The sequence below is a fragment of the Camponotus floridanus genome, unplaced genomic scaffold, assembly GCF_003227725.1.
Source record: "Camponotus floridanus strain SB8 unplaced genomic scaffold, Cflo_v7.5 scaffold40, whole genome shotgun sequence".
NCBI lineage: Eukaryota > Metazoa > Arthropoda > Insecta > Hymenoptera > Formicidae > Camponotus > Camponotus floridanus.
In genome coordinates this window covers 560,165-1,103,412 of record NW_020229548.1, presented here as the reverse complement: position 1 = coordinate 1,103,412, position 543,248 = coordinate 560,165, and the positions used below count along the sequence as shown (strand labels likewise).

The 543,248-nt window shown below is 32.4% G+C and overlaps 11 protein-coding genes and 1 pseudogene across 16 annotated transcripts; 8 read left to right on the top strand and 4 right to left on the bottom strand.

Annotated features, from left to right (window-relative positions):
* Positions 1–10,161: 10,161 nt before the first annotated feature.
* On the bottom strand, positions 10,162–29,352 carry LOC105258625 (elongation of very long chain fatty acids protein AAEL008004). Of its 2 annotated transcripts, XM_025411573.1 has the most exons (5): positions 28,849–29,352; positions 16,244–16,330; positions 12,606–12,678; positions 12,252–12,523; positions 10,355–10,933 (listed from the first exon to the last, which is right to left on the bottom strand). In XM_025411573.1, exons 3-5 carry the CDS (start codon positions 12,652–12,654, stop codon positions 10,355–10,357), a joined length of 900 nt encoding a protein of 299 aa, XP_025267358.1. In that variant the 5' UTR covers positions 12,655–12,678; positions 16,244–16,330; positions 28,849–29,352. The 2 variants fall into 2 exon arrangements, with proteins under 2 accessions (XP_025267357.1, XP_025267358.1); XM_025411572.1 differs by lacking the exon at positions 16,244–16,330 and having other exon boundaries at positions 10,162–10,933; positions 28,849–29,351.
* LOC112638938 (histone-lysine N-methyltransferase SETMAR-like) lies at positions 20,679–21,710 on the bottom strand. The gene has a single exon (XM_025411580.1). It carries the CDS (start codon positions 21,708–21,710, stop codon positions 20,679–20,681), a length of 1,032 nt encoding a protein of 343 aa, XP_025267365.1.
* Positions 29,353–34,867: 5,515 nt separating the features above from the next.
* LOC105254104 (DNA fragmentation factor subunit beta) lies at positions 34,868–42,179 on the top strand. Its single transcript, XM_011262599.3, has 6 exons — positions 34,868–35,381; positions 37,058–37,159; positions 39,626–39,755; positions 40,406–40,617; positions 40,880–41,490; positions 41,674–42,179. The coding sequence occupies exons 1-6, from the start codon at positions 35,322–35,324 to the stop codon at positions 41,828–41,830; spliced, it is 1,272 nt and encodes a 423-aa protein (XP_011260901.1). The 5' UTR covers positions 34,868–35,321; the 3' UTR covers positions 41,831–42,179.
* Positions 42,180–78,905: 36,726 nt separating this feature from the next.
* On the top strand, positions 78,906–358,318 carry LOC105254105. 2 transcript variants are annotated; one of them, XM_020028387.2, is made up of 13 exons: positions 78,906–79,832; positions 140,185–140,259; positions 227,820–227,980; positions 285,782–285,920; positions 288,695–288,759; positions 293,154–293,405; positions 301,066–301,383; positions 309,287–309,581; positions 309,947–310,092; positions 348,664–349,611; positions 350,774–351,025; positions 352,937–353,024; positions 355,527–358,318. In XM_020028387.2, exons 3-13 carry the CDS (start codon positions 227,893–227,895, stop codon positions 355,594–355,596), a joined length of 2,661 nt encoding a protein of 886 aa, XP_019883946.2. In that variant the 5' UTR covers positions 78,906–79,832; positions 140,185–140,259; positions 227,820–227,892; the 3' UTR covers positions 355,597–358,318. The 2 variants fall into 2 exon arrangements, with proteins under 2 accessions (XP_019883946.2, XP_019883947.2); XM_020028388.2 differs by lacking the exons at positions 78,906–79,832; positions 140,185–140,259 and adding an exon at positions 220,095–220,163.
* Positions 358,319–375,858: 17,540 nt separating this feature from the next.
* LOC105254106 (cystinosin homolog) lies at positions 375,859–394,009 on the top strand. Of its 2 annotated transcripts, none has more exons than XM_011262603.3 (11): positions 375,859–376,017; positions 376,609–376,932; positions 377,354–377,452; positions 388,213–388,264; positions 388,365–388,455; positions 389,071–389,256; positions 390,084–390,324; positions 390,528–390,647; positions 390,765–391,053; positions 391,162–391,264; positions 393,831–394,009. In XM_011262603.3, exons 4-11 carry the CDS (start codon positions 388,225–388,227, stop codon positions 393,898–393,900), a joined length of 1,140 nt encoding a protein of 379 aa, XP_011260905.1. In that variant the 5' UTR covers positions 375,859–376,017; positions 376,609–376,932; positions 377,354–377,452; positions 388,213–388,224; the 3' UTR covers positions 393,901–394,009. The 2 variants fall into 2 exon arrangements, with proteins under 2 accessions (XP_011260905.1, XP_011260906.1); XM_011262604.3 differs by lacking the exon at positions 393,831–394,009 and adding an exon at positions 391,778–392,096.
* Positions 393,902–395,565, top strand: LOC112638931 (39S ribosomal protein L55, mitochondrial). Its single transcript, XM_025411568.1, has 2 exons — positions 393,902–394,434; positions 395,015–395,565. The coding sequence occupies exons 1-2, from the start codon at positions 394,238–394,240 to the stop codon at positions 395,337–395,339; spliced, it is 522 nt and encodes a 173-aa protein (XP_025267353.1). The 5' UTR covers positions 393,902–394,237; the 3' UTR covers positions 395,340–395,565.
* A 3,253-nt stretch (positions 395,566–398,818) lies between these two features.
* Positions 398,819–420,305, top strand: LOC105254107. The gene is made up of 8 exons (XM_011262606.3): positions 398,819–399,994; positions 413,856–414,084; positions 414,436–414,635; positions 415,069–415,272; positions 416,783–417,010; positions 417,256–417,581; positions 417,749–417,883; positions 418,215–420,305. Exons 1-8 carry the CDS (start codon positions 399,940–399,942, stop codon positions 420,123–420,125), a joined length of 3,288 nt encoding a protein of 1,095 aa, XP_011260908.2. The 5' UTR covers positions 398,819–399,939; the 3' UTR covers positions 420,126–420,305.
* Positions 420,306–421,351: 1,046 nt separating this feature from the next.
* Positions 421,352–453,596, bottom strand: LOC105254113 (probable serine/threonine-protein kinase roco5). Of its 3 annotated transcripts, none has more exons than XR_889426.3 (7): positions 452,708–453,596; positions 448,804–450,827; positions 432,001–432,122; positions 425,568–426,114; positions 424,726–425,265; positions 423,325–424,573; positions 421,352–422,771 (listed from the first exon to the last, which is right to left on the bottom strand). XR_889426.3 is itself a non-coding variant. In XM_011262611.3 (6 exons), exons 2-6 carry the CDS (start codon positions 450,058–450,060, stop codon positions 424,055–424,057), a joined length of 2,985 nt encoding a protein of 994 aa, XP_011260913.1. In that variant the 5' UTR covers positions 450,061–450,827; positions 452,708–453,596; the 3' UTR covers positions 421,352–424,054. The 3 variants fall into 3 exon arrangements, 1 of the variants encoding a protein (XP_011260913.1); XR_889427.3 differs by having other exon boundaries at positions 421,352–422,520; XM_011262611.3 differs by having other exon boundaries at positions 421,352–424,573.
* Positions 453,597–454,822: 1,226 nt separating this feature from the next.
* LOC105254111 (guanine nucleotide-binding protein-like 3 homolog) lies at positions 454,823–457,802 on the top strand. Its single transcript, XM_011262609.3, has 8 exons — positions 454,823–454,954; positions 455,252–455,353; positions 455,434–455,801; positions 455,890–456,271; positions 456,509–456,860; positions 456,932–457,151; positions 457,267–457,438; positions 457,538–457,802. The coding sequence occupies exons 1-8, from the start codon at positions 454,942–454,944 to the stop codon at positions 457,654–457,656; spliced, it is 1,728 nt and encodes a 575-aa protein (XP_011260911.1). The 5' UTR covers positions 454,823–454,941; the 3' UTR covers positions 457,657–457,802.
* A 2,287-nt stretch (positions 457,803–460,089) lies between these two features.
* On the top strand, positions 460,090–469,647 carry LOC105254110. The gene is made up of 9 exons (XM_025411579.1): positions 460,090–460,433; positions 460,677–460,858; positions 461,184–461,344; positions 462,043–462,241; positions 464,391–464,738; positions 466,992–467,289; positions 467,541–467,722; positions 468,066–468,226; positions 469,324–469,647. Exons 1-9 carry the CDS (start codon positions 460,244–460,246, stop codon positions 469,523–469,525), a joined length of 1,923 nt encoding a protein of 640 aa, XP_025267364.1. The 5' UTR covers positions 460,090–460,243; the 3' UTR covers positions 469,526–469,647.
* Positions 469,648–471,355: 1,708 nt separating this feature from the next.
* Positions 471,356–541,209, top strand: LOC105254109 (cardioacceleratory peptide receptor). The gene is made up of 9 exons (XM_025411594.1): positions 471,356–471,821; positions 480,583–480,707; positions 481,644–482,130; positions 527,931–528,066; positions 532,893–533,090; positions 534,753–534,847; positions 535,107–535,362; positions 540,292–540,472; positions 540,880–541,209. Exons 3-9 carry the CDS (start codon positions 481,939–481,941, stop codon positions 541,073–541,075), a joined length of 1,254 nt encoding a protein of 417 aa, XP_025267379.1. The 5' UTR covers positions 471,356–471,821; positions 480,583–480,707; positions 481,644–481,938; the 3' UTR covers positions 541,076–541,209.
* LOC105254108 lies at positions 476,880–478,137 on the bottom strand (annotated as a pseudogene).
* Positions 541,210–543,248: the final 2,039 nt, after the last annotated feature.

Here is a 543,248-nt window from a genome sequence, read left to right as displayed (position 1 = left end):
AAAAGATATTGAATATTTATAAGTAATTGTGAATCGAAAAGAAATTGCTCCAGCAGTATCTAGAAGTTTGTTTACATTTTATCTTTTTTCGATCTCTTATTATTTGTCTAATATTTGATTAATTTTATCAATTTGGAATCGAGTATATTTTTTACGTCATATTATGCAGTAATTATGATCGATATATATTGTAAAGGACATATAATCTAAGTGAGAAAAATATTTACACACTTTGAAGAATAACATTTTTATAACTAGAAAAATAGAAATACAATAATATTATGAAAATTTCGCGAATCTCTTTTTAACTGTTAATTTAATAAAAAAAGAATATTTCACATTAATCACATTGGTTTTTTTAATTATAATAATAATTATATGTAATAATTGTATATTTAAGATATATTTTTTGAAAATTTAACATTTATAGAAAATAATATTTATTGTTATTTTTTGTAATATAATATTGTCGGTTTATTGTTAGCATATAATTTCATATATATTGCACATATTTAAGAAAAATAAATCATAATTTCTCTGATAAAAAATATTGGCATATTTCTTCTAAAAGTTTGGCTAATAGCTAATAGTTTTGTAATCGGCATGAGTTTTCGAAATTTGTTACGTTTCTAATTTTGTTGGAGACACACTTCTTCAGTTTCATCTTCTTCGCAGATGATCCCGGCTAGTATTCAGTCTCAATTACAATATAATTGCATTTACAATGCTCAGACACATTGTTAAGAATATGAATATGAAACATTGCAGCAATCATGAGTAACATTCGAGAAAGAGGAAATATGCACATTTTTTAACTTTTATAACATTGTCGTTTCTGCGTAATAATAGCAAGAATTACAAAATTCCTTACTCTATGCGTTATCGATATTAGTATATATATATATATATATATATATATATATATATATATATATATTTATGTATAGATAAATATCTATTGATACACGATCGTCTTGCATAATAATCAAGAGCATATAAATTGTTAATGAAAAACATTATATTATACGAATTTATTAATAGAAAAAAATAAAAATTCCACAAATTTTATTATCTTTTTCATATTCGAGATCATTATAATATAATATTAATATATATATAAAAAAAAAATATATATATATATATATATATTTATATTTACTGTAATATATTAATAATATTAATTTATCTATTTTTTATTGATTTTTTTCAAATAAACACAAATTGATTTTTAATCACATAAAAGAAAAGATTTTTTTATGTAAAATTATTTAATTTGAGTTTCTTACCAATCAATAGGCCAATTAACATACAATATACAATCATCGACCGCATCTAAAGAATATTAACATTTTTATTTACATAAAAATATCTACATCTCGGAAATATCACGAACAGTAAGTGACATTTTTATGCATTATCACTGTTATATGATAATATTTTAATTCTAATAAAACGCGCGCACGCACTTAATAATCATAATTTAAGTTATTTTACGTTATATTATTTATGTTTATTATGTAAAAAATCAAGTAAAAAGTTAATAACAAAAATCAAGTTAAAAGTTAATAATAGGTTTTAATTAAACAGTTATAATTCTAAAAAAGCAATACTACAATAAAAAAGTAATTTACAAATATTTTCTTATGAGAGCTACGACTATTTAAAATTTCTAAACAATCATTATTTTTATATAATATTTGTGTTCAAATTTTATAATAATAAACAATAAAAAATCTTTCGCATATAAGATGTAACGTAAATATGTACATATATATTTTAAAATATATTTATTTGTAAAATTTAAATTTTTTTTGTTCATAATTGTGTCAATGTTGTTTGCACATAAATTTCAAAAAAATTACGAATAATGTATAAATGCGTACGTGCGTGTGTAATGTCATTTGTCGATTAATAACTTTTTCTTAATATTCGATATTTCTTACAACTTCTTACATTATATTTTAATATATTATATTTTTTCCTCTGTTTTATTTTATTATTTTCATCAATTTTTAAAAATAAAATTAGAAAAGAAACTAGTAATCATTAGTGTTTATCGTGTTCATTAACCATGTGCCGCTACTTACATTATGCACATAATATACTTAATAATATACTTAATATTCCACGCATGACGTTAATGTTAATAAAATTTCAATTATATTAATAATTAAAATTTTTAGAGAATATAAGAACAGAGGGAGGAAATATAAGTTATTTTAATCATAAATTGTGCAATCTTGAGACATTTAATCGTTAAGACGAAAAAGATACGTAAATTTTCAATAATAAGGAAAATTGACAAGAAGAAAAAGAAAGATATATAGAAAGAAAAAAGAGACACATTTGGAAAAAAATAATACAGATTATCAGAGAAATACTTCTCTTAAACGATAAAAATATAAGCAATTTTGCGCTTCAGTCTAGATATATTTTGCGATTTCAGTTAAAATGAATACATTTATGTTTGAAATATCATAAAGATATGAAACATATAAAAATGCATTCTTTTAAAACTACTTATAAAAAGAATCTTTATAAAGTCTAACATAAAAGAATCTTTACTTGAAAATATTTCGTATTAAAAATTGTTTTTATGTGATCGCCAAAATACGGAGATTGGAATTTAATTTTCTGTATTTTAGATCTATAAAAAATTTACTGCAATTATAATATATTAGTAATATTAATGTGTTAAAATAATTTTATTTTATTATTATATAATTTATATTAATAATTGGAATTTTTATCGGAATATACGTTAGTAATATTGCGTCATAGTACATGTTTTATTTTAAAATTAATAGCATTCCTACAATTAATTTGATGTTAATGTATTCGTAAACTTCCCTGTTATGTATATGTAGGTTAGGTAACGAATTGTAGGAATATCAATCTTAGGAATTGTAAGAATATCAAATAAATAATTAAATATATATTAATTCATATGAATACGTATACAGAACTACTCGATATATAATAAAAAGAAAGAAAATTATCGGAAAGATCAATCGATGACACGACATTTATAGTTTGTAATAATTTAAATTTTTATTGTTTTATAAGGCGTATGTAATTAAAAAAAATGATAATATCATATTATAAAAAAACATTCTTTTTTATAAAAGCTGCAATATTAAATATAAACTCTTTGTTAATTTCAGAATATTTTTTATGTGATTTTTTTCAAGTCATCTTTTTTTCTTTTAGATAATAGATAAATATTTTATTCTAATTTTCATGTGAAAAAAATTGCATTTAGTTATATTTTCTTTGTGTGATTATTTGTCAGTTTTTATAAGATAGATTGCTTAAAAATGACAATACAGTTGGAAAAATTCGTTTTTCCTGAAAGATAAATTTGTATATTTATTTGATATCTTTTATTAAGATAGTAAAAAAATATATATATGTGCTTTCTGTATATCTGTCTATTGTATAGATTCAAAGTCTTCGCATAGAGCAAAAGCAGGGATCTTTATTCAATTCTAGATCACGACCTCAAATTCTTGCATTTATTAGATTATACAATGATAGTATAATTCCGTTGACTTCCTCAATTGCAGTGTAATAAATACATAAGAAATCTTTGCGCAGTACATATTTTGATAAAAGAATACAAAAGATTTTATCATCAAATTCTTATTTTGATTTAGGTTAAAATGATATATAATTATTAATAAATGTTAAGAATAAATTTTATCAGCATTATTTATAACTGAAATTAAAAATCAGCGTTAAAATTAAAAATCTGCATAATAAATGAAAAAAGTAAATGTAAAAATTAATTGATATGAATAAGGATTTAAGATATTTGGCGAAATGACAGTGCAAATATGGAAATGAAGACTGTTCGGCTAGAAAAAGATTTAATTTTGTTATAGAATAAGAGTTAAATTGATTTAATAAGGTTTGTAAAATCAGCGTATCATTGCTTTTCATTGCGTCTGATGCGCATGCGATAAAAATACTAATTTTGAAAGAATAATTGTTTTATCAAAAAATATTGTATAATAATTTATAGAATATGTGTAAATATATTATTAAATATTAATATAAATATTAATTATTTTTTATAATTTTCTATTATTATAATTGTGCCTAATTTATAATTAATTGATATTTAATCCACTCTCTCCTAATGGATATATATATATACAGGGTGTTCTAAAAAGATATGTCAAAAATTTAAGGAGATATTCCTTACATCTGAAGGATGAAAAAATGTTATATGGACATAGGTGCGGAAATGTTTATTTCAGGAGTTATGTTGAAAATACTGTTAGCTGTATTACTTACACAAGGAAAAAACACCCTGTATACAGGGTGATTCAAAATAACCCCTGTGTCCGTAAAATGACACATTGTTGAGTCAATTCTAAGACGATTTTTCATTTTGCAAAATTTCGTCCGAAGCTTAGTTTTCGAATTATTAAAGAAAGAAGTTAACGCATGACGGGTCGGATACAAGAGGCAGGCAAGGGTGACGCGAGACCCGTCAGACGCGGGCGCTTACGCGGGGCGCCTGCTGCGATCAGCTGATCGCTATACACACAGACACACATGCGACACATACATTCTCTGTCTGCTGTCTGTCTGTCTGTCTCTCTCTCTCTCTCTTCTCTCTCTCTCTCTCTCTCTCTCTTTCATTCGCTCACTCTCTCACGTGTATTTTTTTTTTTTTTTTTTTTTACGAGAGGGGAAAATGCATTTTATGCATACCCACCGGTCGATCCAGTGAGTTATGTGGGACTCGAGTACCAAGTCGAATTACCAACTCGGTACTCCCTACCCACTAAAAACCCCTCTCTTTTCGCGAATTTTCTTTGACACACTGTCCCTCTGTCCTTCCCGAGATCCGTTTTCACATAACGTTAAAAAATAGTTATTATTACCTTGTTCGATGACTTCTGATGTATTGCTGTAATTGCTTGAAGGAGAAATGAATTTTCCGATAGATCGTACGTTCTCAAATTTAACGTAGATATCACGTTGCACAAGACAGAAATCCACACTAAATTATTAACTGAAAGTTTTTCTTCTTTTATGAACTGCATTCTTTTATAAACTTTAACGTAATCACATTTATTTATTCACTCGATGAGACGAGAAATTTACTGATGACTCTATCACTAATCACTGTCGAATAATAACTGTTGGCGATTAAAAATCACTCGATGAAAGAAACACGCGCGGACACGTTACTACACGACGCGACAATGCGACGATAATTACTCGGCGACTGCAAGTACCGCTGCTTCCTTGTCATGGTAGGTTGCGGTAGGTTAAGGTACTACTGGCGCTATCGAACGCGATCATGTGTTCGATTGAAGAATGCGTGGTAGACGTAAAGAATAAACATTTAACATATTAATATTATTATCATGAATGTGTGTGATGTCCATACATCGTATGATATCTATTTAAAAATTAATTAGATTAAATAAGTGTTTTTAAAATATTTATTACTTTTATACACCCATATTAAATATTAATATTAAATATTTATTTAATTATTTTATCTATATTATTTACTATTTTATTTAACTATTTTATTTAACTATTTTATCTTTAACTATTCTATTTATTTATTTATCTATTTCATCTATTTATTTTTAACTATTTATTATCAATGATCGAAAATCGGTCATTGATAATAAATAGTTAAAAATAAATAGATGAAATAGATAAATAAATAAATAGAATAGTTAAAGATAAAATAGTTAAATAAAATAGTTAAATAAAATAGTAAATAATATAGATAAAATAATTAAATAAATATTTAATATTAATATTTAATATGGGTGTATAAAAGTAATAAATATTTTAAAAATACTTATTTAATCTAATTAATTTTTAAATAGATATCATACGATGTATGGACATCACACACATTCATGATAATAATATTAATATGTTAAATGTTTATTCTTTACGTCTACCACGCATTCTTCAATCGAACACATGATCGCGTTCGATAGCGCCAGTAGTACCTTAACCTACCGCAACCTACCATGACAAGGAAGCAGCGGTACTTGCAGTCGCCGAGTAATTATCGTCGCATTGTCGCGTCGTGTAGTAACGTGTCCGCGCGTGTTTCTTTCATCGAGTGATTTTTAATCGCCAACAGTTATTATTCGACAGTGATTAGTGATAGAGTCATCAGTAAATTTCTCGTCTCATCGAGTGAATAAATAAATGTGATTACGTTAAAGTTTATAAAAGAATGCAGTTCATAAAAGAAGAAAAACTTTCAGTTAATAATTTAGTGTGGATTTCTGTCTTGTGCAACGTGATATCTACGTTAAATTTGAGAACGTACGATCTATCGGAAAATTCATTTCTCCTTCAAGCAATTACAGCAATACATCAGAAGTCATCGAACAAGGTAATAATAACTATTTTTTAACGTTATGTGAAAACGGATCTCGGGAAGGACAGAGGGACAGTGTGTCAAAGAAAATTCGCGAAAAGAGAGGGGTTTTTAGTGGGTAGGGAGTACCGAGTTGGTAATTCGACTTGGTACTCGAGTCCCACATAACTCACTGGATCGACCGGTGGGTATGCATAAAATGCATTTTCCCCTCTCGTAAAAAAAAAAAAAAAAAAAATACACGTGAGAGAGTGAGCGAATGAAAGAGAGAGAGAGAGAGAGAGAGAGAGAGAAAGAGAGAGAGAGAGAGACAGACAGACAGACAGCAGACAGAGAATGTATGTGTCGCATGTGTGTCTGTGGGTATAGCGATCAGCTGATCGCAGCAGGCGCCCCGCGTAAGCGCCCGCGTCTGACGGGTCTCGCGTCACCCTTGCCTGCCTCTTGTATCCGACCCGTCATGCGTTAACTTCTTTCTTTAATAATTCGAAAACTAAGCTTCGGACGAAATTTTGCAAAATGAAAAATCGTCTTAGAATTGACTCAACAATGTGTCATTTTACGGACACAGGGGTTATTTTGAATCACCCTGTATATACATATATATATATATATATATATATATATATATATATATATATATATAGATTTTTATGATAAAGTAAATAAATGTAATACATTTATTCCACAAAAACAAATTTTTATTACAAAATTTTTTATGAAAATATGGTATACAAATCAAAAGTATAAATATGTAACTACAAAAAAAGTGTGTTCTAATAATTAAATCATAAAATTTTGCATATTTTGCAATTAGTACATTATTTTACAATTACGTAATCATACTATATAATTTGCACGCAAGTTTCGAAAATGTTCCTTGATTATGAAAACGAATAAATATTAAAAAGCTCATCTTTTGTGTGCTTTTAATGTTATTTAATTTTCGCACGTTACGATAAATATTTTACGCAACAAATTCCACACTTTTTGCATTTACTAACAATATTATATCGCGCTAGCAATGCAATAAAAAAATCTTAATATTAAATCGTTCTAAAATTAGATAATAAAACACTATATAATATATATTTTTCATTATTTATATAAATGAATCGGCACTTTGTTGCGAGTCAAAAATTTTTAAATGTTTATTTGAATATTTATAATATTTATTTGAATATTTTATAGATTTATTATATTAGTATATTTAATAATAGATTCGGCTAACTTGATAAATATTTTTACAATAAAAATAAGTTGATCTATCTATAATTTTAAAGATGTGATGTAAATATTAATTTCTCTATTTAATAATATTTTGCAATTATATAATTTTTTTCTTCTTTTTAATAACTTATAAAAAAGCAACATACTCCTGAATAACGAAGCATGATTAATCACATAGATTAACCATGTTGTTGTCATGTTATCAATAAATAGATGCAACATGACAGTAATTTAGCAATTGTTTATCCGGGTTTATTTTAAAAATGAGCAAATAAACATTTAATTTTTATAAATATGTAGCCATTATTCAGAAATAACATTTATAAAAATTAAGTTTTGATTAATACGGGAAAATATTGTATATTTAAGAATGATGAGATTATACGAATTATATTGTCTTTTTATAATATATTTTTTATAATAAATTTTTTTATAAAAATAAAAATCTATTAAATATAGACTTTTGAAGAAAATGGATCTCTCAGTTGGACTTGGTTATAAAAGAAACTTTACCGTATTAGAGTAAAAAATTTAAATGCATAATATTGCTAAGATATTTGAACAAGTTTGCTTTTCTAAAATAAATATTGTCATGACTCTTAATTAATGTATACAATTATTGAATAGATAATTAAATAATTTTGTATTACCGACATCGTTACAGAATAAAAAATACTTCTATTGAAGCGGCGCTGGATTCTCATCGCTGAGGAATCGTTTAGTTTGTATGAGCAATTATTGATAAGACGTTAATTCTATCTTATCGATATTCGGCAAAAAACTTTTTACAAGAGTATTCTTATATAATAATTTAAATATCTTCAACTTGAGATATTTCTCCATCGTATGTTATGATTTGAGCAAGATAATATTTTCTAAAGTTTAAATTAACGATTTAAAAACTTTAAACAATTTTTGTTTTATTTATATTGCAAATAATTCCATTTATCATACATATCTTTTGTATAAAATTTCTAACAAAAATAAATTCTTATTATTCATCATTTTATGATGATATTTATTATATATATTAATATATTAATATTATTATATATATTAATATATTAATATTATTATATATATTAATATATTAATATTATTATATATATTAATATGATATTAACAGAACAAGGTACATCAAAATATATATGTGTAAAATGTGTAAATAATTACATATTTAATGTAAATAATATGTCATTGATATTATTATAATCTACAATATTTAAAAATAAATTATAGTATAACTACATATAATAACACATAAGTATATATATACAGGGTGGGGCATTTATCTTGAGACAAGATAATATCTCGATTGGAGTCGATTATTTTGAAAAAAGTTTTAGACAAAAGTTGTATGGTTTCAAGGGGGACATAAGATGGTATCATTAGTTTGATCTTGAAGAGCCACCTGAAGGACACGCGAAGGTCAGCTCCAACTTTTAAATGGGACACCCTATATGCTTTTGCATATTCTTGTAGCTCATCTCAAGAGCTTTCCAAAACACTATAATTAAGTTAGTTTTCATTAAGTACTTTTCAAGAAAAGACATAGTTATTTTTAAGAAAAAATATGTAATTGTTAATTGCAAATTACATTTTTTTTTTCGAAACAACTATGAGTTTTCTTTACACCAATTGATTCTTCTCATTATTTTGTACATAAAAGTATTAAGGTAAAATAATCGAAAAATGAATATTTTACAAGATATTTTACGGTTTATGTAAAATTAAAAAATGATTTCAAGCTTCATAACTCGAAAAGTACTTAATGAAAACTAACTTAATTATAGTGTTTTGGAAAGCTCTTGAGATGAGCTACAAGAATATGCAAAAGCATATAGGGTGTCCCATTTAAAAAGTTGGAGCTGACCTTCGCGTGTCCTTCAGGTGGCTCTTCAAGATCAAACTAATGACACCATCTTATGTCCCCCTTGAAACCATACAACTTTTGTCTAAAACTTTTTTCAAAATAATCGACTCCAATCGAGATATTATCTTGTCTCAAGATAAATGCCCCATCCTGTATATATATATATATATATATATATATATATATATATATATATATTCTTACTAACATTTTTAATAATCTTAAATAAAATATATAAATGTAAATCTAATTTTGTATGACAATAATATATACATTATATATATAAAATACAAAATTAATATTTACATTCATATTTCTTAATGTTATTAAAAATGATTTAATATAGCAAATTTGTAGATATACATATGCAGATATGTATGATAAAAATGTATTATAAGTTAGGTATAAAATCTCTCCTTGAAAGTATTTTGGTAGAAAACTTGTGTTGCAAAATATGATAATTCAATTTTAATTAATGTACCTAGTCACATATTACATATTAAAATTCATTTCACAAATTTTTCAAAATTTCGTATAATTGAAGAAATGCATCTGTACTTTTAAAGAAATAATAATTAAATTGTCTAGATCGTGCCTAATTCGATAAAACTGTTAAAAATCACTCTCGTAAGTCAATCGGCACTCAGCGTAAGTATGTCAAATCTTTCCTCCTTTTCCTACTGGCATGCGTTAACCTACTTTCGTAACTAGCATTGCAGAAATATCGGCGGATTCTTTTTCTTATGTGTTAATTACGGTATTTATTACAATTATGTTACAGGATTTAATATGTATTTCTCTTGATAAATCATCCTTGGAGAAATATTCTATTCGCGCAATTACAGTCTTGCGAATAGAAAAACCACGCGTTAAGTTTTTCAATCCGACTTATTGTTAGCTATCTCGTCAAAAATCGAATTACCATTGACGGAAATGAAGCCATTGGCAGTGATACGTACAATATTATTAGTTTTCGATTTCTTCGTCATTTTTGATTGTTTATCTTTCGATTTCACATAATTATTTATATAGAACGATCCGAACATGTATATAAATAGACCGGAGTTGAACACAAGTAGGAATGAAAGCGGTTTTGGGAAATTGCAACTGGTAAATAACATCTGGAAATTGTGGAAGAATATTATAATAAATTGGACGATCTGAATAGTGGTCAAATACCGTTTCCACCAGAGATATTTCTGCATATGCGGTCCAAATGCTGCTAGCATGTAATATATGTACATGAAGATATGGATGAAAGAGTTGATGACACCAAGGAGAGTTGGATGACCGCCGGCGAAAAACTTGACACCGATCCAAGCGCAAACCGGCATCATCGAGTGATGATAGAGATGTAGAAAAGAAATTTGACGATCCTTTTTGCGCATCACGAAGAATACGGTGTCCAGAAGCTCGATCAGCTTGCATATGAAATATATGTAAACACCACGGGCCATCTATGGAACGACATAATTACGTAAAGATTGAGCGGAACATAATGGTACATGTAATTATAATATTAAGTGACATTTCCTTCACGGAGAACGAAAAGTTCTTTCATTTGACGCGCGCTTGGATATTTTACACAAGTACAATTTAAAACTGTCGCAATCATTGCAAAAACAAATAATTCGTCATCTTTTTACGATTACGAAATCTATTGTAATCCATGGTAATATTTAAATTAAGATAGAACTTCTTCTCAGACTTTTTAGTCATTTTCTTTATATAAATATTTAAATATTAGTATCTTTCCTTAGTAAACTCTAATAAACTCAATATTTAATATCTACGAAACTTAAGTCTTGTTTTGCGATATCAAAATATTCAAAATACTGATACTATTTAAGTAAACTGAATCTTTTCCAGAGTCTTATTATCCCTGTTTTAACCGCTAATATATAAAAAATTACTTAGAAATATTGCAAAGATGCTATATGATTGCAATAAAATGCGTTTCAAAATTAATTATAATATATTATTATATGTACAATATTATGTTATGCGAGAAAATCAAGAGTACATTTATGCAAGAGTCTTGCATAAATGTAATCATATAATACACATTAATTTATTATAATAAACTTTCTCGCACTGAAAAATAAAACTTTAATCAATTAGGAAAACTTGTCGAGATAATTCAACAAATAAGAAATTATAGAGACATTTAAATTTTTGCCTACTTTTGCCGTGATAATTATTAATAATTAATAATTATTAATTCATCAGTCGTATAATATACGTTAGATTTTATATGCAAATACCTGAGCTACATGCGCGAGCATAGTGGACGAATTATTGTAAAAATGTTACAATTATTGATTTAAAAAATTAATGTACAGAGTTTTTAACGAAGCCATGACTAGTGGGAAGTTAATAAATTATTTACTTATTTTATTGTTGCTTATATCATCTTTTTTGTTTTGTTCCAAATATATTTTTCAATTTCACTTAGATTAAAATCAATAATTTGATCTAAATCTTTTAAAATTTTTCACGTGACTTCTATACACTTCGTCATCTTTTTTGCTTTCTTCTGAAATGGGAAGTTCAAGCTTAATACATAAAAAAGAGGATGATATTATATAATCCCATTTCATTTTTAATACATTACAAGCTTTCAATATTATAGGAAATTTGTTGAAATGTTTCATTTTCATGTCTCTACAGTATCTCTGCAACTTTATACTATAATTATGCAGTAAAATATTCTATGTCATATGATTTATTATCAGAGATTCATTTCGTTAGCAATGACTTAAATCTCAAACTTACCCTTACAGAGCTCGGTTTGTACGAATAATCGACCGGTTGACAAATATAATTATATTCATATAACCAACCAGCCATTAACCCCTCGTGAACCAGATAAACACTTAATAGGATCTGAATAAAGTTGTAAATTATCATAGTATTCTTTAATTCATACGGCTTCTTGTTTTTCATGTATCTTGGTCCGGCGGAAACACAGAAGTATATGTACGTCGCTACAATTGTCAGAGTTGGACCAGGACTAGAAACCAGAAACCATCCTTCTGTTCTCGGATCTAGAGAAATGTAAGTAAAATTAAACATATGTATAATATTATTTTTTTTAAATATAAGAATCTTTTCTTGTTGTAAAATTACCTTGTCCATTGTTTAGTACATTTCTATACCACTCCACAATGCCCGACATCTTGCAATCTTAAAACTTGAAAATCTGCAAAAATATGTTTTATAAGTTACTTCAAAATTTCAAAAAATTTAATTGATTTCTAATAATTGTATATTTTTTTCTTTCAGAACTTTAAAAGTAGAAAGAATGTATTTTTTTCATATTTTAATAACAATTGAAAGACATGATTTACAAAAAAGTTATTTTATAATATTTTTAAACAAAATAATAGTAACAATAAAATATTTATATAGAGAATTTAAAAAAAATATTTTATTATTACACATATCATTATATATATATATATATATATATATATATATATATAATGATAATCATTACATTTGATATATATGTGTGTGTGTGTGTGTGTGTGTGTGCATTTAAAAAAGATATTTTATTATTACACATATCATTACATATATATATATATATATATATATATATATATATATGTAATGATATGTGTAATAAAATTAAATTAGCCTTTATGTTTTTAAAATTTATAGAAAAGTGAAATATTTGATATATATATATATATATATGTGTGTGTGTGTGCATTTAAAAAAGATATTTTATTATTACACATATCATTACATATATATATATATATATATATATATATATATCAAATATTTCACTTTTCTATAAATTTTAAAAACATAAAGGCTAATTTAATTTTATTACACATATCATTACATATATATATATATATATATATATATATATATATATATGTAATGATGTGTAATAATAAAATATCTTTTTTAAATGCACACACACACACACACACACACACACACACACACACACACACACACACACACACATATATATATATATCAAATATTTCACTTTTCTATAAATTTTAAAAACATAAAGGCTAATTTAATTTATGGTTAGATACAACATTGATGCTGTAAAGAGTGTAAAGTATTACAGTTGTATGACATGCACATTAATCATATGTTGAAAAGTATATGATGTGTTGCCCTCTGTTTGTCTCTTTGCTCATTCTTGATTATCCTAATGTGAGCTATCATTACACGGAAAACGATAACATGAGAGATGTGAAGTTATTTGAGTCTTTCCTAAATTACAGCAAGCAATTACGACGGCCGTGAGATGCATCTACATGTAATTTCAAGTAATATCATTCAGTGAGATGTCTGCGAATGTTCGCGAAACTTATCATTATATTCGAACCTTCGAGTTTCTTTGCAAAAATAAATCAAGGATAGATTTTTATATCAATTAAATTTTATTATAACTCATTTACTACAACTTTTTAGTTTCTTTTCTTATGTTTCTTTAAAATACCAATTTGAAAATTTGCTGACATTGAAAAAAGCGCGCGACTCTAAATCTATAATTTGCAATTTTTAATTTAATGTTAATATTTAATATATAATAATATGTATAATGTTTAAAATAAACTTTCCAACAAAATTGTTAGGTAAGCTAGAGATTGTATGTAATGATTCTGATGGTCTCATGCTCCGTTGTCATATTACAAAAGTTTCTACGTCACAATGAAATTAATGAACGAGGATTTAGGTTAGCACGAATAGAGGAATTAATTTTCTATGTAATTCTATGTAATTTTCTATGTAGTTCAATGTTTACGAATGTTTCTTTCTTAGTGTAATCTTCTTAATGTTACCAACATTAGCTAATCATGGACTCCCTTTACCTTTGCAAAAGGTTGTCATGATTGAGTACATCAAATAATATGAATCATTCTCATTCATAGGATTCTTCACACTGCGAAACCGAAAACGAAATACAAAACCAATCAGACAAAAAATGAAGAATAAAAAAACCGGGAAAGTCTTTTCAATCGAAAATCTTTTTAATCATTTTTTTAGTTAACTACAATTTTTTCTTGTTATCAAAGATCAAAATTTTTTCCTGTATCATCGAATTAAATGAAATGATGAATATCTTTTAGGCTTACTCTCTATAAAATCTATGAACATTAAATATACGAAAATTTCTTTTGTTTTATGGAATGTCTCATTTACAAGATAAGAGATCTAATGAGTGTTACATAAAAATAAAATCAAAGCTAATGTCAGCAAAAATTCGTTGCAATTATGTTCATTTAAAATTTTGACTTTGATTATCCGTTATCGGGTCAAAGATCTTTCTAAAATGACAGGTTTCGGGCCTTGTTCGGTCCAAGGTGAACGAGATTTCTGAATAGCTTCAACGAAGTTAATGTCCTCCTTTGTTAATTCTTCCACGTAAGGTATATTAGCGGACTTCCCCAATGATCAATCTTATTTTCCGTTGCATCGTGATCTTTATTAAAGCTTTGCAAGAATATTGAATGAATCATTATTTTATGATATACATATACACTTATACATACATATATAGATGCATATTTATAGTATATACATGTACACAGAGAGAAATATTTCTTTGGATTTAACAAATTTTGTTGAAGTCAAATAAATTTATTTATTGAAATAGTCCAACCAAATTAATATTCGATTTAACAAATACGATTGTTTGACTTTCAAATAACGTATATGTTTATTTTAAATAAAATTTTATCTTAAAGGATTTTACTTTCTCTTTGACTTTAACCTCTAACAATTATATTAACCCACACAGCATCATGCCATCTAAAAGATTTTTTCTATCTGATTTCAAATAATCTGTTTAATATTCTAAATCCCAACAAGGAATCCAGATTATTAAATAAATTATTTTAAATGCAGTTTATTATTTTAAATTCAGTTTGAAATTAAACAGTGATACGTCAGAAAGAGGATGCTCAACGTGCACATAATCAGAAAACCTGCATGTGAGTAGCATTCTCTTTCTCGTAGAGGGAAAAAATATACTTTAGATTTTATTGTTTAATACTAGTCCTTTATATACATTTCATGATAAATATTGAATACGAGAAAAGTTAAGACTGATGCGCCGAGTAACGGCAAGCAAAGAAACATATGCCACATACTATTGGCTATTCCAAATAAATTAATTGAAACAAACAACTCTTACTTGCATCAGTATTAATTCAAATAATTGTCATTTTTCTGTTAAACAATATAAATTAATGCAACAAAACAATCAAATTTTTATTCAAACAAATAATATTTGTATAAAATAATTTTTTCTTTAACGAGACAAATATAAGTCAAACAAATAGATATACTAAATGTAAAGAAATACTTTTCTCTGTGTACTTTTTTCTACGTGTGCTACGTGTTCTACGTGTTCTCTGTGTACATGTATATATATGTAAATATGAATTAATGTTTAAAATGCTTTTTATTCATGCTATTTATTTTGCTATATTAATTGTTCCGTTTCCTTTAATTCAATATGGTAATGGTAAATATGATTTCCATAGGATTATTGGAAGTAGAATAAAAAATTCGAGAACATACAACACACATAAAAAATATAGATGCATATGGAAAAATACAGAGCCGGATTTAAAGATGTGGAAACCCTGAGGCAACGAAGAGGTGGAGACCCCTAACCATTTTTGAACAAATTTTTACGTTGTTTAAATAATTTATTGCGAAATAACAAGCAAGCAAGGTACATTGACCTTGTAAGTGTTGTACCATTCGATAGGAAATTTTACCCAAAAATGTGTTGTCGAGGCCCTCCTCTTGTGGAGGCCTCTGGGCTTCGGCCTCTGTTGCTCCCCCCTCCCCCCCTAAATCCGACCCTGGAAAAATATATAACAGTTTAACAAATACATGTCACAGTTTATTTATATATGCTAATGTTAAAGTGAGTATATATATTTGAAAAATATATAATATAAAGTCTATAAAACATAACACATATGTATGTATAATGAGTCACAGTTTATGAATGAGATAATCAATATAGCAAAAAAAAGACAATAATGCAAGTAATGCTTTTTTTTAGAGAGGGATATTTTCATATTGTTTTTAAATAATAATATATTACATGTTTGTTTCTACGAATGATAAGTTTTATATTATATATTATTATTATTATTATTATTATTATTATTATATATATATGCGCTTCCGAATCTTAATTTACATTTGCATTTGTATTATATATAGAAAATTATATAAAACAATATATAAGTAAAACACTTTTATGAATATTAATTTCTGAGTATATATTTGTTTGATTTTATTTATTTAGTTAAAATATATAATATTTTGAAAAAAGAAAAAATATTTTGTCATTTTTATTTATGTTTGATTATCGGTGTAGATAAGTAATACAAATACTAATATTTTTAAAATGAATATCTGATTGTTAATAATCGCGTCTATCTTCTAAACACACGAGACATTCATAATTCAATCCATAATATGAAAATAATACGATAATGAAGTAAGCATGTCGCAAACGACCAGCTAGTTATTACGTTATCTTATGAAATTATTATTACTAGTAAATTGTCATTCAACAACGGGTTTTGAAAGAAACAATCAAAATCTTTGAAGGACATTAATATAATTAACCAAATTAATATAATTGACCAAATTTTTGTGGCTAACCATAGTTTCCCTTTCTAAAAAATGCATGTAAAGTCGATTACTCGAATATATCGAAGTTTATTGTTGTCGCTTTTCCGTAATGCCGATTGGTATTTCTTTTATTGCGCTCAATTCATGTTGAGCAGCTGTCATTTGCGATTATTACAAATTTTGACAGCTTGTGTGACAGTGAGAAATGTATAATGAAAGGAAATAAATGGCGCACGCGAAGCGCGCGCTTTGCGTTGTCTATATATATATATATATATATATATATATATATATATATATATATATATATATATAGTATAGTATATATAGTATAGTATAGTATAGTATATATATATATATATATATATATATATATATATATATATATAGTACGACAAAAAAGACAAATTCTCCTTCTTGTAGAATATATTATCTCACATTGCTATTCATATACGTTGATGCTACTTGCAAAAAATGCATTTTTGACTCGATTCTCTCTATTCAAAGTTTATTTTATTATTCAACACATCTGTTATTTAATTTAATAGAATTGAAAAAAATAAAGCAATATTTCGCTAAACGAAATTAAATTTCAAAAGTTCATTGTTCGATTAACAGAGGATGCATCTGCGATACACTTTATTCTTGATTTGTGACTGCGAATTGCCTCAGATTCTTGGAAGACAGACCTTGAAGAAAAAAACTTAACCAAGTGTAAACCGGTTACAATTATTCGCGAGTTTCCTGCGTATAAAGATTGAATAAAGCGAGATACGTTGAAAACAAAAAATTCCATAACTAATTATAATATTTACGATGCACATAAAAAGTCATAAAGATATTATAATACACCAATTAATTAGTCCAATCACTTTTCTCATCCTTATAAATTCTTTAAATCTTTTAATTATTAAGTAAATCTTATAATTATTTTTTTTTCATATATGTCGATTGCTTTTTTGTACTGCATTTTGTTTATGTATAGATATTGCAATAAATATTTTAAAATGGAGAATTTTAATAGAGAATTTCTAAACAAAATAGAGAAATATTTTAGAAGAGAGAATTTTAATAAAAAATTTCTAAACGAACGCCGAATAAATTTTTTGCGTAATAATAATATTATGATATTAATATTTGATTTCTATTGGATGAATAAAAAAATTGCGAGAAGAAAATAAAGAGGAGAAAAAATATATAAAATATTTACTTCTCTTATTCCTTATGTAACATGATTCAGCGAAACTATATTCATGAATTTTTCATAAAGAAAAGTAAACATACTCACATGTGGATTGTCTTTTCTATACAGCACAAGTTCACTATGTAAAAACGTAAAAAATCTTCGTCTCATGCTGATGTGATATGGGATACTCATCCTAATTAAATATTATTGCTTTTTTAAATACGATTATAATATAATATGTAATACATAATGCAGGAATGACCATTGGTAATACATACTATTGTATGTTAAAATTGCGCACTGCGGTTACATTGGAAATGATTAACTATCTATCATTAATGTCTGACATAGCACAGCCACATTTATTTAATGTATGTATTATAGTATTGTATGCAATATAAATTTGCAATGTATAGATTCATTATATATACGTTTAAATATTATTGTTTTCATTGCAATTTATTTAATTTAATATTTTACTAATTTTCTATTTTCATTTTAGTACATATACATAAATGGTTTAATTAATAATGTATGTTTATGTAATACGTATGTATGAAATAGAATTATATATAAAATAATTATAGAATGAAGAATAGATATGTTATTTTATACGAAAATTTATGTGAAAATATTTAATAAAAATAGTAAAAAACATATTTGTTTAAATTTAGATTTATTTAGAATTTTTTCATTCAACAACCGCTCAAATGAGAACAACATATTTATGCGGACATTTAAAAAATGTAATATGTTGACATATTTGCTCAATTATCTATGACTTTTAAACTTTTTGTAAATAAATTATAGTTTTAAGTTCCATGCATATATAATTTTTTATAAAAAATAAAGTGTAGATAATTATAAGTGTAGATAATTATTAATTTTTTTTAGTTTTTGCAACATTTAGAATATAATAATCGAAAAATAAATGCATAACTTTCCGAGAAAATGTGTGTGTGTGTGTGTGCATGAGAGAGAGCGGGAGGGGGAGAGAGAGAGAAAGAGAGAGAAATCTTGACACATATTAGACACAAATGCATTTCTTAAAATCACTCTAATACGTTAAACAATAATCTACATAAAGTTTATAAAGATTATTATGAAGGTTATTTCTTTGCATTCTTTCGACAACTTGTTAAAGTTTTTTAGTCTATCATTAGAACTTTTTAGAACTCTTAAACTTTTTAATCATGATATTGTGTATATATAAGTATATATGTATGTACATATATATGTATGTATGTGTATGCATATATATATATATATATATATATATATATTGTATATATATATATATATATGCATACACACACACACACACACACACACACACAAATATATACATATATATACATGCATTGCGCGCAACTAAAGTAGAGAAGGATTGAAAATTATTAATTAAATTAATTAATAATGTGCAATATTTATTTATATTAGATTTTCATTTACATTGGATTTATACGAGATTTATTTATATTAGATATTTAATTTTTTATATTGAACAGGAAATGTACAATTCATCGAAAGCATCGTATTTTAGCAAATGCTATTTCTTGTAAATTTTTAAGTAAATAAGATATATTTTGGCATAACTTTTTATATTTTTTTAACACTTGAACTTTCACATTATTTAACATTACATAAATACATTGGCGATTATTTATAGATAATGATAATTACAATTTTCAATTGGGGTCACAAAGTTTAATCATTGTTTTGAAATATGTATGGTTTGTCTAAGCTTTGAATTACATAATTATGAAACAATATTAGATCATCAATTATCTCTGAATGCGCAACTACATCAGCATGATGCCATGCATTTATTTTATATCTTTCAATTTGATATTACTTGACCTTGTTTACACTAGTTCTTTTCAGCATTAATCATTATTAAATATTATTAAATGTTATTAAATATTATTTTATATGCTACGTAGTCCGTCCGTAATAATCCGTAATATGTTAAATTTTCTTGAAAAATACAACTTCACTATTTTGTACTTCAGACTTTCCGTGTTTTTACATCGTGTTTGTGCTACTAATGTGAATAATTAAGTATAAATTGATAGAAACAAAAACATATAGAAGTGCAACAAGGTATGAAATTATCTGAAAATTAATTGCAAATCTATGATTTATTCTTTCACAAGATTTTTATTATAATTTTTCTTTTTATGAGATCATTATAATATTCATGTAAATTTTTTTCTTTCGTATTATATATTATAAAAAAGTATTGCAAAAAAGCTAATGTTTAGCAACGTGTTTATTTATAATTTATTACTTTTTAAGTATTGGATGATTGCATAAGTTCGTGCCCGATTTAAAGATAAACTTCAATAGGTTATATTTTAAAGAATACACTTTTATTAATCAATTATATAGTCTCCATTCTCCTCTACAATGGTTTTCCAACGATCTACAAGCTTGTCGATTCCATTTTTGAAGAAAAAACTTGGTTTTTTTTGAAAAAAGTTTGTAAGGTGCTTTTCGACAGCTTCCTCGGAATTGAGATTCTTGCCATTCAAACTATTCTGCAAAGACCGGAACAGATGAAAATCTGAAGGCGCAATGTCTGGAGAGTATGGCGGGTGCTGCAGAATTTCCCATTGCAACTCCTGCAGTTTTCGCAGCGTCTGTTGGGCGACGTGTGGCCTAGCATTGTCGTGATGGAAGATGATGCCTTTTCGATTGGCTAAAACCGGACGTTTTTCTCGAATAGCTGCATCGAGTCTAGTGAGTTGCTCACAGTATTTGTCCGCCGTGATTGTTTCGCCGCGTCGGAGCAGCTCGAAGTGAATAATTCCCCTGCAATCCCACCAAACACACAGCAACACCTTCATCGGATGCAGGCCAGCTTTTGCGACGGGTTCTGCTCCTTCAGCTGCTTTTTTCCATGTCCTCTTCCGCTGTACGTTGTTGTAGAGAATCCACTTCTCATCGCCTGTTACCATTCGATCCAAAAAAGGCTCTTTTTTGTTACGCTCGAGAAGGGAAAGGGCTACAGTCATGCGGTTCAGCTTATTCCTTTCAGTCAGGAGATGCGGCACCCACGTATTATCGAGCTTGGAAACGTATCCAAGCTTTTTTAAATGGCGAAAAGCGGTTGAATTATCAATGTTCAGCCTCTCAGCAATATCCTCAGTTGTAATCCTTGGGTTTTTTTCCACTAAGGCACACACAATGTCGTCATCAATGCCAGAAGGCCGTCCAGAGCGGGGTTGATCTTCCATGTTAAAATCACCATTTCGAAATCTGCCAAACCACTTTTTGACTGTCCGGAGAGCAGGAGCACGGTCCAAATAAACGCTCTGAATGTTTTTTTGTGCAGTCCCAACACTCACGCCTTTTCGAAATTCATATAGCATTACATGTCGCAAATGCACCTTTTCGTTCTCCATTTTTAATAATTTCTCTTATGCACAAATGGACTTATCTGAACAATGCCTGATGCTAAAGTGACATAAGACACTGTCACCTATCCGGTGCAAGCAATATTACCAAACGAAAACAATAGAACTCCGTCATGCAATAACTTAATGCCATCTATGAAAATCGGGCACGAACTTATGCAATTATCCAATATTATCATGATAAGAATAACAATTCTGGCAACTTGAGGATAAAAAAAAAAGAACAAATTATATAAATTAGATCTTACATGAAACTAAAATCTATAATTAATTTCTGAGCAAGGTAATGTTTAATATCATGTGATAACATAATGAGAATATTCATATCTGCTCAATTCATGTATAAAACTAACAAGTAATACTATTATTTTCTTGTGTAATTTTATGGCAAGTTTTATTTTGAACAAATTATGAACATACATAAATATCATATTTATATGGATTTATCATATTGAAATAATATTAATTTTTACAAAAATATATAATATTATATAGAAATAAACTGTATAAAATAATATTAAGTTTATCTAAAGTTTTAATATACTAAATATTTATTAATAATAATATAATAATGTACGATAACTTAATGTACTTTTGTAATATTAATAATATCAATATATTAAAACGAGAAATATGTTGTTAATATTTCGGAATATTAATATTCACATATTGAATTAAAAGAGCGCGCGAATTTTACAAACATAGTTATTTTGAAAGAGATATTAACTTTAAGAAAGAATATTTTTTCTCCTTATATTAAGAAGTTATAAGTTTTATCTTATAGAGTTATTATTAACATTGATATAGCATATCGTTTATTTAAAAAAAAAAAATGCTTGAAAAGTATATATACATGCGGATTATAAGAAATGAATTTTTATTTATGAATTTTTATTTTTATTTTATTTATTTTTTATTTGAAATGAATATGAAGTGCTAAATCATTTTGCAAAATAAAAAATGCAAAATAAAATTTTATTAGAAATCATTATTCATTGTATGCACATATTAAAATGTTTATTACATTAGTAAATAACATTAGCATAATTAATTCATTTTTAATTGATAATTTTTTATCTTTGTCATAGAGCAACTGTAAATAAATAAAAAAATCATTGATATCTCTCTTTCTTAAGTATATTTTATTTGAAAATAAGTAATTATTTTTTTCTTATAAATGTTATTACATTAATTATTGTCAATACTTGAATAAACAAATTTATGAAAAATAGATACGTGAAGTCAGATTGAAGAAAAATAAAAAAATTATTTACAAAATTATTGTAACATCAATTTTAAAATATCAAAAGTGAGTAGCTCAAACATTTCTCACTTTTGAATCATTTCTATCAAAAAACTTTAAAAAGAATGAAGATTTCAATTAAATTGAAGGTTTATGTATTCGAGAATGCAAGATTTTGTAACCGTTGAGTACATTTGGTGATATATTATACGAATTGAGTATATATTTCTCTTTCTCTCTCTCTCTTTTCTCTTTCTAAAACATATTAAGATCTTAATATTATCTGTAATATAATTTTCATGCGATGTACATTAATTGATTAGTTTTATCAATCACTTTCAAATTCTTTTAATAATATATCTTCATGTTCTCGGAAAAAAATTTACATAATAAATTCATTTTTAAGAAAACGTATTTTCTGCATCTGTTTTGATAACAAATAAATACATATAAAATAATATATATAAAATAATAATTTTAATAAAGAAAATATACATTTATATATATATATATATATATATATATATATATATACATATATATATATATATATATATATATATATATATATTTTTTTTTTTTTTAGAAGAGAGAGAGAGAGAGAAGAGCAGTTTCAGATGAATGATTCAGCTAATCAAAAAATTTAATTTAAAGTACATGTATACAAAATTTCGCACGTTTCAAGATAGACAAACACTGCAGCTTTGATGGCGAGGGTGAATACACTTTTATAAGGTCCTATAAGAAGTCCCTAACCTCGCCCTTTTGAAACTAAGAAAGGTCGACATGAAAAATCTTTATTCGCGACTGTTCCACCTTGAGACCAGTCCCGAGACGGTGACCGCCAAAATTAGGTTAGTGCACTCATCCGAGAAATGCATTAAGTCAATATGTGTGTACATTGAATCTCATATTTCAAAAAGTAATTATTTTAATATATTATTTAGTATTACTTATATTTAGTATCATTTTCTCTTTTTTTTTATAATTATAATAAATTATATTAAATTTCTTTATTATAGATACATTGTATATAAAGAAATAACAAATAGTTAAAAACGGGCGTATAGAGCTGGATAGAAGTGTATTAATAGAATTTAATTATATCTAGAAAAATAAATACATTCGAATAAGTCTATGTCGACGGTGACATTACAATAATAACAGACAAGCTAAACATATGTACATTATTAAAGGCGAACGTTTCGATCGATTTTTCGATCCTCTTCAGCGCAAACAAATATGTAGGTAAATAAATTCGAAAGAAATTAACGGAATATAAGTTAAACATTACGAAATTCAAAAAATAAAAGTGGATGTTAAATGTCGATACATTCGCGCAATGATATGAAATAAATACGGATAAAGCTAATAGAAGTATAAGTCAGGATTATAATCCGCAAAACGCATTAAATATGGTCGTCAAAAACAATGCAATGTCACAGAATAAAAAGATGCAAAAGGGGGAGGATCGAAAAATCGATCGAAACGTTCGCCTTTAATAATGTACATATGTTTAGCTTGTCTGTTATTATTGTAATGTCACCGTCGACATAGACTTATTCGAATGTATTTATTTTTCTAGATATAATTAAATTCTGTTAATACACTTCTATCCAGCTCTATATCCAGCCCATTTTTAACTATTTGTTATTTATTTAATTAGAGCCTTGATCACTTTATTGTATATAAAGAAACTTTTAGTATAAATTATAAAAATTATAATAACATCACGAAAAATAATTTGAAACTTAATGTATCATATTTAATGAAATATATACACATATTTGAAAGAGAAATACAAAGATGAATCTTTTCTACAATAAAAAAAATGTTTAAATAAAATGTTGGCGCACTAATTCCACGGATACCTTTCTAGATATATTAATGCACTATTAATTAGTATCAAAACAGCAATATTATTGAATTGGAAATACTAGTTTAAAATTATCGTCTGATAATCATCGATTTTTAGTAATAATGATGTCTAATAATAGTGATCGATGATGAAAGATCGAAAATTACTTCACACTTCACTAGAAATACTTTTATTTAAGGACATCTTCATTACAAAATATTGTGCTCTAAAATAATGAGTTATTAAATGCGTAATACATAATAAACGAAAAAAGCTCTAAGCACTTAACCTTTCCAGTAATTGGATTTATAATTGTCAATCCATCAATAATTTAAATATGATTTACATCAATAAAATATTTTGTTCTCCTCATATATCATTCATATTCATATAGTCATATTATTGATGTAAACGATGTTAGAATTAGGAAGTATATCTTATGCACATTTGCATAAATTTCGTGCAATATTCTATTAATACAATTATTAACAAACAAGCTCAAATTATTATAAGACGTTTTATTATGATCTCCAAGTTATTGCGTTTCGCAAGCTTCATAGACATTATTTCGTCGAAATAATGTCTATAAAATTGTTTTAAATAAACTTCTTGAACATCCGTTTGTATATGAAATTATAATGGTGATTTATTTGAAATTAAATTACGGATTTCTTTACTAAAATATTATATTGAATAAAAAAATTATATATATTTACTCAAAAGAAAACAAATGTTACTTAAGTAATTGCCAGGATCACGTAATGCATTTAAGATTAGCAGAAGGTGTAACGTGTGTAACTTTTTCGTAAGCTGTTTCATTTATTTTACTTTTTGAATAATTTATTTAAAATATTTTATATTGTACTCAATTCGATATATATACAAAAATTATATATACAAAATTTATGTATATGTATATGTAAATTTATGTTTATGTATATGTAAATTTATGTATTATATTTAATCTTGCAATTTTTTCCAATAGAAAGATTCTGTAGATTCTGATAGATTGAACAAAAAATCGATGAAACTAATCAAGATAAATGAATAGTAGATAAATGAATATGTAAATGTAAATGTTCATTAATCAGTTTTAAAATATTTTTCTAATAGAATATAATTTCTAATTTCTTGAAAATTATTAAAAATTGAACAAGTATTTAACATACTGTTTTGTCTAATGCAATTCTGTACACTCTAATTCTCGATTGAATGCAAGTTCCACGACATTGTAGACTGATAATAATAGTTGCCTTTACGAATATACTTGAACAGTAATATATTTTAATTGTTGAAGATGCATTTGGCATGAAAATATTTCATTATATTTTAACTGTTTGAAATTTCCTTATACTTTGTTATATTTTAATTGTTTGAAGTACATTCGCGGCATTGAAAATGTTTCGTTGTTTCCACGATTCATTTGTCCTTCGTGGTCACACGTCGCGATATACGTAGCAAAATATTTATACTTAGCTCTTGCGAAACAAAATTATGTGGCATGTCCATAAAGAATATGAAAAAAAGAAAATGAAAAATGCAGAAAACAAAAAAGAAATGAAGAAAATAAAAACAAAATATGATGAATATGTATAAAAATGCATAATTCTTGATTACACATTAGTAATCTAATTACACATTAGTAGAATAATGTTATTTTGATATAAATCGAAAAAATAGTGAATAAAATTGATTTTAATTATTTTCCTATTATCTGTTGCAAGTTCAAGGATTAAATATTAATGTAGTAGTTTTCATCTCGACATTCATAATCTATTATTAATATTCATAACTATTGCTTTTATAATTAAGTAGAATAAGTAACAAATAAGTGTACATAGATAGATAAATATAATAAGATAAATGTAATAAAATTTGTCAAATAATCTATGAAATGCTCGACAAATATAAAAAAAAATAATGTCTACAATGTCTGAGCAATTTTCTAAAGAAAATGAGCAATTATAACATTTCACAATGTTAATAGAAAGATCTTCTCAAACTGTTGTTTATATTTAAAATTTTCTTATATTTTACTGTTCATTTTCAAAGATCTCTTTCGTAAATAATCATAAATAATTATCAAAATTTTCTAATTTTTCACTTTGATATTTTTTTGCATGATCACATTTCGTTATTTGCCCCTTTAACTCACAGGACATAAATAATTTTGGAATTTATAAATATCTAATTATACATCGTATTTTAAAGGAAAAATAATGGTACATGATTATTAGTCGCTATCGAAGTCACTGACTTTCTCGGCCGCGTCCTTAAAAAGTTCCGGCCGCTCATTCACGCGTCCTTCGGCACTCCAGGGCTTGCGAGGAAATTGTCTGCGACTTTTTATCATCGACATTTTATATATTTATAATGTTTTGTAAAAAATATATTAATGCATGTTGCTTCTTTAAAATACAATGTATAGCCTGGAATTGCTAATTCTTAAATATATAACGAAGACATAAGACGGGTCACTGAATACATACGAATCGCACATTTCATTGTGCCTAACAATTGCGAAATGCTCAAAGAAACCGGTATACATACCATTGCTATATTTGATTCGGTAGAAATTTATGCAGGAATTGTCTACACGATATAATAGAAAAATAGTTTATATAATCTTGAAATACATTAAAAATTTATTAGGAATATGAAAAAACCAAGATTAAAAAATATTTAATTAATTAAAAAATATGTTAATTAAATGGGTAAATCTGTTTAGGATATAACAAGAAAAACCATAAATAAAAATGGACTTTGAATTTAATTCTTGTGCATTAATGAAACATTCATTGCAAACGCAGGTTAGAAACCACTAATTGACAATATTATTGAACCTGAGATTGGCATGCGAGTGAATGTGCAAAGAGATATTTCAATATATAAACTTGTACGTTGCTATATGCCATTGATAAAAGGATTTTTAATTTTAAACATTGCAATGTTTTTCTTTTTTCTCGGATTATTGAATTTGTTTTACGTATAATCAATATTGGTAAGTTAACATCAATTCAGAATAAATTAAGGATGAAGAAGCAAATTATACTTATGTAGTTTGTTAAGCAGAAATAATTAGCGTGACAAATATACAGATAGACAAATAAATCCGATTATTTATTGCAATTTCAATGCTTTATAAAGACAGATTATTTTATAATAATATCTGCATCTTAAATTAATATAGAAGTAGATGTGTAGTGAATAAAAGTCTTAAAAAAATTGAATTATAGTTATATAAAATTACTTAATATTTGATGATCTTCTTAACATTACAATTATATAATAATATTATGCTTCATTAATTATCATATTATCATATCATAATTATCATATTATATATTTGATATATATATGTATATATGTATATGTATATATATTCATCATAAATTATACATAATATAATTTCAAACAATACTTTAAACATTTTACGTTATTTTTGTTAATATATGCTAACTAAAATGAAAAATTAAAATACATAAAAATTCATTTCAAGAATCTTATTTACAAACGAAAATTCCATGTGGCATGTTGTATTATTCAATGGCATATTCAAAGCACATTAACTTAACTTTACATAGTTAGTCCAGACTTCAAGTTCGCATGTTATCTCATCTATACAGAAGTTGTAAGATTTTTTCAAAGTTTTATTATTCTTTTCAAGTTATAAGGTAAAAATGCATCAGCCGTTTTAATTAATCTTTTGTAAAGATATACAATGAAATTAAAATGAACATTTTTATGTTACGCAAAAGTAGGTTGGTCTACCAAATAATAAAATTTAAAAAAAACTCAAATGCTTTTTACAGTTTTCATAATATCAATGCAATCCGCTTTTTACAACTTTACGAGAGTCAATTACTTAATTTATTTTTTTATTTAATATATTGTTCCATTAGACTTAAAGCGATAATGCAGCTAAAAAATTTACATTAATTATTCAATTGTTGAATGTTTTTAATTGGATGAAATCACAACTTATTTATGATGAATTATAGAAATTTTTAGATTTAAATACTTACATCAAAGCCCGTTAAAATCGATGCGGTGAATTTCGGCCGGGATCTTCGTTGCTGTCCAAAATTGAGTTGGTCGACGATCGTGATGTGCAATTACCTCACTGATTTCGTGATCTTGCGACTTTTAAAAGTTCCCCAATTTTCTTATGTGATTCTAACTATTCGTCAATTCTTCGCAATCACTAATAGAATTTCTGATATTCTCCTTGATCGTTTTCGCTATCCTTTTCTCGTTTGTTCGTCGTTAGTCGTATAAAACACTTTTGCGAATCTCGGGATCATCCACGTGACTGTTTAACGGGATCAGAGTAACAAGTGCGTGCAATTGAATCGAAGTATGAAAAAGATCGGGAAAAACTAAGAAGGATAGGCAAAGGGAAGGTGGAAATAGAGAACAACGGATTAGCTGCTGCCGCAAGTTAGCGAAGCACCGTCCAGACACCGTGTGTGGAGTGGCGGGTAAATCTGTGTCTGGCGATGTCGATGCATAGTGCACTACTATTCTTTCCCCCTTTCACGGCTTACCCGAACGACGTGGACGTCCTCCGGAATGGTAGTGGCGCAATGCATAAATGACGCGATGCATGAGTTTTTACGGCATCAGACCGGTCTGCTTTGTGGTAGACATTGGCAGAGATGTATCAAAAAAATATATTTTTTTTTATTTATAGATCCATGTCAAAATATTTCTATTATTTTATATCTATTATTATTTTATTATTATTATTTGATATCTAAATATTTATTTCAAAGATTTTGAAATCATCAAATTTTAAATATTTTATTTAATTAGACAGATACTTCTAAATTAAGCATAATATTAAATAAATAGATTATAAATATTTATATATAATAAATATTTATGTATAATAATATAATTTATATATATAAATATTTATATATAATAATATAATTATATATAATTATATAGTTATATATAGTTATATAATTATACAGGGTGACCCATTTTAACTTAGGCAGCCAAATAACTCGAAAAATAAGCACACTACGAAAAAATGGTTAGAATCAAAATTTCGTCATTTCGAGGGGGACGTACAATGACGTTAAAATCAGCCCCCCCACCCCGCCCCCTGGGCGGTGAGGGGGGGCAAGTTTGAAATCTTAAATGGAACCCCCTATTTTTCATTGCATATTCTTGTAGCTTATCTCGAGAAAGCTTATCTTTCCAAAACACTATAATTAAGTACCTTTTTATTAAGTACTTTTTGAGTTATAAGGCTTGAAATAATTTCTTAATTTTACATAAACCATAAAATATCTAGTAAACCATTCATTTTTCGATTATCTTACCTTCATACTTTTATGTACAAAATAATGAGAGGAATCAATTGGTGTAAAGAAAACACATAGTTGTTTCTAAGAAAAAATATGTAATTTGCAATTAACAATTCCATATTTTTTCTTAAAAACAACTGTATGTTTTCTTTACACCAATTGATTCCTCTCATTATTTTGTACATAAAACTATGAAGGTAAGATAATCGAAAAATGAATGGTTTACTAGATATTTTATGGTTTGTGTAAAATTAAGAAATTATTTTAAGCCTTATAACTCAAAAAGTACTTAATAAAAAGGTACTTAATTATAGTGTTTTGGAAAGCTCTCGAGATAAGCTACAAGAATATGCAATGAAAAATAGGGGGTTCCATTTAAGATTTCAAACTTGCCCCCCCTCACCGCCCAGGGGGAGGGGTGGGGGGGCTGATTTTAACGTCATTGTACGTCCCCCTCGAAATGACGAAATTTTGATTCTAACCATTTTTTCGTAGTGTGCTTATTTTTCGAGTTATTTGGCTGCCTAAGTTAAAATGGGTCACCCTGTATATAGTTATATAGTTACATATAGTTATATATAGTTATATATAGTTATATATATAGTTATATATATAGTTATATAGTTATATATAGTTATATATAGTTATATATAGTTATATATAGTTATATAATTACATATAGTTTTATATAGTTATGATAGAATAACCATAAATGATTTTTTTTTATATTGATTTACGACAATGGAAAGAAAAAAAAATTAGGAATAGAATTTATAAAAACATTTGGAATAAATCATTGTAATTAAATTGTTTGAGACATGTCTGATTTAATTGCTTTTTATAAAAAAATATGTAAATAGTAACAATCATACAAATTTATCATATATCTCCGTATCATTTGCAAATATAATATTTATAAACTGAATGGAAAATTGATTTTAATATTTACAACTCTTTTAATCTCTAATTTATGATAAAATTTAAAATAATATTACAATAGTATATTACATTTATAATTAATTTATAATTATAATTCCTAATTTATAATTTCTAAAGTAAATCTCTCTTTATTTTAAGAGAATTACGATAAGAATTAAATTTAAAGTCAGTTTAAAAATTTTATAATATCAGAATTTTTCAAATATACATTTATTAGTGCATGTTCCTCTCAAACATATTCGTCATCTTATTACTTAAAATCTATAATCTGGTCTAATGCTTTCTTGGAAAACATAAGTGTTGCAAAAAAAGTGTTTTTTCTGTCGAATTTTACGTATTATCTATATCAAGATTACTAAAAAGTGTTATGAAGAAGGTTTGTAGTAATGATGAGGGTAACATTTATAGTTTTATTGTTCTTTAAAACTTTGTTTTGAATTGTTTTTAATCTTTTATCGTTATTTTTAATATCGTAAATTTTTCCCTTTTGTAATGCATATTCTTTAGTCATAATGAGTCAAAATGTTTTTCCTATTTCTTTAATCATTTCAAGCAAATTATTACACTAAGCAAATAATTTTATTTTTAATTATAGACAATTTGATATCAATCTGCTTTCAAAGAATGAGAAAAAGATTATAAGATGTTTTTAATTTTTTACTACGTGTAATTTACTACTATGAATATACATTTTATATAATAAGCATCGTGGAAATTACATGTCTTAACATTGTCACATGTCTTAATATGTTTAACATTGAATTAATATATTAATTTTAAAAATGAATTTATGATTGATTTAATATATAATAATGCACATTATTTATCTCATTTTGCATAAATATTTCGCTTTGATGACACAAATATATAAACAAATATATAAAAAATAAAAATATATAAAAATAAATATATAAACAAATATATAAAATATGCAAATATATAAAAATAAATCTTTTAATCTTTAAAATCTTAAACTTTAAATAAGTTGCAATGTATTTGTATAAAGACAAATAAAACTTCAAATATTAAATATTAAATATTATGTTACTTTAAATATAAACTTTATGTATAAACTTTAAATATTATATACTGATAGTTTATGATAATTATTTTGTAAAACCTACACATTTATACGTAATAAGTTAAAGAAGACAATTTTCTATAAAAAATATGACAAGTTTTCTATAAAAAATATAAATTTGATTTATTAAAGTTAAATTAGAATAATTGTGTGTGTGATATATATGTGTTTACGTATATATCCTATAGATGTTATTTAATTCATATTTCATAAGATCAAATTTTATTTTCTTAAACTATAATATTTTTATGTTAGTCTTTAACTTTAATTAATAAAAATTATATAGATAAAATTATTTACTAGAAACAAAGAATGCGGACAACTGTTGCTCAAATTTTCACAGCTCGAGATTGAACTTCATTTTTGGCTTAAAATAAAGTTTATAAAGATTACAATAAAGATCACAAATATGTAAGTTTCTAGATGGATCGAATTACTGTTTCGAAGAAAATAGTCGATGAAATAAGTATCTTTTAAAAGGGTAACAATTAAAATTTTTATAAAGATGAAAATTAAAACTTTAGAAAAACATATATAATATAATATTTTTGTATTAATAACATTGATACAAAATTTATCATTTATAAATCACAGAAATGAGATGCGTACATTATTATAATCTAACCATTTCTAAATGGTAAGTGAATTTTAGTGAGAAGCAGCTTCAGTGCAATAAACACTCAACAAGCACGATATTTAGATAGTCTGATTTATGGAATGCCTATTTTGTAATAATGTTGTCACACAAATGTAAGCCATGTAAAAGGATTAAAAAATAATAATGTTTCTCGTGATTTTTTGGAATTTATAATTTTTCTCACTTATATTAATGCTTACGTATATTTATGATGAAGTGACATATATTTATCAAACGTTTATTACTGAGCATCGATATAAGAGGATTATATTCTCTCATAATAATTTATTATGTTAATCTTGTTGAAATGATTTTTCTTGAGTGGAAAAGTCTGTTTTCTCTATGCTTATTGATTTCTTTTAATTAAATTCTTAAGTAAATATTTTACATATTCAGAAATAAAAACAGATCCTTACATAATGCTATAATTTTTTCTTTATTTCTGAGTTTTTATATTTTAAAGCAATGTAATAAACAAATTTTCATTTTTTATAGTGAAACAAGCTTCAACTTGAGTATAATTCTTCAATTATGTTGACATTTTAAATATTGATGCTGTATCGTACGTCATTTGCTTCTTGAATGTCATGACTAAAAGATAAGACTATTTGCTATTAAATACATTCCTTAGTATATCAAATAAAACGTCCAATCATCATTACGAAACCTAGCTATTTATCTTTCAATTACGTATACATGAAAATCCATCTGTTTATGACTTACGCGACGTATGACCTTCAAAGTCTTTATAAAGTTCACACAAATGCTTTGTTTATTATTTTATTTTGTTTATTATCTTACCTTCTCTTTTCTTTCGTTATCTTTCGTTATCTTTCGTTTTAACGAGTTCTCACGTTTTCGATTCTTTGTTATTCAAAATCAGATGATATTTGCAAGTAAAACATGTGATTTACAATGAGACTTACATGTGTAGCTAAATGCCATATAATTTATTCAACCCACATTACTTAACAATAAATAATACAATAATTTATCATTTAAAACAATAAAAATGTGTGAATCTAACAAAAGCCGATTTATAAAAATAATAAGTAATTTTAATATAAGTATTATAATTTTAAAATTACTTATTATTATATATAATATATAATATGTATTTTTAAAATCATATATATATATATATATATATATATATTTATCCATTTATACATTTAAAATAATATGTTATTTCGTTGAATTCTGATTTATTTTTAAAAAATCTAATAAAATTAAAATTAAAAATTATATTAACTATTATATAACTCATTCGAAAAATTCTACTTTTGTTAAATACTTCGTGATTTTTTTAGAGAAAGATATTAGATAATTTAGATAAACTAAAACTTTTTCTTAATTAAAATAATTTCTTTCATTATTTTAATTATATGTATAATTAAATATATTTTGTTTCAAATTACTTATATTAAATATAATTGAAATTACTTAAATTACTTATATTTTTATCTATATCAGATTCTTGTGAATATTAATATAAAAATATAAAAATAAACATATTTTTATATTAGTACTCATTGTTAGATGGTTATATACTTGTATTTTGTTGTATGCAGATTTTTTATAAGCTACTGTTAAGCAGCAAAACGGGTGACTAGTTTGCAGACGCGTTTTATACGTGTATATCAGGCTTGCTCAATCTATCGATTGTAATCGACCGGTCAGTCGCGATCGATCGATTGATCGCGGCGTGATTCTTATAGCTCAGGAACGTGCTATGAAATTTCATTCCTGTTCTACATTTTTAAAACGGTTTTTTCTCATTTAAACATGATTAAAATTTCCCAATGCTACAGTCTAATAAAGATGTGAAAGATTCACTGAGAACTCTTACACATTGTTCATCCAATTTTCAATTTTTAATGAATGAAATTCAGGCATTAATTGAGGAAGAGCATGAAAGTATTTTTTTAAAAAATAAATTGTATGGTGCAACATCAATTATTATTACACCGGTTCATCGTCTTCTATATGCCAACCGGAGGAACGCATTCTTTTCTCGTGTTTCACCGATGTCAGAACCACTAGTTATTCTCCTCTCTGTTTCCCTCTCCGTTACCGTTCATACCACTCTCTCTCTTCGCATCCTCCTCTCCACCGACCATCGTCCTTGCGCACCAGTGCCACAGTACTTGCGTCGTAGCGGCCTTGCGTGCTAACAGAGCGACCCCACTACTAACCAGTTCCCGTTACTAGTGTAGTCCGCCTTGATGCCTGATGCGGCAACAGTTGCTTCTCGCTTATTGTATTGCTCCGTCTTACTCTCCTACCATCCATTCATTTTTCTTACGTCTCCCCTCTACGTCAATTCTGCGTGCGACAGTTTTTCTCGTTGTTCGCTCGCACGAGTCTTATCCGCGCGCTTGATAAAGGCGGCAGTGTCAAGGTCAGAGTGCGAGGAACGAATGTTAAAAACGTTTAGTGTGGTGCAGCACGAGTGAAAGGATTGTTCTGCTCCTTTTTCTCTTTCTTTCTCTCCTGTCTGACCATCATTTCCGTCGACGAAACATGTCTCTCATCGTCGAATGCTTTCGTCGCCTGACGGATGCATCGTCTTGCAAGAGCGAGGTATGCGATACACGTGCTGCTTATTTTGCATGGCAAATATTGTTATGAGTGAGTGTTCTGTAATATGGAAATATGTTCATGTATCAGGGCATAAAATAAAATATATTTTGATTAATTGTGTTTTTGAGAAATAATTTATTAAATAATTTTTCTATAAATTCGTATTTTTATTTAATTATATTAAATATTTGTTTTTTTTATGTTAAATTGTATCTCTGAAATTGAAATTTAAAATAAGATTCAAGTTGTCAGTTTTTCTTTCTAATTAAATAAAAGGAAATGTAAAAATGTGGAAGTAAAGTTAGATCAATCTAATATCATATTAAACTCTCTCTCTCTTTCTCTCTCTCTCTCTCTCTCTCTCTCTCTCTTTAGTATTATTTAATGTTCCTTCGTACAATCACAATGTAAAAAAATCTTTATTTATCATGAATTTGTAATAATAATTCCTAAGTATTTAAAAGAATTTGTAATAAAATATCTTTATTTATATCTTTATCTATATATTTATTTTTTATGTGTAAGTTATAAACTTTATACTATTAATATTTTTTTAAAGCTAACAATTGATATGATATATACATATAAGAAAAGGGGAAGAATATTATCGAGTTTGAGTATCAGCGACTTTATTATTTATGATATTTGCATTTTGATATGACGTGTCAACTGACCTCGATTGAACGCCATTGAATATAAAATATAGGTCATTCAAAGAAAATTGTGCACACGCGTAAAATTTTAGCTATTTTCATCTCTAAAATCTGGAAACCTTGAATATATGATACTAATGTGAGAGCAATTACTTGCAATAAATTATTTGTTTTAGAAGTGATTACTTGCTGAATCGTAATAATCTAATATTATGTGCTGTTTAATAATATATATTTGTTAACAAAGTCTCTTTCTTCTTTTTTAGTTGTTATATCTCTTAAAGTCGTTTTGATTAAGAAAATTTATTAATAATTATTTCTTTCATTATTTCTTTCATTTAAATATTAATATATTTATCAAGTTTATTAGTGTTTTATTTAAGAAGTTTTGATTAAGTATATATATATATATATATATATATATATATATATATAATAGTAAGTATATATATTAGCCGTATGAAATATATAATATTCAAAAAACTTTATTTACAACAAAGAAAAGTTATCAATAAAATTCTATTCTAGCGTCTTTTATATCAAAAATAATTATTAAAACAATTTTATTTTACCTTAAATAGTTTTTCACATTAAAATATTAAATTAATTTTTTTTTCAAAAATCAATATAAATTTGAAGTTAATTTATGGCTTATATATTTAATTAAATACTTTTTAGTTTATTAATAACAGAAATTACTATAACAGCAATTTGATTTCATATTGCATAACTAAACGTAATATTCTATAAAAACAATGATAATATAGAAAAATAAAATTAAAAACTATTGCTATGTATGGTTGAATTCAAATTAAACATAGAAAATTGTTTTGAACATCTCAGTTATAAAAAATTATTACATTAACTAATATTATATATTATATTATATATTGTGGTATAAATATATTCTGAACAAATTCTATAATAAATGCATCGTTATAAAAACTGATGAGAGCATGTTTCATCGTATTTACATTAATTTTATGGAATCAGATTATATCTTTTTTGATTTATTTATTTCAGCTCAGAGGATATAAAGTGACAGATGTAAATCGTATGCGGAAAATTGGTATTGCCTGTAGAAATTTTCAAGACCTTAAACGAAAAGCATGTTCGAAGTTAAATGTAAGTATATATATGCTAACAATAGATTATATAAATTAATTAATTTTATATTATTTAAAACGTTAAACTGCTTTTGGATATTATATGTGATAAAATTGCGATACTGGAATAGATATCGTATCGTATGAATAATGTAATATATTTTCATGTAATATAACTGCGTATGATAATGTAACGAAATTTATCATGTAAATGCTGCGCATCCAGGTTCGTCTAGTATTCGGATGATGAATGCTTCATTTTAAGCAGGATTTATGCAATATTCGAATTGTGACATTATTCAACAAATAATGTGAGATTTCATTTCAAGTCATAGGGCAATTAGCTGCTTATGCACGAGATACATTTAAAATAAATTTTAATAGAAGTACTATTGTAACTTTGAATAAATAGCAAATATTGAATATTAGAATTTATAAATGTTTTCTTTCTTTAATTTCTGATATTCTCGCATTATTTATAGAATGAAGACTCAACACAATAAAAAAGCACCGATATGTGTATGTTGTGCCAATCATTGCTGCTCGATTTATGCTTACATTCAATGCTTTGCTAGAATGTGAAATTTGTCCTTGCAATGAAAGCAAGAATAGCGCTCGGTGCACATGCACTAAACAATTCATCATTGTGTTTATTCGACTCGCACTTGCAGGTTCAGTGCATCTATTCTTTCCTGTATTGCTTATGCAGTAATTGTTTAAATTGTGCTGAGTAAATTGCGCTTTTGTTCCAATTTTCTTCCAAGTTATTTCGCACTTCTTACTTATATCTATGATTTTTAATTAGTCAGTCATACAATTATGCGCGATGGAATGCATAGTAATCTACGGGACAATATATCCATTGAAATGCAATCGCGTTATAATGATAATGTCTGATCTTTAATAAAGAGATAAATCATTTATTAAACAAAGATTTGCATCAATTAACTCTCCTGCATAAATTATGCAGTCTTATGATCTTATTTACGTATCTCTCTTTTCTTCGATCTCTTCATCAAGCACCAAACTGATAAGTGGTACGTTTAGAAATGTATGTAGTAGCACTCAAGAAATTATATTTATATTATATAAGAAATTATATGTGTTGAAAATATGAAATTATATGTCTTGTACTATTATATCCGATTATAATATTGTCATAACTTTTACATGACAATTGACATCTTCTAATAACAAATTTTTATTTCCAAATTTTAATTAAAGTGCATATGATTCACATTCCTTTTATTTTTTATAATACTGTAGAAATACATTGGAGTTATTATTATAAAATTGAAATATTATTTGCTATTTAACATGTTGAATTTTACTGTTAGTTTTACAATTTATTTCACATAAGAATTTAATAAAATGGTAATAGGACGAAAATATCGCGCGCGATAAAGAAACATATATATAAATATATTTATTCCGAATCATAGTATCAATACTCCGAATTCGTTCAGCTATTTTTGATATGGAAGAAATCGGAAGTGTACAACATTGTTGACAGTATTTCGAGAGTTAATAGATAGGTAGGTTAATCCGGTTGCAGCACGTCCTTGAAATCCGTATCCACCCGCCCGCAACCGCTGGCTTTATCGAACCAGCCGGGCCAGGGACAGGAAATAATCTCAATGTCAAGGGCGTGTGAATCCATTTTCCGTGTTGACTTAAAAGTCGACCCAAATATTTCCGACATATAGCAACTTTAATTCGAAATGACGCAGATTTACGAGCTCGCAGGGCATCTTCGAACAAATTGTTACGAAAAGAAATTAGAGTACAAATTCTGAGTCAGCTTTAAACGTTATGATATGATTATTATTATGAAATTATCGCGTAATCTATGCATGATATGAAGGTGTTTTAAATATATATATCAAACCAATGTTTCGATTGTATTCAGCATTGATTAACAGTTGTGTTATAACCACTTATTATTAAACATAATGTTATAATTAATAAAATTCTTGAATGAAAACGAATTACTTTCTATTTACTTATTTTGGAACTTGTCGAACTTTAAAGGTTTTGAACTTTCAACAACTTGGATTATCGAAGAAAGATTTGAAGATGGAATATACTCGTGGCAAATTATAGATCCGACCTATTTTTTCAAACTCGTTGAGAAAAATGTGAAAATGACGCTGTCACGAGGAAAGCGATATAAAAGTAATCCTTGAGTTCGACCTTCGGAGAATTATATTTATGAGAGACGGCGCATTACATTATAGGATTGACGTCTGTTTGAGATATCGAGTATTCTCTTGCAATGCTGCATTATCTATCATTTATTCAAAATAGTTTGTTCATGGACGTTAATTAATCTGTGGCTACGTCCGATTAAAGCTCTTTCGTGTAACTGTTTCTTTCAATCTCATAATATCTTTCATATAGTGTCAAAAGAACTAATTATACCTAATTATTGACAATAATTTGATCAATAGTAATTTGCAAATGATAATTTGATACGTTTTTACAGATAACTAATGATTTGGCAGAAGTGAATGTTTTTCTCTTGGATGGATCATTAATCGATGAGGAATATTTTCACACATTAGAACCACAGACTACTCTCATTTTACAGAAGCCAGGAGAGAAAGTATTATCTGGTCAGTATATAATAATATAATTTATAAATATATGTATTGTTTATATATATTTTATGCATCTCATAGTTTGTTATTTCGTTTTTATATAAAGAAGAAGCTGTAGAAAAGGTCACGCTGCTAATAGTATTTTTATATCAATTTTTCATTTTTCTACATATAAACTATCATGTTATTAATTAGTTTATTAGTGTTTATTTATTTTTTAAACATAAATTTATAGATTTTACTAATATTTTCTTTATTGTAACTGGCGCTTTTAGCACAGTTAGTTGTTTAATTTTTCAATCAAAATAATCGCACGTTTTTATCAACTTCGAAAACTGTCACTGCTTTTAAAATATCTCCTGTACTTTCTTAAAATACTTTTACATTGTATATTTATCATTGTTAGCTCTATAACTTAAGAGTATATTTTCGAGATTTATTGCTTTACAAATTCAACCGAAGTTTAACACCATAACAATAACTAATGTGTACTGCGAGTTTGGCCGCATGCCAAAATTAAATATTCCGGTCCAGTATCGCTCTCTTAAAAGTTTACTAACTTCTTGGCAAAGGCCGAGTTGCACTCTGGGGAAAAGTAGATCGTATTTTACACGGCAGCAAAGACGCCATGCAATTCCTTTTCAAGGACGAACGATTTCCCGCAGACGCGGACATTCTCTACGATGCGCTGAGACGCGTGAACATTGATTTCCTCACTGCCGGCGACAAGGTGACGCAATTTCTCACGGAAAATCTTAAAGCAAAGGTCGCCTTGTTGAACAAAGTGTTGAATAAAGATGACTCCAAGACGGCACTTAGTACGAGGGACGAGCATCCGGAATGGTTTAAAGATTTGGAAACTAATTGTATCACCAAAGTGAGTTCAAGGCGAAAAATCTGTCTTATCGTTACATATCATTTATACCGTTTTTTCGTTTTAGTTAAATTAATTTTAATAGATTATAAATATTTTGAAAATGTACACTGAAAAAATTGTATTCGTTAGATAATATAATGCACATACATTATTTAATGTAATTAATAATTTTTGAAATTACAAACGAGATACTTTAGCTTTTTTTATTTTTGAAATTTAAACTCCGTAGAATTTTCTAATTAATTCTTTGCATTATCCATAGGAAGCATATATGCATCGCAGGTGTCAAGATAGGATACGCACTTATCTGTATAAGACGATCGAGCAGATCAGATGTTCGGACGTGTATATGAATGATCGCAAGGCGAGGCAACAGCTTCTGCGTGCGATAGCGTTCTTCAAAATTCAGCTTAAGGAAGATCACTATTTCGGGTATTATTTCGACAGAAGCAGAGCGGAGACTGGAAACTTTAAGGATGATAGTGACGAGACCGATTCTAAACAATGTTACGAGCATTGTCCTTGCAACTTTGGCCATATCAATGACGAAACGTATCTGTATCAACCATATCTTCGTCTTCCTCAATCGTCTGATACAAGCACGACTATAGTCGATTCAACCAAGACCGACGAAACAGATGCGAGAAGGCTCGTCAAATCTGAGAAAAATGCAAATGACGAGATATTAGAAAGTTGCCCGTATGGTGTGAAGCCACAAGGAAAACAAATCGCCATTTGTGATAGGAAAGGCGAATTTAAATGCGAAGGCCGATGGAACGCGAACGGCTGCGCCTACAGCGATCGACACAGAATCAATCCATATAGATCCAAAGAGGAGCTCGCTCTGTTCTCCACATGGAATTTGGATCACAAGTAAGATAATAATGATTATAATATTTTTTTTGCTTATCGATTTTTAAAATGCTCGACAACTGACTTCGGGAAATTATTAATCTGCATGCATGCGTTTGAAATTCTCTCGATAACTTAAATTTAAAACAATTTATTTTCGATGTATCCGATAAGTACAATGACTCGATTCATTATTATTTGCAGAATTGAAAGGTCCAGAACGCTCATTCCGAAATTACTACAGCTGTCGCAGCAGGACATCAATGAACAGGATATCTATGACTGTTACGACAATCTGTTTACCGTGAAGAATTTAAGACTAGTTCATATCGTATGCCATGATAAAGGATCGCACAAATAAGCTTCGACTTTAAAGTTTTTATGTTAACATATATTACGTATATATGTTATGTATACATATATTACATTATTAAAAATATGATCGTGAGACGCGTGAAGGCCAAGATATAATTATACAAGAGTGCGAGATGATGTATACAGATGGATAATATAGATAGAACAGATCTCCTCATGCACAGATCTCTATAAATAAGTATATTTAAGTGCTGTTGACAAAAGATAGACTTAGAGATTATTAATGTTAATATAATATCTTGGTTATACTTCCATTGCGGCATGAAATACTAAGCAATAATATTAATAAAAAATCATAAAGTGTCCTCTAAAGCTTAAAATACTGTAATTTATATTGTGATTTTTTTGTTTTTGAAGTAGAAAATTTTTCGAGCAATTACTGTTGACATAATAATTATAAATTTTAAATATTCTGATTATTTTATGCGATATGAAAGAAAACAGGTTCAGAATTAAATATAACAGAATCGTAACATGTTTAATAAGAAAAATGCTCACTTTAAAATATCATTTGACGATGACTGTCAATTATAATAGAAAATTTAAAAATATAAATGTAAAAAAATAATAATTTATTGTATAAGAAAAGAATTGAAAATCGATGGAAAATCAATGTCTCCTAATTATGACATGTTCTAATATTTTGATTCCGATTGAATGAGAGATTTTCAATTCTTATAATAAATTATTTTTTTTACATTTATATTTTTAAATCTTTTGATTGTCTTAATCATATTCTAATACGTTTTCTTATACATAAAAATTATAATGACGTAATGATATTAACGTCTTTTCATATAAAGACATTATTTATAAAAATCAATTACGAATACAGGGTTGCATAAGTCACACGCAATGGAAGAACCGTAATTTATTCCAGCGCCTATAAAGTTGACAAAATGAAAAAAATCAGTTGTTTCAGATATATCGTTAAGCATTGAGTATATTCAGTGCTTGTAGATAAAAAAAGGGACTAAAAAAAATCCTACTAGGAACAAAAAGAACCTCTTTCATGCAAAAAATCACAAAAATATAAGTCTAATTCTCTATTAATATCAGATCTGGTTAAAAACTAAGACTAAATTGATTTGTCTCAATTCGGTGAGCTATTGCTCTTCTTATGATCCGAGAAAAATATACGATAGAAAATCTTTCAGACATATTTTTATTCAGACTGCTCGATAAAGAGATATAAAACAAAGTTCTGATATATACACGTATACATGTATACAAAAACATACACACACATATATATAAATTAAATCATATATATATATATATATATATATATATATATATGTATATTGTATATATACATATATATGTTTTAATTTAGAGAAAAAAAATGATTATATATGTACAATATTATTCTTTTATAGATAGAGTGTATCAAAATTTGGCGAGTTTATTTATTTTTTTATTAGTTATTATTTTATTAATTATTTATTAATATTTAAAACTTTTTTGTTAACAAAAAATTAAAAAGAACATTTTTTAATGTTCAATTATAAATATTTTTATAATTCAAATTAAAATCTTAAGAAAAGAAGTTTGCTCTGCATAAAATTGAATGAAGAATATATATATAATCTTGTTACTTATTTGTGTGTTATTTCTTCAAATCTATCGCTTCAAATAAATTGGTGAATGTTCCTTGTTTTTTTAGATTGCTTAATATATTATAATTAAAAAAACTATTGATAATTAACTATTGACATTTTTCAAAAAGGCAAGTTAAGTTGGAAAAAATCCATATTGAAAGAAAATGCAAAAATTCTTGCAAGCATCTTTATATATGTATTATATATTAGGCGATGTTTTAGAAATTTTAACTGTACGAAAAATGATATTTTTATTAATTTTTCCATTATATTTGTATTATACATCTTGCAATTATATGAACTTAGCATACGGTATTGTACTAAAAAAATATTGTTCCTAATTAAATCGAACAATTTGATTATTTCATATAAATGTTTATGTGTTGTGTGTATTGTTGTTTATGGAGTGCAAAGTTATAAAAACAATTGTTATGGTTTTGACCAATGTACATCTTACTCTTCTGAGTAAACATTTGTTATTCATATCGTTTCTAATGTTTGAAAAATATTATATATAGATATGCGCATCAACAAATGATTGATTAAAATTTTTTTTAAATAAAAGTTTTATATATAATAAAAAATACGTTATATATATTTTCGTGTAAAATTACACAAAAGTATTCAAAAATTTCATTGAAAAATATGAACATTAATTCTAATAAATAATTATTTTGTTATAATGAATTAAAATCTAATAATATCATGTTTTATAAAAAATATAAATTCAATAAATTTTATTAAAAATTGAAAAAATATAATTTTATTAATTTATTTTAATCTCTATTTATTTAATCATTTAATTTAGCATAAAATATAATCATATTATCAGATATATAAATATTACATATAAATAAGTATATAAATATTGATCATTTATTGGTGCTCCCACCTATTGTAAAATTGCAACTATATGCAAAATTAAATTGAAAATAAAGCAAAATTAATTTTATTCAAGATATGGAATAAATTCCTTTCGTATAAAATCTAATGAACATTTAAGTCTTCAAAATCTGGAACGTTATATTTAATATAATATAATAACTTGATATTTTTTATAATTTTATAATTTTAAATAATATAAATTGTTATATTTTATTTATTCTTAATACATCTTAATACATCTTTGTATAGTAAATAAGTCATTGTCAAGAATGAAATGGGTTAAAAAAAATATTTTTTTATTATATATTTATTTTTTAAACATTTTTATAAACAATATATTCCATATCTTTGATAATAACATCAATTTTGTGATTATTCGTTTTAAGTATTGCATTTTACAAACATAAATATTATTTTGATGGTTTTATTATTCATAGATTAAGGATTACATTTTATTTATTTAGAGACATTGGTAGACAGATATTGATATGACTGCGTATTGCAATTAATTATACACAATATATATATTTGTTAATTTTATCTCATTGTTAATTAACGATGTTGATGGTAAAGCGTGCCAATCTAAATCTTAAACATACCATCACATTTTACGTTAATTTTGCATTCTAAATTATTAGTTAATAATAAAATATGCCAGTCTAAAATGTATGTATATATATATATATATATATACATATTGTACTGATGTTTCATATAAATAATATTTTAGCAAAAGAATTCACATTATTTTGATACATTCGTTAGAATTTTACAAGTTGTTTCAAAACAATATAGAATAAAGATACCAAATATGGAATATATTTCTATTATGTAATATTTTCTGAATATGTAACAAACAATGATTATACAGTAATACAATTAGACTATTTATTAAAGCGATGTTAAAATTAACAATTAGAAGATAAATTTTATGATTAACTTCTTCTAATATTTTTCTTAGAATACTTAATATTTGATCATTCTTTTACATTACATACAGACAATGGCAATTGTTGTACTAGTATCTAATTTTTAGATTACAAAGATATAATATAATGAGATAATCAAATGGTATATAGATAATTGATTATAAGTTTTTTGTATAATTAAATAAGTTTTGTATAATTATTTCATATATTCAAGCCTTTTTTTTCTTTTTAAATGTAAATTCGAATTTTTTCAATATTTTCTTGCATAATTTATATTATTATTATATTTCTTGCCATAATTTTATATTATTCCAATATGTTTTTTAAATCTAATAAATATTTTTTATATATGTGAACGACACAACAATTTCAAACGAACATTCAATCGATAAATTGGAAAGCAAATTTTTTATAAAGCAAAATGTAAATGGTATTTTTTCCATATTTGGTATCCTTCCTCTATAAATTTTTCATCGCTTTTATTGATAAAGTACGTGGCCAATTTGAATGGCCTGTTATTTTCAATAAATTTTTAATCAATAGTCAATGCAGTTCAAAGTTCTGTTCGACATATATCGATAAAAATTGGTATTATTAAAAGAGTCAATACTATGTGTACCAAGAATTGTATTTTTTAAAGAAGAGGTTTTATAACTGAGTTTGGAGGCAAAAATATTTTACTGAAAATAGATCATGTTAAAACTTTCTATAAAATTTATATGTACAATGACTGATATAACTATAATGAGTTTTTTTCATTATAATCTATTAAACGTTAATTGTAAACGCATAAATATTAACTAAAAAACTTGTTAAATGTTAACAAAAAAAACCGTTTTACCAAATGTACTCAAGACTTGTTTAAGACTTATTAGCAGTAACGCTTTTGAAATAGCATTAAGCATTGATTTTGGGCCATTTTTCACTATCCATGAGATTTGTGTGTCTTCGAAATATAGACAAAAGAAATATATATTTGAAAGAATGTTATATAAATATTTTGATTATATTATATGCATTTAATTATATGCTGATAGATAGAGAAAAAGTGAAAAGAAGAAAGAGAGAGAGACAGAGAGAAATTACATTGTTACATATGCATTATTTCAATAGTTCATGTATTTATGTATAATTTTCTGTTGAAAAATGATACGAGTCTTATCACTATATGTAAAGAAAATTTATTTTTGAATAAGATAATTTTCAATCGTGCTAAATCAGAATAAAGAAAAACTACATAAAAATACGATATCTCTTTGTAGGTTACATGTAAGTACAGTAAATATTTTTCAATGTATAAGAGAACTGAGTAGAAAAATATATTTTAGGTACAAGAAAAAAGAAGAATTTCATTATCCTTTTATCCTGCTCTTTAAATATGGATATTAATTTATTTAATTTAAATTAACCTCTTTCTAATTTTGATGAAATATAAATATCTAGAAAAGCTAAAGTTAATTTTTTATTTTTATTAACATATATGTATATTTGAATACTTGTTTCAGAATATTTAAATGTTACACATATATAAAGATGAAAATACGTAGATTTCACCTGTCATCTTACGGAGCATTATGCATGATACTGATACATCGTGCTGTGATTTCTGAACTATTTTGCATCAGGAAAGTATATCATAATAAGTTATAATAAGTTTATAGATATCATTGAACGCTATCTCTAGGCGATATCAGATTACAGGAATTTAATGTCATTTTTTAGTTGAGAATCGTATTATCAAAATCACTATGATATGGATCAATGCATATAAATAGCGCACAACATAAGATAAATAGCGCATAACATAGATAAAAATTTATAGCTGTTGACATTATTGAAAATTTAAAAAATTAATTCTCGCTTTGATGATGGCAATTATGTTCTTCGTTTAAATTTTCGTGCATTTTTTCAATTAGTCAATAATCTGGATCATTGCAAATGAGTCAAATTTTGCATATTAAACAAATCCAATAATTAGATTCTCTGACAAATTTTAATTATAAGAAAATAACGTATAAAAATAATTACATCGTGCACATAGCATGTTCTGATCGTTAGATTTTGCAGGACTTTCAAATTTTCTTTATTATTCTATAACTTCCGCGATTTTTTATATTACGAAATGCTATATATCTGATCTGAATAATAACTAACTGAAAGTATAAATCAAAAATTGAAAGTCGATGAGAGAAGAGTGGATTTATATATATATATATATATATATATATATATATATATATATACATACATATATACGCTATCCTATTCAAATATAATTTTATGTATTTGTTATGCGATTTTTAATTTCGTGATTTTCATTACATGCTTTTATAATAATATGCGAATCATATGATAATAGTTCTATTATAAATTCAGATTATTTCATCGTTTGGTATTTTATATTAAATCGTGAAAATCGTTTCTGCAAAAATATCAGAATAAAAACAAAATAATAGAAAAAAATACAAGAGACACAGAGAAAGAGAAATACCTTATTTAAGATTAATTATTTTTTTATGAATCGTATTCTTTATTCAGCTGACAGAACACTGATTCGTTCTTATGCGAATTTCATAATATAAAGTGAGCAACGAGCAGCGAAAGTTTATTTTAAAGATAACTTAAATTAAAATTTTTAATTGAATTTTGTTCGTATATCAATTTGTTCGATATACATGCATATATATGTATCTCGCTCTATTATCGCATATCTGCACATAATACATATTTCTCGAATAAACAAAACTCATATTATTTCATTAAAAATTTGATGAATTATTTATATTAATTATATGTATCAATCTGAAAAAGTTGATATGAAAATTATTTGACACAAAGAACTAATTCCGATTATTCAGAAAAGCAATAGGCGAAAACGCGAGAATAATAATAAATGATGCAGATAATGAATGAATTTTCGATTAATCGAACGAATTGAATGAATACTAAACATGTGGATATACATATAGAGATTTCCTCTCTCGGTCAAACGGATGTGAAGGACAGCCGCGTGTATCTAATGTATGTCGCTTACCGGAAAAGTCTCGTAACAAATTGAAAGAAGGCACTGTCAAAGTGGCAGCTGGCGGATTTATTTGTAATCAAGACCACCCAGAGACCCAGCCTGATGCGGATAACGAGAATAAATTTTCATTTCACGTATCGGTGAGTTTTTGCGGCTGAGTGATCCTCTATGGGTAACCCCCCGGGGTGCAAATTACCCCGCAATATGTTGCCGATTGTACGGGTGAAGTCGGAAATCGATACGCATCAGGGCAAGGAGGATCATTGAAAATGCTGTGCATATCGTCCTTTGAAAGTACGGATTTTGGCGTTGGTTGAACGAAAGCGGAAAAGTGTCGCAAAAGAGCAAAAATGAAAAAGAGAGCGAATCCTTTGTGTTACATGCTCTTACGAACGGAATTCAAATTGGTTCTCTAAAATCATCCCTCCTCGATCGTCCTTTCGAACTCTCGAGTGACTTTACTACCGGCACTAATCACTTCACTGTGAAACGATTTACTGATTTATCGTTTAATTTCGCGAAGATGGCTTCCCGATGCATCTCCCAACACACACTGGCAGTGAATTGCATACGTGTGTACGTAAAATCCCCGAGCAAATCCAGATCATAGGACGGTAATGGAGGTTCTTTACCGTAACGGCGACTGGCAACAATGAAATTCCACGAAGTAGTATCAAGAACTAGTTTTTATATGCGTTGCATTATTAACACGTTTTCAAAGCATATTATATAAGTGTATCGTCTCGAACACATGAGGAGTATTTTAAAAATATATGCCCGAAGATTATGTGACGGAGCTTTTGAGCACAACAAAAAGTTTTGCGTCTTTTCATAGTCATTTAGAGGACCTATGAATTTTTTACGATGTAAGTGCATACCGAGTTTAAAGTTTGCCAAACATAGGCGAACTATAACCTCGGATATGCCGAGTTATGCATGTGAATGAGCACAATATTGAGAGAAAGTCTTCGAATTTCGGCTATATATATATATTGTAATGCATATTATTTTATTTTATATTTTCCATACAATATAAAGTTAATTAGAATAAATGAGATATTTATTTTTAAAGATATTAATTTTTCTGTTATAAACTGGCCAATATTTTCATAGCATTAAATATATTTATAACATCAAAAATATTAACTATTTGTTTTAACTTTTTGTGTACAAATATTTACACGTATCTTTATGTATTTAATAATAATTAAATACTCTTTTGTTGAGTTTAACTTTAAAATAAATTTTACATAATTTTTTTTACTTTAATGTGAGGAAAATTTGGTTTACAAGTAATCTATAGTATAAAAAATATTCTGATATATAAAAAAAATAAAAAGAAATATTATTTGAAAATATTCAAAATATTCAAAATTGCATTTTTAACTAATTTCTACATTTTTTTACTTTACAATTACACTGGCAACCTCATCGAGGAATTTATAAGTTTATTTGTTTAAAGAGTACCACAAAAAAGTAGTATTATATTTCCTAGCTACTAGCAAAAAGCAGTATTTCGTATTTTCAATTTTTCCTCCCTTCACAAATATCAACCCGTCAATCTAGGTGTATTTATGATCCGAGAAACGGTATCATTTAAATTGCATACGCTCCCGTTTTCTCACGATCGATAGCACGCGACCGCAAATAAATATTCCACCGAAAAACGGCACGTTTAGAATTATTGATGGAACTACCAGCAGGAAGTTTCGTCGCTGGTACGCGTTTCAGGGCGCGTCTGATTTCTGGCATATAATTCTTTTACGTGCGTTTCCCCTTTTTATGGAGACATGATATTGCAACGCGCGCGTTGCATCTCGGTCTTTTCGTTCGATTATAATTCCATTTACCACACGAGCGCAACTTGACTGCTATTATTATTAAATTTCTGCATGAGATTAGATTATGCTTCGTTCGTGCGCGCTTCCGGTTAGATTGGTCCGGTGGCGGTGGCATCCTCTCAAATACGCTCAGTGATACGCGGCATGGCTGTTTGCTGTTTTTTTTATGAATCTACTGCGCTTCGCACATACACAGACCGGCTATCAAACATGCCAATCGTGCATACGTCATCTTTTGCGTTCAGAAACTCTATGCTTCGTGCGATCTACGGTACGATAAGAAACAATGCTCTTCGTCTTGAGCACGTTACCGTTACCGGCGAATCACCACTCGCGATTCTTATCGTCTCATAAGCTGTTTCAGCACCACTGAAACGGAACACTCGCCAAAAGGCTTGCATTTCATAATTGGAATATTCAACGAATCAGAATGAATTTGAGAATTTAAAGTTCGAACTTTTAAGATTTCTTCAAACATGAGGGCGACGACACAACAATTCCATGATATAATATTTTGCAACTCGTTCAACGCCTCATATTTGAAACCGGAATTTTTGAAAATTAGAATTTTAAGTTAAATTTGAATTTTCTATTGTGTATATAGAACAATGTGTACTTTTATTTTATAGTTTTTACAATTACTATTTTATAGTTTCTGTTTATATAATAGAAGCGTGTAATTTTTTTCAATTTTATTTTATAACTTTTGCTCCATTTTTGACTCATTTTTTTTTTTATTTCGTTTTCATATCATTCTTCCAATATTCCAGTTTTATCATATATTCCAAAGAAAGATATTTTCTATCATTAGCCATCTTTATTATAAATGTAAAATATGCAAAGAAAAGGCTAATAAGAGAAAAGTACAAAACGATGGGCGTAACAAATACATGGATTTTTTATTAATCAATAAATAATTTTATTTATACTTATTTGTGTCGCGTTTGGCTGTTATTAACCTTTCTTTATATATTTCTTTATATATTTGATATTTTGATATACTCTCGGAGTCTTATTGTTTATTTATAATAATAATAATAATAATAATAATAATAATAATAATAATAATAATAATAATAATAATAATAATGATGATGATAATAATGATAATAATAATAATAATGATAATAATAATAATAGATATTAAATCCATTTTATCCTTTTTTTCATTGCATATTAGTTGTCTACTCTTCGTTAATTCTTAAACACATATAAACGATATACACAAGATAATAGAGAGCTTCAAGTAGTAAAGGCCAACGAGATGCTCTTCTGGTTCACGATTATGTTTTAAATGCGGTAGTACGTTGCTTTAACCGCGACGCATAATTCAAAAGCAATTTCGACGCGATGATCTTGCGTTTCGCTCTCTCTAAGCGTCTACATCGTTAAAGCCGCTCTTGTCATCTGGTTACGCTCAATGCGGACTGCATAGGAGATCGAGAGGACATGTCGTGGACAGTTTAATGTTTTGGTCAAAATTTGTTGAATTATTTAGCGTAATGCGAGCAGAGTCGTGAACGAAGAATAAAATCGGAAAATGCAGACATTTCTCGGTCAGATTTAAACTTTTATTAATGCGAATGTGCGATTAATTTAAAAATGTCAACTTTATCACAAAGTAAACCTTTTCATGTTAATTCAAAATAAATACACATATAATATAATAACAAATCACGATATAAATATATAAATATTCGTAAGAAAAGTTGAAGATATACTTCTTATTTATTAAAACTTGATAACTTACAAGGAATTATTATAATGCATCAGTTGCATGAAAGTGTATCAAGAATGCAGATGATGTAGTAACATAAAAATCAACAATAAATTTTGCAATAATAGTATTAAAATGTTCCGGTTAGAACAAAGATATAGAGTAAAGTTATAGAGCACAGAAAAGATAATATAAAAGAGGTCAGAAGATGAAACAATAGAACAGATTAAATTTTCCATGATCCTACAGAAACAAGCGTATCTTTTTTACAATTTTTCTTTGCTCGAAGGAAAAGAGAAACATTTTTCTGGTGAGTTTAGTATTAAAGCAGAATAAAAGAATAATTATTTGGGGCAGAACGAAATATCTCTGCTTGTATTTTGTATAAATTGTAAAATCTATTATTTCAGATTGTAGTATTATTATTAATTATGTACTTATTCAAAGTAAAAGTCATTGTTGCAAATATTTAACAAGATTATAATATTATATTGCTTGCAATACACATAATTAATAGATCATATTTTGGATACTTTTGCAAAATAAATTAAATGCTAATAATTTAGAATAACTAAAATATTGTAATTTAAGGAAACATGATTATAGAAAAGAGGATCAATATTGAATGTATTAATACAAATTTTCAAAGGATTATGTCGGCAAGAAGTAATACCTCGATTACCTCGCTTCCTAATTAAATAGCGTATTTATTGTATTGTTGGTGCAAACTAATGCATGTGTATAAAATATAACTTTTTGGATATTGTGATTACTAGAAAAATATAATAATCTAAAATTGTACGATCATTGTTTGCGTTATTTAAAATTAATGATTTATGCTTTTATCGAGAAAAATTTTTCGAAAGGAGATAGGGCATGTTTGCGTCAGGGCGAGATATGCGTCGCAGCTGTACTTAAATGCGTCTCGTAAATTATAGAGGAGAGAAGCGCGATATTATACCGTAGTCCGACACATATATATACGCACACGTTTACGTACACGTAACGCAAGGCGACGAAAATTGTTTTTTACGCTCTCGGACGCCTGAACCAACTCTCTTTTGGTGGCTGCCGTTGAGCTCACACCGGGGATCACCGGGTGGGCTTAAACGGTGTTTTACGGTGCGCTGTTGAAGATCCTACAAGAATTATCCCAGAAACCCTGCAGGTGTCACGTAAGTTCGCCCGAAGGGTTTCCCGCGAAACTTGCCTCGCGAAAATATTCTCGTATAATTTTTGCGAAACACGGCGCGATTGTGATAAGAGCGAAGTTTTCTACAAAAATTTTTTGTGTTCTTTGCTACCTTGTAATTTTCTAAAAATTAATAAAATTGATAGATGGTAAAATTGATTCAGTTGCTTTCGCGAGTCGAATAGTTATCTTTAAAATATACGCATTTCAAATACTTTTTAATGGTTTAATATTTGGAAAGCAGAATATGCTATGATATGTGTAATAATAATGATATGTGTAATAATTTGTTTATATTTTTAAAAGAATATCGCGCGATGTATCGTTTAATTTTTAATAGTCAATAGTAAAATCTCGCGAGTCAGTTGATGGCCTTTATAATAAGAAAAATAAGCGCATCAAAAATCCGCGCATCGAATAATCTTTGCAGAACGACAAAAGCAATGTAGGTCCTTCACTGATGGTATTTCGTGGACTCGATAACGGCTATGTGAGAATATTTTCTAAAGAATCCCGTTTCTCCACATACGAGTCCTTATGAACCATCGTGCGACGTTTCCTGAAGTCTACCAACTCGCCTCGAAAATGCGTCTTTACCGCGGTTCGAGTGTGCGAGTCAGGCCAATTTACATAATCTCGTACGCCCAGAATCCCTCCTCGACCTTTTCTCTCCCCTTTCTCCGTCCTTTCCCACCCCTTCTCATTCCTTTATCATCCCTTTTCCTCGCTTTCTACCGAGCACTAACTCGGGGTAGAGAAACTCGTCTCTTGTACACCGCGATCGAGGTCAAGGCTCCTCCTTCGAAAGTCCCTACCTTTGATCCTCGCACGATTCCCGTTCTAACTCCGGACCCCGGGTTCGGCGCGCGCCGCTAGGAAAAATCTTAAATTCCGATCGCGATGAAAGATTCATGAAACGAGAAGTCGCGTGGCGCTCGCGAGCGCATGACCGCTTTGTGTTTTCATGATAGGCCGCTGAGTCAATTTTGGTTTATGTAACAACGGAGCCACTGACGCGGTGCGTTACGTTTGACGATCACATCGATTTTCGTTCGCGCAAACCGCATTCTGCACTCGGAAATGTCCGATACTGTCACTTAAGAATGCATTGGTTAAAGTGCAATATGCAAAATTTATACCTTCGCGAAATATTAAATCAAGAGTCAATAGTAGAATTATTTATGCGGTTTCAAATGATCGTTTCTAAATCATTTATTAAAATTTATTTTAATAAATTATTAAAATTTAATTTAATTTTGAATTCAGTTTTAAGGCAACAACAACGTTCTCTTCCCTTTTCTTCTATTTTAAGTAGGCTTTAATTTGATAAAATATTGCTATGGCGAGTAATTTATAAAGAGAATATTCTTTGCTCGTATGTGCAATATATATTAATTGTAAATTTATCTTAATTAAATTATATCGTTTTATATCCAGAATATAAAAAATCTATTATTATTTTCATCAATTCTTCATAAAAAAGAGATAATAATATTGCACAAAGCTATAGGAATACACGTTCGCCAACACGTATGTGTTTGTTCAACGGAATAAAAACAGTTTTATTTAGTTGGAATTAAATATTTAATCGGATGATCATACTTTCTAGATTGGGCTACGCTACATTTGCTAATGCGTAATTTAAAGTTTTATGAGATCGCACGCTGGGCGAATCGGCCAGGAAAAGCTGGGGAGAACTGATTTCCGGGCGACAAAATTGAGTCGGCAGAGACCCGCGTGTTACTCCCCGTTTTTGCCGAAATTAGCCGATCGCTGGAGAGCTCGGTGCGGACAGCCGATAATGATTGGAAACAGCGGCAATGCATCGCCGCATCGTTGATCGTTACAGTGGCTGATTGTTTCATGACCGTTTTATTATTTCGACGTATATATACGGGAATGCGCGGGATCGCTCCGTCAGCCGTACGTTAATTCAATTTTCGAACAATCAGAACCGATCGTACATTTTCTCTACATATAATCGATAAATAGGTCGCAACGCGATGAATTATGTTATGAGCCAATCTGCATTTACACAGCGCGTAAAACCACGTTCAAATAATTTTTAGAGAGATAGAGAAGAGAGAGAGAGAGAGGAAGAGTATATCTCGATAAAATATATAAGATACTATGAATTTTTGAAATATTAATTTACAGAATATTTAACTGGGAATCAATGAATTTAATAAATTGTGTGCCTTTTATTGTATTTGCAAATATAAAAATGTTTATTTGCATAAAATTTGGATAAAGTATAAATATTGTTTGGTCGCAATGTTTGCAATCAAAGTTCATGCAACGCCAATAGCTGACGTTGATTTGATATTGCCGAGTGGCCGATAAATTTTATTGAAATTTATCGTTAGTATTTACACCCGGACAATCCACATTAAATAAATTTAGTTAGAGCACTTTAATTTATTATTTGACTCACTCCCGATATGAAACGATAAATATCGCTTTTAATCTGTCAGTGAGTCCTATATGCTCGGTCTCTCTTTCAATATTTAATTATACAATAATTCTATTAAATCTATTAATATTAAAATTATGTGTTAAACTATGAATAATAGATTAATAAATTACAGATTAAAAGATATTATTTAATTCAATCTATCAATTTTAGACAATAAATTCCGAGCAGCTAAAATAATCTCTGGATTTCTAATTGATTTATCGTGTTATTGTTGGAATAACAATGTGTCAGGGGGAACACGTGTAAAACGCGTCATTCTGTTGCAAACAAGACTCTGCAAAAACCGCTCTCGTAAACTCGTTGAACTCTGATGCGCGACGAATTATGAAAGAGTTAACCGGGTTAAGTACGCTTGTCGTACATTCGCGGCTGATTATCTCTCCTGTTCGACTAATAATTACACCGAAGCGCCATTACACTATACTTCGTGTCGCGGTCTCGTTGCCACGTTAACCCGATTTTCCCCGGCAATTACAGTTGCCGCGTGCACAGAGAAACAATCATGTTCGCTGCGCCGGGGTGAAATGAATCTGGTAGACACTATAATTAGAAACGGACACCGGAGCAAAATTAATACTGAGCGAAAATCATTCGGAGCCTAGACATCTTGAACCGTCTTTTGATCGATAATGTTGCTTTGGTTAAATGCAGGGTCGGATTTAAAGGTGAGGTCCCGGGGCAACGAAGAGGTGGAAACCCCTAACCATTTTTAAACCAAAATCAAATAGAAATTTTTACGTTGTTTAAATAATTTATTGTGAAATAACAAGATCAAGCAATATACATAGACTTTGTAAGTGTTGTGTACCATTCGATAGGAAATTTTACCCAAAAATTTGTGTTGTGGAGGCCCTCCTCTTGTGGAGGCCCTGTTACTCCCCTCCCCTCCTCTAAATCTGGCCCTGGTCAAATATAAATTATTTGTGACTCTTTATCTATTTTTCGATTATTTAAATGTAGATTGAGATCGTGCAGTAAAACGATTGAATCATAAATATAAATATATATTTAACATAATAAAAGTGATCCTTCCATAAATAATCATATAATTAATTTATGTCATTTAAAATCTAAATTTCAATACTTTAAAATATTTCGCGTATACATTTGTCAAAATACGTAAAATATTTCGAGCAGACAATAATACAATGTTTGGCCTTGAGGGCGTATACAATAGCGCGTTAATGTATACATTCCACGGTCTTGGTATCATTCACACGGCGACACTCGAGCAAGATAGTGGTGCGAAACGATACTCTTCGTATATTATCGAATTTATTATTAATTGAACGATTATCATGATTTTCAATTCGATTAATCTTACGATTTTATAATTTCGCGTATATATTTGTCAAAGTACGTAAAATATTTCGAACAGACAATAACACAGTGCCTTGAGGGCGTATACAATAGCGCGCTAATGTTTACATTCCGCGGTCTTGGTATCATTCACACGGTAATATTGGAGCAAGATAGTGGTGCGAAACGATTCTCTTCGTATATTATCGAATTTATTATTACTTGGATGATTATCATGATTTTCAATTAGATTAATCTTTCGATTTTATAATTCGTGTTAATATTAATAAAACGGAGCATTTGTAATGAGTAGTGTATGAATTTGAAACTTTATATAAACTTCATATCGAACGAAAATAGTACTTCTCTCGTGTCTTCTATTTCTTACGATATGTTAAAAAGTGCGTTTCTCATGTAATTATTCCGCGATCGGGAGTATCGTGCAAAGTGTCTCGCGATCGTTCCATATATAATTAATTATTATTATTCATATTTTCGGAAGTGAATGTGAGTGCTACAAAGAAATAGCAAAGGCCGAAAAAGAGAGAAAAGAGAGAAAATCGAACAACACATACGGAGCAACGAAATATAAAATGTAAGTCATTTATAAATTATTTATCATTCATGTTACTTTTAAACATATTACCTGTTCCTTTTCCACCTTTTCGAATTTATTCTTAATTATCATCTAACATATAACACATATATAAAAAATATTTCAGTTTTTATTTTAAAATATACCAAATAATATAATAAAATATTTTTCGTGTTAATTGATATTTCAAGATAGTTCAATATTTTATAAAATATTTCACAGTAATGTAACTATTATATACTTCATATATAAGAATAGATATTTTTAAATAGATTGAATTTTTATTAAAAGTTTATATTCAAGATAATGCAAGATAATTATAATTATATATAATTTATAATATTAAATATCTGTTTAAAAGGCAAAAAAATTGATTGCGCGTAATAATTTTACAATCAATTACTTTAGATATTTAATTTTATTAGAAAATAGATATATAAAAATATTAAAATTGAATGTATTTGCATTTAATTTGTGTTTGGCCTTTGCGAAACGATTAATATTCGCGTCAGATGTTCCATATATCGGTAGCATCTCGAATTTTTCCTGACCTAAATAATCCGCGAGGACTCCTGAGTTAAATACTCCACGCGTACTCAATCGATAGTCAATAATCATAGATTCTCGATCCTTAAATCCAATAAAAAACTCGGATTTTCACTCGCGAAGTATCTCGCGTCTTATTCGCGTTTCTTCTCGCATCCTTGTCGCACCCTCGTTGCATCCTTTTCTCTAATTGCTTTTAAAGGACAAGCTCGAGCGAGTCTCGACTCGGCTTTATCTATTGTAACTCGATATGTAGATAAAAACTAAACCAAAATAATACCGATTTTCATGTCCGCCTGTCATCACTTTCTTATCGCGTACAAAATTTATGTTTCAATTTAGTTACTCGCACAAATTTATTTCATATATTTCAGTTACTTATACACTCGTTTGAAATGGTGTAGTTTCGAGAATTTTCTCTTTAAACTCTATTTATTAAAGGTGCACTTTATATATTATTCATATATTACAATTAAAGCAATCAATGTCATCTGTATAAATGTTTAGATATATATATATTCTTTTGTTTTTCAGCTACAAAATATTGTTGTAATTAACGTACATTAATTCATTGATAATTTCGATTTGCATTTAGAAAAAATATATTTAAAACATTTTAACTATATCTTCTAAAAAATTATTTGCAGATTTTAAAAACACATTTATTGTTTTATATAAATAATTCGCAAAAAAAGACACAATGCTTACTTAAATGAGAGATAGTGAGAGAGACGTTACATTTCAAACAATTCAAACAATCATATCAAACAATCGTGTTACATTTTTAATAAATAAAAATTTTCATTGATTAAGATAATATGTTTTATATATACAATTAGACAACTTTCTTATCCAGACTTTTTATCTTTCGGTCGACATTTTGCATATAGGAACGGAAATAAATAATAAGAAAAAGAGTTAAGCAGTTATGTATTAATATGAACGCTGTTGCAAATCTAAGAAGCAGCAATTGTGATAATAATTATTATATATAATATATACAACATATGTAATATTATATACAATATAATTATTATATAATTTTCTCATTGTTATTTATTATTATAACATCTCTGTGAATTAGATTTCAGTTTTCCTTTACTAAAGAAAATGATCGTTGTGTACCTAATCTTTTATTCAATAATATTCATATAAGTAGACATTACAATGAGAAAAAAATTTTTATTTTAACTAAATGCTTACATACTTACTTTCGTACATGACGTAAAAATCGGAAGCGCTATAATGAGTCAGATTACATTATTGAATGATATAATCAATCCCTCACACAAATTGTATAAAATTATATATAATATAAATTTCTCTCTTTCTCTTTCATATATATAAACTATATTATATTATAAATTATATTATAATATTATATTATAATATAATTAAATTATATTATATTATAAATTTATATAATACAACCCCCCACGGGTACACCTTGACGCGGTGGGGTGGCTCAGTACTTGGATGGTGCCTTGAGGTTTATTTTAAATTTTTTTATTTAGGATAAATCTCAAGGAGCCTGAAGGGGAAGCTAAGTACCCATCACAGCATTGCCACGAGTCGCACAATGGCTCATATGTGGCATGCGTTGGACGCATTACGTCGTCGACTTTTCGTTGTCGGTGCCGTCAACGTGTCGCGGACGGCGGCGTCTCGTTATCGCGTTTTCGCGTTTAGCTTTCTCGCGTCATCGCGTTTTCGCGTTTCCGCGTTGGACTTTTCGTATAAAAATTCCAATTTCATTATTGTCACGAGTCTCTACTTCCGATGCCAATTAACTAGGATTTCGAGTTTGCACGTTGCGCTATGCAACCTACACTCGTGCTTCGTGCTCCGTCAAGTGATTCGGTCTGAATTGATTAGAACTCGATCGATTGTTCGGAATGGTCGTCAATGGGTCCCTTCTCTTTGCTCGTCTACAGCCACACGCACTGCGTGTGTTAATTCTGTCGAGGAGTCGAGTGGATTCCCCTAGACACGATTTTCACTCGATAAAAGAGGTTGCCTCCCCATTTTCTAAATTGCTGATTGCTAGCATTTAAAAAATGTGGGTATCCTCTTCTTTTACCGTCCACCAGCCTGGTGTAGCATATAGCAACCGCGAGAGGCATAATATGTCCAGGCAGAGCACCTGAAATCGTGCTTAGCGGGTATCCAGGTTCGATACAAGATAGGATAATTATGCGCGAAAGAGTTGGTGAACTTCATTTTCCTCTATTTCCGTCAATCGTTTCGTCTTCTTTCCGGTTTGGACTTAATCCTTGCTCGTTGTGTCGTTGCATTCCTGACCTGTTGACTCGAAGCTGATTCTCATAAATGAAATGGGATTTTCGTTCGTACCGAAATCGGGAGTGTCGTTTAAAGTATATACCTATTAAGTATATACATCGCGCGACTAAATAGAAAATTTTTTATCGTATCGAAATAGTGCGGGAAGCGCTTAGTATCGCGCGTAAAAGTGCGAAAATAGCGATAAAAATATCGCTCGTAAGTGCGGGAGTGCCGTAAAGTATCGCGTCCAAGACTGAGAGGAGGAGGAGGCCTAGAAGAGGTATCGGGCTTCGGCAGAGCAACTTTCTGGTAAGTAATTTATTTATTTGTAATTGTATATTAAATATTAAATATATTTATTATAATTTAAATTAAACAATTAATCGCGTAATTTGATTTTTTATTTATATAATTTAAATAAGAGAGAATTTTGAAGAAAAAGACTTTTATATAAAATCTATAATCTTATAAAATTAGCTATTGTATAAGCTTTTATAAAGTATTAGAAAATTATTAGTAATGTTTTTTTCTAAAATTTATAAAATTATTTTATTAATCTGCTATTATTATACGCATCGAATGTAAAATTCAATACATGTAATAACTTTTGAAATATTAATCATTTGGATGTTATTACAATTTAAATCTTCTATTTGTTATAGATCAATCTAACAATCCTGATGATCTGAGAGGAAGCGCAGGCCTAGGAAAGGCATCCTGCATCGGCGGAACAACCTGATGGTGAGTACTATTTATATTATTTATTTATATTAATTATTATATCGCGTACATGTATTAATTTCAGTCATTTATTTGAATGATGAAACAAGAAAGATTCAAAGAAAAAAGGTTGTATGTACCTAATCCTATAAAACTTTCTATTTAAAAAAAATAGGTTTTTCAGAATTTAAAAAATTATTGCATATTTATTTATTTGTTTATTATTGTACATATTGGATATAAAATTTGGTGCGTACAATAATATATAATAATAATATATAATAATAATTAAATATAATAAAAGATTAATTATTTTAAGAGCTGCTAATTATATGAATTTTATATTTGTATGTTACAGACAACGTAGCTTCAATATTGACAACTCCGCTGTTGCGCATCAGTGTCGGTGAGTGAAAAACTTTTATTTAACTTTAAGGTAACGCATTTGTGTAGAGCTTGTAGATGTAGATTGTAGATTGTAGGTCCGTTACCTTAAAATAGATGGACTAGAACAAATTAAGTCATACAATTTTTTAGTTTTTTTTTCAATATACATTAAAGCTTATTAAAAATCCAAAATTAAAATATTAATTAAAGGAAAATTTCATTTTTTTTATTAATTTTACATTATAATCAATTATTTATTTTATTTAAAATAAATAATATACATAAATACAAAACATAAATAAAGAACATACTAGTAATTTTATTTTTTAATACTATTATACTAATTTTTATACTAATTATTTTATAATAATTTACTTTTATAATGCATACTGACATTATTTTAATTTTTTATAGTCCATCATTTTTATGTAGTGTAACATATTTAAAAACTTTGCTTTAATTGATATAAATCTAAGTAAGTTGTCAATCTATTGAACCATATAATGTGTAATGTTTAAAAAGAGCTTAAAAAGATGTAATGTTAAAAAGATGAATGATACTATAGAGTGAAAATATAGTAGAAAATATATAAATAATGTGAAATTAATTTATTTTATCGTAAATCCTTATTATAAATTTTTTATTATAAATAATATTATATATTTTAAAAATTGCAATCAATTAATTTTGATTAACTTGACACTATATAGCGTTATATTAATTAAAGCAAAGTTATATTAAGACGATAACAAACGGTCATAATATTACGACCATAAATGAGCGTAAAATTATGCTCATGTACCGGTGAAACTAAGTAGCCGGCAACGGAAGGAGTTTTTCTCCTTCATTGACCTATTATACAGGTCAAAGTTACTTTATCCTTGGCTAAAAATAGTCAAATGCCTGGATATTCGACAAGTTAATCTAAAAACGTGCAATGGCACGTAATAAACGCGTAAATTAAACGGATAAAACGGGTATGTATAAAATAAATAATAACATAAAAATAAACTCGGAAACTTGCGAAAAATAAACACTACGTTTATGTAATTCTAATTAGGACATATTCCCCAAATCTCAAAAAATCGCATATTTCTGCTGGTTTAATTTGCAGAGCAATTAGGGTTGTCAGGCTTATTGAAACTATTAGGATCATTAAGGTTGTTAGGATCCTTTAGTAGGATTGTTAGGTAGGATCATTAAAATTGTTAGAATCGTTAGGATTGTTAAGAGCACTAAGGTTGTTAGGATCACCAAAATTGTTTAGGATGATTAGGATTGTTAGGATCGCTAGATATAATATTTTATATAGTAGGATTATCTATTTATTATGACTTTATTATATTATAATTTATTATACTTAATTTTAATATACTATAAGGCTTTTCTTATAGAATATTAAAATTAAAAGTTATAATGTAAGATCAAAAAATTATATATCATTTTTACAAAGCAGTACAATCAAGATTGATGTATGTTGTTCGATATCATTCTTGATTTTTAAAAATATTTACATTGCATATATAATGCGAATTATATGTAATGTGATTGTTTAATAATTATTATATTATATAAGTTACGTTCTTTTTTACATTGTATAAATTATATTGTTAATTATGCCATATTGTAAATTGTTTTTATAAAAATTTTACATAATGTTAAATTCAGATATAAATGTTGTTAATATCTAATAATTTCAGTAATATTAAATAAAACTAAATTATATTAGAATACGAATAATTTCTTTAGATTTTTAAAATTTTTAGTTTATTTAAATTGATAAAATATTCATATCATTATATAATTAACTTAAATAATGTCGAAATGCATTTTTATTATTATTTTGAAACATCTTTACAAATTACTCGCAACGTTAAATATATCGAATTATTTGATATTGATAGCATCAATTTATATTGTGAATCTAAATTTATCTATAATTTATTATAATTTATATATTGCACATTACAATAAATAAATAAATAAATAAATAAATAAATAAATAAATAAATAAATATATATATATATATATATATATATATATATATATTGTAATGTGTAATAATATTGTAATCTTACAATATGTAATAATATATTGTTGAAAGGATGATCGAGAAAATAGAGAAAATAGAGAAAAGGCTTCAGTGATTTAACCATCTTTTACCAGGGTCGGATTTAAAGGTGTAGAAGCCCTGGGGCAACAAAGAGATAGAGACCCCTAATCATTTTTGAACCAAAATCAAATAGAAATTTGTACGTTGTTTATATATAATAGTTTATATGTAATAATTTATTGCGAAACAAGGTCAAGCGATATACATAGACCTTGTAAGTGTTATATACCATTCGATAGGAAATTTTACCCAAAAATTTGTGTTGTGGAGGCCCCCCCCCTCCTGGGCTTCAGCCCCTGTTGCCCTCCCCCTAAATCCGGCTCTGGTTAAATGCTGTCGAAGCAAAACGATTCAAATAATTTTTTTCACAACACTTGAGATCGTACATGCATACATGTGTATATTGAAGACAGAAATTATTTCTAATCAGCATTTAAATATTTAACACTCGTCGTATAATGAAAAATTAACGACTTTCACGATTTTCACAGTCGTATAACGAAATATTATCGACACATTTTCACAGAATATGGTATTGTATATAGTATGTTACCGTATTAATTTACATCTAAGCTTTTCCGTTAATAAGACTAAATTCTGCGAAGTTTAGATTAATTTCTGGTTACGACAAAGGAAATGACGACGAAGTAAATTACTGTAGCTAAAGGTAGCAATTAATATACATACTTGAGAACACACATACTTTCGGCAAACAAATTGTTTCGGTGAAGTTCGGATCGAAATTTGCCGGGGATTGTTTCACAAAGCGTCGACGACAATGACATTCTTATGGGATACACAAACCTATCGATGTGCATACAAAGTATCCGCGCGCTCGTATGCTCGTTGTAGATGAGCGAAAATGTGGTAGCACTCTCGCACACGCGCGTGCCAGTCATATTCCGCCCTTTTTCGCCCTTTCAAAACCGCCGAGCCGGCGCGCAATGCAATATTAATTGTTCAGCTTCGTCACAACGGCGGCATTGTCGTCGATGTGCCATCGCTCCGTAATTTCGTAGTAATTATTTCTCTATTCAGGTACATTCCCGGAATTGTTTCCCCCATTCGACGAATATTGGATTTCTACCGACCATCATTTTTAAATGAGTAAAGTTATTATCGATTTCGCAAAATGCTTTTTCGATGTTAATATTGTTTCTGCAAATGTCCCCGCATTTTATAATAAATTTCCACGAGTACAACATAATTATCGATATTTAAAGTTTATTTTGCGGAGACAAAGAGACTGGTACGTATGCATCTTATTATCTTAAGATTTTTATGAGATTTTGCTGCATGATTTACGCATGCGAATTCAAATAGAAACGTGACAAAAATACGAGTAATCTTTCTTACTCAGCGATTTCTTCTTCTCAAAATCATGGTACTGCATCCCCCGATTCGTATAGACATTTTTGCGTAGTCGCGAATTATCTGGATTGTGCGTGACAGGCACAATAGCGAGGGACCGCGTGTACTTGGCAAAGGGAGCTGAAGAGGAGCGGGAAGGAAACATAAGGAATGAAAGTTATCGCGAATATAGCGCACCCTCGCACAAAAGACCCTTAACGCCGTACGCTCTGCGCAGTACTTTAGTTTACTAATGAACCCAGCTAGGGCTATGCTACTCGAAAAGCACTTTTACTTCTGTCATTCTGTCTGCCGACAGTCTGCAGACAGTTCACAATGGCTACTTTCGTAGTACGCTCTTCCTTACCTCCGTCATACGGATTTACAACTGGTTCTATCTTTCACTGGACTTTCTTCTTCCGGATTTAAATAGAGGATACCGCGTACGAGACGAAATTTCGTCTCTTTCCTATCAGTTTTATGCGTTAAAACGGCATCGCTTTGAATGGTCGCGCACAGCGCGCATAAAGCGCAAAATTAAATTATTTCATGTTTCTCTCAGAGAAAGTTATGCAGAGAGAATGGCGTGATTCGAACAATACGACTGTTTACGAGGAAACGTAATTAGACATAATTAAATATAAATATATATTTACTTCGTTTAATTAAAATCTTTGTTAAATTACATATTAGTTTGGCTTGCGAAGAGAAACGTCGTAAAATTCAAAATAGAATCTATTTCAATTCTTCGAAATTTCAAATAAATAATTTTATAAATCTATATAACCTAATTAGAGATTTCTTTTAAATAATTAATTAAATCTATTTTGATTATAAAATCGTTAAAATTTACCTTATGTGTCGATTATCTCAAGATGCACCAAAAAAGTTAGAAAAGTTTGTGGCTGGCTTCTATATATATATCCGAGAGATTCTGTCCATCACAGTCGACTGTTCCAAGATCTAAGTAAAATAAAAATGTACTGAAATTATTTTCTTAAAAATTTTTTATATTGAAAAAATATTTTATAAGAAAAAGGAAAATTTATCAATAAATTTACAATGTTAAATACACATGGAGAAACGATAGATTAGAATATATGTTATATTCATGCTGCCGATTGATTTGATTATAATTTTGATTTGGATAGCCTCTCGAAATTGAATTTCGATTTATATTTGGAATTGAAAAATATATTCAAGAGAGCGAAGCGCGCGAAACTCGAACATTTGTCTTGCGATGAATTTTAATTACGATTACACGTAAACAATGTTCGAATAATCAAAGTATGTGTCGATCGATGTCGCGGTTATGTGAGCTAATTAGTATTAATTAATATTATTAATATTAATTATAAATACATTGAGACGGTTATCTATTGATGCATTCGACGCTCTCGATTTTTGTTCGCATGCGAAATTTGCGCGAGAAATCGAAGTGATCGAGATCAAAGTATATATCGACGAACTGATCAATGCAACACTGGCGCTTTTAAAGTTAGATACATGTTAGATACATACATGCGTAATATTTTTATTTTAAGTGTTGGCAATAACCCGGTTTTGCTTCATTTGAGAAATCTATATAAAATATTTGGAAATAGATATATAAATAAACTTGAAGAGCGCACATGCAGTTGCGTATATGAAAATTTATAATGTAAAATTATATTATATCGTGAAACAAAGACAGTTATATAATTGAGCAGAATTTATAACAGATATTATAGAATTTGATGATATGTCCCAAATATTCACATTTAATAAGATGTGATTATAAAAACAATTAATTATCACATTCAATCTATACTTAAATATCCTATTTAATTGTAAATGGTTGTCTCTATGCATCTAAGCGACGCAGAAAAACTCATTCGCGGGAAAATATATAAAACAAAGCCTAAACTGAAAATAGAAACTTCAGCAATGTCGTATTTATTATTCTCATTCATTCAAGAGACATAATTTCGCGTTATAATCGCAAGAACGGATCGCTTTGTGACGCTAAGTGCTCTCTAAATGGAGGGAAAATGCTTCAGCGATTCCTTTGAATCACTTGTTTTATCGAATAACGATGTTCTGAAATTTATCGAAAAACGATATGAATGTATTCAATAGCCTAGATTTTACAAGTCGATGGGTAAAGTTATGGTAGTTGCTGTCGTTGTTAATGATCGGTTTTTTTTTTTACGAGAAAATGGAAGACGAAACGCGAAACCATGTGTGACGTCTAGATAGATACGGGATCAATTTTTCGCAAAACATCGTGCAATTTTTAAACCATGTGATGGAATTTTAAACATTGAAGCGATGAAATACTTAAAGAACTCCAATCCATTGTGCTACTTATTTTTTTGTTGAAACAAACGTTTTCGCGTAGAAAAGTATACATTTTCTGCTTTCTCAAGTTGACCAATAAATCTAATTTAATTATGATAACACAAAGCTTTTTTTTTCAAAACACTATTGTATCTAATAAATTCATAAAATTATAATATTTTAACAATTATTTGGAATTATTCAATTAAATTATTACTTCTTTAATAATAATTAATAAAGTAAATGCAAACTTCTAGAATATGTTCGATTGTGCAATATATATGAAAAAATTGTAGATAATCGAATAAAAAATCAATTTTCGCGTAAATCAACTAGGTTGTAAAAAAAGTGATGGAAATGTTATACATCTTTTATTTAGTGTGTAATTTCAAGCTTATTGTTCATGTAACTTGCAACTAGGGTACTTTTTTTGTTTAGGGTACTTATTGTTAGCGCGATAAAATGCTAGAGTTACATACATTTTTTTCACCTAATCTTTGAGTTTATTTTTCTTATTTTCTTATCGTCTAAAAACAACAATTATTTTAAATTTTATCTATATCCATGTTCGTCTTTACGCTTCTTTTTTATTTAATCAGGTAATTTATAACACTATCATATCAATGCCGGCAAATTAGATAATTATGAGATTGATTAACAATGACTGTGCTAACTATTTCATCATTATTTATACTCGTTGTCGGTACTGACTAGAAATATTTTAGTTAGTTAGTTACGAATTCGTTTAACGAGGAAGATAATGCGATAGTGTATTACTAATGAGCAATCGTGGATGCAAAGCAAATCTGTGGCTTGGTTCTAAAAGAGCCAATGTTAAATTTTGCACATTGGATTATTCAATATTTACGCATTTAATTTCATTGCAAAACAGTGTAAATTATAATGAATAAATTGTAACGAAAATTAAATGTAAAATATTTCAATAAGATTCATATAGATTTTTTTTTTAAAAACATAGTGCGACCGAAATATACATAAACAACAATAAGCTAATAAAAATAATAAAAGTAATAAAGTAATAAATAAAGTATTTCCACATTGTTTCTAATTAGGATTTAAAGGCGAACGATGTGTTGAGAGATATAGTAATATCTTTTGAGCCAATTAATAATAGCTTCATACGATTCGCCATCGTATATATCTTAATGTATGCAGTCAAGCTTTATACATCAGATCGTATTAATGTTCATGAGACGCTGTTCTCTCTGTTCTCGCGAATTTCGCTATAAGTGCTACGAACATCTTTAACATCCTAACAGAAGTGAATCCAGGTATGAACGATCGTCTCGGTCTCCCATTGGATTATGCGGCCACGTTTACCGCGGTTATTTTTAATCGGCATCCATCGCTTCGCGCGTGTCAGTGTTTTTCACCAAATGTCATTCTTCAAAAACGTATTTCGTGCGATGCTCGAATGTACGGGCAATCAAGTGTGTTTCGTAATATCCGCAAGTGTAACTGAACAGTGCAACACATCAAGTATCATCGAGGGATAGCTCTAATGGATTATTTGAAACGAGGGATTGCTACCTAGAATATGGGTGTATTTTCACATATCTTTCATTATTTCTTGATTTTATTCACACGCAATGTAAAATTTAATACATGAGAGTATTATATTATATCTTTTACATCTCTATAAAATTTCTCTTATAATATTACACAATATTATTTTATCATAAAATTTTATAATCTGTAATTGGTGTTATGGAGATTTTTGAAATTTGTACTTTTAACAGCAAAATTTTTATATACAAATAAAATACAAAAATTAATGAACATTATAATAAAAAAATATTTTTTTCCAAAGAGATGTAATAAATTAATCAATGTATGAAATTTTCTCTAAAACGATTAAATCACTCTTGAGATATGCATATCCATTTCTTGAAATGAGTGGGTCGCGATAATGCGTTCCATTGGATTTCTAGCGTATGAGCGCTGGAATTTTTCATCATTATTGAGAAACGATGGAAAAGTAGAAGAGCATGATTCTCTTTTCGAAATTCTATCGTCAACAAAAGATCGTGACGCAAATGCGAGATGTTTTGGCTATCCACACATCGTCGACATCGTCATCGGTTTTGCCTGCTCTCTGTAAGAGCGCGGATAATTTCGACGGGATGGAGCAGGTGTTAACGACGGTTCGTATTTAGGTCTCCCCACCTATATTTTCGACGCTTATCCGACGTCGTGCGTCCATAAAAGCTCGGTATAAGGCTAAGGGAATGGGGCGAATGAGAGAGAGAGAGAAAGAGAAAGAGAACAAGAAAGAGAGAGAGAGAGAAGGACTTTTGCGCGACTCTAGGAACCCTTCGGCCCTATTTCGGTGAAGAGTTTTCGTAATAATGCGTATCCTGCGTGCGCAGCGCCATAAATATATCCGTGGTGGAAGCTCGGGGTGGCGGGCTTTACCCTCTAAGTGCGAACGTAAACTTCGTTAACGAGAAACTAATTCTCCGCGCGCAGTGGCATAAGAAAGTTTTGCAATTTGGTGGACGAGGCGGAAGGAGCATGATGCACAGGCGGTGAATTACGGTGTAAATTAACACGCTACTCAAGGTCGCTGATGCAGTTTACCCCAGGCTGACGACACTTTTGTCTTTCATACGACGCGAGATTCTCGATTCCTAAAGGCATTAAGACGGTCGTGCGCCAGCTTGAATATGCCCGAAATGCAATTTGTGCGTAGCATCTAAGATTATTACACGCATGTAGAGAGTAACATTATTTATCGCCTATTAATTTCGATTATTATCCTCTGAATCGCGGATAATCAATTGTCACATGTTGAAGTTTGTCCATGCTATTATTGGCTCTGATATTATTCTCTTAATAAAATGTCGAGTCTTTCTTAGCAGAATGAAACAAAGCGTATAAAGTATTTCATGAATATCTACATTAATATCATTAATAAAGAGTAACGTTTATCTTGAAGAGAATCAAGTGTCTTGAAAATACATTTTTTTATTCATCTACTAAATAGATCTTCAATATCTGAGAAATTCTTTCATGATATATCCGCATCTCGTTCTTTATGAAAGTATGATATCGTACACTCGACCTACCTTCTACATTTCCAACGAACCATTCCTCCTCCTTAAGAAGTTTACCCCGACTTGCGTACTTGCCGAAGATCGCGATAGAGCCGGTTCCTCTAAGGAGCACGAGAGCTTCGTGTACCTCTTTACAATGGAATACGTTACCTCCCGAACGATCTCGTTATGCGTGAGTATACATATGCGCGTGTTTATCCAAGTCGCGGAGTAGCAGCGAAAGCTGGAGAGAGAGGAAGAGAAAAAGAGAGAGACTCCTTCCTCTCTCTCCTTTTCGTTTCTATTCTTTCGTTCGGTTTTCCTCTCTCTTACTTCTCGCATAAAGTCCATAATCGATAGCTGGTATCTTTTTTTTCATGAAAGATGCAAAACGCTCAATCTCCATCTTCTATATTCGATCGCTTATTTTCGATTTCACTCGCGATGCCTAAACAATATCGTGTTATGTCATGTGCACACAATGATAACGAATAATCCCTTGTTCTTGTTGATCAACGAATTGAAAGTATGGCATACAAAAAACATGAACAATAAAACGTAAATAGCAAATAAAAACTTAAAAAAAACAGAAACTTTAGAAATATAAATATTATTAAATTTTACATCAATTTATAGTTTAATAAGAAAAATGTAACAGAAGATTAAAAATTAATATAGATCGAGGAGGCCCGATTTGAGTTGTAGTTAAAGAGAGAAAAAGAGAGATTAATATAGATCTAAGTCATATATCATAATATAGATCTAAGCATGTTTGCCATTTAACAAAACACTGATTTTATTTATTTATTTCGTTATTTTTTACGTCAATTCCTAATCTATTATGGATTTTATTTTGGATAAAGCTTAAATTAGAGAACTCTTAATTGACAAATATAAATAAAAAGATTTTCTATTTAGTTTAAATAATATTTTTAATAAAATATATCAGTTTTTGGCAGTTTTTTCCGAAAAAAGCCGTCATGAATTTTATCGAAAAATGGAATTGAAATCTGGAATTCTGCCAATTCTGGCAATAATGTGTTAAAAATAGATGCAATCATATATCTGTAATGTCATGAATGGATTATTCTTCAGTAGATTACACAAAAACTTTTGAAATAAGTGAATTAAATATTTATTTTTTTAGCACATTACGTATACCAATACTTACAAAAATGTTTCGCTGTAATATTCTATTATTATCGATTACAGAATTTAAAAAATTTGGATATTTCTATTCACACGAATAATTAAATCCGTTTGATTGACATATGATTAATTAGTTTTATACCGATTAATGTCATTTACATGCATTTTGTAAAGAATATATATTATTATAGATATTGAATAAGCGTGTTGAGATATATTCGTAGTGTTAATAGGCCATCGATTTTTTCAACGTTTTCTATTTAGTTTATATTTAAACGTAGCTTATTTAGTTTATATTTAGAAAAAATTGAGTTAAATTAGCAATATACAAGTTTAACTAGCCTACTCGAATGCACATAATGGTATATTTATATTTAGAAATCAATAATATGTGTAACAAGTGTGGTATCCAAAAAAAACAACGAGCTGTGACACGAGATAGAAACTAGTCGATACGCCTTGGTTGCAGCATTATATAGGATGGCAAAAAATATAATAGAGATAGAAACACACATGTATGTATACACACACACACACACACACACACACACACACACACACACACACACACACACACACACATATATATATATGAGATTTGAAACAGGGAATCAAATTGCGTTTTCTGGATTTGCACGAAAAGATCCACGAAAATGGTTAGGTGATACAGTTCAAATTACAGGATAGGAAGGGCAAAGGGAATGATGTTATTTACCAATAATTTACTGCAGTAGCGTTACCCTCTTTTCTGTTCTATATAGCTGGATATGTAGGGACAGATTGATATATCTATAATGCATCCGTTGGGAATGTTGTCCATTTCATCTTACGCGTCTGTATCGATACATCTCGGTGTACATATATATATATATATATATATGTATATATATATATATATATATAAAGAGAGATTCGTGTAGAGAGCTACGTGTATATGTACATATTGCAAATGATATATGTACGCGTGCCGCAGATATGCACATTGTGCACATACGCGCATTGTCAACATACTTTGCACCAACGATTCAAGCCGGTATAATTTTGGCGAGATCAGATTTCGATGCCATTAACACGAAAATAATTTCTGTATTAATGATAAAATATATCATAATATAAAATAATGTAATAAATATATCTTTTCGTGACTTTTTTACTTGTATAGCGTACAAAAGAACATTTTATTTACTATGTTGAGTTAGATTTTATTTTATATATTTTAATTTTAATATTAAAAGATTATTTTTTAATTTTTATTTACTTAATATGAAAGTTTTATATGTTTAATCTCACATGTGTGTGAAGCTGATGCATCATTTCGTAAAAACTCATAATTAAGAGACAATTCTGATTTTATTTTCAATAGTTTTGTAATTCGATAGTTTGAGCATGTAGCTATTAAATTAAAAAAAGTTATAAAATAACAATTAAATTAAAGAATAGCTAATTATTAAATTAAAGAAAATGTCTTTAAAAAATTGGACAATGTTTCATTTTATGTTTTATTCTACAAAATTATTTTTATAATTTTTTCTCAGATTTTCGAATATTTATAACTTTACATGAATTTTATAAAGAATTCTTTTGAAAGCAAAAAATATCACACAAAATAAAGTAGCCAGAAAAAAAGTATATACTTAACATGAGAGGCTAGTTAATTTGGAGCGTTCTATTTATTTTAAAATAATTTTAAATTATTATATTAGCACATTCATGTTTTTTTCTAAGGAGTTCTTATCGTGAGCGTTATTAACAAATGTTTTAATTATTTTCTTTTTGTTCGAAAAAATATGTGCTTTAGAATCAGACAATATATATTGATGAAAAAAATATAGATATAGATATTTGCTTGGCAAGAAACAGTTTAATAAATTACATATTTTCACATATAACGAAAGAAACTATTAGCAGAAAAGACACTACAGATAGTGGAAAATAACTTGCTAAATTGGAATGGACTTGTATATTGATTTAATTTTTGGTAACGCCATTTTTATGAGAATTTTCTCGATTCGATCATTTTTTTTTTGCTTGGAAGAAGAAAGCGTCACAATATACGTGTACTTGTGCGCGTTAAGACACACAGCTGCGATTCGTATCGATAGTAGCAAAATCAGTATGCAGGCAGTGACTAAAACCATATCGCATGCAACGCGACACATGCGACAAATAGCTAAAAAGGCCGCGTTGTTCGGATGTACCTTTACATATTCACGCTATGTGGCGTGTTAAGGTGCATTTACAGGGCGCGAGACGCGGATCGCAACGATGTATATACGATGCTGCAAGATGACGCATTCTCGTTCGCAGCAGATTGGCGCGAACGCCACTTTTCGACGCGATATGCACAGTCCAACTTTTCTTATTTTTACATTTATGACACGATGCAGATCGATTTAATTTCAGTGTAAACATATGTGCAAAAATTATAAAACATTGGTAAAAAAATTGGTAAACTTTCGTCTATCTAATTAATGCCTTATTTTGTTAATAAGTTATTCCTATATCTTTTTGATGTGTGTCGGAAAGTTATCTGAATAAAGTTAGAAAAGTTATAAATTAAATAATTGATTCCTTTTCTAGATTATAAAAGTGGCCAGACAGCGAAATAAAATTATACGAAGTTTTTGCGGACTTAATGTATATTTTAATTTACTTTTTTATTTACTTATATAAAATGTTTAAAGAGTTAAATAATATTATTAAAAAATTTGATTAGAAAAAGTTAATGGAATATAAAGGTCTTTTGAGTTAAATATAATATCAAAATTTTAATTATACAGAACGCAAAAGTCTTTTGATGCGAGAATAGTAGAAAAAATATTTATTTAAATGAAAATAATTCATCGCAGTTACTTGAATTTTCTATTCTTCTAGATTTAATGTAAAATGTCACTAACACCTTAGTCATAATGTTCTTTTAGTGCCACTTTAAACAATTTATAATTTACAATCGATTTCAAGATAAAATTTTATTTATAATTTTAAATGTCGCATATATATATGTTTATCTCGATTTATATTTTATTTATATTTTATTTATATTTATATTATATTGTATTTATTTGATTGTATATGTGTGTATTTTTCTTCTTGGATATTTATACTTCTTAGATAGTTTTTAATTATACGATACAAAAGTTATAGATAGAATTCTATCGCAAATTTGGTGATAAATAATAAATCCTCTATAGTAGTCTTTTTACTCGTATAAAGTATCATTGTATCATATATCGAGTTTGTAAATAAAAATTCATAACGGTTGCACTGCGAGTTGTCTGCGTGGATATAGAGATTCATCATGTTGTTCTCCAGGGTGATGCGACCCGATGCAATCCTCGTATTTTGCGTCGGTTGCATGCGTAGTACGCTGGCCTTTACATTTTGCGTTCGCCATTGCCGTCATCCGCGTATTGAACACTTACAGACAGTTCTCGATTTGCCGCGGTTAATGCGTTCTCTAGGGTGTAAATCAAATACGCACAAAGCGAGAACCGATTTTGCGCGCACGCAATACAAGCGGTTCTTGTTCGGCGCGCTTTTGATTTACGCGGCTTTGGATTTACATGATAGTTTTCGGGCATTGCATTAATGCGTGCGAGTCGAATCGAGTCGGATCGAGTTGAGAGAACTTGCACATCGGTAACATCGCGTGCAGTTTTCATCCCTTCGAGTACATACATACGTCAAGTACGTGTGCGCAGGTGCGTGCGCGCACTCACCCCTGTACGTACAGAGATCCGCATGCGCTTACACGTACACCCGTACGTGCGGCGTATGCCGATGGGTGGTTGCGGTTTGACTCCGGTGGCTACCGGATAGGCCGCCGTTATTATCCGTAACTCGCGTTGCGGTTGGAACGGAGCGAACGCGCTCGAAAATCCTCTGCTCGAGGAGCCTGCGTCAGCAACAATCTCCATTCCGTAAGATCCCTCGTGTTCTTGAGAACGAAAAACAAAACGAGCACCTTTAAATGAACGTCTGTTGTTGTAAACAAAAAGCTTGAAAATCGTGGAGCATCTTCACCTGGTGACATTCTATCTAAATTTTATTTTTTTCAAAGTATTTAAGAATACTTTAAAAACATTGTTTTATTGTCGTGCATCAATTTATAAAATGACAAAAATATTACGTAATTATTCTTTCTTTAAAAAATAACGCATTTAGCGATTACTGATGTACGGCTTCAATTTTAAAATATATAAATAATATTTATAAGGCTCTACGGAATTTATTAATTTTTTTATATTTATATTTATTATATTTTATATTTATTTTTTTTTTATAATCGGATAATATTGTTATTATTTTAATGTAGCTTTTGCAACATTTTATCATGAGATCATGAATAGTAACTTGAAATAAATTGAATTTATAGAGAGATAGATAGAAGAAGTATTGCATGGGGAGATAATCTTTTCTGGGAGGGATAAACGATCACGGAACTAAGAATGCTGCCAAAATACATAATGCGTGTCCGAGGTTTTCGTATCGACATTCGGAAGTGAGCGATTGAATTAAATTCCTCGTTGAGTGCTTCCGCGATATAAGATATGCGCTCGGATTTTTGGGGAAGGAAGGGCCCCGGGTCTAACGTGAAATATTTTACTATTCGGCGGAGAGGGCTCTCGTCCCTTTTCATCGTATTCTTGGGGAAAACTGATAAAAGGATCTGGGAGAATATGTGGAGGATGGGGTCGGTTTGTAGAGAAAAGGAGGGAGACTCCTGGTTTAGGGTTTAGGGTGGGTTTTCGCGTATCCCGCGGTAAAGCTTCGTCGGTGCGCCGTAGAAACGATCGGATTACCATTTTTTAGCGCCCACCATCCACCCAGCGAGAAAGCATGGTCTCTTGTTCTCTCGCCATCCACCAACAAGTAATTCCGTGTTTTCAATCTTGGCGAATGACGCGGAAAGAACCCCGGCTTCCGCGCCGGGCGAGCAGTCGTTCGGCTTCTGAAACAAATGTCGCTGGACCATAAACTAAATTAGCACTTAGCGCTGAAACGAAACTGCCCGGCTTGTCGTTGAAGTCTTAGCTGTTTACGGATCGACTTCTGTTTACGACAAATAACTATCAGGTTCGATTTAAGTCTACTGCACATTAGTCATGTGAAATGATACGCATTAAAATTGGAATGTAAATGGAAACGCAGAATTTCATTAAAATGTAAATAGAATCTATCCTAAAATATTATATTAAAGAAGAAAACCAATGTTTAATAAAATAAAATAAAAGTGTAACATATATCTGTATAAATAATGTTGGTGTATTTTTCTAATATTTATTATTAAAGAAATTTTTTGAATAAGAATTCTAAACGCACATAAAAAAGAGAGAAATTAAAGCAACTAAAAATATATAAAGATATTTCAAATGTCTGCTGAAATATGCATTACTATGAGATTATCTGACATTATCAATTTTCATCATTTTATGTTAATATGAATAAAATAATTTTATTCATATTAATATAAAATGATGAAAATTAATAATGTCATGTCTTTTTATGTATGATGCAGAGCAAAAAATAGTTCATCATGTTGAATAAAGATGTGGTGAATATATCATAAATCATATTTTTTATAAGAGAAAAGAAAAAAGAAACAAAGAAATCATTTTAACGTACATTTGTGCCGCACGAATTGTATTGCAAAATGCAACTTGTGAAATATTCTTTACACACATTCCGCAACATTCTTTCGTTGCTTGTTGAACAGTGCAATTTGATTCTAAGTTCCGTGAATTTTCTTACGAAATACCAAGGATAGATGTTAGCTATAGACGGATGATTTTTAGTCTCTCTTGTTGCCCTTCGAGGATGCGGTCGACAGCATTCGAGACATGCTCTTCGAGAACCTTTATGAAATCGTGGCAAAGCATACCTGGCCCGAAAAAGCAGAGGTTGCCCGGCGCGATCAGGTATGCCGAGAATGGACTGCAGTTCTGCCAATGGGAGGGGTATCGTTTCCGAAGGGTGAGGAAAAGGGATGCTTGTGAGCCACTTCGATATCTCTTTCATATCGGATGCTGATGGTTTTCTTTCCCATGAGAGGAACATCGGGACCGGAAGCCAAAAGCGTACACAATAACGTGTGATACATTTGTGTCTGAAAATCCGATCGTGACAAAAATCGACAGAAAATTTTAAGCTTTTTAAATTACAATATTATTTTGTAATATACATACACACATATATATACAACATTTGTAACACATGTATACTTTTATTTCGTAATTTTTGAGTCGTAATTTTGAGCCAAATTTAGTTTTATAAAATACAGTGCTGTTGAGTTTGAAAAAATTTATACCTCAATAAAAAAAGATAAGAAAAAATAATTTATTAAATAAATCTATTAATTTTCCAAAATACTTTTTCTTTATTAAAGATAAAAATTGAAAAATTTGATTGAACCTACTAAATAAATTTTACGTAATATTTTTTTAAAACTTAAACGCTTTCAAGAATACATGTTCAATTTAGTGTCTTACATGAAAGAATGAAAAATTGGATTAAAATATGAGAAATAGAGTTTATTAACAATTTCATTCTATGGAAACTCTATATTACAAGAGGTATTAATTTAATACATAAATGAAGATAATAACGTAGAGCGCAAACATATATATACAAGAACTCTTGTGCTTAAGCGATAAGTAGCTTTTAACATGCGGCAGATATTATCGATTAACAAACTAGCTATTATTTAGCGCAATTTTCTCCGATTTCATAAACACAACAAATGAATAATAGAAATTTCTATTTGTGAAAACAGCGGAAATTTATTTCTCATATTGTTGGTATAATATCAAGATAAATCAATATTAAAAATTTAAAAATTTATTTTAATTTATTTTAAATTTATAGACATCTTTCATAAAATCGGGAAAAAATAAAAAATACACTATCCTAATAAAACTTATTTATGCGTAATAATTTTTAATTTTTATAAGGGTTGCTCTTATTATGTAAATTATATATTTGGTAATTCTCTTGTATATGTATTCTTTCTCTCTTCCTATAAATAAATTATGTAAATTTTTAATATTTATAAATTTCGGCTTAATAAATGTTAAATTACTCTAATTTTCATTTTACTAAATCCTCAACTGTACTAAAAGTGATACATAAAACTTTGATATAAACTCACACACAAGATCTATTTACGAATGTTCGAATCAAATCGAATCGAATCAAAAATTAGAATTTTACCAAATATAATCAAATCATTACATCGAACTCAATATCTTATGAAATTAATTCCTGCGGAAAGAGATTTTTAGAAACATTTTTTCAAACGCGCAGGCTCAAAAAATTCCCCCTTTTTTGCCGATTTTTTCCGATTTTATTTATGAACTATGATTAGTAATAAATTAGAATAGATAAGAGACATCAATTCCCGTAGTTCGCGAGACTCGAAGGTCCAACTTGGAATACGGCACTGATGCGGTAGGGTGGAAGAACATAAGGGAGGGGAGGTCGCGCGACAAGGGTTGGGAAAGCCGAAGCGTGGCTCCTCCGGGTGGGGGGAGATGGTACCTCGAACGACTACGCGGGCCTGTCGGATGCCCCTCTGTTCAGTCCGACCCGGACGTTCGAGGGAGACGCATCCGTCTTCTGTTACGTTACGTACACGCACCAGTCATACGCACGTTGCGTCTCTCGCTCTCGTACGCGCTCGTAGGATTCGTATCCCGAGGCAGTTTCCGATCTGTGGGTGCTTGTTTTACGCACAGAGAGGGAAAAAGAAAGAAAGAAGGAGAGTCTCGTACTCCAGGAAACGACCTCGTGCGCGCGGTACACGAGGCCTCCTCGGACGAAAACGAAGCACACGTTTGCCTACGCGCAACGTAGACGGATATTTAAACGTGTCGTCCGCGGCGGGGAGAGAGAGAAGGATACACGGGGGAGGGAGGGAGAGAAAGCGAAGAAAAAGCTCTCTCTGGGCCGTCTCGCCGCCGGCTTTCCACGGCCACGAATCGATACCACGCGACCGTCGTCGTCGTCGTCGTCGTCGTCGCTGCCGCCGCCGCCGCCGCCGTCGTCGCCGCGTCGCTTGTTCCTCTCTCTCTCCCTCTCTCGCGAACGCGTGGCTCTTTCTCCGCTCTTTTTGGCTTTCTTCCCCATCGTTCGTTTCGGAAGAAGCGGAATCACGCCGCGACGAGGACCGACGCGACCGGGTGCATCGCCTGCTCGCGACGCCTCGAGGTGCGCGACGTAGCCCCCGAGCCCATCCCCGGAAAGGAACGGTAACGGTGATGGTCCGTTTGCCCTGTTGAAGCCTGTTCCGTAAGCGATCGAGGGTTTTCACCCTTGCCTCACGAGGAACGGTGATTGCGCGCGACCAGGATCGCCGGGACGACCGGTTGATGTGAACTTTTACAAGTGGCGGTTCAGTGACACGTGACGCTGTCAGTTCGTCGCATTTATCTCTCTTGGTGTATTCTGTGACGAACGGGGGTAACGCGACAGGTGAGACACTTGGCCACCTCCTGATCATCGTAAAAGTAAGGAAAATTGCCTATTTTAGCGTTTCGATGGTCCTCCCTTTTATCCCGCTCCGATTCGTCCCAGGGCGAATTCCGGAGCTAGCGAAATTACATTCACGAAAAGGCGATTATCTCCGTCGCCGACTTTCGGCATTTATGTGTTTGAATTATTACGCTTGTAAATTATACGCTTGGCGACCGACCAAATTGCTCCGACACCGTTAATTTAAAAGTCTACGGTTTCGTCGCGACGCTCGCGTATCCGTCTTCGTTAAATTCACTAATCGCGCGACTTATATTCGCGTGAACGTCGCGTGCTCGACTTAACCATCCACAATCACATTGGTACTTAACAGCGCGAGTCAATCGCGGTAATTAATCTCTCGCCATAATTTGCACTCGAGTAACTTTGTTGTTAACATCCTTTAAGATTGACAACTGTGTGTTTTCATGTTTAAAGGATTATAAAATTATTCATGTCATATGAGGAAATTAATATTTATTTTAAAATCCTGCTGTCTCTTTCTCTCGATTAACGTAACGAAGCACTTTTTGCATTAATGATTTTAATATTAATTTTGTTGAAAAATTGTTTTTGTTATTTTATTATAATTAAATAATAATTACAATCTGATATTGGCTTATTTGCAAAATGCGTCTTTATATTGTTGTTTTGTTTTCACAAAACAATATATATTATACAGCGTATTGTGTCTATTTAAATTCGAGGTGTTTATTTTAGTAATTTATTTTATTTTAACTCTCTGTTCTCTCCTCTCCTTTTCATCTTTAGCAAATTATAAAATTTACAGTGACATTAATATATGAATAATTATGAACCATTGACATTTTTTTGCCATTGATTTGCGAACATATTTTTGTTATACTTTCATTTACGCTTTTAATCTGCAATATATTCTATAATATTATTTATTACCTACAATTTCTCACGCAAAGCATGTTTTTCCAGTTTAATAATTTTACAATGACAGATGTGACTGCTCGTAACTTTCAACGTTGAATGGATTTCTCATGAATTCTTTAGTGTTCATTATTTTTCGCATTCTTCGTTATACATAAGTAACAAATATGTGTCGCAAGATCTACTAGACGTCTTATTGAAAATATTTTTATTTGATTCAATATCTCGATATTGAAAAATCTCATAAAGTACTAACGGAAACTGTGAAAATCTCGCATGCTTGAAACATTTGTTCCCATTGTCGAAAAATTAATCGCCTTTAACAGGTCTTAGAAATACGACCGACGAAACGGACAAAGCGAGCAGTCCTCAAACGAGAGAACTTATGCGGGCATATTCTCCATTCTGATATAATTTATGCCGCCGACATGCCATACAACGACCGACGACCGCGGACTGCCTCTAATATTTTGGAGAGTCTCTTTATATTCTCAAAGATGATCCGCTGACCACATTAACCCTTTAACAGACAGTACAGAGTTCACTTTGTTCAATATTTATAGAGCATTAAAAAACAAAGATAAATTAAATTCATTATTATTGCACAGTTTTTAATATTTTGTAGATATATTTTTTGTGTATAATTTCCTAAGTTTTATTGTTATTTATATTGTTGACCATTAAATTTTTTATTTCAGTTTTTAATGAGAAAATCAACTCTGAGTACAATAAAAGTATAGTAAAAGTATATTAAAAGTACAGTTTTATTAAAAAAATGAGTTGATTATATAATAAATAGTTTTTATAGTTATTTTTTACACGGAGATAAAAATTTATTTAATTACGAAAACTTTTTATTCATTTGTAACTCATAGTTATAAAGAAATGCGCATTTAAAAATACTTATTTTCTTATTATTTCAATAACAACAGATACTTTTCATTTATTTTTCTAAATATAAAATCAATAAATTTTGATTTGAATTCTTCAAAATTTTATCTAATATATGAATATGAATATAAAAATTAATTATAAATGTTTATGGCAGTATGGAATGTTAGTCTAATTAGAATTGCTCGCTTTAAAAATGCTATGATACTGAGATAATAAGAGAGAGAGTTGCTTCTTGGGGAAAAATTCGATCGATTTGTAGAATCGAGTACCGCTCTGCGTAAATAAATGATCGAGCGTGAAAAGCCAGGGGAGAAAGTACACAATAACAGACCTATAATTTTCCACCCTCGCCTATATAGACTTATAGACTTGGCACGTCGCAGGACGGCGTGACAGATATTACCATCGCTCTGAATTCTCTCTCTTCTTTGGCAAAAGAGAGCGGGGAATATAAGTGTATATTTCACTCGTTATTGTTGGCTGAATTAATTACGAATTTATGAAAGGAAGTTACGAGAAAAGAAACGGAAAGTTCTCGGCTCGATGCTCACCGGAAGTGGAAATTCGTCGTGCAGATATGAATGCTTATATTCTTGTCTCCCTTCCTCTCCGACTTCTCTTAGAATAGTACGCTGAGCTATATGAAGCTTGCAAAGCGGAGATGATATCCCTATACTTTAGCGCGCTTAATACAGCGGCACGTTATTGTGTGTCTCCGGAGTTCTTGTCGGGAAACCCGACAACTTTGTTTCAAGGGCTCGCGTTGTCCGAGATACCTGTGGATTAAGACACGATGAATATCGTTTAAAACAGTATCATAAGACTAAGGGGAATGAGTTGACGACGAATACGGTTGCTCTCTCTGTTTAACAGTATTATAAAGTACAAAATTACTATCTAATTTGAATGTTTTAGAATTTTACTAATATAATTATACTTATAATTATATAATTATATAGTAAATTATATAATTATATTATATAATATATAATTATTATATAATATATAATATATAGTTATATTATATAATTATATAATATAATATAATAAAATTATATAATTTACTAGTATAATTGAGAGAAATAAGTAACGAAGACGAAATGTGAAAAATAATTAATAGCGTTATATAAATATTCCAGCGATTATCGAGTGTGAAAATCATTATTTAATATTCGGACATCATCGAAAATTAATATAGAAATTTTCGGTTAACGCTTGTATTACTCGATCGAGGACGATTTTTCAAGGCAGCTATACTCGAGAACTTGTGGGCGGTATCTGCGCGTAAAGATGTTCTCGCCTTATTCCAATATACCTTCGTCCAAAATGCCTTCGGAAAGGGTTCCCCCGTTGCCGTAAAACAGAAAATCTCACCGGCAGCCTCGCGCGGCCCCGATCGATCGTAACCTTCGCAGCGTCATGTACATGCAACCTTCTGCGAACACCCCTTCGCCGATCTTGCTAAAAAAAAGACATTGGTTCAACTTATAGACCCATATGGTTCCTACGGAACGATGACACGTACGCTTATTTAAATACCAAATAAATCGTTTTCTCCGCGTCGCGAATCTCGTGGTCTGTGATTTTCGTGCCGTCGTCGTTGTCGTTGTCGGAGGGTCGTGATCGTCGTCGTGTCGTCGAGGGTGTCTTCGGGGAAGGGCTGGTGGGACGTGCCTCAAACGAGGCATAAAATCGGAGATGAGTCTGTCGTCGCGGAGCGAGTCGGCCTGAATCGAGCGAAAGAGAAAGGGTCGCGAAACCGTTTCGAGCTCCACGGGGCGTATTAATCAATGCAGAAGAATAGCCCCTCGCTCTCGCTGCTGCCCACCCTTTTTGTCGACCGTTCTGTTGTTGGTGCATATAATCGCGAACGTATATATTTTGTCTGCGAATCCCGGGCGCTACCGGCAACCGAGGATGATTGAAAATGAAAGAATTATCACGCGACATACAATGATGGGATGCGCAAGATTTTTTTTTTCCGAATTTTCATCGGCAACTTGATTTTTTCCTCCCGATGAAAATTTGATTAGGGATATTAGCTACTTTCCCAACTTTTTAATTTGCGATACTAAGTCTTCCGCCAACTGACTCTCGAGAAGTAAGATTCTTAATCAAGGTAAAGTGCATTTGTAACTAATGGAAGAATAAGATTTTCTACTTGCACCTCCGAAAGTTCATCCGTTATAACTCGCGCTATTAACAATCTAATATCTTCTTTAAAAGATAGGATGGATTTAAGATGTTCAAAGGATATCCGCGTAGAAAAAACCGTGTATAAAAAAAATTACTCCATATTTTTATACACAATTGAAAATGGTGCTAATACGCTTGAAAATTACTTATGATAACAGCGATTAAATTAAAAACTGTTGCTTCGATGATAATTTTTAGTTTTGGAAAAAGAATGTACGATGTATAAAAAACACTATAGAATAATTTTATTAATTTTATTTTATTTCCCTACTACAGGTATTAATTTTATACACATAAATGAATAATCCAATATAACACACATTTATATGACTTATGGCATATCATACGAGTATGTAATTATGTGTGTTGAATCAAATATATGAAATATTATTTAAATATTATAAAAATATCCTCTCTTTAAACACTATTATGGCATTCCCAACATTTTTCATTTTTACTCTCTAAATTTCAGAAACAATTTGCGCCACGCCAAATAATTAAGAGAAAACATTATCGATTCAATGTATCTATAAAGAATCAGAGTCGATATCATTCTACCTTCGACAGACAATCGCAGAGAGAATCACAATATCGCGTTCAATGGAAATGATGTGGCTTCGTTTCCGGCTGTGCAGAATTTTGCCTCGTTTTCTCGCTCTCGCTCCCTTAACCGGAGTGCTAGGAAACGAATCGCGCGATGATGACGATAACAACGGAGTTATTTTTTACGAGCCCTTCTCTCAGCGACGCCTCTCGATGTCCGAACTCTTTCGCCCTTTCACCTTTTTCTCTCCTTTCTGTCGACCTACGAATTAATAACCGTTCCGTAGCTGCGGGATTAAAGTATCCTCTCCCGGAGGGGTGGATTCGAGGACGAATCCGCAGAGGGCGACGGGGCGAGACAGCGGGATTGGCCGCGAGAATTAATCACTCGTTCAATCTGCGCGAAATCACGCCGTGTAATCGTTCGCCGGGTTCGTTATTAGCGCTTGGAGCGCTGTAAAGCAACCGCGTGTTGTATTGTAGTTTCGTCGTTGCCGGTTTGGTAGAAATGGCGGCAAATCGAATGTTTCGATTAATTGGCACCGAGCGACCTTCCAGCTTTTTGCTCATCTCCGGTGCTCATCCCGATGTTCTTTGGCGTGGAACATCGAACGCGCTTGCAGCCATCGGTTTCATCGTCTTGCTTTCGATCGCTCGTCTTAACGAGTTCGCTGAGCAAGAACAAAGTCAAATTCGTAATTTTGTTCTTGTACAGAATGTTATCAAACTGGAATGTTATTTTTGCACATTCTGTTGAAGCTTAGATTATTATTTTTAACACAACTTTAGAGATACACTGAAAAAAGAATTTAGTAATAAACACTAGAATTTAATAACAATTACTAAATGATTTGGGCAAATAGTTCTAATTAAATGTGTGGTAACAATTACAAAAAAAATTAATTGAGTAAATAAAATATTCAGTTTAGACTACTTAAATTTAATTCATTCAATTATAAATTTTTCGTTTAACAAAACTTTAATAACTGTAATCAAATTTTGGTAGCAGAAAATAATATATTTAATAAGTATTATCAGATATTTGGTAATTTTAACTAAATCATGATAACGAGAAATTAAAAAATTAAAATTAAAATTAATTAAAATCAAATTTTTTTATTATTATTTTTTTATTTATAATTTATACTTGCATATTGCACTTTACATTTTAAATAGGTAATGAACGGATTATTTTTGTTTATTTGCCGAACTATTTTTGTTTATTTGCCGGACATTTACTTATCCAACTTATAAAATCAATTTAATATCTGAAATTCTTGTACTGAGAAATCAGAAATTAAATTGAACAATATATTTTAAATTCTTATTTGTTACTCCTTGCAAACTTTATATAATTCTCATAACTAAGCTTAAATGCGAGAAAGATAGCGTATTTCATCGTCGCGATGAACGAACAAACTAACATATCCTTGCGTGCTTGCGCGAAACTTTACACGACTATCTTACCAAAATTTGTTAACAATTACCAATTATTTTATCAAACATGTTGACCTAACTAAATCATTTAATAATAGTTATCAAATATCTAATAATCTTAAATTGAATGATTTAGTAATATTTACAACAATTTAATACACATTTAATAACAATCATCAAAGATTTTATGAGAAGTATTAAATATTTAATAATTATTACTAAATTGTTTAATTGATTCAATTGCAAAGAAAATTTATTTGCAACTAGACTAATTGAAGATTTAGTAATTATTATCAAATATAGTAATATTTATCAAATATTCAATTAAAATTCACAACTAAATATATTTGATAATTATTACCAATCAGTTTTTTCAGTGTATAAAAGAATTTAAATTTTTATAAAAGAAAATACATGTTAACTTTTAAATTTAGATTCTTTGCATTATTGCTGTTTATTAATAAACTGTTGCACAACCAAGCCTAATCTAAGACAGACGTGAGAATATCCTTCAATTTCTATACAGAAAAATTAGAGAGGTAACTTTTTATATTTGCGATTTTTTAATTCAGAGCAAAGCGTGTTTCGTGGCGTTTCGAACCGCTCGCGGCGAATAAATGCTAGACAAGAGTCCGGGCGGAGGAGCAACGTCCTTAAGCGGAGCTCCATTTCGGGCCAAGAATTTTAGAGAGACAAAGAGGATAACATTAGAGTCCTTTAGGATGAAGAAACGCACGAGAAGGAAGAAACGAACGGATGCGAGCCGCGAGAAAAAGAAGGGAAGTCGGACTAAGACTGATAAGACCTCGTTATGGATTCCGGCGGCGCGCTGGGGTAGGACGTCCTCATTGCCCGAAGTGTCCTGCAAGATACGAAATAATGTCGGCGCGCGCGCACGAACACGCGGAAACGCGAGGATAACTTATCCCGTCCACGCCCCATGGAATTCCTCCTATCTGCCTCTCGAAACTCGTATCTCCGTTTCCGTGACTCATCTCTCTCGCTTCCAATCTCCTACTCTCGGGACAAATCTCGCTCCGGGATCGTGACTACCCTTCCGAAAATAACGTATATCTGGGCGCGATTAGATCCCACGGACTTTTCGAGAGAACTCTCGAAAAAAGATTGCAAGACGTTTCGTTCGCGAGATTTCGGTCCGTACGTTATATGCGATCGTAGTCGCATAATACCATACCGGGAATCTTTCGACGGGATAACATTATGCGTCACCTGAAAAACTCTAAGGCGAGATCTCAAGTTTTTAAATTGTATAAAAAAAATAGCGCATGTTTCTATTAAAGTATGCGCAGTATTTATTTCATAAAATTCAAATATGAAGATATGACGATTATATCTTTGATATTTTAATAAACCAATTTATTTATATCTTTAACGAGATAAGTCAAGCGTAAAAGAGATGTCGAAAAACATTTTCGAACTTATTTTTATATCTTTTATTAATATCAATTTCATGAGCATTATTTTTGTAACATGTGTATAATGATTTATAAGTAGTTTATATCTAAAATATATAAATATTATAAAAATAGTTTATATCTAAAATATATAAATATTATAAAAATTGCATTTTTAGCCGGGAAACAATCATAGGAATTTTAATAACCAGAAACAAGTATAAAATAATTTTGATATGTACAAATTCGAATCAAAATTGCATAGTGCTCTACAGTGATAAATATTTGATTTACTTCCGCTAGAAGCTATGTAAATGTGATACGATGCTGTATCGCAACCGCGATCGCAATAAAGAAAGAAGATTTAAGATGCACCCCTGAGCTCGTGATTATTTCTCGATGGAGATACTCGGAGACGAGGGGTCGGGTCGAAGACATTTTCTAGGGAAAACACTCGGCTGTACCGCCGGAACTTTATTAGGCGCCGTCTTATTTCTCTCCGCAACGCCGACCACCACCGTCTGCATAGTTCTGCGAAGAATTTCGCTACCTCTCGGTGCAGCAACACTTTGGAAACTGGGTTCTATTGCAGAGAAACATCCTACACTAAGGGAAACGAGCGTGCGGTCAAAATGTAAAGATAATAGATATAGCAGTTTTATGTTATTGCGACAAAAAACAATGTTTGAAACAAACAATGGTCCGAATTTTATAATATTTTATAATATTTTTAGGTAGTGGCCACAAAAATCTCACGCGACATGAAATATATTCGCATTTTACTGTATAAAAATCATTTAATTGCTGCGTATGAAAAGTTATTTCGAATATATTCGAAATAATGTTTCTGAGTATATGAATTTTTCCACACAAAATCAACATTTCAAAATCTCTCTTGTCAATATTAATTAATTATTATACACGAAAAAGTTTTGGGCTATATTTTCCAAATTTTATTTTTAAATTAATATTTTCTAATTTTTGATATGTCGCGAAACGCATGAATACAAAGTCGGAAAATAATACCTCTTTAATTTTTTCAGAAACAATATAGATATATACATGTATTTAAAGTTTTATATTTTACAATTTATAATGAAATAAGTCTTAATCCTCTTCTCCCTTTTTTTATAATCTAAAAAACTTGTGAAGGGATTAACAAATAGTGAAAAAACATGTTTCTTTATTTTCGTATAATGCCGTTGCTGCAGTGCACTTGCATCATGCATGCGACTTTTACCGGAAACCACGAAGTTGGCGTCGTTCACTGTGGACGGTTCCGCCAGCGGTCAGACCGGAACTTCTTACGCGTGATGCTTGTTACATCCGTTTGCGGGTAGGAGGGAGAGGAAAGGACCGAACAGTAGGAAAAGGGATGGGGAGGGGGAGGAGACGAGGGACGAGAATCTCGCGAGTAACTCTCGCGACCGGGACTCAACTCGCACCGATGAAAAATTCACGTCGACGATAACTCGGCCGTTGCATTTTTCATAGCGCCGCGAAACTTTCTTATCCGTCGCTTATATCCGGTGTCGTTCTCGACCTGTACCGACAACCACGTGCCTCTGGAGGCTGATAAAGGCTCGTCCGCGCGCGCGTTCGTTGCACTTCCGTCCTGATACCGCTTTCCGTTTCTCCTCTCTTTCTTTCGGTTTCTGTATCTCTCGGATTTTTCGGCGAACCGAAATTTCTCAGAGTATTTCTCCTCCCGACGGGAGAAAGTTTATTTCCTCTTTCGCGTACGTGTATTGTGTTGTTGCAATATCGTGATTGAATATCGAAGAATTCTCGCGGTCGGGAGAAGATCGATCCTCGATTTTCTGCATTTGCATGATTTGTTACATTTCACTTTGTTATTGGAACGCGTGACATCTAAAATGTATAGTCCATAAAAGTACCATACAAAATATTTCTTAGGTTTCTAAAAAAGTGTCAATACATTAAAAAAATATAATTATCGTAATTAATTCTCTCAACTTTCTAAAAATATTATTGTTTGAACTCTTATAATTTCACACATACATTTTGCATACTCGCATCGCATTACTCAATTATTTTCAACGTTATTAGCACAGTAATGACTCTTTTCCCGATCGCAATATCACATTAATATCTGACAGATGTACGAAAATATGAAATAAAATCGGTCCGCCCTTTGAGAAAGCAAATCCTATTGTTTGCATTCGATCTATTCGAAATCGTAAGCGTCACTAAATATGGCAACCAGATTTTTTTTTCTAATTGTCTCCCGGCGCGTGCCCGGAGCGGTCCTTTTGCACAACTTCCGTCGTTCTCATTCGATAGATGATATGTGCCAGCAGCGACGCAAATAGACACGTCGCCCGGTTTTAGTTGGAACGATTCACTCGCGCGAGACGTCCTCGTGATGACAGTTCGACGTGTTACATCCGGGCGTCCCCTTTTTCACTGTAATTCCGTATCTCGGCGCCGCTCCGAGCCGAGCCGCGCTGCGCCGCGCGGAAAAGCGATGAAAAATGTGAAAAACGAAAAGCCCTTTCACGTGATGTCGTGTAACTTTCGTAACGTTATGTAACTGCGATCGGGCGACGCATCGTGCTCGTCAAAAACTGAGTTTTATATATATATATATTGGTAATATATGAATGAAACAAATCCCTCTTCTTCCTTGGAAACTTCGCTTGGATTGATTGATCTCATAATGTTTTCATGGCGTTCTATATACTTATCCTTCAGAATTTCAGATACATCACTTGAGAAAAATTAAAGGTAATGAACGTATTCAACTGAATTTTTGATCTATATAAATATTTACGTAGCCATTTGAAGTTTTATTTTGTAAAATAGACTCTTACGTGTGTGCGAAAAACATGTATCATCAAATAAGATAATTGTGTTTGGAAATTTGAAAATGGTTACAAACTGTAATATAAAAATTATACACATCCACGCACAGTTTTACTAACGAATAGATGATTTTTTAAAATGATAAAAATTCACTAATTGATTTAAAAATTTTTTTTGCTGCGCACTTAACAAATTATACATTTAATACATATTACATGACAGTAACGATAAGATTAAATATTCAATATATAAAAATTCATTTCTATACATCTTTATATTCTTATTACAATATTAAAATATCTAAATGATCTTAAAACGAAACAAAGAAATTATTCTTTCCAACTTTTTACACATCCAATAAATATACATTATCTTCTTAGAAGAAATAATAAAAAGAATTCGATAAAAAAAAAATAAAATCAATCTTCGAATTCAAAAATTAGGAAATCAATTTTGCGAAAGAGACGGCATTTCTTTTAATTTACTTATTTCGAATAGGAAATGTTTCATATCGGAAAACTGTCTCCACTTTTAGCCGATAGCGCATGCAGCGAGCTAGCTGCCTCTCTCAAGCTCGGAGATTCATTGCGCGTCAGATGGAATTCTCCTGAAAACTCATCTCGAAGAGAGATAGGGCGCCGCCGATCTTTCTATTTCGAATTCAGGCAGTTCGTATTTACCACGCGTTCCGGCACGATTAACTCGTAGGGAAAGTAGATCGTAGCTGGTTTTGCGATTAAATATGCACGATTTGAGGCGAATATAAAGTAGCGGCGAGGGACGTGCGAGGGTCGAATCCGGGGGTCCGTTACATTGACGATAGACACACCCTCGGCATCTGGCTCGGTAGGGTTCAAGGGCGAAGCGAACCGCGGCAGAGAACGACGTTGATTCAAAGGAGCGACAACGAGCTTGCTTATCTTCTCTCTCGAGGGCTCCTAGACGCTCCGCTTACGCTTATGAAGTCTGATCGCGTGAGATGCTTCTTCTCTCTTTATCGTCGACACACCTTTCTGGGGTGCAAAGAGGATTCCACTTAGAGCGTGCTTCTTAGGCAATTGTTATGAAACGACACCGGTGTCAGATATTCGACGCTTGGTGAACGGGATATAGTCGCTTAATTGAATCTTAAACAGGCGCAATAGTGTATCAAAATAGATTATTATTCAAGTTTCATGTTTTTGTTTCTTTCGCTTGTTATTTTTGACATCTTAACGTTCCGTTTCTTAAAATTAGATTGTAACATATTATATCTTCATTATTTTCATTACTTTTTACTTTTATTTAGAAATTTGAATATATTTTACGTGTATTATCTCTTTATGTGAGAATTTTCGGAAAAACTTATTACAGACTTTTTAATTTGACCGACAATGCGCTCCATTCGAAGAAGTTTGTCGCTGCACCGCTCTTTAAGCATTTAAAATGGTACGGGAAGAAAGGCGCTTCTTTCTCTCATTACGTTTGAGCTTTGTGAGGATTTACCGGTTTCTTTTATATGAAAACGAGTTTCTCTCTCGAATGTAATCGAGCACTGATACGTACATGCGCAAACTGTATTTCACGACGAGCTTCATTATGCGCCGTGTACGCGACAGCCGGAATTATATTGATATAACAACGTAACTGGTCTAATTATTGGGGAATAATTCAACGATCTGTAATAATAATTATTGTAACGCCGTTGTAGCAATATTCACGTGGAGAGAAGGCAGCCAGTGCAGTATTAATCAGCCAGGATGCTGTTGGGAGGTCTGCATTATTGCGTACACACAGGGATAGGAATTATATATCTGTGTGTTAATTCAATAACCGCCGCTCTAGTTGACCAACAAAAATACACAATCCGCCATTATTGATGTATAAATTGTGACGAACAATATATTTGCCATATTAGTAAATCATTTTTCAGCGTATTTAAAGCATTGACATAAAATAAAATATAAATGCAGAAAATGAGTTTTTTTGAACAATATTTTCTTTATCACGAAAAAAAAGACGACATATATTATATTTTATTATTATAGAAAAATCTGTATACATCCTTTTTATGAATTTTATCAAGAAATCGATTTCGTACAATTTTAGCAGCATATAAATATAAAGTCCTGAAGTATATGATACAATTTTTCATGACTAAAATTTCAAATTAGCTCCTTCCTCCGATAATATATAATAGGATTTTTAAAATAATTATTCTAGTCTACGAGGTTTTAAAATAATTGATCGACGACAAAGAGCTGGTCCATACGATTTAGAATAAATACCGGTTTCGCACCTGCTCAAAGGGACAAGGCGGAATGCGGAGAACGCGCGCACGGTTCTCGTTGAGGGGATCGCTGAAAAATCTCGATCCCTCATCCAACTCATTAAGGATACGGCATGACGTAGGGCGTTTACCTAATTTAAATATTCCCCCTCGGTCCCGCAAGGGATCCCCAGAGTTTTCTAATTTAACCGCGGTGGCTCGCGCGTCTGTCGCCCTTCCCCCTTTCCGCGTTCATACCTCAGGACTCGTTAAAGTCCATTAAGCGGTGAAGAAAAGACGGACGAACGAGGAGAAAGAGGGATGGGTATCGCAGGTGCTAGCTTCCCTTATAGAGACGCAGGTGTTGCCAGGCTTCTTTCTCGTAAGATTGCATCGTACATCGTGTATGCCTCTCGCGTTACTCTGTTACATTTTTCGAATATCGCAATTCTACGTTTCATCTGTCTATTATGAATCGTTCTGTGATCAATCTAAAGTTTACCGAATTTAAGATGGACGTATCTCGCGCGCGCGGTCGGACTCATAAGAAGGACGAAAATTAGGAACAAAATTTGGCAACACACAGTATTTTCTTCAATACTCTATTTAAGAATAAAAGCACATATAGACATAAATAACACATATATACATAGATTGATGCTAATAGACAGCCGCTTAGTCTATGCATCATTTTTATATGTAAAATACATATAATATTGTTTCCGAAATAATATATTACGAATATTATTATTTATTAAATCACGTACAGTATTTAATATTCGAAACATGAGTTTTTAATTTATTATTTAATGTATATTAATAGCGTGATGTGAAATAATTAGATTTTGTTGTTTAATTGATTTGCTATTTTCAAGGCAAGACATATCTACGTTGGATGTATTATTATATTAGGAAAATAGAAAGAAAAAAAATAAAAAGAGTCTATTTAACTATATAAATGACATGTTTTATAATGATTTTCGGCTAAAAATGTTCGGAATTTGTTGAAAGTATTGAGTGTGTAGTCAATTTATTTCGAGTATGCTTTCCGATCGGAGCGAAAATATTGGCAGACATATTTTCTGATTCTCTCTTTTATAACAATATCGATACAATAATTCATATATATATATTCATATTCGAAATATAATATATTTCGAAATCTCCTTTTTTAATTTTTTTACATCTTAGATAATAACTTAAATCGCGGTTTTAAGTAAACCAAAAATTAATAAATCACTATTACAAGGAACTAATTGTATTTATAATCATCTAAATATTAAAAAATAGAAAAAAGCAGTTAATATCAAATAAGCATAAATAGATAAGCTCTACAACTACTTATTCTTCCTTAATTTCATCTAGAAAATTGTACATGACAGTTAAAATATTGATTGATTTACGTGATAGATTATCAAAGAACTCGAATTTTGGTCATCATCGTTCATCAGATCCCTTTGTACAACTGTCGGGAGCGAGATCTGAGGGTGACTGAGTCACCCCACGCTTGTGTTCCCAAGTTAATCCTCCCTGCGCAATTGGCCATTCTGAAGATTAATATTACAAGTCGAAGAGAGTGTCGTCGAGCATCGAACATCCAATTGTCGCGGGATTTTCGAAATTTCGCCTTCGTCTCTCTCGCTCCAGCGATGGAACATTCGTCGCGTCATCCTCGCGCAAATGAGCGAGCTCATGCGCGCGGCTTCTCCGCACAATGGCCGCGCGCGGTCGTGCAAAATACTGTGTACAAGGCGCGGAAATGCGGCGGGAGGAAGGAAGCAGATTCCATTTGCGGCTAAATGACTGATGCGTTCGCGTGTTGCGCGTCACGTTATGACTCTGGACGTGCGATGATATATCGCCGTAACCATCGCATATACGTTCGTAGATGAGCGAGTACGCGCGCGTATATCTGTGTGTTTGTGTGTATGTGCATTAAACGTGCGCGCGGGAGGATGTGTGCGTTAACGCGTACATTTACGGGTAAACCACGAGCCCCAGGGCCGTAACAAGAAGCTCGCATTTCAGAACGTTTAATCATGCTGAAGTATTTCGAAGAGTTTAATGAAGACAAATAGGTATGATATTGTTTACTCAGAAATACGTGCGACGATTAATGCGGGGATTTAGGCGTGGTAATTAAAAGGAATTTGGATGGTTGGTACCGGATGGACAGTTTTCCATTCAATTTTCCTAAATGATAAAATATATTATTTGTGTAGAATGTTATTTTTCACATTATACGTTAAAATAAGCGTCTCTTTAATTTAATAATAATCAATTAAAAATGTTATTCGAGAAAACCGTATACATATGTATTTATTCATAACTGGACTTCGCGTTTTAGTAATTATTTTAAATGAAAAAAATAGATCTCTCTTGAAAACTTTTTCGTATATTTTTGCAATTTGTTTATCCCGGTTTTGCCAAAATAAAAATACAAACGTAAACATTTTATTTCACTGGATAGTTTACCAGTTAAAGGGATTAATAAACGTGTAAAATCTTGGTCGTCGCAGTAGATTGGATTGTTTTCGTGTCGAGTATCACAAGTATCGCGACTGTAGTATAACAATGCTCGATCAGCATTATGAAATTCACGAAAGTACATAGTTGTGCTGCGTTGTCGGGAGGACGAGTTTGGTCATCGTCTACGATATCGACGACGGTGTTGGCTCTCGTTGTTGACCGGAAGACCCGATATACGATGTTTGGCCAATGTGTAGTATTCACACACGCACACACAACACATATGTGCGCGCAGACACATACGAGTAAAAGGTGCGCAATTTGAATGTCGGCCTCGGTGGTGGCGCATCACCGCGAGATTACTCCATTATACCTCATAGACAATGGAAACCGCTTACCTGCCCGTAAATGGCTTCGTCTACCGCGAGAAGACGACCGGTTTTCTCCTTCTCGCTCTTTAACCCTGCGCCGCGTTTTATTCCACTCGCCGTTTCGCCGTTTCGTTGTGTATTTCGCGCACCTCGGCCTCTTTATAATCCCGATTTACTTATTGCTTGAAGATATACTTCGTGGTAAAACGCGATAAAAAGTTATTCATTTCATTTTTTAATAATATGTATTATTATTAAATGAATGAGCCCCTCGCGACTTTATAATTATCCCTTTATCAGTTTTGGATATATATTCACTTTTGTACATACAGTTAATTTTTTATACTTGTTCTACGATAACAATAAATATGTATGTATAATCTTTGATTTAAGAGGATTAATATTAAATTAGATATAAATTTTGATGAGTTTCTTTATTTGTTTATACCGATACACAAATCGAAGACTGTTAAAGATTGTCCAACCGTAAATAAATAATTTTTTTTCAGAGAGAACATATTTAGCTTGTTATTGGCAGCAAATATAATTTTTTAAGTATATCTGCTATTTTATATGTATATACACATATGTTAATATGACATATATTTATTAAATTAAATTATAAACCATATAATTATAGATACCACCCACATAATTCTATAATATAAAATAAGTAATAATAATAATAATTACATATATATGTTACTACTTATTTTATATATATTATATGATTATGTGTGGTGTTTATAATCATATGATTTATTATATATATATATATATATATATATATATATATTTAGACTCACACATATACTTTATATAGATGATACATATATACCTACATTCTTTTGTAGTTCCCACGAGTTTCGTTTTACCATATCGAATAAATCGTGTTTCGTCCCTTTCTTGAACAGCCGCCACTCTTTTATCCAACGACGTTCTCTCGCCGAGCCTGACGCGCTTCGCGGTCTCCCGCTTTAACCACCCTCTCCCACACCCTCCCTTCTTGTCGTATATTCTCTTTCTCATCGATCGTCTCTCGTCAAAGCTTCCCTTTCCATCCGCCCTAACATCGTTACGATATCGTCGCGTGCTCCCGAGACACGTTCGACACGGGTTCGGAGTTGTTTGAAGGTGTCTGGAGCGGGGATAGCAGGAACAGGGGAACAACCGTAATCGGGGGGTGGGAAGCGGTTGTAATCGCGCGGGGATGCGACCGCACCCCTCGTCGGTATAACCTCATTGCGCGATTGATGTGACACATGCGCCGGCTTTATGATGACGGCTTAAATACGCCTCCTACTTTAATTGAATTGTCATTAATCAAATTTCGATTGGATAAACGTTCGAGCAGATCGAAATGTATAAAGAAGGGACGCAAGATACTTGATTCAAATAGTTTCCGTGTTTGATTGAGAATTATAAAGTGCGCATAAAAAGAAAAAAAAACAGAAGTTTATTGTTTGATAAATGATTTATCATTTTTCAAAATATATTATTGGCTGTATTTTCTAACTGGAAATTGCTACATTTGTAATTTCGTAAACTCGGAAATCTCAAAAATATAAATTAAGCTTGATTTACAAATTAAATTCAAATTGCAGTATTGCCAGTGTTTTAAAAAATTCGAGTTATTTCATTTTAATCTCGCGTGATAAAAATTTATCGATAGGTTACTAATATTTTTTCGCAGTTTTCATTGGGCTGTAGCTATTTGCTCTCGAGAGACTATGCTTCGGAAAAAGGGGCAGCCGTGTATGCATCTTTGACAGAATTGCTCGTGAATCGTTGAACGGGGTTCGCGATGTTTCGACGTTCCCGATGTGGAAGATCGAGCGAGCATGTCGCAAACAGCGAATGCACAAAACACGTGCCGCTACTCTCAATCTGCCTCGCAGCGCGAACGGGGAGACTGTGCCACCGTTGAATTTTGTACGTAATTTGCGGCTATCCTTCCACACACGCGTTCCCGGTCGATGCACGGTATAGATCTTCGGCTGCAGTGACCTCGTGCTTCAGTGAATGCTGTCTCATGACATAATTCCGGCTCTTTCTTCTCTAAAGCTATTTTTCTGGAAATAATTCGAGTCACAATCGCCCCCTTTTTTTTAAAGAAGATAGCTTAATTAAAGACTAGTGTCGCTACTGAATTTTTCACAGGTGCTCTTTTACTGCTATTTAATTACAACTTTTATTTTTGCACAAATAAATTTGTAACTTTTGTAAATTTTCAAAAATAAATAAACGTAAATAAAATAAATGCAATAACAAAATAAAATATGTATAAAAAAGACTTTAAAATGTTTGACAGAAATTACATTTCGACAATATTGTTAATGAAATATGATATTTTTCATGATAGATTTCATATATAGGTACACTAAAGTCCATTAACTGGTTGATATTCAAATTCCGAAATTTTGATCGAATCCAATTAAGTTGATCGAATATTTTCGAAATACTTTAGTTTTTTTTTTCGCATTATTTTGTAATTCTTGATTTGTAATTCTTCATTTTTGTTCGTAGAATAATACAATTTCGTATTAATAATCAAGATGTCCATCTTTTGTGTCAAACTTATGAACTCCGTCTTCCATCTTTTTTGACTTATTCAAAGCGTAACTTTTCCATTCTCTCGTAGCATGATACACATTGAGGTTTTCTTCTGTAATTCTTGATATGCTGTTGTAATGGCAGCTTCCTATCAATCGAAACTTGTTTTAGCCCTCCCTTATAAATCCGCTATCGTTCTTTATTTATTCAATGGTTCTCGCTCGCTTCTCGGTTTTCCCTCGTAGCAGAGACGCTGCTGAGGCGTCGCCATCGCGCGAACGTGGCGGCTGCACGGTTCGTCCTTGGTTGTCCTGCCGAGTGCACGGCCCAGCGTCCCTCTGGAATATTAATATGACGCGAAATATTATAAGCCACGACAGTCGACGCCGTGGGAATACTAAATATTATTCCGCGGAAGCTCCGGCTGGCCAGTCTACTACTCCCGTCGCGCCGTTGGCTGTATTTTGCTCTTGGCAGCAGCCCGCAGGACATGCGGCGGTCACGAAATCGCGATGATAAACTGGCTTTCGCGCGTCACGACGCGGCTGCAAAAAGTGCGCGAGCGATCGTTCGCGCGCGAGCGTCTCACGAGCTCGCGATCCCGCAGCTTCCGCTCGACGATCGAACGATCCCAACTTCTGCTTCGCCGCGAAACAGTACGGCGCTTTTTGCATCTGTCATTTGCGCGGGGTGTGATTTATCGCTCGTATTTTCCGAGTCGAGCTTCGGCAAAGGGTATTAGACGCTATCCTCCGTCTCTTTTTGCGGCCGGTTCTCCGTTCGCGTATATCGCTCACTTTGTATTATATTCGCTATTGTGGTTTTGTCGAAATTAGACACTTTACATTCCCATCGCCTGGCGTCATAGTTCACCGTGAGTTGAACTATAGTTACTCGTGCATCTAACAGCAGAGAAATCCGATTTTCTTGTGTATCGGAAGAAACTTGTGTTAGATCGCGCGATCATGTCTCCTGATCTGGTCCGAAATAGAACGAGATTCCATTTCGGATTTTACATCACGGTTATAATTTATTGCTGAAATATTTAATAAATTAATAGCGAGAATTAGCACACAATTATAATTATACCTTATAAAGCCATCGTGTAATGTATTAGTTGGCATATCTCATCCCCCGAAAGCTCAAATAAAACTTTGCTCTTTTTATTTATAGTAAATCCGAAATCGAAGGAGATTTCAGATTTTACATCACGATTATAATTTATCGTTGAAATATTTGATCAATTAACGGCGAGAATTATCACACACACAATCATAATTATACGTTATAAAGCCATCGTGTAATGTATTAGTTGGCATATCTCATCCCCCGAAAGCCCAAATAGAACTTTACTCTTTTTATTTATAGTATCATACATAAAGAGTTTATTAAAAATCACTTACAGTGAAAGAGTTACAACGCGTGTTGTTCAGCATAGTGACACGAATACGATCATCGATCCGTACGATGAGATAATCGGCGATAACGTTACCCGCGCAAGATGACAGAATGAGCGCGTAAGTTAGACTGACGCGCTAACGCGACATTTATTGGACGGCGGTCGCTATCGCTGCGCATACCTCGGTTAACAGGTCGTTTTCTTTAATGGCCAGATAAACCGACGAACAAGTGATTATTGCCTTGCTTCCTCGTAACCACCTAGGAAGATCGCGGGAAGCGCGGGGGAGGTTTTATTGATCGTGACCGTGATTTCTTCAAATAATCTTAATATATTATTGCAATAAATATTCTCTTCATTTTATGTCACGTATATGTTATTTTGATTCGTTTATGTGAATGATTATGTGTTATTCTGAGAAATGATATTTAAAATAGATAGTTCAGTTATTTTCTATTATTTGATATTAGAGTAGATTTTCAATACAATTTATTAGAATGATATATATTATAATTTTATTTATTAAAACATATTATAAATTTATTTACACTTTAAAAATATCTTTAAATTATTCCAAAATTATTAAAGTAATATCGAAAAACTTATCTTTTGTCAGAATATATTTTAGCCCCGAAGAGATGCTCCCATATCTTTTATGTATTTGTTCCAGAATCTATGACACTCATAAATTCGCAATGTACCATAAGCGAAATTGTGATATGAAATTTTCCTTCGATTTTTGGCGCGAAAAAGTGGGCGGCTGTACGACGTATCATAATTTATGCTTTGCCCTTCCTTCGATTATTCGCGTTAAATTTAACGAAAGCACAAAAAGTAAGAATGAGTTTAACCGCATGAATCGAGAATTATTGAAATTTAATCACAACATGTAAAGATTTAATCATCAAAATCGTTCAATTTTTCTCAGTTTAATCGATTTTCTTTTATGCTGAATGCTTTTTTTATACAAACTATATCAAAGCAGAATGCTTTCTTTACACAAACTATATCAAAGTAGAATATAAAAATCACATTAGCATGATATACAGATAAAATATTTATAGTGTCGTAAAGATATACATTTCGTGATGAAATCTGAACCTGTGTGTATATTTTTATTATTCTGGAACTAGTTATGTCTCTTTTATCTGTTTTCAATTATTTATAATAAAATTATAAAAAATAATCAATTCGCTTTTATTAAATGATGGACGTTTATGCTTTATTAATAGATGTATATAGCCATTGAAATACATATATTATGAGAATTATTGAATTGCACTTGTGCATCTATATTTCTATTTCGAGAGACATTATTTATAGATAGCTTTAGAAATAAAAAAAAGAAATAATATATAGGATAAAGTAAATTTAAAGGAAATTACATGATTAAATCAATTTTTTCCTAAATAAAAATCTTTTATTTCGTAGTTTTCATTATCTTTGTTTTCTGAAAATGTGCGATTTTAATATTTCCTTACGTTAAATATACTTGTAATATTTTGATAAGAAAAACATTCTTTCTTAAGATGATAGTGTGTCTAGATTGTGTATGATCAAGATGATTAATATTAAAAATACGGCTAAAGGAAAACAATTGTCGAACGTGACGTGAGGAGAAAACTTGAGACAATCGTTAATATCGCTGATCGCGCAATATCTGCTAACGATATTTTCTCTAGAAAATTTCAAGAAAAGTGACAGGAAAGACTTAATTTTTGATATTCTTTCCTCGAGGTTTTTTAGCAAAAAATCAATTATTGAAATCATATATCTCCATTATAAATTCTTTGACAAAGTCTGATGTTTCTTTATCAGAAATGTGAAATCAAATAACGGAAGTCATGAAGCAAATGAATATATAAATTCTATATTTTATATTTAAAAATTGAATATTTTTTGCTCCGAAAATACGTCGTAAAACATAATATATATATATATATATATATATATATATATATATATATTGTATGTACCTTATAAAGATCGCTTTGATTCTCAAAATTATTGAACGAATGCAAATATTGTCGGCGAACAGAATAATTTTCATCGTTCGCGCAAATTCTGACATTATCGTCAAGTGTACGAAACTTTGGAACATAGGAGCATGTTATGCAGAGGAGACGGGGGGGAAAGAGGGAGGGAAAGGCCGTGGTCGAAGTGGTGGAAAGAAGCTAACAACGGCAGCGGGTGCTTGCCGGTCGTTAGGCAGCGTCGTAGTAAAATTAATTACGCCTCGAAACTGTCTTAATTAAAAATGTGTCCGTCGGCCTTGCTCCAACTCTGCAGCCCTTTTCCCCATTCCCCTCTCCCTGTGCCTTAACTTCTGTCACCTCTCGTTCTTCTTCTACCCCTTCTCGACTGACGTAATATTCAGCCACCACCTCGGTTCCCATCAAGAGTGGAGATCGCTCCCTCCTTTCCTCCCTTCTTTCCTCCCTTCTCCCCATCACGCGTCCTATACGTCGTATTCCCGTCGTTGCACCCTTATTACCTACTCGGTCGCGAGCATAAGCGTACCGTCATGAATATTATGTCATTATGCAATCTCGCGGTGCATGCAACGCGTCGTGTGCCTCACGCGGCTGCACCTTGCGCCGACGTTGCACCAACGTTCGCTATTACATTCGACGTAGTTGCCACATACTTAGGGCCTGGTTCTCCGTGTGTTTTGCTATAATGTTCTCGAGACGCTTTCACGAACCACCCTCAGAGTCCGCGAACACCTTTAATCTATGCGCGCTGACGCTATGAGCGCGTTACGCGAGCTTAGAGTGGGTTGCTTTCCTCGCGCGCAGCGATTATGCGAAATACGGCCTCACACTTGGTGTATTTAGAGGTACGTTTCAGCATCCTTGTGTACAACAACTTTGTATTTTACAGTTTATTATAAAATAATATCTTAAGGATGTTTTGTATGTACAATCCCAGCAAAAAGTAGCTGAAAATCAATATTGACGAATATATCCACTTTTGGTGTATTTTGAGTATGAGAAACTGTGTGGAATATTACAATTTGATCTTGGATACAGTGCTGAGATGTATTTTTTAATATTTATTGCGTTTTTTACTGAAATATTCCGAATTTTGTTAATTCAAATGATTAACTTTTGGCAAAGAATTTCAATTCAGTGCAAATTAAAATCCTTATAACTTGTGAACGCTTTAGTGAATAAAAATTGTACTGAAGATTCTAAACATATGTAAAGACATTCTGTACAATTTTCATTAAATTCTCAATATTTTGAAAATAGATACAAAACATCCTTAATCGAAATGATTAACTTTTGGCAGAGAATTTCGCCTTGTGACAGATACATGCATAACTTCATTGAATTATATTTAATATTTTTTTAACCAGTTAGTACTTGTATAATATTATTTGACCAAATATTTCCTCTGTATTTAAACTTTTGCAAATTTTAAACAAATTTTGAATATTTCCATGTGTTTTTGTCATTTAAATCGACATGATTATACGTTTCCTATAAGAACACATGTTAATTCGATGCAAATTAAAATTCTTATAACTTGTGAATGCTTTAGTGAATAAAAATTGTACTGAAGATTCTAAACATATGTAAAAACATTCTGTACAATTTTCATTAAATTCTCAATATTTTGAAAATACATACAAAACATCCTTAATCGAAATGATTAGTGAATCGATTTAAAAATTGTACTGAAGATTCTAAAAATGTACTGAAGATTCTAAACATATGTAAAGACATTCTGTACAATTTTCATTAAATTCTCAATATTTTGAAAATAGGTACAAAACATCCTTAACATCTTCACATTCTTGTATTCGTTGTTTCGAGTTTCCTTTTCCTTTTTATTTTAGTAACATTTTATGAAAATATTTTATGAAAAAAAAAACATTCTGATGGTTTAGAGAAAAAAGTATATCGAACGAACGACGATTTATTCTTTTTGACACGGCAGACTTTGATTGGGCTTACGAGAGGAAACTACCTCTCTAGCAGAAATTACCGTAATCACTGGCGCGGTAGGTTGTTTTTAAAAAAAAAAAGACTGTGCGGAGATTTTTTTTCATGGGGCAAGCAAAGTCACGCGTCCATGAGAACGTGACTACGAGATTCGTGATAACGTTGCAACCACGCGAATCGCTGCACCGTGGCGTTCGAAACTCTCGCGTTTAACGCCTCAATTGAAGCGCTTTCGAAATGCGATCGCGGAAACTCGAGGTGGCACGATTTTTGTTTATAACAAAAGCTTTTTCCGTTCAGCTTGGAAACGGACGCAGGTGGAACGCGTAGCAATTAATGCAGTGCCGTTAATTATGCAATTTAGCGTATGACAGTTGCTTATTTGCGGCATTATGATCTTTTGGCGAGCACCCCCGACGATACATAGAAGCTAACAGACGGATTTGCGCGAGAAAACGCTCGCGTCGCCAAATTCTGCGAACAAATAGTATTATTCATCAGCGAGCGAATTATATCATAATTTGCACTTCGGGCATTTAAATCGTAATTTTCACAGCTAATTCCTCCGACGTAATGATAATGTATGTATTTGATGTGGCTGTAAATATAGAACGACCTGCGTTTAAACGAGAACGCGGATGTAATTTATTCATTTAAATTAGACTCTCGCAAACACATGAGCATGCCAGAATTAATTGGAAAGTACGGATACTCGGCGATAGTTACGTTCCCCGAAATTGCGCTCTCTGGATCAACTTATAGTTGCGAGCGTTGTACCTTTTGCGTTTTCGGAACTAAAATAATTTCCTATGGGCCATTGTTGAAAATACGTAGTGGAATGTTGACGTAGAATTAAAATAATGGAATGTTCATAGAAAGTGTTTGATGTTTCCACCATAGTTTCCTACGTTCAATTAAAAAAGTTTGTACATGTCAAACGAATATTATAAACGTGAAAAGAATTTAAAAAATTTGTCGGATTATTCTAAACGTTTTTATCTCACTAATAAAAAATATAAAAACAAGTAATTTAAAAAAATTTGATAGATTTGTTTTTAATATTTTTTTACATTTTTTTTAAAAATCTTAATTAATCTCTTTTAGTTAAAAATGCGCGCAGTAAATAATTTAACACACACGTATATATTATTCCAGGAAAAAATATGAGTTTTCTAGAATAAATTATTTAAAAAAGTGCATTAAATTTGGTTTAATTTAAATATAAAAAAGATTAATGATTTTTAAAATTATATCTCATTATTATATTGTTAGTTTGGAACAATTTTATGTAAACTGAACAAGGAATATATGTCGCTACTGAACATTTAAATAGTAGAATCTGAAAACGTGTACTCCTTTTGTTTATTGTTCTTGCGTTCCTAGATTTTCCAACTACATATCTCTGTAATGCATGCACGTAACTATTATGTTGTCAGTGATAAAGAGAGAATTCATATTCAACTTTTGCTTCGGCTGTAGATGTAAAAGCGCTGATAAATTAAAATTTGTTAAAATGAAATTTTTATATAATCATTTTTAATATCGCGAAGAACAAAGCGAATATAATTCTCTATTCTATTTCCCAATTTTTTCTCCTTTTTATACAATTATAATAGTACATTTTATAATAGATATATTTTATATAAATCTATGAAATAATATAATTTATGTTCAACCAATTATAATACATTATCCAATTACTTTTACAATATTTTTAAAATTTTTCTCGAATTTTTCATGAGTTTTATAATATAATTGTGCAGATATTTTCATTAAAATATGTATTCTTTTCAAAACTAAAAATTTTTTTTTAATTTAATGGGCATTTAATATGCGGGAACCTTTAAAAGAAAGAGAGAGAGAGAGAAGAGAGATTAGCTGATAATATTTACGTACTTAGTACTTAATACGGCTTAGTACACTAAATGAAAATTTTCACAATCAATTTCTCATTAAAATCTTGATTACAACATGAGATTAAGAAGTTGTATAGCATATAATTGTAAGGAATAAATTTTTTCTGCTATATCGAATATTATCTTCTAAAGTAGCATCGCGAATTGTTTAATTTAATCATCTTCCATGCTAATCGAAGTTTCGCAATACAAACGGTGGTTTCAAAAGGAAAGTCCATAATCCAATATTCCTGACAGACCTCACATGCACGCGGCGATTATCGGTTCGAGCTAAGCTTAGGTTTTCGCCTAAGGGGCAACGATCGTTACGTAACATAGCTTGTTTAAACGTGAGCATCATTATCGCTATCCCGAATACCGGCCAGGGCATCGTACGTACGCATCAGAGGAAGGGAGATGGGCGAGGGCGAGGGGCACTCTATTATAGCGCTATGGAGATTTGTGCGCGAGTGACGTTCGCCCCGAGTTTCCAGATCGTTTCGAGCCACTTATGGCATCTCGTCCTATAGCTCTCGCACACGAACGCGGTGCTCTTTCGTCTCCGATCAAAGAGAGAAGGAGAGAGAGGGGGAGAATCCAACGTGGAGCTCTATATACATGTACATAACAGGCAGAGTCGTATCGTGTCATTCTGAATTATTGCCTCGGGCGCGCCTTTGTCGCAGATGCAGAGAGTGCGAAAAGATCGTGAAATATTTCACGGGAGAAGGGGTGATGTATCGAGAGCCTGCTCCTCCCGATAATGTGCGCTCTAGCGTAGAGAAATTCGTTCTCTCGCGCGAGAAATCTCATTTCTGCCGGATTTGCGTAGCGCGCGACGTATGTCGCGCGATTTCACCTGAATTATGACGACGTCGTCTGAACGGTGCTTGAGAATATCGTCGTTTAATCTTTTAACCTTCGACGCGACAATTTGTAGAAATACGACCGTGCATAGAGCGGCTATTCTTCGTAAAACAACCACCGAATCGTGTAAAAGTTACATTTAATTTTTAATCCGGTTGAATTTTTTATTCGAAGAAGAGCTAAAGCGAAAATGTTCGTAATTTTGTTAATCAACAAAGCTATAATTCTATCGAGTTTTTATATTTTATATAGTATATGCTTTTGTCTCTGATATAGAATTATATCGGCGTTACTTTGACTTTTACTTATGGTTACACATCGGTCTTCGTCTCTTGTGAGATTCGTTACACTAGTGCTCATCATCTTCCGCAGTCCAATTGCCACTCGAGAATGCAAGTTGCAGGCATTCGTGCGATCAATGATAGGTACTCGCAAGGGGACCGCCGCGAGCAATCGTATTGCCCGTTCGGAGCGGCCATTATCATCGTTATACTTCGATGTAAAGGAACCCGAGGTATTGTGATATATATAATATATATATATATATATATATATATATGATTATATATATATATATATATATATATACATACCTAGGATAGGATATCAGGACAATTTCTTTCCAAAAAAAACTCTTGTAGTTTACCTCGAGAGGTAGTTTACTTTTCAAAACATTATAATAAAGTAATTTTTCATCGAGTACTTTTCGAGTTATGAGGCTTGAAATAATTTCTTAATTTTTTTACATAAATTTTAAAATATCTAGTAAAATATTCATTCAAAAAAAATATGTAATTGTTAAGTGCAAATTACATATTTTTTCTTCGAAACAATTATGTGTTTTCTTTACATTAATTCATTCCTCTCATTATTTTGTATATAAAAGTATAGGTAAGATAATCGAAAAATGAATATTTTACTAGATATTTTATGGTCTATGTAAAATTAAGAGATTATTTCAAAATACTTTATTATAGTGTTTTGAAAAGCTCTCGAGGTAAGCTATAAGAGTTTTTTTTTTGGGAAAGAGGTTGTTCTGACATCCTATATATATATGTAGATATTACATAAATATATTCGAGTGATTGCGTAACATCTCTAAGAACAGATACCATATGATGTTTATTTCGATTTCTTATTTTTTAACGATATTTTTCATATAATAAATCGTAACCTTCTTACTTAATAAATCGTAAACTTTATCGCAATATTGTTATTAAAGTCTCCTGCTATACACGTATGTTTTTATTCGCGGTACAAATATTGTTATACTATTGTTATTGGTTTGCATGTTTTTTTATTTATTTTAAATTGTATAGTTTCGAATATGCGGTTGCTCAATGCGTTGTTAACCCTCTATTAAATCGTATTGCCTTTAGACAAGCGATTCAAATGTATATAGTAAATTGTGATTTTTATTATCAAAAACTGATCAATTGTAGAACTTTTCATAGTATTTATAAACAAATAAATGCAGTTATGGTGAACACATATAACAATACCTTTTATTTAGAATGAAACGCAAATATGTATCTATTATGATCGAATTTTTTTACATTACATTCAAATAAAACGATATAAAATGGGAGAATAGGAAATTTTGAAGTGGATTATCGTTAATCCCAAGTTCTCTAAAATTGTGCCAAATTTAATCGCATAAATAACTAGACTAATTGAATTATAGCTATTAATAATGTTATTAATAAATATTTTATAATATTTATTTATATTTCTATTAATTTTTATTATAGCGTATATACATTTTGTGCGAAATACTTAAAGAAGAAAACTAGGCAAGAAGGGAAATTTTATCTTGCAAGTAAATATTTTTAGGAGCATTCGCGTCATCTGTTTATTACTTTTATATCTCATTACGCATTAACCATTATCCATTTAATTATGATCCACATAAATGTGATTTTCTATTCGACAAGAAATTACGAATCGGAAATACACCTACAGTTCTTTTATAACAGTGCGCACGATCAGCGCATCCGCCAGTATACGTGTACGGTATATACGCGAATATATAAGAATAAAAATATCGCGCGTGCATTGTAGTGCACATCGCATAAACTGCAGTCTGGTGAATCCCGATACGGTGCCTACGTATCTCCGGGGCGGGCGACGCGCTTGAAATATGCACGAAACGTAAGTATGAAACGCGCGGTATATCGTATTGCGGCGCCTTTTGTTTTATGCAGAGAATGGTTTCGTCCCCGCGAGTCGCCGACGTCCGGCGTGGGTGGGCGGCGGTGCATCTCGTAACATCGGGTGACGTCGCGTTTCCCCGCGATAACGCCAGCGAATTATCTTTCCCGGCCACCCCGTCGCGGTTCTCCGCGACTTTTTTTTTACGCCTGCGACTGCGATGTGACGGCATTAATAAGTAACATTAATAAGAACGGTCACAATGGCGAAAGAAATTACAACATGTTTTCCTACTGGATAAAAGTTGAGAGATAGAAGAGACGACGTTGTTCCGCACGGAGAAAAGAGTGCCATTGTTTCTCTGCTATATAAATTAGCCGAAGTATCTCTAGAGCAAAGTTTATATCGACGACTCCTTCATAGTGAAAATTGAATGAATACTCCCATTCATCTGTCACAGCTTTTACGTTTGCTCTTTGTCTCTCTCTCTCTCTCTCTCTCTCTCTCTCTCTCTCTCTCTCTCTCTCTTAATTATTTTTGGAATTAAATATTTATAATTGAAGCTGATATAAAATTAGCAGGAAATTTAAGTTTTATTGCTGGCTTATACAGGATGTCCTAGACCACCCGTACATCCCGTTTCTTTCAAAAACTAAGCATTTTAGAGAAAAACGTTTTCGACAAAAATTGTATGATTTTGAAGGAAACATAAGATGGTGTTATTGGTTGGATGGCATCGTTAAGGTCAGGACACCTTTAATTTCTTAAATAGAACCACCTATTTTTATTGCATATTCTTATAGCTTATATCGAGAGCTTTCCAAAACACTATAATAAAGTATTTTTTCATTGAGTACTTTTCGAGTTATGAGGCTTGAAATCATTTCTTAATTTTACATAAATAAAATATCTAGTAAAATATTCATTTTTTTATTATCTTATCTTAATACTTTTATGTACAAAATAATGAGAGGAATCAATTGATGTAAAGAAAACACAGTTGTTTTTAAGAAAAAATATGTAATTGTTAATTGCAAATTACATATTTTTTCTTTGGAACAATTATGTGTTTTTTTACATCAATTGATTCCTCTCATTATTTTGTACATAAAAATATTAAGGTAAGATAATCGAAAAATAAATATTTTACTAGATATTTTATGGTTTATGTAAAATTAAGATATTATTTTAAGCCTCATAAATCGAAAAGTACTCAATGAAAAGATACTTTATTATAGTGTTTTGAAAAGCTCTCGACATAAGCTAGATATAAGAATATGTAATAAAAAATAGGTGGTTCCATTTAAGAAATTAAAGGTGTTCTTGACCTGATCTTAACGATGCCATCCAAGATCAAGCTAATGACACCATTTTATGTTCCCCTCAAAACCATGCAATTTTTGTCGAAAACGTTTTTCTCTAAAATGCTTAGTTTTTGAAAGAAAAGGGGTGTACGGGTGGACACTCTGTATATTTTTTTTTCATAAAAGTATCGGAAGTTTTTAATTTTTTTTATTAATTTTATTAAATATAATTTTTATGAATTCTAAATAAATGTACACAAAGTATGTGCATTTAGAGAAATTTGAAGCTTTCCATTTACCGGCACATCGGCTATCAATTCCTAAACATTGCGGCACGAAAACGGCGGTAGGGAATGCTTCCTCGCGCGAGCTCCCCGCGAGCTCTCGACTCCGTTCCACGGCCAATTCCCGGATTAGTCGCGGCCGAATTAATCCCCCGTTCGCGAAGTATGCACGAACGATTCGATCAGCGATGCGAGATCCCGAAATCTCTCCGTGGCAGAGTTCGTGCTTTCGACGTCCACGCTGGCAAGGGTCGGCTCGGTGGCCCGGGATCGGGGCGCGCAGGAGGCGGAGGTGGAGGAGGTGGAGGTCGACGAACGCGCGCGAGCGCGGTGGGTGCAGGGTTAGCAATGCGTACCTGTCAAGAGCAGAGACTCTGTCCCCTTCCTCCCCCTCTTCCACCATTTCCTCCCGCGCTCTCACTCGCTTACCTGCTTGTTCGCATTTCACCTGATTCGCTCATTCGCGTGTCGTTCGAGCGTCCCCCGTGTGTTGATACTCGGGTTACGTGTAACCGGTCATTCTTCCTTATCTGGTCCCTCGAAGAGCAAAACGGATCGAGCTGCGATTTATTCGACTGGAAAATCCGTCACTGCCTCTCTCGTTCGCTTCCTGCATCGTCGGGAAACGACTGCTTCGCAAGCATTTTCGCTTGTTATGGCGCGAGTACGAAGGTGAACTGAAAGCGCGCGACTTTATTCGCTTAGAGAAATGAATAACGATCCGAGTTTAATGGCGATCGATATTCCATTGTAATAATGTGCGTGCAAGTTAGTTTTACAAAGAGGCGGGGGTGAAATTGGGCGGAAGTGCAACCGAGAATTTTGCATGGTAGATATACACTTATTTTTGCAGGCACAGCGCATAAACAATACGCTGTCATCACCCATAAATCTGATAAATAGTTGAGCGTGATATACGCATAAAAGTCTCTATTCGCATGCAAATTCACGAATGCGAAATATCTCGTACGATATGTAATTTACGCGTGCTCACGCAATCGATTACGCTGTATATGTGTATACGACGTTGATCGTCGATTAATTTTTGAAGTGTAATAAAGGAACTCTTTAAAATTTATGTAGATTAAAATTGTGAAATATATATATAGGAAACATGGTATAAAAGTTTATTAATTAATTTATCCATTTAAAATTAATTTGGCGAGATGATAGATTTGGTATAAATTTTGCTAATAAAGCTTCTTCGATATTTATTTAAAATACAATCATCTAAATCAAATCTTTCTAATGGTGTTTCAATAACAATATCGAATATTATTCGGAAATAATTTCTAATAATACATTTTTTTTTGTCTCCAAAAGAAGATCAAATACTTCATCGTTAAAATTAAACGAAGGTTTTGCCGGCAATAAAGTAACACGTCATATGAAACAACTGGCGCCAGCAATAAACTCCGCCGCATACGAGATCACGACGATTTCGCTATTCCCTCGAGGATTTCACGGGCTTTCCCATGACATCTCACGCTAGAGAAAGAATTAAGTCGCTCACACGAACGTTCGAGGTGAAGGTTGTCCGATAATCCGGTGACGTCTGGTATACGAAACGAGTCGGTTATTGTCTTTACTTCCTAACCGTTCCATTCGGATAAGGTATACCGTAGGCTCAACCGATTTCTTTTCTCGAGAAACATGTCCATGGAGTTTTACGCGAAAATCTCACACTCGCATTCTGCGAGAAAGCCGTCGACGAGACGAAGAGAAGAGGGACGGACGGAATTGGATGGGAGGTGATGGAACGTCGATGGAGTGAGAGAGAGAGAGAGGGGCGGTATCGAGAAATTTCTGAAATACCATGGTTCATGAAATGCACTCGCTCTGCATTCGTACTCGGTTTCTTTTCTCCCCCCGTGCATTGCATCGATGCTTTTCGTTATATGCGAACGAAAAAAAATTAAACAATTACTTAACCAAAATTTCCCAATTAGAAAAGAACATTTAACTAATTAAATAATTTCTTACTATTTATTATTTCCTTTTGCATTAATAATTCTTGCGATTTATGCAAAAAATCGAATTTCTTACGTTTAATTAAAGATATTTACATAATACATGAAGATAGACTTGAGAGTTGTATTATTAAAAGAAAATTCACTGAAAACGTAAAAGTTAAAAATACTGCGTTCAAATATTTCTTTTAGAGACCTGTTAATGAGACCTATTAATTATTGAACCATAAGAAGCTTTTGACACCGGCTTGTGGCTGTCAACGCGTTGTTTGGGGCGCGGCGTCGACATCATCCCATGAGTCTTCTGCGAATTGATACAGACCTAAAGCTGGAGGGGTATATTAATCTGGGTATTACAAGACTATCGTTCTGTATTCGAGAGAGTTATCAAAGAGGGTATTAAGGGACCGGAGCTAGTCCCTTCCTTTCGCTCTGATAAGTACATTCGCCCTTCATATTTCTTAAGGCTATGATCTGTGAGTTTTCTCAAACGCTCTAATGCTCAAGAAAGTTATGTAAATAACAAAACTGAAAGAATATTTCTCTGCGTTTATTTATTTATTATCAAGACTAGTTAATTATAACATTCGTGTGATAAAGAAATTTCTTTTTTATAACAACAAATATATATAGTATGATTGCATTGCCTTCAAGATCATTTTAGTCAATAAGTCAACTTTAAATACATGTTTTGTGTGACGTTCCTTCAGGAATAATATAATATTCAAAAATACGCAAAGCTTTTAGTACAACTTGTTGAGAAAGTATTTTTGAATATATTTCTTGTGTTGAAATTTTTCTTAGTAAAAACTGAATTTTTTATTTTATTTCAATTTTTACCAATATTTATACCAATATTAATATGAAATATTCTTTTGCTTGATTACCAATAATATTAAAAAATTAAAATAAATAAGATTATTATTTAAAACTGCAAACACACGATATTTATAAATGTTAGTCACTGTTATTGTTTTTCACAAAACGATTTACTCGTATTCGTTATTACGTTAAAATTGCTCCCTGTGGTTGAGATATACCGAAAATTCGTGTGGTATCGCGGTCTAGTGCGCAGAGAAGAAAAGGGAAAGATTGGAGAAGATCTGGGTGATAGCCTCGAAAGTTTTTCGCACGCACGTTATTGGTAGCTGGAAACGATCCGTCGACACATAGTTGTTGGCGTTCGGTGGTGGACGATAACGGTAATCCAATTTTTCGGAATAATATTTGTCTTGAAGATCAACGACTAACGTCGTGCGAAACTGCTGGTGTGTACATATATGCGTGTGTGTATATGTCGTATGCGTTGTACGCGGTGCTTCATTTCTATCGTGACATCTTTCATTTTCTTTTTTAATCCATTTTCTGATAAAATACTTAACTCGGAAGATGAAAGTCAATTTAAGAACAAGAATAACAGAATCGTATAAATAAATGCCATAGAAATGTCAGGAAATAAATAATTAAATAATGGTTAAATAATTATAGAGATGAAGATCCAACATTAAAGATTGAATACATTTTTCAGATAAAAGCAAGAATATATATGAATCGAGAATAATTAAATATATTTCTAAACTAATTTAAAAGAAGCATTTTCATTGACGAAAATAATGTAATATTAAATTGCCAAAATAATTAATATGTTGGCATATTTACTATCGCGATGCAAATATAATGAAATTAGAGAGAGTGACATAATGTACGTAAATATAAATTAATTTTAATAACATTCTCTTTTATTGTTACAAGAATGAGGACAATTTTTTAATAGAAGCACATGTATTTTGAAAAAATAGAAAGAACAAGAAAATTCCGTTTTTATAGATCTATTATAGAATAACGACAAATTCTCATGATAAAATAAGTTAAATAATATACGTGTAGTTCATAGAAATGCTCTTGGGTATTTTTCTATGGAATATTATTTTATGTAATAGTTCAAAATGTTGAAAAGTTTGATCGATAAAAATTTACCACAAAAACGGAGAAAGATTTGTTTTTCGTGACGTAAAAAAAGACATGAAAGGAAATAAATTTACAGATTTTTGTCCAATTAAATAAAAAATAGTTGATCTGCTGTTTTCTTAGTTTGATGCTTTTACAATCTGATATATGGGCATTTTCGGATGCATTTCGTTACCCTATCTCAACAATTTGACAAAGCATTGAGAGGAATAATACACTCTGCAAATTTTTCATGAGATATTGAGGATGACGAAAACAAAGCTCACTTTTTAGCGGCTGTAAAAATGTACGTGCATTTGAAACAAAAATTTAAAATCTTATTTTTAATCCACGAAGCATTTTATATATGTAAATGTAAAATTTATATGTTTTATTTTTAATAGAAATTCTTTCAGTTATTAATTACAATAAATAGAATTTTTTATTGTACATTATCGAGTCTTTTTTAATAGATTTTTAGATTATGTGATTTTTGTTGCACATCGCTATACATTGTTCATTATTTATATAGTTTGGCATTTAAAAAGAAAATAGTATTCGATATATATTTTTTCAGCAAACGATCGTGGCGACAAAAATGTATGGTAGTTTGTCAACGTTCGCTTTCAATACCGATTTCTCGTTTCTCGGTACGCGAACTTGCCGAATAAAATTATCGTTAGGGAATTCGTCAACCGATAGAACCGACGACAAACGGGCAAAGTCGAGCGTCAAGTCAGTTTCTCGTCTTCAGTGAGTTTCCGTGAGTGCGCTACGCGATTTGCATACAAAGACGAGAACTCGACATCCCTTCGCGCCCCGCGATCTTCTACATTAGGCAGAGTGAATGTCGTTTTAGCCATTGTTCGTATATCGATTTTAAAGAGACGTTTTTATTGTGAGCGTCATGGAGTCGGCTGCGCCTTTGCGGCATTATTTTATCAATTTGAAATTTCGCCAGGCAAGTTATCCGATAAAATAAAACGAATATTGCGTATATCGATTAGGAAGAATTTTCCACATCACACGTAGCGTTGATATTTTGTCAATTCAAATAATGAAGGAAAACATTAAGAATTTTAAATTAAATAATTATTCATTGATATAAATGATTGTAAAAATGTAATAATTATATATATTTAACATTTATGTAAATTTATACTTATGAAGATTTATTTCGTCATATTCGTTTAATTCTAGTGAAACTTTATTCATGTTTGGTCTCAGGAATTATTTTCGAAATATGGTTTTAGGAAAAGGAAAAGTTTTAACAACTAATAAATGTAAGATGTCGATAAATTTTTTTACTTGTAAACGTGAATAAATATCAAGATTACTGAAATAGCGACGCTAAAATATCATTATCTTATTAATTTATTCGTCGTATCATGCGCGTTAATTTCCTGCCCATTGAATAATTATGTAAGTAGCGTGAATATGCCATGTCCGAATGAATAAGCAATTTCAGGTAAAGCATTTAATACATTAAATTTTCATATTCGCGTATTTCTAGATAGCAATAAAATAAAGAATGTCCGTTTTTTTTCGCAATTTGAAATTGTTTCAAACAATTTATCCAGTAATTCAGTAAAATTTTATTAATTTAAATGGCATTTGACATCTCTTCACAATATGTTACATATTTATAAAAATTAATTATTTTCAATTATCAGCTAATAATTTCCTCTCTGTTATACAAATATGTGAATTCTTCCTAATATGAAAAAAAAAATTATGGAATTATTCGGGATTATTTCGGGAAAAATGCACAATTAAAGTACGAATATTCGGGAAATCTTTCGGAATCCTTCAGTTCCATTGATATTCACTTTAACGTTTCTCCAATCTATGGAATCCCTCCGACGCATTCGCGCACCATGTTAGAAACAACCGACTCCTGTACAGTCAGACGAAAAATCGGATCTGAGATACGTGCCTGATCAAGTTCGCGCGCGCATTTTTACAGGTGTACGTGTATCTGTGTATGCGGGAAAAGTCCAGGAAAAGAGAGACCTTCAACGTGGGGAACACCGTCGTGCAGTTCGTAGATTCTCGTGGAACGAAAAGACACGCTCGACTAATTTTCTCGATGCGCTCGACTGGTCGATCGACGTCGATTTCGAGTGGGCGGGAACTCGTAACTTTGCGAGAGAACGCGGTCCGGGAGGGTGAAGGAGGCGTTTGAATTCATGACTGTCGTAAATATGTTAATACTTCGTAGCCACCTCCGTTGTTGAGAGGGTGATTTTCGAAGACGTGAGAGGGGCATCTTTCTATAGATATTCCTTATACTGAGAGGCACATTGTGAACAGGCGAATTGCATCGTCAATTTAACGCCGTAGAGCATCGAAAACTTCTTATGAAGTTTGGTATTTATTACCTATTCAAAGCTTGCGCTCTTCTATTGTCATTTTATGTGACTTTTCGGCAGCACGATACTTTGTGAACATACTTACGATGGGCTATCAATTGTAACCGAAATGCTGTTATCACATTTTTAAATTATTACGATAAACTGATGAGTAAAAAATAATAAATATCAATACAAATAATCGTAATTAAATAGAAATAGATAACGAAAGAGTGGTAATAATATAAAACAATTTGTATATTAATTCATCTTAATCGATTGTTTGCATTAATGACGAATTTAGCTTCTAATTGATTTGATATAAATATTCTTTGATTGCTAATAATGCGTTTAATTATTCATCTTTATTGAGTTAATAGCAGCTGATAATGCAAATTACACTGTTATAAATTCGATCATAGGTTCTTAATGAATATCGATTAGCGTGATCAATCCATCAGATTTATTTTTCCATTTCGTGAGTTCGAATTCAACATCTATCAAGTCGATTACGTAACGTTACACATTATACTCTATATAATGGTTTTGACGTGGACAATCTAAACTCTCTGGATATGCTTGGAGCTATTCCTAACGATTGATAGAGCTGTAATTGTATTGGCTGTGCCTACAAATAACATGCCTGTACCGCTAATACACTTTAGGACTATGGATTTAATGGCCCGTATTCTGAACGGATCGCTTACAAGAGCAGTAGCAGTTATTAGCGGTAGGTCATTAGACGGTTTGCGAGGCTAACGGCCGACAGGTTCGCTGAACATGGTCGTTTATAATCGTTAGGCTGAGCATTGGTGCTAATCGAATGTCGAGATAATACCTAGCATATCATAGCGAATGAAAAATCTTCGAAATTCGGCCAACTGCGCGATTAATTCGATTGTTAGAGATTTCTGATTAATATTGTTATAATAATTACCACAGAAACACGCATATATACATTTATTTATTTCAAGAAGGAATATATTCTATTATTAGTATATGTAATTATGATTCTAATCAACAAAAACAGCACATTTTCTCTGCAATAGAGGAGCAAACACTCAAAATATTATTCTATTTCCAGTATTGTTGTATTTGATTGCGAGAGCAATCATATTAATTATTGGAATGTATACTCTGTATATTAAGATCACAAATGCTTTCAAATTATCACTCCATCTTCATTAAATTGAAGACACGATTATTCAAACAATATCGTTGTACGCTTTACGTAGATTATCTTTCGCACAATTTCCAAGAGACGATCATAAACAAGATGGCGTTAATATAATGAACAACAGTATTATATCTTTAGCATTTAATCAAAGTGCAGTTTGGTCGCCATCTTCGGTCACTGTGTGATGGGTATATCTGTAAAATACCGCCATATCGCCGTAATAATATCGATTTTCCGTAATACGAGATCCCGGCGTCTTTGATATACCTTCTTTTTTTCTTTCATCCTCCACGATGACGGATCACCCTTTGTAACAACACACCGAGTAAACAACGTTCTTGTTTTTATGCGCATATATGTCCGCGGATGTCGCTCCTATGTATAAAAATAGTGTATGCTTTTATCTTGGCTTTTATCTTGACTACAGTTTGTATCTGAAGTCTTTAAATGCGATTATCGGATAAATATAGACGTTTTTCTTGGATGGAATTAAATAGACCGCAACATATTAAATGTTACATATATTGAAATAAGTCATGTATAACTTCGTTCGTTTTCCTCTTAAAAAAAATTGAAATAATTATGTCAAAGACGATGCAAAGTTAGACATGATTGTTCGTTTTAAATGAAGCGAATTATTATCGGAATATAAAAAGAGGTCGTGAATATGTTAGTGGGCTCCGAACGTAAACATTACTTGTTTACAATGTCTTATTATTACGAGGTCACTGAACATCGAGGAAGGATATTGTAAGCTATACGCAAAAAAACCTGGAATTTTACTCAGTTAGTTGTTAGCTTTCGTTGGAGAAAGTTGTGCCGGGGAAGATCGAATAAGTAGCTGCGGAGAGCAATGTAAGTAGAGCAAAGTTGTATTATTACAGACATTTATTATTATTCATACCTAATAGCTCGTATATGTCGGTCGTGAAACTTAATATGTTTTTAATCTTAAAATTAGCTTTTAACAGCTTTTGGCGAGATACATTACAATCTCTATTATTCCTCTATGAAATTTATTCGCGTTACAGAACGGAATATGCTACGATGCAATTAGATAAATTAATCTAAACGTACATCTAAATTACCGTAAACCTAATTAACCTAGCCTAATTCTCATCTACATTACGTGACAGTTAATTACACTCTATCTCTCGAGAATATTAGATTATCAAATTAAATTCCTTTCGAATATAGAATATCCTTTTTTTTTCATTTATTATTGTACAAATATATCTACTTGTTCATATCTCGTCTGTTTGAAAGCTTTTTCGTTTTAAATTTCATAAGTTGAGGTAAAAATTTTTGTATTTATATAGGATCGCGATTACCATTTAAATACGTGTATATATAAACTGAGGCAAAAGTTGTATGCGAAAGATATATTTAGAAACATACGCAGATACATACGTACATAGAGCAGATTTTCGACGTGGTAGTAGTTCGCGAAAAAGAGGGAATGGCGGAATGTACTCCTACTTCATCTCCATAGCAAATATTGGATCGTCGGATATATACTGAAGATTTTGGATATTGCTAGCACAACATCCTCCGGCGTCGCTTTCGGTGCTCCTTGCGATAGAATCAACAACCTTATAAGGTTGACCTCTTATTTTATTACGTCCAAGTAAGAGCATATCTGAATCGCGCACAATCGCGAATCGACCGCGCGTGAAATGTCTTTAAACTTTCAGCTTCGTACTGTGTAATCCAAAAATTTTCGATTCTACAATTTTCTACATCGATTCTTCTGCTGAAAAAAAATTATCTCGATATTATTCATACAATTTTTCAAATGAAAGATGTATTTTGGAGAAATGCGTATTGTTATAGTATTATTATATCAAATTATGAACTGACTGTTTATAAAATATTATTATGCTGATATGAAATCTATTACGAATATATATATATATATATATATATATATATATATATATATATATATATATAAAAGCATATCGAATATTCTAGTTATTTTTAGTTTAGTGATTAATTTAATAATTATTTGCGATATAGAGTGTCGCTTGATTTGCAACATACTATTGTCGGCTAATTAAGCACTCTCGTTAAAATAATATCTATTTCACGTGATGCGGTCGCGGCTTAAGTCGAACAATTAATATTTGGCAGACAATTGTATTAGTGTTGGTGCGTTAATTAGCCCAATTTAATAGGAAATGATGCTTGTTAGCGGCTGGGTCGTTGGTAATCGGTTATTTTTTCACGCTTGCACAAATATGGTTCGGTATCGAAACAATGATGATCGCGTGCATCGGTCTAGATATAATTATTACCGCCCACAATACCGTTCGCTCGTTATGCATTCATTTACAGCAAGCTGATGTAACGCAATAATGTATATCGTCGATATTGTTTGATCCATACAATTAATATAAAATTACACTTGCCCCCGTAGTTCGCTCAGCTATTTGCGTGGGATTTATGCCCACGGTAACTCGAAGGACTGCTTATGAAACGTAATCGAAGCTTTCCCTCAATAGAAATTGTGATCATTTTAATCATCCGTAAGTTGATTCATAATTTATTATTTATTTATTTGTTTTCTATTTATAGTCTATATAGTTAGCAAACGATAATTAGATAGATCGTTTTAGGAATTAAAAGCTCGAGAATAATTTGGAAACTTTACGCAAATAAAATTATTAGCGTCTCTTTATTTAGACTTTCTTAAATAGCATCCGTGAATTTTTCTCTAGTTTCGTAATTTTCTCCGGCAACTTTGCGACTTTGTTACCCGCGAGATGTGACACATGTGTTATAGCTGAATAAAATCGTTGTCATTATTGGAAGATTTACGGGAAATATGAATCAGAAGGGAATAGATAAATTATGCTCCAGCATTATTCTTCGTTCGCTTCGACATTCAAGATGTGCGAGAAGCGCTGCAGTTTTCTAATTCTTTTTTTTTTTTCCGGTACGTGACTCGGGAGACCCCCAATTTTTTCCTTCGACAGTCGCCTCCGCATCCGGAGACCAACACAACCCAAGTAACACCCTTCGTCTCGTGAGTGTCCGATCGCGGCACGTGACACGATGCAGAATGCACTTTCTGTTGGAGCGTGTCTCCCTCCAACAAATTGGAAATTGATTTCTCTCGTAGCCATTGTCCGGTCTTCGCGCCGATTCCGCATGAGTAAATCCCCGGTGCGCAAAACAGTGTCGTCGTTCAAGCTCGATAATTTATCGGCTTTACGGTCGGAATGAAAGCTTCACGTACGCGCGCGTGAGAAGTTGGTGAAACGGCGCAATGTTAGAACTGTCGGGAACTGCATTTATTCTCCAAGAAACGTTCTGTCAGATATTATTCGCCCGTATGTTTGCGTGAAAACGCTTTCATTGAAATATTGCGCGACTGTTTATTTTAACGTTTCCATTGCGGTTATACTCACAGGAAAACGCATGGTGGAGTGGCATTGACATTTTTGTACGCGAGTAGTAAATATTTGCGGCTGAATATGTGTACGCACAATTACCATTAATTCGAGATTTATCCATCTGTGCATTTCCCGTTGTGAGCTTTAATTTTTTCGATAAATGATTTTTTTAGATTTACGATTTTATTAGATAAATGATTTTTTAGATTTAGCGAGTCGCTCTTTGTAATGACATTTTACGTAATTTGATGTGAAAATAAGTTGCCTTGTAATTTTGAATCTATAATGATTACTTAAATGACAAAAAGGGAGAGAAAGAGAGGGAGGGAGGGAGAAGATATGGATAATGAATCTTTAAATAAAGTTAGTGAGTAAATAATCTCTAATGTTAAAGTGTAATAAAGTGATTCGTCAAAGTGTGCCATAAGACATTTATTGCAATGGAAATGATATGATAAATTCGTCAAGATGAATAAACAGCTTCTTAACATACTGCGAACGAAATAGAAAAGAGGGAAAAGGGACGCGAAGAAAGGGAAAAGGTGAGAGAAATTGTAAAATCCGAGAGAAATATTTTCTCATCTTGTAAAAGCATCGCAAGACATGAACGATTACCGGATTTTTGGTGTAAATGCGGAATACGAACATCGATCATCTCGCGAGAACGTAATAATTTAAACGGTCGAATGAGCCTCGAGTGACAATCGCATTTTTTATCTTCTTGTCAGAAAATATAACTCCATGCCCGATCTTTTTCTCCATTTTCGGGACACCTGTCTGTTTCGTGTTTTTAACAGAGACAGCATTTCTTATGTCACTACAAAATTGGCAAATTCAAGCAAAACATTTGAGTGATGAATTGCATACATTGGCGTATATTTTTAATGAGATTATGAGTTTGAAATTCCGGATGCTGTTATAATTTCTCTCGAGCCTGATTATACGAAGAGCATATCAAATGCTCAATTGATTATAAATATCTCTGACTAGGTTACAAATTATACAAATTATACAAGCAAATTATTTATATCATTTTACATTAAAATCAATTAATAGCATAAAAGACTTGTATCATTTGAATCATTTTTATATATTAAATTTTTTTACCGGGGGGCCCCAGTAGATGGCGTGACAAGGAATGTCTGTTGTGGTCTGTGAGTGAGTGCAATAATTTTAAGGAATTATTAGGAGAACCACGTTAGACACAAAGGTAAGACAGTGTTACAATAAGAAAATGAAGGGAAAGGAAGCTGAGAAAGTGTAGGGAGATAGAGGGATACGATAATAAGGAATTAGAAGAGAGTACAAAGCAAGACAATGAAGTGAGGTTAAGTAGGCCTGAGCTGGATAGAATAAATGAGAATTAAGTAAGTGAGGTACAGATATGAAAAAAAAGTAAGACGCACAATCAGAGATAGAGAGAAGTAGAAAGAGAAAGGAGAAACGGATAATGTTTTTATTCCTTATTTCATTAAAAAAATTATAAATATTTTTAGTTTTATAAAAAATAATATACGTAACATTAACGACCTAGATTTCTTATATAAAAAAATATACGCTTAAAAGAGAGTTAAGATTTTGTTGGGAGTTAAAATTTTTCGTTTCTCTTTCTTTTTCTCTTTTATTTTCTCGATCTTTTTTATTATTTTCTTTTTAATATTATATATGGAAAAGAGTTCCAAAATATCGACCAAGAAAAAGCGCTTATTTTATTTCCTATTTATTTTATTTCTGTTCTATTTGATTTTGATTCGTAAGCAGACTACATGAAAATTTCGCGAAGATGCGTTTCATAAATATAAATATAAATATTTTCACAGTTTTATAAGAAATACTATACGGAACATTAATGACCTATATTTCTTATATAAAAAAATATACGTTTAAAAGAGAGTTAAGATTTTGTCGGGAGTTAAAATTTTTCGTTTCTCTTTCTTTTTCTCTCTCACTTTCTCGATCTTTCTTATTATTTTCTTTTTAATATTATATATAGTAAAAGAGTTCCAAAATATTGATCGAAAGAAAGCGCTTATTTTATTTCAGTTTTATTTGATTTTGATTCGCAAGCAGACTACATGAAAATTTCGCGAAGGTGCGTTTCATAAATATAAATATTTTTACAGTTTAATAAAAAATACTATACGTAACATTAATGACCTAGATTTCTTATATAAAAAAAATATACGCTTTTTTTTTTTTTAAAGAAAGTTAAGATTTTGTTGGGAGTTAAAATTTTTTGTTTTTTTTTCTCTTTCTCTTCCACTTAATCTTTTTTATTATTTTCTTTTTAATATCATATATGGCAAAAGAGTTCCAAAATATTGATCGAGAGAAAGCGTTTATTTTATTTCTGTTTTATTTGATTTTGATTCGCAAGCAGATTACATGAAAATTTCGCGAAGGTGCGTTTCATAAATATAAATATTTTTACAGTTTTATAAAAAATATTATACGTAACATTAATGACCAAGATTTTTTATATAAAAAAATATACGCTTATAAAAGAGAATTAAGATTTTGTCGAGAGTTAAAATTTTTCGTTTCTCTTTCTTTTTCTCTTTCACTTAATCTTTTTTATTATTTTCTTTTTAATATCATATATGGCAAAAGAGTTCCAAAATATTGATCGAGAGAAAGTGCTTATTTTATTTCTGTTTTATTTGATTTTGATTCGCAAATAGACTACATGAAAATTTCGCGAAGGTACATTTTATAAATATAAATATAAATATTTTTACAGTTTAATAAAAAATACTATACGTAACATTAATGACCTAGATTTTTTATATAAAAAAATATACGCTTATATATATATAAAAGTGAATTAAGATTTTGTCGAGAGTTAAAATTTTTCTCTTTCTTTTTCTCTTTCATTTAATATTTTTTATTATTTTCTTTTAATATCATATATGGCGAAAGAGTTCCAAAATATTGATCGAGAGAAAGCGTTTATTTTATTTTTGTTTTATTTGATTTTGATTCGCAAGCAGACTACATGAAAATTTCGCGAAGGTGCGTTTCATAAATATAAATATAAATATTTTTACAGTTTAATAAAAAATACTATACGTAACATTAATGACCTAGATTTTTTATCTAAAAAAATATACGCTTTAAAATGAATTAAGATTTTGTCGGGAGTTAAAATTTTTCTCTTTCTTTTTTTCTTTCATTTAATCTTTTTTTTATTTTCTTTTAATATCATATATGGTAAAAGAGTTTCAATATATCGACCAAAAGATAAAGACGAAGAGAAAGCGCTTATTGTATTTCTTATTTATTTTATTTTTGTTTTATTTCGATATGGATTCGCAGGCAGACTACATGAAAATTTCGCGAAGGTGCGTTTCATAAATTTATGAAGTCCGGCAGGAGGCGTATGAATGGTTCGCGACAGCTTACGGCGTATACGACCGGTCGACGAAAAATGGGGAAAGCAAAAGAGGAAAAGCGGACAGGAAAGAAAGCGGAATTGAGGGTGCAGTATGAAAATATAAGAACCGTGAGATGTAAAGACTGCAAATTCGGGAGGCTTTTGTTCTTTCGCCTCGTTTTCCCCTGTTCTCGCACGAGGAAAATTCACGGGCTTAATGGTCTCGTTTATTATTTCTTATATCTTAGCCGTCTTCTCTGTAAGAGTCCAAAAAGTCAGTCACTTTCTATCATCCCGTCTCGTTTTTTCAATTTTTTTTTTTAGTTTCTTTTATGCGAATTCTCTTCTTCCGTCTCTTCTCTCTCCCCGTCTTTCCTTTTCTTATATATACGAGATTGAGAAACATACCTCGCATATTTATGTGCTCCAGTATTCGTTGGTATATTTGCATTTCTTTTTCGGACGATTAATAAACTCACGTGTGAGCGATAAAATATACGATTGTTTAAAGATTTCTTTCGATTAAACTACAAACGGGAGAGAATAGGAAGGAAGGGAGAATGGGAAAAAAAACGAGATAGCGCGGGAAAGTAACAGGAGAGTGCGCAATAATTTTCCAGACTACTTGACACCCCTTGCGAATAATGCGAGCGAATAAATTTTTCTGCGCAATTACAGATTTCTGCCTCATTAACGTCTAGTTTTTTGTTTAATTGCACGCGTGACACGATTATGATCCTTGAATTATAGAAATGTGAGCATTTGGAATTTTTTTTGGAGAAGCGTACAAGCACTTGCTCGCATAAATTAAATAAAAACGCATCGGAATAATATAAAGTGAGAGCGAAAGGAGAAGAGTCCGAAGAAATATCACGTACGATTCCGAAAGAAACACAAAAGGAACCGAGCGAACTGGAGCAGGCACATCCCGGATGTAAAATATGATGCTTTTACACATCGTGAAAAGAACAGGCCGCAACAAACGCGCGCACCGTGTTGCCTTTAAATTTCACTCGCGGATCGAAAAGTTCCTATAAAATCAAGCGAACGATTCGACGGTATGCAAATACACTGCGGAGAACATACATGCGAGCTAAATTTAGGAGAACAAAAGAGAGAGAAACGTATATCAAGGCGAAGAAAGAGATGACCGGTAAAACAAAGAGCAAGCGAGAGACGGAATAGGGGGTGAGTCGAAGGAGAACGACGGGACAAAAGGTGATCTTCTGAAAAATGGGGTCGTAAAGCATTCCACTCATATCGTATCCTACCTTTCCACCCTCCTTTCTCGCGTTTCCTCCAGTGGCGCGCTCGCGCACATATTCCCTGCTTTTCAACCCTTTCCTCTTCCGTCTTCATAGTGGCGGGAAGCAACAGGGAGAGAGGGGAAGAGGGAAGGGGAAGACGTCGATTTTTAATTTTCGCGAGATTTTCATACCGGTAGAAAGGTACCCCTTTGTGGCCTCTAAGAAGGATCGCGCGTCGTCGGATTCTTGCGAATGGAATAATGCGCCCAGGCTTGGGCTGGATTTTCTTGGAAGAGACAGGGTATAATAGTCTGGCCTCCCCGTTGCGGGGGATGCTTTTGCCGTATATTGTTTGCAAAGCGTGTCGTAAGATGCTCGGTGCACGATGAGAAACTGTCGTGGCCGCGAACGCGATCGATATACGGTCTGACGCGCGAGTCTAGTCTGATAACGCTATTATGAAGCATACAGCTACGTTCCGAAGACTGTCGAGTATGATACCGTTCGCTTTATGCGAGGCCGGAATTAATAAACTATATTTCACCCACATGATTTTTTTAATTAATTTACAGTCGATATTTTCAATTTAAGAAAAAGATTTACCCCCTTTCTTTTGCTTTCTCATTAAGCGACCTCAACGTGTCACAATTTAAATAATAATAATATATAAATAATTTAAATAATAATAATATATAAATAACGCAAGAGAGCTCAATTTTAAATAGATATAAATGGATAAAATAAAAAATGTTTTATTGACAAACTTGTACAATTTGGCGATTTAATTATAAAAATGTTTGAAATTAAACAGTGAAAACTTACAGTAAGCTTATTTTAATACTTATTAAAATGAAACAATTGACTTAAAAAAAATTGTTGGTTTTAAAAGTGGAGCATCTTGTATAACTTGAATCACAGAGTTTTGCTCGATACATTTTAATGCGCGGCTTGCTTGCCGGCTGCAACGTTTTGAAGGATCAGGGTTTTGTTTCCTTTCATGCTTGATTCAGTACCTATCTATGCGCTTGTATTGCGATTCGAGCAGAATCTTGAAATTTTTTCCATTTCCAGTTCTGTTATTTTAATGCGATAGAAAATGTAACTATGCAGAAAGCGTAGTATGCAAAAGAATAAGCGCGGTATAATAGAATATATATTGTAATAGAATATTACTACGGTTTCTTTCGAGACGTGGAACAAATGGAGAATGCGCATTAATATATATTATTGTTGTGCATAAAACTGTAGATTTTTGCATTAAGAAGTTACTAAATCTTTGACAGAAAAATATTAAATTTATATCTGTATTCTTTCCTATGAGATCAAAAAGTTGAAAAAATGATATAGAGTATAAACATGTTTCGTGTAGTCTGTATAATATAATATAAATGCTGACATTCAAATTTTAGTCCGTTCCGTTAAATTTACATTCTCGCGACGCTGTTGGCTTGGTTTGACACGATAAGACTCTTCGAGACTGCATTTCAAAGTCACTCGATGGAAACATTGGGAATCGCATCTGCCATCGTAGTGTCTTGGCGTTGAAATCCCATTTAGGAAACGTCTAATCAACATTAATCATTTAAGCGATTATCGGCAAATAGACTTTGTTAGCGACACTATTTCCTGAAATTTTCTTCGTACTCATCTTATGCATCGCGAATAGATAATGTTTCTAAATTTAATGAAATTTAGCGTATCTTTTCTGACGATTCTTACATATTTTTCATGTACATTATTGTCACATTAATTTGCTGCAAGATTCGATAAGGTAATTGCAATTACACGTATTGCGAAATATTTTTCAAAATAGTCTACCAAGATTTGTGTGTATGTATTATAGAATATTTTGCAAAATTATAGAAACGGATTATTTTTAATCTATAACGCGAGAATAAAATTTTATTTCAAAACTTATATTTCAAAGGGAATTTTATATTATATAATTATGTTCATTGTACGTTAAGGTTTTTTTCTTTATGTAAATTTAATGCGCAGCATATTAAAAGCGTCATACTGTTCGCTCAACGAGGAAAATAGTTATTCTAAGAGCCTGTGCCCGTATATCTCGCTAGTCAGGGAAGAGCTAAGGAGGCTGCGCAGCGATCCATTCAGAAAATACGCGACACCGTAGTGCTTACGGTAGCAGCGCTTATAAACCAGCAACGCCAACCGCATTACCGCGTTGCCATCCCGAGACATGCGCATTTCCCAACGGCGGCATCTTGTCTTAAAGAAAATGAAGGACGTGATTTATTAACGCTCTCCAAAGTTATCGCTTAGGCGCTATAATGGCATCGTTGCAATTATTCTAAATCAGACTCGCTCGACGAAGCGTTTTACACACTCAAAAATGCGCACACTGAGAAAAAATCTGGTTGCATTAATTAGAATTCTGGTAGATTCAACCAGTATATCTGTTGGAAAATGAACGAATCAGAATTCTTGTATTACCAGATGAATTTGATTAATTTCTTCCTGTCAAATTTACCAAATTTTCTGGTTAATAATACTAAACTCGCCAGCACCAAGTCGTCTAAAATTTTTTTTATCTAATTTCAAAAATCTGTTTAATATTCTGAATACCAACAAGATTATTGGATAAATTCAATCCAGATTATTGAATAAATTATTTTAAATTCAGTTTGTTAGAAATTCAACTGATAAACAGTGATGCAAGAAGACGATGCAGCTCAAACACACAATGAGAGAGCTAGCGTCCTCTTTCTGGCACTACTGCTCGTAAGAAAAAAAAAATACTTTGGATTTAATGTTAATACTAGTTCTTTATATATATTTCATGACACATTGAGAAAAAAATCTGGTTGCATTAATTAGAATTCTGGTAGATTCAAGCAGTATATCTGTTGGAAAATGAACGAATCAGAATTTTTGTATTACCAGATGAATCTGATTAATTTCTTCCTGTCAAATTTATCAAATTTTCTGGTTAATAATACTAAACTCGCCAGCACCAAGTCGTCTAAAATTTTTTTTATCTAATCTCAAAAATCTGTTTAATATTCTGAATACCAACAAGATTATTGGATAAATTCAATCCAGATTATTGAATAAATTATTTTAAATTCAGTTTGTTAGAAATTCAACTGATAAACAGTGATGCAAGAAGAGGATGCAGCTCAAACACACACAATCAGAGAGCTAGCGTCCTCTTTTCTGGCACTACTGCACGTAAGAGAAAAAAAATATACTTTGGATTTAATGTTATTACTAGTTTTTTATATACATTTGATGGCAAATATTGAATACGAGTTAAGTTAAGAAGCAAGCAAAGAAATTAATGTAACAAGAAATTTTATAGATCCAACCAGAAAATACTAACCAAATTTTTATAGTAAAATCTATTAAACGTTCTAGTTATAAAATTCGAGTCTTATCATGATAACTAGAAATTTTTGTTTGATTTAACCAAAATACCTTCAATCATATACGTCTTGTTGGTACAATCAAACGATTTTTCTCAGTGCATCGATAAAGAATTTATATGAAATTTAAAATTAGCACAGAATATTACGCATAGAAATCACGATCTATATATTATTGATTTGCGCAGCACAAATATTTGGCCGTTTTTTCATGTTAGAATTTTTAAAACTTATTTCTCATTTTTCCCATTACACAGATATTTTTTAGAAAACGTGTGTGCATCGCTATAAGCGATATCAAATTATACTACTAATATCTTGATATCAAATTATACAACTAATTTTCTGTAAAAAAAAAAAAAATAATAAAAATGTTGAAATTATGATAAATGCTGCGAGTCGCAATATCGAAACTTGGTAACGAGTGTGTTAAGCGCTCGGATTATATGCACTCGGAAAGTTTTAGCGCGTAAGAACGCGTTGAATGCGCAGCAATTCGCGTTTAGTACGGGGCACGTGTCTCGTTATCGCGGATGGTGCTGGTCGTCGGTGTCCGTGTTCGCCGATAACTTGGAGAAGCGCGGACGTGACTTAAATCGCGAATCGCGATGATTTTGCAGTTTCGCGGATATAAAAGGGCGGCTTTCGCCCTTAAAGAAGGTTTGCGCATCTCTCTATTTAACGCGGTTGGCGCGACTGCGAAAGAGCGTGCGACGGTTCACGGGACTCACACCTGTCGACCTCTCCGCCCTCCTCTTTCCCCTCGTTTAATAACTTAAGCCTATTAGCAGCGAGTGCCTTCGGTCTTGTCCCCGGGGACCGTCCCTCCCGGTTCTCCTCTTTTCCTTTTTCTTTTTTTTTGGGGGGACAAAAGGGGGCGGGAACCACGCGAACACTACTTTTTTTCGGTCGGGTTGCGGGAGAAATACTCGATTGTTCTCTCTTTCTCTCTCTTTTTCGCTCTCGACTCCGTTTTTCCCAGCGCGCACGACGCTTATTAGCATCCGGAGTGCAAATTATTCGTCGGCTATTATTACCACTTCTTCCGCCTGGCCTCGATGTCGCCGGAAATGTTTCCCGCGATTATATCCGGGTTATTACTATTATTATTATTATTATCATTATTATTTAGAGAGTGTTCGGCCTTTTCTTTCCCGGCAAACATTATTCCGTATCTTGTCTTTTCGCGTCTCAGGTAGATTTTGTCAGTATATTAGCTTCTCAAGTAAAATCATATTTCTTTCTTCTACTTAATAAGAATAAAATAAAAATAAAATAAATAAGTTTCATGATGAAACTTTATATCAAAATTTTGTATATCGTTCTTTTTTTCTTTTTTTAATTAGAAAACATTTATTAATAAATTATCACGTAAGATAATAGTAAATTCCTGAGATAAATTATTATTTGAATATTATGTATATTATATATAGATATTTTAATTCGGATATATATTATATATAACATGAATTGTTAATTATGATGTAAATTAGCAGTTGGTTAGGAAAGATTTGCCAAAAAACCATTCTACATTTTCCGGGATTGCCGCCATTTCTTTTTGCGCGCGAACATTATTCTTTCGTAGTAACGTGGTCCACGGGAAAAATAATCATTGTACCCTTTTTTCTCTTCTTTTCTACGAGTGTACTGCGTTGATTAGCATTTGCGTAGTAATTTACTTTTGTGCTTCCATTACATACGTTACTCGTGCTACACACATCCATTTGCCTTCCTTTTTCTCATGTCTTCTTTATGAATATTCGTCTTCGTTAGTTAAATCATTATCGTTTTATAACTCTGCATTTTTGTCATATTTCCGATGCGCCATGCAATATGCGAGATGCAATTTTTTTAAATCGTAATATGCGAAAAATCTATTTAAAAAAAGAAAAAAATACGATATTTTTTGTGCCTTAATTTATTCTTATATTTAAATATATCGCATGGCAAGGGGGGAAATAAATGACGGGAGAATAAAAAATGTTAGAGGTAATAAAAATATAGAGATTTCTTTTATTAATTTCATAAGATCGATTTCATGAGATCGTTGAACGAAAATGTCTTTATGAGAAACATATAATTTCGACTAAATCTCGAAATCGTTCGCGGTAGATTAACAGATATGGTTTACGCATTCGAAGATCCGCAATGGCTACGAAATTCCTCCCCCGCTTTTAAGCTCGCCGGGATTGGAGAGATGTCGCGAAACTCCAGCGTATGTGTGTGCGTGTGTGTGTGTGTGTGCATGTGTGATAAGGCGATTACTCTTTCTATTTTTTCTGCTAAATTTATGCCATCAGCTCCGCGTCTCGCCGCCAGCAGCAACAATATTTTCGTTGTGCCACGGGCAGAAAAGCAATTATCGTGCTGCGCGCGCTTTCTTGGCACCCGGGCTACAAAGCGGATAAGGATCGGAGCTGATTTCCGGCGTGGGAAGGGTTTTACGGTCTGTCCCCCTAATTGAGGCAGGCGCTTTCCCTCGGATGTTAAACACGACGAGTAATGGCTTCTTACGCGAAGGCTACGCAATCTTGGTAACGCGTTCTATTGACATTTCGTGCTGTTTAAACGTGACGTGCTTCTTTTCCGACAATACCTCTTCCGCATTTTTTTCCAGCGATTTATCTGTGTAAAGTAAAATGTTTGTTTCCATATCAAACAGAAATATTATTTATTTATTTATTTATTTTACTTTTACTCCTCTCCTTCTCTTTTCGCTAAAGTGTGTATCTGTTTTATTTTAAGTACACAATGCGTAGAGGTGCAAGCGCACACCGACTTATTATTTAACTTAAACGGTGAACTCTCTACGCGATGCATATTAAATTTTCTTTGAGGCTCAATCTCTCTCCATTCTTTTTACAAGCACCTCTTTTTCTTTAGACGTTGCTGCTGAATTTTATGAAGTTTCGAATGAAGTTTTAAATAAAGTAACCAATTTCTATCATTTTGGCTGTTTGAAGTGACAGATTTTTTTTTGTGTGTTCTCTCTCTCTTCATTTAATGATATCACCGAGAAATTCGGGACAGTCCGCAGACGGTTTCTGCAGCAATAGCAGGTGAAACGACTTGTTAAAAATGGACACGAGTACGAAGCGCAAGTCGGCGTTCCTAGTTAAAAATAAAGCATTGTCTTCTTTTCGCGAGCTAGCGCGAGAGAAATGTAATTCGTACATACATATATACATAACCGCCAGCCCGGCAGCATTGACAATGGAACGAGCCTGGATTATGTATATCTTGTAACAGAGGTGCATCCACGACGGCATGAAATTTACGACGGGCATGCCGACGCCGACGGTACGCCACGAGTGGATTTTATTTTTGCTCGCGCGCTTGTAACTAGGAATTTATTCCGGATTTCATTCGTTCTGGTCGGCTGCGTTTCGGAACAACGTCCGTGTGTTCACACATGTATATATATATATATATATAAATGTGTACACGTGTGTGTACGCATGTACCTGTCCTTTGTACGCGTGTATGTACAGGAGTACAATCGAATTATCAGCAACCATGGGGGAATCCTTTAATACCGGCACACGAATTTACCCTTCCCGATCGATTAATTCCCTATGAAATCACCGGCCATCCTCGTCGCGGATTAGGTCTCGGTACACACGCGTATCACACACGTACACACCGTGGCACACATTATCGTATTTCGGGTCCGCTGTACTCATATACGACGCACGCGGAACCTCGATGTAAAATTAACGAAGAAGTCCGAAACCGAAGGGACGATGCATCCTGCATAATCTCATTTCGCTCGCGCCGTCGTATATCCACTCCCTCGCTCGTTTTAATGAAGTTATAACATTCAATGAGAAGTTATGTGCGCGATCGCGGGAAATTTGTTTCGCGCGGTAACCGGTTCCGGCCGGTTCTCGCGGATATTTGATTATCCGCTTCCGCTTCGGCTGTAACGGGGGAATTCGCGAAAGAATATATATATATATATATATATATATACAGGATGTCCCAATTATCTTTCAATTATCATCTTTCAAAGACAGATTCCTGGGATCATCTGAAGACGATTTTTCCTCAACGAAAATGTCGAGGCACTAATAATTTTCGAATTATAAGTGATTGGAAATAAGGGGTTTTTCGTAAACTAAGCTTTGTAGAAATAAAATATTAACAAAACCACATTCTTCGATTAATTTTAAATAGAGTTTACTTTAGTTGAGTTTTAATTTAAAACTTAATTGCAAAGATATATGATGACAAAAATCGGGAACATGCAAAAAATGATGGCCTTTATTGACATTTTCGCTGAGGAAAAATCGTCCTCAAATGATCCCAGGAATCTGTCTTTGAAAGATGACGGAAGATAACTGGGACACTCTGTATATATATATATATATATATATATATATATATATATATATATATACAGGGCAATCTCTTCTCGAAAAAAGCTCTTGTAGCTTGCCTCGAGAGCTTTTCAAAACACTGTAATAAAGTATTTTTTTTATCAAGTACTTTTCGAGGTATGAGGCTTGAAATAATCTCTTAATTTTACATAAACCATAAAATATCTAGTAAAATATTCATTTTTCGATTATTTTACCTATACTTTTGTGTACAAAATAATGAGAGGAATCAATTGGTGTGAAGAAAACACATAATTGTTTCGAAGAAAAAATATGTAATTTGCAATTAACAATTACATATTTTTTTGAATGAATATTTTACTAGATATTTTAAAATTTATGTAAAAAAATTAAGAAATTATTTCAAGCCTCATAACTCGAAAAGTACTCGATGAAAAATTACTTTATTATAATGTTTTGAAAAGTAAACTACCTCTCGAAGTAAACTACAAGAGCTTTTTTTGGGAAGAAATTGCCCTAACACCCTCTCTCTTTCTCTCTCTCTCTCTCTCTCTCTCTCTCTCTCTCTCTCTATATATATATATATATATATATATATATATATATATATATATATGCATGCAACGGCTTGTCTGAGACGTCGAACGCTCTGAACCGCAACCGCTCGAAGTCAAGTTATCTAACAAGAATAGCGGTTATTTTAGAATAGGGGAATCGATAGTGTTCCAATTACATGATTGAAAATTGATGGAACTTGGCAAGTTGAGTCCCAACGGGCTAAAACATATTCAATGAAATTGTTTCAATTAAACTAAATCTAACAGTCGGAATATATATAATTTATGCAATCAAATATAAAAAAGAATAATTATGGGCGTATATTTATTTTTGTAGATGTAAGTTAATAACGTCACGATGTGCAATTATTAATCGATTAGAATAATTTCGGACTCGATTTAGATTGTTTTAAAATTAGTATCCCATAGTAATCATTAAATCCGAGCGGGATTAACTTGTTTCTTTTCGACAAGTTTCCGTGATTTTACGAATCGTATATAGACGACGACTCAGTGAATGAAATTGGCAATTTCAGCTGTTACTATTATACAATCTCCGACGAGAAAAGTTCGGAAATAAACCCGAGAAAATTGCAACGCTCTGGGTATAACGCGAATAATTAAAGGCATCTATTGGCTTCTCGTGCGGTCATAAAAGAGGAATATTATCGCGTCTATTCGGCAAAAATCAGTTGGCGAAAATCGGAAAGACGATCGCGAGACGTGGAATCGTTATGCAGCGCAGTATACGAATTTTATGCACCGTAATTGCACACCACGCATATAAACGCGTGTATTTGAGCAGGTACGCTTATTACGTGTGGCTCTGCATGAAAAAAGCTGAATGAGAACGAGAGCGAGCGGTTGCTGTTGTAGGAGACCTTCTAACCAAGATAAATTCGCGCGATTAAGGATAAAAAGAGGCGATAGTGGGCGATAGGACGATGAAGGATAAAAAGACCAGGGTAATCGAGGAGGAAAAGAATCGACGGTAGAACTACCGAGGGCAAGAGGAGCATCGATGTTCGGATAGAGTCGAGAGACAGGGAAAAGGGAAAGGAAACGTGCGGGATGAAGGGACAGAGAGAAAGGCGGTGCAACGAAGCTGGAGGAGGCGAAGAGGAAGAAGCGGGGCGACGAGTAAATAAAATATTCAGGAAGCTCGAAGCCCCGGGCGTTTGGTCGTGGATACCGGGGGGGTGTCTGCTCCAAGTGGTGGTCGGGAATTGCCGGATGCGGAGGGGAGGGGACGCCAGGAGTTGGGAGCTGGTTGGACGTACTGTAGACTCGGTGAGGCTGAAAGTTCGGCGGGATAAACGGTTCGGTCCAGACGGAGCGGAGGAACCGCGACCGCGTATATGGGAGGATGGAACCGGAGCGGGTTTGGTTTTATCCCGTGGGAGATTCTCGGTGTTGCCCGAGACAGCGACGAGAGAGAGAGAGAGAGAGAGAGGGGGGGGAGAGGAAGGGGAGGCATGTGTTCATGTGCGTTCTGTGCTCGGCGTCGGATGGTTGCACCTGCGGTTCGAGACCGTCTTGCTTCCCCCCCTTGTTGCCTGGACCATTCGATGTCTCGCGGGGCGCAGCTTCTCGCTTTGCTATTCTCGCGATTTCTATAATGGAAATTAAACATATACATGCTTAGCTGCTCGCGAAGAGTAGTAAAGCAAGTTTCTTCCTTGCGATAACTTATAAATTTTATGTGCAATATATTGTATACATATATGTACAGGGTGTCCCAAAACTCATAATCAATCTTTCAAAGACAGATTCCTGGGATCATCTGAAGACAATTTTTCCTCAACGAAAATGTCGAGGCACTAATAATTTTCGAATTATAAGTGATTGGAAATAAGGGGTTTTTCGTAAACTAAGCTTTGTAGAAATAAAATATTAACAAAACCACATTCTTCGATTAATTTTAAATAGAGTTTACTTTAGTTGAGTTTTAATTTAAGGCTTAATTGCAAAGATATATGATGACAAAAATCGGGAACATGCAAAAAATGATGGCCTTCATCGACATTTTCGCTGAGGAAAAATCGTCTTCAAATGACCCCAGAAATATGTCTTTGAAAGATTAATTATGAGTTTTGGGACCCTGTATAATGAAGGTTTCTTTAATTTCTTAAAAGATTTCTTTCTTTCACTTGATATATAATTTTTCGTATAGGAATCATTTTTTCACTAATTAAACCAAAATTTTATAATATATACAAAAAAAATCTTTTTTTCATAAATATTTGAAATATTTGAAATAGTGTTATATTTTTATAACACTTTTATGTCGTATATAAAGGATTAGTGAAATTAATAAACCAACGCGGGAATGTGTATTCCTTAAAGATTGATTGGATTTAAGAAAATTATTATTGCAATCTTGAATTTATTATCTCTACTTATCTTAATATATTAGGAAGAGAGAGAGAGAGACAGGAATAAAAAGATAAAGATAAATTAATAAATATTAGTTTGAACAAGAGCACGAGATATTTTTATTTTTAATAGAGTAATGATTAATTTTGTCAAAGTGATAAAAAGGTATTAAATGCATTAAGTTCGGCACCAGCAACATATCGGTTAATTCCATGAACTCGAGTTCGCATCTCAGGCAGGATTTCTTGACTTTGAATTTCACGCGAAGCTGCCGGCTTAAAGCACCTCGGCATACCACCCAGCCGTCTTCGATCCTGCATCTCCCTTCGACTTCGCCCTCCTACATAAACACTCGGAGAGAATCGCGGGGTAGAACGTTGGAATGACGATCTTTCAAGGGAAACAAGGTACTTCGACGTTGTGGATCGGAAGCTGCCGACGTAAGATCAACAGAACTTAATGAAACATTAATCGAAAACGCAAAGATTAGACGCCTGGAAATCTTCCTGCAAGTGTCAGAATCATTCTAGCAGCGAGATGTTGAAATCTCGAGATTTAACGTGTCAATATAAATATGGTAAAAATTAGTCGGGATTTATTGAATTTAATGAGTCGAATTGAACGTCATCAATTACGTATGTTACTGGATACAGCTTCGCTTTATCTGTTTTCGATTTCAATTAACATATCAGTAAAATAGGGAATAATTAATAAAAGGATTCGTCATGTACGAAAAGGTTCAATCTTTTATAACTCAATTGAAACAATAAATTTCGATTCGCGCAATGGTATAAATTTCTATCGTAAGATATAAATCTGAATCACGCGCTGTATCTCTGTTTTCGCCCGTAAAATATGCAACTATTTCGTGAAGTCACCTTTGGACCAGATCCGAGTAAATATTGTATCGGATTGGCATTGTGGCAAGAGTATTGCGGTCTCTCGCGGGCAACTTTGTTCGACGTTCGAGTTTCCGGCTTGAGCCATGACTCTTGGTGCAACCGCACGATCTCGTCTGTGGTCGCGAGTGGGAACTAAATTAATGGATTGGAGCGCGATACATTTTCTTGTAAAGGACAGGAAAGGGTGGACTATTGATCTTAAGAAAATACGTCCGATTCGGGAATTGCGATCCTACGAAATTGCATATTTGTCACCAGCATTTCTTTACATCTGTAGATTTATTTGACCGACTTAATCAAGTAACTCTTTCTTTTTCTGTCTCTTTTTATAAATCACACGATTAACTCTCTATTGAATTCATTGAAAATTCCTTCAAAAATTTATATTATAATCATCATAAATTCTAAGACACGATACATAAATCTATAACAATCATTATATTATTGTATTATGTACATACTGTATACGTTGAAATTTTTAAGTATTGTATATCTCGAAAAATGTGTGCGTAATTATTTTCAATGCGCTAATCGGAATTTTTCTCGTTTTTCGCGAGGAGTAGTTTTGCAACATCGCGTTAAATAGATAGGGTGACGTTTTCACGTGCGTGAGAAGTGAGCATTCTCGTCGGACTTAAAAAGGGCGTTGTCAACCGTGGAATAATTCGACGATCTCGACACGGCGCACGATAATCCGCCGTGTCATGCGGCACAGGGCGCATAGAAAGGTGAAAGTACCGGGGTGGGACGACGCGAATCGGTGCAAAGGGTTGAGGCGGAGCAAGCACAATATATACAGCGAGGATTATAATAAGCCGAGCCGCGCGCGCCGAAATTTATTTCGTTCTCCATTAATAACGGCACTCCGGACACCCAAAAGGGCCAACGTACCCGGCACCCTTTCGCCACGCGACGCTCATTATTACTATCAAAGGGTGGCTCCCTATTCTCCCAGTCCACCCGTTCACTATTAAGATTTCAAATATCGTTTTAAATATTATTTTGTCTCGATATTACACAAATAGACATGACTTTTGTTGTTTTAATCCTAGAAAAACAATGCAAAGTATAGGGACAGAAGTTTGAAGATTCTTATTTATTATTAATAATTTGTTCAATGATTGGTTTCGTTTTGAAATATAATTCGAGAAATAAATGAATGAATAAATAAATAAATAAAAATAAATATATAAAACTTTTTTATTAATTTCTCGAAATATTTAAATTTTTTTATAAAATATATATAATTATATAATTAATATTATGACTAATGTATACAATATTATATTATTTTGGGATCACTCTTATATTTTATATATAAAAGATCTTTTGTAAAGTTCTATATCTTATTAAAAAAAATTTTATTCTTTTTTAAGGGAAATCAAATTTAATACATTTTGATGATGTATAATACAATTTTTTAAATCGGTACGAATTCGGAGGCTTCTGCGGCTGTCATACATAGTCAATCTCTCAACAGTGTCGTTACTTCGCTCGTTAATAATCCGGTTCAACGATTAATTTTGAGTGTGTGTTCTCCGAAAGCGATCTTGTTAGCCGATCGTTTCCACAATCGGCGTATCGCGGTCACCACCGCTCGTTAGAAGCGCTTTTGCTTCTCGAGTAACGTCCTATCGTCTAATTAGTGTACCTATTCGATCGCGAGGGACCTGTACTCGTATTTTGCGATCGATACCCGTGATATTCCGTTCCGAGATAATTCACTTTCCGACGATGATTGCGCCGAGTATTCGTTGTTCGTGCAAGTGATTTCGCGTCTCGCATCCCTTATCTATGCAACGCGACTACTACGTATTATGTTTTCGAGAGGGGGAGGAGGGAACGCATTAGACGGCAGGACAATAGAGAAACGTCGAGAGTCGAGTTGTTGAACTGTAATGTCGATCTTGTGCGAGAGGCGTTGATTGCGATTACTCTCGCGGGTAATTACGGAGCATAAGCACGTTCTCGCGAGATACGAATGTTCCTTTATCGTTGCTCTGTTACGGTTAATCTGTACGTCGCGTGTCTCCGACGAGTGATAATAACTCCATTGCCAGCGACTAACTTAAGTCTTAACCAATACGTCTTGCTTTATTTGGAAGTACATAGGTTTATTAGTGGACTCACTCTCTTATCAGCTGATTAGATAGGTATCTCAATTATTGTGCTGACCTTTACATCAGGTGTTGACTTTTCGAGGAACAGGCGACAATATTTCAAAATCGTTTCTATTTTAGTAATAAAATACATAAATATGTTAATTTTATTATTGATTAAAAAATCGTAGAGAGAAAGATGAACTCAAAGCATCGAATAATTGCGACACTGAGAAAAAAATCTGGTTGCATTAATTAGAATTCTGGTAGATTTAACCAGTATGTCTGTTGGAAAATGGACGAACCAGAATTCTTGTAGGAATTACTTGACGAATCTGATTAATTTCTTCCTGTTAAATTTACCAAATTTTCTGGTTAATAATAAACTCGCCAGCACCAAGTCGTCTAAAATTTTTTCCATCTAATCTCAAAAGACTGTTTAATATTCTGAATTCCAACAAGATAAATTCAATTCAGATTATTGAATAAATTATTTTAAATTCAGTTTGTTAGAAATTCAACTGATAAACAGTGATGCAAGAAGAGGATGCAGCTCAAACACACACACAATCAGAGAACTAGCGTCCTCTTTCTGGCACTACTGCTCGTAAGAAAAAAAAATACTTTGGATTTAACGTTAATACTAGTTCTTTATATATATTTCATGGCAAATATTGAATACGAGTTAAGTTAAGAAGCAAGCAAAGAAGTTAATGCAACAAGAAATTTTATAGATTCAAGCAGAAAATACTAACCAAGTCCTTATAGTAAAATCTATTAAATGTTCTAGTTATAAAAAATCAAGTCTTATCATGATAACTAGAAATTCTTGTTTGATTTAACCAAAATGCCTTCAATCATATACGTCTTGTTGGTACAATCAAACGATTTTTCTCAGTGTATTTTAGTAATAAAATACGTATGTAAATTGTACGCATTGTCATTGACATGATTAAAAGATCATAGAGGGAAAGATGAACTCAAAGCATCGGACAATTGCGATAAATTAATAACATATAACATCGTCCGATTTTCCGATTTTTAATGAAAAATTTAAAGCAAAGATTTTTTTTATTTTGAGACTTATGTTAGAGCGACTTATTCAGCAAGCGAGTAACTTAGTCAATTATGATTGTATTATAATTTTTCAAGTAACTCTCAATGAAACTAGTTCATTCGGTTGCTTACGCCTTGTTAGCATCGAATAGGGAGTAGCATTATGAAGAAGAACGCCTCAGTGGAATAAAGTGTTCGCAGTCATTCAAAATGCATTCATTCGATTTTAATCCTTAAGTAGTCGAATGGACAAAACTATGTTGTATCGACATATAAAAGAGAGTTGAATGTGAATGAGAATTAAAAGAGTATAAATTAAAGGGAAAAATAAGCAAGCTTTACTACTTGAAGTTAAATTAATTTCTTTACATACATACATACATATATATATACATATATTTACATATATACAGTCTTGTATAAATATTTACAAAATATTAATTGGGATGTCATTTTCTTTGTTTCAGTGTAAAGCCGGTCGCGAAAGGAAGTTACGTCCAATCGATCGAATTCACGGTGCAAATTGGTGCGTTGGGAAACAGGTATTTATAATAATAGAGTGTAATAGTAAACGTGCAATTTGCATGCTACACGTTATGAGCAGCGAGAGAATGCGGGGCATAATGTATAAACTTTAATTACGTCGCTTCAACTCGAAATTAGAATTGTACTTAAGTTTTAATTGGATCGATTGTCATTGTTACAGTAAGGCAAACTTGTGCATCATGATTGGCTTTTCAATTTTAGAGTACTCCAATTGCGTTTATGTTTCACTGAAACTATTATGCAGTTAGTGAAGAGAGTTCATAATAAACGTAATAAAGTTATGCAAAATGCACCCTGGCTCGCCTTAAAACACATCTGGCGATATTATCACGCCGATGAAACCGACATATAAAAATCATAGTCTACCTCGCAAAATGCGAATAGCATCATCTCGTTTTTGAAGGTATTATTTGTTACATTTTTCACGCGCGCTGACATCGCAAACTCTATTTTGCGGTTTCCGTCCGAGAAGAAAGACGCAAGACGTTCTCAGAGACCTGTTTTCAGTTTCCGATCTGAAAATGGAGATCTATTTTAAAGTCACCCTGCTTTCCATTTGTGCGAGAATAAAAAAAACGCGAAGTAGAACGCGTTTTCACTTGTATCTAGCAATAAACGGAGTACGCATAAAACTAAAAATATCTATATTCACATATCTTTGAACAAATTCTTTTTTACATTTTCCACACATGTATTCACGCACACACATGAAGGATGTGGATTCCATTCCCGAATGTGTATCGATTTTCCGTTTACGCGCGAGAAAGGAATGCACGGGAACGCATTTTGACTCTTTTAGATGCACTACAATAAAACTACACAAGTAGCACCGTTGCCTCTTCATTTTCAATCAACCGAGAGGAGGATCAATTTATATTATTCGTTCGCATTCTCATCAGCGATTAAAATTTCGTCTTTAAAAAAAAAATATAATAAAAAATGCGAAATGCGAGATAAATTGCCATCGACGCGCCAGACGTTATCCTTTGTCGAAATTAGGACCGCACTTTTGATCGACGCGATCGGGGAGGGAAAAGTTGCCGGCTGTAAGATACACCGGGTCGTCTTATTCTTATTGCGCACGATGGTGGTTCCTCGCTCGCCGACTGTCACGAACCGACAGATGCATACTTGCCGTGGATATTGTCTCGTGCCTGAGGCAGCTGGCCGAGAATATTGAAATATTAATAGAATATCGATGAGAGGCGCGGAAGCTGCATGTCGGAACGAGAACCGGCGAAATTCGGTTACGGCGGCTCGCCGCGGGCCGGTCCGAAAAATTTTTCGGCCGCGACGATTATACCGGCCGTTTCCGTATTACGGCCCGTAATCGGATTTTTTTACACAGACGCACACTTGTTGCGAGAACATTGTTCGCGGCATTAGACTACGCGGAACATCGACGCGAATGAAAGGGGCGAAATGCAAATCGGGTCGTCGCTCGCGGCGGCACGATTAGCGGCGCACGAATATCGATCGAATGCGAGCAGGTTTCAATTATTAAACATGCGTTTAGCACGTCCGCCTGAGTGGCCGAGTATGTTTTATCGCGAGGAAACTTTTCGAGTGGTTTGTTTCGGGGGATATTTTCGAGAGGAGACAGGGAATACAGAATGAGTTCTGTGTTCACGTGATATGAAGCGTGTCCAGGGTTAGAAAGGAGGATAATTTGTAAGGTTTATTTCAAAAAATGAAATAATAAAAGAATCTTTTAAAAAATGATTTATATTTTATACATAGTGGCTCACGTTACAAATTTATATTGCGGAAACGAAGCAGTTTAGGGAAAAATGTTTCAAGCAAAAGTTGTGTGGTTTCAAGGGGGACATAAGGTGGTGCTATTAGTTTGACCTTAAAGAGTCACCTGAAAGTCACGTGAAGGCCTCCTCCAACTTTTTAAATGGGACACCCTATGTGCTTTTACATATTCTTGTAGCTCATCTCGAGAGCTTTCCAAAACACTATAATAAATTTTTCATTGAGTACTTCTCGAATTATGAGGCTTAAAATATCTTAATTTTACATAAACCGTAAAATATTCATTTTTCGATTATCTTACCTTAACACTTTTGTGTACAAAATAATGAGAGGAATCAATTGGTGTAAAGAAAATATAATTGTTTCGAAAAAAAATGTAATTTGCAATTAACAATTACATTTTTTCTTTTGAAACAATTGTGTGTTTTCTTTACACCAATTGATTTCTCTCATTATTTTGTACATAAAAGTATTAAGATAAGATAATCGAAAAATGAATATTTTACAAGATATTTTATTTATGTAAAATTAAGAAATGATTTCAAGCCTCATAACTCGGAAAGTACTTAATGTAAACTAATTTAATTATAGTGTTTTGGGAAACTCTCGAGATGAGCTACAAGAATATGCAAAAACATGTAGGGTATCCCATTTAAAAAGTTGAAGGAAACCTTCACATGATCTTCAGGTAACTCTTCAAAGTCAAACTAGTGGCACCATCTTATGTCCCCCTTGAAATCATATAACTTTTGTCTGAAACATTTTTCTCTAAATTACTTCGTTTCCGAGATATAAATTTGTAACACTTTACGTGGGCCACCCTGTGTAGTATAATAATTAATAATAAAATAGTTAGGACAATTAATAATAACTAAAATATTGAAAAAAATAGATGATCACGACGCGAGTAGGATTCCTTGCATCTCATTTTAATATTAAATATTATCACGAATATCTTGATAGGCTACTGTTTCGGACATCATGTACGCTTGCTGATCGTAAATCTGAACAATGCGCAGATGGTCTGATTTCGTCGATGGATAATCTTGTTGATTTCACAAGATACAGCGTAATCGCACCGTGCACATTGCGGACGAGAGGCTTCTATTAGATTCGGCTTTATCCTTTGTTGCTCTCGACTTGCGCGCGTATCCTCGGGACAAAGAACCAACTGTTACCGCTTTTTAAGGGTTCCTTAAAAAATTCTAGACTCATTTCGTTAACGATGACAATTTTATTTGCTTTTACTTCTTAGATACTATTAAAGCGTGAATTAAAATTCATATGGACAAAGAAAAACGAGAGTCCAATGTCAACGTCTAATGTTTCGACATAAATTACAATAATATCTGCAGAACCCATAAAGAAGAAAAGAATATTAATATTCCATATTCCCGCGCGCGTAGAAGCGAATGTTAACGAGCTTGATGAAATGTGAAAACACGAATGTGTATGGTTAATCATAGAGTGTAAGCGTAGGGTGTTTTTCATGATAATACGACTGTTAAAGTAATCGACCGTACTCCGCAATTTCTGGGAACAATCGCGACGCAGCGGTCGCCCAAGTCTCTTGCACGACGGCGTCTTCCGCAAACGCGTAAACGTCCCGCTTCTCCCTCGCCTCCCCCGATGCATCCCCTCTTGAGGGATCTCGATGGAGAATCCTCCCTCCTCGCCGTTGACTCGTGGCGAAACTCGCTCGGCATTCGGCGTCAGCGTCTTGAATGGTGACAAACGGCATGCACCGCGAAACACACAATCGCGCCGTGGTGGCTGCGACTGCAGGTACGATTGGGGAGGATGGATGGCGAAGGAGAGGGGGAGGGGGAGGAAAGAGGGTGCGGAGGCTGACTGCAGCGCGCGAGCAATGCGGCTGTGCACCCCCCCGATAGCGACGTACAGTTGACAGAAGCGCTTGCGGAGGCGAGAGAGATCGTTCGCCTCTCTATCTTCATCCCTTCCTCCTCTTACCTTCGCATCCGCTCCGTTTCCACGCTCGTGCGTGCGTGCTTGCGCGCATTCAAGCATACGCTCTACGGGATGGGTGGCGTACACGCGGGTCGATTGCGTGCGAACGCCCGTATGCGTAAATTGAGGGAGTAAACATGTGTGCGCGAGGCGCGTCAAATTCATATAAGAAAATTACATTGAGATAATTAAATGAAATACACGCGAAATGAAAAGAGCAGGGACTTATCTCGATCTCGTCTCTTTTATTCCTTGTCTCGCACTGAGAAAAAAATCTGGTTGCATTAATTAGAATTCTGGTAGATTCGACCAGTATGTCTGTTGGAAAATGGAACCAGAATTCTTGTAGGAATTATCAGACGAATCTGATTAATTTCTTCTCGTTAAATTTACCAAATTTTCTAGTTAATAATAAACTCGCCAGCACCAAGTCGTATAACATTTTTTCCATCTAATCTCGAAAGTCTGTTTAATATTCTGAATTCCAACAAGATTATTGGATAAATTCAATCCAGATTATTGAATAAATTATTTTAAATTCAGTTTGTTAGAAATTAAACTGATAAACAGTGATGCAAGAAGAGGATGCAGCTCAAACACACACAATCAGAGAGCTAGCGTCCTCTTTCTGGCACTACTGCTCGTAAGAAAAAAAAAATACTTTGGATTTAATGTTAATACTAGTTCTTTATATATATTTCATGAAACACTGAGAAAAAATCTGGTTGCATTAATTAGAATTCTGGTAGATTCATTCAGTATGTCTGTTGGAAAATGGACGAACCAGAATTCTTGTAGGAATTATCAGATGAATCTGATTAATTTCTTCCCGTTAAATTTACCAAATTTTCTGGTTAATAATAAACTGGCCAGCACCAAGTCGTCTAACATTTTTTCCATCTAATCTCAAAAGTCTGTTTAATATTCTGAATTCCAACAAGATTATTGGATAAATTCAATCCAGATTATTGAATGAATTATTTGAAATTCAGTTTGTTAGAAATTAAACTGATAAACAGTGATGCAAGAAGAGGATGCAGCTCAAACACATAATCAGAGAGCTAGCATCCTCTTTCTGGCACTACTGCTCGTAAGAAAGAAATATACTTTGGATTTAACGTTAATACTAGTTCTTTATATACATTTCATGGCAAATATTGAATACGAGTTAAGTTAAGAAGCAAGCAAAGAAGTTAATGCAACAAGAAATTTTATAGATTCAACCAGAAAATACTAACCAAATTCTCATAGTAAAATCTATTAAACGTTCTAGTTATAAAAAATCGAGTCATGATAACTAGAAATTCTTGTTTGATCAAAATCCTTCAATCATATACGTCTTGTTGGTACAATTAAACGATGTTTCTCAGTGCGTGATTCGATAAATATATACATTTATATTTATCTCTTTTATATTTTTCTCTCCGTCTTTTCATAAACACATGGACCGATCCATTTCGCGTTACAACTGTGCGAATAAGAAATAGAAATATATGAAAAATGAAACGCTTGAAAAAGAGAGAGCATGATACGATGAGAAAGTAAGAAATAATGCACGAGATGGGGATTTCAAGAGAGGGATCACACAAGTGTAACGCGAAAGACGATCGTATTTCTTCTGTGACAACGTTTTATACGCATATGCATATAAGAAGGTAGATTTACGATGGTTGCACGCTGACGCAAAGTCAGGAATTACAATTTAATCGGAAATGCACTCTCGCGCCGATTGGCGAAATTTGTTTGTCTAGCATATAGGCATTGCAATCTCGCGTTGTAATGTTTTATTAATTAAAACTTTTGGCGGGGTAAATTGCGAAATACTTAAGCACAAGCAGTAATAAAACGTTGCGGTTGATGCTAATGAAACACACAGTGGAGCGAACATTCGTAATAAGCAGTGGCCGCCGAAAACGGAGCACAGCGGGCATTGCACTCGTTATTTTGCGACGTTATATCGCGGGATGTATTTTACAGTAGGAAGATATTAAACATTCTGGTCTTTTGCCGTTGTAGGACGTAGCCTGTAATTTTTCTAACGAGCTACACTAGGAATACGAATTTGCAGACTTTATTTTCAAGAATGCTGGCAGAACCGCATTTCACGCGTAATTAAATCTTTCAGAATTCTATGACACTTAAGAATGATGCATTTAAAACTTGTATTATTGAAATATTTTTACTCCATTGGAAAATATCAGTTTAAATATATTTATTATGCTACATAATCGCGCAATAATTTTATTGATAAATATAATCAATGATATTTTAAATATGAATAACTTATTTAAATTTAAGAAAATGCAAATACGTGATAAATGTAATTTTATTTTCATTTAAATGCAAAATAAAATGATTAAAAATGATATAAAATCAAAATTTCACGTGTTTCAAAATAAAATGTTTCGTTATAAATTTTGCTGTATCGAATATTCGAGATTTCGCAAGATATTCGCAAGTGTATTTATTAAAGAAACTTAACTCTCGAATCGAATCTAAAGATTATGATTTTTAAATGCATCATTGATTTCCCCCCCGAATCTGAAACGATGTAGCTCTTTTCTCATCATCGGCATACTCAACCGCGAATAGCGATACAAGATCCAAAGCCGCACCGACTAAAACTAAATCGGAATCCGATGAAAGTCAACACAGAAGTTTCCCACCCCGCCTCTCCCTCGATTCGCGTCTCCGTTTCCCCTTTGCCCTCTTTGCTTGCGTTCGCAAGTTGAAATGGTGATCAGTCCGCGGGTGTCTTTGCACGCATACGCGTCCTTGGGGAAGATTGTGCGTGTCTGTGTGGGCATATGGTTTACGTGCGCGTATGTGGAGAGGCCGCAGAGCGGAGCGGAGCACGCGGAGCCCCGAAGCGTAGTCTCGACTCGACTCGAGCGGCTGAATCGATCCACCAGCCTTCTCCTGTACACTCTCTGCGCCCTTCCCCCCCAGAACCAGAGCGCCGAACGAACGAACACCTACCCTCCCCCGCGCGACCCCTTCGAGCGCCCACCCTCTTTCGCTCTGTCTCGTTCTCTTTCTCGTCTGGCTTTCGCTCCCCCCCCGTGTTTCCGTCTACCTTTCTCGCTCTCTATCTCTCTCGCGACGCCGAACCATCGACCAACCTAGTCACGCGAACGCTCGTTTCAAAAATGCCCGGCTCTCGGCAATGTACGCGCGAACTTCTTCGGTATTTCTCTTCCCTCAGCACCGTTTCCCTTTCGCACTTGTCCCTTCGCCCCCTCCCTTTCTCCGAAACTCGTTCGAAGAATTTTCGCGATTGGCTAGTCCTCATACTTAAGTGTTTTCTCGAATTCACTTTTATTAGCTTTATCTGACAAGACGCGAATGACGCTGAATACCAGGGAGATTCTCTCTTCGCACGTCAAACACATGTGAATACGAATTTGATTTGTTTCAGGCTTATGAATTGAAATTTAAGATTAGATAATGAGGGTTGATATGCATGATGTGCTTATATTTTGTGTGATATTTCTTGAGAATGCGTTTTCCTGTCAAAGAAAATTAATGTGTTGTGTTTCAGCCCAAGGCGATCGAGAATCATTATTTTTTGTTTATTTTTCAGAATCAATATATTTATAGATTTTGAAGATAATATTCATTTCACAGTGGTTTTTACAGCAAACGTATTTGAAAATGTCTCAGGGAAATTTTTACTACTTCTGAAAAGAAATAGAATAGTCTACTTCTATTCGCTCTCTGAGAGAAATAAAATAGTCCCATTCTTGATCTGCCTGAGAAAATACATACCGATGCTGAAAGCATATTTGGTTTTTATATGCGAAATGAAAATATTTGCGGAGAAAAATCTTTCATTGAACGTTACTTTTATAAAATACTTGCTGGCGGAAAACTATTATTTAGTGCATTTTAAACATGCGAGTTTTTTACATACTCAAGTAGTGTTATTAATACAATCAGTTAATTGACATCATGTTGACATTATAATACAAAGCGCTTGTATAATGTTGAACGAGATATACCTTTCCATAAATGCACTTGTGATTTCATTTATGTGGTTTGTTGTTTGAGATGCATTAGCCTCATGAATGTAATCAGTTGTGTCGCTTATTGCAATTACGCAAACAAGGACGATCATGCTAATTACTATATAATCGTAACATAGGACATATTATCATGAAAATACCCCTTTCTCTCTCTTGATAATAACTTTTCATTATTTAGAAAATATAGTTAATCATAAAATATCGCGTATGTACAGTTTACTATAAATATTGCGTATATATATTTTAATATATGAGAGAGATATAAAAAGGATGATATATTTATCTAAAAGACGAAATAAAATAATAATATAAAAATAGCATTGAATTTATTTTTCTTAATCATACACAATATCTTCTTTTAAAAAAAAACGATGTAATATTATTAAGAAAAATACATAATTTTATAACAAATCATATATTTAATACTGTAGGAAAGATACTCGCAAAATAATTCAACATAAAAATGATGGTTCATATGTATTATATTTTTGATTTGGCAAAAATTTCTATATTTGTTTTCTAAATCATGTATATTTATTGAAAACACGATGAAACAATGGAACCCGTATTTAAAATATGATCGATTTAATTAGATGAAACCACTTCCCCGTCAATGTTGGTGGTGATTTGCGTCGCAATCTGTCTATGCGCGTGTATCGAATTGCGTGTGCATTTGCAAATTGTATACATACCCTGTGTGTGTACGCACAGACGGTAACTATGTGGAATAGGTAGCTCACAAGCAGAATATTAGTTAACATATTAGTGAAACACACATTACGTACATTATTATATACATTACGTACATTATTATATATATTACGTACATTATTATATACAATATGTGTATTACATATTACATGTGATGCATATATTGTATGCATTACGCAGGATATCAATTGAACATATAGATTTGGTCCAGATTCATAGTAACTTTTTTTTTTTATCGAAGGATTTTGAATTTCGGATAATTTCACATAATTCCTTCTTGAAAAAGTACACATTTAGCTATTGGTTACATACGTTCTTCAGCATTCTGTATTTTTATATTTTGAGAAATAGTAATAAAATCATAAATGTACAATAGTAGTATAATCATAAATATACAATGTTATTTTGGTCAAGATTATTTATAGTCATGTTAGTTACATTTTTTCACGATATATAAATTTCCATGCATTCTAGCAAATAATTATATTCTTTAACGTAAGTTTATGAACAAAACCGGATATTTTGAAATAGAGAAAAGTAATCAATATATTAAAAATCCCCTCCCTTTATTATTAATATATTATAAAAGAAAAACACTGGACACACATACACATTATCTAATAAAGGGAAGAAGTATCGGTACAGAAATTATTTTTAACGATTTTTATTGGATTCGGGTGTAAGGTTATAACATCGCACGATAACGCTATACATCGCATTCATCGATTCAATTACTCGCGTATGTCATGGAGGCACCTCCCCTCGATGTTGTCCCTCTCTACACCAGTGATTTGTGTTCCCCGCCCGTCTACGTGCGTGTCTCGGGCCGCGTATGCATTTGCAAATTGTATACACACCTCCGTGTGTATACGTACACATGATAACCCGATATTTGTATTTGAGCATACGTAGACACATGTAAACGCGTACGCGTGCGCTTTACGTTTCCCTCTAGCTAGACTCGCATAGACGTGTGTGGTTAATATATATATGTAGCTAATATATATATAACTAATGGAGAAATTCAGCCAGCGACAAAGACCGTGATATATCCTCATGTTTCTCTTGTCTCGCTACTCGTAATCGTGGTCGGTCGCCTTCTCTATTTAGAGACTATTTGATGTGGATCGCGCGCCAACACGAACGGTAATCGCCCGGGGTTCGCCTCCTGTAGCCGACCGGGACCAATTTGAAACTTTGTCGGCTACACGTCGGTCAGAGAGGAAAGCGAATCTTGGCGACATCCGGATCATAGGAGTTTGTCTTACGGATCGCGCTCGAGTTTCGTATCGTTTCATGTAGTCGATCGTTGTAGTAGATCGTGTCGGACATCGAGATTCGAGATGAAAGGCAATCATTTAGGATTCACACTTGACGACGAGGGATTTTCATTTTTTTTATGATATCGCAGATTTGAAAGTGTATCATGAATATATATAAATATTTTCGAGCGATGAGAAATGTTATTAAAGCGATATTTATTTAAAAAATTTATTATTAAGATTCACATTTAATGACTAAATTTATTATTAGGATTCACACTTAATGACGGGGGATTTTCATTTTTTTTATGATATCGCAGATTTGAAAGTGTATCATGAATATGTACAAATATTTTCGAGCGATGGGAAATGTTATTAAAGCGATATTTATTTAAAAAATTTATTATTAAGATTCACATTTAATGACTAAATTTATTATTAGGAGTCACACTTAATGACGGGGGATTTTCATTTTTTTTTATGATATCGCAGATTTGAAAATGCATCGTGACAAATATTTTCGAGCGATGGGAAATGTTATTAAAGCAATATTTATTTAAAAAATGTATATTTTGAAACCTATCAAACCCATCAGTTTTCTTATTAATTTACGATATGATAATGTAAGAATTTTTATATTATTATGTTATTCATATTTTCATATTATTTTGATGATTTTCAAATCGACTTTATTGAAAGTGAGCAAGAATATAAACAAACGTGTAAAAAACATGTACAGATATGTCAAAATATGTTAGAGATTCAATATATTTGAAACCTTTAAAATACGGGCTCGGCGAAAACGTTTTCATATTCGCATAAAGAGTGATGAAAAACGAAAACGAGGGTATGCACCGACAGGTCGATTCTCGTATCTTCGCTCCCCCAGAATGTCCATTTTAATCTGTTCAATTCCATGATTTGTGACTTCTCTAATCCTCTCTTACTCACAAGTAACGTTATCCCTCTGATATAAATAAACTACGGATTTTCCTGTCGATTTCATACAACGTCGCGCGCGTGAGTATCACGGATATTGTTGCTTTAATATTAACTTGAATTTATAATAACTTTAGTTTAACTTTAACGTTAATTGAATTCATAATTTTTAGGTCATCCCATATATTTTCATTAGAATAACAATGAAATATGATTAATATTTATATCGACGTGAACTCACAAATATCGTGATTAATCCAACGAAGCTTTTGAGAAAAAAAAAACTACGTTCTTTTACATTTTAATCGCATAAAGAGAATAGATATTTTCTCGTTTTTTTTCACGTTACTACACTAACTAATAATTTATCATGCATATATTTTTCTTGTTTTTAATTATGTATTACGCTTGTGTAAGGAAAAGTTTGAAGGAAAATCTCTTAAACTTAAAAAGAAATTTTTAAATGCATGAAGGGAAAAAAATTAATTCTTGAACTTTGAGGCAAACTTTATTCTGTATATAAGTCTAGTGAATATATTTGCAATATAAAAGTAAAGGTAGAAGGAATTGCTATCAAATGTTACTAATTTAATCAGACATAAAAAAATTAATATGTTGTGTAATGAAACGCTCTCAAAAACATCCCAAGATTTAACGAAGAGAATTGTAGCTATAAAACTTTATATAACAGCTGTACTTACTAAACTCTTATGAACTCTTCAGAGATGTTACTCAAGATTTGATCACGTACTGTTGTAAAAAAAAAAGTATTTTATAACCCGTTGTTTACAGACCTTTTGCAAAGACTGGTGGATGTGGATATACACACTTATGACATTTCTACTTCTTTTATTGGAACGTTTTGCTTTATGGATCGCATCGTGCAAACTTTTGCGACGGAGAACTAGAAACAAAGAATTCTATTATAAAGCTCTGTCATAAAAATCTCTCAGCGAACTGTCATTAGGATTGTTTGAATATCTTCAAATCCGATTATTTCCTCGACGCAAACGTCAAGAGATTGTTATACACAATTCTTGAATATTTAATATTAATTATCTGTGTCGCTCTAAATAAATTTCATTGGAGATAATAATACGACGTATTATCGACATCATTATTATCCGACGAATAATGTAATTTTACTTAACATTGATGAAGCTTTTGAAATATCTTCTCTATTTGTATGAGGAATATAATATGGCTCGTATTATATTTGTGCGAAAATATTCACTATTGTCTATTAATGTCACCTATTTTTGCTAATGTCAGCTATTTTTGCTAATGTCAGCTATTTTTGCTAATGTCAGCTATTTTTGCTAATGTCAGCTGTTTTTTGCTAATGTCAGCTGTTTTTTTTCTGTGTCAGTAAAACGTATCGTATCGCGCGGCTACTCGAATATATTGGTTGGTACGCACATGCCTCTTCATCTACATTGTGCATAGGGTGTATCCATTTCGTAGATAGGTACATGCGACGTGCGAGGGTCGAAGTAACTGCAGATGGGCACCTACCACGGAACGGTATCTAACAGACGGGTTTGTGTCGGTGCATAATGACTGGAACGATTGGAGCGGACTGAATATCAGTACTTTAGCTACTGCTAGCGCCAGCGTGCACGTTTGTAGGACAATCGATGATGTATTAATGTCAGAGGCGCGTCTCTACGATGATCGACAGATCGACAGATCGCGTTCGTCCGCTTGATACAGATTGTCGCTCGTGTACGCGCCAATTTGTCACGATGCCGTCGTTAAGAAACGCGTGACGGATTATTGTTCTACGACGATGCGAGCGAGATTGATTGAATATATGATATTAACGCTATATCCGTGCAGTTTCGTGTGGAAGGATGAAATTAAGTCTTCTATTTCAAAAATAGAAGTCGAAATTTTTCAGAATTTTTATTTATTCATACGATTTATTCGTGCTGACAGACAGCGAACTGATACATTGACATTTCTCCAATCTGATCATTAGAAGATTAATTTAGCTCAAGAAATGATTATATATGGATTTGTGAAAATCTGGATTACTCGTCAGACAATACGATGGTGGCATGATTTATATTTAGCGATAAGGTGGTAGACACGAATAGAAGCTTCATGTAGAATATTAGATTCAAGACTAAGATGTTTATGAAGTGCCACGTCTCACGATAAGCTCGCGACATATACACAGTTATATACCAGCCAGAAACAGGACCAGAGACATCGGAATCGATAACAATTCGAGGAGAACAGAGACGATCGGGCGATTCAGCATCGGATACCGGCATCTGGGAAGAGGGTGAAGGGAGAAGGGAAGTCGACAGGTCTCTTGGCCTAAATTCCATAGAGGGCCAAAGGAGCCGGTTTCTCGTGTATTTCCGCGTTTTTTTTTGCTCTTACTACGTTCCCCAACATATTCTCGCGCTCTCGATTTTCACGGTAATCGTTAACGTGCATTTCGCTCGATACTCGCGCGATACTCGGACATGGAAGAGCATTTATCATGCGCGTATGTAGGTTAGACATGGGCGGTAGAGCGGATTGCCAAACCCGGATACATGCCGAATCGATGTGCACGTTCGAGGCGGATAAGAGCATCCGGATATTGACGACGCGCGCGGTGAATTAAGTGGCAGACCTATCGAACCGATAACCGTTCACGGAGCTCTAGGGCCATCTTTATATTTAAGGAGATTGTAGAGAGAATTTCATATGCGACTAGGTTTTATGATAAAGTAGCAAGAACGTTCGAATTAGCATAATAGAAGCGGAAGAGCGTGTCATGGAGTTATTTTCTCACGAGGAAGAAGAGGTTGCAAAATTGTTTATCATAGAATATCCCTTTTTACAAAAATTTCGATAGATATATCGCCTCAAGAATATTTCCTCAGCACTACAAATACCTTGTTCTGCGCTATTGTTCAGTATATTTTTGCGTGAATTGACAGTGCAATTTTAATAGAGAGTTGCGCGACTAAATTTCGAGAGATAATGTAAAATATTTTTTCTCTCTTTTTAAGGATGTTTTGTATGTACAATCCTAGCTGAAAAGTAAGCTAAAAAGTAGCTGAAAATCAATATTAACGAATATCCACTTTTGATGTATTTTGAGAATTTGAGTGGAATTACAATTTGATCTTAACTACAGTGCAGAGATGTATTTTTTAATATTTATTAGGTTTTTACTAAAATATTCCGAATTTTGTTAATCGAAATGATTAACTTTTGACAGAGAATTTCGTCTTGTGACAGATACATGGCTAACTTCATTGAATTATATTTAACATCTTTTTAACTAGTTAGTACTTGTATAATATTATTTGACCAAATATTTCCTCTGTATCCTTTGCAAATTTTAAACAAATTCTGAATATTATTTCCATGTGTTTTTGTCATTTGAATGGACGTGGTTATACGTTTCTCATAAAAACACATGTTAATTCGATGCAAATTAAAATCCTTATAACTTGTGAACGCCTTAGTGAATCGATTTAAAAATTGTACTGAAGATTCTAAACATATGTAAGGACATTCTGTACAATTTTCATTAAATTCTCAATATTTTGAAAATAACTACAAAACATCCTTAATCGAAATGATTAACTTTTGACAGAGAATTTCGCCTTGTGATAGATAAATGGCTAACTTCATTGAATTATATTTAACATCTTTTTAATCAGTTAGTACTTGTATAATATTATTTGACCAAATATTTCCTCTGTATCCTTTGCAAATTTTAAACAAATTCTGAATATTATTTCCATGTGTTTTTGTCATTTGAATCGACGTGGTTATACGTTTCCTATAAAAACACATGTTAATTCGGTGCAAATTAAAATCCTTATAACTTGCGAGAACACTGAATCGATTTAAAAATTGTACTGAAGATTCTAAACATATGTAAGGGCATTCTGTACAATTTTCATTAAATTCTCAATATTTTGAAAATAACTACAAAACATCCTTAATCGAAATGATTAACTTTTGGCAGAGAATTTCGTCTTGTAACAGATACATGACTAACTTCATTGAATTATATTTAACATCTTTTTAACCAGTTAGCACTTGTATAATATTATTTGACCATATTTCCTCTGTATCTTTTGCAAATTTTAAACAAATTCTGAATATTATTTCCATGTGTTTTTGTCATTTGAATCGACGTGGTTATACGTTTCCCATAAAAACACATGTTAATTCGGTGCAAATTAAAATCCTTATAACTTGTGAACGCCTTAGTGAATCGATTAAAAAATTGTACTGAAGATTCTAAACATATGTAAGGACAATTTTCATTAAATTCCCAATAATTTGAAAATAGGTAGCAAAACATCCTTAAATAACGATTTAATTATTCCTCGCGAGCGGAAATTGATCGTAGACTCTCCTGACGCCCACGCTTCCTCGAGCTCGTGCGTTGATTCCATTCTCACGACGATCGTGCGAGGAGGCCAATTAGGGACTCGCAAGCGACTCTTTACGAAGGATAAACGCTCGGACGATTTAACTCGCAATAATAAGGGCCGCGCTCTCACCGGCCTTAATGGCCGCTGATTCAGCGCTATTTTGACGCGCCGCACGCCCAGTATAATCGCGCGGATCGCGATTTTCGAATCTGCACCGAACGTGCGGAGCCGACAAATTAACCCTCTCGCGGTATTCGCGTATAACCAGAGACCCGTCACTCGCACGCTCCCTTCGCCCTCCACCCACCACCCTGCCTGCCGGTTTTCCGCCAGTGAGTCGAGGTAAATGCTGAGTATTTAGGATTCGCGAGCTTCGCCGTGTAAACCGAGGCGAAGCTCGAGTCGTGCAAATATTTGATTCCTAAAGCCCAATGAAACACACCAACTTTGCCGCCAACGTTCGCCCATTCGCGCTCTTTTTCTCGCGTTCTTCCCGCCCATCCTATTGTTCGCTCGACTAGATTATTAACAGATTATTACGCGAATAAACATCCGAGTGTCACGTTACATTGCGTTCAACAACGAGAAGTGGGATGAAATGACTCGCGTGAGAATATAATTGAGAGATACCATGGGAATTGAATGGGAAGTCATAATACGATTATGATTCGCATAAACCAAAGTTCAGAATGAACAATCTCTCTATCAACCTATTTTGACGAGGGAAATTTTGACGCAGATGTCGATATAATTTTGCCAAACGTATCGCTCGGATAACTTGCGCCTCGAATTTTTCGTCGCGACATTCGGAAGCGAGAGTAGACTCGTTGAAATCCCGCTTTTCGGTTGCCTCGAGCGAATCCATCATCACCGAACTTACACGATTAAGCTCGTAAACTCTCGCGTCCCCGTATCTATTTTACACTATCGTCGAATCTGTTTGTGGGGGAGACTGGATGCGGGGACCTAAGCTCCCTCCGTATCTCGAGAAGCACGCTCGGTTCCGCACGGAAGCGCGTTGAACGAAAACGGGACGAAAGGAAGGTGCGGTGTGGAGCCACGACCGGTTTCGGTCGATGCGACCCTCGCCCCGAATGCGTTAAACCGAATTAAACAAACACGGCCGCCACCGCCGCTGTGGCGTCCTACGGCGTATAACATATTTCAGAGTCGGCCGGGCCTGCGTAGTTCATTCTCCTCCCAAATACCTCCCTCCACCCCCATTCCTCCCCCGCGCATACACTCCGCTTGATTATTTTCTACCCCTTGCCTGGACACCCTGCGCGATGCACGGACGATGGCAATCTCGTTCCCTTTGTTATCTAAATGAAAGCGTTGCATCGTTACGCGAGTGCATACCATTTGATATCTGTATTCTTTCATGTCTAAACAACGCTCTCGTAACTTCGTGAAAAGGATTTAATGAGAGATTTATGATAACGGTCGTGTCCGCGATACAAGCGGGGTGAATACGGATGTAAACCGAAGTATGTTAGAAATGTTAGCCGATAAATAACCGATGACTTGTTGTAATAATTTTTTTCAGATACGAATAATAATTCTTCATTTTATAGAAAATGTAATATTTTTAAAATAATATTTTTTAAACTTTGAATATATACCTTAAGGCAACGACACTGATGAACAGTGCAAATTATTTGTCAAGCGTGCAAATAGCTTTGCAAATAGCTTTGCAAATATTAATAACGGAAATAAATAACAATTATTAAATTATACGTATAATTAAAATTATATATAAATATGTATAAAATATTATATATTTTAACAAATTGAAAAAATATTTAATTATTTAACTTAATTTGATATTTTGTAATATGCGTTTTATTTTAATCAGAATAATTTAAGTTTATTTCTATTTAATTTATTTTAATTTATTTTTATTATTTAATTATCATTTAAAATGTGAAGAATAAATATTCAATACAGTAAACGATTATCTTCCATCAAATTTTTACTGGGGAAAAAGTGATTTTAATACTAGAGTAACTTTTTTGTAATATTCTATTTTTGAACAGTAGTAACAAATAGATTTAGAAAGAAATTTGATCATTATTTATACCAATTGTTATTAATCATTATTCATTATTTATATATTTTTACATTTAAGAATTAATACAGTTTAAGAATTAAAGTAACATGGATGACACATGTTGGCGAGAGCATTTTTCCTCGAAATAGTCGAGTTTCAATATATCATACATTTTAAATACGGTTCGATAAATCTATAATTCGTAGAAAATATTTAATACTTGGAGTAGAATCCCTCTCGAATATACAGAGTGTTTCATAAGTGGTGGGCAAAATTTCAGGAATGGATTCCTTATGCTTAGAGAAGAAAAAGAAGTTAATTAACATAGGAATAATTAGTTTTTGAGTTATTAAGACCCGGAAATAATTAGTTTTTGAGTTATTAAGATTTTTGTAATACAAAATTTTGTCTAATTTCTCGTCTTAGAAGTTCTTTTACAGACATCAACATGTTGCCGAACTTGAAAAACGGTGCCTGTAAAAGGACTTTTAAGACGAGAAATGAGACAAAATTTTGTATTACAAAAATCTTAATAACTGAAAAACTAATCAATCTTTCCGGACCCATGTTGATAAACTTCTTTTTCTTCTCTAAGCAGGAATCCATTCCTGAAATTTTTATTTCTATTTAATTTATTTTAATTTATTTTTATTATTTAATTATCATTTAAAATGTGAAGAATAAATATTCAATACAGTAAACGATTATCTTCCATCAAATTTTTACTGGGGAAAAAGCTCACCGCTTATGAAACATCCTGTAGATATCTGCCGTTTCCGAAAGCCGCAAGGAATAACTTTTGCATCACGGCGATGGCCATCGGCGATAAACTATATTAAACAAATATTACCGTCGCGATACATTTTATAGCCGATTCCGCGAAACGGACGTATCCTCCCGCCTCCTGTGTACCGCGTGCGGATGCGTTAATACCGTACCCCCGGCTAACCCTCGCGGTTGAATGCGCCCAGCTAAAAGCCACCACCACCAGCAACACCGCCGCCATTCATCCAGACGCTTTCTATCCCCTGTCCTCCTACCCTCCTCACATGCCGTCGAATAGCCCCTCTCGCTTCCCCCTTTTGCGCCCCCGTCCGATCCTCGCGCGACCTCTCGAGAGTACAATAGATTCCTGTAACTACCCCTATCTACGGTACGAATCGAATGCCTGTTTGTGTATTCGAGTGCACGGTTATTTGACGGACACCGAAATGATGTGCACACAAATACACGTCGCACCGGTAATCCTCGCACGTGTGGTCGCTCATCGACAAAGTATCAACGACGCGAAATCGAGATACATAGAGACGATTGGTAGCTCTTAAATCATCATTTTCGCTAGAGAACTTGTGAGGGAGGGAAAGAGAGAGAGCAAAAAAAGAGAAATAACAGATATCTATAGGCTCTCGACAGTTGCCCGCATTTTATCAGTTATACGTTATTTCACGGACAAAGAAAATTGCCGATTTGCGAGCACCCGCCAATCTCCGTAGATTGCATGGCACGAGTGCCGATCGCTCGTTTGTAGCCCATACGTTGGAGTAATACACGAGCCAATTTTCGAGGAGCGTAAAATTAGAAGGGGGAAAGTGAGCCGCGCGAAACAAAAGAAACTTTTCACTTTGATCTCCGTCGTGAATGTACGTAATGACAACGAGGACGACGACGACGACGATGACGACGATTTGTAAGGATCGCACGATACTCGCGATTACGAATAAAACGCGCGTCACGTAATAGATTTTCACGAAACTAATTTCACGCGATCGTTGCTATAACATCTCATCTCGCTGGTCAACACCGCTATTACCGTGCCACGGAAACTTTGCCACCGCGCTGTGTAACGTCGGGCTAGGGCAATTACAGTGTAAAGTTACGAGACGGGACGTACAATGTGCCAGTTGCAGGACGCACAACTGAGCAATCTGACCCGATTTCACTTTGATATATCCATATATGCGATGGCTCTTTCATAAATCCCGACTTATACCATAACCATTAACCTGTGCGCGCAAGATACTTTGTTCCAATTTATGGCAAATATCCGCTAACTCTATTTTAGAAAGAAATAAAGAGAGAGAGAAAGAGAATTCAATGAGAATTCAAGAGAGACATTCAGCGAATTTCAAAGAGTTAATCGATTTAATTCATTATTTCATAGGTATAATCGGTTGAATAATTCTTGATTGCATAGTCGAGATCCTTACGAGTAAATATCGGGAGTCATTAAAAGGAGGAGAGAAACTCTTAAGTTTACTTGCAATGTACTTATCTTTTTAGGCTAGAAACGAGATAATTGTTATTCCTTAGGTAGTTTAACGAATTTAATCGTCGTACAATGATCAAATTTAATCATGAAGAGAAAAAATAATTTAGTTTTCTATTTTTTTATATTATTTTTATTATTTTATTATATTATTTTATATTATTTTTACATTGTTCATTATTATTATACAGTTAGTGTATATTTATATATAAACGTATATATAAATTAATAATATTTTATTACATGCGTAATAAAAATGATATAAAAATATATAATTTAAGAAATTATAAAAATAAATAAATAGTCTAACTTAATAGAGCAAATTGAAAGAAAACAGTTAATTATACCAAAGATAATTAAGTTCTTCGATGTGTATAAAAATCAATCTAAATTCGACTTAAGAGTTAGAGCTACTTGACGTCTACTTGACAACTTGTGCTGCAAGTTCTCGATTTACCGCGATTAATCATTGCAATTTTTGCATGATCCTAGCGAGTTCTTCAACTGCAAAACTACATTTATCGCATTACAGTTACCATCGTACTTTTACAAGCACCTCCGGCTGCCGACGAATTCGAAAGTTTTTAGTGCGCATAGCAACCATACCATCTCGCCGTTTCGCTTTTCCGCGCAACAGCTTCCCTTTTATACTCGTTTCCTTCCCTTTCATCCCTTTTACGCACAGCTGTGCATTTCATCTTCCCTACCTCTTATACTCTGACACATCGAATGCTACTTACGAGCCTTATTAAAACATTCTGTTTGATGGAAACTTTATAAAACTCTAAATCTATTTCTCTATCTCCTCCGGTAGAATTATTTTATTTGAGATTTTCTTGATATCGCATTGCTCGTAAATTCTATGATCTTTGCTGGTTTATTGACGCAGAAATATATATCACACTTATACGTATATATATTGTATTTTTCGTGTTTTACTTTTATTTTACTTATATGTTTATTTTAATTATCTCAAATTAATATAAAAATGTACATTTTTAGATATATTCTGATAAAGATTGCTCTTCTATACATCGATTTGCTTAAATTGCCTTTTTTTTATTTGAAACAGCTTTACGCCAATAAATTTTATAGAACGATATTTCTCTTTTTATTCGATGTATAAAATTAAACATTTCCGATCCAACTATGTCTCTTGTGCGCAACGAAAATAAATTTATGGAGAATTAAAAATATGGATTGCCAAATGTTTTTTATTAATGTTTGCCATTGTAAAAGGATAAATTTCAGAAATAGTTAGTTTTTCCAATGCATCATTCCATTCTCGCTTGAAAAATAAAAAATAAAATTTTATTCGATCATTTATTTATGGAATTGTGCTTCTTGAAATAGTCCACGAAAACGGTTTTCATCATAATTCTTGTAGTATGTACGTTTCTTGTGTTAAAAAGCATCATATAATATCCTTTTTGATATTCATATTAAGTCCATAAAGAATAGCAGAGCAACTTTCTTTTTATACTTTCATCGACCACAACTAGTCGCAACTCAACTAACTCGTTGACTTACGGGAGCCATCGATAACGAAACGTCAAACTTTTAATATCCTATCCATCGAAATGTCGGCACACAGCCGCGCGATGGCCCCGGTATTGATTATTCTGCATTATAGCAAGACTATGGGGATATCATATCCGTTCGTTAAAAATGACGTGAAAAGAACAAGTGGTATATCGGCTTGCTGCTGCTGCTTCGAGAGCGAGCCACTCGGGCGTGGGAATGAAAATAAAAGTGTGTATTATCGAGCAACCCCTGCTTCTATCGGCGGCACAGTAAAAGCTCGAATAATGGAGGGAATAAAAGTAAATAAAGATCGGTGGAGGACACGGATGAAGGTATATGCGGCAAATGAAAATTGAGGCTGACGAATGGCTATAAAGGTTCTTGAGAATTATCCACGGTAATCTACTGATGAAAAAAAGGGTGGATTCCCTATGAGTCATGATACACTTTTGCGCATCAATTGTTATTTATATCCTGTGCATTTGTTATATATGTATGCATCTTTGTGAAACGTATCTCTTCTCGATGATAGACTCGAATGAGAATATTAATGAAAGAGAGAGGAAATTTCTGAAATAATAGATCTCTGAATAATTCTTAAAGTTGATTTTAAATTTACGTACAATTTAAATCTATGTACAATTTTCTCAGGTTAAATGATCTATTTTGAATTAATCTATTTTAATTTTTGTAATAATAATACCTGTACTTATAATATATATTTTTATTTTATTTTATTGAAAAATGTATATTTGTATTCTAAAGTAAAAGAATTTAAAAATATCTTTGTAAGTATATTTTTTCAACACAATACTTCATTTTATATTTAAACTAATTTATTATAATTTAATATAATTTATTATAATTGATTACAAATTTAAGACAAGAAAAAATTATTTTAATGTTTTTTAGTCATATTTTATTTAAGATAAAATGAGTTTCTTTTCTTTCACAATGTAACTAGTTTTTATAGTCGAACTACTTAAAGAATGAAGAAGAGAGAAAGGAACGAGAGAGCTTTTATGCATCGTATATATTTATTTTTCTTATTTCTATATTAATATTTTTTAAAACTATTAAAATCAAAACAGTCAGTTGAAGCAACATAACAGGATATTTCTCGGAAATTATGCAACAAACAATTAGAACGCGATCGAAGATATTTTGCCAGTATTTTTCACTTCATTCTTCTCTGTATCTTCTGTTCGTTTTGTTTTCGCGCTCTTCAGTCAGTCAAGCGCAAATCGCTTGCAAAAAATGGCCTTAATGCTTCGCACCGTGTTTTAAAATTAAACTAAGGTTAACGAACCGATCGGAGGCGCGGTTGATTTAATCTTCCCGATTTGCTTCCGCTCGAAGAAACTCTTGTCCTGCAAAACGATGTAAAAGAAAAAAATTAATAAAATATTCAGTGAAAACAGGACAAACGAGCTCTTATGACATTTGCAACAGGCATTTTCTTATTTATATATATATATATATATATATACATGTAATATACAAAAAATTTTAAAATCACAGTGTATATTATGAATAGTATTATGATTATTTAAAAAGAGAAACACAAATTGCAATTGTTCACGAGAACCATTTTATAGTTTTAATTTAATTTAGATGATTTTTTTATATTTGAGCCATAAATTATATGTAGTGATGTAAATTAATCAAGATATAAATTTCATATTTATTCAAAATTTTATAAAAAATAATTTTAGGATGACATAAAAATATTTTAATTTAATCAACTATCTCTGTTTAAACAATTCATTATATACATTTACACAAAAGTATTACATTAGATAAACTTTAGAGAAATTTATTTGTATATATTGTATATTAAGAGAGAACGAAAGAGAGGGAGAGAGAGAGAAAGAAAAAGAGAGAGAGAAATTTCTATCGTATGGCTGGAAATTACTTCGACTACGAATGAAATATTTTTTATACGTCGTGATTTTTCTAAAATGAAGCAAACGTAAAAAAAAAAACGTGAAGCCACACGAGGGATTGTCACTTAACCTCCGATGCTTTTTTTTACTGCGAAATTGAATTGGTACGGGACAAACGGAAACGAAATAAACTGGCCTCACTTTCACGCTCAGCCGCGGATGTTGCGGCGTTGTTTACAAAATAAATAATACTATGTACATGTGTATGGCTGCAACGTGACAGGACGCTTTTGCAACCCTGTGTTACTGATTTTTGCAGTTTTCCGAGGTCGGGTCTCTGGCCAACGATCGATTTCACGCGACCAAGTGCGATCGTTCTTTTATTTACAGCATCAATTTTTACATTTCTTTGATTCGATAAATAAACCTTGTAATAAGAGTTTAAAAACGCGTAAGATTACTGACGGATTAGAATTTGTGGCGAATATCAATCGAAAATTAATTAAAATTCGTAAAATATGTAATCGCTTTACGTTATAGATGTAACTATAAAACAGAAAGTTACGATATGCGTTTCAATAATTTTTATTAGTAGCTTTTATATTTTATTTATTTTACAATGTATAATCTCGACTGAATGGTAAAGACAGAAATATGTCGCTTTATATGGGAGATAGAGATTTAACGCTTTAAAAAAGATAAAAAAATAGTAGAAATGGTAAAGAATATATACACATGTTATATCATATTCTATTCTATTGATGATTAAATAAATACAAGTATTAGCTTTTATAAAATTTTTATGTTTTAAAAAATTTCTTTATTAAGAGAGTAAAAGAGTGATACAATTATTTTCAATCTATTTTAACATGTAATTTAATAATTAAAATAATTTCTTGCATATAAAGAGATATCTTATATATTTATTATTATTTATCTTTTTATATTTTATATGATCTATTTTATTGAAATTATAAATTTATTTACATTAATAAATACTTTTATTGACTGATGTTTTGCATTGGAAAATATAAATATTGAAATTTTTGCTTAAATTTGAAAATTAAATAATTTATGTTTTACATATATATATGTATATAAGTATATACATAATTTATAATATATACATAAATGGAGCTTGGATTCGAAAATCCCTTTCCTAGTAGAGTATTAAATTTTGGAATAATTCATATGTACATAAAATTAATTAAAATTGTAAAATTTAATTAAAAAATGTATTATTTTTTAAAGTATGCACAATCCAATGTGTCTAAAATGTTTTATTGGCTTTTACAAAATTAGAAAAAAGAAAGAAAACTGTGCAATATATGTGTGTATGCTATTTTTACGTGAAATAAAAGTTGATTTGATAAAGAGCACAGATAAAAGATTAACAATTTCTAAGGAATCAATGAAATCGATGAAGGAATTTTGGCGAATATAAATAATGTTGGCATGATTCGAGTCTCGCTTTGATTTCTATATAACTACATGCGGTACCACGAAAGGAAGGGGAATATATCTTCGATAGGATAAGCAGCGACTACGAGTGTACAATGGTGACTAGGAGCCCAGTAGGGTGTCGAATCGAAGAAGGAGGGAATCGCCCAAAGCAATCCGAACCCCTGCCGAACTCGTGTAACAGATTCACTTACCTATTCGTCCCTGCGTTTCTAACTTCGCTTTCGCCCCCTCGCAATCCTCCGCGAGTTACGAAACGCGTCAGTGACGCTCAAATTGGTACACTATTGCGTCGCAAAAGTCATATCTCGTCTATTACGAAAAAGTCTTCTCAACTTTTTTCAACATAAGTCTCCTCACAAGTATAATAAAAGTTTTACAAATAATAAAATAAAAAATAAATAAGGATATAATTATTATATTATTTGTCATTTGATGTCAATTATATCTATCATATGCATTGATTAAATATATACCATATTTTATGAAAAAATTATATATTTTAAAATCTTCTTTCTCTTGATATTATTTGACAATATAATCTCGTTAAAATCTTTAGAGTATTTTATGGCCATTGTTAAATAATAAAACTCTTCTTTGTAGCAATTTTATTAAAAAATGATTACATTACATACAATTTGATTGTCATAAATGCGCGTCAAAAGAGACAAGCAGGTACGAGAGAAAACACGTGATGAGGATAAATAAAGGCGGTGCAGATAGTGTAAAGATGGTGAATAGCCAAGATTCACAGTGAATCGGATGCAGCTTCGAGATGATAATGTTCGTAACACGATGCGTGTAACGAGAATACGAACGTGTATTTGCATGGATATGAGAAGAACGGAACGAGTCAGATATAGAAAAGAAATGGAAAGATAAGAGAAGAGTAAAACAAAGGGTGAACAAAGCGAGAAATCGAGGAGAGAAAGGAGACCGGAAGCAGGGGGGGAAAGGGAAGGCGATAGAAGGTAAACGAGGAAGGTAAACAATCCACGTACGAAGTGAGAATGTCACAGAAATAGGCAAGAATGGAACACGAGGAAATGAGAGCGACTGTCTACGCTTTTCCGCGTGCGTTTCCGTTTTGCGAGATAAAGAAAGAGAGAGAAAAGATTCGAGAAAAAAGAGACCACGAGAGGGAGAAAAAATTGCGGGGCAATATGAGAGGGTAAAAAAAGATGCGATAAGAGGACGAACACCGAGATAGAAATGTGCGATAGATGAAAAGAGACACGGAGAAAAAGAGAAAGAGAGAGAGAGAGAGAAGATGAACCGATGTAAGGAGTGAAAGGGAGAAAGCTCGAAGAGAGCGAGCGGGGGAAGGAGAGTGGAAGGAGAAAGAGCGAGAAACGTGGCAAGAAACCGGGCGGGGGGAGAGAAAGGTATTCGACCCTCTATAGGGAAATATCCATAATGCGCATTTGCAATTTCAATGCCTCGCCGAACCCCGCCAAGTTGCCGAAGCGCAGCCAGCAGCAGCCTCAACCCTCTTCGTGCCAATCCGGAGCATCGCGGTTCTTCCCGCGTTTCACCCTCCTCTCCCCTCCTTCTTCCGCGCATCTTCTCCGTCTCGTTCCGAGGTTTCGGCGCGTTCTCTTTCCCACGTTCTCCTCCCATCGTCGCATCCCTTTCCCCTCCTCTCTATCGCAGAATCCCATAACGCCTCGAGCAACCTCTTATGTGCAACAACCCAATCCACATACTCGAACGCGTCGCGTTCGCAACCCTCCCACGCGATCAAATAGATTCCGTGTGTGTTGCCTTTGGATTTTTGTTTCCCGATTTTTTTTTTTTTTTGCGATTGTCCTTCGAATGTCGTCTCGCCTGCTTATCGTCCCGCTCGTGGCGATCGAACGGATATCAGGCGGATAAACAGCGGATCTCGGCGTCGAAATATCGACAGCGCGATAGATAGTAATTCCATTATCGGATTGTTTAAATATGTACGGTTAAATTTGCATGTGACACTATCGTCGCTCATAAATGATCGCGAGTGAAAATAGCGGAGAATGTTTGGTGCGAAGCTTCTCTATTTAGTATGCCGAGAAATTGCGAAATGTTTCGGAACTAGATATGTGTGCGCGGGATTATCTTAACGTGCTGCGGTGATAATAGTAACTGTAACAATAATCTTATATACCGGTACTCGCAATACTATTTGCAATTGTTACGTGAGAGTAACGTTATAAGATAAATTTTATCCCAGCTTTACGCCGAGCCGAACTATAAACTCTAAAGACGAAACTGCAGCGTGCAATAGTGCAACTTCCGTATTGTTTAATTGTTGCAATTAATAGCGAGAGATTTTAGCATCGAATAAGTTTCAAACGAACCAAATAATCACATAATCTGGAAGAAGCTGTTTTTATGAGCACATTAAAAAATAAAATCTACATTTCCTTCAACAAATAATTTTTTAATTAAGGATGTTTTGTATGTACAATCCCAGCAAAAAGTAGCTGAAAATCAATATGGACGAATATATCCACTTTGGTTATTTTGAGTATGAGAAATTGCGTGGAATATTGCAATTTGATCTTAGCTACAGTGCAGAGATGTATTTTTTAATATTTATTGCGTTTTTAATGAAATATTCCGAATTTTTATTGAAATGATTAACTTTTGGCAGAGAATTTCGCCTTGTGACAGATACATGGCTAACTTTATTGAATTATATTCAATATCTTTTTAACCAGTTGTATAATATTATTTGAGCAAATATTTCCTCTGTATCTTTTGCAAATTTTAAACAAATTCTGAATATTATTTCCATGTGTTTTTGTCATTTGAATCGACGTGATTACGTTTTTCATAAGAACACATGTTAATTCAATGCAAATTAAAATCCTTATAACTTGTAAACACTTTAGTGAATCGATTTAAAAATTGTACTGAATTCTAAACATATGTAAGGACATTCTGTACAATTTTCATTAAATTCTCAATATTTTGAAAACAACTACAAAACATCCTTAATCGAAATGATTAACTTTTGACAGAGAATTTCGTCTTGTGACAGATAAATGGCTAACTTCATTGAATTATATTTAACATCTTTTTAACTAGTTAGTACTTGTATAATATTATTAGACCAAATATTTCCTTTGTATTCTTTGCAAATTTTAAACAAATTCTGAATATTATTTCCATGTGTTTTTGTCATTTGAATCGACGTGGTTATACGTTTCCCATAAAAACACATGTTAATTCGATGCAAATTAAAATCCTTATAACTTGTAAACACTTTAGTGAATCGATTGAAAAATTGTACTGAATCTAAACATATGTAAGGACATTCTGTACAATTTTCATTAAATTCTCAATATTTTAAAAATAGGTACAAAACATCCTTAATCTTTTTTTAAAGAAAAAATAGTTCTTTGTATGTATGTTTCGAAGCATTTATTTAAAACGCAGCAACATTCGTATTGCATTTTATTTATATGATTTTCATTCTTACAACGTGCAAAAATGTTAGACTTGCAAAGTAATAAATAACTACCATCTGCTAGCTACTTCTTTCCGTACGAGACGTGTCAAATTTAGCTTTTACGAGACAAGGCAAAATCGAGAGAGTCGCACTCTATGCATTCAAACTTTACAATATTTCTCTCGTTATTGCATTTGAGATTCAGCGAAATATTAAATCTTAATATATTTATATTCGGAGCATGGGAAATGGGAGATTTTTTTAAACGGCTCCTCCACACTCGCGTAATCAAATATGATTAATATCCGCAGAATCCTGCAGTAATTAAGGTGAGTAAATCGAATCGAAATTGGCTGCCGAGGATCTGTCGTTGAAATGAAAAGATGAGCAGCGGGAAGATGAGATTCGCACGTGACGACACACGACAGAGAGCAGACAGAACGAAGTCGTTGACCAGACAGACAGGCCAGGTGGCCGCGAGAGGCATGAGATCACTTCACGAAGTGGCACGTAACGCGCGCGCCGGCCATTTCGTATGGTCGGGCGGCCGAGAGGTCGATAAATCTGACGTCGATTGAAATATTGCCTTCTTCGAAATCCCTCACGGCACCGATTCCGACCCACGGTCCCGCATTTCCACCACCTTCCTTTCACCCGCTCAACTCTTTCATTCTCTTCGCGCATTTCTCCATCCCTGTCCCCTTCTTTCTCACCATTTCTTCCTTTTCCTTTTTTTTTCCCGGCCTCGCCACCTTTTTGCTTTCACTTCCTCCCCCTCGGCCTCTCTCTTCACCTTTCCTTCTTTGATCCTACGCACTTTTTTTCCTTTCCTTTCTAGTTTCTTGTCTCGTGTATTCTCTCGTTTTCTCTATCTATCATGCTTCCTCGCATTCTGTTTCTTTTTCTCTCTTTTCTCTTCCCCCCAACCTTTCGTGTAACCCGCGAAAAAATGCATACGACAGAACGAACGAGAAAGGGGAAAATAAATTTTACAGGGGTGAAAAGTAACGACCGCGATATGAAGCTCGGTGAATTTCATTCTCTCGTCTCTTACAATAATTCTCTCCCTCTAACATTTCTCTCCCTCCTTGGCTCCTTGTCTCTTTTTCTCCCTCTCTTTTTCTGCTTCTACCTCTTCTTCCATTTAGCGGAAAGCTATCGATTCATCTATACATTCATCGTCGAATATTTATTAGCTACTGTTAACTCATCGTGGTATGTGCATGATACTAAAAACGCGCGCACACCCTTGGGACCGCGCCAGGATATTGTCTAACCGCAAATCCAATTATTCGGCTAACGAAGTAGATAATATGATAAAACGTTTCGAGACACTAATGCCTGCGTATAACATGCAAATGTAACTTCCGCTCTAACGCAAATCATGTTCTTACCTTAAGGTTTTTCCAAAAGGATTCTCTTAGAGAAGAGTGTATTCCGATTAAAAAATTATTAAAGAGAGAATCGCGAAATATTTGTAATTTTTTCTTATAATTTTTTCAAAATTAATATATTAAATTTGATTAATTATAGTTTTAATTATCTAATAATATTAGACCAACAAAAGAAGGACTGTTGATAAACGAAATTCTTCTCTATAGTAAATGAAAACAAGTCTCTTATATATGCTATATATTAAAATACTTTTCATTTTTAACATTCCACGCTTAATCGGATTAAACGGATCAACGAGAAACGTAGATATTAAGCGACGATTTCGTATCAGTTTTACTCACGAGGACGTGTGATAGCCTTTATTATTTAATAAATTAATAATTGCCGTCAATCTCGTAGCCGAATAATTTGTTTTCCTAAATATTTATCTATATTTATCTATATTTTTTTTGCTGTCGCTCGATGAATTCCTCTCAGTTGCCATGATTCGTTACTAATTGTAGGTATCCTGCGCATCTCGTTGCCGCAAATACGTGCCACTAATTAGCTTTTATGCCATACAGCAGTTATATTTTATAGTCTTGGTAATTTCGACGTGAATTTTCAGCACTAATTACTGTGCGAGGCGGCACAAATCCATGATTGTGTTTGATTACGTACGGTAAGGTGCTTCCTTTTGCTTCTCTCGTTTGCGCTCGCGCTCACGTCCGTGTGTATGTGTGCATGTGCACGTGTGCCATCGTTGCACTATTGTTCGTAATTGGAATGCCCTCTAATCGCTTGCATTTCCTCGATTAAATTAAATTTACTCGCGCATGTCTACTGTCATGCGAGCAAACGAAAGTTTTTATCGTAACACAATGTCTTTCATTTCTTCGTAAAGTTAGCAGTCTACGTTTTATTTTAACAGCAAGTACGCATCGCTGTCGCGTGACCGGCTATTGATTATTTAAACCTAACCGGGATTTCTCGAATGAGGACAAAAGTATTTTCCAAATAATTAACTTGGACTATTTATACATTACACGCGATAGTTGTATTATGCATATAGATTGATAGATTGATATTGCAATTGTCGGCATGTGACAATAATATTATTCACGTACCTTTATGTTTCATAAAATAAATAACATTCTGAAAGTACATGATAATAATATTCAATCAAGGATTTATAAAGTGCTTATAAAGTCTTTTTATAAAGTGCTGAATTTTTTCATAGGCCAGCGTTTTATAAAAATTTTAGACTTTGTAAAAGATTTTATGTATAAAATTTTATTGATTGTGATTTTGTATATAAGAGTGATTTTGAGTGATTTTGAGTGATTTTATATATAAAAAGATTTTATATATAAAATCACAGCAAACGCAATAATAAATAATTTTGGAAATACGCTGTATGATACGCAGTATTATTGTATGCGCATATTATTGACATCGTTGAAATTCAGGTCAGCGATCCCGAAGACACTTTGCATATATCAGTTGTAAATCCTACAGTTGCACGACTGATTCTTCGATTTACGCGATCTACAATACAAACGCGAAACAAATTAGGTATGTAAATCGCCGAAGACTCGCTGTACAGTTAAGAGGACTTAGGCGTTGGACGGGGTAGATTGTCTCAGCATCTCTAGAACTGTCTATAGACAGCGTGGAAGTTTGGTTTCGGTGGACGATCGATAAGAAAGAGTTATTAACGGCGTTTCTCCGGCGACTACTAAACTCATCTTTCTCTCTCTCTCTCTCCAGGTTCGACGAGAAAGTTAAAACATTGCGGTTACTACGCACGATTGATAATGGAAACGTTATTAATTGCTCCGCCGTCGTCGACCCGTCGACATTCGGGCTTACCATATGGCACTGATTAATTACTCTGACCGATATCGGTGGAGAGCCATGTTCGCCGTGTACTTTGCCGAGCGGGATTAAGTTCGCAATGCCAATAGTACCCGTACAAATTGCTCGTCCTTCCGCGTACTCTCGCTGTTTCACCTTTAATTGCGCCGGTATCGCTCCCGCTGTTTATTCGGGGATAGGAACTTGGAAACGAAAGTCCAGCGCGACATCGAGCCATTACCAACGTTATTGGTACGCTTAAGGATAAGTATTATAGTTGGCGGCGATATCGACTGCAATAACGAACGATCTGATCTGCGTCCTTCTATATGCATTGACTCGCGACCGTTATTATGGACATTTTGCTGATTATTACAAAAGTTGGCGAAATTCTCATTTGCAAACTTTGAACGGTAGACAGTTTCGTTAACGAGACATATCGCGAATATGGATATCGTGTGCAGATATATACACTCTAATTATTATAAATAAAGCAGTTATACACGTATACACTTCGTCGTGAAGTTAAGGGGTTATACCTAGTCAGCAAGTCAAAAAAAAACATATTTTTGGGGAATTTAGAAAAAACTGTTAGGTATTTTTATTTCATCGATTCTTTATCATAATATATATTTATCAAAAAAGTTTTCATAATTTTGTCAGTTAAAAATATCGAGAAATGTAGGCACAGTAGCTATTTTGCAGAGACATCTTTTTTCGGAGGCGCTTAGCGGTGAGCAAGATTACTCGGAGCTGGATCATCTGAAATAAAAAATTCGAAAGGATTTAGCTTACGTATGAATTGATCTAGTTCGCGAACGAAGGGATTTTAATTTTGATGAAACCTTTTTTTTATTAACAAAAGAACGAAAAGTTTTAACACAAAAAATTCGTATTTTTGCGTCAAACGTCTGTCACATTATCAAAATTCAATTTTTTGTAAAATCCTTCGTTCACGAACTAGATCAATTCATACGAAAGTTCAATTCTTTTGAATTTTTTATTTCAGATGATCCAGCTCCGAGTAATCTTGCTCACCGCCAAGCGCCTCCGAAAAAACATGTCTCTGGAAAATAGCTACTGTGTCTATTTCTCGATATTTTTAATTGAAAAAATTATGAAAGCTTCTTTGATAGACATATATTATGATAAAGAATCGATTAAATAAAAATACCTAACAGTTTTTTTTTTAATTTCTCAAAAATACGTTTTTTTCGACTTGCTGACTAGGTATAACCCCTTAAGTACACGTGTAAAAAATATTCGAAAATGAAGCGTAATATTTTTAGTACAACCGATCACGCACGGGAGATGTGTCAGACCTTGCGATTCCATCTTTAGTAAAGGTTTATGCACAGCACTTTAAAGAATCGTAAAAAAGGTTTGAAAGGCTAAGACACATAAAAGCGAAATATTTGCGAGATTCGATGATCGTCTCATTATTGTCGTTAATTTAATATCGCCGACTCACGCGCGTAGAAACGAGAGCAGCGATGCGAACAAACGGCCGAGAGAACAGGAAGGGAAACATCTGACTTGTTAATTTTTCCCGCATAAATTTCAGTCTGTTCGCGAGCTTTTAATTGATTCGACCAAGCCCTCAGAGGCGAGGGTGGTTGCCGTCTACCGACGTCCGTACAACACTGTCGACGATCTCGTTTTCCATCATCGATCGCAAACCGGAATTTCTCAAAGTCACGACGACCAATCCACATTCTTGTTCTTGTTACGATACGATAAGCGTGTTGCGAATTAATCGAATCCAGCGATGCCATTCCAATCTCGCGAAAGTTTTCGAGTATACATAAAAAAGCCGCATTTTTTTACACAAACACATACATATATTTGCATTCGAAAAAAAAACATCGAATGTTCGATTAAGTGATTTATAGCAATAGTCAATAATTGGATGCTGCTGCTCATTTTAATGGAAAAACCATTTTCAACAATTTGCAAATATTATTATAGATTTATTTATATTTTATTTGCACATTTTCTATACTAATAAAATCATACAATCGTTTCTTTACACACGCAAAATTTTTATGTACGTACAGTGAAATACTTGAAATTGCAGTATTTATATATTCTGTAAAAAAATATAATGAATAAATTGTGATTTTTCTATATTTTATTTATTGCAAAAAATGATATAAATTTGATAAAAGAAAGACAATTGAATATAAACGTATACATAATAAACTTTGAATTAATATTGATTAATGGTATATTTTAATATATTAACAACATTAAAAGCATTGACAGAATTATTACGGTTATTAACGAGCTAATTTATTGCAACCGTGTTTTAAATTCCCCCTTCTCCTTCTCTCCCCCCCCTCTCTCGCTCCCTCTCCCTCTCCCTCTCTCTCTTTTTTTTCTGTGATGGGATTATTATTTTTCCGCCAACATGAGTGGCGCACGGTACCGGAAGAACTCTCCAGACACCGCGAAGGATATGTGAGGAGGGTTCAGTAAGTCTAATTAGAGCGTAGCATCCCGAGAGTACCGGGAGGGTGGCAAAACAAGCAAACTAGTCGAAGGGTTGTCGCAGAAAGGATTAAACACAGAGATCCGAAAAATATGCAGTACACACATTCGACTTCCTCGAGCGCATTCTTCGCACGTGTCTTTTTTCGAGCGTATTACGCTCGATCGAGCGTGGAATTTCGAATTCCCTACGGTTCTTGAGAAATGTGAGGCCCGACGAGGGATTTCAAAAAATAATTTCTCTCTCCCCCTGACTCGTGTAACGACGTCTGCCGATAACATTTTCACAAATACCTATGCTGAAAATAATCTTTCCTGCCCTCGTTACAGGCGACTGACTAAAAAAAAAAAAGCAAAGCACACGTCGTTTCTATAAAAATTCGACGATACAATTTCTAGTGCACTTTTCCAGTATTCTATGAAATTTCTTGAAGAATAGGTACAAACATAAAATAGTTTATATTTTTATATGTTTTAATAATGAAATATTTGTACTATGAAAAGAATGAGAGAGAAATTGAAAAAATCAAAAAGTGTACGGATAAGAGATTAGTTTAGCATTCAAAGTACTATATTAAATTTTAAACGCAATTTATAAACATATTATGATTTTATTTTTATTTCTATTTTTTTTTTCAAAAACCGCTTGCATTCGATGTACGGACGCACATGTAGGAGCAAGTCTTGTTTTCGCGTGTCACGCTGTACGCGGTGGAAATTGAAAAATCACCGTGAGTGTTACACCGACGTTATTACTCGTTATCGAGTTCATTAAAATTAAAATTAAGCACCGCCCGGCTATGTTATTTCGAAAAACGTCTCGCTGGCGGGTCGCGAGCCGCGGGACGAGGTTGGAAAAATATCGGTTCGAAATATCTTTCGGGCGAAAAAAGTTACGAGTTTTCAATTAAGCGTGTCTACGTTGTTCGCCAGTTCATTATGTATCGATCGGCCAGCGCCGTTTGCTCGTCGTTACCGCCCATTATAAACTTTTCAATTTGCGAATGAAGGGCGAAATATTACTCGGTACACGGACGCGAAGGGAGGGAGAGAAAAAAAGGAAGGAGCTCCTCTCCTTTTCTTTTAACTCGTAAAAGAAAGTCTCCCGAGAGTACGTCGAATGAATATCTCTAGTCTCCTCTCCTCCCTCCGCTCATCGTGCAACCTGTCCGGGCGTCAAAAAAGTTGAGACGGAGAGACGGAGGATCAAGAAATAGTAGGGAAAAGGGCAATTCGTTTTCATTACCCATCCTCCTCGTAGCGGCAACTTCGATGCTGCCTGTAACGTGCAAATTTACATCATCCTCTCGCCGTAGTACTTCGCTGTCTTGTCTTGCGAAGCGCGCAAAAACAGTGGGAGGAGGAGGGTGGTGAAAACGAGGCCCGGACTGCTGATTTCTTTTTATCAGTCTCCATCGATAACTTTGATATCGTTTCTTTGCGCGAGCTTCATTTATTAACGAGCTTGGAAATATTCGTTCGTCCAGGCCGAGGCTGCCGACATAATCAAGGGATGATTTCATTAGTCGGAATTATGAATTTCTATTAATGCGCGTCTGGCAGAGCCTATCCGGACGGGCAATCTCTCTTCGGACTCTTCAGTCGCTCCCGCTCGATTCATTATCGAAATTTGTGAGGTGCAAAAGAATGTACGTCCCATCGAATAAACATGCAAATGTTTGTTCGCGCGTACACTGAGAAAAAATCTGGTTGCATTAATTAGAATTCTGGTAGATTCAACCAGTATGTCTGTTGGAAAATGAACGAACTAGAATTCTTGTAGGAATTACCAGATGAATCTGATTAATTTCTTCCTGTATTATTAACCAAAAAATTTACCAAATTTTTTGGTTAATAATACTAAACTCGCAAGTCGTCTAAAATTTTTTCCATCTAATCTCAAAAGTCTGTTTAATATTCTGAATTCCAACAAGATTATTGGATAAATTCAATCCAGATTATTGAATAAATTATTTTAAATTCAGTTTGTTAGAAATTAAACTGATAAACAGTGATGCAAGAAGATGATGCAGCTCAAACACACACAATCAGAGAGCTAGCATCCTCTTTCTGGCACTACTGCTCGTAAGAAAAAAAATACTTTGGATTTAATGTTAATACTAGTTCTTTATATGTATTTCATGACACACTGAGAAAAAAATCTGGTTGCATTAATTAGAATTCTAGTAGATTCAGCCAGTATGTCTGTTGGAAAATGGACAAACTAGAAATCTTGTAGGAATTACTAGATGAATCTGATTAATTTCTTCCTGTTAAATTTACTAAATTTTTTGGTTAAAAATACTAAACTTGCCAGCACCAAGTCGCCTAAAATTTTTTCCATCTAATCTCAAAAGTCTGTTTAATATTCTGAATTCCAACAAAATTATTAGATAAATTCAATCCAGATTATTGAATAAATTATTTTAAATTCAGTTTGTTAGAAATTAAACCGATAAATAGTGATGCGAGAAGAGGATGCAGCTCAAACACACACAATCAGAGAGCTAGCGTCCTCTTTCTGGCACTACTGCTCGTAAGAAAAAAAAATATACTTTGGATTTAACGTTAATACTAGTTCTTTATATACATTTCATGGCAAATATTGAATACGAGTTAAGTTAAGAAGGAAGCAAAGAAATTAATGTAGCAAGAAATTTGATAGATCCAACCAGAAAATACTAACCAAATCCTTATAGTAAAATTTATTAAACTAGCTATAAAAATCGAGTCTTATCATAATAACTAGAAATTCTTATTTGATTTAATCAAAATGCCTTCAATCATATACGTCTTGTTGATATAATCAAACGATTTTTCTTAGTGTACATACGTTTAAAAAAAAAAATTCGAAGAGTATCAATAGACATGTTACACGCAGCATCTCGCACATCAACGTCAGCCGCATCGTAATCGGAAAAATGATCGCATTAGGCCCAATTACGTTTTCCATTAGCGGCGGCGGGCTTAGCGGGACGGCTAGGGGAGAGAAAACGGAAAACACACCGAAGCTTTTCGACAAACGAGACTCTCGGTGTCTACCTGAGTACGCGAACCCCTCGTGTTTCGTGCGAGCGTGTCTGAACGGACGAGGGAGGTTGAAAAAGGGCGGGCCGTGGAGGAAGAGCGATTCGTTTTCATTATCCAGGGCCGTAGCGGGTTCCAACTCGGGTCGGCAGGTTGCTCCGCCGAGTATGGGGCGGCCGGGGTTGCTGGATGGCTGGGCGACTAGATGGCTGCCTACCTCGCCGGCTGGCTGGCTGGCTGGTTGGCTGGCTGGCTGAAACGGTCCACGGGAGAATTCCACTTGGCGAGTAAGTACGGGAAGAACGCGAGTTGTAGAGTAGCGGAGGTATCAACGGAGTTTCGCAGGGATATGTGTGTTTCGCGCGCTACAGACACGTAGCTACGGAACGTGGCCCAATGTGATGGTAGATCGGGGGTGGGCTACACCTAAACGAACGCCGACGCGGACGAGTAGTGCGGCTGAGGCAGTGGTTTCCAAATCATCCGACCAAGTCATCCCGACCCTCTTTCTCTCTCGGGAGATCTTTAATCAAATTTAAATACTTTCGAGCCGGCCGAACTGCGCGGAGATGGCAGGTGGTGAATATCGGACTTCGAAACCGTCGACGGTTACTTGATTAAAAGTTGAAGCGCGAGAAATATATATTATTTCTAGCTCTAACCGCGACTTTCCCGGTTTTCCTCGGTAATTATAAGTATCTGCGCCGTTGCGAATTATCACCGTTGGACTCGGCAATGATGCAATAAAGGCGAGAGAGTCAACGTCGCGTTACGTACGAGTGCAGCAAGAGTGACTTTATGAGATTTGTTATTTCAAATGACACACTCGCTCTGCACTCGTTAATATTGTATACAAATTGTTATAGCGAGATGATAATAATAACGCGTACGCAAATGTAATGCGTATGCGTCAGTATTAATATTATATAAATTTACATTGACATTCTCACAAAGCTCTCTACGTGTGCAATATTAAAATTATTATTGTGCTGCGCAAAGCATTCGTATAATCCTGAAATACCGAGACCGAGATAAAATCAACGCGTGCCGCATTGAATTACGCGAATAATGTAAATCGATATTTCAGCGAGAAAAAAAAAAAAAAAAAAAATATCGCGTTATGCGTAAAATTTTTTCGCCGATAGAATTCGAACGATGCGAATTTCATAAGATTCCCGATGGGCAGAGATCGCGCGCCGAGTTAATCACACCGATGCCGAATGTCGCATCCTGCCGGATCCTGAAAACCACTGCTCTACAGAATGGTATCCACACTTCAAGCGTACGTCTGACGATCCTACATTCCGACCGTCAGCGAGAGATGGGCCAGCGGGCCGGAGAGGGTCGGGGAGTTCGCAGTCGCGGGGGTGTAAGTGCTGTTTCGTGTACGACCAGCCCCGTCGCCCATCCGCCTTGGCAAACCTCTCCCTGTACCTCCTCTCCGCAAAAGCCATGGAGAAGCAGTCGAGCGAAACAGCTACGTACGCGTGCACGCACGCACACACATACACAGCTTCTCTCTCTCTCTCTCTCTCTCTCTCTCTCTCTCTCTCTCTCTCTCTCTCTCTCTCTCTCTCTCTCTCTCTCTCTCTCTCTCCCTCCTCTCTCTCTTTCATTCTCGTTCTCTCTCTTTTGTTCCTTCTCTCACTTTCTCTTTCCCTTCGCTTCCCGACGATCTCGAACATTGAGTAGCTAGGACGAGGATAGTTTGCGAATGGAGACGAAAGGGACTTTTCCCTTCTCGCGTTCTTTCTCTTCAAGCCGCGCGGCTCCGGATCCACCCTTCCCTCGTGATTGTTCCTTCATCTTTCTGCTTTTGCTGCGACTTCAAGGACGCGTCCGTTTCTCTTACATCCCTCCCCTGTCCCGCGTTCTCATTTTATGTTTTCGACCGGAAGTGATTACTCGCGTACAATGCCGAGGAGTTTTCGTTCTTCGAGAGCGATACCGAAATCGCTACTTCTTTGAGCTTTTATTTCTCCGTTGCAGTTTATCGATATCTCGCTTTTCCGTTTCACTTTGTTCCGCTCTCTATGTTTCCCTCTCTTCGTTTTGTGTCTCTTGATTCAAGTCGGATATTTAAAAAAAGTCGGTTACTTAAATTACTTTTTCTCGAAAAGTTACACTACATTGCCGTAATTATATCAAGATTCATTTCTTTTGTGTATCTTTGAAATGAATTTTTAAATGAAACGATATTGTGTATTTTAAATGTCGCAATGAGAAAAATCGTTTGATTGTATCAACGATTTTATTTTTTTTTTTATTGTATCAACAAGACGTAAATGATTGAAGGTATTTTGATTAAATCAAAACAAGAATTTCTATCATGACTCGATTTTTTATAACTAGAACGTTTAATAGATTTTATTATTTTACTATTAAGGATTTGGTTAGTATTTTCTGGTTGGATCTATCAAATTTCTTGTTACATTAATTTCTTTGCTTGCTTCTTAACTTAACTCGTATTCAATATTTGCCATGAAATGTATATAAAGAACTAGTATTAACATTAAATCCAAAGTATATATTTTTTTCTTACGAGCAGTAGTACGAGAAAGAGAACGCTAGCTCTCTGATTGTGTGTGTTTGAGCTGCATCCTCTTCTTGCATCACTGTTTATCAGTTTAATTTCTAACAAACTGAATTTAAAATAATTTATTCAATAATCTGGATTGAATTTATCCAATAATCTTGTTGGAATTCAGAATATTAAACAGACTTTTGAGATTAGATGGAAAAAATTTTAGGCGACTTGGTGCTGGCGAGTTTAGTATTATTAACCAGAAAATTTGGTAAATTTAACAGATAGAAATGAATCAGATTCATCTGGTAATTCCTATAAGAATTCTGGTTCGTCCATTTTCCGACAGACATGCTGGTTGAATCTACCAGAACTCTAATTAATGCAACCAGATTTTTTTCTCAGTGCGGAATTATTTATCTCGGTTTCTTTTTTTTTCCGCTCTTCTGAAATTTTAATATCATATTTTCCTACATATCTCTTCTTATTTATCGATATTCTTTTATTTTGTGCCCAAGTTTACTCCCGTTTTCACTTTTGGCAGAGAATCAGGAACGATAACTCATTCGGGACGTAAGCCAGCACTCGACCGCCAGAGATATGTTTGAACTTTGCAATAGAATGAAGGCGGTGATCGATATGTTTGTCGAGTTTTGCGAGTTTGTTGGCATCTCCCTATGAGAGAAGAGAGTGTTTCTATTCCCAGAGAGACGATTGTTTTCGCGTCCCTTCATATATATTTGAGAAAATCGTAAATAAGCCTAGCGCTAAAATTACTTGTCGTATAATCGTCGCTCCTAAGAAGGGAGCAATTTTTAACGCATCGCTCTCTTCTAACGAGAACGCTCATCTTACGTAAATCCGCGTTTTACCGCAAAGGCTTCTCGCCTCTTACGTTGTTTTTATCCGACCGAGCGGAGCGATAACGGACGTGAACGTAAAAGTCATCTTCGCCAAGCGGTTCTGATCCTCTCCAGCGATACGTCGACGGCGGATGAGGAGATACCTCGATAGATCGATTTGTTCGTCGAGTTTTCTCCTCGGGGACTTTTCGAATAAAACACCTGCGACAACTTGGCGCTCCGTTTCGCGGGACGAATGCGACGAGTTACTTGTCTAGACGAGCGTCCTCGTCGATCGAACGAGAAAATTGTTACTCGTGGTCAACGGTGGACGTGTGAGTAGCATTCGTAAGGTTTTCCACTTTTTTATCGCTTCCTTTTATCGTACGAGAGAGATCTCTTATTCTCTTATTTAAGCAATAACAGCAGCATTAATTTAAACATCGTAATTTTCGATAATATATTTCGCTTGTCAATTTTAATAATTATCGATTCATGAAAGATTTTTATTTCTTAAGATTTTATATAATTCGGGAAAAAAATTCTAGATAAAACTAATATATTAATTTTATGTATCGAATTTTTGTATACATTTTGATGTATCCCGTATTTTATATGTTTGTTTTATTTTTTCAAATATATTTTCTATGTAAAATTTGAATATTGTACGATATAAAATTTTATTTTTATTTAAATTTTGATGCAAATACGCAGCGTCTAGACTTTATCAAAATGTCGCGTTCTATATATGTAATTTTAACTTATATTTAGCTGCGAATATTGTTCTTTCTACAGATGTACTGAACCTTTCGATGTATCAAATTTGCAAACCGAGATTGATTCCAATGGTTGCACATCTGTTATGTATAAGACAGATTTGTATTAGGACGATCCAATCTCGTATGGGTCCTTCAAATAGCAGTAAATCAGAGAATCAATTCGCAGTTGAGTTAATAGCCGGTTACGATGGTCAGACTAATTCTAGGTAAGAGTGAGCGTGGTTAATCTAATGGTGAACAGCCGGCAGTCCTTCAAAATGTGAGATTTAGGACGGGAGGAGGGTAATCGGATCATGCGACGAATGTTCGCTTTGAGAAAGTCTTTAATGATCACATTCGAATCGCCCGAGCCATTAGTGGCATATGAGAAGAAGGCAAAGCAATAGTGATAACATGAGGAATATCATAATGTTATGACAATGATAAAGATTTTTTAGAACTGAAAATTCTCTAATAAATCAATATAATATTTGAAATCGTTTTTAGGAAAACAGAGCTACTGCCAATCCTCTTTTTAAATGAAAAATTTCTTATACTCTAAAAATTTCGAATATTTCATATTTGAATGGTAGTATAAAAAATAAATTTTTATATTCTGCGATCTATATTCCGCTCGTGACAAAAAATTATTTCGCTACAAATTTTCATTTCCTTTCATCGTGATATCTCTAATTTTTTTCTTGCGTAATTTGATTAAATGCAATTTATTTGACAAGTCTGTTCGATTACACTGAATACATGATTTTATTTTCCTTTCAAACGATGCTTTTCACTATTTATATTAGAGCCGTATTTCAATTTATTATTGGACAACTGTGCAATATAAAGGTAACTTTGAAAGCTTTGTGACTTTGAAGAAATATATTGTAAATAAACTCACATTTTCGTTGATATACTTTTTATCAAAAATAAAATTAAATTGCAATTTATATTAAAAAAATAAATATATATTATATATTAATTATTAAATAAAAATGATTAATCATTATACATTATATATTAAATTAAAATATTTATCAAAGTTAAATATTTAACAAAATATGATATCCTTCATTAAAGAAATATAAATTTTGCAGTTTAAAAATTTCAAAAATATTATTGATATAGCGTTTAAAAAAACGTTTTAAAGAATGTTCACACTGATAAAAAAAATTATCGTAATTACTATAAATATAGTTATTTTAGAGGCACCACACAATAAAATTAAAGTTATTATTACTGTGTACAAAGTTATTATTATCAACATCAAAGTAGAAATAATTATAAGAATAGAAATCTCCACTAATTTTTTTACTATGCAATTATTGTTGATCCCTTTTTTTCATTGAAGCATATGAATTGAAATTGCAAAAATTTAGTTTTTAATTAATTATTCTTCAATAAACTTAATTGTTGTGTAAACTACTATATTCTTAGATGTGTGTCACGGACAAGAATTTATCGTCAGCAAAGTTAGATAAACGCGTACGAGAGTGTTACAAGTACGTGCGTAGCGAAGAAAACACGCAGGACCATTCCATCTTACTTTCGTTTCTTTCGCTCTTTCTTTTTTAACGTTAGCAATTGACATTAGGGTATTTTTATTTACGTCTCGGCTCTACGTTTCTGGGGCGTAAAGCCTCGGCTATATATACGTTATCGCTTCTCCAGGTCCGCATTTAAAACCGCACCGTGTTTCTGTGCGTGCCTCGACTGCGGATTTGATGTCAAAGTTATATCCAGACGTTAACGAGACATATGTACGAGCCAAACGATCGTCTACATGCAGCGTTCACCTAGTAATTTAGCTAACTTCCGTGTTATTTATCGGCTTCTCCATACATACGCGTTTTGATTTCCCCCTCGCCGATCGCGTATCCGCTGATTTTACCGCCCTCCATTAATCAACGATACGATCAACGGTACTTTGCCGGAGCACGTTTTCTTCTTCATTACGGGAGATGAATACATTCGTAGGAACGTCAAATAAATTATTAGCCACGGCTCACGTTATTTCGTAGAAGGCTTTCGTACGACAGCCTTAACGTTCTTGGCTACCGTATAATCATGTGTGTTCTAGCGCAACTTGAATATAAACTGATCACGATATAAAGCCATTTTCTCGCTGAGTCTACATAGCTTTTTAGTGCCTAGTCTTAAGTACTTTACTATCATTTCACATAAAAGGTGTACTATTTCGAATACTATTTCATCCATAGAAAACGAGGAAGAGGCAATTTGCAGAAATTTAGAATTAATATTAGACATCATGCACTAAGAAAAAAATTTGGTTGCATTAATTAGAATTCTGGTAGATTCGACCAGTATGTCTGTTGGAAAATGGACGAATCAGAATTCTTGTAGGAATTACCAGATGAATCTGATTAATTTCTTCCTGTTAAATTTATCAAATTTTCTGGTTAATAATACTAAACTCGCCAGCACCAAGTCGTCTAAATTTTTTCCATTTAATCTCAAAAGTTTGTTTCATATTCTGAATTCCAACAAGATTATTGGATAAATTCAATCGAGATTATTGAATAAATTATTTTAAATTCAGTTTATTAGAAATTAAACTGATAAACAGTGATGCAAAAAAAGGATACAGCTCAAACACACACAATCAGAGAGTTAACGTCCTCTTTCTGGCACTACTGCTCGTAAGAAAAAAAAAATACTTTGGATTTAATGTTAATACTAGTTCTTTATATATATTTTATGACACACTGAGAAAAAATCTGGTTGCATTAATTAGAATTCTAGTAGATTCGACCAGTATGTCTGTTGGAAAATGGACGAATCAGAATTCTTGTAGGAATTACCAGATGAATCTGATTAATTTCTTTCTGTTAAATTTATTAAATTTTCTGGTTAATAATACTAAACTCGCCAGCACCAAGTCGTCTAAATTTTTTCCATCTAATCTCAAAAGTCTGTTTAATATTCTGAATTCCAACAAGATTATTGGATAAATTCAATCCAGATTATTGAATAAATTATTATAAATTCAGTTTGTTAGAAATTAAACTGATAAACAGTGATGCAAAAAAAGAATGCAGCTCAAATACACACAGAGAGTTAGCGTCCTCTTTCTGGCACTACTGCTCGTAAGAGAAAAAAAAATATACTTTGGATTTAATGTTAATATTAGTTCTTTATATACATTTCGTGGCAAATATTGAATACGAGTTAAGTTAAGAAGCAAGCAAAGAAATTAATGTAACAAGAAATTTTATAGATCCAGAAAATACTAATCAAATCCTTATAGTAAAATCTATTAGGCCGGTATTCATAGTCCGATCTTATATTTGAGATCGTCTTAAGTTCGAGCTTGAAATGCTACGCAGCTATTTGATTGGTTGAATGAGGTCTTAAGTCAACCTCAGACCAGACTTAGGACGATCTTAAATATAAGATCGGTGAATACCGGTCTATGAAACGTTCTAGTTATAAAAAATCGAGTCTTATCATGATAACTAGAAATTTTTGTTTGATTTAATCAAAATGCCTTCGATCATATATGTCTTGTTGGTACAATCAAATCAATTTTTCTCAGTGTGCAGCAGAGGAAAATCTTTAAGATTTGCAGAAAGAATCACGCAACCCTCGACTAACTTGCTAAACTTGGAAAACTTGAGTCTCGATTCATTAGATCTCGCCGCAAATTCGCGGCAGTTGTCAGGCGGACGTTCATCGAAGGGTTTAAATCGCGCCGGGGATTTAAAACCCCCGCCGCGGCTGCGGTTTTGCATCGCGCGAGCGTCCCTTGGGGGAAAACGGCGCGCAGGAGGGCAGCGGATTAAGTCGGGTTCGGTGATAAGTGGTCGCGGTACCCGGTCGGAAACTCTAATTAATACCTCGACGCTTCGTTTGAGCCCGTGACTTACGGGCCTGTCGACCGGGCGCGGAATTACGGCCGAACTAGTGCGGCGCAAGCGGCAGCTCTACCGTTGTCCTTCATGGGCGGCGCGGTCATTTGTTATCGAGAGAGAGTGAGAGAGAGAGAGAGAGAGAGAGAGAGAAACGGAGGGAGAGAGGATAGTGGGGGTGGGTAGGTATAGACCCGGAAGGGAACGTCAGGAATCGGGGAACACGAGCATCGGAGTTCGCCGCTTTCGGCACGTTGGGATTCAATCAGCATACGCTGAACGCCCCCGCCATCACCTGACGTCGAGTTTAACGAGTCGACGAGTAATATCGATCAGCTGGTTACGTTAATTGTACGTTTCTCAGCGAGCGAGTGTGCCGCTACCCTTCCGGCGGGAGGATCGTGGGAACGTGAGTTTGCAATTCTGGAGAACCGTGAACTCTCGGCGCCTGCTCCGATCCATTAAGATCGAATATCGATGTATCAAATCATTCGAGTTAACGATTTCGCATAGTTAGATTGCAAAAAATTAATAAAAAGATACGCAGATATTATTTGTATATAATTATTCATTATTATAATTTCTATTATAATTTATATAATTTTATGCGAATGAAAATATTAATATATGAAGGGAAATGTGGAAAAATTTACATTGCTTTAGATTTACATATGAATAGAAAAAATTAAAAATATATCGCAAATATCAGAATAGAGTATCGTACGATGTAATTTTCTTTAATACGGCTCTTTTTTCCCAAATTTCTTTAAGAACGGCGTAGATTTAGATTAATAGACTAGGAGAAAGAGAGATAGAGAAGATAGCACATTGAAAGCTGCGCCAAGATGAATGAGTTTTCGTAGGATCTCTCGCTACATTAGTTCGCCTATTTCGTTCTTAAACAAGCCTAGATAGAAGGACGAGAAATATAGCTTCAAGTTCGAGCATTTTCGTGAACGCAAAATGAAAAAGGAGTCGAGCCTGGACGCGTCGCACGCACTCGCGTTTTATTATGTCCGCCTGAAAATATTCGCGCGCAACGAATAAAAAATGATCCCCTACTCTCCCCCTCGCTTTCCACTCCGGCCCCCGCTTTTATCGTCGTTTCTTCCTTTTCTCCTCTTTTTATGCTCCACCTGCCGCGAAATTCCGACCAGGCCGAGTGTCCGTTCGCCATAATAGACGTCGCGCCTTGCATAGCTGCGTCGCAGCGCCGACGTTTCGCAAATGGCTCATTGTAATGGAAGAAAAGACGACAAACGCCGTTGAATAAAGAGCACGGTTACAGAAGTGGATGGACGAAGTCACGCGAACCCTCGACACCTCGCGCTGAAAGTGCGTGAGTCGGGGAGGGAGACGGACGCGAGGAGGGTAGTTCTGCAAAAATTTCCATCGCGCTCTCCGGTCGTTGTCTCCCGCGGCCGTCCGCTATTTTCTTCACCCGAGCTTCGCTCGCCGGACCTCTCTCTCGCCGCCGTTCGTTCATTTTTCCTCGCTCTTTCCAGCGCCATCGTCCCGTCGCTGCTTCGAAGTTTTCGTAATCAGATGCGCGCTGTAATTTAATTCTACGCAGGAAGAGAATAAAAACGTGCCGTCCGCGTGCAAGAGGGCGCACGTAATAAGTTGATGGCGGGCGGCGTTAAACAAACGGACAATTTGATCTTTTGCATTTTCCCTCGTGCGTATTCTTCTTTATTATCGTCGTTTTTTCCCACGCTTAGCTTTGGCTTTCTAACGAACTTGAGCGTAGTACGGTAGTGCCGCTATCGGAGGGATAATTTATCGCGATGATTTTATTTTTTGAAGCGACGAGGAGTTCTAGACGGATAAAACTAAAGCGGGTGGTTGAAGCGAGCGCATGGAAATATAAGCACGAACGATAAATATGCCGGAGTCGCACGATACTTTTTCTCTTCGCTGTCATTTCTTTTTCTTTTTTTCTTCTTTTTCTTTACTTCGCCCTGGCCTTTCTTGTCGTTACTGGCAAAATACCGTCAGCCAATTCAGTGTCCAACTTTCACGTCGCTGAAGAATCGTATTCCAGCAAAGTTCCATAAATAATGTCCTAAAGGAAAAAATGGAGGAAGTAAAAAAAAAAACCGATAGCGGAGAGAGGCGAAAGAGAAGATGGCGGCGACAGCTAGTGAAGATCGTTTATGCGAACCGGCAAAGGATCGTAAAAAATATTTTCTTTTCTTCTGTTGTTATAAGTCCCCTACTTACTTCTCTTTACTCCTTGTCGTATCGATCTATTTTCACTTTTTTGTTACTTTTTATTTCCCGGCTCTATTTTCGTGTGAGGAGAGAAAGAGAGAGAAAGAGAGAGAGAGCTGCAGCAAATTTTATATTTAATTAACTTGATTTTCATCGACGATTCTCTTTTTTCGATGATGGCCACTTTACTTCATCATTTCTTTTTCGTAAGATAAACTTTTATTTGTAAGAGTGTTCTAAAACATCCAAACTCGTTGAGAAACAGATTTTTATCGAGAAAGTTGTGCGAGAAAAATTTCCGTCAAAAGAGATAACTTTCAAAGCCAAGTGAGAAACACGACTCGAAGGAATGAAGTTACGAAAAGTAATAGATACTGAACTACATGAGATACTAGGAAATGTGAGAATAATTATCAGGATTTTGTTTTTCCAGTTTACCATCCTTTTGTTCAATAAAAATTGAATTATTTGCCATTTTCTCTCTATCTCGGTTTATAAATATTAAAAATTTCGATATTATTCAAAGATAATTATATATAAAACATATCTTTTTAAATACAATTTTTTTTATTGTAAGAAGATTTGCTTAATTGTTTTAATGATAATTATATAAGAAATCGAATGGATTATATTTATAGAAATGAAAAAGGATATAAATTCCTAAATAATTTATAAATTCATTAATGTGAAATAGCATTATATTTAATTTTATATTTAATTCTTTTTATTACTTTTCAACTTGCAGATAAAATTTCTTTTATCATAAGTCGTTATGCGATTCAATTACAACATACAATTGATTACATATTACAAACAATAGCTTCGCATCTAGAAGTAACGATAGTAAAAAGATCGCTCGCGGATAAACACGACATGGAAAAAAAAATGGAAGCGGATACAATTCTCTTATCCTTATCCGAAGCTTCGGCGAATGTTGGAAATCATTCTAACGTCTTGGGCTTAGCGTCCGTTTTCTCGGAAGCCGCCGTCTGGCTTTTCGACCTGACCGGGCGCCCAAGATCCAGGGGGTTTCGAGATGGCGGTTAGATGCGGCTGGCCGATTAAGACGTCGATAAATAATATTAATTGCCGGGCAACCCCGGGCCGAAACCACCTCCCATGGTCGAAAGGGACGGTTGAAGCGGGGAGGGGACGACGTGTTGCGTTTAATCAATACCCACGTAATGCTGCGGATGGATGATGGCGATGGTGGTGGTGGCGACGGCGGCGGCAGCGGCAGCGGTGGTAGCGGTGGAGGTTGCCGATAGTGGTAGTGACGGAGAGTGGTGAATGGCTACGGGGGAATCGGGGGGGACGGGTAGTGGTAGTGATGTTGGTGCCGGTAGTGGTTGCTAGCGATGGTGTTGCTGTAAGTTTATTACGTAAGGCAGGTCTACTCGACACGGCAAACGGGCCGTTCTCCGCGCGCGAGAGTTGTATAATTAAAATTAATAATTCCACGACCTCGATGCACAGCCTCGTCGGAGCCTCGACGACTCTATTTGCCACCCCCCGCCCGCTCGCCCACCGCGACTTTGTGCCTTCCCGCCACCATTCTCGCACCTTTCTTCTCTCTTTCTCTCTTCTTCTGTTTGCTCTCTTTCTTTCTTTCTTTCTCTCTCTTCTTCGCTTTCCATCCCTTTTACCGCACCCTTCTTCTTAATGCTTCCGAATTCGTGTCGAAACCTTCCAAACGAGACACGGCGTGTCGAATAATGATGCGGATGCACTTAACGCGATGATAACTATCAGGGTGATAATGAATTTTATCGTCCTCTCCGAGGGAGATTGTTTCATTGTGATCATTCATTATCAGGTTTTTAAAAGTGGCAATTATCCCATTCACAGTGGACGTAGATCGAGTAGTCTTTTCCATTTTTGAATTAAAAAGAAGTTCTCTGCTGTCTTATAAATTTATTAATATTCATACATCTGAAAATATAAAGATGTTGAATTAGTTGTAAATTATAAATAAAAATGTTATAAATTATAATTCTTTTTAATGCTTCCGAATTCGTGTCGAAACCTTCCAAACGAGGCACGGCGTGTCGAATAATGATGCGGATGCATTTAACGCGATGATAACTATCAGGGTGATAATGAATTTTGTCGTTTTCTCCTCGGGGGAGATTGTTTGTGATCATTCATTATCAGGTTTTTAAAAGTGACAATTATCCCATTCGCAGTGGACGTGGATCGAGTAGTCTTTTCCATTTTTGAATTAAAAAGAAATTCTCTGCGGTCTTATAAATTTATTAATATTCATACATCTGAAAATATAAAGATGTTGAATTAGTTGTAAATTATAAATAAAAATGTTATAAATTATAATGCACACACAAATATACACACATTTACTCAATATTTAGGGCTCTAAATTATTTCAAGCATACATAGATTTATTAGCCAAGTTAAATTCAATCAGATCGTATGTCAGCGTTGACATGAGATATCATATCGTACGCTACATATTTTATCTTATAAATATACTTCCATCGATTTGAAAATGACAGAGGGTAATCGATCATATATATGCGAACGATCTGCAAATTATATATTTATCGATTAGAAGAAGTTATTTTCCAACGTGAGATTTCTCGGATTACGAAAATAATTATAAATTTAAATCTCTAATATTTTATATCTCTAATATTTTATTATCTCTAATATTTTATAAATATAATAATTATATTTTATATAATAATTATAAAATTAAAAATCTCTAGTATTTTTGGCCGATTTCTTTTACGGTCGTCGCTCATTATTTCGCCTAATGTCATAAATTCGTACGTGCGTTACGCGTATTCGCAAGCCGCGACAACGACTTCACGCACGTGAATGTACTCGAGACGAGTACTCAACCGAGGAGGAGGACTCGCTTCCCCGACGACGACACGACGACGCGAACTCGAAAGCACTTCAGCGAATGCTTTCTTTTTCCGTCAGCAGCTACAACGACAACCGACGCCGTAATGGAGTGACAATTGCACTCCGGGATGGATTTTAGTCAATGGATGTCGAGCACGATGTGCCGCGACGAATAAACTGTCTAGTGGTCGGGGATATCGCGAGATGCAACTTTACTTTACGACGGCTGCGATTTGCAAACATTCACGATTATTTGCTTACAGCAAATACACTTTGAAACTCGGGATAACTTGTACAACTTAAGGAGATAAAGCAATATAATAAGCAAAATACCCTTCTGAAAAAAAACAAGAAAGCATTCGATTTTAAGATTTAAATAAGAAATTGTCTTTTTATAGTTTTACATCAATTGCCATCTGTCAATTGTCTCGCAAAATTTAAATATTTAAATTATAACAATGATAGAATAATAACACGTTAAATATAAAGTTATATCTTAATGTGTCAAATTTAATAATTCATTAATAAATTTAATTTTTAATTTCTTAATGTGTCATTTTATATTGTTAAATATTTTCGACCTGAGAGAACTGCTTTAACAATTATCCGGAAAATATTGTGAAAATGTTTCTTATTTTATCCTTCAGACGATCGCTAGGAAGCAAAGAATCATACGTGAGTCATAAAAAATATAGGGGCGCAAACAGACCGACTGGCATTTATTGGCGCCTGTACACACTGTGTTATCGCCAATAAATGATTTTACGAGCATTTATCGTGATACTTTGTCCAGGCTAGTGTTGTGTTAGCCGACAGCTCGTCGAAACAAGCTAAATTTGCTATTAGTGTTTCGCGTAAAATAACCATATGGCAAGTTTGTTTAATCAATACGATATTTTATACATACATACTTATATTCTTGAATCGAATTAAATTGTATTTTCTTCTTTTAAAATCTGCACCATATGACAGAAAATTTTATTTATTTATGGTAGACAGGAGATATGATTTCGTAATGAAAATCTCGATAAGAATATTTCAAAAATATGTGACCAAATAGTTAAATGTTGAAAATGATCGTTACTAAAAAGGAGACAAAATTATTTTACAAAATTAATCATTTGCGAAGCTCTGCTATCTCGACTTTTCTCTTTGCAAAAGTGACTGTGAAATGCATTAGTTAACGAGAAATGTCTGATGAGACGAAAAATGAACGAAATAGCGAAGAATTATTCTTAAATTTAGCACACTGGTTATTAATTTGTCATGGATATAAAAAAAGAAAAAAATTGATTTGTTCAAAAAAAAAAAAGATTTACATATTAAAGATTTTTTTTTATTACTTTTGATTGTACTTTATTGATAAATTGAAATGTGATAATTCGATCTCACATGCTATTTGCATATTGTATTTTCTTAATTTAATCTTAATTAAAAATAGTAGAACATTATTAAAAAAGGTAAGGTTAATTCATGCAAATAATTGCAATAGAAATTGTTTAGTTTTACAAAAAATTATATGTGCATATATTTACACTCTTTATAAATAATTTCTTTTCAAAGGAATCTTAAAGGATGTTTTTGCATAGAGACGATATGATCTGCAAATAAAACCGTTCGAATATCGATATTCGAAAAAATATATGTATGCGGCAGTAACAGCAACTGAAATTTTGTTCAAGCGGTGGTGAGTTTTATTTGCAACATACATTCGAATCATATCGAGGCCGGTAAACTATTTAATATCAGAAAAATAAGAAAACGTCGCGATAAATTTTCCTTATAATAACTCTCTTGTGAGAGGAAAAAAATATCGAATTCGAACTTTGCGGGAATAAATATCTATTGCGTGTATCTTTTATAGAACGCTCTGTATGTATACGCGTTCGTGTGCTCGTTTCTACTTGCATCGTCGTTCTCGCCTCGTCGGCGCGACTTGCACGCGAAAGTTCGGGCTGAAATATTAATTGGTCGTGCCGCTCTGTATAAATCTACGTATACACCTGCCGAGAAAACCGGGAAGAAGGAAAGAGAAACGTGTGAGACAGAGCAAGAGAGAGGGGGGGGGGAGAGAAAGAGATAGAGAGAGTAAACCGTCGAGTGAAATAATTCATTATGTTCCGGGATACAATGTGGCCCATCTGAAACAATGGCAGATGAGAGAAAGTGGCAGAATAATTCGCAAAAATGGAATTCTGCTGATGGTCGGTGCGCGTATCGCATGAACGTCCGAGTGGCGAATATCATGGACATAAGGCCGGGAATAATTGTGATTTGCTGTACGGCCTTGCTTGACGAATGAAATTCCATGGCCGGAATAAAATTTCAAATTTGCGGACTCCGCACTGTAGCCCCGGGGACACATTGCGGTTCACCTATTAAGTTATTCATAATTGCGCCCTAATTGCAAACACATTCAGCATACGTTGAATTTCATGCTGCGCATTCAACTCGCGAGATCCCCGTGAATTAGCGCGCTAATTTAAGCGAAAATTCAACGCGATTAGCAATTTCTATCGCTATTATACAATGCGATTTAGAATTTTCATTTTATTCTGAAGAATTTCTTTTCCGGAAAGAAATACACGTCTCTTTATCAATGTATTTAGTATTATTTTTTATTTAGATATATTTCTCGTCTCTTTGTAACATTTAATAATATATATTTGGATATTACTTTAAATTTTTATGGATGATACATATTGAAATGCTTCCAAATCATGGACAGGTTATTTGATAATTCTCAAAGTGTGAGGAAGAAAAATAAGTGTTTGTGAATTATAAATAAATGCTTTAGAAATAATAGATGAACGAAAGAGAAGAATGAGGAACGAAAAAGAGAAGGTGTGCAGCATGTGCCCGTGAGAGAATGAAACGATAACTGAAATGGGGGAATAGCACGGGCCGAAGATGGGGGGGGGAGAGGGAGGAAGAAAAGGGGAAACATGAAATGGCACTAAATCAGCCCGCGGGGGGTTGTAAAATCATTAGCGCTAATAACCGAAGGCTCGAAAGAGAATGACGGTTCCCGATATTCAATTATGTTTCTGCGGTTTGCACGCGAGGAAGGTGAGACGGTCTATCTCTGCTATTGACATTTTAGCTTCGATCGGCTGTACTCACACGTCTCGTTATATCTCGCGCGAGCATTCGACACTCATAAAAATTATCGAGGCGCGGTTGAGCTTGTGCCCGGGTGATTTATCGCTTTCCGATGGCTAGCCGATGATAATGACTGGTTTATTATACAGACAGCAGCTGGCAAATGCGAGCAATTTTCGCACGTACTTTATGTTCCATCGCAAGTGTGACGCGCGAACCATGCGATTTTTCGTTAATAATTGTGTCGAATTTTTTACAAGTTTCTCTCAATTTTCTAATTTCTTTTATTTCTACTACGTAATACTTTATAAGATAATACTTTACAAAGGGGGTATTTTCAGAGTAATCTAGAGATTACGTCTTTCTTGAATTTCGTATTCTTGCAGATTATTCTATAAATAAAAAGGATTTCTAAAACTTTTTGCAAGAAAGGATCTATTATTTAAAAGGGTATTTATTTTTAAAAAAAGAGCACGTCTCTGTCCTTAGATTGTATTATTTAATCGAAGCGATGCATGTAAATTAACTTCAATCACGTAATGGACAGCCTAATTTCTGCTTTTGACATTATGCTGTTATATAGAAAATCAATGATTCGAAATTTGGGCCAACGCCGGTGCAATGTTCACTGTCATAACAATAGCACGCTGAGATTAACGTCGCGTCGATAATGTGATGCGATTTGTGCGAGTAAAGTTTTCAAAACGTGCCATACCCATATTCGGTATCTATTATGCGGTATACCGTAATCAATCTCTTGCAAATTTGTCTAAATATCGGTCAATCATTGCCCGCGCTCGATTATTAATCTCTGCGACTCTCCCTTTATTTCTACCTCTAGTCTGTCGCGAGTCGGTTGCAATTAGCATACTCAACTTCGACAGTTTAATTAAGCGGTCTTTGACTCGTATTCTCGCGATTCGGGCTTAAGCCGATCTTAGACTAGTTTAATTGTGAACTTTCGCCATTACTCTCTAACGTTATGCTCTGGCGTTGATCGACGCGAATGGAAGGTGCAAACGATAATAGAAGTGTCAAATACCTCGCGGAAGAGTATTTCTATCAAAACCAAATATTTTGTACGTTTTGAAAAAGAATTTAATATTATTTTAGTTTTACACATACGTTTATCGTTATTATATTTTTTCTCGATATTTAATAATTATACGTGCATCTATTTATCATGTAACATAAAATTACAAACATTCACCGCTACAATTATCTGTCAAGTTTAAAAGTAGCATCTGCGCTTTAAGATAAAATCGGCAAAAGCTGGTTGGAAATATCCACAGTTTATGTTACTATAAAAACTGCAATTTAGAGACACACATTTTATAGATATTAAGCTATTAAAGTCCGCTAGCACAACTTCCATTATCACTTTTTGGTATGGCATTTGTGGTCACAAATATCCCGCGGCAAAATATATATCGATTCGAAACGTTTTATGTTATCGGAAAAGACAAAGTCTTATAAAAAATTTTCAAAAAGTTACGAGAAGTAACGGATTAATATTTATTATATTCATAAGTAAACAAGGAATATAAAAAAATATTGGAAAACTGTTAGAGAGCTTGATAGAAATATTACTTAATTGTCGAAACGTATTTTTCTTTGATACATATCGAAGTATCATTCTTTCTTATAAGATTATTGAGTCGTTATATCCATAAGATACATGCACAGAGAAAAATAACATTCTGCCAAGAAAAGCAATTAGCTTATTTTTCCTTTTTTAAGTAATAGTTTTCTTCAATAAAGAGAATATATTCTTAAAATATTCCCATCATAAATGTTAGAAAATCTCATTATTATATGCTCAAAAGAAGAATTTATTTTCTCTTGAAGAATATTGTATCAAAGAAAAATCAAACTTAATTTACGCCAACTCTATAGTAAACAAACCAAATTTTTGTCTTAATTTAATATTCTTGACTAAAATACTGCACTTACTAAAATTCAGAATATATTCAATTAAATTTAATGCTTGTGGTGAACTTGTGATATATTTGCGGATATACAAATTTATGATATACTTAAAATAAATAATAAATAAAATAAATAGTATAATAATATAATATATAATATAAAATAAATAATATAATAATATAAAATAAAAATATAAAATAATAATATAAAATAAATAATATAATAATAATATAATAATATTTACTTGATATTAATAATAATATAATAATAATAATATTTACTTGAATACAGTATACATTTTTCTCTGCGTGTCTGCGTTTAAACCCCGCATAAAGTAGACTTCTGCATTACGTGCATATTTATCAAACCCTAGGAAAAGAATAATAACTCTCGCGAGGGGTTGTTAGCAGTATTCCAGACTCGATCGGCAAAGTGCCTAAGTTTACGTATTTGCGGTAGATCCGCGCGACGCTGGGAATAGTTATCAAACGCCGAGGTTATTGCACGCCGTCGCACCTGCAGCCTGTCTGCAACTTGGCGGCGTGCAATGACGCGAGAAGGGCGTGAGTCTTTGTTTCCGGAATAATTAATCTCGACGAGTGTCAACGGAGAGCACTTCCGAGTCTCTCCCGAGCAACTTCCCCCGACGTCTCGATGTCATGGAGCACAGTTAGTTGTTTCTTCTGGAACGACTCACTGCATTAGTATCCGCAAAATTCGGAATTCGGATATCCTCGGATTATCCTTACCATTATACTCTACGATATCCGTCTGATCAGACGAAAATATATCCGTTACAATTTAATTAAATTTCGTCATCAATTAAACTCTCCTGAAGCTTTCGCGAAAGATATCCGTAAAAAGTAATTTTTGCGATTTAAAACGAGATGAATAAATTATTATTATTATCGAATACAATGATAAAATTACTCCTTTCTTCGTAAAATTGGAGCTTGTATATTTATCTTATACAATAATCATAACAAAATACGTCTCATTCCACTTGTCTTACAATTTTGAAAATGCCTTCTTCTCCATCGTTTCGTCTCCGAGAAGCGCGAGTTATCGTTGAAAAAAAGCAAGCTCGCCTCGCTAATCATCTACATAATGAAATTTGGCCGTTGTCAAAATTAATAACCAGCCGAATTTATCCCGCCCCTCGCGCGCGTACAACACGCCCGCGTGCGTTTGTTCCGCAAAACAAACATTCCACGCGTCTGCCAGCGGACGCGCGCATTAATTCCAGTAATTCCAGCAATTAATCGTGCATCGAGGACGCGAGGCGTAATTAATAACGCTTGTCGCGACGAAAGGTCGTTGCGAGCCTAAACGTAGCATGGCGACGAACGACGGGGGGGGCCCGCCGAAAACTTATGGCTCTGTAGGACGTGTAATTTCCTGTCTACCGACTTTACGCCTCCACCTCCTCCATTCCTTTCCGCATCTTCTCTCTCTCTCTCGCCTCTCTACTCTCCCCCGCGTTTTCTTGCCGTGAAAACGACGATCATTCCTCGGGCCTACAATCGCGACATGCACGCGCGCCGATGGTTACGGACGAGCTCGCGTTTTTTCTCCTCTTATTTTTTTCCTTTCCTTCGCTCCTTTTTTCTCCTCTTATTTTTTTCCTTTCCCTTTCTCCTTTTTAACCGCGATAATTCTTGAGGGAACCTTGAGGGACGAGCTTATTAAGCGCTCGAGTGTGCACATCCTCGTGTAGTACCTCTTTCTTTTAACTCGACGAGCCTCGTGTCCCTTATTAATGGCCCTCGTGAATCAGACGCGCGATACTCGAGCGCGAGCGTTGAACAAGTTTGCGGATGCACGGCAACAATTTAGAACAAGATCGACGAGGTTATTGAATATAATTTTACAAAATTTTAAAAGCGTATTTTATATTGGACGAGGCTGTTAAGAGGCGGAAATTAGTTTATGCAATTATGTATATGTTTTCTTAAAGTTTTTACGATAACTGAAAAATATGTTGATCGTTGAAGCAAACCGAGCATTGTGGGACCGATATTTATTAAATATTGTACATCGCTGGGCTCATAAAGCAAACCACAAAGTTTCCAACCTGATTTTAGGAAGAATTAAAAAGTCAATGAGGCATGCACATAAATTATGCATGAACCATAGAGTTTCATACTTAATAGCATAACAGTAAAGTTAGTAATAGGATAATAGCGAAGTTACTTTAGAGATGCGAAAATTATATTTTACGTCGTCGCACAATATTTATCGTTCTTACTAACAGCTTACGGTAAGGCTATATGTGTAGCGCGTAAAATTATAAAATTTTTTAAAATGTTAATAATTTCATTATTATTTCGTTGTATTAATTTCCTTATTATTTTTCGCGGTTAAGTCTTCACAAGATAATATTGCCATTGCCTATGTCGGGTTGTACTCGTTGCTAAGGGTCATTTAAATTAATGAAGTCCGTAAATCAGACATGATACGCACAAGTCCTGTAATTCGACCGGATTGGATCATTTAGGAACACATGGATCGTTGGAATGCAATTACTCGATCAAAGTGGAGGAGGAAACGTTTGACGAAACAGGAAAAATGCGAGTAGAAAATGAGATCAAGCCATATATGAGCACATAACATTTATTATTGCACGCTACGTTATGCATACATAATTTATCGTTTAAAGTTAGTTTGCATTTAAATTTTGTCGCGAGTTTCCAAATTCGATGAAGTTTTCATCTCGTAACATATGTAAAATAGTAATATCGCGAAATGTTCATATGTGTATACGCGATGCACTTTTCGATCGATGCTAGTTATATTATATTTCATTCACCTGCGAGAAAGCATCGTATCAATCTGCATCATAGCTGTCAAGAGATGCAGAGTCTGCGCGACATAATTATGTACTGAAGAGGCGCAAGAGAAAGGAAGAAACAATCTCTAAGATCGACGACGTCACTTGTTCCTTTTTCTGTTTCCATTTTTTCAGGCACGTTATCTTGTACTCTCCGCGCGAGGCATGGAAAGAGAAACGGCAGTGCTTGTATTGTACGACGAATGTCTCCCATGTTTCAGACAAACTCTCTTTCCTCCTCCTTCCCTCTCCTCATTATATATATGCGAGAAAGTCGCATTCGTTAGCACACTCGCATTTTTCAGTTTGCGAGAAATTAAGATAATCTCTTGTATGCCGCATCGAGAAAAAAAACATTTAATCGCTACACTGAGGAAAAATCTGATTGCATCAATTAGAATTCTGGTAGATTCAACCAGTATGTCTATTGGAAAATGGACGAATCAGAATTTTTGTAGGAATTACCAGATGAATCTGATTAATTTCTTCCTGTTAAATTTACCAAATTTCAGGTTAATAATACAAAACTTGCAGCAGCAAGTCGTCTAAAATGTTTTCCATCTGATCTCAAAAGTCTGTTTAATATTCTGAATTGCAACAAGATTATTGGATGAATTCAATCCAGATTATTGAATAAATTATTTTAAATTCAGTTTGTTAGAAATTAAACTGATAAACAGTGATGCAAGAAGAGGATGCAGCTCAAACACACACAATCAGAGAGCTAGCGTCCTCTTTCTGGCACTATTGCTCGTAAGAAAAAAAATATACTTTGGATTTAATGTTAATACTAGTTCTTTATATATATTTCATGACACACTGAGAAAAAAATCTGATCAATTCATCAATCATTGCATCAATTAGAATTCTGGTAGATTCAACCAGTGTGTCTGTTGGAAAATGGACGAATCAGAATTCTTGTAAGAATTACCAGATGAATCTGATTAATTTCTTCCTGTTAAATTTATCAAATTTCAGGTTAATATTACAAAACTTGCAGCACCAAGTCGTCTAAAATTTTTTCCATCTAATCTCAAAAGTCTGTTTAATATTCTGAATTCCAACAAGATTATTGAATGAATTCAATCCAGATTATTGAATAAATTATTTTAAATTCAGTTTGTTAGAAATTAAACTGATAAACAGTGATGCAAGAGGAGGATGCAGCTCAAACACACGCAATCAGAGAGCTAGCGTCCTCTTTCTGGCACTACTGCTCGTAAGAAAAAAAATATACTTTGGATTTAATGTTAATACTAGTTCTTTATATATATTTCATGACACACTGAGAAAAAATCTGGTTGCATTAATTAGAATTCTGGTAGATTCAACCAGTATGTCTGTTGGAAAATGGACGAATCAGAATTCTTGTAGGAATTACCAGATGAAATTGATTAATTTCTTCCTGTTAAATTTACCAAATTTCAGGTTAATAATACAAAACTTGCAGCACCAAGTCGTCTGAAATTTTTTCCATCTAATCTCAAAAATCTGTTTAATATTCTGAATTCCAACAAGATTATTGGATGAATTCAATCCAGATTATTGAATAAATTGTTTTAAATTCAGTTTGTTAGAAATTAAACTGATAAACAGTGATGCAAGAAGAGGATGCAGCTCAAACACACACAATCAGAGAGCTAGCGTCCTCTTTCTGGCACTACTGCTCGTAAGAAAAAAAATATACTTTGGATTTAACGTTAATACTAGTTCTTTATATACATTTCATGGCAAATATTGAATACGAGTTAAGTTAAGAAGCAAGCAAAAAAATTAATGCAACAAGAAATTTAGATTCAACCAGAAAATACTAACCAAATCCTTATAGTAAAATCTATAAAACGTTCTAGTTATAAAAAATCGAGTCTTATCATGATAACTAGAAATTCTTGTTTGATTTAACCAAAATGCCTTCAATCATATAGTCTTGTTGATACAATCAAATGATTTTTCTCAGTGTTTACATTATGAGAGAGAGAGATTATTCAACATTAATTTTACTCCACATGTACGGTAAAATTTCTACGTGCAATTAGAGAGATGTTCGCGTAATCGTTTGGAAACATAGCTCTCAAGACATTTGTACAAATATGTCGTCAAGAAAATGTCAAAACACAGAACGCGCGGATGATAATTCATTTGTTGCAGTTTCTCACGGGCACTATTAACCCTCGCCGTTCGAACATGCAGAATGTCAACAAACAGGAGCACGATTCAACGTTTACGTTGTCGCATGCGACGAGCGGAGATTTGGTCGGTACAGGTAGTTCGAGCTTCGACTTGTTGCTAATCAGCTTAATTTGTAACTTGTAAAACACACAAGCTGGGTCCGCGGTCCTTAATGAAGTTATCCCTTGTTAGGCATCCACCTTTCTCTTTCTCTCTCTCTCTCTCTCTCTCTCCCTCCTTTCTCTTCCTCTCTCCTCACCGCTGTCGAAATCTCAATCGTGTGGCCCGCACACGGTCGTCCGATTCGTAAAAATAAAATTAAAAAAAAAAAACAGATCAGAAAAAACTGCAGACAATTTTGTTGCTCGGAGAGCAAAATTGCTCTCCGGCGTTGTGTCGGGAATGTCGTTGGCGCGACGGTTTTTAAAATTTTATTGTCATTATTTTTCCATTGCTCTGATCGAAATGTCGCGGTGCTGCCGTCGATGCCGCCGCCGTCGCTTCTGCTGCTGTTGCTGCCGTTAGGAAAAATTTCCCTCCAAAATTGATTTTCGTTACGTGTCTATCTTCGCCGTTGTCCCCGCATTGAAAGTTACACGCTACACAAAGAACAAACTAATTCATTTTTCAACGCGCCGCTTGCAGGGTCCCAAAAATGGGCTTCGGTCATCGCGGCGATGAAACGCGAGAGATTCGATGGCATGAAAGCTCGTTGGTGGAAAATGTTTTTCGTGTTTTTAAAACATAGGCTTACAGAGGAGAGATTACTTTTATTTCAATCTACGTAGCGACATTGGCTGATTCACCTACATAGCTTGCGAATAATCTGTTACTATCTATTTTTGCGACAGCTCGTGTATTTCAAACGCTCGTGAAATAGAATAAAAATAAGATTGTAGATTATTATTTGATTGTGAAATAGAATTAAAATAAGTAAATTAATCATACGATAATATTCTGGGAGTGCAATAATAACATTCTTAAGTCTCTATACGATTAATATAGATTGACGTAAATCAAATCTCGTAATATTTAATATTTATTGTGAGATTGTGTTTTTTTTATCTATTGAATATCAATAGAACTAATGCATTATCTTTATTCTGTCAGATATACACACGTCTTAATCATTATATATTTTCACATTTACTGTCAGAAAATCAAAAAAATTTAATATTCCACTAGTCGCATGATACGATTGTCATATACAGCAAAACGCGTACATGCATTGCGTAGTCATGACGAAAAGATCATTCGTGTCACGTTCGGCCGAAAATTCGACTTCTCGGTGGGTTTGTTCGAGATAATGGACGGCTGGTAAAAAGTTTCCGTCCGAAAACGACTCCATCCTTGCGGAGTCGTTAACAAAAAACGGATGAGTCCTCTTCCAGGGAACTTCGTTAACGAACACGGTGGGACAGGTACGTAAACTCCGTGTAAGTCGCCGCAGAAAATAATGGCGCGCGAATAGTAGGGAAGTGATTTCCGCGGGAACCACGAGAGACGAATTTAATTCGCTGCAATTATGCACCAAGTGCGGTCGCGGAAAGATGATTCTGTATCTCGTGCCAAAATCTAGAAGTTAAAGATCTATGGACATTTCAGGATGAAACGACGTATATGTATGAAATTAAAAATACTTTCAGAATAAAATGGACCTCACAGTTATCAAAAAATTGCTTAAATACTATAGTCGAATTTGATTCAGTACGATGAAAAAAAATCATAAGAAAAGTACCCAAAAATATCGACTTATCTCTTAAATTCTCGTGAATGATTAAGCGTGAATATTTTTAGTTGTGCTTAAATTTTTACAAATATAGAGTATTACACCTCTGCGCATAGACGAAATTATACCTTTAAAATCAAAAAAAGAACTTCGCGAGAATATATTTTCTGTATGCTTTATAATAATTTGACGTATCGTGAAATATCTCAGAAATTGTATTATATATATATATATATATATATATATATAAGTCTGGAAAGATTGTAGTTTTGAAATGGAATAATGGAGATACTGTTCTAGATATCTCGAAATAAAGAAAGAAATATAAAAATGTTCGTTTTCATTTTGTCCGCCAGACTTGTTTTCGATGAGCTATTTTTCATATATTATCATATATATAATAGAATATAATATAGTCGTGCTTAATTTGAAGATATTAAAGCAAAATATATTTTCGCACGTGTGCGCGCGTACAATGATAATTTTAACGAATTATAATAATATTTTAGAATAATACATTTCTATTATATGTGTTTACTTTCCTAATTTAAAAAAAATTATGAAAATTATATATCCTCTAATTTTATCGTGATTCTTTTATATTTAGAATTGTGTCTAAAATAATATTAAATTTATGAATGTATACATTATAAATTATAAAATACTAATTATATGTATTAAATTAATGTAAATTATTTTATACAGTAAATATTCAATATTGTTTCTGCCAAATATCTTATAATCATATTGACAAATATAAATCCAACTATACAAACTGTAAACTTTATAGCATTAATAATTTTAATATATTTATTAGGTTTGATATTCATTGGTTTCATAAAACCTCGCAGCTGGTTTTTTTATTTTGAGTCTTTATTTCTTATTATATTTATTTTTAAATCCATAACAACGTGATGTACTAAACCGTAAGAAGCTTTAACGACATAAGTATAAAAAATTGAATCTGTTCAAGTCGATAGCGATTTTCTCGAGAGACTGTAAACTTTATAGCATTAATAATTTTAATATATTTATTAGATTTGATAGCCATTGATTTCATAAAACCTCGTAGCTAGTTTTTGATTTTGAGTCTTTATTTCTTATTATATTTATTTTTAAATCCATAACAACGTGATATACTGAACCGTAAGAAGCTTTAACGACATAAGTATAAAAAATTGAATCTGTTCAATTCGATAGCGATTTTCTCGAGAGATGCGTTGGTGTGATAACTAAAGCCACGAAAACTTTTGCTTTCGCGAGGTGTTGTACATCGATTCGTTACTTTCTTCCTTTCCAAATCTACGTCGATCGTCGAGGAAGAAGCCGTCTCTTCCACCGTAAACCCAGCCCGAAACTCGCCGAGACTCGTACTTACGTAGTTATGAAACGGTGATTTCGGCGAACTGCGGTAATTTCGTTCTGTATAACGGTCACTTTGATTTACGAAGATCGTTCCGGCGCGGCGGCCCGATCGGTCGAAAGTCGACGGGGCTTCGATCTTATTCCAAAACTCATTTCGCTTAGCGAACGCCAGGTACGATTTACGACTTCGTCTCGTGGATCCGGAGTAATCGTCGGATCCATTTCTCCGGAGTCGACGAGTACTCCGTCACGGGTTTCTCAAAGTCTCACGGCTTTCTGACCTTCTCTCTCTCTCTCTCTCTCCCCTTTCCCTCTTTCTCTCTTTTTTTTCTTCTCTCTCCTTCCTTTCCCGCCACGTCCAGTTGAACCGTCCGTATCCTCCCGTGATTCACGTACGAAGACTTTTTTACGTGACTGCCCAACCATCCGTCCGTTAAATTTCCTCATCCAATTAAATTCGATCGTCATTAAATTTCGTTAGGTACGTGCCGTTACCTCTGCGGCCCGGTCTCGGCTGAAATTCAATTACTTCCATTATCGAAGTTTTTGGGATGTTCCCTTACGCTCGCGGTATCAAACTTTGCCGATTGCGCGAAGCGAAACGTTACTAACGCAATGTTCGCCCTGTGATGCCTCGATCTTCTTTAAGTACCTACCACCGCGTCCTATTCCCGCAACATTGTCCAACAGAATGATCATGAGATTCCTTGGAATTTATCTATAATTAGTAATTTTATATATTATTAATATTACACGTCAAATTGTATTATTTATCGAATTATATGAAATTGCATGCGTGTATGTGTATTGTTCTAATGTTATATATCTACATATGCTTTTTTGTTACATACGCAGTATTGTTGTGTCGTCAAATTTTATGGCAACGCATAACTCTCTCCATATCTTGGAAAAATATCTCGACCCAGTTTTTCTGAATAAATCGGATTTAATTAAATTTTAATTAAACTTTTTCTCTTCTGCCTGGTCGCATCGCAATCATTTTAAATTTAAATGTTAAACACAATGCACCTTTCAGTATTGTAATATAAAATATTAAAATTATGTTTTTCAAAGCAACACATTTTTCTCAATGTTTCGCTAAATTGAGTTTTTAAAATTTTTAATTCGCCAAATTAATTAATTCGCTAAATTAATAATTAATTAATAATTAAATTAATTAATAATTACATTTTTAATTCGCTAAATTAATATTTAATTAATTCGCTAAATTGAGTTTTTAAAATTTTTAATAATATTTGATATCTGTCATTTTTTAAAAATTTATTTGCTTTAATTTTTGCAAAATGCTCAATTCTGAATGTATATATTCGCGTTTGTAGACTTCCTTCATGAGCGAAACGAGCAATATTCGCATTATTTGCAGTCGCATCCGCCCACGCAATTGCATCTCGTGTCAAGATTCGCATTGATCAGATTGGAGGCTTTTGAAACGCGTGTGTGAACATGTATGTCGAACCAGCTAGTAATCCGCGAGTTGGATTTTTCGTCTTCGACTACGTCGGACGCGGTACCATCTGTGTAAATCCATGCTCGCAGGTGCTTGCGATCATATATATACACGTATTTGTGTCCCTGCCACACAAAGTTTGCTTTCTTGCAACCGAACGGAGTTATAGGTCGGATTACTATGCTCGACTAGCACGAGTTTCGACGACAATTTGCCCGCCAACTTGTATCGTTCCATTTGACCCTACTCACACTTGCACTATGCATGATACGATATCTTTGTTTTTTTTTATAATATACTTGTGAACAAAATTAACGCATAATTTTTTTTCACTTTTTCTGTAAAATTTTTCGTTAAAATTTAAACATCAGCTTTTAAATATTTCGCAAATGCCTATTTTTATCTCGATTTTAATTAATCTTATCATTGATCTTAGATTTGTGAAGAGTTTTCGGACTGTATATTTAAAAAATCTGATGATGACGCGCGATACATTTTTTACAATGAATGTACGCGACTAGAACATAAAATTTTGATAACACTGGGTCTGCAATTTGGATCATCGTGCTTTCGTCGTCGCATCGATTGGACGGAAACGCGATTTTTCGAGCTGGAATATTGCTTTAATTGAGATCGCGATCGCGTGAAATTACTCAAACCATGAAATTCAGTGAATCTTTACGTTCTCGATATATAGGCTTCTGCGATATCTATGACCCGGTTGCTTCCAATGAATTCGATTCGAAATCCGATTTTTTGTAATGAATTCATTCAGCCGAGCGATTTAGTGAATAAAATTCCTAGAGCGCTATGCGATCAGCATGCCTCTTTGAATTGGATGTTATTCGATGGTTTCAGTGACGACTTATTTTTAAAACCATGCGCGCCGAAATTATTTTTAAAGTGCTCAAATCAATTATCTGTAACATTGTCTAGTGATCGACAATCATCTCGAGTCCATAGTTTGTACGAAATAATCGTTTCGCTTGCGATACATGCAATTCTGCAAGAACAGAAATGAAACAATAATGAGGGGAGGAAATTGAAAATAATTTTATATTTTACGCTTGCTTTTAAATAAGCAAAATGTACGCAGACGGGAGGTGGTTAATTGTAATGAATTAAAAGAAAACATACTGCGCTTATCAACCAACTCCACGTTATATATAACTTCATAAAATCTTCTTTAAGTAAAATAGGTTCGAAACTTTCCTTTACGCGAGCATTACTCACCTTAGAAACTTAAAACTAGTTCATGCAGAAGGAGCGTTGAGTTGTGACTATCGGACCGGATAAATTTTCTCTCGTTAATCTCGATATTTCTCGTCGCTCGAAAAACAATATTGCGCTTATACGTATTTCATATTTCGAAATTTTAATATATTTCAAGGTAACTCAATATTATATATCCTGTCAACAATTGAAAATTATTAGATTTTAATACTATATTTATGAATAAATAAGATAATTATATTACACGCGAGAAAGATGATTAATTTTTGTATTTTTAAATGACGATTTAGTTGATGCACTGAGAAAAAAATCTGGTTAATTAGAATTAATTAGAATTCTTGTAGGAATTATCAGATGAATCTGATTAACTTCTTCCTGTTAAATTGACCAAATTTTCTGGTTAATAATATTAAACTCGCCAGCACCAAGTCGTCTAAAATGTTTTCCATCCAATCTCAAAAGTCTGTTTAATATTCTGAATTCTAACAAGATTATTGGATAAATTCAATCCAGATTATTGAATAAATTATTTTTAATTCAGTTTGTTAGAAATTCAACTGATAAACAGTGATGCAAGAAGAGGATGCAGCTCAAACACACACAATCAGAGAGCGTCTTCTTTCTGGCACTACTGCTCGTAAGAAAAAAATATATACTTTGGATTTAACGTTAATACTAGTTCTTTATATACATTTTATGGCAAATATTGAATACGTGTTAAGTTAAGAGTGGCTTGTCTAGCAAGCAAAGAAATTAATCTAACAAGAAATTTTATAGATTCAACCGGAAAATATTAACCAAATTCTTATAGTAAAATCTATGAAACGTTCTAATTATAAAAAATCGAGTTTTATCATGATAACTAGAAATTCTTGTTTGATTTAATCAAAATGCCTTCAATCATATACATCTTGTTGGTACAATCAAACGATTTTTCTCAGTGTGTGATAATTAGAGCGATATATCTTAAATAAAATTGCACTATAATTTTATAAAAAATGATACAATATTGAAAGCTCTTGTGAATTTTCGATATTGTAGTTTCTTCTATTTAGTTAAATTGTCATCGCGATAGTGCAAAGTCGGCGGTAGTAAAAACGAAAGAACCGGCCTTACATAAAAATAACATTCTTTTCGTATATATAAATCTGGCGGGGAGGAAAATTTTGAGGTTTGCGGCGTAAGTTTGCACGTCTTCGGCTACCATTGGACGGGAGATAGTCACTTTTCCACATAGTCAGCAGATCGTTCGATGCGGTCCGAAAACGAAGTGAGTATTGCCCGCGAGAAAACCTAAAATCGGCTTATTCCGATACAACACTTGCCTCTGGCCCTCTTTTCCATCTCTGACTTCGGCGCCGAGGGTCTTTGTGTACGAGAGGTTTAAATCAAAGTCTAGATGTCTGTTTTATAAAACAGCACCGCGATCGACGAAAGAAATTTAACCGAGATGTTATTTATGTCGTAGCGTATAAAGTCCGATTTAATAATTTCAGAGACTTTAAGAAGAATCTGATACACATATGGTATTTCCAGCCACGAGATATCGCTATGACATCTCTAATATTTCGTTTGAAAGATAAACATTAGGAAGGAAGTTGATAGAAACGGCGTTTCTGCTACATATCTTTGACAACTTATATTGGCCATAGTTTTAGAGTCGTATTCCGGCGAATCGTAGATAATTTTTCGCAGCGTGCATCCTCGGTAAATAAATCATCAGATAAAGTGAAAGATGCAACGAGATCTCGGTATTTGTCCGCGTTCGCTTTATTTCACTATAGCAACCGAGTATCGAGCGCCAGCTGGAAATCGGCTTACATGTTCTTCCTTCGATTCTCTTTCCTTGTGTCGAGCGAGCGAAAGGTAAAGCTCTCTTCGTGATTTCCTGGATACCTAAAGCGCGGTTGGTAACCGCAATTTCGACCGCGAGTAAGAGCGCAGGACGAGGCGAAAAGGATCCACGGAGCGTGGTCTGGTTTGCGGGATAGGATGAACCTGCGAAAGGAGAGAAAGAGAGTACGTACGTGTCCGTGTATGTGTCCGATTCCTGCGGTAGGATAGAATCGGCGAGATAGCGAAGAGGGAAGTTCGTCACGGAAAAAGCTGGAAAAGCGAGAGAAAAAGGGAGGAGAAAGGAGGAAAAAGACAAAGACGGCGGAGAGAGAAGCGGTGGACTCCCATTGTTGACTCCTAATTCCACTTCGACGCCTAATTAAGTCAGCGTGCTGATTCTCTTTCGAGCCTCGAGGCGGCAGCGAAAAGCCCCGCGGGAAAAGATCGAGAGAGACGGAAAAGGAATGGTGGGAAAGTGGATAGGGGAGAGAAGTATAAAACTCATTACATTCACTGCCGAGTTAGTGACCGAGTTTCGGCGAATGTGACATTTTCAGGACACATTCTTTTTTTACATGTCCCACAAATGCGATTTTTACAATTATTATGGGATAATTTGGAATATTAGGTATCATCGGATAATTTGGGATGTTAGATAATGCGAGGCTTTTTTTAAATATTAACGCGAATATAATACGAGATGAAACATGTTTGATGCGTATTATTTTAGAACTGAAATTGTCAACCCTCCCTCAAGATATTTCGGTGATATTCCGAAAGGCATGTGACATATTTAACAATGATAAAAAAATTATTATTTCAAGTCAAAATAGCTATCTAACATACTTGACACATTTCCAATTCAATTATAACTATATAAAAATACCTAGAGAATAACGTAAATCAAATCAGCTTTTCTAAATCTAAAATATAAATCTGAGATATATATATATAAATATATATATCACATCTCGATTTAATTGAATCAACTAAAACGATGTAAATTATATTTTTACGGAGATAGACAATATTGAATGTGTTTGAGAAAAGCAAAATATCTTTTATTCATCATTCACTTAACGGTTTTATTTACCGTGATCCGATTGATGTCCTCTATTTTTATTTTAACATCTAATTAAGTCGGTGCGCCATGTCTCTTGACTTTCTTTCGAGTCAATGGCGATAGGAAGGAGACGCAAAGAAAGAGATAGAGACGGAAAATTGAACGGAGAGAAACTGCAGAACTCGTTACATTTACTGACACGAAGTGCCGGGCCAGTAACACGAATGTTGTTGGAAACTTTGGAAGTTCCTGGAATGTTTTGCGCTATTTCTACATAGATAGTTACATAATTCTCGCAGTTTGATGCACATTTGTGCGTCCTGTGTAGAGCTACTACGTTTCCCCTAAAGTTTTTATCCTTCCTTCACTATACATTAAGCCATAAATCCGATAGCAGGCAAGCGTATGTTGGTCGTGCTCTTATCTCGCCACTAATCGCTCTTTGTAGCCTGCGCATATGTTTTAAGCCGCGCTTCGCAACATTATTATTTTGCAACTTTGTTGGTTGTATTAGAAAGTTATAATTAGAACTCGCGTTTTTTTAAATATCAATCTTGAAATCTTCATAACTTTGAATCATCCACGTGCCGCTTTCTCTTCTTGACATAGCGTAGAATGCGCATTTTAATCGACATAAGTATACAGGGTGTTTCTTAATAAGTGCGAACAATTTCGGGAGATGATTCTTTGTCGAAAATTAAAGGGAGTTTTTCATATAAACATATACTCCTACATTCCTTCCTGTGGAGTTACTCCACAAATGTTACTCCAAGAATGGGGGTAAAAATTAGGTTTTTATTTTTTTCTCAAATTTGGAACACGTTAAAGAAATGAAATTAAGTGGATATTTTCTATCAGTAAAAAAGTCATTTATTAATATTTTTTTAGCCTCCCATATTGTTATAAGAGGATGAAACTAGCAACCCCTATTCAATTTTTTATTAGAACCTTTTAATTACATGAACCTTTTATTTACATGAAAATGTAATTTTTAATAAAGAATCATCTCCTAAAATTTTTTGCATTTAAGAAATACCTTGTATAATAGTAGAAGTACTATACACATCGTATAATTAATTATAATAATTATAAGCGATAATTAAAATGTGCAAAGTTTTACATTTGCTTTAAAATGCTGTGAAACGGCACTTCGAACCTCGATTCTTTCAATATAATAGAAAAAAAAACAATCGATGTAAAGCGTATAAAAAATTCTCTTATTAGATTTATAAATAAAGATCTAGCGATAAATGTCTAGCGTGGACGGTGTTTCTCTGATATTAATAGCTCTCGCTATCGATATTCCGGAGGTTTTTTCCTCCAAAGCGAGCGTTACCCTTCTCCGGAACTAGCGATCCACCGAATATGCGGTGCGGCGGATGCAAGGCTGCGGGAATCGATCGTGAGATATGATTTTACGGCGAGGGCGAGAATATCGGAGCTCGGTTGGTTCGCTCTGGTTGCTCCGGAGAGCAACGGCATTTGCACGGTCGCGGATCGTAATTCGAATCGGACGTCGTATCAGCCCGAAGCGTATTCCAATCCGCAAAACGAGCTACGGGAGCAAGAACGGTGAGCTGTTCGTCGAGCCAGACGCCGAAATCAGCTTACGCCTACGCTAGCAAATCGGGCTTTGGCTTGGCGAAAGAGTACACGATGTACCAATTTATAGCGGGCTCCTGGAGGATATTTGCGACCTTTTCCCTCGTATTTTCGCGGTGTCGGGAGCTTTAATTCTGTCATCGACAGGATGGTACAGCCGAGGGTCGTCTACGCAGGATTTGGGAAGCTACGATTTCGAAAAGAGAGATCTCGGGACATTACGAAGTACGTATTTCGAGCGGTGGTTTAAAATAGCTGCCATCTGTTATCTGATTCTCGTTGCTTCTCTTACCTTTTTTTTCGGGCTACACTTGAATATAGCTAGCTTAAGACGATTTATGGATCTCGTTTTATTTCCAGTTTCGCGTCTATTGGCTCGCAACGCTCTCGTAACGTGAAATCTGAGCTCTCGCAATTCCTGCGTCGCAGTTTCTAAAAATCCAGTTCAAATGCTTTGCGGAGTTTTGATAGTTATCGCCGCGATGGAAAGCAATTCTGGCATAACAGGCGTTCACGTGGAAACCAGCAGGAAGCTACAAGACGAAAAGCTAGAGTTCGAGTTTCCGAGAACGATCCCCGCATTGGCATCGATTGCACCAATTGCTGTTTCTCAAATCGGATAGATTCTAAACTAAGTCAATATCAAAGCGAAAATTAGTTAGCGATTATTTATTTTTAATTTATCTAAATTTTATAAATAACAATGTCCAGCAGAAAAAAAAATATATATAAGGAAAAAAAATACAGAAAAGAAAAATAAAGAAGGCAAAAATTAGAGGACGAAAAGACAAGGGAGGGAAAAGACATATATTTAAAAAAGGATTATTTTGGGGGAAACGAGAAAGAGAGAAAACGGATATATATGGTATTACACTGAGAAAAAATCTGGTTCATTAATTAGAATTCTGGTAGATTCAACCAGTAAGTTTTTTGGAAAATGGACCAGAATTCTTGTAGGAATTACCAGATAAATCTGATTAATTTCTTCCTGTTAAATTTACCAAATTTTCTGATTAATAATACTAAACTCCCCAGCACCAAGTCGTCTAAAATTTTTTTCATTTAATTTCAAAAATCTGTTTAATATTCTGAATTCCAACAAGATTATTGGATAAATTCAATTCAGATTATTGAATAAATTATTTTAAATTCAGTTTGTTAGAAATTAAACTGATAAACAGTGATGCAAAAAGAGGATGCTCAAACACACACAATCAGAGAGCTAGCGTCCTCTTTCTGGCACTACTGCTCGTAAGAAATAAAAATATACTTTGAATTTAACGTTAATATTAGTTCTTTATATACATTTCATGGCAAATATTGAATACGAGTTAAGTTAAGAAACAAGCAAAGAAATTAATGTAACAAGAAATTTTATACATCCAACCAGAAAATACTAACCAAATCCTTACAGTATAATCTATAAAATATTCTAGTTATAAAAAATCGAGTCTTATCATGATAACTAGAAATTCTTGTTTGATTTAACCAAAATGCCTTCAATCATATACGTCTTGTTGGTACAATTAAACGATTTTTCTCAGTGTGTGATAATTAGAGCGATATATCTTAAATAAAATTGCACTATAATTTTATAAAAAATGATACAATATTGAAAGCACCTGTGAATTTTCGATACTATAGTTTCTTCTATTTAGTTAAATTGTCATCGCGATAGTGCAAAGTCGGCGGCAATAAAAACCGGCCTTTAATCAAAATGCCTTCAATCATATACGTCATGTTGGTACAAACGACTTTTCTCAGTAACATTAAAATTTATTGAGAAGTCGAAAAGCTACCATCGACAAATAACAGTGCCAATGTCATTGTCGTTGCTGTTGTTGTAGCCGACATAATGTCAACTCGTTGGAAATGTTATATAAGATCTGGACTCAAAGGAGATTTCACTGCGCGCGAAAGGGATCCGCCGAGATTAACCCTCCGGACAGATAAGGATTTCGAGCCGGCCGATAAAGCTACCCTCCACGCCAACGTCTATCCGTCTTGGACAACCGGTATCAGTTTCCGAGACGGTGTCCGTATCCATGAAGTCGTGAAATCGTGGTGGTTGATGACCGCGCGACGGCGCAAGAAATCGGGGGTCGTTAATGATGGAAGTCAGACTGCAAGATAATTGGCGGTCGGAGACGCCGATACGCCGTCGGAGGCAACGAGAATTAATGGGACTTGCAAACGAACCTGAGTCAAGTCGTATTTGTACGATCGATCTTTGGTTATCACGTCGGATCGTCGCGGGAAGAAGTTTCAACATCCGGAAACACAGATGCGCGGCCGAATAATATTCTGACGCTAGCGTGACAGGGGGAGAAAGTACGTCGATCGCGTAAATTCTTTATTTCGCAGGTGCAAGCGTATAAATAATACACATTTGTGCCTATTTAAATTTTATCAATATCTTTCTCTGAAATATTAATAGCGAATTTTTCTTGCCTCGATTAAGATATTCTTGCGCTTTCTTAATCAAAAGTCGACGCAATAGAATGGATTACAATGTTATGAATTATTAATAAATTCTCTTATTTTTCTCGACGCAAAAAGCTTGAAGCCTCATTTCTGAGTCTTTTTATGAAGGAAAAATGAAGCAACGACGATAAAATCGTCCAGTCGGTCTTCAATATCCGGAATACATCGAACGCTACTTCCTCGAAAATGTCCAGATTAAACCTCCTTAATTATCGACGACGTCGATCGATCGCGGAGTCATTAATAACATTAGATGCGGTGCGCGATAAGTCGAGGGATCGACTTTTCTTTTTTACCTCCTCCTCGATTGGACGGTAACGACCGTTAAGACGTTGCCGCAATTAATCTTGCCGTTCTCGTACAACATTCTAATTTCACGGAGAAGAGGGCGGTCCACGCCACATGAACGTCCATGTAAAATTCACGTAATTGTAAATTCGTATTAGGTCCTGGAGTTATAAGTCGCTTTCGAGAATAGGAGAAGAAGTTTGTTTCACGCGGAGAAATCTTGGCGCGGGTTGTCGATCGGTTACTGAAACTTAGGTTTCCCAATTAATGTAAGGATGGGAGTTTGACGACAAAGCCAACGATCCGATGGCACCTCCGCTTCTCTGTCGGCTTTAGGGTTCCCCGGGACAATATCAACATTGTAGACGACGAACAGCAGAGCGACGACAGCGACTGTAACGCGGCGCAATATGGACCAAAGCGGCTCGTGATTTGTTAACGGGGAGAGAGAGAGAGATATGAGGACCGTGTTCCGGACAGGAATTCAACGAGTAGCTTTCGCTATCGATCGCGCGCGAAAACTAGCACAGCATTTGATCAATATGAACCGTTTCTCTACGCGAGTTCTTCTCGCTTCCACCGACAAATTCGAGGTCGTGTTTTTTATTATTAATTCCTCAAACAATGCGAAAGCGAATAAAGACGCTTGTCTAAAGCGATCGAATTTTGGCCAGTTTATTTGTCTCACTGTTGGACGCAGTTGGGAGGATAAGCGAGCTTTCTATTTAATTTTACAAAATTTGAAAGAAAAAAGAATTAAAACCTTAAGTAAAATAAAAGTTGAAACGACATCTATATACAATGTAATTAAAAAATAAAGAAATGGTAAAAATGATACTCTCTAAACTTAAAATACACAATATAATAATAAATTTTTTTATCTATCAGAAATAAAACTTATTATATCCACAAAGGAAGACGAAATAAAAAATTTATATCTAACAATTCAATTTTTTATAATATCCCAAGAAGATAATAATTTCAGATATTAAAATATATTTCTTCTAGAGAAACAGTATATTAAAAAATGTATATATTTCTGTTTTATATTATCATTCAAATCTGAGGGGAAAGATATCTGAGGGAAAAAGATATTAAAAAATACTTGAAATCTTAATGTTATGTTTCTCGAAAATCATGTTTTAAACGAAGCGAGTAAAGGCGCTTGTCTGAAGCGATCGAATTTTGGCCAGTTTATTTGTCTCACTGTTGGACGCAGTTGGGAGGATAAGCGAGCTTTCTATTTAATTTTACAAAATTTGAAAGAAAAAATAATTAAATTTCTAAGTAAAATAAGAGTTGAAACGACATCTATATACAATGTAATTAAAAAATAAAGAAATGGTAAAAATGATACTCTCTAAACTTAAAATACACAATATAATAATAAATTTTTTTATCTATCAGAAATAAAACTTATTATATCCACAAAGGAAGACGAAATAAAAAATTTATATCTAACAATTCAATTTTTTATAATATCCCAAGAGGATAATAATTTCAGATAATAAAATATATTTCCTCTAGAGAAATTATTATATTTAGTATATTAAAAATATATATATTTCTGTTTTATATTATCATTCAAATCTGAGGGAGGGAAAAAGGTATTTAAAAATACTTGAAATCTTAATGTTATGTTTCTCGAAAATCATGTTTTAAACGAAGCGAGTAAAGGCGCTTGTCTGAAGCGATCGAATTTTGGCCAGTTTATTTGTCTCACTGTTGGACGCAGTTGGGAGGATAAGCGAGCTTTCTATTTAATTTTACAAAATTTGGAAGAAAAAATAATTAAATTTCTAAGTAAAATAAGAGTTGAAACGACATCTATATACAATGTAATTAAAAAATAAAGAAATGGTAAAAATGATACTCTCTAAACTTAAAATACACAATATAATAATAAATTTTTTTATCTATCAAAAATAAAACTTATTATATCCACAAAGGAAGACGAAATAAAAAATTTATATCTAACAATTCAATTTTTTATAATATCCCAAGAGGATAATAATTTCAGATAATAAAATATATTTCCTCTAGAGAAATTATTATATTTAGTATATTAAAAATGTATATATTTCTGTTTTATATTATCATTCAAATCTGAGGGAGGGAAAAAGGTATTTAAAAATACTTGAAATCTTAATGTTATGTTTCGCGAAATACAAGTTTCAAACGAAGAAATTTCTATTTCTAATTTTCGAGAGAATTACACATATATACCTCGTGAATTTTGCAATCGTGAGTGCGCTTTTCGCGGTTAAACGAACCGATCGCTACGAGCGCGGTCAAATCTCTCGCGAGCGAACGGCGCAATATGGGATCTCGAAGAGACGTTTGTTAAATGACTCGGCGCTCCGCGTAGACGGATGATGGATGAGGACGCGCCTGCCGGATTTCTTCGCCCGGTAAACTCGGAAAAACGCACGGCGCCGCCCTTACGCGGAATCCAATAAAACGAATTGGTGCCGCCGTACCCATACAACTTTGCGATCGGGACGGAAATAAAGGATCCGGATAAAAGCACCTTTGACGGGCGCGGTGAATTGAACGCGCGCGAATCGGCCAGTCTTGTGCCACTCGAGATGACTGACTATCATTTTTACCACCGGTCATATCCGTCGACGACTTGCCAGCTTAAGCTCTTTTCCGTGCTTTCAATATACTCGCACCAAAAATCATTTAATTTCGATTTTATTCAAGTATGTAGATTTATTGAACGACGTGATTTTTTTTGTTGAATAGGTAATATGGATTACATATTACAATACAAAAATTAAGTCCACAAGAAACAAGTAAACTTGTAAAAAGATATATTTTATATAGTCTAGAAATATCTAGATTATAAATTAGAAATATTTTTATTATAGTAGTCTATGTATACTAATCGATAATAGTTTTAATTACTACATTTTGATTCCATATTAACTTCAATAATCATTTTCTTATTGTAAACACAATAATGTATTATAGTAGTTTCTTGTATTCTAGTAGTTTATGATATAATTATATTACATAGATAGAAGAAATCAACTGCATGAAATTCAATTTGTTCCCAGTTTGTGACTTTTATACTTTGCAGTTTATTTATATCAAGGTGCGTTCTCGCCTCATATTGATAATGAATAATTCTCGTACACGAATACATGTTGTATTCTTTCCAATTTTATGATAGCACACTGAGAAAAATCGTTTGATTGTACCAACAAGACGTATATGATTGAAGGCATTTTGTTTAAATCAAACAAGAATTTCTAATTATCATGATATAAGACTCGATTTTTTATAACTAGAACGTTTCATAGATTTTACTATAAGGATTTGATTAGTATTTTCTGGTTGAATCTATAAAATTTCTTGTTGCATTAACTTCTTTACTTGCTTCTTAACTTAACTCGTATTCAATATTTGTCATGAAATGTATATAAAGAACTAGTATTTACATTAAATCCAAAGTATTTTTTTTTCTTACGAGCAGTAGTGCCAGAAAGAGGACGCTAACTATCTGATTATGTGCGTTTGAGCTGCATCCTCTTCTTGCATCACTGTTTATTTCTGAACAAACTGAATTTAAAATAATTTATTCAATAATCTGGATGGAATTTATCCAATAATCTTGTTGGAATTCAGAATATTAAACAGACTTTTGAGATCAGATGGAAAAAATTTTAGACGACTTGGTGCTGGCGAGTTTAGTATTATTAATCAGAAAATTTGGTAAATTTAACAGGAAGAAATGAATCAGATTCATCTGGTAATTCCTACAAGAATTCTGGTTCGTCCATTTTCCAATAGACATACTGGTTGAATCTACCAGAATTCTAATTGATGCAACCAGATTTTTTTCTCAGTGCGGGCATCTAAAAATTTCGCGAGATCTTTATCCCACGCGATCGTGAGATATGCGCTAGCGAGTCTTGCAAGCCGCAAGGAATACAATCAACGACGTACATTCTCACGAATTAGATTTCCGTCTACGTCGACGGCCCCTTTTGTTTCGTTGCGCATGAAAGAACACGTCGATGAAAGATAGAAGAGGAAACGGCGAGTATCCCTGATGCATGGTGAGACTTCGAAGGAGAAACCGAGAGAAGGAGAAAGACAGTGCAATTCTCTTGACAATTTGGCCTGGCGGTTCGCCAGCCGCGAGACCAGTCGATTCAACTAATCTAAGTTGCTTAACACGACTTCGTTCGACTCGCCTCACCACACCAATGCCGTTAACACCACCCTCGTGGCCGCCCTCGAGAAACTCTCCTTAGCCAAGTCGAAACTATTCCCTTGGTCGCGTTCCCTTCTCTCTCGACGTCGACGGGAAACGCGTACGAGAGTAGTACGAATTTTTACGCACTTCCGCTTAACTGGCCGGGTATCCGGTTAACCGTTTCGTTCTCCGGGAGTTCGACACTGGATCGAACTTTGCGTGGCTCGACATCCGCTTTTCATCCGAGAGACAGAATGCGCAGTCATGCATCGCTTTTTATTGCACGGCGTTTGCTGTTCGACATCGGAAAAAAAGTGGATGACTCGCGTGGCAAGAATAACGATCCAAGAAATCTCGTTTGTTTATCGGCAACTTTCACGCGATGGATTTTGCATGAATTGGTCGGAAATATTTCTCCTTATTTTTAGTTAAAAATTATAAAATACGTTGAACGCTATAATCGTTCTTGAATTTTCTTCTTTATCATTCTACTTTGAAAAATGTTAGTTTTGTTCTATCTCGACTTACTTTACCGTTCCTTTGACATAGTAAAGAACTGCTCCGACTAACAACGCCTTTTATAACTAAAATAAGTTTGCGATTGAACCTTCGGGAATCCTATACATCTCGCGAGAGAGACACGACCATAACTCGTCCGAGAACGTTGTTTCTTATGACATAATTGGTTGCCGCGTGAAATTGGTTTCATACCAGGGAGGAACTTTACAGGTCTTCCCTATCCACGACGGACATGACCTGATTTTCGATATACGCTTGTGTTAATTCCCTGTTTGAAGCAGTTTCGAAGCCGAAGGACGGGAGGGATGTATATAGCGTGAAACTTTCATGCTGATTACATATGGGGCGTTCCACGCCAAATCGGACACCATTTAGCTTTTGCATCGCCGATTTTTTTGAAAATTTTTTATGTTTTAGTATTGGTTGAAAGAGGCCTCCATGATTTTTTTCAATTTTTTTTGTCGAATGGTTTTCATGATATCGATTTTTCAAAAATTATGTTACTTTTTTTTTAGACGTCCATAAGTTTGCGAAAAATTGGTCAAATGGGACGTTTTTTTTTTTGAAATTTTTCTTTTTAAACGCATTTTTGATAAAAAATATCGAAAAAATTTTTCAAACCGTATTTCTATAAGATTTTCAAGTTTTAAATATAAATTGTTGATTTACAAAAAACACGTACTGATCGATTTTCTTAAAAATTTTTTGTAAAAAACTGTCATTCATTCCACAACTTTTAAGCCTAAGTAGATAATGGGATAACGATGGGATCTATTTTTTTTCGATTTTTCTATTTCCATATTTAAGTTATCCTTGTTGAAAAATATCTGAAAAAAAATACTATACACAGGAGCTACTATTAATAATTATCTGACACATAGTGATTATTAATTAGTTCACAGATTGATTTCAGGAAAAAGATACAGGCGAAATAAAGTACTTATTATGCTTGATAAAGTTTTTTTTATTCAGTAGCATTTATTTTCTCACACGTTTAAATATTTTATAAATTCGAGATTCAACAGATAACGAAAATTCTTTCAATCTCGAAGTGTCTTCTCCGTCTGGAATTACACAATGATATTTTTGCGTCCCTGTTATTGTCTTTGCTCTCATATATCGTTTCTCTAATGATTCTTTGGCTCGAATGTAATCTTCGTTAGAGAAGAATTGAGCATAAATATTTGGCAAAGAATTTGGTTTTATTGCCCAGTCATATAATTGTTGAGGAGTTGAAATTTGTATATATTGTGGTTTATTCAAATAAAAATTATCGGTCATCGTTCATTAAATGATTAAGATATATCTATTTTATTTAATAAATAACAATGACCGTTGCCGGTGAGCCTGAAAAAAAGATTAATATTTATTTTCAACACGGATAATTAAAATATGGAAATAAAAAAATCGAAAAAAAATAGATCCCATCGTTATCCCATTATCTACTTAGGCTTAAAAGTTGTGGAATGAATGACAGTTTTTTACAAAAAATTTTTAAGAAAATCGATCAGTACGTGTTTTTGGTAAATCAACAATTTATATTTAAAACTTGAAAATTTTATAGAAATACGGTTTGAAAAATTTTTTCGATATTTTTTATCAAAAGTGCGTTTAAAAAGAAAAATTTCAAAAAAAAAAACGTCCCATTTGGCCCATTTTTCGCAAACTTATGGACGTCTAAAAAAAAAGTAACGTAATTTTTGAAAAATCGATATCTTGAAAACGATTCGACAAAAAAAATTGAAAAAAATCATGGAGGCCTCTTTCAACCAATACTAAAACATAAAAAATTTTCAAAAAAATCGGCGATGCAAAAGCTAAATGGTGTCCGATTTGGCGTGGAACGCCCCATATATAAGTATAATCCGGTTGTGTCTTCAATGTGTTGTAAATGTCCGTTAAGTACCAATGAAATGGATCAAACGATTATTTCCAAGGAAATGATGACAATTAGCAACGTCTTTTTAGGAAAATAATTATATAAATGTAACTTTCACAAAAATATGTTAATTGTTATAAATAATTTTCTTAGAAAATATTATTTTACATATAATATCGTTAAACAATAGATAGTAGCTATCGGATTTTATATTAATCAGCATAAAAAATGAGATCAAAAATATTAAATATAAATTAAATATAAATATTAAGTATAATAACATCAATAATCAAAATCTAATTTAATATAGAAAGATTCTAAACCACATTATGTATTATTCTGTTATTGAGAATGTTTGTTAAATAAAGCAAATTTATTTTTGAAACACAAGACTAGAGGATCTCGTAAATACGATGAGAGCCAAACGTAAACATTTGTTTGGCAACAAGACGCGCCCGCCTCAGTAAGATCGCTAAACACTACGTGAAAAGGCATAAAGTTTTAGTCAGTTAATTGTCAATCTTTGACTGAGGCAAACGAAGTACGGGCCCGCGTCATAAGATCGCTACACTACGTGAAACAAAATTAGTCATTAATTCAATCTTTGACTGAGAAGAGTACGGAATTAGTGCGGAAAATTAGATACGGAAAGCAATCCGTTACGGAGAGCGACATAATTGCTACGAGATTTGGAGTAAGTGCTTCGTAATACGAACATTTGTACTTGACAGCTCGCATTGATCTCGATAATGTTACTCGACATTTATTCTCTTTTATCGATATAATCGTTGGTTTTCTTCCATCACGATTTTCATGTAATATATTTTAGAATTTTTATTAATAAATTTAAATTTAAATAAATTTATTAATAAATTTATTAATTTATTAATTAATGAAAAAAGGTAAAAGCATATTCGCGTGAAATTATTGTTATTACACGTCCATTTTGTCGCTTAAGATCTCCGACATGAAATTTACTACCGCGGGGGGGCGGGTTAGAGATTAGGTGAAGGAGAGTTAGCGTCTCATCGGACTCTCGCAATTTGCGAGCCTGGAATTTCTGGCCTCGCGCGCATCTCTGTGGAGCCGTACCTTTATGTACGTATGCTTTTAGTATTGGTGGATAGAACGGATATAGAGCGCGAGCAAAGCGGATGCTCCCAACTATATAACTTGATATCTCTTCGTCCCGCGGCGCCGTTATCGCCAGGGATGTACACGTAGTATCGAGGGAGGCAGGCACTACCTCTCTCGCGCTAACTGCTCGACAAACTAAGTTAACGTTTCTTACGATGTAATTGGCTCCACGCGGCACACGGAGAATCGCATACCTCGCGTTGTCGACGAATACGAAGGGGTTGAGGGGATAGGTCGACGAGATGCGGTGGATTCGTCCTCGTCGACGTCGACGTCGGCGTCGGCGTCGATGCCGAGGAATTCGCGTGGTACGAAACGACGAGGGGGAAAGGGTTGCGGAAACGCGTGCGGTAAATTGTACGTTCATTTGCGTGGGATTCGAGCGATACATGCGAGAACGAGAACGGGGGAGGGAAAGGGGGATGGGTAATTACGAAGAACGAGAATGCGCCTGTTAACGATTCGAAGGCGAGAAGTCGCGATTCGAGACGATTGTGAACCACGACAATTTTAACTCGCCCCCATTCCCTCTCCTCCAACTTTTGCGCGCGTCACGCATTGCTTTAAATATCTATGAAACCTACCAAGAGGTCGCAATCTTTTGCGATTCAAATGTCGAAATATTTAAGTATAAATATTATCAACTTTTATTGTAGAATATTGAATATAATTACATTTTTTATTTTAAATATAATTATATATTTTTTTTTCTTTTTTGTTTTTATTCTTTGTCGTGTAAAACTTTTGAGAGAAAGAGGGAGAGTAAAAAACGCGCGTTTATAAATATTTATGCTGTAGAAAAAAAAATGTCAAAATAAGTATAATAAATATAAATGTTAACATTTTTTATTAATTAAGAGAAGCACATTTTTTTATTTTTATATTACATTTAATATGATTAAAATATGCAGCTTTGAGATTTTGATTTTTCGCGTTTACCCTTCCAGAAAGGGGAGATGCAATTTTCACACAAAGCACGATAGAAAATATTATCGAGTCGTTACCGAACGGAAACTAAATAATGTCACTTGAGCACATACTCTTCGAATATAAGTTAACGCGACTCAGTCAGTTCTAAAGGACTTCTCGCGAAGCTTCGCGATCGTATCTTCTTCCAGTTCATGAAAGTACGGCGGTCCAGCTTCATCGTCGTCGTCCATCAAAGTTCCGACCAAGTTTGCGTCCCGCGTCACAATATTGTCGTTCTTTCTCTCGATTCCGCCTTCTCGGCTTCTCTTCCTTTTTTCGATGAGGAAAAGAATCGTCCAGAATCCACTACGATAAACCAGTGCGATTCTATTCTCCTTCTCTCCGTCTCTTTCTTCTTTGCCTTTCCATATCTCCGCTAAACTTCTTTTCTCTCTCACCCCAATTTCTTCGCTACCGTCCGTTTTTATTCTTCCGCTCTCGCACCGTGATCCTTTTTTCCTTCCATCTATACGCTTCGACGATAATAACCGGCGAACCAACGGTGCAAATCTTCAATCTCGTTTGGCAAATGGCCGATCTCGAAGCTGCGTTCGCCAGACGGGACAAAAGAAGAAGAAGAAAAAGAAGAAGTCCTACCTCCCATATATGTCTGTAGCTGCGAGCACGCGGAAATTTTCCGTTAGATAAGACCACATTGTTTGCCGGGGCGCAACTTTTTCCGTGCTTTCCGTGTTTTTCCTCTCTTTCTTTCTTCCCCCGCACATCTCACCGTTCTCCTCCAAATGCGTTCGACATCGTTTCCATCAGTTACCGCTTCGCGTTTTGGCGAACATCGACGCGAAGAAGAGAGATTTATAAGCGATGACACGTGAAAGTGGTCCATTTGCATCTCGCAAGCCGCTGAGCGTGGCAAGCGTATCGATTGCCCGTGAAGCATAATATTTTCTTCGATTTTTAAGACGCTATTTCATACCGCGACTTCCTTGTGAAAGATTCGCAGAGGATAAATTGAAGTTCTTTGAACGAAGCGAATCTTTGTCATATTAAGAAGCGGTCTTTGAGAGAAGAAATTTCCAAGTTTTGGAAAGCGATAAATCCGACGATCTACGAAATAGATATTTATAGATCTCTTCTACTCACACTTTCTTTAACTTGAATAACGCACTTGCACAGAGAATATATCATTATAATATTTCAAACAATATACTTCATTTTCCGCAGAGAAATCAACATCGATCGAGTAAAAGAATTACGCACTGAGAAAAAAATCTGGTGGCATTAATTAAAATTCTGGTACATTCAATCAGTATGTTTGTTGGAAAATGGCCGAATCAAAATTCTTGTAGGAATTACCAGATGAATCTGATATATCATTATAATATTGCAAACAATATATTTCATTTTCCGCAGAGAAATCAACATCAATCAGTAAAAGAGTTACGCACTGAGAAAAAAATCTGGTTGCATCAATTAGAATTCTGGTAGATTCAACCAGTATGTCTGTTGGAAAATGGACGAACCAGAATTCTTGTAGGAATTACGAGATGAATCTGATTAATTTCTTCCTGCTAAATTTACCAAATTTTCTGATTAATAATATTAAACTCGCCAGCGCCAAGTCGTCTAAAATTTTTTCCATCTAATCTCAAAAGTTTAGTCTGTTTAATATTCTGAATTCCAACACGATTATTGCATAAATTTAATCCAGATTATTGAATAAATTATTTTAAGTTCAGTTTGTTAGAAATTAAACTGATAAACAGTGATGCAAGAAGAGGATGCAGCTCAAACATACACAATCAGAGAGCTAGTTCTCTTTCTGGCACTACTGCTCGTAAGAAATAAAAATATACTTTGAATTTAACGTTAATATTAGTTCTTTATATACATTTCATGGCAAATATTGAATACGAGTTAAGTTAAGAAGCAAGCAAAGAAGTTAATGTAACAAGAAATTTTATAGATTCAATCAAAAAATATTAACCAAGTTCTTATAGTAAAATCTATTAAATGTTCTAGTTATAAAAAATCGAGTCTTATCATAGATAACTAGAAATTCTTGTTTGATTGAACCAAAATGCCTTCAATCATATACGTCTTGTTGGTACAATGAAACGATTTTTCTCAGTGCGTACATCATTATTTGACAAAGCGCGTGTTTCATGAACTTGTTTATATCTCGACTTTGGGAGATTCTATCAGTTCTTGGTTTTCAATTTGTCGCATCGCTTTCGATAATATCATTCCAATCGCGTCGCGCCAATATTGCAATCCCTTAGGTTCGTTCAAGGAATACAATTTGCGCGATCAATAAGAAAACCGTCAAAGCGGAAGCTTCCCTGCGGAAGCTGCGCTTCCGCGCGAAGCTGGCTTTAAAACGACAAGGATGTTCCAAGGGAAGAAACAATGTTGTTGGACGGTCTTATCTCTTGCTTTCCGTCTTTCTCGTCTTCTCTTTCTTCCTTCTCAGCCTGTTATTCTTTGTCTTCTAAACATACGACGTAGCAGGTAAACGTTGAACCAACATTTTAATTTTAATTCTATTTATTCTGATATTTTTTTTTAATTTTTTTTTTTTTTTTTTTTTTTTTTTTTTTTTTTTATTTTTTTTTTTTTTTTTGAGATGGAAAACTCATCTTAATTTTTATGTTCATTTACGATGCGTAATGCCGAGGAAGAAGTAGAAATGTAATAGTAATGATTTACCGCAAGAGTTGCGATTTGAACTCGTTGTGCTATGAAAGCCATAAAAATTTTTCCGCGCAAATATTGCGACAGCGAAATCAACTCTCTCTGAAATGAAATTAGCTTTTCATTCCCAAGTTCTATCTTTGGTCCTCGCTTGTAGTCCTGGTAGAGATATAATCTCTTTTTTTCTCTCTCTCTCTTTCAGATTTTAATTTAACTTTATTATCGTCTTAATTATTCGCTGCATTAGTTAGTAGGAAAATTATTTTTGTTCCGCATTGGATGTCGCAATTAGTTATTCGAAAAAATAATTTCCATCTTTCAATGTTATTCGAATTTTTCTTGTCTGTTCTGGTTATACATTTTGCCAATTATATTTTTAATTTTCGTGCACGCAAAGGAAATGTAATGTACAATAAATAAGTTACATTGAAATTTTTTACACGTATTAATATATATTTTTCTCACTCTAATTTGTTATATATATTTTTCTCTCTTGTAAAACATTTACAACAACTTAATTATCGAAAGATTCTTGCTTGATATTACTAATATTAAATATTTATTTAAATATTTATTTAAATATTCACGATTTACTTAAATATTTATTTAAATATTCGACATTTCCAAGAGGGAAATGGATATATTACGTATGTTGATTTCGCTCAGTATCAAAGCTGCGAATCTAACGTCTACTCAAAATCGATCAAACGCTTATAAGCTGTATGCGCGAGGGGAACTAAAAAAGTATTGAAAATGTGCGGTAAAAGCATTGCGCATGTCTTGTAAAAGTACGATATAACAAGTTTTCGTTGCTAGCCATGACAAAGAAAAAAAGAATTTGATATGAAAAAGAGTTTGCGGTACCCAAATAAAATAGTTCGCCTGTAATCGAGTCCTTGAGAGGAAAAGCTGCATCGTGGAAAATCTCAAACACCGATATTCGTCGGTTGTGCATACGTCGCGTTTCCTTTATGAAACTGCCTGCATAGCAAATCTTCGAAATAACGCACGAAAAAAAATTTTGATATGATTTATAATATTGCAAATAAAAATGAAAAATCTCTTTATTTAAATTTAATTTCTAATTAATAACAGTTGGGGATATTACGTTGAAATAGTTTAATCTTCGATGTACCAAATAGCTTTGTGTATTATCGCTCGAATAAGAAAGATTCGATGCCACATTTGTCGGAGAATAAAAAAATAAAAGTGAAAAATCTCTTTATTTAAATTTAATTTCTAATTAATAACAGTTGGAGATATTACGTTGAAACAGTTTAATCTTCAATGTACCAAATAGCTTTGTGTATTATCGCTCGAATAAGAAAGATTCGATGCCACATTTGTCGAAGAATAAAAAGAACTGTTGAATCGTAAAAATTTTCTTTTACGTAAAGTCTGAATATACGTCGATCTATTAATATCCTCGGGTGCGATTCGACGTGAGAGCCATTTTTCATGGGAAAACCATAGAAATCATCGTCGCAAATGCGTTTTCGCGTAAAAAGCTCGAGTGTCGCGCCGGCTGATGCTTTTCGTCGCGAGGCGACGCTGACGAATTCGAGGTGACGCGGGGGAGAGAATACACGAAGCGTCGTCGTCGTCGTCGTCGACGTCGTCGTCGTCGACGGAGTTGTCCGCGAGCGAAAAGACGTATCGCGTGCACCAGCGGAAGAGAATATGGGCGAATTTAATTTCTACGTAACATTACACCTTAGGAGCCTTGCCACGGGCGCCATTGTGTGCGCCTTCGGGGGTCGGCCGCGAAGAGACACTCGATCGCAGGACTCCATTTGCGGTTTAGCATAATGGAAACCCAACGCGCCCCGGGGGCCATCCAAAGGGGGGATTCCCTGCCTTTTCCCTCCCCGTCCCTCCGGGCGTCCTGTCTCGCCTTCTGAATCTACTTTGTTCTCGTATTCTCTCTTCCGCTGTGTGCTTGCGTGACGTAAGAATAGGCGAGAATAAGTAAACTGAGAGAAAACATGGCGAGAAAGATAACCCGATATTCTGTCGTCGTACTATTCAACGTCAGACACAGGTCGCTGGTCATCTCGAATGAGAAAACGAGTAATCGTTCCGCTCTTCAATTGTGCGAGCGTGACATCGGTTGACTTCTACCCGAAATGTGACCGTAATGTCCGTAACGAAAAAAGATGGATTGTCTGATATTTCAGAGGGATATATCACTTATTAATCATTCTGTACCGATATAAAAATCATACAATTTATTTATTTATTTTATTATTAATGTTAAATTGCTACTGCACTGAGAAAAAATCTGGTTGCATTAATTAGAATTCTGGTAAATTCAACCAGTATGTCTGTTGGAAAATGGACGAACCAGAATTTTTGTAGGAATTACCAAATGAATCTGATTAATTTTTTCCTGTCAAATTTATCAAATTTTCTGGATAATAATATTAAACTCATCAGCACTAAATCGTCTAAAATTTTTTCCATCTAATCTCAAAAGTTTGTTTAATATTCTGAATTCCAACAATATTATTGAATAAATTCAATCCAGATTATTGAGTAAATTAATTTAAATTTAGTTTGTTAGAAATTAAACTGATAAACAGTGATGTAAGAAGAGAATGCAGCTCAAACACACACAATCAGAGAGCTAGCATCCTCTTTCTGGCACTACTGCTCGTAAAAAAAAATTTACTTTGAATTTAATGTTAATACTAGTTCTTTATATATATTTCATGGCACACTGAGAAAAAAATCTGGTTGAATTAATTAGAATTCTGGTAAATTCAAGCAGTATATCTGTTGGAAAATAGACAAACCAGAATTCTTATAGGAATTACCAAATGAATCTGATTAATTTCTTCCTGTCAAATTTATCAAATTTTCTGGATAATAATATTAAACTCATCAGCACTAAATCGTCTAAAATTTTTTCCATCTAATCTCAAAAGTTTGTTTAATATTCTGAATTCCAACAATATTATTGAATAAATTCAATCCAGATTATTGAGTAAATTAATTTAAATTTAGTTTGTTAGAAATTAAACTGATAAACAGTGATGTAAGAAGAGAATGCAGCTCAAACACACACAATCAGAGAGCTAGCATCCTCTTTCTGGCACTACTGCTCGTAAAAAAAAATTTACTTTGGATTTAATGTTAATACTAGTTCTTTATATTCCATGGCAAATATTGAATACGAGTTAAGTTAAGAAGCAAGCAAAGAAATTAATATAACAAGAAATTTTATAGATCCAACCAGAAAATACTAACCAAATCCTTATAGTAAAATCTATGAAACGTTCTAGTTATAAAAAATCGAGTCTTATATTTATATCACGATAACTTGAAATTCTTGTTTGATTGAACCAAAATGCCTTCAATCATATACGTCTTGTTGGTACAATCAAACGATTTTTCTCAGTGTGACATTATTGGTCTTTTCAGTTTCCACAGCTTTATTATAATGCAATAAATGTCAGAAGTGTCCTCAAATCAGCCGGCAAATATGTATCCGCTGTGATTCAACGATTGCCATGGGTCTTACGAGACTCCTCGCGAGATTTCATTTTCGTTGACGAGGCTGAGTCTCATGTCTTATCTTTTATTCTTATAGGGAGGCTGTGATGAGGGAAGCCGGCTAAGAAGAGCCCGTGTCGCGCAAGCGCCGGTAGAGGAGTATAGGAAAGATGCCGCTTTCCTCGAGAGTCTTATTAAGCCGGCTGCTGCTTCTAATCATCGCAGGAAGCACCGGCGCCTTCAGCTCCCGGCAAGGAGGTAAGAAACCTCCGTTCTTGAACGACGTTTTGTGCCCTGCGGGGAGACAATGACGATGACATGGACGAAGACGACGACGAAGACGGCGACGGCGACGACGACGATGAGACGGCGGTGACGATAGTCGTTACGAATTCCGCCTTTTCGTGGCTACGACGAATTTCCACGAGAATAGTCGCGGTCTTATACTTTCTCTCCCCTTCTCGTCGCGAAATTCGTCGCTAGATGTTCCTGTTGTATCCTCAAGTTTTGAGATAGCGCGTATTTCCGTCTCTGCGCAGCATCCGCCTGTCAATTTCACGCTATTTGCACATTCGCCGACAAGCGTGAAAATACGTTATCGCGCGTTATTCGTTCGTTTATTTCACGCACGTTTCCTTGTCAATAAGGCTGGGGAATTCGCGTTGCATATTTTCGATACAGAAATGTTTTAATAAGATGAGTTAATCAATTATCCGAGCAGAAATGCATAAAAAAACGAGCGTCTGTTTGGAGAAAAAAATATCTTTTTGTGCATGCGCGAATCAGCTTCTATATTCTTCCATAAATACGCAAGGTCTTCTGGTAAAATGAGAGTGCACACGCGTGATACGAGATAATGAATTGCAGCGAATATTTCACGAGCCACGTATTTAAAAGCGGAAAGAGAGATTCATCTCCAATCTTTTAGCTATTCGTGACTTTGTACGTACGTAAGGACTTATTTCGATAATCGTGTTTGCAATTACTCAGTTCCGAATAGGTACAGATAAAAGGATACGCGTATCGAAAGGACAACGATATGTAAGCAAAAATATTTCTACATCTCGGTATCTCCAGCTAGTATCATCCATTTCTCTTATCCACCCTTCTTCTCTCTCTTTCTCTCTTTACCTTTCTGTTGCTCGCTTTCGTTTTAGCCGTCTCTTCTCTGGTTGCATTTGTAGAGAGAATACCTCTTAGTGACCATTTCCTAGATTAAGGTCACCTGAAAAGCAAATAGTTGTTAGAGGAACGAAAGAGAGAGAGAGAGGAAGAGGACATAGATGGAGAAAGAGGAGCTCTGAGTAGTCTCACGAATGGCGAACTTCCGGTGTATACGTTCCTGGAAAACTATTATGCGCGAAGGTCCGTTGCATTCGAGAGAAACTTGGAGTACTAGGAGATACGAGCGAGCTCTGGACAAATTGTTCTACGATCCTCGCGATTCGCCAATGACGGTAAATCCTTCGTCGTCCTCCGCACAATGCATTCGATTGATACGATGTTAGATCAGTGGTTTCCGATCTTTCCCAGGATGCAGACTCTCGCATGAGAAATAATCTCGGAGAGTGCGATTATTTCATTGCTTATAATTAATCCATTCGCAGTGTCTTATACGAAGCACTTATAAATGACACTTCCCATTCTTTCAATTACGACACAGCACTTTAATATTCAAAATATAATGATTTCAAAGTAAAAAAAATGTAAATCGTATTAAAGTAGGAGAGAGGAGAATTGTAAAGGAAAATCACACATCACAGGAAGTTCAATTACGTGATGGGTTACACACATTTAGTGATTGTCAATCGAATAATTGCCAGACAGAAGAAAATTTCGTCTAGACGAGTATATCTCTCGCAAATCCGCTGTCGCATAAAAATAGATTTTATATTGGATTTTTATTATACATTGCAGTTAAATTCGCTATAGAAAAAACGCTACAAGATTATACATAGAGGAAAATTAGTCTATATATAAGGAAAATAAATACATCCGACTTCATATATACGGCTTCATATATACATATATCGTAAAACGAAATTCGAGTAAATATTCGAACATATCAGCTAAAATAGATTTTCAATATTGAAGAAATAGAAGGAAATGTCGATTGCTGTAGACAGATCCGTCTGCACTGCAGACATGAGCAGATTTTCGAAACGTCTTGGAAATATATATATATATATATACAGGGTGTCCCAAAACTCATAATCAATCTTTCAAAGACAGATTCCTGGGATCATCTGAAGACGATTTTTCCTCAACGAAAATGTCGAGGCACTAATAATTTTCGAATTATAAGTGATTGGAAAAAAGGGTTTTCTCGTAAGCTTCGTAGAAATAAAATAATAACAAAACCACATTCTTCGATTAATTTTAAATAGAGTTTACTTTAGTTGAGTTTTAATTTAAGGCTTAATTGCAAAGACATATGATGACAAAAATTGGGAAAAAATGATGGCCTTCATCGACATTTTCGCTGAGGAAAAATCGTCTCCAAATGATCCCAAGAGTCTTTGAAAGATTGATTATGAGTTTTGGGACACTCTGTATATATATATATATATATATATATATATATATATACATACATATATATATATATAATACCGACAGGAGCACGGTTGAACTTTATCAACTTCGTCTCGGTCCTTGTCACCGTCTGGTCGTTTCGCCGCGATGACATGTCCCACAATGATCAGTGAAGCGGTTACGCGCGCACATCCTTGTTCCACATTCGCGAATGCAAACACGCGATTTTCCGGAATGGAGTCCAACTTGAATCCGACCCGGTTCCGCATTTAGGTCGGAGCTCTAGTGTGCGGCCGCTCTCTCGCGAGCGAAGGGGCAAAAAGCCACCCTCGCCCTCGCCGAACGCTTCTCGGGCGGACGTTGATTAGCTGGAAATTTATGCGCCCTCGAATCGGACGCTGACATCCGGCGGCGAATTCGTGGTCGTCGTCCTGAGAGAAAATGCCGCGCGGTCGGGAAAGGAATTTGGTCGCCGTAATCGTGGCGCAAACAAGATTATCTGATCGAATTTTAACGCGATGCCTCGCGTGTATGCGATTCCTGGCCGGCGACGAGGCGAAGCACTCGTAAATACTCGTACTCTCTACCGTGTGTGTCGCACGAACGTGTGTTCGAGCGTGTTTCCGTTCAACTTAGCGAGACGAGGCGATGGCGACGGCGACGACGACGACGACGACGATGTCGACGTCGACAATCTCGAGCGACGAATTTACAGCGTATAAACACTACTTGTCCTAGATATCTCGCCTCGTGCTTTCGCGGAGCCTCCTATCCTTTTATTACATTTTCCCTATCGCTTCCTTCCCCCTTCCCTCGCTATTTGCCTTTCGCTTTTTTCTCCGTCGCCTGACGCCGCTGCCTTATCTTAATATTAGCGAATTTAAGCAAACGCGCGCGCACGCATCTTTCAGGGCGTTTACTTTCGAGCGTCATAAAAACTGCCTCGCGAAAGAAGGTTTTATAGCTTATGTGAATATCCGTCGATGAAATTAGTTGGACACTCGAAAAATTCATGTTGTTTGAGAGATTCACGAAAAAGATTGCACAACTCCTCTTGACGAAATCAAAATATTTACCTTAGTATATGTATATGTATTATATATGTATTACGAGTTATTATATTTACATTTCAAATATTCAGAAATAAAATGTATATAAATAAAATAATATATGGAAATAAAATATATATAAATAAAGTAATATGTGGAAATAAAATATATATAAATAAAATAATATATAGAAATAAAATATATAGAAATAAGAATTTATCTGAATTCAATGCAAGTACTTGTTATTTCAATTGATTTTAAAAATTTTCATTTATTTTGTTTTTCTAATTCCATTTTACATACAATACTTATATACAAAATTTGATACATTCTGTAGAAAATTCGTAACTTTAGATATTAAATAAAATGTCAGAATTTTCATTTTTACATTATGTTTTTTTTGCTACTAAATGCTTTTTATATCCTATGATAATCTGAAAAAGTGAAAATTAAAATATTTGGTCTAGTAAAAGGCAGTTTCGAGGTTTTTAAGAATAGAGGGAGAGATCAAAGCAAATTATAATTGCGACGGGATTAATAATTATCGCGAGCGCAAATGGTCGTCACGGATTACGTACGCAGTTTCGGCGGTCGCGGAATACGATTTTGTGATAAAACGGCTTGCGCCAGGGGCAACGCGCGGGCTCTCGGCATCATATGGAGGTACGAGTATACAATTAAGCGAATACCACGAGGTTAACATCCCTCCTGCTCCTTCTGCGCGAAAGGCTCTGTTTGTTAGTCGCGACAGACCTCGCTTTGATCTTGCTAGGAACCAGAAGGTGGGATGTTGTATGACGCGACGAACGGCGTACGATGCATATCCCGTTAACGAGATCGTGCTTGCTAGAGCAGCTCTTGCACCTCAAGTGCAACAAAGGACGAAGGTGAAAGAAGGGAGAACGAGAGGCAGGAGAGTCGCCCAACCCTTCGGAGTCGGGCGAATGCGGCTTGTCGCACGTTTCGCGTCACATTTCGAACTTCACCGGCTTCTCTTCTTTTTTTGCAACTTTTTCTACTTCCGCTTCTTCATCTTCTTCTTCTTCTTCTCGCGACCATTCTCCCCTCCCTCCCCCCCTATCTCCCCCTATCTGGCAGTTTTCCGCGTTTCTGACTTTCCCTCTCTTCTGCCATTCGCCAAAGTAGTTGTCAGATAAAATTCGCCGGCGAGCAAAGTCCCAGGAGCGCGAGGGGAGTTCCATGTAACCGCGGGAAGACGATAAGAAATGGATGCTGCAAAATTTCAGAATAGGAAAGACAAGAAGGAAAATGTATTATATTTCCGCCCACTCTTCTCCCCTACTGTCGCTTCTTGCCCTCCCGACTGATGCATTTTTTATTCCCGCGGATGCTGTTTGCTTTTCTCACGCGACGCCTACGCGATCACCCTCTCCGATCTCCTCGCGAGATAAATGCCTGTCTTCGTGACAAGCGCTTCTTTATTTATCCTCGATAGAAACTTGCCCCATCAAAAATTGCAAAGGATATGACACTGCATTTTGCTCATGAGCATCCAAAACTGTCCAAGTTAAGGGGAACGTCCTGGGATTGTTCTTCCGAAAAGATTATTCGAACGAAACAAAGTTCACGCGCTCAACTTTTCATGAGCGCATGATATAATAAATACGTACTTATCAATCTTGCTCATGAGCATCCAAAACTGTCCAGCGCATGATATAATAAATACGTACTTATCAATGATTCAATTTTGTGGCATACATCATGGCATTTCATGATTACAGAAAATTCGATATTATGGTAATTCCAATCAAATTAACGTTTGCATTATGCTTTACATTATTGTGGTCTGTACTAATCACGATAACGTTAAAATAGACGTTATGCGTCATGCGCTTCTAATAGAAACATAATATTAATCACGGAATAATTATAAATTATTAATATATTAATTTGTAATTATATATAGAAACTGCGTTATTGACGTTTAAATTTATAATTACACAAGTTACAGATTATTTCTATAAATTTATGATTATGTACAACGAAAGAGAGAGAGAGAAAGAGAAAGAGATTAATAACATATATAATATTATATATAACTAGTACTTGTATGTTAATAATTGCAATATTTAATTACATTTTTCCTTTCATTTTTTACTGGAAGATAAATATAAAAAAAATAATTTTTTCAATAGATTCCATATGTAACTTATTTTTTTGATGATTGAACCTTGAGCGCAATCTCCAATCTTCAATGCTTTTTACATTTCAAATATTTAGAAATAAAATGTATATAAATAAAATAATATATGGAAATAAAATATATATAAATAAAATAATATGCGGAAATAAAATATATATAAATAAAATAAAATATAGAAATAAAATATATATAAATAAGAATTTATCTGAATTCAATGCAAGTACTTGTTATTTCAATTGATTTTAAAAATTTTCATTTATTTTGTTTTTCTAATTCTATTTTACATACAATACTTATATACAAAATTTGATGCATTCTGTAGAAAATTCGTAACTTTAGATATTAAAAAAAGAGCGCAATCTCCAATCTTCAATGTTTAATTTGTTAAGCGATGATAATTACGAGAGAATTCGTGCGTTACGCAAGAATTTACGATTATCGTGGGAAGACGGGATAATAAAATTGATAAGAGCGGCAAACAGGAGCTCAGGGCATACATATTTCAGATAAAATTTAACATAGGCGGCAGACTCGTCATCATTCACTTATATCCGCCGCTGTCGTATAACCAGCTGTCCGTGAGCCCGGATACATTTTTGTGTTTCTTTTACGCCCCTTCGGCCCAATGTAAGATAAAGAATGGGACAGATAGGAGGAATGGGGGCGCACGAACCAGAAACATTTAATTCTGTTTGCGGCGAGCGTAGAATGACGCCTGTGCTAGAATAGAAGATCGGAGACAAATGGTCTCGCATACTTAGCGAGCACTTGACTGTGACAAACTACCGTATACAGGAACACGTGCGCTTGTGCGGATAGAAAATACACACACGCGTGTATTACACATACACAAACGTAGCTGCACAACTACGCGTAACATCGCGAGGGGGTTGGTTCACTTTCGGCGAGCGTTTGCATCCTCTCGCAGGAATTCGGGAACGGTTGCCCACTTCCCGGCTTTCTCCCGTTTTTCTCTCTTTCTCTCGAATGACGCGGTCTCGACTAGGCATTGCCGCGATCCTGCTTTCCGTATTTGCTCGTTGAAAACTTTTTTTTACTTCCGGAGTGAAACGCTCCGCTGGGTACGTACTTGCTAAGAACTATACGAATAAGCCAACAGCGTGAGCTGTCTCGAGAGCTTCTTCTAAGCCGAACAGTAAATACTGCAAATTTTAGTATTGGATGTATTGTATCACGTCGTGCTCTTTTTCTTTTAAATAGAGGGCAAGTTATATTATTTTTTACATTTTTTTGTTAAAATCCTTTCTCATTTATTTCTGAAATAAATTTCCTATAAGGTAATAATTAATAAAAGTTAAATGTTTTCTTGATTAATAGAGAATAATTTCCTTTAGAGTTAAGATCATACTTTATTTTAGGAAGTTAAAATTCAGGAAGATATGTAAGTCTACGTTACGTTTGCGATTAAATTCACAATATTGAATCAAAATGTACAATCGTAAAACGCGTTACTATTCAGCGAGATATGAAATTATTATATTTTTTTGTTACAGCAATAAAATGCCATTATACTCGTCGATTTCGACGAGAGATTGCATATCGTGATAAATACTGTCCACTTGTTTTACGTAGTGTGCAGCACAAAATTCATAGATTATTTCTTTGCATCACGTAACTCGATCATTCTTTATGTACGTTATTTTTTTTCCCGTGTCGGCTAATAATTTTCCCCTTTACACTGACTAGAAAATGCTTTGTTTCAAGAATCGTGGACTCACAAGCTTTATCATGCTTCCGAAATTCGCGAGGGACAAATAGCGACAATTTTAAAAAGCGACAGAGTGTTTTTCCTCCTGGAAAACAAAACACGGAGATCATAGTTAAAAATAAAAGCTTTAAAATAAAAGTTGTTTTCAAAATACCTGAAAAATTCGATAATTACAAAATTCTATTTCTTATTATTATAATTGAAGCGCTTATATTTCAAAAATATGGAATTAAAATTCTGGAATTAAATCTCTCTTGCCTTTGCATCATTGAGCAAAAGTTTTGAGATAAAATAAAAAATAAAATCTTTATAAAAAATCGAAAATATATCAAATCTTTATAAAAATCGAAAATATATCAAAGAAATGAAAAACTGGAAAATCGCTAAAAAGGAAAATAAGAAAAGAATCTATTACAAAGAAAAGACTTAAGAGATTTGCTAAATAATTTCAAATTGGAAAGAACCTGTGCGAATATATAAAATGTCTAGAGAATATCTCATTTTTGTTCGAACGATTCTGTTTTCGTAAAGAAGAAGCTAACGAACTACGAGATGCGCAAAATCAAATGATAGAATTTTTGAGTTATTTTCTTTGGAGATATGCCAGCAATCATTTTCTTTTCCTTTTTTCTCTCTCTATTTCTCTACAAAAAGAAAATAATATTGCGGCGAAGAGTGTTCGATTCAAAAATACAAGACAAATCAAACCATCTGTCCGATTTACGAGTTTTTATTTTATCGAAAGCTAGTTTCGTCGTTCGTTATTTAGTAAAATGACACTGTATTAGATTCTTAATTACTTACTTAATATTAGGATATAGATATTGATATTTATAATTTATTTTCATATCATTAATAGAAAATTTGATAAGCAATAAACACAAATAAGGAAAATATCATTGAGGAGAGAGAAAGCGTTCTATAAATAAGGAGCATTAATTACGCGAGGATACAGAATATGAAAAATCTAAGCTTATTAGTCGCAAAATCAAAAATTTCCGATAATTACCTCCTGCATTAATGGCAGCAAATTCGTCTCGCAGACTCTCGCTAATTATTATTGTATTTATCGTGCGGTTCGGAGTCCCGGAACGAGTTTTTAATTTGCCCAGCTATTCGCGTATGCTTTCGTGGGCTAGGTCGAGCTATGCTTTTTATTTTCGCGCTCCTTGTCCTTTTTCCTCTCTTTCACTCTCGCGTTTCCTCTTTCCCGCAGTCGCAGCCTCCCTGGTGCTATTTTTTTTTTTTCAAACGTGCGCCCATTTAGCGAGAGAATTTGTCGGACGGGGAAATATCTCTTTTGTCCGACGATGCGACAGGCGGTTTTCGATTATTTCGCCATCGAGTCGCACGCGCCGCATCGCGTTGCGTCGCTTCGCTATTTTGCGCCCGCGAGGAAAATCGCCGTTTCGCATCGAATCCATGATCCCTTTTCGTTAAAATATGTTTGTTTTTCAAGCTCGATCGCAAATTACAAAGGCATAAGTTTCGAACGATCCGCTGGCGATCGAGTGATTTTATTTCGCGCGAATTTTTTTTGGATTTGATTCGCTTGGAAAAAAAAAAAAACTAATTTATAGCAAATGTATGAAAATATCTGTTACAAGATTACTCGCAATTAAAAATTATTTTCCCAAAATTAAAAATTTTTAGAAGATACTTATTTTTTATTAATTAATTTTGTTAATTATTTTTGAAAGAGTGCGTGCGTTTGTAGAAAAATATCAAATGAGTGAAATAGTTAATTATCATCTCACGAGCAATATAAATTTTTATTTAAAAAAATTTATATTATAATAATTACACGTAGACGAACATTTATTTTAGCGACACGAAACGAAATGCCAACGAAACGATTAGGAGCATTTACATAAATATCGCGTTTGCAGAAATATGTTGATTGAAAATGCGGATTGAATAATGAGATAAACTCTCCAATTGTCGCATATCCGGCGCTATCGCTTTTCTAATTGTTTTAAGCTGTATAATATCTGTACTCACGCGTTCGGCATCCCCGCGGCTCTTCGTAACGCGATGAATTCGCATCGATCTTCCCGTTGGCGTGCACGCTACGGGGAACGCAACACGCTGCAACGCACGCACATCGGCGACCAGGATCAATTCAAATTCGCATTATTGCCGAGAAGCCGGGTGCGCGATACACCGCTCGATCCGACACCTAATACCGGTAATTCCGGTTTATTAGGTTGAACCGCATTAGGTTTCCGGTTTATTAGGTCGATCCGGGATCCGTGTCCAATGGCCGGCATTACTCCGGGCGATCGTTTATGGATCCGATCCCCGAGCCTTGTCTCCATGTTTAATCGAATAATGAATTCCGATCGGCTTTGTTTCCTGGCTACGTCACCGACGGAAACGACGTGCGAAACTATATATTTAAGGTGCCGCTTCTCTGCGCGAATCTTAATTCGTTTCTCGCACGGTGCGTATTTTGATAATCGTTCTCTTCTCAATCGAGAATAGAATTAATTAAGGATGTTTTGTAACTATTTTCAAGATGTTAAGAATTTAATGAAAATTGTATAGAATGTCCTTACATATGTTTAGAATCTTCAGTACAATTTTTAAATCGATTCACTAAGGCGTTCACAAGTTATAAGGATTTTAATTTGCAATTAACATGTGTTTTTATGAGAAACGTATAAGCACGTCGATTCAAATGACAAAAACACATGGAAATAATATTCAGAATTTGTTTAGAATTTGCTGCAAAAGTTTAGATACAGAGGAAATATTTGGTCAAATAATATTATACAAGTACTAACTGGTTAAAAAGATATTAAATATAATTCAATGATGTTAGCCATGTATCTGTCACAAGGCGAAATTCTCTGCTAAAAGTTAATCATTTCGCTTAACAAAATTCGGAATATTTCAGTAAAAACGCAATAAATATTAAAAGATACATCTCTACACTGTAGCTAAGATCAAATTGTAATACACACAATTGTAATTCCACACAATTTCTCATACTCAAAATACACCAAAAGTGGATATTCATCAATATTGATTTTCAGCTACCTTTTGCTAGGATTGTACATGCAATACATCCTTGATGAATTCTTAATTAATAATAATAATTAAATATAATTTCTCGTAATTAATAATAATTAATATATAATATATAATATATAATTTCTCTTAATTAATAATAATTAAGAGAAATGGATTTGATATTTTATTAAAATATATATCAAGAAATCATATGGTCGTAAAAAGATAAATTGTGTCTACATCAATATTAGAGAGAGAGAGAGAGAGAAAGAAAGAAAGATGAAAAAAATATGAAATAGCATTCAATTCGACGCATTAAATATTTTCATTAGAGATATGAATTGTGAATAATTCTGTGAGTTTACACCCATTATATTAGAAGGATTGAAACACACATTGCATGTGCTGTATGAAATTGTTTCAGATTTCTCCAACAAAATTCGCGATAAAACTGTTAAATAAATAACGTTGCATATCACAATTTATTTTTTTACTGGTGTATATCAATTATCGGTATAATATTGCGCGACAAGAAGATAATAGTTATTCTTTTGCACTAAAAAGACTAAGCTAATGCATTAAATAACATTGTTCTATCGATAAGGTTTATCATTTAACCGTCGAACAAGATTGTCATCGATTTGATTAGAGTGTACGTTCCTAACGAGAAATTGAATAAACCCTATCATACACATTAATATGCCTGCGAATGACATATTGCACAGAATACAGCCCGCGAATGACGTAATTGATGTTATATAATATCGGTAATCAAGGGAAAGCTCATTTCACTAACGAATTAGCTGAAATATAATGCATCAGAAACACAATTTGTTTTCAAACTCTCACACTGATGATAAATTAATCTTCCTTTCTAGAGGAAAATAGCAATATCTTATCATATAATTAATTTAATAATTCTAAAATTATTTTAGATTGAAGATGTTCAAATTTTTGATAAAATATTGAATTAAATATTGAATTAAATATTTTTGATAAATATTGAATTAAATTATTTGTTTTATCAAAATGCCTTTGCATCGAATCGTTGACATAATATTTAATATAAACATCGAAGCACTCAATAGCGTTGTATATTTTATTGAAAATTTTCTCCTATAATACAATAATGTGCAGTATATCTTTTTATTTCGTGATTATCGTTCCATTACAATGTTATCGGTCTATTACCATGGATAAGGCATTAAAATGATTATCTGGATCTATCGATCGGCGGGGCTTGTTAGTTGGCTGTTTCTTCGAAGGCCGATGGCTGGATGGAAAGTAATTTCTTGGCCAATAAATGACAACAGGGAGAAGAGACGCGGATGAAGGAAAAAAAAAACAACTAAAAGAGAAAGCACCCGGGAAAGAAGGGTAACTTAAGCGCGATGAAACAAGGGGACTTTTTTTCAACTTTAATTTTCTTGCTGCGCGTCAAGATTTTTTCAACGAAAAGTCGGTTGTCATTCATCATCCACGAGAACAAGAAATTCGTTTAAAAATAGAGACAACGGTATAAAAGCGAATATACACGTGGCATCTCTCGAAGATACTTTATGCATCTTGAAAAGTTCCCCTCGATCACGCGGTTTCTTGTGTATAATAATCAAATATGAGAGAGCAATTAAAATCTTCTTTCTAGGAGTAGCTAACTACGATATTTAGCATCAAGAAAGAAAAATCGACAAGATTTCTAACAGCTTTCGTTTTACGAGGCAGAGCCTCGAACACTCGAAGAGAACAGACGCACAGACTCGCGATTAGATTTGTTTTCTCAGCCGCGAGTAGACGTTATATACTCAGTGCTAAATTTACGAATCGCCGGCGCGCCTCGCGTCCTCTCCTTTTAGGTTCTCAGTTGTCACTGTTGTGTCATTGCATTTTATCCGGACACTCGGTAATTTTGGAAGCCGGTAACAATAACGACGTTGCCGCGTTCTCTGACACATCGCGGTCTGTTTTAGATTCCCAGACGTGTATTCACCTGCTTTCTTTTTGCGTCTGCTCTCTTCTCTTTTCGCTCTTTCCTCGTCTTGCTCTGCCTATCTCGTCACTTGGGAAACAGGCGCCTGATGTTTTCGCTATCAAACACGTTATATCGCACTCGGATTAATCTGATATTACAGGCACCGCGAGAATAGGGTTTACATTTATCCATCTCTCCTATAAATGTATACATATACACATATGTGAAGGTTCCAACGAAATAAAAAAATATTTAAAAAATTTCTTTGCGCAAGAGAAATTAATAATAAATTAATAATTTATCATTGATGCCGAATATATAAAAAAATTTTTAAATATATATATATATAGATATATATATATATATATATATATATATATATATAATTAATTAATTTAAAATAAATAATTAAATAAATATTTAAAATATATATATATATTAATTTAAATAACAATTTATTATATGTATATAAGTTTTTTCAAAAATATTAAATTTTATGTTTTAAAGTATATCAGAATCTTCTTTTAGTTGCGCTAATATTTTTTTTCTTCCTGTAAATGCAAAGTTAAATGTGCGTATCGATATATGTATATTCATGTGGGATGTGTTCTCCAATTATATTCCCGGCCAGCAACAATACGATGCCGCATCGTCGAGAGTCGGAGCTCGTTTTAGATTCCGGACTTTTCTTTTTGTGCCTATCTATGGCTCGTATTTAAGACAGTCTTGTTAGTTGTGCTTTTACACTTCTAGATACAAATGCTACGGCTGCGACATGTGCGTTTTTCTTAGTTGCGACGACATTCGTTTTTAATTCTCACATATTGAAGCAATAATACGTACTTATTACATTATTATTATTTTAATCTTTTTATTACATTATTATCGATATGCAAATCACGTAATCTAGTAACAATCACTTATGTCAATAGTTTTTACTGTCTTAAATAAAAGCGAAATCGATATCGAATATCAAGACTTGAATTGTATATTTGATGGAAAAAAAAATCAATCGAAGGAGGCAGACAAACTCAATTTCGCTCGCATCATAATTTCCACGCTCATCAATTTTCCATTGCACTTATATATGTAGATAGATCTACGTGCATATGTCGTAAGAGAGAGTAGAAACATATGATATAATTACTTCCCGACATATAGTTCGATTTATCACGACGATGTAATCCAATTTATTCTCCGTAACATGTGTTTAATCAAGATAATATATTTCTCTTTGTCACGTGGGGAGATAACGGACATCTCCGGCGCCAAGTCCGCCTCTTGTATTTCACGGTGGTCTTTTTCAGACGGAACCGTGACGAGCAAAGACATACTTAACCGTGGAACAGAGGCGCGCGTCTACGGACGACTATTATTAGTCTTAATAGACCATGTGTTACAAGTGGAAACGTTGCCTCGGTTCGTTCTTTACTCTCGAGTCTGTCGTAAGAAGAACAATGGTAAAGGAATAAGCATCGAAGGTCCGTGCGCAGTCTTGAGCGAGCTCTCGTTAATCCTCGCGACAGTCGTGTAGATTTACATTTGTAAATGAATTACATTTGTAATTCAAGAAAGAAGTCTCATCCGCGTGTTTTGTTTTCTTTTCGCATTGTTATGCATGAATAAAGTTAAAAGAAGAATTAATTTCATTGCTAGTGAAGATCTCTTGTTGTCTTAGTTAATTACAATCGAGTAAAATGCACATTTTTAATGTAAAATTAAGTATCAATTATACTATTTTTTTGTAATTGCAAATAATAGCGCTTTAATTAATCTCAAATTTAATATGTAATTTATTTTGTTTATTCGATATGAAACAAAATTTTTTGATCAATTTACGATCAATTCTCATCATTTTCCCTTCATCATTTCGTCATTTTGTAATCTCATTGCATAAGATAACAAGAAAATAATTAAAATCCGTTAATCTTGATGAAGACAGAAACAACAAAGGAGTACAAAAATAAAAAAAAAGAGATACAACTTGTGACGAAATTAAAAAAGTCTAGCGAATTAAACAAGCGTACAAGTGGGTTTCTGGAATCGGAACCAACGATCAGGAAATGGAAGAAACAAAACGAAGATTGAAAAAAGGGTGACTACATCTCTGATGGCGCTTTTTTGAATTCTTGATCGAGCTCCTTTTTTCTTTCTCAGGAATTCTTATCTTCCTCACTGACTTTCCCTTACGCAAACATTTGACATCCCGATATCGTGACACAAGTGCCAAAAGAGGACTTTTTTATTTTTTTTCTTTTTGTTGTAATATACCATATAATACATCATGACAATTTTTCAACCATCAATATCATGATTTACGTTATCGGTTATCAACGACAAAAAAATAAAGTACAATTTATACGATAATTATGCGTACACTATATAAAATATAATAAATTTTAAAACTTTTAAATATTGCTCGCAATCATATTACTCAATTGTTGCACTAAGAAAAAAATCTGGTTGCATTAATTAGAATTCTGGTAGATTCAACCAGTATGTCTGTTGGAAAATGGACGAACCAGAATTCTTGTAGGAATTACCAGATGAATCTGATTAATTTCTTCTTGTTAAATTTACCAAATTTTCTGATTAATAATACTAAATTCGCTAGCACCAATTCGTCTAAAATTTTTCCATCTAATCTCAAAAATCTGCTTAATATTTTCAATTTCAACACGATTATTGCATAAATTCAATCAAGATTAAATAAATTATTTTAAGTTCAGTTTGTTAGAAATTAAACAGTGATGCAAGAAGAGGAACTCAAACACACACAATCAGAGAGCTAGCGTTCTCTTTGTGGCACTACTGCTCGTAAGAAAAAAAATATACTGTGGATTTAATGTTAATACTAGTTCTTTATATACATTTAATATACATTTCATGGCAAATATTGAATACGAGTTAAGTTAAGAAGCAAGCAGAGAATTAATGTAACAAGAAATTTTATAGATCCAATTAAAAAATACTAACCAAATCCTTATAGTAAAATCTATGAAACGTTCTAGTTATAAAAAATCGAGTCTTATCATGATAACTAGAAATTCTTGTTTGATTTAATCAAAATGCTTTCAATCATATACGTCTTGTTAATACAATCAAATGATTTTTCTCAGTGTGAAAAAGATACTTAAGTAATTATCAATTATAACATTAAAAAGAGAGAGATATATATATATATATATATATATATATATATATATATACATTTATATTTTTACTTAAAGAAAAAGGAATATCTGTGCGAAAGGATCTTTTTGCTTATATATTTCCGTAAAAAAATATGTATTCGCGGAGGGAATAGCCCGAGATTTTGCGGGCCGGAATAGAAGCCGATTCCTCCGTTAAGCCGCGACAAATTGAACCGAGCGTAACAAGGCGCGTCGAAATTTCATCCCCTTACCTTACGCAATTCGAATTCCAACCCCTCGCTTACCGTGCGGCCGCGTCGCCTTCGTCGCTTAAGTGCCCGGCTCGTAAACGCACCGGCGACGCGCGGGGGTTGACATCCGGCATTATCGTCCCATGATTTACGCATTTCGCGACTATATTTCACCGTTCGCATCTCCTTTCGTCGAAATTTATTATTGCGCGCGCGCACGCGCGCTTTAATACGGGCATTTCGCCATCGTCGCTCTCCCTTAGATCCCTTAGACGCCACCCCCGACACCGTCGCTCCGTCTCTCTTTTATCCTTCCGTCTCCTTCTCCCCCTTTCCGCCTCCTCCTCGTCCCACCCGTCTTCTACCCTTCGTCGTTTCCTTTTCCAACATTTCTCCGTTTACCGCCTAAACCACGAGTGGAACGAGCCGCTCGGCGCGGATTACAACGTGTAAAAGGGAGACATCGGGAGGAGTAACGGGATACCGGGGCCGCCCCGGGAAATGCTCCCGGGAACTCGACGGGCGATAAATAATCAGATTAATGAAAAATATTTCCTGCCGCGCGTGGATAGCAGGGGTAAGGGGGAAGGGGTGTCTGCGCTCGAGTGCACTTACGTATAACGCCCGTTCGTTATCCTGTGTATGCGTGCGAGCGGGGTAAAAGGGTGGGAGGGAGGGGGGGAGAGGGAGAGGGAGCGACGGTTTAAGCGCAGGTTGGGTTTATTTGGAGAAGCGTTACGTGGTGTAATTTCGTCGGGAAATTGCCAAGTGGCTCAACATCGGAGAAATTTAGAAATATAATACGGAACTCTATTTTTTCTACACGATTTTCTCGTTGTTTTTCCGACGATTTTAGCGATTCGCGATACAATTTTATTACAGTTGCATAATTCTATATTAAATATACGTGACAGGAATTTGCGCGCAAGTATTTTGTTAGAACTTAAAAATATGTAATTATTTTAAATATAATTCTCTATTAAAGTTTTATACATTTATTTTTCAAGTAATTATGATGCAAAATAGTCAAGATTTTATTATATTCTTTACATTTTGCTCTAATAACGAAGAATCAATTTAATAATTTGTGGCATTAAAATTGATAAAATTAACATAACTCAGATAACGGAATCTGATATCTTTATTTAATGATGAAGATGGATTTCTCGGATTTAAATCGTGATATATTTTTGCTACATTAAAATTAATCGAGAGTTCAAACAGATGGAAGATATCATCCTGCTAGAATTGAGAAATAATTTATAAGCTTGATGGCTTTATATGTCTTCTTAAATTAAAGATAGAGCTGGACACTTGTGACATAATTGTGTCATCCTTATATTTGTCTGAAATAAATTTCTTAAAGTAAATGCAATAAAGAAAGAACACAGAAGTGTTGTTACAAGTTAAAAATATCGTAGAAGTTCTACATAGTACATCTCGTATTTTATGACGGAGAACGAGTCGCTTTTACGCTCGTGCCATAATTCTGTCGCGTTAAAATAAATATAACAGGAGAATATTTCTGTTACCATTGTGACTGTTGTATTTTAGCAATTACCACAAGCAAGAAAAGTTAAAGTCGATTACCCATCTTTATTTTTATTATTTTTACATAGATTTGTCTAATTTGCAAATTAATGATTTAATGATAACACAATCCACAATTCTTAACTTATTACATATTAATATATCTTTTGAATTTTTATCATACAAGAAATATCATAGAATCTCTAGAGAAGTAATATATATTTTTCTACACTTTAATTTAATAATATATTTTTTAAGTCCCTTAACAACACACATATCCAAAAGACATCCGTAGAATCTAGAGGATAGTCAAAGGATATTTTATGTTCTCTTGATGTCCTCTCAATGATCTCTGGTCTTTTGAACATGTACGCTGTTAGAGTCGTATTAGAAAGCAAACTGTTTCTGGATTAAATTGTTACGATTAATTAAGAAGAAAGAAAGGAAGAAAATCTCATTGACTTATGATGTTGAAAAATTAATTTTTTCGTCATGAATTAAAAATGCAAACGGCAATATCGTACATGAATCGTACAACTTGTCGGCTGGGTAACATACGCGCGCGCACGATATGTATATTCGCGCCTTTGTCGAGCAAAAGTTTTTAATTAATCGTTTGTAACCGAAGTTTTTGATTGCACTAACAGAGGCGCGGCCGACCGAAGTGAATGAGCGTTCATTCGATGCATTTGAATAATATCCTCGCGCCGGTTTCACGTAGTATTTTCTGCAGTATTGGCGCAATTCGCCATCGCAATATTCGTGATTTATAAATTCCGCCCGTCGGAATATACGCACCGATTGTTATACTCCGACACTAGTTTAAGCGCTCGATTGGTACCAAATCGTATGTATGGCCGTCGATTTTTCCGCGATGTGTCAGAGCGCCGAGTAGTTTGAATAATTAGGAAATACAAAGAGCTTCTCGCGCTAAGGAAACGCTAATTAAATACTTGTAATTAAAAGGGCACACGATGTATATTTCGTACACTGAGAAAATTCGTTTGATTGTACCAACAAGACGTATATAATTGAAGGCATTTTGGTTAAATCAAACAAGAATTTCTAGTTATCATGATAAAACTCGATTTTTTATAACTAGAACGTTTCATAGATTTTACTATAAAGATTTGGTTAGTATTTTCTGGTTGAATCTATAAAATTTCTTGTTACATTAATTTCTTTGCTTGCTTCTTAACTTAACTCGTATTCAATATTTGCCATGAAATGTATATAAAAAACTAGTATTAACGTTAAATCCAAAGTATATTTTTTTTTCTTACGAGCAGTAGTGCCAGAAAGAGGACGCTAGCTCTCTGATTGTGTGTGTTTGAGCTGCATTCTCTTCTTGCATCACTGTTTATCAGTTTAATTTCTAACGAATTGAATTTAAAATAATTTATTCAATAATCTGGATTGAATTTATGCAATAATCTTGTTGAAATTCAGAATATTAAACAGACTTTTGAGACTAGATGGAAAAAAATTTTAGACGAGTTGGTGCTGGCGAGTTTAGTATTATTAACTAGAAAATTTGGTAAATTTAACAAGAAAAAATTAATCAGATTCATCTGATAAATATCCTACAAGAATTCTGGTTTGTTTATTTTCCAACAGACATACTGGTTGAATCTACCAGAATTCTAATTAATGCAACCAGATTTTTTTTTTCCAGTGTACATACGTGTTTATGAAAAACGCGTTTCTCGCTGATTTTTGCGTTTATCCCGAATAAACATTCATGTAATTGAAATTTGAAATTTTACCGAGATTTTGTATCGTTTTTTCGTATCTCTCTCTCTCTTTCTCTCTCTCTCCCTCTCTTTGCGACTTCCCGACATTATATAAATATTTTTTAATGCAAGAGCGCGCATTTTCATTCCTAACGACATCAGGATGTTGACCGGATGCATCTCTTATTTGCATCATTACGCTTGCATACGAGAGCGGTATCTCGCAAAAGTGCATCGTACGCTACCATAAAGATCGCGGCACATGTATATTTCCGCCTCTCACGTTTTACTCCTCGCTCGACCGTAACGAACGACGCGAATCTAAACCACGTACATCCTTGTCAGCCAAGATCTCGTTAGAAAGTCCGAGAAGATGGCGCTTATGCACGGAACTGGAAAATCGGGAAAAGCTTGCGTCGAGGTCAAGCGGAATGGATTGCGTCCGCTGACCAACTGCACCAACAACGGTCGTAAATGGTGGACGAGTGATTAGTTTTTGTAACAAGCTCGTGGCTCCCGCGAATGAATTTAATTCTCCAGGTACTTTAGTTTTCACGTGCGCAATAACGGAAAATGTGTATTGCATGTAATTTTTTTAAGTATGTACTCTAATATATTTGAGAGCGCTGCAATATGGGATGATGAAAAGCGATCAATACCGATTGTAATGATTATGATAGAAAGATTTCGACGGAAATCAAAAATTCCTCGTGCGAACAACATCTCGATTATCGGTAAAATGATAAGCTCTTAATAAAATCGATTTTAAAAAATGATGTTGAGAAAATAATCTTATAAAGAAAGCTCGTTTTTCGGAATATCCCATTTGCAAGATTTGACAATTTATGCAGAGGCCGAAATCGTCATTACCCTTTTATTCTTCTAAAGAGGCTGTTCAGCCCTCGTTTTGTTCTCCGTGCCTCTTATACTGGTCTTAAATTCACGTTAAATTTTGTTAAGCTCCACCCGAACGAGTACTCGACCTGCTATTCAATATTTCAGTGCAATTAGGTGGCAATACGCCTCCGCCGTACGATGAATTATTCAGGAAAACTCCGGAGTGAAAATAAACCGACAGTCCGGCGGGGGTTCCGAGGGGCCCGCCTGTACAGTGGCAGGGGATCATCCATTACTTAGCGCGCGTTAACGCACTTTGCCTGTAAAACGCATCGCGCGCTCGCGCGCAAGCTCGTCATCGTTGACGTTAATCGAGATCGAACTAGGGTCACAGCGCTGTCCCCTTAGGAATACGTAACGAGTTCCCAGCGAAATGTACCCACCTGCGTTATTAATCGGCCATCCGGTGAGATACAAGTTTGAATGTACTTCGCCGACACAGCTTCTCACATTCAGACAAAATTCGAGAGAGATTTAAAACTTGGCGAAAATTGTACTCTTAATGAAATAATGCAGTTATGAGAATTAACAAGTCTTCCTTTTCTTTCTCTCTCTCTCTATACAAAAAATATTGCAAAGAGGAACGTCGTCTGGATTGAGATATATTAAAAATTAATTTCGTATATTATATACACAATTATAGATGTGAGGATTGAAGGGAAAAGAGAAGAAAATTACTGTTCATACTCACTGAATGTTATATCGTACTGTCGATATTTTTTGCGTGAGAAAGCACGAATAAAATGACGAAATCTCATTTTTTAAAATTCAATTTCGAATTAAAAATTTAATAAATATTGACACGAGATTTTGATTCTAATTTCGAAATATTTCGTAAGGTACTTCTGCTACTGTCGCGGAATTACAACTGCAAACGAATATAAATCATGGTACGAATACATTTCGCGGAGAGATGTAGTATATTCATTATAAAGGCGCAATTAATCACGAATGTTTCATGGTAAAAAAGAAAGAAGCAGGTACATCACGAGCAGCAGCATTCACGCGCCACTCAACGGAAATAAATATATTCTGTCCACCCGGGCAGCACACACAACTTTCCTCTCATCATTCTTGCTGACAGAAGGGCAGGAAAGTGGGAAGGGGGTTAGCGGAGAGGCACTGACGTAGTCCTCGCGATCTATCACTTAACGCGAAGCAGGACCGGCGGCCTACTCGTCTTTTCACCCCCGCGGGACTTTCACAATCGGGATCCTTCTTTCCGTCCCTTTTTTTTCATTCTCGTCACCACCGCAAACTGATGTATGGCTCGTGATTGAAGTGATTGCACACACATGTACACACATACGCAATGCTCGCAGATATACATATAACAGAGACAAAGAGAATTCTCGATGTCTCAAGGGACAGTGGCCGATGCGATATCCCATGAGAAAAATGTTGCGAGTGTGACACGCACTACCCTACGTTTTCCTTCTTCATCCCGACTGATTTCGCCTCACGATATATCAATTCCGTCACTTAAATCGGAAAAGAGAGATACAACGCACGTAGAGAATTTTCGATGAACGAGAAAAGAACGACAAGCCGGAGATCGATAATCATACACAATTATGTGATAATTATGACGATTATGTAATAATAGCAAAAATACCAAGTATCGATTTTTCATGAAAGATGACAGGTTTGACGATAAAAATATATTATCGTGTACAACTTTGATCAATTTTTAAAAATGTCTACATGATACTCGCGCATAGAATTGTTTGATTCTATCGAGATCAGACGCCATAGAGATCCCTCCTCGTGCTCATAGCGATTACAGCAATTAAACGCATTCGTTCGACCGTGCGATGTTCATCGAAACGTTCCCTTTCGCACCTATAAAATCTGATTTCGCTTTATATTCCGCGTTCGTTTCCGATCAGGGCGCGTTGAGATTGTACTTCCGTTCTCTCTGTAATATATATATATATATATATTTTCAGAACGCTTTATGCGGATGGCAAAATCCGTCGTCGTTCTTTACGTATGAACGGTCACGTAGGCGGACCGACGGCTCGGCATAATTACACGCTTTAATTGTTTAATTAATCCTGACGACGTTTTCGGTGTTTTATCTAGATGCTCGTTAGCCGAACCAAGCACCATCGTCGTAACATGCAAGAGAGTGCGTATATATTTATACATGTATAATATGTACGTATGTGTATATATATATATATATATATATATATATATATATATCTGTGTGTGTGTGTGTGTGTGTGTGTGTATGTACAAGCCGGGGGATAGTAGCGCATACGAGTTATATGTAAATTGTCGAGCGCGGTACGTAATCTTGCAGAAAGCATTAATAAATTTGTTGTGCTCTCCAAACTAGATTTGTTTACAGCGCCAGATGTTTTTTCTTTTCTTTTTTCCGTGTCTCTGTCCGTTTATTTATACCATATACGTGACGCGCGAGCGAACTCTCGTAAAACAAACAAGATGAAAAACGACACCATCGACTTGCGTGGCTTTTAAATGTAAAAGAAGTCGGCGATATTTCTGCTGAATATATTAGAGAAAAAAAAAACAATATTATAATTACTCCCTTTTTTCATGGGAGCGCATAAAATATCATAACACTCATATATCGCAGGGAATTTATTGTGTGAGAAAAAGGAAATATTGTAACTGCTTTTTCGCTCTATTTAACTGTAATAATATTAATACTATTAATAAGTAGAATAACTGTAATAATATTAATTAATAAATAAACAACTGTAATAATATTAATATTATTAAGTGGAAATATAATATAATATTAATACATAGAAATATAATATAAAATCGATATGCTTCCCAATTTGCGATCATCTAAAAGAGAAAAAAGATAACAATGATTTACTCATGTCTCGCGACAACAAAACTGATAAATAATATAAAGCAAATGCTAAGTAACCACGTTATTTGTCTAATAATTTGCCTCTATCTCTCTAAATGCATTAACGAGGACGAGAAGCCGAAGAAATTAGAGATTACCTATATGCGCATCCTCCCATCTCGTACATTTCTCTAACGGGCGACGCTTTATTACGAACGCAGCAGCTATATAATTATCATAATTATGATAATCGCAATAATAATTGGCCACCGTTGTGTCGTGCACGCATAACGGTCGCGCCACTACGTGCCGGCTAAAGTTAACGTTATATCCCTGCCGCAGAGCGTTCCGGGAGGGAACTCGCGGACACTAATGACCCGATCAATGAATCGCGTAGAGCGCGATATTTCCGTGTGTATCGCACGAGAAAAAAAAACCAATGGGATTCGATCGAACAGAATGTCAAACTCTAATTAAATCGTATTTGGATTATTGGAGAAATTTGGATTATTGGCGAATCTTTGGACATATATTTATAGTTGTAACGCGTACTACTATTTATTTATGTTAATAAAATAAACACGGAATATGCGTCCAATAAAATAATTATGATGTGTACATGCATCCCATAAAATAATTCTAATATGTACATTCAATGTATGTATCTATCTATTTTAATCTTTTGCGTTTGAATTTTGAGACTTTTTTCCCTTTCCTTTCTTGTATGCTGTAAATGAAGTTTTTAGTTTTCTCAATCTTTTTAATTTTTTACATTAAACATCTTGGCAGTTAAGAAATTTATTTAAACGAAGAATTTACCTTAGGCTATTTTAACAAGTAAAACGCCGGGGAAAGTCAATTAGAAATTTTTCCTGGAGAAACTTCTTATAAAAATAAGCACTGTAGGCACTATCTACGCGTATATTATCTGTCATATCTCATAGATAATTTACATAGAAAATTAAAAATTTACATATATATATACACGCGCACACACAAATCTTGAACTGTGACGTTTTTCCTCGTATTCGCATTATTTAAACAAGCAAAGTTGCAGGCAATTCCATTTATAAGTTTATATTATTCATTAGGGAAAGCAAGATATATAGCCATTAATGACTTTATCATCGTGCGGGAGGAACAGTATTTCCGACGCGCGGCGGGCGAGCATCGTGAGATTTAATCGGGAAGGTATTTTATGGTCCACACTGTCGACCAACGGCATGAAAAATGATTACGTTATATTACTTCGTGCTAGAGATAAAGATTTATATATATCCTTTTGAAAAAGAGAGAGAGAGAGAGAGAGAGAAAGACTTTTGTGTCATACGAGTTTTCGAATTTTTCTAATAAAATCATATTTTTTTGCTCGCTTAGCATATCTTTTATACGTTCTATTTCTACGTCTATTATACTTATATTTCCCTTGCAGTTCTAAATCTTTTCTCTTTGAAGCTTGAAAAAATTCTGCAAAGTAAAATCTACACAAGAGCCATTATGAACAATGAGTAATAATCTTAAAAGCATCAAAATGACGAGAGTTATCATGAGTATATAATCTCAGATAATTATTATAATTGATGAGAGCAGCGAAATAATACACGAGCAATTACAGACAATTCGGTTTATTAAGTCAATGATATTGAGATTATATGTCTAATCTTGGTGTAAATCCTCTTATCTTACTTCTTATGTCTTTATTTCTCTTTCTTTTTCTTTCTCGTTATAATTGATATTGTTTCCGTGTCGCAAGTCACGACTATTTGCTTAATGAATCCCATAATGAATCGCTACGAGCGATTCTCGTCGCTTTGATGCTTTTTTTTCCGTCGAACGGCTCGCGAAGGAATCAAAGGTCGTGGCATCGATCTGGCCATAGGTCTTCTACAACAACAATAAAATCAACGGGCATATTGTCGTATAAATAAAACCGGAGTTTATTAAATTGTAAACGCCGACACGCAAACGATAACGAGCGCGCATCGGGATATGCCGTTAAAATATTGTTACAATTGGCACGAATGTTTACCATTGAAAAGCGCATCCTGACGCGCGCAATAATTGGATCCGAACGATGCAAATCGGCCCCGCAGATACTTGTATATATACATATACCGGAATATAATCCTAACAATAAATAGATAAAACTCATAATTTCATTGCTATAATTAATGCTAAATATCTGATAATAATACGGATCAATAGCTCTTATCAGTTTAATCCATGTCTTTTATTTTTGTTTAACGATACGAGCTAATGCCAATTAAATTTTTATCACGTGTGTTTATCTTCGTGCGAGCAACTGAATACATTGAGGGAATTTTTATTCATCTGATTTTAAAATCTGAATTTTTATTTAAACATGCAGAGTAAAATTTTTAAACAACACACACAAAATCATCTCTTTCTCTCTCTCTCTCTCTCTCTCTCTCTCTCTCTCTCTCTCTCTCTCTCTCTCTCTTTTTCTCTGTTCTTGTGGATGCATGGATATAAGTTTTCAAAATTATTGAGAAATATGTTGACATGAAAATTATGATTCGACATAATATAAAGCGGTTAATCGATGATAGGACGCATTGGAATAACAATGACATAAATGCTTTAAAAGGATACAATAGGCGCGTATGCGCGTCTGTCGATTACTCGTTACACGATGTCGCGGGCGTTAGTAACGTATTCAGCGTTAATGGTGGCAGCTATTTTTCCAGCGCGTCAATATTCGGCAGAGTCGACGGCGACGGTTGATCTATAGGCGGTGATTAATTACGAGCCGCTTATAAAAGCCCCATGGACGCCGACATTCGTTCTTCGAGTGACGCCCACGATCGTTCGCGTCGATTCAACTAACGAGTACTCGGGTATCGAGAGAGCAGCGAGCTTTAAAGAGGAACGTCCGCGTGCAAATTTGTCGAATAGTGTATGATCAGCCGCCGAATAATGGCGCGGAACGGGAATTAGGATGAATTTACATTCTTTGCTCCTGCTGAGTTAATCAATCAGACAAATCGGTTGCTGCGTGTCCTCAAAAATGTGCGAATTACCATTCAATGTAGATTGAAATATTCCTTGAAACGAGAGGTCTTCTTGGAGCCGAGGATCATCTTGGAGCATTAAATGGAGTCGGAACAAAAGTTGACTAAGTCTATAATTTATATGATCTATTTTACCCATCTACAACTCTCCTCACGTTTAAAGCGAGCATTATGGACTTGGCTTCCTCTCTTTTGCCTTAAACCCGTTATTCTGTTCAATTCTACTCTCTTTGACCCATTTCCATTTTAAAAATAATTTAGTAAAGGAGGAATAGAAAGAAAGGGAGGAGGACTCGGATACATTTTCACATTTTTGGAGATAGTCAATTTTCTATTGATACATGCAAAAGGATGAACAACGAATATATATTTGATTAAAACTACACATGTGTTATATACATGAATAAACAGATGTCCGTTTGCACTCGTACGTATGAAATGAATTTAACAAACAATCATACCAACAGAATTAATAATTCACGTTTCGTTCATTATCATCCACATCTCGTGTTCCGCTTTCCTTTTTCATCCTAAATAATTTATTCGGTGAGAATAGTTTATCGAGCGCGTCCGATGATGCTACGAGCGTTTCCACTCATCGTCATGCCAACCTCCGATCTCTGATATTGTTATTCGCTGCACGCATTGTATCGAATCGGATTCGTTGCTAAAGAGAATCACCAGATCGATACCAGTTCCGCTATGAATTCTATGACGACGAAAATAGGTCAAATGCGCGCATTTAGGTGGATTAGATGTGTCGCTCTTCATTTCGACAAGTAATGCAACGTATACTATGCACATGTGTAACCATAAATAGAAGGAAGGAAGGGAGATACGAAGTGTCCCTTTTCTTCCAAGTTTTTCATCGAGAAATTCACGAAGAAATTTGCATAATTTCGAAACTCGTTCTCTCTTCCCGAAGCGTCTCTCTTTAACTTTCTTCGTATTTTTTGCGCTGCTCTTTGTGAACTCGTGCGCTTGCGAGAGAGAGAGAGAGAATCCGATGAAATTCAATAATGGAATTCACGATGTAAAATCTAATTTGCTTTATTGCGAAATATATTTTTCGACAAGTCTCGACGATCACGAAATTTATAATATGTCATCGTCACCGAAACACATATCGAATTGCGTACAATCGATACTATTTTTTAGGGATTGCGAACGTAATTGAACGACAAGCTACAAGTCTGCATTAAATTGCGATGCAACGTACCCTGGATGTCGTGCATCGGCTAATCATTTGCAAACACGATGCGCTTCGTGGTACACGCTTTTGTTATTGCGATATCGCGCGCGCTGTATAACCGTTCGTTTTTTTTTTGCGCGCGTTCCCTCTATATCGTAGAGTGATTGGAGAAGTAACGTTTCACGCGATATCGATTAACGTTCACATCCTATATAATCATCTATAGCACGATTCAAGAAAGTTCTGAACACTCTACGAGATTACATTATCATTGTCTTATCGTATAAATTTTTGTTTGGATTACTGTAGAGTTCACTACATAACATTACTTTAATATTTTGATAAGTTATCTATATAACATTATTTTTTAATATTTTAATAATATTATTATTTTTTATCTATTTATAATTAACATTTTTATGATTTATTGTTATCTTTTTCTCAATCAACATGATCATTATGAGAACTTTTATGTGGGATATATTTCAAAATTTGCATTTACTATCTTAGAATATATTTTATATTTACAAATATTTGCAATTTAATGATTTAGGGGTGTCACACATTCTCTCTTTAATCTAATTTTTAGATCGATTTTTTTATAAATAATAAATTAAATCTTTTTTTCACGTTCTATCTTTTCGAATAATATGTGGAAATTGGAAAAATCATTTAGCAAGATATAACAGACAGAATTAAAAAAAAAATTGCTCTCTGGTAGAAAAATTGCTCCGAGATAACTTTATTATCCCTCTCATAATGGAAGAGTTAAAATACCGATACCGTATGTTTCTCTGTGAAACGAAATTTCACCCTTGTTCTTATCACTATATGCGACGCATGGAAAATTACATTGTAAGCTGCTATAGTGTGCGGTTGTTATACGGTCGATCGAATAATTCGAATTATATAGACTTGAACTATTACGGCTCTCTTAGCCAGAATTGATTACCGCGCGGCTAAGTTAATACACGATGTAATTATGACGTTAAATTGTTAATTTTTTAAATGATCGATAACATCAGCATGCCAATCAGGGTTTGATTAATTAATTATCGCGCCTTGGTGTTATACGTCGATCCGTCAGCAAAACGTTCGCTGGTATTACGAAAGGGTTGTCAGGAGAAAAAGCGAGCATGGCGGAGCAAAAAAAACGTCTCGTTCGCAGTTCGATGGACAGAATCGTTGTGCTGGAAATACCTTTGTCGATGTCAATAAACAGTTCGCTAATAATTAATCGTTTGTCGAAGCGATTAATGCGCGTTCATATTATAATCAGCGTCGTGCATTAAACTGTTGCGCGAGCGCGCGCAAATTTCTACATAAATATTATTTATCTGCTTATCTGTCAAACAAATATAGCGTGGGCTGATATTGCAATGAGTGTTCAAGAAGGCATAAATAAACGCGCTAACGCGAAGCAAAAAATCTGGACAATGGAAATAATAATTATAGAAATGTAGTACAATTAATAATATAAATATAATTATACATACAATGTATATATAAATTGAGAAATATAATTTTAATTCTCCAATTTTATATTTAGGAATATGTGAATTGTATAAGAAATTAACATGGAAAATAAGGTAAAGAATTTAAATTATATTTCCTTTTTATTAAATTATAAACAATTATTACGACTAGGAAAAGAAGAGTTTTGTCAGATAGAAATGCACAGGCATACATGTACGTGAATGTTGTATGAATACATAAACTATTCAATAATTATTCAATTTAATATAATTTGATAAACTATTCAACAGCTCCGATAAAAATAAGAGGACGCTAATGATATTGTGTGAATTTATAAGCGAGATAATGAATTGTTCAAATTATATCCGCTCGATATTACTACGAACTAAATTTAGTCATTACAATTTACATTAGATAATAATTCATTTAATTGACGCGCAGAAAAATGTATTTTTTAAATAAAATCATTGAGTGTATATATTCAACGGACCAATATAAAATAACAAGATATTTCTGAGATCTCGTATAAATTGAGATGACACAGAACCAAAGATTCAAGTTGGCAAAATTTCGGTTTTACATTTGACACAGGTAAACGAAAATAGCTAGCTTTGTTCGTAATAATACAAACTGGGACAACCGTGTATATTTTTCCACATCCACGACGCGTCGAAAATTGAATTTGCCAAAATTACGGCTGATCAGAATATCAATGAACAATAACGACCGTGCTTAACCGCAAAACAATGAACGATAGCGCGAGAGAGACTTGTTCCCCATCGAGAAACTTTTCCTTTGTCATCCGAGTGTCGCTTCGAGCAGCAAGCATTCGCGCTGGTCGAAAGCAAATCCGTGTTCCCTACATTTTCCGATATGAAGGGACGCTGGATAGCCGCACACTTGGAAACGGTTGAAATAGTAACTGCATGGTTTGCGAAAGTTAGATTACGGATCGATATTTCCTTTCAAAGTATGATTGCTAGCGCTGAGCTTTTCCTTTTCCTTTTTTTTTTTTTTAAACAACACGAAAGTATGTGCCTCTAGAATATCGATTTTCTGACATGGTCGGGAAACAAACAACGGACGAGCGAACGAGAACGCGTCGGTCTCTTCCGGAGTAATAATTCCGGTTACCGTTTGCGAACGCCGGAAATGTGATTAATCGGTGAGCGAGAATTAGTTGGGTCGTCCGAAAGCCGCGGTTACCTTAGCATCGATCCTCGTCCGCGCGAAGCTTCAACGGCTTTCAGAGTTATTCGCGAGCGTTGAGAGCAAATTCGTGTTTTGGCATTTCTGCATTTCCGAGTGCGACTCGCTGCCGTACATAGTCGAACAGTATGCACGTTGAAGAGGAAGGACGATTCGTTTTCGTTAATGTAGCTCAACCGTACAGAGGTCTTGAAATCTTCGGCGTGGCTGTCCGTGTTCTATATTGGAGAACGATATTGCTTCGTGGTTGAGGCACAGTAAAACCTTGATTGCAAATTGAAACAAATCGACTCTCGATTTCACGTGTTTGTATTATTGCTCTTTCAAGAGCAGTGTTATGTCGAGAAAATTAGGTTTTTTTACATATTAATATTTTTAATTTAAAATCAGATTGTCAGATTCCTCTCTCCCTGTCGTGAATGCTATTTAAAATTTATTTAAAATTTATTAAAATTTATTTTAGAAGAAACTAAATGGGAATTTTATTTATTTAAAATTTATATTTTATAAATTAATTTTAAAAAATAAAATTCCCATTTAGTTTCTTCTAGAATTTAATTTCTAGCTTGATTTTAATAGATAATCTTCTATCTATACGTTAACTGAACGATAATTATCTTGTTATCTTTCTATTTTATTAACATTTTGTTTCCACATAATTAGTGATTTCATGCGCCAACGGAATAAATCTAAAAAAAAAAAAAAACGGAAACGGAACAAGAAACGTCAGACCATGCATTTACTCTCGAAATGTAGGAATAACTCCGAAAACGGTTGCAGTTTCCATGGTCGAAGAGGTGGTGGCGGGCAGAGGTCGTGTTTCCTGGTCAGTGCTCAGTTCCGGTAGTTTACGAGTTTCTCTTGTCCAATAAAAGACACGCACACACATATACTTTGAAAAAGAAAAAAGGAAGAAAGGAGAGAGAGAGAGAGAGAAAGAGAGAAAAAAAATTAGGAAGGCAGAGAGAAACGATGAGACTCGCTCGGCAATTTGAGAAAGGCTTGCTGCTCTCCACTTCCATTCTTCCTCTCACTTTCTTTCTCATGTTTTTATATCCTCTACGAAGTATTTGCATTTCTTTTTACGAATACCTATGTGATTTCTATCTTTAACTAACCGCGATGCGACTAATGCATTTTCAGCTTTTATATCGATATTGCAATTATATTACACCGTAGATTTATAAAGCGCTGACATCTCATATATTTCGTGTCGGCAAAAAAATATTTGATAGCCAAATTTATTCGAATTATTTTAATAATACAACTATGTGTATTTTATTCCTCGCAGTATTCTCTCTCCGTCAAATTGAATATGTGTGCAATATGCGCGATATACAGCGTAGATCGCTTAATGCACACGGAAACATCTCAAGTTTCCAAATTAAATTAATCTAACTTATCTGTGTACTGTGTCAATTACTCGAGAATCAGTATTCAGATAGTGACGTCCCAATTCCGTGCAATTACCAACCACAGTTTGTGCAGCGAATGGATCGTTGAATTATTACACAATATCGAATATCGCTTCGCCTAGCGCGCACCCACCACTTTTTCGCCGACAACCCGATCATTTTCAGCCCGCGTTGGCGAAATTAAAGCCACCGCCGTTGCAACGACATCATCGATAAATTGTTCTTATATATGCGAGTAATATTTTATATATATATATTTTTTTTTTTCCATCGTCGCCGTTGCTTCCGCCTGCGCGCGATTGAGAGTCTAAATAGCTGCACTAAACAGTTTAGCGGCGCGCGTGATTTCCCAAATATTTGCACATCGATCACGCGGCGGCGTACGCAATACAGGTGAATTAACATTTCCGCCGTCCGTTTCCCGAGGGCTTCTCCCAACTCCTCCTCCAACCCAGGTGCTCTCAGTTCGGTCGGGCTTCATTTTCCAAATGGACCAAACTCGCGGCTCATTCGTCAAGAGTTGGCGCATTCACGTGACGAGAGTAGAAAAACACGAGAAAATTACGGATGATTCCCGTCGATTGAGTCACTTTCAAAGTTCCTTGAATTTATTATCCTAATAATTAACAAGAAAAACTTTTTCTAAAAGATTAAAATTAAAATACGAATCATTTATAGTAAAATTGCGTAACAATGTTTCATGAGCAAGGAGATAGAAGATTTAAAAATTAAATTATTTATTATTGCATGCAATTATTTTATTATTGCATGCATAAAAATATCATGCTAGAAATTTTCCAATTTTTAATTTTTCTTTATAATGATTATAATTTTATTTAAAAAAAAAATTACTAAAGAAACGTACAATGAATGTGGAATTATTTTTGTATATAATTACAAATTTAAATATGAAAATTAGTATGTAAAATCACCTATCTAACTAAATGACTTACAAAAATAAAAGTAGAGATTATAGAATTTATCGTTTTTCTCTTGAAGTACGTTCAAAAGCTCTCAAACGAAAATCGTGGTAACTTTTAATGTCCCATCGGGCGTAAACGTAACTTTTTGACCGAAAAGGATTTACGACGGAATTTACGGGCAGGGGGACGCATCGCACAGTCCGATAACTTTTAGAGCAAAAATTTCGCCGGACGCGAATCGCATCGTGGGAAGAGCTCATTAGGAACGCGCGAGATTTTCGGATCATCATTATGAATGCGAATAATGTGCATCGAATCGTACAGAACCAGGAAAATGTTCTCGCGATTCAAGGATTATCGCGAAAGCTTAGCATTCATAGTTTCTATAGAAAATTATTTGAAAAATCGAAATCGCCACTCGCGTTAATTAGCATGATATAAAATATAAATTAACAACAAAAAAGTTGAAATTGTTGTTCTAATAATTAGAATTAACAGGCTTATACAACGAAATTTTTCCGATCGAGCCGAAATGATTTTTTCATAAAAAGAAAAAAATATCATACGCGAATAGAGTTTTTAAGCTGAGCGAATAAAAAAGAAGTTATTTGAAAACAATGATTTCATTTGTTAAATTCTTTAACGAATGAATTTGCGCGAGTAATAAAAATTAAATGTGGAAATTCGATGCATGAAGATATTACTTGGATTTCGATGAATTAATATTTTACCATATATATATGTTCCTGGACAAAATTAATGCATAATTTTTTTTCACTTTTTCTTTAAAAGCTGATATTTAAATTTTAACGAAAAATTTTAAAGAAAAAGCGAAAAAAAAATTATGCGTTAATTTTGTCCAGGAGTATATATTTACGTAAAGTGCAATACGCATTTCTTATTACATTTTTTTATAGATACGTATAAAGTCGTTGATGCGTTTTTCCTCAGTTATAGGAGTGTATAAAATAGTATCATTCAAAGATAAAACATCTCGATTCGTGATATATTATTTCAAAGATGGGAAACTAAAGATTTGCTTTTAAAAAAAAGGATGCTCTCTTATCTTGCGATAGGAAAATATGAAATGAGATAGAGTTACTTGTGAAATAAAGTAGATATTTCGACATGTAAAATATGAGGAGAGAGTTAAAGTTTTTCGCGTTCTTTTTGATTATATCTTGACGCTCTTTCAAATACTCAATCATGCGATATATCTTTCATATTTTCCAATAATGTTTATCGATCAGAAGCAATGGATTTGTGAGATAAACTATTCCCTTTAGAAGAGACGCATGCAAAAAAAAATACTCGTTTCATCGACATCGTATCTTATTAATCAGTGTCGTTCATTATTTGCTGAAACAATGGCCGCTCTGTCTCGCTCTAATTGACATATCGGACCGACGGATTGTTCAAATTACGGGACGCGAAAGTTTGTGCACACGTGTGTGCACAAGGAGGTCCAGGAGGGACCGGGAAAAACCCGTGGTGCAATGGAAGGGAGGCCAGCCCTAGGACTTAATTAGTCAAAGCCCTTGCAAGCTTACTCGCAAGTGCCTCATTAGGGTCGATGTCGCGTCCCGTAATTGGAACGCGCGTCGCGACTAATTACGCGCCGGCTAGAGAGGAGAGGGAGGGAGGGAGGGGAGATAAAGGCGCGCGCGACCGAAGGGTGAAACTTGAAGAAGATCCTCCTTCCACCCTGTCTTCAGTAAGTCTCAGCGTTTTTGAATTTCTTCGTATTTCCTTCCGATGTTTCCGCGATAATTTTCATCTTGTCTGACAAGTCTAAGAGAAGAGTGCATCGCATCCTTTTTAGAATCAGATTGTTATAAATGAAAAAGATTGAATTCGAATTTTTATACTTATATTTTGTTAAATTAATATTTTCTTTTCAATTATGGCAAAGTAGATGCAACCGCAATTTAAATTGACGAATTAATTTAACAAACAATTTAAGATTCCTACTCGACGTTCTCAATTATATGTGCTTATGAAATTTATAGAGATTGCAGCAATGTTATATGGGAAATATAAGAGAGTTATATTGTAATTTTAAAATGTTTATAATTTAAAATGTTTAATATTTACAATTATTCTTATTACGCTGCGAGCACATTTTAAAATATTTTGATAAACTTGTTAGGTTTTATCAAATATTGTTTTGCACAATGTGATATGAAATGATATTAAACTTTTCCAAGTAGGATTTTTTTTTCAAATAATAGCTGATCGGTCCACACTTTTTCCTCAAATTCATTTAGAGATATTACAGCGTAATAATAGCACAAGTGATGTTACGATACATGGTAACGTTTGTATCTATTATAGACTGTAAGGTAAGAGAATATAAAATAGTAGAAAAAAATGTATGAAGGAGTTACATAGAAAAGCGTAGCATTTGTATTCAGTATATAGTTTCTGAACAGAGTGTTTTACTCTGTTGTAAAATAGGAACGCAAGTAATATCGTACTTACTATTCGACGCAGTCGCGAAACTTTTAAACTATACCCTCTCTCTCGAATAAAGTATTAGTCGCCTAGTCTCACTTTTTACAAGCCATATACATGAGAAATGAAACGAATTTTTAATATAAGTATCAATCATTTATTTTATTAAAATAATATGGACGGTACAAATAATTTTTCATGTAATGATGTCAAAATATGAGTCGTCAGACATAGATATGTTGGCAAAATCTAATCAAATATAATTATATTATATAATTATATTTGATATATAATATTTATAATATGCTCCCTCCCGTAAAATATATTTATATAAATATAAATATATTTATATAAATATAAATATATTTTACGGAAGGAGGCATATTATAAATATTTACAATCTTAAATTAAATAATTTAAAATAACAAAAGAAAAATATAATGATTCATTATGCGAACATGATGGCTTACATTTCCATTATTGAAAAATTCATTGAATAAAACAAATTTATCCTTGTAACGAGAATTTCGTAGATATCCAAACGTACACATTATTTGTTTACAATATTTCGGTAGCGCGTGATCGCCGAATTCCAGAGTGGGGAATAAGGGTGGGGGAATCTATGTCGCGTCGCGCAAAAGGCCCGAATGATATTCAGTTAGTCGTTAACCTTGAGTAAGATTGAAGTGAAATCGAAATCAATGTGTGCCACTACGGAAGAGAACTTGCTATAGAAGGCAACATGGATACCATGAAAAGCGTAGTACTGTAAGTACCTCATAGTTCGAATATATTTGTACCTAATTTAATGGCTCGTAATAATATTGACATCATTACTTGTACTTTTTTCTCACTTTGAGCTATTTTCATAACAACGTCATCATAAGCGAATAAGAATTTTCTTAGAATTTAGTAGCTATAAATATTTTAGGTGGAATTTACGTAGAATTCAATTTAGCAGCTATGTACATTTTTCTTATACGCGAGTATACATAATGGAATCTAAACGATACGACACTATAGTTGTTACAGATGTGATGATTAATAGGTTTGATTTGTTAAGAATATAATGGCATAGAATTATGAAAGATTACGAATTATTATTACGAGTTATACTTGTTGACTTAAGACTACAAAGAAGCATTAAACGACTCGAACGCGCTGATATTACCTTTTTGACAATTATATAAAATAATTAACGTCGATATGGCTGGATTCTATCGATTATATAATATATCTGCGTAGTCGCAGATGCAACGCAATTGTTCGTCGTGACGCGGATCGCAATTTATCAAACTATACGTCATCGACGTAAATCCCATTCGTTATTGACCTTCGATGTCGGCACCCTCGAAGCCCATCTTCGTGTCGTAAAATTACCTTCGACATGGATATCCACGCGATGCCATCGTTACCCTCGTTCGATAGTCTTTAATTATTCGTGGACCGAATGGCTTTTTTAAGGACGCGCTCAATTGCACTCAATCGGAATTTTCTCCTCACGCCGCATTCTTTGATCCGTACAACTTTCTTTGTCAACATATATCGGAACACACATTTGCGGCTGCATCTTAACTTTCGTGGAAACGACGTTAAGGGATGGGAAAATATGTCCGAGTAATTTACATGAAACGCGAGTAAATAAACGCGAACAAAGTTCTTTGCGATTTCTATAGACAGGACGATATGTGCACGCATATACACGAACGACGGTGACTAAAGTTTGCAGACAGTTTGTGTGCACATACGGAAAACTACGTGTAAATATAGTTGCTGTGTCGCGGAACAGTGGCTATTCTTTTCATATAGGGATTCTTTTGATCAAGTTGAAATCGATCGTTTCTCGATAAAGGTATCTATTGAAATATCTGTTATTTCTAATTCGGAAATCAACGATTTCCGAATTAGAAATAACAGATATTTCAATAGATACTATTTCAAAATTTCGTCATTTACAATTATTCATACCATCTACTTTATTTCTAATTCGGATATTTATTTCTATTATTTCTAAATCGCTGATTTCCGAATTAGAAATAAAGTAGATGGTATGAATAATTGTAAATGACGAAATTTTGTTTTACAATATACTTTAAGGATGTTTTGTAGCTATTTTCAAAATATTGACAATTTAATGAAAATTGAAGAATGTCCTTACATATGTTTAGAATCATCAGTACAATTTTTAAATCGATTCACTAAAGCGTTCAACTTATAAAGAATTTTAATTTGCACCGAATTAACTTGTGTTCTTATAGGAAACGTATAACCACGTCGATTCATGTGACAAAAACATATGGAAATAATATTCAAAATTTGTTTAAAATTTGCAAAAGTTTAGATACAGAGGAAATATTTGGTCAAATAATATTATAATTTAATGAAGTTAGCCATGTATCTGTCACAAGGCGAAATTTTCTGCCAAAAGTTAATCATTTCAATTAACAAAATTTGGAATAATTCAGTAAAAACGCAATAAATATTAAAAAATACATCTCTGTACTGTAGCTAAGATCAAATTGTAATATTCCACGTAATTTCTCTTACTCAAAATACACCAAAAGTGGATATTCGTCAATATTGATTTTCTACTTTTTGCTGGGATTGTAAACAAAACATCCTTAAGTGAATTTGTTTTCATGTTACATTCTTAGTTTAAAATATACAATCGTAAAAAATGAATGAAAATTGTATGAAAAAGATTTTAAAAAATCTTTTTCGACGAAGAATTGATTCTTAACTGATCAAAATATCGTTATCGAGAAGAGATCTGAAATAGGAAAAACATGAAAGCTGCAGTTAAAGACGCTATAAAATATAAGACACCACGTAACGCACATTTACGTAATTGAATTTGCAAGTATCAGCGCGTGCCTTATAATTGAATAGGCAATTTCCCAAGAGCTTACATCGCCAGTACTTTGAAACTAGTACGTACACCACCTCCGAGGAACATCTTCGAAGCCCTTGAAGGAATTCGAGATCTTAGACGACTCTGTAAAGGGCGATATAACTAAGGGAAGAGGGCCACCGTGGTATTTTATTACTCAAACGTGGAGGGAAATGGCAGTTTGCCGTAGACTCGTATATTATACTACATGACGTTATTACTTGTACGAAAATTTACGAATGATAATATCAGCATTTTACAGGGCATTTCGCGCGCAACTTTGTTTCCTCAGACATTGAAATGTAGCGAATGACAATTAAATCCATCATGATTTAGATGATCTTATAATTATTGGAAAAATTTTAGACAAATTTATTTATAATTTTATGTATCGCATATTCTAAAAAAAATATATATATTTCTTTTTTAATATATTTTATGTATTATATATATATATATATATATTTTTTAATCTGCTTTATTAAACGATACAAAAATGAAATTATAAATAAAAATTCTATCTTGTATTTGATAAATTATCTAAAATTAGATCGAAATTATACAAATACGATTTCTATTTATAAAGTAGAAAAAATTTCGAATGTTATATTTAAAAAGCACACAAATTTGTAAAAAATAATTCATATATATGTCCTCCTCTTCCCTCAGTATTATGAGAAATATTTAAAAATTTATTGCATTTCCGCGTATATATCATCCTTCCAAATATTTCAGTATAACATACTTTTTACTTCGATTCAATATCTGTCATAAAGCTGAAGTAAGTATACAGCGAATGTTACCTCGCGACATTTGCACGATAGTTGAGCTAGTTCCACTTATGGCGTATTCCAAACCGGTGTGTATCACGGCAATTTTCGCTGATTGCGAACTGTTTCGTGGATGTGCCTACATCTGCAAGTTGCTATTAACAGTTGAACTCGCGCGAAAATTGGCACGAGTAACGCGCTATTGAACGCGCCCGGGCTTTATAGTAGCCATATACGCCGATCGGCGGTATTTCGCATGTCATTGAAAGCAGTTATTTGTAGACGCTGAATTAGGTTGACAAATGTTAATGTCAATCTGCATTACGAGATCAAAGGGACCATTTATGGCTTTCTAACGATAATCGTCATTTCGATCGTAAGAATCGTAATTTATCCAAATTGCTTACAATTTTTTTATCATAATAATGTGGCTTGAAGGGAAGACATTGCAAAATATCATTAGCAGTTATCACATATGAAGATGATATGAAGATGAAAAAATTAATTTTATTTTGACCGAGGAACTATTCTCTATCATGCTGCATTAATTAGCACACGCATCTCTTATTCATATAATTTATTTACATGGCTTCTTTTGTAACTCGCTATTGTTTTTTTACAGACGTATAATTAATATATATTCATATATTAATATATATATATATATATATATATATATATTTAATATATATTTATATATTTATATATATTTATATTATATATATATATATTTATATTATATATATATATATATATATATATTAATAAATATATATTTATAATTAATATATATTTGTAACGATAATTCTCTATTGCATTTATACTTAATAAAGCTTAATAAAAAACGCTACAGTAGTTAAATTAGAGTATAATTAAAAGTATAACTTGCATAATTAAAATTGAAAGAATGCTGCGGCATATCTCGCGTAAACGTAACAACGCACACCACGCATCATGTTTTAATTAAATCCCTTTTTCAAATTCATACTGCTGCGGTAGCAACGCATTGTATCGCATGCCGCGTTAAACCGAAGTAGCGGTCTAATTAAATTAACACACGAGCCACACGATATGCGCGAACATTGGCCCGGGACATCGCTCGAAGCCGCGATGTTCTCTTACGCGATGCATTCGTAATACACTAATATAATATTGCTATTAATAGCACAACATACTTTGATGAAGTATGCCTCGCGGAACTCGGAAAATTCGGACAACCCTCTCTTTCTGTCCCCTTTCCCTCTCTCTCTCTCTCTCTCTCTCTCTCTCTCTCTCTCTCTCTCTTTCTCTCTGAAAGGACCAATATAATCGGGCTATATAAGGGCTCTCTCGCGGCATTTTATTATTCGAATAAGAGTTTCCGGAGGAAAAGGACGGGGGAAACCAAGGACGAAGATGGGATTCTTCGAGGGTAGGAGATTGACGGGCCTGGCCGTCACGAGGGTCCTTCGGCGTCGCGTTTGAACAACGGTAATCCAGAAATGTCCTCAAATGGCAGACGTTCCGACGAGTGATGATCGCGCGATGAATTTTACGGAGGGCATTTTCGAAAACTGCAAAACGACGGACGTTTTTACACATCGTCATTTCAATCGTCATTTCTAAAACTGCGAACATATTCGAGCTCTCTCTCTGCTGGGATATGTTTGCGAGGATGAATGAGGCGGCGAGGGGACGAATTAATATTTCCTCTTTGTCGGGATCGGGCCGCGCGCGATTATTATTAACCAAGCTGCGTGTAATTATTAATTAACTGACAAAGCATTGCCTGTTATCCGCGGTTAGCGTACCCGGAATGCTAAATTGAGCGTTTTACGATCGTGTTTGCCGCGCAATCGTATATTATTTCCGAAGTATTATTGCCGCACTTAATATCCTCGTTTGAGATCATTGCGCGTTGCAATCCTATATTCCTGTCCGATAATAACAATATTCTTCCGTTTAACGCGCACTATTATTGTGATTGTTAGGATTATTACAGTTGTGCGATAATGATAATTATTATTGCAATACACAAAGCACGATTAGCAATTAATTATTTTCTCGTGCGCAGGGCAGGTGTACGCGCTATTCTGATTTTAGGATGTCATGAATAAAGTAATTTTTCTTGCTTTTTATTACCAGAGAATAATTATCTTACGTCTGATGGCAATATTTCGTTCCTCAAACAATAGTCAGAAATCTCAATTCGCTATAGTGCTACTATTATTGCCATATCCATAAAAGGTACACTAATTAGCGGAACAATTGATCTCTTTTCGTATCAAGAAGGACCATCTTTCATGAATAACGCACTGAGAAAAATCGTTTGATTGTATCAACAAGACGTATATGATTGAAGGCATTTTGGTTAAATCAAACAATTTCTAGTTATCATGATAAGACTCGATTTTTTATAACTAGAATTAGTTTAATAGATTTTACTATAAGGATTTGATTAGTATCTTTTGGTTGGATCTATAAAATTTCTTGTTACATTAATTTCTTTGCTTGCTTCTTAACTTAACTCGTATTCAATATTTGCCTTCAAATGTATATAAAGAACTAGTATTAACATTAAATCAAAAGTATATTTTTTTTCTTATGAGCAGTAGTGCCAGAAAGAGGACACTAGCTCTCTGATTGTGTGTGTCTGAGCTGCATCCTCTTCTTGCATCACTGTTTATCAGTTTAATTTCTAACAAACTGAATTTACAATAATTTATTCAATAATCTAGATTGAATTTATCCAATAATCGTGTTGGAATTGAGAATATTAAACAGACTTTTGAGATTAAATCGAAAAAATTTTAGACGACTTGGTGCTGAATTTAGTATTATTAACCAGAAAATTTGGTAAATTTAACAAGAAAAAATTAATCGGATTCATCTGGTAATTTCCTACAAGAATTCTGGTTCGTCCATTTTCCAACAGACATACTGGTTGAATCCACCAGAATTTCTAATTGATGCAACCAGATTTTTTTCTCAGTGCGCTATCAACTTTTAAAGCGAAATGTACGTTTTTAATCGACCCGATTTCAAATACACTTGTTTCTTACCATCCCATCGATGTCCTCGCCGTTTTACACACGAAGCGCGAACGTGACAGAACTCTAATATGCTATTGCAGCGCGAACGAAAGCGGTTCGAATAGCAGAAATAAAGGCTCGCGCGAACGAAGAATAGAGACGCGTGGTCGCGCCGGGAAAGAAGGGAGAGAAGAGACGCGCTTCGGGGGATGAGATAAATTGAAAGAGCTCTCGAAGTTGTCAACCTCCACCGCTGGTCGATTCTCACCAACCCCGACGACCATTTCTCTGTCTCCGCATTCTGCAACGCGTGTCCTATGTTCGTGTACGCGTATGCCTATGTGTGCTATGCTACATGTGCAATTCTGTGTGACAATGTACATATATCTGAATATATAACGGTGTGTGTGTGTGTGTGCACAGTACACGTATATCTACGTAGACGTGGATTATACCGTATCCGTGTACAAACGCACAACCGCCAAGCGTGCAGTTTGCGCATTTGGACATTCGGTTATTTATTTATTTATTCAGAACAGCCCGAGCGCGCTCGTCACTTCATGAATACAATATTAGACGCTTTCGCGCCTACATTTCCGAAGATTCGAAAGAATATCCCATACCTCCTGTCGGACTTTGCGCCAACAGGCTCTTGAACAAATCTTTTCTACGTCTCTCTCTCTCTCCTCTCCTTTCTCTATATCTCTCTCAAAGACGAGATTAATGAAAGGTTTAGTAATATTTGATAATAGTGTCATTGAACGTGGCGATCGTGTTTAATATTTACGTTTTTCCATAATTATAATTGTTAAAAGTCAATGATAATTCTTATAATATTATAATGTTATTTTGTGGAAAGTAAAATTTTGCCTTCAGTTTTTATCGAGAAAATTTTATTACTGAAATTCCTGAATATAATTGAAGATCAATAATGCTTAAAATATTTTATTAAATTTAACTCTTTTAATTAAAAAGGCACTGACGCCGCATCTGTTATATTTTATTAATGAATTATACGAACTATCGATACTTTCATTAAAATTTTGCATGGAAGATACAGTACAGTTGATAAATACAGAGTTTTACGAGATTTATATATAATAATCCGGAAAGACATTCTTTGGGAATTTAAATGCTTATACAATTCTGAAATGTTAAGAAGATTTTTATTACAAACGATTAAATATTATTGTATTTTTGTATAAAAATTACTTTAATTAATTTTTTTTTTAATATTTGGACAAGATTTTTTAATTGCTTATAATAAAATTCTTTATTTTGAATGTTTTTTCTATTATATATATTTCTTGGCCGTTTCTTATATACTTTCTTTTCTTCAACAGTACAAAAAAATTTCTTTATTTATTCACATTTTTTTATCTATTTTAACATCCTAAAAACATTTCCCAAATATCGTAGTTTTCTTGAATAATACTGCATTTTGTCTATTATGATAACAAGGCATCGAAAGTCTCACTTATATCCTCGACTGTACTAGTTTTCCTGCTCTCGCTCATGCGTCTGGCGATGAGATAAAGTTTGTGCGAGTGTAAAGTCGAGCAGCGCTTTCTTGGATTCCATAACGAAATCCGTTCTTACCACTTCTCAGGCGGAAACTTTGCAATTTCGACTTCGATGACTCCGTCCGCCAGGTCCTGTTCATAATACATTCCATTGCACGTAGATAAAATTAGGATATAAAACAAACATTATTGTAGAAGTTAATGTTTCGCAATTTTTGTTTAATAAAATTGGAATAGCGTTACTGACAAAATACATAATTAATATACAATTATACAATAGTCATATTCGAAATCTTAAAATAAGGATGAATTTTTGCAATTTTTGCTTTTTATTATAATCTTATTAAATAGTTTTTTTTCTTATAACTTTGCATTGTATTTTTGTTGTACATTTAAATAAGATAATTAAAAGAAATAAAAAAAGAATCGATTTTAATAATTGAAATTAAAAGTGAATGTTAAATATTTATTCGCTTATTCATCAAAGAATATAATATATGATACATTTGTCTTTGCGAAGGCAAATGTATCGTATATAAAAACGCTCTGTTTCAAACTAATATTACTTTAATTTACATTACATGCAATATCGCTTCGTTTTTTAATAATCTATCCAAAGAAATCGGAAGCTTCGGGATAGAGATATAAAAAAATTCAGCACGTAGTTGTGGATGTTGAATCGTAGGAGGAGACGATTCTTTGTTGACCCTCGAAACGTTTAAATCGAGGATGAAGCAGTCTGATTGCTAACATCGACTTTAAACGATAATGAGAATTCTTCTTGCATTATCAGACGGTTTAACAGACTTGAACTGCACTTTGCCCGAGTATTTCTGGTCATTGCTTTTACAGATTTAACATATAATGGAAGTTTAAAGTTAAACTGCTATAAAAAATAAACATTAATAACGTTCAAAATATCTAGATTAACCACTTAGTTATCAAAAGCAAAATTAGAAGTATAAATGAGAAGCATAAATTATGTTTCCTGTATCACATTTAACATGCGTTAAATATTTAACTATGTAGTGGTTAAATACGGATTCCTATATATCGGCAAATCTCGCGAGCAAGTTGTTTAAAATTAATGAATGACTCGAGAAAAAACTTTTTATCCAATTATACATAATTGTATAAAGATATAATTGTATCTAATTATACATAATTATATAATATCATAAAAGCTAATTATTGTTATTTACATATTATATTATATTAAAATATTTATAACTTCGATAAAAATATCGAATAATACTCGGAAAAGAAAATCTAATATAATTCTGCATAATTCGATATGAAGTATGAAATTAGCGAATTATGTAGACATAAAAACTACCACCAAATTTGTGATAATTAGTTTTAATTCTTCTCCTGTCATACTTATATATTTTTTGATACAATTATATTTTTATATATAAAAAATTGATGGAAAAAACACAAAATCCTCGAAAATTTCAAACGCGGGCAAAGATATTGCGAAAGTCAAAGAATGCGATTGTCAAGTGGCAAAAGTCGGAAACGGCGTGGAAACAAGGAATGAGAAAATTGTGTTTTCGTGATGAGTGCCCGAAAAGAGTATTCAAAGAAGTCATTCAAAGTCCTGTGTATTGTGCACTTCGCACTTCGTACATGAGTATAAAAAAACAAGAAGATACGTGCAAGTTTATTTTGTTGACAAAAAAATTTGCCAAATTTTTTTCAAAATATTTATCGAACTCTCATATATAGTTGTTTCCTCCGCCAATAATTGCTGTATAACGAAATATAAAATAAGATTGTATATATAAAAAACGTATATGTATAATACATGTGCAAATTATGCACTCAATGGGACGAAAAAATTAATGTTAAAAATAATAAGAAGTTAACAGTACCTTAATAATTTTTTTCTAAAAAAGATTGTATGACGTATCGCGAAACGTGATTTTAAACGCTTGTGAAAGAAGAATAAAGAGGTTGTAATCTTATATACTTTTGCTAATACATCATGCAATCTTTCTTGATCAGAGGACGGTAAAGAAATATGATGTACATGTTCTCAGCGTGCCTTTTTCCGAGATTACATCCTGCATATATTTTCTAAAAATCATTATACCAAAGAGAAGGGAAAACAAGAGAGAGAGAAAATTATATATTATTATATATATTATAAAGTTATATTAAACGTTATTCTTTTTCATATTTTCTCTCTTTACATAAAAATAAATGAGACCGAGTTATATTAATTAATCACACACAGTTACACAAAAAATTATTTTAATCAATTATTATATAGACATCGCGCCAAAGAGGCATCAATAACTCGATTTTTTTATTTTCTCTATTATTTGTCTCGCACGCGATGTGGCGAGCGGCCAACATTTTTAACGGAAAGGGAATATGAAGGGAGGAGAGACAGAAGAGAGATAAAATTGGAGACTTCGAATATTTCGCCCTTGGGAGCAGTGGCCATTTTACGCGCCATTTCAATCCGTGACGTCGTCATCGAGAACGAGCGCGCGTTGTCCCTCTGTCTCTCGCGTGCTCTCGATCCGGGAAAGAGAGAGAGAAAGAACTTCAATTTTTTTTTTCGTTCTTTTTCCCTCCTTCAACAATTCGTCCCGTCGGAGTCGCCCGCGCGCGCGCGCACTGAAAATTAAAGCGGTGATTATCGAATTTCCTTTTCCGCGCCGCGCCGACTATTTCTGCCATATCGCATCGGGGGAGGAAAAGGGAAGAGAGATAGAGCGGATTGATATAATAAGCTGTACGTTTAACTGATGTGTTTGTGAGAAATGCAAAAATTTTTCGATGACCACGAGAGCGTACGTTAATATCTCGCGTTGACGTAAAATCACGTTCGCATTTATACACATCTCCATCGTGGCTATCAAATAAAAAATAATGTAGTGGTACGAGATGTATTATGATACTCGATAAATTATTAAATTTCTCTCATAGAAATGCAAAATCATCGATTTGCATCTGTCTCTTGCGCGATAGTAGTTATGAAATAAAAATCATTTGATACAAAATGTATTATGTTACTCGATAAATTAAATTTCTGGATATGAAGCTACGGCATTCTCTCATGGCAGTTCTCCGATTTTTGGACGATGATTTTACGGAGTATGATGCGGCGGTATAGTTAAGGTATATTCTGAAAACGATGAAAGCTCGTCAATATTTTGTAACCCCGATTATCGGTAAATGTCTCGTGCGGCCCATTGACACGCGCCGCATCAGCAGACAAAAAAGTGACTGACGTTTCTCGATTGGTAGCTGCGAGCGCAGAAGTAATCTGCACGTTTCAGCTTTTGCAGTGAAGTTAATAGTGTTGACGCCGACGCGGTAACGTTTCGGTCCAGCCCATTAAGCATTTCACGATACATTAACATCGAGCGTTTTGAAGTTGATTATCGCGATACACCTATTTCCGAAATCTGAAAGCGATAGTGCAACGAAGATAAATCGCATCCGGCGAAATTGAAAAAAACTTTCGTAATTCGCGCGCAGATAAGACAGAATTCTGTGGTCGGTTCAATGATTAATCGAGTTTCTCTCAACGAAAATTTAGTACATTATAACTATTAGAGAAAACACTTAATATTCAAAGTAATTTTCATAAAATGTATCGTTGAAGTTTTAACAATATACTTAAAAAATATGTTTCCGTTACGTTACAATTATATCTTAAAAAACTAATCATAATTTTATGATTGATAAAATATAAAAGATTAAATCATAAATCGGCACATTGAAGACTTAATTTCATAGATATTTCATTATAAAATGATAAAGAGATATTTAAATTTAAACACGAAGATGTTAAATCATCATTGAAAAGTTTTCCGAATAAAGCAAATTTATTCACTTACATAAGCAAGATACATTAAGAATTTAAATATGAATATAATATTTGTTTACAATTTCTAGTAAAAGCTCGCTGAAATAAGTATTATGTGCTGCGCGTAAAAAGGCTAGAAATATCTAATCAATTGCCTTTCACTAAAAAGGATCAAAAGTAATATCATTATAGGGAGCTACCTATTATAGGGAGCAACATAATTTCTAAGAAATGCATACTATAAGAATATAATCTGTAGTATAAATATTCATGTCTAATGTCTTAGCCTTGATGTCATTTAATTTTAATAAATCGAATTTTAATATTTATAAATGGAAAAATTGTTAATTAATTTCAAATGAAATTCCTTGTATGGAAATTTCGTTTAGAGATAATATAATAAAAGAAGTCTGTGTAATAGAGAAAACTGCGAGCGCAAAGTCAACTCTCGTTCTCGTAAAACTTTTCAACTGTGACGCTTGACAGCTGTCAATGAAGGGTGAGCGCGGTTTTCCACCCTCGGTCACTCCGTTTCTCATTTCGGAGATTATCAAAGTGTCAAGAATTCGCATTGTCATTCTCTTCCTTTCGTAAAGCTCATAATCAACTGTTATGCGATATGGCGTAGATTGGCTAATTACAATAATAATGCGATATCTGACTGCCGAGTTTTTCAATTATTAGAATTTTACTTGCAAAATTTAATAAACTCAGAGATATTCTTTTTATAATTTTTTTTTTGAGTAAATAACTTGTATACTTATTTAATGATTTTTACAATTTTCTTATAAATTGTAATTTTCTAAAAATAATATGTATTCTTCTCTTTATTAAAATATCATGAGAAAAGTACAAATTAAGGTAATTGAAGAACCGATTCACAGAATACATGGTTAAATTAAGCTTTCTCTTCCGAGCTTTATAATTAATTCGCTCAGCATTGAACAATCCGTTTGCTTAGCGGTTGTATCGATCGTAACGAACCGATTAGGATGTATCTCCATCTGTTACACGTACTGTAATTGGTCGCTTGCTGGTTCCTCTTAATGAGAAGAGAGAATCAGTCGACATGTGAATACTATTGCATGTATACTATTGACGTTATTTTGGTCATAATAATAATGTTCAATATAATTAGAAATAATTAATTTTCATCGAATTTATATTTTTATTTGATATTTATCGTTGAAATTAACGTTTTTTATTCAATTCTAAAAAATGATTCAGGATAATGAATTTTTCTTAACATTAATACTATTGCAAACTAATTTTCTACGGTTCAAGATTTCGCATTACTCTCCCATAAAGATGACATTCTAATAATCTGAAAACTTGGAAATGCTTAATCCTAACTAATCTAAGTAAGACTGTTATCATCATCAATCTTTGAATAAGCAATTGTATAAATATTTTATTCTGTCGCGCGTACATGATTGAAGAAAAAATTACGAGTTTAAATGTGTTTACTGCAACACATTATTTTTTATTATATTTTAGTGTATTTAATATATTTTTTTAAAAATCACAGGACAAAATTAACGAAATTTGTATTGTTACGAAATTGAAGTTCGTTGTATTGCGCGAAATTGTGAAAATCGATTGGAATCGATAACCAGCGCGGGCACCGAATTCGTTCAACCTTTTTTCAGTTTTTACCGGACAGGAAAAAGAGAGACGCGACACCCTGGCTATAATGTCGCCAGCTTGGCAAAGAGTTTTGTAGTTGTTATGTCGCTCCCTCAAACTTTCTTTTTTTTTCCGGCGTTGCGTCCGCAAGCCGGAAATAAAAGTGCCGATGAGTTCGGTCGATCGAGGGACGGTTTAATAGTTATTTGCGGCAGTGTTTCCAGCAGGTTTCGAATAGTCGCAGTGTCGCCGTATGACTACGTTACGGAGATAAAAGGGGTGTTTGTCGGTAAATATTTATTTGGAGGCGGAATTTGATTGTGAAAGTTTGCTGCGCTCTCTCTCTTTCTTTCTCTCTCTCTCTCCTCCTCCTCCTCTCTTTACCAGAAGAAAAAGATAAATTTGCTTTTCTTATGTTATCTTTCCCAATTATGGGATTTACCTCTTAATTCATAAATATTTAATTGCTTAAAAAATATTTGACAGGATTATTTTGTCCACACAAGATATAATTATATGTATACATACACACATATCTAAATAAATGATTATAAATAACCATTTATTTATATTCAAGTGGATATTTATATGAATGTATATATAATTAATATCTTTAAAAATTTTTTTAACATTTCCTACACCATGCTATTTACATAGATTCATTTATACACAAAATCCTAAGTTTTTCTAGTCGCTGATGTTTGCAAATGTGATGCATGAAGTCGTTCAACAGATTAATTGCTAATTGTTGTATAGAATCGAATATAGAATTATTGATGTGTACTGTATTCGTGATATTTTTGCTTTCTGGATATTTCCATAATTTTACAAAATTATTAAAAATTCTTTAAAAATCGTGGACGTTCCAAACTACTTCATGTAATCTCCATACTTGTCATTTTTAAATTATTATGATTGCAGCGACGCAGAAAGCGAATTGCCGCGTTATTCAATGAGAATTTCAATCCTCAGCAATTAAATTGTCAAGAATTGTCACACTTCGACATTTATTCAGTTTTAGTACTGAGAATACGCAATGTTAAATTTCTCCGGATATTGAGCGCGTACTAATTATTCGGAGCTCAAGTGCAATTAATGCCCGGCCATCCATTAAAACTCGTTTGCGCGGATCTATATTTTGAGGACCGAGCAATTCTTTTTTTTTTACCGCGCATTTTCGTTCGAAATTTGCAAATTTTTTTCGTTGCGAGGACAATAACAAGATTACGTTACGTTCGATTACGCGGCGCATCGTCTTTCCATCGCGTACGCATCGGTTTTCCCCGCAGCATTTCCAATATTTCGTACTCGGATTCCTATCAGATGTGAGCTTCAACAAAGTCATGCGCAACAAAGGTACTTTCGATGCGGATACACTGCTTGCTTGTCTTCGTGTGATGCAGAAAAAGCTATATCATCAGAAATACAGCGGTGAATGTGTTCATTTACGATATCCTCTCTCAGCGGATTTTTTTCTATAAGTCAGTTTTAAGAGAAAAAATTATGATATTATTTTTCTGGTATATATTTAAAAAAAGAGAGAGAAAGGCAGAATATAATTTATATAAATTGAGCTATCAATACAATTTTATTTATATTCCTTTACATAAAACAATATTTTAGAAAAAATTATATATTCCGCGATAGTGACTTATAATATATGAATCACATTTTTTTTACTTTGTCTCCAATTTGAAACTTGTTTCGAATTTTTAAAAATAGATTCAATTTGAAGTAATTTACCACAGACAATAGATATAAATAAGCAAATTAAAGTCAAACGTAATCAGAGTATTTACGTTGATCGATAAAGGGTGAGCGTGCACAAATTACGTAGGTTACATGTTTCCGTCTTAATCAAGAAACTTCGGATCTGGTCACATGGCAGTCGCTTTACCGGAATAAGGGGCGCGCAACGTAGCCGGCGTACGTTGTCGCAGACTATTTTCGAGGGTGACTTACAGTCTCGCGGGGGTCGTTACTTCTAACAGAAAGGGGAAGGACACGGAAAGCAGACAAAGAGACTACGCGAGGTAATTTCGCATCCATGAAAACGCAGCTCCTTAAGTTTGCTTGATATACGAACGTTCTTATGTCGCACCGGCTCTTTATCGATCTCTAAATATGTCTGTTATCTCAGTCAGTTTTCGATCATAAATAAAGATTGAACACGAAACTAAAAATATTCATGGTTTCGTACTCGCCCAACGATCTTTTCATCCCAGCGTATCTTAAAATATTATAGAGTTGAACGTTATTTTATGGTCATAAATATTTTCAATATTGTTTATAAATATATTTATTTAACTTAAAAAATTTAATAATATATAAAATGTAACTAAAAATGCATTATTTTCTTCAATTTGTCAGAACGTAAGATTAGATAAATAAATATGTTTATAGTATTGTTTGGATATATATTTATAATTAATTATTTATTATATTTTGTTAGACTATTGGTTTATTAGTTACGGATTTCGTGTATTATTTATTAATTTTAAATTATGATTTGATTTAATTTAATTTAAAGAAATTATGAAGTATTTCCGTGCGATTTTAGCGTAGTTGTAATATCTTTTTCCTCGGAAAATATCTTGCTTACCATTAATCTCTAGTGCGCTGACGTACATCTTTTCGAGAAATATATTGCGATCTGGCAAGCTTCGTTATCCCGCGTTGTAAAAAGAAAAGTAAAGGAAATGTAATGTCTGAGACACGTATTTGCAATGTAACATTTTAAAAACTTTTGATATATATCCAGATTTTTTCTTTTTTTTTTCTTTTTCTCTTTCTCTTTTAATCAATACGTTTCGAATTTATCTTGAAAAGACAATAGGAACAAATTAAAAACGTAATTAATATTTAATATATAAGTATTCAAATAATATTTAGAATTTATTGTAATACTTGAATCAGTGTGTGAAATAAAATTTCTGTCACTGAAATATAAAAATACATTAAATATTTTACCGAATATCTTTAATTTCAACTGAAATGGACGTAAAAAGCGCAGATATTATAAAAATGATATTATGCATGAGATTACAGAAAAAAAAATCTATTTTCATACACGCTCTATTGGTTTTCTTTTTCAAACATCGAACGAACTTAATTTTTCCATGTCTGAACGAAGGAATTTCACGGGCTAATTAAGAGTATTATCATCCTCCTCATTGTAGACAGGGACAAGGGCAATAAGCGAGATCACTTCCGGCGCCGTGATTTTCCTCATTACTGTAGCAATTATTCTTGTCGTTATTGTCCTTGTTATCATTGTCCAATTGGACGACACGGGTCATTTCGGGATGAAAATTACAGGCTCGCGAGGGATCGTTACTCGCGTACGAAACGAGGGGTTGAGAAAGAGAATGGAAGAGGAGAACAGTGGAGGAGGGCAGGATGGATAAGGAGGTCACGGGAAAGTAATGACTCGTCCGTGAGAATAAAGCCCACATAATTTTGCGTTTCTCAAATCCGCGCCCGCTACCGAGGGCCATTCGTTTAACGAAAAATAATGTTGACGTCGCACCGATGTCAGAAGTAGGTCGTTGGCCGACGATGTCGAGTAACAATCGCGATATTCGAGCCGAAAAGAGCGCCATCCGTCATTCTTTGTGCTCGACGTAACGACTCGAGCGAGCTTTTGCGCGACGATGGATTTAAATCCCATGCGGCTGTTTGCGAAAGGGACCCTCGATTGTTGAGAGAAAGAGAGAAGCATTTGCGTTTCGTTCACACGCACACAATGTGTTTCTGAAAAATAGACGAAAACCGTGATATGTTTATTCGGATAAAGGATATATCGCCAATACAGAACTCGTACCCTATATAAAAGAGAAAATCACGATGATTCGTCCGCGAATTTGTGCCAAATTTATCCACAATGTAAAATATATACTTTGACAAGCAACGGAGATGAATTCCATTAAGGATGTCTTGTACCTATTTTCAAAATATTGAGGATTTAATGAAAATGTACAGAATGTCCTATTTTTCACAAAAGAGTTATATCTCCCAAATATATCTATTCAAATATATCTCACAAAATATATCTATTTTGAAAATTCTTCTAATTCCAATATCGTGATACATTGATGTTTTATTTAATGTACAAATATTTAAAGATAATTTTAAAGAAATGAAAAAAAATTTATTAATAAAAAATCGAAGGAACATACAAAATTCGGAATATTAATATTTTATTGTATTTATAATTTAGTTTAAAGTAATTTAAGGATGTTTTGTACCTATTTTCAAAATATTGAGGATTTATTGAAAATTGTACAGAATGTCCTTATATATGTTTAGAATCTCCAGTATAATTTTTAAATCGATTCACTGAAGCGTTCACAAGTTATAAGGATTTTAATTTGCACCGAAGTAACATGTGTTCTTATGGGAAACGTATAACTATGTCGATTCAAATGACAAAAACACATGGAAATAATATTCAGAATTTGTTTAAATTTTGTAAAAGTTTAGATACAGAGGAAATATTTGGTCAAATAATATTATACAAGTACTAACTGGTTAAAAATATATTAAATATAATTCAATGAAGTTAGCCATGTATCTGTCACAAGACGAAATTCTCTGGCAAAAGTTAATCATTTCGATAAACAAAATTCGGAATATTTCAGTAAAAATGTAATAAATATTAAAAAATACATCTCTGCACTGTAGCTAAAATCAAATTGTAATATTGCACACAATTTCTCATATTCAAAATACACCATATTCGTCAATATTGATACCAGGGTACATACAAAATATCCTAGAGAATTTTTTATGTGAGAAAATTTTTCGTCGCGTAAATATAATAATACTTAATTTTGTTAATTCCTACGTGCGACGATTATGTCGTAATAATACATGGGGCGGGATTGTTCTTGCTTATCACTTACAAGTGTAATGTCGTACACAGTGACTCGTAACACAGTTATTTGTTAACGAAATTATGCTGCGCACGCGTATCGTTTTGTCGACGAACATGTGCCGTTTTGGGAGGTAAATTATTGTCGTGAGGGATCGTTGTACGTTGAACAAAAGCAGAATGCGGTAACTGTTGGGCGGGAGGGGGGGATGTTCGGATGGAGATGAGGAACGGGGGGATCTCCGAGAGAGAATGCGGAAAATAATGTCCTGTCCGTGAGAATAAAGCCCACTTAATTGCGTGTCGAGCACATAAGAACGTTTCTCAACTTCTCGCTGCTACAACGATCGTAACTTACGCGGTAAGTAACGTCGTCCGAATCCGGTGGGGCTTAAGTAAGCTCGCGCGATTACCCCCGAAAACAGAAGTACGATAGTATTTCACTGGCAAAAGTTACGCTGCAAGAGAATTTTGAATAACTAGGATCGTTAATTTGTCAGAAGAAAGATTACTGGTACGGTAGACCTTTGTGTAATATTTCCTCGTTTCGATATCTCTTGCTATTTCTGAAGAGCGAAGTTATTTCGTTTGCATAATCAGATTATTTAATTTTCTGATTGCATGTATCTTCACGAAATACGTGGTACGATCTTTCGTATCTCAACTAAAAGAAAATGTAAGAGATATTATATTGAAATATAATTAATATATTGAAATTTTCTTTTTATTTACTCTTCTAACAGTTAATAATTATTTATTTATTTATCTGAGCTTTTAATTCAAAATTTTTTATTTCATTATTAAAACTGAACTTTTACCATACTGTTTTATATCGTTTTAATATGGTATTTGATATTATCAAACTTGCATTACATACGCACATTATTATATAAAATAATTAAAAATATTCCAAAATATTACAAGAGTGTTCTTCGTTAATGACTACTTCAAACTGGGAAAATCTAATTCTGTGGGTAAAGCATATTCTTATTCCTGTTAAATTGTTAAAACTTTATTATTATTTTATATTGTTTGCTTTTATCTCATAATCTCTCTTTCTTCTTTTCCTCTTTTTTCCTATTATATTAACATATTAAAATATTGTCGAACTGCACATGCACATGAAAATATAAATGCAAATAATAATATTTTAAGCGTAATAATAAAATTCAACAAATACAATTTCAAAACAGTAATCAGAAATTTTTTTTCATTAAAATGTCGATTTACATTTTCAATTAACATAACTCATATAATAACTATTGTGAAAAATGCATGGTTATTTAATTAAATAAATTATTAAGATATCATCTATTATCAGAAATCTTAATTTGCTCCAAAATATCTAAATTCTACGAGATCAAAAATATTTGTTACGTTATTATTCGTGTTAAAATGAAAGTGAGGACATTTGATACAATATGAAAATTGCATCTCAGTATCGGATTCATTACGTTACCGCTCAAAGACGAGGTACTCTGTCATAGTAATGGAACATATAGAGATATATACCGTATATACCGTAGTTATGGATTTCAATTTACCAACGCGCGTATCGATGCCTGTATTGATTTTGTCTATTCGATCTGTTTCCTATCGAAACCAGCAATATAACTGCGGAAATATGTGTGTGTGTGTGAGACATAAATATAAAATTTCAGTACATTCCATTGGCCGATGGTCGAAAAGCATTCCATCCTTCACCACTATTCTCCGACATAGAAAAATCTTGTATTCTACTGAATCATGTATTCCGATTTATCTTTTCGCGCTTAAAAAAAGCTTCGTTCACGCGACATAACTGCTTTTGAAATTTCCCTTTAAACTAACATTCATTGTTCATTCATTCTACGCGAAACCGCGACAGATAAATCGATGCGAATATCAGTCGTAAATTCTAATCGATTCGAAATAAACGATCAATTATTATTTCAAACAATGAAGAAAACGGCTGAAAGGCAATTCACAAAGGCCGCGAATTGAGGAATGAAATTCACGTAACGTTCGAGACTCACCAGACGGCAGAGGCCCGAGAGTTATTCTCCCCCAACTTCTTTTTTCCAGCCGCAATTCACCTCCTCTCTCGAAGGTGCTTCATCACGGTGGGTGGCTGGTGCGAACTGTGATTACGGATTTTGAGTCTCGCCCGCGGATTTTACGACCCTAGCGTGTAACCACTCGCGGAGTCTCACCCCTCGCGGACTCTCGCCCCCTCGCAGATCCCGCGTCGCTCTTCCGACCCTCTGGAGCGCCCCTTTCCCCCGTTTCGTCTCGCTGCTCGCTCGTGCCCGAAAGTCGGGAGACGAGGCAACGTGCGGCATACGAACCGCGTGGAAATAAATAAATGCCCGGGGATGGCCGCCGACGGTAAAACGATAGAGGGGTGGAAGGGGTAGATGGATGTGCGAGGAGGGTGGCTGACGAATTTCAGGACCGTAGTTCTCTCGAAACCCCGCGCATCGTATCGATCCCTATTCCACGCCGAACGCACCTGTACCTATCGTTTTTTGAGTGTTCGATGATTTTTTCATCACACGTAATCAATCTCTTTGACCCTCTGCTTATTTCTGTTTGATATGAATGATGCAAAATAAACACAGCAGACCATCAAGGTTTAATTAATCCTGCTGATGTATTTGTTTGCTTAGCAATATTTAGCTCGCATTTAAATGGATTCGCGCACATGTGTGTATGTATATTTTATATTATTTTAATTAAATATGTTTTCTCTATTTATCTCTATTTTACAAATATACTCTTCGATAAAATTTTTACATTTTATAAATTTCTTTAAAAGTAAAAAATTGACAATTTTATTTACAAAAGGTCAATACTTATAAAGTTATTATATATATATAAAAAAACTGTCTAAAAAATATAGATTCAAATGGAATAATAAGATGAATCATGAATTAACTCTGTGAAATTAATATGATCATTAGGCAGAAGAAATTTTCGGATGCTTTTCCATTTATTTCTATGTAAAATTCTCTCTAGACTCATCAATTAAGAAGTCGCAGTTTTTTCTTCAAGCAAAATGAAGAGGAAATTTTATATGTTTATGTGAACTATTATAAAAGCTTCACGAAGCTTAGCATGTCATCATCAAAGCATTCGCGTGAAAAGGAAGAAAAAAAAACGAAGAAAATATCTTGAAAAGATAGTTTCGACATTCGGAGCGTTGGAATTCATTCGCGTTTTGTTATTGCAAACACTCAGTCAAAATTTGCGTTAGCCGCAGAGCTTTGTTCTTGAAGAGGTCGCTATTTACCCCACGGTCGGTAAACCATTTAACCAACATTTAACCGTCTCTCCTTCTAAAGAGCTAAAAAAACTCACTTCAATTAGATGAATCAACACAGCGAGTCAACTTCAGGAAACGATAACAGTCTTGCCTCGTTACAGGCACTCAACTAAAATTCCCTTTGTTACAGTCATAAAAAAATCCTTGCGAAAATATTTCTCCGTGTTAAATTACTTTCGCACCATGCGTCAAATTCCACGTCCATTCGTTTCTTAATTATGCCTCGCTGATGCCTAATTAAGTGTATTAAATGGGAGATGTCGTAGTTATTCGATGATGTGACATTTAAATATCTCTGAATTCTTTGAAAAAATCGTATTCCAGATGAAAATACTATTATTAATAAATACAGGTAATTGCGAACGGAATTTATCGCGATAATTATTACGCAGAATAAATCAAAATTATGAGACTATTAGTTTTAGCAGTCTGGCTAATACTAGGCTATACATAAGGGTAGTTGAGACAGTTACATCTGATAGGATATTAACGAAGAATACCTCTCTCACAAGCGAAACGATGATGCTATATAATAAAGTTATGCTATTAAATTAATCTCTAACGTGAATTATATTAGATATGTATAGAATGACAATTCGAATCAAGATAAGATGAGGATATTGCACGATATCTCAAGGAAAGGATGCTATTAAATTATAATGATTTATCAGTTTCATTATGGACATATAAAAATTATTTTAAATTATAATCAGCATTCTCTCATATAATATTAGAGTGTATCGATAAAATATATAGAATAATTATTATTCTAGCTCAATTTATTTGCTATTTGCGTTTACAAATAATCAATAAATTCATCAAACATTAAAGATATCGTTTAATAATATATAGCGCGACCGGTGTTATCGGATTTATCGCGAATTTGCCGTTTGAAAAATAATATGTTTTATTCAGAGTATGAATACATGTAATATCCATTGTACGAGGAGAGAAGAAGAGATACATCCATCATTTCTATTTCGTAATTTTCACCTCATGTTTAGATCAAACATTGTTCTGTATCGCGCGTCCGCTCGTTTCTCGAAAATGGATTCCTATCCCGTCTCGACGAGTTCAAAAATATACCCCCGCCGCGTCATCCTCCCCCTCGTTTCTCCGCTCGTTTTCAGATAGGTGGACCTACGCACGGGGAAACGAACGAGGCACGAGGGACTCCTCCGGATTTCGATTATCGTCGATAACTCGGCTGGATGTATCCCTTCCATACTAGCAGTAGTTTCCGGAAATTCGCCTCGCCCTCGGGATTATCCCACCCCGGGAATTCCCATCTCGCCACCGACGTTGTGTTCTCTCTGTCTCTCTCTCTCTCTCTCTTTCTCTCTCCCTTCCTCTCTTCTTCTCTTTCTCTCTCTCTCTCTCTTCTCGACTTCAAATTCTACTCTTTTCTCTCTCTTTTATTCTTATCCCTTTTTCTCATGTCTCTGCATTCGATTTGGTCTGAATTATTTTATTGGGTATATTTTCTATTCAGTCGTCTTTTTTTTCTTGTGACAGAGATGTGCCAAATTTCGCGTCAAAAGCATTAGAGAATTTTAGAAATGTACATTATCTCTTTTTATTATATAAAAATCTTAGAAAGATTAAAATTGCTTTTAGTGATATGAAAAATATGTACATATAGTGAAAAACGTACTGAAATATTTGTTAACCCTTTTTGATCTACTTTTTTCTATTTCAGAATGCTCATTTCCAGCGAGATGGGAAGGCAAGTGGTTTCAAAGTGGCGTGAGGCAATCAATAGATATACTCAAGAACGAATTATCAACCAAGGGCAAGTGCCTGCACAACGAAGGCGACAAGTTTCTTCTAGTAGATTCGTAAGTAACTAAACGCCAGTATCTTTTTATTTTATAAAATTAAATAATAAAAGATTATGATAAACAAAGCACATCAATTAATTGCTATAAATAAATTAACTGAAGAATGGTGATATTTTATTATACATAATTAGTCTTTTATTGTACATTGCTGTTCTTAGATAATAAATCTGATAAATAACAATAAAATAAAATAAATAAAATGAATAAAATAAAATATATTATGATATTGCTTTTGAAATTACTGACAGAATCTTTAAATATTAAGAAAGCGTATAACTGAATGTATAAAAAACTTGCAGACAATTGTATATTTCTCATCTCTCTATTTAATATTGCGTATTATAGTAAATAATTAAGCACTAAGAGGACTCACACATATTTTTCGAACCAATTCGATATTAATCCTTTCAGATATATCATAATGAAGTTAACAAGCTATTGTATCCATCATATTTATTTTAATCTCTTTGAGCGAATCCCGCGAGCAATTGTAGCGAGACAATTTTTATTCTGGAAATTTTCTATGGAGTTATATATAGTAGGATTCACAGATAACATGTATAGAATACATGTACCCAACCGATCAAAGCCTTAGTTACTAAAGCTAATATAGCGATATCGTTCAACCGAATAACCTGGATCCTTTTTTTATCACGACTAGCGGTTTATTCAATTCCGCAGAATTGGCAGTATCGTTTAAAAGCATATGACTGTAAACTTTTCCAGATTCCTTTACGAGGAATTTGATGCAAATAATACGTGAAAAAAAAAATAAATCTCTCTTCAGAGAATTTAAATCTTTGGTTTTCAGTAAAAATAAACAATATTTTTATATGAGAGACAGAATTGCGAGATATATGTGCGATCCGTAAAACGAGTTATAATAACGAACCACTTAAAAATGCAATCTTTCTTTGAAATGCGAAAAATACGGGATTTTAAAAATGAATTTAACGAAGCTTCTTGACAGAAATAGAACTTCTGTATTATATACGAGCTGTTTCTTTAAATTTTACCAATGATTTCAGATTCATCTATATATAAAATTTTGATCGATAAACCGATGTGATCAAGCGAGATAAAAAAAGGAGAGAATAATATATATTGTATATATTGCCATATGTTTAAATTATTCCATTTTATTAAGGATGTTTTGTATCTATTTTCAAAATATTGAGAATTTAATGAAAATTGTACAGAATGTTACATATGTTTAGAATCTTCAGTACAATTTTTAAATCGATTCACTAAAGCGTTCACAAATTATAAGGATTTTAATTTGCACCGAATTAATATGTGTTATTATGGGAAACGTATAACCATGTCAATTCAGATGACAAAAACACATGGAAATAATATTCAGAATTTGTTTAAAATTTGCAAAAGATACAGAGGAAATATTTGCTCAAATAATATTATACAAGTACTAACTGGTTAAAAAGATATTAAATATAATTCAATGAAGTTAATCATGTATCTGTCACAAGGCGAAATTTTCTGCCAAAAGTTAATCATTTCAATTAACAAAATTCGGAATATTTCAGTAAAAACGCAATAAATATTAAAAAATACATCTCTGCACTGTAGCTAAGATCAAATTGTAATACACACAATTGTAATTCCACACAATTTCTCATACTCAAAATACACCAAAAGTGGATATTCATCAATATTGATTTTCAGCTACTTTTTGCTGGGATTGTACATACAAAACATCCTTGATGAATTCTTAATTAATAATAATAATTAAATATAATTTCTCTTAATTAATAATAATTAATATATAATATATAATTTCTCTTAATTAATAATAATTAAGAGAAATGGATTTGATATTTTATTAAAATATATATCAAGAAATCATATGGTCGTAAAAAGATAAATTGTGTCTACATCAATATTAGAGAGAGAGAGAGAGAAAGAAAGAAAGATGAAAAAAATATGAAATAGCATTCAATTCGACGCATTAAATATTTTCATTAGAGATATGAATTGTGAATAATTCTGTGAGTTTACACCCATTATATTAGAAGGATTGAAACACACATTGCATGTGCTGTATGAAATTGTTTCAGATTTCTCCAACAAAATTCGCGATAAAACTCAAATAATATTATACAAGTACTAACTGGTTAAAAAGATATTAAATATAATTCAATGAAGTTAATCATGTATCTGTCACAAGGCGAAATTTTCTGCCAAAAGTTAATCATTTCAATTAACAAAATTCGGAATATTTCAGTAAAAACGCAATAAATATTAAAAAATACATCTCTGCACTGTAGCTAAGATCAAATTGTAATACACACAATTGTAATTCCACACAATTTCTCATACTCAAAATACACCAAAATGGATATTCATCAATATTGATTTTCAGCTACTTTTTGCTGGGATTGTACATACAAAACATCCTTAAAGAAAAATTATAAAAAAAAAGAAAAAGAGATTTTATGATATTAACCGTTGGAATCATGCTGAAAATATTAAAATTTAATCAGACTGTGTATATCCGTGATTATTATTACAGATAATAATAATTACATTTACAGATTTTTCTTTAGTAACTGTTTTTTCTTATTTAACTTTTTTTGAAGAGTATTAACAAAATTATGACATATTCTTTTTTTTAATTTCAATGAATGCGTTTTTAAAAACATTCAAGTTGTCTTATTTTATCTGTTTAATTTCAACGGCGAGAGTAAAAGTAAAGTAACATTATCAAACGAAGAACGCGATTTAATATAATGTTCTTTGTCTTTTTCTTTCAGAAAATCATGCTATCGCTGCGTCGTCATTCACGAGAAACACCCCAACGTTCTTCAGTACAAAGAGAGTAAGTACGAAAAAGTAGTAAAAACAAATACGCGGGAAGCACGTGGTGCTGCTTGGCGTCGTTGTTATTTCGCGGGATTAATAACGATCTCCTCGAAAAGCCGTTCGTTCATTAGAATGCCGATCGTTAATTAAAAGCTCGGCAAGATGCCGGGACGGGAAGAAAGAGAGAATGCCGGAGTGAGTCGTAGCTCCTGAAATTATTTCTTGGGCGTGGAATTTAACGATCTTCTGCGTCCGTTGCGAGAGTAATGATGAACGCGATGTTAGAAAACCCGTTACGAAAATGGTTTCTCTAATTTTACCCCGCGATTTACCAGTCTCGTTTACCGTATAAAGGAGATCGGGAACGTCATTTAACTCTCTATAGATATTCGTTTTCCATCTGCCTCGTTAATGTGTATACCCTAACGGAGGGGGCGAGTTCGCGTCGAAACACGGTAATAATTCCTAACAAAATTTCGCCGTACTTGGTTGGGGATTAAGCGTATACTGCGCGCGTACGCTTCCAGTTAGTAATTTCCAATAATATTACAATATGTATGATATGTAAAAATTTTCCGTGATCTGTGTTTTATACGAGGGGAAAACTCATAGTCTCTCTGCGAAAAAGTAAGTTATTACGCACCGACATTTTACACGATGTCACGAATCGTAATTACCCTTTTATAGAAATTATACGCGAAGTTTTTATTTATACCTGATTATTATTTTTTTTTTAATTGACGAGCTAGAAATATACTTTTCCCCTTCCTGCAGTTTTATCGATTATCAAGCGCAACAATACGAGCACCAAGAAGTAGCTGCACTGAGAAAAATCGTTTGATTGTACCAACAAGACGTATATGATTATATAAACTAGTATTAACGTTAAATCCAAAGTATATTTTTTTTCTCTTACGCAGTAGTGCTAGAAAGAGGACGCTAGCTCTCTGATTGTGTGTGTTTGAGCTGCATCCTCTTCTTGCATCACTGTTTATCAGTTTAATTTCTAACAAACTGAACTTAATTTATTCAAAAATCTGGATTGAATTTATTCAATAATCGTGTAGGAATTCAAAATATTAAACAGACTTTTGAGATTAAATGGGAAAAATTTTAGACGACTTGGTGCTGGTGGAGTTTAATATTATTAACCAGAAAATAAATATTTTGATAAATTTGACAGGAAGAAATTAATCAGATTCATCTGGTAATTCCTACAAGAATTCTGGTTCGTCCATTTTCCAACAGACATACTGGTTGAATCTACCAGAATTCTAATTAATGCAACCAGATTTTTTTCTCAATGCACGAATCGTAATTACCCTTTTATAGAAATGTACGATGAAGTTTTTATTTATACTTGATTGTTTTTTTCTTTTAATTGACGAGCTAGAAATATATTTTTCCCCTTCCTGTAGTTTTATCGATTATCAAGCGCGACAATACGAGCACCAAGAAGTAGCTGCACTGAGAAAAATCGTTTGATTGTATCAACAAGACGTATATGATTGAAGGCATTTTAGTTAAATCAAACAAGAATTTCTAGTTATCATGATAAAATTCGATTTTTTATAACTAGAACGTTTAATAGATTTTACTATAAAGATTTGGTTAGTATTTTCTGGTTGGATCTATAAAATTTCATGTTACATTAATTTCTTTGCTTGCTTCTTAACTTAACTCGTATTCAATATTTGCCATGAAATGTATATAAACTAGTATTAACGTTAAATCCAAAGTATATTTTTTTTCTCTTACGCAGTAGTGCTAGAAAGAGGACGCTAGCTCTCTGATTATGTGTGTTTGAGCTGCATCCTCTTCTTACATCACTGTTTATCAATTTAATTTCTAACAAACTGAACTTAAAATAATTTATTCAATAATCTGGATTGAAGAAAATTTGATAAATTTGACAGGAAGAAATTAATCAGATTCATTTGGTAATTCCTACAAGAATTCTGGTTCGTCCATTTTCCAACAGACATACTGGTTGAATCTACCAGAATTCTAATTAATGCAACCAGATTTTTTTCTCAGTGCACGAATCGTAATTACCCTTTTATAGAAATGTACGTGAAGTTTTCATTTATACTTGATTGTTTTTTTCTTTTAATTGACGAGCTAGAAATATATTTTTCCCCTTCCTGTAGTTTTATCGATTATCAAGCGCGACAATACGAGCACCAGGAAGTAGCTGGAAGTTTCGCCTACCGGATACGATAGGAGACGGGCATCTACTACCGCATCCGACTCTCGAGCATTGCAAAGAAAGAGAGAGAGAGAGAAAAAGAGAGAAAGAAAGAAAGAAAAAAAGCGCAGGTCAACATGTACGGGCGGAAAAAGTGCGCGACAGCGTCCGCGCTGGATCCGCCTCCTACGTCTCGCGTCGGCATTTTTCGACGATTTGTCAAAGTCCCCCGTTTTTCTTCTCTCCTCTCTCGTCGTTTTATCGGGCTTTAATCTGCATAGTGTCACGCCGCGAGCACCGTCGCTCGCAGACTGCCTTCGTTGTGAGCACAGTTTGTCGCCGGGAAAAATGGGAAGAGCCCGGGAACGTGAACGCGTGCCTAGAGTCCTGTTCTCCCAGGGCGAATCCCACGCAACTCGGTTGCGAAAACGTCAAAGCACAGCGGAGCTCGAAACGTCGAAGCGCGAATGCAATATTTCCGCAGACGACGTATACTTTATTAAGGAAACGCGAATTTTGCGCTTTCGCGGTGCCGAGTGAAAACTCGGCCTGTCTGCGCTATACGTGCCGATGAAATTTTTCCCATTGAATAAATGTGACGTATACAGTAATAAAGTTGAATGAGCATCACACGTACATTGGTTTATAATATTATTTTTGAAATAATATTATAAACCAATGTACGTGTGATGCTCATTGACGCAAAAGAAAAATTATAAAGTACATAATTTATTCTATGTATTTTAACACACAAATAAAATCTAGTTATAAGCAATTTATATGCATCACTCATAATATTCTTACTTAGCAATCTTCCTTTTATTAATTTAATAAATAATTTAATAATTATTTTTATTAATTTAATAAATATGCTTATATTTCTTTAAATATTTCTTTATCAGATATGAATATTTGATATGAAAGAATTGCAATTGACATATATCTGTGTGAATTGATGACGCCGCTTATACAATTCTAAACAATTGTCAAGAGAACAGTCTGCAAGCGCTGAAAGTATTCGAATTAGAAGAGAAGCTTTAAACGCTCTGAAGGAGCTCCGGCGCCGCCAATAAAGAGGTAGACTAAAGACAAAAGTCTTTTGCTCGATTTTTCGCTGGCCGCGGGTAACACCTGCGTGCAGAAAAGTTAAGTCTCTTTGCGAAGTGAAGTCTTTTGCGGGAGTCTCCGCCACTTTCCCGCGGCGCGGGGAAAGAAATTGAGGGAAATATCCTCGGTTAAACTTCCACCGCGAGTATGAACTTGCTACTCAGGAAGATTCGTCATCGTCCAACTCGACCTTCCGTCTCTCTCTTCCGCCAATGGCTGCCGGGACCACTTCAATCCCCGTCTCTTTCCCCCGTGTCGCCGACGATATAAGAACTTTTCGTTACCCGGCAAAATTTTTATTAACGTCGTGATTCCTCTGGGAGGAGAGCCTCGTAAAAAGAGATGTAACTGCGATTATCGTTGGTTCGTTCGAAAAATGATACGCGTCGTAGCGAAAGATTTGCTGCCGCGGAACTTTTCCAAGAGCGAAGTGAACCAAGTAATAGGACGGCTTGCCGAGGCTTTCATTCACTTTACGTTATACGAGTGATACGTTATCATCAGCGATACGAAATCCGATAACAGGGCGATATTGCGTTCGAGAAAATTGAAGTTTCCGCGATGTTACAAGACCTCTAATCACGATCTTTTGAACGAATCCTGTAATAATACAAATTTCATAGATTTGCCAAATTTATACGAATCAACAAGAATAAAGTGTTTTAAATATCGTGATTTTTAAATAAATTTCTTCCTCGTAAAGTAAAGTTATTCGCTTTTCTGTTCATAAAATTATGAAAAATTTTATAAAATAAATTTCACATTAAATACCTTCATGAATTGGTTGGTCTCTCGAAACGGGAAATTATAATTTATATTGTGTCTACACTTAACGCGTTTAAAATAAATTTATTAAACATATTTAATGTATCTCTCGTTTATAATACGTAAATTACCTCTCGGTTTTTTCTATCACATTATTTCTCTCATATCGCTTTTGCTACGCTTTTAATATGCGTTGCCACGTTTTCGAATAATGGATATATTTCTGTTGGAAAATCTGGGCCGCGAATTTATGAAACGATGAATAAGATCCATACATATTATTAATATAGAATATATGTATGTGTATTATAAAACATGATTACTTAATTTCGATTAATTTCTTGTTGCAGCTTTTTGCCACAGTAAAAATTCTCTGGCGTCCTTATGTTCATATATTACGGGCGATGCGTTGCTGTACTCTATGTTTCGCGAGGAAGCACCCCCCGTAGCGTGCCCCTTTCGTGGACCCATGACCTTCTCGTACAATCGGGGCCATGGTACGTGTTCAAATCCACCGAGCAACGTCGATACTTGTACAGATGACAGCAGACTCCTCTTCAAGTACCAAGCCTGCCCCGATGTATCCGCTTCAGAGAGTGCAGGTAAGATCTTTGATTATTTTTATTTGTATTTTCAAACTAACTTTCTTTGGTCTGGATGTGTTGGGGGAAGAAGCTAACGTTGTGGAAATAACGCAATTTAAATCGTAAAAATACTTAATTAAATTCGAAAAAAATACTTAATTAAAAACATATTTCTTAAGAAATCATGGCATTTTTTCCATAATTTCATAGCTTAAAGAAAAAGTTAAAGATAAATGCATAGTAGTTGCGTAAGCTTCAAATTACAAGGTACTGTTAAATCTCAGAAAGTCTCTGAAAAAGAGCAACAACAGGATGTCTTTTTTCACTCTCTCCCCTCTTTTTTTCTCTCATCGTAAACTCTCTTTTATCCAGTTACATTCTTTGACAAATCTAGCGCACATTTTGCTTTAACGAAAAGGTTGCAAATAGTTTTTCAATTATATACTCAATAAAAATAGAAATTTAAAGTGTTAAAGATTAAAAGTCTCTGTAGTTTTTATGAATAAATTTCACACTTTTTACTATTATATATATTTGCGAGTACGTTGTTCATATAAAATTCTCTCATTTACTGTTATTTATTTATTATATAACACGTGTGTGTTCATTTTACAAGAATGTTGCTTTGAAACATTCATTGTGTTACAAATTATGTAAATACGATGCGTGTAATCATATTATTACACAAATTATGTTAATATTTTCCTTTTACAATCTATATGCTCTTTGATATAACGATATGATATTTTACATAATTTATAATAATGTAATGAGTGTTGCACAACGAAATTTCAGCTGTGTTTTGTGTCAAATATTCTGTATTTTCGTATTATTACTGCGCATTCTCATTTTCAGTGTTATATAAATTTAGATAAAATGCAGTATATAAATTTATTTAGTTTACAGTTACATAAATTTAAGTTAGATAAAATACAACTCGCAAGAGATTCGGCAGCAGTCGAGTAAAATCTTTGTTTAAAAGCCTAATCGATGATTAATTGGCACAACTTAGTCTGAGTAGTGGGGCTTATTAGCGTGATTGGTCTCGCGCGAGCAGTCACTTCAGCGATCTCGATAGATTACTGATCGCCCCATCAGTTTGCATATCTTGCACGATGTAATTAAACACTTGTTACTCGATGGATTCGTATTTAATAGTGTGACGCAATAAGATTAAATTTGTAGTCAATATCGGGTTTATGTATGTACTTTTGACTGACGTGTATTCGATTCAATATATTACGGTATATAATCGATGCTGCCGATATAGTCCACTTGAAGCTATCGCAGCGTTGTCAATTATAACAAGTTACACTGCAAAATGTGTGGGTAGTGTCTAAATATTCATCAATTCTATCGATTGCTATTAGAATGACTATCACTGCCAAACGAGAGATAGGGGATAACAAAACAGAATATTTATTTTGCGAATATCCTTTCAATTAATGATTTAAATTAAAGAAAACACTATCAACATACTTTTGTGCTTGTTATATTTAGATATTTACATTACTCCGAATTAAAATATTTACATTTTCGCAAAATCGTCCATAATACTTTTTTACAAAATAATTTACATTTATACACATACCGTGGCCCCATATGATTCAAGGAAAATTCAACATGTTAAAAAAGTTGCATACATGTGCATCGTTTCGTTTGATTTTATCGTGATTATAGTTACAGTTTCGTACTTTATCGCGAAAAAAATTGCGGAATATCAAATATTTTTCTCTCCATAATGTAAAATTATTAATATTCCTCTCGTGCAACTCCCTCTCGAAAGAAACGGAATTCCAAATGAATGAGTCGTAAAAAATTAAAAAATCTGATACTGCAATTTTTTTAACAGCTATTGCTCTTCCTATAATTTCGCAATATCTGCACATGTATTTTTAATAACATGACGGATTATAAGGGTCTATACATGTAAAAATACAGCGAACGAGATGAATGAAAGAACCAGACTAGCGTGCGGCTTTATATAGGTACCTGCATTTTCTTCTATTTTTCTCGCCGCGTTTGATCGGATTTACTTTCGATGCGCTTTAGTCCCGCGTTTTCAAACACTCATCAAAATGGAAACGATTTCGGGTGAAATCTAACCGGCGAATCGTAGCCTTTAACGAGCACTTTGCCGAGAAAAAAAAAAGTAGTTGCGAATCGGTCAGGCGGCAGATTTTTCAGAATTAAATCGGCGCACAGGTATTGCGGTCCTTTCATCCTGATTCCCTTCCATTTACGCAAGAAAGGGGACATCATCAATGCTTCCATTTTCCCTACCTCGACAACCTGTTGAGAAACCGATTTATTGGTACAGCATGTATCGTTATCGACAAATGCAGCATAAAATAGACGAAAACTTTAACATTTCCGTAATTTGATGTAGTGATTTAAGTGTAAAAAAAACGGTTTCACATCACTAATGTTTCTGCATTTTTCGTGACATATAATATTTTGAGTAACGTTCAAACTTTATCACGCTTGTTCACTATCGAAACGATTTTGATTTAAAAGAAAAATATGAAAAAAATGCATGTAATTATTAAAAAGTTGTAATTTTCGCGTAGTGTGCAAATAATATTATTGTTAACAATAATTTTTTATTCTATCGTTCAAAAAACAATTTCGGAATTTAAGAACTATATGTATATATATAATTGCAATTATTCTCGATATATTTAATTAGAGAATTAAGACGTGTAAATAATATATATTATTTCTTACAATTAATTTATCGATTCTGCTTTTGATGTTGGCGCACCCGCGCAAGAATCATGTTCGCGTGTCCAAAAAAGCGAAAAATCGCAGTTCTCGCCGGATGCTTTGACGGTGACGAGCGATGCGGAGAAAAACGAGGGCGAGGGTGCACAGAGGGAAAGCACCTGGAGTAAAGTCCAGAGGAATAAGGCTTTTTTTCAAGCGGCACCTCTCTCAAATTACTCGAAGATCAAAAAACCGACTCCGCCGGCGGTCAAAAGAGGAGATAAAAAGGCGCCGCTCGCGCTCGCGATGGCGGTAAAAGAGCGAGCCGGTACGAAAGAGTCGGCCCCGAGAAAAAGAGAGGAAGGCAGACCTTTGCGCGCTCCTACGAGATATGTGATTTAGATACGCGCTTCCAGAATCATGCTCCGACTACCTCTATTCCGAGGCTCCGGATCTCAGAGAGGAAGACTAAGGGACAAAAAAGAAGGAGATAGAGAACGAGGCTAAAGTGGCGATGCGAACTTACGGCGGCTTCTGCAGGACGATAATATCTCCTCGCTCTTTGCGCGTTCTTTCCGGCCACGCCTCGAGAGTTCGGTACCGAACCGATAATTGTCGGTCTCGTCGCCGTGGAAGCCAGAGGATCTCTGGAAAGCGGCGACAGCCCGGAGAGAATCCCGGTATCGTTTTTCACGCGGAAATCTTCCGGAAAGCTCCCGCTCTCGCCAGCGAGTAGTCGATCGCTCGCTCGTCGCGCCGTCAGGTCTCCTTCCTCGCTTCTTCTTCTCCTACGTTCATCCGTCTTCCTCCGACCGACCTTTTCCGTCCGTCGTTGAATGTCTGAAGGGACGAGCGGGGAGGGGTGGGTCTCTCCCAATGGCGCTTTAAGGAGCGCTCTGGGAAGCGTCTTTACGACGCCAGGCCGGCGGACGCTGCGCTCGAAACATTTTTGCGGCGAATAAACGTCCGTCGTCCGGCGATATCTTTGGAACCTACATGCCCCGGATCTATCGGATGTCTTTCAACCGCCGATCCTTTGACGAATTTTATAGGTCAGCGTTTTCTTAACGGGAATTTGTATATCGAGATAGTTCCTCTCCATATGTGTCACGTACAAAGTAAAAATTCTCTGGATCCAGAAAAAAAGAGCACCTTTATATCGAGGCCAATTTTTTCCACTTATCGCACATTGAGAAAAATTGTTTGATTGTATCAACAAGACGATTATATGATTGAAGGCATTTTGGTTAAATCAAACAAGAATTTCTAGTTATCATGATAAGACTCGATTTTTTATAACTAGAACGTTTCATAGATTTTACTGTAAGGATTTGGTTAGTATTTTCTGGTTGAATCTATAAAATTTCTTGTTACATTAATTTCTTTGCTTGCTTCTTAACTTAACTCGTATTCAATATTTGCCATGAAATGTGTATAAAGAACTAGTATTAACATTAAATCCAAAGTATATTTTTTTTCTCTTACGAGCAGTAATGCCAGAAAGAGGACGCTAGCTCTCTGATTGTATGTGTCTGAGCTGCATCCTCTTCTTGCATCACTGTTTATCAGTTTAATTTCTAACAAACTGAACTTAAAATAATTTCAATAACATGATAAGAAAACTAGCGTCTACGAGCCACAGAGGATGGTAAATGCCTGAAAAATTCTTTTTAATTGTACGCGAAATACCCGGCAAGCGAAAGACTCGGGTTCGATTCCCGATTCAGCGACTTCGCCCCGATATTTTTCTCGTCTACGTCTCTTCAGGGGAGTAAAGAGGGTTGTATGGAATTTCTCAAAAATGAGAATCTATATCTTGGTTAAATGCACCAAGTAAAATATATGCATATGTCGTGTTTTTCGTTTAAAATTTCGCGTACAATTAAAAAGAATTTTTCAGGCATTTACCATCCTCTGTGGCTCGTAGACGCTAGTTTTCTTATCATGTTATTGAATATATAACGAGCCTAATTTCTTTCGATTTAATTTAAAATAATTTATTCAATAATCTGGATTGAATTTATTCAATAATCGTGTTGGAATTGAGAATATTAAACAGACTTTGAGATTAGATGGAAAAAATTTTAGACGATTTGGTGCTGGTGAGTTTAGTATTATTAACCAGAAAATTTACTAAATTTAACAGGAAGTAATTAATCAGATCATCTAGTAATTCTTACAAGAATTCTGGTTCCGTCCATTTTCCAACAGATATACTGGTTGAATCTACTAGAATTCTAATTAATGCAATCAGATTTTTTTCTCAGTGCATGTTACATTGCATAACATAGCACTTTGCGGAGAATATTTTTTGAAATTTACAAAATATATTTGTAAATATATTTGCAATATTTATTTCGAAGGAAAAGTATAGAGATCGTTCTTTGAAAATTTAACTTTTTCATAAAAAATGTAATTGTGCGTGTTTTCTTTTTCTTCGAATCTCTTTTACCGAAGAAACAACCACTCTTTCTCTTTGTAGCTTTAACATTGCCGATAGATTTGATCTCTCATATCGAAAATATAAAGAGAACAAATACATAAAGATACAATCTTATTTGAATTTTGTCAAAGTCACGTTCTCTTTGCTGTACGCATTTTGATATGTATACTCTTTCTTATTACAGCGAATACAGCATATAATCAAGTTAAAATATCAAAGCCAGCATGTGGCTCGCCAATTGCGAGCATCAGCAGGATTCAATCGACATAAATTGAATCTTTTACATGCATTAATTACTCTCGTACATTCTGCCTTTATCTTTTTAAGTGTAAACACGTTTCAATGATTTGAAACCTTTGCTATCACTTTTTCATCGATTTCTATCATCTTCTCAAAGAACAATTTTAACAAGTTTATAAATTATATGAAAACTCAAAGAAATTCAAGGAAATATATTAGATAAATAATCGTAGAAAATATATTAGATAAATAATCGCAGATAATTAAGATAAATTTTGTATATATTTAAAAATTGTAAATGCTTGCACAGTTTATTAATTCCAAATTAAATTTCAAAAGAGCCGCAACACGTGATTTAATATTTGTGAAAAATGTCTCTTATAATATAATTTATTTTTGCAATCCTTTAGTTTAATAACAATGAGAGCCTGCTATATTTTTTTATGGTGATTATTCAACTCTCATGGGAATACGATGTATCTCTTTCGTCCACTTTCTCATCGATTATCATGAACCCGTAGATGTGTTTTCATTAAAATTGCATGCGGCGAATAAAAATCCAGCAGCAAAGTGAAAATGGATATCGAAGTACGACCTGCGGGCAATGGTCAGTAATCGCGGCTGCGTTTTTCGCGCGGAAATCACATGGTGGTTGTCCGTCTGCGATCGCCGCACCCGCACGTTTCTCTCGTCTTTTTGTTCGCCGCTTTTTCTCGTACGTTTGCATTGGTCCGTTTCTTCAATAGCGCTTCCAGGAGTGCTATCGAAATCCTCTCTACGGTGCGCTTTTGCGAATAGTTGATAATAGCCGAAAGAGTTGGCGCCAAATCGAGCATTAAGCTTTAGCCGCGAGGTACTGGATTATATCAACACTATCAAGTTGTCGGAGTAATCAATGTTATTTTGCGATTCGAAAATACAAGACCGGCAAGTCAGTGATTATGTGGCACATTTTTTCTTATTTGCAAAAATTTGCGTAAAGCTATATTAACTTTAATATCATCGACATAGATGGTGGAATTTATTTTTCCGAACGAAACGGAATAGAAGCGATAAAAGCAATAAAAGCAATTACGATGCGAATGCAACAATAATATTACTCGATATTTTTATCGATAACCATGGGATGTTAAAGAATTTCCATAGGATTTAAAGAGCTAAAATATACATTTTGGGAGAGATTCTCGGGAGTCGCTTTCTCAAACAATACGATTGTTTGTTAAGCGAACGTCATCAAGAGCTTTTCCATCAATTCTTTGTCTAGCGGATGATTTTATCATGTGGAGAGTCGTTGTCGTAGAATAAAACTTTGAGATGTATATCGAGCTAAAGCTACGGCCGCGCTGAAAGCGAGTCTAGCGTGTAAAATGCCTGAAACTTCGGAAGCACGTTTAGCGCTCCGAGCGTCAAACTCAAATTCATTTAATTTTGTTGCTCCAGACAGTTTAAACATAGGAGCGCGCAGTGTCAGGCCGCAACCGTGCTTCGCCATTATTTTGTAACACGCCTCGAAACGCTAAATGCGCTTTCGAAGTTTCAAATGCTTTACACGCTAGACTCACGCTTTCTGCGCTCGCGCACGCTTTAAGAGCACACGATGTACAGATTTAAACGCTCTTAATGCCAGTTGAGTGCCGTTGACAGTCTGTTAGTTTTGCATGCAAAGACTTTGTCAATATCACGCCGCATTTTCACAAAAGATTTAAGAAAAATTAGAAAGTTGCTCAACAGTTATTTCAGGAAAATCCTGGCTGTATGAATAAAAAAATTTATTTAAAATTATACATGCATCTCAGTCCAGACGAGAAGTAGCTCGGCTACAGAACTTGCAGGTGGCAATGCATAAATGTTACATGTAAATAATATATATATATGTAATTTTCATTGAAGCATTAATTCTTTTTAATATTATTTACATTTATAAATGAAAATAAAAGAATTATTTGAATTTTTGGCATCAAATTTTGTTTATGCTACAAATTTAATTAAAATAATATATGTATATATATTTCGTTAAATTTAATAATTTTTCGTATAAATTCAATATTTATTAAATATACGCGTACATATCTCTGTCCGCAGATATTGAAATATCATATTTAATTTCTTTATTATACGATGAATTAATCGAGAAGAGATTGCACGATCTAACACATTGCCTGTCAAGAATGTATTTGAACTCTATCTTGTCGATTAGACGATTTTACTATAAACAGTTTTGCTGACGCTCGCTTGAAACTATTGTTAGCTTCGCTAATTTCATTGAGCATATTTGTTTGACTGTTTCAGTGGAAGAATTGGAATGCCTGGCCACCTGGAAGGAGGGCAGCAGCCGTTACTTAGTTGGCCGTCTGCATCACGGCCACGCGTCCAGTAACGAGGATCGATACCGATGCTTCGTGTACGAGAAGGCCGGCCAGACGGTGCAGGGTAACCTGAATAGAGCCGCCATGGGCATAGGTGCCATGGATCATGAGGTCGCTCTGCCGGGTGGACCGGTGCCCGAGGGCTCCGCCGAGGTATACCGGGTGGCACAGAGCGGCGACGCCACGTGCAATGGTCTGTTCAGTCCCATGGAGGGCTCCCGAACGATGACGTTGAGGAAAGGTGAGTCCGATAATGTATCTGTGTATCTAAATTTTAATTTTGTGACGAGAAAATTCTTTTCTCTACAACGTAATTGTTTGAACTATTTGCATAGCTTCTACGATGTGAATTTGACGATCTTTCAATATTTAATACTGGAGAATACAGCTATATATTATTTTTGTGGATTATTATTTAGACATTGACCTGGGTGGTCTTTATATATGAACCGATTAAATCGGAAAATGCTCGAGTTTCATGTGATAAAATAAATTTTTCATTCATTTAGTTGGTCTACTCCAAATTAATTTTAAATCATCGTTTTTACCGGTGTATGTTATTTTTTATTCAATTCGTTATTCTCACTTGGACGCTTCGTTAAAGATAAATGTAATTTAGCACACGTCAACGCGGAGATATATCGCATAAAAGAAGATATACATGCATACACTGTGTATAAATAATTAAAAATTGTTAAAAGTTTTACAAGTTTTTTCCGATTTAGATATGTTGATGAAATTACATATGAATCAATAATATAAACAATGAATATTTAAAAAATATATATATATAACAAATAGCAACTTTCTTTTCTCTCTCTCTCTCTTTCTCTCTCTTTTTCTCCAATCGCTGTTTGAATAATTAATAATAATAATGGCTGCGTGTTTGAAGACTTCGCGTAGCGCAAGATAGATATTTTTAGCGGGTGGAAAAGTTATGGCAGTTAAAAAATGTTTAATTATCATGAGATATCGCGTAGTAATAAATCGTATCAACGGATCGTGTCTCCCATCTCCAGTTGTACGATTCATCATCGTTAAAATTTTTTCATTTGTACCGCTCTCGTGGATTTTAATTATTACAGTGTAAATACGTGCTTGACGAGGATTCCCATCGGGCCACGGACGTTTCAATTTATCGTTATTTTCTAGCTGGCCGGATTTTTGAAATTTTTTATGACTCGTACGAGCAGACGCGCGTGTAGCTTGTCCACGGACGATGTTACATTTCTGATGCTGTTTGTATAACACCGTATTCGCCTGCTTCCCGTGGAAAACATCTTAAGTGGAATGCCGACAAACACACATACACCCACACTTAACAATTATTAAATTATAACTGACAAAATGCGAGCTCTAAAATGTTACGAGCGTCATGCGGTAGCGGTAATGTATACTTTAAAAAATTGCTAATCAACGTACGAGGTTTTTTTATTCCATGAATAAGAAGAGCGTGTTTGCACGACGTCTGGCAAAGAGTGACGGGGCGAAGGGAGCGAAGAGCAGAGGGTAGGAGGGGGATGAAAACCTGGGGAACGGAAAGAGCGCCCTATCTTCTTTCCCTTTCGCACCGTGTGCGCATTTCCGTCTTACTCGCTTTTCATCTCGCGGCTCGCAATCCCATTTCGCTCTCCGTTAATGGATTCATATATAATTACCGGGGCTTCACGCTCGCGCATTACGCTTGATAAATATCATCGCGAAAGGAAAGATATGAAATTCTCCGGGCAATGAAAGCGGGCTTTAATCGGGGCGCTACGGAGCCACGTCGATCGTAAGTAACCCACCTCTTCCACTTCCAGCGTTTTGGCCGCGTGCGTTTTTCCGCATTTTCCCGATTTCCAGAACGGACTTTTCAGCTTGTACCGGAGGATAAATAACGCTGGATTAAACAACATCTCGTAATATTCGCGCTATCGCGGCGCTATCCGAAATCTTTTTAATCCGAAATGTATATACACGGATATTTCGTAGCCGTAAATGTCCCCCGTTTTCTTAATTTTATTGTTTAGACTTGGAAAAGATCACGATAGGTATTCGGTGTAATAAATGGTCGTGACGTTTTCGCAATATTCGCCGAAATTATTCGAATGAGAAACAAAAGAGTTCAATGATAAAAAAGAGTTCGTTACTAGTGTCGTTTATACTTTGGACAGGTAATCCAAAATCGACCATACAATCGAGCAATATCACACTGAGAAAAAAATCTGGTTGCATTAATTAGAATTCTGGTAGATTCAACCAGTATGTCTGTTGGAAAATGGATGAACCAGAATTCTTGTAGGAATTACCAGATGAATCTGATTAATTTCTTCCTATTAAATTTACCAAATTTTCTGATTAATAATATTAAACTTGCCAGCACCAAGTCGTCTAAAATTGTTTCCATCTAATCTCAAAAGTCTGTTTAATATTCTGAATTCCAACACGATTATTGCATAAATTTAATCCAGATTGTTGAATAAATTATTTTAAGTTCAGTTTGTTAGAAATTAAACTGATAAACAGTGATGCAAGAAGAAGATGCAGCTCAAACATACACAATCAGAGAGCTAGTTCTCTTTCTGGCACTACTGCTCGTAAAAGAAAAAGAAATATACTTTGGATTTAACGTTAATACTAGTTCTTTATATACATTTCATGGCAAATATTGAATACGAGTTAAGTTAAGAAGCAAGCAAAGAAATTAATGTAACAAGAAATTTTATAGATTTAACCAGAAAATAACCAAATCCTTATAGTAAAATCTATAAATCTAAACATTCTAGTTATAAAAAATCGAGTCGTATCATGATAACTAGAAATTCTTGTTTGATTTAACCAAAATGCCTTCAATCATATACGTCTTGTTGGTACAATCAAACGATTTTTCTCAGCTTTTATCCCCGTATCAGACTCCGAAAAATAAGTTCCTTATTAAATTATACATATTTACGAGTAATATTCGATCTAAATTGGTGATTTTTCGTATACATGATATTACATGATATAAAGTTTTCTATTTTTTTAACGTGAAAAGTTTTACATCATTTTCGTATGTGAATAATAGTCAATATTATTTTTATCAAAATTTATTACTTAAATATTCGCGAATAAAATAAAAAAAGTAATAGGATTTTCGGAATGATAAAATACAAAGTCGTGATGATAAATCGCAAAATAAATCTTTTCATTCGGACTTGTGTGTGTGTGTGTGTGTGTGTGTCTGGAACAAATTATTCTTAGCGAGACGAAATTATACTTTTCGCAAGCACGCATTAATCGAACGATTTTTAACGCGCGCCTCTTATTCGCTCTGCGAATAAAAAGGAAATATTTACACGACTTTTCCATGCTCGTATTCCCTTTCTTCCATCTTAACCCCTTTCTCCTCTCCCTGGAGCTTGACGTCTCTGTCTCTTACTGCCGCACCGTCTCTCGAGTTTGCAAACCCGTATCTTGCTCTGCACAGTTTCACGACAAACTTCGTTAACAGATTTCACTCCGGTGGATTTTCACGATCTTCTCCTCTGGCGCATTCGTCCTCCCCCCCCCCCTCTTTACAGCGCGTTCATCGCGCGCCTCTCCAATTGCCACTTCCTTCGGCAAATCGTTTTAAGTCGAGTGGGAGTCACCGACACGCGCATAAAACTCGCTGAAGAAAAGAAGAGAGAATGAACAAGGGAAAAAGGTGGGCAAGAGTTCTTAAGAATCGAAGACAGAGACAGCATCTTGGCGGATGCTTGTTGTAAGCTTCGCTGTCAATATTACAATTCGCGTTGTAGGAAAAAGCGCAAAGTAAAGACGGGAGGGCGAAGAGATGCGGAAAAATGTATTAACATCAAATCTTCCTTCGTTGCTTCATCCCTTGGACTTAGCTAGTGCTCCTTTTGTCCCACTTTGCCCAGTTGGCGTAGATAGATAGGTATATCATGCCCTCATCTTCCGGCACTCGTGCGAGCCCCTATTAACCGCAACCTCGCAGTCGAGATCCGAAGTTTGTTCAATTAGCTCGGCATCAACCTTGCCAGAGTAAATATCTGGGGAAAACTGCGAGACTGCATCGCGAAATAGTCGCTCGGAGCACACAGTTGGTGAGCGAGTCAAACAGTTGGGCGAATGGGAGGACAAATTATATCAATTATTCGACCGTAAAATTTCGAGAACAACATTATTTCGAATTGTTACGAAGGGAAGAAATAATCCCATCGATTTTTTAAAGCTTCCTCGATAATCGGAATTCTAACAACAGCAAGTTAAAGAGAGTCGGAAATATATATTTCCTTTTTCATTTTTATTTTAAGAATTAGCAAAAAGATAATCATTAAGGATGTTTTGTATGTACAATCTCAGCAAAAAGTAGCTGAAAATAAATATTGACGAATATATCTACTTTTCGTGTATTTTGAGTATGAGAAATTGCGTGGAATATTACAATTTGATTTTAGCTACAGTGCAGAGATATATTTTTTAATATTTATTGTGTTTTTATTGAAATATTCTGAATTTTGTTAATCGAAATGATTAACTTTTGGCAGAGAATTTCGCCTTGTGATACATGGCTAACTTCATTAAATTATATTTAATATCTTTTTAACCAGTTAGTACTTGTATAATATTATTTGTCCAAATTTTTCCTCTGTATCTAAACTTTTGCAAATTTTAAACAAATTCTGAATATTATTTCCATGTGTTTTTGTCATTTGAATCGACATGATTATACGTTTCCCATAAGAACACATGTTAATTCGGTGCAAATTAAAATCCTTATAACTTGTGAACGCTTTAGTGAATCGATTTAAAAATTGTACCGAAGATTCTAAACATATGTAAGAACATTCTGTACAATTTTCATTAAATTCTCAATATTTTGAAAATAGGTACAAAACATCCTTAAGAGATATAAGATAAATTGAACGATTAGGTAAATATTAAAAGAACTGATTTTATAATTATTGTAGGTTAATTACATATGAGGTGGAAATTTGCAGAAGAAAAATGAGAAAAATAATGAGCAAATATCCTTTTATTAACTTTTTGAAATGAATTTAACTTTTTGGAATATAGGTTTTAAAAAAATTCTATATAATTAAAAAAATCATTAAAAGGGAAATGAGCATAGAGACCTCCGAGATGTAAATGTCAGCAGAATAAAAATTTCGAAAAGGTCAGAGGATCAAATCGGAAGACACATGTTCTCCATTCGATTTTACGATGCAATTTACATTCGCGCACTTGTTCTATCTCGGATTATCAACGCAGCCGAATTGCTTTAACCCAATTTGGTTACGCTTGTAAAAGAATATTGCGGATAATACAAATGTCGAACGTTTGTCAAACGCGATTGCCAGTAACGGATATAAATGTAATATTCGCACATGTCGGAATCGACATAATTCCCCGCACGTGCGCACGCATACGTCCACTCAATTATTAATTCCTATATAAATTCATAATCATGACATCACACATATTTCACCGAATTACCGTCGCGTTATCCGCATTACAATTACTTGTAATTCTCTCAAAATTGCGCATAGTTTGACTCGAAGCAGTTAAATTCATTCAACGGTATGCGAAACCCTCCCGATACGCCGACGTATTTCAGCGTGCCAATTTTAGAAACTTAATTTTCGGAAAAACAGCATTAAATGCCAGTGGTTTTAACAGCGATGCGACGTGGCCTTTTAAACAATTACGACCGTAGACTAAAACGATCGGTCGAGATGGCACGTTCGATATGAAAATCACGAAATTCTATCACCCTCGCGATTTTGTGGAAAAACGAGTTAGTCGAAAACGTGAAAACGGATAACGTCGCTGCAAAAAAAAGCACGCTACCAGAACGCAGAAATAATAACGCGAATGTAGGGCGTTATTATTTCGTCCCAAGTTTTGCCGTTGTTAAAGAGACGTACCGTTTATATTTCATCGTTTTCTGCAATTAATGTAAAAAGAAGAAAACTGGAACGATATGCAATTTGTATTTGCACTACAAATCATTTAATTGAAATTTAAATGATTCCGTTTTATCGAGAAAATATAGGTCACCGGTACACGCGATATTACGTAATATGCATATCCTTTTTGTATATCTTTTTATTTCAAAATTTCACGTCACGTTATACATACGTTGTTAAATAAATCATATGCGAGATAATAATTCATATTTTTTTCGATGAAAAAAAGTCCAGACCAATCAGTGATACATCAGTAACCGTATATTCATCAGTCTGATTAATTTTAATGTAACGCGACAAAGAAGTCATGTGAGCGACGAGATAACGACGTCGTTCCTACTTTAAGGGACGAGGGAAAGACTTCGTTCGACTTTTATCGCGAAATTTGTATCTCGGTCGTGGTGTATCGCGATGTACGAACTTATCGGGGCGGATAGTTGAATTATTTTCATTCTTTTTGCCACGCGGTGTACAACGATGCCTTTATGTGCCATAAAAGCGGCCGCGTGCGCTCGGTTAACCCATCGACCTTCCGCCCTCGACCGTATCCTCTCACCATGGATATAACACTCGACGCGGATCGAACCCCACGCTCTCATGACACTCCGATTTTACATGCCGCGACCGGAAGTGGAACGTCCCGGCGAGCTGGTATGACTCGGGCGAGTGCATTGGTCGCATAGCGCGTCGCGTTATATGCGAAAGGGATGAAAGCGAAACGGAAGGGAGAAGATCGGGAGGGAGATTGGCTGCATTCGGGACGAGTATTTCGCGATTCTGTCTATATCGAGTATCGAGGTCGTCACTTTATCGACTGTCATTTCGCGCGATACGAAGGACTTTACGGTGGACGACCGTGGAATTTTTGAGCACCATATCGGCCAGCCCGTACGACGTAACCACGTATGTTGCTGTCGTCGATCCTGCGGCATTTACGGGCAACAAATATTGTATATACGTCGGAATGCGTAACGGTGACCTGGAGAATTATTCGTTTTACGACAGTTGAGGTTGCGAAGGAAAAGGTTTTAAAGGAGAAGTCGCAAAAGCTCAGTCACTAATGAAAAAATATAATTACGACTTTTTCCTGAACAATTGGTATGTTTAAGTACAAGACTCTTGCCATTAAAAATGTTATAGACAGATATATTCGATCCTAGAATTTATTTTTTTTATTTATACTAGGTCTAATCAAGAAGCAATAAAAGCGCACTGAGAAAAAAATCTGGTTAATTAGAATTAGAATTCTGGTAGATTCAACCAGTATGTCTGTTGAAAAATGGATGAATCAGAATTTTTGTAAGAATTACCAGATGAATCTGATTAATTTCTCCCTTTAAATTTACCAAATTTTCTGGTTAATAATATTAAACTCGCCAGCACCAAGTCGTCTAAAATTTTTTCCATCTAATTTCAAAAGTCTGTTTAATATTCTGAATTCCAACACGATTATTGCATAAATTTAATCCAGATTATTGAATAAATTATTTTAAATTCAGTTTGTTAAAAATTAAACTGATAAACAGTGATGCAAAAAGAGGATGCAGCTCAAACACACACAATTAGAGAGCTAGCGTCCTCTTTCTGACACTACTGCTCGTAAGAGAAAAAAAATATACTTTGGATTTAACGTTAATACTAGTTCTTTATATACATTTCATGGCAAATATTGAATACGAGTTAAATTAAGAAGTAAGCAAAGAAATTAATGTAACAAGAAATTTATAGATCCAAGAAAATATATATTTATATATAATTATAGAACCAGAAAATACTAACCAAATCCTTATAGTAAAATCTATAAAACGTTCTAGTTATAAAAAATCGAGTCTTATCATGATAACTAGAAATTCTCGTTTGATTTAACCAAAATGCCTTCAATCATATAATCGTCTTGTTGGTACAATCAAACAATTTTTCTCAGTGTGCCATTAAAAATATTATAGATAGATATATTCGATCTTAGAATTTATTTTTTTATTTATACTAGGTCTAATCAAGAACAATAAAAGCGTGTTGTATTAAAATATTTCAAAGAAACCCATTTCACACACACACACACACACACACACACACACACACACACACACACACAATTTGTTGTTCTATTTATTTGAAAACAATATAATGCGATGGTTGTGTGTGTTTCCTACTTTTAATTAAATACAAAGGCGTTAATGCAAGACGGTATATTTCTGATTTTAGTCTCGTCTCCGGGTGAATGTCGGTTTCCGATTTGGCTGACCGGACACTTAAGCAGCGGACTGACTTGGCACACTCTGGACCTCAACAGATCTTACACGTTTCATCCGCGAAACGCTTCTTTGCACGTCGCTCCAAACACGACTTCGTCAAGCTTTGAGAGCGGGTCCATGGACTCACAATACGTGCTCGGATCGCAAGATCAAGACGCGAAGATCCTCTGCAACAGCATAAAGCAGTCGAACGGAGCTCAGACCATAACAATGACAATGTTGGTGGCGCACTTCACTGTTGGCTGGTAAGATCGTCCTTCGTCTCGATTAGACGTTATTTTGTATAATATTATAATTTTTATTCGTGTTCAAATTTCTTAAGTAAAAAAAATGAAGAGAGAGCGTTTTATAATACTTACATTTATAAATATTCAAAAATTATTATTACTTAATCTTCGAAATATGCGATATATAAAAGATATGCGTCGCACGAAGATTTGAATTAAAGTCATAAAAAAATTGCAGTGATTATCTCTGTAATTCTCTCTAATAATGAGAATTTCAACATACATATATCGCGTGTCTGTTCGGATAATAACGAATGCGATTAAAGCGGTGGAATATGTCGCTCTCCGACCTTTATAAAATTTCGCGTTCCTCTTTTTTCCAGTTGGAGCGGTTTTATGTGCATGACATTCTACCGAAGAGACCGCCACGTGATCGAGCTGCAGACGGGAAAAGCAGTATCTAGACCGGAAGAAGCATGTAGTCCGCCCCATTTTCTGCAGCACAGTATGCCTTTCCTCACCTTAGTCAGTGAGTACAATTCTTTTTCATTCGATGTAGCTTGTGCGTTTCCATTTGCCTCGTCAACAAGATTCAGTATCGTGTTACTGAAACGCCATGATGCCCCTTTTAACGTTTCAACGTAAATACATCGCGATTTTTTCTATGACCTCGTGTCGAAATTGCCTCGACGTAAAATTTTCACCGAGCCTTTCTTATAGAAAATGCTTGTGACGATAGATTATTATCGTCTATAATTTATAAAAAATGATATAAATTATTATACACACTCAGCATTAAGAATGTTTTGTATGTACAATCCCAGCAAAAAATAGCTGAAAATCAATATTGACGAATATATCCACTTTTGGTGTATTTTGAGTATCAGAAATTGCGTGGAATATTACAATTTGATTTTAGCTACAGTGCAGATATTTTTTAATATTTATTGCGTTTTTATTGAAATATTCCGAATTTTGTTCATCGAAATGATTAACTTTTGGCAGAGGATTTCGCCTTGTGTCAGATACATGGCTAACTTCATTAAATTATATTTAATATCTTTTTAACCAGTTAGTACTTGTATAATATTATTTGACCAAATATTTCCTCGTATCTGAACTTTTGTAAATTTTAAACAAATTCTGAATATTATTTCCATGTATTTTTGTCATTTGAATCGACGTGATTATACGTTTCCATAAAAAAAACATGTTAATTCGATGCAAATTAAAATCCTTATAACTTGTGAACGCTTTAGTGAATCGATTTAAAAATTGTACTGAAGATTCTAAACATATGTAAGGACATTCTGTGCAATTTTCATTAAATTTTCAAAATTTTGAAAATAGGTATAAAACATTCTTAAGCACAATTATGAATTTGACTCATCTCGTATAAAATTCGTTATCTCAAATTGAAGATTCGGACAGTCGTACAGCGTTGCAAGCTCCGAATACGAGGTCTATGTTATCAAGTTATAGGTAGGATATTAATGAAGCAATTGATAAGCTATCGGATTAACATAACTGGCTAAACCTTATCGTGGTACGAGAAACCCCCTTTCGCGATATCGTATCGATTGCGAAGCTCTCTCGACCAATCGGGTGAGCAACGCGATGCAGCCGCTCGTTACGCTTGATTTGCGTGGCCGTTGGGTTTTATCCGATCCACGTAAAGACGAGCGGAAGCGAATCACACCGGGAGCGGGGAGAGGAACCGAAAAAGCGATCGGATTGCGGACGGGGAAGGAGCGGGAGAAGGTGGGGAAAAAAAAGAGTTGCCAAGTAAAAACTACCCGCACCGCGCCGATAAACCCCGGGAAAACTCCAACTTCGGCGGGGAAAAAGTTTTCGCGCGGCGTGGCACGAGGATTTAGTGCACCGGCACTGGGAAGACGGCTGGGAAAGAAGAAACGAAGTGACGGGATGGGAGTTGGGAGAAAAAAAAAAAAAGAGAAGAGCGAGCGAGGGAGAGAAGGAAAAAAAGAGGAACGAGTGGAGAAAATCGGGAACTGGTCGGTCTCGGACGATTTGTCAAAATCCCGCGAACGACTTATAAGTTACATCGTTTCTATCGCAGGAGCTCGTCTGGAATCGGCTAAATCGTTGCACGCTGTTCGTTGCTCGCGTGTTCGAGTTTGGGCGATTCGCCGCGAAGTGCCTCGAGAAATTCAATTTGCCGGGGAACGTTTTGCGAGGCGCGTCACGGAAACCCGTTGAACCTGACAAGCTCGTGATTGAACAGCGTATTTTCTTATCATTTAGTCGAGGTGGTGGCTCGATCGTTTGTCCCGCGCGACCCGATCGCTCGAGGGGGCAATCGTGTCCGATATATAAAAAGCGGCAACAATTATTGCGACCGCCGCGGATTAATATTGGCTACGTGTCCGAGCTAACGTATCGAACTCGCCAAATTCCGTCTCTCTTTCGCTCTGTTTTTCTACTCGGCGCCGTTGCCTCTGCTTGACCCACCCGTTATATCGGCTCTGATACAAATGCAACTCGCACTCGTTCTGTACATTCCGGTCGAGCTCGACAAAATATCGTCGTTTCTGCTGTTGTGCCACGAAGAAGAAAGCTGCCGACCTCTCTACTTTTCTCTTCCGGACGATCCACCTTCCCAAACTTGCCCCTTCTTCCTTCCTCGCGAATGTCTCCGCTTCACTCTTTCTACCCCGTGTCTCGTACCCACCATTTCTTCGGGATACGATCGGTTCCCGTGGGCCAGAGTTGTAATCCCACGGGAGTTATTGGATTCGGTTTGATCCACTGGTCGTTCGTCCTCCCATCTCTTTCCACGGCATCTCTTTGTCTTCTTAGATCCTTCTTCTCCTCCTTCATTCCTCGATCCACCGACTCGCGCGGAACGAACAACTGCATTCGAGAACCAAGGACTCGAAGATTTGGCGATGTTCGAAAATGAATTGGTCACCGATAACAAAATATGTCGGTGGAACGATGTTAATATGTTATAAAATAGCAAGGTTTTGTCAATAAGAATCTCCATAATCGATGGGACGGTTTACTTTCGATCTCGAGATAAATAATGTGAAATGTAATGGAATATAAATTATCCATCACGAAGTTAATGCGGTGCATTTAAATTATTGGATTTTGAGATCATTATAACGACAATTAGTGAATTGGTTAATACTCGATTATATACGAGAATATATATATATAAAAAGCAAACAGAATCACTTTAATTGACGAGATATTAGCAAATAATATAATTGATATTTCGTGATAATCATACAGATTGAATTTTCATTCCGCGCGCTAGAATCTGGGTGTTTGCTTAGAAACATAATTAGTGCAGTTAATTATATCCCTCCTCTTCATTAGATTCCATATCCATTTACATCATTTTTCAACAAAGCGTAAAAGTTACTCGATAATTTGCTTCGCGAATTCGTTTTTGAGATTGTCTAAAATTTATTATAACGTCCTTCGACGAAAGCTTACGATAAATTCTTTTTTAAATTAAAGAATGATGTGTTCGACTTGACTTGTCTATCTACCATCTTACCACTCACGAGAGTGTATCTTTCCGGTGGTTCTTTCATAATTCAAGGGAAATATTGACTTCGATTTAATTCACTGCTCGTTCGCAGTTATCTCTCGTGGTTATCCTTCTCGGGATGAGAAGAAGCATCGAAAAGCTCAATCCGCCGCTTCGCAAGAAGCAAGGAGCTATTCTCCGGACTGAGTCACGTACGGATCTCTGGGGAGGCGGATACGAACGAAGGATAGTATTTATCATTCCACGCACGTGGCGTACAAAATTTACAATTCAAATGTAAAAAGAAGCAGCCTCTGGAGTTTCGTATTAAAGATTGCAATCGCAATCGCATAAACAATGACGTGGCGTAATATCGCGATAATACATATAAACAATAACCAAGATACGCCGAGATATCATCCTTAAATTATATAAATATATGTATAACGCAAGAAAATTTTCGAATTAATGCAGATGCTGCATTCGTGATACGGAATTTGTAAATTCACATTGGACACATTTACAAAACAGAGAAACACGTATTATATTAAAATTTATTACCGAATTACAATCATAGGACGCGTATTCGAAATAATATAACTCTTTTTTTTCCATTTTTGATCAAAACCAGAGTTAAATTGTGCAATACAAAAATGCCTGCAATAACAACTGGTTTCCTGTTGGATAACCAATTAATTCTATATATGCTCGGTGAATTTGCTCCATTTTATTATTCAACAGTGAATGAATGGCGAGTGATCAGTGTATAAAAATTCATTTCGACCCTCTCACCATACCAGTCAATATACGGAACGATCATTCATTCACGAACGAAAGCTCTCTATCTTCCTCGCTCTTTCTCTCTTCCTCTCCCGGATCCGGCCAAAGCTCTACCATCTCGCCTTCATAAGCTACATAATGTTCAATGCCGCAATAAAGTAGATCGTCTACGAACTATCCATCTTTTTTCTTACTTTGTAAGATTCTCATTCTGTCCTCCTCCTCTCTCTCCTTCCCTCTTTTTCTCTCTCTTCTTCGTGACTCCAAACCGACGCTCCTCTAAACTTTTATGACCACTCACGGAGAGAATGGAGAACGACGGGGATGACGATAGAGAACGACGACGACGACGACGATGACGACATTGGTATTCCGTTGACGTCCGCGAATTACACCTCCCAGATAGACTTGCCGATGGTGCACATCGAGAAATTTCCACAGGATACTAGAAACTTATGGAAAAGGGTAGCAGCGAAGAAGCACGGATCGTGAGTCGGATAAACGCTAACGATACAAACAGCTGAACGATGAGAAAATTCGATACATCAGAAATGGAAAAAGCGACACTCGAAATAGACTTTTGTAAATTATGGAGTAAATGAATAATATTATAATGAATAACACATACGGACATAATATTATAATACTGACAATTTATTTTAGATTCAGGAATATATAAAGGCCTTGATTCATTTTTCGATAAATGTTTTGATAATTTGAAAAGCTAAAATTGCGAATGAAGTGACGGTAAAATTAGTTCTGTATAATTAAAATCAGCGAATGAGTGAACAGTTAAATTATTTTCTGAAAATGTTTGAAATAATTTTTATTACTTTTGACGCATTGCTAAAATAGAGATATATTTATTCTTCTTTTTAATAAATTGTAGCCATACATTGATTGCATAGGTACATCATTGCATAATGACGTTTGCTCGATACTGAATTAACAATAAGTATTCAATAACGTGCGAAATGTATCATCTTTAATCTTCGTCGATGGAGTAAATTGCATCGATTAAACGAGGAGAAAAGCCACGACCTTAAGATTCCAACGGTAAGAAATTTTGATTCCGCGTAAGTAAATAGCCGGGCCAACCAGGGTCGCGAACTGGGTTAGCGAAACCGCTGTAACGGATTATGTAAGCGTACCTGAGACACCGGCCATAACGAGCTGGAATCCCCAAGCAATTAAGCCACCAGCACGCCAGGCGTTTCTCCGGCTCGTCTTCTTCCGCCGCAACATTGCCCAGCCAGGTTACCAATGAGCTTCCTGCCTGCTAAATAAATAATACAGACCATAATGCAATGAACCCGAATGTGAAGTTAATGGGCTGAAGTGAATTAATTCTGCCTGAACTATTCCTGGATTTTTTATTCGTATACACTTAACGATACGTTTCCTACGTTTTACGAAAATTTATCTCTCCCTTAAAACATAGAAGAATAATTTCAAGTGTTGCAAGTGTACTTCATTAAAATAAAATTAGAAAATGTTATATTTGAGGGAAATGAAAAGGAAGTAAATACATATACGTTGCATTCCGATATGAATAAATAATATACAGGTATGTTTTCCCTCTATATAATTTTTTATTTCATTGACATTAATAAAGCATACAATAATGAGATAATAATCGTTTGTATTTTTAGTGTTGTAAAAAAAATTCCGCTTACTATTAAAAGTTGCACGAATACAAAGTACCCGCAAAGTTTCGACAATATTACCCTATCGAAAGATCCGACGTAAGATTCTGTTTTAACCTTCGATGAGCTACGTCACGAAACACAATCGAGATTTCGCGTGTCTATCCGAGGGCGGGTGAACTTCAAAAGCTTGTTCGTTTCTTATTTATGCAAAAAGCTAATATTTCACGTAATTTGGATGGGCTAATTACAAATTCAATAATCGACCAACTTAATCATCTATCTGATTCTAAAAGAAGCAACGAATGCTAAATATTAGAAAAAATGACTTTTATTATTCATGCAAATGAAATTGATAGAATCGATAAAAAAACAGTGATGCAGTGATTTTCACGTTTTGTGAATTCACATTTTTACAGAGATGTCAGTTTCGCGCATTTCCCTCTTGCATTCATTCATGATCAGAATTTATCATGAGGGAAAAGTTAATTCTCTAATGATGAGAGATAAATTTTCCCGACGCGAGTAGGAGAGAAAGGCACGACTTTTGTCGGTGCACAAAAAAAGTGACAAATTAGGTGTATTTACGTGTATTACACGCACGACCCGGCCGAAAGTGCCTCAATTAAAAACTCCCTTTGACGCGGTTTAAAAACGGGAGAGAGCGGAAAGATACAGGGGTCTAAAAACGAAAAAAAAAAAATGTCCAGAAAACACAAGAACACATGGTAGGGGTGGGAGTCGGCAATGGAGAGAAATATGAGATAAAGTGACGCGCGAGAAAGAAGAGAAGAGCGAGAGAGGGAGAGAGGGGGATGTTGGAAGAGTAAAGAGCTTTATGGGAGACCGGGTCGAATAGCTAAACGGCGGTCAACCGTTGTATATATTATATTTTTAAATCATGTATATATAGTGCAGAGTCATGCGGGGGTGTACCCGCCTACGCATAAATACACGCATACGCAGATATCGCTCGCTCATAAACCGTGCATGTGCGCCCGCCATGTATACGCAGTCACATTAGAACGTGTCGTACATCGCGTAGCGTACAGACTGTCCTATGCACTAACACGCGCAGCTTCCGCGTTACACGCACGAGTCTAAACACGCGCGCGATCATTCACTCGCGCGCGGAACATGCACCGCATACAAGTGCCGGATTACACGATCACATCGTCCGTACAGGTAGCCTCAGTAACTGCCGCCGTCGTGGCGTCTGATGAAGTGATTTGAATTCTTGTAGACGCGCAGCGAGAGTTAACTCTGATACATACCGTTTAATTTTCATCTTGCCAAAGACATGTATGTAATATAATACAGAATGAGTAAATGCGATCTATACTCTTCACGAAAGATATATATATATATATTTTGAAGATTGCTCTAATTCCAGTATCGTAATACATTGATTTTTTTATTATTATTTAATACACACGTATAAATATTTAAAGATAATTTTAAAGAAATTAGAAAAAATTTATTAATAAAAAAAAAATCGAAGGAACATACAAAATTCAGAATATTAATATTTTATTCTATTTATAATTTAGTAATTTAAGGATGTTTTATAATTATTTTCAAAATATTAAGAATTTAATGAAAATTGTACAGAATGTTCTTACATATGTTTAGAATCTTCGGTACAATTTTTAAATCACTAAAGCGTTCACAAGTTATAAAGATTTTAATTTGCACCGAATTAACAGGTTTTTTTATGGGAAACGTATAACCACGTCGATTCAAATGACAAAAACACATGGAAATAATATTCAGAATTTGCTTAAATTTGCGAAAGTTTAGATACAGAGGAAATATTTGGTCAAATAATATTATACAAGTACTAACTGGTTAAAAAGATATTAAATATAATTCAATGAAGTTAGCCATGTATCTGTCACAAGGCGAAATTCTCTGGCAAAAGTTAATCATTTCGATTCACAAAATTCGGAATATTTCAGTAAAAACGCAATAAATATTAAAAAATACATCTCTGCACTGTAGCTAAGATCGAATTGCAATATTCCACGCAATTTCTCATACTCAAAATATATCAAAAGTGGATATATTCGTCAATATTGATTTTCAGCTACTTTTTGCTGGGATTGTACACACAAAACATCCTTAAAAAATATGAGGAGAAATATATATATTGTTATATATTATTATATATACTTTTATTTATAATTTAATAGCAATAGTTTATAACGATTATTGATATTCCTAGCCGAATTTTTTAGTTTATAACGATTATTGAGTTTCCTAGCCGAATTTTTTAATAAAAAGAAAAAAGGGATAATATAATTTTCGAAAAAAATACAGAATAAAATATAAAAGCGATAGAAAATGGCGTAACAAATCTCATAAAAAAATGGCAAATGTAATTCAAAAATTATACTCAATTTGATTTCGAACTGCATAAATGTTTTCATGCGATTACAAGTTGTCTGTTCCTTTGGGAATTTGCAGCCGACCGTTCCATTGGAACATCCTGTATCCATCTGATGTACGAGCCACGTAGAGAAACTACGTGCTCGTTGTCTGGATCAAATTGATTAAGGTTCGGCGTGGAACTTGATAGAATCGGGCTACTGATTATTCCCGCGCGTTACAAAAATTGTGGACGACAAAAAGGGAATGCATCTGTGTTATCGAATCAGTGATAATCGCGTAAATTCTATATCTCTATCTCTCTCTCTCATTCTTTGTCGAAGTAACGACAGTTGGCACACGTACAAAGCAACGCGGAAAAAAAAGTAGAAACGTCGCATTAATTTCAGAGAAGCTAAAGGGTCGCTTTTAAAGAATCGCTCCGTTGACATCGAACAACGACCGATCTTCGTTTAATAACGAGAATCGTAAATTTGTGGAAGAAACTCGCAGGCGGAACTTTTTGCGAACCATCGCGAGCGAGGAATTTTGAAACGAAATTCAAGAACGAGCTTGCGGAAGCATCAAAAGAGAGGAGCGTTTTCCTGTGATCTCTCTGCTTTTTTTCCCTTTGTTCAACACACGCCACAACGGCAATGCATCAAAAGACGCGTTTCTCAGAGTACGACCAGAATAATTTGCATCTCCTCTCCACGTTAGAATTTGCCACGTTTAACACGAGCTCTACATCTCTCCGTCCCAAATTTTGTGCAAGTACCTGCCTTTGTTTCTCGTTGAACAGCACTACACGTGTAACAAGATTTTAATTACGAGTTACGATTATAAGAATTTATTATTGCCGCGCGTTACGTTGTTTAGTAGACGGCTATAAAATGGGCGAGCTAAATGTGGGCGATATTATTCACGATTTACGTGAGCATAATTACAGGGGACGTGAATGAGTAGCGAACTGTCTAAATCGGATTATATTAAGGGAGCAGTCTGAATTTTTCATAAATATAACATACATATATTTTCAATAAAAATGCATAATTAAAATTAACATAACAAATTTCAATTAAAATAATAAAATATAATAATTTTATAAAATACAAAATTCGCAAACTGTTGTTTCCGAGAGACTAAAAATATAAGGAAAATGAAAATAAAAATATCTCCAGCTTTTTCATCAGATAACGAGAAGCTGGGTCGCTCGTTCGCTGCTGACTGGAACGACCTTTTTGTCCGTTCTAACAAATATCAGACTCGTATCTGCCGTGCTGAACACCGAATGGCTGCGACAGAGGCCAAAGCGAGGAACATCGAAAGCGAATATGACTCACGCGGTCGCGTTTAAAGTGCACGCCTTCGGTCAGTTGCCTTCGAGAGTCGTTTTCCAGAGGTTCGCGATTAACCTCGTTAAGGCTCGAAACGATTGTAAGAGTCCGAGCTAACGCAAGTTATCTTCCGTGGGATAGCCACGCGACAACTCCCTTTTCCACCCTCCTCTCTTCCGGCTCGCGACAAATGCGAGGGAAAAGAACGGATAATTTCCGGCGGTAATGGCCAGAATCGTTGGAATTTTGTCCGAGAGGAATCCTCCTCCAGTTCTAGATGGAGTGAGGAGAACGAAAAAAGGAACAATAGGGGCAACACACTGTAAGAGAGCCTTGTAATTTTCCAGGTTCTCTTATTGAATTCCTTGACACACCACCCCCATCGGAATTCGCCCGTGAAGAAACACGTTTGTTTCGCGTTCGCGTCTTGCATTTGTATGTACGTCTTAGCAAAAACAGCTATAGCCGCGCTTGCAAGTCCAAAAATATCGTCGAAAAATCGTATGCGAAAATTTGAATAGCAAGCGGGTTATGCACCGGGAAATATTGCAACATCAGCGGTTGCGCTTCCGGAAAGTGCAACTTTTACAGCTTTGGTGACAGAAAGAATTATAATATATTTCGATACATCGCGTTTAAATGAAGAATTTGAAGACCTAAGCATCGACAAGATGTGCAATATTCCGTACAAAGAAAAGAAAACAGGAGGGAATAATTAATTTTTACTGTTAAATTCTAAAAATTTGAAGAGAGCGAATTGCGTTGCCGCACGCGATTGTCAAGTTTCGACTGTAACAAAAGAATCGTTGTATCCGGGGAGTTTCTACGTTCACGTTTTCACGTGTGTTTTTTTGCACGTTCGTGCGACCTGGTCGCGATGAATTATGACGCATAACGGGAGACACGGTGGCACGATGCATATGACCTATATTTCACGTTCTTACTATGAAACGTGCAGTACCGCAGTGTCATAATATCTAATTTGATCTATCTTAATTTTATATTAAGATTAAAGGCGTTAAATATTTTCTTGCACATACACCTTTTATTATAATTATTTTCGTATCTTTAAAATTCTAAAATCCGATTTACACAACATGCATAGTTGTTTCTCCCCCCCCCTCTCTCTCTCTGATTCAAGATAAAAAAATAGATATTTAAATATTTTTTGTCTTTTTAAAGTTTGTTTGTAATTTGAAGATTTTTGTATTTTTTGAAGTTTTATTATTGATGAATATCAATTCAATTAATCTGATTATTTTTGATTATCTGATAATTTCGAAAAAAGAAATTATATATATTGGCAACTATATATATAAATATAAAAGGAAAGAATGTATTTTATTGAAATTAAAATTATTTGTGGAAAATTACTATTTGAATAATTGTACGATACTTAATTTCTAAGCCTATAAAATAAATGATCTCTCTTTTTTATGCCGAAATGATATTTATCCGAGTGAACTTTTTTAAATCTTTTATGTTCAAGTTATTCTCGTTTTGAGTTAGTAACTTCACGTATATTTATATTAAATCCGGAAGCTCGCCAGCCGACCAACAATGCTGTTTGCTTCCGCTCGCCAATCGTGGAACTTTTAAGATGGAGAAAAGAGTAGCAGCTGGGAAGATAAAAAAGAAGTTATATCGATTTTCTTTTGAAAGCTGTTGTGTCTTTAAAGTGTTTCTCTAGAGAAAAAAAAGAGAGAGAAAGAGATAAGTCAAAGAAATATGTTTCCTTATATTTAGTCTTCTCTTACTTTATCCTAATAGACTCAAGTATTTTTATTAATCAATCATAAACATTTCTTTGTTTCATTATTATTAATCATATTGATTTTAATTTTCTAAATATATTATATTAAATATCTTAATTTAACTCTTAAATTGAATAAGAAATAATATTAATAAATTATATTTCCTAAATACGAAAAGTTTAATCATATTTGTAAATATTTGATAGTACTATGTAAACATTTTTCTAAATGGACCAAGAAGTATATTGAAATTATTAATCTTATATAAATTTAATTCACGTTTAAATCGGCAGCAACTAAATAAGATAAATACATATAAGGTATATTTGATGCCAAACGATAAAAAGATCGCAATCCAATTTTATAAATTTAAATTTATATTAACAGATACATACATAATGTATAGGAGCAAGTATTCCATTAAAAACATCTCACAAAAATATAATTCAATTCTTTATTGCACACGACGAATAATATTTTCTTTCTTACCATTGAAACAATAAAAGTTTTACAATAAGATTAAAAGGAACGCAGCTTGTAATCTCAAATATAATGGACAACTCGAATTGATATTTCAGGTTACGATTGACCACCGAGAACACCGGAGATAAAAATTAAATGCGACACACATAAGAAAGTTAAGTTTAGTATCTGCCCATATGGTCCGAAGACGTTTTAACTCTTCGACACGACCGGCAATAAACTTTTGTGCCTTAACGGCGATAGTATAAGGAGGGTTTAGAAAACCCGAGCTCGAGGTGAAAAAGCAAGGAAGGGGAGGGGGTGGCAAACCGCGGGAGGAAAGAAAAGGAAGAGGAGGAGTAGCAGAGGGCCTCGCCCGGCCAGACTCATTTTTCATAAGTTCGAAAAACACACCCGGGGCAGTCGGTGCGTAAATTTGAATTTCTCCTCGGCTGCAGCGCGAAGAGAAGAGAAGAGGGAGGGTAAGACGGGCTAAGGGGGTGGCGAACGTTCCTCGAGTGCGGCCGGGTTAGTAGTCTAGAAGTACCATGGAGCATATGGCGCGGAATTTCGAGGGACTCTTTTTGTGGGGGGATGGGAGGAAAGGGCCTTCCCCCTTCCCCGTCCGTTTTCCTTTTTTTTTTTCCTTTTTTTTTCCGTCGTCGCCCGAAATGCCGCTCCGTGGAACTTTGCTCTCGTTCTTCTGAAAACGCGAGGCGAAACGAGTGCCACGTGGTCACGGTGGCACCCCCAATGGCATAGCACGCCACCTGTAATTACATTGGGCGATCGATTGTCCTCGAAACCAGCCGCCACAAAACTAGCGCGAATGGCGCAAACCGACATGCTTAAATGAAAGAAGTTTCCCATTCCACGGGACGCGAAAAGAGATGAAAGATTCGCCGCGCGAGAAGGGCACAAGTCCGTTTTATTAAATTTTTGTAAGAGATAAGTAACTCATTTTTAGAGGAGGGAGGCATCTTTTACGGAGAACGCAGATGGGACGACTTAATTGGCTACAAGACTTGCTGATAATTCTCGATACTTTCTACGAAGATGGATTACTAGTAAGCCGTAAATAGAAACTCTCTTCTCCTTAAAGACATTATTTTTTAATTAATTGATGAAATCAGCAGTGTGCTAACTTATCTTTATAAGATCCGATCCTGCCTATAAAGAATAAGTTGTAATTATTTCTATAAGCCTTAATCTTCCTTTGCTTCAGGTCGACATCAAAGATGAAAATTGATAAAGTTTGATAAAACGAAGAGAAAAATTGTGTGTACGAGTGGCGAATTTTCGTATCATTATATCATCAGTTAAAGTAGCTTTTCATCAGGAATTTCATTAATTCTCAGGGAAACTTTTTAGTGCAAAACAACTTTTATAAAGATACATCAATAATAGTCTTCAAGTTTGTCATCGTAATAGCTTGATTACGGAATTATAGATAGCGTGATGATAATTCTCAGACTTTCACGTCTAGGCAGTGATCCAAAGCACTAATTAGATTGAATAGTTCGTGCGCCATCCTGGAGGCTCTCATTCATTGTTAGCTCCCAGACTTTCCGTCAGCGTCTTCGCAGTAGACGGAAGACCGCTAATGGTCGGCTCTTGTTGGCAGACGTGCAATTTCGTGCCTCCTTCTATCCGACGCATTTTGCCGCCTCATCCAGCCGTGTCGGAATCCGGCTGGTTCTCCACCGCACCGGAAACCGGCTCAATAATAGCGCAGTGACATCTCGGGCGCATGTTACATCGAATTTTGGCATGCCTATGGCGCACGCTGTCTTGTATCTACGCGTCAAATTCGTCTCGTAATTGCCGATTTTGGATCGTTTCCAATCAAGGATGCGTTTCTGTGATGATTCTGGTTATACACGCCGTAGTAACCGCCCACACTTATGCGACAGCGGTAAGATACACGTCAATCGCCGAACATGCTCCGCTAATTGGCAGATATGTTCCAATTTGGGAAAGTACACGTGACTCGAGAATCTGATAACAACATCAATATATAGCATTCGACATATAATTTAGGTAAATATATTTATAACTTATTTTTTAATATAAAGGCGAGATTTAATTAAATTTGTAAGTTTTTATCAACTATTAAGATGTAAGAATTTTAAAAAGAGAAGGAAATAAAAGAAATTATTTACATCGGATATAAAAATATAATAATTATTATTATTGTTTATAAAATTATTACTAATATAATAATAATAATAATAATAATTAGAGTTAGTTTACACATAAAATGATACATATCATTCAAATTATGTAACATTTTGTTTATTAAAGATGTTGTGTATCTATTTTCAAAATATTGAGAATTTAATGAAAATTGTACAGAATGTCCTTATATATGTTTAGAATCTTCAGCACAATTTTTAAATCGATTCATTGAGCGTTCACAAGTTATAAGGATTTTAATTTGCACCGAATTAACATGTATTCTTATGGGAAACGTATAATCACGTCGATTCAAATGACAAAAACACATGGAAATAATATTCAGAATTTGTTTAAAATTTGCAAAAGTTTAGATACAGAGGAAATATTTGGTCAAATAATATTATACAAGTACTAACTGGTTAAAAAGATATTAAATATAATTCAATAAAGTTAGCCATGTATCCGTCACAAGGCGAAATTCTCTGCCAAAAGTTAATCATTTCGTTAACAAAATTCGGAATATTTCAGTAAAAACGCAATAAATATTAAAAAATACATCTCTGCACTGTAGCTAAGATCAAATTGCAATATTCCACGTAATTTCTCATATTCAAAATACAAGTGGTATATCCAAAAGTGGATATATTCGTCAATATTGATTTTCAGCTACTTTTTAAGATTGTACATACAAAACATCCTTAATCATTTTAACTAACAAAAGGTATTGATAATGATGAAAATTTTTCTGACGAGATAAAAGAATTTAAAAAACGACAGAAACAAAACCAAAATAATAATACATATCAACGTTGCAATTCTAAAAGGTTCCCGTAATCGAGTCGATTAGAATTCCTACCTTGGGGAGTCACTCGCGCATCGCAATTCTGAAAAATGAACTTGGAAAGTAATCAAACAAACCTGGATTCCGCGAGGAACACGGAGCGATAGTCAACTAGTAGAACAGTGGGATTTGGAAGTCCGCCAATGTTCGGCGATTCCACGGATGTTGGCAGCGAAAACTTTGTTTCTGAGTTTTGATGCGCGTTGTAAATTGTTCGGATTTCGTAATGGATCTTTCTGTCGCGCGTTACACTTGAATATGTCTTCCTCCGTCTTTTTCCCTCCCCGCTGGAGGGAAACAAATTTCCATGTCCCCTGACATTCGTTATCGCGCTGTTCAATTACTCGCGGTCACATTGTTCATTCCAAGAGGCTCGCACGCGCGTTGATGAAAGTCGAAACGTTTTTCTTCCTTCGCCGACCTCGTTCTTCGATCCAAGCCTCGCGCGACACTCTAAAGTAGCGCGAGATAACGTTAAGAATAATGCGATCGACGATATTTCCGCGCATTCACGAGCGTTGGAAATCTTCGAGGGATAAAGGGGGGAAGGGAAGGGAGCGCGTTCGCGAATGATGATTGTACACAATGCGCCTACGTAGGCGCAGCAATCCCTCAACTTGTCACTTACGTCCCGTTTGTAGCGGGTGGTCGTTGGCGTTCTCGCGTTCTCCCCTTCTTCACCCCTCCCCCTGTCTCTTTACAACCTCAACTTTTGCGCCAACCCTTTCATTCGGACGCCAGACGGCTCTTTTCATCCGAGGCGTTTCAGTCGAGAAAACTCGTCGATGTCGTCGGCGTCGACGACGATGACAAAAAATAAGAAAGATGAGTTGACCTTCCGTCTTTGTAAAACTTTGAATTATATGAGAGTACTCGCTACAAGGTCGAGTGCGACTTCAAAAGATCGGACGGGTCCATTCATATGGCCTATGTCTTCACCTGAGAAAAGCTGTGCTTAATAATGTAGCCGGAATTTAATGAAGCCGTTTATTAAATATACTTTAATTTTTCTTGTACACTTTATCATATTTTACACGGATAGGGAAATAAGTAATATATAAAATATACAGGATAGACCATTTTAATCTATGGATTGAAATATCTCAAAATCCAAGTTTAACACAAAAATGTTTCAGACAAAAGTTGTATGGCTTGAAGGGGGACATAAGATGGTGCCATTAGTTTGACTTTGAAGAGTCACTTGAAAGACACGTGAAGATTATCTCTAACTTTTTAAATGGGACACCCTATATACTTTTGCATATTCTTGTAGCTTGCCTCAAGAGCTTTCCAAAATTCTATAATAAAATATTTTTTTATTGAGTACTTTTCGAGTTATGAGGCTTAAAATAATATCTTAATTTTGCATAAACCATAAAATATCTAGTAAAATATTCATTTCTCGATTATCTTAATACTTTTATGTGCAAAATAATAAAAGGAATCAATTGGTGTAAAGAAACCACATAATTGTTTCGAAGAAAAAATATGTAAATTGCAATTAACAATTACATATTTTTTCTTAAAAACAACTGTGTGCTTTCTTTACACCAATTGATTCCTCTCATTATTTTGTACATAAAAGTATTAAAGTAAGATAATAAAAAAATGAATATTTTACTAGATATTTTATAATTTATGTAAAATTGAAAAATTATTTCAAGCCTCATAACTCGGAAAGTACTCAATGAAAAAATACTTTATTATAGTGTTTTGGAAAGCTCTTGAGGCAAACTACAAGAGAATATGTAAAAGTAGGGTGTCCCATTTAAAAAGTTGGAGGTGATCTTCACGTGACTTTTTAGTGACAATTATTAAGAAATTACGACAGAATATGTGCATAAAAGATTAATCATGTAATAATCTCATTTTATTCCCTAGAAAGACAACTAAATTTTATTTAAAGACATGAATATACTATAAATATACTAAAATAATATACTATAAATAATATACTAAAATAAATATACTATAAATAAACAGATAAGCTACAAGTATCTGATACTATTTTTCACGCATTTTTCATGTGGTGTATTATCGTCATAAATTCTTTAGTAATTTAGAACGTAGTCTAGAGAGCAAACTTAAAGTGGATCGGCGCCAGATTTTAATCGATCCGACAATTTGAGCAATTTTCCCAGCCCGTTACCGTCAGCTTTCCGCGCGAGTTTAGACTCGTAAAGTAAAACTGAATGCGTTCGATAATCACCGGCCCGATTATTAATGATCAACGCAAGCAAAGTTCTCGACAAGTAATAACAGGAAGCACACGCAGAATTTGATAGTCGCTATGGGTTCGTTAATTATAAATACTAATAGTCGATAATTAGGAACAATTCCGCAATAACTCGCATACGGCCCGTTCACCGCCCGTACATTTAGTTATTATGGGCGAGTCATAATCACGTAATATCTAAAATTATGCCCGACGTAGTTTTCGCATTGGCGCGCGGGCGGTGCATTAGCAAATTGGCGGTTAAATAATTAAATAATGCGGTACAGCGACGTGATCATTTTAATACAAAATCATCATCGCGGAAATTGTCCTTCTCGTCATCGCTCGCCGCGACACACTACGCTCCAGCCGCTTCGAATTTAATTATAACTTTCATCGCGCGCGTGCGTAAATTTAACGCCCTTGTTAAATCACTCTCAGCAAACTACCCTTCCTTCCTCCTTCTCGCGACCCTCCTTCTCGCGACCCTCTATCAATAGTTCGCGTATTCCTATCCCCGAATATCTGCGGAAAAACGGCGCAATAACGTTTCTCGCTGTCGTGCGTTTCGAATAATGGCTTTATTTTGTTTAATCTGTGATTTCATCTCGCTCCATCTTGCGCGACGTAGTCGTGAAACGACGTACGGAGCACTTATCGAAGTGCCGATTTAATTCCCGGATGCACGCGCGAGATATAAACGTCACGTGCAACGAGCTCATTTTTTTTGAACGCGGAAACTTCCGTTCTAGAAGCGATCCTCCATGAGCCGCGCGCGCTGTTTTTAAATGCGATTTTACCCCCTTGCCACCTTAATACATTCATTCAATTATCTTCCGGCCGCTCTGTTTTTGTTGTTCGCTTTCCTCTCGCGACAAGATAGTATGTACCTACGCATTGGTCGGATTATAAAAATATAAAATGTCGTAATAGCTACATGATTAACGTACTTGTTTGCTGCTTTATTGAGGTGCACGCAAGCTTTCATAAAGCATTTTTCAAGATACTTAATCTTTTATTTATGTAATGACTATATTACATATTATTACGAACTGTAATAAAGTAAAATTTAATGTAAATTATTTTGGACTCGAAAAAGAGAAAGAGAGATCAAATATCAAGAAGCGAAAAATAAGTATATTGCTTTATAAAATTATATTTGTTGATATTTTTTTAATTTAATAATTTATCTATTCTAAGCAAAAAAAAAACACACTTGCGAAGAGATTTTATGCAGTTGCGGTCCTGTGATTCACTCATTTAAAAATAATCGCTTTCGAATCGTGTTTATTATGCCGCATTATAATCCGAATGGCTTCATTAATTTGTCCATGTTAATTTAATCCAGCGTACTCGTTCCACATACTCAAGTCCGAATTCATCGTAAATATCAATAACTGAAAATCAATCAATGTTGCAAAGCAACTTGGTTTATTTTATCCAGTATTTATCGAATACGATAAGACAATTGTGTTACAGATTTCTGATTGAAGGATTAAAAATTTACATGGCATACTATTTAAAACAAAAATAACGAGATTAACCGTTGTTATATATAAACTATTGAAAATGTAAGCATTTTTATTGGACAATTGATTAAACAATTAGCGTGTTTGATAAGAAATGCGCTGTGAAAATGTATACTTTAAAAGTTTCGAAATAAAAAGAGAAGACGAAGAGAGCTACAAGATGCTAGCTTACATCAGGAAAAAGAGATACGATAGCGACACCGCATGAGCAAGCCGACTTGTCAGATAAACGACGTTTATCTTATCGCGGCACAAGTTGTATTACGGGTTTCCAATCAATTACGATGCCCACGCCGGGCATAGAAGAAGATAAACTCCCTCGCTCGGTCGCGCAACCCTCGATTGATAATCGTCTCCTCGGATTACGACCCTTCGACGTTCGCCTGCCAGTCTCTCGAGCGCGACGAAGGTGAGGTGAGTTAATTCGAGGGAACTGACAGACGAAGGATGCCTGTCCGTGAAGGAAGATCGGGCAAGAGGGAAGAGACATGGAGCTTTCTCGTGTCTGACTTTCCGGCCGGGAGTGAGAGACGTGACCGACATAGTCGGTCAATCTCGTACGCCCATGGCAACCACAACTCCGACTAGATTAAAGGAAAACAATTGCGCTCCTCGAGATTGTCGACGAGAATTAAAGCGGAATACGTTCAGGTATTTCGGTCAGTCTCTCTCTCGGAAATAGTTGGAGAGATGCTCGCGTATGATAATAGATACACAGATATGGTCATGCGACATAAGTCAGAGGTGAGAGGCAAACATGTCGCGACATAAGGGAAAATAGTCGTTCCCGGATGAAGCTGGAAAAACGTTTCTCCTCCGGCTTGACGGAATAACGCGACTAGAGCTGTGCGAGCTATATATTCAGTTCTCGATGCGCGTCTCGTGTCTTTAGGAAATTCGAGCAAATTGCGTCGTGATAAGAGCACGTAGGGAGATAATCGAAACCGTATATACTCGCGCCGCGGCGAGTATATAATCCTGTTACCATTACTAACGTCCGTTATCGTTTGCTTAAGTCCTTATACGCTATATTCGCTGCGAACTGCCGAGACTGCTTGAAAATTTCATTGGCTAATCGATTTTTACCGTCTAAACAAGACGCGACAAAGATTAGCGCGTTATGAATTCGGGATCGAAACTTTGGCAGTTTTTGAATCTGGAACAAATAACAATCGGGGGAGACTTTGTCTACTGGTTAACTCGTTTTATATTTCGGGAGATAATGCGTTACGCGTTAGGAAGAGGGAAGGACTTTCGCGAGACTTGCGAAAGACGTTTAAATGACTGTTGCGGAAGAGCTCGCAGCATTCGAAATACAACAGCGAGATGTAATTTCGACGCGGAAAATCCTTGTTATCTGGCATAGCGACGGAAACTTCTCGGAGTTAAGGAGAAAAATAGCGTCGCTAGGGGAGAATGGCATCGCGATATTTGCAAGTGAAACTCGAATCAAATGCAGGAAGTAGAAATGAGAAACATAATTTTGTTGCCAAGGATCCTCGGTAAGCGTCCGGTCGTAACGGGGGGGCTTTTCTCAAGGAAAATAAGGATATGTCCGCGAGCGGCTAACAACGCCGCGTAATTTGCAAGGCAGATTTCAATGGCATGCGACGGGTGAGAATGAAAAACATAAGTTTGTTACGTTTGTCGAAGAAATGGAACGAGTTTTGAAGAATTGCCTCGGAGAGGAAAAAATAAATGCGTATTTCCGGTTTGTTTATTTTTTTACGAGCGCAATATGAATTATCATAATAATTTTTTGGATGCAGACGCGAAGATTATACATATATACAATTTTTTTTTCTGATTCTGGTTTTAAAGATGTTTTGTACCTATTTTCAAAATATTGAGAATTTAATGAAAATTGTACAGAATGTCCTTATGTTTAGAATCTTCAGTACAATTTTTAAATCGATTCACTAAAGCGTTCAGAGGTTATAAGGATTTTAATTTGCATCGAATTAACAGGTTTTTTTTTATGGGAAACGTATAACCACGTCGATTCAAATGACAAAAACACATGAAAATAATATTCAAAATTTTCTTAAATTTGCAAAAGTTTAGATACAGAGGAAATATTTGGTCAAATAATATTATACAAGTACTAACTGGTTAAAAAGATATTAAATATAATTCAATGAAGTTAGCCATGTATCTGTCACAAGGCGAAATTCTCTGTCAAATGTTAATCATTTCGATGAACAAAATTCGGAATATTTCAGTAAAAACGCAATAAATATTAAAAAATACATCTCCGCACTGTAGCTACTAAGATCAAATTGTAATATTCCACACAAATTCTTCACACAATTTCTCATACTCAAAATACACCAAAAGTGGATATATTGATTTTCAGCTACTTTTAGCTTTTGGTGGGATTGTACATACAAAACATCCTTAAATAATATCTCGAGAATTTTATCGAAAAATATTATGATAATTCTCAAATCTATTAAAGTAAAAGATTATTATTAATTTTCGTATGACTCGAAAACGTTAAATTATCCCCCATACATTTTGTATTTAATCGTCAGAATTTTTCTACTGTATTTGGAACTGTATAACATGCAATATTGTATTAAAATTCGAAAAATGGGCTGCTAACTTTACAGGGAAAATTTTTCCATATAAATGCATACATCTCGTCGAATTTTCTCATATTACGTTCATGATATCTGCATCGCGATATCACAAACGTCGAGAATGGAGACGGAAATGTTCAGGAATGCGCTCTCGAGCATTTCTTCGCGCGCCGTAGGGGGATTCACTCGCGCCGTAAAGGCATCGTCCAGGGGCTACTTCGCCTCCGCTCCGTAAAACCCGAGGAATCTCTCCGATGTGGTGGTGAACCCGCGGGCTACGGCGGCGGTTCGTCGCACGAAATTTGCAAGCAAATTGCCAATTCTCAGACGGTCCGCGTAGATGGGACGCATCAGGTAACGCAGCTGCCGCAGCAGGTCCTGCGCTCCGACTGCCAGGAACCGACCCCGGAAATGTACACGCGTCCTGAAATTCTATCGCGCGTCCGAATACAAGATACGATGGACACTCGAAAGGAGTACTGTCAAAGACTTAACCAGCTTTTCGATTGCGAAGCGCGAGAACAATTCGATTTCGCTCGGAAACGGGATCAAGTTGTAGCTTATGACGTATTTCGAGTTACATTAATACCGTCTCTGTTTAATGTCAATTATAACGGAAGCGCGTTAAATAAGATAAAAGAGTCAGGTTAATTTTAAGCATGCAAATTTCCACTTGAATAATCGCTTGATTTATCTACATTTATTAACGTTTCCAAAAATAATGTTGATGTTTTACAAATTCGAAAACAGGATGTATTATGTCATTCTTAATTTCTGTTTCTAAAAAAGACTAAAAACAACAACTATAATTTTTATCGGGTTATCGGTTCCGACTTAAACAAACTTTCTGAATTATATAACAAATTAAATGGAACTGAAGTTTATTCGCGACAAACACGATTATTTGACGGTTAATAATACATATCTCCCAGCAAATTACAATATAAATAAATAAATAAATTCGATATAAATTACAAATAAACGATACGTTGCAGCAGAATGTACAGCTCACATATATGCTTCCACACAGACGTTCGAAATTATTTTATTTTGACTTTTAGATATCTAATCGCAGACACCACGCGGAAAAACATAACAATCTTTTTAATTAAACAGATACTTAAGCACTTTCTAAAAGTAGCATCAGTATATAGGTCTTCATACATGTCGAAAAATTCTCCATTAATTCGAAATGAGATCCTCTTTCATTTCGCGGCTTCTTTCAAAAGACCGTAAATATCTTAGGATCAGTTCAGATTTAAACATAAGACTTAGTAGTTGAAAAAAGTCCACAAATAAGGAAAGTAATGGTGCAGTTTTCGAGGCTTTGTTTCTTAAAATATGTATTCTTAAAATATGTATTAAAATATGCATTCTTCACTCTTTTCAATAGAATATTTATTTAAATCTTTATATTTATAGACACATGATTTAAAAAATACATATAATATAAAGAATTAACAAAATTCGGCGATATGATTTGATACTTTTTTCGTTTATTCTTAAGGATGTTTTGTATGTGAAAATCAATATTGACGAATATATCCACTTTTGATGTATTTTGAGTATGAGAAATTGCGTGAAATATTACAATTTGATCTTAGTTACAGCGCAGAGATGTATTTTTTAATATTTACTATTTGCGTTTTTACTAAAATATTCCGAATTTTGTTCATCGAAATGATTAACTTTTGGCAGAGAATTTCGCCTTGTGACAGATACATGGCTAACTTCTTCATTGAATTATATTTAATATCTTTTTAACCAGTTAGTATACTTGTATAATATTATTTGACCAAATATTTCCTCTGTATCTAAACTTATGCAAATTTTAAACAAATTCTGAATATTATTTCCATGTGTTTTTGTCATTTGAATCGACGTGCTTATACGTTTCCCATAAGAACACATGTTAATTCGGTGCAAATTAAAATCCTTGTAACTTGTGAACGCTTTAGTAAATCGATTTAAAAATTGTATTGAAGATTCTAAACATATGTAAGAACATTCTTTACAATTTTCATTAAATTCTCAATATTTTGAAAATAGGTACGAAAAAACATCCTTAATTATTGCAATTACTTAAAGTTTGATATTTGCATTGATGTAATTAAGTAATAGTACATATATACGTCTATATATGTAACACGAGCGAAATTGCGGCATTTGAATAAATTAAAAAGTCATATTACGCATCGCCGCGAATATTATCATATTCGCCGGTCGATGAACGACGGAGACAGCAGTAGTTATATCTCGAACAGGCGAGACAGTAATCGCAGTGGCAGGAGTAGAGGAATAAAACGACGCAACGTATTAAAGTGTCGGAAGTCTTAACGAAGAACGGAAAGCGATTCGCAAGAAGCATAGACGCAAACCAGAGACACAAGCTGGACGACCTAAGGTATCCATGATCTGATGGACAAAAAAAGCACCGGAGGCGAAAAGCCAATGGAGGCGAAGTACAAAGAAGAGGCAACAAGAGAAGGAGAAAAAAGAAACAGAAGAAAAAAAGAGGAAAAATGAAGAAAGAGAGAGAGAGAAAGGAAGGGAAAAAGCAGCAGGGGCGAGGCAGCGAAACCGAATGCCACGTTTCTCAGTATGTGAGCGAAACGAATTGCAAAAACCGAAACTGCAAGACGTGCAACTGCAAGCTTCCCCTCGAGTGGACGAACGCAGGGATTGTGGGCAACGTCAGCGGAAGACTTGTCGCAAGCCGGCCAAGGCTTCCCGCCCTCTTTTTCCTCCCGCAGACTTCTTCCAATTCGAGCTCGAAGCTTAGCGAGAGACCGGTCCACGTTCTTTGCCATCTTGAGCGCTCTTTTGAAAGTACGAAACTGGAAAAGAAGCACCGCGGAGAGAATATCCAGTTGCGCGTCGCGGCATCTCGATGGCGGAATTTTCATATCTATCATTTGAAAGTTTGAAACGCGAGGCGATACGGGGGAACTGATAATTTTCAGGAGATCGTGTATATTCAAGAAAATGTTAAGTACGTTTAAGAAAGGTAATAATTTAAAAAAATGAATGTAGTTTTAAATTACATAGGCGAATCTCGCTCCTTTAATAACAACGACGACGAGATGTTTATGACTTTCGAAAGTTCGCGCGGGAATATATTGTACATGGCATCGAAATTCGTTGAACTCGAGCGCACTTTAAATAATGAAATTCGAAATTATGATGCCGAACGCGATTTGGCCGGACGTAAAAATTTAGATACTCGCTTTTCGTATGGAAGATTAAAGCGGCAAAAAGCTCTCTCGATAACGCGAAATGTCGCGAGAAATTATTTCTGAAGGCACATCTGAGACTTTCGTATCGGGTTATCGTAGAAAACCCTGTATAACGTTTTCGATTGCCGAAGCGAAAGCGAGTCTATTAAGATTATTAATATTTCAGGGCAACAATAACGATGTCGACCGCGGCTGTTATCGCATTAGAAATCTATTTCCGATAACTACTCGCCAATTAACGACTACCTGCCGCTCCATAATGCGTATTTCCCCTGCCCCTTTTCGATACGCGATATATCGATTATCTTCTAAAATACCCAATACTTTTCATCCCCTTAAACGGCACAAAGCACACGATCCTTCCATCTTTTCCATCTTGGTCTTACCTCATTCCCTCGTATTTCTATTGGAATAAACTTCCCTCTATTTCTTACGCACCCTCCTATCGTCGTACTCGCGCTTCCGCGTCCTCCCTCCCCCCGAGCCTCTTCTTATTCCTCTTCTCCACCTCTTCTTCGTTCTCACCCTCGTATATTGATTACATAAGCGACCGAATATACTAACTCAGCTAAAAACGTCCTCTATCCGTGACTCTCCCTCTCTCCTTTCGCTGCGTCCGCCCGAAATGGCGTTCACACCGTAGTCATATCTCTCGCTTGTAGTTTAACAGCTTATAGAAAGGGGGTTATAATGCATTAACGATTTTATAAATTCTCAACACGACAACCACACTAAAATAAACTGTCACGAGCACATTGCGCAGCGCGATGAAGATTATCAGTTACACTATTCATATGTATTTTTGTAGTTTCAAATTGCATATGTAATATTAACTAAAAAATCTGTCAAATTTAGATTTGGATTTTCTATTAAACATCATAGTACTTAGCTTATAAATTATTGAAACTTTCCGAAGCCAGGAAAATATTTTTTCTAATCCTTCTGAAAAATAGAGGAAATAAAATTGTTAGGCAGAAAAATGATAAAATTTGAATTACATTGAAATAATGGGGGAAACCTTTTATCCTTTTTATCCTAGAGTTGATAAATTTAATTATCAAACTGGTAATGCCGAAGATAAAAGAAGTTATAAGATAAGAACCGCATCTTATTTTCCAATTAATATACGTTAGATTTTCTCCTAAGGAGAGACTCATTTATAGTTATCCTGCTATGTTAAAATGAAGATAAAAAGTCTTTTAATTAAGATTTAAAAGCGAAAACACATAAAGGAATTTATTTTCGACAATTTATTTAGCGATAATTAATTTTTCTCTATGGTAGATTTTTCTTTAGCTTGAATTTAAATATATTTTTTAATCTCATGTTTGAAATAAAAATCGAAAAAATTAGAGATTAAAATAACTAGAGCTGATATTATTAGAATTTTTGTTATGAAAAATCGGTTTAAAAATTGTTGAAAAAAAGCAGCAATCATGATATTTGCACTATGGAAAACTTCATTATTAATATGATTCTCTCATGGAATAACTTGTATAACGAACATGATTCGAAAAGCGGTGCATAAAGCATCGTTATTGCGGTAGAAAGTTCAAGTAATATATATTACACGCCTACGCTCGCCGAGCACGCGTAATTCATATGCTCAGAATGCATAATTGGTATTGCCGATAAAATTAAACTACTTTCGGTGAACAGTGAAGCGTCCATTAAAACTTTTCAGAGGGAGGATCGCATCCCTGTTCACGGTGAATAGACCACGTTTCGCTTTTGAAGCCTCTCCTAGTTACAATCCTTGCACGCTTATAACATTTCAGCTCACGTAGTCGTTAAAAAGTCTGTGTGATTATTGTAGCATTTTTTATTGATTGAGAATTATATTTTCTCTTTTCTTTTAGATTGTCAAAATTATTGACCTAAAAATATCGTTTCTATTGATTATCGCTGTTTCAATTTAAATTGAAGCGAAAAGAAAAAATTTTTGAGATGCTCACTATAACAACGGGAGCGATTTTATTTGTTAAAAATGCATATTAATATCCTAGGCCGCAATAAGTTGATTATCCTGTCAGTGGAAAAGTTCACGAAAATTTTTATGGATGAGTTCTTTAAAGAGTTATATCCATTGTTTCATGAAAAGTCATCCTTCTTTGTTACGTTTCAGTAATATTTTTCATGAAAATATCAGTTAGAGATAAATTTATCAGCAAACATCCATCTTCGTTTTCAACTGCAGAACAGAAATTCGTAATTTTTACTCACCAAGCGTAGGGAAATGTTAAAAGTAAATGAGAAAGAGAAGGAGAAAGAGAGAGAAAGATAAAATTGGAATTATGTGAGGGAAGACGATAAAATTATTAAGCAAATCTCAATCGAAATTTAATAGCGGGCTGCAGTGTGCGCCGGATGACGCAAAATAATTGAGTCAAATATAAAAATGCCGGTGCGGACGGAAGATTGTCGAAAAGGGAAAAATTGATAGAATTATTGAAAAAAGAAAGCAAAAAAACAAAGACCAGAGGTCTTTAGAGCCGATCCTCGAGGACACAAACACGCGAATTAATTTGCCTCCGACGTTTTTTTCCACGCTGCTATTGGTAGGACATTGGTCCGTTGAAAACTCAATGGGGACGGAAAACTCTGTAGCCGCATAACGAACCGATCTAACCGGGCCTGAGAGAAAACGCGGCACGAGGCCGGACAAAGAGAAACTGGGAAAAGAGAGAAAGAATGCCCGGCACAATGAAGTATGAAAAAAAACGCGTGCCAAAAATTCCATCTCGTTGGACGCGCCATTTTTACGCGTTGCCGCCCTTGGGGAATTGAATTTCTATCGGGCGCCGCGCTTGATCGTTCCGACGAATTATTTGTCGTTCTGACTTTCGTCGACACAGCGACATCCGTTTTTCTTTTTTGTTTCATCCTTTTTTCATCTTTTTCATTTTTTTAGCAAAAAGGGAGAAAGGCGAACTCGTATCGCGCTTGTTTCAGAGTCCATTGTTTCTCTGTATAAAGTTCGAGCGACCTGCTAACATTGTAACCGCAGTAAAGTTATGCGAAACGAATAGATTTGTCATTCGCCATCTCTGTAAAAAAGCAGAAATTCCCTTTTGGAACAAATTTTTGTTAACATAACGTATTTTAAAATTATTATATTCTCTATATTCAACAATTATTTGTTATTTTATTGTTCGTATAATAAGATTGCGCTCCTATTTTTTCTCGTAATTAATCAAAGATGTGTTATTATCATAAATATTGATAGAAATTTGTCCAATTCAATCTAATCTAAAAAATGACGACTTTAAAATATTCATTAAATTTTATAAACGTTAATCTTTTGTCTCGATATTTATTTTTCCTTAACAAAAATCATCAAGACGATAATATATAATTTTCAAACTTTTATATATTTCAATAGAGATAATACTTTAATCTTTGTAGAATCGAAATTCAAATTAGTTTCGTTATTCCGATGCGGCAGAACTTGACACAATGCCGGTCGCTAATGATATCTTTAGGAGAGCAATTTTACGCACAACGCATAATGCGTATTCATTCATCGCGGGCATTTCAAGGGAGGCGACGGACGGATACGTGAGTTCATCAGAATGGAAAAGTTCTCGGTCTCGCGACATTGTCGACATTGAGGGGGAGACGCGAGAAAAGAAGCTCGAGCGCCGGTAGACGTCCCTTGGGAGCGTCGGTTTGCTTTTCGCACAGAAAAAAAGAGAAGGAACGGCAGAAAAAGACGGTAGGAGGAGGAGAAGGGTGACAGTCGTCTCTTACTTTCGTGAGATATTAAATTGCGAATTGAGAGAACGAAGAGGGAAAGAGAGAGAGAGAGAGAGAAATCGCGTTCGGCGAATATCGCCACGATATGCATTATACAATGGACGCTCGTTTTTCACGCTTAATCTCATTAAACTTCGCCGTTCCGCCACCGTTCCCGCGGGGTATCGTCCGTTATAGAAGTAGAAAATCAAATCTGCGAAAATATACGTACGCAACGCGCCGCCGTGTATAAATACGGACGGCAGGCTAACGCGATTATTGTGTCGTGCCGATAATCCTTAATGCATTCGTTAATGCAGAAGTCGGCGCGAGTTCCGAGGCGTCGGCTATAAAAAGCTATCCGGTACGGAGAGTGGATAATGGGAAACGCGATTATGGAAAAGCTCGCGCGGAGAGCGACATCGACGGCCGTCAAATGAATGGATATGTATATGGATGTTTCGATTCCTCGGAGTCGTCGGATTGGGAAGCACGGCATCGAAAGTATCGGCGTAATGTGAGGAAAAAGAGATGCGCGCACGAAGGTAAGGAACCATGAAAATTTTCCTCTCTCGGATCGAGAGAACTTCGAGAAGCGTAAAGAGGCGCGCGCGCAAAGTCGTAGCGTCTAACAGCCGGAAAGCAGGATTAAAGTCGCGAAGAAATAATTTCTGCGTCGAAGGAGCCCGGCGTTTTTACGGTGGTTCGATCAGGGGATCTCTATAGCTGCCTCTCTCTCTCTCTCTCTCTCTCTCTCTCTCTCTCTCTCTCTCTCTCTCTCTCTCTTTCTCTCTCTCTTTCTCTGACGGCGGCGGCCTTTCACGAACGCGGAATAAACGGTGACGGGGTTAGCATTCGTGTCTTTGAACTTGACACGGGTCACCTGACTCTGTTACAACCCCCTCGACGTCCACCCCCCCTCAGATCCTCTTCGAGCTTTCTCTCCTTGGTGAACTTTACTCGGCTATGAGCTAACGGTGCGGGTCGTAGAATCTCCCCTCTGTGTAGGATCCCTTTCTTGCTATATTATCGTTGCATCGCGTGTCCATTGATGATTTTAGCGGTGGCTGAAGATATCGCATCGTTCGAAAGAAAAATGCAATCATAGGAGGAAAAAAAAATAATTTTATTTTACGAGAATTTCTAAACCGATAACAGTTTTAAAAATTTCTTTCCAAATTTCATAGAAAATTATAATTATTCGTGAAATATTTATAAATAGATGTTTTATTGAGAGCGATATGTTATTGAATTTTTTAATTTTAAAAGAAAGAGAAAAATTAATAAAAATTAATGAAATTCCGGTATTTATCTCTCTTTCAAAATTTCAGAATATTTTATATTTTATTAACTCAATATATATATATATATATATATATATATATATATATATGTTGTTAGTAGTAGTTAGTTGTATGTATTTTTATTATTTTTTATTTGTTGTTAGTAGTAGTTAGTTGTATGTATTTTTATTATTTCCTATAAATTTTGCTTTAGATTTACGATTTAAAATACTGAAAAATTCCAGTAAATATGATTAATATTTTTGTTAAGGAAAAATTCGTTTTAAAATAGTGAAAAAATAATTCACAACTGCAAGGTGCTTTATTCGACCCGAGAACAAGATTTTCATAGATTTATGACTCATATAATTTCTAATGTATAACGTATATGTTGGTTCAATTTTTTTTTTAAATTAATGCTGCACGTAAAGCATTTCGAATCCTGAACTTGTCACAGATTAATAGACTGCGCCGGCAGATACCATGTTTACTCTCTTCCCCCATCCTTTTGTCCAGTTTTAATGAATCCCGTTCCGCTCGAAACTATAACCGCAACTTGCCGCACGTAGTTCTCCGATACACTCCTTCTTCACCGAAAGTTTCGGTAAGTTCATGATCTAGCGCGACTGTTCCGCTCGGGAACGATTCTTCTCGGTCCGCTGGCAAAGTTGCGCTCACAATTAGCAAAGAGCAGCCGGAATAATCGGAAGCTAATTCAGAAACTGCCTCGGAATAGCGATAATTAAGTAGGAAAGAGAGAGACGAGAAAATGGCTGCGACGGCGGTCGGTTACTAAAATTTCGGGCGGATAAATCCGACTTAAATCGTTCGAGAGACTCGCGATCGACTTTTTTGATTTCTTCGAGATCCTCGAGATCCTCGAGATCGCGGCTCTCCTCCGCCGCGTATCTCCCCGCACATCCCGGTATTTTATAATACACCACCGATCTATCCTGGACGGTTCTCTTTATTTCTCTATTATGTCCGTTCCGTTTCTCCGCTTTCTTGTTTTTCCTCCGGCACTTCAGATTTCCTCCGGTTCGTTCGGCTTCATGAAACTTTTATTACGAGGCAACGTTGTTTCTTACAACGGTACTTTGATCATTTTAAATCGCAGTACAAGTACGTTCAGATTAAACGAAAGAAGCCGTACGCGCGTTTATCCTCCGGAAAAACGAGGAAGGAAAAGAATGAGAGAGTCGAGCGTAACAAAAAGGAAAACTGCGCTACCAAAAAGAAACATTGTTTTCGTTGAGTATCTTGTTGATTGCACCGATGCCAGTCTACTAATTGATGTCTACTTTGTGCTACGCGTAACGAATGATCGAGCCACTGCGAATTAATTAAGTCGCGTCAATATATTGTAGCTGGAATAATAAATGGCGAGTATTGGCAATCGCTACATACATATATTATACATATATATATATGGCGTAATATTTTAAATCATAATATTGCATCGGACTGCATTAATTAATGAAAGGACACTCGCTCTTTCGATACAATTAATAAAATCATATCGTGAAAAACATGAATTGGCCAAGTCAGCTTATTATTGCACCGCGTTCGAAATATGTATCATATTATGAAAATAATTTTATCCTTCAAAAGAGTGCTTTCACGCGTTCAATGAGAAATTCGTGCACTCGGTGAAATTTAATAAAAGCCGGAATTAATGAAAAACGGTACGTTCCTTTTCATCAACTCGCTGCAGCGTTTAAAACACTGACTCTTAAATCCAATAAATTTAGTGCCTAATTCAATTTCAAAATTGTTAAATTTGAGGCAAGACTGCGCTGAAAGAGGCTTCAATAAATCATTTTTCCAGCATTATTTTTATAATAATTAAATTTTAATTGTGTGTTAAAAATGTCGTAAAATGATTTTGCAATAAAAAGTATTGAGAAATACTGGAATTTAAAATTATCGGTGCATATTTCCAGTTTTTATACATTTTAATGACATGTATGTGACGTTTAAATTTTCTTTTTCTTTTTAATTTTATTCTTTTTAGGATTAAAGAAACATACACATATATATTTTGCATATTTACCGGGATATATTAATCGTTAACGCGACAAGGTTGCTATTAACTCGTAGCGCTCGTCCCCTTCCGCGTTTACCGCAACCTCCTGTTTATTCCAGTTTCTAACGAGGTACACGGGTGACACAGGTATTTCGATTAGTTCGATGAATTTTGCGGGATATTTCAACGAGGGCGAAGCGACCACACGGTTATACCTAACGGTTTAATATTCGCGACACAAAATTATGTCGGCGGCCAGCATTGGACGGAATCAGGTCGAAATGTTGTCCGGCCAATAATAATCAAGCCAGTAACGATCGACGTCCTGCACTCAGGTTTAATTACACCGGTTGTCATCCGTGTTTACTCGCAGAGACGCGTGCGTTTCACTTCGATAAAATTTCGTTGTCGGCAAACGGAAAATATTTTCGAATTGCTACTCGACGTTTATATTTGTAGAGAATAGCGTTGCACGGAATTGATGAATCATTTTTCCGCATAGCTACACGAAGAGATTTTTGTTGTATTTCGTAGCTCGAGAACCTCGATGAAATCTCTCTCTCTCTCTCTCTTTCCCTCCCTTCCTCCTTCTCTCTTTCTATTCTATTGGTGAAAGTATAGGCGATAATAAACGGGATAATGAAACGATATATTGTAATTTAAGTGTACGAGCTAAATCAAGAGCGTTGGATATGATTGATTAATTAATTAAATTCAGTCGTGTTGCATTTTGCGATTTTCCTACTTAATACACTCATGTGATGTTAGAAGAATCAATTTTCCAATAACAGACTTCAACGATAATATTGTCGAAAATAATAAATAGCAAATAATAAATTTTATAAATATTAAAATTAAAGTTTAATTTCTTTTTCAAACATATGAAACAGTTTCGCAATTGAACATACGGATTTGGAAATTGGAGATAAATTAAGGATATCTATTTATGAGTGATTGATTAATTAATTTAAACTTTAATTGACACTAAGTGAGGCGGAAATTATATTGTCGTGTTTAACGATTTAATTTAATGTAAATTTGGCTATATAGTTCCAATAAAATAGTTCTATAAATATACGTGTTTTATAAAACAGTTCTATAAATGTACAATTTTAAATGAAAAATAGAGGAGCGATTTATGCTCACGATATCAAAGTTAAATCTTAATAATTTTTTCCATGATATAAAATAGTTTAAATAATTCTAATAATCATATAATTAAAATTAAATGAAAGTTGTGGCTCAAGTCTTATTTCATATTAATTAATCCATATCTTACGAATTAATAATTAATGTAAAATCTCTCGCCTGTCATAAGTTAATTAAAATTATACCGGGAAAGAGAGAGGGTTATTTTTAATTCATCAATTCAAATATTCATACTTTTCTGCTTTAATATTAAATATATATCGGTTATTATTTCATGAAATAATCCGCTTAACGTATTTCAATGTGACGATATTTCTTGGAATTGTCTTGGATCCATTTTGAGAGGACGATCGGATGATTTATTTTATAAATACAACCATAATTTATCGAATAACGCAAACCGACCCCTCGAATCTTCCGATCTGCTTTTTTTCCAAACGAAAATAAACGCGCGCGGTTGTTTCGAGAAGGATCTCGTTTACCCTTTCGCCTTCCCCCTTCTTCCTGTCCTCCTTTTTACCGTGTATTCCCTCGCCGCCATCTACCCTGCCAAAAGTTATTTCCGCTGGAAATTTATCGCTTTGGCGAGAATCGAGGCGTCATTTCCTGGCGAACGAAACAAAGAGAGCGCGTCGGCCGATCTCGCTCCTCGAAGAATAATTGGCGCCCTCTTTTATCACTTTCCTCTTTAATCCGCCCCGCCTAGATAAAAGTATTATCGCGGAAACTCACGAATGTAAATCGTCAGCTAAAAGTACGTAACGTATCGGCACATCTATCTTGCTAAAGAAAAATGCGCGCTATCGGAAGAAGACGAGTGCGGCTTGTTTTCTTATTTACAAACTTTCGCTCATTCGATACATTCGATTTAACTTTCGACGACGATAAGCAAAGCACGCGCGACTCAACCCTCCCGAAGTATAATGAGATATGAGACTTAGCTCAGCAGACATTCGTTCCTGCATAAGAAGCTTTAGTCATCTTGATATGAAGAAAATTCGCGGTTCGCAATTTAAAAAAAAAAAAAAAAAAAGTACATTTTGAAGAAGTTTGAATGAAGAAGCGCAACGAAAATTCAATACAATAGTTTACGGTTTTTTATTGTTACTTGAAAAGAAAACAACCAAAAACATAGTCTCCAATTAAGAGTCAAGTGTTAAATATACACGGGATTTACACGATTACGAGAATTCACGCGGTTACGTCATTCTCGTTGCCGCATGATGATGCAAAACGAATGAAACTCTCACGAACACATCGAGGAGATATGAACGAGGCAAACGAAGCACGCGATAACGGGGCGAATTTCCGATCCGTTTCCCTCGTCCTAGAGATCGATCGTTAGGGCGTTTCGTTTCCTGAAAAGGGTCTACGCAGCGAGGCAGGGATGGCAGAGCAAAATCGAGGGAGGCACAGCACTCGACCGATTAATTAAAAACTTGGAACTGCCGTGTCAAGAAGCACGCTTCGCCAGGGAATGACGCGGATTCGCTCGATGTGACAGGATAATGCCGCGGTGACTAATCGATATCGGTTCGCCTACGGGGCTTTTAGATCAAAACTAGCTCTCTAACAAGACATCAGGATAGGCAGGAAGTTAATGTTATGACGGACTCGCAATTAACTTCTTATTACATCGTCTTCTCTTCAGATAATACAAATGCGCTTTATTATCATAATCTAGTCAATTTTAAGCTCTCGACTCTCAATCCTCGAACAATTCATCATTAAATGGATTCTAAATAAATCTAATTTATTTTGTTTTAGCAATTTTTTCGCGAATTACATGAATCATGAAATGAAATATTCTTTTAAATAAATGTTCTACAAGAATGAAATTATTTCAGATTAATAGATAATAAATTAATTATTTCAGATTAATAGATAATAAAAATGCGCTTTATTATCATAATTTAGTCAATTTTAAGCTCTCCACTCGACCCTCAATCCTCGAACAATTCATTAAATGGATTCTAAATAAATCTAATTTATTTTGTTTTAGAAATTTTTTCGCGAATTACATAAATCATGAAATGAAATATTCTTTTAAATATGTAAATGTTCTAAAAGAATGAAATTATTTCCGATTAATTTAAAGATGTTTCGTACCTACTTTCAAAATATTGAGAATTTAATGAAAATTGTACAGAATGTCCTTACATAGGTTTAGAATCTTTAGTACAATTTTTAAATCGATTCACTAAAGCGTTCACAAGTTATAAGGATTTTAATTTGCATCGAATTAACATGTGTTCTTATGAGAAACGTATAATCACGTCGATTCAAATGACAAAAATACATGGAAATAATATTCAGAATTTGTTTAAAATTTGCAAAAGTTTGGATACAGAGGAAATATTTAGTCAAATAATATTATACAAGTACCAACTGGTTAAAAAGATATTAAATATAATTCAATGAAGTTAGCCATGTATCTGTCACAAGGCGAAATTCTCTGGCAAAAGTTAATCATTTCGATTAACAAAATTCGGAATATTTCAATAAAAACGCAATAAATATTAAAAAATACATTTCTGCATTGTAGCTAAGATCAAATTATAATATTCCACGCAATTTCTCATACTCAAAATACATCAAAAGTGGATATATTCGTCAATATTGATTTTCAGCTACTTTTTGCTGGGATTGTACAAAGCATCCTTAATTAATTATAAGTGAAGAAAATTATACATAAGTTTTTAATTTTTTAATCAGAATTCGACAACTAAATCGTTAACATTTTTAAAAATACAAATTTACGTGATATAAAAGGTCGAAATGGTACGTAAGTATCCGCAATGTTTCGAAACTACTTTGATTTCATTTCTGTCATCTTGCTCAAGTTACGATATCGTGTAAATTTAACAAGGCCTGCTAAGGAAACGCAAGCGAGGTCGTGAACCTGATCCTTCCTTGGCTGCCAAGACAATACAGGTAATTGTCGTGATTAATTCCGTGATTTTCTTAATTCCGAAAGCAGATCGGATAGCTAGTTCACTTCAAGTTAGCCTGAGTTGGAAAGCTGCGCCGAGTAATTTAACGCTTGCGGGTTGTTATCGATTATCGAGAGCGCGACTCGTTACCAATAAGTATTTGCGCCGCGGGATATAAGTCTCGTATATCGTTTGCGATGACGTTTGCAACAGCGTGATTTGTGTTTGAAACGTGCAAAAATACAATTATCGGGGATTAATTTTTTTTTAATACATTCAGATAAGAACGCATGTAAAAATTCATCTCTTTCATTAATAAAAATATGTTAATCTATCGCATATATATTTTTAACGGTTTGTAATATAATGTATATAAAATTAAATAAATCTTTATTAAATTTCTTTTTTGATATAATAAAACTGTAAGTGTCATGTTTCTACAAATATGGACATAAAGTTTAGTCCATAGCTATTATCTCTAAAGACACCTATGAAACTAGATTGTTGCGTGATTTTCTGAATAGATTAGTACATTGAGATAAGGAATGATATGTTCCCCTATACATGTATATTTCTAATTTACGACACATTGTTACTCCGACAACGTGTCGTAAAAGCGGATCAATTTTATGCAAAATATTAATATTATAATAGAAAGCTATCGTATGAATAATGTATTCGCTACAGTACTACCTTGACGAATTATAATATATCGGAATAACATTTTTATCGTTATCATTATTTATATAATGTTATTATCAATATTATTATACATAATCTGCCAAGTTAAGCTCGCAAATTAAAAAACAATATGTAAACTATAAATCTTTTATTACCGAGAAATTTATGATAAACGATTCTGATAAACGAAAGCAACAATATATGTATCAGCATAATTCGTGACTCACGTTCGATCGAGCAGAGGAATCGAGATGGACCAAAGGGACTGACTCCCAGCTTCCATTTCCCGAGAGCCACTCGCCCTTAGCGTACCGTCCTTTTAGGCAGGTCCTTCGTACCGGGAATCGCTTAACGAGTCGGAAAAATCAAGTCTCTTTTGCCGAGACCGAACATCGCTTTTGCGTTGCTGTAAAATCGTGTCTAATTAACCGTAAAAATAACGAGATTTTTGCGATATCGTCGCAAACTGCCTTCAGATTTGACTTATAAAATTCACGAATGCAAAATGAAACATCAGCGTGAAAATGAAAACGATATTTTTATCCCTTTGAGGAAAAAAACATAAGAATTAAATCAATCTTTAATAAATAATTAATCTGAATTTTCCGTTCACTGAATTCTCTCTAGATATTTTCGTGTTTTCCAATACAATTAAATTACAAATAAAAATAAAATAGTATCATTGTTAAAGCGGATCTTTCTCAGACTTAATTAGAAAGTGAAATCCCATTACTTTTATAATCGAATCTTACTTTCTAATTAAGAGCAAGTATATGTAAATTTTCCGAATCCCTTTGCTCGAGCTTTTTCAACTCTTTCGACGTTAAATAGCAATTAAGTCTTTCGCTGTATTTTCCCTACAGGATAATCAATATGCTTTTTTTTCTTCTCTTTTTTCGTCAACATCGTGTATCGCGTGCTTTCAATTAATCCGAAGCACGTATTGTATACGTAAAATGTAAAAGAGAGCGGGCAAAACTCTCGCCATCGTTAGTCTACAAGTTTCGAAAGCTCGGTATCGAGATAAAACGATAATGCACAGCTCACCGAGCTAAGGGAGGGAGCCTAAGGGTGCCACCCTTGGCTCGAGGGTGCGTCATCAGATTTGTCTCATTAGAGTTCGCATTGTGCCTGCCTATGGTCGATTTACGCTCTCTCGTTATAGCCATTCGCCGTCTTCCGCTGTTTTCTTGGATCTCCCAGAGATTCTTGGCTTTTTTCTCCTTTTCTATGATCTAACGAGCTTTCATTAAGACCACAATGCATTTCTCTTGTTTGCGCATGATTGGCGTGATATTTATGTCCCATATTGTATGTCCATAATGAGAAAAATATATAAAAAGAGAAGAAGAGGAATATCAGTGAATATATATAAATTTAAAAAATTTTAATAATCACTCTAATAGTGCATAAATTTATGATGGTTTTAAAAATTTAATACATAATTTCATGAAAGATTTTAGAGAAGAATAATGCTTACTCTTTATGTATATATCTTTATGTGAACTACATACACAAATTATGTAACTACTTCAATTTAACTGCTCCGGAAAAGTGACTAGCATAAGTTCTATAAAAATTTCGAACTATTACATGTTATAATATTTTCAACTATTTTAAAATACATGAGATATAATATGATTATGCGAATATAGAGTCGGATATCCGCAGCTCTTTTCAGAACTTTTTTTCTCTCAGGTTAAATATACCGTACTTTCTCACTAACAAGAAAGTATCATTAGCAGGAATCGATAACCTTCGCCGAGCTTCTTGTCCCAACTTTTAAAGTTACGACATTTAAAATTCCGTTTAAGACTCAACTTCAAAGTTTCTTCTTAGGCCATAGAAATTACGGGCATATCGGTATTTTACTTTCGTAGATAAGATCATTAATTTACAGCGACTCTTTTTATCCACAATGCCATTTGCATCTATTAGTATTTCTATTCGTATAAACTTTTAATAAAATAATAATAATAATAATACCGTTACGCACATATGTCATATATATCATGCGCATTTTTTTATAGTTTTATATTATCCATACAAAATTCCACTAGTCGTTCACTGGTATTTGATAAAAAGTTTGCATCTACGATAAATGTTTTTTATATTTTTATACATTTATTTTATCGTCATGTTTTACTATTTACATATCTCACACGTTAAACTACTTTATTGTAAATATAAAATACAATTGTACCGCGAGTTATATAAAAATATTATATTAATATATCAAATAAAAGAATTGCGATATTATTTACATCATTAACACTATATTGTAAATTTGTTCTTATTTTTATTTTCTAACTACAGTTTGTGTGTATCACTTTGGATATCATGTGATCAGAATAATTATTTATTCTTCAATTCAAATTTAAATTTGTAAAAATTTGTTACTTGTTATACATAATTATTTTTTTAACGCATTTGGTACAATTAAATTCAAGATATACAAATTAGAATTATTAATAATAAATAAATAAAGAAATATTAGTAATAAATAAAACTAATTACAAATATTAATAATTTGAACACTATCAGCTGATTATGTGATTTATGTAATATGTATGTACGTATAAAACACATTAGCCATTTTTAAAATATTTATTTCTCGGGATTTCTTTTAGTTCGTGTTTCTTATACAAATTAAAATTATTAATAATAAATAAAGAAAGAAATATTAATAATAAATAAAATTAATTATAAATATTAATAATTTGAACTCTATCAGCTGATTACGTGATTTATACAATGTGTATTTTTAAAATCTTTATTTCTCGGGATTTCTTTTAGTTCGTGTTTCTTCCAAAAGAGGAAAGATTCCGACGCTTAGTAACATACGAGTTTGTTTCTTATTGCAGCGAGTTCTCCGGAACCGCGTACCTGTCCGTACTTGGGTAAGTTCACGGTGACAGACGTGAATAGGACACGGAATACGCGCGAGAGTCGCAGAAGCCAACACCAGCAAGGGTCCTTACCCATCCGTCACGACGGTGAAAAAGTGCGACACGCTCAAGAAAGGAACGAGGATCGGCGGAGCCGCAAGTTGGATTACGAGGTGGAGAAGAGACGGGCCAACAACGAGTATTTGATCCATGAAAGAATGGGTCGACGGGCGCGTTCGAATCGCGGCAATCGGGGTCACAAAGACTACAGCCTGGAGGAAATCGCCACCTCATCGAGAAGATCCGAGCTGGAGGATACCTTCCGAGATTTGCAAGAGCGTGCCCTGCGCTCGAAGGTCAGAAGGTCAGGCGATCACTCGGAGCAACGTATCACGGAGAGCTTGCGCTCCAAGACGAGAAGATCACGCGCTGTCAGTCGCTTCGAGAAACACGTTTCGCAAGAGGCTGAATACGCGAAGGTCAGCAACGAAGGTAGAGAAATCAAGGACGAGATAAACTCGAAAGATAAGGAGAACAGATCAAGAAGATATCCGATAGAAGACTTCCGGTCGAACGATGGAACGGATACGATCGGACGTTTCTGGGTCGTGGAAGACCCTTGGAGCCCCAGCTCACTTCAGGTGCAGGACGATTATTTCGGGGATTATCTGGAGGTCGAAAATCCGCCACGAAAGAGATCCGCGTCGGATAGTCCGACCGACAAAGGTTATATGACCTACAGGGATCTTCTGAGGATGAAGAGGGAGCTTGAGGAACGCGAAAGAGACGAGAGCGTTCCGGAGAGAAGGGAGAAGAGGAACGAAGATGACTCGAGGTGCAGCTCCGAGGTGACGACCTTAACCGTGGGCTGCTCCACAGCAGACAGGATGGAGTTTCAAAGTGACTGCGTCGACGCTATCACCGGTAATTATCTGCCTTTTCTTCCTCTTTACCGCATCAGACTGAGAGCCTTATGCCGTACTTGCCCCTTGAGCGAAAGCACTATACCGTGAGGTAGGATTATTTTTTCAAGGCATCTTGAGAATTCGACACAACTAAAGAGCGACTTTTTAACGTTAGAGAAACGTTGGTTAAAGCCGATTTTTTATTCTGGCAAGAATCTTGGAGAAAAATCAGATTATTTTTTCGAACTTTTCTGTATTATTTATTTTCTGAACAATATTTTTTTAAATTACACATAAACTGTTACTCTTTAGTACTCTGTCCTTAAGAAAAAATTAAAATTCCAGATTGAGCAGAAAGATCGTAAATTCAAAAGATTTGTAAGATTGCGTGAAACTGAAATATTCTATATATTGAAAAGTTTGCAAATGTATATCATTTTTCAAGTAATATTATACAGCTACCTTTTTCTCGCAATTTTGTTAACATCGATTGAATATTTATAGAAAATGTGATTGATGAGCTTAATAGTTATTCGCATAGATAAGCGATGTGTTTACTTCTGCTGGCTTTTTTTAATATTAGAAGAAAAGATTGACACTCATCCCTTGTCTTTACAAAGAGATAAGAACTGTCCATCATATTTATATAGGCATAAACAGAATTTACATAGTTAATATTAATTAAGTAAATGTTAGCGATAAATCTCTCAACAAAGACAATACATTTATTGCGCTTACGAAAATATATAGAGACAATATAACGAATTCGAGTCTTTCCGCGTTAAAATTGATATTTAAGACGACATATAGGGTGAGAAACTTACATCTCGTGTGCCGTTTATCAATCACGATAATGTCGCAACTTCAATTAGCATGATTGAAATAGTATTCGAGGTCGCCCTCCTTCGTTATGTTAAGCTCGAAATATTTAAAAGAACCACGAGCCACGTTCACTTTCCTCCTCCGACGTTCCATATAGACTTCTCGGGCCTGTAGATATTCTCTCGACCCTCGACATCGCTTCGAAGTTTATTTCGGGGGAATAATGGCACTCGAAGGGTAACGGCCGTCGAGACGCCCGGGCGTTATTATCCCGAAACTTTCTCAAATCAAACCCTCTCTTCCCTTCTATACGAAGATCACTCTAGCAGCCTCGTGCTCTCTCTCTCTTTGCCTTCCAGCCTACTCTTGCCACGGTAGATGGTTTGACGCCGAGGGCACGCAGTTCGTGATCGCCACCCCGTTGGCGCGCAGAACAGCGTGGTCGAACAGCGAGAGCAACAATAGAGCGCAGCCCTACAGAAACAGCCGTAGACTGTGCTTCATGTACAAAGAGAGCGGCGGAGTTGTCAGTTTGACTGCTAGTCCCATAGCGTGTCAGAGGGGCATCCCGCCGCCCACGCCGATGTTGGCCTTCAACGCTACCAGCACCGGTAAGTGGCAACCTTCGTCAACCCTCTCACTTTCCGTCGTTGCGCATTTCATCCCGGATTAGCGTTAATCCAAGCGAGAATACCGAGGACGAATATATACGAGCGCGCACAGAAAAAAAAGAAGTGTCAAATCAAAATATATACTTATATACTTAAATTATATTTATATACTTAAATATGTACTTATATACTTAAAGTAACGCGTTCATTGTTTCGTATATACGCAACAATTTCTAATCTTCTTAGAAGAATTTAATAATTTTAAATTTTAACAATATTATCGTCTTATTTTAATATTGTAATTGTCTCGAGAATATATAATTATTTAATTCTACTTTAAGAAAATTATAATCTTTGATTTAAAAATGTTATTTTCTATCTAACATCGTTTCTTTTCCATTCAAGACAATTAAATCTTAAATCATGAGAATGTATGTTTCTCGATTGAACTATATAAAATGGCTTCATTCAAGTAAGCAATTATTCAAACAATTATTTTCTTAAATTAACGCGATATAATTTCATTTCAAGATTTTCCATGTTAAAGCTCAATATATTTTCAAAATAAGAATGTCCTTTTTTTCTGTGCGATATGTATTCAAAATTTATTACGTTAGAAATGTATGTGCAATAATCTCAAATTTTATAATATCCTTTTATCGGTTATCTTGGATACCGGCAATATAAGAAATCGATTACTAGAAAAATAATACAAAGTTTATTTTAAAAATTCTGTTTATAAGATTTTTTTTAATTATGTGGATTACTGAAATACAAATTTAATATTAGCACCTGGAGAATGTCGTTAGAAAATAAAATTGCTTCTTGTATATACAATGAAAAAATAAAAAAAATATTTTATATTGTTCGATTTGATAAGAAAAAACTTTCCTCTTTATTTAAAATTTATTTTAATACATGAATCGGAAAGTAGAAATAATGTATGAGAATGTGCAAAACACAAGTTTTCGAATATGTATCAAATATTGTACAAAACTCAATATCCCCAAACATATGACACAAGACGATATCCTCTTAAAATTGAGAATTTATTTTGCAAACTTATCGCGACTATGCCCGACCGGGAAGGCGCGACGAAATTTTCCGCAAAACGTTCTCTCGCAAAACGCGTACTCCAATAACTTGCTCGTGACATGGAGGCTGCGCCATCCAATCGAAATCGCAGAGTCAGCGATTGTCATCCGTTGCGTCGCACGAAATCTCGTCGCGAGAGGGTGCGTGACAGCCGCGTATATAATTTAGCGCGACATTCGTGTAGCTCTCTGTGACAAATAGACTGCGACAGCGCGTTGATAAACGCTGAATTATGCGTCGCTAGACTTAGGGCTATCTCATATATAATCGCGAAATAATGATTAAATATGATAGATATATTATCTTAATATTACGTTATTCATGTTACTAGCGGTTCCTTGATTTCAATTTAATTTGGCAAACGAAACGTTTCTTAAACATTTAAATCGTATTGCAAAATTTACGCTGATCAAAATTAAAGAAAATTATGTTAATTTAAAAAGATAATATTAGATAGATGATTGATTTTAATAAAATTTATAGATGATTGGTTTTAATAAAATTCTAGAGAGAATAATTTTATTTACAATATTTTTTTAAAACTTTCTATAAGCCTAGATTTTTAAATCAGTTTTATGTAGAATAATTATATGTTTAATTTTACACTCAATACATATTTTTAAGGACAAAGTATTTAATATGTACTTGTAAATATGCATTTTTCAAGTATGAAAAATGCTACTGCTAATTAACTGAGTAACACAAAATAAAAAAAGTGATTGCTGCTTAATTGCGATTAGATATATATCGTTTTTTTTCTTGCACACGAAATTATACACACCGTATGGTAGTAAATATTCGTCACTATCGTTCCAGGTCAATGCATGGAAACAAATGGCGGGCAAATCAGCCGATCGACATACCTGACGATCGCTCTGCTGATGGTGGCTGTTGCAATATTCAGGTGATTCTAATCGAAAGCGCGACAATTAATTCAAATCAGTTAAAAATCGAATTCAAGTGGTATCGAACACTCAGTGATCGTTAAAGATATTTGCGATATAGTGATCCATGAAATGCGATGCGACAGTCAATTGATCGAACGCTTGGATCAATCTATAAGAAAAAGGACAAAGAGTGCGATTTCAAGCTGTGAATGAGAAAAATGCGGGAAAGACGAAGCCATTGATCGGTTTATGCAATCGTATTCGTGGCTCTTGTTAGTTTTTAGCTGTCGAGAGAAACTCGCGTTCGAAGTGACATTCTCGCGTTGTTGACGAAAACAAAATGGGTAAACAGTGATGGAAAAAGGAGAATACAATGGATCGCGAAATGACGGAGAATTGAGGAAGAGCCCAAGAAATCAGTGAAAATTAGTTGAAATTCCAACGGACTTAGTGCGTGATCGAAAAGAGAAAAGCTTGAGCGCGAGTTTTCCTTAACAAATAGGTTTTTTTACTGGACATGGCGCGTAGGCACTAAGATTGGACGAATAAATTAACGAAATTATTAAGCAATTTTTATGGTTAGACCATATCACGAGATCGATATCGCGAATCTCGATTGAAGATTGAGAATGAAGGACTTCGTAGGATCGATCATTTTGAAGTCCTATCGTTTCTAACCGAAAAATACGATAGAGTTACTTTTTAAAACGTAGAAAAAGGGAGGACTATATACATGAAAAGACTATAGTCTCGACAAGTGCAAAAAGGCGAAGAAGGAGCACCTACACGGTAAATATTTTCTTCGCCGGGCGAACGCTCATTTCTTTGCTCATTCTCGGGCATGTACCCTCTCAATAAATACCGACTAATTGACGATACGCGTAATAATTATATCGATAAATTACATGTAATATTCGCGGTGAGCATCCTCCGATGGATCGAGTGGACTCTTGCATGTCCTCACGAAATAACGCCGCAAGGGGATGAAGGAAAAATGATGGCCGGTGAGTCGCTAGTCCTTCAAGAATGAATCAACCGAGTGAGAGCGGAAAAAAAATTTTTTCTCCAATTAAAAGTGATAAATAGGAAAAAATAGATAAGAATAATAATCCTTAAAATATCGGCACGATAAAAAATCTTTTGATCGATAGGAGTAAAAATGTGTAATATTATTTCATCGAAAGGGTGATTTTCTCGAGGGTGGAGACTCGAAGGATTATTAAACGAGATGAAACTCAATTTTCGAATATTGGTATTCTATCTCGGGGGCTCCCGGCTCACCACATTTTTCGTTATTCATCCGTCGAGAGGAGCCGCCGAGAAATCGCACGCTGTAATGCGTCTTTCTGCGATAAGTGGAGATTAGCATCTCGTTAGGCGCAATGCAAATGGCGGTCCCGTCTATAATTCTAAGTTCCATTCGTCGAGAATAAAGATCGCATGCAATGTCTTTAACGTTAAATGCATGGTGATCGACGCGAATTTCTTTGTTTCTTAAAAGCATTAGCTTAATCGTGACGATGATGCGTGCGAGTGACATTTCTTCGGCGATCCATTTGACGTAAACATTAATGTTAAGCAATAAGCAATAAAGATACACGAACATATATACAAAGATATACACACGCAGACACATATATGCGGCAGCAGCACGCTCGAGAAAATGGTGATAACGAGGAAGATGTGCTCGTAGAAAGAAGCTTAACATCTTCACGCTTTCTCAAGCGTGAAGATGTTAATTTCAAGAAGGAACTCGGTTATTAGTTCCACATTTTCGCGATTAATGACAACAGATAAAGGCCGGATATGACGTGTAGGAACGCTACGATATTATTGTAACTAATACAGAGTCTATATTATATTATTGTACAACCATCTTTGTAATAATTAAGCCGTAATCGCGCGCGAGTGACAAGATATGTAGGAAGAAAAACAAAGAGGAAGTTAGAAAGAGACAGCAGGGAGAAAGCGTGAGTGAGAGATAAAATGTATACATGTACGAAAGAGAGAAGGAAAAAGAGAGCGAGTGAATGAGAGTGAGAATGAAAAGAGAAAGAGAAGAGAGGGGGTGTGAAAAAAAAAAGAGCGAACCATAGGAAAAAGCCAATCGCTATTTTAGCACTTTTTCAATAACGTTGTATGTAGTTTTTACGCCACTTACAACTACTTCCGTCGGATTTGATTTAATCAATCAGTGACGTCAACGAGATTGATTCTTGAGAAGCGAAATCCAACGAATACAGCGATGAGAGATCTGTCATCGCGTCAATCACGCATCATTCATTTATATCCGCTTTTAATTATCTCTTCTTTTCTCCCGTTCCGATCTCTCGTATAACATGTGTGATAACGTTCACAAAAACTTTTATCGCGATAATCGCGTTACATTATTTGCGTCATCTCGCCCTTGCTCTCAATCGATCGTCAGAATAGGTATTAATTAGCACATGTTATTTCACGCTTACTCAAGAATTTTCTCGGATAATGCGCTTCATCGGGCAACACTATCTCCGTTTCAGGATCAGGGTTCTCAGAAGAGAAGGATCGATCAACTTTCGTTCAACAGGTATCTCCAGGTACGCACCGTGAAGATTATTACCGTCAGTGCGCACAGAAAAACGAGAATGACTCGCGCCACGAGCGAGTCATTTTTCATCGACAGGTAGGATTTAGGCTACTTAGGACACTTTAGCGGTTATCACATTAGGAGCCATACTGTACCTATGAGCGCAGCGTACACACACACACATATATATAGCGTATATGAAGTAGTTAAGATCGGACCTAGTTGTTAAGATTTCTCTAGCTTCTTAGGGGATAATAAGCTCATTGTGAACAGCAATCAGATCTGATCTAGATGCCCCGCGGTTATGAATCACGCATGTACAATTCCGACAAAGTCCGGTCTTCAGTCTCGTGTCTGACAACGAAGCGCGAGGTCTGTCGGAGGAGTGTGCGACTATCGGTGAAAATAACTCGATACAGTAATAATTTAATTCACATTTTTTTTTTCAAGAACTAGGAAAAATTAATGTCGAAATTTTTTGAACTTTAATATATATTTTCTGTGCCTGTTTAAGAAAAAGATCATGAATTAGAGTGCTATATCCGATATTCCAATTTGAGAAACCACGCAAAGATTTGTATTCCGCATGTTCCGAAGGCTTCCGACATAGAAAATTTTTAGAATTAAGGGATTTAATTTAAGGGATTGTTACATAGTGTGGATTGAAGTGCTGAATTAAAATGCACAACTTATGCCATCAACCGGAACAGAAAGGATAGGTTTCCAATTATTTAATACCCGATATATTTTAGTTAAAACAGTAACTGTTTATTTTCCTTTCGAGTATTGTTAAAATTATTTCGTATAAACTTAATATCCGAGATTTCAAATCTCGCGATTTTTTGTTTCATTATCTCACTTATTGCAACGGAATAGAACCGAGTGTACAAATATTTTTCAAAGTGTTTATATATATTTTTCCATTTATTTCTATTCGCTTTCGCAATTTCCGCTTTACGCAAAGCTACAGAATGCACGCAATAATCAGATTAGCCGAAGCTGACACGAACAAAAAGTGGAACGGACTAGCGATATCAAAGAATAAAAATTGCTATTTAAACATTGCTACGCGCGCATTACTTTGCTTTTTAACTTCCGCCATCTTGCAGTTTACGTTTGAAAACACACGCTTTTTGAACAATTCGTCCATAAATTGCATTTTATTATTTTTTAAGGAATCATTTTAATTTAAAATGTTCTCGCAGAAAAGAAAAGTTTATTAATAAATGACATATGTGTGTGTATATTTGTATCATTGAGTTAGTAAAAAATTTGATACACTGATACACACACATGTGAAAGGAAACTTGTGAATATTTTACACCATGTTTCGCAATCACGAATAAAATTTTCGATGATGAGAACGATCGAATACGGAAGTCACGCGAGATCGTAACCGGCACTCGAACGAATGTTCGAATATTCTATTATTTTCGATTTGCTCGATGCAAATATCGAGAGATTCGATAATTATCAGAGCACTTGCAAACATTATTGCTAACTGACCGCTTCCGCTCGCGTCACTCTCTTTCTCTCTCACTCTTTCCTTCTCGCTTCTCCTCTCTCTTTTCCTCTTTTTCCTTTCTTTCTTTTTTTCTCTTATTAAACATTATGCATATCATTTAATGAGATTGGTGCAATTGTCCTGATGCATTTAATCCTAATTTGCATTGCGTATCCTAATATCGTACGCGAGCATTCCGCTAATGGAATCACTAATAGGATACAAAAATATTTTTCTCGCTTGTTATTGTTTTCGATAGATTAGACAACCTCCGGCAGAAAATTTCTATCGATCATATCGCGCAAGGAAATTCGCCGCACCGCATTTATTTTATTTTATTTGTATGTACTCAATGAATTTTCTATAGTAACGAAATTTACGGTGACAAAATATCTGACTCGAAATATCTCGGAAAAATAAGTGATTCCACACATCACAAAATAAGTCAATTTAAAAAGTTAAATCTTCAAAGAAACTGTTAAATTCTGATTTATAAGACTAATTATTTTATTTTATTTTATTTCTTATTATTCATCGTCGAATTTGAACTCGCAATATATCTGCTAAAGACATAAAAACATTAAATTTTTAAAACTCTTTTTCGAAGCGTCGGCTTTATTTAGAGAAATGAAAATTATCCTTAACAGCTGATCTGAATCTCTTTTGACAGAAGCGCTGTCAGTGATGAATCGGTGCACAATCTCCAAAATGATGTTAAGACGCACTTTTCGCGAACGCACTGCACGCGGTTGATTTCACCGCAGTGCGGATGTGGCTTCGAAACCGATGTGAATACCGAACAGGGATTAGAGCATCACGTTTAGCCGTACGGGCCGGCGGCGCGGCGTACCGAGACGATTAACGATTTTATGGAAGCTCGTCTAATGGGATTATCGGATTACTTCCGTGTCGGTACAAGTACTCCGCGCGCGCACTATATTACTCCTCGCACTACTCTGTGGATTACGTTCTCATTCTTGAGATCGCTGACGCCGAACTGTTATTCTTTGAGATTTCGGATGCGAGATTTCTCAGCCACCGAGTCACGATGAAATTGGTTTCGTCGCAAACGAATAATTTGAATATCGATTTTGTTCTTTATTAAATGGATTTGTTACTTTGATAACAGCATGGAACATGATGAAAATAGAAAATTAAATTAAATTAAACTAAATTAAATTAAATTCAGGGAAAATGCGCTATTTTTGAAGTGTGTAAATAAAACGCACGTTTAATAGAATAATATTTGGATAAGAATATTATTTTATGTTTCAAGTTTTGTGTCGTACATATTTTATGTAAATCTGTGATTTATAAATTTCTTTGATCTTAATTTTTTTAATAATTGGCATCTTTAAACTCACTTCCTCTCATTTTTAATTTTCCTTTATTTCTTATTAAGTTTCAAATTAACTTTTAATTATCTGTTTTTGCAATATTTGATTTAAAAGTTTTCCGAAACTTTTTTGTTTTAACTTTCGTATTATATTTTCGTCAAAAAAGAGAGAGAGAAATAGAGGGAGAAAGAAATTATGTATCTTAGAATTTATAAATTCCAATAGCTATTCGTATTTCTGGAAATTTTAATGTGTTTCCGAAATAACTGACTTTAAATGAGTGGAGTATTAATATGATTAGAAATAATTAATTCATAATTTAATTACGAAATTAAATGAAGTATAACTTCGTAATTTTACCGATTTTCCTATCTCTTTTTGCATACTTATTAGAATATTTTTAAAGCTTTAACTACGACACAATAAGATATCACACAATTTATTAATATTATTTTATTTTTTTATTGTCAAATATATCAAGGATAAATATATACGTGCCAATATTATTTCCATTTAAGTTTTTATTTATTTCTATTATTAAATTGTACTCGCATACATTTTTTTGAATAATGATAACGTTGTCACTGTTACTATTATCGTACTCTTATCATCGTTTCTCAATTTGAAGATGGAATAGCGAGATGAAACGAGGCCGCATTTCCGCTTTTTCCGAAAAAAAAGGATGAAAATAACGGATGCGCTCACGGGCTCGCGATTTATATCGTCATAAATATATTTACGGTTATAACTCGAACTCTCTTCGATATCGTACGACGCTTTATTTCATAGCTTCCGGAAATAGATCCGTCGACTTCCCGCGTCTCTAGAGGATCGATACTCCGATAAAATCCCGCCCGTCCATTCACAGCCGCTCGAAAACAATCCGCGATTATTTCCCTTCGTGAAATACTGTCCGCGTATTCTCTTCTCGAATCAAACGTGCATCCGGCATGCAAAAAGACAGAGAGATTATCAGTGATATCCAGTCCACGCGGCAACGACCGCGCCTCGTATTAACTCATCGTTATCAAAAACGATTCACAATCAGGGTCACCGCAAAAGCAAATTACACATTAATTAAGAAATTATACATTAATTTAAAAAATTCGAGATTTAATTTTAAAAGTATCTAAATCCAAATTATTCTTTTTAAAAATTTGAAAAATAAAAATATATATATTATATAATTTTCATATAATTTTTTTCCACATAATATTAAGATTCCCTCAGGTTCCTATAAAGTTCAATTAAATTGTTGTTCTTGTCTTTTTTATTTCAGATTTAAAATTTTTAAATACATATATTAATATGTATTTAATTACATATATTAAATATTTATATTAAAAAATATATATTATACAACACAAATATATCACAATTTATATCAATCACAATATCATTAATTGTGAAATATGAAATGCAATTATTAAATATGTAAAAAATATGTTGCAAAGGATTGTGTCTTAGAAGATTATGTTTTAAGCAATATTTCTTTTTGCTCGATTATCATGCTTGTTAAAAAACAGTCAAAAATGATTAACTGAAGATTTTGAAAAATTATCGTGCGCCCCTGATGTGTCAATCTTGTCCACGATAGAGATACACGCATACGCGTGTCATTTACGGTTTGAAAACTATCGTCGTCCGGAGATTAGAGTGCTTTCAGTGCCCTATGGGGAAATGACGAAACTTCCCCCAATCTGTAGAAGGTAACGACTCCCGCGTGTGCGCATGAGAGTCGCGATGCGTCTCGATTACGAGAGAGTACAAGGGGAGGAAAAGAAAAATGCGAGTCGCTGATAGCTTACGTTTTTCACAGCCCAAATGCCGGAAAGTTCTTAAGCGTCATTGTGCTGCAGATTCAACTTCGCAATGACAAGCGAGCTTCTTCTAATTTTCCACTGAATTGTGATCCTTGCATTTGCCGCGTGCCACACATTTAAAACTTTCTCTATTAATTTATTTCAGCCATATATATGTATATAATAAATTTATGATACTATTAAAAAAGTTCTTTTAATTTTATTTATATATATGTATATGACACTATTGATTATTTTGAAGATTCTAATAGAATATAAGCTTGATGTCTGGATGTTCATAAATTTATCTGTTATAGAATTTAATTTTCTCTACAAAATCAGAAAAAATCAACTTTTATATCATTGTTTTTTTTTCAATTATTAAGAAAAATATTTAATCTTTTTACTCTTATAGTTAAGTCAAACGTATGTAACATTCTTTTAATGTTAAACATCAATTGTAACTACCATTTTGATTTATAACACCGGCTATATAATTGTTTCTGTGATCTATTTTTATAAAAGCAGAAGCCAGAAAGGTAGAATACAGAAATGGATTTAGTTCCTATTATACTCCACTCGACAAATGTGAATTCGGCGTTCACCCTTGGAAAACGAGCATAACTTTCCCAAAGGGGAATGGGAATCAACGTAAAAAATGCGTTTTCGGAACATGTGGAATTGCGTGCCACGAGACTTTCGCATACACCGTCACTTTTCTTCCCAGTACAGTATAGTCGACACCCTCCGTCGATTCGAGGACGTTTTCAATCAAGGGACAATCATCCCTCGACGAGCAATCCAAGTTCTATCGGATCAGTCTGCCGTTTCGTCCCTCGACGAGACACGGAAAGATCCTTCCCTTCCTTCCCCCAACCTTCTTATACGAACAACGATAGGAATAACTTCCGCTACACCCCCAACAATAGTCTCCGAATGTAACGACGCTGCAAATGCGTGCGAGAGATGTAATAACGCCACTCTGCGTTTCGACTAATGTTGACTTGCGTTTCGACTAATGTTGACTAATGTTGACTAATGATGTCCTCATAGTTGGTCCCCATATGTTTCTTTATATCTTTTTTCGATCACAAAAATGGCTCTCATCACATTTCAATTTTTTATTATTGAAGATAAAAGCATTTTATTACAGATTATGTACTGTTTTTATAGTCTTTCTTGAATCAATTAATTAAAATAAAAGAGATGAATATTTTGAAGATTTCTTCATATTTATGAATTAAATAATGCCAGTTTAAATTAATTAGCATAAATCTTTTCATCAATTAATTGATAAAAAGATCGTTAATTTGCGAAAAATCTTAAATGATAGAAAAATGTACACATTATTGATCAGCGTGATCAAAGTTGATTAAGAGGGAATTATTAATATTGAAAATATAGGATAGTGCGGCCAGGACAGATTACTGATATACGTATACGCGTGTATTAAAATTTCGATTGTGTATATAGATATAATACTTTTGTGCGCATATTATCCGATGCGTCCAAAGAAACATCGAAACACGCGTGTGTAACGAGTGCAAAAACCGCGGGGCAATGTAAAAAAAAAGAAATGTCGACGAGAGTATCATCACCCGATATTTTATTCTCGTATTCTCTCTAACTTGGAGAATGACATCAAATTGGATTATTCAGCGCGAATAATCGAAATGGAATCGAAAAGTGGAATCGACCGTTCTTATATTAATGTGAAATTTTGATAATGCGCTTGTAACGCGAGGGAAATTGCCATCGAAGGCAAACGATCTCATTTCACTGCAATAACGGAACATTACAATTGCGTTGCGTTAATTTTTTAACGGTATTGCAAAGCGTGAAAAAAGTTTAAAATCGGAGAGAAAAGATACAATATCTGGAAGTGTAATATGTCGAAATAAGAGAAAGAGATATAATATATTTATTCTTCTATATATAATAGTTTTTCGATACTCTGATATAACATTAAAATAATTGTATAATATTTTTATGAATATGTTTTTTTTACGATTTTAGACTTTATAATTTTTACTGGAAATAAAAATGTTAATAAATGTTGTTAAAATATCATTATACGATTTTAAAACGTATTGTTTACATAAATGTATTCTTTACATAAATGTCACAAAATCGATAATCGACTTTTGCTTCTTTTATGCACATACGAGATGTTTCTGTTATTTTATTTCTGTGTTTTCTCGATTTAATCATTTTATAATATGAAGAGATAAATCGAATCACTTAATTTTCGGGCTGGATAATCCGTTACGAGCTCGTCAAGAAGTTTCGCCATTGGCGCGATACGACAGGAGGAAACTGGATACATGACCACTTGGGATTTGCATACTCTCTCATAGTCTAAACCTCATTTGCTTAGGCGAATTGTCGAATTAAAGCAGCGACAATCGGTCGTCGTGCAATGCAAGCGATACCAACGATTTACTGAACCGGAATCGAATCTAGGTCAGATGAGCAATCGGAAAGTCTATTTACTGAATATAGTATGCTCACGGAAATGTCGAAGCAGCATCAATAATGGAATAAGCAATAATCGGCCGCTAACAAATATAGCAGATGTAGTAAAAATCCGTTTAAAGATTTTTGTCGATTATATTAAGTAATACAAAATTATATTCACTCTTTCATTAGATTAAGATTTAATATAAGTACAATTGAACAATCAATATGGCCTTTAACAATTTTTATTTAATTTCTAAAAAAAAAAGAAAAATTATTAATGCCATTCGGCATTATTATTACTTACAAAATTTATAAATTTATTAAAGATTAATATTATCGCGATTTGTACAAACTTAAGTATTAGAAATACATGTCGCACATCAATTTCTATCGAATACGAACACTCACTGAATCGGCCTTTTCATGCACGTGAACGCGAAGCAAGCACGTCGCTGCCATTTACGGTCGCACAATTTTCCGCCACCTCGGCTACCGCTGTTTCTCTCCGGCTTTAATCGCTTGCTCGACATCGTCTCGACAATACGAATTGATGATCGAACGTAAAATTGATCGTTCATAGAGTACCGAACACTTCGCTCAGCAGCAGAGCCCATTAAGAGCTCATATTATGTCGCGAATCATGCCGCGAACGCGCTAAATCGACTATCGTAATTTCGTGATTACATAACGGACAATCATTCACAGACTTTCGTTGCTGTGATGAAGTTTGCGAAGGAAGAAAAACGTGTATTCTCCATCATCTTTCTTTTCAAGAATATTCGATATTTCATTTATGACTATTTTTTACCTTTATTTTAATGACGTTTAATATTAGATTAAGTCTAAATTTATGAAAATATTCATGAAAATATTCACATAATTTTTTTTTTCGAAGTACATGTCTACTTCGACATTAAGTAAATGGATTACGTTGTTAGTACAATTGCAGTATCGTTTATGCAAATCTAAGTTATCATGATCCAATTATCTCGGATGTTTATTGTGCGAAAAAATAATACCAAGCGTGACGAGGAACGAATATTGGCTACGAGATCGGCGAAAAATACGATTTAGTAGTTCTGTCGAATGAATGGCAAAAGCAATACTCAGTACGTGGATGCGTGCATGATATTATTATAGTGTGTGTAAACCGTGAGGAAAGAAAAGAAATGTGTAAGCTACCTGTGCCTTGTAATAAACCATATATATATGTATGTATATATGCAACACATGAAAAAAAGAAACGTAAATACACATTATATATATAGATACAATACGCGTGACACATTGACACGCATAAACATACACGAACGAGATACTCTTACGATAATCCATTTAAAAAAACAATCGTTGCCGTCTCTTCTGAAGCAGAAACCCCCTCTCAGAATTTCATTGCAGCGCCCGCAGAGAGAAATAATGAAGCAAATGACGAGGAAGTAAAAAAAAAAAAAAAGAAATGAAAAAGATATGTTGTTGAATAAAATAGCAATAATCGAATTTCAGACTGAATTATGATTGAATATTATACCGCAAGTCTTTGTTGTCGCGGCGGCGACGCGCGAGTGTGTTAATTATTATAAATACTGTTACACAGTGTCTTGCTACAATCGGGGAGATTAAAATAAAATCTCGAAGCTCGAAATCTTTGGAGATTTTATTTGCCTATAAAAATTTAATCCTGAATGCGTAAGAATCTTTTTACTAATTTATTATCAGTGTAATATAATTGTGAGGCTTTTTAATGAATTAATTATCATTAGTCAAGCTTCTTGGGTAGAGACCCGGGGAAAAGATTTATATCTAATTATATATAACTGTGTAAGTATAATTATATCTAATTATATATAATTATGTATAATAATCCTATTATCTACATATAATTACATCAAAATATTTATAACTCCGTATCGAATTATATTACTCGATTACATCGAGTATAATACTCCGAAAAGAAAATCTAATATAACTGCACATAATTCGATATAAATCTTGATATAACACATAAATGATAATATAAATCGATCTTATACATAATTATATAATTAAATATACATAATTGTAAACTTTTTTCCGGGGAATATTGGACTGGAGGCAATCCAGTTGCACGGTCGAATTTGACATTGTCTCAACTTCGTTTACGTAAAAAGAAGCGCATCTCCCACGATCGATTCTTTTTTTCGCTCCTGCTCGCCCGGATTTATCGCCGGCTGTTGTTGCGTTTCGAGCGGCCAATTGGCGAAGAGCGATGCTCCTTTTTGATTTAAGGTTTCTCTTTCTTTACGATAGCGCAGTCGACTATCTCGCACGACTAACAGCGACGCGCGTGCGGACACATAAATTCTTTCTCCCGGTGTTGGCTGGCATGTGGCAAGATCGAGATTCGGCGTGCGGGCTTCCGTCGTTATTTACTGCCATTCGCACGGGTCAGAGGGGTAGGAGGTGGAGGCTGTTTTTGATGGATGTCGCGGGATAAGTGCTTTTTCTTTCTCTTCGAGACCGTTTCGTAATTTAATGAAAATAAAAAAATATGACGGGTCCCTCTTGTTTTTCCGACGAAGAAAAATATCCATTATACGCAATCTCCATCATATCAATGAAACGTCGCTGCCTCGGGAGACATAGAAGAAAAAAGGTAATGTACTTGCTTGCATGTTAACGCACGAAATATGTACATATATATATTTTTTATTTAAATAATGAAAACTTTAACTCTGATGATAATTATAAGTACGAAGCGACAATTAGTGATTATTTATGCATAATCGATCTATGAATATTTCTCACGATTTTCTTACCGATTTTTATGTTAAAACAAGTATAAGACTCGACATACTAGGCATATGAAAAATCAAATTAAATTTTGTTCGCTTTTAAAAAATCGGTTTTTCAATAAAAATGTGATAAAAATAACGCACACATTACAATGAAATTATAATCCGAATGTCCGACGCAACGATATAATTAATGTCGCACAGTTTCTTCTGCGAACACGAACGATCTTGGTACACATAATTCTGTGAAAGTAAATGGCAGAGCAACTATGAGAAAGAGTCGTAGATCGCTTGCTCAGCGCACTACACAAAAGGAACGAAACTACCCGCGCTCGTATCAGCATTTTATCACCCATGCGATCGACATTATCCCTTTCCACAGCGCGACATGAACTACCGTCTCGCGTAAGGGGACATGTTTCCACCGCATTATGAAATCGATTACCGCCGATGTGATACAATTTCGTACGTATATCAATCCGTTGTTTCCACCTTTCACTTTTTAAAGCGTAAAAATATAAACGTTGAAAGATCCTCTTTAAATTTTCGTCAAATTTTTTCACAAATGCAGAATCGATTTCTTAGAATTAAATTATTGAATATAAAATTATTGAACCAAAAAAAGAGAGACGTATAAGAGTATAAATATTTTAACGAAGTTAGACGTCAAGAGTGAAAATGGATGACAGAATCTCGTTTTTCAATTAATTTTAAAACGTACTTTGATATCTCTCTCGACAAATAGTAGTTTTATTTAATGCTGGAAATAACGATCGCTGTACAACTGATTCGCGTGTATCATTTTCGAAGAATGCATATTTTCCACCGAGCTTATAGTTTATCGCGCTTAATAATCATCTCTAGGGATATTATTGTTATTGATTAAAATTCAATATGTATATCTTTTATTATCACGTTTTCAATAACACATTTTATGAGCATCTGCGCATTGATTAGCGACGGTAATAAATATCTGTGCACAATATCTCCATGCGAAAGACAATGCGGTTTCTGGAATTTTAACGTGTAATAACGGCCCGCTTTTCATTTTAAAATGTTTAATTACTACATTTTATGGAACAATAATTAGGTTTTCGTATGAGAGATTTTTTTTACATAATGCACGTAATATTCATTTGCAAAATATTATTTTATTTTCATTAATTAATATTTCTCGCATTTTCTATTATGTGTATGCTACATATTTCTCAACAATTTCGGCTATTATATATTCCAGATAAAAAATAAAAATAAACTTTTTGATGTAATAGAATTATACATATATAATTTTTATATAAAATTTTTATATAAAAATTTATATATATTTATATTTATATATATATATATATTTATTTATTTATTTATGTGTAGATATATAATCTCTTATATACTTTCTGCTACTTATAAATACAATATCTATATTTTAGAGAAGTTAATTCTTGGAGCGGAAGTTATTTTATAATTTTATCGGATATTATCGCATAAATAAATAACGATAAAACTATTACGATCATATTCCACATTTATGAAAATAAAATATATCAAGGATTTGCTGGTGATATTTGTTTGGAAATGATAATTCTATTTTATTTTCATGATTACACACGTGTTATGTTAACATATTTGGTTCTTCCGCATCACATGACAATGGATTACTATTCATTGAATGCTAAACAGTAAAAAACTCACTAAAAAAGCTTGTTAACACATAGTTCATCAAAAAACAGGTAGATATCTGATTCTAGCTGTGCCTGCAATCGGTTCCGGGTGATGCAAGATCGATATCGCCTAGATTGGAAAATAACCTGTATTGTTCTACCCGCGCGCGTTATCTACCCACGTATGTCTCTTGTCCCCCTTCGTCTGTGTACGCGTTACGAATACATGTATATCCTATTACCTAACACATGTGCATCCTGCATGTTGCAATTGAGATCGCGTGACAGACGGCCGTCTCTATCCGGTCGAATGAGACGACGTGACGGGACGCGATACGAAATCGGTACATGACCAGACACTTTTTAATCACGCATTACGCGGCCACCATAAATCTCCAGGCGACCCATTATTGTGCTGGACTACACTATCCAAGGATCATATTTCATTTGGATAAGACGCATACAATATGATCCATAATATAATATATATTACATTTGAGACACGATTGATATATATTTTGTAGAATATAATTTATGTTTCTCGTTTGTTATCTGTGTCAATTTTTTCAGCTGAGCGTTTACTATAGAAAATTTTAAACGATGTTGAAAGATTTTATTTTTTGGCTCTTCTGTATCAAAACGCATTTGCAATATTTAATAAAAAATTGGGAGCCTGAAAATAATCAGATAAAATGCTCAAGTCCAGTGGAATGACTTATTTATTCTTACGATTCGTTTATTAAACTATCACGATTTATCTCGGTTTTGCTTGTAATTTTCTACCTAAGTTGCAATCTAATCATCGCGATAATTCATTTATCAGCGCTTACCGTTCAACCATGAAACGAAATTTCCTTATATGATCGCGTTACTATCAAAGATTGATTTTATAATCATGTTGCAATAGAATACGCAATAGAATACGCAAAGCGTAATTGAAGATTATATTTGCACATATATAGATTAAAAAAAAATATATATATATATAGATTTAAAAAAAATAAAAAATAAAAAAATTAATGAGATATTCAAAAATATAAAAATTGAGAGCCATTTTGAAAATATAAAAATTAATGAGATATTCAACTTTTAAAATAAATTATAACTGATGCGATTAATTTGTCTTATATAAAAATATATAAATTTACATGCAATTCAATCTTAAAAATTCTACAGTCGCGTTAAGTTTTATAAAAACAGCCATTAACATTTAAATTGCATATATTTCAGCATTATGGAAAAAAGTTTACAACAAGTAATCAAAAATTTACAAGAAGTAATAAAAAATTATATTAAATATCGAAGAAGAATCGAAGTCTATGTTCTTCGATAGTGCTCTCATTTTATAGTGCTTTCATTTTTATTGATTTTATTGATAGTATTTATAGCACAATCATTTTCTTCACTGCATCGATACTCGATCACAAAAAGCGACGAGCAATTAACATCTTCATTAACATCCATAAGACTAAGACCTTGAACCAAATTTTCTTCTTTTGCGTTATGATCAATAAATTATCAAGAAAAAGCACTACATGATGCTATTTATATAAATACTTTAAGTTAATTCATGTTGAAATAGATAGAAACGAGATATTTAATCACAAATGAATTAATATTTACTCGTATTTCCTCGCAGCACTTCGATAAAGTGCTTGCTCCATTTTACTCATATGAGAAAGAGAAAACCCATTCTACGATATAACATCGTAGACAGCCGTTATTATCCAGGTGTTTCTTCAATATTGCAATAATGTTAATGTACTCGTGAGCTACAGTTGTACAGTTCACTTTTAAGAAGTTGCATAATAAATCTAGAAAGAAGCCGTAAAATGATTATAAACGGCCAAAGTTGCACTTAACTGCACGCTGACATTGATTTAACGCGGACATTTACGTGGCTGAAGGTATATATTGTTGCTGTGGTGGCATCGTTGCCGAAGTCTTTTTCTAACGAAGTATCGCCGGTGAAATCTAGTTTCAACACTTTGCGCCATAAGCTCGCTACGAAGCTTGTTTAAAGGATCTTCAAGAACGATTATGGAAGTAAGCCGGAGTGGCCGCAGAAGCCGCGTGAGAGCAGGAGAAAGGAGAGAGAGATAGTGGCGGCAACGGAGAAAAAAGTTTATTCGATCAAAGCAATTATTGAAAATTGCCGTACAGACGTTCGGAAACTCATCGTAATCGACTCGTTATTACTTCCGAGCCTCTGAAACGCTCGATATTAATTTAAAAGATTAATTAAAGGCTCTCAAGATTTCTTCGCGGCGCATCAACGTCTTCTGATTATCACTTGGCTATCTGAAGAAGAATACAGAGAGATTTTAAAATGTAGGAAAAAAATATTTTAGAAATGAATTTTCTTTTTAAATAAAAAAAAAAAGGAGAAGAATGTACAGTTTTTTTGTCGTATTTATATTTAAAATAACAAACTCACGAAATTTATATAAGCAATTCAATAAGATTCAATTATGAAATTTGTAATCACAATTTGTAATACGATATCATTTTTTTTATAGAAAGAGATTAATTTTAAAAAACGTGCGAAAGTAATAAATTAAAAGCAAACTTCCGCTTTGAGTGACAAAGCTAATTTTCCTTCTTACTATTCTCATAAAGTCGATGTCAAGAGACATTCTTGCAAAAGCAGATGCTCTTTAATAATTATAATCTTTGCGCGGAAGACATCTTTCTTCAAGAGGAGAGAGAAGAGCAAATTATACACGTAAACGAGAAGCTCTAGGTTGGCAGACGAGTCGAACCCGTTTTAAGACTCGATTCCAAGTTAAGGAACGGTGTAGCGTAAAGCCCTTTCCTTTTTTTCCTATCACTCTCTTCTTTTTATTTCTGAGTATTGCAATCTGACCATTACAGGCTACATGTAAATGATACTTCCCTCTCTCTCTTTCTCTCTGTCGGTGCATCGAAAAGGCGTGTTACAGCGCACTGTAATAACGTAATTTACGGCGAACCGCTGTTATCGTGACGAATTTCGGTATTCGTGCAACTGAGATTTAAACTTTTCACCGAAAAGGTGAAATGGGAATTTTTATTGCATCTCGTGAGCACCTGCTGTTTATGCACATGGTGTTTAACATGATGACTTTTAAGTTAAAAAAAAAAACTTATATAGAGTTCAGTCAGAAATTTTGTGTACAAAAAAAAATAATTACAAGTCTGATACATGATCATGTTACGTCAAATAGATATTTTTTGATATTATGTATTTTTAAATTCGATACAATATATTTTTCTCTCTTCAGAAAAATCGATGAGATAAATAATAAATAATATATAATATATATAATATATAATAAATAATATATAATAAATATAATAATAATAATAATAAATAACATAATTTAAATAAATAATATAATAAATATAATAATAATAATAATAAATAATATAAATTTAAATAAATAATATAATAAATTTTTTTTCAAAATGTTCGTGTAAATGAACTGATTATACGAATCACGATTATATGAATATATTGAAATAATGGGGCTAATCATCGTTCTATTTTTCGCATTCGTCCTTGTGCAATTTAGGCAAATTTGCTGCCATTTAATCATTTAAGAAGTACGATTTTTCTTTTGTGTCGGCGGAGCAGCTGCAACATTGCAATCTCGCAGTCATCTATGATATCATAATTAATCTCAATCTCGAGAATGGTATTGTCTTTAAGAAATTGGAAGTTTTATCGAACAGCTGGCGTTCTGAATAATGTAGCTGATGATGAAACCACATAAACTATGAATCACATAAACGAGCTCATAATTTTTGGTTTTTCAAATTGACAATTGTATGCATTATAATATTGATAACCTTTATTAGACCATATAATTATTATATTTTTTAAAAATCGCGAATTTAAAAAAAATATTTTTTGAATATACAAGAGAATATACAAAAGTAATTCTGTAATTGTCTCAATTCGAAAGACATATGACATATATTTCTATTACAATAACCGACATATGCATATTTCATTTTCGTACAGTTCACTTTTATCTCTTATATGTCAGTTACATATTACACTTATAAATTGTTTTATCACATGTTTGTCCCAAACATACACGAATGCATTTTATATTACATAATATCTCGGTAGTTGCAAGTACACTATAATGCAAGCTGTGTAATTATAAAGATACAAAGGCGAAGAGTGCAGGATGCATAAAAATAGAAGTTGGTCAACAGTGCAAAAAAAAGAAGACTAGTACGCTAAACATCTCGCGGAACAAACTAGTATTTGTGTTTGCTTCGTGCAAAAAATTAGGCAAAGTGCTCAACGGACGAGAAATATATCTGCTCGTTTAGTTAAAGCGACTTTTATTGCAGCTCTTTTGTGTTATCTCGATGCATATCAAAACCTTTGTATACGCGCTTTTAACCATTTATTTCTTAATGCGCGGATTTCTATTATCTCACAAGATGTATTTAATAATAATAAAATATAGAGAGAGACGTTTTAAAAAAGAATTTAATTATTTAAAAATCATAATTAAGCCAGAGAATTTATTGTTTATTTTATATAAACTAAGAGAATAGGGCGTAATATCGAGTACAAAACGAATACAAAAATATATCTAAAAACTTTTATTGGAATTTTGCTGCAAAAGATTTGTGCAAGCGATTTAATTCAATCATCGGACATCTTTATTGATAATAGAAATGTACAGTTGAAGACGATTGAATAGCGTGACCAATGAAAAAATAGGAGAAATATTTTAAGAACATAAATGAATTTATGCTATGACTTTTTTCATGCTGATAACTGATAGCAGATTGTCTGCTCGAACGTATGGATAATATAATCACATAACAAGCAGACTGGCCACAATTTACTTTTTGACGTGATTTGTTTTTGTGACATTGTAGTAGTGATAAAGTTCCATCCATCGAGGGAGAAAGAAAGAGAGAGAGAGAGAGAGAGAGAGAGAGAGAGAGAGAGAGAGAGAGAGAGTGAATGAGTGGGAGAGAGAGGAAGAGAGCGGGAGACCACGTTATCGAATCAAATTTGCAGTAGCTAATTATGGTACGATATAATCCGTTAATAAAGCTATACGTTAACTCGACGTAGAACGGACTATCGAAGCATTATTTATAACAAACGCTGACAAATCCCTCACCGAAAGCGCTTAACATTTGATCGAGTATTTTCCAACATTATTCCAAAATTATATCTAGCTGGCTGACATGTGACATTATCATTTTGTATATTATTTATAATGCACGGTATAATTCCGAATTCATACATCTTTAAATGTTCAAGATATTACGTAAAAGTTAGTAAAATCATTTCAAGTTAAAAAGTTCGAATGGTGTATAATTTATGTAAAATAATTGAGATTAAGAAAAAAATTGAAGAATAAAATAAAAAGTGCACACACACACATATACATATATTATCAAAATAAAATATTTAAAAAACGGAAAAATATATATTACAAAAATTTAATACAATATATACGATGAAAAATTTGACACGTAGATTAATTTAATTTATATTTTCATATTATATATCATATCAATAATGTATTATCCATTAAATGGCATACACTTCTCTCTCTCTCTCTCTCTCTCTCTCTCTCTCTCTCTCTCTCTTTCTCTCTCTCTCCCTCTCTGATTATTACAATTTAAAATACATATTTATTTAAAATTTTTAAATAAATTTGTAAAATTTGTAAATAAGAGTTACTATCAAACTTCTGTATATATTCTACGTTATATTGTAAATTCATAAAATTTAGATTTCTCTCTGACGATATAATTAACATGTTCCTTACAGAAAATGTACAGTTAGCTACACAGAAAACTTTTCTTCATTTCATAACCGTAGTAGAATTAAAAGTGTACACAAATATCTCTGCAGAAAAATCTCATTGAAAAATTTCTTTAAAAAATTCGCTAAATAAAAACTAACCAGTTCTTATTTTACAATTCTACTAATGGGCATGTTAAGCATAATAATTAAGATTTTAATTTGCGTGCTTCTAAAAATAGCATTTGGATTCATGCATATTCGTGTTTAGAATATTGTATTAACAGAGAATATGAAATGCAAAAAAGCAACACATATATAAAAAAATTATTAATATTATTTCTAATACTAAATCAATTATTTGCCATTCGTCTCATTCATTATTATTTTTGTAACGAGAAATATAATCAAGTTTTAGGGAGTGGAAAAAAAAGTTAAAAGCACTAATTGTAACTAGGTTATATTTTAGAACTATATTGCATGATCTCGACAGTAAAATTTACATGCAAAATATGATAGCGAGTTTTTTATAAATAATTCTTATTTCGTGACTTTCTCCTTGAAGTCGACACATCGCGAAAGCAAGATGATAAAAAACTCCACGTCGCGTCGTCGAACATTCATCGTACTCATGGTATTTGTGTCAATCGTGTGTAATTCGGACGATCTGAAGGATCTAAGCGTGCGGGGAAGAACTCGTGCAATGTGCCGTGAGTTACGTCATTCCGCACATTTGTCTCGTCATTCCGTGACATCACGATACCACGTGCTCCGTGAATATCTCCCGCCGTCATTGTTCAGTATATATCGTTCACGTGTGAGTTATTGCACACATACTTGATCCCCTTCGCTGCTTCACAAAATTAGCCCTCTTTCCCAAGTCAATGTCAAGGTGAACGGTCATTTAAATCTCATCATCGGTCATATCGATAGACGTATTCACACATTGTGAGGCTAACTTGACGTTTACTTTCATCATATGCGTTTGAATATTTGGCGAATATTAACCATATGTTGACACACATTTAAGCATATGAGATGACCAATATAATGTCTTATTAATTTTTCATGAACACGACTGAATTTATGTAATAATTAAACAAAATAATTTACGTTCTTTACTTTTGTAAATAAAAAAGTCATAGATTTAAAAGAATTATATATATCTGATCTATTATATTATATCTGATTATATCTGATCTATTATATTATATTTGATCTATTATATCTGATCTGATATATTATATATCTGATCTTTTTTTTATTTCATAGTTGAATTAGATATCAATTTTGCTGCATGCTTTAAATTTGAAAATAATATAAATAATGTAAAAAAATTTGAAGAATATGAATGTGAGATTTATTAACCTAATCTATAGATATAATTTTATATCATTGCTATATATTAGATTTTATCATTTTTAATTAATAAGGATTTTCGTTTTCGTGCTTCAGAGATTGATGGCTTGTTGATAAAGATTGATATGTACAATTATTAGATAAACACAGGAAGCGTTCAAAATTATTTTAGTAATTATAATAAGCACTCGTTTTCATATCATTGATGCATCGAATATAACGATCAATTTTTAATGACTTTCATTGGCCGCAGCTTGACGTGTAGTGGACTCAATTGAATTCAATAAACATCAATTAATTTGCCGATTTGTTGCTTTGTCATGTTACTTGTCATTACACATATCATTGTACGAATGTGAATAGTTCAATGTTAATACACACATACACACACACATACACACACACACACACACACACACACAGATATATATAAAGAACTCAGGATTTTTTATTTCTTGAATTAACAAATTACTATCTATAAATGATCTATAAGTAGAACGCACGCTAATTTATTTCGCTTACAATAAGTGTTCTTCATAAGACATATCACAAGTGTCGTATTTTAATCGTCTTAACAAGTTGAAAGTATTACGTAATGTAATTTCTTAGAAACATAATATTGAATTATCATTTTTAATGCTAAATATAAGCTTTCAATTTAGTCATACAATTGATATCAAGAAAATTAAATATGGAGTATTAATTGTAGAAAGATGAAAATGAGATTGTAAATATACCGATTTCTGTTAATTTTTATCAATTAATTATTACCAGTTAATATGCATAATAATAGGAGTTTGTGATATAAGAAACAAAATATTCCAATTAATCTGTCTAGCATCGACGTTATCTAATGAGAGATGATAAAAATAGACTGAATTAATCTTCCAAAGATACGATCCAAAGATATGATGACTTTTATCTAATCCAACAGTCTCCTAATTATCTAAGCAAATTGAATGAATGACTCGAGAGATGATCTAACTTATGTCATTATCTGAAATTATGAGAAACGTCATAACGTTATAATATTGATATTTAAATATAGAGTTTTAAGAAATTCAGTTCAGCTTTTTCCCTTAATATTCATTATTACGAGCTAAAAGCAATATCTTTACCTCATATTCTGCACTAAGATGAATAAAATAGTCATGGGAATAAAAGTGCGGCAAACGCTCTCGGCAGATGGCAAAAATAAAAAATTTGCTTTGAAGCGGGAAACATTCTGATGCAAAGACGGATCGATCAAAAGATTGCAGGGCATAGCTTATATTAAATTTCATTAAAACCCAGATGTGTCTTAAACGAGGGAGATTGCGCCGTTAGCGCAATATGTCGCGCACGATGGCGCGTATTGCACGCTCTAACGAGAGTTAGAGTTTCATTGTGGGACGTATCGAGTATTTCGTCAAAGGTAAGCATGTCTTAGGAGAATATTTGCAATGTCATGTATAAGGATGTCGAAATCGTGCGAAATCGAGCGAATTTTGCTCACATAGAGAGCAAGCGGTCAGAAATGATCACAAGCAGAATGATGGAGGGGCACACCATCATGTATGGGGGAAAAGATTTTAGTGAGAGGGGAGAGACTCTCTTACAGGATTTATATATATTAGTGATCCGGCGTGAGTCTTTGCGAGTCGTTTCGTACGTACGGCAGCAACCGGTCGATTTTAATGCGGTGCACGTCATATTTTTCAAGGAAAACAACAATCTTTTACAAGGAAGAATCGTTGCGAATACGCTGATTATTTCCAACATAACCAGTGCTTCTGATGTAATGGTGAGATCAATTTTCCGCACGAAAAGATGTCGTCGCGACAATTGACTGTGACGAATTAAATGAGTTTGTTCGAAGCTATGTTATCGAATCAAAATAGAGATTATTATCATTACGTAAATTCCTGCTTTTATCGTCATTTCACGTTGAAAATAATAAGATTGTCATTGAGATAGTGAATTCTTATTCAACAACTTCAAATTTTACGAATTTCATCAGAAATTATTTTTCATTGAAAAATAATGATGTCACCATTTGTGAATTTATATTTATTTTTAGATGATTTTATCAATCTCATTTAATTTTAGATGATTTTATCAATCTCAATGACATTATTTAAAGATGTCTTTTGTGAAAAATATGTGACAATTAAAAGAATAAATAAATAAATATGTGTGTGTGTGTGTGTGTGTGTGTGTGTGTGTGTGTGTGTGTGTGTGTGTGTGTGTGTATGTGCGCGCGTGTGTATAATATTTATTCTTTTAATATTCTTATATATAAGAAATTAAATATATTTGCATGCAAAACAAAATCAAAATATGTCAGTAAAGTATAATAATAATAATTGATAAGAGTTCACTCTTTCTTCTAAAGGGGACATATATTCCCTTTAGTTTCAAATTCTTCAAGAAACAAGAATAGGAAACTGTATGAATTTAAAGCCGAATCTAAGGACTTCGAATATCAAATATCATGGAGATATTGAAACTCAACTGATAAAGCCTCGATTGAAGATTAAAGTTGACATTATTATCCGGTGAAATCATCGACAAGCTGAATTTTTTACAGTATCGAGTTTATGATTGAAAACGTTTGTTCACTGGAATGATAACACTACATGATTCTAGATGTAATAGAATTTAAAAATTTCTCAAATGATATTTGTTCATGTTGGATTGATTAATTGATAACGAAGTGGTATGTTTTTTTTTAAGTTTACTTCATATAAGATATTGAGAATTTTTTTGAGTGAACAAAAGTAAATTCTTAGAATTCGATTATCAAGTGTAGTTTACCTAAAAATTATAATTTTAAAATGTCCACACCAAATTTTTCTGCTTACTAATCATTATTTTTCTTTGACATTTATTGATATAAGACGTATTTTTATATTGGGAAATATTAATTATGGATATTTCCGGTTTTATATGATGCATACACATAAATGTTCAGTCAATCAAATGTTATTTTCAAAATCAATAATACAGAGTTGATGGATGAAGCAGAGAAAAATAAATTACACTGTCACTCAAAAAAAAGTCACTTAAAGAAATATTTTTTCTGTCAACGAATGGCGTGCATATTTCAGCAGCCTTTAATAAAGAGCTTCTCGTTACAGACGATCCCGTGAGGTTTATTGTAGCACGCAGAGATTGAACGTCTCTGCATCTCGACGGTAGATTTTAACTGTCGCGCTTGTGAGCGAGAAATTTGACAGGTGAGTGAGCGCTGCGGCGCAAACTTTTATCGATAAATCAAGTACGGTAAAAACCGGCAGGATTGCATCGTAACAATCGTTTAAATCGACTGAAATAACGTCATGATAGATATAATGAACGGCCCGTCAGAGGCGGAAATAAGTCGAATAAAGTAATGAATTATCACGTTACTACCCACACTTAATCAGCAGCTAATGCTACTAATGCCGCAATCATGAAACACGCACGTACACATGTGTGCTTTTTTTTTCTTAATTCAATACACTAAAATGAACTTTGATTCATCTTCCACCGGTCCCGCTACATACGCACACGCCAACCATGGGGTATTATATATGCATCTCGTCAAACGCATGAAGTCTCTTCCGCGTGCACGTTCATTGAAGGAACGCTAAAAGGGAGACACATCTATCACGATAAAGTACCGTTAAACGATCTCTATATGGCGGGGACGAATAGTGAGGATTTTGCGCCGCATGAATTTATGACAAAGCGATCCGTCATTTTCGCCGATCGTGCAATGATTTAATTTCCGTGAAACTGGCCGTGAAATCAAAATCGATCGGAAAGAAAGGGAGAGAGAGGAGAAGGCGGATGAGCCGTTTTGTGTTGTACGATTGGCTACCGGCAAGCATGTCGAAATCAAAGAAAACGAGGGCGTTGAATGCGATTGTAAATAGGTCACATAAGTCATTGGCACAAGACACGTTTTGCACACATGTAACAAAATGCTCGACCACTTTTCTAAACGTTGCGAGAATTTCTCGCACATCCAGCAATTCTTCCGCATGCACAATCATTGTCTTAAATGATATTCGCATTAAATTTGAATAAGAATGTCGAGCAAGAGATATGAATTATCGTTGAAAAATTTTAAAAATGAAGCTTCTTTTAGATAAAATAATAGTTCAGAATTTTAAAATTATAATTCTAGCTCTGTATTCGAAATAAATATAGATTATGGGATTAATTATAATACTAATTATAATAAAATAATATATTTTTTAAATCTCTAATAAATTAATAAAATTAATATATTACTAAATTAATAATCACATATATTTACGCGAATTAAACAAATTAAATTATAAAAACAATTTTAAAAAATAATATTGTACAATATAATATAAATACCTATAAGTTTTAAAAAATAATATTGTACAATATAATATAAACACCTAGTAAGTTTTCATTAAAAGAATAACATAAATTATTATGTAGATAATTTTAGATAAAAATGTTCGGACATAGATAATCATTTTATCGAAGACTTAACCTCTTCAATATCAAATAAAGCTTGCTATCATTTTATATCTCGAATATCGTATCACGAATTAATCAGTAACAATAGTCTTGTATAAAATGTAATGAAAGAGAGAGTGATCATTGTCGCAAATATCTTCACGAATATATTATACGTGAACATAGTTATAATTTATTTAATCACGTCAATCACACACCGTGATTCATTATTGCAAATAGAATTCCAAAGTAGAATCTTTTTCAAAGCAGATCTTCAATAAATATGAAAATAAAACAGATATTTAAGTGACATTGCAAATGTGTGACCTTTAATAATTCGATATTGACAATTTTATTCGTTTTGATTACATCCGTATTACATTTCAATACTATTGTTGTTTTCGTATGTGGAATTTTCGAAAATGGAATAAAATGATAAAATTTTGATGAAGCCATTTACACACTATTTCAGGAAAACTGCCAAACATATTCGACAAATATCAGTGAGAAATAAATAATTTTGAATCGATGGAAAAAAAAGTCAACATCGTGAGCGTCGCTTAGAAAAGTACATAAATATTGGCCAGTCATGCCAGTCGATTAATCCGCGATCGCGCCGATATTGATATTAAAACTCAATAAATTGTGAATTATTCATGAACACGCCAGATCGGGCACGGGCTTACGCGAGCTTTTTAACTTCTTCGTGCTAGATAGAACGACGCTTTTATCGACGTCGCACAGAATAACGACAAAAAGCGCCAAACATAGAGCACGTCGCACAAATACAGTGTTAACGACGCAAGTTGTTTTCGTTGAAAATTTCACAAAATCGCCTACAGCATATCGTAAACAAAAATCGGTTATTTGCAACGAATGGAAATTTTGCAACGAATCTACAATACGTGATGCAGGATTCGAGATCGTTACAAGGCACCTCGTTCGTATTCCATTACCGAGCAATGAAAGGAGATCGATCAAGCTACGTTATAGTCAGTCGAATCGATAGCGACTTAAACTCTCTCGATCAGTCAAGATAAATGGACAACATAATTATGATAGAAACGATAAAAATGATTAGCATTTGCAATGCGTTCATTTTTTATTAACGTCATATAGCATCGTATTATTACGCAAGCTGCTGACATTGCTTCGAACAAAGAATTTTTTTGCGAATGCATCGAGTTTAGGATACTGGTAACGCGCAATTCTTCTTTCAGAATGAAAAAGCAGTGAAGAAAAAGAGTACAATTTTTATGGAATTTGTCATCGAATTAAACCAAATCGAATTTTAAAAAATTCGATTTTAATTTAGTTAAAAAATCGATTTTAATTTAGTTAAAAAATTGATTCTAATTTAGTTACAGAATCTACCCTTAAAAAAATTAATACGACAAAATTAGGATTGATTCATACTATAATATTATCATGGTTAATAAATAATAAGTAATTAATTCTTGTGAATGAATTTTTCTATTAATATCACGAGCTTCCCTATTTAAGAAACACATTTATTGAATAACTTATATTGCACTTTATGCTCGCAATGTGATATTGATCAGTCATAAAATAATGCCCGATCTTGTTATTGATGCGCACGTGATTCATGAAATGTTCTTTGTCATAAATAAGATGATCGAGTTACGAGCTAATTTCTCGGTTAATCCGTACTTCTTGATAGTCAGACACAAATATATTAATGCTTAATATGATAAAGTTATTAATACATTTAATTTGTGCACATTACATTATATCAAAATCGACACTACAAATTAATAATAATTAAAAATACTAATCTCAAGGAACATTGTTTATCGATCAGATAAAGCGAAGAGATAAAGCGATAAAATAATGATTAATGTATAAAGGAGGTGCTTTCTAAAAATTGTGTATTTTGTTCTAAGATGCTAGATTATAAAAAAATAAAGTTTGTTTCATCGATGTTACATCAATAAATTCTGATTAATTAATTTTAAATAGCACGGTTGAGAGCGTGTTTTATCAAGTTAAACAATTTTATAAATTTAATTTTAATCTAAAAATTGGAATTAATTTCAAAAATATAGCTTATATTATTCTGAGTTATTCGCATCGCTTCCGTAGCGATCCATTACGGATTTTATTCATTCCCATTATCATGATAAATAACGTTGAATAAAATTATAACATAACGTCATGAAGTCAAAATAAACGTCAGAATGACGCGATAATTTGATCGTAATGAAAAATATAAATGGAGCTTAATCTAAAGGGCCGCTTATTGTTTGAGAATATCGGACACTCGGTTGCACGAATTAGCAATTCAACGGAATGGGATAAACAAATGGCGTAATTAAATATTCACTCTCGTCCCACTGATTTGTAAATTCGACTGGATTTCGTTCCGCCAACAACATACGACGACACCATTTTTATTTATTTACGCGATGACACGTTATCGGCCATAAGCGGAAATTGCATATTGCCTATATCTCACGCGCGCGCGCGATATGTATATTATATCTCGCATTATATTGAATTTTACAGCACGGTTTCATCGCGCGAGAACGAGAATATATTTATTTGAACGCGCGCGCCGCAATTAATTCGATTATCTACTTACGCGTTATGTATGTGCGCTCTGGTTATTAACTGATATAATTTGTACGCCAGGAATTTCTACTTTACACTTTGCAATTTTGCCAACTAAACCGATAATCTCACTTGGCAACATGTTTCGCGAGCATTGTATGTATAGACTGCTAAACTTTGCAAGAGTATTCTTTCAAGATCGATATATACTGACCGGAAAATTTGTAAATGTCAGTAATTTATGAATTTTATACAAATGATCAAAAGATCTTTCAGGAATATTTTTTAAGAAGAATCTTTTAAAGAAATATAATATTTAATGATTTGTGTTATAATTGCATTCTGTTTCTCTCTCGCAATATTACTGGTATATCATTTTCTATACGTATGTTTCATCGATTATGGTTTATCATTATGACTTGTATCTATTAATTTATATACGAATATATAATAGTAAAGTAATAAGAATGTAATTGAATTATAAATATGAAGCATCGATTATGTTTTTAATAAATTACTAATGCAACAGATGATTATGTATTCTTGGCTCGTCAATTATGTTCACTAATCAAATTTTCAATCAACTGATCAAACGTCAGAAGCGAATTAACTATTGTCACTTCAATGAATTAACGACAGATCACAGCTTTTCCCAAAATCCCAAATTAGTCTTTTAAACATATCACCCAATCAATATCAACATCTAACAACTTCATCAATTAACTTAATGATAAAAGAAACAGAGAGAAATATTTCAATAGTTTAATGATAATTTACAGTTTTAGAAAAAAATGATCCACATGTCTACACATGTATCTTTAGACCAAGATGCAGCGAGAAACCAAACGATTTTTCGAAATTTTAATTATTACCTTTAATGAATAAATAAATTTTTTTCAACTTATATTGTAGTAAATTATATATGGAAAATATATATGATTTTATCCATTCTTACAAAGAGAAATATTATAGAAGAATTTAATTTTGTAAAATTTTCAAAGATTTAAAGATCGCCCTAGTTTTTTAAAATCATCATAATTTATTTATATAAATCAATTTTCACAGTATTTAACGTAAAAGGTTAAAAGTAGAATGACCCAAAAATTAGATAATTTACAAGATGTTTTATATTTTAATTTGACAAGTTTGCAAAAATTATGAAATATCTCGTAAAATATTCAACTTTTAGCCATTCTTTTATAACTTTTTAAGCTGAATATACGAGGAATCGATTTATATAAATTAAATAAATCGACTTATATAAATAATTTGGATAGTTCCATTTAAAACTAGCTTAATCATCACAAATTTTCGAAATATTTACATTTATAAAAAAATAGGTATGTTATGTAATACGTATTCCTTTGGGATTATGCAACTTTTACATGAATAATATATATATATATATATATATATATATATATATAAACCTATAAATAGTATAAACTCTATAAAACAATAAAATTAATAATTAATATTAATATTAAGATCGAATATATATTTGGTTCACACATATAAAGTAATGAATTAATTTTTACACAAAATTTGGATAAAATGAAATAAAAATTTCTATTATGTAATAAAGTAAAATTTAAAGAAGAAATAAAAAAAATTAAAATAAAGTATATATATATTTATGATAGAAATCGCGCGTTATATTTTTAAAAATCTATATTTCAACGATGATTAAAGTATCTATTGTCATGTTGCTGTTTAAACATGGATATTTTAAAAATCTAATGGCCATGTGTCATTTTTAAAAGCTTTTTAATTGATGAATATTTAAGAAGATGCAAATACATTTTTATGTTTAAATGCGTAACACACAATTATTCTGCTCTATCATCTTTATATTTTATAAGTATTAGTAATATTTTGTTTTTGCTATTTAAGTATTATATGCTTTAATTTTAAGTATTATACGCTTTAATCAAATACGATATTGCAGTATAATCAAACGCGCTGGACAATGATATTAATATTGGAAACCAGATCTACAATAAAAAAGTAGATCAGCAAGAAACTCGTAAATTTACATTAATAACTGACTGAAGCATACAAGAAAATCACATAGCAATTACACAGAATAAATTGTATACCATATCGTACGGAGAAATATATTAAATATATGAAAAAGAATCGACCTTGCAAAATATTTAATTTGTAATTTACAAACGTAGCAATATTTAATTATAAAATACGACTTATTACAAATAAAATAAATATTTCGATTAACAATCATTAATATCGCGTGTATAAGGTAATAATAATACTTCCAAAATAAAATTTATCGTTTATAAAAAACTTATATATATATATATATATATATATATATATATATGTCTCTTTTAAATAATAATAAATATAGAATGGAAATATTTACTGATGATACTTTTGAGAAATGAGCTATCCGACTCCATGTTGTGAAAATAATCTCGCAACAATATTACAACGCGTCTCGTCGTCAGCCATGAAATTCATGCATCGATGGACAATGGCCATCAATATTCATACGATAAAAGCATCAGTGCTCAAATTTCGCGACGTAGCTATTACAAGCTGTTTTCACGACTACCCCATATGTACGCGAATTCTGGCAATTCGTACGGTTATTTTCGTAGAAATGATACATCGCTGCATGCACGAGAGAGGCATACCAGTTCCTAATAATTTATAATATGCGATTATTGCTCGCAGATTTGTGTTTTTCGAATATACGCAATAAATTATGGAACCAAACGGAAATTAATGAAAACTAAATTCCCCTTTTCGCGACTGTGTAATTTTGCGACTGCAGTCACTGAACGGAGAAAACTCGCTTTACAATGAATATTGTTATTCTCCGCATTGCAGGGACATGAACGCGTTATAAACACGCGGATATACGACGCAAAACTGAATTCTCTCTTTTCAAACGAAAATCATGATTGAGCAAATAAGCTACTAAATGAGGGAAAATTGCATCATAGCAGTCGAACGTTACTCCCCCGCTACATGTTATTGTAGGAGTAAAACCTTTGTATAGCTATGGGGATATGAAAATTAGATAAATTAAATAAATTATTGCTTCTAGTCATGCAAATATTTAACAAACAACATGTATCGGAACAGGCGACAAACAATGGGAAAATGAAAAAGGTTTTTGAAGCGAACAAAAACCGACATTCGGAGGTTTATAATCTTTCAATGATATAATTTGTGTCTCACGTTATAACTATAAAATATTTAATTATATGGAAATTGAACGAGTTATAGAAGACGACATTTGTCGATATTATCGATAAAAATCATCTTTTAATTCCTCTGAGAAGCAACATTAATGTTCCATTTTCTGACAAATTAATAATTCGTTTCCAAGTGCGAGAACGTAAAAGCTCATGTATTAAGTCGGCGTATCCTAGAATAAAAAAATAAAAGCCTGATAAAATCGGAAATAAAGCCATAAAAAATTTCTCGACGATCAATGACGGATAGACAGACAGACGGCGGCGGAGTGTGGCCGGCGGCCGTATATTTCGCGCTCCATCGATCGGAGGGCCCCGAACGGGGCGACAAAAGAGCCGGCGACAGTGCGCGACACGGAGTATTTAAAACCGTTTAGCTATAGAGACAGTTAATTGCGCCAATAATTCCACCGATGGAATAATAATGTCGGTATCGCGCGAGATATATCCCGGGGTGAGGTCCAGGAGAATCGCCGCAGCCGCGAGTCGTTCAATGCGCAGCTAGGCACACCTTGTATAATGATATATTGAGCGACGCGTGGTTGTAATGTCGACATTTTGCTTTAATGTATCACAGAGAATACGACGGAAAACAGGGGAGGGTTAGAGGAAGAGAGAGAAAATGTCCCCTAAATATCTCGAATATACGAGAAAGATGAAATGTTCTCCACCTCGATGACATCCTGACGGTGGATATTAAAAAAAGAATTATGGTTAAGAGAGAAATTACTGTCGTGCTAGGTATATATTTTTCGGTACCTGATGTAATTTTAAAGGAATTGAGCAATTTCTATTAATTGTATAAATTTCAAATGAAATATTACTTATATAAAAATAGATATGAATAAATTTTATTTCCATTAAGTTATGATAATTGCTAATAATAGTTTTTTGTCATATAAATAAAAATGAAAGGAATCAATATAAAAATGAAAGGAATCAATATAATATTAATATAATTAATATAATTATTAATATAATTAATTAACATAATTATTTTATTACTATAAATTATTCAAAATATATAATATCATAATATCATCTTTCGTCCTTTGAACGTAAAATATTGTATGTCTTTCGAAATTCGTAGAATCTATAAAAGTCCTAAAGTGAAATATATAATCGTGTCAAAATTTTATATCAGTATAATGTTATGTCTCCGAAATAATATTAATGAGCCGGCGTGTGTTGAATTATACTTTCTAATCAGAAGCGAACGTTTAACCCACATTGGAACGCGCGCGATTAAGTAATTGTCCGTAATAAGAAATTAGCATGAAACGAACGTTAAGTCAGCTGATCCAACAGGCACGGCGGCGCGGTCGGGATTTAATCTGTAATTTATGATAATCTCGTTATTATACTCGTTCGCCTAGATTTTAATTCTCGTTCGTGCTTAAATCGTTCGCGGTATCGTAATATAAATTAACGAATAATACGAGATAACGGGATACGGCAGTAACATTGTCACCGAAAAAGTAAAAGGCGTCTCATTTTCAATATTGCAGCGACTAATAATCATCTATTATTCTTACGTTTAATTAAATATCCGGTAATAATCACGTTATAACGAATTTAAGCATATATAATATGAATGAGCGATTATATTTCTGTCCCTTGAGTTTTTGCCTCATTTTTATAAAAGATCATCGTTTTCTTTAATCCGACTCTAATTTAGCTCTTTTTCGATATAAAATATGTACGTTTTTCTACGCATTAATACATATATCTAGCGAATAGAATCGCAAAATTGTAGGCATCAATAATAAAAATTCTGTTTCTCTCACACAAACATCATCGTCTTTTAGGACAGTATTTTTCAATTTCATTTGACCCATAAACATATTTCAAGAAACATATTTCATGTTTTGAACTCCGGTACATACATATATGTAATAAAAAATTTCAATATATATATATATATATTTTATATATATAAAAAAAAATATATATATATATATATATTTTTTTTTTTCTCTCTTAATACATGTAATAGGGTAGAAAAAATATATTAATATTCAATTTTATGAGCATAAAAATATAAAGAATGAAAAGAGAAATATACGAGAAAGATATCGAAAATATGCTACAAATGTGAGGATTTTAATAAAAAATAATTTTATTTGATTAAATTACTCATGTGTGCAGCTTCTTCTCTTAATTAATTATTCATATTATTAATTTCCATATGTAATCCGGTTTATTATCCCCATGAAATTCTTTTACGCAAAATATCATTATTCTGTTCACCATTTTTATCATGCGGATCTTTTATGACATAGGAAAATAAATATATGTCATAAATCTTCGTCACTTTGTTCGATATATTGTCCTCTTCTCTTTTCTCTTTCGTTATTATCGTTATCATACTCTTCATATTTTTTTTTCTATTTTTTTTGGACACTCGTGCTAGTCTTTCTGTAATCTCGATGAAACTTCATCAAGACTTGACCCATTATAGCGTATTAAATTTATCATCGATTAAATGTGAAATAAAGAAAAAAAAATATCGGACAGTGTGTGCTGGAATTTGATAGAAATAGATTGGGCGAATTAATGCTAATGATAATTAACGCAGATGTTAATACTAATTAAATTCAATTAAATTTTCTGATCAATTAGATTTAGAACGAAAGACAAACTGGACACACTAATCATTAATTAATATTGTTTAAATAATCAAAACCTTATCAGCGAAATGATTTTAAATCTTTTTAAATCTTTCTGATCGCATTAGTTAGTGTTAACATTAATTATTACTAACTATAATTAACTAAATTTTCATTCTCTTTGCATCATTATATAAATTATGTAATGCAATGCAATAATCATATTAATATTTTTGAGATATTATATATATATATATATATATATCTTTATATATATATATTATATTATATATATATATATATATATATATATATATATATATATATATATATATAAATTAGGTTTCACATTATTGAAAGTTTTTATGTATTTTTGTCGTACGTTATTTCTCTAAAACTTACACTATCATAGTTTATGACATAAAAAAATATTATTCCATTCTATAATAATTCCAATAAAAATCTTTATCGAACAGCTGATTACACAAGTGTTACATTTTCAATTTCTTGCCGCCAGATAATACACCAGCTGACTGGACGTCACGTGTTCGCTATTAATGGCTTATTTATCGTTTTTAACCTCCCGTGAAATTGTCGCGTTGTCGAGGTTAAGTTTGTGTGATATTGACATTTTTTTAGCGTCTCTTCACCGGTGATACTTAGTATCGTTGTCGTTGTTTAATTTTTATCATTGTTATTGTTTAATATAATAATATGGACATTGACAGCCGCGGAAATTCGATGGCGTCAATAATATAACAAAGTCGCAAAATATACATTACATCTGTCATTCAACGATAAGTACAGCTGACAGTAGGATGCAAGAGCAATGTTAGTGCGCGAAATGCTATCGTATCGTACGAATGATGACTGATGACCCGTGTTCTTTTGAGGTTAAATATGCCGCTATCATCGTTCCACATTTCATGTATCGTCTATACGAATTTTAATTAATTCCGCGCAAGTAGACGCGCGCGATATCGTGTCACACGTGACACGTAAAAGATTGCGATGATAATGGTGGCATTGGAATAATGACTACGATAGCACCAATTCCTTCCGCATTGAAAAACGATAATGCAAGTTTAAGCGTGGTGCACGCTTCTGTTTCAGCTAAAGTGCAGTATGGCCTTGTTACGTTACGCATGGATTTTAATATTATTAGGTAAGGTGTAAAAAAGTATATATAAAAAGTATATGTTAAAGTATCCTTTGTTGTTGCACTCTAGTCTATGTATTATATGTTATCTTTTATATATTTGCAGCTTTAACATATGTTCAGGGAGCCCTTAAAGTGTCATCGCAGGATTTAAAAGTACTTCTCAATCAACAAAATTCATTTAACATTTCCTTAACGTGAGTATAAATTGTTACGTGTCACTAACTTGTGCTATTGCATCACGCTGTGCTATGAATATTATCGAGTACTTGTGGATTTTATTGGCTATTACGTATTATATTACATGGATTGCATATATATTGCATTTAGGAGCTTCTGTATATATTTGCAATATTGGCATTATAATTGATATCTAATTATATAGTAATAGAAACTAATCTTATATAAGTGATAACAGTATATTAAAACATGTGTATATGACTTCACTCTTATTCTACTTGTATCACTTAATCATAGCATGCTACAATCATGACAGGATTAGTCTTATCATACACTGTAAAAGTATTGATAATAATAAGCGGATAATGATACTCAAACATGATATCATCCCTGGACTTTACACTTTATCGTTCAATTTATGTAGATACTTGAGAGATAGCTAATTCGTTTCATTGTGCGTGAAAATTATATATATATATATATATATATATATTTATTATAATTTTCACGCACAATGAAATGAATAAGCTATTTCTTAAATATATATTAAATATATATTAAATATATATTAAAAAATAATTAAATGTATATTTTTTTGTATTACATTATATCATGTCTCTCTTATTTTTCAGGGAAGCTTTATCTGACACAAATGCAACAGTTATAATAGATATACAGCATCCTGATTTGATATCTACAAAACCATCTAACTTTACTATTACATCGGATGTAAAAAAAAATTGGATTATTTATGTAAAAGGTCTGAGTGCGGGTCACTCAATTGCTAGTGCTAATGTAACTCCCAGTAATATTACAGAGTAAGTATAAATAATGAAGGATTCTGTGAATTTTGAATATTTTAAGTTTTAAGCTTTAATCAATTATTATATATAGTTGTGGCTTATATATAAAAAAATGTTTATGTTTATAATAACAGCTGATCACAAACATTTTATTTGAGTAATGTATTCATCATTAAATATTACGCAACAATAAACAGTAAAGAGCAGAGACCTATGGCATCTATGTCTCTCCTATCTTTATGACTAATTCTGAAAAGATTTTGATCAATGTTACATTCACATTCTATTGCATTGAGCTAAGGCTGCACAGATAGCCTTTTGACCTAAACTTGTCAAGCTGAAACTTGAAGTTTGGTCAGTCTGTATTCAGATTTTGAATGGATTACATTCTAATTTAATACTGTTTAAATTTAATAATGTTTCAACTTGTCTATAACTAATAAAAATGATATCAATATATTTTTCGGTGATGTTGATAAATGTGTGATGTTTATACAATATGTATATATCCTCCCTAGTAAAGTAAATTTTAAATTACTATTATATTGTATATTATATACTTCCTAAAATTGTGGATCTCAAGAAATTATTGTGTAAAAGAAAATCTAATTTAATAATCATAAAAACTGTTGAAAAATGTATAAAATTATCATTATACCACGAGATCAATTACATACTGTCGATTTAAAGTGAGCAAAAATTCTATTCTATTTTTTGCATTATATATTTTACGATATATATTTACATTATATTATTTAATGCATTTCATTATATTCTTTTTTAAAGTAATTTTATTAATATTCCATAAGTGAAATTAATTTTTATTACATATTTTTTTTTAGTTTCTCTCAAGCATTTGTTAGAGTGACTATAGAGAAATCGGATGTGCTGTACCATATTAGTGCTGTGGTTGGATGGATATATTTTTTAGCATGGAGTGTAAGCTTCTATCCACAAATTTATATTAATTATAAACGAAAAAGTGTTGTGGGACTTAACTTCGATTTTCTCTCACTAAATGTTGTCGGTTTTTTTATGTATGCATTATTTAATTGTGGCCTTTTTTGGATACCTGAGATTGAGGTAAGATATTGCTATTTCTTATTATAGAGAAATTTTAAAAATAAAAATTCTTTTACAAAAATACTAAACATAAATAAATAAGATTTAGATCTCTTTTATTACTTTTTTATAATTCAATAGAGTTATTTTATTTTTTGGGTGATAGAACTTAAATTCCTGTTATAAAAAGAAAATAACTGATTAATTTATTATAATATTTTCAGGATGAATATTTTAATCGATATCCAAAAGGTTTGAATCCTGTACAAATCAATGATATATTTTTCTCTCTACATGCAGTATTTGCTACTATTATAACTATCGGACAATGTTTCATTTATGAGGTGATTATAATTAATATATAATAGTTACATAACTGAAACAGAGTTTTTATATAAGATTATTAAATATCATGCTAGACCATATAAATTGAAACATAAATGTATTAATTTTTATTTTAGATTGGTAATCAAAGAGTATCAACGATTGCACGTATTATTCACGGAATATTTGCCACTTTTATATTAATATCTTTGGTATTATCCTTCGTCAACACAATCCACTGGCTAGATTTTCTCTATTACTGTAGTTATGTCAAGCTCAGTATAACGCTTATTAAATATGTACCGCAAGCGTATTACAATTATAGAAGAAAGTCCACAGTTGGTTGGAGTATAGGAAATATATTCTTAGATTTTACCGGTGGCACTCTATCAATGCTACAAATGATACTCAACGCTTATAATTATGGTAAAAATATAGATATATAATTAAACTTATATCTCTTTAGCCTGCGCACATATTCATTTTATAAATTAATTCTCACGAAATATTAATATATCATAATTTTTATCTCAGATGATTGGGAAAGTATTTTTGGAGATCCGACTAAATTTGGTCTAGGATTCTTTTCTGTGGCATTTGATATATTTTTCATAATTCAACATTATGTCCTATACAGGTATGTATGCATGCATGCTTTAATATTGCCTGTGCTTTATATTTGTTTATTCTTGTTCTTCATTTTACTGAATAATTTTTTAAAGATACTGATCCTATCAGTTACCAGTAGAATAATGCATCTTATATGTGAATCATTTCTCATACTCTTTATATAAAACCCAATAAATGTATTTTATTAATATCTTATGCATGCAAGAAGTAAATAGTTTTTAACCCCATTTTATGTTACATTTTTAATTGCACGTTTAAAATATTTATTGATTGCATGATTTTATTAACTGTTAAAATAAATTTATTTTAGTAATTCGCTATGTTAATTATTTAATTAATATCGAAAGATCTTGTATATGAGTTTAACGTTTTCGCGTAAAAATGAAAAATCTTCATTTACTGGATTTTCTTAATCATATATATAACTGTGTTGTACCATTACCAAACTATATTATCCTTCCATCTAATCTACCAAGCTAAGCTATACAATTGTAGATAGAGCGAGACTTTGATTTTACAGATATAATGATGAAAAGGTGATTGACCTGAACGGCAAAATATAACGACATCATCGAGAACTTAATTTCCTTCCTTAAAAATTTTTCCATGATCTACGTTTTATACACGTTTTATGCATTTTAAAAATCATTTCGCATCATTTGCATAAATAATTCTTCATTCGTCATTATCATGTACATCAGATACAATTAAGTAGGAAATAAAGTGCATATATAACGAGTATATATATGCACAAGCATACGTGATATTGAAAAATACGCACATTTTGATATACCCTCTTTTCATCTCAATACTTATTCCACGGAACGTATTTTTTTTAAATTATATATATAGATAAAAATAAATATATGTAGCATATATTATATGTATATAAATATATTTTAAATATATACATATAATATATTTTTTTATTATGAATGCGCGTATGATGTGAAGAAGACAGAGAGACAAATATGTTTTTTTTATAAAGATATCAGTTTTTGTTATGTAATGTTTTTTATAATGTCTTAAAAAAATATACATATATATTTAAATATTCAAATCAAAGTATATATGTTTATTAGTATTATAGTACTGATAAAAGTAATTTATTTTTTTCTTAATTTATAACTCTAATTTGACTAAGTCTCAAATTGGAAAAATAAAATAAATCTTCATAGAATCATAATGCATCTTAGCATAAATTGAAATAACGTCATATCAGAAAAAATTAAAATGAATAATGCTCTTAATCTAATGATCTTATAAGGAACTTGCATTAAATTAAATTACATATTTCATGATATTAAAAATAATTTATAAATAAAGTATTATGAAGTATTTATTATTATTTAATATGTAGCAATATACCAAAAATATAAAATTAAAATATTAAAATAATGATATATAGAAACTTGGGAAGATTTTCTAATGTGTGTAGATAGATTTTTGTTGAAAAGTTACAAAACAATTATTTTTATAATTATATTAACAATAAAATAGCATGTTTTATGCGAGCAATATCTGTCTTGATATAAAATATTATTTTCATTTTTGTACAATTTATCGATTTGTATTTAAAATATGTATAATATATTATTAAAGTATATATATTATATTTTATAAATGTTGTATGTTCCATAGAGCAGAATATGGTAAATATGATAAATAAGGATGACTATATAATATATGCATGAAGCATGTTTCGCATTGATTTTTACATCGATATTTACGTTTAATTGCGGCAAGTCTTTTCCAATTTGCACGAAAGACTGCGGCGATTTTAGGTGAACATTACAATTTGGGAGAGTAATAGTCCAAATAAGTTTGAATGTTGAATAAATACGATTTTGTGTGTGCATTCCCGTATACCGTCCGAATGAGTGCGTATGTATGGTTTTCATCATTAACCCGGGAAATAAATGCCTATCCTTTTACCTCTGCATTACGAGCTAATACGTAAAGATAATATATTGCGTTGTTTAAATGTTTTATTGATAATATATAAACGTTGTTTCTCATATATCTTTTTTGCTATTTTTTATTTATATGACGAATATTTATGCTAAATTATATGATAAATAAATCGATTAAATAATTTGGTGGACAAATTTATATTAGAAATTTTTTATATAATCACGAAGATTTTAAAATTAATTTTACAAATAAATTTCTCTATTGCGTTCAATTTATTATTATAATTTTTCATACCTGATATTGTGAAGTAAATATTAGTTGTGCGAATAATTATTATACGATGTATGAATAATTAATATAAAGGAATTATTTGTACTTTTTCGAAATGTAACGATAAAAAGTAAAAAGTTAAATCGCGTCAATATTTACGCGAACTTTCCCTTATGAAAAGAAAAAGTTGGCCATTTGAATTCCCGGGTTAATATTAAGTTCGCTAACTCGACTAACTCTACTAACCAGTTTAATGCACTCTATGATGACGATATTTAGCGAGAGATTTTTTTCTTAAGCATATACCCGGAGGAGATCGACGAATTTCCGAAATCGCCGCTCGCTACCGAAAGTATCTAAAGAATATGTCGTAATTCCTTTCCTTACAGGAATCGTACCGAGTATATTCACCTGCCTGGCCATTGTCAGGAGAAATCCGAGAGCGAATGCGACGTATAAACACATCTCGCTTGTCGCTACATCAGAACGCTTAAAACAATACTCGTCGCAAACCCTTGTTCCTCGTCGACGATCATCGCCTTCGCACATTATTTTACATATCTCGCAAGAAATTCGCACAGGGGATTCTACGCAAAGCGAAAGCTTCTCCCCCCTTCCCCCTCCTTTCAATTGAGACTGAATTGACTTACCCCGGGGAGAACTGCTCCACTGACGTCGAAAAAAAAGATAGACCTCTGTCTGACGTCGAACCACCTCTCCTTGTGAAAACGCACAGAAACGAATCGCACGCAAAGTCACGCAACGTGTGCTTGCACCGCTCGAAAAACAAAAAAAAATGACAAAACGTCCACCGACGAGCGCACACTGTCCCGCGTTTCGAAACCTTCGCCATGTTCTGATAATCGCAATTCGATACCGGCAGCGCGCGCAGCCTTCGATCCATCGCGCGGGAACGTCACGTCTCGATCGCTCGATTGCGCAGAGCTTCAAGTCGTCGCATCAAGCTGCTCGTCTCGTCGTTCGTTGCGGCAGGTAGGATTTTCTTTTATTCTCAAGTATTCCCGGTGTTCTACGAATAAAAGAATAATTTAAAAATTATTTGTGATTTAGAAGTATATACGTCATGTCAACACGTGTCATTTTCACGTTCTAATGCGATATACAACATAACATAACCTATAAAAACAGTGAACTCTTAGAGTGATGTGTGTAGAATATATTTAAAAATTAAATATATTTATATATTTAATAAAGATATATAATAAATATATTTAATAAATATATAATAATAATATATAATAAATGTATAATAATATATAATATAATATATATATATATAATAAATATATTTAATAAATAAATTAATATATTTATATAATATTTTTTATTATTTATGTTATGTTGTATATTTAGCGCGTAAACGAGGAAAACATGAATTTCCAAGTTGCAAAGTTTCATTTAAAAATTGTAATTTGTGATTATGAGAAGCTATACTCGTTATATCTATCTTGAGATTGCTATAAACTTATTGCTATAAACTTATACTTTATGTGTGAATGTATATAAGTCTCACATTAGTAACTTTACAGGCCTAAATATTTGTTTATTTCAGAATGATTACGTCACTTGCACGAATTGGCAGTTCTGCTATTGGCCAGAGAAACTTTAATTGTTGGACAGCGGCAATTACAAAGAAGCACAGAAGGGTGCATGAACGAACATATCCTACGACTCTTGTTTTGTCAGATGGAAGTAGTATAGAGATCGAGTACCATGAGCCACGAAAGATAATAACTCTCCCGTTAAATATCAAGGAACTTACACCGGAACAACAAAAGAAGCGACTCGAGATGCGTAAACCAAAAAAGAAGATAGTCATAGCCAAGGAAATTGAAGACACTTTTGATGAGAATAAGTATCTCAATTTTAAAAAGTGATGACAGGTATGCCAACTTTAAAAAGTTGTATTTTAAGCGTTTCTGAGAACTGTATTATACGTGCTAAATCTATGTCAAAGTATAAAAATCTAAGGCTAATATAAGGGTCCTTTCTATCTTTCATATATTTTTAGTTTGCTGTAATATTAAATTATTACATATCCATTTCCTCTGGATCATTGAGGAAATGTAAATACTATAAATTTAAATTATTATAAATTTTTGTGTCAAAGCATAGTAGTAGTAAATAGATCTAATCTATTATCACTGTTAATTTGTATCTAAATATTTTTAATTATATATTGCATTTCTTGTATAAAATAGAAAATACCATTTATATGACATGATATCGATATTACATTATTATGAATATTCTAAAAATATAAAATAATGTTTGTAATTCTTTATAATGGCACAGTAATGAATTAATAATGCAATAAAGATTAGGTATGCAAGATAATATTAATCTCTTACTTCCCACGGAATTATATTTTTCTTTCATTACTAAAATTATAAAAATTGATAAAAGGTATATATTTCGTAATTATGAAATAATTATGAAACTGAAAAATGGATATAATAATTTGTAGAATTTTCCTTCAGAGCGTCCTTGAACTTGTCTGAAAAAGAAAGTAGACTATACGCGACGGAAATCGAATTGATTATGGGTTCAAACCGCTTTCGAATAATATTCCTCTCTCAATGGGCAATAATCGTTCGGGCAATAAACCCGTTTTCACATCCGGATGAGGGAACCGCATAGTTGTGGGAGCCACGAGTGAAATTTCGTTGTAATGCGCGTATGACGTATGTCATGACGAATTGCAACAGACATTAAATATTCGTTAAATAAATTTTCATCGCTTCGATTCAATGTATGCGATTCGCGTTTCATTTATTTTATTTATTGAGAATTATTTTATTAATTATACTATAAATTATTCGATAATTGAACGTCAGTCCATTTGTGTACGCATGCTACATTTTACAGGATTCGAGATAGAACATATCGAAACATATACAATATGATTGCCGGTTATTAGACGATAGCGTATTCTTCAAGTGGCGCACGTGCTCTGTTATTTCTGCGGTATGTCGCGTGACAAGAGAGGTTTGCCACGACCGACGTCGACGGTCATATCGTTTGTTTTAAAGCGATTTCCTTCGTGACTTTCTCCGATTCTCGCCTTCGCACCACGGAACGCACTTTTCGTCCTCGCGCTAACCGTAAATAATTACCGGACGAAACGGCGGATGAACTTTCGACGACGTGCTATAATTGAAAGTCTCGTTGTTGCACTAAAGATGAGCGAAAGTGATGGATTAATATAAATGTCTTTACAGCCGATGTTTACAAATTTATTCGATATTTATTTGCGAAAGACAAACGAGCCGAGTGTGTTGTCAATTTTTCATGACTTTTTCGATTGACATAATATTATCTGTACACATAAAGCTATAGTATAATTGATATTATGCTACATTTTTACACGATTCCTAAATGGAAAAAAGAATATATGCTCTATATGTATATACATTTTTTTTTAATTTACTAGTATAAAAAATTTTTCGTGACTTTTTCGACTGACAAATGTTATCTATACACATAAAGCTACAGTAATGATATTAAATGATATTGTGCTACATTTTTACACGATTCCTAAATAGAAAAAAGAATATATACTACATATGTATATACATTTTTTTTTAAATTTACTGTTATAAAAAATTTTTTATGACTTTTTCGACTGACTAATATTATCTATACACATAAAGCTATAGTGTAGTTTTTACACGATTCCTAAATAAAAAAAAGAATATATGTTATATACATTCTTTTTTAATTTACTAGTATAAAAAATTTTCGATATGCGCGGAACGATTTAGGAAAAAAAAACATGCCAACACGATTATTAAAATTTTAAGAAATTGAGAGATTACTTTCTAAAATTTTTTATTTGTATAATTATATTTATTATATATTTATATTGCATGATACACACGATTCGATTACATTGGAAAATTTTATACGTTACCAGCATATTGAATTCGGCTAGAGATGCGTGATACAATGTATCAGTGCGTCCATCGAAACAATTGTTGCATGCACTTTCGATCGCGGTGAAATCATCATTGCGACAGAAGTGTGAAAATTGTTAGGCAACAATATGGGGGATAGATGAACTATCTACAAGGTGCTGAAACGCGACCAGCATACAATCATATCATCAAAGCGCGCTTTGAATATGCTATTTCGACGAACGTTATTAATACATACATTACACTCGTCAGTACACTCAGAATCGATTATCAGCTGACATTGTTCAAAGTCAAGCGACTCAGTATTGTTTAACTGATAATACGTATACATGGAAAATGGAAGTAGTACATTTAAATATCCTAGTACATTTAAAATGATAGGAAAAGTGACCTTAATTGATATATTTTTTTTTAAATTAATCCAATATATTAAAACCCAATATATTAAAAAAGAAAAAGAAAAAAATTACGCAGCATATGCATCTGTATTCCACTATGATAATAAGTGAATTTTTTGGAATATAATAGAATCGTGATTATGTTAATATAAAATATATAATGAAATAAGAATTCAAATATAATAATCGCTACGTCTAAAATTAATGAAAATTAAAAAAGAAATTCTCATATTTTTATTTTCAAAGTTTTTTTGTTATTACTCTTAGTTTAATTCTATTTAATTATTAATAATAATTAAATTAATTTATTTATTATTAATTTCTTAATTATATAATTTATTATTATATATAATTTATTATTAATTTCTTAATTATTAACTATCCATAATTATTATTTCATGATTTTTCACAAAGATATAAATATCTGAGAAATATTTTATACTCCGATATATATTTTAACATAATAAAAAATACTATTGCTAAAAAGCTTAGTTTGTATAGTTCAAAGGAAAAATTGCAATTTGTAACAGAGCGAAATTCTTATGCTATTATATAATAGCACGCGAATTATTGTCTATTTTGTGTAATTATCTACATATCGTTACACATTGAATGTCATTAATATAGATAGTACACGCACTTCCTATACATATAATATAACATTCCCTGTTCCGAAAAAAAAGATGTCTTTTTTATAATAATATGATTTTTAATACACACACGTACAATGCAAAGACATAATTGCACAAGCGCATAAATATCATTATTTTATAAATATCAAATGTAGAATTTATATATATTCATAATGTAAATGTATTCATAGAGATGACTGTAATAATGAATGTTTATATGATATGTATTAATTGCATCTTCGGGAAAAAAATAAAACTAAGAATATTTTCACGTCTCTTCTACATTTGATATTTTCGATAAACGGGTTAAGTTGTCTTACGCCACTTTTTTTAATGTTATTATTTTTGAAGTTCTGAGAAAAAAGAGAGAGAGAGAGAGAGAGAGAGAGAGAGAGAGAGAGAGAGAGCACCCTTTCTGGTTACTCCTGAATACGGTTGTATGATCGCGTTCGCGAGGTGGAGGAGAATCCGCGAAGTGGAGGCACCAACCAATTGACTGACCGCTCGTTGCAAGACACGACGCTTAAACACCGTTCTCTGCTCATGGTACAGGTAAAGAGACGGCGTAACATTACGGTGGGAGTCAGTTCTGTTATAGTAGGCCACGAGGCAGCAACTCTCATGCTTCTGCAGGCCTTGCTCGTGAACAACTCCGCATACGGCTCCGCTCTCTCTCTCCTCGTTTCTGTTCTTGCGAGCGCGAGGCGCGTATCGGGTACCACCGCACCGTGAAAATCATCGCGAGTTTATGCCGTTTCGAGAAATCAATTTGAAGCACAGTCTCCCAAAAAAAAAGAAAAAAAACAGCGCAAAGATTATGTGTAAAATCGATTAACTTCGAATCCGCTTTCTTCCCTCGATCTCGAAATTGCTCAGCCGTTTCGGCTGATTCGACGTACGACAAGAGAACGTGACACCTGGTTGTTCGTTCATGAGTGATCATACCTGTGTCGCAAATATGTCAGGACGTTGGTAATAAGAACGAGTTTGCGCAAGCGACGAATTCGGAATCCGAGGTTCTTTCGTGGCGGAGAAAGCGGATGGCTTGAGTATACTCAACGAATGTACGCCACGGCGCAGCTTTTCCTATTTCTATTTCAATCTCTTTTAACTGCAAAAAAGAAGAGGATAAACAGGATGAGGAAGTTGTTCCCATTTTGCGATTTAATTTTATTACATTAATTGGATGGTTATATTGAAAACTATCACACAAACTTTCGAAAGAGTTCTTATCAATGGGGCAATCGTTCGATATCAATGTATTAGAAAAAGCGAATAAAAATTGATCTTACAAGAGAAAGAAAAAATTATTTGGCTCTTGAGGAAAACAAGGATTTATTTTTTTCCCGCGATAAAGATAGAGTCTTATATCTTGCTGATTTTTTCGACGAATTTAATAAGAACGCAAACAGAAGGCAAACTTGTCTTCGCATCTTCTTGATGCGATCCGCCGTGGCACGATGGATTTCTAACTGTCTATAATAATGGTGGACTTTTGAAGAAGTTTCCGGGATTGTCCAAAGACGTGAGATGATTGGCAAACTTCTTCTGACTCTTTGGATATTGCAATGGACCAGTTTTATCGGTAAGCAATATTTTAATTATAGATATTATATATATAATTATCTATTTTTTGATTTGGTTGTTTATATTGTCTATGTAAAAAACAACAATAATATTTAGACTTATATAAAGACTAAGATTTTTAAAAATACAATTATGCGGATTGAACATCTTAAAAGATAAATAAAAATTGCTTGACATACAATACGACACAAAAAAATATTTTTTTATAGGTATATTTTTTTATATGAACGTATTTGTCTTAACGTGTCGTTGTAAATTTAATGTGAATTATTATATTTATAAAAAAAATTTGTTCATGTCATTGTCGTGTAATACAAATCAACACTTAAGGCTATCTAATTTGTATAAGCGTCTTTTAAATGCCTTTTTTATGGCATCTGTATACGTCTTTTATATATATGTTTTTCAAGTACACATACATTCACGACCTAAATTTTCTTTTCGAAAACTAGAAATGCAGGTATTAATCCTTCAAATGTGTGTCACATAAGTATTACTGTATGCTTTATTGAAAATTCAATTTCGATAAATTCAGCGATACACCCAAGTAAGTCACTGAGTCAATATCCGATAGCTAATATTTATGAAAAATACTAACACATTGCAAGAGAAAGTCATGTTTATGAATGGAATAGTTACATATATATCATATATATATATATTTTATTATATATATATATATCATCCAATTTGAAAGTATTATTCTGTTGCCTTGTTCAGAATTATTAATTATTAATATTAAACTCTTTGGCTTAAAAATGGAAAAATAGAAAATAAATAAAACAACGATTATTAATAAAATAGTACAATAATTATTTAAAAAAATAGATATTTTGTGTTGCTATGCACACAGTTATAGTAAGATATAGAAACATTTTTTCGATTAAATGAGCAGAAAAGCTTAATTTTATTTATATACATTATCTATATCTCTATACCTGACTAAATTGCTTAAATTAATTAACATTAAATAAATACTACTTGTTTTATTCGTTACTACGTTTTTATGTTTCTCGTTAAAATTCGTTTCTATCTTTCTAGACTTATCGAAGAAACGAAGCACTTAAATGTATTTACGTAAAAATTTGCATCTCAATGGATAGTTTTAAATTTATGCGAACGTTGCAATAAATTTCGCAACTTCAAATTCAAATAGCTTTTTCGACTGTCATACATTCATGTCTATTATGGAATATTATGCAAATGTAGTGTCTTTATCACTTAATTTTCTCACAATTTTGAGTACAGTTTTACCTATAGAAAAATAAGAAAAAAAAGCAAAATTTCTTGAACTTGCCATACGCCTTGAGATATGTCAAGGTAATACAGCGTAAAGTTTATCTATTATCTTATACGAGTGATAGAAATAAAGAAAAAATAAAAAAAATAAAATGTAAATATATAAATGTAAATATATAAATACGTTGATTTGAAAAGATGAGTATAAAGTATGTTGATATTATTTTACTAAAAATATACATTTGTAAATTTGCTTGTGTGCTCTTTAGGGTCAACGAAAATAAAATTAGCAGTAAAGAGAGAGAGAGAGAAAGAGAGAAAGATTTCAAGTATAATGACGTGTAAATTTCACGGACGCGTTGCCGCAAGAAGCGTTCAGAAAGGTTACTCTGACAGTAGTGAAAGCGACATGTTCGCGTACTAATATTATATGCACGCACGTGAGATACGTCAGAGATTAATGCAATGATCTCGGAAGATCTCGCACAATGATACATGCATGGATGCACGACTAGATTTCTGACTTCATATCAGCAGAATTTTATAATTTATTTTGATTTAAAATCATCAATTTTATAATTAACAAGATTATTATTTTAAATTATATGAGAATTGTTATGTTAGTTTTTATGTGATGGTAATGAATAAATATTATTCATAACTTGATAACTGATAACCGATCAAAATTATTCAGAAAGTTATGAAAAATAATATATAATACATCTGTATCATGTTATTTAATATAACAAAGTACAATAAAGGTTGTTCCGGATCAAATTTAATTTATAAACAATTATTCTCTGTAATATATTTCAAATTCTTTCTTTTTATAAAATTCAATAATATTTGAAGATTTATTCAATTTTTTTTTATTTCTATCTGAATAATTTTTAGTTACATTTCTGTAAATGAATTGAATGAATTCTTTATTACTTTCGTAATAAAGAAGAAGAAAGAATATAATTCAACATGATATTTTACATTTCGCGATTTCTGTAAAATCGTTTGCTTGTTATGGTTACGCCCGTAAAATTGCGGCCGATTACTTTTGTTTATTATTTTAGCAAAATAATTTTAATCGTTTTAATTTTAATCCTTTCGCGATAATCATATGCATCTGCTTTATGCTCGTAAGAACGCGAAAATTATTGCGAAAAAAAAACAAGAATATTTCTTTAAAAGCATCAAAATTTTTTTAGCTATTCGAGGAAAGTCAGATCCTCATTAATCTTCGCGTTATATGACATCTCATTTATGTTAAACATACTGAAATTACTGCGAAATGCGCGTGGAATTAATTGGCAACACTCTCTTGCCACTATTAATTATCCACCTCGAGTTATTTTTTAGTGTAATTAAATATTCAAGTAACATTATATCTATAGATTTCGCGTTATCTACCACTTTTTTTTATAATCGAGTATATTCACGTAAAAATATTGCTGTACCTTTTTGTCTATTAATTCATTGATAGTAAAAATGTTTAGAAATCGAAGCTTTATGAATCATCTTTATAATATTTGATCCTATGAGTCAACACAAGTTTAATCTTTTTTTTTTATAAATCGTAAACTTGGAATTACCTTTCTCTAAGCAATCAATTTCTCGTGTAACGCGAGAGAGGAAGATGGAGATCGATACACTCGAGAGATTGTATCTCTCAAAATCAAAGAGTAGCGCTCGTCTTCAATTAGGTTTAGTCTTTTCGTGCTATCCATTTATCTATCTGTCGATAAATAATCGCCATTCAATATATTATTTAAGATAATGTCTTGCAGAAAACATACATTTGCATATTAAATATCAAACCAGAATCACTATGTAAAATGAAAATATGCGATAAATATAGTTTTTATATTGATATTTATATTGATGCGATAAATATAGTTTTTATATTGATACACACTGATTAACATCATAATCGGTTACGTCCAATACCAGTCTCGTGGATAAAACAAACATGAATTGAAACATGATTTGCAATTAATGACATCTTTATATATTACTGTCACAAAGTTTTGAATAAAATTAAAAAAATTCTATTCAACGGGATCGAAAGAGAAAGTTCTCCAAAAGCATTGGCTCTTTCTATCTAGGTCGTAACAGTCATTGTATGCGGTGCATAAGTAAATCCAAATGGCTTTTGAATGATTGAGCAAAGGCTTGGCTAGCATTATTCCGAGAATTTATACCTCTACGCTTTCTCCAAAATGACAAAATGTATCGAACACATTTATGCTCTGCGCAACATCAAGATTAATAAATGCTTATCGTACATGTTGTTTGCTTCTTTTTATCAGAATATTGATTGGCATTTTAACCAACCCGCCAATTGGGTCATCGTTTCATTTTATCCCACCCACGAGATTTTGTGGAACGGTCAAAGTATAAAAAGACCAACAAAGCCGGTAAATGAGCGATTGATTTTGCAATGACGGGTTTGAATGCCCGTTCTGGTGTAAATTTTATTTTTGAAAGTCATCGATAGTCATTAACCCTTCGATACCCCTATAGTTAAGAGTGAAAGGAATGAAGCCCACATACATATACTTATTTACACATAACAAAGATTGTTGCGCAAACTCGCATGTAATGCACTTTGAAATGGCACATGTGCCAGAAAAACAAATTTTGTGCAACGATAACTTGCGCAAGCTATTACATAAAATATATATTCGAAGGAAATTTACATTATTTTATAACTGAATAATTTATTCATGAAAAGAAACTTTAAGATCTCATATCACCTCATATAACCTTCATATTTGCTGCAAGAAAATATAAAAAAAGGTTTTTTTTCTCTTAGCTTTAACAAGTACTGTACATAAAATTTTGCTACACTTCTCAAGAATTAATTAAAAAATAAGAAAAAATGATCAACAAATTATCAAGAAATTATCAACACAATCAAGAATCATAAAATGACAGAAGAAAGCATTACGTCTAAACAAACGGAAACTCCGGGACGTCTGATTATCGAATCACCTGCGTAATAGCAATTTCATCGTCGCTCAAAATTAGCTTCCTGCGATCGCATTATGCTATATCGTTAGCTCGTTTCATAATTATATTTGACGAAACCCGGATTCCGGAAGACGCGCGATGACGTTTTCGGTTCGTCGGCTGCAACGACACTAAAATCGCGCAGGAACGAACGAACGACGAAAGAAAAAGCGGGTAATTATTTCCAGTCTGTGCGCGACGTCCGTCACGTCGTCAAACGGAAACGGTTTGCTGATGATTACGGTAGCCCCAATCCTGAAACAATCCCGCAATTTCTTTGTTCCTCTCCGAGATGACATTGGACTTACGATATATCGAACAAGAGATTTTGCGAGCAACGCTTGATACGAAGATGCGATCTCCTGATGAATCTTGGTGAGCTCAATATCATCTCGAAACACAAAAAGGTCTCTTTCCTCGCAAGATATTGTAAAATTATAAACGCAATTATCAACGCGAACGACAAGAATTCCATCGCTAATTCGTACTACTTTCTATTTGAATGGCTTGATCGTACGAGCGTTATAAATGAGATAGCAATCTATCTATTTTTTGTCTTAAATAAATAAAATGCTGGATTTATCGATACTTTCTTTACATGTCTTGGCGTGGCATGTCGATATATGATCGTTGGCGCATCGTATTTATGTTATAAAAAAATGTAGGATATAAAATCTATATGAACAAATTACATTTTATCATTTCTCCTTCTTCTGATCTTCCATATAATAACGCACTATAAATTATCCGACTATTGCATGCATATTTTCCACCTGTCAAGTTTAAACATTCAAATTTCCAATTTCTAATTAATGAAGAAGAGATGTTTATTCGCGATAACACCATGTTCACTTGTAAAAAAACGTGATTGTATGTATTTATGTGTACATTCGTATGTAGGAAAAGGTTGAGCAATTTTAGAATCGAATGTTGGATACTTTCTCCACAGTTGTTTCCTCTTTTTCTACTCTTCTCATGAATTTTCTTCATCTGCAGCCAACGCATATGAAGCTTCCTAAATAATTCTGACTCTCAATTATTAAAATATTGAAGCTGAAATTTTTTATGTATAATATAATAATAAAAATATTTTTTTCGTTTCAGTTTTTAATTTGTTTTCTATATTAAAACATATATTTGCATAAATATCTGCAATTTATTTGATCACTATTTAATTACTTGATAATTATATTTAATACTTGTTAATTTAGTTACGCTTCGTCCAACTCCACTTTGTGATAGGCAATTAAGCAGAATCTCCGAAGTGAAGCAAAAGCGAAATGAAAAATATAACCAAAGATATTATCGAAAATATGCTACACTGGAAGCTAAAAGGATAAAGTCATCAAGTGATAGCTAAAAAATAACAACATTTTTCCATAATAATAAATATAATAGATATTGTGTCATATATAACAAAAATTAAAAGAAAGTAAAATTATTAAATTGCGAGTGTAAGTAATAAAAGTTTCAATAAAATTTGATAAAATAAATAATTTGTGGTTTTAATGGTTTCAAGAGATTTCCTCTAAGAGATGTCTGCTTAATTTGCTTGGCGGAAGAGAATGTCTGGTTTTTCACAAATTATAGTTATGAATTTGATTACAATTTCGCATTTTTGCGAGAAAGAAGAAATACGGGCAAAAAATGCTTAAAAATATGCGCGCAAACCCTTACATTTCTCAAGTAAATTAGGAAAGAATGAATTGTACTTCTTTTCGGTTTCATGTTTCTCCTCTGTCATTTTCTTGTCAGAAGAAATTCTTTTCATCCTAAAAGTAGCCATTAACGAGCTTTATAATTAACGCAAGATGAGAATTTCAGTTTCTTTTGCAATTCTTTCTCACGTAACATCCGATGTTATTTGAGTTTCTGAAAAAAAAAATGCAATTGTCAGAGTGAAATATTCTACAAATCTATACATATCCGATTTTTTTAAGAATTTCGCTATTGTTAGAGCTGTCGAAATTTATGCATCGATAACTCGAACCTTATCGGGACACATAGAAAGCGATCGTGCGCGAAATTTCAATCGCAAACGTAAACGAGACTTCGTACCATTATTTAACTATTAAACCATCCATTTCCGCGATGTTCCAGTTTCGCGCAATTTTCTCCCAATGCTTTCCTTATATGTCGGTTGCATTATAATCGATGATTACAACGGCACCGATGCAGACCTTGAGAAAAGATTTACTACATATATCCTCATTCGGTGAAACATGAAAGGCATAGCTAAGAATCAGTGACTTTCATTGATGGTTATCGTACTGGCACGCCCACACTTTCTGCGCGATTCTTCTGGAAATATCAAATTGTTGTCTGTCTGCCGTCTGCGAGATGATTTACAAGTATTCAAACAATTCTATGATTAGACGAAGCATTCTCATCGTTTCTCTTTTCCCCGAAATTTCAATTCCTCGCTATGATTTGAAGTGATTTTGTTTTGTCGTGATTTAGTTTAAATCATGTATAATGAAGATGATAAGAATAAAAATTTTCAGAGCCACTGAGATAATATTTTTTATTTGGGAAAAATAACTGTGTATCTCTTTCTTTTCTTTAAATTTCACATATCGTGTAAGCATGCGATCTTAATGAAACACAGATACGGTAATTTGTAAGTTAATTTCGACTCGATTTGCTTCACTTGCGGTTTATGAAGTTTCTTCTTTTTATAAGAACATAAATGTGTCAAGATAATTTCTAATTGATTTGACCTCTTCTGCTATTCAAGCGTAAGTGTAACGTTCAAAGTTCAAAGTCATCTAGATACGATGTGCGTGTGTATGCTTGTATATTTGAAAAAAATCAGACTTTAGTCAGTAGCAGATAATATATGTGACTTTAGTCAGTAGCAGATAATATATGTGGCTTCCTCTGTTCGGGTTAAAAAGCAGTCCACTAATAGCTAAATGCGTAATCGGAACATTTGCATGCACATATGCAGTTTGCATTGTTCATAAAGCGCGTCGCATCAAAACTATGATAACGGTGCTTCAATGCAACCGTGTAACAAAGCATTACGACATATGGTCCATAGTGGTTTGTGACATTCTTCATTCTCGTTCTACTTTCTCATAATTTACTTCTGTGCACACTTCTAGCTCTACGAATGTGAAAAATTTTAACATCTTTTCTCTCTTATCACATAATATATAAAATCATATCGCGTATCTTCTCAATTTTAGAATCATAATATTATTAGTCATTCTTGATTCTTAAAAGCTCTCAGAACACAAAAATTCTTCTCACGTTACATTTCTCATCAATAATTAAAAGTTGGAGTATATTATCGCTGAGAAAAGTCAAGTACAAATTACTAAAAAAACAAGATTTCTGTACCGATATGCGAGGATGTCTTTTAAAAAGTATACTGAAAAAAAATCTGGTTGCATTAATTAGAATTCTGGTAGATTCAACCAGTATGTCTGTTGGAAAATGGACGAACCAGAATTCTTGTAGGAATTACCAGATGAATCTGATTAATTTCTTCCTGTTAAATTTACCAAATTTTCTGGTTAATAATACTAAACTCCCCAGCACCAAGTCGTCTAAAATTTTTTCCATCTAATCTCAAAAGTCTGTTTAATATTCTGAATTCCAACAAGATTATTGGATAAATTCAATCCAAATTAATGGATAAATTATTTTAAATTCAGTTTGTTAGAAATTAAACTGAAAAACAGTGATGCAAGAAGAGGATGTAGCTCAAACACACACAATCAGAGAGCTAGCGTCCTCTTTCTGGCACTACTGCTCGTAAGAGAAAAAAAATATACTTTGGATTTAATGTTAATACTAGTTCTTTATATACATTTCATAGCAAATATTGAATACGAAAGTTAAGTTAAGAAGTAAGCAAAGAAATTAATGTAACAAGAAATTTTATAGATCCAACCAGAAAATACTAATCAAATCCTTATAGTAAAATCTATGAAACATTCTATAATAGTTATAAAAAAATCGAGTCTTATCATGATAACTAGAAATTCTTGTTTGATTTAACCAAAATGCCTTCAATCATATACGTCTTGTTGGTACAATCAAACGATTTTTCTCAGTGTACGCACTATTTTTGAAGCATGCTCGAGTCAAATCGAATTCAAATCAGAAACTGATAAATTTGATTGGAACGATCTATGTATATTTTAACAAGAGCGTATCTTGGTAAATCGGTACAATCCCGCTCTGCCAAGCGGTCTGTCAAGTGCGTGCACTATTGGCATAACGCGTCGGAAGGTGTCGGACTCGTTTACCGAGTTCACTCACCTCGAGCCACCTGGAAACTGTGTCACCAGCCGATTTTGCTTACCCAGTCTCGATCCTGTTCCTCCTCCTCCTCTTCTCTTTCCCGACCTTCTCCCGGTCTTGAGTTCTCACGCCAGCCGAGCGGAGCGAAGAGACAGAAGCTTTTGACAATCATTATTTCTCTCTAACGCGGAAAGGATCGCGAATAATCCTTCAATGACGGGAATTATAGGCCCGGTATTCTGTATTGAGAATGAGATCATGCGACGCGGGATTACGATTATGGCCTGGATCACGTACAGAGAGAATGCGAATCCACCGGTATGTAATTATTCATGTCCTGAATCGCTGAGCATTTGAATCACGTCATTCCTACTAATTATTCGATCGATTTTCATTCTGAATAGTCCCTGATTTTATAATACAGCTATATTTGCATACATGCATTCATAGCGATATATTTAATCGCTCTTCTCTCGATAATCTTTATATAATCCACAAAGGAAAATAATCTGAGCCTTTCAAAAGAAAATAGACGATGAAATATATCATCATCGAATTCGCTGATGTAATGTGTAATTTATCACATAGATGACAATAAATTGTTCAAATGTCAAAACTGATTAAATAGTAATCGGAAAATTACTAGATGTTGCAGTAATGAAACTATAATTTCGTTGTTTTCGATTCTTTGTATTCAAATCATATAACACATTTCACTTTCTAAGACGATGACCGAGTATCAAAATGATCAATAAATTATAATCATGAGTCACCTTCTTCATGCCGCTTTCGTATGACACTATGCTACTTTTCGAACGCAACTGTAGTTCAAATTGTATTGAGGATCGGTCGATTCCGGGACGGTCACAAAGAATTCACAATGAATTCGCATACAAGTACGACAAGTGTGGATTTTTCGTTGTCACGTTTGCTAGTAAAAGCTATCAAAGAAACGCTCTTCGGGTCCCGTTCTAAAGAGCCACGGCCTCTCGGACGTACCGTTAACTCTGCTCCTCTTCAGCGATGTGATCCCCGTCATTCATCTACCTCGCCTCTTCCCAATTAGGAACGTTCGCACGATCATAGCGAATTAACCGATATCGATGTTACGAAGAAATGGTCTCGCTCACCAGATGCTCGATAAGTCAAACTTCCGTTATAACGAAATTCCATCAGTCCAAATGTAAGGTGTCGTTATACTTTTGTAGAGTGTAACTCGTAAAACATGAAAAAAAGACATTTACACACATACTCCTCTGTAATTAGTCTAGTCTCGGGTCAGTTCTATTAAAGGGAAAGGCGTTGAATCTGGGGCACCTTGTACACGACACCTTTCTATGAAATCGCTGATAAGATTTCACACAATCGAATGCCGAAACTTTGATCGTCACGAGACGATGAGTCTCTTACTCAACAATGAGATTTGGTAATTTGTATTTTTGTTCGCATTTGTTCAATAAATAAAAAAAGATAATTAACATCGGTATAAAAAAAATATATATATATGTATATAAATAAATATATATAAAAATATATATCCTATTATCTAACCATATATTTATCTTGTCTTTAACGCTCTCAATCAGCTCAATAAACGAATGAGGAAGTAATTTATTATAAATAACGAGAAAGCGAAAAAACGCGCATTATTGAATTATACATCATGTGCTGGATGTTTATCGGATAAATTTAACGATCTTTATTAAATCACTGATCTCTCCGAAATAAACTTTGTTACGATCGAAAGTCTAATTTTATGTTTCCATCAATTTTCGAACGTATCTCTCATAGGTTTTATTTGTAGATTTAATCGAGAGATTAAGGAGAGTTTTACTTTTTTTCTTTATGAAGCAGTTAATTAAGGCTAAGGCATTGTGTCATCGATTACGAAAGTGAGCAATGAAACATAATCGCACAATATTGTGCAATTTGTATATAAAATATGTAATATAAAATATGATACAGAGAAAAATATTTTTCTTATTATCTCTTCGCAATAATAAAATATTATGCAAAAGTGTAAATATACATAATATGCACTATTTGAGAAATTATGTCAGCAAAGAATGACATCCAACCTGAGATAAATAAGTTATTCATTTTGGAATTAACACGAGATAAATTGTAAAATATGCCGACATGAATAAAGGTGAAATGAATTGCTGTTCTCATAAACACGTTATGTTATCTTCTCTTCTCCCAGTCTGTGGAATCGGGGTGATTTCCCTTTTCCATCATTTTGTGAAGCGAGCAAAAAGCCGAGAGATACGCTCGCCTAAGTCATTATCGCGGTATCGATACGACCGGGAGATCTCCCGGAGGCCTTTCCGATTTTCCTTTTGCCAATTTCTCCCGTGCCATCCGATAGACTAGTCTGGCAGCATCGAAGAATGCTGACGAACCCGACGATGATTTCTTTATTCTTTTTCGATGTTCGTGAAACGGATATCTCGAACCAGTCTTGACTTTTCACGAATCATAATAAGAACGTACGTCAATCAGTCTACTCATTCCCATGACTTCATTAAGCTGGCTCCCACCAGCGTCTTCATTCAATGCAATGCCCTCGACTAGAGATTCGCGACTTCCGTCGCTACTTTTTCCTTGCACTCCGAAGACAGTATCGGTCAGATCTGGGTCGTAAGTTCATACCTTACTCCGTAAGGATGTATTGACGATTTCTTGACCCGCAGAGACAAACATTAACCATGTCAAGCGCTCGAAGTGATAAAGGATAGAAAATAATCGAGTCTGCGGTTTGCATATACGGAAAGTATATATTTCTGTAATTGAAACGCCGAATAAGATTTTGTTAAAGTCATGTCCTCTTGAACCTAAGTGAAGAATAGTTACATTAGTTTGCCACAGAAACCCGTTATCTTTACAGTGGAAAAGTATGCATGCCTCGACGTTGAAGAAAAATCGACCTCAAGTCTTGGCCACAGAGTCTGTCATTAAAAAATAATATATATAGGCAGAAGTGGGACACTCTGTATATACGTGACGTGACATAAAATTCGCGCGCAGTCATTACAAATGTATCGTCCGAGATCGTCTGCTAAGAGTAAAGTGTCACCACTTTCCAGCTGAGTCTCAGCAGTCTGCATACGCGATAATCTATTTCCTATCCATTGTACGTCAACGCAGAATATATCGAGGCGAAAACCGAGGTGATGGTGGAATGATAACTTATGATAATCATGAACACTTATGATAATCAACAGTTATTACAATTAAACACGGTCCAATTAAAATTGGACACTTATGGTAATCAACAGTCATTACAATTAAAAGGCGTGAACGTAGCAATTTCGCGTCTTGGGAACCTATAAAAAAGAAATAATGATTTCGAAAGAGGCAAGTAGTAATTTTCGTCACTGCGGCTGTCGTTAAATATAAAATTATCGAACGATTGCGTAGATATATTTACGTAACATGTGCAATAAGAAAATTTCCAAAGTCATTTTAAATTATTACAATAGTCTTTATCGGGAAAAGAAGAATGGTAATTGCGAAAAGTTAAGGGAGATGGCCATTGCGATTCTTGTGCAAAATTTACACATTCTAATTGCGCTGTTTCAACTTTAAAGCAGCACACAAATGATACATATCCTGAAATAATTATAGAGTATGGTAATTTTTTAACGCTAATACTGCGGAAAATATGCAAGTCTATGCATATTTTTTTTTAAATATATTTTAATTTTCAAAATGAAGTTTTAAAATTTTATCTTAATAATATTAAGTTTTTGAAAAAACTTAATATTTCATGAAAAAAACATTTTTGATATTATAGAATTTTTAGCATTGTTTAGAGACAATATCAAGGAATAGATCTTAATTTTTTTTAAATTTCTATATAATAATCTTGTCGTCGCGTAATATTATGACATCAAACTATTATTATGTAAGTGGCAGACATCTTTAGAAAAAATTATATTATTATTACGTATTATGTACTCAACGAATTTACAATCGCACTGGCAGCTTCAACTTTCTCACGAGATTTTAATGATAGTCGTCCACTTGTTGTCACATGACTACTATCATTTAGTGATTAACCATCTTCCGCGTTAATATTTCTGGTAGCATCAAGTCGTTACTTGTATAACATGAGAAATGTGTAAATCACTGCATTTAAGTACATTCCCGCAATTTCGCGAGTTTAATGAGAAGTCGCACACTTTGCTTCGCTTTCCATCAGTTGTAATCCTTCATCGATCGTTTTTATATAAATTATGATACATTAAGCTCACAAAGAGTTCTTTACATCTGTGACTTTCAACATATGGAGAAATCAAAGCGTTTATAATAGTCTTAATAAAATACTGTACATTCACAATTGCTATTTAATGCTATGTATCTAATAAAGTGAACAAATGCTAATATAAAATAATTGCGGCTTATTTTCTTAACTAGAATCACTGCATTATCACTGAGTAGTAGTTTCATGTATAAATATATTCAATATTATTGCGATTTAGTGTTATAAAAATATATTTCAATATTAAAGAACTAAAAGTAGTGAAATTTCATCAAGAATTAGTGATTTTTCGATGAAATCATTTTCATTATTAATGAAACATAAAACGAAAGAATAAAATATGAGCATTTTCATTAAAAATCAGTCATATATACACTGATTTTTGATAAAATCTCACTGCTTTAATCAATGATAATTTTACTGATTCAGTTTAAGAAAGTTTGCCATCGATTTTATTAACTATTTTGCAATATTTCTTTCCCTTTTTCTTATAAATCTTTTTTCGCCGACATTTAATAACTATTTAATTTTTTGAAGATAGGGATTCAAAAGTTCAATGTTTTTCAGCTGCACCTTATCTGACATATTTGTTTCAAACCAATTGAATTCCGATATGATAACACTCGCAATAAATAATATCAATATAATCTAAAAACGGGAACACCCTTAGGTGTATCAAGTATAAAATATTGTGTTCCAGTAGATTATTATTCAGGCGGTAGACTAATAACGATAGCGGTTACAAGCCGTGGACCGGGGAAGCCGTTACTATTTTCATCGACCGAAACACTCTTTAATTAGTACGCGTTTAGATAAGTTATAGAATTTTCAAGATTAAAGATAGAGCACGGCTTGTAATGCTGCTTTTCCCAAGTTTAAGTTGTTGCAAATTATTAATTTTTTAATAGAAAACAAATGGCATACATTTTATTGATTTCTCTTCGAATTTTTGCAAAATGAAAGTTAGAAAATTCTAAATTTGTGAGACATGTAAATTATTAGAATGAAATATCTCACTTATATTGTGTATATTTGTATACGTTACACTATCTCTAGATATTCACTATAATGTAATAAAATATTTCCACCGATTCTGTAGCGGGACAATTCTTGTCTTTAAACGACAACGCGGACGAAAAGAACGACGCGGAAATTTTTCGCGCAGTCATCGAATCAATGAGGCAATGGACACTTCACAAGACATACCATCACAGAAAAAAGAGAGAAGTGTCGAAGGTATGTTACGAAGACGTAGGTTGCTTCGAGGATACTGGGCCTTTCAGTTATTTAGAAATGCTACCGTCACCGCCGAAGGACGTCGGAACTAGGTGAAAAGAAAAATATATCTATCTAGTAAATCTGCAAAAAGTGCTGATGCAAATCATTACAGAAGTGAATTATATTTTATCTAGTACATAATATATTATCTAATAATAAATTATCTAATAATATTCTTATATTATTTAGTAGATTAATATCGAAAGAATCTACAATTGCAAAAAAAATATATATCAAACATAAAATATTTTTATAGGAGATAAAATGAATCTATTGTAAATAATTTTATAAAATAATAATTTAATAAATTAATTTTATAAATTAATAATAAAATAAATAATTTTATAAAATATCTTTTAATAGATTAATCTTTTAATAGATTATTTAATATCTTTTAATAGATTCCTCATATATGGAACTAGGAGGGCAAGGTCAATCCCTATGGAAGTATCTGCTGATGATATAAATGATAATACACATCGTGCCATAGATCCCACTCTACCCACGAAAGTGATTGTGCACGGATTCGGAAGTCATTGCGGTCACTTATGGGTGTATGATATGAGAACAGCATTAATGAACATTCAAGATTGCAACATAGGTATGTACATCAAAACTTGTAATTAAATAATTCGCATCGATCGGTTTAGTTCAAATCTAGTTTTTAAAATTCTATAAAATTTGCAGAAAATCTAATATCTTTATTTATCGCCGAGAATTCTAGTGGAAAGTATCACTATCGCGCACTTTATTAAATCACTTCTAATGACAATTTAGAATTTATGTTTTAAATTTACCTTTTTAAATTTACCTTTTTTAACAATAATTTAATCGTATCAAACTTTCGCATTAAATTTACATAATTATATTATTTTTGTGATAGGATACAAATGTAATTCAGTAGAACAACTGATATTTACTTTCCTTTTTTTAACCGTGAATATAATAATTGAATAATACCGGTCTTGCCTCAAAAAATTACTCTCTCTTTCGAATTTATATACATATGTATAATATAATACACACTATTTTAGTTTGTGTGGATTGGGGCCCTGGAAGTGCTGTGCCCAATTACGTAAGAGCAGCGGCCAATACGCGACTGGTGGGTCGACAATTGGCAAAATTAATTCGCAATTTGAATGTTCCTTTGGAAAAAGTGCATATGATAGGATTTAGTTTGGGTGCCCATGTAGCCGGGTTCGCTGGTGCTGAGCTAGGAAATGTGTCTAGAATAACCGGTATGCCAACTTTTATTGAAAAATATACTTTTTATTCATGTTTTTTTCAAGTAAAATTATTATAAGAGAGCTATAAAAACATTGCGCAAAATTTTGCTAAATCGAAGAGATTAATTTCTCATGTAAATACACGAACACATTTATAAAAAATTTTGTTTTTGATGTGCAATATGTACAAATCAATTTTTCAAATATTACGTAATTTTTTTGTTACATAACAATTTATAGTAAATAAATAAATATAAAAATAAATTTTTGGAATTGCTTTAAAAAAAATATCAAATAATAGTAATTGTTAAAAAATTCGTGTATTTAAATTTCATGTAATATATTCTTCAGTTGATGCAGTTTATTGTGTCGCGTGCAATCTATTCTATATTTTTTCTATATGGCCTATTTACAACAATTATTCTGTGTTATTGTCACTCAGCTTCGTAATATCTGTCAGTACATGCATTGAATTGAAGCGTCGATTAGGATTTTCGCGCGAATTTCTCACGCGCGAGATATTTCAACTATCGAGTATTAATTCGCGCGTATAATCGATTATTCGAGAGTAACTGTAACAAGGTCCCGCTAAGCAACTATTTCGAAGCGTTCAAAATGATCATTCCATTCGCCTCTTACTTCGATACGCGTCGGTGCCCTAATTGAATAAGAACTGACTTTGACAAATTTATCATGCATTTTTATTACGTATAAATACGCGTAAACGGATTTCAAGATAAAATGAATATTTTCTTTTTAAAATCTCTAAGATTATTAGACCGAAAAATTTTTTGACATATCTTTGCTTTTGCAGTATCTTACGTAAAATTTAGAAACAATTATTTTCATAATTCATGGCTATTTTCACGGCAAGTTGCAAGTTTTTCTTAATTGTACATTTTAATCTTTTTCTCTCTTTTTCTCAATATAATTTTTTAGATTTTTCGAGAAACAAGTAGTTTTCAAATTTGTAAATTATCAAAATAAACGATATCTTTTCGTAGACACGTCTTCTTGCATTTTCAATTATTGTTTATTTTGTTTATAATTTTCAATTATTGTTTATTTTGTTTCTAATATTCAGAAATGATCATTTTCACACTTTTGATCCTGATTTTAAATAGCGAGAGTGAATTTAACAACGGTAGTCAGTCACATTAAGTAAAAGTATCCTAGTATATCTATGTGCAATAACCTGTAGACTTATAAAGCAACTGGTTAACATTTTTAGTGCGCTTGTTTACCACATTACGTAATACGTCCAATATGTATATATAATGTTAATTTTATAAAAATAAGATTCTTTTTTCTTCCTAAATTTGACATTAATTTTTTCTTGGTGAATATTTTTAAAGGATATTATTTCTCCTCAAATTATATCAATTTTTTAAATTTCTATATGATTATGATTTTAAGTTTAATTTAGAGAAGTATCTTGAGTTTAACTTGTAGATGAAGTTTTAGAATTTTATGTACGATATGTACATTGCAATGATTATTGCATGTTCTCGTATGCAAACAGGATTAGATCCCGCAGGACCACTTTTCGAGTCGCAAGATCCGAGGGTTCGTTTGGATGCGACGGATGCAAATTTCGTAGATGTTATTCACAGCAACGGCGAGCAACTCATTTTGGGTGGACTTGGTTCTTGGCAACCTATGGGCGATGTGGATTATTATCCGAATGGCGGAAAAGTGCAAAGTGGATGCTCAAACATTTTCCTTGGCGCTGTTTCTGACATCATCTGGTGTAAGAATTTCTTATGACATTTCGCCATGGAATTTTTCTTTTTTATAGAATATATCATTATTTTTTTTAAATATACTCTTCGATATTAGACATTTATCGTGTATTTTTAACTTAAAATGCATTATAAAGTAATTAATCTTTAATTATTCTATAATGCATCTTATAATGCTATTCCTCTCGCAATCAAAAAGATTAAAAGTTAAACAAATGAATTACTTTTTCGACTAATAGTGCGATTATTTTAGCGAGCGCGGTCGAAGGAAAATCGCTGTGCAATCATCGGCGAGCATATAAGTTCTTCACCGATTCCGTTAGCCCGAAATGCCAATTTCCGGCCTTTCTCTGCGATGAGGGCTACGAGGGTCTATTAAAGGGCGAATGTTTTCCCTGCAGCAAGAATGACGTGAATCGATCATGCGGCAACATGGGTTATTACAGCAACGAATCGTCCGCCAGGGGTAAACTCTACTTGATGACTCGAGAAGAAGAGCCCTTTTGCGCTCATCAGTATCAGATCAAGGTGTACAACAGTCGTAACGAAAGGTCCGTCAAGAGCTACGGCAAGCTGCAGGTGAGCGTATTTCAGTTTCGTTACTAATGATTTTTATCCGTTTTTCACTTCAGATGTCATTTATTAAATAAATAAATAGTTGAGAAAAATATGTAATAAATTTGATAAATAGTTGAAGTACACCTAAATTTTAAAGACAATATTTCAAAGTTTTTATTGTCTTTCAGGTCACACTTATTGGAAAAGATTCTTACAACGACACATTCGCGATGACACGCAAGGACGAAGAACTTTTAGTAGGAGCCATTTTACAGAAAATTATTGTGCCGCATCCTGCGGTCACTAATCTTGAAGCAATCGAAGTAAGTTATGATTATTATCTTAATAATTTCTATCTGATGTATTATATCTTTGTATGCTTATTTCAAGCTTTAAATTTATCTCTGCGCAATTATTATTATAGATGCAATTTTTTTAGTGCGCGCTGTTTAAAAAGATATTGCAAATTAAGAAGTATTATTTAATAATACATTAAAATTGATTGTTGAATTAAATTTAAATAGGTGAAGAATTTTTTTATGCTATAGAAAACACTGAAGATCCTAGAAATAGCGATTAGTTTTACATTATTGTGTATCTACATAATAAATTATATTTTTGGATTTCTATAATTAACTTAATTATTTTATCAAGATTAAGTACACGGCGTACAGCGGCTGGATATCGTCTGGCTTAGTGTCTTGGATCATCGACAAGGTGGCTATTATTAACAGTTTTGGGAACACTCTATCGGTTTGTCAGAAGGGCTTGATTCTGGAATCCGATCGTCCAGTCTACCTCCCCCTTTACCCCGGTGAATGCAATATTCCTTTGGATTCTGACAACTCCACCGTGTCCCCGGTATCGGCGTTCGATCGCGTAGAGACCGAAGAGAAGCAGCAACAGCCGGGTAGCATAGGACCCTTCACTAAGGAACAGAATTATGAGACGAAGGACTCTGGATATTCCATAGAGACCTTCTTGACGGACAGAATGGCGCAGAGGAAAAATCTCGGTCCATTTACGAAGGAGCAGAATTTGCGCGTTGTTGAGACGATGACCTTCACAGAGGATGCAGAGAAGCGGCCTAACGTCGCGAATCCGTGGACCGTCTTGGACATATCGAGCGACGGAGACTCAAACTCGCTGGAGAACGCCGACTCGGAGCACGGACGAAGCTTCTCCGGCGCCAAACTGATCTATCACACCTCGGCAGTGCAACGTCTCGAGATTAACATCACTACTTCCACTACCACTACCAGCACTACTACGACCGCTACGGATCTCCTGCCGGAGATCAGAGAACCGGTTCTACGCCCGAGCAAAAAGGAAACTGGCCGGTCGCTAAAGTTGCCCGAGATCACGGAGCCGATCCTGCATCCACGCGCGAGCAGGCATAACACGCGAAACGAAGGGATGCAACAACATGACAACCAGCATGATGAGATACAGGAAACGTCGTCCACTTCTACCAGGTCGTTCACCGTGCAATTCTTGCCCGAAAGACTTGCGAACATTTTAGCACACGCCGAACGATATGCTCGGCAAACCCTACTGCCTTTGATTTCATATTATACGCCGAGCTTCATGACCGGTACGCGATCTCACGAAGAGCCCAAGTATTTTCCCCTTTTTAGTGACATAACGCAGTCGAAGAATGACTCTTCCTTCGCCGAGACTGACAAGACGACCGATCAGAATAATAATAATCGACTCTCGCGAGGAGACATTAAGCAGTACAAATCCGACGAGTCGTTCGGTTTGGTCGAAGACGGAAGACGTCAAGAAGAATCTAAATCGAAGACGCAAATGGAGAACGGCGAAAATGTAAGTAACGAGTATAGCGTGTCGAAAGCTGAAGCGCCGGTGATAGTCGAGGCTGTGTATCCGGAGAAAGTAGCGGATGCTAATTTCACCGATCCATCGGAGACGAGAATGACCGAGATTCATCGCGAGAACGACGATTGGCGACCGATCGACGAGTCGGCGGTTCTTTCGAAGAATCCTCCATCGCGAAGAGACCCCAACTTTTCGCGATCATTGAATTGGTCGATTGACTACCATGACTGGACTTTCTCGACGGGCGCAAATTCCAAAGCGGAAGTCAAACTTGACGATTGGATACCGATCACGTTGAAGAATGACGCGAAAGTATCGACGACTGCGCGAGGGATGACGTTAAGTGAAGCAGCAAAGGAGATCGATACCATCGATAATTCACGGAAATCTACTCAAGATATAATCTCCGAGACCAAAGAGGAAACCACGACCGTTCCGACGTACGAGAGAAAATTTATACCTCTCTTTGGTTTCGAGGAAACGACCGATAACTTATTCTCATCGACAAATTCCAATGATGTCTCGGAGACTACGACAATTGCCTCGCATATCCAGAAAATTCCAAGACACGAGCAAACAATGAAAAGTGCCAGGATGTTAATGAAATCCACGATGATGTTCCCGTACGCTTACGAGCGGAAAAACGATCCTAGGACGAGATATATACCGTTGATTCCGGAAGAAGATATGGGCAAACCTTATTCATCGATAGAAAAAGATCGCTAACATTATATGGCGATACAAAGTTATTAGAAAATAAAGATTGAAATTGTTGAATATTAAAACGCTCACAAAACATGAATTATTCATTGTATATCTTCTAATTCATTTGATATTATTTGATATTATTCCAATAAGTGGAATTTCTTGTTTCTTCGATAAATTTGTTTTAATTTTGTATTAATTTTATTGAATTATTTCCCTCTTCCCGTCGTTATTTATTATTTTATAGAAACAAAAAACTAAGCATCTAAGCAAAGTTATTGATGTAACGTTATTGATGTCTATGAAATATTCTATTGAAGAACGAAGAATTATTGTTATTATTTTAATTAGATGAAAATATTTGCATTGTATAATATTTCTAGTATTTCTAAAAACGGATACCTTAAATTGCATCTTTGTGAATAAAATCGTGAATGCATATTGTTATTATTTTTAAATAAAATCGATTTTGTTTGAGATCGCAGTTATTTTTAAAAATTAAAGTCACCGCAAGAATGATCATCTGTTGATGATTTTATGGAAATAATATATAGTCCGATTACAATGGTGTTTATTATAAAATAAAATTTTGTCTCTATATTATAATTATTAGTAATAGCTTACAAAATTAGAGGGAAGAAAATCTATTCGTTAAAAATCTATTCGTTAAAAATCTATTCGTATTCTTAGTTTTTGCCTCAAAATTAAATGCGTGATTTTCTGATAATAAAACATCGGATATAGAAAAATAGAAAATATAAGATAAGATCTCATGTACGATTTTTAGCAAAGAGAAATATATTTGCCGTGCCTTTTATTTTCGCGTCATCTTGTAGATATCAAACTAGTGCCTATTTTTTATGTGATTATAAATAATGTTATGAAAATTAAAGAAAGCTCACAAAATTTTTTCTTTGGTTATCAGGATCGCTAAAAACTTAATGATTTTAGAAGAAAAGATTTAATAATTTTTTCTTTTGGTAAAAATTGGGAGCTCTTAACTTTATTATCTTTGTGTGTGTATATATATGTATATGTATATATATATATATATATATATATATATATATATATATATATATAGGATTCTTTTACACAGCTATATATAGCTTCATCTTTTACTATGAATCATTACAGCTATTATTATCATCACGCCATCATCGCCATTGTTTTGTTTTTTCTTTTTCCAGTCTGTAAGTAAGTGACCAATGATCACGAAAATCGTTCATAGTGCGCTCACTGTTATGTAACTTTTGTATTATATATATATCTTGACGATCAACACGGACAATCACGAAGAGTCCGAGATATCGCACGTGTATCCTCTTGTAATGTAATAAATATATACAGTAAGAAGAGACAGTTTAGAGACTAACAGTTGAAAAATATGGAAGAGACGATATCTTTTATAGATTTATAGATATATATATATATAATCTTTAATATAATTGTTTTTACTTAAAATAAATAACCCATATTTCTTTTTTAAAATGCGTCTCTCGATTTGCCGACTTCGCTTTCTATTATTTTTTTTTTCTTTTTTTCTTTCCCTCGTTCACATTCACTCATTCATCCGCACTATTAATTTGCAACACTCGTCACTTATAATCACGCATTTATTGCCCTTTATCGATCGGGTTGAACCTCAGCCCATACTCCTGATATGTCCGCATGCTTAAGAATTAACTCGTTCGCAGTTCTTCCTTCGCTGCGATTGTTCAGGTACCGATTGACGCATCGAGGAGAAACGGAAGGCCCCGACTCGATGAACGAAAATTAAGACGAGAAGAAAAAACTCCGTGCACGGCGCGCATCCTCTTATACACAAAAGAAGAGACTGCGAATGTCGTTGACGCGATTTCGAGCTTCTCTATCTTATATACGACATATTACTTTAACGAACGCACAGTCTTATAGAGTAAACCCGTGAGCGAACTTCGACAAGTAAAAAGGTATCATCATATTATTCTATCATCCTACAATCGTAAATTTGGTTCGACTCGCCGTCTGACGAAACAATTCACATTTTATATATATGTGTATATGTGTGTGAGCCTACCTATATGTATATCATTTTGGACGAGTACACTTTCTTCTCGCAACGCGCACACACATAGGTATACATCTCATTCGTCTTACACGCTGTCACTCTCGCGTTTTCTATTGTATAAATATCCCGATGTTAAAAAAAACCATTACGTACTACCAGGAGGCCCAGAGTTTCATCTCGCGCTCATTTCACGCTCGCCGTTTCATCTTAAATACTAAGTTTTTAGCGCTACAACGTATAAAAGATAAGGCCGCCACATTAATACACTGACTAGATCAGTTTCATATGTTCTTTTTTCAAAGTGTACACAAATTCTCTCGGCTTCACATAACAAGGATATTCAGGACACGGTGTGTAATAATATCTCTATCAACAAAAAAATATATATGTATATATATTATCGTTATGTGTCTCCGGCACTTTATACCGCGCGTCCCGAGCTATTAACGTCACGACACGCAAAATTGCGAACCGTTGCGAAAGCGCGTAGCACAATGAACTTTGGGCCGCATCGATGTTAATCTATCGAGTCGAAAACGAAGTGAAAAATTCTGCGAAACGCAACGTAGGCCTCTGTAAATTGAACTTGCCTTATTCTGACCTCTCATTGCAGTATACTAGATAATCAGAAGAAAAAAATTGAAACGAATACGTTATATTATACGTTATACAGATTATTATAAATCAATAAATAGGTATTATAGATCAATTATATACCGTTATCCTTATGTTTAATAGAATAAATTGGTAAATATCTTTTTCATTTCTTAAGTAACTATATTTTGATGTACAAATACTTATTACTATATTTTTAGAAAAAGATGGATTTTATGGAATTAAGATTATAATTGATGTTTGATGAATTAAAAAGAATCGTCGACAAATTTTGAAATTTCTATGAGGTACGAGTATATGATAAAACGAGTTCAATATATTCCGCAATAAATCCAGAATAGCTGCAATAACAGGTCAGTATCTTTAAATATTTTTAAAGATTTAGAATTAAAAATTGATGAAGTTGCATATTATTAACACATTATGAAACAAAAAAGAAAAACAACCGTAACAAATCGATCGAAAATTAATCGGAAATATCAATTATAAAATTAAAATGGTCAGATAAGACGATTTGCTTATTTGCCTAAAATAAAAAAAGTAATTCGTACTCACATCTTCGATCTGAATATCTCTCTTGCAGTGATCGATAATAAGCACGGTTCGTGTGCATAAGGACGGAGATGGCTACTAGGAACTGCGAGGCACTGCAAAACGTACGTCGATTCCAAGAAATCAATTAGCACTGCGCCAGCGCTAATCTTAAACGCATTTTTCAAAAGAAATTCGCTATTGCTTCGTCCTCTCTCTCGCTTTTTTCTTCCGAACAATGTCTCGTTATAGTCCAGGTGAAACGCGACTCATGTATTAAAGATTCTATGTGCCGATGGCTTCGCCAAATTTCAGTCGTACAGCTCAATTATGTATGTATGTAGATTATCAAAAAACATCACAGTCAGGTTATTAGGTTTTTAGAGAAATGTCCTTTAGCACGCTGCGCGTGTATATCACTATCCTGCCTACAAGTCATGTATGACGCGCTGGTACTATTAATTCCCTTCTTTACCTGTCGTAATCTTTATGTGCAATAAAATCGCAAATACTATTATTTTTAATATAACTACCATTGTTTGTTCTCCACTCTTAATTATACGTGCTTATAAGAACGCGCTATGTATTTAATTGTCGTGTAACGTCTCAGGATACTTGCCGTCATCATGCACGATGACGAGGCAAACTCTCCTCAATCTATGTCGCATTCATTGTATAGGCTTTTTTATGCGGACGCTCTTTGAATGTCAAAAGGAAACGATAAGAAACTGTCAAACGACCGTCAGGCGTAATATCACTTCTTGTCGAATAATGCAAGTTTGCTACGTACGGCACCCTCACATACGACCAGTCGTTGCGCGGCTGAGATGTTACTGATGGGTACGGATCCTTCCAAACTGGCCCGCAGCAGGGTCAGGCGGCTGGGACCAGCGGTATCGCCGTGTTCACCGAGCCTACCCGCCATCGCCTGCTTTTTTTCGAAGTACTCAACAATTTTCGAAATGGTCTTGCTTGAAGAACCAATGCCGTTTAATCGATCTTCCCAACATGAGTCACCACCACCCAAACTGGCAATGTCCTCGGAGGAATCCGTGTAGATCGAGCTAGTCCGATGATCATCCAGCAAAAACAGACTGCTTGCCGCTGAACTGCTGAGGGTTGAGGTATGTCGTCGATTCGGTGGCTCCGGACTCAGGTCCTCGCCAACGCAACTCCAAAAGCCGGATTCGCAGCTGCCACGTCTCCGTGGTTCCCAACCATCGCGAAAGAGGGGATGAGTAAAGAGACTCGCAGCTCCTACCTTGGTGGCGACCTAAAAACAATGTGTATATCAGTATGAATAATTACATATATAATTATACATATTTTCTCTTATGAATTTAATGAGCATAAAGACATAAAATAACACATTTTTGAACCGAATAATAAAGTCCAATCACTTGCAATTAATTTGTGCCTACTTACTTTTCTCTCCCATTTTTTTCTAGCAGTAGGGCTGCTCGGTTCAGAGCTCGGCTTTTTCCTGTCCAGAATCTTAGCGATACTATCATTCTGCGCCGGCTTGAATTTGCTGCACGCGCCGTCAATAGCACTGGGTCGCACATCTTCTAGGGAGGGTAGCTCTAGACAACTGGAGAACAGATTACCAAGGATCTTTTTGACACCGCCCAATGCGTGAAACGGATTCGCCGTCATCGGTCTATAATGCGGATCCCGTTTGCTGGCAAGCTCAGCCACCCGCCTGGCGGAATGACATCTCGCCTTATCGGAGGGAGTGGCATTATCACAACCTCTCGCGTCTGCCGACTGACTTCTAATTTTTGCAGTACGTCGCTTTGTCGTGCGTCCTTCTCGCGTAATTTCGTCCATACTGGACATCAACGTCGAATCGACGGTCGATTGTCGTTTACCCACGTTGCTTTTTAATTCTTCTTCGCAGGTCGCTATTATGGTTTCCAAATTAGTCGTGATCTCCGGAAAGGTTGGTCTGGACTTGGGTTCGTACTGCAAATAAATAAAGAAGTCTGTCATTCACCACATCCATACGGAATAAATAATTTGAGAAATAATCACGTAGATAGATAATTCGAATTAATAAATTATAAAATTTAATTAAATTGATTTGACAATTAATGAAATTCACTGACAATTAATGAAACAGACAGCTGCGTGAAGTATTGCATGTGTGCGTGCCTAACGTAATATTTTCATTTTGAGTGTAACAGCAGTTATAATAATCGTCCGACTTGATTCGCACCGGATCCACATTGCATGCCTTTACAGTTACAAGAGATCATCATACTCACTGTACAGCAATTGAAGGCGAGTTGCAGAAAGGCGGGCGGAGGATCGGCGGCCGCGCAGATCTCCGCCACGGCCAGATAATCGAGGCCAAAGTTATCTGAGCGTGGCAGAACGTCCGGATCTGCCGGCACTCGGCCAATCAGCTCGCATACGACGATGCCGAATGAGAAAACGTCGGACCTGTGATCATACCATTGACCCTTGAGGCACTCGGGTGACATCCAGTAAGGGCTACCGACAGTACTGAGTCGATAACCCGTGCTTGGGTCCGGTATCTTTGCGGCCAATCCAAAATCACCCACAACCGCGATCATCTCGTTGTTGCACTCGTCCTTCTTGATCAGCACGTTCTTGGACGTAAGATCACGATGGAATAGGCCACGGCTGTGCAGGTAGGCCATACCACGAGCTACATCCCTGGCGAGGTTCATCCGGATGAGATGCGGTAACGGCGTATGCCGTGACATAATCAGCTGTTCCAAGCTGCCACCGTTGATATACTCCGTTAATGCGTGCAGTTGACCCTCGTGTACGCACACTCCCATGAACCTGGAAAATGTAAGAGGAAATTGATTTGTGAATGCTCGAATGTCTTCGACTGAAAAAATTCTTTTTATTGTGACAATAAAACGATGGCTTTCAATATTGTCTATAAAAAAACCTATTTCAGAAAAAATAGATTAATTTCGTTGTGAATAGTTGCGATGCTATAGCACAAAATAATAATTCAATTTCTCTTATAATAATTCAATTTCTCATATAATAATTTCTCAATCTCAATGCTTAATTGAAATATTTCCCATAAGTAATTTCAACAAGAATTTCAAAACTAATATCGTATTTGAAATTTAAAATGAATTTAAATATATATTTTCATGAATAGAAGAAAGTAAAAGAAAGCATCGCAACTTTTAGGTAAAAAAAATAAACTTTTTATTCCATAAAATTTATATAAAAGAATGTAAATAAAATGATAAATGTTTATACTCGTTACATAAAACTCAAAAATTAGATTGGATTTAAATTTATAATGAAACAATATTCTCTTAAAATTATCACAAAGTAAAACAATATTTATTATGTAATACAAAATCAAACGGATTCAGAACTTGGTGCTTTTATCAATTCAGTGTTTCTCAACCCAAGGAAATTAGATATGGAAAACGAACAAAGAAGAAACTAGGGTAAAACTGACATATTTATAACGTTTTATATTAAACTTCAATGTTATACATATATGCTTATACTCTTCAATTTATATAAAAAATTGCAACAATAAAAAATAAGATAAAATGTGCGCGAAAATATATGATAAAAGTAATGATGAAATTCGAAATCAATATAATATTACAAAATAAATAAAAACAGACAAAAGATATAAATAAAAACAAAAAGATATAAATCATGCGAAAAGACAAGGAAATTTTATGTATGAATATTATATCGCAATATCGTTTATCATTCATTATTTTTGAATAATAAAACTAAATCCAAATAATGCTCTATAATAAAGACGATTAAAGAATCCAGACATCTTTTATATGTATCTTGTATCTTAATTGCGACATCTTTGACGTTATCTTTATAGCCATTCTATTATGACAGATTAGGACAATTAAATACCGTTTTGTTTCAACGAAACATCATGGATTTTAAAATAATTTAATATTTTTGAAGTTCAATAAAAAAAATATGCCCGACAAAAAATCAATTAATTACCGCAATTTTTTCAACTGTAGTTTTTAACTATAATTTGTAACGATAAATATATTTATTATTATTACGTATAATGTAACAGTTAATATATTCTTTATTGTATACATTCATACTGATAAAATTTAAATTAGAAAGTTTATAAAAGTATGTAATAATATACAATACATTGACTATAAGTATTATATATTGTACGGATTTACATTATAATTAACTTTTCTTATACTTTTAAAATAATGACATCATAATTATTATTATAATGAAAAATAATATTGTAAGCTGTTATGAGTTTTTGTTATTATTATTTTAAATCGATATCTTAAATGGATACATAAATTCACAAGTGAAAATATATTCGAAAGAATTTTGGGAAAATTGCTATAAAACAACCTGATTATCTTGCGAAAGCTAGCTTTTGCTTGCTATTTCTCCTGCGGAGGAAAGACTTAATCGATGAGTGCACTTTACATTATCGCGGAATAAAACGAGGATCCTACATAAATGGTAGATCTTGAGAAGAGAGAAGAAAATCACGCGTTACGCTGTGTCGTCCCGATTTCGAAGCATTTCTCGCCGAGCACGTCGACGCGTTTCTCCCACACGAGACGGAAAAAAAACGACAAACAGCGCGAGCGAAAGAGAAATTTCCGGCGAAGAATTTTTCCCAGGTAAAATACAAGCGATGCATACGCGATGCTCCAGATTCATTTTTTGCCGATCAGATAAGAGGAGAAATTGTCGCTCCCCTCGTGCTTCCCAAGGTTGTCATCTGCGATTGATACACGATAGAAACATTAATTATACCGCATCATGTGGCAGAATTTTTTGCTAATAGACTCGGCATATAATTCATAATGAAATACGCGAAGAAAGATTTCTGAGAGATTATACAGTTCCAAGAGTGAAAGCTAAAATAATATATAAGAGACAAAAATACATCGATAAAAAAAACTATTAATAAAACAGAAACGATCCATTGGAGGGAGAGACAATTGTATTAAATCGCGATAAATTTTCTAAAGTAAAAATGCCAATTCTTTCAATCTTTTGGACTATTGCTCCGTATTTATTTACGCTTATATTAATATTTAATTATTACATATCAATATGCTACATCGAATGTAGATCATAATACACGTACATAAGTTGCAAAAGCGCACGTAAATCGAAAGCTCGAGTGTCAAGACAAATGTCTGACTATGTCGTGTCATTATCTACTAGTAACGCGGTGTGTTGTCCCAGGCGATTAGGCGAATTCATTCTCCGCAAGCCAAATATTACGTAAAAGGGAGGGGGCGTTCGCATACAACAAGCATTGATGAATCGATCGAGAACATGTTTGAATGCAAGAATTATGCAGAGTTCGAAGACGTGAGATATTTTTGTGCTGTCCGGTTGTTTTCATTCAGCCACTCTTGAAAACGATTGGCACGCGTTTGCTGATTGTTCAATGCATCATTTCTAAGAATTATGACTTGTTGTTGTTGATGACATTATTACGTTGAATACCTGACATAGGAATATTATCCCTACAGTGCTGATATTTTTTGTTTGTATCATAATATTTGACATTATTATATTGTTTATATTGTAACAATGATACCATAATTGATATGTTATTGCGATATAATGATTGGTAATGATTGGTGGCATAATAGTAGTCGTTAGAAATAATGATCGAATTTATTTTTTTCTAAAAATAAACATTAGCTATTGAGATAGATTAAATGCCATAATAACAATTGATGATTCACGTTATATAATGCCAATATTTCTCTCGTTAGTTCATATATAAAAAATAATCAATTGCATTTAAATTATAGGTAAAACGAACGGACAATGTTCATTATATGTTTGAGAAATTTTTAATAATTCAATACAAGAGATTTAATTATAAATTTAATTAAAATAAACGCGAATATTAATGTCTCGTCTGAAAATATCGATATTTGACATTCCTGCAGCAGCAATATTACTTCTTAATTTCACTCAAACTAAGACATAGACTCGCTATAGTAGTATCCTAGTTACAACATCGCAATAAGCGCGGGTGTAATGATACACCTCGCGGTAAATGCCACGAGTGGAGATGATAACTATTTTTACGGCTGAGTCAGCTGGTGCGCGAAGCGAAGGATCCTGAGAGGACCCACGAGTTTCGCGGAGGCCTTCGCCGAGGAAAATGCCAGAAATAAGATCCGCTAGGTTCACCCGACGGGTAAACACCGTATCCGAATCTAGGCCAAGCCGTTTATATCGTCGGAATGCGTTGTCGTCGCGGCGCGACGCGGCGCATCCCGAACGTCCCGGCAACGCGCGGCGCGTTATGTCATAATGAGAGAAGCATTAAGGATGTTTTGTATCTATTTTCAAAATATTGAGAATTTAATGAAAATTGTACAGAATGTCCTTACATATGTTTAGAATCTTCAGTACAATTTTTAAATCGATTCACTAAGGCGTTCACAAGTTATAAAGATTTTAATTTGCATCGAATTAACATGTATTCTTATGGGAAATGTATAACCACGTTGATTCAAATGACAAAAACACATGGAAATAATATTCAGAATTTGTTTAAAATTTACAAAAGTGTAGTTTAGATACAGAGGAAATATTTGGTCAAATAATATTATACAAGTACTAACTGGTTAAAAAGATATTAAATATAATTTAATGAAGTTAGCCATGTATCTGTCACAAGGCGATTCTCTGCCAAAAGTTAATCATTTCGATTAAGGATGTTTTGTAGTTACTTTCAAAATATTGACAATTTAATGAAAATTGTACAGAATGTCTTTACATATGTTTAGAATCTTCAGTACAATTTTTAAATCGATTCACTAAAGCGTTCACAAGTTATAAAGATTTTAATTTGCACCGAATTAACATGTGTTCTTATAGGAAACGTATGACCACGTCGATTCAAATGACAAAAACACATGGAAATAATAGAATTTGTTTAAAATTTGCAAAAGTTTAGATACAGAGGAAATATTTGGTCAAATAATATTATACAAGTACTAACTGGTTAAAAAGATATTAAATATAATTCAATGAAGTTAGCCATGTATCTGTCACAAGGCGAAATTTTCTGCCAAAAGTTAATCATTTCGATTAACAAAATTCGGAATATTTCAGTAAAAACGCAATAAATTCCATACAATTTCTTATTTAAAAGACACCAAAAGTGGATATATTTGTCAATATTCATTTTCAGCTACTTTTTGGGATTGTACATACAAAACATCCTTAAATGGAAAACGAATAATCTCATCATATCTTCTCTCCAAAAAAGACATCAATATAGTACCTCATCTCTAGGATTCCGATTTTTTATTTTTCAAAGTGTACGAATTTATTTGTACTCCTCGTACGATAGACTTCGCAGTTACTTGGAATTATTTGAGGTAACGTTGGATTAGGAATCCAACGAATAGTAGATATAAATAATTATTTGATTATCTAATTAAATTTGAAATCGGTTTTTGTCAATAAAAACGTTAATAAATAGAAAGTAACAATTTTTAAAAACAAAACGCGGTTTAAAAATGAAAATAAATAATGTTATTCGATTTAAATATTCTTCTTCAGTGTATTTTTAATTCATGTCATGTCAGATGAATTTATATTATAATATTAAACAATTAAAATTTATAAGAAATTCATAAGATGTTTTCTCTCGGTATAAACATATATAATACACATGTACAATTATATTGTATACTGTAGTATATTCAATTCGATATTTACACATTTAATCTCATATTTGCAATTATGGAATAGAAGATATTGCACATGCATTATGTATTTGAATGCTGTACTTTAGATTCTGTTCTCTGCTAGCAGGAATTTTCGCAACGGGTGTCGAAGTAACGGCCGTTACCGCTAGACGCTGTATTATGTTGTAATTCGTAACGAGCGTGGTTAAAGCGTAATACCGTTTTTTTCTAATCTTTTGCTCATTTCAGTGGTCTCCCAAGCGAGAGGAATGTTAACGATATAATCACTAGATGATAAATCAAACATAGGATCACACGCTTTAACTTGAACTTGGTACATTGCAACGAAATTCTATGATATCGTTTACAAGTCTTGACAGTCGCCACGTGTTTAGTTGAATGTATTACGGTAAAATAGCTTAATACAAAGCTTGTGGCAGAATTTTGGCAAGACGCCGAAAAAAAGTTTTTAAATTGAATCATGACAAGGCAAAACAAATGTGAGCATACAAAGCATTTGGCAACGGACCGATGGGATAAATCTGAAGAAATGCTTGGAAAAATACTACGGAAAAATTCATTTAATATACATATACAAAATTATATACGTATTATTTTTACACAAACATAATTAATATAAATAAAGAAATAATAAAACAATTTGATGATGCTTGTTAACATCCTCCAAATATCTTTCTTACAAAATCCAAAAATATTGTTATTGGCAATATTATAATATCATTGCATGTTTAACCTTGAATAAAAGATACTTATTCATCACGTTTATTATAGTCTCGAATTTTGTCCGCGTCGAAATAAATCGTGCGAAAAAAAATTAACATATTTACCTGCAATATAAGGATTAGACGGGCAAACAGAGTGGGTAGAAATTTCATCGTCATTATCAAATTCGGCACATACGGCCGAGCGATTTTCTTCGATTGCAAGACACAGAGTTTCACCAGCAAAAATAAACCGGATTCGATTCGCGCGGGCTCACCTTAGTATGTTCGGATGGCTGAGCTTGTTCATGAGCTGAACTTCCTTGAGCATGTTCGGTCTATTCGCCGGCAGCTGATTCATCTTGAGCACCATCACCTGACTCGTCACTTTATGAGTAACCTGGAAAAACGAAGTGAATACGGGGTTAGTGACATATTGTAACACGTGGTCACGTTATGCAGTTATTGACATAAGATCACATTGACAAATGTATACGTAATAGTTCCGATTCTAGCAAGAACTTTGAGGTCATAAACGTAAGAGCGCTGTTTTTTGACTATAATACGCTAATATTTTTTCAAATACGTATATGCAAAATTTCTATTACACAAAATTTTTTTCAAAAAATTGTGTGTGCGTATACATTGCCGAGAAACGGTTATTTTTTTATATTTATTTATAATTATATTTATTTTAACTAAAAAAGTTCTAAATTCTAATTTTTCTAAATTGGAATAAATTTTTATTTTTTATTGTATAAATCTGTTATTTTTATATCGTTATTATTATTTTTATATATTATATATTATTATATATACATATAATACACATACACAAATATTTCTAACATTTCATAACAATATATATATATATATATATATATATATATATATATATATATACTTAAAATTACAATTTAGAAACTTTTTCTGATTGAAATAAATATAATTAAAAATATAATAACAAAATTTTTTCGATTATCGAGAGAAACAAAAGAAAGATGCATAAATTGATTTTGTTTTATAGCTAATTACATGCTATACTACATGTGAATACTATAATATATTCATTGTCACGTTAAATACAGGATGTGAAATTTCTATAATTCATTATAGTGCGAGTAAGATAGACAAACCTATATAATTTATCATCGTATCCTCTATAGTGACCTTAATGCAAAGTAATTTCATCGTGATTGTGCGAAACATTTATACGGTTGTCGCAAAATTGATACTAGTACAGCTTGCATCAAAATTTGATAGTATTATTTGATATTTGCATAATAATCACCTAAAGTCGATTTTATTAATTACAAGATTTACGAGAGACTATTATAATTTTTATAATTTTAGATATCTTAATAAATCGAACTGAATATCAAAATTTTATTCAGATTTATATAAAACAAACAAGATTTTTATCATTAAATTTTATTAATAATATAAAGGCTAATAACAGATTTCTTTTTAATTTAGTTAAAATATATCCGTGTATATATATATATATATATATATATATATATATATATATATCCGTCTTGCGTTTGATGTTAATGATTTGACAGTTTTGAAACAACCTATATAATACTAGCTAATCGTTCAAGTACTCGACGACGCCAGATGCGATTCTCATCGCTGACCACGAAACGAAGGCTTGCGTCGTCCTGTTTTCACGTGGCGCAAGTAACACGCGCGAGAGAACGCTAAAGCGATATTTTCGCGAAAGAGAAACTTATTAATGAAATTGCGGCATCTGGTTGGCGTATATACACTCGTAAAGGCACCGGCCGCACAGCATCGTTCAATGTCGAAAATGGATATACAGCCTGTAACTTCTTTATTAATTTTGAAGACGCGATTGCTTTGCTAGTCGATTATTATAGACTTCCTTAGAAGCAGTTTCGTGAAAATTATGAGAAGAACTTAATTTAAAATTATATAGTGCTATTATTTCATCTGTATAGCGCTGCGTAATGAGCTAAGAAATAAAAAAAATCTATTTTATTATGGAATTAATTAAATAAACTCATGAATAAATATTTATCAATGATAAATATTTATTTATTAAAAAATTATTAATACCAGCAGTTCTGAGTCTGTCTATTTGCCAAAGAAATTCGTTAAATCGCCTTTGGCATTATAATATACTATAAAAAAATATCGTAAATTTTTTAGGTAAAATAATTTCTAAGTAAATAATTTCTCATTTTCTTTATATACAATATATATATTTACTAATTTTATATATATACATGAATTTTTTTTCTTTTTATATGAATAAGGTAAAAAATTTAACAATTTCTTTTTATGACGGTGCGAGAACATCTGAGAATACAAGAGATGTGAGGAGGTTAAGGACCACTAGATTACATCACTCAGCCCGATTCTCGGCGTCGAAAGGCGTATAATGCACTCTCTTTTACATTCCAGCACTCGCGCACATTTTACCGTTCATCTCGGATTTCATCTCGGTTCTAAAAGAAGTCGGCCGAAGATGAAACGAGAAAGATGATGAAAATGGAGACGTGACATGAGAGAAGCTCTCTTACATCTCGACGCGAGATGGAAATTTCGCGGATTAAAAAGTCGAGAATAATATCCGAAGAAAACCCAGCCAGAATTCCTTGGCAATGGCCGGCTCCAGTTGGATCGCGGCCAAAACGGTGACGAATGCGAAAACCGGAATTCGAATCCGCCGTAAACAGAACGCGAATCGTTATTATTTCTCGAAAAGAGAGAGAGAGAGAACGAAGAAGAAAGCCCTGTGTGTTTAATCCGACGAATTTTATTTCCGTTCATCGCACGGCGAAATTCAAGGGACTGGCGAATCGACTGACAGGAAGATGGGACGATGCTATCGATCTCTCACCTGCGCCAGTTTATTTGAATAATTCCCATTGTCTGAAATTGCTTCTTTCGATATTGCGTGTTTTCTATCACACACTGCCATTGTATTTACGATTGCGGAGAGAAAGCATGCGCGGCAATTATATTGTAACAGCGAGTGATTAATACCTCCTTGAGCGTCGCATGCATAATGCAAAACACGTTTCGCGCCTTTCCACCCGCATGTAGAGATTACCACGTGTAAGTGACGATCGGTATGAACTCGGCAAAATTGAATAAAATGAAAGCTAATCCTTTATTATTAGCATTATTCAAAAACGAAATTTTCAACGATTAAAATAATGTTTGAAAGATATCAAGTTGGAGAAATACTTTAGACTAAAACGAAAATAAGGAGAAAAAGAGTTATATTTTTCTACATGTGTATCATTTTCGTCATTCTGTTTTCAAGTTGGAAAAGAATTGATTTTTTTTATTTCAATTAATAATATATTGATATAAATTAAATATAAATATATAATTACACTATAATTACAATTAATATATTTCAATTAATAAAATTGAAGAATTTCGTAATTATTTATTTTGTCTCTATAAAAGACGATTAAATTTTGTTGTCAATATAGTGTTATCGATTTCTTTGAACTCGTATGATTCAATCGCCGAGAAGTTCACTTTATAGAGAGGACAGAAGAGGGAAACACTTCATCTATCAAGTATCGTTCTGGCAAGCTACGGCGCAATTAAGAGCAGCGATCCAATTAGCAAGCGCACTGGACTTTGCAAGCTCAAAAGCTCTCTACAAAGGTTTGCCTCGTATGTTCACAATCATCGTCAACCATCATAACCGTCAACAGTCTAATTATAAATGCATCCGAGAGATGAAGGCGCCAAATAGGGGATGCGAAAGGGAGATCGACAATCGAAAGAGTATGTGCTCTTAAACTTTTTATGTTGAAATATTTTTACGCTCAATATTTTTGAGCTTACAATACAATGGCTTTGTATACTTTTATTCAAATACGCATGAAAACGATAAAAAATATGTAATTTTTCATTATCCATTATAAAGGTATAATTTTAATCAAAATAAATATATATAACAATTATAATGTACTTATTAATTAAATTATGTGTATCTTTGTTCTTTTTTTATTGAATTGCTTTTAATAATTTTATTTCTACTTGAGGATTAATACATAAGCACAAATTATTAATTTCATACAAAGAAAAAGAAAGAAACAAAAAAAGAGAATATATTATAATTGCTTAATTAATTATATACTTGAATACATTTGATTTTTCGTGAAAAAATTTATTTTTTAAAATAATTACCACGCTTCTGTTTTTTAAAACAATTATAAAACAATTATCATGCATCAAAAACAGTTTTAGAAATGTATATCTTTTTATACTTATAATTCTTTTTATTTATTATAGGTGTGTAATTTATATGATATTTTGCGAAATTGTGATATCGCAATAATCACACGCACACATATTTGTGAAAAAATTATAAAAATATAATAATTCATGATTTCATAAACCGGTAAAAACGACTAAAAATATGATATGTCAAGGAAACCAGACATGCAAGAGACTTTCTAGATTCAAACTTTTTTAGGCAGAAATTTATGTACTTATATACAATCTGGTAAAGGTTAACCGCACTTACATGTAAATGCAGATTAACATATAAAACACGACAGCTGTCATTTTTATCGTATATCTACCATTAATTTTCGCCAGAAATATATACATATAAATGATAGTTATTAAAGATATACTATTAAAGATATATACTATTAAAGATCATAATGAGTCATAATCTATAATTTATAGCATAAACATGACGCATAAAAGCAGATAAGAAGACTTTTAATTTCCTGATATGTCTTAACACAGCTCCGTCTAAATTATTCTAATATTATATTTCTTTATATATATAAATTTTTATTGAAATAGACAAATTGTGTAATTAATTTGTGTAATTAATTGATATCAAGATTATAAAAAATTGGCTTTTATGTAAGAATTATTCTTCTATATTATGTAAAAATTCTTATTTTATATAAGAATTCTTATTTTACGTAAGAATATATTTAATTTTACAAAATTTCAGTTTTCATTTTCACAAATTTAATATAAAACTCTTTGCAATTATTTTGCAAAAATTAGTTTCATGAAAGAAATATTTAAATAATTGTCTGATATCTATTTTTAAGAATTCCAGAAAATCGAAATTTTCAGAATTCACATTTAAGATGCAATGATCTTTGCTAACTAATTTGCTTTTATTGTTCATTAATTGATTGAAATATAAGTCTGCAAAAAATGGTAATTATTTAAAATTCGAGATATAATACGCAATATCACGTAAAGGCAAGAAGGATATCAAATTTTGTAGTAAAGATCAATTGCACATTCAACTCGATTCACGTGCAATTCCTTAGTTTCATAAACGAAAAACACGTGGTTTTCTCTGTCCTGTTGCAATGCTGAGAAAAAATATTGAGAAGAAGTGATATTCAAGGTCACAATAAAATACAATGAATGAGAAATTCTCAAGCGAAAGAACGCACAATATATCGATCGATTTCTTTCTCACGACGCGTGTCCTGCGAACTTTCTCCTTATTTCTAAGATCGCAAACGAAAGATAGAACACGGAATATTTTTCTCGCAAGTGTATGCTTCTTGATTTCATGCATTCTGTTTCTATTTAAGTAACAATAGATAACAATGAGTAGATATCTAGATAAATCGCAGTGTAAGTATACGGAATGTATGCGTAATTATAATATAAATATAAACGTAGAAAATCACTTTTTATATATTTTCTGTCGGAAACTATTAGATGTTGCGTTGCTTGAAGTTTCACGATACTAAATCACTTTTAAGTTATTTATTTAAAATAAGATTATAGACACATATACACAGAAAAAAAGGATATTCTTATTTTGAAAATATATTTAATTTTAATATGAAAATCTTGAAATGAGATTATATATTGCGTTAATTAAAGAAAAATATAATTGCTTGAATAATTGCTTACTTGAATGAAGCCATTTTATATAATTTAATCAAGAAATATATATTCTTATGATTTAAGATTTAATTTTCTTGAATGGAAAAAAAACAATGTCCGATAGAAAATCACATTTTTAAATCAAAGATTATAATTTTCTAAAAGTAGAATCAAATAATTATATATTCTTGAGGTGACAATTACAATATTAAAATAAGACTGTAATATTGTTGAAATTTAATATTACTAAATTCTTCTAAAAAGATATAAATTGTTGCGTATATATGAAACAATGAACGCGTTAGTTTAAGTATATAAGTTTTGATTTGATACTTATTTTTTTCTGTGTAATTAATATAAATCAATGCGCAGAACCCGTGTCCTCAATTATCTTTAAAAGTATACATATATTTGCATGTATCCAGTAAAAAAGATATGTTTAAAATCAGGGATGCGATCGAGAAAGTGAGAAATAAATTAAAACTTGAAATAGGGGTAAGACATAAATGACTTGATAAATTAATTAACATCATTCGCGAATAATTAGCGATGATAAAGCGATTAAATAGTGATAATTTCTGACAAAATGTGTCGATTTACGATCTCGACTGGGAAGAAAAGATCATGAAAATTCGGCGTCATCCAAACGATGGTGTTCGCGAGAACTTGTCACGTGCACGAGAATATTTCGCGGTGAAACTTATCGCGCACATTTATAATTTACATATCAAGTGCTAAATAGTGAACGACGTTTCATGGGATCGTTACTTTTTCTATCGTCTGCGTTCAATCGCTGTGGACCGATCGGATTAATTCAAGTGACACAGTCTCGATAGTTTCTCATTCAACGACGAGGCCGCTCTCACTTGTATTTATCCGGAATAATTCAAATATACGATGTGCAAGATTCAATAGAGTCTCAATCAACAAATCATTCGCTGACAATTATTGATGTTAATTCTTTTATTGAAATAGTTAATTCAGAAATCAATAACGATTCAGATATACAATAAAATCGGCAGGTAATTTTTTACTTTCTACAAAAGTGCCAAAAAATTTTTAAAAATTCTATAACAATTTGAGTAAAATTTTTCTATATTACTGATATAAAATATTGCATTTTATTCTTATAATTTTGTTATAAGCGATATTGATCAATCAAAAGGGAGCAATTCCCTTAAAGCTCCCTTTTTTTCTCTTTAAAAATAGAGAATAATTTTTACAGGACAAATTTTAAGCGGAAGTCTGCAAGCCGATACGCACATGTCGCGCAGGTGGGAACGGTAACGAATCGAATCGTGCGGAAGGCAAACGAGCGAACGACCGAGCGAGGCTCATTAGAGAGTGTTCGTACTCCATGGCCAGCGCGCCGTGACCGGCTTTCTCGTCTACTTCCAACATATTCTCATTCGCACGAGGGGGAAGGAAATGCCGGTACTGCCTACGAACTCTTGAGTCACAGGCAAGGTCGTCGTTTCCGACGAATGCGAGCGCGAGATGATGCCAGCCACGCGTTCACTCTTCGTTGAAAGATCACAAACCCCGTTAACCGCGTCTCTGAATTATTTATTAAAATTTTCAAATGGACATGCAGTTATTTGAATATTTCGTATTGTAAGAGCTGGTTAATGCGCATGAATTTATATGGAAACAACAAATTACCTTACAAAGTAAAAATATTAAATAGAAATATTAAATAGAATCTTAAAAATTATACAATATTATAGTTCTCGAAGAATTTAATTTTAAATTGAATTTATTATTTTTCTATTAATTTCTATTATTTGTATGCTGCGCAATAGAAAATTGATAGAAAAAATATATTTTCTTTTACTAGTTTGTATCTTAATTGGTACCAATTATAATCAGACATCTTAATTGTGTCCGACAAAATTTCACCGTAATTAGGATATCCGGATCCGTAATGTTTACCTATTGTCAATCATAATTAGATAGGTTGACTTCGTAATTAATATCGTTCCATACGAACATGGATAATATTTTGCGAAGTTTCCGCTCCATATAATGTTATGAAACAATTCATAGTCATAAAATTTAATTTTCGACAAAATATAATATATTTAATATATAATTAAGATATAAACGTAAGATACACGCAATATAATATTTTTGAAAAAATATTTATCATTTGTGATACACTTTTGAAAATATTTATTAAAAAATCTAAAATCTATAAAAATATATAAATGTAAAATATTCAAAATTTATTAATTAGATTTAATAATTTTGAATGAACTTGATGATAGTTCTTCAAAAGTTAATTATTTATTATTTATTTTCATGCTATAAAAATAGCTTTTTTAAATCTTTCCGTTTTCTATAAAACTTTAATTGAGTAATGCTTCTCTCTCTTTAAGTTTTTACTTCCCGCTTTACTTACGGTTTCGAGGAGTTTATATTAACTGTAAGATAAAAAGTTAAAAGGATGTAAATTATATAGTTATTTTCATAGCGGCGATTACGTATAAGCAAATGCGGAGAATGTTTCAATGCGAATGACTGGAACGATCAGGCAAATGCCACGAATACACTCTTGGAGAACCGTTCCTTCGGCAATTTGTCATAAAATTGAAATTGCAATCTCAACACGTAATCATTTTACGCGTAATCTTATACGTCTATATTCTAATTTAGCAATCATATTTTTTCCGAACGTTTTTTTTTCTAAATAAAGAAATTAATTAATAAAAAAATTGATCTTCCATAATACAAAATACTTTCGTAAAATTCTTTATATTCTTTATATTCTTTATATTCTTTATTTCTTTATATTCTTTATATTCTTCAGAAAAATATTCTTGATTTACTTCGATTTTGCATTTTTTTATTCTTTTATACATATATTTCATTTAATTTCTAGAAATTTTTTACTTTGAAAACTAATAAAAGGATATAAAAAAATTAATAAATAAATTACATAAGTTACAATTAAAATTTCGAAGTATTTAATATAGGTAATCGCAAAAATAAAAATTGATAAAGTCCGAATGGCACATTAATAAATCCACAGGAAGTGTCACCGTGCGATGTAAAAAATAAAGATTATCCGACTCTATTTTTAATCATCTTACACGCAGCGAGCAGATATAGTTAACTTTCGCCTATTATATCCATGAGACATTCTCAATATCGAATTATCGCAACGTTCGCTATATCAAGTCATGGTCTGATCATCACGTGCGACTGGCGGAGCCTCCGGTTCTTAGCCAGCTCTTTCATGTCCCACCGACTCTCGAGCATCGCCAATAATCGCGCGCCGTAGCCATTATGCATGTCATTACCGATAATTTACTGCGTTTTCACCACGAGCGGCGACTCGTCGCTTGTGCATACCGCTCGTAAAAGCTCTCGGAATTACTGACGCAAATAATAATTGCATTCTGCGGCGATTTGTCCGCGACGATGAGCGATTAAAGAGAATTCGATCGATGATTCCTCCGATTTCCTCGCGTCGACTTTCGCCTGATTGAAGATTAATGTCACCGTCAATCGAACGATCGGGAAATCGCGATTGAGAGTTGTATCTATACAAGGTGTTTCTTAATAAGTGCGAAAAAATTCAGAAGATGATTCTTTGTCGAAAATTAAGGGAAGTTTTTCACATAAACATTAAAAAGTTCTAATAAAAAATTGAATATCGGTTGCTAGTTTCATCCCCTTATAACAATAGGGAGGTTGAAAAAAATATTAATAAATTACCTTTTCACTGGTAGAAAATATCCACCTAATTTCACTTCTTTAGCTTGTTTCAAATTTGAGAAAAAAATAAAAATCTAATTTTTACCCCCATTTTTGAAGTGTAAGTCCACAGGCAGGGATAAAGGAGACATGTTTATATGAAAAATCTCCTTTAATTTTCGATAAAGAATCATCTCCTAAAATTTTTCGCATTTATTAAAAAACACTCTGTATATGTAGGAAATGAAAGTGTCGCGTAAGTTTCTTCATAGTTATTGATTTTCTATTGAATTTCAAATGGACTCTTACTTTACTAAATAAGGGGGGAGCCAAACTATTTTTAAGCATTCAACAAATCTACATTAAGCTAGTTTATTCAACAAAATAAAATATGAAAGTTTATATCAAATTAAATTTAATTAGACACCGAATGTCCAAAGAGTCATGAAATTTAACACGTAACAGATCGAAATAGTTTTTGTTCACAGATATAGATCAGTCCCACTTTCGTAAAAATGATGATTACTGTCTTTTTTCCATTGAATAGCCGAGTGAGATAAGAGCCGTGAAAAATATTAATAAATAACCTTTTCTGGTAAAAAATATCCATCTAATTTCACTTCTTTAGCTTGATCCAAATTTGAGAAAAAAAATAAAAACCTAATTTTTACCCCCATTTTTGGAGTGTACTCCACAGGGAGGGATAAAGGAATATATGTTTATATGAAAAACCTCCTTTAATTTTCGATAAAGAATCATCTAAAATTTTTCGCACTTATTAAAAAACACCCTGTATATGTAGGAAATGAAAGTGTCGCGTAAGTTTCCTCATAGTTATTGATTTTCTAATGAATTTCAAATGGATTCTTACTTTATTATCCCTTACTAAATAAAGGGGGGCCAAACTATTTTTAGGCATTCAACAAATCTACATTAAGCTAGTTTATTCAACAAAATAAAATATGAAAGTTTATATCAAATTAAATTTAATTGGACACCGAATGTCCAAACAGTCATGAGATTTGACACGTAACAGATCGAAATAGTTTTTGTTCACAGATATAGACCAGTCCCACTTTCGTAAAAATCATGATTACTGTCTTTTTTCCATTGAATAGCCGAGTGAGATGAGAGCCGTGATTGAACGCGTAACGAGCGGTGATTTCGACGAGAGGCCGAGCGAAGGGAAGTTCTACTATCGAGCCTGCAGGCGATTCGCGTCAAAAGGATTTAAAAGCCAGCGGGGAGGATGAGGACTCGTGTAGGTGGAATGAAAGGCGGAGAACAAACGAGAGGAAGTTCCTTCTCGGTCGCTTTAGGAACGTCGTAAGACTCGTTTCGCTTAAGCCTCCTCTCGCGAGGGCCTCAATTCGAGAAGGAGGCATCACGTTTTCCAGCAACAGCGACAGTTTTGCAACGGACGTCGATTACGCGATGGTGCAATTGACTCGAGACGATCCCGAGACGTACACGCGATAAGCGACATCGACGGAATGTGCGCTTTAGATGCACCTTATGCAGTATTCATGCGTGCACCGCGTTTAATGGGCGAAGATAAGAAGTAGTAGACCGACTAGACCGTTCGTTCCAATCTCGGAACTGTGTCCTTCGATGTGACTTCGTATTATAAGTCGATACACCGGCCAATCAACAGGCTCTTGCCGCTTCATGCGATTTTCGTGCTTTACATGCATAAAGTTCTCTATTTCTATCGAATTAATTACTCGTACATTTTTTTTTATCAAGTTATATATAATAAATAGTTTTTGGCAAGTAAATCTTTAAGTATGCGAATAAACAAATAAATGTTATCCTTTATACAATTTCAAGAATGCATTTATATAAGTTCAAATTCAAAATTAATTATCAAAATATCAAGAGACATGTGTTAAAAATTTAAGGATTGCAAATTATATATCTTCTTTTTCCCGTTTTTTTTCTCTAGGAAAATCAAATAACAATCTAAAAAATGTCATCACCATAAATTATTTTTCGATTACATATTTAATCATTAAAAATTAAAATAATTAAATTTAATACACACTTGCATAAATAACAAAATACATATGTTCGACACAGAGAAATAACATGATATTTCTAATGCATATAGTGTTCTTAAAGCCAAAATTATATTTGGCAATGTTGAGATATTGTAACATAATCTACGAATTAATCTGAACAAAATTGTTGACATAATATGTTTAAACTATTATGCACCACGTAAACTTGGCTCGATTCTTGGCTGGAAAGATTCGAGCTTGGACTTCTTTTGATTCGCGCATTCTAATTCGTCGCGACACACGGAGACACAACTATGTACATGGACGCTCGATGCAGTTTAAAAATAGATTCATTGCATCTTCTGCTTGATCTTTACCATCTATCTCGTAAGCTATTTTTTTCACACGTTACGTTCGTGTTAATTTCTTACAATTTAGTATAAATATAATTTCAAAGCAATAAATAATCAAAATAATGTAATTCTAATTAAAAACTAGACAAAAGTTTAAAATTAGTAATTGTTAATCATCGTTATTTAATTATTTATATATTATATTTGAAAAAAGAGAAGCTTTATTAATCGTAAAATACAACATTTACCATCTTTTATCGCGGCTTATCAGCAACCTTGACTATCTTGGCGATCGTTAAAATATATATGATTTGCCAGTGACTATTCATAACTCGTTTTTCTTTTATTGCTCGAATTTTGCAGTTAAAAAGCCACATATGAGAATATAAATAATATATTTTTTTATTAATTATTATTAATTTTTTTAAGATACATTAGTATATTTTATATCTCAAATAAATTTCTATTGTTGCAATACGATTTCAATATAATTATTTTTTAATATGACTAATACATTGTATTTAATACTAATATTTTAATAGTACTTAAATATGATTCTAAAAATTCAAGGCGCGTAATTAATCAATTATATGTAAAAAAATTTCAGGCTTTAGGTTTCTAATACTTGATCAGTGAAAATAAGAAATTATTTATTTTATTTACCTACAACAATTCTCGTGGGAACAGTAATAACAATTACTTGTTATAAGATTTTTGACATTACGCCAAATTCTGTGAAATTTCATAAGTTGTGGAAATATAATCAGAAAAATTTAGTAGAAAATCGAAGCATAAAATAGCAGTTTAATCGATTTATTTGAATATGAAGATATGTTTTGTATGTTTCTAATGTTCATTAAAGAGAGAATATAAGATATAACATAAGTTGTTGAGAGAGAGAATATATATAAATAATCATTACATACGAAACATGTCGTCATATGTAATATTTTAAAATAAATCATTTACTAAGATTTCATTAAAAGCTCATTAAAAAAAGATCATTAAAATAAATGATTTACTAAGATTTGCAATATATATTTCGATAAATCTTTTTCAAATTTATCTTGTCTAAAAATGTATTTTATTTCCCGATGAAATATATACTTTATTTCAAGCTTATAATCTTTCATATATAACTTTTTTATTTTTCATGAAAATCTATTAAAGTGTAATCTTGGCGATGATGTTACTTCAGATTTTTTAAAATTTTAGATTTCACTGAAACAGATTTTGCAAGCAAATTTTTTCTTAATTTATAATTAAAGCATGTAATCTTATGCTTGACTAGAAAATTGAAGTACTTGCTCGAAACTCTTGGCACGGTAATTGATTTATCATGCCAAGAATGCACGAATCTGAATCTCCCATCCCAGTAATCTTACATCAACTGTTTTTGAATTTTTTCAAGGTGTGTGTTTCAATTTTATTATAATTATAATAATTTATTTTTTCATAATGCTTATGCATTTTGCTCATGCAAAATTCTCATAACGCCTGTATTTCTTTACAGATTTCTTGTTATTAAATCATGAAAGAGTTTAATCATAAATTTAATAAGTTAAAATAAGAAAAAGACAAAATTACAAAAACACATACATTTTTCAATACATTTTCTATGTAATTAAATTTAAATTATCACATTTAAATATTAAACGTTATATTATATTACTTGAATGAGCTTTTGGTTTTATATTTTATAAATTAATTGAATAATTAACACCTAATACAAAAACAGTAGATTTTGACAAACAAGATGATATCGAACTTTATCCTTTTTCAATTTGAAATTGTTAAATATTCTTCAAAATCTATACATGCCTTGTATAAATAGAACAAGTACATCAGCAAAATGTAACAATCTCCATATAGTCAAAATATATTTTTAATTTTCATACTTTTAACCATATTTAGAAAATTGCAAATAAAAGTTGCCTTTATCGTCGGTATATTTGACGGCAGAAACAGAATATCGTCGATCTCATTCGCGATAATATCGAGAATACCATCGGTTTATTTTTAAACGAGTCTTGCTAATGCGCTTAAGTAGAGGCGCGCTATTCATCGTCTGACGAAACAGAGAAATATTATCCTTAGTAATTAACAAGCAGAAAAAAAAAAGAAATTATTCTACGTTATTGGAATGCTGCAAAACTAAGATCTTTTTCTCGCGAAAAAGAAAGAAATCATTCGCTTACTAAATCAAATTTAATTTAATTTAATTTAATTTAATTTAATTTAATTTCATATTGACTTTCACCGAGAACGCAGAATACTTGGTAAGAATACAGTGTAAGAAAAGTTATTTGCAAGGAGAAGTATTCTGCGATGTTTTGCGCACCGCTGCGCCGGAGGAATCACCGCAGTCACTACGTGCTCAATTTCCTGTTGACCTATTTATAACGCGTCGGAGAAGCCGCGGCATACTTTTCAAGGTCCCGGACTGCTCGACTGATTTCTGATGAACAGGTAGTTCAAGGAGTCGCGCATCTCCCGTAATCGCGGACCTGCGAATGCGCAAAATTGCAGATCGCATGAAAGGAATATCGGGAAACTAGGGCAGCTTTCCGGCCACTTTTGCCGACCACCGTCGCGCGTGGTATAGATAGATCGATAGAGAGACACGTGCATATAAATCTCTCCTCTGCAAAATGCGGCATCACGCGCTCGACACGGCAAATTTCGATCGATTCCCGCAAAATTGCTACACGATACTATCTCGAATCGGCACGAGCCGAGTCCCTATTACATTCAAAACACGCAAGAGCGATATGATTTGTTTATTTCGTGCTTTACAAGGCTGCTTATTTAATCCTAATTGGTGTATATAATATATTGTTGTGTCTATTTATATTTATTTCGTTTTATATTCGAGAAATATTTCTTTCCTTCCCTTTTTATAAAGATATATAATTTTTATGGATTTGACGCCGAAATATTTCTGCAACAAATGTTGTCTCCTAATTCTCTTCTCCTTGTGAAATCCTAATAAATATTTAAATAATTGAGATATCTATCTTTTCACAATTTTACATCAATTACTTAAAAAAATATATATTTTTTACTTTAGCGTTAGATTAATTAAATGAAATTTGTTAGATGAAATTATATATATAAATTTTGAGCTCTAAAATCACGCTCAAGAAAAATAAAGTCAAGGATAAGATCCTTCGATAATTACGTGCTCCTGCTGTGAACAAAATGAACAAAATGAATAAAACAATGATTTACGTAAGCTGCCGTGACACTATTCTGAAGTCGCAACATCTTCTGCATTCACAAACGAAAATGCGTACAATACGTGACCATGAAATTTGACAGAAAAGTGCATTATGATAGGGAGATATTGCATTGCATCCAAAGAAGTTATACTTTTCATATTTTTTCAACTATGAACAAGTTTTTTTATTATCTAGCATTGCAATTTAGAGCCTGTTGATGAGAAACGTTTTCTATAATATATTTTACTTTTCACGATTAATATTCAATAGAATTTCACGCTTTCGGGACAAAATGGATCTTTCCTTTTTGGTCGCGATTTTATCAAGTATTTTATTAACATTCTTTCACCTCAATATTCACGTAGTAAATACTTGTATTATCTTTATCTTATGTTAATTCTGTATTGCATTAATTATCCATCGCTCGTATAATTTAGAATCGGTGAATAATGGATTGGAAAACATCCTCTTCCGCGATTTTCTTTCGTTTCGCAAGTAATCAACATCATATAATGACTTAAGAATCAAAGAAAACGCGAATTCTAATGAATGTGTGGAGAATTAATATAGTAAAGGTCTCTCTGGAAAGCCGTATGTGGCAAAAAAATGTTCCTAATCACTCATTATCGGCGAGTAACGGCGCGATTACGAGAATTAATTTCACGAAACTATGCGTTTGCGTGATAGCGAGCGTATCTAATCTCTGTCGAGATATCAATCTGCTAAGATAGCATATTTCATAAAACGAGATACGTCCGGAGAACGTCCGTTTCAAATAAGCGATTGTTGTTTAGGAACAATAGCGGGAATTAAGAGGAAGCGCGTGCCATCCGGGAAAAAGTTTCTAATGAATTGCTAATGAATTCAAAAATATTTTTCGAAACATCTAATAGCGCATTTTCAATTTTTATTTATATCTTTCTAATGAAATAAAAATGGCACGTTTCGACTAAATGATTATTTTAATAAATTTTTTAATAACATGCTTATTAAATACGAAAAAATCTAAGTTGCACAATATTTTGAATTTTATATCAATTGAATTATGCAAATATTAATAGATAATTATATTTAGTTAATTATTTTAGATAATTATATTTAGATAATTATTTTAGATAAAATATAGCTCATATTTTTGCATGATAGTGGTATAGCGTTGTTTATTATAAATTAAATAAGTTTTTAAACTAAATGTTTGGATTTCGATAAGTGTAAATATAATTATTTCACTTACACATTAAAAGAAAAAATTATTATTTATACTATACACAAAAGTACTAATAAAACATTTGTAATTTAAAGCAAAATTTAATGCGATAGAAATTCAAAATGGAACGCGTCCCTTACATATGCGCATAATGCCTCTGTATAATGTAATATACTCTATACAAGCTTCACAAGCATATATCGTGCGTTTCATATCTATTGCATTAAATAAATTTTACATTAAGTTGCAGAAATATTTCAACGATATTCTAATGTAAATTTCTTAATATTTATTCCGCATCATGTCAATCGTTCATTTTTGTTTCAATATATTTTCTTATTGCATATATTTTGTCTCGATAGGTGTGAATATGATTATTTCACTTACACATTAAAAGAAAAAATTATTATTTATACTATACACAAAAGTACTAATAAAACATTTGTAATTTAAAGCAAAATTTAATAGAAACTCAAAATGGAACGCGTCCTTTACATATGCGTAATGCCTCTGTATAATGTAATATACTCTATACAAGCTTCACAAGCGTATATCGTGCGTTTCATATCTATCGCATTAAATAAATTTTACATTAAGTCGCAGAAATATTTCAACGATATTTTAATGTAAATTTCTTAATATTTATTCCGCATCATGTCAATCGTTCATTTTTGTTTCCATATATTTTCTTATCGCGTATATTTTGTTTAATTAACTACCGTCTTACCTTGTAAACCTCGGAGAAGAAGCCCGCGCCAATTTTCTCCATGTAAAAGTCGTCCAGACGATTTAACGAGGCGACGGCGTGCCTGAGCGCCTGACAGGATGCCCCGGTGCGTCTCTTGGAGCTCGTATCCTGAAACGTCTCGCCCGAACATATTGTCAATCCATGTATCGCGCTCTCCGTCATCTCCGTGGGTCGCCAAGACAGATCGCGACACTTCTCCTTGTAGTTCCTCAAGGACGTGGACGACTGCAGCTCCGTGGGGAGATCCTGCGGCGCACAGGCCACGCAATTCTGCAACGCATCGCTGCTGACCTTCCTAGACGTCCAATCCTTGGCCGGCGTCGAGGTGACGAAGTCACTGACGCAGGAGTCGTCTTCGCAGGTTGCGGTGGTGATCGTAGAATCGCCGGCGCCATCTTTTACGTCGACTATCCTCGGCGCCGGCTTTTGATGCACATACAACAACTCGCTTACAGTCGACACGTTAGATGCACTGTTTGAGGAATAACTCGCGGATGTGTCCACCAGGAGATCCTCGTTAGATTTCTTTTCGCCTGGTGGTTGGTTCATCATTTCGGAAGACGTCCCGGAGGGTAACTTGGCCTGAAAGCATTTGGATTGCTGCTCGTTGTACGTCGTTCTGTCGCCAGCTGTCTGCTGCTCTTTGCCGCTCGAAGGCTCTCGACCAATGGCAACAATCTTCTTCACAGTTTTTGTACAGTCTCTTGTACACGACTCGACATTGAGACTACCAGTCGAGGCGGATTGCGGTCTCCGCGATCTACCGGCCTTTCGGATTTCCTTCAGGAAATTCGCACAGTTCTGACTGGAGGTGCACTTTTGCATCGCATTGGCGTGATTCCTGCCAATCTGTGACGCTGCTTCCTTGGGCGAACACTTGGCCGAGGTCTTGGAACAAGCGGTGACGCAGATCATCGTTGTCGTCGGGTCGGTCCTGCAGGATCTAGGAAGCTCTGTGACGGGTGAGGTGTCCGTGAACGGTTGGAGAGAATTGCAAGGAGCTTCGGAGACAACCGCGACAGAGTCGTCGGTGTTGTCCTTCGTCGGTCGCCAGAATCTCGCTTTATCATCGACACCCAACGTCGACGTCTCCTCCGTCGAGAAGCACGGCAAACACGACGCCGTGCTCGTCGTTGTCATCGTCGTCGTCAGTCTGACGCACGGTTTAGCTGACGTCTGACCGCCGTTATTATTAGGCGGACCCGGCGTGTTCGACGGCGGCACCTTCCCGAACATCTTCGCCGTTATTGCGACGAGACGGTCGCGCAAGCTGACGCGAAACGGCAGCAGCAGCGGCGGCCCTGCGTGCGACGCATCACACGCAGCCGGCTCGAAGATGTGCCCCTCGATCTCGGTCGTCACGGCGTCGTCCTGCCGTATCCGAGTGATGAGAAAAATTCTAGACTGTCGATGGCCGCAAACGAAGACACCAGGATGCTTCGAGCGTGTTCAGATGATAGAAGCAAGGTGCACAGATGATCAAGATTAACGTGATATGAAGTCAACAAATCGAGATCTCTAGTCAAGAGACATCCTCGAGGAACTCGATGTCGTAGCGGCAGAAGAATCGCACCTTCTTTATTTTCTTGTGTACTTCAAACGAAGTTTGAGGAAGTCGAGAGTCCTTTTCTTGGCCGATTAAGGACGTGGAAATCCGCGGAAGACATAGAGGGTTTTCGGTGTAAGACGATGAAATATACTTTCTGGTACAACGTGGAAGACTTCGTCCTCGACGAAGATACTGGAAGGCGAAGGAAGCGAAGACGAAAGCGCAAGTTCGCGATCGATGCAAGTTTGTATCCTTTTTGGCAGTGGCGTCACACGTTGAAATCACAGTCGGTCGATCACGGATGAACGTTATCCTCGAAGAGACGTGCAATGCGATCCAGGATAACGTCACGGATTCGAAGCGAAGCGTAGGAAGACCGCGGCACCAGAACTTGGCACGGCTCCTCTCTCCTCGTCGTCGGCGGACGACTTCTCGCGGGCTGATTCAGATCTTCCTGAAATAAAGTTGCATGCGATCGGTGATTGACGAGCGTCGAAAACTCTGGCGAACACTGACGTTTTAAGAAAGATGCGTACGCAAGGTTTAATATACGCATCTATGACAACTAGAAGTCATGCTTGCTTATTTTTTTCAATATTTTGTAGAACTTCTCATGATGTTCTTTTTACACAAGTCGAGTTTTAAGGTCAACTTTTTTTTTTAAAAAGGTTAACAGTTTGAATTTTTAAATTAAGATGTATAATAAATTATAAATCACTGAAGTTTCTCCTCCATTCGTGTGGCAAATAATCATATTTTCACACGCAATAAACATCATGCAGATTGATTGATCATAGATTGACATCGACATTTTCCTATTTTTTCTCGCATCTGACATTTATTGAAGAACGTAACAAGTAACGGGAATAATAAATTATAAATTGCTATTAACAAGAATATTGTAATATTTCACAATAATACTAAATAGCACACGTCAATTTCTCGCAAAGTAAATATTTTATTGCCTAGTATTTTCAATAAAATAATTAATAATTTTATAAATTCGACATTGAACAAAATGAAATTATCTTTTAGAGATTTTTTTTATCTTGTAAATCTTGCAATTAGTTATTATATATCTTGAAATTTTAATTAACATTGCATGAAAATTACGAGTTTTTGTAAAAAAAAGAGCAATTATAATCGGATGAGACAAAATTAAACTGCCATTTATTGTTAATTACCGTTGATTACTTTGTTGTTTACTTGTTTCGTAATTTCATAATTGCTCTATGCATCGTTTTTATTGCATGATTTAAATTTTATCCACGTTACAATGATTATATTGTCACGAATATGATGTTGATTTAAATGAGAGCATAACATTGAAGTTAATTTTATAACATTTTGTTATACAAATTTACACTAACTTAAAATGTATTATGTCCCGTCAGCAATTTTTATATTTTATTTATATATTCGTTATACAATATTGATTTAAGATAATTGAAATTCACAACAATAACATAAAACATGAAATATTATTACAATTGCATTTATATGATATGTAATGATGTAATATGTGTATGAAATTTTGTAGCTAATTTGAAATCTTCCTCAACAAAAATGATTACATATTAATGAATTTTGTATAATTAAAAGTGATAATAAAATAATTTGAAATATCAGAAATGAAGGTTTAAAAAAGCAAAGAAATATATTTTTTCAATTAATTTTAACTAAATTTTATATTAATAATTTTAATTTAATATCTAAATTAAGAAGATGTAAATAATATAAATAGTTGTAATAAGCGCTCCATTTATCAAAAAATTATCGAAATGTCAAGAGATGTCAACAATGATGCGATAAAAAATCCTCTGTTTTATTTCTCGAAGAAGTTAATTTGTCAGAAATCTAAAATATAATAACATGTAAATAATATAAAAAGTTGTAATAAGCGCTCGATTTGTCAAAAAATCATCGAAATGTCAAGAGATATCAACAATGATGCGATAAAAAAATCCTCTGTTTTATTTCTCGAGGAAGTTAATTTGTCAGAAATCTAAAATAATACGTAAATAATATAAAAAATAATATATAAATAATATAAAAAGTAACACGTAAATAATATAAAAAGTTGTAATAAGCGCTCGATTTATCAAAAAATCATCGAAATGTCGAGAGATGTCAACAATGATGAGATAAAAAAATCCTCTGTTTCATTTCTCGAGGAAGTGAATTTGTCAGAAATCTCTCACTTTTCCAACGAATTCAAAACTACTGTTAACGTTTCGTTTAATTTAGAGGAGAAGAATCGATCTAAACAAGGTAATATTGAAGGCGCAAATTAATCAAAGAATCAGAGGGACTCACGAATCAAATGGTACTTACGGTGCATCGGATATCGGACGTTGCAACACTTGGTGTCGTCACGTCCGAGGAAGCTTGCGCGGGGTGTTCCAGGGGGTTGAGACGAAAACACCAGTCAGAAAAGTCTTGCCATACGGTCGCCGACAGCTCTTTCGCGCGGAAAGCGTCACTTTGTACCGTCCGCGCTCGTGACGTCCGGATGCTTTTAGAATGACCTTGAACCACGTGAGGAAGAATTCGGGACCCGCGGCCCCGCAGCGACTCTTGTTTCTCGTCTATCGGATCGACTATCGACAAACCGAAAAGAAAAAGAAAGGGAAAAAAACAAACGGTCGTCTCTCTTCACTCGCGCGCGCTGTTACTCGACGTGTTTATCATCTCTCGGCGAGGAAGCCCGGCGACGACGCCGTTGCATCAGCGGCGTCTCATCTCGCGCTCGCGAAAAGACAGGACAGATATAGATATACAAAGAGAGAGACGACAGATCGACGCACCGATTTTCGGACGAGTCGTTGACACTCGTCGCGGTCGATGCTTCGGGTAAACAGACGGACGGACGGACGGACGGGGGAGAGAAATAAAAGGGGAGAAACGGGAGAAAAGTTTGTAAGAGAGAGAGAGAGAGAGGGGGAGAAGGGCAGAAGAGAGAAGGGTAGCACACACCACTATGTACGAAATCCAGTCGCTCGCTTTTAAATCGCCGCTGGCGCGAATCAGCCGCGACACGACACGACACGGCACATCGCGCACTCGCGTCACACTCAGACTGTCACCGGTCTCGTTTCACCCGAACTACCGCGACTACCTCGAACGCTATCCGACGTCGTAAACGCAACCGCTCCCGACAGGTACTCGCACACTCACTGACAACACCAGACGGCGGCCATTACGGGAATGAGTCGCCGTGACGGACGCGCAAGCGCCACCGCTCGACGGTAGCCCGAATCGCTCGTCCCCCCCTCCACCGCACCGCGCCGCTTATCCCCTCGCCGTCGATTCGACCCCCATCCGTTCGAGCCATCGTTCGCGGAGGGAAAATACGCGCCAATTTCGAACGTTCGTTTTAAACACTCGGTAAAGGAATAACAATGTTTTCATGATTCAGTCAGTTTTCATAATTAGTTTTTATAAATGTGAAAAAAGGAATTTTATCCGCAAAATTGAATCCATTTATCCGGTTTCAAATACATGTATTTATTTGCGAATATATATTCAGATTAGAACCGTGGAAGAATTCGAAGCAATTTAAATATTGAAATAATGTATTAAAAATAAAACATTTTCTATTCAATATTCGTGTTTAATCATTTACTTCAATCGAAGTTTCGAATATTTGAAATTTAAATACGAACTAAATATGGAAGATATATATCAGTTTTTTAATTTTCATCAATTTTATTATTATTATTGTCCGTTTTAAATTTTACTCAAACAAATAACATAACTTTCTCTTTTTTATTTCTGACATTGCATATTTCCCAACATACATTTTCTATTTTTATTATCCTTTATTAATTATTAGTCTTCTATATTAATTCAATTATATATATATATATATATATATATATATATATATATATATATATAATCATAAGTCAGAAATAAAAATGAGAAAATTATATTATTTGTTCGAATAAAATATAACGAAACGGTAACGATAATATTACAGAACGATACAATGTGTGGGAAACGAGATTAGAGAAATCCGTATTATATTCTCTCCCTCGCGACTTGGAAGTCGCGAGTAAGAGTCGTTTCACGAGGCGCGTGAAATAATTTACGAGAATTTCTATTCCGTTCTGCAGCCACCAAGACATCTCCTTGTCTCTATTTCATCAAACGAACGGCTCTTATAAGACAAAATGAAAGTGTGCGAATCCCTGTATGCATATAAGCGTGCCTTTCACCGTCCGAAACGATAATTGCCATTCGGTTGATGCCATTCCGCATTCGACCTAAGAAAAAGTGGAAAGGATGAATTTCCCCAAAGCGCGGAACTCAAAAAATAGAATCTTAATGAATACATTTCTCGCGGAAATTTTCGAATAAAAATCTTGCAAAAATTTATAAAATTTTTCAAATTATATCGAACGTAAAAAAAATTTGAAAAATCTAGTAAATTAGTAAATCTAGTAACTTTTTTGACATCTTGTTTGACACTCTGTTCCCGAACCTATTTCTTTAAATGTGCCTAACCTATACCTATGCATCCAATCTAACCACGTGCACATAAGTATAATTAACAACGCATAAGGATGAAACTTCGCAGTAAGTTATCATTGAAAAATGTATTGTTAAAAACTTAAAATCTTACGTATTTCGTAAAAGAATAAGAATCTAGAAATTATATATGTAATTTGTACAGTAAAATTTTTTTATATTGCGATTTTATATTAATCTTAACCTAATAATTGATAACAATTAGTGAAATGTATATAAATGATGAAATGTATATAAATATTGTATAATGCGAATTTATTATTATCTTTTTTAAAGTTTAATATATTAGAACGCAATTTTAAAAAAATTTCTTACTTCTTTTAATATTTTTATTATAATTATTAGATAAACCAAGCAAGCGCATGCCAGCGCGAAAGAGATATAAAATCGAAAAAAAAGTCCGCGAACATAATCGAAAAATGAGGAAAGAGGCCAAACATTCTAAAAGTAAGTTAATAAACTAATTTCAAATATGTATGTTTGTATTTATAATTGTTTAATAACTATAATTTTTTATTTTTAACCAGAAAAATCCAAGATGATGCAAATACCGAATCAATGTCCTTTCAAGGAGGATATATTAAAGGAAATAGAGATAATGAGAAAACATCAAGAAGAAGAAAAACGGAAACAGAAGGAAGCTGCACGTGGAAAGAAACGTGAACAACTTGCTAAGGGTGATCTTCAAGGTTTGGTTAATGAAGCTCAGAATAAGCAGTTAGCACATGAATCCATGGAAGTAGATTCTGCTCAAAATCAAATAAAAAGTGCTGTTACTAAGGAAGAAAACTCACTTAAAGCATATTATAAGGAATTCAAAAAGGTTTTGGATGCAGCTGATGTTATTCTTGAAGTTATGGATGCTCGTGATCCATTGGGAACACGATGTAAAGAGGTAAATTTCCAAAACTATTATAAGATATATATATATGTATATGTATATATTTGTATTTATACATTATTATTTAATTATTTTGTTATAGGTAGAAGAAGCAGTTCAGTCTGCAAATAAAAGATTGGTACTAGTTTTAAACAAAGCAGATTTGATTCCTAGAGAAAATTTAGACCAATGGTTAAAATACTTGAGAGCTAGTTTACCGGCTGTGGCATTTAAATCGTCCACACAAAATCAAGCAAATCGATTAGGCAGGAGAAAATTAGGAAGAAAAACAGAGTCCATGATACAAAGCAACACATGTTTTGGCGCAGAATTACTTTTGTCATTACTTGGAAATTATTGCAGAAACAATAGCAATGTTAAAACAAGTATTACAGTTGGAGTTGTTGGCCTTCCAAATGTAGGAAAATCTAGCGTTATTAATTCTTTGAAACGCAGCAAAGCATGTAATGTGGGAAATGTTCCAGGTATTTCATTATTTTTATTGTAAACAGTTTTTGAATCAATTGGATATTCTTTCTAATCTTTATGGTTTATCTGGATTATTGTATTTTTGTTAAATTAATTTATTTTTTCCCCGAATTCTTTTTATATTTATGTCTAAATTACATAAAACATTTTACAATGATTTTGGATTGCATATATTAGTAATATATTATATATACACATATATTATCGATTTAACTATTTACAATTACTTTCAGGAATAACAAAGACAATGCAAATTGTTCAATTAGATTCTAAAATTAAGCTGTTAGATTCTCCCGGTATAATATTTGCTACATCTGATGAAAAATCTGATGATACATCTGTAGCTCTAAAAAATGCAGTAAAGATTCAAGCATTGAAAGACCCTTTCACACCGGCGACAGCAATTTTAAAAAGAGTTTCACGACAACAGATAATGGAATTATATAATATGCAAGAGTTTTCAACGCCGGATGAGTTTTTTGCGATGAAAGCGGCAAAGATGGGAAAATATAGGAAGGGTGGAGTACCTGATGCTATTGCTGCCGCACGAAGTATTCTTGAAGATTGGAACTCGGGCAAAATTAGGTTTGTTATGTTTTATATACATATGCACAACCATATATATTCTATTTTTTATACGATTAAAATCTTTGTAGGTATTATACAGTGCCACCCGAACAACCAGTATGCCATATATCTGCTGAGATTGTTAGTCAAGTAGCTAAAGAATTTGACATTGAAAGTTTTGCCGCAGAGGAAAAAATGATGCTTGATAATTTTACAAATTCCACAAATAATTCCACTATCACAGATCCTGTACTAATTGATAGTTCGAAATCTGTCACAGCAATGGAGGTCGAAATCCAACAAGAATTGGTAAGATATAAATATATAATTTAATATTACATTACTGTTATATTATTTTATATTTTTTTGTAATTTATATTTTATTGAATTTATTTTGTAATAATTAATCGATATTTTCTTATAGGAATTTAGAGTACAGAAAAAATTAAAGAAAAAATTACAGAATACAAAAAAAGATGTAGCTGCTGAGAAAAAGGAGAAACTAGATCCACTTTTTGAGATTGAAGGCAATCAAAAATTGAATAAGCTCAGGAAACTTGAATTCAAAAAACAAAAAAAAGAACGAGCAAAGAGAGGTATGAGAAGAATGAGAAGGAGAGAAGAGTTTGTAATCTAAATGTTTAATATTAACTTAATTAAATTAATATTAACTTATAAATATCATTGATTTTCAGAAAAAGCCACTGCTAAACTAGCGGGAAAACTTGAAGACTTCAAATTTAATTCAGATGATTATGACTTTAATACAGATTTTACTACGGCTGCGGTCGAGAGAACGATCTGGGTACCTTGAAACATTCTATCTTTGTTCTAAATTCCATGAGAATAAAGATAAAATGATGTTTCGGAGCATTCATAGTGCAGTCTTGACCGTATCCTAGATAGAATACTATCAATATTTATATATTATAAATGCATATATCTACACATATATATAACTGTTATGTGTTATATAATGATACTATACATATAATATCCATTTAAAACTATAAATAATAAAGATCATTTTCTGTCTATTAAATACACATACAAATGCATTATTTCCTCTTATAATATAATTCCATTTTGCATTTTAAAAGATTATAATAACTTGTATTGATTTTAGATTAGTATTTGAAAAAATTTTTCAATCTAGTAAATTTTTAAAAATTGTTCGAAAGTTAGATGAATTAATTATGTAATAACGAATAATGAAACAAGTAATGGTAGTAACGTAAGTAATTATTCACATTTGATGGCTATATGCACATTAAATTAAATACACATATTTAACTATATATTTTTACATTTTACTAGTTTTTAACATATGTATAATATTATTTAAGTTTATATAAACAATTTATATATATATTTAAATTTAAATTTATATACATTTGTTTCCTTTTAAATAATAATTTTATTAAAATGATTATAATTATCTGTACTAAACTCTTTTAAAAAATAAATGATATGAATATAATAAAATGTGCAAACGAAATAAGTGTCCTTTATATATGTTTTGTATAAAATAAATCTCGAATGCTATTTAATTTGGTTTTTTAATTATAAAATAAATTCTAAGATATAATTATGCATTTTATAAAATTATATATAAATGCTTAAAATGTCTAATGCATCAAAAATTAATTATTATTTAGTTGATCGGTTGTTATTCGTGTGATGTAAGATTATATTTAAATACAGGAAAGTAAAATAATATTATAATCTAATACTGTATTATTTCGATTTTTATTTCGAACGAATAAATTGCAAAAAGTATTTAGTTCGGTAAATTATTATTACTTTCATATAAATCTATAGAAATCTGTAATCATGGAATTGATTATATGAGCTATATTCACAATTATTAATTATTTATAGGAAATTATCGCGTTGGAAAAGATACATGAAGTATCTTCTACTATTATTAGCTCAAATCCGTTCAAATGATATGACGGCAGATATGCACATATATGGCTATGTGCGCCGGACGATTCGTTATTACTCCGAATAAGAGAAATATTATTTTCTATACCAAACATGCGCTTTATGAGATAATTTCATAATTACTGTTATTGTGTTCCTGGCGTTTCTAATTAGTTATTAATTGTTAATTTCAATTTTTAATTGATTGTATAACGTAACAAAAAAGACTTGTATATTTATAGCACCAAACTTGTATTTATAGCATCAAAATACTGTAAGAAACGGTTAATTTTTTTCCTGTATTCGAAAATAGATTATCTTTGTTAAACTGTATTGTTAATAAATAATATATCACAAAATTAATACATATGTATTGTTAATAAATAATATATCACGAAAGTAATACATATATGTACATATATATATTACGTTATTATCTGATAATGTTAATATTTATTTAAAAAACATAGAAAACACATAGATAAGAAATGTGTCTTACACATAGATAAGAAATGAGTAAAGTTCCAATATTTTCTACACAGTACATGTAGGTTGATTATCGCAGGAAATATATTTATAAACTATTAATTATTATAATATTAATTGTAGTAATAATTAATTATAAAACAGAATATTGTTTACGTAATTAAATCTAAAATTATGCAATATAATAATATGTATAAATCACAATCTAACGCATAAAATTATTTTTATATTTTACTTTTTATTGTAACATAGTCTTTTCTTGTATTACAATTTATATTTATATTTATATCTAACTTATTATTATTTTTATAATCTTTGCAATTATTAGAAACTCTTTGAAATTATTAGAATGATTGTAGTATACTATCTACTATAGGCATCTGCACTATATACTCCTAATTGTAAGATAAAAACAAGTGTAATCGGAATGGAATAAAAAAAAAACAACACATACAAACGAGATAATTAGAAAAAATGATAACATGTTTTTACAGTACAGGATTGAAATATCACCTTTATATTTTTTGAAGATAACTAATTCAAAATGCCTATATTTAATTAATTTTTTTTAAGTTGCAATGTTCATTATTGAATGAAAAGTCTATTGTTCAGTAACTTATATATCTATTATTAAAACATATGTGACTAGATAGAAATATATGCACTTTGAATTAAGTTTTTTTCGAAAAACATAAACGAGATATATTTTTGGCCGATACTCGAGTGGCTTCAATTGAACGTAACTAACATAATAGATATAATAGACAGTTGATTGTATGTAATAAAGTACTCGTCATGCTTTAGATATCTTTAGATACCTTATTACTATTGAAGCCACTCGAGTGACAGTAGTCGACTTGTAAACAACGCGCGGAAGTTATTGCATAACGAATATTGAAAGTTTTCGTGACGTTTGGATTAAATGTCATTCGACCCGGACATATGCGAAAAAAATTATTGGAGGAATTGAAGTAGACGTAAACAAAACAATGGAAAAATTACCGAGTGTTAAGCCACCAGGCCAACCACCCAAGATTTGGAAATCAATCGAAAAAATAACCAATGATAGGAAATCAACGAAATTTACGATTCAGGAAATTCCTGAAGATAGATATGAAGATGCAGTTCAACATATGTGCACGTATTTTTTGGCTGATGAACCGACTTGTCAATGTTTGAGTAAGTTTAATTGGTTTTTTTTTTCTTAACTTTTTGATAATATTACTTCCATTATAATATTTTTACATAGATTTAAAATTTAAAAAAAAACTGTAATTAAGAAAAATTAGTCTTATGAAAGTTATCTTTTAGTGATATTAAATAATACTTCTCTATGATAAATTAGTTACTTATGATATGCGAATTCAAAATAAAATGATTGTTTTGTTTTTTATTGTATTTATTTTTTGTTTATATTTGTAGATGCGAAAGATGATCCTATATTTGTACAAGATGTAAGTGCAATATGGCGCCTATTACTCACAGAAGGCATATCCATAGCTGCCTTTACCGAAAATCCCAATGGCGGGAAACCTATAATCGCTGGTATGAATGCCTTGGGTGTTGATTTCAAAAACCATAAAAATAATCTTTCAGAGTATGAGGTAAATATTTATTTTTATTAATTTTGTTGAAAAAAAAATTATTTTTATAATAAATTTTTTTATCTTTTTATTCGTAAATCACCATATTAATCCATTACATAACAGCTCTATTATATATATATATATATATATATATATATATATATATATTTGTATATGTTAATCATCTATAAATAATCACTAAAAATATGTTAATGTTTTTTTGCTTTAAAATTTTATATGGAAAAGCATTTTTATTTTTTTCTTCTATTAAAATAATAAATATATTATCGGAATGTATATAATTGCATTATAATATATTCAAGTAATAACTTCTCTATTACAGTTTAAATCATTAAACTGCAAAAATTTATTCGCAATCATATCTGATGCAACAAAAATAGTATATGAACATTATGGAGTAGACAAGTATTTGAATGCTATCGGACTTAGTGTAGACCCCGTTTATCGAGGATATGGCCTAGGAAAAGATATTCTAAAAATAAGGTATGATTCTGAAAATAAAGTTTATATATGTTGAAAAATTAAGTATTTTCATTCAAGTAATTTCATTATATAATATACAAATAAATAAATGTGAAAGAGAGATTTTGGTTTGCATCTGCTTTCTTAGAACATCTATATAGAAAAGATATTTGAACTACTATGAACTTAAGGATAAATACAAGAAGTAATTAACGACCACACTGGCAAATTTTTATTGAAGTAAATCACGACGTTTTGACCATGGTTTTGGTCCTTTTCGAGTGAAAATAATTTAGTTAACTATTTTATCGTGAGAAATAAGGAAATCACTTCGTCAAGATTGCCATGTCAACCGTCTCCATCAACACACAGAGAAAGACTGTCTTTATTACTTTTTAAAATTCTATGTTGCATTTTTTTAAATATTAAATTTGAATATTCAATTGTATTAGAATAAAGTCTAATTGTAAGTGCAATTGAATAAAATATTGAAGAAATATAAAATTCTATTATTAATTTGCACTGTTCATATGCAATTAAATTATTAAAAAGTTTATCACTCAATTTGTCGTTATATATATATATATATATATATATATATATATATATATAAAATTTTGTTAATTTATTTTTACTCATTAATTATCAATTTTTAATAATAAATTTTCTATTCATTAATTTCTTTTCTTTTAATAATGTCTTACATGATTTCGATTTAGGGATCTCATTGGCCATGAGTACAATATTCCGGTGACATGCACAGCGTTCACATCAATAATCTCACAAAAATCAGCGAAAAGTGCAGGATTCGAACTATTGACAACACAAGATTTTATCGACATAGTGGATGAAAATGGAAAGCAATACTTTCCCGGTATTAACTCTAAGACGCTTGAAGTTTTGGGAAAAAGATTATCTTAATTAATTCCGCGCTTTCAAAATAATGCACAATTACATAAAATTATACAAAGTGGGTCATTTAATTTTCTGAAATAAAGTATATAATTATTATAAATTTATGAGCCGTTTAAAATTCTTATAATTTTTACGATATATGAACTATATATTTTTTATATATACATCGTGAAGCATAAAATAAAAAATACACATACACACACACACACACACACACACACACACATTCATACATATATATATATATATATATATATATATATATATATATATTTAAATTTGAATTTATATACATTTGTTTCCTTTTAAATAATAATTTTATTAAAATAATTATAATAATCTGTACTAAGCTCTTTTAAAAAATAAATGATATGAATATAATAAAATGTGCAAACGAAATAAGTGTTGTTTATATGTTTTTTATAAAATAAATCTCGAATGCTATTTAATTCGCTTTTTTAATTATAAAATAAATTCTAAGATATAATTATGCATTTTATAAAGTTATACAATATAGATGATGAATGCTTAAAATGTCTAATGCATCAAAAATTAATTACTATTTAGTTGATCGGTTGTTATTCGTGTGATGTAAGATTTTTAAATATAAGAAAGTAAAATAATATAATCTAATACTCTATTATTTCGATTTCTATTTCGAACGAATAAATTGCAAAAAGTATTTAGTTCGATAAATTGTTATTATTTTCATATAAATCTAAAGAAATCTTTAATCATGGAATTGATTATATGAGCTATTCACAATCATTAATTATTTATAGGAAATTATCGTATTGGAAAAGATATATGAATTATCTTCTATATTATTCTACATTATTATTCTATTATTAGCTCAAATCCATTCGAATGATAAGACGGCAGATATACATTATGTGGCTATGTGCGCCGGACGATTCGTTATCGTTCCGAATGAGAGAAATATTATTTTCTATACCAAACATGTAATGCGCTTTATGAAATAATTTCATAATTACTGTTATTGTGTTCCTCGCATTTCTAATTAGTTATTAATTGATAATTTCAATTTTTAATTAATTGTAAAACATAACAAAAAAGACTTGTATATTTATAGCACCAAACTTGTATTTATAGCATCAAAATACTGTGAGAAACTATTAATCTTTTTCTTGTATTCGAAAATAGATTATCTTTGTTAAACTGCATTGTCAATAAATAATATATCATGAAATTAATACATATGTGTACATATATATATTACGTTATTGTAAGATAAAACAAGTGTAATCGGAATGGAATAAAAAAAACAACACATACAAACGAGATAATTGGAAAAAATAATAATATGTTTTTACAGTATAGGATTAAAAGTATATCACCAAGTATACCTTTATATTTTTTGAAGATAACTGATTCAAAATGCACATATTTAATTAAATTTTTTAAGTTGCAATGTTCATTATTGAATGAAAAGTCTATTGTACAGTAACTTATATACTTATTATTAAAACATATGTGACTAGATAGAAATATATGCACTTTGAATTGTTTTCTTCGAAAAACAGAAACAGGATATATTTTTGGTCGGTACTCGAGTGGCTTCAATTTAACGTAATTAACATAATAGACATAATAGACAGTTACGTCTTTTGATTGTATGTAATAAAGTACTCGTAATGCTTTAGATATGTTAAATTGAAGCGCACACGAATGACAGTAGTCGACTTGTGAACAACGCGCGGAAGTTATTGCATAACGAATGTTGAGAATTTTTAAGTGCAATTGATTGAGATATTAAAGAAATATAAAATTCTATTATTAATTTGCATTCCTTGTATGCGATTAAATTGCTAAAAAGTTTGTTACTTAATTTATCATTTAATACACACACATAAAATTGTGACGTTCCGACGCGCGTCCATCCATCCCGGAAATCTTGACGGGGCACGAGCCGAGCGCGCCAGAAAAAGATTGTGTATCGAAATCTCTGGAGAGACAAGCCATTGTTAGATTCGCGTCATTATTAATTAATTTTTTGATATTATTTTGTACGTCGGGCAACTCGCCGGAGAAAATCTAAAGAAGCCATCGGGAGGAAGAAGAAAAGGGATCTTTTTGCAACAACCGACACGGCGCTCCCAGCCTTTGAGCCGAGATAACGCCCGTGGATCAGGACAGCGCGGAGTCGCGGGTGGAATTCGCCCTCAACAGCAAGAGGAGGAAAATCTTTAAGGAAACCGCTGTCTTGGACCGAGATAACAGAACCTGGTCGGCGCTACTCTCCGAGGACGGAGAACAAACGATCGCTGAAAAGAACACCGCCGATAGTCGGATCGCCGAAATACAGATTTTTAAATTATTCGGGGCGATTCTGGCCCTCGATACGGGGTTGTCGCGGCGCGAACCCGCGCATCCCTGCGCAGGATGGACACCGCTATCGATCCTGGATCGCGAGATCCAGGGAGACACTCTGGTGTGGGCACTCATAACATATAGTCGCTTTGTTTCGTTGTCGTTGATTGTGAGTCGCAACCAAGATCAAGGCGAGGACGAGCCGTGGATCATCCCCTAGACGCGGGAGTAAGTATCGGTGAGCTTGCCTATCACTAATTTGAGCCACGTACGCGATTTCAACCGCTCTGTCGCCGTCGCCATTTTCGTGTCTCGTCGCTCGGGCTTTGTACCGAGCTTTCGATTTTCGTGTATTTCGCGACCGGAGACAAGCGACCGAGGATCAAGGATGATCGTAACATCAGCAACCGTAGTTGATAAGGAACCGTTCGTCTCTCTCCGGAATTCGGGATGTCGTGAAACGCGTAGCGATCGACTCTCGTATATCGACCGTGCTTGTCGCAAACGAGATTTTCCGTCTTTGCAAATTAATTAATTATTCTCGTTCAATCATTAATCATTCTGCCGAGCATATTGTTGTCGATTAGAATAGTGAGCCAAAGATTACAGGGAAAAGACCGGTACGATAAGTCGACGATTTGAGTATCGAAATTCCGTTACATTTTCGAAACGTCGTTTGATCTCGCAAAGTCTAAATATAAAAACGGGCTCGAATAAATATCAGGAATGACTTAGCGCTTTCTTATGTTATCAATTTCGTGCGAACATTCGATCCATCTGATTTATTATTATTACCGCTGTCGAATTAATAGCTGTTATATATTTCGCTATTTCAAATTTCCTAATTTATTATTATTATTCTTTCTTCCTTTAATTTGTTATTTCTTTTATTTTATTTTTCTTATGTTATTTTCTTTCTAATACATGTGTTATATGTTTCGATATTACGTTCGCATAATTTATTTGAGTGTTCGCCTCTCGTGAATGTTAAATTCCGTGGTGTTTGTCGATTTTCGGATTTTTCAAAGCCTCGTATAAAACAAATAATTTTTTCATAGACCCTGCCCCGTTAAGCGAGCTAGTCGATCCGTGGCGAGAAAAATTTAGGATTAATTATTGTAGATGACAGTCGTTTAATTAGGCTTATTTACATTTGATTTTAATGTGACCTTGAGTATGTTACAATAAGTGTTGAAAATGTTCACCATTTTTCTGAATACAAAAAGTAATACGTCGACTCATCGATTCACGGACACGTTCAAAAATGCCTGGCGTACAGCGGATTGTCTCGCAACCTGCAGTTACGGTCACGAAGATCTTGAATATCACGCACTGGTGTAGCATGTACGATTGTCTTTAAATCCCCACAAATAAAAGTCTATCGGATTGAGATCCGGGGAACGTGGAGGCCACAAAGTAGGTCCACTTCTTCCTATCCACCGATCACCACGACTAATACGGCTGAAATGAGGAGAAGCTCCTATCATGCATAAAGTACATGTTTTGTCTAATCATCAATTCATTTTCAACATTTATTGTAATAGACTCAAGGTCACATTAAAATCAAATGTAAATAAGCCTAATTAAACGACTGTCATCTACAATAATTAATCCTAAATTTTTCCTTGTAAATAATACAGCTAACAGTATTTTCAATATAACTCATGAAATAAGTATTTTCGTTTCCTATGTCCATATAACCTTTTTTTATTCTTCAGGTGTTAGGAATATCTCTTTAAATTTTTGACATATCTTTTTAGAACCCTGTATATATTACGTTATTATTTAATGTTAATATTTACAAAAGAGTTACGCAGATAAGAAATAGATAAAGTTTTAATATGCAGTACAATATACTCTGCAGTAGGCTGACTATCGCAGGAAATACATTTATAAACTATTAATTTTTATAATATTAATTGTAGTAATAATTAATTATAAATGCAGAATATTGTTTACATAATTAAATATAATATACAATGATGCAATATAATAATTATACAAATCACAATGTAACGCATAAAATTATTTTTATATTTTACTTTTTATTGTAATTGTTTTATAGCCTTTTCTTATATTACAATTTATATTTATATTTATATCTACGTAAACTTATTATTATTTTTATATTCTTTGTTCTCCTTAGAATGATTATAATATTATCTACTACAAGCATCCGTCCTATGTAGATAAAACTCTTAAAATAAAACAAGTGTAATTGGAACGAGGTAAAAAAATACGCACAAATGAGATAACCGGAAAAGATGATAACATATCTTTACTCATAACAGGCTACAGTGTATCTGTTATGTTGTCTTTTGCTTGTGTAACGAAGAACCGATAATGTTTTAGTTATGTTAAATTGAAGCCACTCGATCGACAGTAGTTGACTTGTAAACAACGCGCGAAAGTTATTGCATAACGAATGTTGAAAATTTTCCGTTTTCGTGACGTTTGGATAAAATGCCGTTCGACACGGACATTTGCGAAAAAAATAATTGGAGGAATTGAAGTGGATGTAAACAAAACAATGGAAAAATTACCGAGTGTTAAGCCACCAGGCCAACCATCCAAGATTTGGAGATCAATCGAAAAAGTAACCAATGATGGCAAATCAACGAAATTTACAATTCAGGAAATTCCTGAAGATAGATATGAAGATGCAGTTAAACATATGTGCACGTATTTTTTGGCTGATGAACCGACTTGTCAATGTTTGAGTAAGTTTAATTGTTTTTTCTTTCTTGACTTTTTGATAATATTACTTCCATTATAATATTTTTACATAGATTTAAAATTAAAAAAAAACTGTAATTAACAAAAATTAGTCTTATGAAAGTTATCTTTTAGTAATATTAAATAATATTTCTCTATGATAAAGTAGTTACTTATATATGATATTTTTATGCGAACTCAAAATAAAATGATTGTTTTGTTTTATATTGTACTTATTTTTTGTTTATATTTGTAGATGCGAAAGATGATCCTATATTTGTACAAGATGTAAGTGCAATATGGCGCCTATTACTCACAGAAGGCATATCCATAGCTGCCTTTACCGAAAATCCCAATGGTGGGAAACCTATAATCGCTGGTATGAATGCCTTAGGTGTTGATTTCAAAAACCATAAAAATGATCTTTCAGAGTATAAGGTAAATATTTATTTTTAATAATTTTGTTGAAAAAAAAATTATTTTTATAATAAATTTTTTTATTTTTTTATTCGTAAATCACCATATTAATACATTACATAACAGCTCTATTTTATATGTGTGTGTGTGTGTGTGTGTGTGTGTGTGTGTGTGTGTGTGTGTGTGTGTGTGTGTGTGTGTGTGTGTGTTAAATAATCACTAAAAATATGTTAATGTTTCTTTGCTTTAAAATTTTATATGGAAAAGCATTTTTATTTTTTTCTTCTATTAAAATAATAAATATATTATCGGAACGTATATGATTGTATTATAATATATTCAAGTAATAACTTCTCTATTACAGATGAAATCATTAAATTGCAAAAATACATTCGCAATCATATCTGATGCAACTAAAATAATATACGACCATTATGGAGTAGACAAGTATTTGTATGCTATCGGACTTAGTGTAGACCCCGCTTATCGAGGATATGGCTTAGGAAAAGATATTCTAAAAATAAGGTATGATTCTGAAAATAAAGTTTATATATATTGAAAAATTAAGTATTTTTATTCAAGTAATTTCAGTAATCACATTATATAATATACACAAATAAATAAATGTGAAAGAGAGATTTTGGTTTGCGTCTGCTTTCTTAGAACAATCTATATAGAAAAGATATTTGAACTACTACGAATTTAAGGATAGATGTTCTATATAAATGTGCTATATAATATAAAAGACATTGTTCACGCTATATAATATTAAAAATACATCGTTTTAATCTTATCGCTCATCTATATTTATTTTTGATAACGCAATATTCTATTTTAGTCTTTGTTTAAATTTTATCCGTCAACAGCTGATCATTGACTTAGAACTGTAATTTTTGTGACTGTAAATTTTTAATTAATGAGAAAATTTGAATGCAAGTCAAAATTATAAAATTTTAAAACATTTTATACTTAATATTTAAGAATATAAAATTTAATAATAAATTTGTATTATATCAAAAATTGATTTCATCAATACATTGAGATATATGATGAACAAACACACACACACACGTACACACATACAAATTATTCCGCTAGTATATAAATAATCCTTATATTATACAGTTTTCCAACGTCTACAAATTTTCTACAAGTGCTTGGAAAAATCTGTGTTTTTTAAATTAAGATCAAATGCTATATTTTTTATCTATTACTTTTTAAAATTTTATGTTGCATTTTTTTTTAATATTAAATTTGAATATTCAATTCTCTTAGAATAAAGTCTAATTGTAAGTGCAATTGAATAAAATATTGAAGAAATATAAAATTCTATTATTAATTTGAACTGTTCGTATGCAATTAAATTACTAAAAAGTTTATCACTCAATTTGTCGTTATATACATATATATATTATATACTATATATATATATATAAAATATATATATATAAAATATATATATATAAAATATATATATATATATATATATATATAAAATATATATATATATATATAAAATTTTGTTAATTTATTTTTGCTCATTAATTATCAATTTTTAATAATAAATTTTCTATTCATTAATTTCTTTTCTTTTAATAACGTTTTACATGATTTCGATTTAGGGATCTCATTGGCCGTGAGTACAATATTCCGGCGACATGCACAGTGTTCACATCAATAATCTCACAAAAATCAGCGAAAGGTGCAGGATTCGAACTATTGGCAACACAAGATTTTATCGACATAGTGGATGAAAATGGAAAGCAATACTTTCCCGGCATTAACTCTAAGACGCTTGAAGTTTTGGGAAAAAGATTATCTTAATTAATTCCGCGCTTTCAAGATAATCCACAATTACATGGAATTATACAAAGTGAATCATTTAATTTTCTGAAATAAACTATATAATTATTATAAATTTATGAGCCGTTTAATATTCTTATAATTTTTACGAATTGTATATTCTTTATATATACATCGTGAGGCATAAAATAAAAAATAATAATAAAGGAATATTTCCACTACATTTAACATAATATCAGTTTTTGTCAATGCATATCGATATTTAATTGTATTTCCGTTCCGATAAACAATGATTTTCATGGTAATTACGTATGAATTTGAAATATAGAAATTAGATATTACAAAATATTAAACGATATACCTCTACGCATATGTGGCAAAATGTGCGGATATTACATTACTACATTGGGATATGTTTAGAAATTCATAATCGACCACTATATCAACCATTTACGAGGCTTTTATGATTATGATTTATTTATAATATTTATAAAAAAGAATCTAATTTAGAAATTATTACAAAATAATGTACATATTTTCCATTGAAGATAATTGAATTCTCAATCAATTTTTTACCATTTTGAATTATTAAATGCAATAAAAACGTAAAATTAAGATTTAATAATAGGTCAATAAAAATAATATAAAGTTAATAAAAATAATAGAAAGACGATTTTGATCTTTTTATTTTTTATTTATTATTCTATTACATCTCGTGCTATTTTGAATAATAAATTCAAATGTATTGAAATATATCATTAAAATACAAAAATGTGTTAGACTTGCATTAATTCGGATTACAAAACATGACACTTTATGTGTATTTAAACAGTTATTTACAGAACATTGGATTCAAATAGAGGGAAAAATAATCTTCGATTTCTTTAATTCGGAAAGTTAATTAACACTCAGAATGAGATTTCACGATATCAGATGAAATTAAAACCGCATTGAAATTGCTGATCGGAATTGACTGGGATTAAAGTAAACCAATCGGAATTAAAAGAGATAAATTTAATAATATCCAACCACTTGTTGGTACAAGTATATTCAGAATCGACATTTGTCGATACAATTATATGCATGTTTATTATTCTTCGCTAAATACTTTTATTGAGCTATAACTGCGACAAATATGTTTTATTTATTGAGAAAATGTTGCAGAAATATATGTCAAGATATAGAATTTCATCTCTTTTTCATATTTTTTATTTATTTTTAGTTCTGTTTCAATATTCCTCATTTAAATATTGTTTTTTAATAATTAACTATAATACATTAATATTGTATATAATATTATGTACGATTTTAATTTTTTATTTTAGTTAATTATATATATATATATATATATATATATATATATATATATATATACTAGAGAAGAACAATATTACAAGAGAGGAAGAGAAGAATAAATAATAATATAAAAATATTATACATATAAAAATCTTCAATTATAAATTTTTATAAAAAATATTAATTCCTGTACTATTATGTGACAAAATTTTAAATATAAAATTTACCACGCAATGATTTCGATTTGAATATTTTTATACACAAACAATTCAAACTCTTCCGAAACAATAATCCCAAACTTTTTTATTTTTATTTTCTTTTTATTCTATTTACAAAGCATATTCAATATATCTTTAACACACAATATTTCCGTATTGTTAATCATCAGACATATTGAGAAATTAAATTAAATTTAATAAATTTAATTTTTTTATTTTATATAAAATTAGATCTTTTCTATTTTAACTCTAGTTTTTTATGCATCATACTGGCTTAAATGTTACATTATATTACTCTCGAATTAAATCACTTCCTGAATGGGAAAGCTAATGTTTCAATAAATTATCATCAGCCGAACGTATCTTAAAATAGTACGAAAGTTACGATATCGAGCATCGTACTTGAACTGTGTGATATTAATACATTACAGAGGTGTATATAATTTTTTTTTCTTTTTTTTTGTGTTCTCTATGGGAGGGTAAATTCGCCAGAACCCTTCGACACGTGCGCGAGCGTGGGCGCGTGCGAGCGCGACGCCACGTCGTGTGCCGGTAGTTCCTTCTCTGAAACCGGCTCTCGACGCGCCTTCAGTCGCGTTCCGCGCGCCGTACGAGCGGGTGTGTTTTTGCTCTTGCATTTTGCTCTCCGTTAGAGATCATTCTATTCTTTACTCATCCGTCTATTCGAAAGATACGTTCGACGGGAATGTGACGTAACCGGAAGTTTGAGCCTAAACCGACAAACCTACATAATACGAAATAAATAAGCATAAAACGAGCCGTCGAATAATCGTCAACGAAACGTATGTTAAACGTCACATAAAATTCAATTTTTACAAAAAATTATGAACTTCTCGATACATCTGATAAGATCAATAATAAATTAATTGCTATATTTTGTCGAAAGAGCGAAACCCTGATCTGATTTGCTGATCGCTTGTTTCATGCAAGGTATCGCGAAGCATATCTACGTTCAAAATTGACTGATAGTGTTTTAGCAATGGTGTTCGAGGGATGATTCTTTATCGAGTAATCCGAGTAATATTTTTCCATGTTTGAAACACAATTGTGATGAATTTCCCATGATAAATGGGGATTCGATTGAATACAAGCGTGCCGATTTCATGGATATCCTTGCTTTAAAATAGATAGCACTCGGGGGAGTAGTGTAACCTGTTGCAGAATACGATATCGAGACACTTTAAATGGCCGTAAGATTATTCTTCATTATTGTTTCAGTAAAGGTCACTTTTTCCCCTTCTAAAATCAATATTGCGCTTCATTCCTAATCACTGCAGTTTTTCGGGTATGTGTAATAAGTAAGACTAAGTAAATTAACTTTTGATAATGTCGTCATATATAACATTAATACTAGTATCGACAGTCATTTTGTCTTCAGATATTTTGGGCATCAGGTGTAATGTGATAGTTTACTTAAAATATGTGTAACTCATTTATTTTTAGACTAGCTCATTTTAAAACACATTGTACTAGAATTATTTTGTGATTAATACTAATATCTAGTAATTTAAATTGATATATTCATAATTAATTAATATATTCATTGACGATAAAAATTTGGTGGTGATAAATAGTACGATAGGATTAGAAAATTATATTGAATTATATTTTATTTCTTTTTATTCAATTATCTAATTTTCCTTTTTATCCAAATAATGTGTTTAATGAACGATCAATGTATTCATAATCTTTGTATTATTTTTGTATAACAGAGTTTTAGAAATTTTATCGTTAATTATCTTTTATAATCTTTCCATACAGAATTCATTTTACTTTGTTAAATTCGTTGTATAAAAATTGATAGGATCAAAATATGCGAAATCTTTGATTACATTTCTTTTGTTTTTATTTTACATTTGTCACCATTTTTAAAATATTGATGTTAAATTTTGTATTTTAAAATTGATAATAAATTCACATTGAAAACAAGAATAAAGTAATTGATGATGAGCAATTTGATTTTCAAATCTATGCATTCAAGTTCCCTTTGCTGGTTTTTATTTTTTAGAACAAAAGAGTGCGTATCGGAATATTTTTCTTTTATCCTTATTCTCTTCTCAATGCAATAAATTTTCAGTTATTCTGGGATAAAACCTAACATATATATAATTGTTTCTTTTTATTTTTATAATATGAAAAATATTTTTATCTCTCCAGTTTATACATATTTTTCGGGAATTTATATTATTAAAAACATTAAAAACCGGAATAAAACAAAATTAGAAACAAGCTGACATGCAACAGTTTCATAAATCATCACTTTTGTTCTATTCTTTACATTTTTTCTTTGTCCTTTAATTTAAAACCTGCGTACAACTTTCCATATACGTTAATAATATTTTAAATGTTTTCTCTTAATGTCTTTTTGGACAAATAATCACAATGGATCCGTAAATTGAGAATTCAAAAAGTTAAAAAAAAGGATAAGACTTGTTAGTTAGGTTTTAAAGAGAAAGAAAAGTAAAATTATAAAAACGCAGTCATGCTTTGTGCTTTGAACATCCAATAATAATTTCCTGTAAATCTCTCCAACACGATTGCTCCGTCTCTATCGATATTATGTTTTTCTTTGAACACGTAGATCATGTATGTCATAATAAGTTATGATTGCATCGTACACGGAGATCAAAGAGAGATCATCCATCGTTGATATTTATCTTTTTAGAATCAGTAGCTCGTAATACCTTGTAACATTCTTTACATGCGGCGAGTAGAAACAGCCGGAGCATGTCAGACGCGCGCAATAAGCTACGGTTTCAAGATCCGATGTCTCAAAAGAACTCGATCAAAAATTTCAAAATCTTTCGAGTACATTGATAGATCACTTAACTAAAAACGTAATACGATTGTTATTGCCATAATTACTATACTAATAATAGTACTAGATATAATAATACAAACAATGAGACACTATGATTTATTATTTTTATTATATATCACAGACATTCTTTGTTTTACGAAAACGACAAATGGATATGTTATATTATTATTTCTTTAATGTAGCATTTTTTTATAATCAACTTTTAGATAGTGTTTAATTATATAAAAATATGAAATATATTTGAAAAAAGATACAATTAAATTTAAAAAAAAATTTATTGTATTCTTTCAATTTGAAATCTGTACAGTTTTTATATGCAATTTATATCACATATTAGAGATACGTTTAATACAATATAAAAAAATATAAAAATAATATAATATATTACAACAAATAATTAATAAATAATTTTACGTTTTTTTTAATTATATATACAAAATAAATTTTTTTCTCTCTTTGTGTTCCTCTCTCTCTCTTTATTTTAAATATGTATCCGTTGTCTATATTATTTATAAATTTTGTTTATTTTCAAGAAAGAATTATGTAACAATAGTTATTTATTTATTAATAGTAATTTTATATAACAATAATAACCTTATATAACAATTATAATTTTAGTTATCATTTTTATTTTGTAATTTCCGTAAAGATGAATTGCACAATTTATTCACTATAACTTTTTACATATTTTTATATAATTTGAATATATTTTATTTCTGTGTCAAAGAGGATAGCATTTTTAACGTCAAAATAAATTTTGTTTATTTTCTGCTGTTATGAATAAATTAAAACAATTCGTGAAATAGATATGCCTGGCTGAAAATAAAACAATTTTCAATAAAATTTCATAAACCTTGTGAAAAATATTGCTCACAGAAGAGAAAGATAGATTTTATAAAAGAAAAATGAATACAGATAGATAGACAGATAGATAAATAGATAGATAGATAGATAGATAGATAGATAGATAGATAGATAGATAGATAGATAGATAGATAGATAAGTAGATAGATAAATAAACAGATAGAAAGGGAGAGAGAGAGAGAGAAACAGACAGACAGAGAGAGAGAGAGAGAGATGTTGCGATTGTTTTTGAAAATTTGCGCTAGAATCAGATGCGTTCATGGCATTCATGTTGCATACAATAACAATTTCGAGATTTTCCAACAAGGCAATATTCTTTTTCCAACAAGAATATTGCCGCAAGGATACAATCTTGTTAAAGAATAAATCACTTCTTCAAAGAAATATTTTCTTCGTTTTTCTTTTTCTTTCTTTCAAAACATAGCCATGAATACGGTGCACGATAAAATATTGCGGCAGAAAGCTTTTTCAGAAGAAAAGATTCTTCTATCCCGCGATAGTGAACGGATAATCCTGTTCCACATGAATCGATTCATGTGACTACTTAGAGAACGTCTATCATGTCTGAATATTAAGTCTTGCCACCGGATATATTATCTTTATTGAATTATGAATGAATTAAATTTAGTATTATTTGTATTATCAAATTATGTTTTAAGAGACATTATTTTTCTTGAGATTGAGTTTGATTGAAAACCATAGTTTATAAAATATAAAACCTCTTCAGTTTATAAAAAAAAATCTTTTGATATATGTATTTATTTATATGAACGTAACTCACAAGACCTGATTCTTGATTGCATTTAATATCAAAAGCAAAGCGTGCGTCGATTTGTTTATAAAATTTTATAATTGTAATTCGCTTAATACGGTAAATTGTGTTTCTTATATATATATATATATATATATATATATATATATATATATATAACAACTATGCGATGTCAGTAAACATTTCACATATTCTTAAATACAAGTAATATAAATGTATTGATAATACATTTATGTAACCTTTTTTTATATTCAAAGATAAAAAATGAATATTACAAATAATACTCTTACAAAGTAAATGTAGGTTGAGGTAAAGGATTTTTAATATTTCACAGCATATGGCACACAATCGTTGAATCACATTATTACCAAATACTGCTTTCAAAGACAAATAAAATTATAAATTAAAGTAAATTAAAGTATATTGAAATAAGATATTTGTAGGATCTGAACATAAAGCTCGGAAGTAATGCTATCAGGCTGCAATCCATGCAGAAATGTAGTTTGCCACTTGGCATATCAAAATAAACGTACATATGGTGCAAACACTTGCCTTTGATATTAGATGTAACATAAGTAATCGAAACTGTTTGATGAAATGCGGTTAGTTTAATACTTGTTAAACGATTAAAACTAATCGCGCGGTCGACATACCATTGCGGCACGTGCAGGATAGAAATCAGTATAGTTTCAATATAGTTCAGTATATACGGTTTAGTATAGTTTCGAGCGAGATTTAGATTCCGATGTAACGAACATTCAAAATTGATCTCTATGTTTATCTATCATAGTGGCAATTTATTTAAAACAAATTGATGTTATCAAAATAACATCAGTTGCGACTTGATAAACTCTATATATATAATGTATACATAGAGTTTATCAAGTCGCAACTGATGTTATTTTGATAACATCAATTTGTTTTAGATAAATTGCCACTATGATAGATAAACATAGAGATCAATTTTGAATATATATATATATATATATATATATATATATATATGTATATGTATATGTATATAGAGTTGATCAAGATATTAATAGACTATAATAATAGAATTTCATGTTTTCAAAAAGAAAAAGTTTTTTAGTGTTACTTTTTCTTTTGAATCTTAGAATCCAAAAATTATAGGATATCTCTCTCGAGCGGTTTTATTGTTGAATTGAGGATAATAAAGATAGGACACAGTCTTTTAATGCACAGACAATTTGACTACTTTATTTTATCACAACGATGATGATACAAAATCAGACCAGTTATATCGACTAGAAACTTATAGAGACGCGTGCTTATCGATTTGAAGTTTGGAGTAAAGTGCGTGCTCCAGTATATTTTTCGGTAAAGAATCCTTAAAGGATCTCGAATCTTCGATATGCTCGGTCATATCCGGCACCTTAGCCCCATTGCGTTACGCAGCGCACTTTCGACATAAAAATATTCGTCCAATTGAGGTTGCAATTTTGCTTTGTAATCCATCAGCATCATGCGGTCTCCTTATTATACAAATATATCGATTACTATTATATGGCAAGATAACTTTTTTTGCAAACTCCAATCGTTTCTCTAAATTGTCGACGAATTTCAAATACTTTTCGAGAATGGCCCATGATGCATTGTGTTTGTACAGTACTTTTAAAATATCTTCTATGTACAAATGTATTTGTAGCTTTGTATTACCAAGTATTCCTTTTGTTGTAAGTAAACGATCAATGTCGTCCCATTCACCATAGGCAGCTTTAACTTGTGATTCTGAGAGAGCACTGTATGTGATATCACAACAAATGTATTTGGTGTATTGTAATGATGTTTACATGCATAATGCAGAGATTATCGAATAGAAGAATTCAAGCTCTTTATTATCCGTTTTCTGTTTGATTGTTATTTGCCATTCTAATATAAGATTCCAAAAACATGGCTTCTTTACAATCAAATAACATGACAAAATGCTTTCTGGCAATTTTGAAGTTTTTGCAGTAATCTGTTTGGATCTCTTGTGTTTCTTATAATAATATGAAGAACCTTCATAGCAGCAGTCAAAGAATGACCAAGCATTGTCAAAATATCAGTTATTTCATTTGTTTGCAGTCTTATGAAAAGATAATGTATATATATATATATATATATATATATATATATATATATATATATATATATTAACTACCTCTGGTCTTTCTATTAATAATCTTTACACAAGTGATCGTTTCAAAGTCTTTGTAAGAAATAATATTACCTTTAAAACAGCATTTCCATCTCCGCTTAAAATAGCAGCATCTAATAGAGTTTTGCTAGCAAAAGACTTGTATTGTTCCAATGAATATGACCAAGCAATATCTTTCTTAAAGTGATATCTTGTTGTTCAATAACTGTTTCTGTATTTACATTCTGTAACTTGTCTGCAGCTAAAATGCATGAAAGTGTCTTTTCAGATATAATCGAGAACAATGGTTTTGTCGTTTGAAGATCATCGGTAGATCTAAGATCTATTTTCGGAAAGTGATCTATTTGAGATTTTAGCCTACAATTTTTCAGTTTCATTCTTCAATACTTTAAACAATTAATCCACCTTATTGTTTTCGAAGCAGAATAATCGCTTTTCGCTGCTGAACCAAAATTCATCATCGTCTTTAGCGATGTTCATTTTGGTTTTTAAATATGTCTCGAACCTGTTTCAATAACCTTACCAGATTTAAAAATTTTTTACTAATATTTCTTTCAAAATATAATAATTTTTTCAAATATATTTCTAGAATTATATATAATATTTATATTTATTATTGGGAATAAAATGTAATCTAAATTAATAGAAATACGTATTAATTTTAATATTCATTTTTTATCTTCTCTTGCGAATATAAAGTACATAAATAACGTCAATACATGTATTATATACTTGTATTTATAAATATAAAATATTTTCTGATATTGCACAACTATTACGCACAACTATTACAAAAAACGCAATCAGAGAAATAAAAAGTATAAGCTGCGTTTAAATGTGACATATATATTCTCGTACGGATTGAACAATTTTTTAACCGTGCATAAAGTAAATCTCTGTTCCTCTCTCGATTGACAAAATGCGCTTGTTGTTCATGTACAAGTCCCTATTCAAGTGCACATTTTTCCATATCTATTCACTCGCGATACCTCGTGTCCATTTTCTCGATATAACTCGAAATCTTTTCAAGTTGCATCAAACATTTTTACAAATTATATTAATGCCCATAAAAATCGTAGCTACGAATGTTTAGTAAATAATAATTTTTATTTTCTCATTTTTATTTTACTCATATAAAATCGCGCGTTTCGTCTCATTCCAAGTTGATAAGAGAGAAAAATGAAAAAAAAAAGATAAAACTATGCGATACAACAAGCTCTACGCTTTCAAGAAATTATTCCCAGTCTTATTCTTATTGTTATGAAGATAGCATAATGAATAAATTCTTTCTTTACATGCCTTTAATGTTTTGCGTCAGGAAAGACAAGCATGACTTTCAATATACATTTTCTCAGAAACTTCTCCAAATTTGCTTTTAATATGATTACTTTATTATATACTGATGCACACAAAGGCAAGATAAATATATATGTTCATATTGTCATCAATTAATCTTTGATTTCGCAAAGTGATTTGTTTTAAAAAATATTCTCAAATCGAATACAATTGTTTGAGAGTAAAAACTCGTTTGCAGAGTACAAAATATTGAGAAAATATCTTAAAAAATTTAAAATACAAATCTAATTTATCATATTATAGCTAAATCATATTATACAGTTACATATATTTATGTTTCTTGCCTCATTATTTAATATGTAATTTACTTTGCTTTATTTGATAAATAATTAATGCAATGCTTCATTTGATGAAACAATTAATGCAATGTAAATCCTTTTAATTCTAATTGATTTTGATTATTATAAGCTAAAAATTTTTACGTGCACAGATATATGACGTTTAAAAAGGTCAACGAGATTCTGGTTTCAATTTTCCCATTCAATCTAAATGTCACTGAAAGAAGAATGTTCGTTACAACGGACCAAAAAATTTCAATTTGCGTTAATCTTTTTTTCTTTGTTTTTTCTACGATGCCAAATGATGTTAACGCGCGTATTAATGTATTCCGGAAATGTAAGATACGTATCACATGGCGCGTCAAGACTAAGTATGAGATAATCAAAATAAACGATTAGTTACCAAAAATAAACGTTTAGAGAGAACTGTTTTGAGAATATAAAATAGAAACGTCGCGTAGGAGAAATTTTTCATTAATTAGTAGTCAACTGTGCGCAACAGACCTATAATTTTCTCGTAGTCGACGTGAAATGCCACGCTAACCACTGAAATCACTAAATTAAATGGGCGCTGCGAAGAATATATTGACTTTAACGAATATCGTCTACATCTTAAATTGCTATAATACATTCATCTTTCAAACATTGTTTAGTTTATTTGTATAACATGTAATTCGTTTACATGTAAATTTATATATAAAATAAAACTTGCATATAAATTTTTAAATATTTTTATCTTAACTTATGTATATAAATTTAAAGTTTTTTAACACGATTCTAATATTATTAGGTTAATATTATAATAATATTCATCGTAAAACTTCATAGAATTCCCTTCATTATATTATAATATATATGCGTCTATTTTCTTATGCAAAATATGTATACAGAAAATCAATCTAAATATCATTTATATCATATTTATGTATAGACTAAAATTTATTTGAAGAAAGTTTATTCTAAGACTTAGAGACTATTATTTATTATATCAAATAACGAATCGTTTATTTCTCGCAGGAATTAATTGACTAAATTAAGACAAAAGACGAAATTATTGAAAAAAATTTATGTCTATCAAAAGTGATACAGAAAATTTTGTTTAATGTCCACTATCACAGTAGCTGTTTGTCAGTCAGTGTTGCTATTAATATAAGCGCCTTCGCAATAATTAATTCCGACATCATCGTAATATATCATTCGATTCTCGGCAAGATTTAGAAAGTCGAAATATTCATGAGCGGACAAGAATAGTCATGATATGATGTACAAATAAGCCGGATTTTCTGTTCAGTAGTATCCAGCGAATCGGAAGTAAAAATCGGAGCTATAATTCTTCTATGTGGCAGATTTTTGGAGTGAAAAAATATCGTAGCTGAGCTCTTGGCGAACATACACATACAACGAGATGGCTTGAGCGTAAGTTTTCGCGATATCAACTCATTTGTCCATTTTTCTTGGTCATTTCTTTCGCAAGATGGATGATATGATCGGCACAATTAACAATTTCTTTACTTTTTAACGTGGCTAACTCATTGTCAGTAATTAAAATCTATTTAGCTTAAGCGGCTTCTAACATGATGCAATATCGTTATAAACAATGTTTGAAAAAATTATGCTAATTTTTACATTACATCAATATATAAAGGACGGAACTTATGTTTTGAGCGCAAATTTTATAAATTGTATTTATCGCAGTTGAAAGCAATTATTTTTAATTTCTGCGATGTTATGAGAAGAAAATATTTAAATATTATATCAATAATAATATAATAATATAATAATATAATTTTTATTATTTCTTTTTCATAATACATCACAAAATTTGGAATAAATAACGATATAGTGGTATATTATTTAATATTTATTTAAATTTATTGCAAATGTTTAAAAAAATAAGTCATTTGATTTACTTGCAAATTATGTAGTAAACTTGTATAGTGAAAGCCCATATATATGTAAAATGACTTTGTGCTTTCTCGATATATCTCAAAAATTGTACGAAATATTAAAAAATGTTTTATACCAAAGTTTTATGATAGAAATATCTCTATTTAATTACATTAATAAAATTTCGATAAAATTATTTTGTGTTTTAAAGAGTTTTCAAAATTTTAGTCATATTATTAAATAAAAGCATTTTTAATATGAAACTTTTTTTGGAGTGGTTTCATCTCTCAGTCATTTTGGAACGGTAATTGAAAATTTCTAAATTCATCTATTTATTCTCTCCCTTCCCCTCCCTCTGTGTGTGTAAAATTTTATCAAATTAGAATTTTCGAGTTCATTTGCGAGGCTCCCTTATAAATTTTGTATTTTTCAATCACTTACAATTCTTCGTTTGTGCATTAAAAGTGATGAGACCCACGGATATATCTTGTTATTTTGAACATGTTTCAATCGAGTCGTTTGATTATTCCTGGTGTACCGAGTGAGTCGCGAAATAACAAATACGGGATACGGTGAAACTTTTTAAGCTCTTATAATTGCTTCATCAGGAGAACTTGCAACAAGCAAAAATCAAAACTATTGTGGAAATAGCGGTGTTTCGCGGAGTGAAAGAATCGCGCCGTCAATAGAGATGAAATCGGTCGAATCGAACTTATGACTATTGCATGGCAAACTTGCAAAGTGAAAATCTGAGCGGTGGATGTTATTGATCAATACAAACATGTTCGGAAACGCGAATCAAGTGCGATCAAGCGAATGTAATCAGACGGCCGACCAAGGATTGAGGAACTTCACCGACGAACTCTGTGAAGCACTACTGGATTACATCAATGTCACGTCACAACCGGATGTCAATATAACGGAAGAAATTGACTCGTTTTACTTCTACGAGGTGAGTGAAGGATTGTTGCAGTTTCGAGTTCGCATTTCACGTTGCAAATTGCGAGAAACAATGCGGGGACATGTATCGCGTGTGACATGCAATTTTTGGAACTCCTGTCATTTTTGAATCGTTAAGCTGTCGCGTAAAAAAGTTACTATGCGACAGGAACATGGTATAGAAATATTGAATAAATATTTGTTACTCTGCAGATTTCAAAATATTTGCACTATATATTTTGTTTTTCAATATTTTTATATTTTAATTATATATATATATATATATATATATGTATGTGTGTGTGTGTGTGTGTGTGTGTGTGTGTGTGTGTGTGTGTGTGTGTGTGTGTGTGTGTGTATCTGATTATATTAATATTTACATTCATCTTTATTTAATTTTATTTTTGAAATTAAAATTTAATTGCAAAAATGTTATTTTAATTTTATTTTTGTTTTTGTTATAATAAGAGAAAGAAGTAATTTGAAATGAAAATCATTCTTGCCGATAATATAAATGACTCAATTATTATTGCGCATAAATACATGTATTTTTTACATTTGAAAGATTTTCAAATTTTGAATGCGCAAATTATGGCACAATAGGTAGAAAATTACCAGTTAAAACTGAATTTTAAGTCATGCAGCGTACGTTCCATTACCATACTTTATTTAGGATATTCATGAATGAAAGATTTTTTTCTCTTAAATAATCGTCATGCATTGCGCAAAAAATTCATACTTTGAAATAGAATTTCGCTTATCCGCGCTTTTTTATCACGCTCCAGGATTTGCTCTGATAAAAGTGCAACTATTATTTTACAACATTTTTTAACAAAATATAATAAATGTTCTCTTAAACGTTAGAACTACTTTTCATGAATTTTCTTGTAATACATGATCGAAAAAATTGTGCTACGAATCACGAACATTCTTTTTTCTTTCTTTTTTTTTGATTGCTCGCTCTATTGGAAATATGCCGCTTCTTATTATCGAACGAAACCTTATACATGAGCAATGAAGCAAAATATTTCGTGACGTTTGTTTGTGCTTGTCTGCATTTTTCACTAGAAAAGAAATACAGACAAATATGACAACAATAACAGTGTTTGGAGTAAATTAAGTCCCCTATATTTTAAATTTAGATTTTAAAAGTACAAAAATTAGATTAGGAAAAATTAAGCTAGCGAAAATTTTATATCACGTAATCTTCGTTTCTCGAAAGTACATAAAGACAATTTTAAAATAAGCTTTTGCATCTACACATCTTATGACAGTAATTATCTTATGTGTTAGAAGAAATTATATGCAAAAATGCATAATTGTCAGTTTTTAAAAATATATTGAAAATAATTCTTAGAAAGAAATATTTTTCAATTAAAGTTATTGGATATTACATACTCAATTTTCTTCTCGCTTGTCAATTTACGAAATTGCTCGAAGCAAAGCGCTGTCGCTTTCAAGAAGGAGAGAGTAAAATGTATAAAATACCGGCAATAAATTTCATCAACAATAATCGTGCTCCGGATCAAAGTAACCCCGATCTACGATAACTTATTACTTGCAGTTCTGTTACCGTTATCGTCTATGTAAATCGCATTTTCCATGTTGAGAAAATTAGACGAGAAAAAATTATAGTACTCCTATTTTCGCAGCGTAATCGGTTGATACACTGCTCGCTTTTCAACTGCAATTCAAGAATTTATTCTATATCTATATCGTCATTATAGATTTCGTTAAAAAAAGTGGAATAAAATAAAAAATAAAAACGTAGAAATTAAAAACTAATTTTAAATTATTATATTTTAAAACTAGTTTTTAAATTATTATCAAATCGATTCAGATTGACTCAACTTATTTCAACTCATAGGATTAATAAAGAATAATAAAGAAATATCCTTATTATTTTATAAAAAATAATATTACATTTCTATAATATATTAAAAGTAGTTTTAATCTTATTACGAGAATTTAATCAATAAGAAATTTAAAGGAACAATTGAGATATATCAAACTTTATATTATAAATTATTACAAATATATGTTACACATATATATATAAACTTTATGCTGAGTGAAACATATTCTTTTTTTAATATCAAGTTCAATTTTATTTTGTGCTATTTTGTATCTGATAAAATGAATGATATATTCGATGAAAATTTAGATTAATTTATACACAGAGAAAAAGGACATTCTTGTTTTGAAAATATATTTAGTTTTAACATGAAAATCTTAAAATGAGATTGCGTTAATGAAAGAAAAATATAATTGCTTGAATAATTGCTTACTTGAATGAAGTCATTTTATATAGTTCAACCAAGAAAAGTATATTCTTATGATTTAAGATTTAATTTTCTTGAATGGAAAAGAAACAATGTTAGATAGAAAATAACATTTTTAAATCAAAGATTATAATTTTCTTAAAGTAGAATTATATATTTTTGAGCTGACAATTACAATATTAAAATAAGATTGTGATATTGTTGAAATTTAAAATTAAATTCTTCTAAGAAGATTATAAATTGTTGCGTATATACGAAACAATGAACGCGTTAGTTTAAGTATATAAGTTTTGATTTGACATTTATTCTTTTTCTGTGTATAAACTTTAATTTATAGGAAATAATTCAAATACACACACAATATATTACAAGTATGAAATAATTTTATAATATATTTTTAAATAATAGATGTTTCAAATTTTTTCCTTATCTTATATATACGTACATATGTATGATATATATACACACACATGAACTCATTGTTCTCGCCTATGAGATTCTTCTCACATCTCTCTTGGTATCTCATTATTCGCGTCTGCTTGCAATCGCGTATATCGCGCGCACTCTGAAGTCTAGACGGTTGCATCGCGCGTATTAAAACTACAACGACGACGATGACGACAACGAAGGTTCCCTTCTCTCGTGTACTCTCCTCTCGCGATTGCAGAAACCATGCCGGAGGAACTCGCTTATTTTTACTAGGAATGCGCCCCGAGCTGAAGCCATGAGAGAAAAAGAGCTTGAAAGCGGATGGAAAAAGAGAGGGAAAGAGGGGGTCATTGACGCGCGATGCTGGAAACAGGCGTCCGATAAAATTAAGCTGCCACGAAACGGCCGAGACAGTGAAAACAATTCTTTTCTCATCTTCCTATTCTTTTTCTTCCTGCACAGTTGCCTGTGACATCTTTCAAGCGAAATAAGTGACGTAATGACAATAATGACTGCATTAAAATAGATTTTGTCTATTGTAATAGTATTCAAAATGTTTCTAATCGCAACTACGAAATTATGTTTATGAACAAGCGTTTCACGCAGTTTAACTTCTCTAATATCTCGCATACCTTTCTATCTGATCTCACCTTATATTTATATATTTATATTTCATTAGTGCTCACTTTTATTTCTTCATGTGCCTGTCTTATTTACAGATTTATTGACAAGCCGAATTTTTTTTGAACTAAAAATTTTTAATTAAAATACATCAGTAGATGCAAAATAATAACGAAAAAATTTCAAAAATTTTCACATGTTTTCACGAATCGAGTTTCAAAGAACAAAAATTCAGTTTTTTTTCCCTTTAATTTTAGGTAAATTTTGATTCAACAAAAATTTTATTTTTCATGTAACTTTAGTTTAATTTTATTTTGATGGAAATTTTAATTTTTAATTTTTATTTTGACAGACATTGTTTATATAATTTCTAGCAAATGCTGATTATTATATGATTTCTAGCAAAATCCTGATATTAAAACCAATTTTCTTTTAGTAAAATTTCAATTTGAGCTTTATCAGTTATATACATTTTTAAATAAACAGAAAAACAACGATATTCGAGATACGAAAAATTTATTTATAAATTGATCAAAGGATTTGTAACTGCTTGGTAACGGTATTCTCCTAGCATCTCTTGTTGGTGTCATCCAATTTACGCTTATCTAGTTTCTCTCGCAAACGTGTACGAATTTCACTACATTACTGCCGGTATAAGGTACATTGTATGTATCCAGCTGCGCGTGGATTGAGCTTATTCGGCGCATCTGTACCACGTTACGAAACAATACATGTTCCGTTCCCTGCTGAAGCCGCAAATGGTAGCGAGCATTTCCTTTACATCTTCAAAAACTGAACATCGACAATCTTTGTTTCTAAGACTATTGACATGATATAGGATCATATATTGTTAAAAAAACATTCTTTCATTCTTATGTGTTGTTTGTATATGTTGTTTGTATGTACAATCCCAGCAAAAAGTAGCTGAAAATCAATATTGACGAATATATCCATTTTTTGTGTATTTTGAGTAAAAAATTGTGTGGAATTTATTGCGTTTTTACTGAAATATTCCGAATTTTGTTCATCGAAATGATTAACTTTTGGCAGAAAATTTCGCCTTGTGAGACAGATACATGGCTAACTTTATTGAATTATATTTAATATCTTTTTAATCAGTTAGTACTTGTATAATATTATTTGACCAAATATTTCCTTTGTATCTAAACTTGTGCAAATTTTAAACAAATTCTGAATATTAATTCCATGTGTTTTTGTCATTTGAATCGACGTGGTTATACGTTTCCCATAAGAACACATGTTAATTCAGTGCAAATTAAAATCCTTCTAACTTGTGAACACTTTAGTGAATCGATTTAAAAATTGTGCGGAAGATTCTAAACATATGTAAGGACATTCTGTACAATTTTCATTAAATTCTCATCATTAAATTCTCAATATTTTGAAAATAAGTATAAAACATCCTTAACATTATTATATCTGCATATCGATTGCGCTTTACAAATCAAGATTAGTGAATTTTGAATTATGAAGATTTTTTTCCAAGATAGGGTCGATGAATATCAAGCATAGTAAGATCGTGAAAATATCAAGTAAAGATATATAAAATGAGAAGTCACGGGAAGATATTCCACCCAAATGTAACATTGTGATCCCAAAGGACGAAACGATTTTCTACTCTCGCGTAATCCAGGGTTATAACGCAACGAAAGTTTTCTCATTCCCGCATAACTCGGTCTCGTAAAAACAAGTATCCTTCGTAAGTCTGATTGAATGTTACGAGCTATCATATACTTCTTATGATACTGGACGACCGTTATACGCGAAAATACGAGGTAGCTGAGTAAAACATGTATTCCACGGAATGCAACTTAATGTGTAATAACACGGAATAAAACTTTACCACGCAATGCTAATGAAGCATTGCCAAAGGCTTGATTTTTCGAACCCGAGAGAGAAAGCGACACGTCGATGCTCAGTCCTCAAATTAATTCGTACGAAAAATGCTCTTGATAAAAGCGGCAAGGGAGTATGATAAAAAAGTTTGCAGTTTTTGTAAGAAAGTTTCGTCCCGTCAAAGACCTATCTGTGCTGTCTATTCTGATTGTGAGTTAGAGACGTTTCAACGGTCGCAATTAATCGTCGCTACTCCTTCTTTTTATCGATGAATTTATTGATTTCGTCAAAAATCAAATAACATAAGAAATTCAGCATTCACGTTCCTGATATTAAAACCAATTTTTATATACTTATTAATTGAAAGTATATTTGATATTGTAATGATGTGTACATCTGATATCGGAATGATATGTATATTTGATATTGAAACGAATATATTTGATTTCTCGTTTCATATTGGCGTTTTAATTCAGCACATCTATTCAATTGTAAATAATGCATTTAAGCACGCTAAATTACCTTCATTTTAGAAACCACGATTTTTATTTTTTTATATAAATGTGATATTTTAAAATATCACATTTATTTTATGATTCATTTATGATATTTTAAAATATCACGTTTATATAAAAAAATAAAAATCGTAGTTCCTAAAATGAAGGTAATTTAGCGTGCTTAAATGCATTATTTACAATTGAATAGATGCAAAATAATGATATTTTAAAAATCATGCGCGATTGAAGAGAAAAATATCGCTTTTCAATGTTTCATATGTAGGACGCAACACCCAACGGGTGAATTGGCAATTATTTGACGTTATCATTCCAGAGATAAAATCGGAATCTCTTTTTCCCTTGGGCGCGTACTTAAAATTGAAGTTTCTCTTCCGGGCGAACGATGTGTAAGAGCGAGGTCTCGTTCGGTCGCACGAAAAAAGACGGTTACTCGATGATGCGTGAATTCAAGAGCGCATAAGAGCGCGCGTAAGTGAAATTTCTTCTTAATCGATGCTGCGGAGAAAAAGCTACGACATTCCGCGGTTGTAGCCGTCGAATGTAATTGCAGGCGGAACGGTCGCGTAACAAGTTGCGCGCGTCGCGCTGAAAAAGAGCCTCGTAAAAATCATGTTCCCATTAGAGCCGTGCCGGCTCGTTCCCTTGATAAATTTTACGGTAGACGTACAACTTGGCACGTACCGCGCGTCCTCCCCGTGAAGAAAGTTATTTCCGCGGCCGTATATTTCATGACAGTCGGGCTACCGCACGAATTCTCTCCGTAAATTCTCTCGTGTAAATCGGCTTGACATACGCGCAGTGAGTGTCCCGACTATTCGATAAATTCGCTGCCAAAGTTGCGATTTATGCAACTTTTCACAGGCGGCTGGCCATTTGTCTTTCGTTAAAGCGATTAGAGACTATTCCTCGCGATAAAATCATGACAATGTACGCATTCGAAAGGAAAGATTCTGCTAATTCGGAAAATTTGTAAGGGAATCTGATGATATTTTTCATTGCAGGAATGTATTATTATGTTAAATTAAAAATATCGGTAATCTATTCAAATTACTTTCTAATATGTGAATGGGATTTATCTATGTCTAATCGTCAAAAAACATTTGAAATATTTATTTATTCGTATATTATTATGTATTAAAAATCGGTATATAAAATCTTTTATTAATATCAAGACGACATATTCTTAACTACATAATGGTAAAAAAAAGTTTTTAGGTTGAATCAATGAAATTTCTCGAGCGATCAGTATTTTTTTGTATGATTCTCTTAATTCGTATGCCGATAATAGGAATAATATCAACAAAGTTCTTGGAAATTAATCGAAACGATAATTTATTGCATTTACGCGCGCACAATATTTATGTAAGCTATCGACCGACTTAAGCTCCGATTAGCACATAGACAAATATCTCATTCTCTTGGACGGCACGCTTGCCTCTCCGCTTCCACTTTCCTTTTGTAGTATAGCCAGTTTGCTGAATAGACGATGAGATCAATTATAATCCGGACGCTATATCTCTTAATTAAGTATCACAAAGCGATGCCAGAACAATTCGATTGTTCCTTTCATTCTCGTCTTCCGTCGTTGAAGGTCTTATTAAAACGATTTGACGATTTGTTCACGATTTTATCTTTTTTAAGGCATGATTGCTCCTTAAATATAAAGATATTTGCATATAATCATATAAAAGCATACAAAAAATAGAAACTTTTCTTCATTTAAAATAATTAATAAAACACTATAAATTTTTATATAATTTCTTTTTAATATACTAGATTCATATACCTCATGATACTTTGATATTCTTGGCATGTAATTAACGTATTGCAAATGCAAATATCAACTATGTTTATATATTTTAAAGTTAAAATTATATTGCGAAAAAAAATATATATATATAAAATATTTACAAAAAATTTATTACTTAATTTTTTATTTTCTGAAAATTTATTTATATTTGCACAAGAATTATAACTTAAAACATTATTTTGAACAATAATTTAAGTAATAATTTAAGTAATAAGTAATTTCGATAAAATGGAATTGATCATTTTAATAAAATAAACAATAAAATGTATAAATTTATCATCATATCAATTGTTTTGTAAATGTATGCATGATTGACTTGATTTGTATTTAATTTATTCAAACGTTGGAATGTATTTATTAACACAAGTTTATACTGATATATTTATTATATATAATATATACAATATCATTATTGGATTATATGCTTCATAATTTAAATGCAAACGATTCAGAGCAAACAAAAATGTAAAAAAACAGAAACGACTGAGTCAGATTTATCGCGATAATATAAGCCACGCGTGATGCTAATTTTTATCGCTTAAACATTCTCTTTGCAATTATAATTACATACGAAAATTACTTGTTGCAACATATGCATGTTTAAATTTTATGACGTAAACACACTAATTTGCTCTCTTATACTTCAAAAATTATTTGTTATAAATTCTTACCAATCAGTACAATTCTTATAAATTATTAGCTGATGATTTTAAATAAAGATCAGATCAATTTTTCCGTAACTTTCAAATTTCCATCATTAAATATTTTGATTGTTTAATTAAATATCGAAAATTTTAGAAATTAAAAGTATAATATAAATCAAGTGTAAAATTTTATTACATTATCTTACTACGTTAGAAATTTTTAAGGTATTGCATAAATTCTAAAATATTATTATACAATATTCTAGAATTCTTGTTGAAAAATCTAGAGAATGTTTAATAAAACTTTACTGTAGAATTTAAATAAATTTATTTAATGTAATATATCATACATATTATGTAATATATGTAATGGGACGTTTATACCATTGATGAAATTGATATGATTATTTCAAATACAATAAAATAGTTTCGATGAAATATAGCAGAATATATATGTTTTATATTGCTTTTCTTTCTCTCTCTCTTCTTTTTCTCTCCTTTAAACAATTCAAATTCTACGATTATAATAAACACAATACAGTTTATTATATATTTGAATATAATTTTATGAAATGTAAAATTTCAGTATAAGTATATATAAATTTACAAAGGAAAATAAATTATATAAATAAATTATCGATCTTTTTATAGTCTAATTCAAAATATGACAACTCAATTTTTTCATTTATCATCGCAACTTCTCCAACTGATTCTTTCTAATTCATAAATGGAAACTAGCTGAAATGATCATCGAGATAATCACTGGAAAATTAATTATGCAGTCAGACGACAGCATTTAAGTTTCCTCGAATGAAAATTGTTACACTTGCTGTGAAACTGGTCATTAATCACTGTCAGAGTTTTCGCGATAAATAACCGTAATAAGTTATATTCATCTTAGGTTACCTAACATTTTAAATAATTAAAACTCGATAATTTTGTTGATAAATTTTATTGTGTGTTTTTTATAAATATATCATCCCTCCTTATTGCTAAAATTTGAAATATAAATATTATTTGTTCGTTTTATCTTATTTTACTTTATACGTATCGTATCATTGGAAAATTTGAAACTGAATCTTATAATATTATTAAATATAAATATATTAATATATAACTATATTTATATTTAATAAGATACATTGTTACTCTTTCTTTAACATAATTTTACACAATGTCAAAATATAATAATTATTTAATTATAAATTAATCTTCCTGCAATTTATGATTAACACAAATAGTTAATTTAATTATTAGGTACGTTTAACTGAAATATGGAATGAGACTTTGGAGCGACGATCTTAGTCTACGTTTTAGTTGTACGTATCATATTTTATCCCAATTATTAATTACTTAATTACAACGATTCGATAACGTCTTCACAGATTATTGATTTCGAAACAGCAATTATTATATGTTATATTAAATAACATGTATTGTGCAATATACAATTGTATTAATTAAAATATACACAAAGAAAATGGATAATCCGATATTAATTATATCGGAATTGATAATTGATACTATAACATCGCCTAATTGGCATCGAATAAATGCAATAATCGATATATTTGTGACTTAGCGAATTATTTATGTAATAATTTCCAATCGAAATCATTTATGACTGCAAACAAGATATAAATGCAGCTTAAAGTAATCTAATTCTATCATGCAGTCATAATTTATAGCTCTTTAGCCGTTTAATTACCGATGATCGAGAATTAAGCTAAAGCACATGCGCGCATCTAAATGGTAATTGGCTACCGATAATTTTCGCAAACTATCACGGCGTTCTGCGTAAATCAAGCAAACTGATGAATCGATTTCAAACGAGAGAAATCAAAGTAGTTGGAATTGCAATGATTATTCGTAATGAAAAGCTTTGATAATTGCTTCTAATGCATATATAAAGTTTGCAATAATGGTTTAGAAAATTCCTCTTTGCTGTAAACTTTTAATTTTTAGATTATTTTCAAATTATTTTCAAGTTAGATATTTTGTAATATAATTATATAACGATTAATATTTATATACGATTAATATTAATATAATTAAATAACGATTTTTTAAAATTTTCATTCAAGATAAAATAAAGAATAAAACTTTGTTTCTTTTGAATTTAAATAATTTAAATTCCTGTATAATATTATTTTATGCATGTATTACTTGTTTGAAAACTAAAGATTCTTTGAAATAACGAACTTTGATTGAATGAACGAAAGTTTTTGTATGTTCTACGTCTATTATATTGAACTTTAATTTTATATTTTTTAGAGAAATATTAAATAAGAGTTTTATATGAGTTTTTATACTATCTTATTATGAGAGCAAATTTACAATCTAGCTATAATAAAAAAAAATTATAGAATAAAATACATAAAAAGATTTAAATAAGAATACATATAAAAAAATAGAGATTAATGACTGATTGTGAGCCAAAAGTTCAATAAAAGAGTGAGAAAAAAAATTAGAGGAAGATTTTTAAAGGTCATATTTTCTATTTGAATGCACAATATCATTAAATGCACCACAACGCTTTCTGATAATCCTAGCTATCAAATGGCGGATTATATGCACCATCGAACACATGATTTGGTCATTATCGTGCTACTATATGACACGATCGCTCCCATATCACATCTGCAATAACCATAACATTCGTGTCGACGGATGTATCACCGATGTTACTACCATTTACGGCCTTTCCTTTATGCATTTATGCTGATAGGCGTTTTCCTATTCGAATTTAAGAAAATTAACAACTCGAACAGAATTCGCGCAACCAAAGGAACACGTAATAATACCAGAAAAAAGTCAGATAACAATGAGTTTCCACTTTTATTCTTAAAATAAGCTTCAAGCTTTCGAAGAGAAACGCTTGATGAATGCGAACTCGTTCGAGCTCGTTCGAAGTACCCTATATATGGGAAAATATTCCCTATGGGAGTCATTATCTAAAGGATAAAGGTACCGGAGTGGTCCAAGCTTAAATTGCTACCATTATTTTTAAATTTTATCAAACAATATACGAATCCACTGACTTATCTTTTAATTATGTTTCCATGTATTTCTTAATGAATTTCTTAATCTATTTCTTAATAAATTTTATGAATTTTGGATATATAATATTGTTTTCAGTTTTAAATAAAGAAAGCCAAAGTCGAAGATAATCTTAACTTTTTATTCATAACATTGTCATTCAGACGAGATTTCAAAATCGATACTTTAATCTTTCATGTTGTGACAGTTACTGTCTCTCGTGAGTATCTGTCAAATTAGCAAAAATTTCAGGTTTTTTAAATTTTTGTCGGCAAAGATAAAATCAATTTTCGAGCAATGTAATCTTCTGACCTATATCCGACAATAACTTTCCAATATTCAGCTGCTAGCTTTTCGGCCACTTTCTCTTGTATAATTGGCTTTGAGTATATCATCAAATGCGAGAATTTTTGACTTTGTGAAATTTATCGATTTGTCAGCCAAAGAATTCATTCATAAAATAAATTCAATATATTATTATATGTATTACGATACACAAATGTTTTTTAAATGTCTCAATATCTAAATATATTTTGTCTCGAATGTCATATATCTTTTTTTTCTGTCAAATAAGGACTCTCTATTAACTCCATCAATATTAATTCTATCAATAGGAAATCTCGATAAAATCTCCAAAGCACTTTACATTCTTGTCATGCAATTCTGTCCTTTGTTGCGGTAAGATTGTGCTTTTACCGATTACTCACGGAAACTGTCACAAGCGTGCTACGTATGTAATCAAAATGTCAAAGCACATAGTACCAGCCGTTTGTTGGAAGAGCAATCTCGATCAAAGTGTCGTGTATGACAGGTTTTGAAAAGTATATTGTGGTTTGCATTATTGCGTCCGGCGTTGACACAACATCATTGCGGCGACATCGAGTTGTCGGCAATTACGATTATATATTTTATACATATGCATTATAAAACCATCAATTGCCTCTTCCATACAATTCTTATAAGTATATTAACGTTTCCTCAATATCAAAATATTATGACAGTGTAAATCATTGAATACAATAAAATTTATTATTAAAAATAAATTATTTTTATCGAGAATGAAAAAGAAAGAAAAGATAAGGAGAAAGTAATCCACGAAATCATACAAATTCTTTAGATAATTTTTTTAAAATTTAATAAAATTTAAAAAACTTAAAATTTAAAATTTGATAAACTTTAATAAAATTATTATATATAGCTAAAATTACGAATTAATGTTAAAAATTAGAAAAGTAAGATGATAGAAAAGTAAATGATGATTTTCCTCAATATTATCGTTAAAAAAAAATTATTTCTAAATTATCAAGAAGAAGAACATTTGGTGGTTTTATAAAATATCTTGTACATAATCATGATTTATTGACTTGATCATTTTACGTTATAGTAATTTCTTTATTTTTTATTTATTGATACACCGGTTTCTCTATAAACAATAACATGATTCCCTTACAAGACTTTAAAATCTTAAGCTTACGAGCGAATTGGCCTTATCTAGTTTGATTAAAGTATCTGTCAAACGATTCGTTTGTAATAAAGAGTGCGACTTCGAGAATATGAATGTATGTAAGGTAGTGTAAATTGCGATTATTACAACAAATGCAAATATAATGATGTTTCACGGATGAGAATGAATTGCAACAGCTATGTTTATTATTTGCTAAGAAATACATCTCCAATTCTCTCACGTTATTGTATTTTTAAAGCATATTTCGCTCAACTGCACACTCCAATTTATTATAGAATCTATTAAGCCGGAACCATTGAAATTTTCTATTAAGATAAGTACTGCTTTTTAGATTGAATACGCATTTCGTGAAAAAGTTTAGAAATAATAACTTTTATTTTTTTGCAAAACTAAAAATAAAATATAAAAAATAGAGATAGAAAGAGAGAAGAATGAGATATATTTATATAAAAATTAAAAAATAAATAAATAAGTTTTTGTTTATGATACACATACTATCGGTACAATAATAATGGAATAATTTAATATAATAATAGTAAGTGCCGATAATATCCTGACTGGAATAATTTCAAGCATATTCAAGCGTTTCATATGTTAAAATTAGATTAAATAAATTATAAACACGCAAAGTTTTTTTAAAAGGTCGATCCTCATTGAAAAATAATATTATTAAATTCCCCTGAAAACAATCGCTTATAAAAAGTCAAGTTCATTATATAAGATTGATGATTCGCTGTACACGCGTAGATCACATTTCAGTAAAAACGAAGATGATATCTTCGTAATTCTTCTTAATCTCTCAATCTTTTTCCAATTTTAGATAGATCTTTATTTACTTATAAAACCAGGGAGAGAACATTATTGTCTTTTTCCGTGATATTTTATTCTTTTCTATATGTCTGTGATCATGGAATTAATCATGATAATTGTCACACCAATTGTAAGATGAATATGATATAATACTTGTGTTTTACAATAATAAATTAATAATGATTTTTAATAATATATTTTTTAATAACATATTTTAATAATTTTTATATAAATATCAAAATAATTATATGTCAAATGATTAAACTTGTGGGTTTTGTTAATAGTATTAGAGAAAAATATTAGAGAAAACAAGAAAGAAAGAAAGAGGAACAGAGTATTAATATGAATATATATGCCAAACATTGAATGCTCGAATTATATTAACGAGCGTGAATCATTGCAAAATATTTGCAAGTAGTATTTGCAGTTATTTGCAAGTTATTTGTAGATAATTGCCAATATATATTTCTTTTTTTTGCGATTTGGAAAAGGGAGTATTTGAGGAATAACCTACGTTCTGACGTTTAAAAATCGTCAGAAAATCAACTATTTTTACGAGAGTTTAACTACAGACATCTAAATACACGGCAATTTTGTAATCTGTGATATATGACACTTCCCTCGAGTGCAGCTTTTAACCGAAAGCGCCGTCATATTTTTCATCGACGTCGAGTGAAAATCCACTATAAATCCGCTGCTATAAAGTACGACGTGAAATAAAGAGATAGATAATCCATGGAGATACGAGATAAAAATTATGATTCAAAAGTTATGCATGTCTACAAATAAATATCTTTTGTTAGTACGCATCGTCAGTAAATTACAATTTTCGTTATGACGAATCTGTAAACATTGCTTGCAATGTATACTTAGTAAATATTGACATGAATACGAGCTTGATAAATATAAGCACTTTCCGTACAACAATTTACAAAGAGAATACTGCAATTTACAAAGAGGATACTGCAATTTACAAAGAGGATACTGTAATTTAGAAAGAGGCTCTTGCAATAAACATAATGAATATAATGCTAAATATCATCTTATGATTGAATAGAATAAATGATTGATTGTTTTGTTATTTTACACGCAATAAAGCATAAAATATAAGTTTGTTTTTACTATTCGAGAGAAGAATATTATACGCTATTGAATATTTTACACACAAAAGATATCTACATTTATTTTTTAATTGATCATTTCAATATTGCTATATTATATTTTTGAAAGTTACATTAAAAAAGTCATCTCATATTTCGAATAAAGATTTGTTCATGGGATATTTAGGTTTTAAACAATAAAAAAATAAATCAATATTTAGACGCAAAAAATGTAGAAAAGAGAGATAACAGAAATCGTACATCAAAGCTACAAATCGCGATCCGCGATAGTCGAGAGAGTAACTTAAAATTTATATAATCCGGAAATAGAATTTAAGAATATAGTTATATTTGTATATATGTTGCGCGGAAAGAAAGTTGGATTTTTCATATATAATTATTCATGATGAATTCAACACAATTGCTCACACTTATGCATCCACAAGAAAATAAAAACAACAGTAATACTGCATAAAAATAAAAATTTCGCAGAAACATAAGTATAATTAGTATGATTTCGTGTATTTAATTATATTAATGTACTTTGTAATTAATTTGTGCTGCGTTTATGAGAAAAAAAAACACGTAGACATTCATAAGCGATTTGAAAAAGAAGCAAAGAGAATGAGGAGTTTTTTAATACTTTGCCACTATCTTGATCTTTACTATTTTTAATTAATGTATATTTTAAGAAAATTTAATGAAAGCTATTACTATTTAAAAAAAAATTTGATCACAAATTAAATAAATTATAATTTATATCTATTTTTTTGAAATATAATAAGTTATAGAAAATATATGTTGTATTGCTATTATCTAACGATATATGATATACATAATACACAAAATTCAAATAATATCTAAAATTTTTAAAATTATAAAAAGGAAAGAAAACTAGTACCGTATATTAATAACTTTACGTTATAATGTAATATTGCAAGATACAAATAAACAACTTTTAAGAAGCATATAAAATTAAAAATTTTTAAATTATAAGGGAAGAAATAAGAATACGAAAAATGAAGTATAAGATTGAACGAAACAGAGAGAACGAAAATTCAATTTTCTATCGTGAGTCGGTTTCACACGTTTCGTAGGAATAGCGATGTTTCCGGGAGAAGACGATTTCCGGTGGCAATCCCAAGGGATGTATTCCACGAAGGAACCCTTCCCGGGTGCGCCGTCGTGATACCGATTTAATAAAGCTTGCAACCCCAACATTGGCATATTTATGTTAACAACGCACGACACAAGTTTCTACTGTAAATCGAAAATCTTACATACATACACAAATATGTAAGACAAACATTATTTTTTATAGAAAGCATTATATTTACGCAAACAACAAACGAATAATATTCTTTGACATTTCGATGATTCATTATAAGTATAAAATAAAGAACCAGTAATAAACGAATTCGGATAATAACTTTCTAAAAATAAATAATTCAAACTATGCTATGTTTTCCGCAAATATGTAATAAATGGCCAATTAAGAAATTGTATTATTTGTATATATTGTAAATACTGTATTATATTGTTCGATAATATCTTTCTTTGTTAAACAGAAATAATATGTGTATTATTATTAGTTTTTAAATAATGCATAAAATTTAAATTTTCGTATGCGTTAGGAATATACATACTATAAAATTAATAATGTTGAAACAATGAAGAATCAATAAATGATCATGACAAGCAATTGTATACGGTAAGATCAAAGATTGTTTATTATATATTATATTATTGAATTTCGCTTCATCAAAATTAAAATTTTAATTAAGAATTAATTAATTGAGAAATATAATAAAAATAAAAAGTTGGCAGAAAGAATTATATTTTAAATAATTACTACTTATCTTCTATACTTCTTATCTTCAAAAAAAGTGCTTCAAATTATTAAAAGAGTATGTATTTTTAAATTATACATAAATCTTATAAAATATTTTGCTAAAAAGCTTTATTAAAGTGGAAGAAATATAATATAATGTCTTAAAATAAATAAATTTATAAAAAAATTTCCTATTATTTTCTTTAACTATTTTGAAACTTGTTTTATTTGCCACAGGTAAGTTTTCTTTTCTTGTTGAATCAGCACGTTAATTCTAAAGATGCTATTGTTTGCACGCGACAACTAGCTTGTAACGAGCAATTCCAGCACGTTACCTTATTCTACTAACTTCGTAACCAGACATTAAGTGAATAGAATTTTGTAGCGCTTCAGCAGAATTTGGTATCGCAAGATAAAAGAAAATGGAGCTTTAAAACAGCTATTAACCAGCTATTCCGAAAAAATCTCCGGATTTACTGCTTCCTATATAAATTACTGTGAAAAAAATGGTTTTTATAGATTTTTTAAAATATAAATTTATCGAAATTAAAAGAAATATAAAAGCTTTACGAAATTAAAATTCAAATAAATACTTAAATAAAAATCATCCAATTAAAGATAAAATGAAAAATTTTATTTAATATTTATGAAATAATATATTTTGTATTATATATATATGTATATGTATATCTGTGAATCATTATTATTATTATTATTATTATTATTATTATTATTATTATTATTATTATTATTATTATTATTATTATTATTATTTACACCTACATGTGAAATATTTTTATATTGATTTTCCCAATAACAGATATGTACATATATCATTACATTTAATAAGCTTGCGGAAAAGCTTTACAACAAAATGAAATAATAGGAATTTAACGCTTCAACTTCGCTTTCACCCAGTCATTGTCTAATAAAACTCTCCCTGTTTTTTCTTGAAAAGTAGCGGTCAGTAGCCATATCTACTATACCGGCGATAGAGGAATCTTGTAGTCGCGATTTATTGCTCCCCATGGAATCGTACTGGTATCGATTTGCACCACGTCAGGCACTTTTTTCGCTTTGCCGAGCACCAGTCTAATTCTTCGTGTTACTCATCGAATTACGTTGCAAAGTTAATGAAATTCTCCTTGCAAAATCGATTATAGAAGAAAATCAATGTTAATTATCTACGTGAATTATAAAATTATAAATCTCAGTTCCGAGGAATTTTCTTTCCTATTTAATTTTATATCAAATTTCATCTATCTTTATCATTTATTATAATGCTTTGCTTGCAAGATTTACGAATAAAATAAGCCCGTGATTTCTAAAATCGGCTTTATATATGCAATTGTATAAATAAATCCTATAATTTGTGGACTTATTCCAGTCTTGCTCTAAATCCCTCATTTATGATTATCTCGACTACAAAATAGCATTTTCGACAGCCCTTATCTTGCGGCTTTTCCGGGTCCTGAAAGTGATCCCCTGTCCTTCCATCCAATCGGCTATCAATGATCCGCCATATACGTCATTCAGGCACGGTATCTATCATAGATGAAAAAAAGAATATCTAGGGCATAGGAAACAAGGAAGGGGAGCGGTGGTGAAGGGAAAATCATATTTCATACGTGTATTCAACGATTCGTTTTTTGCCAAAAAATTTTCCGGTTTCTCTTGATATTGTGGTTACAGTCATTTCTTGTTTCCCGTTCTCGTTGCCCATCCTACGCTTCCAAAAAATACGCGTTTAACAGGACAAGAGATAAAAAAGATCGATTGGAACAAGAAATAAAAAAGATCCAGAAATGCTTCCCCTTGATATCTTTTTCGTGAAGAAGGCAAAACGCCCGTAATCGAGCAATGTCATTTTAACGCGATATCTAATTTTAGACGAAAAAGAAAGTTTTTTTTATATCACCATTCATTGTCAAATAATACGGGCGTGAATGAAATTATCTACGATGTTGAATGACATTTCATATCAATCACATCATCAAATGTACTCGTGTGATGCACCATTCAATTTTATAAAAATCTTAAATATCGGGTTTTCTATCGCTATGTATATTGTAAACATTTAATCTTAAATTATTACCTTAAACATTAAAAAAATAATTCTGAAAATATTTGTATTATAATTAGTAAAACATACACATATATGTATATGGTATGTATGTATGTATATATGTGTGTGTGTGTGTGTGTGTGTGTGTGTGTGTGTGTGTGTGTGTGTGTGTGTGTGTGTATACATATGTATAAAAAGAGAGAGATTAGAAATAAAAGAGGAAAAGAAAAAAAAAAGAATTTTGGATGTAATTTTAAAAATAATATAATAATTAAATTTATAATAATAATTAATATTTGCAATATGCAATTATATTAATATATTTGCAATATGCAATTTTAATCCCTATATATAATCTCGTGTAATCCAAAATACTTGATAGATATGGTTATATATTTCTATACCTTGTGAATATGTTTTAAAATTAAGCTATCACCCAGTTAAAATAACATGAGATTTTATGTGTATGAGAAGATTATGGGTGAACATTGCACATCCTATGTATATGCGAAATCTGTTATTTTTCTGTAAAATAAAAATTTTGGAAATTATTTGATATCGCAAATGAGGAAATTATTTGAGATTTTAAAATTTTGTGCTTTTGGAAGCGAATCATAAAAGAAAAAAATCTTGTGTCTCTCGAAACAATTTACGCGAAAACATATTGAAACATTAAATTTGCGACATTATAACTTTTCTCTTTCGTTTGTGATCGCAATGTTTCTAATAAAATTCCATTGGTAGATTGATAACAGAGTTTCTATTCCATCGTCTTTAACAGAATCACGCTGTCACAAAGTTGCACGCGGCAAACTGTTCTGCATTGCATTTGCAGGAAATCCTTATACGCGTAATGAAGCCGCGAAACTTCTTTATAAAGCAGAAGAACATTCTCCATGCGGTGAGAACGTGCTTTATACGTTATACGTGTTACAATTTCGAGATATATTCGCAAAATTATATAATATATTTTAAAATTATTATTAACCTTATCAAATTATCTTATATTTAAGAGTTTTCTCATCGCATTTTCTGATGCAATTTTCTTGGATTTATTTTAAAATTTATTTGTGTCGTTTGCTCTCGAATTAACGAGAAAAAGAAAGGTTTATATAATATTCAATTAAATATATTATATAAAACACATTATGTAATTAATATATTTTTCGTTATTCATAGCAAGGAAAAAATAAAAAATGTACATTACGAAACAATGCTTCTGGATATGTACATGTTACAATTTTTTGTTCAAACTAAAATATATCATCGCAACTCAAGTTTATTGAAACCAGAATCCTTATTGCTCGCTATAAATTTAAAAGCATTTCTATCTCGCGACTCAATAAGCCATTACAGTGTAACGGAATATCCGGATCTTCCTCCCGTTTTTCTCTGATCCCGGTATTCCTTCGATCACTATTATATCGTCTCGGCTTTCACGCCACGTTCGGAAGGGTATAATTTGGAAACGCGGAAAATCACTTTGGAATTTATCGGATGCTATGCTCGGCGTGATTTTCTATATTCTAGCACAATACCGATAGTAGACATCCCACCCTTAATTGGTGGCTATCGTGCCAAGTTTATTACCGGCCTTTAATAAGCATGTACGCTTTCTGAGTAGTTCATGCGAACGATTCTGGCATCGTCGTTGACGCGGCGATAACGTAATTTACATGTTAACCCGCCCCTAAGCTCTGATATTCCCTCCGGCGGTATCGATATTTATTCTCCAAGATTTTTACCTCCATTATTTTTTGACAGAGGAAGAAAGAAAGAAAAAAATATTGAAACATTGATACATTATATTGAAACATTGATCAAAAATATTGAAAATATTGAAACTTGATTGACTTTTGAAATTAATTACTCGTACACAGATTTTACAGAATCAACATTCTTCAGAAAATTATAAACAACGAAATTTAATGAAAACAAAAACAAACTAAATTATAAATATTTAATTAATTAATTACTTAATTAGGTTTCGTTTTATTTTTGCATTGGCAGAAAAGGTTTCAAAATACCATTAATTGTTGGAGGTATATCTGAATGAGATTGAATTTCGAAACTGAACAATATTCTACTAATGAACAAAATTAAATCAAATCAAAAATTAATTAGCAAAACAAATTGTAATTAATTTACCAAGGAATGTTTAAAAACCTTATTTACCAAGCAATCTTGAATATTAGATAATACAAAAACAAGTAAATTATAAAAAATTAATTACCTAATTATAGGTTTTACTTTATTTTCGCGTCTGCAAAAAGATGATTTTTGAAAAGGAGACATTGAGAGAGAGAGAGAGAGAGAGAGAGAGAGAAAGAGAGATTTAAAAAATTATTTAAACAATGTTATATGAATATACTTTTTACATAAGATATTTTTTGAGCTGTTTTACGCAATCGAGATCGTGTTATATAATATATGTGTGAAATAGAAAATAAAAAACTTTTTTTGCGAGCTTCCATTAAGCTGAACAACGTAAGATCTTATCTTTTATTCTAAAAGTATTGATTGTGAGAATCCGAATAGGAATTTAAATACGTAATCCCGAACTTAAAAAACGTAAATCCAATGTGGTATTCTTAAAGTTTTTACAATAGAATGTACAAGAGAATATATCTTGATCAGTACATATTCCTTCCTATAATAAATTTAATTACCGTTACAATTCATCAAATTGCTGTTTTATACAATTATATTTTTATCATTTTATTATATTATTTTTTAATAAAAGTAAAATTATATTTTCTAATAAAAGTAATATTATTTTCTATTTGTCATATATTTTTTATATGCAATTGATCATTTTATACGTATAAAAAATATTTTGACACTTTTTAACAAAATAAATTTTACAAATTATTTACAAAATCCAATTCATATTTACGAATTGTTGTTGAAAAAAAATTCAAAGCCATCAATTTTTTTCGAAACAATTCAAGATTTTTGTGAAAAGTGTCTTTTTTGGATTCTGATTCCACGATTATACCATTTCAGTATTCCCTCTCTATATTTGATTAAACCATCTTTAAATCGAACATGTAATTTCGTTCTGTCTTTATAGGAACTTCTGTTTTATTGTACGCCTTATTTTATTACCGTGTAGTATTTTATCGTCTCTTCCCCCTCTCTCTCTTTACGATCTAAAAAGGCTGCCAAAGATCGAACGCTTGTGCCAGACAAAGCGTATCGCTCTTCAAAAAACATCGCAAACTACTCGCTTTGCAATTCGATACAATCGAGCCCATGAAAATTGACACAACGTTCCCAATTTTTCTATTTATGATACAATTTTTTTTATTTTTGATTTTGGAAATCATAATAAAATAATAATAAAATAAATATTAAATAATACACAGTAATTCTCTTCTCATATATTCTCTTCTTAAATATCCTGATTAGCAATTAATTAAACTGATAGTGATTGACGATTATTTGTAATTCAATATTAAAGTAAATCGTTTGAAAATATAAAGATGTTAATGTACAATTTAAGTTTTAAATCGTGTACAAAATGTCTCTAATTTTTACAAACTATTAGTAAAAATTCGATTTATCAGTTTAAAGTAATAAATTTATATTTGGGAAAATTATATTAAAAATTAAAATTTATATTTGAAAACATATAATGTATTTTTGAAATATTTACAAATGTCATCTTGAAAAACTGAAGTTGTTTCTTTTTTTTAAAGAGCTTTAACTAATTCTAAAATTCTTGTAATTTAATGTGTATAATCTACATTTAGAATTTAATGTGTATAATCTACATTTAGAATAAACTCATTTAGTTTTATAATAGTAATACCATTAATGAAACTTATTTTTACGAGAGAAAGAAATCATTAGTAATTAAAAATCTGGGACACGCATATCTTCTTTTTACATAAAAGTCATCCAATTGACTTACAAACTAAGATTTCAACGCATAAAAAATTAATGGTTCACTTTTTGGAAAAGATGGCATGCCGGGATGATAGATATGTGCACGGAATACATGACATTGCGACTTTACTAACGATTCGCAGCACGTTCCAATTTTCACAAAGCGCCTCTGCCTTTCTCGGCCCAACCCCGGTTTTGCGCAACATTACGATACATAAAGTACCAGTACATAGCTGGTACTGTAACTGCCCCTATAATTGGATGTTAAAGAACGCGTTCCGTTGTACATAAACACCGGGTTTCTGCGCACGTGCATGCCCCTGGGTAACTACATATTCCCTGTATGTGGTATAACATATTGGTAGATTTTTCACACAATTAATGTAGAAATATTGTAAAACAAATTAGTAATTGTAAAAGCGGAAGAAAATAAAATTGAAATGTATTAAGTAATATTGTGTGTGCCGGCCCAAAAAAAAATGTGGCATAACTTCATCTCATTTCAGTATAACTTTTCACGTCATAGATTAACGCCGATTATTATTTTTATTTACAGAGGAGTTACCATAGCCGATAACACAACATTTTTTCATTGCTGATGCGATAACGACTTAATTTGAACCGATTTTATGCATCAAAACTGTTATTTGCGGAGGAATCAAAACACTGCAAATATTTACGTTCTCTGATATCTTGTTTGCGATCATCTTTATTATGAATTTTTACGTTCTGATGTGACCCGATTGTGATTCTGGCGACGTAATTAGAAAGAATATAAAACCGAGTTATTTAGAATCGAAGAAGAGTAATAAGATTGGAAGAATAATATGAAAGAATTATTATCTATCAATTTGATGTTTTTCGATCTTAAAAGTTTCTTTAAATTATATTTTAACATAATAAAAGGATAAATTTATTACTAAGATATGATATATTCCCCATCATAAATATAATAAAATTCAATAAAATCTTATTTTCAGTTTATTAATTTGTGGTATTTAGAATAAAGTAATTCAAGAATTTCTTTTTTCTAGTATCCAGAATACTATATTTAATACGCGTATTCTCTGCACATTATTTATCTAGATCACATAATATTCAGTTTTCAATTATTTTAATGAATTTTACGTGTAGCATATATTATACAAATAATATGAAATTTTTCCTATAAACATTTCTCAAAAATTAAACAAGACATTTATTGTTTTATGCAAGTATTTAATTCAAATAAAAAAAATGTTCTCTGCAATACTCTTATCGGAACTCGTATGTGATATCGCGAAATAGTGGACAAGTAGTCGAGATGTCAAACTGTCTCGCCATTTCGTTTATTACGAAAGTAAGGGAGAAACAATTCGTGCAGTGCAAGAAGGACCCTTAAACTTTTATGATCGTCTCGCCCGCCACAGTATCTAAATGAGATTCCTCACAATTTCTCCTAGCTTGGTCTGCAAATAGAAATTCTCTGTGGCCGAGAAGTATTTTCGAAGTATATATTATAATAAATTATACGCACATTATTATGTCAAATATAGCAGCTATGTATGTACAAAATGAGTTTTAGAAATAGTTATCTCTACAAATTGTAATTTTATATACAAATAACATCACTTGTCATAAACCTATTAATAAATCATAATAGTGAAATAACAGGAAAATAATATAAAACTTTATTGTATGGTTGATAACAAAGATTAACATATTAATTAATGTTATAATATGTTTATTTAAATTTATTCCATTGTCTGTGTGAAATAAAATTATGTTTTTTTGTTCGTTATGAAACAAAAAACCAATCTTTATATCTCATTAATTAATATTTAATTACAACCTATAAGTAACCAATTTTTTTATTTATTATATTTTAAAGATAAATTTCATTCTGTGTTTTTATATAAATAAAATTTTACTATACAATTCAGATACATTATACTTATGTTATGCAAGCAAATTTTTAGATAATTTTTTCAAATTAATAACTTAAATCTTGCTTTCAATTTAATCAAAATATGTTCCAATCAAATATCACTGATAATGGCATTCGATAAATCTCTTATGACAGATAAAATTTATAGTTGAAATCTCGTTAAACATAGTTGCAAGATATTATCTTGCGCTTTGCTTCAAAGTTTTATTTATCAGAGAAATTAATATTATACTTTTATAACGATTAATATTATACTTTTATACTGAACGTTTCGTTTGATTTCTATCCCTTCGTTATATACGCTTTGCACTTTTGCAAGCTCCAATCGCTTATCCATGATGCTTTCAATGAGATATTTCTTCTCTCTATGAGATAGGAATATTGCACGGATAGATTGGAAACAAAAAATTGACGAGCAATATACTAGATCCTTTAAAAAAAGCTTTACTATTTTTGTCTTTTGCATACTTCACTTATATCGGAAATATTAAAATATTATTGTTTAAAATATTATTTATATATTATGTAAAATTGATGTATAAATAAATGTATTATATATAACTTTACTTGTAGCTGAGTATAACAGTATATGCTACAAATAAATTAATGAAAAAGATGAGTTAAAATTAGTTTTTTTTCCATTTTAAATAGATGTATTTATTTTAACTTACTTTGTTTTGTATTGAAATAAAACAAAACAAGTTCAAAAACAATTATATATTTCTTAGCAAATTGACTAAAATTGTTTAATTATTTAGAAAATTAAAAAAGATAAAAAAAGCTGTTGTGTTTGACAGCTAACTTATATCTACTTATATGTACCTTCATTAATGTAATACATTATTAAAAAAAGAAATTGTACAAAATTTTTACAAAATAATATAACTGCATCTTGTAGCATCTTGTAGCATCTTAAAGCAATGTTTACAATACTTAATATTATTGCATAACGCTTGATTCCTAACATTATATCGCTAATATTTAATACTTTAATATAGCCTGATAGATTAGTTATTATTATACGTTTTATATTATATTTTAAAACTAAATATTTTTATTTAAATTATATTTTTATTTTAAAGCCATTTCCTATATAAAATATTTTTAGATACTTTTATTTCAAAAATTGTAATAAAAAATGAATAGAGCACTTTTTTTCTTAATAACCGCATAACTAACATATACATAAATGTAATCTAATGTAATTAGATTATGTTCAACTTCTTCAATGTTTTTGTGCACATAAATTCGCATTCTTTTTTACTTTTCTTTTGCTGATGTACAAAATAAAATACGTAAAAACTATTGCATATATGCTGTGCGTAAAAATAAAAAGCGCAACATGAAATGGCATACTGTCAAAAAATCGTGTGCGTGTTACTCATTTTCGCATTTTATAGAATAACATAAGAGAAATTTTTGGAAGCTATTCTTATTGAGAAAATTAACATTGCATTAACAACGTATGGACTTTATCTAAAAAAATAACATATTTAATAGAAATTCATTCACATTCATAATTACACTAATCAAATGCAACACTTGTCTTCGTATAAAATTTGTGAAAATTGAAATAGGACTTAAACAAGTAATTAATATACATTAATTTATATACATTGAAAAACTTTGTAATTATATTTTTTATCAACTATTTTTCAGCAAAAGAATTTAGATAGTCTTCCTTCACAACTTAATTAATTATATTAATTATTTGCGAGACAATTTCAAATTTCTCGATCAAATTGATTTTATATTTTTAAAATTGAAACTAAAGAACGAAAAAAGTCCAAAAAAACAATACAAAATCTAAAGGGATACAAAGCACCAGGATACGATCTGATTACCGGGAAGGATCTAAAAGAGTTACAGCAAAAGGCACTAAGATTTATAACTATCGTCTTCAACGCTATGCTAAGGTTGGAATACTTCCTGGCACATGGAAAGTGGCGCAAATTATATTAATACCAAAACCCGAAAAAGAACCCGAAGAAGTAAAATCGTACAGACCAATAAGCCTTCTATCCTGTCAAAAGTCTTTGAAAAACTCATCTTAAAAAGAATTAAACCCATCCTAGAAAGTAAAAGTATTATCTCAGAGTATCAGTTTGGATTTCGTGAGCAATACGCTACAATCGAACAAGTACAAAGAATCGTAAGAAAGATTAGAAATGCTCTTAAAAGAAAAATGTACTGCTCAGTGGTGTTCCTGGACATATCGCAAGCTTTTGACAAAGTGTGGCATCCAGGGTTGCTTTATAAAATTAAAAAGTCTCTCCCGCACAACATTTATCAATTACTCAAATCTTATCTGTCAGATAGATATTTTCTTATAAAATATCAGGAAGAACTCTCAGAATTACATTCTCAACAATTACAATTCAATTCTGGTGTACCACAAGGAAGCGTACTAGGCCCTTTGTTATAACCCTTATTCACTGTGGATTTACCTACAATGGAGCAAACAACGACAGGAACATTTGCTGATGACACGACCATTCTGGCTTCACATAAGGATCCGAAAGTAACATCCAGGAAATTTCAAGAAAATATCACCGAAATACAAAAGTGATTTAAAACCTAGCGTATAAAAGCCAACGAGCAAAAATCCTTACACGTCACATTTACATTAAATAAAAAGACATGGCGCTCAGTGACACTAAATAACAAAGTAATATCTCAAGCCGAAACAACCAAATATCTAAGTATTCATTTGGACCGAAGACTTACGTGGAAAATATACATATGGAATAAGAGGAAACAACTTGGTCTCAAACTCAAAAATATGTGTATTGGCTATTTGCCCGTAAATCCAAACTATCCCTAAACAACAAAGTTTTACTTTACAAATCATCACTCCATTGTGGACATACAGAATTCAGTTGTGAGGCTCTGCCTCAAACTCAAACATTGAAATGGAAAGATTTCAATCAAAAGTTTTGAGAATATTAGTGGGCACGCCCTGATTTATGACAAATGATATTATACGACAGGATCTCGACATCGCAACTGTTAAAAAAATAATAGGGAAATATGCCTCGAAGTACACTGTTAAACTGGAATCCCATCCAAATCAAATAGCAAATGAGCTCCTTAGCGAACCAACTCAATTTATTTAAAGATAACTATAAATTTATTATAGTTATAAATTTATGATGGACAAAAAAAGCACGAAAAATCTAGAATACTATATAAAATTGTGACGATTTACTTCTTTATAACGCGATAATTACGATATAATTGAAATGAATTTAGATTTCCGTATACCTATTGGCGGTTTTTCTAAAAAGGAAACGCATTCATTAGGATTTGTGCGTATACATGTTATATAATGTGCATTCTAAAGTTAAGTGAACTCCATGTACATCCTGTTACAAAACCGTCGCCCACGGTTATACGTCGTGACTCTCACGAGACACAAGCCACATATTACGTATGCATGAAAAACTTTTTTATCAGTACGAAGTATCGCAATAACGCGAAATAATAATTTGTGAAATATAAAAGCGCTCTCGATCCACAAACATTAGTTTTTTGTTGCATTGTACAACTTCACATGAAAAACACTACGAACTTGAATTAATTTCAATGTTAATCAATATTAATAAGATTGTTTGTCTAATGAACTTTAGCTTGGATATATTCTTCGATTTTGTCAAAAAAGATAACAAGAGATGTCTTCTATCTACAATAATATAATTCATATCTAAAATCTTCAAATAATTAACAGCCGAAAATAAAAATCTTTGGACAAATATTTCAAGACTGAATTAATAGTGAATTTATAATGTTAAAAAGATATAAAATACTTCCGAAAACTTATCTCAATTAAATAAATTACTCAGCGATATATAAAATTGGCTAGATTCAGAAAGATTATCCAATTATCTTTTTCCGTGATAAAAATGAAATATTTAAATATGAAATATAGAATATTCAAAAAGAAGATACTGTGCAAATTGATTCTTGTCATCGAATCTGTATCTATAAACGTATCTATAACGAGTGAGCGAATATATTTCAAAAGATAAAATTTTATTTATTGTTCTACATACATTTTCACATGTTGACTCAATATATTTCCATATATTCCATATGATATATTCCCAATATATTTCCAATGTTTTTACGGACGAAAAACTATGTACACAGTGTAAATATATAAATAAAATAAATTTATTCTCTGGTATATTGAGAAAAACTGATATACTATATAATAATCCTTCGTATGTACACAGTGTAAATATGTAAATATGTAAATAAAATAAATTTATTCTCTGATATATTGAGAAAGACTGATATACTATATAATAATCCTTCGTATGAAACTCTATTGAAAGTTAGCTAGCTATCCCTCTATGAATAAAATTACTAATTAAATCGCGAATGTTAAATTGATCTATATTAAATGAGACTGTGTTATACGAGTTCAAAAAGTTTGTTTTGTGAAACTGTGCGACGACGATTCACGAAGATTAATGGAAAAAGTAATTGCAAGCGGACACAACATTAATTTCACCATAGCTTGCTGAAAATGCGTTTTTGTGCATGCACAACCAAAGTAATCAAGATGAAATAAAATACGCAAAGAATCAGCAAGCCAGTAAAATAATAATGCCAGTGCGGTGAAATTATCTCTCGCCAAAAAATTAAACAAATAAAAACGATGTAACAACGTACACATAAAAACCAGTATGCTTCAAATATATAGTCGGTAAATAACGTGAAGAAAAAGGGATGGGATAAAGACGCGAAATATACCATCGAGATGGGTACTGAGAGCACAAAAATTTACATGAGCAAAAGGCGCGAGTCTTGTTATTACTCTGTCATTACGAGACTGTGTGTCATTGACCTTAGAGCAGGCCGAAACGGTTCGTTCCGCGGCACGCTCGTCATCTCGAAGGATCTGATGAAATGAGGATGTCATTACCTCGTTGTCGTTGAGATTGAGATGAAAAGTCAGTCGTCGACCCTTTTACGAACTTTCTCCGATTCTTCATTTTACCCTCTTCGTACCTGCTCTTCGCGAGATAACGTGACACTTTACAAAAATTTTTTATGACAACGGACTTTAACCTAATTAATTCTTACAAGTTTTTGAAACATATTCGAAAATATCATTTAAAGTATATCTATGATTATGTCAAATTATAGCATTATCTACTTTCTTTTTATAAGTATTTGTTAGATAACATTTTAAAAAATTTTGAAAAATATTCTGAAATTAAAACATATTACAAATTATTAATTTATAGTCTTATTAATCTATCTATAAGATATATATTTTGCTATAAATCTAAAAAGATTTTTAAAAAATCATCCCTTAAATATTACACACACAAAGACAAATATATCTTTTTTATAAATATCATTATTTTATATATTACAATCACAAAAATTGAGATTGTTAATTATTTCCTTCAAAATTATTATATAGCACGAACATCTTTTTGAAATGAATTATACTTTGGTTAAATAAGAAATATATTTTGTATGTTAGAAAAGTTCTGTAAATATTTGTAGTTTTATTTTATTTGTAAGTAAACAAAGTACGAAATAATGGATTCCATGCGAGAAACAATATTTTCAGTGAACAATTTAATAAGAAATATAACAGAGTACAAAATTTTCGAAATGCGAAACAGCTCGATAATGACTTTCAGTTCCAATTTCTATCCTACAAATAAAATTAAATTCACGATATTAGCATGGATTTGACGATCTCAAAAGATATCGCGAAGAATTCGTCTGCAAAGAATACAAATGAGTGGAGTAATAGAGTATTAGTACATCGAAGGGAAGCACGCTTACTTCCGATTATGTTTAAGCATTCAATCCGAAAATTTTTCTATAATCACAATTTTATACAAACTATAACAATTTTTTTACTTATTTTATAAAGAAAAAGTATTAAAATAAAAAAAATGTAATATTTTTTTCTCATATAAAAATTATTCTTTTTTCTTATTGATTACAAAGTATAATTAATTCTAAAATGTGCTGAAATTTTCTAATAATATTATATCCGTTAATGATACATAAATTCGTTGCTTTCGATGATATTCAGCAAAATATAATGCCAATAAAAAGCTTTATTTTCCTTAGTTTTTCTCGTTTGTATCTGTTTGTTTGAATCAGCTGAGAGAAGTAGAGAGGTAAAGCAATGTAAAATGAAAAGATAAGCACAAACTCTTAAGTGCTAAAAATGTTTATCTTACTCTGCGTTTCTAGGATTAAATATACATTGTGCTTGTTTCTTTTTCTACACAGATTTGATTTGTTTTTTTATTAAATTGTGAAAATAATTATGACCAATATTATATCGTACAATAACCGAGATTTATTGCTTTTTATAAATACTTTTCATTTAAAATTAAAATTTTTATTAAATATTAAAAATGCCTATTAAAAAAAAATCATCATTTCTTTATAGCTTATCTTAAATTTCATATATAAAATCATATATAAATAATCATATTTATGAAGTCTTGAACTTCAATCCGACATGAAATATTACTGCTTTATCGTGCCGCAAAGGGAAGATAAGATGTATACGCATTTTTGAGAAAAAATAATATAAAGCTTCTTATATTATAAATTTATTTACTGTCATATATTGGATTTCACTTGAAGATCTATCCAAAGAGGCAATATACACACACGCGCGCGCGCGCACGCACATACATAAAACCAGAAAGATATTTTGCAAAAAAATTTTCATAATTTAACAGATTAATTTAATTTAATAATTTAATTATAATAATATTAATAATTTAATATGTTAGTAAGCGCGCATTTTATAATTTATATTTATAATCATGTCATCATATTTACCTATAAAATTATTATATAATTTATTTCTATGTTTTAAAAATTTCGCAATATAATATATTTATATAATTACAATACATGCGGATCATATTCAATTTTAATGCAAGGTAGAAGCTTTATTTTCAATTTTAAAGCTAGCAACAAACAAACGCGGAAAGAAATATATAAAATTACAGCTAGATAAAAAATATATATAAAAAAATAAGTTTTTTTCTATTTTTCATGTTTTCTTAATATGATATTAAATTAGTATTTTCATATTAAAGTAATATGTTTTTGCCTACAAAGTCATAACATAAATAAAAAAAATTGCTTAATATTTCTTCTTCAGAGAAAAACATTAAGATTAACGGGATTTATAAAGCAACTTTACTAACAAATCTTTTATTTCCATGAAATAAGAAAAGAAATGAAGATAAAATATCTGCCTGCATCGGATTTGTTCTATCTCAAAGCTAATATATCTATATGAGACACATATCAATTTAGCTAATATATCTATATGAGAGACATATCAATTTCGTTGATAGTTCTTTTGTAAGTTATATATCTTGTAATCAATAAACAAATAAAAAAATAAATAAAGTATATTAGACAAAGAAAAGCTACTTATATTAAAATAAAAATTTATGTTTAACTTCTAGAAAAAATTATTTTCCAAATTTATTTAAATTAAAGAGACTAATTAAAAAAGACTAAAAGAGGACTATCTAAAAAAATTAAACTTCTTTACGAGCTTTAATATTTCTAAACTAAGTTAATTAATTTATACTTGATCACTTTTGGCAAATCTATCATTTAAAATTCACATTTACCTTCAGTAACAAAATAAAAAATAATATACTACTCACCAGTACGACGCAACAGAAGTGTAGCACATTACGTTGCAATCTGTGAAAAAAATAAATACATATATCAAAATTATATATAAAACAATGTTTAAAAAGTATTAATATTTAAAAAACTAAGTATAATGCACGCGATTCAATTTCGTATTTGTTCTTTAGACAGATGTCTAATAAAACAAATTGTATAATTTCTAAATAAAATTTCTTTCTTGGATGGAAGCTTTTATAAATAAATTTAGGATATGTATATATAAATAAGAACCTAAATAAATTTAGGATATATATATAAAAAAGTTCTAATTTTTATATATATAATCTAAATTACAAATCTCGAATATATTAATATAAAAATATTAATCAGTATAAATATTTTATTATAGATATTTTTAATATTTTAAAATAAAGTTTCAAATATTATGTATACGTATATGTATATATATATATATATATATATATATATATATATACACACACATATATTTATTTATTTATTTATTTAAATATTATATTGCACAATACTTTAAAATGATAATTATCGCAGAATTAAACGAACAACTAATTTGTTATTAACAAATAGCAAATAATAAATAAAAAGTTACAAATTATTTACCTCTAGATCCGTTGTCGTTTGATGCCTCTCTGGACTTCCTCATTCTCTTTTGTTCGTTTTTCACTTCTTTATAGCACTCACTCGCGGAAAAACGATTAATTATAATTGTGTGCGTGCAATGAATAAAATATTAATCGCGCGGTATTTTACACGACACTCCCGATTTCAATCGCGTGTTAATCTATGCGTACTTTATTATTATTTATTATTATGACAGAGAAACAATGCAAAAATTATAATTTTTTCTGTACTTGCACGAAAATCACAGTCCAATTCACATACTGCGCGCTACAACACTTGTTATCTTTATTGCTAATTATATGCTCACATTTTAAGGCAATTTTAATATCTCACGTTATAATAATAATGCTATAGACTTTGATAGAATAAATCTTGCAATATATATTTTGATTTAAAATTACAACGATATACAAACGTATTTGTACGTTTGTACATCGTTGGCGCGCGGTTAATAAATAATCAAAACTAGATTAATGTCAATTGAACATATTATGACGCAGCTCAGTTCAAAATTTGTTTCTATACTGTATACGATATTTTATTAGTAACATTGATTTCACTTTGATATCGTATATTACACGAATCGAGTTATCGACAATACTAGTGAAGACATGATATGGATATATGATGTATAAATCAAATATTAGTTTAAGTTTTCAATACGTAAATCCCCCGCAAAATATGTATTTATTAATTAGCAGTCAATATCGGACATTCTCGAATTTAATAGCCGTTGTTACGATATTTGTACATGTCTTTTCGTGCAAGTTAATCAATTACGCAATATAATAATCATTAATTGTAATAATATAAAAGAAATGATCGTATTTCGTATACGTAATACGATGACGTACACAGAGCAATTCACGCCGATGCTCACTCGTTCAAGTGTGTCGCGTGAATAACAAGGTCAAGGACTGTGTCGTGAGTACGCACGGCGCTAAACGTCATAAGAAGCGTTCGCGCGGTATTGTCTACGAAGCCTTGATATTATCATTCAGGCAATAGGTGAATGGAGTAGGGAGCATTCTATGGTAGGGAGCAACATCAATTGTTCCGTATGTTATTGTATTACGATTGAAGTACGATCATTCTCTATCTCGTTAAAATTGTCAATAAACTTATTACACACTACATTATTATACACTATTATTCGATTATTTAATTCGAATAACGAGAGAAATATGATATATCGATATGAATAATACATATGTCGTGTGATTTATACGTTGAAAAATGTGCGATGTTTATAATATTGAATTAACTGTTATATGTATAAACTTTTTTACGATTAATCGCGTGTCTTAATTAATCTAACTCGATTTACATAGAGCGATATCAACTTGAAAGTGATATTTGCATTTTTCTCTATTATTATTATTATATGCGCCAACAGATTCTAAATCAGCGTGATGATATTAATCAATAAATGTAGTTATATTTAGTCACGTATTTCAATGTTTGTCAATCACGAAGCAAAATATCGACATTTGTACATCAATAATTTGTTAAAATATGTATCTCTATGAGATATATGCAATCACAATGTATCACGCAAATAGTCGACAAAATAACACATTTTCTACAGCATTTTACATAAATAATCGCTTTAATTTTAATTTACACATGTATTTATAACGATATAATAAAATAAAAGCATAAAATGCCTTAAAAGCTATAATTACAACACAAGAATAGCAAATATATAATGTGCGAAAATTTAACTGCGATTTTTGCGTGAATGTCGAATAAATTAGTATAGTTTTCGCACATTGTTTTTCTCTACCATAATAATAAATAACAATCGCGCATTAACATACGATTAACAACGGGAGTGTCGTGCAAAGTACCATGCGATCATCATATTTTGCTCACTAGTGCGCGTGCGATTAATTTATCGTGTTTTCCTGAGTGTCATAAAGAAGCAAGTAGCGAAGAAAAAAGAATGAAAAAAGGCATCAGACAACGACAAAAGCTACCGTAATGTAAGTAATTTCTAATTTATTTTATTTATTCGTTACTTGTAATTAGATGCTCGTTTATTTTTGCAATGACAAACCATTCTGTCATTTATAGTACAATACCATAAATATATATATATATATGTGTATAAACTTTTTATTTTAAGATACTGAAAATATCTATAATAAAATTGTATTAATCAATATTTTTACATTAATATATTTCAGATTTATATCAATTTAGATAATTTATAAAAAAAAAGTATAATTTTTTAAAATTTTTTAAACATCATAAACACTCCGACACACACACACTATATGTATCATATCTTATAAAAGTTTTTATCTAAAAATAATATTTCAAAAATTATATAACTTGTGTTTTATTAGACATTTATATGAAAAACGAATAAAAAATTCAATCACACATATAGTTCAATCATATAGTTAATTTTTTGTATATTAATATTTATTAGATATTGTTTTATATATAATTTGGATATATCTCCGTATTTTTTACAGATTGCAACGTAATATACAACTCTGCTGTTGCGCATCGTATTGGTGAGTGATATATTATTTTTTATTTTATAATTATGAAATAATGGATTAAAAAAACTACATATAAAATAAAAAATATCGGAACAAGATAAAAACTTTATTCTGATGCAGTTGCTAGTAAAAATTTAATTTTACAAATTAACAACATACCTCTTCTATATTTCTTAAAAATTCAAGATTTAAATTACATTTTCTTATTTTTACAATAATACAAGTTTATTACACAGTGTGCATTGATATGGGAATAATAATTAAGAGTAGAATTAATTATAAATAATAATTTATAAATATTGTAAGTATTATAGACGATAAATTTGGCTTTATAATAATTCAAACTTTATATTAAAAGATTATAATTTTCTAATTATTTACACAATCTGTGTAAATTAGAAAAATATATAAATATATAAATCTTATATAATTTTTCTAAGTAATATGTGTATATAGATATTACTTAGAAAAGTTAAATACAAATAAAAGATAGATTATCCAAATTTATATGTAAATATCAAAGCGACACAATTTTGATATTAGACTGAGAATTTGATAAATGTATTTTCTTATATAAGAAAATAAAGAGAGTTTTTCAGCTAAAACTTTCTTCAGTTTATACAGTTAAAACATGAAACGGAAAAGGTAGAAAATGAAACGAAGTATATCAAAAGTGAAAGATATTCTTGTCACGAAAGAAGTATACATGCGTATTTCGCTTTAACTGCTATTATGTATTGCACTACTAAAAGAGATTTGCATTTTCAAATGTGATATTAAATATTCTTATTTGTTAAGATCTTGATGTTTATGCATTTTACGTGAACACAAATAAAATAAGTTGGTAATTTTTCGAGGTAACATATATAGTAGAAATTTGGATTATACATATACAAATAAAATTAATATAAAATTTCTTTGATTTATCAATTTTTTAAGAAAAATTAAATTCATAATTAAACATGTATGAATATAATTATTTGATATATATTAATTGATATATAAAAATGGATTATAATGCATTCAATTTAATGCATTATATTTTGAATAGATATTTGGACAACATCATTTAGATATCACGTCTTTGTTATCTACGAATCTATTATTGATAAATTTATTATAATAATTTATTTTCCAGAAAAAGATAATTATATAGAGACAAAATTAATGATCTTTTAATAAGAATTGATAGTCGCTTTAATAAAAAAGAATAATTTATCGTTATTTACAGTTAAAATATATTTTGCGGCAAAGCTTTCATGTTTACGTGTATTTGCACGGAAAAAGAATATGTAAGCATTCCATAAAAAAATTCAGTCTTTGTATACATTTGCACATAGTACTGCAGTGTATTTATGTGCTGTTAAAAAATATAAATAATTCGTTGGCTGTAAATACATGAAACCGCAACGATAATTCACAGCGCAAACACCTGTGCAATATTGATTCACAAAAATAGTAGTGAACTGTGCGAAACTGCAACTGAAAAATCAGCTCCTTGTTATTATTTTCCCTTTTATAATTTTCTTTTTAAACACTATCAACTTTAAGGCAGGAACAGCAGATGGAATTTCTATATTTCTATATTTCAAATTCTTGAGAAAATCAATCTTAATTCAACTTTAAGATTAATTTTCTTCAATGCTTAAGAAAGTAAATTAAATCATTCTTGTACTGAATTATTAAATTTCACTTCTTATAGAGAAATTTCATTCTCTTTAACACATTAATATTTCGCTAGCGTTATTTGAATTATTAAGATTTGCGTATCGTGCTATATTTTATTAAAATATATTATTCTGAAGAATCACTAAAATATATTATTCTGAAGATCATAAAATCACTAATCTTTAGCATCAATAGTTGTTTACTTATGCAGGAAGCTTGGCGCGTATCCAAAAGTGCACTCTCGTTATTACCACGAAAGAACGACATCGTTAAGCTCGTGCTCTTCCTTCGGTCGTTAGGAATTACAAATTACGAGCGGTTCGTTACTCTTTCACGTCAGCTGTGGTCAAAGATTTTTCTTTGAGAACGGTATATCGCCGATAGTCCCGTAACTCGACCATTTACCGTGGCTCATTACGATTATACGACGCTTCTACGGCTTGTTACTGATATTTTTCTTCCGCACTCGGTGCAAATAGCGCAATCAACTATTGCGATAAACATTAAGTCGTATTCGTCTTCTAAGTCGGAAATATTTTAAAAAAGATTTTTCGTAAAAAATAAATTATTTATAAAAGTCTCTAATAATAAAACAATAATACATACGTTGAATAAGACAGTTCGGATAATAATTTAATTCTGTTTTTAAGAAAGGTGCAGATAATTTAATAAATTCAAATATATATAAATATGTTTGTGTGCACATATATATTAGAAAAAATATCTTTAAATTTATTATTTTACTTTCTCAAAAACTATTTCATCCTTTAAAACAACTTCGTGAATGCGAAAAGTTCTAAGTTTACAATTTGGCCCAATCTTATAATTAAGAATTAAAAATTTATCCTAAATTTAACTTATGTAACTACTTTACTAGCGAATTCAAACAAGTTCAAAAATTTATATGATTAATTTGTATTCAACTTTCCTCTGAACTTTTTTATTCAATTTGTACTTTTTTATTCATATTTTATACTTTCTCGGAAAGACAAACATGGAAATTTTTTTTTGGGCGAATGCTCCATTCGTTTCGATTACGGCATTTCTCTAGAATTACGAGGCTGAATTATGAATGAATAACTGTCGCGAGAAATAATCGTACGTAAACTGCATATACCGAGAAATGCAAAAGAAACACCTTCTTGATTTTCTTGTTATCTTGATTTATAAAAACCCGTTATGTATGTATACTTTAAAAACATTTTCCATTCATTATCAAAGCCATTTAATATCATTCATATAAAATTTGAAACAACAAAATACACTCTTATGATACGCTTATAAATGATAAATTTAATGCTTTTTAAATTTAATGATTTTTGCTTAAACTTATTTAACACTGAAGCTCATTTGATCTATAATTTACGATAAAAAATTTAAAACAGAAATTTATTTATAATATCATATACTAATGTATATATGTATTCTAATATATTTTTTATAATATTATATTATTATATTTGATATATATTATATATATAAGATATGTATTTTATTTATTCAATATAATATATGAAATTATGAATAAAAATGTGTTCCAACTTTAATTACGAATTGTAGATTATCTGAAGCAAGCCTTATGCCAATAATATTTGCATTTGAGTTTTTATATTCAAAACTATATGTGACTGAATTCTACAATTTAATAAATTGTAATACGACAAATCTTTAAATCTGGCTATGCGACTTCAATGAGTTTCATTTCCTATAAAATCAGCACACAGTACAAAAACGATATAAAATGACATATCTATTATTTTTATATTAATCATAAATATCAATCTTATTTTTACTTATCAATTTCATCCACCGCTTCGTAAGTCACCATGAATCCGCTTAACAACAGTTTGCTACTCAATACGTTTCATACGGTTGTCGTCGACGAGTTACGCCAAACGTTCAATTACGTGCAACCGATTTTTATGGGAAGTGACTTCAATCCGCGGTGGATTAAATGGGTTAACGTTTTGCGCTCGCCATCGTGTCGGCTTTCTTTCACCGATACCATACAGAAAAGCGTACACCCCGTATTCGCGTACGTAACTGCGAAACGAGATCGTAAATCAAGGGAATTTTTTATGATCAGCGAAATTACGCTGTGTAATACGGCTAAGTGCTTTATAAAATACTCACCTTGCGGGTTGACGATGAAAACCGCACGGGTAAGAGCTTGTCTTGTTATCCCCGTTTCGTCCATCGATACTAAATCGTACGAATACACTTAAATAATGTGTCATCGGAGCTATTATGCCATTTGATTTGTATGTCAGGGAATATCTCATGGTTAGCGTGAGATGCACTACTCGATCCAAAATGCCTTTTGGCATGTCTTCCATTAGGTGAGATCTCCTAGAAATGATAGAAGACCTCGATTAACATCATTTTGAATCTAAAATCAGATATAAAAATGTTAATACAATACATATCTTAAATTTAATATTAAAATTATCAAAATAATGTTACATAATATTTTATGTTATATTGTTATATTTTTCTTGTATATATAAATATTGTTACTTGTATACAAGATTTCATATTTTTATTATTAAATGATTTATTGTATTATTAAATAATATATACTTTAAAATTTATACTTGATCATTGATTTGAAGAAATAATGTAAATTAATAAAATCATATGTTTTTTAATTATTTAGTTATTAATAGACTTTTATATAAAATTTTTATTTAAGACTTATTTTTTGTAATGAAAAAATATAAGGATATCGTCAAATATTGTATATTATAATATATTTACGCTATTATACATATATACAATATTATAAAGTATTTATTTTAACAATAGAAAGATAGAAATTATTTGAGCCAAATCTGTTCTTTCAAATTAGAAAAATACAGATTTTTTTCACTCATTAGCGTTTATAATTTTACGTAATAGATATCGAAGCTTCTTTCCATTAATTTTAACAGCTAATTAATGAAATTATGAAACTCTTGATAATATATTTATGACTCTGCCTCAGGCAATCAGTTGCTATTGATCGATAAACTTTAGCACTTCTTAGTCGAAACAGGCGATTTCGATGCTTTTAATAAACGACATCTCATGTATTATGCGATTTTATTTATATGTTAATCGTAAATGTCATGTAGTAATGAACAGTCAGCGGTAGAATCTTTTGTCGGGCATGCAAACATGTATTATATAATTCTTAATATTATATAAATACAGAAAAAAATAATCAAAATTTTGTGATTGAAATTATTTAAAACAGTCAATATTTAATGCTGTTCTTAAAATTAATTTAATCACATACATTTATAAAGAAAAACTTTATAAATTTAATTGTATTATATTTTTTTTAAATAGGATAGTTCTCTTTTTATTTCATTTCAACTTTGCACCTTATAATTAGCTATTCTCTCTCTCTTTTTCTCTCTTTCTTAGTACATTATATATAATATATAATATTATAAAGAAAACAGCATAAAAATATAATCCATAGATCGTAACCACAATCCGAAACTTTACATACAAATCTCGTGCGCGACAAAATGTTATCAGACAATCGATGCTTGAGCTTGCAAGTGACATGAATAATTGCATTTTGAAATCAGAAAGCGACTGGATACAAATAGAGAATCGCGAGTTGCAGCGTACATACTATTCTAGACATTGTGCAATTTTCTCTCGGTTGATACTATGAATCGAATCGATGCCGCAATATTAAGGTAGCATAGTTTGCACAAACAATAGCTTTTACTGTGCGATACAAAACAACCATAGACTCTACAACGCTTTTAATAAGCAATTTAAAATTAGAAATGTTTGTGAAGCATGGATTGATATGCATAATCATATATATCATATATATATATATATATATATATATATATATATATATAGATATATATATAGATATATATATATAAAATCATGCATATCAAATATTATATATGTATATATATATATATATATATATATATATTTGCTAAAATTAATTACTTTTTATTTTGGACTGCTTATGTAAGATACCATAAAAGGAAATCTACAATTGATAAAATATTGAATAGCATTCTGCATATATCTAATTTATATTTTGATTATTAATTACGAATAAATATATAAGCATTGAAATTTCGAATAAATATAATTACGAATAAATATATAAGCATTGAATATATATTAATAATAATTGATAATAATTTATAAATATTTTCCTATATTTTCCATGGAATTAAACATTACATGTTTGATAATATATGTTACCATGTAATCCACATTCTATAGTCATATACAAATATATTATAAATTATATCTTTATCATGTTAAACAACAATATACAGGATACAATAAAAAATCCCGGAACAGTCAATTATCTTGGAAATTATTAATTGAACAGAATTTTAAATGAAAAGCGAACAATTCTTTTTTTATGGTCAAATGGATAATCCATTTAATAAAATATTCCGTAAATAAAATATTCCGATATTCTGATCAAGTACGATGTAGGAATCTTAACAAAATCTAAAGTGACCTAAATCGTTTATCATATAAGTCCCATCGGAATTCGCAGTTTGCGGAATAGAAACATAAATTTAGTGCTGAGTGCGGAGAAAAAAGAGAGGCAGACAAATGGAACACGTAATACTATGGTCAATCTCAAGATTTTCGTTGATTCGGCGATATTCTTTTCGCCCTATGGGTGGATACGAAGTCATTCACCCATTTGGAAAAAAATACCAATGCCGGTGATTTCTGTCAAGCCAGAAGGCATGTAATCCGCTAGACAGGCGGATTGTGACAGATTGGACATTGGAATTTCGGAATTTTCATCTTTTCTCATGTGTAAAGTTTACTTATAAAACTTTTCAGAACTAATTGTAAGAAACAAATTATATTGAAACAGATAAACTTCTCAACTTATTTCTAATTTATCACTTCAATTAAAGTGTATATATATATATATATATATATATATATATGTATATATGTATATATGTATATATAGTAACACATGCAAATTTTACTCACAATTCTTTACTTATAATTCTAATATAAACTATTTTTTTATAGTTGTATCCAACAATAATAAATGATTCGAATAATACTTTTAAATCTCATTTTTTTATTACATTTAATAAAATATATTAAACATTTTTTCTTTTTCCAAAAAAAATAAAAATTTAAAAATACTAAAATAACTATCGTTTTTGGCACTCACCTTAGGCTGTTTCGCCGATGCAAGATGCCTCTCCTCCTAAGTCTCCTCCTTCTCTCAGACTATCTAGGTCTGTAGTAAACAAAGAAAAGACCTAAATTATAGCAGCAAAATAATTAATATTTTTAAAAAATATTATTGTACGCATTGAATTTTATATTCGATGTATATAAAAAAAGTAATAAGCAGATAAAAAAAATTTGCAAATTAAAAAGAAACTATATAATTAATAATTCTCTAAGAAACTATATAACTATATAATTAATAATTCTCTAATAACTCTATGTAAAAGTTATAATTATATTATAATTATATTATAATGTTTTAAAAGTAGAAACTTTTACAAGATTGTAACTTTTATATATGAAAATCTTTTTCTTCAATTTTTTCTTGTTTATAATTTATGTAAAAAAATTAAATTATACGATTAATCGCTTAATTTAAATCGCGTGTGCGCAATTAATAAATAATTAATATACAAATAATGAATTATTTACCATAGAATTGCTCCGTCGGCGCTCGATGCCTCTCCTAGGCCTCCTCCTCCTCTCAGATCCGCATCCAGTTAGACGCGCGATACTTATTGGCACTCCCGCACTTATTACGTGCGATATTTTTATCGCTATCTCCGCACTTGTACGCGCGATACTTTGAAGGCACTCCCGAATTTCGGTATGAATTACGGATCGAGATATCCGTTTCACACGAAGAATCACAATCGAGTCAACAGGTTGAGAAGTCAATATTATCTCCGAGCAAAAGTTAAGTCCGAAACGAAAGAAAACTATCGATTGATGGAATCAGAATATCAATCCAATTTAACGCGACAACGCGATAACGCGAAAACACGGAAACGCCGATACCATCCGCGCACGATGACGGCCCCAACGGCACAAAAGAACCCGAGTGCCATATATGAGCCATTAAGACTCGTGGCAAAGCTATGCAAAAATGGGTACTTAGCTTCCCCTTCACAGTAGACCTTTAGAATACTAAGAAATCTTAATATCCTTAAGGCACCGTCCAGGTACTGAGCCACCCCACCGCGTCAAGGTGTACCCATGGGGGGTTGTGTTATATAAATTTATAATATAATATAATTTATAATATAATATAATATAATTTGTGAGACGAAAAATTATAGTATGAAAGAAAATTATATTATATAGAATTTTATATACATAATTTATGTGTAAAATTTTTATGCGAATAATGTGAATAATGTAAGGTGATTCATTATAGCGCTTCCAATTTTTATATCATGTACGTAGTAAGTATATTTAATCAAAGTTAGAATTTTTTTTCAGTGTAATATTTATTTATATAATGTTAAATAAAAGATTACATGACGATAATTTTTTTTAATAAAGAAAAATTGAATTCTAATTCACAAATGTTACAATAATAAATACTGAGAAAATTACTATATACATATATAATTATTACCAAAATTATACTGCTATCCTCAGATTCCGCAAATTAAGTGCAAATACAATCAATTAATATTTTTATAAATCTAATGTATATAAAACAAAGTGTCTAAATTTATTAATTACACAATTAATTATTAGACGCGATCAATTTTTTTGCCTTCATTAACAGATATTTAATATTGTAAATTGTAATAATCAAAAAGTATTTTTTTAAATACAAATGTTTAATAAATTTAATAAAAAAATCTATTTCTTATACACAAAGATACATATAAATAAATAAATATAATATATAAAGGATATAAATAAATAAATAATTGTATTATTATAAAATATTTTATAGAATACTAATATATATATATATATATATATATATATATATATCAATTACAAAAAAATATTTTATTATAGATATTTGAAAAATATTTTAAAATAAAAACTAAAATATTTTGTACACATATATGCGTTATATTAGATGATAATTTAGAATAAATTATTTTCATGAAAATGAAAAAAAACAAACCATACGTCTGAAAATAATATGAGAATAATTTATAAATTACTTGCCATATTTTATTCGTCCTTTGCTATTTTTTCAATTAGTAATAAAAGCATAAAAGCATAAAAGCATAAATAAGCATAAAAGATTAGATTAATAATAAGCTTAAAATTTTTAACCAATATCTGAGGTTAAAAGATATTTTATTATCTATAATATTTAAGGTTTGCTATAACTAAAATACAGAGTTGGGAAGTAACGCGTTATTTGTAACTTGTCGTTACCGTTACCGTTACTTTTTTTCGGTAACGATCGTTACTTTTTTCTGTCTGTAACGATAACGTTACATTTTTTTTTTGGTTACATTTTTACAGTAACGGTAACGAATTTAATCGTTACTTTTATCGTTACTTTAATTTTGTAATCCTGAATAGTATCCTCTTAGTAATTGGAAAATTTATTCTTATTACAAAACACACACACAATTTGCAAATATTTTGGAAAATTATATACATAATGTTTTTCTCTGTATTCATAAATCTAAAATTTCTAAATTACAATAAATGAAAAATTGAATATGAAGAAATTGATGATATCAATGATGGAATAATTTATAATTATCGAATATATAAAAGTAATAATTATATTTTAAAATCAACTATAATAAATACTCTAAAACAATAATTATATTTTAAAATAAATTAATTTAATTTTTGTATTATAGAAAGTAACGAAAAAGTAACGAATCGTTACTTTTTAACAGTAACGGTAACGAGTTATTTTTCACGAAAAGTAATGCTAACGGTAACACGTTACTTTTTTGAAGTAATGTTCCCAACTCTGCTAAAATATTGTTGTTATCTATAGAATAGAATATACATATAAATGTCTGAATGCATCAAAGAGTTATAGGATTCTCCTAATTAAAAATATCCTAATTATCTACCTAATTCGTTACCATCGAATTATGCTACATATCATATCGGCCGCGTATTCTGAAGTAAATTAGGTTGCCCTTCTATGCATAGTGGAAATGCAAATGATGTTGAAATTAACACTCAAACGTCACCCTCGTTAAACAGTTCGCAATGTATACGATGCAAGACCACATGCATCAAACTAACCATCAAAACCGATTATTTGGATAATGCAAGTGATTAGTAAATGGCTATCTAACATTTCATTAGATTGTTATTGAGATTACGACATACAATACAAAAATAATGTATCTGTGTCTCAGGTAAATCTATATTATTCATTCATCTATATATTATTAAAGATTTATGTAACTGCGGAGTAATCTTACATTCTGAGTACATTATAATCTGCAATTTTTATGATGAGTATATTTATGACACATTAGAATCTTTTAAATAATATATGTATTTTTTCTCTTAAAATAAATGTTTAATTATAATTTGAAAAATAAATATATTTTGAAAATGGTCTTCAATGTGCAAAAAACTAACTGTGATTTTATTCAAAACATGCTATTTTAAAAATTTTAATCTATAGAAAATTGATGTAGAGTTTTTAAAATATTCTAAAGTTTCTTACATATACATTTTAAAAAGATTTCTAGCCATTAAATAAGAATTATGGCTTTTAAATACATGGTATATATATATATATATATATATATATATATATATATATATATATAAGAATTGTAGCTGTTAAATATATATCTCATTTAAAAAAATAAAAAAATTATTATTATTATTTTCATATGACGGAAATTTAAAGTTGAAATTTGTATTTTTTAATTTAATCTCATTTTATAATCCATTTAGAACTTTTTTTTAAATGTATCAAGAAATCTAAAACTTTTTAAAAATTAAAATGCTTTCAATTATTGCATATTAAAATTTTGAGATGATATTTTCATAAGAATGAAACAAACGTTTTCTTCCTTATAGACGGAACAATTCGCAGTACTATGGCTGTTATTTGCGGTAATAGTCGCCGGCAATATTGCTGTTCTCGCCGGACTTCTGCTGGGAAAACGCAGAAAATCTCGAATGGATTTTTTCATCAAACAATTAGCATTTGCGGGTAAGTGCTTATTTTTAACATTTCAAAAAATGATAATATTTTAATATTTTTTATCAAAAAATCGATTTTTCAAATTAGACAATAAATTGAACTACATATAATATAAGCGATAAGTAACACAGTTTCAAAAAATTTTGTATTATTAATTCTGTTAAAATTATAATAAAGTTTGAAATAATAAAAGAAACAAGATTTTTTTACTTCCGTAGTGTCAATGATCATCTAAACAACAAAGGGAGGCAAAAAATATTCTAAATACATAAATATATAAATTATTATATAAATTATATACATAGAATGTAAAATTTTTCTCATAAATCTCTCGCTTTTAATAATGTTTGTTTTAATGTTTGTTTTAATTCAAACTCTGAGGAAACGATAGTACATCCTTTTCTGTAGACATATTCTATAGATAAACATTTCTTTTTCTTTTTCTAACGTATCTTTACGTTGCGGGATATTGGAAACACGAATGATCGCGCGTATATGATGTAAAAGTTTGTCATATTATGTTGCAACCATCTACATATACATATATATTGATATATATGTTTCTGCTCACAAGCAAAACAAGCACATTAATAGAAAGATACCTTTTTTTGCAATAATATTATAATTGTGACTAATTAAATATATTTTAACAATTAGAATATCATATATTATTATGCATATAATATTTATAAATATAATATTGTATATACACTATACTTCTATTATGGAAAAATTTTAATCCAAAATAATTTAAAATCTCTACTATTTTAATAACAAATAATTTGGTAATCGTTAATTCTGCTTACTCTTTCTCGTATATTATTTGCATAATAACTTGCAGCATTAAGAAAACATTTATCACAAAGCTAATATATCTATGAAATGGAAAAAAAAATATTTTTATGACACAGTATAAAATATATATGAAATAATATGTAAATAATATATAATATACTATAGAAAATATGCATTTTTAAATGCATTATAAAGAGAAAAATGTTTCTCCAGATGATAGTTAAAAATTGTTTGTAGAAAACTCAAGATTTTAAAATTGAGAAAAAAATTAAAAATATATTTTTATATTTATTAAAAGTAATTAAATCATTATAAGATCAGCAAACTGATTGAGTTCTATACATTATTAATTTTATTGAGCAATAAAATTGAATTTTTATTAAGCAATAAAATTTTTCTATCTTTGATTGATAGTTTGAAACGTTGAACATGAGTAACCAACGATAAAATAAAATTGAGAAAAGTTAATTAAATCCAATTCCATAAAGTTGCGAAGCATAAAGATATTAAAAGATTTCAATATTATCTGAGAACATCTAGGTTGGAAATATATAGGAATACTTTGAAATATAGCCATTAACTCGAACAAATTTGATCATTCCTAAGGAAGATTTTCGTAAATGAATTGCGAATATGTTCTAGAATCTTCAATTCTAATACTCTATTGCAAATTCTCAAAATTGAAGGTATTAAAATCCGTTGGAAAAAAAATATATATGTATATATTCCCAATATTATGGAAAATATGTTGTAAAATTTTGGAAATCGTACTAAAAAATACTGTAAAATTTGAAATTAAAATTATACATTGAGCTAGCATTAATAAATCATAACAATAAAATCGTTTATTTTAAAATAGGTAAGAAGAAAGATTTTTCAAGAAGAATAAACTCTTTATCACTTAAGATAAACTTTAAACATTAAGATAAACTTCATCACTTAAGATGAACTTTATGAAAGTAAAAAATTATTAGACATATACTAAAATTATATAACTAAAAAATTATTAGACACTGTATATGTACTATTATGTTTTAATGGTAACAAATTGCTTTTTAGTTTAATTACTCCTGGCGCAATTTTCCATTATACTGGAAGCAATTATTCTTCAATTTCGACATTAATATTGCGATGTTATCTAGTCACGAAGGTGAAATCGAATTCTATTTCGTCGATGAAATATAGCGATAAAATATAGTGATAAAAACAAGGGATCAGCTTGGTTTATTTACAGATTAACAGTTGCGAGAAGTTGTGGCTGCATTCTCTCTTTCCCAACTGTTTTTATGATCAAAAGCATGTATAAAGCTCTTTAAAATTATTATTAAGAAATCTATTTTTTATGCAAGATTATAAAATAACATACTATTACGATCATTATAATTCAAGTTTTACCCACAAATACCATTCCAATTCATCTATAAAAGAAAATCTTAATTATTTTAATTCATAAAAATCTACTAAAAAATATGTTGGATGTGATATAGTATTTAAAAAAGTAAGGCTATACACATTACACGTAAATTACATGTTATACATAACATCATTGTCTTTTTGAAATCTTATATCAGTTACTGTAATAAAAGTAATATAATAAAAATTATATTCTCAAATAGAGCAATGCACACATTGACCGTCACCAAAACTGAATTATCGTTGACATTAAAATTTATAAAAATATAAAATATATAATATAAATCTATAAATATATAAAAATATTTGATATTACATTAAAATGACAATAATGTGTGTGTGTGTATACATATATAGCTTAAATCTAAATAAAATCCTAATAATATAAGTTTTGTTTAATATTTCGTAATAATTGATGAAAACTTTGCACCGATTTTTTTAAGATATCATTCTTAACTTAACTCCTTTTTTGGATTAATTACAAAATGGACATAATATAATATAACTTTATGAAAAAACACTGTTTTAAAATCTTTAATTTCTAACATTTTTTATACACGCGCGCGCGCAAATGTCACAATATAGAAATGTCAAAATTACCGATGTATTTATGTCGCGTTCTGTCACACTCTATACGCCAGCATTTTGTGCTGTATGTCAACGATTTTTAATTATAATCTTGCGTAAATGCAAAATAATGCGATATAAAGCAAAACAAGCTATAAACTGAATGTACTGCACATTTAGAGAAATATTTATTCTGTGGTCAAAATAGATTTTCATTTTATAAATAGCTTCATAAGCTAATTAACAATTACGCGATACCTTTATGATTCCGAAAATTTATGCGTTTGCATTATTAAAATTTTACATATAATTTCATACGAGAATTTGCGTATAACGCAATATCATTTATATCCCTTTGTTAAAATAATCCCGAAGTTATTACATACAAAAATTTTACAAATCAAATACATTAATCACAAACACACACACACACGCATGCACGTACGTACATCTTGTAACAATAAAAATGAAATACAAAATAAATGAGATAAGAAAAAATTTTTATTAACTTTTTATTTAGAATATTAATTATTATATCTTTTTTCTTAGAACATTACAAAACATGCGTATGCGTGCGCCATTTGTTTACTTTTATTGCGTAATATAAATTAATATAAAAAATATTATATATAATTATAAATACATAAATATAAATAATATAATATTTACATATATATATATATATATATATATATATATATATATGTATGTATATGTATATGTATATGTAAAAATTGATATTACATACATTATATATAATAATGCGGCACTTTCTTAGCTCCTTTATTCTATATATGAAATTACTCATTTTAATTCAATCAATATCAACTTTATTAATAACTTTAAATATGATTTTATATATATATATATATATATATATATATATATGGGCACATATATTTTTTTATATAAATAAAATAGGTATATATAATTTTATGCTTATATATGGGCTCTTTTTTCTCGCACTGCTTTTTGCTCATTACTTATTCGTTCAGTGTTTTCTCTCACGTTCTTTTAAGATTCTCCTATTTCTGTATGACATGCTTTTAGAAAGATTTTAAAAGATTTGAACTTCTTTGAGTGTGAACTAAGTCCCTTAAGCTTTTTTTCTTAATATCTTTTTTTCTACTTATGTGCAAAGGAAAACTCAATTTGTCTATATATATAAATATGCAAACGAAAATCTATAGATTAATCCGAAAAAAGATATAATAATTAATATTCTAAATAAAAAGTTAATAAAAATTTTTTCTTATCTCATTTATTTTGTATTTCATTTTTATTGTTACAAGATGTGCGTACTTGCATGCGTGTGTGTGTGTGTGTTTGTGATTAATCCTGTTACGAAAAGAATTTTATATATTTTATTTTATATATTTTAAAATGTCAGACTCACGAATATAAAATTAAATATATAAATTGATACAAATGGCAATATGAGTCTAGTGTCGATATTGTTACATCGTTATTTATTATATAAAAAAAACAATCATATAAAAACATTCATTTAATAAATATACATATGAGTAGATTGCGAACGTTTCGACTCTATTTTTGGGTCATCTTCAGCGCAAATATAAACGGAATAAATAATAATAGTAATTGTACATAATAATAGTAATTGTACAGTAATTGTTACATAATTGTAACTCCTATTATGTAACAATTAATGTATTATTATTATTTATTCCGTTTATATTTGCGCTGAAGATGACCCAAAAATAGAGTCGAAACGTTCGCAATCCACTCATATGTATATTTATTAAATAAATGTTTTTATATAATTGTTTTTTTTATATAATAAATAACGGTGTAACAATATCGACACTAGACTCATATTGCCATTTGTATCAATTTATATATTTAATTATATATTTTATATATTTTACATATATTATATTAATATAACCGTATATTTTATATTTGATGACTTCAGGTATTTGAGAAATTTATAGAATAGAGAAATCCCCCCATATATTGATGACGAAGCACTGATAATGAACATCGATTTGTGAGCAATATACATATATCACAATCTATGATCATGTATCTTGTTGCAGATCTACTAGTTGGCCTAATATCCGTACTGACAGACATAATCTGGAGAACGACGGTCACGTGGTACGCGGGAAATGTAGCTTGCAAGCTGATAAGGTTTATGCAGGCCGTAGTGACCTACAGCTCAACTTATGTCCTTGTGGCTTTGTCAATCGACAGATACGACGCCATCACTCGCCCGATGAATTTCTCGGGCAGCTGTGAGTACATTAGCGCGCATATGATCTCGGCCTTTAATGTTAGATCCCCTTACAAAGCAGCACTACTGAGCTAAACTTATTATTAATTTAGTTTCAACTTCGTGAAATATATGCGACACGAGGCGTCCGATATTTCAAAGTGAAAATACCATTCTCGTCTTTATATGGGAAAATTTTTAATTGCCTTTAATAAATAAAGAAAAATATTTTGAAAGCTTACACATAATACAGTTAATTAACAATCTTAAAAGAAAAAAATATTATTTGAGAGACTCGCTCTCTTTTAGACTCGCTCTCTTTTAAAATTAGTAAAAAATAAGAACAATATTTATATAAAATAAGGAAAATTTGAAACAATAATAATGAAGGGAGAATAATGTTAATAAAAATGTAAATCTTTTATAATTAACAGTGAGAAAAAGAATAAATCCCCTTCTAATTAGTCATTATTTTCCTGTTTATTTTATATCGTAATTATACAATAATGGAGTTGTTTGTAACGCAGTTTTAATATGTGTTTTTAACCATATGTTTCTGATCATAGTAAATCAAAGATTATGTTACAGATATCTATCAATCTCATAGAGTAACGTTCACTTCGCAATGAAATGCATTTATTTTCGCATTTATGTCACGAGAAATAGGGTAGTTGAGAATCAGCATTTTTCTTTTCCTTTCTTATATTTTATTTTTCATATTTACTGCTAAGAAATCACCTTGACTCCTATATAATAGATGCTGCATATTTTTACTCGCAGAATTTGATAGATAGTTTTAAAGTGAAAATTAGTGAAAATCGATGGCACACATTTATGAGATTTTCCACAAAAATATTATTATTTTGGCAAACAGCAATAATATCTATCGAATAACTAATGACAATCAGATTATTATTTTAGTGACGCACTTGTGACGCAATGGTTCTTTCCAAAATTAATATTGCATGCTTCTGATGTCAATTATATTTTTTTGTCGGTTTCTTTTTTTTCGACGTGATATGAAGAATGGAGAAAGGATAGTCACCGAATTCTTTTATTTTTCTACTAGAAATGGTCATGTCTATCACATCAAGGTATCTCACAGATTGTTGCGATGTGTATCTTGCACTGATATAAAATTTATCTTCTGTCTTCTATCGACATTTTCGTGGCTTGTCTCGTGGCTGGAAATTGAAGATGTCCGATTCTAAATTACAATCATGTTCGAACATTTCTTGATATTCTACCATCAATGAATTAATATAAGAGTGATATTTTTATCGGTTCTTATATTACAGATCAGTGCTAATTACATAACAGATTCACAGAACAATTTGTTAATCTTAATTCTATTTTTAAAAAATTGAACTTTTGCTATACTCTAAAGTAACATATTACATTTATATGTATCTTGGATTATTAAAAAAAAAAAAAAAAAAAATATATATATATATAGATTGCTACAAAAATTGTAACATAAGCAAGAATAGAATAATCAATCAAATAATAAATACTTTTATGAAAAAAATGTGTATTTATGTTAAAAATAAACTTGTCTCAATCTAAACATTTCGTGTCATATTTCTAATATTTGTTAGGTTATTTTTCTCATTATATACATGTATTAATTAGCATGTATTAAAATAAATTAATTTGAAGATTGATGTATTATTTTTAATCATAGGGTGGAGAGCTCGAGTTTTGGTAATTACGGCTTGGGCTCTATCAGCGTTATTCAGTATGCCAATGATATTTCTATACGAAGAGAAACGAATACAGGTACATTTCTTAAATGCAGCAATTGCTTAAAAACTATAGACATTGCAAAATTGTTGCCAAAAATGTTTTAAATGATTCAAAAATATTTTTGAATTTTTTTATATTATGTTTTTTTTCAAACTATGAAAATAAAATATGTCATTAGGTAACGTTACGATATCCTATTTTCCCATTTTTTTGAAAGAACCTTTTAGTAATCGAAAATCAAAGGTGCGTGATACTCACAAGGTGAGCCTAATCGCAGAAGATCTTTTTATAGGGTACGACACAGTGCTGGATCGATTTGGGTTCCCCGACCCAATGGAAGATCTACATGAGTCTAGTGAGTTTCAGCCTCTTTATAGCGCCCACCCTGATAATAGGAGGCTGTTACACAGTCATCGTGGTTACAATATGGTCGCAAGGAGCAGCGTTACGTCAAGGACCGACTAGAGATACTCGAAGGGCGTCTTCGAGAGGTCTCATTCCCAGGGCGAAAATCAAAACCGTTAAGATGACTTTCGTAATAGTTTTCGGTAAGATGCAAATCATTTACAGAAATTTTGCTAATGTGAAGTGTTTGCAATATTATTTAATTAAATTATTTGTAAATTAGTTGTAAACGTAAAAGAAATTGTATTATCTTATTTATAGAGAAGTAAGAAAAAAAAAAAAATATATATATATATATATATATATATATATATACATATATATTTGTCGAATTGATAATAAGAGATAAAAAATTTAAAAATGTAAAAACATAAGAATAGGAAATATGTTTAATGTTCAATAAATTTAAGTGTAGCTTAATTCTATTGTGGATGATTTATATTATAATATTCGAATGACAGGCATGCCATCTATAAAATTAAAAAGCATATATTTTTTTATTATTTAGCATATTTTTATATATAAATTTATAAAAAGATTACTTATATTTATTTAAATATTATAAAACCAAAAGTTAGAAATGATTATAACAAATAAAGTAGTATCAAATTCTATTACATCATCAAAATCCACTTCAAAGGAGATTCAGAGTCTTGAAGAAAATCTTTTCAAGCAAATATTTACATAAACTTCTTTGATTTGACTTGTAAAGTTATACTTTAAGATTTAACGCATAATTTTATGATTACTTGTTATATTCATGCGTTGTTCGTAGATGTAAAGCAAATTTTTAGATTCTGACAGACTACGTATATATTCAAGACACGAGTGTCTTTTCTTGCTTTGACGTATGTATACGAATATTTTGTCATGGATGGTAATAACAGAAACGGAGTGATATTCTAGAAGACAGCGCGTCTATTTTGTGATAATAAAAAGTAACAACCTCATATCATCTTTTTCTATATCTTTGATACGAGAGCAGTGAGCCATTTTATTTGCAACGTAAAAGACGCACTACAAGAAATAAACGGTTGTATTCTCTATTCAATATTTTTATATGAATACGAAAACTATGTAAAGACAAAAAGAATTGTATGTACAGTGTATCTGAGAATAAAACACGGCACTAAATTGATAAATGACGGATAAAAATATGAGACCTACTCAATTATTTTACACATAATGATAAGATCTCAATTTAATCAGTTTGATTAACTCATATATACATATATATATATATATGTGTGTGTGTGTGTGTGTGTGTGTATAGTTTTGTGAATATAAATACAGTGCCTATAAAAAAAGAGATACTTTTAGATACTTTTACATGAAGATTATTTTACTTGATTATATAACAAAACAAACTATAATAAATCGACATGAATTTTAATCATATATGAGATATTCTTTTATAATTGTAATATGTATCTAGTATACCTCATAAATCTCGACATTTTATTTTTAGACATTCTTAGAGAAAATTAAATAGATGTTTTTTATTCATTAGTTTTAATTTTATTTAAACTCTTATTCATTTATTTTAATTACTCATTTGAGTTATTTTATTGTAGCTGTTAATATATTTTAACAGCTGCAGTATGAAGTTTTTTCACGAATGGCATGCTTATCTTTTCATCCTAGAATTGACTTTACATGTACAAAATATCATCATCATGAAGCGAATCAAATTTGTTCCCTTCAATTGACAACAGCAAAATTTCTTCCTTTTTAGTTGACGACGACCGTCGATAAAACTCGATAAAAATACTAAAAGTATTTTCTTTTGGTGTTTTCTGAAAAGGATAATCCGTAAAATCCGCTAAAGTGGAAGAAAACAAAACAAAGAAATAATGCACACAAAATAAATTTCGCATAAATGCTGCAGTTACAATAGCAACATAATCTCGTTTTCTGATTTTAAATTGTATATAATATATCGTGCGTATATTTTTTTTGCGATTACGCTTATGATGCGTTTTACTTTTGATATTTCGAGATAGTATCCATATACTTCCATAAATCAAAAAATCTTTTTATTTTAAACTAATATTTCTCTTATTAAAATTATTGTGTACTATTTTCTACTATCAAAATTATCTTTTAATTATTGAAATTATTGAACAGTTTGTGAGAAGATATTGCTAAATTTTTTGTTAAATAATTGTTAAATGTTAATTTTTTTAGAAACTATTATCATTAGTGCAATTTTACAAAAAAATAGCAATAACTAAATAAAACGGTATATTATTAAAAATATTCTAACTTTTGCAAATTTTTTAGTATTTAACAAATTTTGCTTATTCTCTTTTTTAAATAAGCATTAAAAGTATTTTGATATAAAATATTTTATAATAATATATGGATATCAAATTTTCTTCTTTTTGCCTTTTTAATAGATTTAATAGACTATAAAAATAGACTAAATAAAAATATTTTTAATCAAAATTTTATGTTTAATATAAAAAATTAATTTCTAAAAAATATATGAAAATTTATTTATTTTGTTTACAAATTTACAAGCTTTTTATTAAAACTTTCACATAATAAATTTCTTTTAACAACTATTCCTTCTAAGATGACTACAAAAAGTATCGATATATCGATCGTAGCAATAAACTTGTCGTATATACTATTATTTATATGCCAGCAATATTCCCATTCTCGAAATAACAATAGATATATTCATCCGTCAATTATAAAGAAGACGCACAATGCGATCATTCATTGCTTTAGAAACGTTTATGATGGGACATTAAAGTATTGCACACTCATCGCGATGACGAATCAGATACTTCGATTTACGTTTAATTAAATTTAAATTGCGTAATCATGCATCATTAGAGAGACACTACTCACAAAATTGAAAATCAATTTTCGATAAATCATTACAATATTCTCAAATAATAATGCAAAAGCATATAATAAAAGCATACAATGAAAGTTTAAATTTAAAATTATTTAATGCAGCTTGGAGATAAATACATTATTAAAGTCTCAGATACGTGTAAAATGATTTTGTGAATAAATGAAACAATACATAAATTTAACAATAAAGCTTTTTAAATTTTATCGCTAATATAATGCAACTTTAACAAATTATAAATATAATTTTACATAAAAAGAATATTACAATTATCAAAATATTACAAGTATCAAAATTATATACAGAGATATTAAATTTTTATATGTTTTATACATTTATATAAATAATTTATTTCCACAATATCTTGCTCATATTTTGCTCTTCCACAATATTTCGCTTAATTTTCTTTAAGAAACATAAAATTATGTTGATTTATATATTATATATTTGTTTATCATATCTATTTTTTTATTTTATATATATATATATATATATATATATATTTGTATATGTATTTATTATATATTATTATTTATTATATATTATATATTTAAGATCTTAGAAGTCCTAAAAAATTTTTTCGCATTTTGTGTCGTATAAGAAAATGAATTGTAATCTTTTCTAAAAAATTCTTTTATAATATTTTAATTGTTGCAAACATTCTTTAAATTGACAAAATACTGTCGCCTTATTTTACTGAATCATTTCTTTGAATTATTCTATCAGATTGTAGATGTAACAATATTTCTAAAATTATACATATTAATGGATTCGATGATTTGTCATTATTTATAGATAAATAATACAGAATAATATTGGATAAACAGAAAAGTCAGAAGATAAATGTTCTCAAACAAGAAATGAATTAGCCGTAAGAACAGTTTTAAAGCTGCTTTGCTTTTTTAGTTTGAAAAGTTATTTTATCGTGTGTCAGATGTTCTGCCTTTTTCCTGTTTGAGACTGATATCTTCTCTCAACTTGTAGCTTTTCCAATATCGGTGAAATGATAGTACTTAATTCTTTTTTGGTCGTGGATTTATTGAAAAATAAAAGAAGATTATATCTATTAAGTCTATATCAGTATCTGTCAAAATATAATACTTTATAACTTCTTTAATTTCCACATAAAAAATTATCTGATAAATTAAAAATCAATTTTTTAACAAGACTGTCCAAATACTAATAGTTCTTAAATTTTAATCGATTAAAAAACAAAGATTTTTAATGAATTAATTTTATTACAAATTATAAAAATATTTTCAATATATTTTATTAAATTTTTAATAAAATATATAATTATATATATTAATTATATATATATATATATATATATATATATATACATTAATATTTTTTAATTATAGTATATAGTATATATAATTAATTTTTAATAAAATATATAATTACTTTTACGAATTATCTTACCTATATTATTATCCATGCAATTATATGAGTTATATGAGAATTATATTATTCAATTTAATGTTATATTGAAATGGCATCAGTCTGATGATTTAAGTATTTAATAAATTAAATAATAATAATGTATTACAAAAATTAAACAAAGACATTTCCAAAGAAAAAATATTTAAAGAAAAGTCATTAATGATTTAATAAACATTTCGATCAAAAGCGATCAAATCAAATATAATCATCTATATTTTTTATATTGACGATTATATGCTAAAACGGAAACTACGATATAAATTAAAGTATGATTCAAAGAGATAAATATCCTTACTATATAAATATCCTTACTATATAAATATCCTTAACTATTCATTATTTAAATGAATTATTTAAATTGACACAAATTTAAAATTCTCTCAGAATTTTTGTAACGCTCTTTGTAATGTAAGATAAAAACGGCAATTCTCTTAAATGAAATTAACGGTATATATTTAATAGTATTTTATTTATAACATTTTTATTATATAAAAATAGTATGTCTTTTTTACTTTTGGATGATGCTAGATAAATATATTTTTATTGTTTGATATAAGTTTTTTAATAATTTTTTATAATTTCTTTTATTAATATATTAATTACGTATATTTCTTATTTTTTAAATATTATAATAATATCTGTGGATTCTTATTCTAATGTTTGTATATTTCTGCAAATTTCATAATAACATTGTATTATAAACGTAACATAAATTAGTATATATGATACAATGTAAGCGAAGAACAATTTTATATTTCAGTGTTTATCCTTTGCTGGAGTCCATACATAGTCTTCGATCTTCTTCAAGTTTATGGACATGTACCACAAACTCAAACGAATATCGCAATCGCCAGTTTCATACAAAGTTTGACGCCGCTCAATTCAGCCGCTAACCCAATCATTTATTGTCTGTTCAGTACTCCGTTTTGTAAAACTGTACGGTGAGTACATTAATTATAAATTACATATAATTATGGTTATAATCTTAAAATTAATTTTACTATTCGATTCGAATCTATTTGAAAGAGTATTTTTCTGTTTTCGAATCTATTTGAAAGAGCATTTTTCTTAAATATGAGATAAAAATTCTTATGGAAGAACACCTATCATAGTCCTAAAATATTAATAATTTTTATAAAATTAAGTAACAAATAAAAATGTTTAATTCACAAGAGCTATCATCAAGATAGCTGTAAAATTTGCTGCAAAAGATATTTTTTTACATAATGTTCAAATTTCTTATTTTCGAAGCAATATTCGCGATGGACATAATATTTTCTCAGAATAAAAGATCGGACATCGCAATTTTCCGCTATCTCTTAAAGTTAAAGCAATTATTGCTTGATAGGAACATGCAGGCAATCTCTTGGATTTCGAGTTGGTGCCCGACAAATTCACATCACTGCTTCGGTATCGGAGCAACGAATAATAGTACAAGAACGACCGTGACAACATCTCTGACGGCTCAATCCTCTCGCAGAAGTGGGCACTTTACTATGTTACATTCTACGTCGCGGAAACGCGTCATGGTCTCTCTGGTTTAAAGTCACGATATCTGAGATGTGGTCGCATTAATTTCTTTGCAGATTTATATTTTACGTCGGAAGATTTTTAATAATTTTACTTGCCTACACTAACGATTGATTGTTACAAAAAGAACATAACTCATTTTTCTTACAAATAATATAGAAAATTCACAATTATTATTTTTGCAGGAATGTATACCAATTTAAAAATACATAAATTATATATCTAAGTTATACTTTCTAATAATGAATGCAGGATTGATTGCAGAAATGATTGTAGGAATTTTCTTATTCTTCAAAAATTTTCGCTTTTATAATACATGTACGCTTTAATATCGTTTATATATAATAATATTTTTTACAATCAATTTTCATTGATATTACTTAAAGCTCAGCCCGCTTTTAATACGGCATGATAATTAGATTAAGAGCATGACAATTATCTTAAAATAAAAATAAAATTACTAATATGTTTGATCTAATGGATTGATGTCTTTTCGATTCGATAATCTACAATTTTTTCTACATAAAATATAATGATAATTATAAATGAACGATCTCATATTGCAAAATTTCACACAAAATAGCTTTATTTCACAGTTCCTTGTAATCAAAATAAGATGGATGAACACATCTGTGCTATAATTGTAAAATCTTTTAATTTTTAATCAGAAGTTGTCAGTGATATATATATACTATATATATATATATATATATATATATATATATATATACAGGTATATATATACAGGTATATATATTAATGAAAAATAATACATTTGTACCTATTTAAGTTTTAACCATTCAATTCCTGTAATTTTTGTTTCAACAGAATTTTATATACATATGTATATACATACATATATATATATATATATATATATATATATATACATATACTGAGAAGCGTGCATGTATATATGTACGTATATACGGGATATCTCAAATTATTATCTTATATTTAATAATAAAATATTTGATATAAATAAATAGTTAATATTCGACAGAATATATTAAATATTATTTAATTAAAAATTTTCAATTAAAATGCAAAACAATTCTAAATTTTTTATTTTATAGTGCATTAAAAATTTTTAAATTTAATTTAATAAAATTTCTTTTCAAAATAATTAATTTGATATTATTAAAATTCGCTTTTTAAAGAAACAAAACTTTAGTTTTGAGATATCTTGTATATAAAATTATATAAGTATTTTATCATATAAAAGACTAAAAGAAAATAGAAAGTTTTATAGTAAAACAAAATTATACAAAGACAACAAATATTTTCTGTAATATTTTCATAATATTATCTGCGATAAATCTCATGTAATTTTCTTACACCGTCCAAGAAAGAACTGATAATACGTTGGTTCTTCTACTATATAAATTCATAAATTCATAAATTTCATCAAATATACACATACTATTCATTATTGTGAATTTAACTTGGTGCAGTCACTTATATATCTTACGAATTATTCAAAAATGATTTTTTTCACATTAAGAAACAATGTTATAAATGAGATCGACAATTTTCAATGCTAAGTATATATATATATCATATGATAAAACAATTTGTATTTTGTTTACATTTTTTATATGTTAATATTCGTCTATAATATATTTTTTAATCACACATACGTAAAGTAATATCTAACAAGATCAAAGAATCCAAAGAATAATTTTTTAGAAGAGATCTCTTTTTAAAAAAAAATCACAATAATATTTTAAAAAATGCATATTTTCAAGATATATTAAATAAATAAATATATATTATATCAGAATGAGAAACTTATATATATATAATAATTATAAAATAAAATATCCTTTCCTCTCTTGGTGCTTAAAAATTTTAAATAGCTTTACTCATAAAAATATAAATTATTTATTTCAAAAAGTAATGTTTTGTCATGCAAATTTATTGTCTTTTTGATTTATTGTCTTTTATAATAATTATTTGTGAATGTATATTTAATAACATATTTTTAATTCAACGCAAATTATTTTTTTGACAATAATAATGTTCATAAAATTGATAAAATTGTAAACTATTATCTTCTGCTTCTCAAAAAATTTAAGAAAACTATATAAATTACAGAAAAAAGTTACACAATACAATAGATTAATCTGAAACGACTGTGTGTGTGAGCATTAATGGTATCAGTATTAAAGGGAACATTTGATGCGC

What these genes read in the sequence shown, in the direction of transcription:
- LOC105258625 (XM_025411573.1), bottom strand. Translation starts at nt 12,654, where the DNA reads ATGTCGGGCATTGTGGAGTGGTATAGAAATGTACTAAACAATGGACAA. An exon ending in TGTACTAAACAATGGACAAG is followed by an intron (nt 12,524 to 12,605) that starts GTAATTTTACAA and finishes ACATTTCTCTAG; the next exon opens with ATCCGAGAACAGAAGGATGG. An exon ending in ACAAACCGAGCTCTGTAAGG is followed by an intron (nt 10,934 to 12,251) that starts GTAAGTTTGAGA and finishes GTCGTTCCATAG; the next exon opens with ATGGCCCGTGGTGTTTACAT.
- LOC112638931 (XM_025411568.1), top strand. Translation starts at nt 394,238, where the DNA reads ATGACAAAACGTCCACCGACGAGCGCACACTGTCCCGCGTTTCGAAAC. An exon ending in CTCGTCGTTCGTTGCGGCAG is followed by an intron (nt 394,435 to 395,014) that starts GTAGGATTTTCT and finishes TGTTTATTTCAG; the next exon opens with AATGATTACGTCACTTGCAC.
- LOC105254111 (XM_011262609.3), top strand. An exon ending in TGGAACTCGGGCAAAATTAG is followed by an intron (nt 456,861 to 456,931) that starts GTTTGTTATGTT and finishes AAATCTTTGTAG; the next exon opens with GTATTATACAGTGCCACCCG. An exon ending in TCGAAATCCAACAAGAATTG is followed by an intron (nt 457,152 to 457,266) that starts GTAAGATATAAA and finishes ATTTTCTTATAG; the next exon opens with GAATTTAGAGTACAGAAAAA.
- LOC105254110 (XM_025411579.1), top strand. Translation starts at nt 460,244, where the DNA reads ATGGAAAAATTACCGAGTGTTAAGCCACCAGGCCAACCACCCAAGATT. An exon ending in ACCGACTTGTCAATGTTTGA is followed by an intron (nt 460,434 to 460,676) that starts GTAAGTTTAATT and finishes TTATATTTGTAG; the next exon opens with ATGCGAAAGATGATCCTATA. An exon ending in AAAGATATTCTAAAAATAAG is followed by an intron (nt 461,345 to 462,042) that starts GTATGATTCTGA and finishes ATTTCGATTTAG; the next exon opens with GGATCTCATTGGCCATGAGT.
- LOC105254109 (XM_025411594.1), top strand. Translation starts at nt 481,939, where the DNA reads ATGTTATTGATCAATACAAACATGTTCGGAAACGCGAATCAAGTGCGA. An exon ending in CAAACAATTAGCATTTGCGG is followed by an intron (nt 528,067 to 532,892) that starts GTAAGTGCTTAT and finishes ATCTTGTTGCAG; the next exon opens with ATCTACTAGTTGGCCTAATA. An exon ending in CCGTTTTGTAAAACTGTACG is followed by an intron (nt 540,473 to 540,879) that starts GTGAGTACATTA and finishes ATTGCTTGATAG; the next exon opens with GAACATGCAGGCAATCTCTT.
- LOC105254105 (XM_020028387.2), top strand. Translation starts at nt 227,893, where the DNA reads ATGCCGCTTTCCTCGAGAGTCTTATTAAGCCGGCTGCTGCTTCTAATC. An exon ending in ATCCGCTTCAGAGAGTGCAG is followed by an intron (nt 293,406 to 301,065) that starts GTAAGATCTTTG and finishes TGACTGTTTCAG; the next exon opens with TGGAAGAATTGGAATGCCTG. An exon ending in CTTCAACGCTACCAGCACCG is followed by an intron (nt 351,026 to 352,936) that starts GTAAGTGGCAAC and finishes CTATCGTTCCAG; the next exon opens with GTCAATGCATGGAAACAAAT.
- LOC105254107 (XM_011262606.3), top strand. Translation starts at nt 399,940, where the DNA reads ATGATTGGCAAACTTCTTCTGACTCTTTGGATATTGCAATGGACCAGT. An exon ending in GCAATGGACCAGTTTTATCG is followed by an intron (nt 399,995 to 413,855) that starts GTAAGCAATATT and finishes CCGATTCTGTAG; the next exon opens with CGGGACAATTCTTGTCTTTA. An exon ending in AGAGCTACGGCAAGCTGCAG is followed by an intron (nt 417,582 to 417,748) that starts GTGAGCGTATTT and finishes ATTGTCTTTCAG; the next exon opens with GTCACACTTATTGGAAAAGA.
- LOC105254104 (XM_011262599.3), top strand. Translation starts at nt 35,322, where the DNA reads ATGTCTCTCATCGTCGAATGCTTTCGTCGCCTGACGGATGCATCGTCT. An exon ending in AGGAGAGAAAGTATTATCTG is followed by an intron (nt 39,756 to 40,405) that starts GTCAGTATATAA and finishes GATTTCCCGCAG; the next exon opens with ACGCGGACATTCTCTACGAT. An exon ending in ACATGGAATTTGGATCACAA is followed by an intron (nt 41,491 to 41,673) that starts GTAAGATAATAA and finishes TATTATTTGCAG; the next exon opens with AATTGAAAGGTCCAGAACGC.
- LOC105254106 (XM_011262603.3), top strand. Translation starts at nt 388,225, where the DNA reads ATGGCCTTGTTACGTTACGCATGGATTTTAATATTATTAG. An exon ending in ACTCCCAGTAATATTACAGA is followed by an intron (nt 389,257 to 390,083) that starts GTAAGTATAAAT and finishes ATTTTTTTTTAG; the next exon opens with TTTCTCTCAAGCATTTGTTA. An exon ending in ACTCAACGCTTATAATTATG is followed by an intron (nt 391,054 to 391,161) that starts GTAAAAATATAG and finishes TTTTTATCTCAG; the next exon opens with ATGATTGGGAAAGTATTTTT.
- LOC112638938 (XM_025411580.1), bottom strand. Translation starts at nt 21,710, where the DNA reads ATGGAGAACGAAAAGGTGCATTTGCGACATGTAATGCTATATGAATTT.
- LOC105254113 (XM_011262611.3), bottom strand. Translation starts at nt 450,060, where the DNA reads ATGTTCGGGAAGGTGCCGCCGTCGAACACGCCGGGTCCGCCTAATAAT. An exon ending in TCTTCTCCGAGGTTTACAAG is followed by an intron (nt 432,123 to 448,803) that starts GTAAGACGGTAG and finishes TCGTTTTTCCAG; the next exon opens with GTTACTCATAAAGTGACGAG. An exon ending in GAAAAAAATGGGAGAGAAAA is followed by an intron (nt 424,574 to 424,725) that starts GTAAGTAGGCAC and finishes CATTGTTTTTAG; the next exon opens with GTCGCCACCAAGGTAGGAGC.